At 49.6% G+C, this 551,383-nt stretch overlaps 3 protein-coding genes, 4 long non-coding RNA genes and 1 other non-coding gene across 8 annotated transcripts in view; 4 read left to right on the top strand and 4 right to left on the bottom strand.

Annotated features, from left to right (window-relative positions):
• The first annotated feature begins 35,601 nt into the window (after positions 1-35,601).
• Positions 35,602-65,899, top strand: TMEM242 (transmembrane protein 242). The gene is made up of 4 exons (XM_028509787.2): positions 35,602-35,758; positions 36,636-36,736; positions 43,937-44,074; positions 64,744-65,899. The coding sequence occupies exons 1-4, from the start codon at positions 35,671-35,673 to the stop codon at positions 64,843-64,845; spliced, it is 429 nt and encodes a 142-aa protein (XP_028365588.1). The 5' UTR covers positions 35,602-35,670; the 3' UTR covers positions 64,846-65,899.
• Positions 57,379-62,995, top strand: LOC114494564 (L-lactate dehydrogenase A-like 6A). The gene has a single exon (XM_036024933.1). It carries the CDS (start codon positions 57,838-57,840, stop codon positions 58,981-58,983), a length of 1,146 nt encoding a protein of 381 aa, XP_035880826.1. The 5' UTR covers positions 57,379-57,837; the 3' UTR covers positions 58,984-62,995.
• A 55,655-nt stretch (positions 65,900-121,554) lies between the features above and the next one.
• On the bottom strand, positions 121,555-516,750 carry ARID1B (AT-rich interaction domain 1B). The gene is given in 21 exon segments (XM_028508460.2): positions 121,555-126,153; positions 128,398-128,528; positions 130,493-131,276; positions 132,476-132,572; positions 135,115-135,265; positions 138,771-138,943; positions 139,201-139,339; positions 144,319-144,523; positions 147,310-147,519; positions 153,310-153,468; positions 154,201-154,310; positions 160,915-161,060; positions 181,974-182,301; positions 193,599-193,778; positions 211,091-211,180; positions 234,741-234,959; positions 234,962-234,983; positions 368,599-368,709; positions 393,840-393,989; positions 463,551-463,745; positions 514,455-516,750. Coding segments are annotated over 21 exon segments (7,098 nt in total). The 5' UTR covers positions 516,213-516,750; the 3' UTR covers positions 121,555-124,413.
• Positions 249,777-272,431, bottom strand: LOC118500383. The gene is made up of 4 exons (XR_004902950.1): positions 271,855-272,431; positions 268,390-268,400; positions 267,041-267,044; positions 249,777-249,787 (listed from the first exon to the last, which is right to left on the bottom strand). It is a non-coding gene; the product is annotated as an uncharacterized LOC118500383 (long non-coding RNA).
• Positions 349,371-352,255, bottom strand: LOC118500384. Its single transcript, XR_004902951.1, has 2 exons — positions 352,012-352,255; positions 349,371-351,885 (listed from the first exon to the last, which is right to left on the bottom strand). It is a non-coding gene; the product is annotated as an uncharacterized LOC118500384 (long non-coding RNA).
• An 11,538-nt stretch (positions 516,751-528,288) lies between the features above and the next one.
• On the bottom strand, positions 528,289-528,503 carry LOC114495732. The gene has a single exon (XR_003684422.1). It is a non-coding gene; the product is annotated as a small nucleolar RNA U3 (small nucleolar RNA).
• A 13,159-nt stretch (positions 528,504-541,662) lies between these two features.
• Positions 541,663-544,642, top strand: LOC118500382. The gene is made up of 2 exons (XR_004902949.1): positions 541,663-544,099; positions 544,304-544,642. It is a non-coding gene; the product is annotated as an uncharacterized LOC118500382 (long non-coding RNA).
• A 6,508-nt stretch (positions 544,643-551,150) lies between these two features.
• The window catches only part of LOC118500381, a 3,353-nt gene continuing 3,120 nt past the window's right edge, over positions 551,151-551,383 (top strand). The window contains exon 1 of the long non-coding RNA XR_004902948.1: positions 551,151-551,383. This exon is cut by the window's right edge and continues 1,539 nt beyond it. This is a non-coding gene — a long non-coding RNA (uncharacterized LOC118500381).

The following is a 551,383-nucleotide window of genomic DNA, read 5'->3' as shown; positions in this document are numbered from 1 at the left end:
GTCTGCGAACTGGGGTCTCGGGCCGGGTTTCCAAGATTCCCACGGGGACAGAGAAGCGGTCTGGGTCGCTTCCGGCCCCAGCCTCTGCCTCCCGCGGAAGGACAAACCCGGTCGCTTCTTTTGCGTGGGTTGATGCCTCCCGGGCCTTTCTCACTTCTCCGACACGGATGCTCACAATTTGCTTGCTTTATTTCTCTCCTTCCCCCTGGAGCCCCAACGGCCGCAGAGGGATCGCCCCTGCGTTCTCGCCCCGCACTGCCCCACAGTCCCGGCCGATCGGCTTCTGCGCTCCCACCCTCCCCGGCTTTGCCGAGGGGTCTGAGCCCTCCGCTGGTCGGCACAGCCCGTGGGAAGCGGAAAGCGAAGGCTGCCAGCGCAGATGCTCGGTTTTCCGAGCCCCCACTTTTCTATCACGGCCCACTGGGATGTGTAGTTCTTCCTCTCGCCGTCCGGCTGCGAGAGGAAATACGACTCGGGAACCGAAAAACTACAACTCCCTGCATCCCCCGCGACGAGGGTGGGCGAGGCGCTGTGCTGGGCATTTCTGGTGCTGGGGGGTGGGAGGTGGGAACTAACAAAGGGAACTGTGGAGCAGGGTTCTGCCTCCTCCGTGCCGGCACCTTGCACTTGACGCACGTTCTTTATCTAATCTGCATTACAACCCTGCGGGAGGCACTGTTGTATCCAGCTTCCAGGGCGGCCGACCACTTGGCAGCGATCACAAAGCGCTCCTGTGGAAGAGATGGGACGGAACACAGAACCCTGAGAATGTCCCTTGCCAAGCGCCGTGTCAAAGAGAGAAGAGACTGGTTTAATCAGAAGAAAGAACTGGGGCCAGTTGGGGAGAGCTTCTGATAGTGGGGGGGCGGGGGGGGGGGGCGGTTGCGAGGTGGGGACAGTGGGGATGGCAATTAGAGAACGACACGAAGTTGTAAGGAGTTCTGAATTTTGAAATGGAATTACAAGCGTCCATTCCGAGTGCAGGGCCTCGTACAGTGAGAATGGCGTTCCTGTGGTTTCAGATAGTGCATGCTGGATGAGCTACTGGGGGACAGTGAAGTACTCTGGCTGTGCTGTTTTTTGCAGAAAACAACTGGCAGGCCTCCGGCATCGCGAGTGAAAGCTCCTGTGCTTTCCTGTCCTCTGGCTCACGGTATCAGCAGGATGCCACTCTTACACACTTTATTACAAGCACTTTTCTTGGGGCGTCCAATCAGTATACTAGATCCATTGACTTGATGGCCTTAAAAAAAGACTCCTTTAAAGACTTTATTTATTTATTTTTAGAGAGGGAAGGGAGGGAGAGAGAGAGAGAGAGAGAGAGAGAGAAACATCAATGTGCGGTTGCTGGGGGTCATGGCCTGCAACCCAGGCATGTACCCTGGCTGGGAATCAAACCTGCGACACTTTGGTTCGCAGCCTGAGCTCAATCCACTGAGCTACGCCAGCCAGGGCTGTGGTTATGCTTTTTAAAAGTCCTCCATGTGTGCTTTAATATATTCCAGCCCACCCAGCCCCCTCCCCCAAAACATGATGGTAGAGATGAAACAATATTGGCAAACTGTTGAAATTCGTTAGTTACCTATTGCCACCAATTTAGCATCTTAAAATGACCCAGATTTATTACCTCAGTTTCTGTGGGTCAGGTGTCCATGCTCCTGGGTTCTCCACTCAAGGTCTCACGCCTGCCAGCAAGGTCTGGGCCAGGCTGCGTTCTCCTCAGGTCAACTGGAAAAGAACCCATTTCCACACTCACCCTGGTCACTGGCAGAACTCTTCTCCTTGCAACTACAGACTGAAGACCCTGGCTTTGTTGCTGGCCCTCAGCTCCTAGAGAGCACCTGGAGTCCGTTGTCACCCAGGCTTTCCCAGCATGGCCACTTACTTCAACAAACCTGCCAGGGCAGTCCCCAGAATGACACAAGATCATCACACAGAGGCGACATCAAATGTGCCCTATGGTGTTGGTGAGAAAGCTACTGCTCACAGGTTGCCCACACACTCAGGGGAGGGGATTGTGGATACAAAGGCACGGGCAGTAGGGTGAGGGCCACTCCGGGCTGTGTCCACCACAGTGTACTCGCGAGATCACTGTGTTCTTCATACCTTCCACATCTCCTTCCGTTTACCTTTCAAATTTTCATAACAAAAAGAAATGAATTCTTTCGTTTCATGTATTTCTGAATTTCCCATTGCAAGTAAATTTCTAGATAAGCTGATGTGATGGTTCGCATTTGTCTTCTTAGGAGTTCCCGTTTCTTCCCACTCCAAGTTTATTCAGAACTACAGGAATTAATGCATGTGGGACCCCTAACTAAAGAAGCTCACTAGAACCCGGCATGACAGCCACAGATTTCAGCTCGCCGCCTAGAAATTACGCTCTCAGGCATGGTAGGGTTCATTCCTTCCCTTTGCATTTATTTGGGGGCCTGGTTGGTGCTAAGCACTATTTTAGCAGCAGGGGCATGAAAGGATCTGAGATATTGGGGTGGGGGGAGCCAGAGGGAAAGGTAGAGAGCCAAAACATTAAATGTAAATAAAATGCAAACAATGAAATCAAATAAATGAGAATTTCAGAAAGCAGTTACAAGAATGAAAGAAAGCAGGGGTGCGGGACGGTCTGAGGCGGAGCGAGAGACCTCTGCAGAGGAGGCGTCGGGCAGAGAGCGGGATGACGAGAAACAGTGAGTGCAAAGGCCTTGAGACAGGTCGGGCCTGGAAAGTGCTAGGGGTACAAAAACAACAACAAAAAACAGTGGCCAGAACAGAGAGAGGGCAAGTGGGAAGAGGCACGACTGGGAGGTGACAGGCCTGGCGAGGTGTCCAGAATGGATTCTGTGTGTACTGGCAAGTCACTGACTCCTGACCACCATAGTACTGAGGGCTGAGGGTCAGAAAGTAGAATAGCATGCAGTGCATGTCTCCAAGGAATATGCAGACCCCAAACTTGATGCTGAAACGACCTCAGTGCATCTCCTGGGTTGCCAAAAAACAGTCCGTAGGGTTCTTCCCATAAAATAAAAGACGCGTTTTTCACTTTCACCAATAACGTTATTGAGTCGGATATTTTCAGCATGTCGGCTGTCTCCCACATGGTACAACGTTGATTGGTCTCAATGTCTCAGTTTGATGGCTATCAGTTTCAGCCGGACCACCTGACTGTGGAGCATCATCCAGAGAGAAATCTCCAGCACGAACCTTCGCCAACCACTTCTGACACATTCCATCAGGCAGATGGAGAGCTCCTTCCCCATACACGGTACAAATCTTGTTTTATACCATGTGCCTGCTGCGTTTTTACCTTTGTTGAAATAATAAAGCTTAATATGCTGAAAATGTTGCATATTTTATTCCCTCTTCAATATTACAATGACTACACAAACATTCACCCATTTTGATGTGTGCTTTTTTAAACCCACATTGATATGACAGCTGTCACCATACAATCTAACGAAATTGTTTCAGGTGACATTAAAGACAACTAAGCGCTACTAGAGCCATCTTACGGGAAAAAACAAACAAACAACTTTTTGGTCAACCCAATAGAACTATTGCCCAAAACACCTGTTTTGCCTGTGAGGCAATCAAGACCCTAAAAGGGAGTGACCTGCTAAAAATTCTTTGAGAGAGCCTCACAATAAGAAATAATCCGTGAATGAATCTTGAATTGAAAGCATTTCTCTGATGTAAAGCTTTAGAAAAATACGGAATAATTATGGCATGCCTGTCACGGGCGAGGCAGGACAAACGCCAAACATGGCAGAGAAGCTACAGTCTAGTTCAGGACACAAGATGGAGGTGCGTGAGAAAGTAAACCAGGAGAGAAAATGATGCACTAAAGATAACAGTCTCTTCCCGAGTGTCCTATCTTGGTATATCTCATAGATTCAGTTCATTAGATCCAGGGGACAATGCAACAAGGCCAGGGTTAGTCTTTATTTCACAGAGGAGGAAACTGAAGATCAGAGGAGTCGGGTGATTTGCCCAAGGCCTCACAGCTAGTGAGCACCTGAGCCAGGACTAGAGGCCAAGTACATATGTCCGATTCCCCCTGTTTCTTCCCTGGCCCACTGCATGATGGGAAGAGGGCACCGTGTCTGACGAACTGCCCACTGAGTAGAGAAGAGGATCTTGATTTCAGAGGAAAGAGGAAAAGTGGTTCCCAGGGCTATGATGATTTGGGTAGGCAGAACAAAAAGGGTTAGCATCTCACGGAATGGGAATGGTGGAGGAACACACGGTGTTTCTGGCTGCAGTGAGCGGGGCAAGGTTCAAGTGCAAGTAGCTCACTTGGGAGGGGATTCCAGAGAACACCACGGGTATAGTAGGGAGGGGAAGGAACCTAGGAAGTGGGGAATGAATGGGTTACACTAACTCTTTTGTTTTTTTTAAGATTTAATTAATTTGTTTTAGAGAGGGCAAGGGAGGGAGAAAGAGAGGAAGAGAAACATCAATATGTGGTTGTCTCTCATGGACCCCCTACTGGGGACCTGGCCCGCAGCCCAGGCATGTGCCCTGGCTGGGAATCGAACAGGTGACCCTTTGGTTCCAAGGCCGGCACTCGATCCACTGAGCCACACCAGCCAGGGCAACATTAACTTGTTATCTTCTTTGTATGACCACCCTCCTGAAGCTGCTACCAAAGCCATCACCACCAGGAGCACTTAGAGCCCCACACTGGCCCTCCCTGGACAGTTGGCTGTACCTTTGATTCCAGCGGGTCTTTCCCTGTTGTCATCTGACACGGGGCCCACTGACGGCAGGGGTTATGTTATCAATGAAAGTGGAGCTTTGCTCCTTTCATCTGAGCAGCTCAAAGCATTCCACAGACCCACCTCCGTAATTGTCAGAATACCCCCAGGCAGCCCAGAGGAAGCATGGTCTCGTCCATGGGAAGGAGGAAGGCACTCAGGTCCTGAGCGTGCACCCAGCGTGGTTTCAAAGGACAGAGAGGTCTGAGGGACATGGTCCTAGAGGGAGGACTTGGAAATCACCAGAAACGGATTTCCTCCGAGTGACCCCGAGATGGCAGGAAGTAGCTGCTAAAGCTCCCGCACCAACAAAGCCCCTCCGAAACCCAGACACCCCAACCCCCTCCCGTTTTTACATGCACTCGGCACATCTGGGCACGGGCTGTGGCGAAACACTACGGTGTTGAAAGGAGTAAACCCAGCATTGCAAGAGAAATGGAGGGGGACAGAGAAAATTGAAACCAAAACATTCTTGTCATTTCCCCAAGTGACTTTTTCTTGCCTTTTTTAGCAGGGAAAAATTACTTTTTTGTGTTGTTATAAAAATAATACATGCGCATTAAAGTTTTTTTTAAATATTACACCTAAGTATTAACAATGAAAAAGTTCAAATTCCCATCATCTTAACAATTATTAACATTTGTGGATCATCCTTACATAATTCGTTTATGCATGTGTACACACATACACCTCTATCTATGTCATTTAACAAAACCAGAATTACATCATGCATGCTTTCTCCCTGGATGCTTTTTTAAAATAATCAGAGTATTTTCCCTCTTTATCCCCCACCCCCAACTCTTTCCCAAGTAACCGATGTTAACGACTGGGTTCACACCCTTCTTCAGGCTCATGTAGTCACAGGCGAATACAGATGCACACACACACACACACACACACACACACACACAGCCGATGTTCCACTTTTAGCAATTGTCTTCGCAATGGCCCTTACAGTCCGATTTTCCCGTTCAGGATTGCACGTGCACTTATACAGGGGGACCCGCGGGTACCCTTCCATATGGAACAGCCTCCCCACTTTCTTTTAGTGTTTTGCTTTTGGCATTTCAGAGGAGTATAGGCCGTGTATTTTGTTCAGTGTTGCTAAGTTTGGGTTCCCCTGGCATCTCTTCCCAGTGAAATCCAGGACAGGCCCTCAGCAGGTTTCGGCCACGCGCATGCAGGCAGCGTGGCTGAAACCAAGAGGCGGTCGCCTGGGTCAGGCCCGCTGCTTCTGGGCCCACAATGCCGCTCGCTCCGGTGAGAGCAGGTGTGTTTGAAGAGGCAAGTCCATGCCGCTGCCAGCTGCAGGTGCCGGGTAAATCTGGAATGTGCCTGGAGCCCAAGCCAGAGCTGACACCCGGAGACAGACACTTGTTAATTAAGAGGCAAAAAAAAAAAAAAGTATGCACTCAATTTCCAAGAAGCAAAAATTAGCAAGAGGCACAAGGCTCTCAAACTATTTTGCTGATGGCTTGTCAAACGCGCACCGGAGCAGGAAACATGATGGTACAAGGAGCTGCTTCCTACCAGCGATGAGCAGCAGCTCTGCTAAAATTACACGCAGCAGGAGGTCCGAGAGCCCCCCCCCCCACCCCGCTGAGTTCCGAGTCTGGCTGCAGAGGTGGGAGCCGGCCCCCGTTTCCAGAACGCCTCCGTCTGCACACTCAGCACCCACCTGCTCCGCCGAGGACGTGAGCAGAGGAACAAAGAAACACTTATCTCGACTAGAAATGCTGCTCAGTCAGAAAGAATCCCGAAAGAATTCAAAGTGGATTTCAGAAACCTCTTGCCTCCTCTGTAAGGAATGGATTTCGAGAAACGTCTTATGCTCCTGCTGAACAAAAGCTAGGCCCTGAGACAACTTGTGTGTGATGTTGTCATTTGCTCTCAGGATACATGGAAACCAGGGCCAAGAAGAGACTTTTGCTGGCATCCTCGGCATTTCTGGGAGATAGCAACCTCCCCGAGTGAGTAACTGAAACCCACTTCCCTCAAAGGTGGGTTGTCCCTGGAAGTGCCTGGTAAACAGTAAATTCATACGCAGGTGTTAATCATATTCTTGTTTTCCCTTTTGTCAGAAGTTTCCGCTGTTCGTGTCACTTTCTTTCAAAAGAAAACTGAGACCTTTATGAGAATTTCTACTTATGAAGGTTTCTCCTGGGGGTCAGTAGACAGATGGCTAATTCCTAAAATAATGTTCTTGTTCTCCCACAAATCTCTGCTATATATTAGTCGAATCCAAAGATTATTCTATTTGGAGTATAAAAATACCATGGGTTTTCTTAATTAAAGATAATGCCATAGGAGTATAAATATATTTTCTAGAAATTTCCATTTTTATAACTTTCTATTGCTCCTATAATATTTCACCATAAGAGACATTTTAATTTGTTTCGGTACAGGCTTATTTTCTGAGTTTAAAATTATTTCAGAACATAGCATAATAAGCTACACTTTAGTTATCTTACGTCTTTTTGGGAACAACGTAGGTATAAGTTTTATTAATGAGCTGGGATTGTTTCCAACTTTCCTATTTTGCTCATTTAGATACATTGAGAAAAAAATCAGGTCATGCATTTTAAAAAGATTTTTTTATCCTCACCCAATAAAAAAATTTTTTACTGCTTTGAGGGAGGGAGGGAGGGAGGGAGAGAGAGAGAGATGACACTGGATATGTGCCCTGACTGGGAATCGAACCTGTGACCCTTCAGTTTATGGGACAATGCTTCAAGCAGGCCAGGGCAGGGCATGTCACACGTTACTGCATTACTCATACAGTGCATTTGAGAGGGGTATCAGTAAAGTGATGCTGTGTCTTTCCAGCATCAGGCCAAAAGGCCTGTGATGTTGGTTTGTCCCAATGTTTGTGATGTTCATTTCTATCATTAGTGTAAGATTATTCCACCAGGATTTCTCGATGGATTCTTTTGCCTTGTTATTAATAATTACAAAGACCCTGGCTGGCGTAGCTCAGTGGATTGAGCGTGGGCTGTGAACCAAAGTATCGCAGGTTCGATTCCCAGTCAGGGCACATGCCTGAGTTGCATTGCAGGCCATGACCCCCAGCAACCGCACATTGATGTTTCTCTCTGTCTCTCTTTCTCCCTCCCTCCCTTCTCTAAAAATAAATAAATAAAATCTTAAAAAAATAATTACAAAGACTGTAAATATCTTGTTCTTCATCAAACTCTTACCCACTAATTTAAGTATCTATGAAGTATCTATCCTCCCTTCCTCCCTTCCTCCCTCCCTTCCTCCTCTCTTTCCTTCCTTGTTCTCTCTCTCTGGCCTCCCCCTCTCTCCTCTTTCCTCCCATCCCCCCACCCATTCTCGGCATGCTACGGTAAGGAAAAACTTCCTTTTTTTCTCATTTATATCTCTGTTCACTGGCTTGTTTATATTAATATGGTCTCATAGACATTTATGATATCAATGGGCTATAATCTACTATTATAAATAGTTATTTTGATATTTACATTGTCCCAGAGTTGGCCGGCGGGAGCCCCTTCCAGCTAACCCCCGTCACGTGACGCGACCCAGTCACCCAGGAGCACCTGCTTCCCTACCACCTGACCCAAAGGGCGTCCCAGGCCCATCCTGGGCTTTCCTGTCCCAGCCCTGCAGTCTGTCCCCTCTCCAAGGGGGCCTGTGTCCTTTCAGTGGAAAATGTATATGTTTATTTCTATCTGTTTCTGCCTTTATGAGCACATGTTTTTCTGCCCCCACGGATCAGCGAGACTGCCGAAGGAACGTAAGCCGCTCTGGTGGTGCACCGTGGCCCAGAAAACACCCGCAGGCAAAGAGCTGACGCGATTGCGGTGCTCGCCCCATTTTCTGCCTGCTGCCCAACCTCCCAGACGGGTGACTGATACCCTTTGATTCGTCTTTTAACCACGGAAGGAGAGAAGGTTAGTTAGGTACCAGTTATTCTGCCATGCCCCACGGTGAAAATCTAATGGCAGACTTGTGTTACTGTTCTGTGGGTTCCTGCTCGGTTGCGTCCTACGAGGGAAATGAATGCAGCCCCAGGCTGCCATTTCACCCCTGGCTCAGGGATCCCTCAGACCACCGTGCCCCCCCCACCCGCCCCCCGCAGGAGAGTGCTCTGACACTGACTCGGCTTCTCCACCTCCAGCCTTCCCCGAGATCTCCCACTCAGAGGAGGTCATGCTGGCTTCCTGGCTGGATCTTAGGAGGTCATAGGTTAGCTCATCCCCAAGTCCCGGCCGTTTACGGTTGCAGTCAGGAGTAGAAGCTAAGGAGTGGACATTGAATAAATCAGGAGGGGATGAGACAGATTTTTTCAAAACTCAATGTCATTACAGTCCCTCTGTGGATCAGTCAGAGAGGGATATTTGTTGAGCATCCTTTAATACAGAAAATAAACTTGTATTTTTTATCCAATGCACATGCACATGAAACCCCTGGTCAATATTCCTTTTCTTATGGAGACCTGTGACAAATACTTGAATCTGTTCACACTTCCATTTAAAGATAAAGTTTGAGCAGACTGGGACTTAGATTTGTGTCCTGCAATCCCCTCCCCGTTACCCAGGGCAAAAGTCAGTGGTAAATGTGGGTGACGACGAAGAGCCAGCAGCAGCCATGCTGAGCGCCAGTGAGGAGGTGGACCAATGGCATTCTCTACACTGTGCTCACCTAGGCCTTTCGTGCTGCTCGGAGGAGACAGGTATGGTGCGTTCACGGAAGCCATGAGTGTTTTGATAGTGAAAAGAATTAAAATTTGAAACATTGCCCATTAGTGGGAAACTAGATAAACCATAGATTACTCCTACAGTACGATACCATACAGAGTGAAGTAGAAAAATGGAAACTAGAAAAATAAACATATACATTTCAAAAATGATGTGGAATAAAAAGAGAGACTTACTAAAGGTTAGTTACATAGATTATGTTTTTATGTGAATTATAACGGGATATTATTTGTGGTTATATACACATAGGCTAAATTTCAAAAAAAATTCAAGGGATGCCAAACAGAAAATTCAGGATATTGTTCTCTCTGGAAAAGGAGGAGGACAGAAGAAAAAGGACATCCAGAGCTTAAGCTGTACGGCCGACACAGGGAAGACTGTTACATTTTAACATCCAAACTTTTTCATAACTCTGCAATATTTCTTCACATACTTTGAAGAACACAGGACCATCTTTTCACTTCCATACCAGATCAGTTTAGAAAGGAATGCAAGCGTTTTCAAACAATATATTTTCTCAGATTTAAAAAAAATCTACCCTTCAGAAGCCACCCCGTGTATGAGAGTTTCCCTTCTGACGTTTCCTGTTCTGAAGTTCCTGAGTCCCTTCCCAGCCTGCCCCCCTTGCTGGGGAGCCAGGGCCACATCCACATCCCGAGATACGGAGCAGCGATTCTGTAGGCAGGGTGATTACTGAGGGTCGGCAAATACGAGAGCCGTCAGACACGGGGTGGAAGGAACACCTGGAAAAGAGAGAAGGCAAATGTAACTCACTGGAAAGTGTCAGCAGGGCAGAGTGCTCAGCCGCATGTTAATGTTTGTCAGGCCCCAGGGAGGCTCTGTTCATGGGTGAAGCCATCGCCACAGGAAAAACTGAATCACGTTGCCTGATCTCAATCAGCCCTTCTCTGTTAAACATTCGCTACCCTCCCGGCTAAAGGGAGAGTGGCTAATAAAAATTCCGTTGTCTTACCTCTGGTATTTGAACAGTGAAACCAGTATGTCTAGATTCACAGCAGTGTTGGGTGAGCTTGAGGCAACGTTTTGAAAAAGCTCTTGTAGGCTGACAAAAAAAAAGAGTATGGAAGGGGGAAACTGGGAAGAAAGAAAAGCAGACAAAAGGAGTCTAACGATCTGAAAAATGTCAAGTTTGAACCTGAGAAGTCTTGGGTACCCGAGGTAAATTCGAGTCACAATGGTGAGCCACATCTCACCTCCTGTCCTCCGAGTCCCAGGTGTGCGCTGCACACAAGGAGACGCTGAGATGCGGGAGGACCAGGCCCTGATGTCAGGTGTAGTGACCGGAAGGTGGCCACAAACTGCCCACAGGCAGAGTGGAAGAGTCGTCACGAGGACAGCATTCACAACAGAGCCCTGGGCCACGCTGCAGGAATAACCCCTGGGGTAGGTGCTGCTGGCGTGGGCACCAGGATAGCCAACCGTGGGCAGTCTCACGGGGGACCTTTGCTTAAATTCTACTCACCCTCAATCCAAAGTATAAAAAGAAAGATTCAAAGCCAAGGATGAAAGGCCAGTACCATAGCATTGTTTAAATATTTGAAAAAATGGCATGAATGAAGCATCATTTTTTAAAATACGTGTGTCGTGGGCTGAAGTATGTCCCCTGCACCCTCAAAATCCCTGGGTTCAATTCCTAGTCCCCAGTAATTCAGAATGTGACTGTATTTGGCGATGAGGTCTCTTTTTGTTAAGATTTTATTTATTTACTTTGACAGAGACGGGAAGGGAGGAAGAAAGGGAGAGAAACATCAGTGTGTCAGAGATACATTGATTGGTTGCCTCTTATATACCCTCAACCAGGGACCTGGCCTGCAACCCAGGCAGGTGCCCTGACTGGGAATCGAACCGGCTTTCGGTTTACAGGATGATGCCCAATCCACTCAGCCACAGCAGTCAGGCCCGGAGATGTGGCTCTGTAATCACGGTGGGCCCTATCTGTCCTCATGGACACGCACACAGGAAGGTAATGTGGAGACGCAAGGAAAAGATGCCCGTCTACGAGACGAGGAGAGAGGCCTCAGATGAGACCAGCCTTGCGGGCACCTTGACCTCAGATTTCGAGCCTCCAAGCCTTTGAGAAAATAAATTTGTGTCATTCAAGCCACCATTCTGTGGCACTTTGTTATGGCAACACTAGCAAACTAATTCAATATGCTACACCTAAAATGATGGTAAAAACAATAGTTAAGCCATATTATTGAGGGGTTTTTTTAAAGATCTTATTTATATTTTTTTTGACAGAGGGGAAGGGAGACAGAAAGAGAGGAAGAGAAACATCAATGTATGGTTGCCTGTCCTCTACTGGGGACCTGGCTTGCTACCCAGGTATGTGCCCTGACTGGGAATCCAACCGGCAACCCTTTGGTTCGCAGGCTGGTACTCAGTCCCTGAGCCACACTGGTCAGGGCCATGTTATCAAGTTTTAAAAAGTATGCTATCCAATGCATGTATAGAGCGGTCCAATTTTTATAAAATCATGGCACTATATCCATAAATGTAGATAACAAATGTCATCGGTGATGTTTTGTGCGATTTAAAAAAATTTCTCCATGAGGCTTTTCTGCATCGGCCCATTATTTGAATAAGCATGGGAGGGGACAGAGTCAGGTGGGAATACATATATAGAGCAAGAAAAGAATGTAGCGCAGGGCAGAGCCTTGGGGAGTGCTGGTATTTAAGGGACAGGGGTGGGAGCCAGCAGAATCAACTCAGGAGAGTCGGTGAGGGAGGAGGAGTCCGTGGTACAACTCCGAAGGAGCCGGGGAAGCGCCAGGTTTCCACAGGAACAGGGCGCTCACCGGCGTTAGCCACTGCAGAGCTGCGTGGAGAGGTCTGGCAGGAACAGGCAACATCAGAAGCTGGTAGCGGGGCACTATCCTCTGGGAGCCCTTTGAAGGAGTGGGGGGCCAGTTTCTGAGGGTTTGAGGAAAGAATGGGCAGCAAGGAAGGAGGGCAGCCAAGCCAGGAATAGTGAAAAGCACTGCCGACGGTCAGGTCCTGGAGCACACTGTCATCGTCATACTAAGAATAGCCTGAATACAAGCCCGGGGATTTGGAGATGCCAGTTACCCTAGAAACCCAAGCAAGGGTGCCTTAGCAACGTGTACCGGGCTTCTGTGTTCTGCGTGGTACCTAAGATGTTTCTGGAGCCATTCTAGTGTCATCTGCCCAGTAATTAGCCTGTAAGCCTTTCCTTAATGGGAACGATGTTTCTGTAAACCGGAGGACTTGACAGTGAAATCACCAGGACGAGAAAGGCAACAACCAGCACAATCTGTTACTAGAAAGCTTCCATAAGGGGACTAAAAAAGTGTTTGTAAACGCATCCGATGACATGGAACATGTTTTCTTGCGTGGTTTCCTTACCCTCAGCCAGGTTCTCTTGAGAGGAGGACACACAAGAAACAGAAGGAGACAGAAGGAGAGAGTGAGGGAGAAGATCCGGGAAGTGTGCTGGGCACCATTCTCTTCCTCCATCCTGGCCAGGCAGCGCTGGGAGGGCTTGGGGTCAATGTTATCAATAGATACGCACACACTCACCCATCCGTGTATCTGAGTACCACGTCCTCAGCAGCACAGTGCCCTCTGTGCTTGGATTATTCACGCTTTGCACAATCAGGGAGGTACTGTTACCATCCCCTTTTTATAGCTGAGAAAACTGAGACTTAGAAGGAGTTATGTTATTTGAAATCAGAGCCTGCTTGGTGTACAGTCACTTCCTGGCTACTGCAGGAGGCACAGAGCGACTGTCGCCATTCCATCCCTGGCTGAGGACCTTGCGCCCTGATGACACACATGGGGCACACGCAGAGGTACCACCACCTCCAAGAAGGGTGGACATGCGTGAGAGGAGCCAGGTGTTCCCTCCAGGTGGGGGCCACCAGAAGGTTTCTTAAAGCAGCGAGTTTCAAACTCTGGCTTTGAAGGGTAGGAAGAGTTTTAGTAAGGGGAGGTTCCTTTTGCCACAAGATGAAGGAAGCATCATGGATTTTTTTTTTTATTTTTCTCTGTGTTCTTCCTTCCCGGCTCTTCTGACGCTGTCCCTAAACAGCAAGGCATCCCTAGCACCACCATCCCTTTATCTCGGTCATCTGTATGTCTGTCAGGATGTGGAAACTCCCTGGCAATAGCCGGCCAAGCTGGGCATGCTCAGAGGCTCAGGTGTCGGCACAGGCCGTCATCGCTGAGCAGCGGCGGCCAGGGTGACCTGGTCATCGTGACTTCAGTGAAGGACAACAATAGCCAATGTCCTTCTGCTGGGCAGCTCCAAGTGCCATGCCCACCAGCTTGCAGGGAGGGGCTTGGTCTGAGGCAACCAGAACTCACCCCGGAGGCTTTTCCAGGCACAGCGCTGTCCCAGGTTGGAGGTGTTGTCTGAATTCACCTTTATTTGCTGTCTGTAATGCATTCTCAAGCTCTTTGTCTCCTTAAAGTCGGAGGATGGAGGAGGTGAGTGAGAGGTCAGTTTCACACCCGGGAGCCGGTGGCCAATCCAGCTGACTCGATGAGCATTTGTCTGGTGTTTTCCCAGCACCTTCTAGCATCCACATCTGACCTGTGTCCTCCAAACCTGTCTCTGATTGGCTGAATTGCTTTACCAGAAAGCAGACAGTCATTGTTAAAAAAAAAAAAATCTGTTTTTAAAGGATTAAAAACACTTTCTACTTGCTCCCCATCAGACATCTGTAATTCCGGAATCTGACCATACAGCGATCAGAGGAAGGGGTCGGGTTTTAGAAAGGGTCTGCACAGTGAGCGACTGCTGGACCCCTGTGGAAAACGAGTCGAAGATATTGAAGAAAAATTACGGAGTCATTTGCTCTCACCAAAGATAAATAGATTGAGAAGAAAAGCTGTGAGAATCAGGTGATCACAGTCTGCGGAAGGAAACCGTAACACCTTCGGGGAAAAGCTCTCAGGCCAACAGTGTGAACCTTTGATCGCAGTGCCAGGTTTTCACATTGGAACATACAGAAAAGGCTTGAGATGTTTCAAAACCTTATTCAGACACACGCAGGCTATGAGGAACTATATCCTCCTATTCAGAACTGGAGTTTTGTTTTAAGAATAGTTTAGATTTGCCCTGGCTGGTGTAGCTCAGTGGATTGAGTGCAGCACAGGCTGTGAACCAGGCATCGCAGGTTCGATTCCCAGTCAGGGCACATGCCTGGGTTGCAGGCCATGGCCCCCAGCAACCGCACATTGATGTTTCTCCCTCTCTCTCTCTCTTTCTCACTCTCTCTTTCCCTTCCATCTCTAAAAATAAATAAATAAATAATCTTAAAAAAAGAATAAAAAAAGAATAGTTTAGATTACATAATTGGTAAAAAACTTATCTCTAGAATTAGGATCAACAAACAAGATACTAAAATGATTTAACTAAATATTCCCAGTGCAGGATGGACATCACAGGGAAGGGACCACTCACGTCCACTCCCTGGTGGTCTGACCAAAGAACACAGCCAGGAATGCTGCGAAACTGAAGCAGCCGAATCGTCACGCATTTCCTCTGTCATTCCACATTATTTTAAAATCTAGATACCTAAAGTGCCGTCTCTTCCCAGTTTAAAAATAATGCTATTTTCATTATTGTTTCCTGTGGAAACCGTTTCCCTAGGCACGGTGATGCCATCTCTGAACAGGGACTTGTTTGCCGGTTGCCTGCGGGTGACTCAGAGGCGCATTTTGCCCCACCGGGTTCTTCGAGGCTGCCCCCTGCCCGTTGGGGAATCATCCGATGCTGCCGCAGCCACACTCCCAGCGGCTAAGCTGCCAAGGAAAGCCATTCTGCTCCCCGGAATCAGTGTGAGGAACTTCAAGTCCTCAGGGACAAATGGAAAGTTACAGAAGCTGGGACCAAGTTGTCAGACTCTCCAAATCTGCCTGAGGTCAAATGCCGAATCAAGCAGCGAGACGCCACAAACACAGAAGCGTCCTGCGAGAGAAGGAAGAGCCCCTTTGCATCATGCATATTTCTGGCAACGTGGTGTTCTTCTCCAAACACTGAGGCATGGGAAACCTCTGCTGGCACGTTCGAGTAGCTGGTATCAGACTAGCTCTCCTGAAACAACAACAATAACAACAACAACAACAACAACAACAACACCCAGCTATAAAAATACTCCCTCCAAATCACGAAGCTATTAAAACAGTGAAGAGTAACCAAAAACAACCGGGACTTAAGAGGTCAAGGTCTGGAGAGAAATAAAATGCATTGAAGTGAGCCAGACAGTTCAGATGCAGATAGAGAGAGAGAGAGAGAGAGAGAGAGAGAGAGAGAGCGAGCCAGATACACAAAGAGAGGGAGACAGACACAGAAATCATTCAGTGCTGCAAGAGTCTCACCGGCCTGAGGAGATGAAAGTAGACCTCAGGGCTATGGAACAGAAAGGACTTGGGGGGCCAGTATCCTGGAGAAGTGAGCGCCACATTCCCTGTGCAGTTTCCTGTCAAACCACTGACCTATTTTTAAAGTAAGGAGACATAGCCCAATTGGTAGAAACCAAGCAACGGCACTACTGAAGTTTTTAACGGTCTTGTGGTGCTGGGAAGACAGAACCTGGAGTTCAGGACCCTCCAAAAGAGGAGGAGTCCCAGCGTACACTCCAGGTTTTCAGCGGAGACCACGAAAGGGCCGCCCCCTGGAGTGAGGGCGGCAGGACTCAGGGTCCTTGTACCACCTGGAACGCAGCTCCGGTCTGCTCGGTTCCTGATCGGGTCCAGGTGATCTGCTCGTCAGAATGTAGTTAAACCCCCTCTGTAGGATGGTGATCATCACCTAGACTCTCTGGAATTTATTGTACACAATGTGGGTCATTCAGTCCACATTACCAGGCATGACAGAAAATCTGACCAATGACCAAAATTCAAGAGAGAAAAAAACCCAAGATAACAGAAAGGAAAACACAGGTGATCCAGACACTGAGGTTCTCAAACTCAAACTTTAAAAAAACTATGACTGAAATGGTCATAGAAATAGATTGAAATACCAGGCGGGGCACAGGAAGGTTTACAATTGTTCATACGGAAGACAATATAGTAATTAATTATTAATAGCACAAGAATAAACTCTGTGTTTCACATACTCACAACTGTAACTCCATTTTAGCCCCGCCCTGTGTGGGGGATTTCAACAAGAACTGGAATCTATTTTTAAAAATATTATTAAATGGAAATTCTAGAACTAAAAAGCAAAATACCTGAATTGAGAATTCGAAAACTAGATTTACTGGTAGGTGAAAAGCAGAAGAGAGAATTAGCAAACTGGAAGATCAGTTCTAAAATCTAAACTGAAGCACAGAGGGGAAAAAAGTGTATGAAAATGGAGAAAAGAGTGGAAGAGACATATGAGATTGTGAGACGCATGGAAAGTAGCGATCTATGTTGAATTAACATTCCAGGAGAGCAGGAACAACGGGGCAGAAACTCTCTCCCCAAACGAACAAAAGACGTGAAGCCACAGATCCAAGAAATCCTGACCCCTAAGCAAGATACACAGACAAGTAAGCCAGGCTCAGGCACATCCTAATGCCGATGAAAATCAGAGTTAAAGTGGGGGAAATCTTACCTATAAATAGAGAAAAAAGACATGTGACCCTCAAAGGGGCAACACTGACACAACTCTGATACAAGCACTGTACTTCTTGCATAGATGTAGCAAAAATATTAGAAAGTGGAGCTTAAAAGACAAGACCATTACAATAACAGCAAAACTCATCAGATAGATTGGGATAAATCAAATGGAAGATGTACCAGTTCTTTCCACTGAACATTCCAAAATGTAACCAAGAGAATTTTAAGCAGACCTAAATAAGTGAAAGAATATACCAAGTACACAGATTAGAAGACCCAATGTTTTAAGGGCTAACGCTATCCAAATCAGTCCGTAGATTCAATGCCATCCCCCTACACATGCAAAAGTGCCTGTAGGCTTCTGACTATTGGAAACTGAACAACTTGTTTTTAAATTTTATATGGAAATGCAAAGGGCAAGAAAAGTGAAAAAGATATCTTGATGAAGAAAAGGTGGTGGAAGATGTGCTACCAGGTATTAAGATTCTTCTAAAGGTAAGTTTAATAATTATGGTGTTGGTGAAAAGAAATAACTAGATCACTGGTATATAACAGAATTCAGAAAAATGGTAGTCCTTCTGATAAATGGTGGTGGATTAATATGGAAAAAAATTAACCTAAATCCCCTACTTGTGTGCCCAGAACAATTCCAGATGGACACAGACCTGGATGTGAAAGGTGAAACGATACAGCTTCCAGAAGGTCACCAGGACAATGTCTTCATGGCCCAGAGTAAGCAGAGTTCTTACATAGGACATAAAAAAGCACTAGGTATAAAGGAAAAGGCAGAAAATTGGACTTTATTAAAATTAAGAATTTGCATTTACTAAAACACCATTAAATAATGAAAATAATGAAAAAGCAAGTGACAAGCTGTAAGGAAACATAAATAATGAATAATGTATGTATGTGTTGAAAAGGGAGAGAATCCCATTACTAAATGGACAAAAGATTTGAATGATCTCTTGCAAACAGAGAGCATCGTGCTTGCTTCATCACAGCCAGCTCTGAGACGCCAGTTGTCCCCCCCAGGTATCCAGACAAGCCAGTGGGTTCTTACTGGGTACCCACCACGTCCATGCCACGTTTGTCCTCGGCCTTGTGACTGGTGTGTAATTTGGAGATGCCGCGTGTAGTTGGTGTCTCTGGGTGTGATTGCTGCTGGGGAAGCCGGCGGGTGACTGAGATGTGGCCGGCGTGTCATTCCTACAGCCCTGACTCCTCTTCTTGGGGGCCGCCTCACTCCTTGGCTCAGAATGCGCTGCTCCACTCCTAACTGCTGCCAGCAAGGTGAGTGCACCTGTTGCCGGGTCCTGTCAGGCCCCCGATCTATGCACCATGGAAAGCTGAGCAATGCCCATCACCTTTAAAATACGGGTTGTAGCTCCTTTAGACCAGCTACCGCATGAATTTGGGGCAGAGTTAAGTAATAATGGTGTCTCCATAGCTCTGGACAAAGAGTAATAGCTAATTTTACTCTAGGACCTGGAGTCTTGTTTTTTTTAAGATTTTATTTATTTATTTTAGAGAGGGGGGAAGGGAGGGATACAGAAAGGGAGAGAAATATCCATGTTCGAGAGATACGTCGACTGGCTGCCTGTCACATGCTCCTAACATACTCCCACAGCCCAGGCATGTGCCGTGACTGGCAATCAACCAGCAACCTTTCACTGCGCTCAGCCCACTGAGCCACACCGGCCAGGGTGCACCTGGGTTCTGATCTAAGCGAGAGCATGGAGTGGGCAAGTTCGGGGGTGGGGAGAGAGACCTGGGGCTCCGTCAGCTCCGGTCTGGCTCCACCTGATGCTGGCCTCTGTCCCTGAACACATCTCTTCTTAGGAAGAGCGTGTATGGCTTTCTGTCCCCGAAGCAGAGCCAGCCCTCCTTCTGGCCTTGTAAGCAGAGCAAGTCCGTGGTCCCTCCTAGAGAGGCAGCAGCACGACCCCGCTGCTTGTCCCAGGGACAGGTGGGCGGCCCCGCCACTAGTCTTGTGAAGCCACAGGGATCCCTGAGTCTCTTGGGCCAAAGCCATAGGGAACCACGGAGCGGGAAGTCACCCCAGATTTTCAAACTGCGTTTTCCCGGTGCCCCCGAGTTCCAATCACAACTCTTAGTCTACTTATACATCCAGTAAAACAGGAATAATTAATTTTGCTTTTTCTTTCAGTAATGACCAATTATATCTAGTTGAACAGATTAAACTCCCTTAAACAATCACTGCCATTTACATCTCGGTTAATTAAATTCCCTCGAATATGTAAGACTACAGTTATAAATGTAATATATTCACTTTTCTTTTGAATTCCTTCAAATGCCTCTCCTAGGCGGCAAAGCCTTTCTCAGTAGTTAAATAACTGTAATAAATCTAATAAATTAAACTCTAAACACTGTGACTCTCAAGTTCATTTAAATATTCCAATTTGTTGATAAATTTAATCAGTTTTGTACTTAATTTAAACCATGAGCCTAAAACCATTTGCTTAATTACACATTGTAAATTGGACTCACAAGGCTAGCCTGTCTTTGTTCTAATACATTCAGCTCTATCAGAAACAGTGAAACCCAAGTATGGGCCAACTTCGGTGCTCAAACGCCTCCCACCTCGAACAATTCGGTTCTCCGCCAAGTTTTTCGCAGGAAAAAAAAAGTCTCGGTTGTCCAATAAAACTTCAGTTCTTGACCTGCCACTCTCTCATGCTGATACCTGTATACTCACATTTTGCCAATGGTTTCTACTGTTTTCCTGAACTACACAAAAGGCTGAGTTTTAAGCATTCATTTACTTCAATATCTCCACGCCTGATTCCAAACTTTCCAAATGGGCTGGAAATACAGTTCACCCACTGAAGGAATAATCTTATCATCCGCCCAAAACCTGGGTTGTCTTTTCAGGTGTTGGGATCACTTACTGGCCGGGCAGCCGAGTCCTGGAGGAGAGTATACCTGTGTGAGCTTGCATTTGCCCCAGGGATCCTACCTGCACCAGGGTGGACCCGTGGCCTTTCTTGTCCTGAGATGGCAAGTTACTCCAGACCCTTACCTTGCACAGGGTACAAATCCTGAAGATGCCTGGGATCGGGTGGTAGCATGACCCAATCTTCAAAAACTTCCTTCGACCTCCTGCCTGACGGGGTGTGTTGGGGCCTGAGCCCCCATTAAGTTTCCAGGGAACTTTCTCTAGTCCCTCACCACCTGCTTGGAGCTGAATCCTGTCCGTCTCCCTATATGGCCGGGCCACAGATCTTATAGACATTTAAATCAGATTGGTTCTGCACACATGCCACATTGTCACCTGGTTCTGTCATTGCGCTGCCTCCGCCACATCCCTCACGGGGCACCCTGCTGCGACCTTCTCTCACGGGCTGCTGGCCTCAGTTCTCCAGATCAGAAGCGGCACCCGTTCTCTGTGTCCAAACACGCCTCCAAACCACAGCCCTGAAAGTACTAAGTGCACTTCCCATGAACGAAGGTGACCACAAGGTGATTGGCTGGAAGGGTGGAAGTTACAAGCACCCACCATAGCAGATGCCAGCCGTGCGTTCACTTCACAGACATTGCTGAGCACACACCCTGTGCCAGGGGAGGGTGGATACGGCGATCAACAAGACCTACCAAGTTCCTCCCGTCGTTCCATCGCTCCAGGGAGAGAGAAGCCAGACACTGTTGCACAACTGCCCCCTACCCCCAGTCGTCTCTCAGATCCACAGTCCTCCGGTGGCTGAGGACCCCGGCAGCTGCCCTCTGCACCCAGGGCACCTGTGCCGTATCTGCTGCTGGTCCCCACAGTCACCCTCCAGAGGCAGAAGGCGCCCTTGCTGCTGTGTGGCCTGGAACAAGAGATGGACAGCTCTGCCCTGGCTGGCGTAGCTCAGTGGATTGAGCATGGGCTGCGAACCAAAGTGTCGCAGGTTCAATTCCCAGTCAGGGTACATGCCTGGGTTGCAGGCCATGACCCCCAGCAACCGCACATTGATGTTTCTCTCTCTCTGTCTCTCTCTCCCCTTCCCTTCCCTCTCTAAAAATAAATAAATAAAATCTTAAAAAAAAAGAGATGGCCAACTCTCAGCTTCCACCTGGGTCAGAGGGGATATAGGACCTACTGGACAGCTGTGGAGATGAAATGAGCTTGTGTGGTTAAAGCACGTGGCTCAGTGCCCGGCAATGAGCGAGGGCTTGATAAATGGTGGTACCATCTCCAAAACGTTCATTTTCAGTTTTAGGTAGATGACCCATCAGCTCGGCCACCACTGACTGGGGGGCTTAAACAAGGGAAATGCATTTCTCCTTGTTCTGGAAGCTGAAAGGCTAGCAGCCCAAGGTCAAGGTGCCAGCATGGTCCGGTTCTGGTGCGGGCTCCCTTCCTGGCTCGCACACAGCCACCTCCCCCTGGGTCCTCCGGTGGCGGAGAGCCTTTTCCTCCTCTGACAAGGACACAGATCCCGTCCTGAGGGCCCCGCCCCCAGGACCTCCTCTCATCCTAATTCCGTCCCAAAGCCGCCCCTCGGCACGCCATCACGCTGGGAGGCGGGGCTCTAGCATGTGAAGTTTAGGGGGACACAAACATTCGGTCCATAGCAGTATGTTCTTCTAAAATTTCTCTGGGCTTGACCCTTTTTTTTTTTTACCTCTTGGAAATGACATGTTCCCGGCAGCATTCACGGCTGGACGTGAGGCGGCAGAGCTAACTGTTGTCCAAACCATCCTCGATGTGTTATCTCCTCGCAAAGAACAAAGCATTCCTTTGGGGAGTGAGCTGGCCATTCTCCAGCTCAGATCCTCCGTGTGCCCTCAGACCCTTTCCCCGCCTTCCCCGCCTTTCCCTGTGCCCCCGAGAGCTCTGTGAGGTCCCTTCAGCTGACTCTGATTAGGGTGTGGCCCATTGGAGGCGCTGGGGCACTCGGGAGAGCGGGACGCAGGGAAGTCTTTCCCTCCTCCTTCTGCTTTGGTGCCCGCGTCTGGGGGTGGCAACGTCCTCACAGGCTCCACCTCCCACCGCAGACAGCCAGTGCCTCCTGCCTGACCCCCGGTCTTCCTGGGCCCCCACCCCCTTCCCTCCAGGGTTGATAATGGTTTCCCACCGCTGTAGCCTCTGCCTTGACCTCTCTCATTGGTCCCCGTGACCCTGCCCACTCCTCTGTACGAGTCCCTCCGTTAAAACCAACCTTCTGTTGAAGCACCCGGGACCGTTTCCGTCTCCTGCTGGGCCCCTGGTTGATAGATACACTTACCATAAATTTTCCCACCCAACCTGCCTCCCTATCATCCGTCATGCTCTTAGCTTACAACATTTTCCATCATGAAAAAAGAAAACCCTGGAGAATCTGGCACACGTGGCTTTTGCAGGGTTATGCTGATAATTGCCTTAAGGGAAAGAGTTACTTTTCGTATTCCTCAGAAGTGAGACTGAGAGATACATAAAGGAAATTCAGTCCCTGCTCATGGCTTGATAGACTAAGAAACGTGAAAAATAGGAAGTCTGAAGCTGTCAGACAGCAATTCGCAGAATCAAGCTCTCCAAAGAGCACCTGCCGCGGCTCGCCGCCTGCTCACAGCTGCCTCCCATAGAGCGGGGTGCTGACTGTTTTTTCACGGGACTTCTGTTACCCCTCCGCCGACATTCAGGGGTGTGCATGAAACACCCCTTCCTCCCAGACCCCCACAATCTTGGGAATCAGGGAAATAAAATTCCTCTCGAAGCATTCAACTTTAAGTCACTTGTACTGATGCAGAGAGATGCAAAGCCACCTTAGAAAGCAGAAGGCCCCTTAGAACTAACTGGAAGGCTTGGCTTTAGCGGGGCTGACTCTATTAAACTGCCTGGCAGAGGTGTCCGACCCGCGGCCTGTGGGCTTCATACAGCCCAGGATGGCTGTTACTGTGGCCCAACACAAAATCGTCAATTTACTTAACACATTACAAATTTTTTTGTGATTGCGCATCACGGTGTATTTAATATGTGGCCCAAGACAACTCTTCTTCCAGTGTGGCCCGGAGACGCCAGACGGTTGGAGTCCCCTGGCTGAAACACAAACACGCCACTGGGAAGAGGCCAGTGAGAGGAGCTCTCAGCAGCAGGCACCACCTGTGCTCAGAGAGCCGCCACGCAGAGGAAGGAGCCCGAGGGACCGGGAAGGTTCTGGCATCCTCAGCGTGAGGCAGGCACCTCCGCGTGTCTCAGCCGGATCCCACTCAATAGTCGATTCTTCTAATTCCCCGATCTCAACCCTGTGCTCGTCCAGAAATATTTTTTTTCAACCCTGTGCTCATCCAGAAATATTTTTGCAGGAACGATTTTCGTATTTCAAAAGCAATGCGTGTTTATTACAGAAATTATTTAAAAATGTGGACCGAGCCCAGGGATGGTGTTACGGCCTCGATTTATTCCCCCCCACCCCCCGCCATTTCTCACATACACATAACTCCACAAACATACAGGGAACCAAAAATAGCAATGTGTCTTCCTTCCTGGGGGGGGGGGGGGGGGGATGGGTCCACTTGTTCTTTGCTTAATAATGAATAATGAACATCTTTGCATGTCAGAAAGTACGTCTCTGCTGCAGCGGGTTAATGGACTCATTTTTTTTTTAGGTGAAACAATCCTATAATTTATTTAAGCAGAGCTCCATTATTGCCCATTTCTTCCCTTTCCATAATTTTGCAATTAGCAGCAAGACTGTGAGAGGCGTTACCACAGCACATCTTTGCACTTCATTAACCATTTCACTGCACAGATTTCCGAAGGGCGCGAGCCTTCTGAGGCTATGGAGATGTTCTGTCAGATTGGGCTCCAGAAGATGTTACCATTGCTCCAGCCTTTGCCAATTTTTATAGCTGATACATCGTTAAAGTCATTTTAATTTGTATTCTTCTGATGATCAGTGAAGCTGAAATGTTTTTCATAAATTTATTGGACATTTACATTTTTTTCATCATCTTGTTCCTATTCTTTGCTCATTTTCATTGGTACACAAAATGTCTATTATTATAGAGGTCTTTATAGTAATGTGAATTTACCTTTTATGGTATGTATTTGCAAATATCCTGTTTGGTTTTTCCTTTTATGAAAATGTGCTGTTTTGCCTTAAGCTCAGGCTCGGTTAGGAATGAATTTGACCTTTATGTTACAGAAAACCTGACTCCACTGGCTTACACTAAGAGGACTTATCTTACATAACAAGCTCCTACCAGAGAGGCAGCAGCTGGAAGTGGTTCACAGGTAGGCAATGTGAGGGCTCCCATCCCTGCCCCCTGTTGCCCTTGTTTTGGTTCTCACCTTATGATCACTAAATGGCTGCTGCAGCACTAGCCATCAGGTCTGCATTCCCAGCAGAAGGAGGAAGGATGGAGAAACAGACAATATCATCTGACTCTTGCTTATTTCCATTGGCCAGCACTGGTCACATGACCACTCCCAGCAGTAAGTGAGGGGCAGGCAAGGGTACAGGAAAGACAGAATTAACGGAGCAAATCTACACTGAGCAGTTGTAAGAGTTATATAGCCAAATCAGTCTGTATTTATTCCTTTGGTTTCATGCTTAGAAAGTTCTTCCCCAACTCAAAGATGTGTTCCAGTGAATAATCATCTGTAGCTTTTCCCATTGCTTTTATGGTTTTATTGTGACATAAAGTAGAATTCAAACTTCTTTTTTTTCCAGGTAATTGGCCAGTTGTCTCAAAATCATTTTATTTTACTTTCTTCACTGATTTGAAATACCTTGTTTACTAAGCTATTAGACACACTTCAGTCCATTTTGGTACTTACTGTTCTGGTCCGCGGATCTAGCTAGCCAGTTCTGCGCTTTGGCTGAGACTTTAATGTAATTTATCACGCATTTTTTTTCCAACATTGCAGGGCAAGTCCCACGCAGGGCGCTGCTCTCACAAAAAAATTTCTTGATCATTCTGTTTTGTAAAACTTTTATTAGTATTTATTTGATGCTGAACTACCCCTGAGCCATATGTTTTTGTTTCCTCAGTTTCCCCTGGGATAGCTTTCTCTTCGCGCAGCCCCCTGTCCTGGTTTAGGAGCAAGCTGCCCCTTTGGGCAAGAATCATCTCAGGGCGGCAGGGAGAGCTCCCGCGTGGGTCAGTCCGCACCGCACTGCATGGTGGGAGCTTTGTTCGCCCGGCTGAGCTCAGCGACCCGAGCATCTGCATCCAAGCCCTTCGGCTCAGCGCTGCTCTCTGGCACGTGCAGCCGGGGCTGCGGAGGGAGACCTGCAGCGCAGCCTCAGGTGCTTCCTTCCAGGTGATGCAGAGGTCAGCAGGCTGGGCACAGGTGCTCCACCACTTTGAGTACGACAGACCTCATTGCCAAAGTCATGACAGGAGGGACTTTGCCAGAAGTCTACTGACAGTGTTCCCCAGAGCTCTGTTGGGCCCACCCATCAGTGATGAGGCCGGTTGTGGGTGCCAGGGGGGCTGGGGGCGGGGTTGGGGGGTAGAACTCACCACAGGTAACAGTGCCCTTCAGCTCGTGGCTTCTTCGTGGGTCTTGGCTTCTGGAGGGCATGGGGGTGGGGACGCGCAGGGCACCCGTGCAGCTGTTCAATGACCTACTAACGTGAAACAACTTTATGTGAGAGAGGGGGTGTGTTTTCCATTTCTACCAAAGAGGACATAAGGGCTCCTGACAGTGCCACGAGAGATCACGATAGTCCCAGTGTGGCAGCCAGAAGGAGGGGGGCTGAGGAGGAGAAATTAAAGCACAGTTTAGGGGCACAGGAGAGAGAAGAGCCGAGTTTCAGCAAGAGGGAGACGTCAGAACACGTGCTCCCGTGGGGGCTGCAGAGGGGGCGGGCCATGCAGTAAGCGGGGCCCCCATTGGGCAGAGTTGCTGGCCTACAGGTGGCTGCCTTCCGCGTTGATGCTGATCTTGCTCCAGTTTGCTTTATTTGTCCAGGGTAACTGGGTCGCGAGACCCAGTGAGACTCCACGTGAAACATGGAAACCCCGGCAAGTGGAGCTCTGTCTAGCCGTTTTCCCCAGAACGGAGGCTGTGGTCGGCGTGCAGGGCATCACTGACTTTCTCCGGTCATTCTGCTCCCACGACCACGGCACGCAGGTCCCTGGAGGGGAATGCAGGGATGAGACAGGGCGTGCCCAAGCCAACTGGTGGCTCCACAATCGGGAGTCGAGACCGACCTGCTGCTGTATCTGTGATTAGGAGAATTTCAGCGACGTCCCTCCTGGATACAAGATGATGTGCTACATGACCTCTCAAGGTCACTTTCATTTCCACAGTCATGCAGCTCTGTGAAAAGCAACCAAATAAGGACACATAAATAGCAGGGCCTGAAATAGTAAGTCTAATTCTACTGTAAGTCAGTCTGTTTTGATTTCTCAAGTATACCAGTTCAGAATGTGCTTTGGAGACTGTTTTTTTTTTTTTTTTCTAATTGATTGGAATGAAGTAGATTACTTGTGACCATTTCGGCTCTTCCTCTCCTCCCCCCCCCCCACCCCAACAAACAGCTCTCTTCTGTCTTAGAATGTGCAGAAGAGCTCTAAATCGGACTCGGAAGAGAGAGGTGTTATTTTTGGCTGAAGTATGGTAGAATTAAAGCCTCCACCCCTGAGTGAAGTCTGGCCTTTGCTCTTCCAACTGCCCTTTGGGTTCACACTGGAGACAGAGCAGAGACATTGCATTTTAGATCTGACCTTGAGCTGCAAGAGGAAGGAGGAGCGTCGCTCTCTGTCCTCTAAGCGGAATAGCCTGGTTTCTCCAAACTTAGCCAGATTGTAGGGCGGATCGGGTGGGGGGGAGCGCGAAGAACCCTAGCGACCAGCTAGTTCCATGTTTCTCAAACTGCACTCTATGGTGCACTAAACAATCCTAAACGAAGAACTCCATGGCCAGATAACCACAGAGTTATCGTTTACTGCTACCCTTTCCATGACTTTGAGAAGTCCTGAAGCAAAGAAACTTGTTATGTTTTGTTTGTCAAACTGATCTGATCACAAAACTCCCCCCCCCCCCCGCCCCAAGGAATGTCTAACAGCTCCTGGAACCGGCATGCCGTGAAATATTTTGAAGAGTGCTGATCTACTGGATACTTTTCTCATTTTACGGAGGAGAAAAATAAAGCACGTGTTAAGAGGCAAGGAGAGGATCATCCCCGCTTACTGGCAGGGCGGGGCACTAGACCTTGGCTTCCAGACAACTAGTCCACGCTCTTTCTATATCACCTTGAAAGAGGCGTCATTGATGGCGGTGGCTTTGATGTACACCTTAGCACATTTTCTGAGGGATCTGCGGCTGTATTTTATTTATAGTGCACTCAGCAATGAATCCATCAAACACTTTGACCGTTCTGAAAAGGGCATTGGGGCCTGTACAGTTGACCTAAATAAAACCCTGTCTTTTAAATGGCATGTAATTTACTGTATAGTGAAATATTTTATCATGCTATATAATTATGCTCTAAGAGCTTATTCCTCTTCTACGTGAGAGTCAATCAAAGGGGTCAAACCTCTTAAATATGTGACTAAAATGGAAATAGACTGACCAGCAAGAAGTAACCGCAGGCCTTTCTTTGGTGATGCAAAGCACAATAGTTGGTGAGCCAAAATTATTTAAAAATGTGTCTAAAAGCCATATATATATGTGTGTGTGTGTGTATATTTAAGTAAAGTAAACTCAAGTGATGTAAGCATGCTAGCACTCTTCAGAAGCAGTCTTTGGACTTGTTTGCTGGGTTCCAAAGGCATTTTGAATCGATACACACTCCTTTTAGCACAAACGTGTTTCCGAGACTCTAGCTTGGATGCTTTAGGATTTTTTTCAAGATGTTTTTTATTCTGCCTTAACACATTGAGGTACAAGATAGACTCCCATCAGTTGGGATATGTTAAACTGGCTTCTAGCCTATGAATATCAAGTTTTAAATGTCACGTTTCCAAAGCCAATTATGCTCACGTGCCGCCTTTTCGTGAAAAGAAAAGGTGACCCTTGTTGGGGACAGGGGCAGCCCTGCCGCGAGCACCTGGCCCCGGTGAGCAGGATGCAGGCTGGTTCCAGCCCCACCTGCCCCCACCCCGGACGAGGCCCTCCTGCAAATGATCGAGTCTCACACCTGAATGCAGGGGCCGTCTGCTTCCCTCCCTCTCCTCCAGCCCCCCACCCCTGTGGGGCTGAACCGGCTCCCACCTGCAGACCCAGCTTTCATCCTGACCTGAATCAGGCTCCGTCTGCAGGCCTTGGTCCACGCAGCTCACCTTACTGACTCAACACCATGGCGATCGGGGGCTGGTCACTGGGCTCCTGACCGTGGCCTCATTTTAGTGCCCTTGCGATTTTAACTGGGGCTGTGCCTTGCAAGGACCAGTTACCGTCTCTGGATCTCCAGTTCTGCGCAGGGATGGGATGCTGTGACCCATGGACGAATCTCTGGGCGATGCCGGCCTTCCTGCCCGAAGGCAATGCCATGCTCCCTCGTTAGAAATCCTTACGCTCCACCTCACAACTAGACCCCCTGGACGGTGTCTCTGTCTTGCCATGACCTACCTAGGCACGTGCTTCATCCCCCAGAATGAGCCCACCTGCTCCCGAGTCATTTGCCAGGGCTTCAGTTGCTGAGCCTATTTCTGGGAACTGACCCCATCCCCCCACGCCCCGTCTGCATGCTGAGACCCGCCAGCCCGGGTCCCGCACATGCGCAGACCGATCTCCTGGGCCCTCTCTCCCCACGTGGACAATAACGGTGGATATTCGGAGGGCTGACCGGAAACACTGCAGATTTCATAACAGAAAGATTGCTTTAGTCCACATTGTACTTATTAGTGCAGAAAGTAGAAGAAACACAGCTAGAAAGAATACCAGCCACAGAGGTTGAAATAAAAAGGATGCTTTGACAAAACTCGCGCTTCCTTAGAACAGTGAGGTCCTGGAATGATGAGCCCAACAAGCCGAGGGCTGTGCCTCTTCGCTTCACTGCAGGAAACCCAGCGCCCAGGACCAGACCGGGCGCTCAGTTACTATTCGCTGAGTGAATGAAAACAAATCCGTCTAAACACAGTATTTGATCACGAAAGCTTCCATTAGAATATGTAGTCACTCTCTCACCATACACATTATTAGTCCTATACTGTATTTTGGTAATGTTGCAGTTTATACTTTTAATACATCGGAATAGGAGAGGATACTTAATAAAATAAAAACACAATAATCATAATAAACATTAACGACACTGTGGGTGATACCATGGACCTCGTTAGGAAATGTGTGTGAAACATACGTGCCTGAATATGACATCATGGCAAAATAGTGACACAGAGACGGAAATGCATTTCGTTTTTGGTGATGATAAAGTACTCTTCGATGACTGGGACACACACAGGACTAAACATAGTAATGCTTTATAATGTCAGAACACTTAACAATCTACAAAATGCCTGAGCAGATGTAATCACATTTGATGTTCACGGGAAGATAGAAGAATGTAGTTAAAGAAAATTATATGCATCCCACTCTTATAAGAAAATGTCAGTGGCTTATGAACTACAACAGCTTTCAAAGTGATTTCTGCTCCATCACGAACAGTAATGACTCACCGGACGGCACAGGAAGAGAGAGGAGAGGTACTCTCTACAATAAAGAAAAATGGAAAGGAAGTAGCCTGTAACGGCAACCTCCACTCACTGCGATGAAGACAGACTTCTGTTATTCAACCGGGGACAGTTACACAATACAGTTCTGAGGGGTAAGTGATGAGATGCCGGAAGTGAGTAATGACACTCAAGCTTGGGAAGTCTGGTTTCGGCTCAGAGAAGAGGAATTATCACCATGCTTAGCATTTACATTGTGCCGTATTGATTGTAGTGCACGTCATAGCAGCTATAACTCTGGGAGCCCAGAGCAGCCCTTGGGAAGAACTCAAGAGGCTGTAAGAACAGTAAACTGGGGGATACACATTCTGCGTGGGTTCTTAGCCAGCTCAGAGTCCTTTCTTACGACATATGCTTCTCACTCCCGCTTCCTTGCTGTCCTAGAAGGAATATCATCACTGGGAATCCTGCTGGAGGGTTTGGTGAGTTACCCCAGAAACCTATGTAACCTTTCTATTTAAACAAAAAAAAATTTTTAAGTAAGGTGACACATTTCTAAAGTATTTTTATGGCTTTCTTTTCTTTCTTTATTTAAATTTTTGTTGATTGATTTTAGAGAGACAGGAAGGGAAGAATAGAAACATCAATTTGCTGTCAGGGTGACGCACTGACCGAGCTACCTCGCCAGGGTTGTGTTCCTTTCCTTTTTGTCCTTTTCACAGAAGTAATACAAGTCCCTCGCTAAAACTTTTTCAAATATTATAGAAATATACGAAAATGTTGCTTTGGTCAGCATTTTGCTTAAGGCAGAGAGTAGAAGAAATATAATTAGCATAGCAATTTTCAACCTGTGTGCTACACGAGTTTTAAAATCATGCCAATACCTGACTGTTTAGTCAGGGGCACTGACCTCTCTTCCTTAGGTTGTCAGGTAAAAAAATGACAACAGCTGTCTCTGATATGACTGTCCTGTCTTGAACCATAAAATATAGGTCATGTAATAGAGTTGCATCTTATTGGTCACATCAAAATAAGGTTGTGTCTGATTGGTTAATTCTTGGTACCAGAAATACGTATATACAAGTATAGACATCTGATTTTTGTTTTTTTGAAAAGTCACTTTGGAGCAACAAGGGTAAGTTATTACCATTTTTTCTGGTAGACCAGTCAAAATTATACCTATTTTTTGTCAGAGCAGAAAAAATAGTTTTTGATGTGCTGCAGAATTTTAGTAATTAATGAGTGCCATGAGATGAAAAAGGTTGAAAATAGCTGAATTAGCAAGTTTTACCTCCCTACTTCCTTCAAGTTAGCTCCTGTTAATAATCCAGTGTAAAGTCCAGCAGGTCTCTTTTTCTATGCACACACTCAGTTAGTCCATAATTTTGAAAGACCTCTGCACTGCATTTTGGACAAGTCTCTGTGTCAAGCAGCGGGACGAAGAATGACCAACATGTGACTCTTGTCAGGTTTTAGAAAGAATTCAGGTTCACATCATAAGCAGAGAGAAATTGAAACTTCAAAACCATGTTTTAAAAATAAATGGAAGAAAAACCTATCATCATTTGGAACTAACTAGAGCGAGGGCTATCCAAGTTTTGGAAACTCGAATGCTAGCAGGTTTCTAGCTGTCAAAATTTGAAATCAAATCTCTAGGGGCCAAAATGTTTGCAATAAGAATGTGGCCAGACACATCGCTGGTGTAGACTTCGACTGGCTAAAACAAACACCAACATAGCAACAGCGCGTGTCTCAGAGAAACTTGCTTTCCCAGCAGCCCCTTTGGCTTGCAAGAAATGTCCGTTCCATCCCCCTGAAAGGGAATCCTGCTTCCCCTGAAGGGACAGTCTGCTCGAACTGCACAGAGCGCCAAAGCTGCACAGCTTCCTGATCCCTGCTTTCCACGCTGGGAAATGCCTGTGTTGCTCTTACAGGACTAGCCTCCCTGTCTTGTAGAGAACTGTGCTCCAAATGTTTCCAAGTTGCCTTTTGGGAACTGGTATAATGTTTTCCTATAGAAACTGGGCTGTGTGGGATTTGGGGGTTCCTAAAGCAGGCCAGATACTCAGGTGGCACCCGAGGTACCTGTGTGCACTGTAGGAAGATGAGACGTTGAGTAACACTGTCTTTAAAGTGTATTTTCTTTAAGCATTCTAACTTGGGATGCCTGGAATGTGGTTCTAATCTCAGGGCCAGGAACTCCCCAGCCCTGTACCTTGCAGGTGTCCCAGGCCCTGGAGCCACCGTCTCCCAGGACCTCGGACAGAGCAAGCGGCAGGAGCCTGGGGCATGTGAGGAATGGGTTATAGTTCCCCATAAGCCAGCCCTGTCCGAGGAGCACTCAGGCCTTCCTCCTCAGGGTATGCCTGTGAGGAGGATCTGCAAATTGCAAATTGCTCACCTAAGGCCAAAATTACCCATTGGTTTACTCTAATTGCCGCCTCTGCCCTCTGTGTTCCGGGAAAGTAGGAAGGAATAAAATTGTCTTTCACTTGGCCATTTAGAAAGAAGGTAGAAATTTGTGGGCTGCATCCTCAAGAATAAAAGCAGGGTTTGTAGTTACTGTCTCAAAATAGAGACAGCTGCAGAGTACAGGACGCTGTGCTGTCCCTAGATTTAAAGATGTTGTCATTTCTCTCCTGTTCCTTTCAGTAAATAGTAAAAAAAAAAAATCCTTTAAACTAAATGTTTCTGTGCTTTTTGGGGAAACGCCAAAGACAGGGTGCGTGGAGGAAGCTGCACATTTTCTAAGTGTGAAAGTGGGTCTTGAGAGGTGGACCTGGAGGAATGTGGCAGAGAGGAGACGTTCTCCAACTGCAACCGCAGCATCGGCGTCACCTGGGAACTTATTAGACATGAAAGTTCTCAGGCCCCACCCTAACGGCACTGAATCCAAAATTCTGGGAGTGAGGCCCAGCTGTCTGTGGTCAACGAGCCCTTCCAGGGGATTCCAGTCATCAAGGTCCAGTTCGAGGACCAGTGGGCAGTGGGTGAGGACTCAGCAGAGCCGCTTTTAAATCCTGGCTCTGCCACCTGATAGCTGGGTTGGGCAAGTTAATCTCAGCAACCTGACGAGGCAGGTACTATCAGTTTCGTTATTTTACAGATGAGAGACTGCAGTGTAGAAAGCCTAAGTAACGCAACCAAGTTCATAGAGCTGAAAAGTGGCTTAGGACCTGAGCCCTACTAATTGAGCTACTAATTACATTTAACTGATGCAAAAAGTGATGCCTTCATTTACTCATTCATCCCATATTTATTTAATATGCATGACTAGGGAATACACTGAAAGGTGGGGAATATAAAAATGAATAAAGGACTTCTGGTCAAGATGGAGGCAAAGGTAAACACAGCTTGCCTTCTCACACAACCACAGCAAAAATTACAACTAAACTACAAAACAAATCAGAAAATTGAGCTGTACGGAGTTGACAAACAAAGAATTAAAGAATCGCATTCATCCAGCAGGGCAGAAGGTGTGGAGACACACGGAGACACACGGAGACAGAACGGGCAGTTCCACATCTATGTGTGTTGGATAAGAACTGGGAGAGATACCTCGGAAGCAAGGGATCCCAGCCCAGGGTTCCAGTGCCAGGAAGATATGTACCTAGAATTTCTGGCTGTAAAAACCAGTGGAGGTTGGGGTGGTGGAAGAAACTGTGGGATTCTCAGACATCTCCTCTTAAAGGGCTTGCAGTGGACTTAGGACATATGCAGACTCACTCCCTCTGGGTTCCACTACAAGAGCAGCAGCTTGAAGGGCACCAGTGGCAAATGGGGAGAAACTGATGTGTCTGGCATCAGGGAGAGTGTTGGGGGATATCCTCATCCCAGACAAAACTCCAGAGGCCAGGCAGTGGCATTGTCCTCTTTCTGAGCCCTCCCCACACACAGAGCCACAGAGCAGTGACACCACATCTGAGACTCCATCAGCCTCGTTCACATGGGTGGCCCTGCCCTGGGGATTACCTAAGGCTCCACCCCATCCAACTTATGTGTGCACTTTTCTATAATAGGTCATTCCGCTAAGACAGGCAGTCAAAGAAGCTCTACCTAATACATAGAAACAAACATAGAGAGGCTGCCAAAATGAGCAGACAAAGAACTATGGCCCAAATGAAAGAACAGAACAAAACTCCTGGAAAAGAACTAAATAAAATAGAGATGAGCAATCTATCAGATGCAGAGTTCAAAACACTGATTATTAGAATGCTCAAGGAACTCATTGGCTACTTCAGTAGCATAAAAAAGACCCAGGCAGAAATGTAGTTTACACTAAGTGAAATAAAGAAAAATTTACAGGGGAATCAACAGTGGAGTGGATGAAGCTGAGAATCAAATCAATGATTAGGAATATAAGGAAGAAAAAAACATTCACTCAGAACAGCAAGAAGAAAGAAGAATCCAAAAACAAGGATAGGCTAAGGAGCCTCTGGGAAAACTTCGAACATACCAACATTCGAATCATAGGGGTGCCAGAAGGAGAAGAGAAAGAGCAAGAAATTGAAAACTTATTTGAAAAAATAATGAAAGAAAACTTCCCTAATGTGGTGAAGGAAATAGACATTATAAGTTCAGGAAGCACAGAGAGTCCCAAACAAGATGGATGCGAAGAGAACCACACCAAGATACATCATAATTAAAATGCCAAGGGTTAACGATAAGAGAGAATCTTAAAAGCAACAAGAGGAAAGCAGAGAGTTACCCACAAAGGAGTTCCCATAACACTGTCAGCTGATTTCTCAAAAGAAGCTTTACTGGCAAGAAGTGTTCAAAATGATATAAAGCAAAGACCTACAACCTAGATTACTCTATTCAGCAAACCTATCATTTAGATTGAAGGGCAGATAAAGTGCTTCCCAGACAAGGTAAAGCTAAAAGAGCTCATCATCACCAAGTCATTATTCTATGAAATGTTAAAGGGACTCATTTAAGAAAAAGATCAAAATTATGCATATTAAAATGGCAATAAATTCACAACTACCAACAATTGAATCTAAAAAACAAACGAAACAAACAAGCAGAACAGAAACAGAAGCACAGGTATGGAGGTCATTTGGAGGGTTATCAGTTGGGAGGGGGAAGGGGGAGAATGGGGGAAAAGGTGCTGAGATTAAGAAGTACAAATTGCTAGGTACAGAATAGACAGGGCGATGATGAGCAGAGCATAGGAAATGGAGTAGCCAAAGAACACATGCGTGATTCACGAACATGAACTAAGGGAGGGGACTGCTAGAGGGAATGGGGGTGCCAGATGGCAGGGGCAAAAGGGGAAAAATTGGGACAACTGTACTAGAAAAATCAATAAAATATATTTTAAAATAAAAATGAATAAAGATGTCCATCCTGTCCTCAAGGTCACTACCTTTTTTTTTTAATTGAGAATAATGAACACGTGACAGATCACCTCATTTTAAAAGATTTTGTCATGTGTCTGTGTTTGAGAGGCTGAAAAGATTATCTCCTGTCCACGGCCATTCACGGAATCCACCACCGCCAGCAAAGCAGCCCCCAGACTGCAGAGCGGGCCTGTCTGCGGGCTGCCCGCGTTTCCAGGCGGATCGGCTCCGGGCTCCGCTCTCCCCGCCGGCTCGCATCCTCCACTTCCGTTCAGCTGTGACAGCCCTGCGCTCCCCTCCGCAGGGAGAGAGGCGCAATACCCCAGAGCTGACTCTCCTCCAGGGGTGGAACCTGTCCTTGACACCCATTTCCCAGAAAAACGACAGAGTTAAAAAATGAAGCCTGCATCTTAGAACCGTGGGATGCTACCGCTGGCCGAGCCCCTGTACGAACGAGCTGCAGGGTCTCGAAGCAGGCAGGACCCGGGGACCGCCTTGGCGGACGCCACCCCGGGGCGGGCTAGGGACCCCGCGTGCAGCCACCCCGTCCCCCTTCCCGGCCGCGCGGCCAGAGATCGCGTGGGGACCGCGATCGGTCCCCGGGCCGATATTCAGGTTGTACACGGGAAAGGGGTGCGGAACCTTTCTCCTCCGCCTCGCGGTAGCTTCCAGCCGGGCCCAGTTGTCTCCGGACGCAGGAGTGGAGGCTTCATTATAGATATGGAGCCTGCGGGCCCCGAGGCTGGGGAACGGTCCTCCGGGCTGGAGGCTCCGGGAGGCGCCGACGACCGGCTTTTCCTAGTTAAAGGTGTGGTGCGGGGAGCTGCGGGGGTCGGGCGAGCTCAGCCGGGCTCTGCCGGCGCTGGAGCGGACATTCCCACAGTCGCCCGCCCTGGGAGAAATTCGCCGGAGTCTGCCCTTGAGTTTAGACCTGGGGGTCCCGCGGCCCCCGTGGGTCCGGGCTCGTGCCGGGTGGAGCCTCCCCTGGTCGCGGGGGCGGGGCGGGGGGCGGAACTGGATCCGCGAGCCGCTGTGTGTGCTGCATTTCTCCCATGCCCTCTGCGGTTTCTCCCGCGCCCTCCTTTTTCCTGTGGGCTTCAAGTGAACAGTTCTGGGACGCATGATCTGTGCATTGCACTGCGCGCTCCCCACATAGGAAGAAGTTAGTCTCCTTCCGTCACCTTGTATTTGACCCCTTTACCCTTTACTACCCCCCACCCTCCTTCCCTCGGGTAACTACCATACTGTTGTCTGTGTCTATGAGCTCTTGGCTACTTGTTGGTTTCAGTTTTTAAGCCCCGCACATGAGTAAAATCATATGGTTCTTGACTTTTTGTCTGACTGATTTCTCTTAGCATGATAGTCTCAAGATCAGATCCATCTGTCCCTGTGAAGGGTCCCTGTGCCCATTCCCTGCACTTGGGAATGATATCTCAGAATGACCTCAGGAACTAGAGGTCATGGGGTCATGCAGGTTTTAGGGGCCCTATCATTTATCCCTGATAAATGATGGCAAGAGCTGCTTAGCCCTCATTTCTGGAATTTCAAAAGTAATCTTGAATGTAATTTAAGAAGTACCTAAAATTTAACTGTGTACATCTTTTTAACTGCAGGTTTTGTTTTGTTTTTTCTTTCCTTAATCTCTCTCCCCATCCTCCACCCCCACCCCCCAAAACTCTTGGCAGGTGGACTTTTCCTAGGTACCGTTGCTGCTGCAGGAATGCTAGCTGGATTTGTCACGACATTATCATTGGCTAAAAAGAGAAGCCCTGAATGGTTCAATAAGGTTTGTGACACCAAAATCCATGTGTAGCTTTGTTATTGTTTATAAGTAAATGGTAGCTAATTTGCATAAGATAAAGAAAATATCCATGGCTTTTCGTAGTGCTTTTAGAAGTGAACCTCATAATTTTAAGAAGTGCACAAATTAATCAAGTCTTTCTTAAAAAGAGGTACTTAAATATGTGCTTTCTTAAATTTTAGCAGAACAAGACTTTGAAAGCTCAGCCAGTCCATTTTCTATTTCCAACGTGATTTTAGATCCAAATCTAGGTAATCCCTATCAGTTGTAAGAGGCCCCAGTAGTTCATGTACAACCAAGAAAAAGTGATGCCAGTTAAACTCTTGACACAGTCTTGACTGCAAGGGGCATTTCTATTTCAGAGATGCTAACATGTCCATATGAAGTGCATCTTAGTATGGATGAAAAACACATCAGCTCCTTAAATTCAGAGGTCACACGTGCTTGTGCATTGCTGCAGCCCCCCTCTCTGGCACACAGTAGGTGCTCAGTAAATTCTGACTGAATGACTATAACATGATTCAGGCAGAAAACCCTTACTCCAAAAGCAAGACTGAGCAGTCACCGTTGTGGTCACATATAGTGCGTTTACCTACTTGCAAAATTGTCCTCACATTTGCTCATAGATACTTGTTCTTAGGTATTCTTCTGTCTCTGCCCTCTCCTGGTTTATTTATCTGTTACAATACTTTATTGCTTCAGCACCTGTAACTTGGGCTTTTTTATGGGCTATAGCTAGCTATAAGAGATATAAAAATAAAAAGCATATTAGCCCTTCAGGCAGCTAGCTCTGGTGCGAGAGACAGATATTAAATAAATATTCACACAAATAACTACATAATTACAATTTGATGTTTGCTCTAGAAGAACAGTGTTAATGTAAAAAAAATCATAAGACCAGCTGAATCCCTTTCCATTTCTATGTGTCTTTAATGATCTAATAACCATACGTAAGCCTTATGAACATTGTAATGGTAAGAGACCACATTTAAAGTGCATCTGGGTCCCCTTCTGATTACTCAGGGCTTATGCAGAACTTCCCAAATTATTCCTATGAACCGCATGGCCATTTCCGCCTATATTACAGAATATTTTCAGAGCAGAAATATATCTTGTGGTAGAAATTAGTAAGACCTGATAGTAGTGTTTTAATAGGAGAGTTTGGGTTCATTTCTAAGCTTAAGTTTTCACATTAACCTTTGACAGATCTTTTTGAGAAGCTGGTAAAAAGTACGAATTCTCTCTCAGGAAAAAAAAAACCACAAGTGTTCACAAGTTCGCTCTTGGCTTTGTGGTTCTAAGATTTGATGATCACATATGCCCTTTATGGTCTAACATGGTTTTCAAACTGTGGTCCACAGAGCGCTGGGGATGCTTGAGACCCTCCTGGGGGTCCATAAAGTCAGAGCTTTCCATGATGATGCTAAGACATTTGGACTGCCGGTACAGAAGCAGTGGGGGCGGGGGGACTGCTGGTGCCTCAGTGTCATCAAGGCAGTGGCCCGAGCTGTACCAGCAGTCATTGTGTTCTTCATTACCATGTGCTTGCCATTTAAAAACCCATCACTGTCTAAGAATGTCCTCATTGAAGCAGTAAAATTGTTTTATTGACTCTTGACTCCTGAACACACCTCTTTAGTATTCTGTGTGAAGAAATGGGAAGTATCCCTAAAGCACTCTGCTTTGTATCAAAGAAAGATGTTTTTCTTGAGGAAAAGCAATTGAGTTGCACAATGAACTAGCTGCTTTTTTCATGGCATATTGTTTTTACTTCAAAGAACAACTGACAAACTATAGTTACTCAGTAGAGTGTATATGACAGACATTTTCTTAAAAATCAACAACATAGACCTGTCTCCTCAAGCAAACAATTGTCAGTGTATGTTGCCAATGGTAAAATTTGAGCTCTTAAGTGAAAATTAGATTTCAGAAAACTTTTATCTACCTTTGTGGGCTTGACAGCTGCTCAGTACTTAAAGGGTTTTTCAATGAGATTTGTGGTGATACTAATGAACTGATTTTTAAAAATATTTAATAAATGGTGTCAACATTGGAAAGATCGGTGTAACTTGATAAATCAGTATTCTCTGAATGATCATGATGCATGGGTAAAAGTTTCACTCAAAGTACAAAATAAACTAACGGGTTTTAATGTAACAGAGTACAAAAAAATTTCCTGATAGGACTTTAGTTTCCATATTGCAGCTAACCTTTAAGAAGCTGTTTGTTGTGTTTTGGTGTAGTACCAGAGCATGACGGCTGTTACAGTACTCCACCCATTTCCAGCCACATGTCTGTGCGGGTCTAGACTTTACTGCAACCAAGAAAACGTATTGCAACAGATGATTGAATGCAGAATGTGGATATATGAAAATCCAGCTGTCTTTTACTAAGCCAGACATTTAAAGGATTAACAGAAATGGAAAACATTGCCTTTTTTTGTATTAAATTTAGTTTTTTTTATAAGGTACTTTTTATAAAAATATATTTATATTACTCTATAATGGGTATCTTTTAAAGTGAATCAAGTAAAATTCAAAATTTTTCTATTTTAACTTTTAATACATTAAATATTGATAAATATAATCCATATAATCAGGAATCTCTGAGGTCTGAGTATAAGTGGATCTTGAGACCAGAAAGTTTGAGCACTGCTGTTCTGGACGGTTAAACATGGGAGGTTCCGCCTCCCCTCCGGGAAAACACACGTCTGAGCCAGAGCCTTACCGCTGACTCAGACTGTCGGAGAGGCGCAGTTGGTGGGGGAGCCCAGAGGCTCTGGAGCGGTTAGTGAGCGTACACCGGCCCAGCGCCAGGTTGAGAGCCCTCCCACTCAGGCAGTGCACTTCAGAGTCGCTGCCTGAAAGTGTTCTTGGATGGCGCCTAACATTTGAGGGCTTACCATGTGCCAGCCGCTATTCATAGGGTTAGGCGGCATTTAACCCGGTCACAGCCCTGTGAGGTGCTGACTTCTACTGCCGTCCCCACGAAACTAAGGCACAGAGAGAGCCGCCAACCTGCTCACCCTGGCGCTCCACCCAGCTCTGATTATGTCTGGAGAATAAACAGTGCTATTTTTAAGCAATTTTTTATTTAGTTAGACTTCTGTCCACTAGCCTGGGAATCTAAGTCTTAATCATAATACAGATTAAATGCAACCCAAAGGGACTTTAAAATGATCAACTTTCAGATGGGGTGGATTACTTACACTGCTGTTATTTTAGGACGATGAGAACCTTTAATGTGTGTCTTAGCTGAGTCTCATGCTAGAAACTGGGAGTGGAGAGCGATAGTAAATACTGAATGAATATTCTTTTTTTTTGTCCTTTGAATAAACAGAAAGGGAAGGTTCAAGCTAAGGTGGCTGAAAGATCCCATTCTTGAGTTTCATTGGTTGATCTATTAAAATAGATCAAGGTTTTTGAGATAAACTGGTACATTTCACATTTGTATAACATCAGTCTCATAAAATGATTGTGAAGCACTATGAGTGGAAATAATGTGCACGTTATATGTCTGTTTTGTTAAAACAATTGAAGAAAATGGAGAATAATATACAAACACACCGTTTACTTATCTGCAGTAATGGGGTGCCCTGCTCACCGTGACGCCGCACGGTGCAGTGACTGGGAGCTGTGTCAGGGCCCGTGTACGTAGTGAGCAGATAACCGAGACGAGTTCTCGTCTTCTACCATAGCTACAGGTTCTGAGAATTATAAAAAATGTTTGAAAATATATATATGTTAAAAAAACCAGCCAGCTATCTCTATAAAGAATATAGCATAATGTTCTACCAGAGAAGAATACCTTATAGAGGAAGTAACTAGATTGAACATTCTTTTTAAATATCAGTTTCATATTCCAAATTCAGCCCCAGGTTAAATTGACAAAACCTGAAAACGTGAACTTTATTCTTAGGTCCGAGGCTGGCATTCTGACAGACCCAACAGTTTGCTCTCGATCGTCCCTGCATCTGGGAATAACAGATCCATTCTGGTCACCTGCTAGCACACCCCCGTGTCTTCAGGCATAAGGGGTTAAAAAGACAGTTGCCACCTAGAAAAGAACTTTTCTGTTTTATCTTGGCGATAGTGAATACCATAACTACAAGTGATTTGTTAAACTCAGCGTCCATATGTACTTTTGTTTTCATTTAAATTAAAAAATACTGTGGCAGCAAGGAAAATTGTAGCTTTCACTAAATATATATGTGACCAACGTGTGTTTATAGCAAAGGATCTCTTAACACAACTTTTTTTTTGGCGGGGGGGCAAGTCAGACTTTCCCCACAGCAAGTCAGCCAGTGTTCATTTGGAAAAATCCGAGCAGGGTTTCCGAAGGTCACGTGACCTGCACCCCAGAGGGAAAAGCTTGTGACTAAACTTTTAAAAACTTAGTAAAGATAGATCAGTTTTTAATATTGTTTCCACAAAAGTTCATTTTTGGAAGTGTGTAGACAATAACTAAGAATAACTCATTTCATCTCCCAGTCAGTTTCTGAAGGCTGATGCACAAATACACGTGCACGTACTGCTTTTTAAAAGATCCAAAACTTTGACACAATGAAGATGTTACTGGACCATTGCTGTCAGTAGGCTTTTTTTAAATATGTAGTTACCTTTTTAACTTAAGTTAGTCAAACAAATGTGGATTTATATAGACTTTTAAAAATATATGTATGTATATAATACATATATAATTTCTGTCCTCCCCAGGGAAATGGGGAATTTTTAATTTAAGTTTCTAAATTAAAATTTAGGCTAAAGCACTTAAACCGACTCCAGTTTGGTCAGATCTGATTGACAGTACTGCCTCTGGAGGAGAATTCAGGCCAGTTAGAACTCAGTGCCTTTTGTGCACCCTCAGGAGCCGCTCTGGAATTACAGCGACACGAACAGGGGAACAAGATATGGGGGTGTATTGTTTTTACCACAGAAAATGGCTATAAAAAACTTATTAAAAATTTTGTTGGGTCTAAGGCATATCTTAAAACAGTGTAAGTCGGCAGATACTGAGTACCTACCAGGCCTAGGCACGTGCTGGGCACACGTGGGTTACAGAGACACAGTTTCTGTGTGCTGTCAGTAACACTCACAACCATGAGGAGCGTGTAAAGACACCCATGTTAAGAAATGTGTTGAACAGTATGAAGAATTCTTCTAAAACAGAAAAGGACAAGGGAATGGAAATACATTTCCAGGTAGAAGACCGGATGTTATACATTTGCTAATTTGATGTCATTCTAATGAAAATGCCAATGAATGGACATTTTCACCAATTGTTTGGGGGGAAATCTTGACAGAATGTTCTAGGATTTTAAGAACAAACAAATGGGATCTCATCAAAATAAAAAGTTTCTGCATGGCTAAAGAAAACAGTATTAAAATAGAAAGAGAACCAACCGTATGGGAAAACATAATTGCCAATGATACCTCAGACAAGGATTTAATTTCCAAAATATATAAAGATCACACACAACTTCACTCTAAGAAGACAAGCAAACCAATTAAAAAATGGGCAAAGGACTTGAACAGACACTTCTCCAAAGAGGACATACAGAGGGCCCAGAGACATATGAAAGGATGCTCAGTTTTGCTAGCTATCAGAGAGATGCAAATTAAAACCACAATGAGATACCACTTCACATCGGTCAGAATGGCCAGCATAAACAAAGCAGCAAACAACAAGTGTTGGAGAGGTTGTGGAGAAAAGGGGACCCTAGTGCACTGTTGGTGGGACTGCAGACTGGTACGACCACTATGGAAAATAGTATGGAATTTCCTCAGAAAACTAAAAATGGATCTGCCTTTTGATCCAGCAAGTCCACTGCTGGGATTATACCCTAAGAATACTGAAACATGAATCCAAAACAACCTATGCACCCCAATGTTATAGGAGCACAATTTACAATAGTCAAGTGCTGGAAGCAACCTAAGTGTCCATCAGTAAATGAGTGGATCAAAAAACCGTGGTACATTTGCACAATGGAATTCTATGCAGCAGAGAGAAAGAAGGAGCTCCTACCCTTTGCAACAGCATGGATGGAACTGGAGAGCATTGTGCTAAGTGAAACAAGCCAGGCAGTGAAAGACAAATACCACATGATCTCACCTTTAACAGGAACCTAAACAACAAAACAAGCAAAATATAACCAAAGACACTGAAACTGAGAACAGGCTGACAGTGACCAGAGGGGAGAGGGGAGGGAATTTCAGAGCAAAAGGGTGAAGGGTTTGCAGGAACCATTATAAAGGACATGTGGACAATAACGGGGTAGGGGGGTGGAAGTGTGAGGGAAATGGGGAGGGTTGGGGGGTTGGGCTGTGGGGGGAGGCAGAAAACTATTTGAACAACAATTTAAAAAAAGGAAAAAAATGTTCTAGGATTTTTCTGGAAGAAATAATAGGCAAAAGAAACAAAGATTTTTGAAAAAAGTAATGAGTGATGTACTTTCTGGATATTAAAACTTTTGAATTCTATAATTAAATCTGTGTGATTCTGGCATAAAAATAGACAACAAGTTAGTTGTACAAAAATAGCTTATAAATAAACCTCTCTATATAGGTTTCTCTAATAAGTTGGGAGGAGAAGGATTAATCGATTAGATTAGAGTGGGGTAGTTGCTAAGCTTTTTGAGAAATAAACTCCCTTGAGTCATTAGCTCCAATCAAAACCAAAATAAATACCAGATGAACTAAAAAGTCAGTGGTAAAAAGAAGAGATAATTAAAAAAATACAGCTAACAGAAAAGAGAAATGACTGTAATTTTAGGATAGGGGAAGTTTTAGTGAGCTTAAAAGCATTAGGATGCATCTTTGATCAAAGACGAAAACTAAAAAACAAAATACAAGGAATTAAAAGTAAAGCAAGCTCGGAGAATAGGATAATACATAACATAGGTGTAAGGACTGAAGAATATCAATAACACAAATAAGGAAACTTTCAGTGGGCAAACAACACGAATGTACAACTCAAAAAGCATAAACATTTGGTTCATGGCTTAGGAAAATGCTCATTCTCACTAATACAGGAATATAAGTTATAAATGGTTTTATATAAATTTGAACGGTTTCTTTGGGGGTATTTTTGTAGATATTGCTATTTTTCACATTAACTTCGAACACTCCCCAAATATTTCTTTCTGAAGTGTGGACTCTCACCCCAGCCTCTCTGCCTCCCCTGCAGGGGAGCCTGGCCACCGCCGCTGTCCCGGAGAGCGGGTCGTCCCTGGCCCTGCGAGCCTTGGGCTGGGGCTCCCTGTACGCGTGGTGTGGGGTTGGCGTGATCAGCTTCGCCGTCTGGAAGGCTCTAGGAGTTCACAGTGTAAGTAACTACAGTCCTGGGACTGGTGTCTGGGATGTTTATCCTGCTTCCTGCGTCCAAGTCTTCCCGATTCTCAAATCTGTATAGTTTGTTCGCTATCTTAGGAAGTGACAACAGGGAAGGTGACTAAGTTCTTACGAATAACTAGGCAACTCCTTATGACTAGTAAATGATATAAGTAATTTACATATTTAAAGGTGGTGGAACTTCAAATGTAATTAACAAATGACTAATTCATAGCAAATGTTCATTCTGTATAAATTGGCACTAGCTACTTGTTCAGTGAAATTATCGACTTTGGAACTTTTTATGCTTTTTGACATCCATGTATATAAATATTCTTCTAAAGCAGTTAAAGAATTGTAAAATTATTATTTAAATTATTAATATATTTACACATTACTGGAAAAACTTAAAAAGCCTGTGTGTGTGTGTGTGTGTGTGTGTGTGTACACTTTAGACTACAAGCTAAAAAGCTATCCATTCAGAGTGACTTTTTTAAACTACGCATGGGAAGTTCTGAGGACCAGGCTCTCTGTGACAGCTGCCGGTGACGGTGGCGTGGAATGGGACAGGTAGCAGCAGGGGAGGTGAGGGAAGGAGGTCCTGGATGTGTTTCGAAGGTAGAGGCAACAAGGATCTGTTACAGGTTGGATGCAAAAGGGGGGAGAAAGTGAAGTCAAGGATGTCTCCAAGGCTTTTGGCCTGAGCAGCTGGAAACTGGATGGGGACCAGTGTGGCAGGAGCAGATGTGGGGGTGAAGTCAGGGGCTCCTTCTGGGACCTGTCTGTTTGAGATACCTGTTAGGTAGCCGAGTGGAGAGTTGAGCCAGCAGTTACATGCGGAATGTTGGCATTCAGGGGGAAATGCAAGGTGAGGGTATAATTTGGGACTCATTAGTGGAAAGACTGCACTTTACGCTATGAGATCAGAATGACATCACTAAGGCAGTGAACGGAAAGAGGTCCGAGGCAGGACCTCTTGGGCCCACCTGAGGGTTAGAGGCAGGGGAATGAGGAAAGGAGCAACCGGGGTTTGCCCCTGCGGGGGTAGGGAAGACCAGGAGGATGGTGCCTTGGGTGTCAGGCTTTCAAGGAGGCGAGACAGCGCCGACAGTCCACTGAGTTAGCATGTGGCGCAGTCACTGATGGGCACAGCCGAGTGGAGGGGCTGCATACGGGAGTGGCGGAGAGAGACTGCGGCAGCACGCATGGCAAGTCTTTCGAGTTTTACTGTAAAGGGAAAGAAAGACGTGGGATCATATTTAGAAAGGGGAGCTGGGGCCAAGACAGTTTGTGTTTATCTTTTAAGTTGGGAGAATTAACGGCATGCGTGCATGCCGATGGGAGTGATTCAGTAGAGGGGCAAGGGAGGGGAGAATTGCTGGAGTAATAGGTATTATTATTAGAATTATTACTGGCATTATTGAGTTTTTCACTTGGCTTAATCATAACTAAACATAGGCATTATTGTACTTTCCACTCAAAATATACTGATACACAAACAGGTGTTGCTTTTCTCCTAGTCTGACTAACCTTTAGTTTGGAAGTAACCGCGCAGGCAAATTTTCATAGGCCAACAAAATTAGGTTATTTAAATTAAATTATATGCTTGCAGACTTGGGCTTTATGGGCTAGACTGTGCTATTTCAGTTTCTAGAATGTGGACTTCTGTGGGACTGATAAGAGGATTACTGCCTAATAAAATATTTGAGGGAGAAATATTCTTTTCTGATTGACACTATTGAATATGAGGATACTTAGAATCCTTTTATATTGCATCTTAATGTCTTTAACTAAAAAGGCAGACTGCAAATACACTCTCTCCGTACATGTAGGTCATTGGACACATCCGTTTGATCTTATTATGGCCGAATCATCTCACAGAAAAACGGACCACTGGCACTTTGTCCAGGGGACAGCGTTTGAACGCAGCAGTGCTCATTGACTTGCTCACTCAGAAGACGTTTGTGGGCCTGCCCCGGGCCAGGCTCCGCTAAGACAAGGCACCCAGTAGACTTACTGGGTGCGTCTCAGGCTTTAAGACTGAGCAGATTCTCAGTGGATGGCCCTGCCCTGAGGCTCGTGCAGAGCAATGTGGTATGTTTCAGCTCCGCATTTAGAGAGTTGAGAAAACCCCGAGGTTCCCACAGGAACCCCATTGATGAACTTTTCTTCTCACTGTTTACTGTCTTTTCCTGGGAAATGCCATTCTTCCTATGACTGAGGAAGCCGTCCGAAAATGTTAAACGGAAGTGGTCCAAGTCTGTGCACCCCGTAACAACCGAGGTGACTGGTGTAGGTCCGAATCAGCTTCAGGGTCAAATAACTGTTGGTCGCTGCCTTCAGTTGCATTAAATCTCCAGTATAAACCCAGGTTTTTTAGAAAAAGGGGGTGCCACCTAACGGCCGACCCAGAGCAGCTGACAATGCTCCCTGTAACTGTACAGGGCACATATTGTTGACTCACAGCTACATCTGCTGGCCTGCAAAGGAACACGCTGAAAATGCTTACAGTGAAGCCCTTCAGTTTCTTAGAAATATCTTGGATTTACTTTCTGTTTATTCATAGTTATTGTGGAATTTTATTTCACATGGAATATGTATAAGATAAATATAAATTTGTATTTTACGCAGTAGTATATCATTTCCTCAAGAAGTTCCAAAACAGGACAGGTAGTGCAAGCTATTTTGTCAGCAGACTGGAGCAGAAGAAGTGCGCCCAGAATTTAAAATAGGGCCTTCCCTTCGCTCCACTGACCAGCCTGGGGCCAGCACGGACTGACTGCTCAGTATGGGCTCATTGGTTACTTTGAATTGGGGTATTTTATCATCGGATTATGGTGGAGGCAGCATTAATTTTATCACAGTCACTTAGTCGTGAAAAGAATGAACAGTGGCTGTGGGTTCATGGTTCTAGGAGATGGACGTGTTCAAGCCCAGTGAGCGCCATGCCACGCCACGCCACACCACCGTGGCACGGTGACGGCTGTGTTATCGGGGCAGGCGTTCTAAGTGGCGAGAGTGGCTTGGGATCGGTGCTCCTCAGTCAGTAGGACCTCCAGTGACACCAGCTGTAGCGCCCCCGGCACCAGAAAAGGAAGCACGCCACCTACAGTTAACTTAGTTGTTACTCGAGAGCAATGACTTGTTAACTTTCTTACCTTTTGTCATAGTTGGAACACATACTTGAAAGGATTTCGGAGGAGGTGGAGCATATTCAGAGTTAGTCTTCTTTTCTCCTCCCCTTAGAAGGAAAAACGTCAAGTATATAAATAATTCCTGACTGATATCATTGGAAACTTCATAGATTTTTATGCCTGTGGACCCATATACGGTCTACATTTGTTGGAAGTGGGGCTGTAGCCTCAAAGCACTGGTCAGAATGGCCCACTGCCAATGTTTACTGCGGTTTGTATGTAACGTGGTCATGAGACCCTGCGTAGTTAGAATTTACAGGTAATTTACAGCTTTTGCCCTTACAGGAGCTAAAACCTCAATGGTAATAAGACTATGAATGAAAACATTCTTAGTTATTGTGAAATACTTTAAATTGTCCAGGGATTTAAATTTAAAAATTAACTTATAAATGTAGGGAGTGTTTTGGTTTGTTTATTGCCCTTTTATGATGGGATAAGAGGGATTTGTCTTTATATATATTGGTATTTTTAAAGAGAAATAGATTTTGGACCTGTGTTTTCTTTTTTAAACAAAATGCCTTTACTTTGGTAAAAATATGTACTCAGTGTTTGTAAAAGAAGAATTAATGTAGAAAAGTACCAGAAGGGACAGAGAATGACCAGACATCTCAGAGTCGCAGTCACCTGTTACAGGAGAAGTGTCCCTTCTGTAGGCACGCCCACATAATCGTGTATAAATGTTTCACTGCACCACTCTGGAAGCTTTCCTCACCGAACTGCCATAGGAACCTCTTGGCACAGTTGAGTATATAAATCTCCATCACTTTTAATGACTACATGGTACTCTACTGTGTATTATCATTTCCTTAATCAGTCTCCTGCCAACAGTATTTAGATTGTAATTTTTCACTATTAAACACCATAGTAAATCTCTGCAGGCTTACATCTTTTTGTACTTTACTTGGTCAAGAAATTTGTCCTAGAGACAGCTGTTATTGTTGAATCAAAGTGCATGTTAAAAATGTTTTTGATTTCTGTTGCTAAAGGGCCTTCCAGGAAAGTTGATACAATTTAGAAGATGTCAACATGCAAGTTTCCTGGCACCCATGCCATTAGTGGCTTCTGTTACTCTGAAACTTTTGCCAGTCTGATGGCAAGCGCTCCCTTTCTTCCTTTTCTACACCCCGCCCCCCCCCCCCCCCCCCCCCCCCCGGAAGGCCCCACAGCTGTAGCAGCTATAAAGGCTTTTATGGAAATCATCCTGGATCAGGGCTTGCCTCCTCATCTGCTGACGTGGGTTGCTTCTTTCTCAAAAGCTCAGGCCTCTTTTTTTTTTTTAATAAAACATGTATTTTAAATATTGCTCTAAAAATTATCATTTGACTTTCCTATTCTAAGAAAGATCATTTAAGACAAGCAATATTATACCTTTCCTCTAGGACAGTATCAGATGCTAGTAAAATTTATTTTCTCCAGCTGCTACTAGGCATACTTTTTATGTTAATATTTAGGCTCAATTTTTAATGGCTTTATGACCAACTTGAGGGCTTTTCCTAATTATACCCAAATCCCTTTCTTTTTGACTTTGCAACCGATCCGTTTCTTTCTCCCCCCTCTAAAATCAATAAAAACATATCCTTGGGTGAGGATTAAAAAAAAAAAAACTATAGAGAAGCGTAAACGTTTTTAACTTCTAAGATACCTAAGAAGGAAATAGACTTCATGCTATAGAGTCTTCATTCGCTGAGGTCAAACATCAAAAACAGGTCCGAGTCTCCTGGCAAACTGTCCAGTCTCAGCCACTTCTGAGTCATCTTCAGAAGTCCGAGAGCAGCTGGAACATTTCCCCCCTGCGTCCTCGCCTAATCTAATTTCAGTGTGTCCAAAGATCCTGCCGGCTTCTGCCCCCAGGAAGCAAGCTTCAGTTTCTTACTCTGATCACCAGACGTCAGCAGACTCCCGGCCTCGCTTCCCCTTCCGAATGGTGGTGCTTACTGGAAGGCCCGGAGCACAGAGTCATCGTGCCCTTGCAGACGGGTCCGGCCGTCGGGCTCTCAGGTCTTCAAACAGCTCGAGCACTGAGGCATATTTTCCCGCAGTCGTTTTTAAATGAATGGGAAGTGGCACTGTGCGTTGGTGAAATTCAGCTCTGAGGTGACAGGAACGTCTCTGTCACCCTCCTTCCCCTCCCCTGCAGCTCTCAGGGGCTTGGCCTCCCCGTGGTGAGGCACTCCATGGAGATGTGGAGGGGCAATCTGGTTGGTGACAGAGAGACCGCGTCACAGGGACTTCCGCTCAGGCTGAAAAGGGAGATAATGACCAGTGCACATTTTTTCCTGGGGGCTGAGGGATGTTTCGGCATTTTGCCAAGATAGCTCTTTACAAACCCACCAGTCCTTTTATAAGTAAAGTAGGGCCCCAGGCGTTTTATGAAGTGAGAATGTGCAACAGTTACTAAGAAAGATAAGCTCTGCCGTGAAAGCCTTGTTCGAGGCCTGACACCAAGCAGGCCTGATCACCCCCAGAATGTTCCCAGCCTGTGCCACCGGAGGAAAGGCGTCCTTGGTTTCACTCGGATTTCCTTTTTCTTTGTACTTACTTCTTACACTGAGCACAGGAAATGGGGCACGGGCAGGCAGACCTGTCTGACCGAAGGGCCGTGAGCCCATGCCCCGTGGCTCCGCTTGCTCCTTAGGCTTTGTTTAAAAGGCACCTGTTATCGGTCACTTCTGAATATCTAGAACTATGAAAAAATATTATGTATGTTGGTACACTTCTATATTATTATTCACTTACCCTATACCAGAAAATGGAAGTGTTCTCTCACATTGCATTTTCCTGCCTGAAATATTTCTAAGTTTAGGAATAAACAACTTGTTTTAACGTGCTCTGTATCCTTCCACAACGTGAATTGTGCCGAGCACAATCTCACTTTGCCTTGATGCCGCAGTTACACCAGTTACCGTTTGCTTTGTGGGCTAGCAGATTCTGGGCTTTCACGGCTCTTTATTCTTTTGGTAATTTTTCTTGATCCTTGCTTGGCTCTTGTGTCTCACTCCCCAGTGTCCCGCTGGCTTCTGGGACGCTGCTGCCGCCCCCCTCTGCCCCCGCCCCCAGTTACACTGAGACCCCTGCCTTTGCCCTGTAGTTTCTCCCTCACGGTCCGCCGTCTGGTGGCCTCGTCCCTGTGCGGTCCACGGCAGGCCTGTGGCTCCAGCCCCGGCACCTGAGCTGCTGGCTCGTGGGCCTGCTTGACGGGACACTGAGGCCTAGATGTCCTCCGGGCCTCGTGGGTGTTCCCACTGCACTGTCATTTACTCCCACCCTGCTCCTGGTCACCCGCAGTGGACGGCGGCACACCCACAAAGCTGCCTGAGGAGAAAAGCTGGACTCCACTCACGACCCCAGTCTTTCTCACCCCCGTGTCTGATCGGTCACCAAGTCCTGCTGCTCCCTCACCTCCGCAGCCCCTGCGGTTGGCAGCGCCTTCCTGCCCGTGACAATCACACCTCATCCCTGGCTTCTGGGCCTCTGCCTCGCCTCTCCGCGGTCCTCCCCCCACAGCCACCTCAGACACGCTGGGCTCCACTCCCTGAACTTCCACCCGCCCTGGACCGCCCACTGCCTCTCCTCCTGTCCCCAGGGCGTCTGGTCTCACTCCTGGTATCTAGCCGAGGAACTCCTCCCGTCATCACCCTTGGCCTCTGCGGACGGTCAGCCTGTCCCTCTGCTGCGGCGCATGGAGACACCCACGTGTTTCTGCCGGCTCTGAAAGTTCTCTCCCAGCCCTCCTTGTCCACCTCCAGCGGCCAGCCCGTGTGTCTGCTTCCCTCCACAGAGCAAACCTCTGTGGTCCCTGTCTCCCCGCCTCCCCTTTTTCTCCTCCGCCCAGCTTCTTCCCCAGTGCCCCTGAAACGGCTGTTGTAAGGGTCGCCAGTGTCCTGCGTGTGGCCGGATCCAGGTCTTGTCTTCACCCTCTGCTCCTTGACCTCTCAAGCAACATTCGACACAACTGAGACCCCTCCCCTCGATGAAACACTGTCTTGTTTTCTGAGACACCTTCGACCTCAGCAGCCCTTTGTGCCTGTCCCCTTTGCTGGCCCCTCCTCTGGCAGACGCGTAAACGTCAGTGACCAGTGGCTTCCTCCTTGGACTCTCTGCTCTCCATCCGCGGTGCTCTGCTCTAGTCCTTGGCATTTACAACAGCCTGTACCGTGTGGGTGCCCACACGCACAGCTCCTGCTGGACCTGCAGAGCCGCCTCTCGGCTGCCTGCTGCACGTCCTCACCGGGTCTCACAGGCAGGTCAGCGACCCAGTTTCCTCACCTCCTCCCCAGCTGGCTCCTCCCCTAGTCTCTGCCTGTCACTAAGTGCCACTCCCATCTCCCGGTTGTTCAAAGCAAAACACAGCACAGAATCATCGTAGAGTCTTTCATTTCCCTGCACTCCCTTCCTCTAAGCCATGAGCAAGTCCTGCCTATTAGCTTTGCTACTAAACACAGCCTGGCTCCTTCCATCTCCATCTGCCTCCATTCATCTTGTGCCTTGTGTATTGAAATGGTTTCCTGGGCAGGAAACCGACCTCTCCTTTCCTTCCTTCAGAGTTTCTTCTCCACACAGTAAAACCAGGAAAGTCAGCACTCATGCTGCCCGTCACTGCCAGAACCAACAAGTAGAGACAAGGATTGAATTTTTATGGGCGCTGTATTCAGATGTCAGCTAAAAAACCACCTTAACATCTAATCTCAAGACAACCTTTTTATAAGGAGAAAAGGGTCTGTAAGGGGTTTGCAAAAAAGGTTAATCATATAATCTACTGATCAACAATTCTCTCCCTGGAGCACACTGGCTCAGATACCACCGCCCCGGCTTGCAAGACCCCCTGGGGTACCAGGGCTGAATTGTTTGTCCACCTCCTGTCACGCATTCCAATTCCTGGAATAACAGCTTCCCACATGCATTAGTCACTTAAGCCTATTGAATGTAACAACTACAATTTTTAACTCTTGAGTTCCCCATCAATAGCACACAGAGATACTTTTAAAATGGAGTTAGGTCCTGTGATTCTTTTACTGACACCCCTTCAGTGGCTCCACCTGGAGTCTGACATCATGGAAGCAGCACGGTCCCCCTCCCGTCCTGCCCCCCCCCCCCACTGCCATGCCCACCAGCCCCAGGCCCGAGGAGGGCCTTTCTTCTCACTCTGCCCAGGAGACCCCGTGCTCGGGTCTTGGCACCGCTGGCTCTGTCGCCATCCGGGGTTTCAGCCCAGACCTGTCTCACCTCCTCAGAGGGGCTCCCCAGGCCACCTGATCTACAATAAAGTAGCCTCTTCACGCCCGCCACTCAGTGCCTCTCCGACGCTGTCCTGTCTCCTTTTCTTCACAGCGCTTACTGCCAAGTGAGATTGCATCGACCATTTCCTTGTTTTATCTGTCTTCACAAAGAGCGAGTCAATTCTGAGAGAGTAGAGACCTTCCTCTCTTGATGCCTGTGTCCGTGTCCTCCGCACGGATGCAGTGCCTAGCACAGAGGGGCGTTCCGTCAACATCTGTTGGCTGAAATCTGATCACAGCACATCCCTCATTTCAATGGCTCCTCCTTCCCTTGAGAATAAAGTCTGAGTTTCTTGAATTAGCTTGAGTCCCTCTGTGATCTGGCCCCTGCTTATTCACTAACTCACTGGTTCTCAACCAGGAGCAGTTTTGCCCTCCCGCTCCTTACCCCCTAAAGAACGATTTCTGGCACAGTCTGGAGGTACTTTTGGCTGTGAGAACTACAGGGTGCCGCTGGCATCTCGTGGATGGAGGCCAGGGATGCTGCAGGACACCCTCCAGTGCACAGGGCACGGGCACAAGGAACGGTCTGGTTGGTGGTGCTTCAGGCAGGAGCCCGGGTGTGTCTTTCACAAGTCTCTGTCACACTCAGTTGTGGCCTGGCTGGAAGGCGTGTTCCTCCTGTAGCCTGGGAGCCCTGTGCTTGCCGATCCACGCCCAAACCCGCCTTCCTTCCTGGCCTGGACTGCCTGGAGGCAAGTAAACTTTTTAATCTTGATGATACAGAGTTAATCTGTTTTGGCAGTTTTGAGTTCATACAGGTAACTTCAGTTGCTACCTCAAATTGTAAGTAACAAAGATTTTCTTCATGCCAATGGTTTTAGATGAATAAAGCTGTTGTTACTGAGGACTATAGTACTACTGCTATTACTTAATCCACTGGCAGAAAAGAAATGGGGTAATTAATAAAACCCCTATGCAGTTAGACCCTGTCATTAAAGTTTCTCAATTTTTAGATATGATTTGGGATGTTTACACGCATACTAAGGAATTTTAATGTGCTTTTCCACATTAAAAATACTTCCTCTTTTCCCTTTTTATGGTTAATATAATACAAGCAGTTCTTTTAGACCAAGAGTTATGTGTAAGATAATGCCTTTAAAGAACAAGAGTGAGCCCTGGCTGGTGTGGCTCAGTTGGTTGGTGCATCAACCCATAAACTGATAGGTTGCAGGTTCGATTCCAGGTCAGGGCACAGGCCTAGATGCGATAGGTAACTGATTGATGTTTCTCCCTCACATCAATGTTTCTCTCGCTCCCTTTCCCTCTCTCTAAAGTCAATAAGCGTGTCCTCAGGTGAGGATATAAAAATAAAAAATTAAAGAACAAAAAAGAGATTTAGATAATTAGAGCTTGCCAATTCATGTTATAATATTTCAATACCATCATAGGAAGTCCATCCCAGTGTTGCCTTTTGACTTGACAGTTTACTTTTATTCTGTTCAGGAGACAAGGCTTTGTGGCCCTGCTTTTGTCCTTCCCCAGCATTCCCAGTATTGCTGCCACAGGCACATACGTCCAGGTGCCTGGCTTTGTAGAAACCCCCACACAAGGGTTAGGTAGTACATAGATTTTAGTATCTGTGAGCAATAGAATTACAGCCCACTCATTCATTTCAAAACTACAGTTTGCATTTATGACTTTCAAATCAGAAGACTTTTAAAATAATTGTTTATATAATGTCCTACTTGCACGATGGTGAGTTTATAGACTACTTTAGATCAGCTTATAATGTGAATTAACACTGTGCTCAATTACATTTTTTTTGCAAATCAAAGGTTTTGTGCATAGATTTTTTTTAAAGTTTTCCAAAGAACAAAACATTTTAAATAATTTTAAAGGTTAAAATTATTCTCTCTGCCTTTGCGTTTACTATGTTCCTAGCACTGTATAATTTTTCTTTCTTTCTTTGAATGTTCTAACTTGGTAATGGTAGGTATTGGCTTTGAGAACAGTTAAAGAATCTTTAGCTTATCAATAGCTTTATCTAAAATTTATACATCAACCTTGCTTAGAAACCCCAAACAGATGCATTTTATCTACCCCTTTATTCAGTGCCTTTTCCTCTCTTACCTTTCAACCCTCTAGCCCATCTTAATTCAGTTCTATAGTTATTTACTTGTTTTTTTCTACCATGAGCATTTTTACTGAATCCCTATTCATGGACCAAGCTCTGCTCTAGAGGACAAGGATACCTGGTACATAAAAGGTGATCCCTTCTGGATTACCTTTAATTGTGTGTGATAAATCCTATCATGGAGAGAGGTATGAAGTACTTTGGTGGTAGAGGATTTTAAAACGTCAATTCTGTGCCCTGACTGGTGCAGCTCAGTGGGTTAGGCATCGTCCCACAAACCCAAAGGTCACCAGTCCGACTCCTGACTAGGGCACATGCCTGGGTTGTGGGCTGGATTCCCAGTTGGGGGCATGTAAAAGGCAACCAATCAGTTTCTCTCTCACATAGATGTTTCTGTCCCTCTTTCTCTCTCCCTTACCCTCTCTCTAAAAATAAATACATTTTAAAACATTGAAAAAAATTTAAAGTCAATTCTGCTTAGGGCATTGTAGACTTAGGAGAAGATGGAATATGGATAGTCACCAACCTGTGATAGTTGGACTTTATGATGGTGTGAAAGTGATATGCATTCAGTAAAAACTGTACTGCGAAATTTGAATTTTGATCTTTTCCCCAGGCTAGCAATGTGCTGTACAGTACTCTCTGATTCCGGACAGTGACAGCGAGACGACTTTGCCCCACTGTAGCTAATGTAAGCGTTCCGAGCACGTTTTCGGTAGGCTAGGCGAGGCCATGATGTTTGGCAGGTTAGGTGTATTAAATGCATTTTCCACTTAATGATATTTTCAACATACAGTAGCTTTATCAGAATATAACCCCCTCGTAAGTCAAGGGGCATCTGGACTTGAACTGGGCTCCTAGACAGAAAGAGGGCAGGGGAGCTGGGGTGAGTGTCAAGGTGGAAGGACTTGGTTGTAATCATTCTTGGTCCAGAAGCTCAGTGGTCATCTTTATCTCCTGTTTCATTCCTCCTAAGTTTGTAACCAGAAGTACTAAGGCTCAATCCTTTCATCAGCCATAATACTGTCCTGCATTTTGAGTAGATAATTTAGGTTAGGTTCTCCATTCACAAGGAATAATGAGCCACCTAAGACAGAAGGCCATTGGGGTAGGACGTTGCCTAGTTGTATGTGTTACATGTAGCTTCCCATGGCATTGAGAAGACCTGAATCTGCTGTGGAGGTCCCGCACATTTCTTCATCTCCCTTAGTTCTTTCCTTCTTATCGCCAGACTTACTGTACATTAAAGGAACTGCTTTGTTTGAGGTATTTTTATTTTGGAAAGTGTTATCTTTTCCCCTCAAAATTGATTTGGTTGTGGTTAAGGGGAAAACTGAAGAGGCAGCTCTCATATTTTTTTTCTGAAGAGGTTCACACTCTACAAAGAAAATTACTATAGAAAGAAGACATCTAGCTAAGAGTCTTTCTGTCCTTGAATTTCGCCCTCAAGAACACTTATCTTGGAAAAATGACTTGGCTGGTCAAAGGTATCTTTACAGGAAGAAGATGGGTACAGGCATTCGGCTAAAACGTTTCCAGTTACGACTGGAGTAAAGGAAATAACTATCAAAAGTTGGTCTTTTAAAAGGATCCCTCTAACATGCTGGCCAGTACTAAATAAAGATGATCCTTTTGAAAATTCCAGGATTTAATTTGACAAGCGGCGGCCATGGCTCTGACCACCAGTGTGGAGCGAAATCAGGTGTGTGGCACCCCCCCCCCCGCCACTTCCGGTGCCACGGGGCTCACGGCTGCACCCCGCAGACAGACTGGGGTCCGGCCGGCTCCCGCGCGGGCAGACGCTGCAGGGAGGCTGCGGGAGCGCTGCTGCCCGCCCGCCTGTCCACCGCCCGCTGACTCCTTTGCTTATTTTTCCTCTCTTCTTGGACCTCATTTCAGGGGCAGGAAGAAGGAGCGTAGCTAGGGTTTCAAGTCCTGAATATAAAATATTCACTCTACCAAGATTCAGTATTCTGAAACGGACTTGTTCCCCCGGCCACGAGGGAGCCAGCTGCGCGCTCCGAGAGCCCCCGTAGGGGAGAGCCCGTCGCTGTGTTAGAAGGAGCGGAGAGTTCGGACGAGCCCTTGCAGGGTCCAGGGCCATGCGGAACTCCGTCAGCGAGTGGGGAGAAGGCGCCACTTCTGTCTGGACGTGTGTAGCTTATTGGGTGCGTTAGGGCGAATATGTCTGTGTCCTGCGAAGCCTGAAGTCCCTAAGAAGGACCGGAGAAATGCAGCGGAGGTGAGACCTGCAGCGCTGTGCTAGCGCATGGGGTTGCCTCTGGAGCAGCGCCGGTGGGAGCTGCGGGGGGTCAGCCGAGAACCCCCGCTCAAGCGGGCACCCGCTGTTAAAGCCCCTATTCGAGGGTCGGCCCGTGTTTTATTGTACCGCGGCAATCAGGGCTCTCTGGGTGCAGGCTAAAACTTGCCACCGTAAGGACATTCAAGCCCTGTTCGCATTCTAATAGAGGCTACACCTTTGCACCCGAGAAATCACCAGCCACCCTTTCCGCGTGAGAAAGGAAACCCGGGAGGTTCAGCATTGGGCCACCCCCTCGGGTCGGGACTCACCAGCCGTGGTGGAGCAGGGGGGTGGGGTGCTGGCCTGGAGGCCAAGCCAGCCTCTCCAGGAAGGAGGCGTGCAAACTGGACGTGGTGCCGGTGCCCAGCAGGAGCCCCACCCCTGCGCCGGCGCGAGGAGACGGCCCGGGCACCGTAGGACGGGGGGTGGGGTGGGGGGTGGCTCCTTACTCCTCCACCAGGTTCCGATGCGGAGTTTAACCTTCTTCTCATCTGGACTGAATGAAAGCATTTCTACTTGGCATACACGCTGAAAATGCAAAACCTGGGTTGGCCAAGCATTCACATTAAATAGTGAAGAGAATCCGTGCTGGTAAAACTTGCATGCGAGAAGTATTGTATTTTGTAGAGGCCGTTGTGAGACTTTGCCTTGCGCAGGCGCGGTGCCACACCGAGGGTGCAGGCCGAGGCGCAAAGCGTTGCGCAGACACCCTGCCACGCGAGGGGGCAGCCAACAGCCCACGGCCTCGCGCAGGCGCACTGCCACGCTGAGGGGGCGGCCAACGGCCCACGGCCTCGCGCAGGCGCAGTAACACGCTGGGGGGCGGCAAGCGACCGCAAGCGCTCTTCCTTGACTCTTGAAAGCTTGCGTGCCACAGTCTTCCACTCTCTTCCCGCACCTTTTGACCGAATGGCGGTGAGCTGGGATCTCCTGTGGGCCGGCTGGAGAGTGGGCGCCGCGAGAGCGAACTTCCCGAGTCCGGGCGTGGCACCGCGTCCCCGCCAGCTCGCTCGCACGCCCCTCAGGCGCCCGTGGTCCGTCACCCCGGTGTCCGGGATGGCGACTGTCAAGGGTGAGCTCACGAAGAAGTTAACCTCGGAGGCGGCCGTCCCCCACAACAAGGTGTCCATTATAGGGACCGGGTCCGTGGGCATGGCCTGTGCCATCAGCATCCTGCTGAAGGGCCTGAGCGACGAGCTGGCCCTGGTGGACGCGGCGGAGGGCAAGCTGAAGGGCGAGACCATGGACCTGCAGCACGGCAGCCAGTTCGTGAGGATGCCGAACGTGGTCGCCAGCAAGGACTTTCTCGTCACCGCCAACTCCAACCTCGTGATCATCACGGCGGGGGCCCGCCAGGAGAAGGGAGAGACGCGCCTCAATCTGGTCCAGCGGAACGTGGCCATCTTCAAACTGATGATTTCCAGCATCGTCCAGCACAGCCCGCACTGCAAGCTGATCGTGGTGTCCAACCCGGTGGACATCCTCACTTACGTGGCCTGGAAGCTGAGCGGGATGCCCCCGAACCGCGTGATCGGGAGTGGCTGCAACCTGGACACGGCGCGCTTTCGTTTCCTGATTGGGCAGAAGCTCGGGATCCACCCCGAGAGCTGCCACGGGTGGGTCCTCGGGGAGCACGGAGACTCCAGCGTCCCCGTGTGGAGTGGCGTGAACGTCGCGGGCGTCCCCCTGAAGCACCTGAACTCGGATATAGGGACGGATAAGGACCCCGAGCAGTGGAGAGACGTGCACAAGGATGTGATCGCCAGCGCCTACGAGATCATCAAGAGGAAGGGCTACACTTCGTGGGCCATCGGCCTGTCTGTGGCCGACTTAACGGAAAGCATCTTGAAGAACCTCAGGAGAGTGCACCCGGTGTCCACCATGATTAAGGGCCTCTACGGGATCAAGGAAGACGTGGCCCTCAGCGTGCCGTGCGTCCTGGGCGAGAGCGGCATCACGGACCTTATCAAGGTCAACCTGACCCCCGAGGAACAGGCGCGTCTGAAGAAGAGTGCGGAAACGCTGTGGGAGATTCAGAAGGACCTCAAGTTTTAGAGCTGCTGCAGCTGCTGTTCTGGAGTTAGCGTAGAAGAGATAGAAGTTGCATACGTCAATTTTTTAAAATAAACTTAGATTCCTAAAAGTTGGAACGGGATGGGGTAGACTGACTCCCCTGTTTGTTTAGCCTCCCAGCCCTTTGATTTAGCATCCAGTTTTGTTTTGTTTTGTTTTGTTTAAACAGTTCCTAAGTGACGGCACCAATGGTGTTTTTGTGCCACCATGGGCTAGTACTCACCTTGAATTTGTATGTGGTTGCCATTTGGCCCAGAAGAACGTGGCGTGTAGGTATTTTTTGTGTGTGTGTTGTAGAAATAGACGATTTTGTTCTAGCTGGCTTACGTAGTATTTCACCTATTTATATACTATTTTTAAAGTTGTAACGATCTGCAATGTAAAAATAAATGCACAGAAGTACTTTCTGTAATGCAGCCATCAGCTGTCTTCACTCTCCCGTGGCAGCCTGTCAGAGGGCCTTTGCAGCGGCCTCATGGAAAGGTGGCTGCACGTGGGGTCTGTGCATGCGTGTGTTTGTGTGTGAGTGTGTATGGTTGAGCGCTGTGCGCACCCGCATGCCAGAGAAGCAGAATCATTCGGTTAAAATATGAAAATAATAGCAATCAGGTGGTGGCTGTTATGAAGTGTTTAATGTTATAAAGTGTTATGAAGTAAAATATAAAGCTTTTAGGAAGAGGCCTGACAATCAGAGGTGGTACAATTACTGTCATTTATTTGGCAGAGAAAGGAAGCATCCCAAAATGGTCCAGTTACTAAAAATAAAGCCTGATTGAAATCACGTTCTAACTGCCTCTGAGAACCTGACCGGTGAGCATTTTAAATCAGGAGGCACGTTCTAAATTGTTCTCGTTGGGCCGAGGCTTGGCCCTGGGCCTACACGCTCCAGGGTCATCCCTGTTGCTCAGTTTACCGCACGTTAATGGGAAGCTTTTGCTTCTGAATTGGTCGTTGTCATAAAAATTGGCCAATTCAGTTTGAGTACTTGAGGGATATTTCTCAGTTACATTTTCCACTTTTATTCCTAAATCAGTTGACTTTACTACAGATTTTAGACTTTATACATGTGATACAGGGAGCATTTGGGAGAAAGTGAACCTTTACCTAAATGATAGTCTTGTAGCTTAGAAAGTAAATGGACATTTTTTAAATGTGTTAGCTTTTCTAATGCAACTGAATATTAAATAAATAATGTGGTGTGTTCAATCATACCTTAGGATCCATGTGGATATCAACAGGCCTAATCAAGAGTGAAGGGTACTAGCATCTGCTGCATACACTAAGCCCGTTCTGCTTAGTTGAATTAGTGGACATAGGGCAGTGATCTGTCCTGCAAAAATGACTGTTTACTGTGCCAATCCAAGTTCCAATACTATTTCACTGAAAACATCTAGAAATGTTCTGATTCCTCATGAAGCACCCCAAGAGTGGGAAGGGTGGTTATAAGACCTCTTTAAGCTCAACTTCACAGAGTTCCTCTTCTCCTTGGTCCAGCCCTTGAGTTTTTATTCAGCCACGTTTCAGCCAAAGGTTACACTGAAGGGCATCAGAGCATGCCTTATGCCTGTTCTGTACTTCTCTTCACCATGAATGTCAGGATAGGTTGGGCTATGCTGCAGTAAAAATCAATCTCCAGATGTGTGGGTTAAAATAAAAGTTTATTTCTGTCTCATGTAAGATCCACTCTGGGTTTACACGACGCTCCAGAGAAGCTGCCGACGAGCCGGCCTGGTAACCCCAGGTTTCCTTGATCTCCAGGCACTACCATAGCCACACGGGTTCCCCTGGTTGCTAGGGAAAGGGAAGAGGGGCCTGGAGAACCAAGCATCTATAGTTGTTGCTTCGCCCTGGAAGCGACACACATTTCTTTTACTCACATTTGATTTGCCAGAACTGCTCACATGGTTACCGAACTTCAAAAAGAGTAAAGAAACATCACCCTGCTGTTTCCACAAGTAGGACATTGGTAATAATCTGCCCTGCCATTGTAAATAAAATGGTCACCATTGCAAGAGGCATATGTGTTTCTAGAGTGAGTTTTAGTGACAGCTCATAGTGGATGTTACGGAGGTACTGTCTTTCCAGGTCACAGAACCAGGGTAACTGTCAGGGAAGGGCCCTGGACATCCACCACGCGGTTGTGCTTACTGGGAACCATGTCGCTATGAATGGGTTCGCCTCCGTGACCTCTGGTTTCTCCATGTGAAGTGGTCCTCACTTCTGCCACAAGGAAGTTTGAAGGCTAAATAACAGTGTGATGCCTGGTACAGTGCCTGGCTTGTTAGTGATCCCAGGTGGCAGACATTTTTTTTCCATTCAGGTAACATTTACAGTTTTATTCTGTTAGTTTATTAAGAAGCTGAATCCCCAGGTTCTTCAAAACGATCGGTGGTGCTGTAGTTACTGACGTGTCCGAAGGCTTTCTCGCCCGTGAGTCCCACAAAGCTGTGTCGTCATTCTAACCCCAGCCCCGAGGCAGACGGCACACCTGCAAGCGAGGCAATGGGTCCGTGGCAGAGACACTTGGAGCTTTTAATTCCAGTAGCTGTCTATTTATTAGAATCAATGCTGTAAGGATTTTTTTAAACTTAATTAAATTGGGGACATATCCTGCAGCTTTTCACAATTTTTCAGCACACCACATGCCAGACCAAAAGTTTTCACACTCTTTCTCCGTGTCGGGACACGCGTGGTCAATGTGCAGCGTACCCCATGTGGCACTCCTGGCACACTGGCTGCTTGGCCTTTCAGGAAGCTACTGGAATGTGAATGGGAGTGACATTATTAGAGATACAGTCTTCTTGAATCGTTCTAATATCTAAATTAAAGTCGATTGTATCTGGTCTTCAGAATGTGCAGACGAGGGGCAAATTCCCAGTTGTCGTGACATTCCCTTTGAGAAGTGCTGCCCTGGATGTCGGTACCTTCTGATAACATTAGAACGTGGGACTTTTTGGACATGAACACTGGTGCTTTAAGGAAGCTGTCGTCGGAGCCGCAGGCTCAGTGCTGAGGGTGTGCCGCGTCTCTACGGAGAGCAGTGCCTGGCAGCGCCCAGCGCACAGCAGTGCTGCTCCGAGGGGTGGCCCCGTGGCCCACAGCCTTGGGAGAATCCTCCTCGCTAAGAGGGAAGGGAACTGATCCCAGGGTTTAGAAAATGCTTCGGATAACCCTGACTTGCTGGATGGAGACACGAGTTCCCAGCATGCCCCATCTTCACCAGACTTCTGGGGTACAGAGTAGGGGATGATTCTGTGGTAGCGGCTGTGAGTGTTATCTGGGAACGCAGTGCACTTATAACCAGGTTTGCCGGAATGTGCACAGGCCCTGAGTCTTTTCCAGCGCGCTTTTAACAGGGCGTGTTCTGTGGGCCCGCGAAATGAGTATCACTGATAAGACGAACACCTGCTCTGGACTGTGTGTCAGAAATGGATACAGGTGAAAAAACCAAAGGTTTTCATTTGCCATGCATGTACTATAGATAATATAAGCTTTAAAACCTTCTATGGAGCCCCATTGTTTAAAGCAACTTAAATGTAGACTCGGGGTCTCTGTTTCCACGGCTGCAGCATTGAAGAAGAGGGCTGAATGGTGTTCTCTACCCCGCCCGCCTCCCCCCGCTGCCTCGCTCTGAAGCCTGTCTATTCCTTGTGGGCTGCTGCTGTTGAGATACGATTCCTCCTGGTGGTTCAGTTACTCACTTAGGGCCCTGGGAACACGTGAAGAACATACAATACTGGAGAAACGAGAGGACAGGAAAAAACTGTGTGGAGAGGAGGAAATGGGAACAGAACCACGCCGAAGTAGGGCAGCCACCCTTGACTCGCCTGCCCGGGCCTCGCCGGCGTTTCCCAGGCCCATCCTTCTCGGCAGCTGACCGTGCTCCCTGTCGCTGAGAAGGTGGGACGGCAGACGCTTCTGTTCACGGGCTGGCTCCCGGACACCCCATCCGAAAGCTCTGTCAGCAGGCTGAGTTGCTGCAGATGTGCGACCGGAGAAGTGAGGGGAAGAACCAGGCTGCACAGAGCAAACCCTAGCCGGTGAGATGTGCGTCTTTCCGCTCAGGGAGTCTCGGCACATCCCCTCAGCAGGGGCGCCTGGTGCTTTGGACAAAGCAATTCTCTTTCCATGCGCCATCCTGGGCATTTCGCACCCACGCCCCTCAAAGGGAGAGTAGTGATCCCCTGTGATTGCGACAACAAAAAGCCCTGCATAGTCAGTGCCTCCCAGAGGCGCAGTACTGCCCCTGGTCAAGGGCCTCCGTGAGGGGCTCATCACAGTGCAGACCAGAGGGCTGCGTGGAAGAGCGGGCTGGACGTCCTGCGGACATGGTGCCTGGGACCTGCCATCGACGTGGTTGGCATGGACCTCCTACAGACTACATGTGGTGGGTGGCCTTATGTATCTTCCGGTGTTGATATTTAAACCAGAATGGCATATAACTATAAAATAATGCCTTCAATAAACATACCATAATATTTGTGTCCATGTGCCCTGTGTCCTTGAAACACAGCACAGGTATTTCGATGATGCTATAAGGACAATAGTTAATGACATCAAGCACTTACCATGTGCTGGGTGCTGTGCTTTGTATGTATCATCTCTCTTAAGCCTCACAATCCTGTAAGCGGGGAATTACGTCCATTCCACACACCTGCAAACTATTGCTTACAATGAGCAGCTTTCCCGGGGGTCGGACTAGGATTTGAACAGACAGGTCTACCAGAGCCCGTGCGGCAAACAGCAATGCTAAGATGACCAGAATGAATGCCTACGCATGTACAAGTCCCAAACAAGAGGCACACCCTGAATTTGGAAACCAAGTAAGGATTCAGGTTCAAATTAAAATAAATAAGCATCCCCATAAAAAATTAGTCACCTTTCAAAATAACCACTGTAAGAAACGAGTTGCTGATGGGTCCCAGGTGCCTCACAAACCCCATCAAGGAGGTCTGCACCCTTGGCATACACAGCCGGGATACGGCGCGGGAGAAATGGCAGCGCTGTGCCACAGTGCTCCCGAAATACCCCGCACAGGGCCGTATGGATTAACGAGAACGAACCAGAGAGCATGTAGCTAGTACTGTCTAGTGTAAGCATTATCCAGCTCCCATAAATCAGTATTTCCCCTCCCTGCGGGCAGTGTGCACTGTAGGTAGAGCCAGGTGCTCTGTGTGGACCCTGGATCTGAAGATCCTCCAGCCCCCCGCCCCCACTCTCAGATTCCAGATCAGCCTCCCCTGGTGAAACCTCCACCTACATCTCTCAAAACTGGCTGGCGCGTAAAAACGTTCTCGTTTGTCGGCCACTCATCGATTCACTCTTGTATTAACCCCGGAGCAAGTTTCTTCTCCCCACCCCTCTCTGGCTCTAAAACTCTCCTGACTTGGACCGGCCCGGGTATATCCCTGGGTTCAGCTGGATGAACCTCGCGCCCAGCTGCATCTTTACACGTGAAAGCCCACGACGCATACGTCACTGCTGCGGACAGCCTGTGGGTTCCCGGTTCAGAGTGGAGCTTTATGTCATTCAAGGCCCCGCAGACATGTATTTAGAAGAAAAGAGGTGTGTCTCATTTCCCTCAGGGTAGCTAGGACACGCTTTCTTACCTTTTCTTGGTCTTCTTCTGCTCCTGTGGCCTCGAGCGGTGACGGGTCATCCGGTCAGCAGCCACCGCCCCTCTGGTTGTTCGGCTCCTCTCCCTTCTTCTAACGTTTGATGATGGACTTTTCCTTCTTTTAGATGAAAGACTTTCGAAGTAAAATGCAATCCATATTTCCAGCAATTCCCAAGAACTCCGAATCTGCGGTCGTCGAGTGGGAGGAAGCCCTGAAATCCAAGTGAGACGAGCATGGTGGATGAACCCTCAAACGACTGAGTGCAGGGAGGACCCCCGCGGCGACGGGACTCGGTGACCTCTCCCCGGGAAGACACGCGGGTCATTGTCTGAGCCCACGGGGTGGACGGTGCTCGGTGTGTTCAGCGTCTTTCACGTTCTGTGCTCACACGTGAGCGTGTGTGTGTGTGTGTGTGTGTGGTGCCGGGGGGAGGACGGACTCTTCCCGAAGTCCAGAAGACTGTGTAAAAATAGCGACACAGACAACTGCCCTATGTGGAGGAGGCCCCGGGAATCACTTCTGTGTGTGACGGCTGCGGTCGGAACTGAGTTTTGTGCCTGATGGAAAATCTTTGTAACAGGCTCCTCCCAGCAGCAGTGCCTCCATGTGTCTAATTAAATGAGTGTCGACAGTCTTGTTGTCCCTCTGTGACGGCCAGAACGTGGGAGACGCGCTCCCGCCAGGCAGACCCAAAGGGCTAACAGGGAAAGCCTGGGCGTGGGTGGGCGGGGCAGGGGGCGGGGCTCTGTGTTTGCACGAGCTAGTGGTGCGCCCAGTGACCTCGCCTTCCGTCCTGTAAGTCCTAGGACAAGAAGCCAGTAACAGGTTATGAGAACTTGAAAAGGTACAGCTAAGCTAAAATAAGAATAATGATGTCATGGGTATAACGTGGGTATTTTTGAGAAATGGGTTCCTAAATATTAATTGACAGTTTGTAGCATTGCCAATGTAAAAATAACCCAGTTATCACCTATCTTAACAAGTATTTTTAACTAGAAAGTCACCTGAAATTGTCTCAATATTTAGTACCGCCTTGCTGATGAAACTGGTAAATTCTTATGTACACTTTCAACCCTTTTCTGTCCTCCATGCGCTCACACAGAAAACAGAATAATGCCTCATTGCAATGAATTATTTTTACTGGAGATTTAAATTTTTTTAAAGAAAAATATGTCAGTATGTCCAGAAAAATGACCTCTGGTTAAATATCAGTTGTGCAATTTCTTTATCATTGCTCAGGCCCTAATTAGCAATCGGATTTAATAAAGTATATTTGAAATTAATCTGTTATAATGAAACCTTTTAGTTGTAAGGAAACATTTTAAGTGAAATGTCAAGTGCACAACATAACACTTTTCTCTGGACCACTTGGCCCGTTAAAACTGCTGTATTATTAATCCAGTGGGCGTAACCAGCCCCCGGGACTCACATGTAACCTGTCAAAAATCCCAGACTCGACAGAAAAAAGTGTGAAGTTGACCAGGGTGTGTGGAGTAGCAAAACCTCTTCCCCCATCTTCATTTTTAACTAAGTCCCAGCTAAGGAAACAACCTCCTGGGGAGTTTCCCCGGTGGGGTCTGGAAATGGTGCCCCCTCTCAGAGGGCAGGGGCGACGGAAGGGGGGCCCGGGCCACAGCACGGGGTGGGCGGCGGGTTTCCTGAGCACAGGCGCTGCCTCCCAAGGCTTGCCGTGGCGGCCACGAGCCCGAGTGCTTTTCCTTCTCTGCACCTGCCCACCGATCTTAAAAGCTCCCGTGGAGGCCCTAACTGGCGTCAGTCACGCACGCAGTGCATATTGTCTCAACGCCGCCTGTCTGCCCCAAGGCCGTGTCCTCGCAGTCATTTCTGGGAGCCAGGAGGACAAGAATTCCAGGGGTGAGGTGGGGTGGGGTGCAGTGGGGGACCTCCAATTCCCAGGGTCCAGTTCTCAGGTCGGCCGTCTCCTCAATGACCCCCTCAGCGCTAGGCTTGGAATGAGACGAGGAAAAGCAGAGCTGGAACCAGATGGACGGAGGTCGTGTCCACGTGATTAGTCCGAGTCCAGGTTACCCCCATGGTACCGTGCGGGCCACCTACAACTGTCTACAGCTAGAGTCCAGGTTTTTATTTTTCTTAGATGGAGAACAGCTATTGATTTTTTTTTTAAAGCCCTCCACTGGGTAGGGGGAAACGAGAATTTCTAGCTTGTCTGAGATAATAAAAGGGGAAAATCATTATTAGTCTTGATTCTGTTTAATAGATCCCTGCCTTGTAAGCTCCTTAAGGGCAGCGACTCCTCTCAGGGCCTTAACAACCTGTGGCAGGAGGGGCCTGGGGCTGCGGTTGAGCACTCTGTCCCCGCAGGGTGGCAGGGGAGGGAGGCCTGGGTGCGGATGGGGTGGCTTGCCGAGTGTTCACAAACCCTTCCTGCACCCATCGTCCCCCCAGGGATGGCGGGGGTCCCAGAAGAAAGATCGTGAGTCACTCGCTGGGCAGTTTGGTGGGCGAGGAGTTCCCCGAACAGGAACCAAGCACAGGTTCTGGTTGCATTTTAAAAGCAAAAATGAAGCAGCAAAGATGAAAATTAAGAGGCAAACAATCAGCGTGACGGAAGCGGCATTTTTCCGCACTCAGAACTCAGATATGAGAGGATTTAGTCATTCGTCTGTTCCTTTTATACCAGAGGCATATTGTTACATTGGTTAATGGAAAGGAAAAATGTTTAACAGATAATGTTATTCTTTATGGGAAGCACCATCTGTGTATCGAGCTCCGAGTGTTCCCGGCGATGGGAGAGCGGAAATGCTATGGAATTTCGAGTTCGCCTTCTCTGCTGTCTTTATCTTGGGTAGAGTATGACAAACATAATCACATGTATCTCCTGGAGCATAAAGAGTTTTAATCACCCTATTAACCAGGATGACATTTTTCACAGACTTAAAAAGGAAGAGAACAGACATTATCTCCCCATAAGCAATCCATTTCATGGAGGCTGAACACTGGAAACTTCTCAGAGGCCGGGTAGTGCAAGCCGTTTTCATTCCGCGTGCAAGCCGACAGTAAGGCAGCTTTTGGTAAGAATGTTGCTTCACACCCGTTGAGCGTTAAGCTTTATATTTAGAATCCCAGCCCCCCCAGAGAGCCGTTAGAGACAGCAAGATGCAGAGAATGCGGTGGGCAGAGACGGGGTGACTTCCGAGGCCTCGAGAGTTAGATAAGAAAACAACATGTATTCTCATAAGGTATTGCTGTCCTGTAAAAATGGACCCGGGGCTGCTGCTGTCTTCAGAGCCAAGAAACTGGGGGTGCTGCAGGACCTGGGAATGGCAAACGGCACGGGAAGCGCCTCGAAAGATGCCTAGCAGCCTGTCTCTACAAGAGACGGGGTTCCAATGACAGGGGCCCACGGCTGCCCAGGCCCAGGAAGCTGAGGTGTGGCTGCAGGTGACCCTCACTGTATCTCGCTGACACTGGCTGACCGGTGAGAAAACCTTTCTTCACCTGTTCAGTCAAACAGTAGCACCTGCCCTGGCTGGTGTGGCTCAGTGGATTGAGTGTCAGCCTCTGAACTGAAGAGTCCCAGTTCGATTCCCGGTCAAGGCACATGCCTGGGTTGTGGGCCAGGTCCCCAGTTGGGGGTGCGCGAGAAGCAACTGATATTTCTCTCTGTTTCTTCCCCCTCTCTAAAAATAAATAAATAAAATCTCTTGTTTAAAAAAAGGTGGTGCCTAATCTTGCCTGTTGTACATTTTGCTTAGTTTCATGGGTAGTAAGGGACTCAATGTGCAAATTAACTGTTGCAACCTAAGGGGGAAAATATAAGAAATTAAGGTGGGGGGAGTCCATGGGGACAAAAGTAATTAAAATCCACTATTTAGCTATTTCACTTGGGGCAGAATTTAATCTCCTAGGTTTGGTTCATGCAGAATGTTGTCTGTTTCACCTCATTTTCATGTATTATCTCTAAAAGTAAAACAAAAACAAATACAGTAGCTAAGTAGAAATGAAAATCAGCTAGGTAAAATTAAATTTTTTTCCCAAATAAATCTCTCTTGAAAGGTAGCAGAATACACATTATTATAGTATTTTATCACGTTCAAGTAAGATTTTTTTTTCCTTTCTGCCAACAGTCACGGAATCTTTCAGGCATTGGGATCTCCACGGCAGTTTCCAGGACAAATCACCAAAGGCCGTGATTTTGTGGGTCCAGGGAAGAAGAGAGTGTCTCTTGCAAGCAGTGACATCCATCAGTAACAATGAGCAGGCTGTTGGCCGATTTTGTCTGAGGGCAGGTGACTCGGTTTTGGAGAGAATTAGAAATGCGGTTACCGAGAGGCACACACGTATAGTTTCAACTTTTGTCCCCGAGCACTGGCAGAGCGATTTGGGCCAGACCCTTTGCTTCATCATTTGGTGATTATCGTCATCATGATCACTTAGTAAAAAAGAAAACAGTAGTAAAAAATGGGATGGTGTGTACATGTTCTTAACGACAGATGGGAAAAGCCGTCCTTCCCAGACTCCTAAACTCAGTCTGCCAAACAGGGGAAGCCTGGCGCGTTTGTGGGGCGCCTGCTCCCTGCCCCTCTGAAAACGCTCCCAAATCCCCTTCATGCTGCCCCTCGCGCCCGTGCCTGGAGTGGGGCTGTGAGTCCCGCAGCCTGGCCCAGACGACCCGCAGGGCGTGCCCAGGGCTGTGGCCGTAGACCCGGGGCTCCAGCACACATGGTCTGTTGTCCAAAAGGAACACGTTGGTAGAACTGAGTATAAATGAAAGCTTGAACTTGACAGTTCCTACTAGTCGTGCCAAACTCTGCAAAGCCCCTTTGCTCTCCCCACCCCCCCCACCCCAGTGATGGGCACATGCTAATCTTTATTTATTGCTACTGGTCGTCTACTCCACCGGTCTCTGTTGCAGGGCCTAAATCCCTCTGTTTCCTGCCCCAAGCAAAGCCCCAATGGTAGCCAGCCTTGTCTGGAAACCTGATGGGGCATCCGCCAGCAGGGGCCGTCTCGGCCCCAGCCCCTCGGCCCGGATCCTTCCTCATCCCTTCACTCCCTCCCTTCACTCCGCAGTGGCTCGGCTTCTTAGACCTCTTCCAGTTGGGGCAGAGGTCACAAAGGCTAGAAAACTCCAGAGTAGTGAATCTCGCGCAAAGCCAAACTAAGACCTCTCGTCAAAGGTAAGAGTGATCAAGGAGGCCTTTTGCTCTGAGCTTGCTCGAGGGCCAGCCCTGATCCTCTTTGGATAGATTTTATTAGAAATAATTGTCGTACAGTAGCTGTGGGAAGAGCACACCGCCAAGTGTGCTAGCTGACTCCTGTTTTGGAGGGAGACTCGGCCAACACAGTCAGGGACAGGGCGGTTCCTCCTGGCCGTGGAGGACACGTGGAGGTCGTTGCGCCGCGTCCAGGCTCCTCCAGAGCTGGAGGGGAACGCCACGCCTGCCTGCAGGACGGGGCTCTGGCTGCACAAATCTCCCACCTGGAGGTGTTCCCGCGGGACCCATCCAAAGGGGACCTGTCTGATAGATCTACAAATAGTGCGTTGAGGCGGGATTCACATTCTCCACAGGAGTGCCTTTGCTTTAACTTCTCAATGTTTCAGATCTTAGCGCAGAAGCAGGAGTGAGGGCTGGGTTAAAAACAGGATCAGGAGAGACCCCAGAGAAGCACAGACACCCCTGAGTGAAGGGGCCATTCGCCCTTGCATGGTTCCTGCAGGTTCAGGGCTCAGTCCGTAATAAGCCCATTAGTGAATATAGGGAGGGTGGGAGAGAGGGAGGGAGGGAAAGAAGGAAGGAGGAGGGAAAGAAGGAGGGAGGGAGGGAAAGAAGGAAGGAGGAGGGAAAGAAGGAGGGAGGGAGGGAGGGAGGGAGGGAAAGAAGGAGGGAGGGAGGGAGGGAAAGAAGGAGGGAGGGAGGGAAAGAAGGAAGGTGGGAGGGAAAGAAGGAGGGAGGGAGGGAAAGAAGGAAGGAGGGAGGGAAAGAAGGAAACAAAGGGGAAGGAGGGCAGGAGTAGGGAGGAAGAGGAAGAAGGTGGGGAAGGACTTCCTCATGGGGCCAGGGCCCACGTGTGCAAGACCATCTATCCAGCTCCTGGTGAAACCTCTTGCCCACGTGACCGCATTTACCTCCATCACCAAAACGCGAAATAAAAATTGCATCAGAATGATGAAAATCCGTTTCTGAGGTGGGTTCTGGGCTCTCGCAGGGGTTTTGAAGTCCCAGCCCTATCACCAGATAGCCCAAAGGTTAAAAATTAAAAGCAAGACTGTCATGCATCCACCAACTTGAAGCAACTGGGCAGGAAGAAACCGACAGAATGAAGATCCGCAGTGAAGATCCAAGTTCACCCGGGGCGACCTTGGGTCTCGCCAAGGAGAAGGTGGTGGTCTCGAGGAGCAGGGGCTGCCAGGCTCCCAGATGGGGGCGCGGTCTCTGAAACCGGAAGACATAAAAAAAAAAAACCCTTCCACTTCTCACTTCACTTTAGAAGCTTCTCTCTCTTCCCATTGGCTGCACCGGGGATACTGCAAAGGAATAAGGCTCCTCCCTCACCTCTGAGGGTGGAGAGTTCTGGTTTGCAGCCCGAGAACCCCAGCTGTTCTCCTCCGAGAAGGGGAGAGGCGGAGGGACACTGGGCCGTCCACTGGAGACAGGAGAAACCAGCCCACCGTCCCCGTCCCTGTGAACCCTAATGTGCCCTAGAGACGAGTCCCACAATCCCACCTAGTCGGCCCAATGTGTGCCTTCGATGGGGGCTCCAGCACTATGCCTTACTTTCCCACTAGTCACTAAATTATTGTGAGCGGAGTGCCATCACACATTAATGACTTGGCATGACAAACCCTCGGGTCAGTCGGTTTCCCAGGCTGCGTCTGCCGGGAGACAGCGGGAGTCACTAGGAGAGCCCGGGCTGGCGGGTCACCATCGTGCCTTCCGGTGCCAGAGTGTGACGCCACGCTCCGTGCCCGCGCCCCAAGAAGGAGCATTAGCACCAGCTCTCCTTCAATCCACAACAGGCTGAGCGTCTCGCGGGCCCCGACCCGTCATCCGCTCGCATGCAGTGGCTTTGTTCTCTGTGGCGCCAGACTTCTAACTCACCTGCTCCCGGTGGGTGCTCGGTGGATGCCCCAGAGCCACGTGCCCCGCGCTGGCCACCTGTCACATCCGAAGGCGGTCGTGACGGTGCAGGCTGGAGGCAGACAGCCAGGACAGCGACCGATTCCTGAGTGGAGTGGAGTCCCAGGAGGCCTGCGTGTGTTTGGTCGGCCCCGGAAAATATACGAAAATCAGCTGGTAACTTCAGGCACCCCCTGGCTAATGGGAGGAGCCTCCAGCGGGGCACAGGGCACGGGGCACGCACGCTCCTCACCCTGAGCTGCCCCCTCCTCTCCACTCCCCTCCGTGTTTTGTTCTGCGCTGGCCAGAAGGCGACGCCACGCCTCCCTCTTGACCCCTGTCTCCGCCTCCCCTAGACTTTCTCCGTCTCCTTGCCTTCCAGGTCCTCCCCTGCCCCCGCCAGCCCCCGCTCTGGGAACACCTGGGAAAGCCAGGTGCGGCCCTGTTTGTGAGCTAAGGGTCCCTTCCTCCAACCTGGGGGAAGCCTTTCCAACTTCTTAGCTGGCAGAAGGTCACGGCCGGGATTGGGTGTCCTTGGGTTTGGGTGCTCAGCACCACCCCCTGTGGAAGCTTCAGAGGGGTCCAGGCAGGGCTGACTGGCATGGTCCCTGCCCAGGACCGGCCCCAGCTCTCCCAGAGGAGTCCCAGGTGAGCAGCACACGGGCGGGTTACATTAGCCTCAGTGTTTTCTCTTTCAGCACAAGGACGTGTTAATGAGTGATTCTCCAAGCCTCCATTGCTGGTCCAGGGTCCCCCGGCAGCCCATGAGCTCAGCCCCTGCCCCCTTCTCTGTTAGGGTCGTCCTCCTTGGCCACGGGGCGGGGGGGGGGTCATCTCCCAAACCTCACCCAAACCTCACCACTCCCAAACCTCACCCTTGCTCATAGTGGGTTAAGAGTCTCCATTCAGTACCGCAACACGGCGATAAACACTTGCAGCTGAAACTCCTTTATGACAAACCCCATTACACACACATGTTAAAATTCTTCACACTCACACTGCACCCACGTAACCAGGCCGCCCTCCCCGAGCAGGTTTCAGGGGGGCCGCTGATGGCCACATGGGAGATCTGAGTCCTTTAATGTCCAGCTCCTCCCCGACCTGGGCCACCCTGCAAGCCTCCTCCAGCCTCCCAGCCTTAACCCCAAACCTGGCCCCTCCGCCTGCAGCTGGGGTGCCTCTGGGCAAACGACCCGTGCTGGCCCACAGTCTCCATCTCTCGAGTACGCACAAGAAGAACTCCCCGTCACCACGTTGCTGACAGGGCTAATAAACGTGTGCAGTGCTCAACACAGCGGCCAGTGCCGGGGACCCCCCAGCCTGAGCTCCAAGCTCCGGACTTACTGGGTTTGACGTCGGTTGGTTCACACTGAATAACACCCGAACGCACCTCCTACCACCTGCTCCACCCACCCCTCCCGGGCACGCTCCTCCCAACGCGTGGGCCTCCAGGTGTTGCCCGTCTTTCACCTGCTGCCCAGCAGGTGGGAGCCCCCTCCGGCCAGGGCTCCAGAGGCCACACCTGCCGGTGAGTCAGGCGTCACGGGGGGACAGTCCCCGCCTGCACCGTTGAAGCACACCACCGAGCACTCAGGGACACTGGGCATCTGAAGGGGGTCAGGAGAAGACTCAGACGCCCCAAGTTGGGCTGAGCAGGGCTCATAGGTTCCCCCCCGTGGGGAAAGGAGGGCCCGCACCTCCAGTGCTCCGCCTGGGCCTGCGGTTCTCAGACCTCAGCCCGAACCAGAACCCCCCCAGAGCTGGTGAGAATGCTGGTCTGGCCCCGCCCGGAGCCCCCAGTTCAGTGGTCTGGGGTGGGGCCCGAGAATGTGCATTTCTACAGAGTTCCAGGGATGCTGATGCTGCTGCTTCAGGGACAAATGCCAAAACATTGAGAGACGACACAGAGCCCCTGAGGGAATCTTCCAGAAACGAGTGGTGACGACTTCCGTGTGTTGGACGGTTCTCAGCCCCCGAGTTGCTGTTTATGGTGCAACTGGGGGGGAGGCAAGGTCAGAGCTGATGTCTGCCAGCCCAGCCGGCCGCCTGGATGGTGACCTGAGGGGAGAGGCAGTGTGGACAAGAGTCCGGTCTGAGAGAGTGACCTGGAAGGGGCCGGAGAGGGAGAGCCTCTGGCGGTGGAGGGTGGTGGGGCTGGAGGGGGAGGGGCAGGGAAAGGCAGGCTGGGGGAGGCCCAGGAGCCCGAGACCAGGCCAGCCCGCCGGTGGACGGGGCAGGAGAGGGGCGTGAGCCCATTTATAAAAGGTGGGATTTTGCTCACAAGGAGTGGGAGGCCCATGGGGTTCTGAGCTTGTGACCTCATGAAACTGACATTTCACTCACTCATTCACCTACAGCACAGGTAGTAAGTGCCTAGCATGGTGGTCGTGAGAGCCCCCCTTTAAGCACTCCCAGTTTACCGAGCTGGGGGAGGGGAGAGCATTTTGACTAAAAGAATTGCCTAGAACAGAGGCGTCCAACTCACTTTCACCGAGGGCCACATCAGCCTCACAGTTGCCTTCAAAGGGCCGAATGTAATTTCAACTCCTTAACAGTTAAGGAGTGGTTACATTTATACAGCCCTAAAATTATTTCAGCTCTTTGAAAGCAACTGCGAGGCTGATGTGGCCCCTGGTGAAAGTGAGTTTGACACCCCTGGACTAGAAGGCGGGGCCATGCCAGCCTGGTGAGGCACCTGCTTCAGGTGGCCAGCAGGAGGCGACAGAGCCCAAACTGGAAACACCAGACAGCACGGAGCCCCGCCCTCCTTAGGGCTGGCAGCACGCAAGCGTGGGCAGTGGGCTGCACTTGAATAGGCCTCCTTGGTGCTGACTTTCCCGTTTTTAAAAGAGAGAAGCCGCAGGCCAAGGGCACAGCTGTAACTGAGTGGGACCTGGTGAGGTCTCTCGAGGGTGCGACGTTTGAACCACAAGGTGGCGCTGCATCCACCCGGGACCGTTCTCAGGTCCCGGTGTGACAGGTGTCTTCCTGTCCACAAACAGCATTAGGGAAGCGGGGACTCCCTCTGGTTCCGGGGAGGCAGGGTCAGCTCCTGCTGGGGGCAGCACCTCGGGGCCTCTCTGGGGACTTCCGGGCACTGAGCACAGGGTCTGACCCGCACCCCCAGGCCCCACTGGGAGGAGGAATTAGAGGAGGCCCCCTTAGGGAGGAGCAGCCACCGCTGCGAACACAGACATGCCGGTTTCATTGTGTGTGTCTTGACTTCTTCACAGCAGTTACAAATGGAAGGCAAGCTCCCCAACCAGCAAAGGTGTGTGACTTGCTTTATGTCGATCTGCGCTTCATCATGGTGCCCTGGAATTGGACTTGCAATGTATCCGAGCGTGCCTGTGGTCATAACAGTGGCCCCTGACCAGCCCTGGCTTCACCTGGCAGCGCAGGGGCCGGCAGTCCCAGTGCCCCTGGCACCCCATTATCCGTCCCTCGCCACTTTCGGGGCCCGGGGGTATGAACAGAAGCATCAGGCCTCTCCGGAGGAGAAGGACCAGGGAGGAGTCCAGGGCCAGGCAGGTCCCCTGGGCCCCGCTTGCGTCCCCACCCACGCCCAGGCCCGCACCGCAGCACCGCCCATGCCCTGCTCTCCCTGCCCACCTGGCCTCCTGGGGCTGTGGAGCTGGGCCCCCCTCACCACCATAGCACCGGAGACGCGCTGAGGTCCCCTGCAGAGCTGACACACTGCTTGCGACTCTATTTTCTTTCCTCCGATAATGACACTTGAGCAAGGCTTCATGTTTCCATCCTTGCTTTAGCGACCAGAAAGCCGGGCTTGGAGTGTAGCTTTGAGTCACAATAACTTTGCCACCTTTGCTCCCTCTTCCTCCTGCACGAGTTTTCAATTTCCTACTCCCATTTGAGCAACCTTGTTGTGCACGACTTTTACTGGAAGGTGCCTCTCATCCATCTCAGAAGCTGACAGGGTGTGTATTATAAATAGAAATAAATACCAGTGAAATCTCTGCATTGTCCCGTTCTTATTTCTGGAGTGATCTCAAGTCCCGACTTGGCGTCTGTGGTCAATTCAGCACAACACACTTTATGCACCGGCACGTTTTAAAACTTCTGTTTCTGTCAAGGATGCTGGTAGCTGTAATCCCGGACTCACAACCGAAAACTTTCCGGGGAAACATCTGTAAACACTGTTACTTTAAGCATGGCTGTCTGCAACCCTCACTTCAGCCTTAACAAGTGTTGTTTAAAATTGGGGGATTATTCTCAGCCAGCAGGGAGGAGCAGGCGCCGCTCAGAGGAGCACGGCTGTGGGGAAGTTATGCTTCAGGAAAGATCCAGGTGTCATTGCCTTTCTCCGTCTTTAAACTTGTTTTTCTAGGAGGCACTGCCATTTATAAAAGCCGAGGAAGAATAATTTGGCTGCTTTTGTGTGTAGCCTTCTCCCCGTTGCCTTTTCTCATTTGTAAGAGTCCATCTGAGTTACAATATGCATCCAGGTTAAAGAACAGATATTTCTGCTAGTTTGTTGTCGGTGTCCTGGCTTTCCTTCCCGTCTGTCCCAAAGCACGTGGTTTCACTTCCTGTAGCTGGGGTGTGTGTGTGTGTGTGTGCGCGCGCGAGTGCACGTGCATGCATACTTTGGAGCAAATTTTATGCTTGTGTGTGTGTGTGTGTGTTTTTTACCTTTGATTTTCCAGCCTTGGGCACACTTCCCACAACAGACTACGAAAATTCCATTCTTCCTCACCCCGTTCCCAGGGCAAACCCTGTCCATTTCCCTTTTCAACACAGCTTAATTGTGACATTGGCTGAATCAATATTCAGTGTTTAAAATGTAACGACTGTAGCAGAATAAGAAATACATATGTTTGGTCTCTGCCTCTGGTTCCTGACGGAGAACTCCTACAACCCTGCTAACCCTGCCTGTGGGGGTGCCAGGAGCGTGTTTTATTTTAACACAATTGGCCCTTGAACTACACAGTGGGGGTTGGGGTGCCAACCCCACACAGTTGAAAATCCACGTGTGACCTCTGACTCCCAAGAAATTGGCCTGTAGTGGGCTCTTAGCATTGCGGATTCAACCAAGTAGAAATGGAAAACAGTATTTTCGATCCCAGGTTGGGAATCTGCTGCTGGGAATTCAAAAACACTGTGTTCTATCCACCGTTGGTCGAACCCCTGGATGTGAAACCCACAGAGACGAAGGGTGGGCAGAGACGAAGGGTATTTATCCGGGGGGCGGGGATGTGTATAAGTGGACATTAGCTGTTCAAACCCATGCTGGTGAAGGATCGAAGGCACAGCGCCATTCTTTTTCTTTCTGCCACCAGAGGGACCACCGTGCAGCTCCTGGGGAGCTGGGCCCACGTGTTGCTCCTCTGCCTCCCGCCCCCTCGCCCGTTCCCCGCACTCAGCACACAGGTGCTCGGCAAACGCCCCCACCCCGGGGGCCCGCGGGCACGCGGAGGCCAGCCTCGCGCGCTCTCCTCTGCCGCGCCACGAGGCCCTCCCCTTCCGAGATCAGCGTGCGCTCGCACCTTCCCCGGCGCAGCCCGCCCGGGTGTCCGCGTCCTCCGGGACCGGCTCGTTTCCGGCCGCCGGGCGGTGGGGCCGACGGGAGGCGGCACTTCGCGCTTCGCCCAGCAGAGGGCGGTGGAGCCCGGGCCGCGCGGCCGTCTGTGCCGGGACCCAGCGCGGAGGACAGGTCGCGGCGCCGCCGGCGGAGTCTGTGCGGCGTCCCGCGTGGGGCTCGGCCCTCCCGGCGGCCAGGTCCCGCCCGCGCCGGGTGGGGCGGCAGAATCACGACTGTCCGTTTGGAGACGCGGTCCCCGCGGCGCAGGCGCCCACCGTGGCAGTCTCTCCGCAAAATGGGAGGGAATGAGCCCCTGTCGCCCAGAGGCTGTCCCCAGCGCCGCTTTCTCTCCTTCTTCAGCCTCCAGCCCCTAGACCCAGCCCTTCCCGGGCTCCTGGGCACCCACGCGGCACCCTTCAGATCCCCGCTGGCACCGCGCCCCACGCGTGTGCTCCCAGCCACGTGCTCCCAGCCACGTGGTCTACCCCCCTACGTCCTGCCCCAGGCACGGGAGGCTGAGGAGCCCCAGAAGTTTCTAGACCTGCAGGGTGTGTGTCCCCCTGAACAAGGCCCCCGGGCTGCCCCCCACCCAGTGCACCCGTCACTTGAGGGGTGCAGGGCACTGTCTGAACTCCGTATCCACAGGCTCCCCAAGTCTAGACCCACACCCAGGGGCCTGCCCCGCCCCCCGCCGCGGGGTGCAGCCACACCCATCCCTCTCACAGCCTCTTTGACCCAAATGGTGTTGACAGCAGTTTGGGTTTTCTTCTTATTTATTTATTTATTTATTTGGGTGACTTTTTCCTTGTTACCAGTGACTGCATGTTCCAGGTACAAAAATGAGAAAACATAAACAAGCGACTGAATGAGAAAAGTCACCTGAAACACCAGCCTCCGCCAGTAACCACATCAACCCCCACGGCTCCTGGGTGTGGGTGGAGGCAGATGTGTATCATTTTCCCCAAGTGGGGTCACCCTTCGTGCTGGGAGAAGAACTCTCCAGAAGGCAGTGGGATGCGCACCGGGACTGGACGGCGTGGTCAGCCTTGGCGGGGAGAGCCCAAGAGCCACCCTGTCCACCTGGGGGCCCCAGGCTGCGGCACCTGGCGGAGGGCCGTCCCTGGGAAGCAGCAGGAGCACCCGGCACCTGCCCTCAAGGCTGGTGCTGCCCTCGTCATCCGCTTCTCCATCTGTCCTGAGGTCTCATCCAGCTTCAGGTCCAGGGGCTTCCGTTTGACTTTCTGAAGAGCACTTGGTAGAACATTCCATTCTGGTCCCTCGCCTCTCCTTCCTCCCTGCTCCCCCTTGAGTGGAGACAAGTGTGCCCTTTGTGGAGTGGCTCTCCTGTCTTGTGTGACTTTGGGTCCGAGGAGGGCAAACCGAACTGATGCTGACACAGGAGGGCACATCTTTCTTCCGCTCCACCTCCAGCCAGGGGGGCTGGGGCTCCCGGTCAGTGGTTCTCCAAGGGTGGGGGTTGAGGGCCGAGGTTCTGTCCCCCAGGGGACACCCGGCCATGTCTGGAGACATCTTTGATTGTCGTGGCCGGGGCGCTGCTCTTCTTGGGTCGTGGCTGGAAGCCAGAGGTGCTGGTGACCACCCCATGACACCCAGGACGGCCCCCAGAAGTGAAGAATGAGCCACCCCAAATGTCACTGGGAACAAGGCCGAGGACCCCTGCTTCATCACTTGGGGCTCAGGAGCCCCCCAGCCTTGGCTGGTGCGCAGCACGGCCGAGGGGTCAGGGCCTGGACCGGTCACTCCTGGGTCAGCTGGGACATGAAAGGGACAAGGAAGGGCAAGAGGTTGAAAGACGCGGCTGCTGAAGTGGGAGGAGCCGGCGATGGGGGGGCGGGCGGGGCTGGGGCAGGGAGGGCAATAATTGGGCAGCCCGCGTGCCCTATGCTGTTGTATTCTGTGTCATCACGTGTGGATTCTGATTGTGTTTTAAGGTTTTCGGGGAGGAGGTGACTCGCTTTGAGTCTTGTCTTTCATGGCGCCTCTCCCAGAGTGTGGGAGCTCAAAGCAACCCGACACATTTCTCACCCAGCCCTCTGGTTTTCCAGGTGGGAAGCGGGGCCCCAATGGGGGTGCACTCAAAGCCGAGGGCCTCGGTTTCCTAAATTACACGTCCCGGCGTCTCCCTTGGCCGGGCGCCACCCGTGCCTCGGGCACTTTCGCACGGGCTCTCCGCCTGACTCACAGCCGCCCCGGGAAGGCAGCGTCGCTCGGCCGCTTGGCAGGCGAGGCCGCGGAGGCGCGCGGACGCCAGGTGCCCGACCCGCACCGCCCGCTGTCGGTGGTGGAGGAGCTCAGCCCAGGTTCCTCTCGCCCTAACCCAGAGCAGGCTGCCGGCCTCCGAGGCTTGGCCGCCCTTTAGAATCGCCCAACGCCAGGTCACACACGCTCCAGGACACTCGGATTTCATCCGTCTGGCTGCGTTCTCAGGCCAGAGTGGCAGGTGCTACCAGGAGAGTCCCTGTGCTGCAGTGGGAGACCCTCCCGAGCACAGCCCTCTGGCCCGCACCGTGTGACTGAGGTTGAGGTCACGGATGTGACGTGGGGCAGGGGAGGTTGAGACCTTTGAACAGCTTCTTGACAGCGAGCCCGTGCTTTGTGTGTCTGGGGACATTAGGATGGGCCTCAAGTGAGGTTTCTCTTTCCGACTGGATATCGAGGTCCCCAGACTCGGCCCATCTGAGACCTGCATTTTCCGGTTTCTCTCTCCCCCGTGGGTGTCTGGAGAGTGGAAGCAACAGCTTTGCACGCACCTAGGCAAGGGCCACCGGGCAGCGGGGAGGGTTGGCCCAAGCACCCCAGATCTGTGTGGGCGACAGGAGGGAGCCCATCGCTGGCCTGCGGGGTACAGGCGCCCTGTCTTCCAGGGGCGTCGCCTTTTTAGCAGAAACTGGACAACGGAAGGGCCTTTGGAACAGGAACGTGTCGGAAGGCAGCTCTCCAGGCCCCGTGAGGCCAGGGGAAGGGGCTGGGCTGGGGGGGGGGGGGTTCACACTCTGACTACAGGCCTCCTAACACCTTATTTCAGATTTGTCTGCTCATTCCTTTTTAAAAAAGTGAGTGTCAAGTCTGAGACAAAGGAACAGGCGTCACATACAACGTCACACACGCACACACAACTTTAAGTGGTCCATTCTCCCCTGGAGTTGGGGGCGTGGTCTGCACGCTTGTCCTCTGGGAAGGGCGGGTGAAGCCGCTCCGAGTGACTGAGCACGCATTGTCCCCTTTGACCCCCACGACAACCCCGCCCAGGGCGAACTGCCACTGGCGTTTTGTGGGTGAGGCTGGTGGACTCTCGGAGGGGTTCGGCCAGTGCCGGTGGGCCGAGGGCTGGGGCCTCCGACTCCAGCCCTCGTCCCCTGCCACCCCAGCTGCCAGCCTGCTGCCCGGGCATTTGTTGGGTCTGGGGCTGGTGGCAACGCTCACCCCGTCACAAACCAACAGGAGTGTCTGTCTCCCAGCTCCCCTCTTGCCCAGGGCAGGGGCTGCTCCCTGTCCCGCGGGGAGGAATCCGTGCACATTCCAGCTGCTCTTGAACTGCTCCGTTCCCTACCGAGGGTGGGTCATGCTTCTTTGGCCTCAAACTTCGTATGTTCCGTGTAGGTCCCCTGCAGCCGCACGTCTGGGCCAGCAGTAAAGCAGCACTTTTCAAAGCTGGTTAAACGAGTTTAGTATGTCTTCATCTCCCCATTTTATTTGTTTTTTATTTCTTTACATTCTTCACGCTCTACGTTGGCAGGCATTTTAATATGCAAGCTCAATCCATTCTGCGAGTGTTTATGTGCTTGTCAGTGTGTGTGTGAGCATGCGGGTGTGTGTGTGCTCACCACGTGAGTGCGGGTGTGTCCCGTCTGAGGTGCTGGATCTCCGGTGGGGTCCCAGGCCGGCAGCACCTGTCAGCGGTGCAGACGGCCACGCCCCACCCAGACCCACTGAATGGGACACGGGGGGGTGGGGCTCGGACCCCGAGTCTTAGCAAGCCCCCGGGGGGGTGGGGTTCTCCGGCTTCATCAGGTTTGAAAACCACTTTCTTCAGCACAATCCAGTTTTTTATGATCTGCTCCTTTAGGTAGAATGAGGTAAATGATGGGGTGTCAGGAGACTTTTCTCAAATTCTGTTGTTCATTATCCAACTGGTAAGAGTGTGTGCACATGTGTGTCCGTGCACACACATACACACACTCACTCATCTTTCGACCCTCCTGGGATTGTGAGAGGCCTCCCCTCGGCTCTTTGCCCCCGGGGACATTCCGTCACTGAGCAAAGCTGGTCTGAGGCTCCCAACCGCACACTGAGGCTGTGGCTGCAGAGAGGATGGCTGAGGACAGCAGCGAGGACGCCAATGGGATCCAGCTGCAGTGGGGTGGGGGGGGGGGGGGTCCTAGGCACCCGGGTATGTGGAGGCGGCGGGATGTCACAGTGTTGGAGGCAGAGGGGTGGTGATGGTGGTGAGGGTGGAGGTGACGGTACCCATGATGCTGCTGGTGGTGGTGGTGTCCCAGACGGGGTGGCGATGGCAGTGATGTTGCTCTCACGCCAGCCCCTCAGGTCACACTGCTCCCAATCCCACTGCTGCCCCAAGCGGCGGTGCCCCCTGAGTGTGCCGGGGCGTGTGCGTGTACGGTGTGACGCTCGGACCTGGGTGAGCGTGTGACTGACCCCTTGGACTTGAGCGCCTCCAGAGGTTACAAGACCCCTAAAGCTTTTAAAATAGAAATAGGGGTTAAAACCATTTGGATCTTCCAAATTGGAAAGAATAAATGAACCGCCCAGCTGCAGTCATAGGCAATTAATGCGATTCTGGGAGGCCTTCACGGCACGGTAATGGAAAAGCTGATTACAAACGAGCCAGGAGTAATGAGGGAGGTCAGAGCGGTCCCCCGGCTCTGAAGGAGGAGCCGGCACCCCGCCCCACTCCGGCTGCGCCCAGGCCCAGGTCTCCCGCACACTGAACACCGGCCTCCAAACCTGGCCGCCCGCCCCTGCCCCGCTGGGAGCTCGGGTGGGCAGCCGGGGTGGCGCTGCCGCCTGCCTGCCCTCTTCCCCGAGATGGGGAGCAGCCGGGCGGGAACCTGGCCTCCTTTGTGCAGCCCCTGCAGCTTCCGAAAGAGAAGGCAGCTGAAAATAAACCTGGGGAAGGGCACGGAAAACGAGGACAGGAAGGCAGCGCGCAGGAGGGGAGGGTCCCCCTGAGAACAGGCTCTGAACAGGACGCCTGACCCGGAAAGAGGCCGGCAGGAGCAGGCAAGCTGGAACCCACGTGTGAGTTACGGAGCCGACAGGATTTCTCCTGTTACTCCCGGACCGAGACTCTCAAAGCCGCGTTTGCAGATCGGCTGTGGTTCCCAAGCAGGTGCCCCCCGTCCCCATCTGCCCCCCACCCACGCTCACGTGTTTGCATTCTAATTTTGATCTTGTCTTGAGTTTTTTAAACCACGCTCCTGAGGCCTTTAAATATATATATATTTATGTAAATGTTTATGCTCTGCTGTCTCATACGCTGCGGCAATTTCTCTTCTGAAAGCGAGCCGGAGAGCAAAGGGACGGGCGGGCACACCAGTCCGCAGCCCTTCGTGCTCTGAGCCTCTGCTCTCCGCCGTCCCAGTTCACCCGGCCAGCTGTGGTCCGGGTGGAGCTAGGACAGTGGCCAAGTTCTGCCTCTTTTGCTTCAGGCCCTGAAGCGTGGGCCGTGCCCTCTCCCTGGAGGCCGGCCCCATGGCCAAGGGGCCCTGGCACGTCTTCTGTCCGGCCTCCGGGCCTCCCCGCTGGCAAGACCTGCTCTGGGGCCTCCTGCAGCTCTTGAAGGAACATTCTGGTCCAGGCGTCTCTTGTTCTGCAGAGACTGACTGAGGGGCTCATTTTCTTCCTCAGACAGTTTGGCAGCAAGGAGCGCCGCCCCCCTTCCAGCCTGTCCTCTGTGGGGACAACGCTGTGACATGCTTGGGGGACATCCCTGACCTTTGGAGGACAGCCATGTCCCCTGTGAGCCCAGTCTTGCCCTGCCGCTCCCTGTGACCCGCTGCTGCGACCTCATCTGTGGGCCGTACGGCTGGGCCGGCAGTGAGGCTGTGAGGATCCACGTCCACAGTGTGTAAGGGACAGCACCACGTGCTGGCTGTGGCCTGGGGTCGGGTCCTGCCTTCTGGCTCTCACGGTGTGACAGGCTCAGCCTCTCTGCGCACCCACATCATCCCATCAAGGGAGATAAACCGTCCTCCCAGGCCACTGGATTTAGAGATGGGAGATACAAAGTGTTTGCTCAGCACCCGGCCCCACGTAAATGATGACAAAGGCCATTTTTATCACTATGTCCCTCGGGCAGCTGTCAGGCGCGGCCGGGTGGAGAAACCGCACAATTCATTCTCCAGTCGTGCCCCAGAGCAGGGGCTGTTAGAAGCCGAGGAAGCTGGGTACTGGGGTTGCCTGGCCTGCGTGACCTCACCTCCAGGCCTCACGGGTCAGCACAGGCTGCCCGGCTCTGGGTGTGCCCATTTCACACAAGCCCAGTAATCACACACGCCGCCAGTCCTGCCCACTCTCCCAGGGGGGAGAATCCGAAGACAAAACGTGTCCAACACCAACAGGCACCACGCGGCCCAGAGCCACCGGGGCAGCAGGGGCCGCGGGGCGAACACCGCAGCCCACATGGCGATGGCGGCAACGCTCAGGCCCGTCTTGTCCTGGAAGCAGAGCTCCTCCAAACGGAGCAGGGCAAGAGCGGCTCTGAGGCCGCCCCGTCCGGCTGCCGTCCCCAGTAACATGAGGATGGGCAAGCGCCACGGCTGCCGGAGCGCCTGGCCTGTGCGTGGCATGGCCACACGTCCCGGGGCCAGCCCAGCGTCCTCCCAACAGCCCCGTGAGGTTGGCCGCCTTCTCCCCATTTTTCAGATGCTGGTTGGGGCTCAGAGAAGCTGAGCCATTTCTCAGGGTCACACAACGAAATGAACCCCAGTGAAAAAGCAGGGTGGGGGACTGTGTGAGCTGCTGCTGCTCCCCTCTTCCTTGCTAGCAGCACCTAATGTTTTATGGCACCTGGGTACCCTCTGTCCACTGGCCCTCTGAAGCGCTGTTTGTGTGACAAGCAGCCGCGGGCCTGGTGGTGCCTGCGGGACCCAGCCCCCCGAAGCCGGGTCTGTCTCGTGCCCAACAGTCACTGCGGGGGGACCGGGTGGCACTGCTGGGGGGGCGCAGGGCGAGGCTCTTATGCTCCTGAGGCGGCTGCGCCCTGGCTGACCTGGGAGGTCCCCACCGCGCCTGGGGTGAGCATCTCTGCTCCAGCCTCTCCCCTTCTCGCCCCGGGGTTGGCAGGCTGGGGAGTGCGTTCCCTTCTCTCACTGTTGGAGGAGGGAGAGCCCACGTGGGTCCGATCGCACGGCCTGGCGTTGGCTAGTGCCCCATCAGTCAAAGCGAGTCACACACAGGAGGCCAGAGTCAGAGCAGGTGGCCCCGGGGAGGGGCCCCACCTGCCACCCGCCACCCGCCAGACCGGGGAAACCACACCGGCCCAGACCGGCGAGGCCACCAGGGAAGGGAGAGAGAAGCCCGACGATTTTAACTGTGTTTTGGCACAGAGTGGCCACCGGGTCAGAAAGTTGTCCGAGTTCCCTGCAAGTTACTAAATAAGGTTTTCCGCCACAGAACGAGGCTCAGGATACAAATTGGATTTAATGGTAAAGGAAGCAAGTTACACCTCATGCTCCTGTGAGTGTGTGACTGCGATTTCTCTCCCCTGCGTTCCTTGAGCCCAAGTGTCAACCTCACCAAAGCAACCGACAGGTCACCCCTAAATCCGACAGGAGCCAGTTTACTGGCCGAAGGAGGGGACGGCACCTGGAGATGACGTGGTTTGACTTCCAAAGCAAACGGAGAGGGGAGGCGATGGATTAAAATTCTCTTTTGGCCACAACTGCGAGCTCCAGGGCCTCTGACACTCTTTCTGGGCCACCACCTTCCCGGGACACCACATTCCTAGGCCACCACCTTCCCGATGACAGCCGGCTCCACAATCACAGCAACACTCGCTTCGGACGCAAAATAACGCTTACCTCGCTCGGAGAGCTGTCTGGGTCAAGGCCAAGAAGAACGTTCCGTGTCTTCTTGTCAAATAAATAATGCGACCGCCACTCAGCCAGTGCCGGCGTGTAACCCGGTGGTGGGGGCGGGGGTGGGCCCCGTGAGGACGGGCCGGGCACCAGGCTCTGAAGGCGCCGGTCCCGCCGCTCCTCCTGCCGGAGGTTACTTCTCGGCGTCTGCTGAGAGCGGCCCAAGTCGAAGGAGGGGCCGGGCCGGGGCGGCTGGGAGTGAACGCAGCAGGTACTCGACTGCCACGGGGTGAAGACAGGGAATGTCCCGGTCTGGGCGGTTTATCCCAAAACGAGTGTGTCTCAAGACAGACAGACAGAGACAGACGGAGAGACAGAGAGAGGCTGCAGAAGGCAGTCCGTCTCACCGTGTTCGCAGGAACACGCCCTCGCTGCGCCTGCAGGGGGCGCCGCTCTGTCCCGTCGCCCCGCCCCCCCCCCCCCCCCGGGTGTGTGTCCTGTTCCAGGGCTCCAGGAAAGGGCCCAGGGGACACGGTGTTTGCGCCCTTCAAGTAAGCCAGGGGTGCGGGGCGGACCGTGGGGAAGGCCCCGCTCAGCTCTTTTGTCCTGGTATTTCCGTGTGACTTAAGGTCACAGGGACCCTGGGGACCTTTGGTCGGGGGCTCTGCCACAAAGTGGGGTGCTCGGAAGGGCAAGCGTGGCCCGCAGCGTCCCAACAGGAGGAATGAAGCCAGCAGACACGCTGAGATGAATCATACACTTACAGTGGGTGAACGGTATGGCAAGTAAATAATTCCTTTTTTTTTTTTTTTTAAAGAAGGGTCCGGAGTATTCCAGGCCTGAGGTCTCCGGGGGACTGCGGAGGCCTCTTCGTAGTGCCCTGGGAATGCCAGCCCGACAGCCAGGGCCATTTCCCTCTGTTTAAACCTCCCCCCGCCCCCCCCCCCCATGGGACACCCTCGCCCAGGGCTTCCAGGAATGACGCGCACCGCCCGCAGCAGGCAGGCTCCGCGCTGCGCAGCGAACGTGCCCCTGCGCGAGCGTGCGTGCGTGACTCCAGCGCTGCTGGGGGCGTGGCCCTCACTACAGGTGTCCGGGGGCGCATACGTGGGTGGGCACAGGGGATGCGCACTGGGTCGTCCCCACTGGCTTATAGGTGGACAGAGCAACCTATTTTTGGTGCCACCTAGGGCACGGGAGCCGCCACCCCCTGTCTCCAGTGCGCAGCCTCCCCATCACTAACCTCTGTCGCCCTGTGGGGACACAGGGCCGCAGCTCTGGGGCCAGGGTGTTGGGGCTCACGATCTCCCTTGCGATTTCGCCTTCACATCCTGACCATCCTGCCCCAAGGTCCGGGAGCCCTGCCTGGCACCAGCCACACGCGGGCCGTCAGAGCCCGGGAAGCCCGGCTCGCCCCACACGGCCTTGCTCTCAGTTCCGACAGCAGTGGTGTCCAGGAGGCGCGAGGCGCCTGGGTTCTCGAGTCGTCTGCAGCACAGGTGGCAAACACAAGGCCTGCAGGCGGAATCCGGCCCTCCACCTTGTTTTAACCGCCCAGCACCTTGTTTCTGCCCAGCGGCAGCACCGAGCTCCTTGCCCCTAGTTAAGGAGGAGTTACACTTACACGGTCCTAAAGTCACATTCGGCCCTTTGAAGGCCACTGCGAGGCTGACGTGGCCCTGGGTGAACATGAGTTTGACACCCCTGGTCTATAGCTTCCTAGGGCGAACGCTGGGCACCCCTGCGGAGCAGCCAGCCCGTGGGAAACTGTGGGTCTCCAGACTGATCCTCTGGCCCTCCCCTGGGCACCGAGCCCCCTCCTCACCTGACCAGCACCCAGCCCTGGTGCTCAGGCCCACCGGAGGGGTCTGTGGTGGTCATGGTGATGATGGTGATAATGATGATGGGGGTGGTGGGGAAGGTGGCAATGACTGTGGTGATGGTGATTCTGTGAGGCACCAGGTAGCACCCTGGCTGCTTGGGGCCACCCCTGCACCCCTCACTCCTCTGGCCCCAGAAGGAGGACCCCTTCCTTCCAGAAGGAGCCGACACTGCAGAGAGCCTCCGCCTGGCCACCCAGCCAGCCCCTCCCTAGTCCTGGCCCAACTGCCCAGCAGCGGCCCGGCCGAGTGCCACTCTCTGACGGTGTTTGCTGGCTCCCGGCACGTGGGCTGATAGAGACAGAAGACAAGGCTTCAAATATGAATGAGGTTATTATGGAAAGCAAATAATCATTCATGAAGGCATGGGAGAGAAATGGGAATTAAAAGGAGCTGATGTGATGGACTTTGGTCATTTCTGGCCGAGACCTGACAAACAACGGGGTGACAATGAGGAACAAGGGGAGCTGTCACCCTCCCGTGACCCCTGAGGCTTTCTGGGCTGTGGGGGAGCTTTGTCTGCAGAGGCCCCCCCCACCCCCCCACCCCTGTCCACCAGGGATGAGAGTAAGTCTGCCAAGACATGACCTGCTTGGGGAGGAAAGGTGGCCGATCTGCCAGAGGAGAAGGGCCAGGAGCCTGTTCCTCAGTGGGCTGTCATTGGGTTCATTTGCACAGGAATACAGATAAAGCTCATCAATCATGGCCAGGAAGTAAGGATCAAACAACAGGTAACAAAGAACTCTGAGGGCCTATTTTCAGCCAGGGTCAGATAGCTAAAGGGCCATAAAAAACTTTAAGGAACAAACTTACTTCTTCCTTGGACCCTTATCATTTAATTGAGAGCATTCTAAACAAAGCAGGTTTCACGGGATTTTACATATTCTTTATTAGGCCTGATTGCCTGGGGAACCCGCCCTTTCCAGCACAGGGCGGCACCACCCTTTGTCATTGTTTCAGGCTTAGGTGGAGCAAGGGAAGTAAGGCAGCCAAGAGATTAGGAGATTTTCTCGCAGACAATGAGGACTCAGGCTTTGTCAAAGCCAAGGGGCGAGGGTCCATCACCCCCTTTTGCTGTAGCCCCCAAAGTCCTTCCTTGGGGGCCTCCCACGTGATTGTGCCTGTCTTAGGTCGTTCCCTCCTTGGGGAATCTTACCCATCATTGGCTAACCGGCCAAGCATTGGGGGCCAGGCAGGGTGAAGTAAAAGGAGCAGAAGTGGTGCTCCTGCCAGGGAGATAAGCTTTTGTCTCCTTGCTGGCTCACGGTCCAAGGTCGCTCCCTCAGCCTTAGCCTTGGCGGGGGTTACAGCTTCTGATACCAGGCAGGGCAGTTCCCAACACTGGGCAGAGCTCAGGCCTCTCCTCTCTGCCACCCATGGGTCCTGTGAACCTCGGGCTACCTGTGCCGCACTGACCCTGGAAGAGGCGGGTCAGGGGCTGCCACTGCCCCTAGAAGGGGAGTGGGGTGCCAAGAGGCATGGGAGAGAGATAGACTCACCCAGTCCATAAACATGTGGGCCCTCAGGTGAGAGGAAGCCCCTGTCCTGATGGAAGCTACAGTCAGAGGGAAAGAACAAGTGAATGAAGTGATCACAGGGTCTAACATGTGTTTTAAAGAATAGGAAAGCCAAGCCCTGGCTGGTGGCTCACTTGGCTGGAGTGTCATCCTATAAACCAAAAGGTCATGGGTTCAATTCCCAGTCAGGGCACCTGCCTAGGTTGTGGGTTCGGTCCTGGTGGAGGCGCAAGCAGGGGGCAACCAATCAGTGTTTCTCTCTCGCCTTGATGTTTCTCTTCCTCTCTTTCTCCCTCCTTCCTCTCTCTCTAAAACCAATAAGCAAGTCCTTGGGTGAGGATTAAAAAAAAAAAAAAGAATAGAAAAGCCAAGAAAAGGTAAGAGGATGTTAAAGGGGAGAGCGGGGCGGGGCAGGGGGGTTATAGGTTGAACTGTGCCCCCAATTTACACATTGAAGTTCGCACATGAGGTGGGGCCTTCAAGTGGGGATTCAGTTAAACTGAGTCCAGTGCCAGAGGCCCCTACTCCGTGTGACCCGGTGCCCTTGTAAGGAGGGGAACTTTGGACGCTTGTACTCATACACACACAAGGAGAACCTTTTGTGAACAGGAGGATGGCCAACTGCGAGCTCGGGGGCCAGGCCTGGGACAGAGGCTGCCTCCCGGCCCTCGGGAACCACCAACTCTGCCGCCATGCCGGTCCCCAGAACCGAGAGGCAGTAACTCTGTCAGGGTGGCCCTGGCCCACTCAGCAGGGGCGAGGTGCAGGGGGCAGGGAGGTGGAGACCGGGGCAGGGCAGAGAGGGAGCCCGGTAAGGCTGGGGGAAAGCTGCAGGCTGGGGCTGAAGACAGAGAGGCTCCGGCTCAGGGACCAGCAGGAGGCCAGAGAGGGAACCGGAACCAGCGGAGCAAGCTGGGTGAGCCAGCCATGCCCCGGGCGGGGTGAGGGTGGGGGGGGCGGGGGCACAACAGCCAGGCCCTGGGGATTCTTGCAGGCGGTGCAGGAACCAGCACTTTGTTCCGAGTGCCACGGGCCGTGATCGGAGGGGCCGGGTGGAGAAGTGAAACGTGATACCTCTCTGTGTGGACCACAGCCCACCGAGGGGCCTCTCCTGTTCGGCAGTGACTCTCGGGTCTGTGGGACTCACAGCCACTGGAGCGCCAGGGTCTCAGCTTACAAAGACGGGGTGTGTGTGTGTGTGTGTGTGTGTGTGGCGGGGGCGGCGCACTGGGTGGGAGAGTAAGCTCGCAGTGAGTTAGTAACTTGTATAGTTGTTCCTGTTGAGGTCTGTAACTCTGGACACTTAGAGGTACAGCCTGAGAACTACCGGGAGGGCAAGACGCCCCGCCCAGAGTTCACAGGTGCCTGGTTGGCTGGGGATGGGATGGCAGACGCCTCCCTCGTCCTACTGGAAAGCAGCTCCTGCCCAGCGGGGATGGACGACTGAATAAGCAAGCTGTGGTCTGTCCGTACAGCGGACTGTATCATTCCCCTCAGGAAGGGAGGGCGTTCTCGCACGGGCCGCAGCGTGGCTGAGCCTTGACGACAGCGCGCCCAGTGAAAGAAGCCAGTCGCAAAGCATAGGCACTGTGTGAACCCCCTTCTGTGAGGTCCCTAGAGCACTCGCACCCCCAGAAACGGAGCAGAAGGGACGTTGCCAGGGTCGAACAGTAATGTCAGGTGTCCAAGGACCATTGAAAAGCACCGTGTGTTCCTCTGCCACCTGCAGTGCAGCCCCCAGAGTCACAGCCACCAGCACGCCCGGATGGGGCAGCTGCAGCCCCCGGCCCAATAGGGCCTGTCCACTGTGGCAGCAAAGCATCACACTCAGCACCAAGGCACCGAGGACCTAGTCCTGACCCTCCCTGCGGTGTTGGGCGAATCACTCCAGTTCCTGGGCTGTTGGGCCTGGACTTTGTAAACTGAGTGGGCTGGGCTGGCTTGGGGGAGACTGGTACCCACCACGGCGGGGTTTGCCACCCGTGACACATGCAAAACCTCTGAGGCCCGTGACAGGCAGGAGAGCTGAAGTGGCTGGGGCAGTCTGGCGTAGGTCTGGCTCTGCCTCTTGGAGACGTGCTGCAAAGGCTGCTGGGTGGCAGTGTGACCTCATGGATGGGTGGGCCCCCTCCACCCTTCTCTGGGGCTTCTCCAGAGGGCAGCACGGGTGGCCGGAAGGACTAAGAGGGGACACTCCCAAGGAGGAAGCCCCGGCGTGCAGCACTGGCCAGGTATGACAACGAGGCACATGTACGCCCACGGGAGATACAGACTCCCGAGTCGGTGGGGAGGGGCTCAGAGAGGGAGAGGTGGCAGTGGGACAGGGCAACCTGTCGAAACAAGGAGCACACTCGTGCCCGTCCTGTCCCCAGCCCTCACGGTCCTGTCATTGGGACACTCCCAGGGGCCCTCTTCCCTCCGACAAGCTGCCTTGGGCCTGACCCTCGGGCCCTTTTTCCTCTTTCACTTGGTGCTCATTTTGGTTCCATCCCAGTCTTTGTCTGACTACTGAAGTAACACGTGCTTACTGCGAACATCCCTAAACTACAGCGAAGAACATTAAAGGGACAGGAGACCCCGTAACCGCTGGCCGTGTCTCACCGTGTAGGGGTAGGGCTGGCCTCAGGTTAGGGCGTCACAATTTTCCGTCTCCCGGTTGGATATACGCTGTGCACCTTGTCCCTCCCACGTGTCACCCGAGGGCTGGGAGCAGAGGTGCTGTCCTGTCTCTGGATGTTTGCCGCATCCTCTGCTCTCAGGGGACCCTCCCAGCACGTTTGGAGGAACACCGTAGGTTAGAAGCAAAAAATCTCAGGCACAAAATCTATCTATCTATCCATCCATCCATCTATCTATCTATCCATCATCTGTCAATCATCTGTCATCTATCTTCCTTCTAGGGCAGGTTAGCAGGATCGTTATTTTTGACCTATGAGTGCACGTTCCAGGACTCTGTCACCTGCTCCAGGACTCTGCTCACAGAAGTCCGTCCTGCCCCCACCCCGGAGTGAGCGTGGACTGCTGGTGGCCACAGACGCCGGACACCCCCCCACCCACGGGTGGCTTCCACGCCCCCCCCCCCCCAGGGCTTCAGGCTCTCGATTTCCTCCTGCGTCTCTCCCCGCACTCAGGCTGCACGGGGATAAACTAATTTCTCCGAGGGTCAAGCCTGTGGATTACACTTTGTGTAACGCTTCACAAACTACTCTGCACAAAGCCGGGAAGTGGTCGCTCGGGGCAGTCTGGCCGGGCAGGTCCCCAGCACGGGACACCTTTAGGCAGCGGTTTAGGGGGAGAGATCAATTCTTCTGGGAGGGCGTACATGTCTGAGCCCTCGCCACGTACAGGTCGATAGATTATAAGCACACCCTCCCACGGCCTCTTTTCAGTTGGACATGAGACCACGGCCAGGCTTTCGGTGCTGCTCCTGCTCTCTCTCTGTCGCTCTGGGCCTGGCCACCTCCTGTCCCGAGGAGGCAACGGCAGCTAAGCAATAGACAGACAATCATCTCATGTGGTCGGGAGTCTAGAGGCCGGTGGGTCCAGGGTGGGCACAGGTGCTGGATGGCCTCCCTACGCCCCACTCCCCAACCTCAGCATGTGGCCATCACCCTAGGCCCGCCACCTTGAGGCCCCAGGGCACTGCCAAGCCACAAGCCATCTACACACATAAGCCTTCAGGGCAGAAAGAAAGCAAAGGTGTAGGAAGCCTTTTTCCTTAATGGAATTTGCTTCTTTAGCTGGAAAAAAAGTCTTTCCCAGAAGCTCCACCAACAGACTTGCCCCGTGTCTCAGTGGTTACAGCTGAGTCACCTGTGCAGTCCCGGGGCCACCTTGGAATTGCCGCGAAGCCATCAGAGCGGCACGGCGTGTGGGACCTGTGACCCCCCCCACCGCAACCTGACCCTGAGGCCCCTGGCCTGCAGGACGGGAGGGCTGCGGACAGTGTGGGCCAGGGCAGCTGGGAGGCCGGCAGGGCCTCTTGCCAGAGCACTGCCCTGACATCTCAAGCACCAGAGACGAAAGACTTCGATGCTTGCGATTATAAGCTCTAAATCTAACCACGGTCCACCAGCGGGGCCCTCGGCCAAAGTGTGCTCTGAGCTTAGGACGTCAGAGCCTGCACCCGAGTGGTGGCCGGAGGGTCACAGCCTGCCTGAGGAAGGCCAGCGCCAGCACCCCTGCCTCTCCGCGGTGCGTTTGCTCTGTGCAAGGAGGTAGAACTTCACTGTGTTCCTGGACATAGTCTCAGTGCCACCTTCTGGCCCCTGGGGGCCTCTTAGCGGTGCCCGGTGCCCGGTGGTAGGGACGTCAGCACACTCAGAAGGTGACGTGTCTGCGGTCGGATGCCTTCCCCGCACGTGGGCCTCTGCAGACCCCTCCCTAACCATGCCCACCCTGACTTGTGAATTCAGCAAAACCGCTGCAGCCTGCTGAAAGGTAATTGGCTCCTGGATCACTGCATGTTTTTATAGTTTGCCAACAAAAGACAGGGCGAGGGGAGAGAACTTATGCTGGTTGGAGGGAATTCTCTCAAAAGGGGAAGAAGCGAACATTTTCAGCCAGACCCAGAGACACTCCCTCGATATGCCAGCACGTTGCTCGACTCTCTTGGGCCGGCGCCCTGCGGGGTGGCCTGCCGCGGGCCCTAAAGGCAGACAGCTGCGCTGGCGCCCGAAACCGCCCTGGGCCGACACGGTTTTATCCCTTCTGGTTCGCAATGGCCCCGTTCAGAAAACAGCCACAGCAGCTTCAGGAGTTGCTGTCACAGGGGGCACACTAAAAATAAAGGCAGCACAAGTAGGTTAAGACATGGACAGAAGAACAAGGCATAAAGAATGAGAACGAGCACCGCGTGCTTCCCATGGCAACGCGGTGGGCGGGGCGGGGAGGGGGCGGGGCCGGCCGAGCTGTGGACTCTGGTTTCCACGTTCCCACGTTCCCACATTCCCCACTGCGCATGGGACAGCTCATCCCCCAGGGACAGCTCACGCCCCAGGGACAGCTCACACCCCAGGGACAGCCAGCGCTTCGTCTCACTCCGCATCAGGGGCAGCAGAGGCACAAAACTAGGAGGGAACGCTGCTTTCGTGGTGGCGCTCCCGCTTTTCCGTGGCTGAGACCTCTTAAGAGACAGATGGAAGTTTCCCAGAGCTGACCCCCCTAGTGGAGAAGGACGGAGAGGCAGCACAGAAGGGAGCGAGTTGGGAAAAAAATGTGTTTAATTCCGTCGTGACATTTGGAGAAAAGGACTCCCTGGAAAACTGGCAGGAGAAAACAGAAAAATGCTCTGTGTTGGGAACCTAGCGGGTCACCATAGGTCGGTGGCTGCTAACGTGGGGAGGTGGGCTCTCCTGCCCTGGGGGTCTCCAGCGGTCTTAGCCAAGTGGCTCAGGGCAAAGGCTGGCCGGGGCCTCCACCCGCAGTGTGGCAGGAAGCACCTCCTCCCGCACCCCAAGCTGACTGCCAGGGAGACGGGCAGGAGCCTGAACACCCCAAATGCCTCCTCCTCTCAGCCTCACGGATTCTGAGACGTTCGTTGGGTAGAACAGAGCAACGGACACTCCTGTTCTGGGAACACCTGGTGGATGTTTTTGGAACGTCATTTCCCATCGAGCCCCCCCTCCCCACCCCCACCCCGTGTTCACAGGTGTTAGGCGAAAAAGGTGTTCTTAGCAGTGAGCCTGGGACATCTGCAGGTGACTGGGGATTTCTCGGCGTGTTTGATCATCTGATAACATGCTCTGTGGATCCTACAGAAGGGTAAAGTAGGCGGGTTTCTCAAATAAATTTTTCCATGAAAACTCCCCCTTTTAAAATGATTTTGTGTGTGAGTGTGTGTGTAACGCTCAGGAAGAAGTACCTGGAAACGTGGTGTTTTTCCTGGATACAAAACGCATGGCGTTCAGCCCATCGAAGGTCCTGCCGGCTGCGCCTGAGCCCGGAGGGAGAGGCGGGAAGCGTGGGGAGCACGGCCGCCGGGCTCCAGGCCAAGAGCAGCTCTCTCCGGAGAAGGAAACATTTCCATGGTTTTTTCAGTTCTCCAGCCGGGGAGACAGGAGCGGACCACCGGCCGGTCCGCACCTGCGTCTGGTGGGGGCGCTAGCGAGCGCCGTTCCGCGCTGTGCTCGTGGTTCGGCCGACGATTCGCTAGAGGTCAGTAACAGTGAAACACGTGAAACGGGCCTCCGTGGCGGGGACCTTCCGTCACCTCATGAAGCAGACCTCGGCGTCCAGGTGCTGCGCCCAGGGGTCACGCTCCACCTAATCCCCAGCTGCGGGGAAGTAAGGGATGCGTCTGACGCCCCTCTCTTCACGCAGCGCCCCCACTCCGTGCCGCCCGGCCCTTGCTGCCGCAGAGGGTAACCTCCCGTGTTCCCGAAAGGCAGGCGGGGTGTGCTAATCAGCTTTCTTGTGGCGCTGCTCCAGCTGCGTGGGAAGAAGGGAAGGCGAGGGTGAGAGGCGGGTGGTGGGAGGAGGCGGGGGAGCTCGGGTCCTCGAGCCGGGCCAGGGTTCCAGAGCCTCCTGGGCACCCAGATGGCTGTCCAGAGAGGGGGTGAGATCTACAGTCTCCCCCCTTATCCCTGGTTTCCATTTCTGCAGCCTCCGTCACCCGCAGTCCACGGCAGCCCAAACATAGTGCGTGGACGTTTCCAGAAATAAGCAATTCCTAAGTTTTAAATTGCGCACTGTCCTGAGTAGCGTGATGGAATTTCGCGCCACTGGGTTGGGACATGAGTCATCCCTCTGTCCAGGTATCCACACTGCACACCAGAGGTGTCCGACCCTCCGCCCGAGGGCCACGTGCAGCCCAGGATGGCTATGCATGTGGCCCAACACAGACTGTAAATTTACTTAAAACGTTATGAGATTTTTTTTGTTTTCGTTAGTGTTTGTGTATTGAATGTGTGGCCCAAGACAACTCTTCTTCTTCCAGTGTGGCCCAGAGATGCCCAGAGTTTGGACGCCCCTGCATGCACTTCCCAGCAGTTAGGCAGTTATCAGATCCGTTATCAGATCCCAAGAGAGACCACATTCACACAACTTTCATTACTGAAAGTTGTTATTATTATATATTGTTATATATAATAAATATCATTCATTGTATTATTATAATTGTATTTTTTATTGCTCATCGTTGTTCATCTCTTACTGTGCCTAATTTATGAACCGAGCCTCATTCATCGGTAGGTACGTGCAGGAAAATACACAGTGTGTATAGGGTTCGATATGATCTATGGTTTCAGGCATCCGCCGGCGGTCTTAGCATGTATCCCCCGTGGATAAGGGGGCACCACTTTATAGGCTTCCTGACCCCCCGCCTCGGGGAAAGCCGCACTTGTCCGCAGTCACGCCCCACTGGGGGCGAGGGAAGAGCCACCAGCACTGGCTGGGGTGAGCGCTGGACAGCGAGCCCCGCTGTGGGTGTCCCGGGAGCAGAGAGCGCAGCACAGGCTTATCCTGTGAAACTCCAGACGCTCTCCGGGACGGACCCACACAGGGGGGCCGGCTGGCTGATCCTCCACACAGGTGCACAGGCCCTTCGATGAGGGCGAGGGGAGTCTCCCCAATAAACGACACCGGGGTGACTAGACAGCCACGTGCCGAGGAATGCACCTCCCTCCAGACCTCCCCACGTGCAAAAATTAACTCCAGATGGAGCGTGGCCCTCGATACGAAGCCTAAAGTGGTTAAACTTCTAGAAGAAAACATAAAAACATTTGTGACCTCGGTTGAGGCAAAGAATGTTTTAGCTGCCACTCCAAATGCATGACTCATACAAAAAAAAAGGTGATACATTGAACTTCATCAAAATTAAAAACTTCTGCTTTTTGAAAGATGTTAAGAGAATGAAAAGTAACACCGTAGAAAACATTTGTAAAGTACCTATGATACGATAAAGGACCTGTACCTAGAATATATACTTCAAACTCTCAAGACTCAATAAAAAAATTAATTCAATTAAAAACTAGACAGAAGACTTGAACAATTTGCCAAAGTTCTAGATGATGCCGAAGAAGATACATAGATGGCAGACAATCACGTGAAAGCGCCTCAAAACATTCATCACTTGGGAAATGAACATTAAAACCACAAATTAAAAACATCAACCGCACCAAGTTCTGGCAAGGAGGCCAGACAATGAGATCTCGAATCTGAGTTAGAAATAGTTTGGTTCCTGTTTAGAAAGAGCTGTTTTGGAGGAGTGCACTATTACAAAATAATGGTTAATGTGACGGCAGGATCCCAAACTTCAGCGTCCTGGGTCCATAATCCCAAGAAGAAGATGTGATTTTTGTCATCACCATTTAGCAGACGAGGGACCGAGCCATGGAGAAAGGGGATCACAAAGTGGTTAGTGTCAAAGCTTCCCAGCAGGCAGGCCACCGCGCCGTAAGGACCACACACAAGGAAACACCCCAACGCGGGTGGGTGCAGAGGAAGATCACCCCCACCCCACCCGTCAGATTCACCGCTGTGTCAGCAGAGGCACCACACAGAAATCTGGGTTACAGAGGCCAGCTGGAAGAGGTTGGAAACTTCATGAAGAGTATATCTGGGCCCTGGCTGGTGTAGCTCAATGGATTGAGCGCAGGCGGAGAACCAGGCATCGCAGGTTCGATTCCCAGTCAGGGCACATGCCTGGGTTGCAGGCCATGGCCCCCAGCAACCCCACATTGATGTTTCTCTTTCTCTCTCTTTTTCCCTCCCTTCCCTCTCTAAAAATAAATAAATTTTTAAAAAGTATTAAAAAAAGAGTGTATCTGGGAGGAAAAGTGGGATCTGGCAGTGAATATTGTCTTTCTCTGTGACCCTCAACCAGAAATGAAAAAGTTAAATGTAGACTCTTGAGATACTCCCAGACTTGGGCAAACATAGTAGGAAGATTATCAAAAGTTGCAGAAAACTGTGACGCACAATTAAAATGTCGTTCATTGATCACATAGTATTTGCCAGGTGCTTTTACAGGGGTTTTTTATGGGATGATGCCAGGCGGTCTCTGAAGGAGGACGTTAGCCAGATTGCAGAGGTCAGTCAAGTGGCCTCTGGAGAGCTTAAGGTCTTGGCTCAGGTCACACAGCTCGGACGTGGCCGCCCCAGGACGGACACCCGGGTCTGTCCGATGTGGGTGCCTGTCTTTTCCACCCGGCACTGCCCCCAGCCCCGATGGGTCTCCTGGCTGAGCACAGGTCAGTCCGCCTCAGACAGGTGTGCGTCCCACCTCCATCCTCTTTGCCCGACCGCGATGCCCGTGTCATGCTGAGAGACGTGTGTGGTTTGCCCTGCAATGTCTAAAGGCACCTTCTTTCCCACCCCCCCCCCCACGCCGCCTGCAGCCCATAAACACTTTCCTGGCGGGGATTTCAGGTGCAGGGCCATCCTCCTCTCTCCCTCCTCTCCTTCGGCGGCCTGGCCTGTCCCGAGAACCCTGGAGGGAAACCTAAAACAGGCTTAGTGACCACCCCAGCCCCGGAAGAGGAAGAGGAATGTCACCCTGGCTCCCACCCCCGCCCCGAGGCTTAAGGGCGGGTCGGTGTCGCCTACCAAACCTTCAGACCTTCCAGCGCTGGGGGTGCTGCGGCTGTGGGAGCCAGGCCACGCTGAGCAAACCCCACTGTTCTGTACCATCGGCTGGCAGCGCGCTTGGCAGGAATGAAGACTTGGAACGCGCCGGTGATGGTTTTTAATTGGATGGGCCTCGCGGCTGCAGCAAAAATCAATACATTTCTGATGGGGCTGCAGCAGCCCGGATGAGTCTTGGCCCTGCCTTTCCTCCCTCTCCCCTCTCCCCACCCCCACTTCCTCAGCCCTGCCTGGACCTTCAGCGGTGGGGTCCTGGGGAGCAGATGGCCTGGTTCCCCACAAGGCCAACTATACAGGCCAGGGCCAGTGGGGGATGGGCTGGGGGCTTGGGAGTGTGGTAGAGGGGAGTGTGGGGCAGGGGTGGGGGCCGAGGGTGCAGGTAGGTAACTGCAGGGTGAGGTTGTGTGTGGGTCGGGGAATGGGGTGCAGGCGGGTGTGGGGTTCAGGGGCAGAGGCACTGAGGGGAAGGGCGAGTTAGGCCTGCGGGCCTTCTGCGTGGAGGGTCTGAGATTTTAGTGAGATGCAGACGCCCCAAGAGTCAGCAGGGGTGACAAGGATCGCAGACCCGGGGCGGTGAGCAGGGACGGGGAGGGAGGGGGCTTTTCTGCTTCTGTCTCTGGTGGGGTCAGCCCTGTGACGCAGAAAAACGAGGACAACAGGAGGCAAGTCCTGGGGGTCGATGACATGCACGTCCCCACTCCCCGCCGGCCGCTGCCCAGGGTCTTCGGGGAGACAGCCGTGCTGGCTGTTTTTTCTTTTTGCTGTGTTTTTCTTTCTGCGGGGGAGGGAGACTGCCTGTGAACAAAGACGAGACAACTGTTCTGTGGAGCCTTTAAAATCCTTTCCCCTCATTCACGACGCTGCCTGGAGGAAGGAGAAAAGTTGTTGGGTGCTCACCCTGTTGGAGAGCCCTGAGCCTGGCGCTTCTCGAGAGAGTCAGTGACGTGGTGTCGGTAGGTGTAGACAGTGACCTCCTGTCTGGGGGCTGGAGAGCGCCCCCGCCTGGGCTGTGACCGCAGCGGGCCGACCCCCGGGGGCGGGGACAGGAGCTGCTGGCAGCTGGCACTCAGCACCCTGCAGGGCGCGCTGCTGCGGGAGGCGCTCAGCACCACAGGGCCCGGCGAGGGAGCCACCACCACCGCAGTGACGCGTGTTTCGAAGATGTTTGGACGCCGCTTCGGACCACAGGGCGGCCTTACTGGAAAGAGAAAGGGCAATTCTCCACGGCCCCTGGGGTTGCTGCCGCACCCGTGAACTGTGCCAAATGCCCCATTGCCGACCTCAGAAAGTCCCCACGTCACATTCAGCATCGTCAAAAATCATTTAAAATGCTTTATGATGAGCCTCATTGCAGCCCCTAATCTTTGCACGCTGCTGACGTCGGCCGTGGGAGCCCAGGGAGGCTTCGCGTGTGGGCCGGATTCCGTTTCCCACAATGCCTCTGGTTTCGCGGCCGCAGAAACTCGCTCTCTGTGGGGGCATCGCTTTTGTGGAAATGTATCCTATTTTTTTTTCTCAGTCCAGAAGTGAATTTTGTTTGTTATTGAAGAAAATCCTTTAAGCTGTTTTGGACTTAGTCAAGCATGTAAAAAGGGGTATTTTCCACCCACAGTTCAGATGCTTTGTGTGTTCTCAGATAGCCCAAATAATTTGAATTAGAAACTTTGAATTGGGCCTCTTCCTGCAGCATCTAAATAAGGTGCCAATTGTGAAGAAAAATATGGTCATGACATCGAGGGCGTGGGCAGTAAGAGACCCTGCTGGCCGCGGTAATAGATTGAGACCCATACATGGCCAGCCTCGATTCTTGGCTCTGGAAAGGATCTGTGTTCACGGCATCTGGCTCATGGAAGCATCCAGGAGACAGACTCAAGAACTTGGATGTGCATGAAATAAGATCTTCCTGTGCAAGAAAGATTATGAATTCCACGCATAAGAGGCCAGAGCAAACATGTGCAAAGCCACCATACAGAAACACGACAATTTGCTGGTCAGACGGGGGTCAGCCAGGGCTGCAGGGGAGGGTCCCAGAGGCAGCTGCTGGCAGCTCTGTCCAAGCTCCGGGAAAGGGGCAGCACGGGGGGTGGGGGGGGAGGCGGCGGGGACCCCTGGGCCAGGCACTGGCACACATTCTGCTCTCGGGAGCTGTAGTGTCCCAGGCCAACTGGGATTGCAAGGCCCTGCTCTGCCGTCTTCTAGCTGAGTGATCTAGGGCCCGTTACCGTGCCTCTCTGAGCCAGATGGCCTCATCAGGGAAAATGCAGATAACTGTACCTGCCCTGAGGAGCTGAAGGAGGAGGAAATAGTGCAACGTATATAGGTCGCTCAGCAGGGTGGTGGTAGTGAGCATGGTGGTGATGGTGGCTGTGGTGGGAACGGTGGGAGTGATAGTGGTGGTGACGGTTGTCATGGAAATGGTAGTAGTGATCGTGGTGGTGGTGTTTGTTGTAGAAATGGTGGGAGTGATGGTGGTGGTTGTGGAAATTGTGTACGGGATTGTGGTGGTGGCGGTTGTCATGGAAATGGTGGGAAATAGTGGTGGTGGGAATGATGGGAGCGATAGTGATGGTGGTTGTCATGGAAATGGGAGTGGTGGTGGTTGTCATGGAAATGGTGGGGGTGATCATGGTGGTGGCGGTTGCCGTGGAAATTGTGGCTGTGATTACAGTGCTGGATGGCAGTGAGCCTGTCCCCAACGCAGAGATGGCCAGTTTGGGTTGGCAGGGCCAGATGCCACGAACAATGCCCACCAGCCAAAGGCATCAGGCACACAGCTGGGGCTTTGGCACTTGTTGCCACCAGGGAGCCGGAGCACAATGGGAAAGCCCGGGTGTCTCAGTGAGGGTGTGGTGGGGGGGTTGTTGCAGGGTTTGGGCTGGCCGATGGGTGTGGGAACGTGACGTTGGGTGGGACTGGGCATCACTGTTTCACGTGGGAGGTGGAGCAGGGCGGAGGCTCAGGCCGGAACTGGAAAGAAGCGGCTGCCCGTCACCCTAGGAGGGAGGGAGGAACGTGTGGCCCTTTGGAGGCTTAGCACCTGTGCTTGTCTTCTGCCCGCGCTCAGCCATGCTTCCGGGTGGCCTTGCTCGGCCTCGCTCCACCCCTGTCACAGGGTGACCTTGCTGGGTGTTGGTGTTGGCGAAGTTGTGTTTGTTCAACAAAAGAACAGCCCAGCTAGCTGGGGGTGCCCGGCGGACGCCAGCTGCCAGCTGCCAGGGCAGCTGTTTCTCACCACCCAGCCCCAGCTCCTCTCCGGTTGCAAGGTGCTGTGGGTCTGGAGGGGCGGCCCCAGACCACCCTCGAGGACCCACAGTCTAGAGAGGCAGACAGACAGACCCACCTCCTCCCTCCCAGGGCGTCGATGGCGCCCGCGCACCCCAGGCACCGTGGCCCGTCACCCTGACGCAGATACGCGCTGAGGACGCGCCCGACCCCCGGGATGGCTCCCGATTCCCTCCGCGGTGACTAAGCACCTCTCCGGCTCCGCTCCGGCCATTAATTCCCGCGCCGGCGCGGCCCGGAGGCCCCGCCCTGCCGGAGCGCCCGGAGGTCCACGCAGCCATTGATTTAAGAGACAATATCACTCGCTTCCCAGTTTATGAGGCAATAAACAGCCCCGCATATTGATGACCGCCGAGGTGTTTGCTCAGCACATTCGCTGCGCGCATTTATTACGAGGGCTGCGCTTTAAAGCAAATGAAACTGCCACCGTCTTCACTTCCTTCGGCGGAGCCAGGCCCCTCCCGGGACGGCCGTCCGCATCTGTTTGATCCCTGGCCCCGCGTCCCCGGGGGACCGTGCAGGGACACGGTGGTCCTGTGCCCAGCGCGGGACTCCCGTCCTCATCCCCCCGGGTCTCAGGGAACCTTCACACCCGGCCTGCGGTTGGGAGGGCCTTGGGACAAAAGGAAAAAGAAGAGGGTCATTTGCCCCAGCGCCCCTCCCCCGAGGCCTCCGATGGCCTTGTCCCTCCTCCCTGGAGAAGCCCCACAGGTTGATAATAGGGGCGAGCCGCCCCCACGCAGCTGCCCCCACGCAGCGCGGCGCAGCGCGGCACACCACCCAATAAAATTCCTTTTTCATCCCGAGGAGCTGGGACGCTGCGAGGCTGGGCTGCTAGTCCATAAAGATGAATCTTCAGAGCATTTACTAGCTGGAAGGCCCCGCGAATCCAAACTGGTTTATGTATAAAATATTAGGAGGGTTCGGGGGTGGAGGCGAGGCCAGGGGTGGGGGGAGGAAGATTGATCGCCAAGTTTGTGCCCACCGAGCAGTTCCGCGCGTGCCAACCGGCGGGAACAGCACTTGAAAAATGCATTAGATTATCCGGAACTCCACGCTGATTTATGGGCGCCGCAATCCGCACCCCGCCATCCATTTCTGTAATAGAGCGAGATTAGGGCTGCGGTGGCGCCGCGGTGGGGTTTTCCGGCTCCGTCCCCACCCCCAGCGGCCCCCCAACGCACGATGAATCACGCAGCAAAATCAAGAGTTAGCAGTTTTACCCAGACATTCTGATGTGGGGGCAGAGGGGGGGTGGGTTGGAGATTTGAAGCATTTCTGTGTCCGGAATGAAAACGGACTGGATGAGGGATTTGTTTCTAAAACTCGAATCATATTGACTGCTTGAAATCACGAAGTTCCCCAGTGAGAGTCAGGAGGTCCGACCCAGGAGTCGGGGCGGGTGGGGGGGCGGGGGTGAGTTCAGCCTCGAGGGTCCCATCCAGGAGCAGCCAGGCAGCTCAGCTCACGTGGCTGCCAGGGGCCTCACCCGGACAGGACTACGGCCCTGAGCACATGGCATTTGGGGCCACCGGAGTCAGGAAGGACAAGGCCAGAGTCTTCCCTGAGGAGACGACAGGCACCTCGCTGCAGCCACTGGCCACCTGTCACGTCTGCAGGCGTCAGCCAGCACCCAACCCGGGCAGAGGGCTGTGCCGGGCATGCAGGGCCGCCAAACACGGGCGGCCCCTCTGCTGCCCACGCTGGGCGCTGTGGGACGGATGTGTGAAGCGGCGAGTCAGAGGCCGGCCCACCAGAGCTTTAGGTGGGGCCAGGCCAGGCCGGCCGAGCAGCCATGAGTGAGTGAGAACAGACGAAACAAGGGGTGAGTGAGGGGAGTGAGAGGCCCCGACGACTCCTGGGGGTGGGGCGGGGTGGCCCAGGGGACGTTTCTTCCTGCACCAAGGGCTCCAGGGAAGCACCGGAGGTCGGCAGTTGTCCGGGTGGACACGGCCCATCCGCAGGGCCCGCCCACCAACCCCTACCGCCGCTCTGGAAGAACCGTGACCCCTGAGATCTGTCTCCCTGAACCCTCTCTGCTAGGGATGTCTCATCCCCCGTTTTAGTTTCCAGGAAACAATTCAGAGAATTCCCATCTTCTCTTCTGCCCTTGCACACACCCAAGGCCAGGATGTTCACAGGCTCCTTGGCAGCTTGGAAACTCTCCGCAGAGGCCCCTGGGCCCACGCGGGGCAGGAGGGTCTGCTGCTCTGAACGGCCACTCCGTCTCCAGGTGACTCTCGCAGGCCTGGGAGGGGGGGTGCTCTTGGGGTTGGGGAGGGGGGGTAATCCCACCCCCTGCAAGACTATCAGCCGCCACAGCTGCAGTTGGTTGGCTCCTGGCCACAGTGCTGACCGTGGGAGAGGGACAGGGTGCCTGCCTGTGGGGGCCACCTACGTTTTAGGACTGTGACATGGGGTGCGCTGTGCACCCAAGCTGATGGCATAGGCAGTCGGCACAGTCACTGCAAAGGTTAGGCGATAGCACTGACACCCGATTGCTGAAAGGGAGCTTGAGGGGTGACATCCGTGACCATGACCATCGCCACCATCACCACCACCATCACCATTGCCACCATAGCCATCAACATCATCACCACCGTTACTATCACCATCACCACCATCACCATGGCCACCAACACCATCGCCACCATCACCTCCCTCCCTCCCATCACCATCACTGCCACCATTATCACTACCTTTGCCACCATCGCCATCATCTCCATCACCACCACCATCATCACCATCTCTGTTTTGAAGGGACTGTGGGCCAGGCCCTTTGCTAAGTGCTTTACGTGAATCTCGACTAACCCTCACAGGCCGCAGTGCCCGAGAGGCCACTGTGATCCCGTTTCCAAGGAGAGAACGCAGAGACCTGGAGAGATCACCCAGGTGGTAACCGGCAGAGCAGGAGTTCGAGCCTGTGGGCCTGACCCCAAGCCTGTGCTTCCCCCACTCACCAACCAGCTGCCTTCCCTCCCACGTTTCCTGGCGGGTTGACGTGGGGAGATGGGAAAGGCCTGTTACCACTTCCACTTCAGGTTGTGGGCAAGCTGCAGGTGTAGCAAGACTGGAGATGTAATTGCTACATTCGTTGGCTCTTTGTTTCATTCATTCATTCACTCACTCACTCACTCAGCACGGACCGGGGCAGGGACGGCAGGAGGCGGTGGAGACAGCCTCTCCCGGAAGGAGCGCACCCCTGGCCCTGCAGGGGGCGGTGTGGCCACGTTCCTGCCCCTGCCCGGGAGGGACGGGAAGGGTGGGGTGTCACCTCTCTGCTCTGAGAGCCCCCGTGGGGCCGGGGGCAGGACGTCTCAGCACCCCGAGCTCAGTGCCTCCTCTTTCTGCCCTTCCCGCCACCGACCCCAGTACGTGACACATGCTTTTCTACACACGGCCCACGCGAGACACAACCCCGATCCATCTTGCCAAAGACATTTTCCCTTCGATTTAAAACCCTGGGTAATTTAAGAGATAGGTAATTCATGTGCCTGCATTTAAACCATCAAAGTGCTTTTGAAAGAGCTATTTGAAATCTTTGGAGCTTTATGGACCTTTCAAGCTCTGTCTTTGAAACACGGGCGTCACACACCGTGGAGGGTAAAGACAGTCAAACGCCAGAGGCGAGGGGTGGGCTTGAGCCTCGCCATCCGCCACATCTCACTTCACCAAACGGTACCGTCCACCTCCAGTTACAGCCACAGCTGACCCGGGGGAATTCTCACGCCTTTGTGCACCCCTCCCGGGCCAGCTAGGAGAGCGTCCCCACCCCCACCCCCCCACCTCCGGGGCCCCCGTGGTCCTCACTCAGCCTGCACCAAGGCAGGGTCTGAGACAGAACACAGCGCACCCTGCACCGGCGCCAGGGCAGGCCTCCCGGTGGGGGCACGGCAGGCACCCTTTCTAAAGTGCACCAAAGTGCCGCGGCCACCACTGAGAGGGCGGGAGCCAAGGAGCCAGCACGTGCAGTGTGAAGCCTGAGGCCAGCTAAAACCGCAGGATCCTAGGCCGCTTGCCCTCCCAACATGCAGGTGACCTCGCCAAACACTCACACACAGGGAGGGGCACCGGTGGGCCCTGGCTCTCTCGGGAGTGGGGACCCGACCGGGGATGGCTCGTGTCTTACCCATCCTGCCCCCTGCTGTGCCCCCCACCCAAGGCGCCCTGTGCACGGGGTTAGGATGGGGAGGAGCAGGTGGCAGGGAGGCACCCGAGATCACCCAGCCACCCACAGGCCTCCGATAGAGCACTGGAGTGTGGCTGCGGCCTGTGTGTGTCACTGTCCCCCACCCATCGCAGGGGCCTGGGGGGCTGCAGACGTGCCCGGCCTTCTCAGGGACGGTGCCTGGGCCTGGGTGAGACCCTTACACCCTCACACCACTGCCCCCCATGCCCTTCCTCACCCCCACTCCCCCTTAACCCCCCCACCCCCGCCAGAATAGGGAGGCACTCCGACAGCAGCGCATCCTGCACGGGCAGCCCTGCTGGGTAGGCATTGCTGGCCCTGCTTCCTTCCTCTCTCTGGAGCCCAGAACCCCCCACGCCACCAGCTTCGCACCCCTAGGAGGGGCGTTTGACTCCCTCCCACACCTTCTGCCCCCCAGGCCCAGCCCGTACCACCAGCCCCAAGAGGGCAGCAGCCCAGGCTCACGTTGCCCGCCTTCTCCTCTGTTCCTGGCAGAAGCCGGTTTTCTTCCGGGAACTGCAGGTAGGGCCGTGCGGCACCCCCTGGGCAGCCGCCTGTCTGGCAGGTCCTGTCGCTCCCAGCGGCTCCTGGCTCTCCCGAAGCCGCCAGCTAGCAGGTTGCAAACGCCAAGGAATGCTTTGAAAGTTGTTCTATTAGAGCAGCGGCACAAAATGTTACCCCTGGGGCCTTGGGTCTCCCCCAGGGCAGCAGAGAAAGCCGAGATTCCTGTGAGCAGGTTCAAGTTGCCAGGGAAGGGGGCACCTGGCCCACGCCCACCTCCTGCTGGCCTCCTCTGCCCCAAGACCCCCACGGGGCCTGAGTCTCCCCCTCTGACCCTGTTCTCACCACCAGCAATGTAAGGGGCTTCCAAGCCACCACTCCCTGGCCAGAGTCCTCACCTTGTCCTTCCCCGGTGGCTCCAGCTGTCTTCCGTGACGGTCACTGACGGGAAACTCGGCCTGTTGGAGGGCAAGGGAAGTGTCCCAACCCCCGAAGACGCAGCCCCTTTCCCAGTGCCCACCACTGGCACCAGCTGCAGCCCCCAGGCCCTCCCCCACCAAACGCATTTGACCTGGGTTGACGTCTTTCTCTCCCTTGCCCCTCTCAACATCAAGTTCAATGTGACGTAAGTCCGGCCGATGCTCTCTTTGAAATGTCACTCGAATCCACATCATGTTCAAGGATGGGTGAGTCCTGAAGGTCAACAGTGAGAGCAAGGGCGTTCCTGTCCAGGGAGCAGCACCCCCAGAGGCAGGGGGCAGGGGCTGCCTGGCAGGCCGCCTGGCGGGCAGCCTGGACTTGACCCTAGCGGCCTGGTAGCCACACCTCCCTCTAGGCCTCTGGCCTCCAATGCTGCCCCTGTCATCAGGCCTTAACCCCACCCAGGGGCCCTGGCAGCCCAGCCGCATCCCTGTCTCCCTCGTTTCCAGGGGCGCAGTGAGCTGCTGGGTCCCTGCCCCAGGTGTGGGCCTGACGTCCTGTTTGAACGCCGGGACGAACTCTAGCTCCCCCTTGTGCGACAGAAGCCGGTGCCCCCCTCTGCCCCCCTTGGAGGCTGCCGTCCGGCCCCTGCCTTTCAGACGGAAGAGACCCCGCCACGCTCTCCTCCCTCGGCCTCTCCTCAAAGTCTCCTCCACCAGGGCCCTTTCTCGTCCCCCTGCCCTGACCCAAACCCGGGCCTGGAGCTCAGCTCTGTGCAGACGGTGCTCCCGAAGGGACAGGTGTCCCTCAGGGCTGCCGTGCGGGCGGCCAGGTGCGGGGCAGCGAAGAGGAGCTCGCTTGGCCCCTTTGTGGGGGAGCTGTGTTAGAGTGGTGACCCACTGGCGACCCCCAGAATCAGGAACGCTGCCAACCCCACGCAGCGAGGCCTCTTCTGAGCCCCTCCTGGAAAAAGGCGTCCCGTGCAAAGGCCACGGGTGACACCTCGGGTCCCAGGATTCCCACAATCATGTGCCTGTTCATACGTGGTCAGTGAAATACTGAGGTTTTGGTTGCCGCCACCAGCCTCCCAACAAATCACCCAGAAATGGAGAGATGTGACCTGGGACCTTGGGTCCTTCTGTCACCATGGAAATGGGTGTTGCCACTGTGTAGAAGGAAAGCCGTTGTTGACCGGATGGAAGGGTCTTTGAGGAGCGGATCCTGGTTGGAGTCACCCCCGCCGTCTGTGTCTCACCGCCTGGCCTTGCATCTTCTTCTGAGCCTGGCCGTGGAGGCCGAGGCAAGCTCTCCGAGTCGCACAGAGCTTTCTCTGGGGTTCTCCGAGGTCCCTCCTCCCCCACCCCGGTGGAGGGACAAGGCCTCAAAGGCAGGTCCTCACAGCGGAGTTTGTGGCTGCGATGCTGGGCAAGCCCGCACCCCGGCGCCTGTGTCCTCGGCCGGGGAGGAGGACCAACCAGCCCGGCCCACGTTGCTGCTGCACGTTGTATGGAGAGAAGATGCATGGAGGCGGGGTGTGAACCACAGAGCGCTGTGCGCCTGTCCGTCACTGTCCTGGTGCTCCAGCTCCCGGGGGTCCCCAGGGACTAGAGCCTCAGGCTGCAGCTCACAGAGGAACAGGAGTAATGCGGACGGGCGGTGAGGACCAGCTGGGGACCAGCACGTCCTGGGTGGTGCTGGACGGCGTCCGTGTGTCCCTCCCAGCGCGGGCACTGTGCTCGAGGCGCCCCTGTCCGCAGGGAGGGGGCAGAGGGGTCAACCCACTGGCCCGTCCCAGTTCTCGGTGGCCAGCGGCACAGATGTGGCCACTGTTTGCGGAGTCCGTGTTTCAGTGGCCGTGTCTTCACTCTGACACACACAGCGTGTGTGTGTCACCGTGTCTTCGGACCCCAGGGGCCACCACGGGCGGGATCAGGGGGGATTCCCTGCCAAGTGCAGAGGCCCCTCCGTGTTACAAAGTCCTGGTCCGAAGCCCGGAGACCAGACCCTGTTCCAGATGGCTGTGGGGACAGGTGGACAGACGAGGGGTCTCTCAGGCCTCTCGTCCGCTGGCCCGGCCTCTGGGAATCTTCTGACGGAGACCAACATCACCACCGGGGCGGCACCCCTCCCAGCCTGACCCTTCGCCCGGCCTTTGAGTGCAGGCGCTGGGGGTCCCTCCGGGGGCCCCAGGCTGGGCTGGATGTTCAGCGCTCCCCTCCGTGTGCTGCCACCATAGGGGTGGGGACGAGGGTCGTGGCGAGTGCCGTGTTAACTCCTGCCCCTGACTGGGTGGTGGAGGCAGACCGCATTTCCACACCGACCGCCCCTGCGTCGCCGCCTCCAGCCACCTCACGGCCCCACTCCTCTCCTCCCCACGGGTCACCTGGCCGCCCTCAGGCCCCTGTTCCTGGAGGCCCAGGTGGGCGGCGGAGAGCCCCCCCCCTTCCTGAGCTCCAGGCACGCCCTCTGGAGACGCTGCCCAAACTGCCCCCGGGGCTCACGGACGGACACGTGGAGCCCAGTCCTGGGTGGGCGGAGACCTCTGTGTCTCCCAGGCGCCCGGAGATTCTCCTCGGACCGCGAGCCGCTCCGGCAGGGCCCGCTGGGCTGCGCGGCGCCGTGTTCCCCGAGCAGCGCCCACCTGCCGCCTCGGGCAGGCCCTGACTCGGACGCGCGTTACCTGCGATCGCTCAGGGAAGAGGTTTGGCGATGCTGGTAGTAGGTAGTAACAGGCCCACGCACAGGGCACTCCGAGGAGACCTGAGTGAAATTTTGTAGCGAATTCCGGCTGCCGAATGTCTCCATTTAAAATATACATCCACATCTATTTTGTTCTGAGTTTTAATTAGGCCCACAGGAATACACTTTCAAATTTTGGTACACTTCATTTGTTATATTAATGAGAAGCCACTTTAAATCAAGTTTCACGTGGATATTTCATTATGTATGCTGCTCTCACACGTCTCTAAAAGAGATTTACGTTACAGGTGGTAACCACAAATACTGGCGGCGGACATGCTGTTAATTTAAAATGCAAAGTTTCCCTGTGAGGTGCGGCAAAAATATAAGGTTACACTTCTTCTCCAGTGCAGCCAGCGTCCCTGCAAAGTGGCTGCAGCTGGGATTCCATGCAGAAGCCCCCTCCTAGCCCCCCAGACCCCCAGCTCCCCCAGCTCCCCAGCCCTGACTCCCCAAGGAAGGCCCGGCCTCCCCCCTGGGGGCCTGCTGTTCACACCAGGACTTGCGGGACTGGAGACAGGGCCGCGGTGTGGGGCCGGAGCGGGGACAGAGGGATTGGCCGCCAGCTCTGACTGTCAGGTTCAGTAACCGGGAAGGAAGGGTCTGGGGGACTTGGGGATGTTTGGGCCCAGGAACTGCTGGGGTGGGGCTTACACACTCAGGCTTGCTTGTGGCTCATGGCCTCGAGACACACACACACACACACACACACACACACACTCGGAGATAGTGACAGCATGCAGGGTCCCCTCCCCGGTAACAGGGATGGCCCTGAAGGTGGTGTTGGCCTTGCCCTTGGCCGCTGCTGCATGTCTCTGTGTCCCAGGCGCCGGGCCGAGCATGTAGCCAGGTGCCCTCTCAGTGGGCGCAGGCCGCCACTCTGTGACTCGGCTGGCACCGCCCCATCCCGTGCAGCTGATGGGCCACAGAGTTAGGGTTGGAGGCCACCCCTGTCCCCTGACCGCCATGTCCCACTGGCAGCTGTCCTGCAGGGGACAGCCCTCCCAGTCCCTAGGGACGCTGGGATATTGTGACATGGACCTGGGCCGACAGCCCCAGAGACGGAGGCTGGTGCAGTCAGTGCCGGTCCCACGACAGGAGGCTGAATGACAGCTCTGTCCACACTGTCCCGGCAGGTCGCCTTCAAAGGCCCAGGTCCCTCCTAGGCAGGGGTCCCCGCACTAAGTCTTCCTTCCAGCCGATGAGCGGGGTGTCAGGTCGCCTCTCCTCACCCAGCAGCTGACAGCGAGCGGCCCGGGGAGGTGGCTTCCCGGACCACGCCGAACCCTGGGGCACGTGACTCAAGCCTGCCTCCCTCTCTTCACCGCTACCTTAACCCCACTCAGCAGCTGGGACCATGGTCACAGAGACGCCCCTCTGACCGTGCCCCCCATCCCCTGGCCCTCGGAGCCTCGCCAGCGCTGTGACAGACACCCTCCCGGTGGCCCCTCACGACGACCCCGACCCCCTGCACTGGGCGTCACCTTGCTTGTTTTCGGACCAGCAACGGGCTGTCAGGTGAGTCGAGGGGCGCTGGGGACAGGCCTGGTTGACTTCTTACTGTTTTGTGATGGAGAATAGGGATTTCAGAGAATAGTCTGCCTCCTAATTTTTTAAAAAGATTTTATTTATTTATTTTCAGAGAGGGAAGGGAGGGAGAAAGAGAGAGAGAGAAACATCAATGTGCCATTGCTGGGGGTCATGGCCTGCAACCCAGGCATGTGCCCTGACTGGGAATCGAACCTGCAACATTGGTTCGCAGCCCACGCTCAATCCACTGAGCTACGCCAGCTAGGGCTGACTTAGACATTTTTAAAAAAAATGTTTTACTATTTAGAGACAGGTGAAGGGAGGGACAACGAGAGGAAGGGAAACACCCATCAGTTGCCTCTTGCACGAGACCCGACCAGGGGCTGGACCCGAAGCCCAGGCGTGTGCCCTGGCCGGGAATCGAACTGGTGACCCCTCCCTTTTCAGGATGATGCCCAACCCACGGAGCCATGCCAGTCAGGGCTCTGCTTCCTATTTTTACAGAGAACTTTTAAATGTACAGGCCCTTGGCGAGGGTTGGATCCCAGGCAGGGCGGTCCCAGGCCTGGCAGCCCACCCTGCGGGCGGAGCATGGACGGTGCTCAGGTGGGTGGGAGGCTTTCGGCACCCGTGCACTGAGAGGGCCTCTGTGCAGAAGGTTAAGAAAAAGGTGGCTGCTGCGTGGCCGTGGGGGTCTTCTACACAGTGCCTGGAATTCACATTTGACCTGACGTTTTGAGTCATTATTATTAATAATAACACACCGGCTCCCCATGAGGAGGCTCCCTGCCATGCTCCTGAGCTCCGGGATCCTGCCTCCGACCCCCTGGGCGGCCCCTGGGGGGCGCTGTCTCCGAGACAGCGCCGCCTCTTCTTCCCAGAGCCCCCCGTGACCCTGGAACTCCGTTATCTCCACGTGTGTGTGTACCTGCCTCCTTCCCCTTCCACGCAGGGTGCTCAGACAAAATGAACAACAAATACTGATAATTCCACCAAAAAAATCATTGTTTACCTGAAATTCAAACCCAACTGGATATCTTGTACACTCGTTTGCTAAAAGCGACGACCCCGTTCCCAGCGGCCCACAGGCCACATGTCCGGTCTCCCCGCTCCCACGGCGCGGCCGGGGCCTGGCCCACAGGCGTGCTCGGGGACTGTGTGCGGCACAGTGGGCAGGCGGCCGCACCCACCTTCCGTCCCACCTGGCCAACGCCGCGGCCCACGCCTTCAAGACCACCACAGACCAGCGGCGTCCCCCTCGGGCCATCATGCCACATCCCCACAGCCAGTCCCCACCCCGCCGATTCCAGCCCCACTGTCCAGAGACCGGGGTCCAAAGCAGACCACCTGAGGTTCGAGGGAACCATCCTTAAGATCCTGACCACTGGACAGAACACAGAATGGGGTGGGGGGATGGGCCTCGGGAGACGGGACAGGGCCATCTGTGTGCCACGGAGATTCGGGGGAGGCGGAGCTGTGTGTGCGGCTGCGGCTGGTGGGGGGGTGTGTGGGCAGGGAGGCGACAGAGGCAGTGAGTGTGACCTGGTAGGAACAGGCATCCGTGACAGGTGCTGTTGCCTCGGAGACCAGGCCGCTGGCCAGCGGACCCAGGGAGGCAGGAAAGAAGGGCCGAAGGGACAGAGGTGGAAGGGCGGTCGGAGAGTTAAGCGCTCAGCACGCTGCTGCACGAGGGCTCAGGGGTCCCAGCAACGTCCCTCCCAGGTGTCCGGGGGAGGCCTGCAGGAGGGGAGGAGAGGCGCTGCACCAGGTGCCCCGCAGCTGGGAGGCGGCAGGAGTTGGGGAAAGCTCGAGATGGGCGGCAGGTTGGCGTCTGAGCTGGAGCTTCCAGAAGCAGCATCTACTGATGCACAGAACCACCTCCAGGGCCAGCAGCGCCCTTGGTCTGGGGGCACTGGGGTCCAACCCTCGCCACGGGCCTGGGGCACAACGGCTGTGGCAGGGAGAGGGACAGCTCGTGCTGAGGGCAGTGCGTGCCTCCACAGTGGGCCCTGAGGAAGGAGCAGCTGCGGCAAAGCACCGGGACCAGCAGACAGACGTTCCTGGAGCAGGCCGCTCCGCCCCCGGGCCTCTCTCTGGAGCCCCGCGCTTGCCCCGGCAGCCACGGGCTCCTCAGGGGCTGCTGCCCGTCCCGCTGTGACACCCTCGGCCCCTTGCACCCTGTCCCTGTCTGGGGTCCCACCTGACAGGCTGCTCGGCCCCTTGCACCCTGTCCCTGTCTGGGGTCCCACCTGACAGGCTGCTCACGCCCACTCCCGGGGCCGCATCGGCCTTCATCCAGGGAAGTCCTGCCTGGCCCTGGGACGCCTCCCGAAGGCCACGTCCCCGAAGAAGCCCTCCTGTCCACTCAGCCCTGAGTGGGCCCCTCCCGGTCTTACGCCACCTTCCCTGGGCCCTCTCCACCGAGCTCCTGGGTCCGTCCAGGGCCCTGGTCTTCCCCACCTGGGGGCTCTTCCCCAGGCTACCTCTGGCCTCTGCTCCCCACGTTCCCCATGGCGGCACCCTCAAGGATTGGCTTATGTCACCTCCTCGGAGAAGCCCGCCCCGATACGCCAACAAGGCCACCTCCTGTTATTCTGTGTTATCCAGTGTTTTTCCCTTTATAACGTCCATTCCCGGTGGTAAGTGTTTTTTCACTGGCCTGTTTGACACCTGTCTGTCCCCCTCACTTCGCCGAGGTGCCCGGAGGGCAGCGTCCAGGTGGGTTTGTTCGCACCCTGCTTCGTCGGACACAGCTCCTGGGCCACAGCAGACCGTCTGTCCCTCATCTGTCATGTGGCATCCGTCAGCCGTCTCTCCCCGCTGCCCACCAGCCCACCGGCCCTGAGGCACATGCACCTGACACGTTACGAACATATAAATAACAAATGACAGACTGGCTCCCTCTTGGGACTCCCCGGCCCCTTGCCTGTCGGTCTCCCGTCGGATCTGTGCACGGCAGCAAACTGACCGACGGCCCTGTTTCTCACGGACCTCAGTCCTGCTGGACGGGGCCGACCTGCTCTCTGAGTCCACGGCCTGGGGTGGCCCTGGCAGTCACACCATGCCGGCCTGACCGCGACACGGGCCCCTGGGCTGTCCCTTGGACAGACTGGCAGACGGAGGGACGGAGACCGACTGCCCAGCCCCCGGCCGGCCCAGGTGCTCAGCAAAGGTCCCATGAGAGCTCACTGAGCCGCTGGAAGGGGACACAGCAGAGCCCGCTCCCGCACGAGAACTCGGGAGGTGAAGGGTTGACTTGCTCCAGGCCTTTCTGACCCCTGCCACCCCCCCCCCCCCATTTATCCACAGGGAGAGTGGGGCACTGGGCTTTCTTACCTTCACAGGTGGCGAAGGAGGGCTTCTTGGGAGCCACCGCGAGAGTCCCAGGAGCGGACGGCGCTGAAGCTCCATGAGAACGTGTGTTTGGAAAGGTACCCGCCGCTTGGGAGAACACCCCTCCCCGCCCCGTCTGGCCCTCCCCCCAGCCCCTGGCTCTCCCTGCGCGCGCCCACCCCACCCACGGCCCGCAGTCCCTCCTCCTCTCCGAGCTGCCTCGTGGCGTCTAGAAGGAGCATTTTGTCTCCTGTGACTGGAGCCCGACCCGAGGCACCGACCGACTTCAGGTCCTGCATTCGGGAGCCTTCTCCGGGGACCCAGGAGGCCAGGGCTGGGCTGCGGGGGGCCTGGGGCTTGGGGGGTGGCCTCCAGCGGTGGTGGCCGGCCGGGGCTCTCTGCAGACCACAACGTGTGACCCTGGTGTGGGTAATTACACAGGAGCGCCGTCCGCCCCTTCCGCTGCAAACAGCCAAAGCCAAAGCGGTTGAGCGTTCACGTCTGCAGCTCCAGTGCGTAGGCCAGGGATGGCCAGAGGAACGAGATAGCGCGCGCGCGTGCGCACGTGGGGGGGCGGCGCGGGTGCCCAGGAGCGGGACGTGCCGCGCTGCTGGCGCCGGGGCGCCGCCTGGAAGAGTGGTGCAGGGAACCTGCTCCCGTGCCCGTGGGAGCCCCTGTCTGAGCGGTGGTGACCCCGGCCCAGGGACCCACCGAATGGGCGGAGAGAGAAAAGTCTCCGGGAAGAAACGCCGTTCCGAGCACCGCACGCCAGGCGTGGCGGGCGGCCGCCTGCCTCCCCAGACGGCGACCGGGGCTCCCAGGGCTCAATGTCTCTATATGCAGCGGGCCTGAGCGGGCTCTCATTGCTCTGGAACCTGCAGTTCTTCTTTAAAAGTAAATTACTCCGCACCGCAGCGTGTCCGTCTACATCCAGGCCACGGGCGGTGGGCCTGCCTGTCCTCAGCCCGCGGCGGCGGAGCCTGCGTTCCTGGGGCCCTCAGGTGGGTGCACCCGGGTTCCTGGTGCGAGACCCCCTGGGGGGCCCAGCTGGACCCCCTTTCCTGGGCAGGACCGGCTCCCTAGGTGCCCTAGGCGCCCTGCGCACCCACTTGGGAGCTGGGACCCGACCTCACGGCCTTACGGTGTGAAAGGCAACCGGGCAGACCTGTGAAATTCAAGATTTCCCTGGACACACTAAAGGCTTCGCAGCTGCCGAGAGGGGAGGGGAGGGGCGGAAGACTCAGTTACTGGAAATGACCTCAGGGTCAAGAGGTCATTTAGTCCAAGGGATTCATTTTGCAGATAAAGAGACCGAGGGGAAAAAAAAAAGGAAAAAAGTGACGGAAAGGTTTTTAGAAAATAAACATAATTCATACAGATTTAATTTGTAGAAAAAATTAATTATGTGGCAGAAAATCGGCAAAGGCTACAACTAGGAACTTTCCAAATGACAGCATATAAGTGAGTTAAAGCATGTTAGAAAGGTCCAACAGGAACAAGTATAAAGGACACGTGGACAAAAACTAGGGGCGGGTGGAAATGGGAGGGAGGTGGGGAGGGCCCGGTGGGGGGGCTGGGAAGGGAGTAAAACATAGAAAATTGTACTTGAACAATAATTAAAACAAAATTTAAAAAATTTAAAAAAAAGAAAGGTTCAGTCTTACGGACAAAGAAATGAACATGAAACAATAAAAGTGTTTTTTGTCTTTTGTTTTGTCAAATTTTGGGGGCGAAGGCAGCTGCCGGGTTCAGGGAGCTGCACGGTTGTCCACGTGCATTGGGGTTCCCAATGAGTACAGCCACCGAGTTTAGTACATCGTTTCCGCAGGAACCGGCCCCAGGAATGTATCTCAATGAATTAATTAGGGAGAGTCCCAAGGACGCCTGTAGGATGTTCGCTGCAGCACTTCCTATGGTGGTGAAGATTTGGAGAAGACATAAATGCCCAAGAACAGGGGGTCGGTGAGCAAACGGGGCCCTGGGCAGCCACCCAGACCCCAATTTTAGAAAAATTAATGACACGAAAAGGTTCATGATGTAACACATTTTAAAGTTTGATGATCAAATTGAACACTTGATGAAAGTGGGCATTTCCAGGGGCCAGAATTATAGGTAATTTTTATTTTACATTGTTGTGTCTCTGTTCTCATACCGGCCCACTAACCAGCTCCCCTGGGGTGTTCCGCCGCACCCCAGACGCAGAGCTCTGCCACAAGTGACCACAGACGCTGCAGGTCGGACACAGGGTTTCCAAGGCTGACCCCGGGGGTTTCCAGGGCTGGGCTCCCTTCTGAAGGTTCTAGGGACAGTGTTTCCTGCCCCGCTCCAGCTCCTAGCCACCGCCCACCCTCCTCGTCTCATGGCCCCTCCCACACCTCCCTCCCACCCTCTCAGGCCCCACTGCTTCCCCTGGGGGGGGTGCCCCTGGGCAGTTCGGGGTGATCTTGATCTTGTCTGAGGTCAGCTGGCAGCCATCTTCCTGTGCCAGCAGCCTGACCGTCTGCAGGTCTGGCCGCCTTCCTGAGCAGGCTGCCCACCTGAGGCTTGTCCCTGGGTCCTCAGGTCTGCCTGACACCATGCTGAGTGACCCCGGCCAGGATCCGACGTGTCCTTCGTCCGGCCATCACCAGCTCCCACCTCCGCAGGGCCCCCTGGGTCTGCGCCAGTGTTTTTAGGCTGCGAATCCTTTAGCCAGAGGCCGCTGCCCTCCGCCTGCCCGGGCCTCCTTTGTATGAGCACCGAAAAATCCGACAGTTTCCAACCTCTGGGTTCCTCCCTTCCTTTCTGAACCGGGAGCTGACGGCACTGTTCCCATGTTTGAACCTCCCGGTCGTTCTCAAGGGCCACCTCTCACAGGAGGGACAGGCTCCTGGGGTTCATCTTTGCCTTGCTTACCCACCTCTCCAGCCTCACTTTTGGCACCCCCACCCCACTCCTCCCCCAGGCCACTTCAAAACCTGTAATTGAACAGTTCTGGATTCATTTTAGATCCAAGGACACCCAGGGATCTTTTAACTCCCTCCCATAGGATAAGGCCTGTGCCTGGTGAAGAATGTCTTCTTTCTTAGCTCCATTCCAACTCTTACAGGAAGTCTCTTACAGGAAGCCTTCCCAGGTTGCCCCCTCCAAGCTGGCATCACACTGAATGGTTCTTACCTGCTGCGGTGTGAGGTCCCCATCAGACTCGTGATGGTGCTCAGCACGTTTTGGATGGGAAAGGTGTTATGGTTTGGCACAGGCCTGTTCTGAGCTGGACGGGGGGCTCAGGCTTGGCCCACCTGACGGGAACAACAGGGGTGTGGCAGTGAACCGGGGTTCCTTGCCTGGGCTGTGGGAGACCACTGAGAACCCTGCTCCCCAGGAGCTGAGTGGGGTCCGAGCAGCACCCTGCCGGGCCTTGCTCCCCTGTGACAGGTGCGGGGATGCCGGCCCCTAGGCCCCTGCTGGGGTGGCAGGGGCAGGAACCCTCGGACCTGGAGGGATGGAGGGCCGAGCTGAGAATGTGGGCCTTTCCTGAGGCCAGTGGGAGCCCGTGACACCCCCCGTGGGGGCCCCGCCGCAGTCTGGTTCCCTATGTGCTCCCGAGAAAACGGAGCATGCCCACGAGGCACCAGGCAGTGGCTCTGAGGGGACAGACGGCGGCCAACCCCGACCTACCCGCGCAGGCGCATGGCCAGGAAAACATCGCTGAGGCACTCGTGCACCTCACTGCTCGCCGCAGTCCTTGGAGACGGGCTCTGTGTGGGTGGGGACGGATGCCAGGGTGTGTGCGCCCTGATCTGATTGCTCAGTCCTCTGGGCCCTCCAGCGAGCATCACATTTAATTTCTGAAGGCCCACCAAGATGACATTCCATGACTTAAGAAACCCTGCTATTTTTTTTTTAATGAAGTTATTCCTCTCTTTTTAAACGTTTTTTAAAAATTTTATTTATTTATTTTTAGAGAGGGAAGGGAGGGAGAAAGAGAGAGAGAGAGAAACATCAATGTGCGGTTGCTGGGGATTATGGCCTGCAATCCAGGCATGTACCCTGACTGGGAATCGAACCTGCGGCACTTTGGTTCACAACCCGCGCTCAATCCACTGAGCTACGCCAGCCAGGGCAAAACCTGCTATTTTTCCAGATGCATTCCAACCTTCTTGTACCCTGCAGAGCAGACATCCGATGTAAAACGCGGGGAGAGGCGAGTGCTCGTGAATGGTGGGTGGAGAGGGGCCTTTGCTCTCCGCTCCCCTCTGCCATGGAGACTCGCCCCGATAGACCACTGGGGCTCCCTGCCATCAGGAACTTCTCCCTTCAGACCTCAGGGCCAAGAGAAGCAGCGGCCATATGCTCAACCATTTGGTGACAAAGACACTGAGCCAGCACAACAAGCACTGTGCTTACAGGGGAAAAACATTTTCTTATTTATTATGCTGGAAGTGTCTTCATCGGAAACGGGTAGAAGATGTGTCATTTTTCCTCCCCACGGGAACAAATAACTTCTTGTGTTAGACCACCGTTTGTAAATTATGATCCAAACGCCAGCCACCGGTGTCCTGCCCACACGTCCCTTGTCACTCCTCATTCCTCAGGTGTCGTTCGAGTCACAGTGGGTGACTGAAAAGTCAAACAGAAAAGAAAGAGAGCAAACCCCCCCAGATGCTGTCTAGCAGGGGCACCAAAGAGACTGTTTATGACATTGCCCTCGGGGCCCCCAAGCCAGCGAAGCTTTCACAGAACCCTAAGAAAACCCAGGCCTGAAGGTCTCGTCGACTCCAAGCGCTAAAAACACCCGAACAGGGTCATCGCCGCGTGCCAGGCAGCAGCGGTACCAGGCAGCGGTGTCAGAAGTGCTGCCTGTCGGGCCCGACGGGCTGTTCTGCTGAGCAAGGGCACCCTCCAGAAGGGCACCCTCGAGAAGCGGAATCCAAGTTTCGGTTCTGCGGGCCGTCGGGAAGACCTGGTTTGCAGAGCATGCAGCTCCCGGGCCAGCTAACCACCGAGCTGACGCAGAGGATGGAAGTCCGTTTCATTATTCCCCCCTGACCTTGAGTTCCCAGGGAGAGGACAAGCCTCCCGGAGGCCACGCCCACCACCCGCGGAAACACAGCCCACCCCCAGCTAAGGGGGAAGACCAGGCTCCTCCGGCTCTGGGGGAGCTCTCTGCTGGGCGCACCGGGTGAAAGGAAACAGCCCATGAAACACTGGGGCCCGCCCTCTGCCGTCTCTGACCCCTGAGACCCGCTGCTAGCCACCTCACTTTTACAATGGGGGGGGGCAAGTTTACTGCATGACTGTGTTAGAGAGGCGTGTGCCCCCCAGGCTTGCAAAGGTAAAGGCCAGCTCTTACCGCCTGTGGGGGTCCACAGGGACATTCTGCAGAGCCCCCCTTGGCAACAACACCGGCAGCAGACTACGCCTTCGTGGCTTGATTTAACAGAAAAATCAAGAATGAGAAAAGCCACACAGAAACATGTGACTGGTTATGAAAAATGGGAAAATATTCACAAAACACACTCTAGGGCCACGGCAAGGGAGAAGCATCTATGCACAGGTGTGACAGGCCTTTGTCATCATCCTCTCTTTCCCTGGGCAGCCCCAGGTGGGCATCCCCAGGTGGGCATCCCCAGGTGGGCACCCCCGCCCCACCGCAGGCTGGAAGCTGAGGGTCAAGAACGTAAGTGCCTTGCTGGAGACCACGGGGCCGGCAGAGGATTCCAGGACTCCTGCAGGGAGGACACGTGGGTTTAGTTGAAGGAGTAAGAGTACACCGGGGATACGATGCGGACGTGGGGAAGTCAGACGTGGTCTCTGGCTGATGCAGGCGCTTCGGAAGGCTCTGCAGTGTTTACAGGGTTAAAAAAAAAGGTCCCCCGTTAACTAAGTCAGGAAATGCCGGGGACGGGGACGCCCCAGCGTCTTTTCTGCCGGGCTTCTCAGTCTTTTACCGGTAACGGGGGTACGGGTGGCCGGGAGAATGCGCGAGGCATTCTCCTTTTCAGATCTCTTCTGCTCCTTAGGCTGTACTTTGGGGAAAGCCGGGGGAAAACTCCCAAGTCCCTAAAGCCAAATTCAGGAAGAGGAAAAAAGGAGTCTCAGCTGTTGGGGACACAGTTGAGGGACTCCCTGGGTTTACCCCCCAAAGCGAGCTGACTCAGTGGACTGGCTGGTGATGCAGAGGGGGCGTGACTCGGGTCCCTGCTGAAGCGAAGCGGGGCCGGACAGAACGCGACACCCCGTGACTGCCGACAGGCCTGGGCCTGCCTTGTGGTTTGGGAGACTTAGGGATAAACAAGGCCTTGAACACAGTCTTCACGCACACTTCCAGTGCATTCCTGTCTCCGGGGGCCTAGCGAGCAACCTGGGGTCCCTGGGCCCCGGTTCTGCCCTTCCCTCCACTTCCGAATGCACAGCACCCTCAACTGGACGACAGGCAGGAAGGATCTGCATTTTGGAGTGGGGGGACCTCAGACAGCACCTGCCCAGCGCATTTGCAGAGCACCTGGGCGAGGCCACAGCTGGGGGTTCACTAGGAGCTTCTCTCCCCACCCTCGGAACCACCTCCTCAGGGTCTTTGTCCGTCCATGGTTCCTCCCAGCCTGGAGCACAGCTTTGCACACAGTGTGCGCTCAATACTCGGCATCGCCGCTGAGTTCACGAAGAATGGGACACGCAGCGGGTTGCAGACCCCCCACTGGACGTGTTTATCGGTGTCGTCACATGCTCCTGTGACTGTGAAGCTCCCTGCTGCCCAGGTGGGGTGGGGCGGGGCAGGGGGATGAGGGCCTCGGCTCTCCAAAGCAGGGGACAAACTCAGCAAGAAGGAAACGGGTCGTCTGGCTCATTTATAACACCGCTTCCTTGCAGGCGAACAGACGGGGTGGGGGAGGACAGGAAATGGAAGGGTTCCAACAGTTTCTAAATGGATGGACTTCAGGGCCAAGGCCATTTTTTCACGGAAGAGGTAGTTAATAGCTCCCATCATACCGTCAAGCTGTTCAGACCCCCCCTTCAAAAAAATCACTAAGTTTTAAAAAACAGCATAGCTAGTTTTTGAAGAGGCCACATTCACAAACAAAACAAAAAAGAAAAAAAAAATATGGATTCTGTATCATTCTCTACCTCCAGCAAAATTTTTGAATAGTTTTTTTTCTGAGCACATGCCACCCAATATTTTCTGTGACATTAAAGACATTCACTCAAATACCAACAGATTCAACTTTATAGCACCATTCCAAAATACTAAACTTTCTTTGCACCTTTATTTGTATCTTTTTTTGTACACATATCAAGATGGGCATCCTGTAAATTTCTGGAAAACCTCATAGGAAAAAAAAACCAACTACTTTTTAGGACAAAGCAATAACTCAGTTTGTAGGCAGGACGATCTCAGGTGGGCTGTGAGTTCTTCATGGGCTTCTGTCGTCTCGAGTCTGGGGCGAGGGTGGAGAAAGGATACTCAAGTCTTCCCGGATCATTCTAGAGACCACGGTGCACGTCAGCACGTGCACGCCACGCTCCACGGCGGGGCTCCGGGGTGCTGACGCCAACTCAGCCACGACGACGGTCCTCGGTAACGACTTTACTCTTCTCATGGACAACCAACCGGGCTAGTAGGTAACTTCAAACCTTTTTTATTCATACTCCGTAAGAGAGGAATTCTAACCATACTGAATTCCCTCCTACAAATCTCCTTATTTGAAGCTTGGAGCTCTAAAATCTGTTCCCAGCAAGCAGATGTATTTCAAGTAGAATTATAAATGGGTTTTTAATTCAACATGTATTTGGCTGCATTGTTATGTAAGAAGACTAAGTGATGTGGGAGTTGATGGATGAGACTGCGTGCAGAAAAAATGTTTTTTTTTTCTCTTTTTTTTCTTGTGACACTCGAGAGTCCCGCTTCCCACTCTGATTGTGACTGCGTGCTCTGGTCTAACTCGTCCGTGTGTGACCGTGAGTGATGCGCCCCGGGGAACAGGCCTGGCGGAGGGCTTGGAGGTGTGAGCATGCGGTGGCCGGGCGGGTGCGTGAAGAGGTAGAACCAGGAGGGTGCCCACTAACAGCTTAGTTCTGCAGCAGTTTTAAAGAGAGCGAAGGTGACGCAGTAACAGTCAATCCCAGGAAGAAAAAGTCGAAATGAGAAATGACTAGTATTAAAAAGCTATTGTGCACCAGGTAGGAAGGAATATGAGAATATTAATATGCCCTGAAATAGAAATAATCACTTTGCACTATGTACACGACATACAATATAACATACTCTTTTTAACATTGCACAGTATAAATATTATACACGGTGGAGTCGACTAAATGCAAAATGACTCTGAGGCACACAGAGGAAACATGGAATAGACTGAACTCTGGTTCAAATTAAGACGGGATCAATAAAAGGCAGAGTCTCACACTGTCAGGCCAGTGAGCTCGTGAGGTCTCGCCCTGTGGGCTGGCAGCCAACCTCCCACAGACCCTGAAAATCCTCATACCTCGGTGTCGTTATAGAGTTGATTGCTTCGAACAGAGGCTAAGTAGCTGACTAGTTTGAGGTCAGACTGTTGCTCCCCACTCCACAGCAGGTGACCCCTGAAGGCCCCTCCCGACCTCACGGTTTGGTGACCAGGGGCTGTGATAGTCCACGGCTGTATTTCCACACACCTTGTAAGCAAGCTGGCACTATGGACCCACTTTAAGGAAACTAAAACAGTATTCAAGAACACCCATCACAGTGCTTAACAAGATTTAATGTACATTTATTCTTAACATGTGGAACATATAAAGATTTTATACTGAATAAATGATATTCATTAAGCCAGAGGAAAAGGAGGAATTTACATCAAGATTTTTTTTTCTCTCTCTCTCTTTTTTTAAACTACATTATCTTGAAATACAAATGTGGATTCTCGTCACTGAAAAATCTTTGAAGTTGTGTTTCTTCCTTGTAGTTGTATGTTTTTCTTTTTTTTTGTCTGTACTGGTGACCATTTTCTGAATCAATCCGTATGCAACCATTTTCACACCTTGATTCATGAAGCAAATTGTGATCGGCTGCTCTCCCGGAATAGAGCATGACTTTATACATACAGAAACTTGTACATTACCCTCTTTTTTTTTTTGTTTTTGTTTTTTGTATTTTTTTCCTTTTTTTGGAGATATGGCCCTAATGAAAAAATATATAAAATAAAAATAAAAAATTATTTAAAATCTACCATCACTTCGTAGTTACCACATCATGAAAAAGAAACTAAAAACTTTGTACTAAAAAAAAAAAAAAAGAAAAAAGAAAAGAAAAAAAATGAGGGTATGTTTAATGTACAACTTCTATATACATCACAGCCCAGAGGCAGTAAAAAAAAAATATTTAAAAAACGATGAAAGGAATCGTGAAGAACTGTCACGTGGAGGGCCCATGGCAGACAGCAGACGTGACGGGAGTGGTGAGGAAGCAAGGTCGTTGATCGCTGTCAGGTACGTACTTTCAATCTTAACTTAAAAAGTAAAAACCACGTTATTTTTGCTCCTAGCCTAATGTAACCATTTTCCTGTGGAGAAACCAGTATCGTTTCATGGTTGGACTACCGACTGACACACCTCCTTGGGCCCCTATACCTACACATCTCTAGAAGTTTCTATTGCACAGAGCTTTGGGCGATGGGACACGGTTTTTGTTTCGGTGTCTGAAGTGTGACGCGCCTGGGATATCGGCCACTTTTCACCTTTCTGCCTTGGTGTGGTGAAACTTTCCCATCTTAGCATCTTTGCCACCACTTTTTTTCTTTGAAGTCAATTTACTTCCCCCAAAATGCAATAATACAACATGGAAAAAGAACAATAAAAAGAAAAGCTGTGAAAAATAAAAAGTGACCTTTGAATGCACTAGACAGTAACTTTGGTTAAAAAAAAAACAATTAAAAAAAAAACCCCAAACAGATGTACTTATACACACAGACAGCAAATATTAATTTCATAACTGTTCGAATTAATGATTTCTTTAATTCCCAATTGGTAAATAGTGAACGGGGCAGAGGAGCAAAGATTCTCTTTTCCTTCTTCCTGCGCTGGAGAAACGAGAACAGAACACAGCCAGTCCCACGGGAGCTTCTAGCCTTCACTCACACATGCGGCTTCTCACGGGTGTCATAACTGCCCGATCTGAAACAGTACGTCGCAGATGACGGACGCCACCAGCGAGTTCAGGACGGCGGATATCGAGATGTCCAGCAGCCGGCCCTCGTGCAGGAGGAACTCCGAGCGGTTCTCGTCCACCCTGGCCATGGCCAGCAGCGCCTTGGCCGCCCTGCACATCATGTCCACGCTGGGCGGCTCTAGCGGCGGGGGCTGCATGTGCATGAGGTTGTGCTGGCTCTGCTGGTACTGGGCCATCGTGACCCCGTCCTCCAGGAAGCTTATCAAGTTTCCAATGCTCCCCTTTTGCACAGCTATTGCCCGCGCTGCCAGCGTGTCTCCTTGGGCCAGGTTCGACAAGAGCGCCATGGACATCTCTCGACAGACTGGGTTTTTGCGGTCCCCAACGTACCTAACTAGCGTCGCATAGAATTTCTCCTGCCGACTAAACGGGGGCGTGGCCAAGATCAGGTCCACATTGTTGTCCTGGATACTGAGTTTACAGAGGGTCTCCAGCACAAGCCTCTGAGGCGACAGGACGGAGTTGGGTCCCACCGTGGGGAAGGGGTCTTGTGCCTCCGCGGACGGGCACACCATCCAGTGCAGCAAGCCATCCAAGATCGGCAAGCAGATGCTTTCCGTGTAGGCAGACAAGTCCAGCTGCCCGGAGATGTTGGCCAGCGTGACCAGCGTGTTGTCCCGCAAGACCTCGAGGCAGTCCCACCACCACTCGTCCTTGCTGCAGGCCAGCCCCTTGTCCTCGTCTTCCTCCTTCTCGTAGGTCTGCGGCGCCCGCTTCCTCTCCGGGTGCTCGTGGTGGAGGAGGATCAGCTTCCCGAGGATCAGCACCAAGCCCGGGTGCTTGGACATCTCGGCGTCGTTGCCGGGCACGAAGGACAGGCTGCGGACGATGTTCGACACGCAGATGCAGCGCTTGGCCAGGGAGTCCTGCCAGTGCGCGATGGTGCAGAGCGGGGTCTCGTCGCGGCTCCGCGGCTCGTCCTCCAGCAGCTTGATGTTCCGGTGGCTCTTGGCCTGGTGGATGCCGAAGGGGAACTTGCTGCTGCTCTCCGCCTGTGCCCCGGGGTTGGCGTCCTCGGGCAGGGCCCCCGGCCGTGCGGACAGCACGTCGTCGATGGTGGCGATGATGCTTCTCTCCTGCTGCTCGTCCCCGTCCCCTCTCCCCTCCGGCTCCTTCTTCCGGCCCGTGGAGGTGGAGCTCGGAGCGGGAGGCGGGCGCCTGCGTGGAGGGATCTCCATCTTGCTCTCGAAGTGGGTCTGGATGTGCTCGGTGGTGTCGCCGCCCCCGAGCTGCCAGTGCAGGAGGCCGCTGGTGAACTCCTGCACCCGGCCCAGCCGGTCGGACCGGTCGACCACGAACAGGTTGTTCTTCTTGACGATCTTGATCGGCAGCTTGTCGAACTTGCTGGCCTGCCTGGGCTTCTCCTTGGGATCCACAGTGGCGTCGGGAGGCGTTGGGGCCGGGCCGCTCTTCTCCTCCGTCTCTGCCTTTCCACTGTCTTCCTCCTCCTCCTCCTCTTCCTCCTCCTCGTCGCCCTCGTCCCCCGAACATTCAGCATCTTCCTCCTCCTTCCCAGAATCGTCGCCCGAGGCCTGGCCATCCTCTCTCTTTGCCGCGCTCTGCAGGGCCTTTTGGCTGGGGTCTCCCACTTCGTACTCCATGAGGATTCCAAAAATGTCGATCAGGCATTTCCTGAAGTACTCCACCAACAGTTCGAGAAATCCGGACAGCTGGAGAGGAGAAAGAGAACAGAACAGGCACAATATGTCACACCATCAGGAAGGACCGAGGGGGTCAAAGTCCTGAGCACGGGCGGGGCGTTCCGTGGCCGAGAAAGAGAAACCACTCACCAGTTCGAACACGCATCCTGACGTTCTCATCACCGACTAAACTAGCATCTATTTACCGTCCGTCTTACCTCCTGCCCCTTCCTTCGGCTACTCTGTCAACACGGAGCTCGCCGGCAAGTTCCGTGTGTCTAGGGTGATCACGGAGGGAGGGGGGTGTTTCGCTGCTCTTCGCCTTTTTCTGATTTAGACACAATGCACTTGCGAGTCTGTTCTCTCCTGTTCTCTCCCCGAAACTTCGCTTGCCTGCATTTTCACAGTTATTGCTGTTAAACTATACAGCTATTTTTGTCTCAGGTGCCACAGGTCACTCTAATTTGTGACCTCCGTGTTATGTTTGGGAGAAGATCATTTCGGCAACGTAGCATGCATAGACAGGGAGAATTAAAAGCAGGTCAGTGGGGTCCCTGATGAGTGGGTTAGAATGTCCCACAGCATGCAATGGGACACTTCAGCCGTTCCCCACTCTCACTGAGACAGACAACAGCCACAACAAGGACCAGTTTCCTCCAAGCACGTGTTCGCGCCCAGAAAACCAACAGATGTGGCATCCCTGCCCTCTGCCCACACCGGCCTGTGTGGGGGCGGCACCGGCCAGTCCGTAAAAGGACCCTTCAGTGATGGTGTCTGGAAAGCCTGCTGCCAGCGCCCTGGGTTTGGGGCGATCACCAGGGAAGGGAACCCTGAGAGGCGACCAGAAAGGGCCCGAGTTCTCAGGGTGCACAGGCACTGCTTTCTAACTGGAGGCCTGGGGGTGTCCCCTGCTCCCACACACTGGACTTGACTTTCTTCCAGGGCCAGGGAGAAAGGGAAGTGGACACGGCAGGCCTGCTATGAAAATGGGATCAACAGCAGTTCACCTAAGATGAGGACAAAGTTAATTATTCACTTTGTGAATGCTTGTTTTCCGTTGAAATGAACTTCGTGTGATGTTTATGCCCGTATCACTATACTTCCTATCAACGGAAAAGCTGCCTCCAGGGCCCTAATGAGGACTTATGTGAGGGAGGAAAGAGAAAGTGGAAGGTTCTGGTCCTATTTCCATGGAAGGAACTAGATGTTTGGGCCTTTTTCCACCCAAAGCAGACTTGTTCACACACAGTAGGGAAAAGCACCTTTTCTTGTTTTTGTGTCTAAAGATTTCTTTAGAGTCTGTAGCTAGCTTCCTAATCTGCAGCTCCCTCTCTCCTGGCCGTCATGCTGGGAGCTACTCGAAGCCCGGCAACGAGCAGAGGAGGGCTGTGGGCTCACTCGAAGCGGCAGGCGTTTACACGGCTGCTGCAAGGGACCCGGAGAGACACAGAGACAGAGGGGACGCACGGAGAAACGGGCCTGGCCACGAGTGCACGGCGCTCGACCCTCGAACACTGTGAGTTGACCCTCGAACAGCGTGGATTTGAGCCTCGAGAGTCGGCTCACTCGCAGAATTCTTTTCAACAGGTTCCCGTGCCATTTTGGATTTGTGGATGCGGAGGGTGACTGTATGTATTGATTTACACTATTTTCCACGGACGACTGGGGCAGCCGTGGATTTCGATATTCACGGGGGGTCCTGGACCAGTCCCCGTGGGAATGCAGGAATAACGTGTTTGTCTGGGGAGGCGGAGTCCATGTGAACTTTTGACTGTGTGGGGGCCACCCTTTGCCCCCACGCTCTTCAAGGGACAACTGCACATTATGTATCTTAAAATAAGGTTTCTCTTTAATTCTACACGTTTAAAAATTAAAATAGAGGTGTGAGTCCCCTCGGGAAGAAGAGTGACACTCCACTGCAACCTGCTGCGTCTCTAACTCGGACTACAGATACAACTTTGTGTGACACCTGAGTTACTTCCCATTGGGCTGCCAATCCTCATGCTCAACAGCCACTGGACTTGACCACGGTCACCTAGTCCACACACACACACACACACAAAGGTCACCGTGTCCTTATGAGACACAGGCATGCACAAATCTCTAGAAAGATGGGAGTGATCTGGTGCCCAGACGAAGCTCTCGGCGGCCTCGCCCTGACCGGAGCTGGGGACTGGCAGAGGGGGAGGTGAGTGCCGGCACCGGGTAAGGCTGTGAGCACTGCCTACGGTCCTTCGTCTCGGCGGGTCCTCAGCTGGACCGGCGCTGGCTTACCTGGGAGAGGTTGAACGTAGCGACCGTGCTGTCATCGTACAGGAGGATATTGATAGTGTCCAGAGCCCACGTGCTCTCGGCCAGAAGACCTGACTTCAGGGACATCATCACACGCCACGCCTCCGGAGTGACTGCAGACGGGGAGAGAACGAGCGTGAGCTCGGAGCGCGGAAGAGCCGGGGGAGCAGAGGAGTAGGGGAGAAGCAGCGGAGTGCGGAGCGAGGTACTGATTTTAAGTGACTGTCGTGAGGGCTCGTTAAGCACGACCGTTTGCAGATCTTAAGTGGGGGGACAGCTGGACTGAGGGGCGTCGGTGTTTAAGATCCCTCCGCTTTGCGGGTGAAACACGGGCCAAAGGTGCTCCGGGCAGCGGCGGTCCAGCACGTGGCCGGCCGCTCCTCTGCGCCCTGGCGGAGCCTGCTGCGTCCGAGGGCCTGCACTGGGAGCGGCCCGCACTGGGGGCGGCCCGCACTGGGGGCGGCCCGAACCGCGCTATTTGTCTCCCTCCGCCGGCTCCACGGACCACTGTCTCCCTCCAGGTGGCGTCGTCCGCAGGCCGGCACAAGTAACACACAATGAACCCCCCAACGGCACCTCTCAGACATGAAGTCGTGGTTTCCCCATGCCCTCCGCTTCTATTCCCGAACTCGGACCTCCGAGCGTGCTGCTGGCAAGCACCAGCACCTGCACGGCTCCGAGTTCTCAAGAGCCCGGCACGAGCCAGGGCGGGAGACGGAGGGCGGGACTCTCGTCTCCCCCAATCCCGTTACCGAAGGAGACAGAGCGGCCAGATACAGCGCGTGCAGGGTCTGCCGCCAGCCCGGCCCGGAGAAGAGGCCCGCCACGGGTCTTGGGCCCGGCGGGAGCCCTCTGTGGGAAGCGTGGGAGTGCGTGGCGTGAGGACACGGGCACGTCAGAGCTTGCCACGGCCGCAGCCGACACCAGATGCCAACAGCACCCTCAGGTGCACCTTTCTTTTAATTTCATCTGCTTTTTCAGGTTTTCTAAGATAGGCACATAATGCTTTCATAAAAGAAAAGGCAAACTTCCTTTTTCAAGTAAGGAACATAAATTTCCCTAGGCTACAAATACTTAGTACACAGCATAATGTGCACTAAGAAACTTTATAAAAATTTAAACCTGTGAGCACACACACAAACATACAAAAACATGTGCATATTTTTACATATATTTCCATACATAAATGGTGCTGGTGCGTGTATCTCTTGCTTGCTTCCAGGACCCCTCTCTCAATGAAACTCCTCACTTTCTCCCCTCTCTCTATAACTCTTTAATGTCCGATGATCGAACACGTCTTTAATATCTTTGTAATCACAGCAAAGGATTTCACGTCAAGCGATTCTGAGATTTTTTAAAATAACTTTTTCATATCGTCAAGACCTTTAATTCCCTTCGCTGTACTGGAAGCACTTCAAAACTAACGTGGGGAAGCTGTGTGCTCCCAGGGAGTCCAGAGGCCTGATCAGCGTTCGGGACGTCCCCAGCAGGACGAACAAGCGCCGTCAGAGCCCAGCTGCAGTGGCTCCCGGCCCGTGCCTGCCGGTGCTGCCCGGGCCCCGCCGCCGCCACATGGACACACACCGCATCCACCTCCACCTCCACATGCATGTGGTCAGGGGCTCCCTCCCAGGGAAACTCACTGTCCGCCTGGACGCCGCCACCCAAGCGGCCGGCGGGTGGCCCTCTCTCGGGCCGTCCAGCGTTTCACCAGCCCCACAGCTGCCCTGCTAATGAGCATGTGTGGCAGAGATCAGGTGCTTGGTTAAGGCCAAATCTTCAAGCCCAAAGCCTAGTCCACAGTCACTGAGGCTTCCCCGGTTTCCCACCTGGAGCTACCGGTCTTACACAGTAACACGCCCGCGTGAACACACCGCTTGAATTCACGCTCTTTCCCGGTGCTTCTTAATTCAGATCAGTGAGTTACTACCCGCCCTGGCTGCTCCTTACAGAAACACGACAGCCTGTTCCCTAAGAATTCCCTGCCTCGGAGGGGAACAGGCAGCCCGGTGCGGTGCAGCGACAACGCGAGGCCACACCCAGGCTGCGCTGCAGCAACCAAGCCCGGCACGCTTACCGATGTCCTTTGAGGTAATCTTTCGCCTTTGTTTCAGGACTGGCTGCGAGGCCTCCACGGAGCCGGGAGGGAAGGTGATCTCCCTCCGGATGGGGGGGGGCTGGGGGGGCGGCCCGGCGACCTGGGACGTGGGCACGGCGGGCATGACCTTCTGCATCTTCATGGAGGGCAGGAAGGGGGACTTGCTGGGCGACATGCGGCTCTCGAGCGAGCGCGGGAAGGACGCGGGGCTGGGCGCTCTGGAGATGTGGTTTGGCAGCGACGGCGGCGTCTGGTAGGACGACGGCGGCGGGCGCGTGACGGGCTGCATGGAGGCGGAGGAGGGCAGGTAAGGCTGACGCTGGCTGACGTGGGAAGGCCACGGGCTCTCGTGATTGATCCGCTGATCAGGCACCATCATGTCGTCCGCGCGGTTCATGCTGGGGTACGGCGGCGCCTGCGCGGGGCCGCCGGGGCCCTGCCGGTTCTGGTAGGGGTAAGGCATGTCGTTCCGCGCCGCCCACAGGCTCTGCTGGGGCCCCTCGCCGGAGGCCGAGGGCATGGGGCCGCCCATCATCTGTGGGGGCATGGCGTGCGGCTGCATCTGGCCCGGGCCCTGCATCCTCTCCCGGTTGTACGGGTACGGGTACTGGCCCTGCAGGGGCCTGCGGTCCGGGCCCGAGTAGGAGCCACCGTACTGGTTGTACATCTCCTGCTGCTGGCTGCCGTACTGCATGTTGTACACGTCCCCCTCGTGGCGTTTGGCTGGAGGCCCGTACATGCCGTCCATATGGCGTTTGTAGTTCTGAAATTCACAGAGAGACAAGTCACACCGACGTGCTCTTACGGGGAGAATCACGCAGGTGGACTGCGCAGAGCAGGTATCACCTGGAGGGTGTTCACGCCGCAGTGACTACGGGAAGCCCTCGCAACAACCAAGGACCGGCAGTTTGTGTATCCTGTCTCCCTGTTACACTGTACCACGCCACCGTACTGTTAGAGGGCTTCCCAAGTCTATTTCCAAGTGCGTGGGAAGTAAGAGCCTCCTGTCCTGGCATTTCCAGGACTGCAGTACCGGGGGATGGCTTTGGTGACTACCACACAGGTGGGGGGAACAGGGGCTTGGAGTGACCCTAAGGTGACCCCAGTGGGTCTAAGGATAAATCTCACCGGGACAGAAGGAGCGTTCTCAGGGCCGACTTGAGAGGCTCCTGGGTCACACAGACCCCTCAGGCCATGCTTTTACAGAACGAGCGCTCCCCACCCCCAACCTCCCCCCCGCCCAGAGGAGCAGACTCCTCAGACAGGACCTGCCTGTGCTGCCCTGACGCCTGACCTCCACGGCCCCGGCTCCAGCTCCCAGCTTGTCCAGGCCAGACCCCCCTCCCCCGACGAGAGCCCCGCTGGCCCCGGCCTCTGAGGCCAGGCTTGGGCGCAGCCACTGTCACTAAGCCCTCCTCTTGGGGACGCCAGGGGCACCCGCACCTGACCAGGGTGTTAACATCCCGATGGGAGGACGACGCTGACGTGTGTGATTAGTGTTCTTTCACTTTCCCTGAACACTGCCGAAGGCCCGTCGGTTTACCGATACAATGCGACGTATGTGCACATGACAGTGAAAGTAAATGCGTGTTCAAACTCCCCTCTGTTTCACCAGAGACCTTAGATCTCAAGGCTGTTGGGAAACAGCCTGACTACGACAGTGCACACAACGGACATGTTTAGAATGCACGTAAGCTGGGCTCGCTATTGTTTACAAGGCCGAACGTCCTCGACTTCTTTCATGTTGTGTGTGTCTGTCTGTTTCAGAGACCACAGATCAGGAGCTATTTTTAATCTGCTGACTGCAGAATCCTAAGACTACTTTCTAGCACCAGTCAACACCTCGTGGTTGTTCGATCCACTCGAGCCAGTTGTGTCACGCCCGCCAGAGCTCTCCAGCGGTGACCCAGGCCCGAGCTCTGAACTGAAAGCACGGAGGTGCCCGCCCACTCGCCAACTCACCGGCTGCTGCGCATACAGGCCCGGCTGGTGTCCTCCGTACGGCGGCTGTCCTGAGGGGGGGCCTTGGCCCGGGTACTGCTGCCCGTAGGGCTCATGCCTGGAATGAGGCATTCAGAGAAAACTTCAGGCCGAGAGAGAAAGGAACAGTCCATTTCCTGAAACTCCACGCTCCTCCACGGCTTCTCTGCCCTTTACTCACACACCTGCCTTCCGACAGAGGCAGTCTGAGCAGCCGCAGACGGGAACTTTTGGCAAGAGGGACGGGAACGCCCACTGTGGGACGGCTGCCAGTCTCCTGGTCAGAGGCAGGAGGAGTCTGAGCTGGCGGGGCGGCACCCTCTGGCTTCGAGCAGAGGCCCCGCCCGCCCGCTCCCGAGAGCGGGAGCATCCTGTGGGACTGGGGTGTGGGTGTCGATGGAAGCAGGAGACAACCCAGCCTGAGAGTCCGAGCAGTATTTCTGGGGGCACCATGACACAGACACGTACGAACGGAAAATAGTTCTACCTCTCACTTCCCCATTATGAGTAAGAAACGTTAGATTTTTCTAAAGGTACACTTCAAAATTAATCCAAGTGATACTGAGTTAGCTAATAATTATATGGATGTTAGCACTCAAAATTTCAGAGCCCTATAGCACTAAAAGGCTTATAGAGAAAGGAATAATTGGAATGGTTTAAATGTGTTTCTATTAAATCATTCCCATTTTAAGATTCATTTTTTTCAGCCACTTTACTGAGACATTATAAATATCATAAAAATAGCATGTCCCCAAAACCCAATAGATTTGAAATTTAAAACAAACTGGTGTAGTTGCTATATATCTTGTAAAAAAGAGAATACTTAGACTGAATATATTCCTAAACTGCTCAAAGAATGATAAAATAAACGAACTTTTAGAATGTCACACGCAAACCAGATCCAGGGGCAGTTTTGTTTTTGCCAGCGGCATTGGCATCTGGAAGGAAGCCCGTAGTCGGGAGGCAAAATGTAACTGACACGGGTCCCCTTTAACCCGAACGGGTAACACTTGTCAGAGGAGAAAACTCGGCAAGAAGGCACACCCCTCTCGCTAACGCAGCACAGCCAACACGACTTCCCAACCCAGGCTGTGCAGCACTCCGGAGAGCGTTCTAGAAGCAACAGGAAAGTGTGCATATTTGCCTTGAGTCCTCTAAGACTGGGCGTCTCTGGACAACTGTTTTCTGATCTCGTCAGCCGAAACACACACACACACACACACACACACACACGCAGCAGCTTTCGTTGGACCCTCAGAAACACACCAAATCCAAGCCAAGTCCTCGACTGAATACACCAAACACTTCAATGGTGAACTGATTTGATGCGGATGTTGTAAACACACATTCGCTGTCCTTCCCCGGGGCGAGAACTGTTGGTCTAGGTGTGTAAGTCGCCACGTGATGCCTATGTCACCTCAAGAACCACCAGGCTCAAACCTTCGCCCTCTGTGTTAAGCCGGGGACACCTCTTCCCTTCTTAACGGTCCCCAGCACGTGGGCCGATGAGTGGGGGGCCGGCGAGTGGGGCACCGGTCTGGTGCCCCGGACGCTGAAGGAAGGAAAGCCCCCCATCCAGAGGCATGCCCACGTGGCTACGGCTACAAAAGGAGCTTCTGATGGTGCCTCCACTTTTTCCCTTTAGAAAACACCATTATTACATTAAAGCCTCGTCTCCGAGCACTGCTCTCAGGGAGGCGACAAATGTGAACGTGCCGACCGAGACCGAGAGGAGGGCCGGCCTGCAGTAAGAACGGCGCCAGGTGCAGGCCCGGGGCCTCCCTGGCGGCGGCAGCCTGCCCTGACCTGAGCACCACTGTCTCAGGGAGCAGCTCCCTGCCCCTCGCAGAGACGCAGCCCTGGCTCCCTTCTCAGTACAGACTATTACTATTACTATTACCCAGATAGCACTGGGTCGGTGCTGCCACGTAACCTGCCGTTTTCCTGCCATCCTGCACGGAAGCTGGGGTGAGGCCAGTGCCACAGCTTTTCTGGGAGACGTCTGTTAAGGAGCACAGTGCGCCCCCAGCCCCCGCGTCCATCGGGAGGAGTGGGGACCTCTGAAGACAAGGTCTTGCTGCAAGGGCTTCCCGAGAACTCACGCGCCCGAGTCTGCCGGCAGCCCCTGCGGCCACCGCTGCACAGCCCTGCCCTGAGGAGGAGGACCTGCGGGGGAGGGGGGCAGGCTGAGCCGATGCCCATGAGGTCCCTCCAGGTCACCAGAAGAGCCACACGTGGGAGCGGGAGGTGCCAGTCTCAGCGTGGTCACAGAGAGCACCTGAGTGCTGGCAGGGCCGCTGTGACACGGGACAGTTGCAGCCTCAAGTTCTCAGGGAGAAAACGTGCCACGGCACCCGGCTCCAGCCTTCCTCCAGCCCACTCCTCCGGGCATTTGCCTCACACACACAGCTGCACTCGGCTGCCCGGGGACAGGGCCCTTCTCCCGGTCCTGGGACAGCCTTCCGGTGAAGGCAGCCACCGGACGGACACCCACAGTCCTTATGAACGCAGGCAGGAAGCAGACGCTGTGTGTTTCCGTCGGCCCCGGGCTCGGGAAAGTCTGCGGGGAGGGAGCACAGTCCCCAGCAGACGGCTGCACCTTCGCCCCGGGAGACACTCACCTCCGGTCGTAGGTGGTTCCGTAGGGAAACTGCTGCCGCTGCCCCATGCCCAGGCCGGACATGGCTCCGGAGGGGCTCTGGGTGTACATGTCCTGCATGCTGCTCGTGGGCATCGGCCCTTGCGTCATGAAGGGCTCACTGCCTCCAGGCACTGTGGGGTTGTGAACGACAGACCGCGGTAAGCATTTGCAAAAGCCAAGGCCCCTTTCCAGTCAAGTCATCCTTAATCCGGCAGCTACAGCTTATCCGTAGCACCGGCACGGCCCGACCCTGGATGTGGGCAGAATCCCTCAATGGGACGGGATGCGGTCACCTCCCATGGCAAAAGGGACTTCACAGATGTCACCGAAGGCACTCATCGGCTGACTGTGAACTAACCAAGACAGACTGTCCGAGAGTTCCTCGTAAACCCACATCTGAGGGCCAGAGCGGAGCCAGTCAGAGAGGCCCTCCCTCCGACCTCCAAGAAGCACCTGCCTTGCAGTGGTGGTGGTGGTGGTGGTGGGGGGGTCAGCTGCAAAGACCGCCCCCCAGGTGACAGTCAACAAGACGCCTCGTTCCACAGCTGCGGGAACCACGCCCTGCCCACAGCCTGAGTGGGCCGAGCAGCCCCAGCCCCAGAGGAGGTCTCCCCATCGCTGACGCCTGACCTCTGCCTGGCGCGGGAGCCCCTGAGCTGGGAACCCGCAGAACCGGGACATCACACCGGTGCTGTTTTCGGCTGCTGCGCTTGTGGTCATGTGTCATGCAGTAACGCTGGAAACGAACGCAGGCCAGGTCCTCGGGAAGTTAGTACGCTTCCGAGGTTACTTCCTCGCCCACTATATGAAGCCGGTGACACATCAAATGGAGTCCGGTGAGGAGCAGATGAAATACACTTCCAAGGTAGTTCCCTTCCGGGGGGGGGCGGAAGCGAACACCTGGACACGCACCCCCACCCACGGACGCGCCCCCAGATCGGGACGAAGGACATCACGAGGGGGTTAAGAACTCCTCAAGAATGGATGAGGGACACTTTTTTCATCAGGGGGCAGAGTGGCAATTAGGTCAAATAGGCAAATTAGCATCAGCTCAGAGCCTGAAGGAAATTGGGTCAAGCCCAGAAACTGGTCTGTACGCAAATTAAACATTTTCATGCAAGTCTCAGTTGATACGTAGTACCACTGCTTCTTCACCCTATGAAGGTTGTGACTTTCATCTTACAAGAGGCAGAAACTGGTGAAGATTTTGTGAGCGGATGAACCTGCGAGGCTGGCAGGGAGTGCAGGTAAGGAAGCCTCATACTGGTGGAAGGTGTGTGTTCGCTTCGCTTTCCTATCATCTTTATTTATTTGAGAGAGGACGAGAGAGGGAGAAAGACGGGGGGAGAAACATCGATATGAGAGATAAACATTGATCGGTTGCTTCTCGTACGTGCCCCATCTGGGACTGAACCCACAGCTCAGGCGTGGGCCCTGACCCGGAATCAGACTGGCGACCTTATGCTTCATGGTACGACACCCACCCAACCTAGTCAAGGCTCACATACTTATCTTATTTCGTCTCCATCAAGCCTCAGCAGAATGAGTTTATGTTATTTTCCATTTTGTAGATGTAAAAACAGAGATAGACAAAAATTAAGGGGAATAATTAAAGTTAAATAGCTTAATTTCCCAATACTCAAAGGGTTCTTAAAAATCAGTAAGAAAAAAGATAATCAAATTAAAAATGGGCAAACACAAAAGTGGATTGTCACAGGACAAGAAAAATACATAGCCAAGCCCTGGCTGGTGTGGCTCAGTGGATTGAGTGCCAGCCTGTGAACCAAAGGGTCACCGGTTCGATTCCCAGTCAGGGCATATGCCTGGGTTGCAGGCCAGGTCCCCAGTGGGGGGCACTTGACAGGCAACCATACACTGATGTTTCTCTCCCTCCCTTCCCCTCTCTCTAAAAATAAATAAAATCTTTAAAAATAAAAAGAAAATTAGCCAATAAATATCTGAAAAGATGCATGGCCTCACTAATGATTAAAGAAATCCATGTTAAAACAGTTATGAAGTGTTTCCCCTCCTTATCTGACTGGCAAATATTCAGGTGACTGGTAATAATCGTGTTTAGTGTGAGAGTGGGGTCCACGCACTCACACTCTCATCCGGAGAGTGACAACAGGTTGGCACAGCCTCTGCCAACGCCTGCCAGGGCAGGCTGCGCCTCAGGGCCTCCCTGCGGGAGCACACTCCCAGGAGTCACAGCCGGTGAAGTCCCCTCCCACCTCGAGACTGGGCTTGGACCAATGGGCCACTGGCACACGTGAATCGGCTTATGGCGCTTGTCCTCCTAGAGCGCCCCTTTCTGAGACCCACCCAGTGTCACCTGCTGCCTGGGAAACTCCCGGGGAAGGCCCCGAGGCACCAGCCGTGTTCCCAGTGCAGCGTCTGGAGGGCACCGGCCATTCAAGTGACACCCCAGCTCCAGCAAGGCTCCTCATCGAGCTTCCAGAGGGGACAGCTCCTCAGGGTCTCAGCTGACGCCACATGGAGCAAAGAAGCACCCCGCCCACTGCAGAACTATCTAAAAAACAGCCCCCCTGCCCCCTGCATAGCAGGCGGACATGCGGGGCCAAGGCTACAAGGGCCCTGGAGTCTCAGACTAGGCTCCTTTATCCACTGTCCCTCCCCTCTGTGGGGCACTGAGGACAAAGAACAGGGTGTCTACTGATAGTGGTCAATAAGTTAAAAAAACCAGAGCGCCACCAAGTTCACTGACAGAACACGGCGGGCTGAGGAATGGAGACCTGGACAGCACCGGGGACAGGGCTGCAGGAGAACCCGCCCCCCGGGGTTTTCTGTTCACCTGGTTCACCTTGGCACCCAACAGACCAGTGTTATAAAGCTGCAAGCGAGCTGAAGGACGTGGGAAATGTGAGACGGGACTTCCTTCCTGGGCGGCTGTATCCCTTACATGGTCGGTAAGAACAAGTTACGCAGCTGCCTGCGGCCTGGCGCGGCAGCCCACAACCACCCCCGTCCTCCGCGGCACGGACACTCGCCGGCCCGCGGAAACCAGGGAGACGCGGCTCTCGCCGACGCAGCGCATGGGCAGGAGACTGGAACGGTTGACAGCAACTTCAGAAGCCAGATTTCCAACACCGCTAATTATTTTTCCGTGTTATTATGATGATCATCATATTTTTCAGAGTCTAAAAATGTAACACAGCCCCCAACGGCACTAACAAAATGTTCTTTCTAACGTTTCATCTCACTAAGAAAAATAGCCGCCTCCAACACTCGCAAAAGCTTTTGAATTTCCGTGTTTGTGGATTTGCTGCACGTTCTGCACAATCTTTACTTGGAATAGCAGCTCCAAGCAGCTCGGAAGCTTGGAAGGAAAAAGTGCAGATTATCTTGCTCTATGTAACAGATAAATCTGCAGTGTTACACTATATAATATATGAGTGTATTTTGTGGTTTGATTTACTTTTTGTGGCTGCCTCCCTAGGTCAGGTTTGCACGACCCTTCCCGGCGCCCAGCCCCAAGCCCAGCCCACGTGGGTGACTGCCACTGAGCAGCCGCTTGGTGGCGTTCGGAGCTCCTCTCCTCGGTGTGCCTTCGGGTGCGTTCCCTCGGGGAGGGTGCCCCGGGGACCACCAGCCTGGGAGAGGTCTCCCTGCACTCACCTTTTCTCATGCCCCCGAAGGGGTCCTTGTTGGGTTCATAGGGCACCCTGCCCATCACGTCGGGCATGCTCAGGCCCTGCTGGTACGGGGCGCTCGGGGTCATGGAGTTCCGTTTGGGGAACGAGGAGTCACTCGCGTCCGAGAAGGGGTCGTGCACGCTGACTGTACTGCTTCTGGGGTGGCGAGAGAGGGGAAGGCTTAGTGACACAGTGAGACCTGTTACCTCCAGACCCTTACTCAGAAAACAAGCGCACCTTGAAATCTGCAAATGTAAAAACTATCCAAAATAAGTGACGTGGATAAAACTAGTAGTGTTCCACATGTAAAAACTCCCTAGAGAGTACTGTTTCTTTTCTCTCTGAGGTCTGCTCCAGGAAATCACGACAGGCCAGTCTGACTCTGTACGGCTCACCCGGTTCTTTCACCGTACCTGCCGCCTTGCATCGGGGTCATCTGTCCGTGAGGGGTGGAGGCTGGAGTCGGCGGCTTCAGGTCACCCGGAACCTCCGCCATCGAATTACTGCCAGTCGACTGGGGGGTCTGGGGACCTTGCAAGGATCCGGAGTTAGCTGACAGTAGTACGTACAAAGAGAAAATGGGGAAAGAAAACCAGGTTATCAAAGTAAGGTTATCCTTGCTAGTATTAAAACAAAACAAAACAAAAACAAAAAAACCCCAAATAATGAAGAAAACAACAAAACACTACCTTATTAGAAATAGTAACAATATCCATTGCTGGCAATGATGTAATAAAACTAGCTGCTCTTCCATTTTTCATAGAGGTATAATGGACATATAACATTATAATAGTCTTAGGTGTACAATATAATAATTTGATATTTGTATCTATTGAAAAATGATCACCATGGTAAATCTAGTTAACATCCTTCACCAGGTGTAGTTACGATTCTTTTTCTCGTGATGACAACTACTCTTACACTGTAGTGAAAATCAGGAGAAGCTGTTTCAGTAAACTCTCTGGAAATATACTTCACCTGTGAGCCATAAAACATAGTTATTCTTTTTGACCGGGTAATGACTTTCCTGGGTATTTATCCCAAGAAAATAATCTAGTATAAAGAAGGTTTAAGGCAGAAAAATGTTTATTTTAGTGTTGTTTGTAATGCAGATAATTTACATGTCTGAGAATAAGAAAAATGGGATGAATATTTTGGTGTATCAATCTGATGGACCATTGTTGATGATTTAAAAAAAAATTAGAAAAGTCAGTTCTGGTCTCAGGCAATGAAAAATGTTTCGGTGGAAAAGGATGACACAAAGTAACAACGGGCCTCATCTCGTAGCTCAGGACTTCCTCGGCCCCCGGTGCCTGTGCTCCGTGCGCCTCCGTGCGCCAGCGGTGACGCTGGAGCTGGGAACCAGACTGGCTGCTGCAGCACAGCCCTGGCTTGGAACCCTTGAAAGTTACTATCCGAGTTTTTTGAGAGTTGGCTCTAATTATAACCACATTCTAATAACAGAGCTCAGAACCGAGCCATCTTTCCAAACTTTAAGAGGGATTCTTGAAAAATGAACCTCACCTGAGAGGGAAAACAGTGTTTGAAGGGCTCCCGGCTTTATCCCGGAGCCCGAGCCCTTAGTGGGGTAGGTGTTCCGACAGGTACGGGTTTCACTTGCTAACTGCTTACTGAAGGAGTGACGGGCTCACTCTACAGCAGGCTCTCTCCGCGCCTGGATTTCCACCGTGTGCCAAGCCGACAAGGACGGCATAGTTACTGGCTGCCCGTCAATGGCAGCACCATACATGCCACCATCTACTGGCCCTCTGCGGTGCCGGCCCCAGGCCCACGGCAGCGACCACCGTGCACACTTTCCTGTAGAGGAGCCTGAGTTAAACCGACCACTGGGGAGGTATCACAGAGTCGTGGAGACGAGTCGGGGACGGCACCAGGCCACCCCTCCTCCTACTCAGACCACGCCGCTCCCTCGAGGCCAGGGCTGCCCGGGGCCAGCCTGGTCGGGCCCCACACGGAGGAGCGGCCGGCAGGCTGTGTGTCCTATGCAGCGGCTCCCCTGGGTGCCCGGGGCTACTTTACAAACCAAATTCTGGCGAAACCCTAGCAGTGCATATTGAAAAATCTAACAGGAGGAAGAAGTGGAGTCTTTCATAAATACGCAAGGGTAGTCCTACAGATGGGAGTGGCCCAGAGCTGGCAGGAGACAGGGCTAGCATCTCACATCCAGGGGCAGACGGCACGGCGGCCTGCTTGCCTCCTGGAAAAGTGGTTCACAAGGCTGGGATTTCAGAATGAACCTTATTTACAAGGATTCACATTTACAGCTCATAAAAAAAAAAAGAGGAGGAAAAATTCTTCCCTCTTGCCAGAGTTTCTTCCTTCCCTTTCAGGGGGGAAAAAAAAAATGAATGCAACCTCCTGAAGCTCCATTAATAGCGGAGGCTGGCACACAGTCTAGGATGTCCCTACCTTCTGCCAGAAGCTACAAATGTATACTTGAAAGTAAACAATGGAAAGGTTACTGAAGGTTAAGTACATTCACACACTTCAGACTGTACAGCCAGACTCCTGGCTGGGAAGATAATTTACGCAGCATGAACCTGGTGCCCTACTTCTGGCTGGGGTTGCGGGAAGGAGGGTGGGGGGGGGGGGAGGAAGAAGAGCTGATCTGTCCCAGGCCTGCGGTGACTGGAGGTCACCCAGAGGGCACCTTTGTTTATAACCTGAGCCCCTTTCTCATTTATCTTCCACTGAGGATTCCCCAGTTGGATCCGTGACAGGTTCTGTGACATCACCTGTCAGCTAATAGAAACGCAGCCAGCCACCTGCCAGCAGAGATGGATGGGTTTTAGGTTACAGACTGACTAACTGAACGTGGAGCTTCCCGGTCCCGCCCCAGGGGCTCCGCCCAGGCAGGACTCCGCCCCCCGCCTCCCCTTGGTTTACAGGCTGCCCAGGCCGGCCGAGGCAGAAATTCCTGCCGCTGTTCATTTGAAGTCCACAAGCTTTCATAGTTTTATTATAATGAGATCCCTGCTGGCCCCTTAAAGATGCAAGTGCAGCCCAGCCTTGCCCGGGTCTCATCTGGGGTCTCATCCTTGGCTGACTTGCTGCAGTGGCTGGGAGACCGGGGGGACCTGCTCTCCGGGGCACGGCAGGGCCGGTCCACAGCGAAGGCACCGGCAGCCCCAAGGGCTGAGGGTCACTCCTCCCGGGGCTGACAGAGCTGGATTTCAGACCCCCACCAGCCACGCCAAGTCAGAACTGGGTTCAGACGGATGACTTCGAATGCTCCTGGAATACTACCAAGTGATCTAGAATTTAAGTTGGTTCAGTGACCGCTTAAAAAAATAACCTAGAATGCTTCTTAAGAATCTTAGTTTAGTTTGCCTGGATGTGCTGGTAAGGAATAAGCTACAAGTACGTGCCCATGGGAAAAACGGACTCCAGTGAACACACGTTTTGGCTGAAGATGAGGTTTTAAAAGTGTAGTACATGTGGGATCCTGATGTGGCGAAGTGTTGAAAATACGTTTTCTTCCTTCTTTGACAATAAATGTTTCAGAGACAAGTTCCTTAACGACAGCCCCAGACTCGGGGAGGGCCCCGCCCCACGGGCGCTGGGGCAGCGCCTGGCGTCCGGCCACGGAGCGGTGCCAGTAGCACGGACAGAGTGGAGGCTCGGGGAGCTCCCCTCCGCGGCTGCCTGCCTCCCAGGACTCAGCTCCGTGCAGACACGGGGAAGGACGGACGTGCAGACACGGGGAAGGACGGACGATCAGAAGTGCACCCGCAATCCAGGCTCTCTTGTGCAGTCACAGCGATGCTGCCGCCAGGAAGTGGCAGCTCAGAAAAAGGGGGCAGGCAGAGCCGACCATCAGGAGACCAGGCCTCCCCTTTCCGAGGGTCCCGGGCCTCAGCGGGGTGTCGGTGCCGACGCTGGCATGGCCTGGCAGGACCATTCTTCGCACGCCAGCTCTTTTCCGGCGAGTAAAATGCACTTTCGGATCTCTGCAGACTCACCTCACTGCTTGGGTCCCTACACCCCACTGGGTTTTTATTTTGGAAAAGTAGTTTCAGAGCTGTTCACAAGCAGCTTGTTTTACCCCGTGAATACAGTGTGAGATTTTAAAAACGGGATTCCAGTTTTTCAGGCACGCTGTGGCTGGCAAAGGCTTCGGATCTTCGAGGGTAGGGTCAGAGAGGGTTTCTACCTGTACCTACAGGCGACAGACCTCAGTCTGGGCACGTTCACTCCACGTATTCACGTGAGGCCCCTTGATCAGCGACCTGAGGTGTGAGCACTGCCCTCCAGAGGGCAGCGGAAGGAACTAAGACACAACGGCTCTCTCGGGCTCACAGACACCACCTTCCAGGTGTTAACATCTGCCGCATTACAAGGGCACTTCACACACAGGCAGGCGAGTGAGCTGGGGCAGCCCTCTCCCGCTCACCATTGCTGTGACCTTGGGTCAGTCACCTAGACTTTATGGGCCTTAGTTTTCGAACGCATTTTAAACCAGAGTCTGCATGCTCCGTCTGACGTGGAGATGCAGTGCCCAACACTCGGGACACTGACCCTGGCACACTGTCAGGGCTCAGAAAACCCCGGCGATGAGCTCTAACACGTCACCCCAGAGCCAGCCTGGGCGGCGGAGGCGGCAGGCACGACCAGCGCCGCCTCCCGTGCAGGACACGCGGGTAAGGAAGGACCACCCCAGAGCCTGGAAGCAGCGGAATCAGACAAGCTCAAGTCCAGCTGAACCTGAGAGAAGTCACCACCTAGAACAGGGATGACGCAAATTCCCTCCCACCTCCGATACTGTGTTTATCAAAACAGAATGCACTAGCTGCAGATTTTAAACACTAACAGGGAGCATGAGGGCTGGCAGGAGGGCCGGCAGAGGGCAGGGTCGCCAGCAGCGGCCTGGAGGGACAGGAGACAGGCAGGTATCAACCTGGATTTGTGTATGAGAGCTTAGGTGACCCGCCGTTATTCCGAACATGCCTGACCTCTTGACTGGACTACCGTGTCTTCACTATGACAGGCTGTTGAATTCCCTAAAGGTGACCACTTGCAGGGCAGGGATGTGACAACAAAGTCCAGAGTCCACTTCCTAGCGCGCAGGTCTGAGACTTCCTGATGGGCGCCCAGCAGGGAGGAGCCACCTGTCCCGCTGCAGGTGGGATTTCCCGGGGCACACCTGCCAGCACGGCCTCCTGGGCTGGTCCTTCGGACAGAGGCAGGTGGACTACTGCACCGTGCCTAGACGGTGAGTAACGGGATTCAGCTATGAATTCTGAAGTCTGCTTTGGCTAAATAAGGCAAACCTAAAGAGCGGTGCCTTCAAGGGGAAGACCAGAAAGGACACTACACCCACTGTGAGTCTCTCTTCCCCCTGACCCTGCCCATGGGGGGGCGCAGGTACACAGACAAAACAACTGCCCCTCCCTCTGCAGTGAGACCAAGACCCTGAAGAGGCCTCAGGGGCTCTTTCGGACCCCTGGGAGCGGGTGCGCCGTGGCGGTCCGGCCCCAGTCACCAGCAGAGGCTGCAGTGCCCCTGCTTACCAGGAGATGGCGGCTGCAGCTTGGGCTGCTTCTTGGTCTCCCCGGTGCTGAAGACTTCCGGCGGCGGCTCCTCCCCACGCTCCGTCTTGCACTCGAAGGCAAACAGGTACTGGATATACTGCTTTTTCAGGGAGCTGGCTGCACTGCTCGACGTGCCAACGTTCAGGTTGGTTGCCAGCTCACGCCACTTTTTGTTTTTATTAACCTAGCAAAAAAAAAAAAAAAAAAAAAGCAGGCTCGTTGGTTTGCAGCAAAGTAGCTTGTTTAAGGCCAGGAGACAAAAAAAGCACTTAATGTCTTGGTTTACTTTTTTTTTTTTCCGCTTGCCACTTTTAACTAATGCTCATTACTCCCACTCGGTAGTGCAAAGACAGCGTTTACTGTTACAAAGCCATTACGGAACCTGCTGATAGCTACATAAAACGCACCGCTCCTTGAGCTGCTTCTGCTTTCAAGGCCTCGCACGCTTCCACCGGCGCCGCTCGGAGCCGCATGTGCACACTCACGCACACACAGCCCCGTCCCACTTCTAAATTTTTTAAAAAGGGCGTCTAGTAACTACTTTAAAAACCAGTAACAGAGCTATTTGGCAAGTTGGGTGTTTCAGCCTTGATGTGAAAACCAGTGTTTCCTCCCAACAGCCACACGCCCCCAGAAGGATGGACCAGGCCGCGTCCACCCCCTCCCACGAGGCTTTCTTGTGGCGTCTGGCAAAGAGAATGAGGCCCCTGACCAAGGGACCCCGACTTCCAGGCCCAGCACAGGCCACCGTACCCGGCCGGGCTCCCGATCCACCAGCTGGATGGCCGCCAGGGCAGTCCCCTGGGGCTCCTGAAGGGGTGGGAACATGTGGGACTGTCAGGCCCCCCCTTACCCCCAGGCTGGAGAGAATACAGTGGCACAATCAGGAGAAAAAAAAATCCGGCATGTTATGTAAGGATGTCAGGCATTATGTCACCCTTGTGGTTCCCGCTGGGGAACAGCAGCATTGTGGAAGGTTCGACACATGAATGAAACACGAATACCTGCAACTACTTGGGGACTATTCTGCCCTCATACGTGTCCTGTGTTCAACAGCGTGCGGAAGGGTTAAGGGCACAAGTGGTTTTTAATGAAATGTTAAATTTTCGGATGCAAACTTTCTCACCAAGCTCTTTATGTCCATTTACGTAGCACTAAACGGTGCACGATAAACCGCCCAGCACTCACGGAAGTGCTCGGTGCGGCCCTCGGCACTCACGGCCGCCGGCAGCGGGCAGGCCCGTGCGACGCTGCGGAAACGGAGCGGAGAGCTGCCTGGGACGCCCTGACGTGCAAGCCGCTGAGCTGAGCTGTGCGTGGCTGCAGCAGCTGCTCCGAGCACACCCGGCGGTCACCAGACGGAGCCCGAGACGGCGTGTGGGCGACCAGGGCCAGGCGCTCACCACTGCATCGCAGGCGCACTCCGCCCGTCCGTACTAGCTAGGCCGGTGGCGGCTCTCTGGTAGACCCATGTGGTCATGCACGCAGCTGAGAGTCGAAGCGAGGTGTCTGGACAAACTGTGTACCTCTGTGATGGTGACCCCCCCAACCTGCTCAGTATCCTAGGGGTTCTAAAGACTCCACACGAGGGTTCTAGGTGCACAGGGGGGAGGCCGAGGGGTCTGGGTGCAGAAAGGAAAGGTCAGGGGTCTAAGTGCCGAGGAGACGTGTGCCTCTCGATTCTCCCCCCGCTGACCACCACTCACGCTTGGTGTGCGGTGTGTGATTTACCAGCGGATCACGCAGAGCCTTGACTCAAGCTCCACTTGTTTTAGCCGCAGGTCTCAGGGCCCCTGCGGGTGGGATGGCGCGCCTCGGAGAGAACAAAGGCCTCTCTCTCCTGCCACCCCCGGGTTGCGCAGCATGGAGACTGAGATCAGGTGAGACCTGTGAATCAGATGCCTCGCCCTGGACAGTTCGTGACCTGCGCCACCTGGGTGGAATGCAGCGCGCCTGCCTGCGTATCGGGCCACCAGGTGTCCACAGCGGCCCCCTTCACCGGTCTGGGTGGGAGCCCAGGTATTGACAGGTTTGAGTCACCTGGGTGGGAGACCAGGTGGCTCGGATGCCTGGCTGGGTCTGTGAACCGCTGCTGATGGGCGTGGGGGCGGGCGTTTTGGCTTCAGACCTGGCCTCCGCCACCTGCCCTAGGAGTCCTTGGGCCACAACACCAGTGCATTTTGTTAGTTTCCTCTGTCTCCTTCGGGGCTGCCGACTCCTGCGTTTTACAGGGACTTAGAGAGACAGAGGCCCTCACCCGCAAGGCGGGGAGCACCTGAGGGTCAGTGCCCTTCCTGTCCTCCCTGCAGGGATCTCCCATGCCCCCCAGACTTCACGCTAAGGGAGGGCTAGGACTCAGCGAGGAAAGTGTGGCCTAGAGGGTGCGACATCTCAGGGGGACGCGCCCTGAGAGGCCAGCCCAGGGCAGGCACCTGCACCACCCTGGGCACAAGCGCCTCCTGAAATCCTACGCCCCAGGCGCCACTTTGCCCACCCTCGACCCAGCCCTGTGCATAAGGACAGAGGTGACCCCCCCGTGGCCCAGGTGTCAGGGACCTGGTTTTACAAGTATGACTCGTTTTCTTGATTATTGCTCTGGACAGAGGGGAACAGTGAATCTTATTTATAGCTGACCCAGACAACTCATTTGGTCATTTGCAAAATATTTCTAGAGTATTTACTATGAAACCCAGCAGATGCCATAGAACTCTACAGCTGCCGTGGACCCTAAAGAGAAACCTAGCCCAGTGCCTCCTTGTACAGATGAGGACTGAGGCCCATATAAATGACCTCCTGATGTCACACTGAGTTGGCGGCAAAGACAGGGTCCCAATGAAGGTGACTTTCTCACAGGCTTAGCTTTATCTTCACGAGAAAACGACCTGAGCCTATATAGTCAAAGAAAGTTGCTGTAAGAGCTTAGGTAGAATGTCCCCCCATGCACCCATGCACCCATCCATCCACCCTTACCTGGGCCAAACCTCCGATCTCTTTGACGCAGACATAGAGTCGGAAGAGGTCCAGGGGCTTCTTGCCCACGGCAGGCAGGCTGGAGACCGGGGAGCCTCTCTCCTCCATGAAGTTAAGGTAGCGGTCGACCCACAGCTTTCTCTCCGGCTCGTTCCCCAGCTCATACACCTTGGTGATCTTTTCCCCGGTGGTGGAGGAGGAGCTGGACTTCTGGAGCCCAGAGGGGCATTTGGAGGGGGGGCACGAGGGGCAAGGGAAAGGGGAGAAGGTGAGAAAGAAGCAATGAGCTACCAAATACAGGAAGAGAAGCAATTTAAAAAACTACTACTATCACACAACAATTAGGAATGAAGGCTACTAGTTCAGGCACAAACTATACAGTTCTTAATTAAGAGTTTACTTCGACTCTAAACAAAGGCCCAAACTCCCCCTTCTATATACTTCAGAAACAAAAACCTCTTTTACGTTATTGATATAAGCATTGAATCCCAGAAGGCAAGATTCCAATGGCACCTCCGGCCATTTCTGACACTAACAGGGTGTTGGCTCACTGAAGGATCACAGTGAGCCTCACACTTCAAGGGTGATGTCATTACAGAGCCCCCCAGACTGTAGGGATGGACTCTCCTTTTCCTTGTCGAACTACGGATGGCTAATGTGTGTCGCCATTAAAACTCTGTCACACGGAGGAAGGGCAAACACGTGGAACCTGCCGAAAATAAGGGGCAGGTAGCAAACCACGGGACCCAGTGGCACGGGGCCGCGCTCACCCCCGAGTTTGTTTTGTGAGTGCACGGCGCTGGGTCACGACGGCCAGCTTTCCCTACTGAAGACGCCTGCGACTTCTCCACCCTCACCCTGGTGAGGCCCTAGTGCATAATCATTGTAACAGCTTTCTTACGTAACCACGTTTCAATCGTGAACACGTGCTATTCCGTACTCCCAGATAAACATGCAGTGACTCTTATACACATGTGTTTAGATGCCCGTGTGCTGACGTTCTAATTCTTGGTCTGCTCTTCTTCCAACTGTACTTGAGGCTACAATGTCAAGTCGCTCTTTCTGCACACCGGAAGCTCGCTATCTGAATTATGTGATGTGGGAAGGGAATGCTTTCAGTCCTAAACCGCCCAACTGCATAGTTTCCTTTTATGTCTCTGTATGTGTAACCATGTCCGTATACTTGTAATGATTTGTAACTCTGGGGTCACGATACAAAATCACTTCCAAATTCCCTATAAAGCTTTCCTCGGAACAGCAATGTACTTCGGTCAGTCATGTCTACTCACTAGATGATCCTTTGCAACATACAGCCATGATTTAGATGGAGTTTTTCTGAACTCTTCTGCATTAAATTTAGCTTAAAAGAATTTTAAACATATTGCTGAAATTTCGGGGGTTGAATAACATGACTGCCACTGACATCTGACTCTACCTTGCTTGCAGCAAGATGACCCCTAACAAAAACGGGGCCTGAGCAAGGAGCCTGGAAACAGACCCAGAGAGCCGCTGACTGGCAGCTTCTCTTCCAATCGACATGTACTTCTCCTGAGCTATGGTCACTGCAATTTTAGGCCTTCGGCTTTAGAAGTGTCGAGGCATGAAATCTGTACACCAAATATACAGAAACAGGTGATACGGTTGATGTAAACGAGAAAAATGTGGAGCGGTAGGGTAAAAAGTAGTGTGGTCTTTTAGAGTTCACATTGATGCTGAAGTTAAGCTGCACGTCGGTCATTTCAAAATCACTTTAGGTAAGAGCTTAGAAATGCAGGCAGGCACCCCTATTCTGTCGACGTGACCTTGTACGTTCCAGAATGTGGAGGACACCATGCAGACAGCTGTAACTTTTAAGCATTTATTTTCCTATTCTTATAGCTAAGGAAAAAGCTGTTCTAACATTTTATACCACAGTCTCATACCAAGACCATTTCAGGAGCTTAGTCATCATTAGTGCGGTAGTTATTATCAGGAGGTTTTTAATCCTAGTATTGAATTTTTTTTCCCTTTTTGGAGGTCCTCTAAAGAGAAAATGGAGCCAATGTTTTAAAATAAATGAAAACTTGAAGTAAGGGTATGGAGAAAAAAGCACTCTCCCCTAAAATCAATTAAAAAGCCCCAACCTCCCTCTTGTGTTTCGTTTGTGAAAAACTAAAAAAGTTTCAGATTCGATCTCAGGCAATCTGAAATTTCAGAGAAATAAAAGCGATCTTTTTGATGTAAAGGTACCCTCCCAACATCCCGAATGTAAGATCCGGCTGCCATTTCCGACCCAGTCCTCTCTAAACCCAGACCGGGAAGGGCTCTGGGAGAAGTAACTCAGGACCGAGGGATGAGGCCGAGAGGGCTTGTTCCTACTTGGGAAGGGAGTGGGTTCTCCTAACCTGAAGCAGGTCTCAGATTAGCTTGACTATACATGTTTCAACTCTTCCTACCTTTCTTTGTTAACTGAACTTAAGTTCAATGTCTGCACACCTCAATTTGTTCTCTTAAAATTAGAAATGCTTCATGAAGACCCTAGTTTGTAACAGCCTCGTCTTATTTTTCATAGATCTTAGAGCCTCACGAAAGCACTTTCATGACGCCACAATGCAGGAAAACGCACCCGGAGGAAAGGAACGGGTCTGGACCCCGTTCCTGCCTTAGGTCCTGGGACACGCTCCGAGACGCCTGCTCCCTCACCTTGGTTACGCTGCAGGCTCACCTACCCGTGGTGGCCGTGCTCACGCAGTGTGGGAAAGTCCACGCTTTGCAAGGGGCTGTCCGTCTGCCCTTCACTCTCCCGACTCGGCTTTAGGTGCCTGCGGACTCGGAACCACCAGCAGTGACTGCACACGGACGGTGCTCGGTGGGTGTTTGTTCCACGAGGGAATACTCATGTGGACAAAAAGGTCTGGGAAGCCTGGCTCCGCCCGAGTGAGAATTAATGGCTGATTAAAATGTCTCACTGAAAGGGTTTCTGTGAGCAGGGTGCCAAGTGAGTGTGGACACTATCCGGTCAGACTGAAGCTGGGACGGGATGGGGCCCACAGCCCCCACTTCACTCCCGGCCTCAAGGCCCGCCTCCCAGCTGGCCACCAAAGTCCATGCCTCGGCGTCCGGGGAGGGGAAAAGAACCAGGTGGAACCAAAGCCTCGGGAAACCAAGAGTACAGGCTTTGTGGCTGACCAGGCTCCACACAGACCCTTCTGCTCGGACGCTAGCCACGCCGGGACTTTTGGGTAAACATCATTACGCAGTCTGCCCACGGACAGCCGGTAAATTAACTGGCTCTGCGGAAAGGTGGGTTCACTCTGCGAGGTCGCCAGGACCAAGTGACACCGTTTCCGCATTGTAGAAAGCGTATCCTACTGCACGCAACCGCCGTGGAGGCGAGAGAAATGAATGGGGATCGCGGGAGAACCACAGCAAGACATATTACAGTGCCACAAATGTTTTCCTTGCATATAATTTAATTAAGTCTATAAGTACATCTTTCCTCAAGTCTTTTAGGCAGATTTACATTTTAGCAGTCTTTACCATATGCCTGGTAATATGTGTATGTGCGAATGTTTACTTTCATCTCAGAGTGTTTTGTGACAACACAGTGGCGTCCGCAGCGCACTGTGGAAGCACAGAAGGTCTTTCCCGCTTAGCCCACGCCTGCTATCAGACAGGCTTTATTAGGGGCACCGTGAGGGCGACTCTCAGTACAAACTGCAGTCAGTCTCAGACGGAGCAGGTCAGTATTCCTAAACTGATTATCCACAGGGATGTGATAGCAGAGGTAAGATGAGGTCCTTCGTTACAATATCCTTGGGTGCTTTCTGGGATCAGTGTCTCATTCAAGAGAATGGCTGTTTTCTCATCTAGAGCAATCCTTAACATCTCCCACCACCCAACGGCAGCTTCTCTTGTCTGTATCTATCACAGGAGCCAGAAGTTGGCTTATAAATTCTTAAACCGGCCCTGGCTACTGTGGCTCAGTGAACTGAGTGCTGGCCCATGAACCGAAAGGTTGCTGTTTCAGTTCCCAGCCAGGGCACACGCCTGGGTTGTAGCCAGGTCCCCAGCTGGGGGCGTGCGAGAGTGAACCGATCCGTGTGTCTCTCGCACACTGATGTTTTGTCTCTTTTTCTCCCCCCCTTTCCCTCTAAAAGTAAATAAATAAAATCTTAAAAAAAAAAACCCTCTTAAAATGGTTAGGGTACAGTAAGAAGTAATGTATGTAAAAATATTTAGAAAAAAGAAGGGTCATACGCGATTTTAAGTGTAATTGCATTATAATCAGAAAATAAAGTTAACAATTCAATTTGCTTTTTTCTTGTATTTAAGTAGAAAGTGGGGTGTTTGAAACTGTTAAAAAGTTAAAATACGACACATATCTCAACCACTCTCTATAACTCAGAAATCAGCAAGGTAGACTTTTCAACACATAGTCTACCAGTAGTCTTTGTTTGTAATAAATTTGGTCTTTATTATTATCTTGACGTTTTAAAGATTTTCAACCTCTAAAATTTCTCCCTCTGAGCCGACATACTAATGTTTTTTGAAAGTTATCATTTGAGTTCTACCTGTTAACTTGAGAGCATTACTAACTCGAAAATGCTTTTCTTAAGATAAGACAAAACAAACCAGGGTAGAGTGTGGGGATCCCGCCCCCCCCCGCCCCCCAATTTTGGATGCCTTCTGAGATTCAAAGCAAGTAACACACAGACTTCAAAATCGGGAGCTGCATTCTCCCTTCCCACTATTTCTTCTTAACCCATCATTCTAGAAGCATCGTTCACTTTATCTCAGTTGTTGCAAACACAAAACATGTCTACAGAGAAGGTAACAGTGAATATCTACCATTTCTTCCCCTGCAAAGGAAAACACCGGTTAGACTAGAGCGCCACATGAACTTTACACATATTTACTGGAACCACCAACTCTTTAGACCTTCAGCTCAACTGGCTTAAACCATCGAATGGGTGCAGGACAGCAGCCTCCTCCTGGGCTCTGACGAGGCTGCCGAGCTCTGCAGTTAGCGGCTCTCTGCACTTGCTCCTCCCGAGCCGCGCTCTCCGATACACCGGCTCACAGAAATGAGCGTGTGAATTAAGCTTTCTTGGCAAGTCATTGAACATTAAGGTTTTTTTTTAAAAGATCTTTTGATTCACTACATGAATGTAAAATAAAGGGCACTACAGTGCCATTCTTTCTTTCTTTTTTTTTTTGATGGCACAGAATTAATTTCTTTAGTAGGAAAACAAAGACTCTATGGGCAGAAGAATATAAAGGCTAAAAAATTCCCTTATTTACACATTTATCATTTTTTAAAATATAAATCATTTGGAAATCACACAATTTCAAGATGATTAGCAGTCCCATGCAGGATATAATTTTTCACCTCAAAGGAGTCTAATGTAGGCACACATTATTAACCTAAAAGTAACATTCCAAATAGTCACAGGCACTGACGTTTCCACAGCTTTTCTGTTAATTTCCAGTAAGTGGGTTGAAACAAGCAGGGCTGATATTATGCTGAATCGTACCCAGAGTATAATGTTTATATTTTTAGGTAACAGTTTTGAAATAAGATACTTCAGCTACAACAGCCCATGAAAGATTTGGGCCAAACGCCAAACTTGTCATTTACTCCATAGCTGCTTATTAGTTCCCACGTAAATAGAGAAGTACCTTGTGTTAAATTTCTTAAGTTTCTTAGGCACACAATGGATTAGACGTTTAAGCAAAGTCACTGTGTGGGGGAGTTTGGGCCCAGTAACACAACCGCACGCTCAGTACCCAGGTGCCTCCTTACAGCAGCGGTTTTGTGAACAGATCAACGTCTACGATGCACATCAATGTTACTCATTTTGTTACCGATATAATGATCAAGAATCCCTTTCACCGATAAATTACTGAACGAAAAGTCTTATACACAAATAAACAAGCAAGCATTCAAGTAGAATTAGTTAATTATCCAAAAAACCCCGACAAAAAATAAGAAAAGCACAAAAAACCAGAGCCACTTACAGGGCTTGACGGAGTCTTTGGCCAGCCTGGGCTGCTAATGCTATCACTCTCATCTCCGTGAAAGGAGGAGATGCTAGCAGAGCTGGGGGACATTGGGGAAGGGACTGGCAGGTTGCCGGGGGTTGGGGGCTGAGAAATACCCTGAGAGCTGTAGCTATCCTGTGGTGGAGGAATAAAAAAAAAAATGACAAAGGTAGGGCAAACTTTATTTAAAATAACAGAAAGTACATCCAGTTGAACAGACTAACTTTTATATATATATAATAGATATATATAAAACATGTACAAACAACACACACAGAAACACACACACATAAAGGTATTATAAAACAGCATTCTTAATTAGTATGATTTGGTAAGTTGGCTGGGTGCTGGATAAGGCCACGAAGCCACCATGCTTACTTCAAGCTTACATGGAATGCTAAGCATGGGTTACCCATTATGAAAGAAAGAACAACAACAAAAAAAAGCTGTTCACCTTATTTATCAAATAAGGCAGGAAAGCAAAATATTAAGTATGTTGTTTGTTGCTGAGGCGGCCAAAACAGGAAGCTATAAACTGAAGGCAGAGAAAATGGCTGCAAGAATCAAAACCAGGCAAGATTCCTTACTTCTCCCCACCCCCAAAGCCTCTCTCTCAGGTGGGTCTTGTCCCTCCACCCCTCTCCCGCAACCATGAGTTAATGCCGTAAGAACTAGTAACTTTCAGATCCACACCATGAGGGGGGTGGGGTGGGGAAAGAAAGACTACAAACGTGTTGCAGACAATGAAGGCATGCAGCAGGAAGAAACCAAACGGAAAACAACGTGTCGGCCAACACCAGCGACGCAAGAACACGGCAGCTGTAGCGAGGCAGCCCCCACACCGCGTGCAGAGGAGAGAGGAGATACCTTCGCCTTGCTCTCAGGCTGTGGGGTGCCTTCTTCCTTCCCGTCCGTTTTGAGAGGCAGGGGCAGCTTGGACTCGCCAGGAGACATCATATCTGCAAGACCCACAGATGCTAATCGAAAACAGGAGAAAGAGTTTAGGATTATACGTGTGACTCGTCAGGCTGAGCTCCCACTAACACAAGTTCTGGAGTGATGCGCGGGGTACCCCAATTTCCTTTGAAGGAAGAAAAGGAAAAAAAAAAGGTAACTCAGAGCATCCTGATTTCTGCAATCGAAATAGCATGACATTCTGGCGAGTCTTTGTCTTAAAAAGGGAAAAGCGATCGTCTACTCCAGACCCAAACCACCGAAAGTTGACTTACAGCAACACTGTTGGGTAGAGTAGGCGACGAGCGGCCATAAGCCCAATCTCTGAATTGTCCATCAGGCGTTGAAAGCGAACGTTGGCTGTGTGTATTTTTTTGCCTGGTGACTAGGGGATGTAGTGCTTTCTTAATTTCCTAAATTCACATAATCTACAGTTTGCAAAATCATCTGCACTTTACATTGTTTCATTTGAAAAATCTTAATCTGCTACCTGCGGCCTAGTCTCTAGTAATGGAAGACACCTAATTGTGACATAGAACTTCAAAGACAATGATCAAGAGTGAGCTGTGAAGGAAAGAATTTCTAATTACTTTGCAATGGGGCTGGTTTCCTTCCAGCCTGACGGGCGGTCCGCACACATTTGTTCAGTCCGCAGCAGAGCCCTAATGCCCGGGTCAGACACCCACACCAGCTCAAGGGTCAACCCAGCAACCCCGAGCAGAACTCATTTTCTATCTCGAGGCTCAAAAACTCAATCAACTTCACCTACACTTTAGAATGGAAGGGTCACCAAAGAACAAGTGATGTATACATACGTATTACAAATAAGAATAGACATTTTCAAGCGAAAAACATGGATTTTTTTTTTTTTTGTAGGAAGAGCCAGGCTACAGTGGAGAGCGAGTGCGGAACAACAGGGGATGACACCCAGGGGACGACAGCTGAGTTCCTGCGGAGGAGCCCCACCGAGCGTGCCGTCTGCACAGCACCAGGCTGGGAGTGTGGCGCCACACAGATGCGTGAGGCGAGGTGGAGGTGGGAGAGGAAGACGGAGAGAACCGTGAGCCTCGGAAGTGAGCGGACACCAGAAAACACTCTGCCTCAAAATGGCATAAACCTGAGGTTTCGCGGCTGGGACCCAGCTTACACCCTGCAAGCGAGAGTGCTGGTTTCAGCAAGGCAGCGCACGTGGGGCGCGATGTGCCAAAAACACAAAGAAAAAGGAAGCTGTAGAAAAGGCTCCACAGATTGCCCACTACAAAACGATTATTGCACATATTCGTGTATTACTATGTTTTAGAAAATAATTAGTTTTAATTACAGCAGTGAGAGAGTGAGCAGGGCTCTGGCGAATTAGCTGGCAAGCTCCGCGGTGCTAATTTGCTAATATCGTTAGCATCACTGCAGGTTGAGACCAGAGGTCCTGCCAAAAAAGCCTGCCCTGCCACGTGCCCGTGAGTTTACATGGGCACGCTCCATGGTGCGCCCTGAAACGCCTGTTTTCCAGTGGCTTGTTTTTCAAAGCCCATTTGCAGCCCAGTCAGCCCTTGAAGTCATCACCACACACACAAATCATAATTGGGATGTTTTTCTTTTTTTTTTTTTTTTTCAAATTACTTTCAATACTTAGACTTTAAGAACTGGAACAAAAAGCTTTTTCAAGTGATGCAGCTGCAGAGAAAAATCTATTGGGATCAGCTAAAAACGCTGTTATTTTTGTGAATGTGTGAAACCTCAAAAAAGCAGCTGAGAGATATTCCACGAAGAAGCCTGCCTTGTTGCTTTCTGGCGGTTTTATCTCTGTGGTCTGGCGAGATAGGAGTTGGTAAATCTGTACATTAAGAAAGACCCTTTTTATAAGAATATGGAGGGGGGAAGGCAGGACAAGCATGGAAAAAGAGTCTTATTTATGAAAGGCCACATGTCCTTGCTAGTTATTCACAGAGTGGGTTCGAAGGAACGACAGCCACACAATTCCAGAGAAAGCAGCAAAGTCATGAACACATGGTTTCTGTTAAGTTCTTCTTCCCCAAAGGTTGTAACAAATAGTTTTGTTGGTATCTATAATATTTTATGCCTGTTATTTAAAACAATAAAAAGTAGTGGTACCTTTATTTATACATAAAATGTGTTAATGTACACAAAAGCAATTTTGAAGTAAAAGGAGCTAGCTAGGTCAATATGCATTCTGATAATTAATGACAATAACTTAAAAATCAGACTTAGATAAATACAAGCATAACTACTGATTTAAAATTCTCTAAGCTTCTTCATTTAAAATATATAAAATGTTATATATTTTAAAATGGGCATTTGTGTTATGCAAATGTGAAAACTGTCAAATGAGCATTGCTCTATTATTTTGAGAAATAAATAAGGGTAGGAAGTAGAGAAACAGTTTTGTTCAGTACTCCTGCCTTACAATGTAAATTTTATCCTACTAAAGGGACCATTAAGGTCTTTCCTGGCTGTGGCTTTTATTATTCTTCTGTTGAAATGCTGATTTCTGACTTCTTAGTAGAATTCTCAGTGAATCATGCAAAGAGCCACATGCCTCCCAGGGCAATGGTACTCCAGGGGCACCGTTTTCTTCCCCTTTCCCAGGCAAGAAAGGCCACCACTATTACAAGGATGTGTTAAATCAAGGCGCCCGAGTCCAGCAGGTAACGCTCAGACATAAAAGGGGTAGGAAGGGACCTGTGTGTGTGGACTGCGGTGAAGCGCTGTAAACACGTTGCCAGCACTCGCCTCTGGCTTTATGGTCGAAATTTAAGAGCCAGAAGGATTTCTTAAAGTGAGTGTGGGTCAAGGTCCTAAGGCAGCTATTTCACCCTGGATTTAATGTATTCAAAAACAACATAAAGAACATATGCTGCGCGTAAAAGTGAACTTAAACATTCATTCCTGCCCTCTCAACTTCCTTTCTCGGTCTCCTTGCAAGGCTGCAAAACCATTCCCAGAAGGTGGTAAAATAGGACCAGAAACGCACAAACAGTTCTCTCCTTTCCGTGATAAGTGATATGCCATACTTTGCAAAATATTTTACTCCCTGTTTTCGAAAACACCAAAGGGCCTATCTATGTGTATTCATCTGCAGGTATTCATGACTATTTCTATATGGGGCACATATATAAACAACAGTTAACACACTGCGTCTGAGAAGAGCGCACGAGAAACATGTCTCTACTGAGACCAGCAAAGCCTTGAAAGAACTCCCTGAAACTTCCCGAGGCCGATGCCCCTCCACAAGGTGTGCAAGGGCGGCGCAGGACCCCGTCCTGTCGCCCCCCGCCCTCCCCCGGAAGCGCGCCCTGAGCAAAACCACCGTGCCCGCCCACCTCGCGGGAAGCCGCCCTTCCTCCCGTGAGATGGACCTGATCGCGAGAGAGCCCCAGCCACCTGCTCGGTGCAGCTCAGCGTACGTTTTCACCAGCTTAAGATACACGGCTTTCACAACTTATCAAATCTTTTGTATTTCTTGGGAGGGGGGCAGCCATTCACCTAAAATCACTGCTTTAAAGCCAGTGAACGGAATCAACGATAGCTATAAACTACCTACACAACCACTAGCCACGGTGCTCGAGACCCGAAACTCCCTTTGGGAAGGGACCTGAAATCTCAAGACAGAAGCCGGAGTCTGCTAGCAATACAGATTCCCACCCTTGTCCCCCCACCCCGAAATTCTGAGGGGCGCCCGGGAATCTAGTTTTAAGGAGCCTTTCAGGGGACTTTGCAAGGCCGTTCTCGATTTCTGAGGAAGGCCGAAGGAACCGCGGAGGCTGTGGGCGAGTGGCTGCCTTTCCCCTTAGGCAGGGCGGACGGAGCTAGCCCACCCTGCCCTAGGAGCACTTGGGCAGGGGCGCTTCGGCTCGAGCTGGGAGACCATTCCTGGAATCTCGGAACCATGCTCCGTGGCTCACTTCCGGTCCGCAGGCTCTGCTGCCGGAAGTGCCTACACGCGCCGGGGAACGCACACCCCCACACGCCAGGCCTACTTCCGGCCTACTTCCGGGACTTGGTTGTCTTCCTTAGGACAGTGGGTTTGTGCAGGCTAAGGAATGTTGCATGGCTGAAGGCTATTACAAAACGGAACACAAGCCATGCAAGCAACGCCACTGGTATTATGTAAGGGTGTATCAAACAGGGTTATCCGTCACTTACAATTTTGCTCAGAGTAATCCATACTTCTAATCTTTTAGTTCAAATACTTTTTAAAAAACAGCTCCCTTGGAGAAAAATTCCCCACTGCTCCCCATCCCACCATCCCAGTATCTTCAGTGAAGAAACGGTTGTCACATTCATACGCACACCGACTGCATTTAAATAATTACTTGCTCACTGAGGCCCGGAACAATTTGTCACCGCCCAGAAGGGCTTTAGTGGCCCCGCTCACCGTCGGCAGCACAACGGCCTGAACTCGGCCTGAACTCGGCAAAGCGGCTATGGAGCGCCGGTGGGCTCGGCTGCTCAGTGAGCGCCAGAGAATCCCGCCGCCACCCGGGCCAATGCTATCTGCGCTGTCTCCGCGGTCTCCAAAAGCGTCCTCGATGGAGACGCTGCTTTGCGACTACAACTGGGGAGTTACGTCCATGGGTACAAACCAGGCAGACTGATGGGATGGAGATCCAAGCCTTGTCTGGCCCATCTCTAGAAAAGGGGGTGTGCGTCTTCAGACCCCAACGCTCTGCGGGCGCTCACCGCATCGTGCGGGCCGGGGCCATTCCCGTTTCCCCAGAGCCTGCCCCCCTAGTGCTGGCAGACAGGAGTGCGCCCATCCATAGGGGACGGTGAACGCTACATTGTCAATATTCCTCGGATGTGCTGGATGATTACTTCCTATCAGGTAGCCCTTGACTTAATAAAGCTGAAATAAAATCACATGAATGTGTAGAAAAAAAATGGATAAATGTTAAAATTATTAAAAATTCAATATTTCAAAATGCACAATGCAATAAAAAATATATATACACTGCTAGCCTGTACAAAAGCCTGTGAGGATAAATGGCCTTTCATGGAACAGATTACCTCGTATGAAATAACGAATAACTGAATTATCTGAAAAATAGTGAAAAAAAAAAACCCCTCTCTGTGAATCTCCATTAAATTGGTTGTTCCTTAGGAATACATAAATCTTCCCGGGCAGGGCAGGGTGCCATCTATTTGTTGTTGGTTCGTTCTGCGGCTCTGGAGTCCAAAGGAAAAGGGGAAAAATGAGTGCTGCTAATAGTAGGTGAGAATTTATTGTGTAGTTTCAACGCTTTGAAGTAATTTTATTTCAGCAAGCCAGACAAAACCCATAATGTCATAACCCAAAGCCCCTGTTACCCGGGACAGTGGGGAAGCTGCCAGCTCACAGGCTGTTGAGCAGAGCTTTGCACTTTTCGCTGCAAATGTAAGGCGGCCACCTCCCCAGGAGGAGGGACTGCCTGCCTGACACCAGGAAGGGCCATTTGTTTACTTAAAAACTCTCACTTTCACGAGTGGTTTCTATTGTTTCCTCTTCCACAGACTTTTCAGGGGAAGTAATCGGGGAAAGGCACTACACTAAATTAGACCCCAGACACCAAGGACTCGGGGGCTCAGGCAGGAAGCAAGCCCAGCTGCCCGCTGGCTGCTCGGCCAGACCGAGGTACAATAGCTGCGGGCGGCCTTTCCCAGAGGGAGAGGCAGAGGTCAGGAAGGCAGCGAGAGGCGGAGGAAATGAGAAGATGCGACCAGAGGAGGCCAGGCCTCCACCTCCTCGACATTCTCCTCGCGTGTTGGAAAGCATCGCGGGGCGCCCAACGGCTGCTCCAGCTCTGGACTGACTACGGGGACGACCCCCGCCCCAAACGGCATTGCTCAGGCTCACGCTCGCGGGTCACAGACTGAGTTACGCAGCGTTCTTCCAGTTAGAGGGCAGCACTCACGGTCTCTAGGTGGGTGGGGGGCTCCGAGAGGCGGTTCGGGGCCTAAGGGGTCTGAGAACATGGTGTGTTTGCATGTTTTGGACATTCTTAATATTGCCACAAACTGACAGAATTCTCCCACCGCACTGATCAGATGGGATTTGGTAAGAAAGCAACTGAGGGCATCAAGTGGGCTGAAAAATTTAAACATAATGAAAAATTTAAGACAGTTCATTAATATATAATTTCTCAACAGAGACAATCGACAAAGAGCATATTTTCATGGAGACACTTAAAGGTGAGTTTCCCTAAATGAAAAAAATACTTCAGCCTCTGTGCTCATTCTGGCCTTTAATCATTTCACCTGGAAATAGGACTTTAAAACGTACCTCCAGCACTATCAAACGGAGAACGCAGGTTTTGTCACGGGTCCCCCAGCAGTCGCCTAATGACCCCCGGAAGAACTGAGTGTATATATTTAGCAAGCCATCTCCAATGACATTTGAAATATGCCGACACATTATACACAGAATGGATAAAAGTAATTTATATAAAATATGACCCTTAAGTCTTAAAACAGCTAAAGAGACTGAGCAAATTTCCAAGAAGCAGAGGAGTAGTATTCTCCCCTTTCACCAATGACCTGAGGCTGGAGTGGGGTTTCGAACAGCCGGAGGTGCAGGCCTAGGGTGGAGGGCGGGGGCGGGCAGCCGCGGGAGCCTGGGGCCACCAGGGTTACCTGTGGAGCTGTTCACCATGTTGGGCGTCATGCTGTAGGGCGGCGCCTGGGTGTTCATCAGCCCAGAGCTGTTGTTCATGGGCTGGCTGTAGGGAGAGCTGGAAGCCACGAGTCCACTCGGATTCATGCCCGGAAAGCTGCCTTGCCTGTATGGAGAGAAAGCACACGTGTCCGTACACTGGCTGCGTACACCGGCGGCGGTCTGCCCTGGCAGCCATTTCTCATAATGCGTTTGTGCACGGGGTGGGGCTATTACTTTTCGTGTTTGCTTGAAGTAATTTATGTCCTGGAGAGAGAGGCTGAACTCTATTGCCAAGTAAATTACTTAATGCGCTATGTAAAAATTCCAAATAATATAAATTCCACAAATAAATTCCACATTTTCAAGCTTGTCAAGATTTATATAGAGAAATATAAGCAAAAAAAGGGGATACTTGAAATAAGAACAGGAATTACAAAAGCAAGCAAAATTAACTCCTAGCATTTAAAAAGATCTGACTATTAACATCACTTAGTACCCTCACATCCATAAACAGAAGTCAAGAGATGAAAAACAAATAAGCAGTGTGGGTATGTTATTTAAAAAAAACTCTTTGACCTAAGTTTTCTAATAAAACATTTCCAAAACTCCCCTCGGCCTTACTACACAACATTCTGGAATTAGGTGCTATTAAAAACACGCCAATCTCCCTGCATTAAAAGTCACACAGTGAACGTCAGACTTCTGTTTCTCGGGACAAGGAGGGTGGGAGGTCAGACTGGCTGCGAGTGTCCCTAAGGGGCTCAGGTTCTGCTAGGCCCGCCCCTCCCCCACTGCCCTGCAGGTTCGAGAACTTATCTTTTTGGTGACTCAGTTTGGTTAGTTTTGTGTCTACCCTCTTGAGACAAACCTCTTCACTGCTGCAAAGCAGCAAAAGGTGTTTGTTCTTGGATGTGAAGGAGATAAATGTCTCCCAGTGTCATTTCTCTAACTGCAGGTAATTGGTGGGGGGTGGGGGAGGGGGATTTTAATGGCGAGGTGGTTTAATTCTCCCAGAAAACTTACAGCAGAGAAAGTTGGCAGCAATGTGGCAAAATCTTTAAAAGACTCCAAACTGGAGTCAAGCTTTTCTTCATACAGTACCTTCAAAAAACTTCTCAAAGATCTGGCCACTACTATTTACTTTTAGGGCTAAAGCTAACAGGAAAAATAAAAATCCACTTTGCCTGTCTGTTCCAAATTAATTATGATTTATCACCCCCTCTACTTCCATTAAATTGTCATTTGTTGGCTCTTAATGTATAATAGTAAAAAATTTTTAAAGGTTCTTCAGGAGATTAACATAAGTCATTAATAAAGGACAAAACAACATGCTAGTCTTCTGAGGTGCAGCTCTCTGCCGTGCACTCAAGTTGCTGGCTTGTAGAAAAAGTTCCAACACGCTCCATTGGAAAATTCAAAGTATTAAAGGTGTGTTTTTTTCCTTTCTTTTAAATATTATTTAAACCATTCAGAGAAATTCTGTACAAACTAACACTTGATGATGGCCTGGAAAGAACATTCTAGAAGGCTGAAAGACTAACGGTGTAAGTGTGGCTCTGGGAGAAAGGAGCCGTGAGTGCCCAGCTCGCTGAGGTTCCACGTGGCATGACGACTCCCTGCTGAGTCAGTGTCGCAGCGCCCGCAGCAGTTCATAAAGAGCAGGCCCGAGGTCACCCCCTGGCTTCCCGGTCACCTCTCCGCCAGCCCACGCCTCGAAAGATCCTGCCCGGCAGCTACAGACACATTCCCGGGTGGTTAGGGTCTTAACATCGGCATGTAGGCAGCTGGCACTAACTCCTGAATATCTCAGGTTCCTCTGAGCTGTTTTTGTTCAAACAAAAGCAAGTTGAGCACTCATGTAACTGTTTCAGAAGAGGAGACAAGTGGGCCCTGTTGGGGCAGTTCTCGAGCCTTGCTGACGGATAAACCACAGGGAGAGCATCCCTAACGGAGAACAGGCTGTATTCTGGAGACTACTTTTAAGGCACTGATCGCCCCCCCAACCCCAGCCAACTCGGACCTGTCCTTCCGCGAGACCCAGACCAGGCCACCTTTTCTATGCAGTCCGTCTTCCCGCGCCCCCGGGGAGGCTCCGCCTTTTGCAGCAACCTGCACTTTCTTTTGCACATTCAAACAGTCTACACGCACGCCTTGGCTCTTTGAGGTGTACGCCTCCTAGGGGCGACTGAGCCCATGACCCAGCTACTAAAAAATACTCTAAATGAACGAACAGATAACAAAAGATGGCCCTATTTTCAAGCTTCCACCAAACTCAGTTTCACACACAGTGGAACACGCATATGAAGCTAAGGGCTCCTCCTGCACCCTGTTGTAACTCAGGAGGAGGATGAGAATCCGAACATAAAACCTAGCAGGCGGATGGTTAAGTGAAGGTACCTCAGAGGCCCCATCTAACCCCAATCTGTGAATTCTCCCCCAATCTGCACTGTCCATCTTCAGGCACAAGATAAAGAGTGCCTGCATTAGAGATTTAAAAAATACCCTTAAAATAACAAAAAATTAAAGAGTCAGCTGCCTGTTGCGTGCCAGTTGCTGGTTCCCACGGGCCTCAACTGAACTATGCCTACAGTTTTTAGGAGTCTGGTTAGAAAGCCAGGGGTCTCAAGTCTGTTACTAGCCACACTTCCCACTGTCACTGGGATGTGGGAGCGAACCTCTTTGGCTTCGGGGCCTCAGTTTTTACATGTGAACACGGAGGGACTGACGTTGACTTTAACATTAATACTTCCCCAAGTACGTACTCACAAATATGCCTGATACTTGATTTTTTAAACTCCTGGAGGAAGGTGGGTGGAATTATGCTCCCAAAGGAAGGAAAGATCAGAGAAGCCAAGTAACTTGCCTAGAGACACACAGCCAGTAAGTGGCAGAAACCGACTTCCCCGAGCCTGCTGTGAGCCCAGCGCCCTACACTTCGTTCTCCAGGGCCCCCGACACTGCGAGCACTTGCTGAGACCAGCGTGAGGCCCCACAGCAGCCGGCTGCAGACCTTTCCGTTTGCCTGCCGGACTCGTGTGCAGTCGGAGAAAGCCGACAAGTCAGAAGGGCGCTCGTTTCTTCCCGGAGGGCACCCTCCAGTGAGGCGGGCACCGTGAGAGGCCGTGGAGGTGAAGGAGTCAGCTCCCCGGACGCCCGCTCCCAGGAGGGAGCTCATCCTGTGCGCCCCAGGCCTCTGCGCTTCCGAGCGGCGCAGCAGCCAGAGGGAAACAAGGCCTCTCGGGAACGTGGGGCATGTGTGGGCCCGAGCACAGCATTCGGCCGCCCGTCTGAACGGGGGGGGGGGGGGGGGGGGGGGTGGAAGCAGCGGTCTCTCATCACCGCGGACGAAATCCTGCTCACCACTGCTCTGGAAACTACTGCCAAGACTGCTGGTAATTCTGAATAAGCAAGATGGGCTTCACACTAAAAAAGGGCTCTTGATGCATTCTGCTGAATTTGGGAAATTGAGACAACTGTTTGGGACAGGAGACGCAGGTGGCCGCCCCTGTGACCGAGCTGAGCACTCCCCCCTGTCCGCAGTGGCTAACTAACGCCAGAGGGTCTCTGCGGCTCCCAGCAACGGCCCCCTTCCTTGGGTGGGCTGAGCACCACTGCCAGGCGCGCGGCCCCCTCGGGAGGCGGCACGCACTCACCGGCTGCTAGCCCCTTCCGACCACAGCACCACGTGGAGCGCTCCCCGTGGAGTTCGGGGGCGAAGAAGTCCGCCACCAGCACTTCCTCTTTTTGAAGGGAACGGCAGCAGGCAGAACGAAGTAAAATCAGGCAAACACACGAACTGAACCAAGGAAACGCTTCCAACTGTAAACCCCTATGAAAAGGTAAGAGGTACCTGGAAGAGCAAAGTGCCTTAACCTTGACCTCTGGGTCTGTGAACCACTAGGCTACGGTTTCTAGTGGGTCTATGGGTGCGAACAGTCTTTGTTAAAACTACTGTCCCGATGCCACAGATTCCTAACTTGCAACAGCTGTGGCAATGAATGCCCGAGAGTACCGTGGGAGAGAATTTGATAAACATTAAAAAATAACGTTTCGTTGTGATGATGCTACTAAGGCAGCCACTGTACTGCGCCCCATGAGAGTGACCCTTAGGTGGTGCCCACACCCACAGCGTGCTGACCTCAGGGCCAGGCTCTCCGGGGCCAGATCTGCATGCAGCCAGGCACCAGTCCCTCCGTCCTGTCATTTAAACATGTAGTCCTGCAGCTGACCAGAGGAACTGTGTTTAAACTGCTCTTCAGTTGGGATGATATGCAACAGTTTACAGCCTGTCACTCAATGACAAAGCACAGGCTGTTTTTTGTTTTAGAGAGAGGGGATAGGAGGAAGGAGGAGGAGAGAAACATCAACATCGATGTGACAGAGCGAAACAATGATCGGCTGCCTTCTGTCCGTGCCCCGATAAGGGGCTGAACTGCAACCGAGACACGTGCCCAACTGGAAGTCCCACTGGTAACCTTCTGGTTTGCGGATGATGCCCAACCAAGGGAGCCACCCCAGACGGGGCAGAACACAGGTTATTTTAAACACGAGTACCTCAGAAGGGGGACTGCAAATGCATTTCCCGAAAGTGCTCCTTGCCCTGCTTCTCGGCCTACACACATGTACACACACGTGATTTTTTAATGGGTTCTCCTCTAGTCACTTTGGAGAGTTCTCAGACACCACACACTCATCTGCCTGCCAAGGGCTGGCTTTGGGGAAGAGCCAGAGGCAAACACCAGTGTCCAAGTGACCACTGCCAGGGCTCCACGCTGAAGACAGGAAGCGGAACACTGATTCCCACTGCAGTCTAGATCTCAGGATGAGATCTAGAACCCTCAGGATGAAATTCTCTAAATATCTTGTTTTTAAGTCAACTACAGAAAAATGAAAAATAAAGTGGTCCATACATGACTTTGGTGCTTTAAAAGAAATTTATAGATCATATTGGTTTAACAGTTACTACCATTGTTTGGTCAATGGTGACAGACAGGAAGTGGGAAATATGTATCTTGAAATGAATGGCTTTCTGCACACAAACAGGCCCAGCGGAGGGGGCCACACCCTGGGGACCGCTGAGAGCTCTCAACAGGCTGACCAGGGCCAGTCACTAGCAGCATCCGACAAAGGCCTGCACCAGAGTCTTTGCAGATCTACCAAATACAAAGAAATAAATACAAAGAAGCAGCTAAAATGGGAGACAAAGAAACAGACCCCAAATGAAAGAGCAAGAGAATTCTCCAGAAGAAGAGCTAGTTGAAAAGAGGCAAGCATTTACCAGATAGAAAGTTTGGAGTAATGATTATAAGGATACTCAACAGCATACAAAAAGACAAAGAAACCATAAAAAAGGACCAGTCAGAAATAAAGACTGCAATATCTTATACAAACAATACACTGGGAGGAATAAATAGTAGGTTAGATAAAGCAGAGGACTGCATCAGTCATCTGGAAGACAAGGTAGAAAAAAACATCCAGGCAGAGCAGCAAAAAGAAAAAAGAATTTTAAAAAATGAGGAGAGCTTAAGAAACATTTTGGATATGAAGTAGAACAATATCCACATCGTGGGAATGCCAGGAGAAGAGAGTGAGGAAGGGACTGAGAAGCTATTTGAAGAAATAATGACCAAAACTTCCCTAATCTGGTGAAAGAGAAAGACACAAGTCCAGGAAACTCAGAGTCCCAAACACGATGGATCCAGAGGCCTACACCAAGACACATCAGAATTAAAATGACAAGGCTTCAAGAAGAAAAGACAAGGCTAAGAGCCAGAAGAGAAGAGCAGGTAGTTACATACAAGGGAGCACCAATTAGCCTGTCATCTGATTACTCAACAGAAACATTTCAGGCCAGTAGGGAGTGGGCTGTGAACTAGTCAAGGTGACGAAAAGCAAGCATCTAATATAGCAACCAAAGCTACTTTACCCAGCAAGGCTATCATTTAAAATTGAAGGGGAAATAAGGAGCTTCCCAGACTAGAAAAAGCTAAAGGAGCTGTTAACACCAAACCAGAACTGCAACAAATATGAAAGGGCTCCTTTTAAGAAGAGAAAGAGAAAGAAAAAAAATGAGGAAAATAGTCTAACAATAAAATGGCACTAAATACATATCTATCAATAATCACTTTAAATGTAAATGGCTTAAATACTCTAAGCAAAAAACATAGGGTAGCTCAGTGGGTAAGAAAACAAGACCCATATATATGCTGCCTCCAAGAGACACATCTCAGATTGAAAGACATACACTAAAAGTAAAGGGATGGAAAAAGATACTTCATGCAAATGGAAAGGAAAAAAAAAAAAGCTGGCGCAGCAGTACTTACAGCTGACAAAATAGATTTTAAAACTAAGCCTATATAATAGATTTTAAAACTAAGGCTATACAATAAAAATAAAATTAAAAAGGAAAACTGTACTTGAACAATTAAAATAAAAATAAAATAAAAACAAACAAACAAACCCAAGGCTACAGTAAGAGACAAAGGAGGACACTACATAATGACAAAGGGAACAATCCAGTAAGAGGCTATAACCCTAGTAAACATTTACACACCCAACACAGGAGCACCTACATATGTAATGCAAATCTTGATGGAGATAAAGGGAGAGATCAAAAGAAATAAAGTCATAGTTGGGGACTTTAACTCCCCGTTGACTTCAGTGGGTAGATCTTCTAGCAGAAGATCAACAAGGAGATAGCGGCCTTAAACCACACACCAGGTCAAATGGGTTTAACTCATCTCTTCGGAGCATTTCTCCCCAAAGCAGCAGAATATACATGCCTTTCAAGTGCACATGGAATGTTTTCTAGGGTAGACCACATGTTAGGGCACAAAACAAGTCTCAATAAATTCAGGAACACTGAAATCACATCAAGCGTCTTTTCTGGCCACAATGCTATGAAACTAGAGATCGATCACAAGAAGAACACCAGAAAACACATGAAGACACAGAGAATAAATAACACGTTATTAAACCATGAATGGTCAACAATGAGATCAAGGAAGAAATCAACGGACTCCCTGAAATAAATGAAAATGAAAACACAACAATCTGAAATCTGTGGGACACTGGGAAAATAATCCTAAGAAGGGAAATTCATAGCATTACACGCCTACCTCAAAAAACAAGAAAAAACTCAAATAAACAATGTAATTTTACACTTAAAGGAACTTGAACAAGAACAACAAACAAAGCCCAAAGTGAGTAGAAGGAAATAATAAAGATCAGAGCAGAAATAAAGGAAATAGAGTAAAAAAAAAAGCACAAAAAATTCAATGAATCCAAGAGCTCGTTCTTTGAAAAGATAAATAAGATTGACAAAGGACTGACTCTTTAATCAGACTTACCAAGAAAAAAAGAGAGAGGACCTAAATAAAAAAAAAAAAAAACCAACCAACAAAAAACAAACCAGAAACAGAAGAAATAACAACTGACACCAAAGAAATACAAAAGGTTATAAGAAAATATTATGAACTACATACCAACAAACTGGATAACCTGGATGAAATGGATAAATTCCTAGAAACATGTAATCTTCCAAAACCAAATCAGGAAGAATCAGAGAATTTGAATAGACAGATTACACGTAGTGAAATTGAAGCAGTGATAAAAAAATTCCCAACAAACAAAAGCCCTGGACTGATGGATTCACAGGTGAATTTTACCAAACGTTCTGAGAGGAACTAATACCTCTCCTTCTCAAACTATTTCATAAAATTCAAGAGGAGGGAAGGACCTCAAACTCATTTTATGAGGCCAGCATCATCCTAATTCCAAAACAGGTGAACATTACAAAGAAAGAAAATTACAGGCCAATATCTCTGATGAACACAGACACTAAAATCCTCAGCAAAACCTAACAGAGCAATGCATCAGAAAAGATCATACACCACGATCCAGTGGGATTTATTCCAGGAATGCAAGGCTGGTGCGACACCTGCAAAGCAAAACGTGTGATTCACCACACAAACAAAGTGAAGGCTAACAACCACAGGGTCATATCAATAGATGCAGAAAAAGCATTTGATAAAACCCAGCACTCATTTATGATAAAAACTCTCGGCAAAGTGGGATTAGAGCGAACATACCTCAACAACGGGCATATGTGACGAAGCAACTGCCAGCATCGTACTCCATGGGGAAAACAGTAAGGGTTCCCCTTCATATTGGGGACAGATAGGATGTCTGCTTTGACCTCTTATTCAACACAGTGCCGGAAGCCCTAGCCACAGCAGTCAGATAAGAAGAGGAAATAAAAGGCATCCAAATTGTAAAGGAGAAAGTAAAACTGTCATTATTTGCAGATGATGTGATACTGTACACACAGAACCCCATAGAGTCCACTAAGAAACTACTAGAACTGATAAATGAATTCAGCAAAGTAGCAGGATAGAAAATTAATAATAAAAAATCAGTTGCATTTTTATATGCCAATAACGAACTAGAGGGACATTAAGAAAATAATCCCATTCGCAATTACTACAAAATACATAAAACACCTAGGAATAAACCTAATCAAGGATATAAAATCCTGTACTCAGAAAATTATTAGACACTGAAGACAGAAAGTGAAGAAGATACAAATAAGTGGAAGCACATACCGTGTTCGTGGATAGGGAGAATTAACATCATTAAAATGTCCATACTACCCAAAGCACTCTATAGAGTCAACACAATTCAAGATTCCCATGACGTATTTCAGAAAACTAGAATAAATTTTCAAACGTTTATATGGAACCACGAACGGCCCCACATAACAACAGCAATCTTGAGAAAGAAGAAGAAAGTTGGAGAGATCATACGACCTAATATCAAACTATACCATGAGGCCACATGCAGTCATCAAAAGAGCATGATGGTACTGGCATAAAAGTAGACACATAGATCACGGAACAGAACTGAGAGCCCAGAAATAAACCCACGCCCTTCTAGTCAATTACCATTCAACAGAGGAAGCAAGAGCATATAATGGATTAAAGATAGTTTATTCAATAAACAGTATTAGGAAAATTGAACAGATACGTTCAGAAAAATGAAACTAGACCACCTTCTCATACCACACACAAGAATAAAATAAAAACGGATGACAGACTTAAACGTCAGACCTGAAGCCATAAAAGACGGAGAGGAAAACATAGGCAGCAAAATCTCAGACACTGCTTATAGTGGTGTTTTATCGGCTATAAATCCTCAGGCAAGGGAAACAAAAGAAAAAATAAACAAAGGGATCACGTCAAACTAAAAAGGTTTTGCACACTGAAGGAGATCAACAACGTTAAAACACAACCTACAGAATGGAAGACCATATTCACCATTACATGTGATAATAAGGGGTTAACATCCAAGTGCCCCCAAATTTATAGAGAACTTATAAAAGTTAACACCAAAAAACCCCATAGAAGCCCCTCACCAACAAATAAGCCAAGTAAAAAATAAGCCAAGGACCTGAATAGACATTTCTCCAGAGAGGATGTACAGATGTCCAATAGACATATGAAAAGATGCTCAACGTCACTAATCATCAGAGAATTGCAAATTAAAACCACCATGAGATTCCATCTCACGCCTGTCAGAATGGCTATGATCAGTAAGTCAACAAACAAGTGCTGGTGAGGATGTGGAGAAGGGGAACCCTTCTGCACTGTGGGTGGGAATGCAGACCCGTGCAGCCACTGTGGGAAACAGTATGGAGATACCTCAAAAAAATAACATTGGATATGCCTTTCGACCCAGTGATCCCACTTCGGGGAATGTATCTGAAGAAACCTAAAACACTAATTTGAAAGAACATAAGCACCTCTATGTTCATTCCAACATTATTTACAACGGCCAAGTTGATACGGAAGCAGCCCAGGTGTCCATCAGTAGATGAGTGGATAAAACAACTATGGCACATTTCTAGAATAGACTACTACTTGGCTATAAAAAAAGGTGAGAATTTTACCCTTTGCAACAGCAGGGATGGAGCTGGAGAACATTATGCTAAATGAAATAAGCCAGTCACAGAAAGACAAATACCATATGATTTCACTCATATGTGGAATCTAATGAGCAGACTGAACTAACAAGGAAAATGGGGACAGACTCACAGATGAAGAGAAGGCTGACAGCTGATGGTGGCGGGTGGGGGGGAGAAGGTTGGGGTGAAAGGACTGAGCAAAAAGGAAAAAGGACTCATGGACATGGACAACAGTGTGGGGGGAGAGGGTGGGTATAAGGGGACCAAATGGTAATGGGAAAAATACATTCAAGACTAAATTAAAAAAAAGGAAAAGAATGAATTTTCTATACAGCTCTTCGGAGAAGAGTAGGGACAGAAGGAAGAAATACTTTGGAAACAGCCACGACATGAGTGAAGCCGCTCTCTTTAAACCCAGGGTGAAGACACGTGGAGAGAAGCTGCACTCCGAAGCGTCTAGCACATCCTTGGAAAACCTCGGGGAGGGGGGGGGGGGGTTCCAAACGAGCAGGCCGCGGCGCCTGCCTTATTAGAAGATGGTGCCTGGCCGTCAGGCACACACGTGCCTTCCTCCGTGTGGGTGTCACGCAACAGGCGGTCTGAGCTACCGGGCCAGGAAAGCTTGCTTACTGATAGACTCCGTTAGGTGAACACTGAGACGTGTTTCCCTTAAACCTGGTATCAGAACTGGAAACTGTAAAAAGCCCAATTCCGGACATTCCTTCCTAGACCGCCCCAGTCGCCCGTGCACACTGCCCGGGGTGCCCTAATTTTCAGCGCTTCATGAACACAAATGATGCGACCGGCACCATCCACCCCACCGGGAAAGCAGACTGTCAACCCACGCTCCCCGCGACTCCTCCAGAGCGGTGCGAAGAGGGACAACTGCGGTCGCGATTATTTTTAATCTGGTGTCTCAAAGGGGAACCACACTCCCTGCGCCTCCAAAACAACACGTTCACAGCAGAAGAGAAAGCTGTCGAAGCGCTGGCCTATTTCTGGTGTGGCTGATCCACCAGCATGCCTGTGAACACAAGGGCATGAGCGACTCTGGTGGCGAAACAGTACTGCAGTTTCAACCAGCCGACTGCTCTGGCTAGAGTCAGTCCTGTGGAGGGACAGTGGCTTGCTATCAGTGAGCCACAGACAGGACAAACGGAAGTACCAACGATTTATAATTCGTCGAGTCCTGTAAACGCACATGTGCTTCTTTTCCCCCTTTGTAAGAGAACCATCACACCTCCCACTCGGGAAGACATGCTTGAAATAACTAAGTGAATCAGAAATACCTTCTCTTGGGTTGAAAGTTCCAATCGTTTGTTCAAGATGGGTGTTTTAAGATGGGTGTGGGAAAGGGGCCAACCAACCAACCAACCAACCAACCAGTCAGATAACCAGAGCAGTGAGGTCAAAGGGCACTGGCTTGGATGGGCACGGAGAGGCGCCTCAGAGGAGACCCGAGGGATCCATGGGGGTCTGTCAGGGGAGGAGGGCCTTTCTGCTTCCGGGAGGGGACAGCGGGCGGACAAGAGGCGGCAGCAGGCAGGGAGGGCAGGGCCGCGTCCCGCAAGGCTGACGGTTCTGTAAGGCTGCGTCTGTGTCCTGAGAGCGACGGGAGAGACGGGAGGTCTTTAAAGAGCAGGAGAAAGGGCGTGAGAAGATGTGTCTTTCAAAGGCTGTTTGTTCTCTGACGGTGGAAGGGAGGACCCGCTGCCGGCTGTGTGGCTTTCAGGACAGTCCAGGTGAGAGATGATGGAGCCCCGGACGGAGGTGTGGGGAGCAAGGAGGAGGGCCGAGGGTGATCTGGGAGGTGAGGCCGACAGGACCCAGGGACAGAGGGAACACGGCGAGCAAAGAGAAGGGGCACCTCGGCGCCCCCTAGGTGGCGCGAGGATGGAGATGGGGCAGGCCTGGACATAGGAGCACTGCCAAGGTCATGAGCTCGGCTGTGGGCCTGTGGCCTCTGAGCTCCTCTCTTCCCTGCCTCTGCGGGCACGTGCTTACAGCACTTCCCGAGTCTTCCTCCGCCAGCTCCCAGGATCTCGTCGTGATCTCGGCTCACGACGGCCTGGCCTGTGCCCTCGAAGAAAGCCGGAGCATGTGCAATGCCAGAAACAACGCTGACAGCACGGTTAGCCATTTTCCACGATAAACTAGGAGCTCCCCGAACCCTGGGGTAACTGCTGCATTTAAGTTTTTCCCCTTTAAGAACGGGCAATGAGGAATGTTATTTTTTAATGGCCCCGTGGAAAAGTCCCTTTCCCACGGATGGGCAGCGGTGCCTTGGCTGGCACACAGTCTCGAGAGCAGCGTCGCCGGCAGGTGTTCAAGCAGACCGCTCGCCGGAGCGGACCGTCTCCCTGGCCCGCCACCTCCGCCGCAGGCCTGGGTATGGCGGTGGCGCCACCCACGGGGCTGCTCCGTGTCTGCGGCACCTCTCCCGCCCGTCTCCACTTCCTCCGGAGAGCTGTGTCTCCGCCCCTGCACCCTGGTGAGGCTGATTCCACCAAGCACCGAGGGGTGCTGCGTAGGCTGCACAGGGTTCCGAAAAGCCTGCGCTGTCAGGAACATTCCCCCCCTTCTGTTAACTGCTCCGCGCAGACTCCTCAGGGGTCCCGACGGGTTCTCAGCTCTGCAGAAACGGCACCTGTGGCGGAATTTCAAGACGCGGTACGTTCTTTTCCCCTCGGCGTGGGGAACCGGTGTGAGCCATTTCCAACGCAGCTGACGGGTCCCCGCCTTCTCTTTCAAAGCAACCGGGAGAGCAAATCGCGCTCGAGGGTTCTCAAGTGGGAGACTCTCTTATCAGGATGTGCGGAGGGTGCAGAATCCGTCTGGGGCTTGAGTTTTCGAAATTGATAACGAAGAATGTCCTCTTCATCTCGAAGGCGATTCTGGTTTGTTAAGCCCGCTGTCTTGTCATTATAAACTGTTCACCGACAATCACACGAAAATGAACTCCAGGCCTCCCTTCGGAAGAGGCTTCAGATATTACGCATCGGCGCTGCTCTGCTGACGCCCGGAACTCTGGCCGCCTCGAGGTCAGGGTGTGAGCAAAAGCCGCAGGGGGCAAAGAAGGGTCCCCACACCTGCCCGTGACCTGCCAGAGGTGACCCCAGAACTGTGAGAATCCCAGTACAGTTTCCCACTGGACTCGGACAAGATGTAAAGGGGGCAGTTTTTCAATCTGGTAAACATGACATCCACTGTCCCTCAGGGGAGAAAAATGAGCTGCCACTGGAGTCCAGAGGCCCCTTTCTAACTGCTCTAAAGACACGTGCTTCAAAAAGCTCGCCCTGAGATTGTAATGCCATGGAAGAAGGATCACTAGTAACTTACAAAGCTGTGGGCTGTTCCTGTTCAACGACAGGAGTGCCCCCCGGTCACACCAGGCTGTTGTCCCCTTCTGGGGGCAAGGGGTAACGGAGAGGAGGACCCGACAAGGGACAGGCGTCTCCTCCGAGGTGCGGGCCCCTCAGAGACGGGGAGCATGTGGGTGCGACACATAACGAGGGGCCCAGGAGCAACAGCGGGGAGCTCATCTGTGTGGTGTTTCAGGAGACGATTGAGAAGAACACAGACTGCCATGCATCCACCGACCCCAGGAACCTGCAATGGGGCAACCTGTGGGCTGGAAAAAAAATTCTGGGGCCCTGAGATCTCCGTCTCGTCTCCTTTGTCAGAGCAACACCTGCTAACACAGAATGCACTTGTCCAGGGCTGTGGTGCCAGGAAATGTAATACAGTCATTTCTAACTTAAAAAAAAAAAGTCCTAAAATTCTTATGGGTTTCCTGAACTACGTGCAGCCATGGGCTACGATTACTTAGTTTAAGCAAAAACACTATTATTGTTTTGCAGGAGTAAAATTTAAATTTTTTTAAAATTTTAATTGTTCAAGTACAGTTTTCTGCCTTTTACCCCCACACCAGCCCACCCCCCAAAAAACACTATTTAAAATTGGGTAAAAAGTTGCAGGAAAGGCCCGAAAACTGAGCAAAACAAAATGAGTCCCGTGCATCCTCGCCAGTCCCTGTGCCCCGAGCAGTGGGAGGGGCAGAGTCCAGCAAGGTCTTACCTTGTGGGTACTCAGCCAAAGGTAACTCCAGGGAAAACAAGTTAACTTTCAAAGCAAGGAGCAAAACCTAACGTTCGGAGCTGTGCGTGTTCTGGTTGGTTGGGGTGTCTGAGCTGTGTGGTAGAAGCGGGCTTCAAAGTAAGAATGGAGGTCCAGACTAGCTGGGCCTTCAGGAGCCACTGCCCGCTGAGAGCCCCGGGAGCCGCTGGGGAATGCAGCCCTCCCCCGTGACCCTCACGCCCTCACCCCCTCACCCACAACGCTTCCTGACCCCCAGACGGGGGAGAGGATGGCGCCTTCACCCCTCACACGCTATTCCTACTGCCTTCGGCCCAGCACATTGGCCAGCTTCTATCGGTTTCAGACTGAGAACAGGCCAGCATGTCCCACGATCCACTGGGAGGCCTTGCAGGCTGGCGACGAGGCCGGCACACTGCCAGCTGGAGCCAGGATCGCAGCCACGCCGCCCTGTAGGAACTGAACACCTGGGCCCGGCTGGGCTGGGTCGCCGACCTTTCCCATGATGGGTGGACGAGTCTGCTGAATCTAGCTGCGACAGTCCCACCTTGTCTGGTGGGAGGGTGGGGACGTGAGGGGTCAGACAGGTGGGCAGGGCCGTGAGACTGGACGTAGACACGCGGCCCAGACCAGGCGACTGGGCACGCACTCCACCGAGAGCGCCTCTCCGGTCAGCGAGGGCCCCGAGCCCATCGTGAGCATCGTGAGCTATCTGTTCAGCAGATGGGAAGGGCAGCACCGACTGTGAGGCGGACAATCTGAATGAGGACGACAGGCTAGGGGTGGCTGGGAACCGGACTATTCCAGATTGCGAGAAGACGCCGAAAGGGAGAGCGAGAGGGTTCTGGGAGACTCTGCTCCGAGTCGGGAGCGCTGAAGGCTGAGCTGCAGCATCAGGTGTGTGCAGACCTCCGTTCCCCCAACTCGTCCGGCGCCCCGGTCCGGCCCGCGAGTCCGAGTTGTCGTCGGCACCTTCCTGTCCCTTCGCCCCGGGGGGCCCGGTTGGCGCTCTTCAGCAGCAGGAGCCCCGGAGCCCCCGGGGGAGCAGCGGAAACCCCAGCCAGGAGCCTCGGCCCTCCCCCGCTGGGGCCCGCTGAGTGTGAGTTTCCAGGTCTCTCTCGGGGACCACCAGGCGTCCCGGGCCGCCGCAGACTCCAGGCCACGAGAGGGTCGCTGCACGTTTCATGCTCCGATCCGCCTTTTACTGCTTTTTGGGTTGAAGACCAGTGAATGTGCCTTCTGGCTGCCGAAACAGTTCTGTAGCTCTGAAAGGTTTGACTGAAACCCTCACCTTCACATACCAACATAATATTCATTCAAATTCTGAATTTTGAAAAGAAAAAAAAAAGGCTGAAAAATGAAAGCACGGTATTTAGATGATATTGCAAATTCTCCCATTTAATGGCAGAAACAAAACTACCATTTAAGCCTTTGAAATCTTTCCTCTTTGTCTTTTAATAGCATGACTTTTCAAATCACAGCTATTATTTAAAAACCCAATTGTCCAAAATCCAAAGGGCTGAGCTCTTCATACAAATTGCTCGCAGGCCTTTGGGCCCCGGGACCCCACTCTCTCCCGGGGCGCGACACGGAGCCCTCGCCCCCCCTTGACACCCGGCTGCACTATCTCCATTAGCGGGTTTCCAGGCCAGTGGCTCCGGCCCATCAGCGGCCCTCCGTCGTGCCGGCTTCAGAGAGGAATAATGGGGAAAAAGTGCCTTGCTGGCAAGTAGCAGGAGGGAAATGAATTATAAATACACTTCACCGGAGAACAGTTGCTGCGGGGGTGTGTGAGGGAAGGAGGGGTGCACTTGAGACGCAGACACAAGGGCCGTGCACCCAAAGGACGGACCGCCCCGCCCGTGTTGCTGAGTGCAGCCGGGGGTTTGGGGGCAGAGGAGGACCGCGGCTCGGACTCTTACGAAACGTCTTGCCGCCTCAGCGTCCAAACAGGTGGGTGTCACTGACGAGAAACGCACCGGTTAAGTCGCCGTGGAATTCCTTCACCCTGCTACCACAGAGCGGCCAAGACTCAAAAATAAAATCCTCAATGTCCTCTTTTACCAAAAGCGAAAATACTTTAAGATCGATTTCAATGTGCTCATTTTTGGCGCGACACAAAGTGTTAAAATGCAGGTCCCCAGGCCTGTGGCTGTGACACATTCAGCGCAGGAAGAGCACTCTTCGGGTGGACGTGTTGTTCTGGGGCCTCCGCAGTCCGGGAGGCTTCCTCCTCGAGGTGTCCCGTCAGTCCACTGGGGAGTCCCGTGGGGACAGGGTGAGGACGGGATGTGGCTTGTACCAGCATGGGGGGGGGGGGGGAGGTCTGCGCATGTGTGGGCAAGAGCGCCGACCTCTGTTTCCACCCCCGCACGACCCCGGGTCCTTTCTGTCACAGCCGCACCCCAGCCAGCCTCCCGAGAGCGAAGCAGCAACGGCCCCGGGAAGGGGACCGAAGGTGAGCGTCACCTGCCACCCCCGAGCCCGGCCGGTGGTCAAGACGGACTGCTGTGCTCCCCCCACTGCAGCGTTCAAGACTGGGACATTAACCGGAAACGCTTTAACCCTGAACACAGCAACGCCTCTGAGTGAAAGGTCTACCAGTGTGTGTGTGCACACGCGTGTGCGTGTGTGTGTGGGGCGCGGGGGGCTCCGGAACAGATACAGGCTGTTAATGTCAGACACTGGATTTTACCATGCGGCTAGTCTAGGACCCGAACAACATGCCCCCCCCCATTCTGTTGTAAACCCTCTTACAATCAAAATGAGGGATTCCTCTACTCAAAAGGGGAAAGAGAAAATGACTCGTCTATATAATCCTTAACCTCTTCAGCGTGGAGGGCGGGCCTCACCCTTGCACTGCCCGCCACCCGTGGAAGGGGCTGGGGGCCGGCCTCCAACCAGGGCACCTGCGGAGAGAGCCTGGGGCCGCCCGGGCCACGCGCCCTCAAGTTCACAGCTCTCTCCCTGTCTCATTGCACACACCTTGCTTGCGCACTACCTTCGCCATTAACTTGCCTTCCTCAGTGTTTTCCACCGGCTCCAGCGCCTCTGGGGCTCTGACTTCAGAGAAGTCATTGCAACAAACCGTGAACGCCTTTTTCTTCTCCCAAAGAGAAACTGACAGGGAGAAAAACGTCTTCCGACCGTCCACCCAACTTGCACCTGGCAGCTCCCGACGGGGGAAGACAGAAACAAAAGCAAAAACATGGGTGTGCCGCAACGAGCTGTTCCAGTGAAGCGAAAAGCGCGTGGGAAGCCGGGTTTCCGAGCCCGGCGCTCTCAAACATGTACCGCACATGTTTTCTCACGTTCAAGCTTCTGCTTAAAACACACACACACACACACACACACACACACGACACGAAAAACGCACAACAGGTTATGTGTGTTGCAAAGTGCAGAGGAAGATTTAAAATAGAAACAAAACTTTCTTTTCTTTCTTTTTTAGAAAGAATACCACAGGCACGAAAGACAGAATTCAGGGCCAACCAGGGTGGGGCCGCAAGGATGAGCCTTTGCCAAGCGCTCTGTGACGTTTCCACAGAAACGCAGGCCTCTTCCCTGTTCTTATTTTTAATGGAGGAGGAGGAGGAGGAGGAGGAGGAGGAGCTGTGTCATGAGGAAGCGCTCTGGATGCTGCCGGCCGAGGTGCAGATCAGATCTCCTCGTGCTGGTGAGCTAACATTGATTTTCTGCCCCAGTGGAAGAGATTTTACTCTGGTGCATGCCATTTAAATTCATTTTACACAGCTGCTTAATGTGGCTTGGCAAGGCGCAGCCACACCAGCTTTGCGGGTCTAGATGGGGCTCCTGAGATGGGAAAGGACAGATCCTACGGATTAGCAGCTGATGACAAACGCTTTCCTCTCCCCATTGCTGTCTTCCCACTGACTCACGCAGTGACCTTGAAGGTACCACAAGGACGGAAAAAGGAGGGAAAAACAACTTCCCCTAAACGAGTAGGTTCACCCAATTCTCCAGTTGTTATTGCACTTTTAGGATTATGTTTATAGAATTTTGTTCTGTTGGTCCACATTGAAAACCATGTTTACGGGATTTAGAACTCTCAATTGCAAAATTATCACTTGCTCTTGCCATCGAAACAGATGTATACTGAATATAAAACTCTTAGGAAACTCTCTGCATCACGCATTTGTACCTAGCGAAGCACAGTTCCTCTTTGAACAAAGCGGGCGGACTGTTCCCTGCTTTAACCAAGAATGGGGCATGTTTCTAAAGACACTACTGGGTACGATTCAATCTGTGTCGGATAATCTCATCATTACTATAGAAAAATGATATCAGTCATGATATTTTAGCTTAATCAATCACTTACTAATAACATACTTTAAGAGCATCCACTAAGCTAAATTGGTGACAGCTGGCATTATACAGTTTTGTAGTAGGAAGGAAGAGACACTTTTTGTTGCTATATGTAATTCCTGTGTTGTAATGGATAATAGCATGGCAACACTGTGTTAGGGAAAAAAAAATCCTGTGTTGGATTATTGGGTGGTATTTTCCTGGTGACTTCAACATTCTACAACTCCTTGGGAGAAGGAAATAATAGAAATCTTTGGCACAGATGCCTGTTTAGCGATGACATAATGAAACCCTCTCGAGTCCTATTAATAACCTAGGTCCTGTCTCCTGCAGTGCGTCTCTGGCCAAACGAGGCCACTGCACTTCGGAATCGGGGGCGGGGAGCGGCAGGTCGCTGCAGCGGGAGGAACGACAGTAACGCCGTGGGGATAACACAACACGGACACCTAGACGACACACACGACACCAGCGAGGGGAATGATGCTGCTTTCAGGCAGACCCAGCCTGGGGGTCCTCTCGGGGGGAGGGGGAGGGGCCGAGCCGGAAGCCATGCAGACAGGCCTGGGGGCGCATGCAGGCTGCTACCAGACCGCCGTGCGGTGGGTGAGAACCACATAGGACAAAACCGACAACCACCCGGAACAAAAAGAAACAAACAAACAAACAAACAAACAAAACACAACCCCCTCTGAGGTGGAGTTCCTTCTAGGTCTTTCCCTCTCTTATTCTGGGTGTTACTTTGCAGCCAGATGGCACGTTCATTAACAGTTAAAAAAAAAAAAGGCCCAGGTCCCCAGCGAGTCAGGGCTGTTGCTACCTACCCGTACTGGTCAGGCTGGTGCATCATGGGAGCCTGAGAGTTGCCATAGTTGGGGTGCTGGGAAGAAAACATGGGGCGTCCGCCAGCCCCAGACTGGCTGGGATAAGCAGGCGACCTAACGTATGGTGGCCTAAAGCAGAACAGAAGAACAACTTCTTTGGGTTTGTTCTGTAGACAAGTCCGAATACCCCCGTCCATTGTCATTTCCACGGGGAGGTGTGGAGGGGAGTGGGATGGGGCCGCATCCTCTGTACCATGCAGCTAGGGCGGTGGAACGGGGCACATTCCTTCCAAAAGGGAGGCGGGGGGACAGAGCAGAGGAGAGAGCAGAGGTAAGAGTCTCAGGTTGGATCTCGGCTCGTGGTTCTGAGGGATAGCTCTGATCCTGGTCAGAGCCAAAAAAAAAACACAGTCCCCATTTAAACGCCCGGAGAGCTCGCTTTGAATTGCTCTCCCAGGTACAAACGGAAGATGAAAATGCAGGGCAGGATATTGATACGTCACTTTATGCAAAATGATATGTCAACTGATTCAGAGAGGGAGCCTGGCAAGACTTTTTAATCAACGTCTCTGTGGTTATCTTCTTCCCAGATCACTATCCAAGGCTTCACATCGAATTTAATCAAGTGCTTTCTACTTAAACAGAAAATAATATGCGCTTTATGAGTTGCAGCAACGGACGGTTCATTTAAACATAAACCAGAACTTCAGCGGGACCAGCCACACCAGTCCTCACAGACAGGCTCATTAGGGCAGTCCCTGAAGTCTGCAGGGTTCGGTTCAGAGGTGTCTGTGGGCTTCGGAAGATTCTAGTTCCATGTGGGTGAGAGAGAGGCGCGGAGATGGGGAGGAGGAGACGGAGAGAGGGAGCGAGGGGGTGAATGATTTTCATTTTGATTCCTCGAGGGAATTTTTTATGATTTAGAGGAAAACAGACTGGGGGGATCCCTAACACTCCCAAAATAGTAGCTTCAGAGGAAAAGTAACAAAGGGACACATTTAAACACACACACACACTTTTATTCCCGTTTGGAACAAAATTGGAACCGTCTGCCTTTTCTTTCAAGAGACCCTGTTTTCATAGACATCTTTCAATTTGCTTTGTTTTAAAGTGAATTTCAATGTATGTTAAACACGAAACATATTCATATGTGCTTCTCTGAAAACGTGCACTTGTGGCCTCATAATTTTAACATTCAGTGTGTTATTTTCATACCGGTCAAGTATTTACTTTACGAATTAATTTTGAAATCAGGAGTAAAAGCAAGTAATTGAGGATAAAGCCATTCCTGATCCACTTTAACTTTCTGAAATGTCTTTGCTTTTGTGAGCACATTTTTGTCTGGGCACACACAGAGAAGTGTGCCCAGAATGATAAAACGTAAGGAGAGGAAGTCTATAAATCTCACACACGTACACTTAGACAAACACACGGAATACACGTATGTGCATATACACAGTTTCTGTTGCGTAAAAATCGGGTGGCAGGGCCGTAAGAGAGGGGCTCTTTTCTCAGTGGTTTAGATTCTAACTGGTCACGGGCTCTGGACTCGCCGTTTTGCAGGCAGCCACACGGGTGCTGCCTTCGCCACCGGCCCTGCGGTGCTGGTCCCGCTCTACCCATGGCCACGGCACACGGCCGACTCGCCCCCTGTTCGGGTTCCTTATCAGCGTCTCCGAGAGCCCGCCTGTCCTTTCCTCTTCCCAGCCTCACAGCCAGGCACAAGGACGCTCTACCGCCCCCCGCCGCCGCCCCCCGTGACCCGGGACCATGCCGGCGCCCGGCGCGCGCTCACAGGTCCACATGCAGACCGCCCGCCCGCCCGACGGCGTACCTGCTCTGTGCCGAGTTTGCAGCGGCCTGCATCACTGCGGCAGCTGCCTCCTGTGCCTTACGGTTCACGGTCGGCATCGGCGGGCCCATTCCTGGCCCCCCCTGCTGAGACATGCCGGGAGAACTGGGGGTCATGCTGCTCATGTTTCCAGGAAACGGTCTGTTCTGCATCCCAGCCGATGGCATCCGTCCCAGGGGCACAGCGCCACACGGCTGGCCTGGCCCTGGTCCATGCATCTGGTTGTTGGCGTTGATGCCCATGCCGGGCCCTGGGCCACTGTAGCTCGCACCGGGCACCCCGCTATACGTTGAGGGTCTGGAGTAGTTACCTAAATAAAGAGCAAACACAAATTAAGGCCTTTTACTCATCTCCTGGACTCGTGAAAACACTCAGAAAACATTCACTGGAAATACTTCTTGTGCAACAATGCGATCGACACAGAATAACAGTCATTACTCTTGTTAACTACCCCCGCTGGTGCTGGTGAGGCCGGCAGCCTAAACCCAGGCTTTCGCCACAGCCCCAAAGCGGAGAGCCACACCAGACAGCACGGCCTGGGGGTGGGGTGGCGACCCGGGCTAATGGTGAACACATTTACCAACGGGCAAGGGATGCTGGAACCACGTGCTGCTTTGACACGCCACACGTCCATTCTCACACCTCACCCCCAGTCCTCACTGCAGTCCCCACTCTGACGGCCGCACGACAGTGACCGCGGGGGTGCAGAGGGAGGACGCAACGGGCGGACGGTCAAACCCGGCCTCTGAAGCCGAGGCGGAGGAGTCCTGTGGAAACTCAACCTTAGTGTCGCACAGCTGTTTTCCTCTGGTGCTGGGGACATTTTTCGTTTTTTTTTTTGTTTTTTTTTTGGCTTGAGCACCAGATAAAGTAAGTGGCTTGTGCTCGGTGCTGTGTTCTACAAGATACGTCCAAGCACTGGCACGGCACCCAGTGCTGTGAGATGGGAGGTGCCTGGGGTGCAGGCGGGCCCCGGGAGGAGGAGCTATGACCACACGCCCACCCACGGCCGCCCGCTCACATGGAGGTCGCACCACACATGTGGGGTCCAAGAGCAGCGGCCAGCCGTGGCCGGGACAGTGCCGACGTGTGGCTGCCTCTCCCCCACCGCACCTCTCTCTCTGACCGAGCGCACATTCACCGACCTCAAGTCGGGAAGAGGCACACGACGCCACTCCAGCCCCCCTGGCTGCGAACGAGGCTCTGGGGCCGGCGCTCTGTCTGCACCGGTGGTCTCCCTCCGCTCTCTGAGGGCCACGTGAAGTACAGACGCGGCCACGATTCCACGCACAGACTGAGAAATCCAACAGCCGGCAGCTTAGGATTCCAGTTCAAGAGAAAGGACTTGCACCCACGCCATTAACCGATAAAACGTGCTGCCTTCCGACGGACGACGGCTGAACTGAAACCCACGTGGGAAGGCAAGTGCTTGCAGCACGAGGGTCGGTGTGTTTCTCAGCCAGTTCTCGGTGCTTTCGGGAGGAACCTCCGCACTCGCACGGCACGGCTGTCCTGGGCGCGGGGACACGGAGGGCACACAACCCGAGTCCCGCCCTCAAGCAGCTCACGGTCTGTGTATTGCGCTGGCCACGGGCCCCAGTGATTTTTTCCCCACAAACTACAAAAGATACACCTTTCATTTTCACCAATAACTTGATTAATTTGGATATTTTGAGTATGTCGGCTATCTCCAGGCTTCTGGTAGGGAGAGGCCAGGGGTGCTGCTAAATGTCTTCCGGTGCATGAGACAGCCCCGCAGCGAAGGGTTATTTGGCCACAATGTCAACAGCACCAAGAAACTTCGCAAACCACTCCTGACACGTTTGATCGGTCGCAGCACCTTCCCGATACACGGCACAAATCTTTACTTGTTTCAGGTGAGTTTTTAACCTTTCTTGAGATAACAAAGCCCAATACGCCAAAAATGATGTATATTTTCTTTCATCTTCAACATTAAAACGGCTGCACAGAAATTCACCGGTTTTGCTCAGTTTTTAAAAGCGCAGCTGATGTGACAGCTGTCACAACACAAACAAAACTGTTTCGAATGAAGATAAAGACAACTGAGCAGCACTAGGGCCGTCGCACGTTAAACACGTATCGGACGTTTTGGCTCGCCCCTTCGCGTGTGCATGTGTGTGTGCGGCACGAGGCGGGGCAGCAGGGGCGAGGCAAGGAAACAGACAAAAGCCGAGCAAAGACACCGCACTGTGGTGAGCAGGGGAGCTGAGAGCAGGTCTGCTGGGGTGGGTGGTGGGGGGGTCCTCCCAGGCGGTGGAGCTGGGGAGTGTCTCTGAACAAAGGTGCTGTGGGCTGCGGGCTCAGGAGTCCTCGTGGGGCGAGCTGGCGCCGAGCGAAGGCTCTGCGTGTACTGACTGCAGACCTCAGGTGAGTTGTTTTAATTCTGCTCCATCCTCTCCTGTGTAGAACAAGGTGGTGCTCTCTAACGTGGGCTACCTGGGGACTTGCTGGGGTGGGATGATGCAATGTAAGGTGGGGGTTTTATTGCTGGGCGCGGAGGAAGGCAGAGGAGGGGAGGGCAGCAGCAGGGACCACCACGCCGCTGAGGAGCAGGTGGGCGTGGGGGGCGGGGCATACTCTGCAGGGCCCTGTGCTCCAGGCTTCCGAGACCTGGGCTTACTCTGGGGACCGGAGGCTTCTCCAGGGCTCCCAGCAGAAACTGGACTTGATGGGTGACAGCAATGAAAACAGATATTTGATATTAACTGTGTGCTAAACTCACTCCCAAGTTCTTTGTATTAACTCAGTTTATCTGTGCACGAGGCATAAGAGGTCCCTGTTATTACAAGCCTCAGAGGACCTGTCCCCCCTGCTCCTGACCTCGCACGCCCGACTTCCACACGTCACCTGCCGGTGCCAGTGCGACCCAGTGCTCCTCTCTGCCTCGTGCTTTTATCAAACACAAACAGACTCGCTCACGGTCTGGACGCAGGCGCATTGAATGTGCATATTCACGCTGGGACTAGCAGCTAGTTTCCATCCCCCCCCCCCCACCAACCCCTCGTTTGGTGACTCATTTGGTAAGTAACTTTACACAGTGAAAACACATGCAGCTCTTTGCTTTCGAGGAAAATGAAAGAGCACTTTAATCTCGTTTTAGAAAACGGCACTCAGACCCGGCCACTGCGGACCAGGCCCACAGTGTGGTTTCTAGAGAAGGGGGTGTGGGGCTTTGCTCACAGCTGGAGGTGAGCTCCGCCCGCAGCCGGGACTGAGGAGCGATATCACCCCGTGGGCTGGCGCCTTCGGTGTGACTGGCAGCCAGTGGCTAATGTATTTTAGTGAGCACAGGAAGGAAATGACCGAGATGCTCGGTCTCCCTGAAAAGTGAAAGGCTTTCCCCATCGAGCTCTCGTGCGCAGACAAAGGTGGTTTCTAAGGCTGTAACTGGCTCACGAGGCAGCAGCGACTAGAGCACGTGCTCCGGAAGCCGGGCGGCGGGGGGAGGCTGGCTCTGACGCTTCCTAGCGGCATGACCCTGGACACGCTGCTGAGCCTTCCTGACCATTGGTCTGGCCATCTGTAAAGTGAAGATGATAACGGGGAGGAGGCAGAACGTGGCCAGTACAGTTACCTGATGAATGACAGGCGCTATCACCATCCTCAACAACCGTCGTATCATCAACCACCACTGATGTGATCTTTCCCCCATGATCGCTTACAAATGTGTGGGAAGGAGTGAAACTTGCCTCAGGCCCCCACTCTTTGCCTACTTGATAACGTATCCTTCTCCCCCAGATAAACAAAGCTCCAGTGTGTAAGCCGAGCAAAGCACGAGAGGAAAAGCCGGGACTCAGAAGTGCAGTCTTATTTCCATGTCCCTCTAATAGATCAGTAATTTGTTGGCACCGGCTCCGACACAAAGCAGATGGATCCAGCATTAAGCACAATGCCGGCAGCAGATGCCGGGCCAGCCCACCTCAGCTGGACGGGCCTCGCAGCCAAGCCCGAGAGCCCGCAGTTTTCAAGTGGGTTCATCTTGGCACACCGGCTCCGGGAAATCGGTTGCCCGGTGAATTCCGGTTTCAGCCCACCAGGCGTTAGATTCGAGCACCCGAGAGATGAAGCCGGGGCCAGACCCGATGCATGTCACCATCGTGCTTTTAGGAGGACCACAAGTAAGTCTGCACCTGACTCCGGAACATTTGCTACTTATTGTACAGTCAACATTCCAAGCTCACTGCTCTCACTGAACTATTGAATGTTTCCACTCACACAGGAAATTGGGCTTCCCGGTTTCAATCACTCAGCCGCTGCTTGTGAGCATGAAAGGGTCTGTATTACTCCCCTTTGCCGGGGAGGGTAACAATGACGTTCAAACCATACAGTAGACACTTTACCCTGGGTGGGAAGGAATGAATGGATACTTAGCTACATGTCACAAATATATTTGTGAATTGGAGCTAAATATGCCTTCGTTGTGTTTTTTAGCCAAAGATCTTCACTTTCTTTTTTTTTTTTTTTACAGCCATCTACTATGTAACATTACTTGAAGTTAGGTTTACTGAGTCAGAATTTATGTACAATAACCACCAGCGTGGGCCAGACACGGGATGTTTCTATTACGACACAAAGTTGCTATTCTGTGGTCCATCTCACTCCCGGCCCTGGCTGCCTTCTCTGCGGTGTCTCATAAACAGAGTCGTCCGTTTGCAGCCCTTTGTGTCTGGCTGCCTTCACTTGGAGCCTCGCGTCTGAAATGCAGCCACATTGTTGCACGTCGGTAGTTCGTTCCCTTTTGTTGCCGAGGAGGAGTACCCCGTTCTGTTCTGCGGACACTTGGGTTGTTTCCAGCTTTTGGCAACTATGAATGAAGCTGCTACCGTGTGCGCACACACAGGTCTTTGTGTGGACATGTTTTGTTTCTCAGAAAAAAAAAAACAACGAACCCTAGAAATCAGAGTGTGGGCTATAGGTAAGCACAAGTTTAACTTCATAAGAAACCCCATCAAAAAATGTGTGAGACTCCTAATTGCTCTATGTCCTTGATATTGCCAATAAACAACAGCAACAAAAAAAACCATTAGCCATTCCGATAGTATACAGTGAATGTCACTGTGGCCTTAACTTTTATTTCCTTAATGAGGACTGATTTTGAGTATTTTTCACAGATCACCATATTTAAGACCCTTCTTGTGTCTTATGAAACAGAAGTCACATTTCAAAGACCTTCTTCCAACCCCGCCTTCCTCCCCAGGCCGACCCCACAACGCGGCTCGAGGCGCTGCTTTAGGGGGGAGGCCGCCGGAGCGGTGAAGAAGACCACAAACGCAGGTTGGAAATGGAAGCTGGCTCACCCCAAGTAAGGGCGTTAAATCCTACTACTTGTGGAAACAGAGGTAATTTGTTTTTTGAACTGATATATAAGGAGCCACATTTTTCTTGGGTCAACACGCATTTTTAAGAAGTCTTCCATAAAAATGCAAGAGTAGTAACACTACACGGAGCTTGTAAAGGAGGACGGAAGACCTATCACCTTACAGTTTGACCTCAGCATTTCACCCTCGGTAGTTGTTTTCCTGTCTATGTCATGAAAGTTAACTCCTTTAAAAATTTAATTATATAGTCACACAAGCTCAATGCAGAAGACACAGAGGCAGAGAGAGAAACAGAAAACAAATGACCCTCAGTTTCACTTCCCGAAGATGATCTTGAGCGCTCGGTCAACCCAAACCCCGCCGAGCACCACGGCAGGGCAGAGAGGGTGGACCGGGGTCCCTGCCCGCGCTCTCTCTGAGGCTGCGGACACGGTTCCCAAGGCCCTCTGACGTGCCACCTCTGTGCGAATGGCTGGGGGCTCACTAGGGAGCAAAGGCAAGGGGCGTACGTTCTGGTGGCATCAGAGAGGAAGGAAGCGGCTCGGGACAGTGTCACCGGGTGCTCAGCACTGCGGAGAGAAATAAAGTGTGTGTGTGGGGGGGGCTTATTCACAGCGGGAGGGGAGGCGTCCCCGAGAAGGTGACAGGCGGTGTGCAGGTGGGCCGCCTCTCGGGTCGCAGGAGCGGCTCTCTGCAGACACAGCCATCCCTGAGGCCGACAGCACCCACGGGCCTGGGGGACAGGGGTGCCCAGTCAGGTGCCAGCACCTGACATCAGGGCAGGGAGTGAAGGACAGAGGCAGGGTCCCAAGGGACAGGGGTACGACCTTTTGCTGTCCACGTGACCCCCAGGCAGCTAGTTGTCACTCCAGAGGTCAGTTTCCTCGTCTGTAAAAAGGGTAAAAAACACAAGATTCTCTACCTCGTGTGGTCGCCGTGGGGGGAAAGCGGCACTAACAGGAATCGCTGTTGGCCGTGGACAGTGGGCAGAGCGCCACGGAACAGACACACGCTGTCCCAATATTAGTGAGACAGCTGTTTAATCAGCGAGATTATCTTTTTACCGTACAGTGTGTCATGTGCCCAGTTTTACTCTCACGATGCAGGTATTCCAGTGTATGTGCTTCTCAGGACGTGAGAAAAAGCACTGAGGCAGCAAGTGTGAGGAAGTGTTACCTTAACAGCCACGTTTAGTACAAAACGGCAGAATCTCTATGGCGAGAACAAAGGGGTCCCAGAGTCACGAGGTCACACGCTGCAGGAGCGCCTGCACCCCCCCTGCCCCCAGGGCCCTGACTGGCGGTAGTGCTCACACTGGCCTGCAGAGCCGGCGTGGGGATGGCACCCCCTCCAGGGAGAGCTCTGGTCTGCTTCGCCTGATGGCCCAGGGCCCCTTGCGAGAGGACACTCCGTGCCACTCTCACAGTTATTGAGCTGTGATTCCATGGCCCCTTTCTCTTGAAACGGACATTAGAAAGACGGCAAAGCTGGAGTCCCAGGGAGAGGCATCCTGCCACGAGGCCAGGCAGAGCCGCACGCCCACGCCCGCTGCTCCCACCTTGCTGCCCAGGACGGCCAGGCCTGGGACCTGGGGTGGCACTGAACGGCCCCAGGGGCCGAGGCCGCAGCTGTGGGCTCCGTCCTGGGCGAGGGCCGTGGGTGCTGTTGGCTGTAATTAGAGATATTCATGTAATTATGGACAACACTTAGCTTTACTAGTCAAAATGCAAAGTTGTTTCATGTTTCTACTTTTCCTATCTGTTTAACATTTTAAGTTGACGTATACGTTAAATTTTCCTTTCTTTCCTAATCCCTCGGCTTTGATAAAATCATGACAATCACCAGCCTGTGAAGAAAAATCCATTGCTTAAAAGGAGACTGCATTAACTGCCTTTAGCTCTAAAATGGCTGCTTCAATTTGCTTTTCTTTTTTTGCACGTTAGTAAGATAGTTGGCGTACGTCTCCATCGACAGAGCGGCACGGGATACGGAGTGAACGCTCCCGCCCGGCACCGCCACGTCACCAGCGAACACGGTGAAGGTAGGGGAGAGCGGTGAGCACGTCAGGTGTGTCACAGCCCGTTTCAAGAAAAAAATGAGTAAGCCCAAGTGGTAGCGTGCTGCGCCAGCCTCTGGAGACTAGAGCAGGGGGGTGGGGGTGGGGGTGGGGGTGGGAGTGAACCCACGGGGCAGACACACCCCTCTCGGCTGGAGGGGGCGGCTGAATTCAGCTTCCCTCAGGGCAACCCTGGGCTCACAAGAGCGGAGACGGGAGTCCTGGGTCACCGTGACGGGAGTCCTGGGTCACCGTGACACCCAGTTGTCACGGGCCTAAGAGGCCCATTCTCCCACAGCTAGCCAGTCACCGACTAGTGACACTGCTACATTGTTCCTCTGGCACGGAGACGGCGGTGCGGTGCAATTATTAACTCGAAATCCACCGCTTTGGAACTGCGGTCATTTCAAGTAGGTACCATCTAAGGTTCGCCTCCGCTGAACCCACGAGAAGCGCATTTTAATAACGGGAGGAGGGAGACTTCAGAGGACACCTAATTTATTTCAGAGAAAAAACCCTGAACCTGTCCGAAAAACATCTTTCACCATGGGATTTGGAAATGAAAGGCTCACCAGACTCACCCACCTGTGAGTCCTGTTTCCTAGGGCCCATATCACACACACGGAGGCGGCACAGCCCTTGCCAGGTGAGCCGGTGACAAGGGGGCGGGGCACAGGTTCAGTCTCCGTCACCCAAGGCCATGCTCGGGCCAGACCTTCAGCTTCCACACTCAGTGACGAGTGTGCGAAGAGTGTTCGTGGACAGCCAGTCCGCACAGACAACTAGGGCGGCCTCCCTGAACCTGAGGTCGGCTCCCCCCTCCCACACAAGCTTGTCCCTTAGTAAGTCACTCGTCACTCACACCACCACTCCTTCCTACCCGGCAAGGAAGTTCCGCGGCATGCTCGCACACACCGTTGAGCAGCGACTCAACGTGCCTGCTCGGAGGTAGAGAAGCACTATTCCATGAAGCACATGCAACCAGACATGTTACACACGCCTCTTGGCTCGACCCCACTTGTGTATTTAACGACTCAGGTTTTATAGTAGTAATATACATTTTATTAATGTAACGTAATTACGTTATACATTAGTAAAAATTTTCCCTTCCTAACTTCATAGGAGTTTTTCCCTTAATCTCTAGAATTGTTGTGTTTCCACAGTGCTGTTCCTCGCTTCTGGAAGGGCAAAGCAGCCTGTCTCTTGTGTCACAGCTGGCACATGGAGCAAAAGAGCCCATGGGGAGGTCACGCCTAGGGCAGGGAGACGCCCGCCTGACCCCTGGCTCTGCACGCACTAGCTGTGGGGTCACGGGCAACGTCCTCAGCCCGCTCACTTGCAAAATGGGGTTGATGCCAGGGGCTCCCCGTGAATTAAGAAAACGGGCGAGTCTGCTCGAATCTGAGTGCTGGCATGACCACCGCGTACCTCGGTGAAGTTGTTTATCTGCTGTGCGCCTCTGTGTCTCCACCTGCCAAGTGGAGTGAGTAATAACAGCACGTGAGGATAAAGGACTTAATTTATGAAAACCACTTAGAACAGGACCCAGACACAGTGACATCAGATACATGTGGGTCGTTACCACTAAGAACAATTCTGGAGAAGCTACTCCCGACAATGAAACAGAGAGCAGAGAGCAAAAAGGCATTGCACAGTATTTCCCCTCGCCCCCGCCCCAAGGGTGCTTACAAGCTGAACAGAACCAGAAGTCATACAGTTAGGGACAGAAACAGAGACGAGGCCCGTGACCACTGTGGGTCACTGCACGAGCGACCCTTCCCGGAGATCTGATGTACACCACAAAGACGCAAGCCGGACATTCCCCCAATGATCTGGGTAGTGAGAAGAAACGAGGGACACACCCTTCACCTTGGGACCCCGTCCAAAAGGACCAACAAAGAGGGACGCGCAAAGGTAAGTCCTACCAAAGGTGGACCCGACGGAACCACATGCCGAGCACGATTCCCTGTCATTCAGGGCTCGCCGAGGAGACCCCAGACGAGGAGGGAAGGCGGGCGGTTCCGACAGCAGCGGGGCACGGGGACCCGGCGGGCACGCACCTTGCCGGGGACCACCAGAGGTCACCTGGGGGAAGGCGAGAACCTAGCGCACAGACGTACAGACGCCGTCTTTCAGAGTCAGGGAGCGCAAGCATGGAGACTGTCCTTCTTCCGTGACGTCGTTTCCACCGCCAACCTAAACTCAGTGTGCGCGCCCCGGGAAAACCTCAGAACAAACTCTCTTTTCACTCCGAACCCAAAGGTGCCGGGCGTGGCGGATGCCCTGGGCTCCATTTGTATAGAGGCTCCAGCGCTGAAGCAACATTCAGACTCAACATTAAAATCAGAAGCGACTTCGAAAGGTTGTATCATCTCACTTTCTCTGGGAAAAGTGATTTCCACAGAGCAAGCAACTGTCCAAGGACATGGCAGTTGGCATAAGCCCTGTGCTCTCCAGTGAGGCTCGCCAGGCAGCCCCCCGGCCCCTGGCGTGAGTTACTGACGAGTGGGGGCACCGGCCGGAAGTTCCACAGAGCCCCATGAGAGTTAACAGTGAAGTCCCGGGCCTTGAGCTAGCTACCCCTGCCCCCGTTCTGTTCTGGAACACGGCTCTGCCCTTGTCTCCAGTTACCTTCTGAGCAAAGCCCGCACTTGACTGGGCCTCTCACAAGTGACGATCTGCCTTCCAACATTAAGTTTCCTTCTCTCCACGACAGCCAAAGAAACCCAACTGTGAAGACGGCCACCACGCGGAGCCACGCAAGGTGGGGCAGCAGCCCTCTCATAGCCGAGTGACTCGGGGTCCCGTCGATGGGGACGCAAATCCCCAGGGCCCCCGGGGATCAGGAACCGGGGTGGTGGGGGGACCCACCCATGACGTGGCAGACAAGGAATCCGGCACCCGGACTCCACTCCAGGGCAGACGCAGGGAGGGAGGGGCCTGAGCAAGGCGCTAGGCTGGGGGCGTCTAGCACAGTTTTCCGAACAACGGGAAGGGCTGGCACGTAATCTAACAAAGTGTAAGGTGAGGGGACATGGGGCCACGCCTGTGGCATGGAAGGGGCTTAAATTCCTTTGGAAAGGGAGCGTTAAAGAGACATGGTAATGCAATTATCAAGCCACAAAATACTATCCAACAGCCAGGAAAGCCTTTCTGAGAAAGAGCAGGTAAAAAGCCGACAAGGTGTCTGGGTCTCCTTGTACAGTCTCGTCTGGCCTGTGGGCGCCCACTCAGCAGAGCCCACCAAACGCAAAGGCCTCTGGGAAATAACAAGGCTGACCTCAGTGGCCCCAACTCTGCTGCGGAGGAGCAAACATTTTACTCCGGTTCCCTGGTGGGGATTCATCAGCTTCATTAGGAACATTCCTGGTATTTTCAGAAGTGGGAAACTCTGGGAATTGTGCCAGATTATCTCCTTCTCTCTCAAGTATGCATTAATGTCTAATTTAAATAAACAAAAAATATTAAAAAAGGTGCCGAATTCCAACGCCTTGTTGCCAAAAGCGACTTCGGAAAACGTGCATCAGGGTTAAAACCCCGATGAACGGATTCTCCGTGTACACGACAGAACAGACACCGACTTCCAGGAAGGCAAACTGTCAACAGTGCGTGCGGGCACGATGCCACTTCTTTTTCTGCTCTTGACTAATTTCCCTCTTGGAGAGACGTGTCTCTCTCAGGCTCTGTCCCGTCTTCTAGGAGTCAGTCAGACTGGTGACTGACAGAACTACTGTTCTCCTGATTCGGCACTTCGCAGCCTCCGGAGGAGGGGGCACATCACTGTAAAGGTAGTGATGCACAGAGAGGGGGGCGGGGGGAGACTCAGGACTCGGCATGCCAAAACCCACGTTTTAAATGAGAAACTTTCGAGGACAAGGCCTGTGTCTTCTTCTTGAAGCATGTATGTGGAAACGAGCACGAGCGCCTCGATCATCAGCAACAACGTGGGACGAGCACTTACCGTGGTGTCTGACACACGGACGTGTAATGAAGAGCTGCTGTAATTATTCTCCCCATCCCTGTGGGCAACTAAAGGGCTGTGGGTGTGCATTAACCTCACACGTCTGCCAGGTAACAAACAACAGGATCTTGAAAGATGTTTATGACACTCAGATCTCAAATTCACACATCAACAAAATCTCTACAACCTACTGCAGCGCATTTGGAAAAACTTTTTTCTTCTCTCTTTATTTATTTATTTTTTTTGGTTACCTTGTGGTCCATACTGGCTCATCTGTGGACCGTAAGTCCCACCCGAGTTACTCTGCTGAAAGCTACCGATTCCGGGATGCATCTGGCCTCCGGGAGAAGGATGAGGCGACACGGATGGTCCTGTCTGCTGAGGTCCATATTGAGACATTTGAGGGTTTCTTTGTGTGCCTGCCATAAAACCTAAGTAGGAAATAAATGGAAATACATAAATGCAGGTGACAAAAATGGACACGGACTTGTGAGGGAGAAGGGTGGGGAGAAGGCTGGTGCCGTAAGGTTCCCCTGGAGGAACGCTGAAAGACCGGAGCTCAGTGTGGGGGATTCTGGAGCTACCCTGCCCTAACTCTGAACTCTTATTAGAGGTTCTCGGACCCAGGGGATCGTGGGCTTGAACTAGGGAAAGGAGAAGGGGGAAGGGCAAGTTCCCTTAACGTGCTTTATAGACGAGGTCCCTCACAGGAAGCAACTCTCTGTTCCTGCCAGGATGGACACGCTCTGCACGCCGTCTCAGGGTGAGCACCCCTCTCCTCATCCCCGGGACACGTGTCACTCAAACGCCCCGCCCCTCTCCCAGGCCCAGGCCAATGGCAGCGTCCCGCTGCACTTAACATTCACCTGATTCCTAGCCGGCACGCAGACCGGTGCGCTCCTGAGTATTCTGCTATTCCTGAACAGAGCGCGGCTTCTGCCCCCAAACCCATCCTGCCCCCAGGGTGGTCTCCCCATCTCCATCGATGGCACCCCCACCCGCCCAAAGGCTCACGTCAGGACCCCCATCCGCCCACCGGTGCACCCGGTCGGGTCTACTTCAGAGACGGATCGCCTCTTCCCCATGTCCACGCCCACACAAGCCGGTGCCAGGCACTGTCCCCTTTCCCCACAGCGGCTGGCCACGGTCTAACTCCTCTCTCTCTGCCCCGCCGTCCGGTCTGCTCCTTTTGGTCCGGCCCCCACAGAGTGGCCAGACTGACTTCTCGGGAACGCAAGGAGAAACGAGGGCACACCCTTCCCTCGCAGAGCCCTTCACAACTTTCCACTGCGCCCAGAAATACAGCACAAACACCCGACTGCGGTGTCCGGGACCACCCACGGTGGGGCATCACCCTCCTCCTGTCGACCCCACCACCCTGTCCGTCCCCCGGCCTTCTGGTGGCTCCCGGAGGCTCCTCCAGGCCTGCCCTCCTGGCCGACCGGCCTGCAGCCGCCCCCGTGCTTGCTCACGTTTCTTCACAGCTCTTCTCGTAACCTGCCATCCTCTTCCTCTATCTTTGGCTCACTTGTCGTCTCTCTTCCCCACGAAAATGCAGCCTCATGAGGGCACGGACACCTGTGCCCACGGTCGCCTCTGAGTGCCTGGCACAGCGTTTGGCAGGTGCTGTGCATCACAAAGGACTCGGCTACAGCAGCATACAGGCAGGAATGTGGAATAAGCTATGAAACACTCGTTGAGACAAAGTGCACCCCAAAGCAAGGCCTGCCTCTGAGAAAAAGCTGACTCCGCCAAACGAGCACACTAACGAAGGGCCGCCTGAGAAACAGCTCCGAGAACCCGGAGTGTGGGCCGGTGAGGGTTCCCGGCGGTGCCCAGCGAAGGCCCCCGTGTGCTGGGCTGGACGGGGGCCGGTTCCGCAGGGGAACCCAGAGCAGGAGCTTCCAGGGAGTCCAGAGGCAGCGGGAGGGAGAGGCGGTGTCTGTCTCCGAGGGCAGCCTGAACTGGGGGCTACCTGGGACGGGGCGTTCACCAACACCGAGGCTCACGTCGCAGGAGAAAAACAGGGTCGCTTAACACCGCTTCTGTCGGCAGAGACAGACACAAAAGTACCCAGAGCTGTTCCCTATTATTGCTTCTGTCTAGGGAGACCGACAGAAACGTAGAGCGGCTCCTTATTATCCCATTTCATTTATTTATAAAGATAAGCCTTATGAAATGGAGCTCAATTGGCGGCTTCCAGATATAAATCAGCATAAGAAATGTTTGCTTTTTCAAATCTGAAAACAAACAGAAATCAGAGCACTAAAATTACTAAAAATGATTGCATCTTAAGATGTTACATGAAATATTTATCTAAGCTTTACTGAGGAATTCTCAGGAGTTTCATATGGAGTCCCGTTTAATGAAACCGTGTTTCCATCACACACAGGCCGTGTGGCCGCCGCCTTCTCTCAGAGAAGGATGGCTTCCGTCTTCACTCGTTAAGGCAGGCACCGGCCCTTTAAGGTGCACAAACCTCACCTCACCTGCGGAGTGCCCACGCAGAGGGGCTCACAGCCTCTGATGCCGTGGCGCGTCCTTAAGCTGCCGTGGCCCCTGGGGCACTGACTCCAGGCTTCAGGTTTGTTCGCCCGAGTTCTGGGAGTCTACTTGGGCAAAGCTGTTTCTTCACCTCTGACTAGTTGGTCCTTAAACACACACGTCCTGTTCCCCTTGAACTCTCCCTGGCATTCTGCAGGAACGCGGTATGAGCAAAGGCTCCAGAGGCGGTGGCACCGTGGTCACAGCTGCCTCAAGTGGAATGAGTCGGCGCACGGAGTTCCACACCTCGGGGACGAGGCCACGCGGGGTGTGGGATCCACCCCCACCCCCAGGGGTTGACCCAGAGAGCTTCCTCTCCCCTCTACGCGCTTTCCCAGCGGCGCCACTTGCATGTGCTTCCCGCAGCCCTGTCTGATGTGCTCGGTTAGATGCACCCCTCCCAGCCGTCCCAAGACAACGAAAGGAGGGGACAACTGCCCCCACTCCTTTCTGAGCTCTGCTCATCTCACGGCAGCCAGGTGGGGACAGAGGCCCAGGGTCCAGTCTTGTGTGTGCCACTAGTTCAGAACCTCGTAGGGAAAAAAGACAGTAAATAAGTGTACTGCAGTGTGTGCCGATCAAGTGAGCTGTGTGACTTCAGGCAAATGACACATTTCCCGAGTCTCAGCCTCCTCACCGTCGGCCGGAGACGAGGTTGCTGCAAGATCAGATGGGATGAATGTGGAAGTGCCCTGTGGCCCGTCACGGGACACGGGAAAGTAAGGGACTACGGTGGCGGGGTTCTGGTCGGTAAGCGGCCGTGGGTGTCTTTTAACTCCTGACACCCCATGTACGCAGATGCAGTTTCCAGCTAGAAGGAAAAAGCTGGTTTTCTATTTAAATGTGTGGAACCCGCATCACGCCAGTGCTTATGTAACTGAGCAAAACTCCCAAGGGTTAAAAACCACGTGTCTCTATCTCCTACCACTGGGTTCCTCTCGCCAGGGCAAATGGCGTGGTCACGTACCTGTTCAGAGACAGTTTGTGATTTGTGTTGGATTCTGTATTTCTTGTATCGTGAGCAAAGTGGAACATTCTATTTAATTGCTGTTTTGTGGAACTGCCTATGTCAGTTGCCCACCCTTCTGCGGGTGACTGTATGTCTGAACTCTACGCCACCAAAAAACACATCCATTAGGAACATAACTGTATTTTTAAAAAGCTGTTGAATATCATCATAACCTAAACAAAATTACGCAAAGTTAGAAGACGGAAGTTGGCTTAAAAAAGTATTTCTACTTTTCATCCTAAAGAGAAAACCTTTGCAAGTCTGTTACTGTTCCCCTGTCTGCAAGACGGGGACAGAGACATTCACCACAGAAGGCCACTGTGGGGATTAAATGAGGTAATTCCTTCAAATATCATAGCAGTGCCTGACACACAGTAGGCTTTCAGCCATTATCAGCCATTCCTATTGTTATATGGTCCAAAAGGGAGGGCGGCCTGGTGGAGCAGCGAGGGCAGTGGGCGAGGCCGCGAGTTCCGGCCATCCAGGTCTCGGTATAGACCGGGCTGCTGCCGCCCCGGCCTCCTCCCCATTGTGCAGGGAGAGGGGGGACCCCCAGTGCCTGGAGGCGGGACTAGTTCTAGCTCTGCTTCTCTCTGAGGCTCGCTTAAACATTTTTCTCCCAGGAAAAACTGAATCCACACCTATAGCTTCCATGTTTATTTTTTGGGGGGGTATTCCTTGTTTTGTCTTAACCTTTATTTTGAATGAAATAAATGTTAAAATGTTTTCAAAAATCAAATTTCACCCCCACATTTCCTACCTATTTGAGGTGACACATTTATCTGATTGTAGAAGGGGAGCTTAGAGGGTATAAATGAGTTTCCTGCGTGCTATGGAAGTATAGTGAATTACTAGAGGTATCACAGAACTCTACGCCCCAAGTAAAGAGCCAACCTGAAAAATTCAAGCTTTGGGGAAAAGGACTACCTTAGACAAGTATTATTTACATTGTATAAAAGAACTTACCAAAAATCGTGGGAGCTCCATATGAAAATGCCATTTGCGCACTTTACCCAGAAGCCTGTAGAAGGTTCTGTGAACGCATTTGCTATCTTTGAGTCCTTCCTCCCGGGTGCACACCGCACCGAGCACTTGCACTAACACACTCCACGTGAACAGGGGCGCGTGTCTGACATGCAAACTCAGAGCCTCCCTCCAGGGAAGGAGGGAGCGCAGCTACCTGCTCAGGGAAAGAGGCAGCGGGAGCGCGCACACACACACACACGCACACACACGCATCTGCTGGCATCGGAAGCCGCGGCCTCTTGTTCGAAAGGGAGGAGCACACGCTTCCCGTCCAGGCTTACAAGGCTCGTCTGAGAGCCGGCTAAGGAAAACATATGCAAAAGCGCTTCTCTGAGCCGGAACACACCATGAAAGCCCCACACAAAGGCATTACTGTTGCCTTTCTAGAGATGCCACGGGCCCGCCGTTCACCGCGGGGATTCTGGGCTAAGCTGTCACACTGGTGACTCCATCCACGGCCACGTGACCCAACGCTGGCCGCATGCCTCAGTTTAACCCAGGCTCTCGGGGGAACGTGCGAGGAGTCGGAGCGCATTAAACAGAGGGGAAAGGAGGAGATCCTAGTTCTTGAAGGACTGAAAGTCAGCTGAGTAGAAACCGAAACCTGTCAACAGGGAGAGTGGTCCACTTGGGTGCCGGGCACGGAGCTGGGTGCCAGGACAGACGAGCCCGACAGTGCCTGCCCTGCTGGGGCTGCCGTTTGCTGCTGCGGGGATCCGACTCGGACTGGGGACGGGCGAGGTGTCCTCGAAGAAGCCGTCCTCAGCTGAGACCTCAGTGGTGCGCAAGAACGGCCCAGACTCCGCTAACCACGCAGCTTCTGAGATCCGATTGAGACAGCAATGCATCTGACTAGCAAAGGGGACGGCACCATGTATACACGCTTGGAAGCTAAAGCTCCTGCATTCAGCTAAATCCCACAGGTCCACGGGCACCGTCTTACTTGGTTGCACCTCTTTGCAATGGTTACTTTAGCACCTGACCGATTTCTGGAAGGCCTCCCCACCCAGCCGCTGACCGGCGACAGCCCACAGGGAGAGCGGCACCACCCCGGCAGCATCCAGCCCTCTCACCGACAGGCGTCTGCACCCACGCCCACCCACAGGTTTCCTCCTTCCACTCTGGTATGTCACACTGCCTTTTCAGTGCAAACAATGACCACTGACGGGAGGCACCGTCTGCAAACAAAACGTTAGACTGTGGCCTCTGCTTGGACACGCTGTTTGCACAGTGGACCCGGGTGGCTGGCTGTTCGCCACCGCCCAGTAACTGATGTCCTCCCATCCTTCCAGGCTCAGCCTCCTGCTCCCTTCCACGGCCTCCTCTGGACACCCAGGAAGCAGACGCTCCCATGCCCAAAAAGCACCATGCCCGTGAGCTGGGGCAGTGGGCACACGGCTCACATCTGCCGGTATGACTGTCTTCCTGACCCCTGGACGGAGCACGGAGGCTTTAAAAACGATGCTCTGGTTGCATCTGTCTCCTCAGGACCGAGCGAAGTGTCTGGCACAGAACTGGAAACAAATGCACGGTTTTAATGAATGAGAAAGCATCTTCATTCAAGCCCATTTCCTTTTGCTGTGCAGAAACAATTTAATAAATGTGATGGCCTGGCTCCTTAGTTCAGAGTACGCTTGGGGAATCATTTCCGGGGAAAAGCAGGCAGCTTTCAAGGAAGGAATGATGGGTGGCTGACAACTTCACAGGCCACAGAAAACGAAGGTTTCTATCACCTAAATACCTGCTCAAACCATCTACTGTATCTGCACCCCGCCCCAGCACCACAAATTCAAATTCTGGCTTCACCACTCAGAGTAGGTGACTTCAGACCAGTTGGTTAAGAGTCAAGCCTGGGTTGCCTTTCCTGTAAAGTGGGGATGACGGCTGAGCCTACCTCCTAAGACTGAAGGAGAAAACGTCCGTGTGGCACAGAGCTCAGAGCCTCTACACAGACTGGAGGCTCAGTAAGTGACTGCTATTCGTGTTCATGTTATTTTTCACATAACCCACCACTTATTTCCTGTCTGAAAGACTCCAAGTTTCCAAACTGGCCTCCCTTGCCAGGCTCCAGTACCAAGCAGTCAGCATGGGAAAGGCAGAAAGGGCTGCGAGTCCCCGGACTGTGGTTAATGCATCGAGGTCATGGAGTGACATCCGAGAGCCTCCTGGCAAACGGCCGGATGCCCTTCCGCAGGCAGCACGGGGCCCTGAGGCTGTGCGTTGTCCCCTGCCCGGCCCACGCCTCCTACACCATGGCCCAGTTACAGCTGCTGGGCTGGGCAGCTCCCCCAACTCCAACGATCCAGAAACCAGTGCCCTTTTCTGGATAGCTAGTTCCAGAAATAATTGGCCCGCTGTGTTATTTGGCTCAGAAAAGCCAAGCTTGTCAGTGTCAGGCTACACACCCAACAACTACAGAGCTGATCAGCCAAGTGGTATCAGACTCAACGCACGTCCTCCTGGATCTGGCGGATTCCCTGGAGTTTGCTTATTAAAAGAGAGAGAGAGAGAGAGAGAGAGAGAAGGGGGGGGTGGACCAGAGGGGACGAGGGGGGAGGGACTGGGTTCTGGTAAAGTGACGGCTGCTACATCTCAGTGTCAAGAGGAAGGACCTTGACTTCCCTTTCCCACTGGATCTCAAGCACCTATGACAGCGACTGGCTTGATGCACGTTTGTGCGATGGGTGAATCAGTCCACTGGGGTTTCTGAAGGGTTCAAAGGGACACCAGAGTCTGAACTGAGAAGACTATTCTCTTTCTAGCTGAAAAACACCCCGATCTGTGGCCCTGGAAAAGGGAGTCCCGCCTGTCTCCTGGGGGCTCCTCACGGAGCCGTGGAGCTCATGAGAAAAGCCCCATCTCGTCCAGGCTTGTTCCCACCGCCCTGGGGGACGCTCACAGCTGGCCCTAAAGTTTATTCCCAAGGCACATTGTGTTAATTTAGATATGGCACTACAGCCTGATACTGTCTTACTTTCTTTGACTGCCATTTTCTATGCACCCAATAACTGAAGGCAGGCCTGGTGGGGGGCCAGGACCCCATGCAGTCGGCCCGGCCCGCCCCACTGTCCTCCGCAGGGCCCTCTCCCTCGGACGGTCACGTCGGTGCCGACGGAAAACTCCCGCACGGACCACGATGCTCACTGCGCCGCGGAGCCAGTCACGCCAAGTCAGGGCTAAGGGAAACGCTACTTCAGTGTCTAGAACAGAGACCTGTGTTAGACTGAGCCAGAGAGACATTTTTCTTAATTAAAAAAAAAAAAAAAATCCCTTCAGTGCTATTTTAGAATTGGCCCAACAAAAAAATGAGCCTCTAAAATATTTATCATTAAATGAGTGAGTTTTCAGGAACTTTCCATTATTTTCTGTAGCATTATACTAAATATTTGTGGTTTGCTAAGCGGGTATTTTGCCTGGATTAAAAAAACATGCTATATAATTCTTTCGCTTGTAAAAAACAAAATTCTTATAGAAAAGAAAGATCCAGTGTTACTGTCAAAACCGTAGCAAGAAAAAAAAAATAAAAGCCACTGACTTATGTAGTCATTATACACAAACCCCATTTCCTCTGTGGGAGAAGAAATGAGCACAGAATATTTTCATGCGGGAGAAATGAGGGGAAACTCTTCACTGGACAAGAAAGAGTTTATCTTCGGAAGTACTTCGACAACAGAGTGAATCAGCGGAGAGCTGATTCAGAAAGAAAGTCAAACGCATTAGGAAACGAGACCAGGAAATTTCGGAAAATTAAACCAGAAGGCAATTCAACACGGATCTTAGCCTTCAACTGCATCCATCTCCTTTTCCTTTCCCTGCAAGTCACCGAATTCTGCAACACAAGCATCGAAGATGTTAGCTCATGTGGGAAAACAGAGTGAGCGCGAAGCCCAGATCATCCGTCGTCCACCCACGAAAGGGAGGAGAGCAAAGGAAGAGCCAGAGTGCCAGGCTGTGCGGGAGGGCGAGCGCGTGCAGAGCTGATCACGCAGGAACTCAGCGCCGCGGCACAGGGCCGCTGCGCTGTCGGGGCACCGAGACACCCGAGGTGCCTCCCGCCACCAAGGAGGGAAGTGCACTTTTCCTCTGTCGCCTGGACAATTTACTTTCACGCTGGCACCTGTTAAAAACTCACGGGATAGCTGCCTTGTGTTTCTTCAAGCCAGTTCCATCAGAGACGCTTCCCAACATGTGTGAAATTACGGTCACGCGCCGCCTCAGCAGAGGGGCCCCGACGACACACACAGACAGTGATTTCTGCTCACCGATAGGTGTCAGGTTCCCGTTTGGAGGGAGGCAGATCTGGAAGAGTATTCTTGTTACACTTTAACATCTCCAGTGTTTCATCTGCCTGCCGCCTCTCCTCCTCGCACCAGGGGCTGCTTTAGGAGGGACAAAAACTGATGGCCCGTGCGAGGCTGCGACCCAGGGCCCCCATGTTCTCCCAGCTGTGCCGTCGGGTGAACGGGCAGAGGGGCCCCTTCCTTCCTCCTTCCCGGCCCCCACAGTGTCCTGCGGTCGGAGGCACAGAAGGCAGCACCCAAGCTCTCCCCGTCCACCCGATGGAACCCTCTCAGCTGCTGACCTCACCTGTCACCGGGAAGATGAGAGTGGGGGGGGGGGGCGGGTCGCACCGATTACCCTGATGGTGTGTGTGTGTGGGGGTGGGGGGTGGGTGGCAAAATATCCAGCCTTTCCTTACACAAATCTTTTGAGTTTTAGAAGTAAAAGCCTGCTTCCGGGCAGAGTTCAAAGACAACTGTATGGATGTCACTATGTGATGGAAGAAGCAAAGAAACATTTTTTCTTTTAAGGCCCTCAACCCATGTCTCACCCGAGTCACCTGTGCCTGATGCTTGTGCACACCACCTGCACAGTGCTCCGCCGTTCGTCACTTCCGGACTCAGGATGGCACCTGATCCATGTGACAAACCCATGGGACGTGCCAGTCCTCCGTTTACAGGAGAAAGCCGGGATTTAATCAATCACCCAAGGCCACAAAACTAGTTAGTGGTAAAGCCTGTGCCCAAACCCAGAGTTTCTAGCTCCAGAATCCCTTGAGGATTCACATGAGAAAAGCCCGGACTACACGAGGCCCCGCCGTTATGGAGCCGCACGAGGCCACGTGGCCCCTGCCCTCACAGAGCTCTAGGTGGGGACAGCGCAACTGAGAGTCCCAGCGACGGGTCCCGAGAGGACTGAGGCTGCACAGGGGCTCAATGCCCGGGCCACGGGGCGGCGCTGTGACAAGTAATGGCTTCATTATCTGCCACTCAGCAAACCCAGACTCGAACACCTAGCAGGTGCCGGGCTGTTCAGGATTAGTAAACAAGGGCAAGGGGACCCCACGTCGGGGTGGGAATGGGGCTGAGGTGTGGGTGACAAAGGGTGGGAGAGAGAGAGGAGTTTATATAACGATCCCCAGAGAGGCCCAGCATGGCAGGAGGCAGGGAGACAGAAAGGGGGGGCTGGGCGGGCTGGGGAGAGGCCTCCTAACCAGGCCAAGCTGGGCAGCCTGTCTCTGAAGGCGAAGGGAAGCTCCTCCAGGCTTGTGTACGGGGAGCACACAACCTGCTTGGTCTGTGGGGGCACTGTCCAGACGCAGCAGGGGAGGTAGGCAGGCAGGGAATGAAGCTGCAGCCGGATGGACACTGGGAGCTTGTTGGAAGAGCTCAGGTGGCCTGGGCCTGGGGCGGGACAGTGGCTGCCACGCAGGGGGCTGTCTGCAAAGCATCCCTGGGCAGGGCGGGGCAGAGGTGGCGGGGAGCATCCACAGACCGTGATGCCTAGTGTGGGCCAGATGCGGGCAGGAAGGCATTGAGGATGCCTTTAAGCTTTGTGGCTCGGGAAGCCAGGCAGACAGCGGTCTTTCGCCGCGAGCCAGACCCGTAAGGCACAGGAGAAAACATCTTGTCGTACACAGTGCACACGACGCACAGTGCTGGATTCACCCACGATCCAGATGTCCTCCACCACTTCCACCGGAGAATAATGAGCCGATCACGAACGAGTGTTAACTATTAAAAACAAGCTTAAATTGGCAATTCAGAAAATATTGCATATAACAAAATGAACAAAACTATGCTTCTTTTAAAATATTTAAAGTTTCGACTAACGATTCCTCAATGACTATAAATCTACTTTTACTGTATGTGATACTTGTTTTCCCAGCTTTTTTTTTTTTTTGCGAATAGATCTCTCGACAGTAGACTTAATAGGAATTTAATGATAACTCTGACACAAACAAGTCCTATACTGTTACTTCCTTCACTGCTGACTAGCTTTGGCTCGGTCCACAATCCAGCCCCGAGTTCTGAGGCTGAAGAAATTAGAAACAGCTTTCCAGATATTCTCTCTTGTATATAACCTCCCATTTGAGTTCATTTTCATCTGTCACGGATTATTAAAAAAGGGATCCTCAATTAAGGGCAGAGGCTAAATTAATTGCATCTGGGGGTGGGGGTGGATTCATTAATTCCTTAACGCACTGAGCTGCTATACTCACACAGCCAGACAGGAGGAAAGTGATGTATATTCTCTTTTGACAATACCCTGGTGCTGAGAGGCAGCGTGGTTTCATTTAGGACGCTTGCAGTGTAAATAAGAACACCTTCCCATACAAGGGCAATTAGAAAGGGAGAGTGAGAGAGAATCTTCCGACAACCGGCACACCCTACGAAACCTGTGGGCACCTGCAGAGCACTGCCACACTTCAGGCGAAACGAGACAGTGTCTGTAGGCTGCAAAAACAGAAAGAAACCTTACATCCTAATTGCAGCCTCTCAACAATGGTCTTGGTGGTCTCCTTCATTTCTGTACTAACTTAACCTGTTCTTGACAATTAAGGAGTCAGGTCAATTAACATTATTAAAAAATAACGTTCAAATTTCAAAATCCATTTTTGGTGTAAAAAATGTCACTAACTGAAACCAGTTAGTAGCATTAAAAACTTTTCAAAAGCGTTACTTATTTTCACCCAACTAGTCCTGCGTTACGAAGACCGTGGTTTTGGGGGGTGTGGCAGGGGGTGTTGTCGGAGGTGTCCTCTGGACAACTCGTTCAGTGCCAGGCTCCGGTGGGGGTTGGGGGGTGGGGGGCCTGGCTCAGACAGTCAGGGCGCCTGCAGGGTTGCGGGCACGTGTCTGGGAGGAATGCTGGGCACAAGTGGTGCCTCGAACCCGGCGCAGAAGTAGAACACCTATATAGAGAAACGCTTTACACTACAGCACGTGATGTGGTGGCTATTGTATACTCTAAAAAGATCTGACATTTCTGAATGCATGCAGGCTGAATTACTTCCCGTTGCCCAGCTCACTCCTGGTTGAACATCTATCATGTGCGGGCTCTCTGGCAGACAGGGGGGGCGGGTGGGGGGGGTGGGAGGGAGCATAAACATGAGTCAGGTCTGGCCCCCAAGACCTCATTCTCATTTGTGGTCAGACCCTGGGTTTACTTTAAGAGACTGTTCTTCTCTGCCCTTGGCATCAAAAAGAGAAAGAGGTGCCCTAAGCAAATAGAATGCCTAGAAATTTGATGAGGAAATTCTCAAAATACAGCATTACAGAGTAGGGATAAAACTATACCAAGGCAGTTAACCTCTCGGATCAGTAAAAGAAAAAAAATATAAGGATAATGAAGGCATAGTCTACTTAGTCAATCTATATAACATGGAAGCTGGAAACTTCCCACTTTCGAAGTACGGAAATTCTGGCTTCCCTTTTCACGGCAGCACACGGGAAAACATCTGAAAGAGACACGCAGATACAGAGAACCGACGGCTGGTCGCCACGGGGGCGGGGGTGTGGGGCCGGGGGTGTGGGGCCGGGGTGAACAAGGTGAGGGAACTGAGGAGTACTAACTGGTGGTCACAAAACAGTCACCGGGACGTAAAGCACAGCACAGAAAATATGGTCAGTAATATTGCAATAACTATGGACGGAGCCAGGTGGGGACTGGGAAATACTGGGGGGTGGGGGTCACTTTCTAAAGTACACGACTGTCTGACCACTATGCCGTGCACCTGAAATTAACACAAAATAATACTGAATATAAATGGTAAGGAAAAAAGTTAAAAAAAATCTAAGTGCCTGCCCCCACCTCCTCTGCCACACACCTTTTCTGGACAATGTCACTACTTACACCTAACAATGGAGCTGCTGACAAACATCCCCGTGAAGGTCAGGTTCCAAACTCGAGAACTCCGTCGTTCCTCTGACCCACGGCTGCCGAGAACTAAGTCCGGCCTAAGTACTTGGGGCACAAAACCGCAAAATCTGCTTGTTTTCTCCTTGTCCTGCAGTGACAGAGCCACCACACGACTCACCCGGCTCGTCTGACTCAGTGCCACCGACACAGTAAGAGTGGTGGTCGGCCTGCACACTTTCGCCGTAACTTTGTTTCAACAGCAGAGAGGGAAGTGGGGAAGGCTGTCGCGTAGGTGGATGAGAACGGGGGCTGGGCGGGGTGCTACCCAGACATTCCGTGAGGTGTCACCCGGAGCCCCTTCTGCACGGACCCCACGGTCACAGAAGGGCACCAGAGAACAGCCTCCGGCCACAAACACACGCTCACCCAGCCCAGCCCCTGCACGGCATCCGCCGTTCGCATCTGCGTCCAGGAGGGAAAGGTCTCGGCGGCTCTGCTTCCGGCCTATCTCAAGGACTAATTAAATCCTCATTACCACCTTCTAATTACTCCAACACTGTGGGATTACCCCGCAGAAGTCCCCGCGGGCACCCCAGCCGAAAAGGGTTAAATAACCCGTGTTGGTTCTGAGGACCCAGAACTAGTTCAGACCCTCGGAAAGACGCCAGCACTAATGCGAACATTCAGCTAGATACCACTGTGAAAATTAAAAGGGAATTCAATTAAAAGGTTTTCAAAAAATTAATTCTGACCTCTACATCTGCCCAAATAAGTAAGCCTTCTTGAAATGTTTTTACCTAATTGCTAATCCAATAAACTAGAAGGGCATTTGCTAGTTCCATTAAGCTTAACATTTTACAGGGGTTAAAAATGTGATCATTTTGATGGTAATAATAATTATACTTATTTATCTACTCCAATGGCTATTCCATATTCCCTCCAAGCCATCTTGGGAAACAGAAAACACATTCACATAAGCCATTTCCTACTGCTCTTTCCAATGTTCAAGATATGTATGTTAAAGGTTAAGAAATAAGGATAACTAATCTAAACTCGTGAGCTACGATTTTCCTGTAAAGTTCATTTCGGTGAGGGGCTGTGACGGCAGTCCTTTGCCCTGTTCTATTCTATGAGGTCCAGAGAGAAAGCCTGTTTGAAAACAAGAACCGATGGCTAATGGGTTACAGGGCCCTAAACTGAGGGCCTCCCCCCTGAAGAATTTGCACTGGTTGTATTAGTAAGGAGCTCCGGCATCGTGTAAAATGCAGACAGGAGCGCACGGAATCAAGCTTCACGTCAGGGAGCAGACGGAAGGACAGAGCTGACGACGAGGCAGAGGAGTAAACGGGCCAGCAACCGTGTGAAGGGCTTCCCTCCTCCCCGTGACCACGGCGGCCGGCCGTGCCCACGCTCGACCGCACGTGTGCTTTTACAGATGGAAAACATAAAACCACAGAAACTCCGTTATCCTCATCGGTACAGAATGTGGGGAGATGGTGACTGATGTCTCCTGACGAACTCGACACAGAGCCACCAGACAGGGAGGACATGGAGCTGGCCAGGGGGGCCGCTGTCAGGGCGCCCCGCCGGCCTGCCGCCTCCGCGCGCCACCGTGAGAAGGGAACGCGGCCCGGCAGCGGCCAGCCTGGGTCAGATCCTCACGGACCCCGGTCTGCAGAGTCCTCCTGCACAGGGCACAGAGTTTTCACATGCACGTTCCTCCCGCCTGGGGACACGAGGACCAACCGGGAAGCAGCGGCGGCGGCAGAGCCAGCACTCGGCTTCTCGCGCCGGGAGGCGCAGCGAGTGTGTCGGCACCGCCGGGCCCCCGAGGGCTGGGGGAGGGTGGGGACCGCCCGGGACACGGCCCCTCCAACCCCAGGTAGGCTGCGCCTCTTGCTTTGTGCAGGTGCCTCAGGACGAGCGTGTTTCTAGGTTCCTGGCTAAGAAAGCGTGCTTAACTATCAAATCTCACTCTTAATCTTATCATTAAGACAATGAATATAAAGGAAATGCTCAGTTTGGTCACTTCGGCGCCGCGCAGCACAGAAGGCGTGCTCTTGTGTATCAAGGTCCGTGTCTTCTGAGAGAGAACGCATTTTTTAGTAACATGCTAATTCACCTATACGTACTTTTTCGTCTCTGCATCTTGCATCACTTCCCTAAATGGGGTGGCGGGGCACATAACTCTGAAGGCATAAAGAAGTTACACTGTGCTTTAAAACGAGATCAGCACACTGGGGGATTGCCTAGCAAGCGCTTTCCTAGACCTACTTTGCGCTGTGTGCACTGTCGGCACATGTGATGTCACAGTAAAAACACGCAAGAAAAACACTGCTGTTATTGCACCCAAGCATTACTATGACCACGTCATCCGCCACCACAGTATCTGATCAAATGTCATCACGAGCTAACGTTTCTTCCTGGGTTGCAACAAACAACAAAGTCACTAAAAAAACCCTTTCTTGCTACCCAATATTTTTTTTTCATTGTGAAAAATATATTGATTAAAAAATACATATGGAATAAAGCTATAATCCTGTTTGGTGTCCCGCCTCCCCCTCCCCCAATTACAGTCTCTATTCAATACCAATTCCTCATTAGTTTCAGACGCTGGGTTGCTTCCCCGTTGTCAAGGACATTTAACTCACACAGGGCACAGCATCACCCAACAGCCCTTCCGAAATGGGAAAGTTCCTGTTCAGGGGGTTGTCCAACCAACGAAAGACACACAGGAGATGCATACAATGTCTCCGGCACAGTGTTTAGAGACAGCATGGGAGGCATGTTCATGAAAATAAATTCAGATTTAGCGAACTGTAAAATCTGTACCTGCCATTGGAAGGAAACGGTCATCGTAACGACCCAGGTTGTTACGCATCCATTACCAGCCACCGAAACCACACTCCACACTACAGACAATCGCAGGAGAACACAGAGCAAACACACCGGCCCGCGGTGTCCATGGAGGGACGTGGGAGGAAAGCCCTAGATGGTGCCTTGCCGACAACATATGCATCTGAGTTAAAAGTTTAACTGTGTTTCCTCATCGTTGTTTCGTCCTTGACAATGCGTGTTCCACGCTTTCACATTTCACAAACACGCGTCAGTCGGAAGGGCCTGGGGAGGACGCTGTTGGAGGATCTTGGAGGGGTTTCTCCCGGTTAGTTCTTAGAGGTGAAGGTTAGCGTTGTGGAACTTCCAAAGAGGGTGCCTCCTACCCTTGAATGCTGGCAAGAGGGGGCGCCTTCTCCCAGCGGGGGGGACGATGCCACAGGGCTACGGTGCGGACTGAGGGAGATGTTCAACAAGCACCTTCGTCTCAGCCCTGGGTCCGGCCCGAGCAGCCCCAGTGCAGGGCAGCTCCTTTAGTCCTCTCCTCGCCACCCCACCCCGGGACACTGGCGCAGTACACAGTATGTGGCCAAGAGAGGCGCGTGGCCTTAGTGCGCTTTCCGTGAACTTCCGGAGGGTCTCCCAGACGCCCAGCGCCGTACGAGGAATGAACACGAAACAAGCAGGAACGGGGAGGGTGTGGGGTACGGGAATGACTTGCAGGAGGTCACGGTAGAGAGTTTAGAGCAACAAATGCATGCATCACACAATCACTACAACGTGCTGCAGCATCGTTAGCAGCAGTTCTCAAAGTGTGGTCCTCAGACCAGCAGCCTCGGTGACTCCTGGAACATGGCAGAAACGGAGGTGGTCAGGGTCCCGCTTCAGACCCACCGAGTCAGCACTCTGGGGGTGGGGGGGGCGGCCTAGCAACCTGTCGCAACACCCTCTCCAGGCGGTTCTGGCACACCCTGAGGTTTGGAAACCATGAATTATCCCACTATTACAGCACATTGTAGTACCTTGGTAAAGAAATGAAAGTGTTAACTGTACATTAAATGATAATAAAAAGTTAGATATGTAAAGGTTATCAGAAAATTTCGTTTGATTCCTACCAGTCACTTCAACACAAACGATGTGCAGATGAAGCTAATCCATCTTTCCGTTGGCGTTACTTTCTAGACAACGTGCTACTGAATTTGTAACATGTAAAATGACTAAACCTTGGGATTCTAATTAGGAGCAATCATCACTTGTATAACTCATATAGAAATAATTACAAACATTAGGGGTCAGGAGCCTTTAAATGTTAGCTACCAAGCCACCAACTTCCGCCTTCCAGGCGGGCGAGTGTGCGTGCTGGGAAGAGCACTGAAGGAAGGTGACCGCTTCCCGGGAGGGCGGGGCAGGCCTGGCTCCGGCAGGGGGCGTGGCCGGGCCCAGCACAGGGTGGGGGTTCGGCTGGCCTGAAAACCCCAGCCTCCACTTGTCCGGGCTAAAACCACTGCACCACCACCACCACCAAGGGCAGCAGGACTAGTGAAAGGTCGCAGGGTTGCCTATGTAAGACAGCCTGACTGTTCCAGAAAAAGACCTACAGGAAAGGTCTTTCTTCTGGCTCTGGCACTAAGGAGCCTCTGAGAACAAGGAAATCGTAAGGAAGAACCTTTAAGGTCCTTACGTTCTTCATTTGTAAACTGAGGCCACTGACCTCCAGGATCTTCCAAGATGGCTCCAGCTCCAAGACCCTGTAATTTTATAATGACGAGGTCTTAGACTGTGTGTTTAGAATTTTAATGTCAGGTGTCATGGAACACATAGCTGATCAACAGGTACACACACACACACACACACACACACACACACAGTAACACCGTGCTTCACTGGATCCACCACCCAAACGGAGCCACCAGCAGGCACCTCTGCAGAGCTGGCTCAGCATCAGACCAGCGCAGTCGGGTGCTCACTGTGCTTTACGGTGCTGTGCAGACACACACACTCTCCGGATCCTGAACTGTATTTTGGAACAATTTCACCCAGTCTGCAGGAAAACATCCCTCTTTTCTGTGTTTGTTGTTACACATAAATTCTTATTTATTTCGTTCGTCTGATGAGGAAACATAACATCCTTTAAAAGTTATTTATCATTACGGATATGAACAGGTAAGCAAATTCTACAAGCCTCACCTCGCTCCTGCGGCATTGGGGACTGGCTCAGGGCGGGGTGGGCGCTCGACTCGGCCTGGCTCCCGGGTGGCTGCGGAGGCATCTGACTGCCTGCAAAACACAGAGGGGGTGGGGTGAGGAACCCTTTGCATCAACGCTGTGACTGTGCAAAACCCAGACACAATTACACCTACTTAACCTTTATTCTCACAAAAGGAACGGCCCCCCACACAAAGACAGAGCTAAAAAATGCACGCTGTTGCACCCCTTTGTGTGTGCGTGTGTAAAACAACCAGGAGACGTGCATAAACACATTCAGCAAATGACCCCCAGAAAAGTTCAGTTTCACACTGGAGGAGTTCCCAAACTCACAGACAGATCAATTAGGAGCTGCAACCTCCCGACACAGGCCTCTTCGTTGCACTGAACAAAGCCCACGACCGAGGACTTGAACTCGCCCTCTGGAGTTTCAACTAGTCTCCACGTGGGCGGGCAGGCGTAGCGGCCCCCCCCCCCCCGTTTTCCTTGTTAAGATTTACTCAGCGTAGCAATGGTAACTGAGGTCTAAAAATCCTTTGCAATTAATCAGAGATTTAAAATAAACTCACAAGAAGATCTCCATGAAAAAGCACAGAACACAGGACTACAAAATACAGTGCAGATTATCCCTCAAGAAGCAACTGCTCTGCATCGCCCTTGATCTTGACTGCTGATACAGCGACAGCATCTCCTCAGCACCCACTTGGTTTCCATTTACTTCCTGTGCGCTCAGTTGGTCTTTTGGAGCTACAATGCGAGCTCCTTGAGAGAGGAATCATGCCTTTTACTCCTGTAATCCCTCATTAGCATAACAAATATTTAATACATCTTGGTTATTTAATGGCCCTTAATCTGAGCATATGAATTAAAGAAAGAGATACTTATTACTTTACTAATTAAAGACAGACAATTAGTCATTTGCAGGCCAGAGACGGGATTTTGAACTTTAAGAATCATCAGAGGGTCTCCACGATCTCAACTCACTTTCTGACTCAGAGGCTGAGGACGCATTTCTTTGACTAACGCTGCAGAATACAAAAGGCACTTGAACTTGGCCCAGTCCTCAAGGCACACGCTCTCCCGGCATGAAGACCATGCTGTTTCATATTCTGGCCTCCCCCTTTGCTAAAATAAATGGGAGAGAAGTCTCCACCTCTGTCTCCCCAGTGTGGAGCCCGTGACCATGCTAGATCGAGCTGGGAACTGTGCTGACACCCACCACAGCCCCTCCTCCCCCACAGCTCCGGGCGGCGCTGCAGAGGCCTACAGTCGGGTAGAGGGGGAAATTAATGCGCTGAGGTCACCACCATGTCATCCCGGTGAAGGTCATGATGCGGATGGAGCCCGGTGTCCACACTGACTGGCCCTTGTGGGTGTGTGTGCCCCGGCGGCTGGCAGGCCAGGCCGAGGGCCCCCCACACCAGGAAGAGCAGTGTCCCCAGAGTGAGCCTCCGAGACGGTCAGTCGTGACTGATTCTAATAACAGTTGTGTCTTCGCCAGCCGGAGAGGCGGGGAAATGATTTTCCACTTAGATAACAGCTAGAAATAGTTTTTAAAACATAACCCTCAACAATTTCTCAAATTGTTTTTGAAAGTCTAGGCTTCTTGCTTTTAGAAAAGAATGTAAAATTTATGAGCGCATTTCTGAGCGCCCCTGGGTCCAGCTGCCACGCTCGTCCTGCCAGGACGGCCGCCGAGGCCACCACCAGGAGGAAGTCCTGCCGAGGCCGAGCCCCCACGCAGGGGATGCAAGGCCCGGACCAGCAGCACAGACGTGAACCGTCCCCCCACCCTCAGGCCTACTCGAGGTAAACTGGCATTCGTGCCAACTACTTCAACGTCAAGGAACCAGCACCGCACTGAACACCGGCCATCAGCTTCGTTACAGACACCCAGAAACTGGCGAGTGTCGGCCCCGGCCACGTGCTTCCTGTGAAACACCCCAAGGCCCCGATCTGCAGCCCGTTCAGGAGTTTAAAGCTCTCTGCGGCCGAATCCTGACTTAAAGACGTCACCGGGGAAGCGGCTGCTCTACCACGGTAAGTGCTGACATTGTGACGCTCCTTTCTACGTGGCGGGCTGGATGCAGAGACTCCTCCCAGTGAAAACAGTGATCCCACATCAGGAGAGGACCCACCCCTGGCAACAGGCGCGCCCAAGGCACTGCTCACACGCACAGTAGTTCCACTAAAAATGAAAAGGGCTGTTAGGAACCCATCTCATGAATTCACAAAATCTCGCCCCATCCAGGCAGAGCTGCTGGTTGCTGGTGCAGTTCTGAGACAAACATCTCGTTCAAGCCACGAGAAAATTCGTTTATTAGATCCATCTTCTACAGAAACACTCAAGGACCTTTCACGGTGGTCAGATTTGCCCAAACCGTTTTAAACCCTACATTTGTTTTTACCCCCGTCTTCCCATCAACAGTTTCCCAGTTCCCGGGAAATAACTCCCCTCCCCGAAGGCGCGGGCGGCAGCCAGCCCAGGTAGATGGTGAACCAGAACGCCTGCCTCAGGAACACGGCACCCAACGTTCGTTTGTGCCCAACTTCCACGTACAGAGGGCACTCCAGAGCCCTCCGCACCAACCAAATTAAACAGACACCTCCAAATCCATGGACTTGTGTACGACATACGTTTGGCTAAGTGAAATCTCTCAGACATAATTAGGTAATTATTTTAAAAGGGAATGTTGCCACGCACAGGGAACAAACCAACACATTACGCACAGGCTTCAACCCTGACACCGGTTCAAAGAGAGCCCCTGTCCCCCCCCCCCCGTCTGTGTCCATAAATGGTGCTAATTAAGCACGATGGGGACGAGTTCCAGCCCCTGCTGCGAGCTGGAGGACGCTTCACCACTTGATGCTTACGCGTCTCCGATGACCATTTACCGCGCTTTGCTTGTGTGCTGCGCACCTTTTTTGCCCAAATTTTTGAGGGGGAAGTAAGGATGCGCATTACACATGGGTGGTGCTAACTGTGAATCTACATAAATGTTACGCCTAGGCATTAAAAGTGTAACTCTAGAAAGCAGTAACAATATCTGCATGCAAAATAGTAATTCCCTGGAATACAATACTCTGTTTTACATGCACATAAAAAATCGAATGAAAAAACTAAAGCAAAAGAAAGTCTGGGACGAAGCCGTGGGTGTGCAGTACACATGGGAGTGATCACACACAGCCAAATGCAGCACTCCGTGCTTCAGACTCTCCGCACAGGTTCACACTATGGCCCTATCAATAAAAACACTTTCTCCCCATTCTCCAGTGACCATGCATGTACAATAGTGTGTAGCATTCTGCACAAGCTAAAGATGAACCATCTGTAAGTCACCCGAATTTGTACTTTTGGCTGATTTTCACATTTTACTTTGATTTGTAACACAAGTCTATACTATGAGCTTTTACTTAAAAAAAAAAAAAACGTGTATTTCTTTATTTTTCCAATCCTCACCCAAGGACATGCTGACTGGCTTTACCGGGAGGAAGGGAGAGGGAAAGAAAAGACACGTACACACATACACGTACACACACACACACACACACACACACACAGAAACACCAAAGTGAGAGAGAGACGTTGATCAGTCCAGGACGGAACCACAGCCTAGGCATGCACCCCGACCAGGGACGGAACAGACAACCTTTTGATGTATGGGACGACGCCCCAACCAGCTGAGCCACCTGGCCAGGGTATAAAGCCCTTTTATTCTAATTAGTTGTAGACTGAGAGGAAAGGTAGAAAGCTAGGAGGCCCCAGCTCACTGCCCCTCGAGTTCTCACCGTGTGTAGCCACAACGTGGTCACCACGAGGAGTTTAGCCTGGCACACTGTTGTCGCCTAAATTAAAGATCTCGCTTGAATTCCACCCCTTTCCCACTTCATGTCTTCTTCCCATTCTAGGGTCTCACGCTGCACCTAGCTGTTATTTCTCCTTCGTCATCAACGACCCCCGTCTTTCCTTGCACTTTAGTGACCCTGCAGGCTGTCCCTCGGTCTGCTGTGTCCACAGCTAGAATGAGAGTACGCGGTTGGGGCGTGAGCCACAGACACACGGTGCCCTTCTCAGCCTCCGTCCGTTCTGGCTGGGGGTCCCGACACTGCCAGGGGCCACTTCTGCTGACGTTCCCATTGGGCGAAGCTGGTGCCCACCAAGCTCCTCCAATATAAAGCTACTGTCCTGCCCTTTGCGGCTGGCGAGGATCACAGGGGAGACGTCACAGGCCCGCTGTCACGTGGGAGGGCTGTTCTGTCGCTTCTGACGAACTGTTTGGCCAGGTCTTCCCACCGGTTTCCTGTCTGGGGCTTTAGTCCTTTTCCCTGAAACTTCAAGGAATTCTTTACAGGTTAGGAACGTTACCCCTTCTGTCTGTGGTATCAACTGTGAATGTGTTCTCCTGGTTCGTCACTTATCTTTAGATTCTGTTTGTGCTATATTCCTGGGATGGAATCTTTTTTAAAGAGCAGTCAAATCGATCAATATTTTTATTGCCTCTGTTTTTTGAGTCCTAGGTAGACAACTCTCTCTCTTTTTTTTTTGCAAAGGGTAGAGAAAAACTCACTCCAGTTTTCTTCAAGTACATGCATGGTCTCATCTTGAACTACTGGAGTTAATTTCTGTGTGTGGCACGAGATGGATTTAATTTGATCTTTGTGATGAAAACTTTTTAAGACCCACTTTTAAAGGATGATTTAACATCTTATAAGGCTAGCTTCCCAAACCCCATCCCACTTTTCCTTTTTCCGTGTTTTCTAGCATGCCTGCTCTTTCCACATGAATGTCTGTGTCAACTTGTCCCGCCCTGTAAAACAGCTCATGGATGTTGTCACTGGGGTGACTCTGGCGTGATAAATGAGCTCCGGGAGAATCGGTGACTGTCGGGTTCATCCTTCCAAGAACCGGAGATGCGTTTCCTTTGTTCAGGTCTTCCTTGGTTTCTTTCGGGGACGTAGAAGTTTTGCACATTTGATGTTAATGAAGTTCATTCCTAAACATTTAGTCTTTGTTGCCACTACACACAGGGTTTTCTCTACTGGTACGCCTTTGAGGCGTTTCCGCTCGTGCAGAGCAGGGCTGGGGCTCCTCGGGAGTCAGTGTCACGGCCGGCTGCCGCTGCTCTGAGTTCTTCCACGGGGGGGATTGGCTTACCACCGGTTCCGTGGGGTTTTCTGGGCTCACTCTTGCATCACCTACGAAAAGACTCAGTTTTATTTCTTCTATGACCCTTCTCATGCCTGCGAGTGGTCCTGCCCCACGGCACCAGCCCACATCTCTAGGGCGAGGCTGTGAAGTGGTGAAGACGGCCATCACTCCTGTCTTGTCTGTATCTCAGAGGAAGCGTTTCTAACAGTTTCTCGCCAGGTATGACACCGGCTGTAAACGGAAGCATGTGCGTTCCACTACGGGGAGACGGCCTCCCTGAACTGCTATTTCCTTCAGTGCTGCAATGACGACTGGGTGCTGAGTCTTATTAAAGGTGATGATGATATTTTCCCTCAAATCTATGTATACTGCATATACTATTAATGGAGTTTATATTGAACCAACTTTGCATTCCTAGAATAAATCCCACTTAGCCATCGTGCATTATTTTCTTAATGTACTACTGGGCTTTGTTTTCTAATATTTTCTTTAAATTTTTTATATAATGGAGATTTTGAGAAAAAATTTTCTGATTGAAAATAGCTTTTAGGAACTGGATCAAGATAATCAAACTAAACATCTTTAGTAACAAAACACTGGGATATTCGTACATAACAGAATTGTGTGTAAACAGACTAACGTGTATTTTTGGTAACGGGCACACATCCAGTAATATCTAACTGTACAGTGGATGAACTGAGACGTGAATACATTCTGGCTTGGCACACTTCACAGAACAAGACGGCGGGGCAGCGAGTCCTACCGAGTACAAGTCCACGTTCTTACAGGGGACACAGTCTGGACACCCCTGTAATTCTCACTTTACTTCTCTGCTTCCCGTTTGTCTTGTCTCACTACACGGTGAGCTCCACGGGTGCAGAGGCTGGCTGCACCGTTTCCTGCTACACCCCTGGGCCAGACGTACAGTAAACACTTAATATATATTTGCTGAATAATAAATGAGTGGCTGATTATTCTAGACACCAAGCCCAGACTAATAGCTAATTAAACCTTTATGAGTTATCAGTGATTGTGTAGTTTTCTCTTATCAGTTTAAGATCAGGAAGTGGCAAACTTTTTCTGTAAATCACCAGCGTACGTGTCTTAGGCTGTGCACGCCACATGTTCTCTGTAGCAACTACTCGACTCAGCTGTTGTAGCGCAAAAGCAGTCGCAGGCTGTGTGTAAACAAAGCAGCACGAATAAAACTTTATTTACAAAGGGTGGGGAGGGGGACTAGATTTGGCCCAAAGGTGGTAGTTTTTTTGCCATTCTCTATTCTAAATGGTAACATCAGTAAAGAAACATTCAGGGACACTTACTAAAAAGCCGATAAACACTGCATGGCATTTGTTAAGAACGACGACACATAAGCCTGCCACACTCCTCCGTGTCTAATAAAGGGGCCTGCACAAACACGACCAGCGAGAGAACGTGGTCTACACTCTGTTCGAATCAGACCCAGTGCAGGCGGCACTGGGTTCCCTCAGCACTTCACGCCGGCACAATTCTAAGGCTTAAATGGCAAATGCATTTAGCAGGTAAATCCTCAGTTCAGTAATTACTTGCAGCTTTAGCTTCCCCAACTTTCTGGACAGGCCGAAACAGACACATCAGAGCCGCAGGTCGGATGCAGCTGAGTGAGTCGCACTCTAGCGCTGCTGTGTCGGGGAATACAGACCAGCTGAACAGCGTTTCCACGTTAGTCCTTTACTGAGGCTGAACTTCTCCGGGTTAACTCCTCTCTAAATGACTGCAGCACATGACTACAGAAATTCAGAACAAAAATACCAACTCTGAACCGCGAGGGCCTCTGGCGCACAAAGCGCTCACCGCTTCTTAAGTAACACCGTGCTATTTCTATGTCATACTTACGGCAAAGAAATACCCAGAAATCCCATTTTTCAAAAGCTGTAGTGGCCAGAGAAAAAAAAGCATTTTTTCCTTTCACACTGTGGCAGCCAAAAACACAGCCGACTCGGCGAGCATTTAGTTATCCGAGATGGAGCAGCGATACCCCTCATCGGCACGGCCCATTGGAGTGTGGGTGACGGGCGCTGCCTGATTTTGGGGTCCCTTCCCGGAACCCGCTCTCCCCTCCCATGTTTCCACAGGGGCCAACTGGGGGCGAAAGTGGGCAAAGGGAGGGCAGCACCCGGATCGCACCGTTATCTGCTTTACAAGTTCTCGTAGAAGTTAGAGATGGTTTTACTTGAATGTAAAAAATGAAGTAAAAAACCACTCAGTACTTACCACGTATAAGGCAGGGGAAGAATATTTCTCCACTAGTAATTCAAGAGGACTGGCTTTTTAAAATTCCCATGAAATGATACGTTAAACCACAGCAACCTGGAAAATTCTGGTGGCCAATCTACTCAGTAAGGGTGTCCTTAGGGTTCTGGGCAACCGTTAGGTGTATAGTGACAAAGACATGGGTCTTATTCATAAGGTCCTTGAAACTAACAAGGGTAAAGACAGGCTCATTGTTTTCAGAAAAGTGGGGTCTGTGAGTTTGTGTGAATTGTTACCTGTGGTTGCTGTTGAATTTCAAGAAGAAATAAGGAGTACTTCTAATAACTGCTATGATCAAATTCTTCCCCTGTAATGCTGCTATAAAATCAGTATATATTACGTAGTTTTCAGCAGTTAGCAATTAAATTATTCTTGTACCCTTCGAGAATTCTTGGTGGTGTCACTAACTTTATTGAGGAGTTCAAAAAAACAAACACACACCACATTATAAAAATTACTGCTACCAATCACAAATTTATCACAACCAAGATCAACTTTCATCTTGCGCCTCCCTCTGATTATCATTTAATTCTGCTGCACCCAAAACTAAGACACTGGGCTGCTTTATCCTAATATATCCTCATCCTTTCTGCATGTTACAGGAATCAGCTGTCCCTCAAACCGTTAAAGCAGAATGCAGGTTTCGCCTGCCACACTTTGACTTCATAGGTCTTCTGGAGGGTCTGTTTCTTACATTCTGCCATGCCCACCAGGAAGAACACCGTAACTTCTTCCCTTGGGCTGCACTCATAGTGGAGGGGTCATCTCTGTAGTTTCTGAGACACGAAGTACTGGCTTTGGTAAGAGGTGGGACGGGACGGGACGGGTGGGTGGCCCGGTGGACGGTGTCTGTAGACATCCTTGGGCGTCTGATCTAAGATGGCACCCACCGCAGAGTGTGACCAGACAGGGCAGCTCTGCCACCCACACAGCGGGATTCACCAGTCGTTTTCTTCAGTGACACAGTGGTGTGGGAGAAAAGTGAGTTTTCAACAATCGATACATTCGCTGAATGTTCTGGTCTTGGGCTTTTACTCAGATGAGTTAGAAAGGAGACTTGAATATGCTCCCAAGCAGATAGTTAAAATACAGCATCTGCTCGGGTCCCAGGGTTATGGTTCGAGTTGGCAGTTTATCTCAAGCGCTGTGGACGTGGACTATAGTACTTCCTGTTGTTTGGAGCGTTCCAAACAGGATGTCACTCTTACCAGGAGGCGCTTGTATGGGGTGGGGCGGGGGGTGGGGTGGGCGGTGGGAGAGGCAGCTGTGAACGGGCTGTCAACACGGTTCTATACTGTGAACCAACCCTACCTCAGGTTACGCAGCACAAAACGGAGAGCAATGCCTGCCCTCCTGCACCTGCCAGTGGGGACACACAGCCACGGCCACCTGGTCCCCTGACCCTGCAGATGACATCTGAGACTTTGAAGGCAGACCCTTCCATGGCCTACAGCTCCGACATCCATTAAAAAAAGCGTTAGCTTTCCCGAAATCCTACCCACGAAGACACCATCAGTAGGTAAATCAGCGCTGCAGAGGCGTATCTGGCTCGTGTACTCTGCACCACGCTGGGAAGGAAGAGGCTCCCGGGGTGCCCTGAGTGTGACGGAACCCACACAGGAGGTGCGTACCTTCGTTCTAAACAAACAAACAAACAGTCCAACACCCGCTGGATACACCTTCTCAACTAGTCCCCCAATGCAGTCCGAGCATCTTGAGCCTGATGTCGAGTCCGAGACAGAGCAGCTGCGAGGCCCACCCACGGACGAAGAGGAAACAAGAGTGACTGCGCTACGTTCTGTGTGCGAGTCCTGCCTTCGCAGGGGCCGTGCTGCAAATACTTCCCGTTTTTGGGGGGTTTGTTTTTATTACAAAGACCAACTTGTTGTAATACATCGTTATTTCTTTTAGCCCACTGGATTCAAGCCGATTTTCCCAACTGCCCTCTTGTATTGATTAAATACGCTGAAGTCCCCTGACGGGCTTCACATGGGAGCCAGTCTGACAGTCACGGCCTGAAACCTGTGGGAGGCCTCCCGGGCAGACACCTCCCCGCAGGGAACTCGAGGCTCACCAAGGCGCACTGCGGTCAGGGTGGGGAACACTCGGGACCAAGACTGTTAGACTTTGCCACGTGGGTTACGACAAGTTTTGATTCACGATAAACGAGGGTCCAGAATCATTGACTTATGGGCTGTCTCAGCTTTAATTACAGTGCTCTTCGTGCAGGCTGTTCTCGGGTGACCTGGGGGCGGGGGAGGGTGGTGGGAAAGGTGCAGTCTTGGATTCTGACTTTCTGTCCTGCCCTGCAATGTGCCTTAACCTGGCTGGCCACTCTCCTCCCAGGGCCATTCACTTTAGATGTTTGTTTGTTTGTTTGTTTTTGCATCTTCGCCTGAGAGAGGGAGAGAGAGAAGCATCAATGAGCTGCCTCCTGTATGCACCTGGACCGGGGACTGAACCCACAACCCAGGCACGTGTCCTCACTAGGAATCGAACCGGCGACCTCTCAGTTATGGGACAACGCTCCGACCAGCTGAGCCACACTGGCCAGGGCTCAATGTTCTTTACTGCTACGGTAGCTCTGCCAAAGTGAATAGAAACAGTTCTTTCATGAAAAAATGACCCCTAAATAAAAGATAAAACTTTAGGGGACTTTAGTTAACTTCAAGTGTGAAAGCATGAACAGGGAACTAGTGATTTGAGCAAAAACGTGATTTGCTTGAAAGCAGGAGTCACTTCACCTTTGGGAACCCCAGGCTCCGAGGAGATCCCCCCCATCGATGCTGGAGATGCAAGAAACGCACCAACTACTAGACTGAGAATCTGCTCTGTTCGGCCTTCTTCTACTAAACACGCACCGTTTCCAGCAGCTTTAAAGCTCAGATGTACAGTCCGGAGGTCCTTGAGGTGCAGAAGAACCCCCCCGGGGCGGGGAAGCACGCGTGTGTTCGGGTGTAACACAGCTCACCTGCCCCCACCAGGAAGTCTCGCCCCACAGCACTGCCATCTGCGAGGGAGTGGCCGGTTCCGAACGTCACTCATGCAGAACCCCGGCCACAGGCCGCAGCAGAGCCACCGGCTCCGGGGGAGGGGAGAGGCGGCGAGGGCAGACCACATGGAGCAGGCAGTTTATATTTCTCTCACTGGGGCAAATTAATAAAAACAAAACCTAATGTTACCCCACTCTAACCTATTCTTATTCCTCCCCAATATTTTTCCTCTTTCTAAGATTCCTTTTCTTTTTTTGTTTAAGAAGCTTCATATTTGGCTGCCTTCTGAAGAAACGGGTGCAGCGACAGATGAAAGGCTCGTGCGCGCCGTGTAATTCAGAACATGGGGGGAACCGACTGCCGTGCACTTAAGATTCTAACAACCTTGCAATTTCGCAGAGTCGTTTCCCCTTCCCGTTCTTTTGAAGAAGCCGCTTTTATTCTGCTAATCACTAACCACAGTTGCAGCAGCGTGGATGCGATTAGCGGGTCTCACGGCACAAAGGGGAGAGGGGGAAAAGCGGCCGGCAGGGCTGCCAATCCGTCCACCTGGGCCCCCGGGGGGACGCCCAGAGGCGGCGCCCGGCTGCTCCCAGTTCCGCGCTGGATCGCTGCTCCGCGCGCGGCCTGGTGGAGACAGGCTTCTCAGGGCCAAGGCCCTTCTTTTCCTTCAGTACAAGTTTCACTTGCCTCCATGCTCTCCTGCCACGGAGAATTCTCGTTCTGGGTCCCAGCGTGTCCTGGCAACTCCCGACTGTCAACGTGAGCAGCTGTGAAAAGTGCCTCTCACGGACGCTCACGCGCGTGGTGTCACTTCCCACCTATGTACAATGCGCACGCCCAGAGAAGTGCGTGTGTGCCTGCGGGGACAAGGGGCCACGCTTCCTCCCCAGCCCGGAACGTGGTGCCCGTGGCCAGTCCACGGGCGTTTTCATGCTGCTTCTGGATGTGAGATAAGGTAGGAAGAGGTACACAATTTGGGAATTAAATACTGGAATTTGAGGAAAATAAGCACAGTACATATAAATCTGGGACCAACAGATAAAATACTGGCATTACAGGCAACACGGTTTCTATGCATTTTCTGTTTGGATATGGAATTGTCAGTTTATGTGCTAAAATAATACAGTGTTTTTTAAAGACTTTTAGAATTCATTCGTTTGCCATTATGCTAAATATTGAGAGCTTATTTTTGTGATAAAACTTTAGGCTTCCAAATCCTTGGTATGAAAGAACTTTTCAGAGACAGAAAGCTACAGCACTGAATTATGCTGAAAAACTTAAAACAGAAATCAAAGGCTTCTTCTAACTGAAATCTCTCTGTTCTTAGAGGTACAGCCAACACTTCTCATGACTTTACTATTTTTAATTTAAAGGGACTAGGGCAGCCCAGGCGGGAGGCAGGAGGGGTGCTCTCAGGGGTGTGCCCCTTAGCACAGGACAGCCAGGGACAGGGAGCTGTGGCGGGGGGGGGGGGGGGGGGGGGGGGCTGCTCTGAGAGTGCAGGGCTCAGGCAGTGGCCCCCCAAGAAGAAAAGACACTCTGTAGCCTCGTGTCTTCTTGATCAGTCCTGCTATTTCAGATTTTAAGTAAATGCTCAGCAAGTACGCTTGTGAAATACCTTTTTCATGAACAGCTGCTTTTACCTTCTTCTACCTACTGGTCACTTGGTCACTTTCCAGTATCGGGAACATGTCCCCCATGGGTTGCTGGAGCCCAGTCCCAGCCCCACCCAGTGCTCCTCCGCCCCGTGCCTCCCTGGCCGAAGCTGACGCCGCCCCTCGGAGAATGGGAGTGTTATCCAGGCAGGGACCACACTCTCTCCACAGCCAGTTTGTTCTGAACAGACCACTTCCTTTGGAGACAGGGTTAGTGACCGAACTCTGCACATCCATGTTTTATACACAGGACATAGTAGACCCATGGCACGCAATCACCACACCCATGTATATGCGCACCCTTATTTTCCCCTAAAAATTTTTGGGCAAAAAATGTGCATTATACACGGCAAAATACGGCATTAATAACAGACGTGTATTAAAAATAATGAGGTAATGAAAATACTGGATACTAAACAATCCCAGAATTTCACGACGACACTTAATGCGCACAACCTATGTGCGATGGATCAGAACCAGGCGGGGGCTACACCCGAAAAGGTACCTGGTTCCGACTGACAAAGATCGGAAGCGCTGTTTCGGGCTCTATTTTTGAGGAAGGGGAAAGGAAGTAAGACAATCTCTCACAGCGAAACCCCCTCCCAGGGAAGGGAAATGGAACAATCCCACAAATGATGAAACGCAAGGGCACAAAGATGGCCCCCAGCCCGTAGGGGGAAAGGTCAGGTAAGTCATCGACTTCAGGGCTTTCTTTTCTCGAACTCTGGTTTATTCAGGGAGAGCTATGCGCTCTGTAATTTGGCTGACATTAACTGAGCGCCCCTGATGTGCCAGGCATTGTCCTCGGCACCAGGGATGAAAAGGAAGCCGTGTCCGCTGCCCTCCGGAGGCCCCTGGGCTAGGTGGCGGCCCACAGAGGGGGGCGGGGGGGGGGGACCGCCGGACTGCCTGGGGCAGGGAGGGATCGGTGCGGCTTTGCAACAGGAAAGACCCTGGAGTTTGGTCTTGAAAGAACAAGTGGGAGTTTGCCAAGCCGGCCAGGGGTGGGGCGGATATTCCAAGCAAAAGGACTCGGCTGCGGGAGCGGAGTTCCGACCCACGGGGTGGCCAGCAGTGTTGACAACGGGACACTGGACCCGTCAGCTGCCGTGGTCCACTTCCAATGCTAAGCGACGACACGACAGAACACCGCACACTGCTGAGGTTCAGCTCTCCCAAAGCGCTGGTGCCCCTTTTCGAGCAGAACTTAAGTACGACTCTTAGATTTTGTGTGACGTGAACTGAAAGGAACAACTGCGAAAACAGGGGATTCTCTTTCTAATACAGTTAGGCCTCAGACTGTCCCAGTTATTTTATCACAGGAGGTCTTCCCTGTGACATGGCGGTTTCCACCGAACCACAACCTTGTTATATAGAAAGTGCAGAAAAAACGGTCACACGTGCGGCCCCGAAAAAGAGCGACTGATCCCTAAACTCTCCCACGAGCTTTACACGCACGGGTGGTTATAACCGGGGAATACGGGCTTCCGTTCAGAACACGCCCGTGGAGCACTCGGAGGGAGGTGGTTCTGTGCGTGGCGGTCTCTTCCACGGCTGGACGGCTTCCTTGGCCGGCCCCCAGAACACCTCACTCCCCCTGGTTTCCGCCTGCCCCCTGGCTGCTCCTGGTCCTGCTGGCGATCTCCAGCAGGAGTGATTCAGGGCCTTTGGACTTGCTCTTCGCCCTGCCTGGATCCCTCTCTCCCGGACAGTCACACCACTTGCTTTTGCCCTTCCTGCACTGGGACTGCAGTTCAAATGCCAACTTCTAAGAGCATCTTTCCTCCTCGCTGCTATCTAAAGCAGCAACCTGATCCCCCTCTACCAACACCTGACAATAAATTAGGTACTTATTTGCTTAGTTCCTGTCCTTCCCACGAGAATTTAAGCTTCATGAGGGTGGGGCCCTTTGTCACTTATGTTTACTGCACTTTCCCCAGTCCCTAAAAACATGCATGCAGCGTAAGGGATCAATACTTCGCCCAACTCATGAGAGAAAGGGAACAGTACATTAAGAAAAAACCAAAACCAGCAATTGGGTTAGCTGGCCTTCCTCAGGACACCACCTGGTTCATCCAACAGCCAAGGTACTACGACAGGCTGCTTCTGGAAAACCCACCCGGCGCATCGACGCCCGCGGGCTCCCTGGCAAGGTCACCCTCTCGGCGTCCGGCTGTGTGCATTTAATGCAGTTTGCAAGTACAAACTCCCGTGTCACTTTCTGTTTGGAAGGGAGGGTGTCACCACGAACAGTCCCCGGTTATATCATTTATAAACATGCAGATGTGGATTATTAAAGATTAATGCATTGTAGGATCGGTGCCGGCATTCCGTTTGTCCCACGCCGAAACCAATTCTGTTCTTCATTAGTCAGTGACAACCCATATCACCCTGCTACGGGAGAGAAATCAAAGGTGCAAGTGTGTGAATTGAGAGTAAGTGATGAAACTGATTAGTAAGAGACTTAACGGCTATAATCAATCAACACATCATCATAATCCTGGTTCGGGGTTATCAGAAGACGGGGCAGTAACACAACACTCCCTGTTAAATGGTGTTGCTCCTCGCACGACCGCTGCTTACTCCCTTTAGAAGCCACAGTAACACAGGTCGGGAGTTTCTGACATCAACGCTAGGAACGTCTTGACTAGAAGTACCGTTTATTTCACTGCCATTCCCCAAATGATTTTTTTTTGGAAATGTTTGCTTCTATGCTGAAATTTGTTCCAGCAAGCTTTCGTACCTCTCCAGCCCGATTCCTCCCTCTGACAGTGAAGACAGGAAACGGCGCGGGTCAGGGCCAACACCACTTGGAGTGGCGGCACACGCCTGAGCCGAGAGCCAGGCCTTCAGCGCACGAGTTCAGGGCGCTGACAGTCCACTTGGCCTAAGCAATGGAAGCGCAGGGCGAGCAGGCCCTGTGGAGTGCTGCTCCCGCGGACAGAAGGGAGGCAGCGGGGAAGCGGGCATGGGCCGCAGGGCCACCGCAGAAAGGCGTTAGCCTTGCCGCTCGCCATACGGAGCAAGAACATGGCACAGAGCACTGCCCCGGTGACACAGACTTGCCCACGTTGTCACGTGCAGAAGCCCAAAGAAAGGGGATGGAAATGCGAGGGGAGTGTAAACGGAACCGTGTAACTTAATTTTTTTTAAAAGATTTTATTTATTTTTAGAGAGGGAAGGGAGGGAGACAGAGAGAGAGAAACATCAATGTGCTGGGGGTTATGGCCTGCAACCCAGGCATGTGCCCTGGCTGGGACTCGAACCTGCGACAGTAACTTAATTTTAACTAAGATGGGGAGCAAAACTCACTGGCAATGTGCATCTTGAGAAAATCCTAATCTTATTTCTGAATGTGGGGGAAGGAGTAGCATAAAAGGCTTAACTAATCTGAGTTTTGTTGAAATGGAAGAAGTGCACAGATTTCTGCTTTTGGAAAAAAAAAGGAGAAATGCTCATTTCCCAATGACCGGAACCCCTGACCTGGGTCGGGGGGCCTGTTAAAGGAGGAGGAACTCAGACTCCTGGGGCAGGAGCTGCAAACGCAAGGCCCTGCTGGCAGCTCAGCAGTGCGGCCCTGCCCTTTAAAAGAGCAGGAGTACGTGCACGGCCAAGGTACTGAGCTTCTACAGCCCGGATCCTGGCCTGAACTCTAGGGGCGGGGGGTGCTAACACCCCCACAGCTGAACCATGCAGCGCTGCAGTCGTTTGTCTCTGTAAGACAAAACATACTCGCGTGTTCTTCAAGTGTTGCTCAGCGCCGTTTGGGAAGGATCAGCAATTACTGTTTTCTATAACATACGAAATATTGTACTTTGTAAGGGAAGAAAAACACTGGCTGAAGTTCTCTGGTTTGCAGCGCTGCTGAACTGATGTCTTCTGGGCTGCCACCGATGAAAAACATGGGTGTACCAATGGCACTTCGTGTTTAGGCGCTTTCCCCCCCTGCTCAGCTCGCCAATAAGCAGCAGGCACCGTCCTCAGGACAAGCTGTTGCAGGATCTCTGCTTCACAAGAAGCCAAACGAGAACACTTGATGGATGTTTTAAAACAAGATTACCAGGTAGGGCGGATGCAGACTTTCAAATAAAAAATTTGTCATTACATGCAATGCCACTGTAAGAGTCTACTGATGTTACCACGGCAGGAAACTGGGGTGCAAACCGCTTACATATAGAAATAAACTTGTAATTTTGCCCAGAATCCCATGAAGCAATAACGAATGAAAAAGTGGAAAATTTCCTTATGTAAGGTGGGTTAGGCGTGACCCCTAAGAGGTCCACCTATCCGGGGGGACAGAGGGGAAACGGAGAGGAACCCCGGTCTGCACCCGCTGGTGTTCGTTTCACAGGCACTAATCCTGACAAATTGGACCGGGAACCACCATTTCCTCCCTCTCCGATCCTTCCTGCTTGCTCCAACCTATGACTAACTCCTGACTGCCATCCATTTTTCTCGTTCCCATTATAGCATCCTTCCAGAATCTGCTTGTCTGAATGTCAAATGAAGCATGAAAATTAGTTTTCTAACCAAAATGTCTTGTTTGCAGGCACGGCCATCGGCTCCTGCGGAAGACGACTCGGCCCTCACCTGCTAGGGAGACGGCAGAGCCGGGGAGCACCTACTATTTCACCTGTCAGGTGCCGCCGTTTTTGGAATTCACTCTCGGTGTCTGAGACCCCCCCCGAGGGCGCGGGTTTGCTGCGGAGGGTCAGTGAGCTGGAGGCCTGGCTCGCCAGCCGTCTGGGATGGGGCGTGAGAACGCTTCCGACAGCCTGGCTCTGGACTCCCCGTGGCTCCAGGAGAACGGAAGGACGATCTCTGGCAAAGCCGTTTCTATGGGCTCCCAAAACCTGTCACCCTTTTTCAAAGGGCAGCCACTTAGGTTACTGTCCAGGATGAGTCTGAGTAAGCAAGGGGCCCCGTGCTGTGGGCCCAGAAGCAGGTCTGCCCAGAGGCAGGTGTGTGGCCCGTGGGGCAAGGGGCGGGGGTGGGGGAGAGCATGCCCCAGCGGACCGGACCGGACCTGGAGGGGAAGGAGGGGAAGGAGGGCTCCTGGAGGAACCAGGAAAAGATCAGCCCAATGAGGGCGGCTCTCGAAATATTCCCGAAAGACTCCTCTCCCCTTTCCCTCTTAGCTCTTAAACCGCCCTGACCCTCGGCCAGTCTGGGGAGGGGGAGGCCGGGAGGGGAGATGCCTCACACAACAGCACCCACAAGACTTAAAAAGAGGGAGCTTCACTTTCGTTTCTGATGAGACTTCATTTCTGTCTGTGACGGCCAGGAAGGTGCAGTCACTGGTGAGTCTTCTCACGGTGCTTCTCCCAGCGCCGTGCAGGGGAGAGCACTGCCAGGAGACAGGTGTGTCCGTCGTGACACCAACGTGTCATGTGGTCCTGACCCACTGCCGTCACCAGTCCCTCTGCTCTCGGGGGACAGGGATGCCCCGGCCTGGAGCTGGACCTGCACCAAGGCCAAATGCTGACATGTGGACTGGGGGGATCCGTCCAGGACTCGACACTCACCACCCTCAGACCTGGGGCACTGCCCTCAGCAGTTTAAACACTGGAAGTGTGTGCAGACGCAATCGCTGGCCAGGCGACGAGCAGTTAACATCCGCCTCCCGTCACCCTCCCCCACGGCATGTTCACCGTTCTCAATATTTAAACACTGCACTGCTTACAGCATATGGAAGGAAAAAGCTGACAAAAGCCTTTGGCCAATAACAAACATTTTACAAAGTCCGGCTTATTTACATTTCTGCTTTGTTAGTCAACTGGAGAGGCTGGCCCTGGAGGTGAGACCAGCGAAATCAGCCTGCACTAAACGTCCTGATGGGTGGTGGGCTCTGACGCGGCCCCCGGGGGAAGGCTGCACAACACAGTCGGGACCCACCCAGGGAGAATATCCCTCAGGGGTGCCCTAACTCAGGGAGCAGCGAAAGTGCAGTGTGCTGGGGCCGTGTATTAACAGGGGAAAGAGAGGTTTAATATCATGTGTTTCAGAACCAACTGAATGGACTTCAGATTTGCCTGAGTTAAATGCCTGTGTATCTCGGTGCGCATTACCAATTAAAGAGACAGAGACATTTCACTTCTTCCTCTAAATATAAATAAGTCGATGCAGAGGAGGGAGAGATGAAAACAAGTTAAAAGAAGGAAACCGACAATGGCACTGGGGAATGTGTGACACACATTTCTGTTCTCGGTGCCTGTTAGATTAACCAGGCTGAGTTCTCGACCTTCTGACCACAGGGAGCTGCGGCGCGGGCCCGTAACGTGCAAACAAAAGGAGAGAATCCACGGGGCTCCTTACACACCAAATCTCCCCGTCCTGCTCTGCAAAGGACGCGGGAAGAACAGCCCCACTGAGGGAGGGAGGTGCTGGGGCGACCCGCGCCCGCGTGTCACGGCAGTGGTCCCCATGACACACTCACAACATTTGCGAGGCCCATGCTAGGAGGGCGCATTTGCAGCGGGAGGAGAAACGGTGTAACAGGCAAGAAACGGATCCAGCCGTCCGGGATGCTTTACTGGGCTTTGTTTATCCAGCGCCGTGACACTTCTCCTCAGCTGTCAGCTTCATTTACCGGGGCAGCCGTGGAGAAAAACGATTGCTCTTTTTCCACGAACGCCGGGGAGGCCACGCTGGGAAGAACGCCCACGACACTCTGGCTTCGCTGAAGCCTGGCTATCCGCTACGCAACAGCTGCGCATTTCAACAATGACCCCACGGAGAGACGGCCACTGAGACAGGCAATCTGTGACGGAGAGGCAGCAGCAGCAGCAGCGAGATTCGATGGGAGGTGATGGGAGAGAGGCGAGGTCAGAGGTCAGAGAGCACGAGCTGGTCCCGGGAACGGGAGGAAGGAAGGGGGCGGGGGGTAGAAAGTAAAGGGCTGCACACGGAAAAATAAAGGGGAATTCCGAACAGCTGTTCCCAGAGCAGCGGTCTGAGCATCCTGCCCCGGGCGGGAAGCCACGTGCTCTCCCCTTGACGTGTTCATCCCATGGGTACCGACTCAGAAGCAGATGAAGGTGGACCGCAAAGTATCTTAGGGCCAAAGGCACAGATGAACGAAATTGAAACGTTAAGGACTAAAGGTGAGAAAAGGCGGAGGGGGGAGGTATCGGACTGGGCCTCACTGGCGGAGAAGGAAAGGTGCCTTTGCATTTAGGGAAATGGAGAAAAACAAAAACCTACTCTTTATATGAGCAGTTGCAAAATGTGGTTTTACTACCTATGACCAAGTTCACACAAATGCAATTTAAAAAAAAAAAGAAGGAAAGAAAATAGAGGGTATATAGGGTAGGTAGAGGGAAACAGAAGACCAAAAATTTTTCTTTAACAAAAAGCTTTTTTTTTTTTTTAAACAACCCGCTTAAAATGACACCACAGAAAATTTTTGATGAGCATCCATCAGAAAATACTCCAACTCGGGTGTCTGAATGGGCTTAGCTGTGGGGACTCAAAGAGTGGATGCCCACGGCCGAGAGGCCTGGGTGGCATGCCGAGGGCTCAGGGGCTCCTGGGCGTGGCCTTCGAAAGGCCGCCCCCCCGCACTCCACTCCACCTCTCAGGCGGACCCAGGTGCCACCCACCGGCCCTCTTGCACGTGGTGGCCCCGGCAAGGCCACTGAGAGAGGGCAGTATTGATCGCAGCTGGTTGATGTCTCAATACATGCAAACGGGGTGAGAGCCGAGGGTTTTGAACTGCATCTATTATTAAATTTTCCGCTAGACTGCCTGCCTATCACATCACACCGAATCAATTTGCCCATGATTGGAGTGAAGCAAAGATTTAGATTCTCGTCTTGCCCTGGTCTCCTGGTCTTCTCTTAACCTTCCTGGAACTAAACCCCCAAGAAGAGCAGCCGCTGACCTATCTTTTTTCCCAAGTTAGAAAAAAATAGATTCAACTTTGTGGAAACACGGTTTTATGGCTAGTTCTAGCAGTCACAGTCCCATGCAATCACCTCAGTAAACACGGCAAATCATCCCTGGGACCTTCACACGCAGTGATCCCCCCTCAGCCACGGCTTTGCTGTCCACGGGTTTTAGTTACCTCGGGCAACGGTGGTTTGAAAATATGAACTAGAAAACTCCATGAATAAACAAAGTGTGTAAGTTGTAAATTGTGTGCTGTTCCGAGTAGCATGATGGCATCTCCTGCTGCCCTGCCCCGCCTGGGCCGGGAGCTGTCCTTCTGGTCTACCATCCCCGTGTTGTAGACTCGGCCCACCCGGCAGCCACTTAGCCGCCAGTGATCGGATGGACTGCCCTGCTATCACAGTGCTCGTGTCCAAGTAACACTTATTTCACCTAATAACAGGCCCCGGGTGCAAGAGCAGTGATGCTGGCAATTCACGTCTGCCGAAGAGAAGCCACAAAGAGCCTCCTCTACGTGACACGCTGTGCTCGTGCGGGAAAAATGCAGTGTATGCAGGACGGGGTTTGCACCGCCAGCGGTTTCAGGCAACCGCTGGGGGTCTTGGAATGTGTCGGCGGTGGGTAGGGAGGACTACTATACGTATCTTCTGAACTGCACAAGGGCACTGTTGGATTAAGAGTCAGAAGCTGATGGGGACTCAAAAGTTGGAAAGTTTGAGTAATAGTTAATAAGCTCAGTGATCGATGCATGTAAAGCTACTGTTCCAGGAACTGAAGGTGCGACCCGCCCTGGCTCCAGGAGACCTTGGGCAGTCCCACCTGGGTGCCTCAGGAGGACTGCAAGCAGTTCAAGACGGTATCTGAGCCCCTGTGCTCTGCAGTGAGAGGACCACCGCCCAGGACACAGCTAAAGACCACCGCCCAGGGCGAGAACGCTGCAGTTCTTTAAGTCCAATGGACTTTTCCCTGAATTCCACACCCCTTACCTGCACTTTGTCCTCCTTATAAAAAGGGTCATTTTGAAACGGGATTTAAGACGGTCTGTTAGGGTGCGAACCCGCCGTGCTCTGGGATCACCGACCATCCGAATGAGGCCCTGCCTCTGCTTGCTGGGTCTGGGCAGCGACACGGGCAGCACGAACGCCGGCTGTTCCGGTTTCAAGGCCTCTGCCGCTGCAGACAGTAACCACCACGGACAAGTCTCCAGATCTCAGTGTGAACAGTGACAACAACCCAATCACCATCAACAGGCACTGCACACTTAACCATGCGCCTGCATCGTGTGTAGTAACACAAGCAATCACTACGGTAACCCTACGAGACGTGGTTATCACCTTACAGACGCAGAGACTAAGGCACGGCCAGACTCCAGACTCGTCCACGCTCACACAGCCAGCCAGTGGCTAGAAAATGAGGAGGTAAGCAAGACGGCAGCGTAGGCAGGCACACACGGCTCACCTCCTCACACAACCATGTCGGAGCCACAACTAAACCACGAACAACCATTCTTCAGAACGGTCGGAAACCGAGCTGAATGCAAATCCTACAACTGCGGGACTGAGGAGGAAACGACATCTAACTGGCAGGAGGGGCAGAGGGCGCTGGTCCCACACCTGCACGCGGCAGAGAAGTGTCAGCGAGATACCTAAGGAGTGACGAGGGTCCCGGCCCAGCCCCAGGGGTCCCACCGCCGCTGCGGCAGGAGACAGCACGTGTGCCCGTGAGCCCTCGTGTGGGAGACGTGTTCCCCACCCAGCGAAACCCGAGCGGCGGGAGGAAGGGTTCAGACCCCTCGCCCGGAAGGACGGCCACACGGGCAAAAACGGCCGGACTGTCAACTGCCCACGCCAGGGGTTCTGAATGAAAAACTACGGCATTTTTACCCCTTGGGAAAGTTTCCATGTATGCGTTAGGAAAAGTCCTTTTGACTCAACTCAAAAAGGACGAGTGAGTTCTTCTTCGACAAACACAGTATTTTACGTACAATTTTCCAATGTCAGAAAGGCAGTGCCTCGGAAACCATCATAATACCGAAAATTTCTTAAGGAATTCTGACATATAGAGCAGCCACAGCTTTCAAAATACTTAAGAGGGTCAGTCCAGATTTTGTTACGATTACCATGAGGACAATATTTTGAAAGACAGATAACATCAAAATGCTTTAATCAAAATGTATTCAAATTATAGCCATATCCAAAATGTGGACACTTCTTAGAAGCACGACATTTAGCCAAGAGTAACTGCAGAAGGCCACCTACAGCAGGACTGGGACCACACGTTCTTACCCGGCCCAGCATCCTGCTGGTCTGTGCCTCTAGTCCTACCGCAACTGTAACCAGCAACCTGTACGTGCTCACAAGTGCCTCAGCTCAGGGGATGATCTATGATTATTTTAAACATGACGCAATTCCAGAAAGCTCAAAACTAAGTAAAACTAACGATATGTGCTCTGTAAATGAAGTCTGTAGTAGAAGTCTTTAAATCCTCCCAAACCAAGAAGAACGAGTAAAGAGCACTCGGGGCTGCAAGAGGCAGGGAGGCGTGCCGGCTGCAGACGACACAGGAGCATGCATAGAGAACGCGCCCCCACCGGAAACACCCGGCCCTGAACCCAGGCTGCACGGGTGCTCAGCAAGCACGGGCACCCGTGCTAGTTATGCTTCAAAATCAGCACGTTACATAGGTGCATATATGTGTTCGTACATATATAAACACCTCATAGTACAGGTTTTTTTAAAAAATAAAAGGTGTGAAATGGTAAAAAGGCATAAACACTACCATCCATACTTCCAAGATCATAGAATAAACTATCAGAAAATTATCAGCGATCAATATCGGTTCTGATAGGTTTGGGAGAAAGTGCTTTCTGGCAGCCGCCTGCATCATGTTAGCAAAATTCAGAGAGGAGAAAAGGACATCAAAGTTTGCTGATAAAGGGAAGCCCGTTGCTTGGTGGGTCTGAATGAAGTCCAGTCTAAGGAAGGGGGAATGAGGATTTGTCGTTAACCAGACGACAAACACACAAACAAACAGATAATCCCAAGTTCATGACACAGGGAGTGGGAGACCCAGAAGCAGTATGGCCACTGAAACAGCTGAGCCCAAGAGTCAACGGGAACCTAAGGTCTTGTATCAGAATTAGAAGGTCATGTCTGTATCAGCAACAGGGTCTTGAACAGTGTCAGCAAGTCAAGACACTGATCAGTACAGATACTAAACCTATTTTAGAAAGTAAGTGCCACAGTATAAATTAAGTGGAACCACACACAAATAAGGCCAATACTTGTCAACAATCTCACCTCAGTGGCATCTACCAACAGGGGATCTCATTAAAAGATCATCACAACATATATGCTAAGAGAAAACAAACAATTTTCTGGCACAAGTTCAGGAAAACGTGCAAACTGGAGGTACCAGAGTGATTGGTGACTTTATAAACTGGGTGTTTATACTGGACTAGTTGAGTATCTTCTAGAACTGGAGCTCTCGCATGCTTGGGTGATAAACAATTCACAAAGTGATGGTCCTAGTATGTGGTTCCATCACTGGATTTCCAGACAGCAACAACGTACGGAGTGTGTGTTGCTACTGACACACAGGAGCGCCGGCCTTGCTGCAGAGTAAAGCGCCAGTCATGCAGAGAGGGGTACCTGGAATGCTCGCGGGCGAGATCGGGCCTGACCGTGACTGGTTGCTTCCCACCGGAGAGCCAACGGGAGACGGCGACGGGCCCCCGGGGATGCTGGAGAGATGCGGGGACGCGTGTGGAGAGAAAGGCGACTGAGCCGGGTTGCTCTGATCCCCCTGGCTGCTCGTGGACCCGGACGCGCTGACCGCTGAGCTCAGGGTGGCTTCCGTTCCCGTGGGAGGTCATCGATGGAGCCAGACAGGTCCTGAGGAGGAAGGAAGAAAAAACCGCATGTGTTTACAGAGAACACCATGTATTGGACCACTACCCGATCAAAACTATTTGAAAATCGTGATGGCATCCCCTTCAGCAATGAAGTTTTTCTAGATACACTCAAAATTCAGAGCACGGCCACTTGTTATTAGAAAACTTCAATGAGGTCTCTTGTAAGTTGAACCTATAAGAGCTGATCTATCCCCTAAAAAATGAATGAGTTGTACTCCACAAAAACCATCATCTGACAGCGTTTGCCTTGAGCCAGGGGTGTCCAACCTGTGCCCACGGGCTTGCAACTGGCCCAGGATGCTGTGAATGTGGCTCAACACAAAACCCGTGTTACTTACAACATTGTGAGATTTTTTGTGATGACGTGTCACACTGTACTATGCGTGTGGCCTAAGACAATTCCTCTCCTTCAGTGTGGCCCAGAGACGCCAAAAGGTTGGACACCCCTGCAAGTTTAAGCTGCCAGCCCTCGTCCAACGAACCATTCAAAGAGCCACCGGACACAGCTGCTAGGTGACGACGACCACCTGAGTGGAAAGCCTGCCTCTCCAATGACCACTTCGCTCGCTGGGCAACTATAGGTTTGGATCTTTTCATTTAAAAGTCAACACTGGAGGACTGTCTGAACTCCAAACTAGGAGGGCTGCAATGTAACAGCAGTCAACATTTTAAACCAACGCTTTTGGTGAAAATTATCACATTTATAAGTATTACATAATGACATTATAACAAAATAGGAGTATGTGTATTTTTTAAAAAAAATCCTTACCCAAGGACATGCTTATTGATAGAGAAGAGAAGAGGATAAAGAGAAGAGAGAAACATCGACGTGATACAAAACATAGACCGACTGCCTCCTGTGCGCATTCCCAAGCGGATTTCGAACCCACAGCCTTCTGGTGCACAGGATGACACGCTAGCCAACTGAGACCACCCAGCCAGGGCATGATACATGTATTTTTATGATATTGTGAAATAATCCCTTTGCAGTTATGTTAGTAGAATGAATCCTATGTCATGCCTTACTTCCAAACCATTTTAAGCTACACAATTTTAATGTGATCTAAACTGTTCATAATACCCCTCTAAGACAATTACTAAAACCCCCATTTGACAGATACAGAAACTAAGGCTCAGAGTCAAAGTTACTGTTGAAGGTCACACGACTGGGGGCACCAGGCACCTGCTGAAGATGAAGGAGGGAGAGAGAGAGGAGACAGGAGGAAAGGAGTCTTCCGCCTGCTCCAGAATGGCGGGAGGGAGGGCGGAGGCTGGCTTGGTCTCCCTCCCGCTGTGGCGCCCAGGCCCAGCCTGGTGCCACCACCCGCGGGTGCCCCGTGAGTCAGGGCCAGCCTGCCGCCAGGCTGGCCTCCCTTGTCACTGGGTCTGCAAACACAGCGGAGGCCGACAGCCAGGTACGGCGCGAGTCCCGGGGGCCGCGCTGCAGCGTCCGAGGTTTCTGTCTGGATAACCAGGACTGCGGAGTGCGGCGTGGAGTCAGGGACGCCCCTGTGTCCCAGGCGCCGTCCGTCCGACCCAGCGCTCTCCCCTCTTCAGCGGCATTCATGCTCCTTTTCCTCACGCTACTCCTGCAGCTTCTAACTCGAGGGCTTTGAAAAAGAGCGCAGGAAGGTGCTTAGGGCTTTGAAGACGGATCCAGACAGGAAGGGCAGAAGGGGCTGGGTAAAGCAGAGCTGCTTGCAGGGCACCCAAGATGTCACAAGGCAAGCTCAGGACTCAGATCCTAGTCTCCTGGAAAGCCATAATCACTTTATAGAATTAACTTCTCTTTTCCTAACCTCAAAATGGCCAATGATTAAAAATATATTCTAGCTCTGGCTGGTGTGGCCCAGCGGATTGATTGAGTGCCAGCCTGAGACCCAAAGGATTACCAGTTCGATTCCCAGTCAGGGCACAGGCCTGGGTATGTGGGCCAGGTCCCCAGTCAGGGGACATGAGAGGCAACCACACATTAATGTTTCGCATCTTTTTCTTCCTCCTTCCCCCCCGTCTAAAAATAAATAAATAAAATAAAATAATGCCATATTCTGAAAAGCGGATAAAATCTCACAAAAAATGAGTATTTTAGAAACACAAAAATTTCGTGCACTAAGAATACCACCTTTCCAGGTAAAAATGGAGTACAAATCCTCCATAGCCAATGTAACTGTGCTTACAAAATAACAAATATACAGGGCAGATTAAAAATACCCTAGAGAAAGTATCATTAAATCTTCGAAGTAAAACAGGGCAACTGAATTGTATCTTCAGAACTCAGAGAAAAACACTATATTAGTCTACGCAAATACACAACACGTGTGACGTCGCACCACTCAGCTCCTAAGTCACTGTACGTACTGGATGACTAGAGTAGCTGGAACCAGACTTTCCGACAAAACACAACTCTGCGAAGGCCAGCAGACACAGAGGAAGTGATCAAGCGTGTAACATCTACACACGCACACGGTTTAGAGAGTATCCACACGTCAGCACTTCCAGGCGCTTCTCTGAGTTCCCGGAGGCAGAACTTGGGCTCCACAGGAGGGGACGCACGTGAACGCACAAGAGCTCACGCACACCGCACCACACACATCTGGGTGTGGGCATGTGACAGTGCGGCTGGGGCCCCGCCTCCATGGCAGTCCCCCCCAACCCCGTGCACAGGGGCACATGGGGCACAGCTCTTTAAGGCGCAACACCACAGGATGGGCCCTTGGGCTAGAACGGACCCCTACCTGTATTTATTTGCTCTGCCCACAAGCCAAACATTTTTAAATGACTCAAAAGGGAAAAATAAAAAAGTAGTATTTTGTGATATGCGAAATACACCTGAAATTCAAATTCGGAGTCCGTACACGTTTTACTGGATGTAGCTGCAGCCATTCCTCTGCCCTGTGGCTGCTCTGGGGCTACAAGGGACAGCAGCTGTGACAGAGCGGGCCCCGTTGTCCTGCAAGCTCGGTCGTGCTCGCTGGCCCTCCCCGGAAAAGGATGCAGAGCCCCGAGTCAGAGAGCAAGGTGCAGCATGGCCAACTGCCACACCCTCTGCCTTCTGGGAACCAGGGCGATGCGGGCCCCCAGCCAAACTTGCACGGTGACCCTTGGAACATCAGGAAGTGTCCCGTGCTTCCCCAGGTGGGACTGACTGGACACCGCCAACCCCCACCCCACCCCACCCCGTCAGGGTGGGCAGGGCTCCATGTGGAGATACACCCTCCAATACCTAAAGAATGTGTTATCACCAAAAACAAAGGGGCAAGCAGACAAGAATCAGCTGGGAGGAAATGGGCTTTTCATGCTTCTTTAAAGAAAAAAACTGGTTGAAAACTAGATATAAGCCTTATCTTCTAACAGACTACATATAGAATTAAACACAGAAAAGACTAATTAAAAAAATCATTACTTGAGGTTAAATAAGTTTTTGCGAATCTTTTTTCATTAAAAAAACCACAAATTGTCACTTTTTAAAGTTCTCCACACGACCTACGAATCCCTTTCCCACCCTCCCTTAAAACTCCCCCGGTCACGGGCGGAGAGCGGCACGGGCAGGGGCGACGCGAGCCCGAGCCCCCCCCACTCAAGCAGCGAGGTGCGGGCACTCCTGTTACCCAACAGGCTGGCCAAGGAGTCCCAGAGAAGCACGGAGACACGGCGGCTTTCTTCACGTTCACGTGCCCTCAGAACTGCAGCGCTGACTAGCCGTCCACGCAAAACAGCACAGTAATAAAAGATGTAACTTCTTGTGTTGCTGTTACGCACTCACGGAACTTTTACTGCAAATCACAGAGAATCCTTCCCACCCCACAGCGCTTAGGGCATCCGCAACGGAGGGCTGTCTCACGACGTGGTGATGAAGAGGTTCAGGCAGTGGCTGAAACACCAGCCTAGTTAACAAAGAAGCTCCGTAACTACCACTCCTCCGGGGAACAATTGAGTCCCAGCAGGGCACCGCCTCGGTGCTTCTTTTGTAAGAGCTATCAGATCTGCGGGGCCTGGGAGGAGAGAGAGACCGCGCTGCATCTCATTCCAGCCAGGCACCTCCAAGCCACGGCGCTGCCATTGATCTTGCCGGGGTGCTGGCAGCTCAGGTACCGGCAGCTTCGGTACTGGCAGGGAGGGCTCTTCCAAGGGGCTGGAGGCCCCCTGCCCCACAGCTCTGCTTCCAACCTGCCTCTCCACGGACCGAGGACAGGGAGGCAGAGAAACTCAACGGGCTCCCACACAGCGGGTTCAGCATTTTAACATGGCACCTGATTTGGCAGAATCTCACGAGTAAGTTGGGTTTTCAACATCTGACATCACTCACGATGCGGAACACTTTCCAGCACACTCGAAGTAATATACAACTCCTACCGCTAATGGTCCCTTCATTTATTAACGCCAGCCTTAAAGAAAAAGGCTGCTTTACTCTAAAACTTAACGTTTCTGCACAGACTTGTCTCTGTAACCATCGCCCCTCCACCCTCTCTGTCCACGTAAACTGTTCATTCTAACCCAGTGACAAGTCCACGAGATCGCACTGGGCTTCGGAGGAGATGCCCCGGGGGAGCAAGTAACGGTTTGTGGCGGACTCTGACGAGAGAAAACACCTCAGGAGTTGACGCAGACCACAGATATGCTCCTGATTCAACGTGGTGGGACAGGGTGGGGTGGAGGCGGGGCAGACACAGCAGAATGTCTATGGGAATATATCACCAAGAAGGAGCACAGAAAGAATTCGTAGAAATCTACATATATGCAAAACAGACATACATACATACATAAGTGTAAATATTGTCATGTCTACATACTGCATAGAATCGTCCTTAAAAATTTTATGTTAATACATACATACATTGCTGTTTTTTTTTTAAAGATTTTATTTATTTATTTTTAGAGAGGTAAGGGAGGAAGAAAAGAGAGAGAGAGGAAACATCAATGTGCGGTTTGCTGGGGGTCATGGCCTGCCAACCCAGGATGTGCCCTGACTGGGAATTGAACCTGCGATGCTTTGGTTCTCAAGCCCGCGCTCAATCCACTGAGCTACACCAGCTAGGGCTACATTGCTGGTTTTGATGTTATTCAATTGGTCTACTAGTGTCTTATTAAAGTGTAACATCGGTCACCGCCAGGGACATCTTCTTACTGTCCCAAAGAACCGGAATGAGTTAGAAACTTTTACTCCCTTGCTTAAGTAAGTGGGTTTTTTAAAAAAAGCAAATCAACTTCAAAATACTCGAAGTGATGGTTCTCAGTACCATTAGGTGATGGTATCAGATCAGTCCCTGGCAGAACTGCAGGGCGCTGCACGCACTTGGGCATCTCCTGGCCCAGAAGTGCCCCGGGGAGAGCGGAGGATAAGCACTGAGTTAGAGACAGAGAAGGTATTTCAATCAATGAGAAGCATTCGGGTCTCTTGTTTAAGGAATTTAATAGGATGCAGTTAATGACTTCTCTTGTGACTTCCCACGGGCTTGAAGCACAGGTTAAAATGCCAGTTCAATGGTCTTTGGAAAAGTCCCTCAGTCATCTTCAGAAGCAGAAATAATCTCTCTTCTTCTTAGAATATTAAGTATGGTCCTGGCTGGTGTAGCTCAGTGGATTGAGCTCAGGCTGCAAACCAAAGTGTCGCAGGTTCGATTCCCAGTCAGGGCACATGCCTGGGTTGCAGGCCACGGCCCCCAGCAACCGCACATTGATGTTTCTCTCACTCTCTCTCTTTCTCCCTCCCTTCCGTCTCTAAAAATAAATAAATAAAATCTAAAAAAAAAGAATTATTTCTAAAAAAAAAAAAGAAACTTTTATAAAAAAGAATATTAAGTATGAAAGTCAGGCGTGTAGTTTTGCTTTCTCCGACTAGATCCTGCTTTCTTCAAGGCGGTGGCTGGTGCATGTCACTGAATTTACAAGCTCTGGAGTAAAATACAGCTGCAGACGCCATACAAGTAAGCCAGCACATGCGAATGTTTCTAAACATTTCCCACAAGCGCTCTACTGAGAACTACTGACTTCGCTCTTAAAACCGAGCAACGAATACTCAGCCCTCTGTTTCCCGTTACCACCTGAAGGCCGAGGCAGCCAGTCTTGTGAGACACTTAGCTCTTTAGAAACCCACTGTAAATCACATCATGACTACCCACCTTACTTTAGAACCATCATTCGGACATGAGCGAGAAATACGCCTTAAAATTGATACTAGAAATTGAGCCATAACGTGACTGACACATAAACACCTCACGATGACTGCTCAATTTCCAGGATGTTTGCAGGCTTCTTTTCAGCACGAACCTGCGTGTAATAACAGCGCATTTCAGGACACCCCCAACAACAGTCCCTGCCGCTTTCCTGTGTCCTAGACAGCAAATGACTTGAAGCACTGGTTTGCAGGCCTTAGAATGTCGTTCAAACATGCTTTATGTATTTTAGTTTCTATTTAAACATAACAAATACTTATCTCTTTATTACATGTGACATTTTTATGCAAGGCACAGCCTTTAGATGTATGAGGTCAACTTAAAATTACATTTGATGCTAATTTTAAAATAGTCATAAGCTCCATAAATGACAATCTCCTAGCCAAAGCCAGGGATAACAAAGAAAATTAATGAGTCAAAAAGTCGTTTTAGGAGAGGTAGCCAAGAACCCCTTCTTGGGGGAAACGGCTTTCACCTGATTCACTTGCATTCCTTCTCAAGCAAATATTCCCCCGATGGGCAACTCATTTGAACAGGGCATTTATAGGATAATCAGCTAAACTGATACTTTGCAAAAGCAGGATTCCCAGTTAAGCACACTGTGGTAAGCAAACGTTGTTACAATGGTTCTAGTTCCTTTGAATTTTAAAAACCAGCACCTGAAATAAAAGCTGGCCTCTGAGGTCCTCGGGTTAAACCTCCTGATAGGAAATGCACTGCCGTTCTAAATTTAGAAGCGGTAAACAACCTCAGTATGAAATATGCATCATGTGAGGGAACTTTTTCCCACTGCACAGGCCTCAGGGGGGTCCTAAATTATTCTGTTTTTGAACTCCGCCCAGGGAGAGCCTCCGCTCTTCCTCTGCTAACGCCCGGCCAAGTTACGGAGGCCGGGAAGAACCACAGAGAGGCCCTCTGGCACGGCATGAGCAGTAGAGAACTTAAAACTAATTTGGTGAGAGAGTTTATTCATCGTTCTCTTTTGGCTGAATGGAAACGAGGATTAAGTTCCATCTGGAAATAGCACGCCCTTCTGGGTCGCACTCTCAGGACTGCCCCCATAAGTGGCATCGGCCGGAGCCCGGCAGTGGCCACTCTAGCGCCTTCTGGGCGCCGGGGCCGCCAGGCGGTTCCCACACGAGAAAGCTGCAGCATCTCGTCGGTGCCAGTCCCTTGTCCCTGCTGGCCCCAAGTTTTTAAACTGACCTCACTGTCCCACACGGCCAAGGCCCTTTCTGACCTCCAGTCGCGGCCTGAGTCCGTACTGAAAATGCTAAAAAAGACTCCCCTGTGAATGATGGCTGGCCCTTCATTATTCCAGGAGTGAGGGCATTTTCAAGAGTACACTTATGAATACAAATTACACGCTCTGGTGGCATTAAAGCTGCACTGGTGCTGGGGGTGGGAGACTCTTGTCCTGAGTGCCCCCCTCGGGCAGGCGCACCCCACCTGGGGTTTGCAGGCGGAGCCCTGGGGTGGGTGTATGGGTGGCGCAGGTGGGAAAAGGGGCAGAGGGTGGTTTTTGCAGGTGGGTAGCATTTTATAAGTTGTCCTGGAACATGTGATCTTGTACACTCAAATGTCCTCCATGCATGGAGTCTCAATGATGAGCCACGGACAGCTAAACCAACAGATAAAAGGCAGAGCTTCTAGGAGGAAGGCGAGGACCGTCAGTGTCGTGGAACACAGAGCAGTCTGTCCCCAGCTGTAGCCGCTGGTGCAGGGGCCGTTGTCGGGTCGGCCCGGGCTGGGAGCGGAGGTGTGCCCTTTGCACGGCGGGTGGGCAGGACACGGGAGGCAGACAGAACCACGCATGAGGCGGCAGAACCTGGGGGGGCCCATGCCGCGTGGGGAGGAGCAGTGGGGGCGAGCGCAGGGAGGCTGGAGGGAAGGCAGCGCGAGAGGACGCGGCTCTCGGACACCGAGGCCAGGGAGCACCAAGGAGCACGGGCTCCCGGTTTCAGGGACCAGGGAAAAGTCTAAAGGGCCAGTCGGCATGTTGCCAGAGGAGAAGAAACCCAGCGCGATGCCAGATAAGCAATGTCAGACATTTAAAAGAAAAAAGTACGTTTTCAAGTATTTATGAACAAAGGATGCTTTCAACACGACTAAGATTATAGGTACCAGCTAAGAATAAATTTGTAAAATACTTAAAAAATCTCTGTATTTTCAGCACTGTATAAAACTTAACAAACACATGAACGACGACAACAAGAAGTGCCTAAATAACTATCGGCACTTCCTACTACTCATTTCGGTTACGCGTAAGAGTCCGTGGAGAGAATGAGGAAGGGTATGACCGTACCCCTTACCCTGAGAATAGCACAACGGTGCCTGAAAACGAATTGAGTCATGTTTCCGTGTCACAGGTTACACTCTCGAGCTGTTCTACTCCAGAACCCCTGGAGACGGCTCCAGGTCCGAGCAGGTCCGAAGTGGGAGTCAGCTAACAATGTGCTGGCTGAAGGACGGGTCAAGTTCACGAGTCGGTGCTTGGCAAACATCGATGCCGGGTACGGGGCAACACACAGGAATGACCCAGGTGCTTTGGGAGCAAATCGACAAACTGACAAGACTTGTAAATACGTAAGGTTTTGAGTTTGTCTACTGACAGCAGTGTTTATTGCTGAAAGTGCCATAAATCCTTGAAACAAAAAAGCAATCAACACCACCTTTTGCATCCCTCATGGTACAGACACGACTGTTTAGAAGTAAATGCTTAGCACGTAGCGGTTCTGAAAATAAAACTTAATGAAAAGGCATGAACCCTCAGGAGACACTTATTTCCTCAGTACACAGCAATGAGATACTTTAAAACAGTAAGACCTACAGGAACTGCAAATAAATTAGCAACCTAAAAAAAGCAAACAAAAAATAAAACGGAAAAACACCCAACTCACAAATTGTACCGAGTCTACATGGAATAATGGGAAGTTTTATTTGCAGAACAATAACTTAGTTATGTTGATGTTTTCCCTGGTCACACGAACCATATAAACATACATACTTGTTATGCATCCTTCGCTGGATCTTCCACAACTTTTTTTTATTCTGAAATGACTTCAGACTTATATACACGAAGTGGCAAAGACAACAGCACTGGGTGTTCCCACGAGCCCTTCGCCTAGCTTCCCTAAACGGCGGCTCTCACACAGCAGCTGTGGCACACTCACCAACACCACGAAACGGACGCTGGCTGGATACTATCACTGAAGCTACAGGTCATTCATACCTTCCCAGTTTCCCAGCCAGGTCTCTCTCCCAGGCCCCCAACCCAGCACAGCACCCTGCATCTGTTCCCCGAGTCTCCTTCGCCGCCTCCGATCCACCCCAGCTCCTCAAGTACGTCCTTGTGTTCATGGTCTCAGCACACGTGAAGAGCACCTGTTGGGTATTTGGTAGAATGTCCTCAATCCGTGTGCGTTTTGTGAATGCTCACGGTTAGGCTGGCACTGTACGTTTTGGGGAGAAACACCACGGAAGCGTGGTGTCCTTGCCAGAGTGGCAGAGCAGGGCACGGCAGCAACACGGTCACCTGTCAGGGGACGCTGCCCTTGACCACTGGGTGACCGCGGTGTCTGCTGGGTTTCTCCACTGCCCCGAGACTGTCTTCGTGCAGGAGAAAGGAGCCACTGCCCCCAGCCCACACCCAAGCAAGGGGATTAAGCCCCACCTCCTGGAGGAGGGGCATCAAGGAACCTGTGGGAATGAACGCCAGGCGTTAGACCCACACAGTAATTAGGAGATATCTGGGGGGGAATACGCACAGCTGCGTGCATATCCTGTTTCTCCTTGAGGTACTGCCCGTTAATTTTAGTTTTATCAGTGGATCGTGCCTGCAGCCGTACTCTGTTGTTCACATGTTGATGTTTCTGTTTGCTTCACGCCTTCTATTGATACATTATTTAGAATTCTTCTGTTTAGAAAAAGCTATCCTGCCTCCTTTCATGTTTTACAGGATCAAGACAATTATTTCTCTTACCGATGTTTTTTGGTGCAATTTAAGTGCCTTTATAAGATTATTAAGTGATATTCTTATCAACACTCAATGATAGTGATACTTCCAACTGTTATTTCGTGATTATAAAATATTGGGGAGAAAAAATATGCACTTCACGCTTTTCCGACACAACTAGTGGAGATATAATTCAATGCAGACACTTCGAACAATAATCTGCAAGCATCGTAGAGGGCTGAAGACGTGACCATCTTATGGCCCAGAAAGTCCACTCCTAGGTTTATTACACGCAGGCGCATGATGTCAGGAGAGGGACATTAGCACAGAAGCACAGTTTCAGTATTCTAATAGCAAAAAATAAAGACAACCTAATTTTCTAGCAGTATTAAATATTTATAGATGTATTCAGAAACTGGGATACCATAGAGCAGTGAAATTGAATGTGTTAGAACTGAAAATGTTAATACGGACATCATAAACAGCGTCGGCAGAAAATAAACAGAAACCCCATGTAGCGGTCCGTCATTAATGCAGGACGGGAGGCAAACGACAGTAGGAGGCCCTAAGCATGGTTGCTCATGTTCGAAAAGGTTGCGCACGTTCGAGAAGCCTAGTGCAGTGGCAGCAAGCAAAGATCAGAAGGGGCAATGAGTGTGGGCGGAGCGCCGTGGAGCGGGGATGCGGAGGGGCTGGAAAGGACAGGCGAGCAGGCGGAGTACCTCTGAGGTCCTACTTGCCTCCACGCCCGATGGCCAACAAGCTGCCGGGGGACCCGCGGCCTGAGCCGTAGGTCTGACCTGAAACGAACCTTGCCCTGGCCACTCCACGGAGCCCTGCTCCCCTCCCAGGCCACCTTGCTCTCAGGGTAAGGTCTTCCCTGACATCTGCACCACCGGGACGAGCCCCCAGATTCCTCCCTCCCCAATCCCAGGTCACATTTATCTCCTGCGGAACGTCTCCTGTCGAGTTTTAATGAATCGGTAGCATCTGCCACGGTGCAGACTCGGGGGGTGGGGGTGGGGGGGACGGCTTCCGTTCGAGCCCCAGCGTAGCCACTTATTAACGAACCACGGAAGAACCTTTCCATCTTTCTCCTTCCTCGTCTGTAAGACGGGGGAAAACTCCTACCTGCTGAAAAGAGTTGCTGTGAGAATAAAATGAGAAACTGTAAGTAACGGGATCGGTGCGGCAAGATCTCACCAAGTACGAGCTGCTCCCACTGACAGCCACAAGGCGGAGGCTGTGGGGACACAGCCCACGAGAGCGGCGGTTCCGAGGTACCGAGAGGGAGCGGCAGAGACGGTGGAGAGGGCGAAGAGAACCCGGTCCTCCCTGATTTACTGCTCCCAGGGGATGCTGGCGAAGGCCCCGTCGGAATCGGGTTTAAAAAATGGAACCCCGGACTGCAACCCAGAGAGAAACGAAATTCTGCGAGAGAAGCAGGTTTTTTCTCTCCTCTTCTGGCGACCTCGTTGGATGGACCACTCGTAAGCTCTGTGATGAGTACGAGCAGGACTGCCTGTGCTGTGCTCGGGAACACAGGTCTTGCCAGTGCTTCTACCCACGACCTTGTAACAAACACCGTAGCGCCAGAAGGCGGCTAATAGTGGAATGGTAAGAACACCCAACAGGACGCACTGTTGAAGAATCACAAACAACAGGATGTCACCACAGAGACTGTTGTGCTGCAGGAGAAAGAACTAGATGACAGAGGGGTCTGAAGCTTGGTGCCGCCACGGACTCGCCGTGGACCAGACGGTCTAACCTTGTATCCGCCACAGCACGGGGGCTGCAACGCTGACTCTGTCGGCGGGTGAATATAATGAACAGAGCCAATGACAGGGAAATTGTGAAGAACATCACTTTTAAAATATAAGATGATATTATGTCCTGATGTTAAGTTATACATTGGACACAGACTTCAAATCACTCCTGTTTTATTTTTTAAAGTGATATTTCTTTTTCTTTTTAAATTTTTATTTATTTTAGAAGGATTTTTTTTATTTATTTATTTTTAGAGGAGAGGGGAGCAGAAAGGGAGAGAAACATCAATGGGTGGTTGACTCTCATGCGCCCCCTATTGGGGACCTGGCCTGCAACCCAGGCATGTGCCCTGACTGGGAATCGAACTGGTGACCACTCTGGTTTGCAGGCTGGTGCTCAATTCACTGAGCCACGCCAGCCAGGTCTCACGCCTGTTTTAAAGACTAAGCTAGAAATAGAATAACAATAAAATAAATACTAAGGCCACAACAATTCATATCCAATTTCCTTTCTTCAATTTCCTCTCTTTGTAATGAACTGCCAAAAGACCTAAAGACTTATTTCGTTTTTTCGGTATTTAAAGATTTGAAGATACTTTAAGGTTATGTTAAACTGTTTCTTCTATGTTAAAAATAAAAAGAAATAATATAATGGATTCAGTATTTTCATAGAAATGATTGTTAAGACTTCTGAATTCTTTAGGGAAAAAAGTAGAGAATCTAAAAAGTTATTTACATGATTAGCCAGATTAGATTACAGATAATTTTTTTTATTTTCTAGTTTTAAATGCATCTCAACCCATTCGATACTTCCCCCAAAGTCAGGCTTATTAACAAGATGCATTTTTCTCGTGCTCAGCGATGACTCACAGGCTACCGGGATAAGAGGTTTCCCGAATGCGCTGTTTTTGTATCTTGGTGCGGGAGCAGCTGGTCGCTTACCACCTCAAGTGCTGCCACTCAAGTGCAATCTTACATAATAATTTTTTCCTAAGAGCATGTAACCATTTTATAACATATTACTTCAAACGCTACTCCTCAAAAAGAAGTGGCCATAAACCTCTTCAGGGTCTCAGACAGAGACTTGCACCACTGCCACCACCACTAAAGATGATGAAGACATCAGTATCAACTGGAGCCTCAATTCGGGCTGGACGTCCGGCACAAGTCACGCTCAAGCCTGCCGCCTCTCAGCAGAGCCGCGCAGCAGCACCTCGGCCCCTCACGCTTACAGGGGGCGGCCCTGGGGCCGGGAGCAGGTTCCCGGGCCCACGGAGGAACACGGAGTCTTCTCCGATGATCACTGAGTCCAGACACGCAGTCTTGAAGACAGCATGAGCAAATTAAGGTATAGGGCCCAAAGGTGGGAGGGTGACGTTCCCAGTGCATTCCCTCCGAAACCTTGGCACAAGGGAGAGACCGAAGTAACCCGACCTGCAAGCCCAGCCCATCACCTATGTCCTCTTTATCCTCTTTATCCCAGTAAACCCTAAGTTTTGAAATAAAACTGAACTTAAACTCTGGTCATCAATCTGAGTGCCGTGAAGTCTCCTCCTTCAGAATCGCCGTCTCATCCCCCTCCTCGAACGAACCAGTTTCTACAAAGCGCTCACTGGATGTTTTCTTTTCGAGGCTGGGATTACATCATAGTCGTATTCTTTCACACTGGGGGTGTGGGGCATGTGGCGGGGGCGGTTCCTAAGGATCTGGGCTCTGGAGCCACACAGCCAATCCCCACGTAGCTCCTCTCCCCCAACTCCAAGGACTGGGGGAAAGGAGCCCCACCGCTCACCTGTTTGTACCACGGGACAATGAAAGGAGCCGCCTCACCGAGTGGTGGGAGAATTAAATGAGCTGCTGTGCACACAGCGCTAAGCACGGTGCCCGGCGCCGGATCCGTGCCCACTGAGTGTGCGAGGCGGCGCAGGGTGACAGTGACCCCACAGCAGGCGAAGGCATGAATTCTGGGGCGAGAGCAGTTGGAAATCAAGTCGCAGCTCCTCCCTTTCTTTCCCCAATTATCAGGCAGGTTACCTAACCTCACTAAGCCTTGAATTCACTATCCAAAACTGGGGAAAATGTTACTTATACCATGGTGAGGATTACACATATTTACGAACAAGAAAGATGTAGTGAGCATACGAAAGTGTTCAGGAAACAGTTGTGTGTATGTAAACATACATACACATATAAACATACCGGTACACACGTATCAGAAATACACTTTAACTTTTAACACTGTTTATAGTGTAAAACACGCTGTGAGTAAGGTGATAAGAGAATCTGCAGATGACATCCAAGCATCAGGCTTACAAAGGCAGACGAGTAAACAACGGCGGTCTGAATGCACCCTTCCACTCTTTCACAGGCGCTTCCCAGAGAGCCGTGCGCCGGGCAGACAGCGAGTGCACTGCTGACTGTCAACGTAACGGAGTAGGTGGCCTCTGGCGCCTCTGGGAAATGCGGGGTTGCCAGTTACAAACTGTGTGCCCAAGACCACGCCGCCTGGAAACGTGGAGCCTTGGTTCAGATCTGCTCCATCACCTCCGACTAGGTTGGCATCCCAAAGCCTCGGTTCCTTCCCCTGTAACATGGATCTCTGTCTCAAAGAGGCTGAGAACATGATGGGTTTAATAGATAGTAGCCATTATGATTATGAAAGGTATGGCCATGAAGTATGCAGATGCATTTAAAACAGGAACCCTAGATAGTAAAATGGCAAAAAAATTAGAAGCCATCTAACTGTCAATTAGTAGTGAGCCATTTAAAAATATATAATCACTAAAAATAATGTAACTCTTATTGAAAAGACTGTTGGGTGAAAATCAGGTACAGCAAACATGATCAAATTTATGTAAAATAGTGTGAAAATATTACAGAAATGTACATACTTATGTGTACATATAAAATATATGTGTGTATTTTTTTAATGCATAAGAGGTATCAACTGATGCTCAATAAAATTTTAACTGGTTGTTTTACATGATTGGATCTGGGAGCATTTTTTTCTGTTTTCATTATACTTGAGCAGTTATATTAATAAACGCTAAAGCTTTTTTGCAAAAGAAATAAAGCAAAGGGGGCCCCTGGGGATTTTAATAGTTTTTAACACATGCATAGGCACAGCATAACTTAATAAACAGGGTATTAATTTATTCTCACTCTAAAGCAAACAACAAATGAAGTTTAAAATAAGCCCATTCAAAAGACAGGAAATAATTGAATAATAGTAGCGTGAAATCATATTAGTATCTCCACAACAGATGCTAAAACAGTGCGAAAGTATGTGGTAATGAAACGACAAGACGAAGTGGACAAATAACAAATTACGCTCGTATGTGTAGGTTTTACATTTTCTCAGGCTCAGATTTTTAATACAATTTTCCCCACGGTCTCTATTAGCAATTCTGTACATATTTGAATAAGATGGCCAAGAAAATGTTAAAAAGTCAGATTTGATGTAAGTAGAACAAAGCACAAATGTAAACAGTGACTTTAATAGTGTGGCCCGTCGACAGAGCAGGCCCGCCCGGCCAACCACCCAGCCCTCTCCAAGCGACGCGTGCGCACGGCGCAAACGCAGACACGGGCACCTCTGGCTCCCGGGCCCTACAGAGCGTGTTCCCGCAGCAGCTGGCGTCTCGGACCCACAGACTCTCAGAGGAAAGAGAAGTCGCACGCCCATCCACACTTCGCACAGAAGTCAGCACAAACTGTTGTTCCGTCACTGCTGCCACGCTGAAGCACGGGACCAGGGAGGAGGCCCCACGGCCTCGAGGCCGGCGGGGGTGGGGGTGGGGGTGGGGGGTGGGAGGGGCGGGGCGCCTCCCCGACACGGCCATGCGGAATGCTGCCGTCACGGGCGGTGCTGTAAAGGGTACCTGTTCAACATGATCGATTTTCTTTTACCTCCAAAGAAAAATTTTAAACACAATTTCAAACGTAACTTTCTTGTGGATTGATGCTTCTGAGCTTCCTGTCTCATTTGGATATCACAGAAGAGGGCAAAGCAGCTAGGGTAAACAGGGACTTAAAAGTATCGAGATGAGCTGAAATAATAACCAGCGTCTTATACAATCATAACCTTGGGTAAATTCCTTCTGCAGAGCCCCCTGCGACGCCCAGAATGAGGAACCCCATGAGATCACTCGGGGGCACCACGACAGGCCATCAGGTCGTCCAGTGTGATGTGACTGCCCACGGCTTGTCCTCTACAGGGCACACCTGTCTCTTCCTGCTCTTCCGTGTCCTGTCCTCTTCTGAATTTCCCGACACTGCGTCAGCAGCTGATAAGACACTGTGTATTAGGGAAAAATGGATTTTGGCTCTAGGAATAGAAGCGATGTATTTTTTAAAAGCATGTATGTAAAGACTGGTGAAAGCTCCTTATGAATTAAATGGAAGAGGAGCGAAGGAAAATGTGAAACCACAACAAGCAAAGCAATCTGTTCCGGGCTGAACGAGTGCCAGCCTGTGGGCCTCGGGGCTCGGCGGGACCCCTCCGCACAGTGCCAAACTCCGGCAATGCTGCTATGGTTGGAGAGGAATTTCTCTCAAGAGCTCGCAGAGGCAGAAGGTCATAAATAAACCCAGCAGGGCTGCCTTGTCAGTTCTCATTATTAGCGCTGCAGGCACTTGCTTTTCTATGGGCTCCTTACAGGTTCATTTAAGTGTAAGAGTTCCTCCTTGAACATCCACATCCTCATAAATAAAATGGTTCTTAATCCGGCAAAGAAAAATACTTGAGAAGTAAGAAGTGAGCGAGCAGGTACATAAACACATATAAAGGACGGACGAGGGCGAACAGCGGAGCTCGGGCTGGCCTCTCCCGGAACTGGAGACCTCATCCCCGGGCCCCGGGCACCCCGGTGGCGGTGACCCGCGGAGCGCGCTGCGAGGCCACCGCCTCCGCCGTCTGCGGAAGCCTCTCTGGGCAGGAAATGAAGCCCAGCTCCTAAACCGAGGCTGACGCGTGTCATAAACCGAGGGGAGCACAGCTGCGTGATCATTACCGCCATAATGAAGTGACATTTACTGTTAACTTATTCTACTGAAGGTTCTTAACTAGGGAGAAAAGAGGGTGTGCAAGTCCATTAGTGATAGGAAGAGATGTTGATCTTCAGCAATTAAGAAATAGGGATGTCCGACTTGGTCTTTGAAGACGGACATTTCCTTTTGCATCTCTGAGCTCTTATTAATGCCTCTTAACAGAAAATAAGATTTGGTTTCCTAAGATGTAAAAGTAACATGCAAATCTCAATTCTTTCTCAATTTTAAGTCCTCGCATTCTAAGAGCAGAGAATAGGAAGCAAGCCGCCCACTCCGATACAGACATTAAAAGGAGAAAAGATCTGATAAACTTGATTCCATTTACCACTCAGAACAAAACTCTACTTTTCTTCAGCAACATGAAAAATGTATTTCATGATATCTATCTTCTTTAAAAAGGGAGGAAAGACTCAAAATGAATATTTTAAAGTAATATAGCTCAGTGTTCTTAAAAACAAATGAAAACCACATCAGAAAACGAAACAGAAAATAAAAATCCTGAGTAGTGCCACTACTCAGAGCTAACTAAATTCTAATGTTTTGCCACATTTCCTTCCAGTCATTTTTCTTTAGCATAGCAAAAGAGCATATTTTTAAAGCATAATGTGTATGCCGACCTAAAGAAGGCACCAACTGACCTACTTACCATCCTCCATCAAGAAAATGACAGTTTTGTTTCCCAGATAATTTTCAGTGTTACAATTTATGTATTTTCAAGTAACTGTAAATTTAAAAACATGCAGTAAGTGTCCCACATCCTCCCCTTTCAGAGAACAAGGAAAGATTCCATAAGAACAATGCCCTTCTCCCAGGCTAGGGTGCTGGGACACTGTGTGGTTACTCAGCCAGTATAAAGGCTGGGCGAGTAGGTGCTGGCGTGGTACAGGGAAAGGTCTATTTACAGAACTCCTTTCACTGGCTCGCAGCCCCTCATTACCTACCTACCGCTCACGGTTATTAGTGTCAAGCTGATGTTGAATTCTTCACAGAGAAAATTCTCTGTGTTTGCTTTAGACCCTGGCAATTGGTCTATGTTCTCAGTATTCAAACAGGATTGCCCTAGAATAACGTAACATTACTGGTACAAGGAACGCGAATACATGCTGAAAAGAGGGAGTTCAAATGTCCATGAGTGGTGAGGAAATGACACAGGCCTTATTTTACATTGGTGGGGAAAGGTAAGTTTTCCTGAGAACATTTCTGAAACAGCTAACTGCATTAACTGTGGCCTGCACAAGAAACCGTGGTGTTAAGTGTGCAACAGGCTGCAAACATCATGCTCGCATTCCTTGCTCAGCAGCTTTATAATCAGGTAGCCCATGGCTGACAACGTTAGGCCATAGAAAGTCCTCAGGAACTTACTACTGAATATTCTTAAAAGCAGTAAACAGTAGAAACAAGGTTCCTGAATCCGACACACTTGAGACATGAATAGCATCTAAAAAAGAAAATGAGCTATTTTAGGCTTAACTGCTAACCCATGCTAGTATTAACCAAGTCACAGCTCACCAATTTTCAGAGTTGTTCAGCAGATGTTAGTGGGGCTCGCACCCAGAACTTCAGGCAGAAATGTGCTAGAACATATTAGTGCGTGGGGCGAGCGAAAAAATAAATCAGTCATGGGGATGTAACATATAGCAGTGTGACTATAGTTAACGATAGTTCATTGTGTGTGTGAGAAGACAGATCTACTCCACACATGCCAATGTCAAATCAGTATGTTGTACACTTGAAACTAATACAGTAAGTCCATTGTATCTAAACAAAAATATATAAAAACAAACAAAAAAGTGGGGAGAGTGGAGTTTGAAAGACTGCCTTGGAAGAGAAACTCAATGAATTGTGAAGAACAGGACAGAATTTTTAGAACTAAAATAAAGCCACGGTAAACATGTACTCCTATGCTGTTTTTAGAATGTAAAACTGAGGTCCAGAGAAGCTCAATTATTTTATGTCAACAATTATTTATGGTATTTGCACACATCAGCAAATGAGTGGATCAAAAAGCTGGTACATTTACGCGATGGAACACTGCACAGCAGAAAGAAAGAAGGAGCTCCTTTTGCGACAGCATGGATGAAACTGGAGAATATCATGCTAAGTGAAATAAGCCAGCTAGTGAGAGACAAACACCGTATGATCTCACCTATGAGAGGAATCTAATGAACAAAATAAATTAATGAGCAAAACAGAACCAGAGGCACGGAAACAGGGAACAGACCGACAGTGGCCAGAGCGGAAGACGCCAAAGGGGAACGGTGGAAAGGAGGGGAAGGGACGAGTCAAAGACCATGTAAGGGCATGGACAACGGTGTGGGCACCGACTCGTAGGAGTGGGGGAGGGGGTGGTGGGCTGGCGGAGCAGAGCAAAGGGGGAAAATTGGGACAATTGTAATATAATAACAATAAAAATTTTAAAATAAAAAGTTATTTGACATTCAAAAAATATGCACAGGTTTTATGGACACAGATTACATGAGAACGCACTGGTACTGATAGCCTTATCCTAAAGTTCAAAAGATAGGTGTGTGTGTGTATAAGTGTGTGCATGTGCACACAGGCACACCTACACAAGCATGTGCGCTGATAGTGAGGGTACACACTTACCTATACTTAAGTGCACTAACAGTCATTGTCCCACACTACGTATCTGAGCACATGCCCATCTCAAAGTCCCTTGTTTCATTTAGAGAGTGAGAACGGGGCTTTGTCAGTGACGAGGGAAGAACCACCTGCAGCAGAGACGGGCAACCGCAGGACGCTACGTGACAGGCCCTTTGGTGACCTAACACGGACCTATTATTTTCTGATTTCTGCCCTTCGGTGTGTCCCACACGACGCCTCTTCCAGTTCCCCAATTTCTTGGACATGCGGGTGTGTTCGCTCTGTCTCCCTGTCGGTGAGTCACAGCAGGGTCACACGCAGGCCCCGGAACCGAGAGACCACAGAGAGACACACCGGAGGACATCTAACTGCCATGGGCAGAGACAGTATCCACACTCTCCTACCTTGCCAGCTGATCTGGGCAGGGATCGGGGTTACGTTTAGGGGAATCCAGACGGGTCAAGGCATTTTATCACTGACACCGACAAAGCTCCTGATTTTTTCATCCTGTCTGCTGACTTCCCACAGGGTGCACAGGAGGGAAATGTAAGAGAAGCGCCTTGGGAACACCCACTGCGTTGTGACATCATGTGTACGCCGTCTGTGGTCCCACACAGCTCTCAGCCTACAATGGGTCGGCTCCCCAGTGCGATCGGGTATGAGCAATAGTTTATTTCATAGAGTTCCAGTTCTGAAGTATCTGTAATTGTTTCAGTCTTCGACATACGGGGTACAGTGCATACATACACTGAATTTAAATTCCTGAGAACAGTGGAATTCACCGTGTAAAACCCAATTACACACGGTAGGACCCAGAGACAAGCTGAATAAGGGGAACGAGCAGAGATGGAAAGAAAATGGGAGAAAGTAACAGAAGACAAGAAAACGTAAACACGGCATGATATGCGTAAGCATTTAAGTCATTTCTGAATGAATGAATGACTAGTCCAATGACTACCTGTGGGAACTAAAGCAAGAAAAGCTGATAATGCTTTGGACAGATCTGGCAAATAATAAAGATTATATGAGATTTCCACTAACAGAATGGGGAACTCGACATGTCCATTCGAGCAGGAAGCACCTTTGTGAGAAGCAAGAGGAAGGGGGCCTGGTGGGCCGATGCAGCCCCACGGGGCCATGGCGCTTCTGTGAGGGAAGCTGCACCCCTTTCTCAGAGGGAGGGGGCAGGTCGACATCAACCCTGTTGGTTCCCCCCAGAGGTGAGCACTAGCTACAGCGCCTGGGAACCCCCCGACGTCACAGACAGCCACTCTCCTGGAGGCGAGGGGACAGAGCTAGGAGCCTGCGTTGCGCGGTCTGACCTCCGTTCTCTGGTTTCTGCTCCTCACCAGCCATCCAGCCCACCCATAACACTTGGGCTCCCTGATGCCTCCATCTCCTCACTGCTGCAAGAGTGTTGAAGTTCTGTTTGCAGTGGCATAACATAAAGTACTTGGGACACTGTCTGGCAAATAGTGAGAGTACATGAAAATGACAGCTATTACTCTTGTACCTTTTTATCCAAACCGTTTTGTTATTTCACCCTGACAGCTGTCTCATGAGGTACGGGGCACAAGTAACTGCATTCTGTACATCAGGAACCAGGTTTCGGGGGTGCGGCAGCTGGGCCCCACGGTCCCTGCCAGGTCCACTGCTCTACAGCTGCGCTTCTCTCCCTCTGGTTGCTAACCCCGCTCCCAGGCCACATGGAGGAAAAGAAAGATTGGAAAAAAGCCAGAGTGAAAGAAGAAGAAAATGGTACTCGGTCAGCGTTTCTGGAAGGTCCTCTATTTTTTTGAGAATGAAAATCATTAATGATCCAAGTCCACCTTCTCCCCCTCCAAACGAAAAATTCTTAGTTTGTTGACGGAAAATGACAACTGTCCGCACTACAATTAGCTTCCACATCCTCTTGAACAGAAAGTGGCAAAACACCATCGCCTGTTCCAACAGGAGGGCTACACGTGGTTCCCTCTCTGGAGTGAAAGACGACCCTGAATCAAGACACCAGCGAGCTATTCAACACAGCAACAGCCCGCCGGCCGGACGGCGTTCCGGCCTAACAATATCATTAAAAAAAAACTCCTCCATTTAGATGTTCAGACATTTAACGAAAAATATTTTAGGACTACTACGCACTACTTAATGGTTCTAACACCATCCACAATTCTAAGCTTATACACAGTCCTCAGAAAACGGTAAAACAAGCAAAGCACTAACTGTGCAAGGGAGAGCAGTAGAGACAAAACTGAAAGGAGCTGAACTACAGCTTTCCTCCTTTTCTGTGATTCCTAGAGGGCACCTCCCGAGTAAGTAATGTCAAATGCAAAGGAAAGGATACTTTTCTGTGACGTGCATCACGTCTTAAGTTTCCTTTCGTAGCTGTACAACGAGTCAAGACCGATGCTGACATCGCCTCCTCGAGTAAGGTCTGTGCTGTCTTCACACAAAACTTTTAAACGTTTCAAAGCGGAGAGGCAAGACCACTTCCGGCAGCCAGACGGAAAGGCGGCCTGCCCGGAGAGCCCACTGGCTCTCGGACACCCTGCTGACTTTCCTCAGGCCAGGGGCTGCCCTCGGTGGGGCTGCCGGATGGAGGGGACGATGACGTCACAGGGGAACTCCAGCCCCCGGGGCCCTGGGGCCGCTGGAGCTGGGCGCTGATGTTAAGTGTGCACTTGGGGAAGCGTACTAAACCGTGCACTTATGTGTGCACCTTTCCATCATTCACGTTAGGTTACACTTCCGCAACATTTACACTGAAAAACACCAACTTCTGGACAATGGCCCCGCGGCCATTTGTCAGGACGCAGGAAAGAAGAGAAAAGAACACAAACTGGCCATCTCTGGAACCCTTCCGGCCCCGCCTCACCCCGATGGGTCAGCGCTGACACGGGCTGAGCTGGTCTTCAGTGCTCCCCCCGAATAAAGGACCTACTTTCAGAAGAGCAGCGGTCCCGTGTACACGCCAGCTCCTGTGGACAGGTAATGGCTTGACCCCTGACCCCCCCACCACAACTGTTCCAGTTCTCCAGTGATTCCCCCGCAGGGTTCATGTCCCCGTTCTGAGTCAAAGACCAGCAACATGCCCACCGAGTCAAGGGCCGGGGCAGGCGGTGCTTGAGGTATTTGGAAATGACCGTGCCGTAGGGCACATGGCGGCGATTGCAGACGGTTTTCGAGCATGAAGCACAAGGAAGCGTAAACCACAGTATCTTCATCATTTACATGAGCAAACTGACAGGCACCAACGTGCGGGAGAACACATTCTGATTGAAGTTCAGAGCCAACGATATGAAAAGCCAAACTAGTTCTAGCTTAAAAAAGGAGGTAATTTTACCTTATCACCTTTTTAGTACTGTCTTTCAGAGTGCTTTCCATTTGTCTCACAGATGCTCCTTGAGGTTTCCATTGATTTGAACTTCCTTCGATGCACATTCTCCGTGACCTTTACCAGCGCGGTTATGACGGACTGGACGGGGACTCGGAGAGGCGAGTTTGCCCAAATATGGTAACACGGCGCTTTAGTCATCTGCTGGCCTAACACACTTTGCTCCCTTTACATCCTTAGCTTAGCTACTTGCGAATAACAAGTTCTCTGGGAGCTTACATGAATGCCTTCGGTGGACTATCGGTTGCCGTTGGTGCAAAAGCTCTATTGGTACCTGAAGACGGAGTGATTTTTCAGAACTGGAGTCAGTTCTTAATAAAAGAACAGAAGACATGTAATTCCCTCTAGTGTTTATTTGTTTGGAAAAGAACAAGAAGAGACACTAAAAGGAAAAAGGGAAGGAGAGTCACAGTGGAAGAGGAGGAAAAGGGGTGGAGGAGAGAAGGAGGAGGTGATAGAGAGAGAGGGGAGTTACCTCCAGGAGGCGGGGCGTAACCCCAGACACTGGACTGCACTGGGGCCCAGTCTCTGCTGCGAGCACGCCACACCCCCCAGTTGGGTGAGGGGGTGGGGCCGCGGGGCAGGACACTCTCCAGGGCGACAGTGGTTAGGGGAGCATTTGGAAGTTATTTCTTTCAGTGCAGCCAAGCGCTGTACATTTTCCAACTAACTTTGGACTGGGGTCCAGTATTCGTGAATGAGAAGGTGTGGAAGAGAAAAGAATTAAAACAAAAACTCTTCACCGTGAGCAACAATACACTTAAAACACAGAAGAAACCCTAAGAAGAATGTTTCTACATTGCTAGAAAAGCTTGCTCTTTAGATTGAACACAACTAAAGCTTTCTAGAGACATGGGCTTTCAATTCTCAATGCTTACACACACAGGGTGGGGCAAAAGTAGGTTTACAGTTGTGAGTATGCAAAACACAGTTTACTCTTATTTATTATTATTTTCCATACAAACAACTGTGAACCTACTTTTGCCCCGCCCTGTACCTGAAGAACATTTGTTACTGTTCAGCAGATATATACAAAGTTACCTTAAACAGCAAGGCCAACCGTAGGCTAGCCGCATCTTCCTGTAACCGGACCAGCTGCACTGATCTGTCCCGAGAAGAACTTGACGGACCGCACGAGGGGCCGATTGGCATTGGAAGCGCAGAAAAGAAACAAGAGTCACAGAGGTTCTGCAGACGGAGCGGACCATGGGAAGCCAGGCCCACGGACAGCAAGGGCGGTTGTACGACCAGCGTGAAACGCCTCTCGTGGCAGTGGAGGTGTCTGGCTATTCTCGCCCAAAATTGCAAACCGCACAAGTCATTTAGCCACCCTGCGTTCGGCGCTGCACCCACAAAGTGACCCCTTGCTGCCTAGGTCCGCCGCCAGGAAGACCCCTGCCTTGCCACCCAGGGCGGCCCGTGAGTCTTCCCCGGAGACACGGCTCGTCCGTCTGCTGGCGCCTTCCTGGTGAAATGCTCTCTGAGCCTCGCAGAGAGTCAGAACCCGGGCTTAACGTTTGCTATGGGGAAGGTCACCTTGTGATGATGGATCAGGAAGAGCTCCAACTTGCCCCAGTCACACCCTGGCCAGTTGAAGTTCTGTAAGGAGCAGATGCTGCGGTCTACCCACTGGTGTTCATTCCACGCAGAAACAGCAACAGAAAGTTTGACTTATCAGGAGTAGTTACAATAAGAGTTCTACATTTCATTTCATCTGCTCACCCAACACCTGGAAAGTTAATACATTCCTCTCCCATAGACGCAGCTCTGCAAGTAACGGAGAATTAAATGCACTCTGTACAGGAAAACTCACTCACGGCACAGCATCTAAAAAAAAAATCCCTAACCGAGAACAAAGCGGCCCCCAAGATTAGCATCTTGGTGGTGCAGAAAAAGCGCTGGCTTTTCATTACTAGCCACGTGTCCTCTAGTATCAGCCACCTAACCTCTGAGCCCCTTTCGTCATTTGCAGAAGTGCGTCCACTGTACCAGCCGCCTCGCACGGTGTCGGGTGAGAGGAGGAGCACGTGCAGAGTGCTGTTCAGAGTGCCCGGTGGTACGCGGTGCTCCATAAATGTCAGTCCCCCCACCCCCCAACATTCTCACTGGCGTGAAGAACAAGTGCTAGCTCATAAGCCGGTACCCGCAGACACCGTGTCTTGGGCACCTGTGTGTATGTAATCTCTGAAAACTCAAAAACATCAAAAAAGGAAGAGCTGCCATAGGAAAATATTCTCTGTGTTCTTCAAACCCCAGAGGGAGGATGGTCCAGGTGGACCGGGGCCATCCTCATTCTCAACGGAAACTGATTTATATTTAAAACATTATCAGACGAACGGATGCTCTGTATACAGTGACAAACATCATGGAAGGAACAAGAGGAGAGAGCCGTGACCAGTTCTCACTGCGCGATCTGTCTCTCGCGGGTCCCCCTCCACCATGTACTTAGGAGTATACGGGAGAGAGAAAGCTTTGAACCCACGCCCATGCCTACAAAAACTTACCACAATTATCAGAAAGGAGCACAGCCACGGAGGGGAGCACAACAGCAACGGAAGCAAAAGCGTCCGCCAGTGCGGCCACATCCTTGGAACTGAGAGCCGGCTCGTGGCAACCGCTCTGTCCGTTGCTGGGGTATCTGCAAGTGTGGCGGTGCCCGCGGGCTGGCTACCTTTCAGCTCGTCTCAGGGCTGCGCCCTCGCCTGTCCCCCACCCCCGCCCACCCCCCCACTGCCCTGCGCGCGTGTCAGCTGCTGGGAGGTTTACTGTGGTGCTTCTCTCTCTCACAAGTGCTTCCCGCCTACAACACGCTGCTGGCTGGGGCGGACGGCAGCCCAGACACTTCAGTGTGACTGCACTCAATTGGGCTGTGTGGACGATAACGATTTTTATGTTATAAAAAAGTACGGAAAGGGTACTATCAGCTGTCTTTTCCATTTCTGGACCATCACTTAAGGGCCTCCACAGAGTAGATACTCCGTATGGATGAATTAGGGTTATCAGGTAAAATACAGGCTCCCAGTTAAATCTGAACTTCTGATAAAAACCAAGTAATTTATTGGTATTCTGTACGTACCATGTAATATTCAGAACATAACTATGCTAAAATTTTATTCATTGTTTCTTTGAAATGAAAATTGCACTGAGTGCCCTGGTGTTTTGTTTTGCTTTTCTGAGTCGGGAAACCACTGGAGAGACGGAGGGAAAAAGTCCTGATAACCAGGAGTCCGAACACCCGAGCCGAACGCCCAGCGCCACCGCCGGCTGTGTGCTGCTAGGCTGCTGACTTAAACTGCGCACTGCATGGAAATCTCTAAGACCTACGCCAGGGACCGCACTTTTTGGGCAAACTGCACGTTGTTTAAATCATCATAACTACAGATCATAATGTACTTGAGGTGTTGTTTTTCAATAATTATAACATTTTTATTTACAAAAACAATTAAACAACTAATTAAACAATTAAAGTTCCTAGTACTTTTTTTTAACATATGGTACTGCATAAAACATTTTCCTCTACAAAGAGGGACCAAACAAAATTTACATAAGTATCTAGATTCGCTCCTTTCTCCATGGGTGGCACCAACTCTGCAGGCTCTCGTAGGAAATTTTTCCTTTCCGCTCGCTGGAATACACGTGGGTTCATGCTGCTTCATGTCACCTGACAACCTTTCGGGTGGATCTTCACAAGGTGCTCTCCTTGCACCCCCAGGGGGAGGGCTGGACGGATTTGTCTCTGGTTCCAGAGGGCCTTCATTATTGTCATCCGTTACCAGTCTCTGGCCACCGATAGCAGAAACTGTTCTTCATTTCCTCTTGGCCCTTGTTGATAGTTTCTATTTCCTTTTTCACGTTGGTATCGTTTGCAGGGAGCTCACTGTAGCTTCCCTGTAGTTCCTGGTAGCTCACTGTGAGCTCACTGAGCTTCCTGACCATCATTGCTTTGAACGTAGTATCTGATAGTTGAGTTGCCTCTGTTTCCTTTAGCATTCTTTCTGAGGCTTCCTCCTTGCCTTTCATTTGGGGATTGTTTCTTTGTCTTCCCATGGTTTGAGAGACTCTTCTGGTAGCAGAAACTGTTTATACTTCATTTCTGCTTGTGGATTGAGGCGCTCGAAACATGAGAAAACTCGTGAGCGGTATGAAATGTCTTGACCCCGTGGACTTCCGCGTGGTTCTCTGTGAAACGGGGGGTGCTGCCCGCTGCCACCGCCTTGCAGACGGGCAGGAGACTCAAACAGCAACAGCAGAGCAGCAGCGGCAGCGAGCACACAGTACTTACTGTATACCGAGTGCTCTTCTAAGGGCTGCACGTGACCTGTTTATTCCACCTGTAAAACTTTTTGGGGTGTTTATTATGCCCATTTAAAATTTTACATTTTTATAATCTCATTATTCAAACAGCTAACAACATTAATTCAAATGCAGCCAGACTCCAGAGTCTATGCTCTTAATTTACTGCTGTAAAAACAAAACTACGGCCCTGGCTGGCGGAGCTCAGTGGATTGAGCGCGGGCCGCGAACCAAAGTGTCGCAGGTTCGGTTCCCAGTCAGGGCACATGCCTGGGTTGCAGGCCACGGTCCCCAGTAGCCGCACATGGATGTTTCTCTCTCTCTCTCTTTCTCCCCCCCTTCCCTCTCTAAAAATAAATAAAAATCTTTAAAAAAAAAACTACGATAAATGTATGAGAAAAGACACACAAGCAAGCGTTCTTTCCGCCAGCGAGAACCAGAAGGAATCGGTCGGTCAGCCCAAGTGAGAGCTGGAGGAGGAAGAGAGCCCCACCCCCTGCACCCACAGGCACCCCAGCGTGGGGCTGGGGGCTCCCATGCAGAACATTTTAAAGAAGGCTGAAATGAAAAGACCAGCAGCTCCACGGGGAAGAAGCTACAGAAGATCATTTATAAGTTAATTAACCGTAGATGGACAAAATTGACCTTGGTGTGGACAAGGGGTCTGTTGAGATGGAAAGGAAGGGCAGAACTTGGAGAAGCCAAGAAGAGCGCCTGTGCAGGGGGCTGAGGGCCGGATCAAAGATGTGTGAAATCGGGCCTGGCTACCCGTTCATTCCCGTCCCGGGGCTGCGAGTCTGCACCACGGCAGCACGACACCGCTACCGAATGTGATAGAAAATGGGAGCATAAATCATTCAGATTCTGCTTTACAGATATTACAATGTCCTTATTGGTTTTAACTTTAATTTTTTTTTTATCACCCTCACCCGAGGATCCCTTTTCATTGCTTATTTAGAGAGAGAGGAAGGCAGCGAGAAAAACACCCATGTGAGCGAGAGGCATCAACCGGGTGCCTCCCACGTGTGCCGGGGCTGGGAACTGCATGCCCCGAGTGCCTGGACCGGGGCTCAGGGAACAAACCTGCAACTAGGTATGTGCCCTGACCGGGAATCGAACCTGCAATCTTTCAGTCACAGGATGACGTTCCAACCAAGCCATACTGGCCAGGGCTAAAATGGTTTTAAATTAAATTTAAATCTCCATTCATAAGCAGGCTGAAACTTTTCTGTTGTGTGTGAATTTGTTTTTAATGAAAAACATTATTTTAAAAAATTACTACTGAAACAACTGATCATTGGAAAATATTTTTCCTTGTAATGACTACAAAACTCAGGATTTATATTTATTAATAAAAGTGTACAGCACACGTGTCTGTACAGAAATAGAGTATTTGGTAAATCTTTACATCAGATAATTACCCAATCTTAAAAGACAGACACATGCTTAGTACGTAGTGTTACAAAGCAGAAGTCAACCACCCCCTGCTTGAACATCACGACTGTTTCTAACCCCAAAGTGGACCCGCGCTGCACGTGATTTGGTGCCGGCACTGCTGGTGTCACCCGATGATGGGCTGTCTTCACGTGTGTGCTGGCAGGGCTCTGGGTAGTGCTGGGGCCTGGACAAGGAGCTGGCAGCAAAGTTCCTGTTTCGCTAATCACCTTCTTTTCCAAAAGTTCACCCTGCCTGGGCGTCCAGGTAATTGCAATTAAGTCAGGAATCTGGTAATTACAGATTCGAGCGCCCTGCCAGCGACCACGCACGTCCTCTCGACGCGCGGCCCACAAGACTAATTCGCCGGGAAGGGACAGACGCTGATGCGAAGTGGCAGCGTGGATGACGATGAGGCAACGGGCACCGAAGGAAGCTTCTCCCTTCCTCGTTCTCCCTAAAACCGAAGGCATCGCATCTCATTTACACTCCCACGCATCATTCTGAGAACCCGGGAATGGGAGGCAAGGCGGCGTCACTAACACTCCGAAGGGGCCGCCCGCCCTCACAAGGTCTGCAAGGCCACCAGGCCCAGCCAGCAGCAGCGTGCGTGCACCCAAGACTTTAAGGGCCCCTTGTGTGCTGCTAATCATTACGTCCCCCGGCTTTCCACAGGCCCCGCCCACTGAGACCAATGAATAAACGTTGACTGAATGAGTGTTAGAACCTGTCAACACTCCAATCCCAGGAAGCATTTTGCAACATGCAAGAATAAACCTTTCTTTCCCTTACCAGTTGCCTAACTTCCATTAAATAAACCAGATTCTATCTTCAACAAATATCATGTTACCACATACTACTGAATATTTACCAACAAATACATTATGTCATGAAGGTATTGGGAAAGAAAAAACCAAATGTGCAACTGTTAATCTATCTCTTTAAAAAGCATTGTCATGGTTTAGCTGATTCTTGTTTCATCTAAACCATTTTCTGGCTAATAGAGTCATTTCACCCGTTCCTTTAATTCCTGACACCACATAAATTATATAACACACTGCTATAAATAATAATGAAAACTTTCATTTACACGACAATTCACTATTTTCCAAGCACTCACATTTTCTCACTAGTTTCTAAAGCTGAAGATACACAACTAATCAGTATCTTCTCAAATCCAGTCTTCCCTATAGTAAGAGACACTGTTGACATTTTTTTTTTTAAACGAAACCCCATTTCCGAGCTGTGGTGCCTCTGGTCATAGCTCCTCCTGTGAGGACACGATGAGCCATCTGGGCCAGGTGCTCAGGGCCGTCCCCTTCCTTCCCGCAGAAGTCACCCCCCCAGGCCAACCCGTCTCTTCACGCCTGCCCGTCTGGGGCGCTTCCCAACGCGCTTCTCCAAGCTGTTCTACCCCAGATCCCGTCGCGCTTTCCAAACCTCACGGAGCCTCGCGAGTCGCAGTAACCATCTCACACCTGCCCTGTGCTGCGTGGCCCCATTTCTCCAGCTGCACTGGCACTGCGCCTGGCTCATCCTGGTGTCCCCGGGACCCCGCACAGGGGACCGTGCAACGGCTGTCTGCCCTCTGATCACAAGGCCTGCTGCTGTGGAGACACCGGGCCACCCAACAGGCCAGCCCTCACAGTGGCAGGAGGTCAACAGCCCCGCACAGCGATCAGGTTAAAGTAGCCCAGGAGACGGCTGCTGGTGACACTTTAGGACAAAACCATTCAGGCGGGCATCTGAGCATACCTCAGCTTCCTAACCCTACCAACAGCAAGGGGAGGGTGCTCGTGTGGAGGGAGCGTGGGGCCAGAGGGAGCAGGGACTTCCCCGCTACGGCCCACCCATCACGGGCGTCTGTCCTGCCAGGTGACGGCCCTGGCTTTCTCAAACGTGGTGTAATTCTTCCTGTAGTCATATATATCACCCCCACCTCCCATATGAACCCGTCAAATACTCCATTAAAATCCAAAAATTTTGCAAAAGAAACAAAATTCATGAGTGATTTTCACGCCGACACCAGTCATTCCTCTGTAATGGGAAAACCATCCCATCCCAGTTATGGAGTGTGCCGCTGGTATCACAGAATTAATGTGTCTAAGCTTTTGATTATTGAATTAAGTATAGTAAATATTTATTACTTTTTAAAATTGAAGTATTTGTCACATTTTCAAAATCTGGATAAAATAAAAACATCATTAGGTTTGCTTCACATCTGCCTATTTATAAATTTTTGGCTCAGTGGAGTTCCTCCAAAAAAGGACTCAAATCAAGTATATAAAAATCCTATTTGAAATATATTACTTTTCTCTAATGTAATTCTGAAAGAATCCGTGCTGGCAAAGGTAAATTCGAAGTATCTTTACATGGGTATATAATTTTAAGAGGATAAGTAAAATTGGTTTAAAAAATAAAAGATAGTTTGGATTTTTTATGCATTACATTATATCTGAGACTGACCCACAGAATTTGTAAAGTTGTATATGTATATAATTAAAAAAAAACCAAAAAGACTGAATTTCATAGGCCAAGTTTCTCTTTCCATACTCTAAGAATGATTAGTCAGGTTTGAGTGTCAAGACGATGATTTTTCAATGTACTGTTGGGAGAAGTCTCTTTTTCTCATGTTTCAGGTCTGTGGGGCCAGCCAGAATCGCCAGGGACCCCGCTTCCCGGGACTGGCTTGCCCGCGAGGGGTCCTGAGGTCTGAGCCGGACCCACCCCCTGGAAGGAGGAGAAAGATCGCTGTGACAGAGGCCCTGGAGACGGGGCGGCAGCGCCCCCTGCAGCCCCCGCGGAAGCGCGTCAGCTGCCCCGCGAGCGGCTGCGTCTGCGGGGGAGAAACCGCGGCTCTGCTCCAGGGCGGAGCCTCGGGAGCCGGCACGGCGAGAGCTAACGCGGCCGTTCTGACGGACAGCTCCGTTAAAGGTGCTTATCATTTATTTTCCATGCTGTCAATCAAACACGTTCTATTATATCCCACTTTCATTTTTCCAGACTACGTTTTAAAAGGAACACGTTAAGGACACTTCCAGTACGTGTATGGAAAAAACCTCTTCATCCCTAAAATCTGACAGCGAATGTGAATCCAAAGCTGTGAAGGCGGAACTCGAAGGTGGCCCCCCAGGTTTCCAGCCCCTGGTGGGCACTCTCTGCGTGACTCCCTCCGCTTGAGGGTAAGCCGGCAACTATGACAGGCGGAACTCCTGGGGTTCCATCACATTATAGGGCGGGGCAAAATCTGAGGCTGTAATGGAGGCCCTAAGCAGCTGTAGAGAATTACTAAAAGGAGAAGACCAAGGTGGGCCTGACCTAATCAGGCGATCCTTGCAGGAGGTGGGAGAGACGAAGCAAATCTGCCAGCACAGCGCTGTGGAGAGGGCTGTGGGGCAGGGAATGGCCCGTGATTACATCCGGCAACGAAGAGGAGACCTAAGAACCAGAGCCACAAAAAGGTGAATTCTGCCAACAACCACTGAGCTTGGAAGAGGGCCTCAACCTCGGAAGACAGCACAGCCCTGGACAATACCTGGATCGCAACCTCCCCAGGTGCCCAGCTGGGGACCAGGGGCTGGACTGAGGAACCCAGACAGAGAGGGAGACAATGAATGGGTGTGGTTTCCAGTGGCTAAACTTGTTGCAATTTGTTACTAAGAAGTAGAAAACGAATACATTAGCAACTTCCCTCTCCTTTCAAATCGAACCAGAGGGCATCTGTTTTTGAATGTTCCCTTAAAGTTAATTTTCCATCTGTATCAAGAGTATCAAGAGTATTATAATTAAATTTAAGAAACACAAAAGATTGCAAAGAGATATTATAATGAGCACTAAAGGCTTGACATTTAAAACAATTATTTACCTTTGTTTCCTTTCTAAAGCAAAAAAAAAAAAAAAAAAAAAAAAAAAGGAGCATCTATTCCCCAAAGGTTCTTTGTGCAACTTCTACACATTCACTTTGTCGTGAATTTACACGACGAAGACACAAACAGAAAAACAGCACCTCACCGGCAAGAAAAAACCAAAACCATAATATAAGATAGGTAAACGAATGATTATTCCCTAGTAAACTGATTAATGACCCGTATCTCTTCCGGTGGCACGTCATCAGGACCTGGCCTGGGGCAGAGGGAGAAGTAATTCCTGTTGTTTCTTGAGGAAATGAACTAGCTGTAAAGACCACAGCGAGGGGAGCAGTGTAAACGGTCTCCACGTCCATCCGCACAGCAGAACCCGCCCGACGGCCGCTGGACGTGCTGGCTGAGGCGCTGGGAAGCCCTAGCTCACCTCTGGCCGGACACCGGCTCCGGGCACAGGACCCAGGAGGCTGCTCTCTGGAAAGCCCTCCTCCTGCTCTGCCCACGCCAGGTGAGATGTGTGCTTCCCAACAGGTCGCTGTGTTTCCTCCTAAGCACTTTTATGCCACACGTTCCTCCAGTTACAAAACTTAATGAGCCCTGACTGGTGTGGCTCAGTGGGCTGGGTGTCATCCTGCAAACTGAGAGGTCGCAAGTTCGAGTCCTGGACAGGGCGCATGCCTGGGTTGCAGGCCAGGTCCCTGATTGGGTGTGTGTGAGAGGCAACCGATCAACTGATGTATCTCTCACACATTGATGATTCTCTCCCTTTCTTTCTCCCTCCCCTTCCTCTCTCTCTAAAAAGAAACACACATGTAAATGAATAAATAAATAAATCTCTTTTTTAAAGCAATGGAGTACGGAACCAAGTACTGCACAAGTGTGGACAGAGGGCCTGAGACATCCTCCTCTACTAAAGGGGAATGGCTGAAACCGTGGGGGCACCAGCTACGGCTGAGATGACCGGACCTCAGTCAGACGTGGAACTGCACATTTGCGTGTTTTGTGTTCAAGTGTATGACGCATGTAACATCTTTAAAATGATTTGTCCGACCCAACTGGACTGCCCTCGCCTGCAGCAGCGACACCTAGCGACACCTAGCAAGGGGCCTACACCCAGCTCAGCGCGCCCAGGATCTTCCACGTGCCGTGCCGTGCCGTGCCGTAAGGCAAGGCCCGCCCCACACAGGGATGGAGGGGCAGCCTTGGAGGGGGAGTGGGGGGGGGGACGGGGGGGGGGGGGGGACGCTAGCTGTCCTCTCACTACCCTCATGTCCCCTGTGGCAGTAATTCTGTAATCATATTTCAAATGTTTAAAGTAATATAACCACATTATTTGACAAACACTGTAACTCATCACCATTGTATTTTTCAAAAATCCTTCAAATGGGTAGTGGGGATATAAAAAGATGCTAAGAAAATTTAAGAAAGTTTTATGCAGCCTTGTGCTACAAGTCTCAGTTTTAAGACTGGGCGTCTCCAGGGGGAAGAGATGTAAGTCGAGAATGGTGACATGGCCCTGGCCAGGTGGCTCAGCCGGTTGGAGCGTCGTCCCGAACACCAAAAGGTTGGGTTCAATTCCCGGTCAGGGCGCATGCCTAGTTTGCAGGTTCCATTCTGATTGGGGGGCATAATAAGTGAGACAAGTGATCAATATTTCTCTCTCTCACATCAATGCTTCTCTTCCTTTCTCTCTTCCTCTCTCTAAAATCAACAAATATAAAATGAAGTGAAATAAACTAAAAACGAACCCCAAAGAACGGCGACATGACACCAATCTCGGGCACCCCGTGCTCACGTGGACGATCCCACGCCCTCATAAACCGCATCCACAGTGAGACATATTGTATCATGTAAACAACAAGAAACAGCAAACATGATTTTTTTTTTTCCCCTGACCAGGTTAAACAAAGCAAAATCTTTCAAACTAAGGGCCTTCAAGAAAGAATCATTTTCACACTCAAGTGATGATAATTACAGCCAGGACTCAGGCACAAGGTCTCACAATCAAAGAACTGCTCAGTGGGGAGGAAAACTATTACACTGCTTGTATTCTTTTAAAAACTGTACAATATCGCCCTGGCTAGCATAGCTCAGTGGATTGAGCGCGGGCTGCAAACCAAAGTGTCGCAGGTTCGAGTCCCAGTCAGGGCACATGCCTGGGTTGCAGGCCACAGCCCCCAGCAACTGCACATTGATGTCTGTCTGTCTGTCTCTCTCCCCCTCCTCTAAAAATAAATAAATAAAATCTTAGAAAAAAACTGTACAAAGTCACACAGGTTTGTATACGACTCTGTGTACTGTTGACCAGAAAGACACCCAGGCGCCACCTCCCCGCAGCGCTGCGGCCACCTCTCGCCGCGGAGGCAGCCGACCCTCTGAAACACTGTATTCCAGCTTGAGCTTGCAAAACACGTTTGCAGCAGGTGCCGCTGTTTGTCTGTAGGATCCCGTGCTTGTCCTACCTTTGTCCGTCGATTTTCGGTTCCTTGGGGCTCACTGCATCTCCTCCTTCTCAACTCTACTCCGCCCTGCGCTGCCTGAGCGGCCTGTGCACACCTCACGTGTGTCCGAGAGAGTTAGGCAGCGGCAAGAGTCCACTCTGGATGCCAAGAAGGATGCTGATCAAAAGCATCCGCGAGGAAACTTCACTTTGTTTCAGAAGGAACGTGCCAAAGAGGTGCCAGTGACACTGGGGACGGCGATCGGCCCCAGCAGAACGTCCCCGCGTGGCAGAGGGCAGCGCCCGCCTGCAGCCGGCATCCGCTCCGGTGGGTGTGCTTTGTTCCAGACGGGTCCACCGCCACTGCACAAGCAGGCTGGTTAAAGGCTACCCGCTGGTAAACCCTGCTACACGGCACGAGTCACACAGGCTCCGAGAAGCCGAACTGTCTTCAAGACAATTCAACAACGTGCGAGGGTCATTTTCTTCACTTTACAAAAAAAAAAAAAAATACAACTGCTCTTCAACCTGTACTGCCACTGCCTCATCTACAAGACAACACAGCGTGGCTGGGGACAACACTTCCCGGCATCCTTGTCTGCCGGAGCAGGAGGAGCCCGAAAGCTGAAAGGGTGCAAGTCCTCCACCTTCAGCTCGCGGAACAAACGGCCCACTTCTGCCAACTGCTGCCCTGCCGCCTGCGTGTTCAAAATCATCACCTGCTGAACGCACGGAACCGAAACGCAGCAGAACACTAACACCAAATCATATAAACAACCATGCGGACTACAGACTGCATTGGAGTGTTTTTAAATACTTTTATGAGACACACACACACAATATTACACGTGGCTGTGGCAAAAGGAAACGATATGAAAAGAAAAGAGCGCTCTGCACTTATTTTTTCCCCATAAAAACACCAATAACTGAGCGTGTAGCACAGGAGGCCTGTGTCACTCGCTGCCTGTCTTAGACCCTTTCACTCGAGAATTATCTGTTCACTCTCACTAACTGTATTATTACATTCTCCTCACACGTTATACATATTCGTTCTTGTTCTTGCCTTCCTCTGCCCGCGTTTACTGACAGACAGACAGGCACCAGAAATCTCAGGCACCTCTAAGCTAACGCTGAAAAAGATACACAGCACGAAATTCAGAATTGTTGCACGCTACCTTTCCGTGTAACCGAAAATGCAACACGAATCTAAGAGATTACAAGTCATAAATACTGTCATCTCCAATAAAAACAATCCCCTTAACAATTTTTCTTTTGCTTAATAGAATCTATTGTGTACTCCCCTTCAGAGGATTATTAACTGAACTCTAAACTACATTTTTCATTAATATTTAAATCGGTAAAGCAAGCTACCTGGTTTACAGTTTCATTGTGCTCATTTCTATCTGCTGGTTTAGTTTAAGGCGCATTTTCCTTTATTTCACTTTTCCACGAGCCATAAAAAACCTCATTTCTAATTCATCCGTTCGTTCAGCTTAACCTCTCCTCTCAGCAATTAAAGCACTCCGCGCATCCCTCATCTATCACACAGCCAGCTAAATAATGCATCGTCCCCCGCTCATCTTTTATCATCCCAAATGACAGGTATTAGCATATCTCCCCAGTCAATTACAGTGCAGCGGAATAATCACAGCATAATTGGGCGAAAGCCACTCTAATCACCAACCCTGCAAACTCGCAGAATAAAAACTGAGTGGCAGTTCAGACAGGCCTTGCTCTTGTCCGCGGCTGCAGCCAGCGTGCCTGGCAGATCTCCATTTCCGTCCCTTTCAGGCTCATCCTTTGGGGAGGTCAACTCCTCCAACTCACCCGCTCGCCACCCGCGGAAGGAAAGGACGTGCACACGAGAGTATGCACGCAGGGACCGTTTACAGCCCGCACACCCATGTGTTTATTACTAATGCCTGGGTTTCTAGATATTTGCACATACTGTTAAATGGCACACACTGAAAAAATCCATTCCCGTTCGGAAAACAAAAAGTCGTTTCACTGATCTCTTGTCATCACGCGTTCTATTTCATGGCTCAACTTAAGGTAAAATAAAACGTTGGATCTTTTAATACAGGTTACTCACTGACTATCCAGGCTGGAGCCCTTCAAACGCTTCCGTGATGAAGATATCTTCTGTGTCTGAAAAGTCAGCACTTCCCAGCTTCTTTTCAGATTATTCGTTCATCACAGGAAACATTTTTTATTCTTATACTGCAGCAGCATAGAATACTATTTTTTTTTAATTATGGCGATATTAAGAACAGGTTAAAATATTAAGATGAGTGAAGAAGAGAAGCTCAGACATTTAGAAGAGGATTAAAAATAAATGAGACAAAAACAGGAATATAATGTGAGAAAATCAGAAGAATTTGCAAACTTAAGATACAATACACAATCTTTTTTAACTCTGGGAAACGGCCGGGAAATCTGTTTGAGGTTGTTTTCAGGGTACGTTTTGTGCGTTCACTGGGGTCACCGTGCTGTAACCTGTGACACCCCCCTGGGGGGGGGCCACGTGCGGTCCCCCTCGTAAGGGACACCCATTCCTCACCTCCCTCCCCCTCGACGAGACGCTCGATGGTCCTTCCGGAGGGGACATGTAATCTGGGGGAGAGGGAAGGAGGTTCAGAGGAATCTCTTACAAAAACATTCACGGCTTCATGGGAAACACAGCCAAAGAAGCGCTTTCACCCGCCCGGTACGGCCAGAGGAAAAGGAACTTTTCCGCGGGATTTGATTTCCTCTGTTTCGGTCACGCAGACCATGAGTCCTGTTGTCCCTGCCCCTCTTCCCTTCCTCACGGGCACCCCTCTTTTCCCCGACCTGCTGAGACCGAAGGATGCATCCCCCCGAGGTGGGCTCTGGCCTCGACACAGCCTCCCTGCCCAGCCAGAGCCCGTCTCCGTGCCTCGGGGCGGCCTCGCCGGGCGCAGCGGCACGGGGCGCAGTGGCAGCAAGTCCCCGTGACCTGGCACGTGGGGACACAGGGTCGCTGCACGCCGCTCAGCCACGCTGGCTGTGCACCAGTGAGTGAACTACATGATAAAGCCCTCTGCTTCGGGATTCAGTGGCAGCCACGACACCACCAGAATTCAGAAACGTACGAAACTAGGCCAATGCTGCAACAAAGTAAACAAAATATGATATTTATTACTTTTATTACTTGGTTCCTGAAATTTTCAACCACAGCTCCGGCGGATGATTCAACCCAGCCTTCCACACACAGGGATACACTCCGGCAACCACACGGTATCAAAAAGCCAACTGCCAAAAGGCCAGAGTCAAAGCAGACTTCAGACACAATAAATAGTCTCCCAGACTTTTTCTTGCTTCCAAACCCTGTTATTCTAAAAGTATAATATGAAATGTTTTATTTGCATTATTACTTCAAGAACTCTGCGTGTATTTTTCTTGGCATATCTCTGCAAATGTACCCACAGGATACATTACTTCAGCTGTAAAATGGTAATTTTATTGCTTGTTCGGGAATATCTGTTACAAGTATTTATCAGTGATGCATCTGGTATGCAAGTATTAATTCAACAGGTTTTTCTTTTCAAATCTGATTTTTAAAAAATCATCTCCTAATATATTCTTTAATTCACATAAATGTTCCACTTGGCTTTGAGCATCTTGCAACATATTGGCTCTTTCAACACCAGTCACTCTGACATTCTCAACTGACTTTCAGAAATTGACACGGCCTGGGCGCACGCCAGGTTTAAGGCAGTGGGAGGGGAGGGGGAGGGCTTTCACCATCTGAAGAAACAAAACTGGCGTTGAAATTTGGCATCAGAGAGGACCGAAGCCACACGCAATCAGAAGCATCCCTCATCTTGCCTGGATTAATTTCACTGCTCTTTCCCAACAAATCTTAAGCAGCTTGATGTTTATTAATAGGGTCACAGTACATCTACGCTAAGACATTTTATAGATAAGCCACTCATTTTTCGTGCACATCTCAAATGAACAGGTGTTTGAGGGCGAGGATAAGGAGAATACATGCATTTTCATTATTACTAAAAATTAAGTCCTCAGAAAATAGTGCCAAAATAACATCCCCAAGGAAAGATGGAGTCAATCAAACTCTGGAATATACAAAGGAAATAGGCTTTCTTTCAGAGTAACTCCTCCCTCTCTTAAAAACATCACCTCCGAGATCCAAGGCACTTGAGGCCACGTTCAATTCCTAACATCGCGTTTTTCAACCAAAGAGGACAATGTGATTCTGACGAAAGCAGGCACGAACGAACGGCACCGCACCGTGTCCCCGCCCCCCACTCGGCTACATGATTAGGGCACGCACTTCTGCACAAATGTGCTCCCTAAATCCCGAGACTGACAGCACACAACCAGCAAGCCCACCTAAAGAGTCTGCCGCCCACCCACCATCGCCTTGGCTAAGCATTTGATCTGGAAGAAATGGAGCTGCTATTACACTAAGAACCACTTGGTCATGATAAAATGTTTCTGACTTCTCGTATAATGTTCGGGAAAAATCACTTTTATTGGGGTACGTGGCTTGCCAGGTACTTTTCATGCCCACGGACCTCCACACACACCTTGCGATTGGCCAGGACTTCGAATGGCACACATACGTCCTGCGATTGGGAGACAGGGCCACTGAAGAGACACATACAGGGCGTCGTAACTGAGTGCAGATCTACAGTAACACAGGAGGGCCCTGACGCACCGGGCTGAACCACACCGCACCGCCAACGTTAGACCACGCTGAGCTGTAAACACCTCGGTCCTGCCACGCTCAGCCCGGTCTGTGGCTCTGGCTCTGGGGGGGCGGCTGAGTAGGGCTAGGTTCTGTGTTCAGGGCACTGGCCCAGGAGGCAGAGACTCAAATAAGTCACATGACCTCCCTCAGCTGTGTTCATCCTGAAGACAAAAACTGAGAGTAACACTTTGGGTTACTTTTCCTCTTTGAGGAAATGGTGAAGAAATAACTGACCCATGAACCTAAGACTCTAGAATTAGTCAAGGCAGCTCTAAAGAAAATTAGTAAAGGAGATTAAAGATGGCAGAAAATAAAATCCCCACACTCTGCCTCTCTTATGAAAAATTTTGCTTGGCTTTATTTCATGAAAAAATCTGTCTGTGCCTGGCTGGCGTAACTCAGCAGATTGAGCGAGGGCTGCAAACTAAAGTGTCGCAGGTTCGATTCCCAGTCAGGGCACATGCCTGGGTTGCAGGCCACGGCCCCCAGCAACTGCACATTGATGTTTCTCTCTCTCTCTCTTTCTCCCTCCCTTCCCTCTCTAAAAATAAATAAATAAAATCTTAAAAAAAATTTGTCTGTGGACAAAAGATACTTATATTTTTCCCGTGATGATGAGGACTAGCAAGAAGAAATCAGAAGAATAAATAAGGATAGAGGTAAAGGTCTGACTTAATGAAGTCAGGCAAACCTGTAGCATTTCAGTGCAGAAAAAGAAAGTTAGTGATAACCGGAAATCGATTTTCTAACTTTATACTTAGGACCTGAAGTAAAATAAAGGTCTGGTCTGGTCGCTTCAAGTCTCAAATCGTCTTAATCATCAGAGAGGAGGATGTGACTGTTCCTCCCCATGTGACCTGAATTCAGAAATCAGGGAAGACCCCGACGAGGCTCAGCAACTCCCCCCCACGGCCTTCCAGACCGCTCTCCGGTCTGTGCCGCTCCTCACGGCCCGTGCCCGGACCTGCACGGTCTCCGTCTCCTCTGCTTTTCACATTCAAGTGCTGTCTACAGACAGAGCTGGAAAAGAAGCTAAAGCAGCCTTTAAAAATAGAACTAAACATGGCAAGCAAAACTGCATCAAAATATTACAGGTGAACACGAACAGAACACTTCCCCCAGATCTCGCCCAAATAAAAAGAGAGCAGATTCGTTTTAGGACCAAACGTGCAAGTGTCTGAACCACCAGCAGGTGGCAGAAGGGGCGGCCGGGAAACTCTCTAACAAAAGGAGGGAACAACTCAACATGGACTCCCAAGCTCGGCCCGAGAACGGCTACAGATTTTTTCCCCTCCTTGAATCTTTCCTCCACAGAGAAACAGAAAATTGTTTTGCTTTATCAATATATTCTATAATTTTAATTGAGACTCAATGACTAAAACAGTAAAGAATAAACTGGGTCCTCTACTTCTCTAAGGATTTCTAATAGATTTTCACTAGAAAAAAAAATTTTAAATGCAAACAGAAATCCTTCCTACTATGAAAAGCAATGGGTTGATAAGATTATGAAGTTCAAAGGGAAAAAGTCTGCTGGTTCCACCTCAACGGCGTTGTTACCTTAAGTGCACTTTCACTTAAGTTATGTTCACACCCACTTAGGGGGTGAGCCAAGTCAATCTGTAGAATGCACACTCTGCTGAGACAGAGTTGAGAAGGAGCAGAGTTCATGCAGCTCTACAGGAAAAAAAAATTTTTTTTTCACAAGAAGATGAAGGAATGCTTTCATGTGGTCACATTAATAAAAGGAAGAACATGTTAAGAGGTGAATCTTATTATGTATCACTAAACATTCTAAATCTGAAATTCTACATCGATAGCCCCTAGGCATAAGGCCGGGTAATCAATGAATGACCCATCCCGAGCGACCACCAGAAAGATCCCTGGCTCCATGAGCCTGTTTACCACCTTTCCACTCTCAAAAGGAAGTGGGGCATGCCCACTTTACTGGATACACATTTGTTCCACGGAACAGAACCTTGCTTCCGTTCTCTGCTTACCTGCTCGAATCCTCAGGTTTTCCTATCAAAAAAAAAAAGGCAGTTCTCATCGTGAAATGCGTTATGTTAAAATGTCCCGTGTCACGTGACCACTTGGAATCTTCTTTGTTCTGTGGACCAGCTCTGGCCAACAGAAGTGTCTCTGAAGGTGGACATGCTCTCCGTCTGCGTGGCGCCTGCATGGCGGCCACTGGCAGTGGGTGACACAGAATGAAACCCGGGCCTGTAACTGCCCAGCCCGATCGGCGAAGACCTTTACGGTAACAGTGAGATACGCCGGAACCGCTGGTGTCGGCGCCAACCAGAACCACCCCACAGCTTCGATGGGCGGTGCTGAAGGATGTGTGTCTTCCTGCAGTTGGGCTCCTCGGAGCTACGGAATCAGACGCCAAGCTGACGTACCAACCCAGACAACAGGAAGATCAGTGAGAGAATCCCAGAACGGAGCACAACGCAGTAGCAGTATGTTAATAATATCGCAGAATTTTCTCTTTTTGCTCTTTGCAGTCACAATTGTTACGCCATCTAAAGAGCTCTAGTCAGCAATACTTCCTATACTGTGAAGCAAGTCGAATCGATAAGGGTATAAAATATGAACAAGACGGAGCCCCTGAGCTCACACTCTCTCTGGGGAAAACGCCACACCATGGAGCTGGGGCGGGCCATGCCAGGCTGTTACTCGTGCACAACGTGCAGGAGAAAACAAGACGGCAAGAGAGAAACCCCAAATGAGCTGCAAAGGCAGGGGGTGCCGCACAAGTGCAGAGGCCGGGAGCTCAGCAGCCGGCAACACGAGGCGAGACCTCACACACGGAGGGTACCGGCTGCGGGCGGAGTCAAGGCGGTGGGATGCGCCTGAGGTGCTACCGCGGGTGGGACATGGGCATCCCGGGGGAAGAAGGTGCGGCAGGAGGGTAGGCTGGCAGCAGGGGTGCGGGCCGAGTGGGTGCAAAGGGCCAGTAGAGTTACGAGACTATGTTTAGTTGGGGGTCAGAAGACCAGATGGAGTTTCCACGTTCTTTTTCTCTAGGATATGTTTACTCAACCAAGATAAGGATACAAAGTAATACATAAGGGTAAACAAATTTAGCGTTTACTTTAAATCTCAGTTTTAGATATTTTAAGCTTAGAGTTTTCTCTAAAATAACAACAAATTTTAGATGCCTAAACTAAATCCTAAAAATTATTGCCAAAGAGGATAAAAAGTAATATTAAGAGGAAATAGTAATTTTTAATTAAAATATTAACAGGAAAAATAAGGAGTCGGGTCCCACCTCCGCTGGCCATGGGCTCTGACCTTGGGAACCCACAGCCTCGGCCTTCAGCCCCCTCATCCCTGACGTGGGGGAAGGTGCGACCGGAGAGAGGATCCTGGGGATCTCCTGGAGCGATAAAACTTTCGGACTCTAGGAAAGCACAGCTTTAGGAAAAGACAGAGAGAGGGAAGACGTAGGAGGAAGAGACAGAGACACAAGATACAGAGGGCCCGGCAACAGGGTTTTGGAAAAACGGCCTCACTGAGTTTGAGACGCTCTCCTAGGGTCTGGTCTGAAAGGCGGCGTGGACGGGACAGGCTGCAGTCTCCTTCCAAAGGCTCTGGGGCCCGAGAGCGGGGACTCTGTCTCCTGTGAACCCCACGATCGACATCTCACCATTTTTCTTCTTCCCATTCTTTTTGAGAACAACATGAATGTTTACTCTTCAGATTGCTAATCATCCACTTTTAATGACCTCCCCACATACATTTTTTTGTAACCCTTTCTATCAAAAAGCATACAAAGGAGCATAAAATTCACAATTTTGTTCCTCCAAAGAACATGCCAGCCAAAACAGTATATCAAAATACTTTAAATTTGTAGAATTCTAATGTCCATTTAGCAATGGAAGACAAACGAACTGGTTATACGTAACATATTTCTGTCTACTCAGTTTCAAAAAGAAAAACCTTTAAAAATTATTTTGGTGACCAGACTGCGTTACTGCCAAACAAGCAAGCCCGGATGCACCCCAGGAAAGACACTGTGTTGCGCAAGAGAGAGATTCGGAAACCCACCCACTGCTCTCCTGAACCTCCGACTTCCAGAGCAGCGGATGGCACCTCCCCACACTCCCACACTCCCCCGCATGGAAACGAGGTCCCTCTCCCCTAACGAGTGCCTCTTACCAGTGTGCCCTCCCAGTTCATTAGTGGTAAACATGTGCGAAAAGCAAGTAAATGAGACAAGAACTACCGGTCTGGGAGACCACAACAGGAGAAAACCCGCACCCGCTCGCTGTGCCCATCTCGCTGCGCCCCGCCCTCTGTTGGGGTCTCACCCGCAGCCCGCCGCCATCCGCACGAGCCCCAGGACCGCCCGCCCCCGCAGACCCGTTTCTCCAGGAAGCCGCTGCGGCCCCACCCGGCCTGTCCCCTGACCCACCCAGCTGCCCTCCCTGGTCTCGGGCAGTCCGTCCCCCACCACGTGGCCAGAATGATCTCTGCTGCAAACCTAGCCGCTACTTGTCTCAAGCTCTTTTCGTAGCGCTGTATCTTCTATGGGATAAAATTCTAATCTTGAGCCTCTTCAACCTGAGATCTTTGCCTCGCGCACACACACGATTTAACTGCTTTTGATTTTTTTCATGGTTGCCCTCCAACCTAAAAATAGCTCTTATTTTTCCTCTCCTCCCCTCTTGCCTAAATATAGCACCAGCCTTCAAATCCGCCCGGGGACCGGCCTCCTGGAATACCCTCCCACTCAGCCCGCCGCACTGGCACACCCTCTGCACGCCCCCAGCACGGAGAGAGCCGCGCTGCAGGGGACCGTGTCCGTCTACAGGCCCGTGCCCACCGACTGACGGTGGGCAACAAAAGAGCAGGAGCCGGGACTTACTCTCGCTGTGACTGGAACACAGGGACCCAATAGATATTTGCAGCAGGGATGGCGAACAGGTGAGGGAAGCTAGAGTTGTGAACCCAAAACGGCATCTGACAAGTCGGCAGTTGTGACTCCAATGTCCCCAAACTGGGGGGGAGAAGGGGTGCAGCAAGCCCTGTTCTGTGGCTCGTTAGAAGTTAACAAGTAAATATCACCACATAAAACCCATGGATTCCTCTGCTATTATTCCTCATATTCTCCACAACAAAGAATGAAAGTAAAGAAAATACTACCATAGTCTAATCTTCATCACAAGAGAAGGGAAGCTTAAACTTTGGACGATTTTAGAACCTGTACATTTAATTTAAAAAAAAAAAAAAAAAAACAAAGCGGGTCCTCCCTGCCGAGCCCCCCAGTCCACCGGGGGGCTGCCGAGAGCTACCCAACAAGCTACCGTCAGACCACACACCTTGAGTCCAAAGGCAGTATCCTCCGAGGTCAAGACTTCCACCTGAAATCATAAGGAAAAAAATAATTTAGGCACTATGGAAACCTCCTTCAAACCCTGGCTGGTGTGGCTCAGCGGGCTGGGTGTCGTCCCGCAAAGCAGAAGGTCACCATTTCCATCCCCGGTCAGGGCGCCTGCCTGGGGTCGCAGGTTCGGTGCCCGGAGGGGGCGCCTATGAGAGGCAACTGATGGATTTCTCTCTTTTTCTCTTGTTTCTCTTCCTCTCTCTTTCCCTCCCTTCCCCTCTCTCTAAAAATAAATAAAATCTTTAAAGTTAAAAACAAACAAACAAAAAAACCCCTCCGTTGAGTCCAGCCACAGACACCAGAGCACAGCCCGGCCTGGAACGGAGAGTTCTGAGAAAACAGGTGTTTGATTTCAAGAAACAGGGATGACCCGTGCCCGTCTCCTCGAGAGTTGGTGTACGCCCAGGTCACTACCCCAGGTCCCAGCTCTGTGATGGGGAAAGCTTCTTTCGCATGAATAGTTTTCCCATTATGTTGAATGGGGGGGGGGCAGATGCCCCTCGAAATGATCTAGGAAGTTAGGGGACTCGCCTCCTCATTTAGACCACAGGGTGCTTGCTGCGTGCAACTGACTCTTCATCTTTCACGGACAGCGACGGGCAAGTTACGCTCCGCAGGGCAGTCTCATCGTGCTCGGGAAGGTGCTAGTGTGTTCTTGTCCCGCTCGCACCAGCGCGGGCAGGCCTCCGGCTCCGGAATGCGGCGGAGCAGGGGTTCTGAAAGCAGCACCCCGGGAAGGGCGGAGCCTAAGCCACCTGTGTGCGGTGGTGCCTGTCCGTCCGCCACTTCAAACTTCAAAACCGGCCTGTCCGCCTGACGCGTCAGGAGACGGAGCTCATTCACATGCATTTTAAAAGCTGCACGGCACGAGACGTATACGGATCATTACTTTTAAAAAAACAATTATTCAGCCTGATGTATAAGGCTTTTAACTGACTACTACAAAGTACCCATAAGATGAAAAAGAGCGAGGAAAGAAGACAACGGAACAAAGAGGAATTTTAAAAAAATATATATCTGGGGAAGGCAGTGGGGGTGGGACAAGAATGACCCGCTGGCTTCACTCTTAGTTTTATCCCTTTTTGAATTAGGCATGTGTAAAGGGTGAGCTTTAAGTGGAAGGCACACGGGCCTAGCCAATGTACCTTGCTGTAACAGAACTGGCTTCTCCCCTTGGGGGAAGGGAAATGCAGAAAGGCAGATCATTTCAGGAACGCTGGCAGCCGGCATGAAGGTGACGAGGTCAAAAAAGAAACCAACTGTATCCTCCAACTGCTCCGCGGAAAGCGAGGCTCACCCACCACCTGGCAGCCGGCAGCGGCCGGCCTGGCGCACGGGGCGGCAGAAGCGCACAATCAGGTATTAGGGAGACGAGCAGCCTCACTCGGATGAAAACCATCTGTTGCTGATACCACATGCGATTCTAGGCTAAACACTGAAATGTTGGATCAACCATAGCGCAGAATCGTTCTAAGATTCACTGTTTACACTTCAATTTCCAAAGCTAATTGTTAGATTTAGAAACAAGAGCTTATTACAGACTTTAAGAGAGAAAAAAAAAAAGTTATTTGCAATCTACGTATGTTTGAATTTTCTAAGTCCTGCCTGTCACAACACGAGGTTACTAACCTCAAGCATCTTTACCCTAAAACCTCTAATCAACGCTGAAGACTTTCAGGGAAAGGGAAAGCACAAACAACGAATTTGCTGAATCTCAACTACTGTACATACTGTTAACGTTTGCGCTTATATTTTACAGGGGTGGGGCAGAAGTCGGTTTACAGCTGTGAGGACGTGAAACGCAGAGTTTGCTTTCGTGTTACGATCATCACAGCCTGCCTGTCGTTTTCCACACGAACACCTGTGAGTGCACTGACCACCCCGGTGCGTGCAGGTCATATACCTGCACACGCCAGTGTGCGGTCCGTGCAGCCTTGATGCGCTGTTCTAACACACACACAATCCTATAGTTAAAAATAGAAGTTTAAAAATCAGCAAAGTCATTCCGGGTGAATTCTGCATTTGCTCAGCATATTATAAAAAGGCAAGGTGGCACAAACATTCAATTGCAAATAAAAATCTAGTTAAAGATACGGCTTTAATGTATTTGACAACCTGAGTTGACAGCACACCCGAGCATTCCGGTGGCATTTAGGAACTCTCCGTTTGGGCACGGGAGTAGCCGGAGACAAACACAGGTCTCGGGGCTTGCGGATGGAGGCGAGTCTCACAAAGTCAGCCTCATCCTGCACTCCACATTCTCTCTCCAGGAGGGCTCGCAGGGCTGTTTTGAAATTCCTACATATTAAGGACTTTAATTAAAGCAACTTTTAATAATTATGTTTTGTTCAAAAGCACACTGGTTTAAATACACATGCACTTTAGAGTTCAATATCTTTTATGTTTTGTTTCGGTAAAATTTTAATTTCAATATCTATAAAAATAACGGTTGATTTAAAAACTTGAAATTAACCTCAATTTAATAAAAAAGAAAGCTCAATGCCTTACAAAGGTTTCTGTGTTGGATCCAAGAGCATTTCTACCTAAGCTGGAAGGAATCCCCCTCTAGTGGGAGTAAGGGAGTATTTCAGCCACCACATAACATTTGCAGGTAGTAGTAATTAAACTTATCAACAGAAATCTGGTAAGCATTTTTGTTCCTTTTGTCATAAATTTGAATCTTAAAAAAAAAGAAAATAAGTATTTTACATTTCATCTATACAACTACAGGTGTTTTTCAGCCCCAAACACCTATAACTCCTATATATAAACTAGAAGTAGATTTGTATTTATCTGATGGAATTGTAGTTGTTAGTCAACCATCATCATCAGATTTAATTTGGCGATAAAGAGTCACTGTTTCAAGTTAAAGTGAGAATCAGGTTCAACTGGAACAAAATCAGCACGTTCCCAGCGGGACGAGTCTCACTGGGCCCTTCACTGGGCCCCTCACTGGGGCGGGGGGGAGCAGGGGGGGGCGCAGAGCGCACGGAGCCTGAGCTCACCTGAGTCATGAGTCATTGACAGACACTCCCCCCACGCGCAGGCGCTGCCCCCAGCGGGTCGTGCCCAGCGCTGCACGAAGGTGTGGATAATACCTGGGTGAGGTGTATTTCAACATTCATTAAAAGAATAAATTGAAATTTAGAAATGACCAGAGGAAATTATTACTGGTATTGTTTTTCTTTTTAAACTTTAGTTTGGGGAGACTTAGAACGGGCAGCATTATAAACTCATTAAGAAAGAAGGTCACGGGTTTGATCAGATGTAAAATCAGGACACAACAACAAGGCTCTCCTGGTCACAGAGGTTGTCTGGGATGCAAAGGTAACTCTGAAGGATGGGGCGCAACCTGACACCCCGGGGGGAGAGCACATACCCAGGCTGCCGAGGTGTGAGGTGTGCAGGCCAACAAAGTAGAAACGTGTTAGGTCCAAGATGAGGCCCTTCCCATCTAATCACGCCTACTTAAAATGTTGCCACAATCAATACTTCAGCACACAGGTGCCCAAGAAGGTTTCATCTGTGGAGAACGTCTAAAATCACAGTGGAAGCTCGGCTCTCACAGCTCAGCGGCGGCCAAGCCACTTACAGCTCTTTCATTCCATCCCGGCACAGAAACCTGTACACGCCGCCCCCCCCCCCGCCCCCAATTACGCTAATAAGCCCTGCCTTGGCCAAAGGTAAAGCGAACCACTTTAATTTCCAATCATTCCATTAAGAAAACCGAGAAAATGTGGATGCATGAATTTGGAAGTAAAACTGGTTGTACTTTTCTTTCTTGAATCACTTTCAAAGTCCCTTTCACCTTCACTTCTAAAGCAGAGAAAACTAATATCCAGCAGCGCTTTCTTTAAAAGAAAACAATGTTGCCCTGGCTGGTGTGACTCAGTGGATTGAGCGCTGGCCTGTGAACCAAAGGGCTACCAGTTCAATTCCCAGTCAGGGCACATGCCTGGGATGTGGGCCAGGTCCCCAGTAGGAGGCAGTCGAGAGACAACCAGACACTGATGCTTCTCTCCCTCTCTTTCTCCCTCCACTGCCCTCTCTAAACATAAATAAAATCTTTAGGAAAATAGTAACTAAAAAGTAAATAAATAAAACTGCTCAAACTATGTCCCATTTTGATCAAAAAAATTTCAAAAATCAGAACCACACTGTCACAAAGAAAATAAAGTGACAAATAATCATGCTTTATAATCATATATAAAGAATCTCACCCAAGTCCTGGCTGGTGTAGCTCAGTGGATTGAGTGCGGGCTGCAAACCAAAGTGTCACAGGTTCGATTCCCAGTCAGGGCACATGCCTGGGTTGCAGGCCATGACCCCCAGCAACTGCACATTGATGTTTCTCTCTCCCTCCCTTCCCTCTCTAAAAATAAATAAATGGAATCTTTAAAAAAAAACAAACAAGAATCTCACCCATATTTAAAGGAATGCAAATCAAAACTCTCAATATTATTCTATGTTTCTCACAACAGCTTACTAAAGATTAATTTTGATAATTATGATGTTGAAAAAGTTGTGGGAAATCACTGAAATCATAACCTTGCACTGATGATAAGTATATTAGAATGAAGTGCAATTTGGCAAAATCCATCAAATGCATGTATACGTGATTAAGTGTTAACCCGACAATTCCACTGATACTCAAGTGCAGAAACAAAAGACTTACAAAGCTATTGATGAAGGCTGTTTATAACAGTAAAAAGCTGAAAACCACCACCAATCAAATGTCCATCAAAAGGAAGTGTTTAATAAATGATCATACAGACAAGCAACAGAATTCTAGGCTGCTGTTAAAAGAGACTGTATTATGCCCTGGCTGGCGCAGCTCAGTGGATTGAGCTCGGGCTGTGAACCAAAGTGTCGCGTAGGTTCGATTCCCAGTCAGGGCACATACCTAGGTTGCAGGCCACGGCCCCCAGCAACCACACATCGATGTTTCTCTTTCTCCTTCCCTTCCCTCTCTAAAAATAATAAATAAAATTTTTTACAAAATCAACTTAAAAAAAGAGACTGTATTATAATAAATGAAAGAATCATTAACAGTGTGCACAGGAAGCTAACATCTGTATTTAAAATAAAAGTGAGAGTGGAAATATAAGGGGGCACCCAAATAACCCTGAAATTATCTTCTGCAGGGCAGGTCCCCTGTACTACAGGCTTCCTCCACTTACGTGACTATTCTAGGATCCCATCTGGACCGATGTACCAGCTGGCGTTGTTGTGAGAGGCTGTGTTCAGCTTCAGTGAATTTCTGTTTAAGGCTCAGTGCATTTGCCCATTTCATGATGGGTGATTTATGGGTACACCTGCAGTATGGGTTCATACTGCACTGAAAGTTCAGCAGTATTTGACCAAAAAACCAGCATGATCCGTGTGCCCCACCCTCCCTATTCACCTGATCTCATCCTGGAACTACTTTTTTTGTTTCCCTGGATGAAAAAAATCCTCAAAAGGAAATGTTGTGTGGATGTGGAAGAGGTGAAACAAAAAATGGCAAAAGCACTAAAAGGAATCAAAAGCGACAAGTTCAAAAACTTTGAGCAGTGGAAAGAATGTCTTGATAGGTGTATTGTATCAAATGGAGAGAATCTGGAAGGTGACTGAAGTTTCAACATATAAGAATAATTTTTTTATAAGTGAATTCCAGGGTTGGGGGGTCCCCCTCATATGCTTGATTTTAAACCATTTCTGAAAAAATATGCAAGAAACACATCAGTGATTGTTCTCAAAGGAGAAAAACTTATTTTTCACTGTATTACACTGTTTCTTGTTTAATTGAAAATAATTAGTTTAACAAAATAAGCTAAAATAACACCAAGAAACTGTTCAATGTCAGCAGCACTCACAGCACAGTAGGCAAATGTCTTGTATTTCAAGTTGGTAAAGGTCAAAAACAGAGGGGTCAGCGCCTGTGTGTACCACCGCTCCCGCACCAGCTCTGGCCAGCGGGGACAGCCCGCCCAGCACAGGGCTTTCCCCCTGCCTCCCAGGGCCGCAAGCCCCGCCCAGGCAGACAGGTGCAGCAGCCCGCCTGCTGGGGAGATCACTCTTCGTGACTCAGTTTGTCGTCAGCGTTGTGCACACATTTCTCTATTATTTATTTGTACTGCACCATTACTTGAAATAACAGAATCACAAAAAATGTACAAACAAAGGGAATGGTTAAATCAAGTATAGTATATTCGTATGCTAAGTCATCACATAATCATGAAAAACTCAGTTTTCAGGAAATATTTTATTACAAAGGAGCATGACTCCAGCCTATCCACTCCCTTCTGTGGTGTGTTCTAGAGTTTGTGCTGTGCTGGGAGATGTCTTCCCCACTCCAGGATTCTTGAAATATTCATTCGTATTTTCTTTTGATACATCCGACTTTATTTTTTTTTGGCATCTAAATATTTGATTCACCTAGAATTTATTTTGAAATAACAAGAAGAGGTGGCTCAGCTTTAATTTTCCATTTCAGTACCTGGGATGCGAATAATCTATTACTTTCTCCGGTGACCAGAGTTACCATGTCTTCACCATAAACACCAAAATGATACAAATGTTGCCACCAATTCCAGGCAGGAATGGAAGAAGGTATTCAACTCAAAGGGAGGTGGCAGTGAGGGGGGAGACTGATAATAATCAATAAGAGCCTGACTGAATCTCCAGTCACAATATTTGTCCAAATGACCAAGGAATCACATGCTCTTGGAAAAAATAACTTTTGCCTAGATAATTCAAGGGATTAAAATATGTTTTATTGAGTCTGCTTAGGTTGGGTCAAAAAGATCAATATTCCATGAAGCATACTTTTGCCTACACTAAGGAGAAGCACATTCATAAATAAATTGCTCAAAACCATGTCCCAGGATTTATAACAATTTAAAATGCAAGACAAGTCCCTCCCCTAGAGCCCTCGCTCACTTGTGTGCACGTGTGTTCTCTCTCTCTCTCTCTCACACACACACAGAGCTCACACTGGGTTTCAAAGTTGTAATTTTAGCAAGCAAGAAAGTTGTTTTATCTTCTGTCATATTATTTCTTACCACTACTATCATCACCTTACTTTTTTGTAATCCGTTTAAAAATGAATGCTTACATAAACATGTAAAACCGTGTCAGCATTCTCCTCATTAGCATGTTCAGCCACATGGCAGCCCAAGGACACAGCCGGAGAAAACCGCTCAGCGCCTGGGGAGCAGGTGACAGGGCACACGGCGACGCCTGCCACTGGTGAACGCTGCCGCACACGCAGAACCGCCGTGCCGGCGGTGGTTTAACATGAACTAAAAACCTGCTCCCATCTACGGAGGGAACCAGTAAGTATCAATCACAATGATACATTTCATCTGTGCAACCCAAAAGCATGCACTGAATACCACGTGCTGGACCTCAAGACAAAGAAAGGACATGTTATGGTCGCGCTATTCCCCACCAGGGTCGTGCTCACATTACCTCCGACACCCGGTGTTAGCTGTGCCTTCGTACCCTAGGCTGCTCCTTTTCTAAAAGGCTGTCAACACTGTGGTCACGCTGCTCTTTCTAATTATGCTCTTTAGCTGAGTGAGGATACCCTCCCTGTAGATTCACAGACCAGTTATGAACTCATGGTATGACTCAGAGGAAGCGGACCTTGAGGGTAGGGAGCAGAGTGCAGAAACAGCCACCACCACGATGCGACGTGACTTCACAGTGCCCCCGCCGAAAAAACGGAGTCCCTGTCTGCGCTCCTTCACGCTGGGTGGGACGTGTGCTCTGCTTGGGTCACAGAAGGCGGCGGCAGGAAGCATGCCATACTACCTCCAAGTCCAAGAGTCCAGAGGCGATGCTACCTCTAATCACCCTCTTGAAAGTCAAACAGTCACCATGTGAACAAGCCCCAGGCGAGTTGGTTGGAGGATAAGAAAGATACGGTTCGGTGACCACATCACCCTAGCCAAGAGCCAGTTAACTCCAAGCCACTTAAGCTGACTGAAGGGATAACGAGCCCAGCAGAAACCAGAACTGCCCAGTGCCAGGCCGAACTGTCCAACTGTAGGATTGTGAGCTAAAATAAACCATGGTGGTTCTGAGCACTGAGTTACAGGCAGGTGGGTTGCACAGCAAAGCGAACTAACACCCGGTACAACTTTAAATAAAAGAACTCTAGCTGCCGTGCATCTATCTGCTGGCGGAGGTCCAGGCAAAAACGCCTGGACACTGAAGGTGGTTCTGAAAGCACTCAAGAGAACCTACACAGCCAAGTCCCTCCTCCATCTCCACGTGCGACTCGAAACTTCCGAAGACCACAAAGTCTGCCTCGGCACTTGACTACGGTCCACAAGGAGCTACCAAGCGTGCTCCTGCCTGCCTCACTGGCCCCCCTGTGCCCCTACTCCCTCCAGGCCCAGGCTCAGCCACACTGGCTTCCTCTCGGTTCCTCAAAACGACCCATCCTCACCTCAGAACCGTGGCATCTGCAGCTCCCTTCCCCCGGAACAGCCCGCCACATCTTCCTGTCCCGGGTCCCTTCGCGGCACTCAGAGTTTGAAGGTGGTGCCGCACGGAGCCCCCTCCCTCTCCCATGCTACCCCCTGAAACTGGCTTGTGTGTCCCCTTACTACACTGTGACCTTCACGAGAGCAGGGGCTCTCATTCGCAGCTATGGGTTTCTCACCTTGCAGAGCGTCTGACACAGAGGAGGAGCTCAACAAGTAACTGTTGAATGAAGAAGCAAGTGTGTGCGGATGAATGTTGAGGGCTGCGTGAACCCAAACTTGACATGGCTCGTTGTGTCACAGGTATAGGTGTGACGAGATGCAAAACATGCTCCGCCTCACATAACTCCGTGAGTTCAAGTCTCCCGTACCATCTGGCTGATTACATACCCACTTGCCTTACACACAGGCGTTATTAAAAAACAGAACCCGGTTCTACTATACTTACTGATGATATGTGTGTATACATATACACACACATTTGATGCCTTTGTCTCTTAAGCATAAATTTTAATTCCTTTGAAAAATTATGTTTTTAAATTGATGGCAATGAAGGAAGTATGTTGCCCTCATAGATATTTATTATTTTTGAATCAAATGTACTGATTTTTATGGAATTGTATTGTTCCAAGAAATGACTACAATAATTATAAGAACATGTATATTTCGCAATACTTCCAAAGTAAATTCTTAAAAATAATTTCAGTCAAGTGTGAGCCTTGCATCCAGGCTGGCTGACTGCAGCACAGCCGGCAGGAGAACCTCCTGCCCAGGTGCAGGCCTTCGCGGGGAGGGGGAGGGGGACGGGCGGGCCTGGCCGGCCCCGAGGAACGCCGGCCCTCAGCAGGCCTGACCGCTCCCAGCACCACGCCTGCCCCATGGATGAGCTCCCTGCGGCCAAGCACAGCGGGAGCCGCGAGTGTAGATGCCCGGCACTCAGAATGCTACTCCTAAAGAAATCACATGCATGGAAGCTAATCATTTCTACACTTCCCAATGTTTATCAAGACACATGAGATATGCACGTACCAATATGTATCGACTGATGATTTCATTCCACTTTTCTAACACAACAAAAGTGTATACGAAAAATGTACATTCACAAACAAAACTTTTGAAATCATACTTTCAATAAAAGTACTGCTTTCCTAACTACACTTAGGTCTTCCTATTTTATTAAAGCAGAAAGTATATTATGGTAAAACACTATTTGTCTTATAACATTTTTATGGAATTGCTTTTCCAGTATATTTTAAGTGAACATTTATTCCATATTAAGATTTTCTACACTTATTCATAAACCTTAAGAGGCTGATGAAGGAAAACTTAAAAAAGAAGTTATAGGTGCCCAAGCATTTCAAAAGTTTACTTTTTGAACACTAAGTGGTAGTTTATCTTAACTTTATAAAAATTAAGATAATATTACCTCATCTTCCATTGTGTCATATACTTTGTGAATTCTGTCATAATTCAATGGTATTTTAAGTGATATTTCCCTCTTTACCCAAGTATCTACTTATTCATATATCAAATGCCATTGAAAGTTTTTTTCAAATTTACTATACTATAGTTTAATTCAAATGCTCTAGAAACATAAGCTAATAATATAAACTCTATTTTCTATTTTAATTACATTTCACAAAGAGGGAAATTTTGTATTACAAATAACTAGATAAATCTACTAAGGTAATAAAAGTCGACTGTACATGACCCCTTTCCCAGCCCCAAACCCCATTAAGGTCAGCTCAGAAAAGCAACTTGAAGGTTGCTGTAAAACTATTATGCAAAAGACTTACTCACACAGGCTGTGGAGGCCCGCAGACGGGGCGACGTGAAAGTTATCCCTGTGTCTAAGGGAAGGAGGTACAAAAAAGATGCCTATACCTGACTGGATACAAATTAAAAGGTGTTTTAAAAACAGAAACATTTTCAGATCAACAAATTAAACTTCTATTACTGCCCTAAAATGGCTGTTAGCACATTATTAATCTGATTCTGTGTCACTGGTTTCTTTTTTGCGGCTCTCTCCCTGCCACTCACGCGTCCCTGGCCCACCGACTCTGGCACCGGGGTCTGCACGTTAGAAAAACGACAAAGGAAAAAAGCTTCCAATTAAACGGATTGGTTTTAAAAACACTGAAATAGCAGTTACAATCAGACTTTTATCGCAAGTTTAAGTGAAGTTGTTTAGGACTATCAGGATTACCAAAATGGAACAGAAAGACAACTCAATAAAAGAGAGAAGAAGAATGTAAGGTTAGTCATACTTGACTTTAACTACGAACCTTTACCTTTCACCTGAGAACGGATTCTTGCTTTAGACGGGACTTACTCTGAAGAGCCTACCTATTTAATTAGGCATGCGAGCAACGGCAAACCGAAGAAGTCTCGAGAGACCACGACCACGTTCTAATTCTTCTCACGGCTCCCTAAGGTGCTGTTCACCCAAAGAACCCAGACCAGACTGGCTCCACACCAACCTCCTCACCCTCTTTGTTCCCTGCTCGCACAAACCCCGTGAGATTAGCCTTATCTGCCAGGGGCGACCGTAACGAAAATTTCAAACCAGGGGCGTAAGTGTGTGAAGGAAACTGAGGCTAGAACAGGAAGTTCTGGAACAAGCAAATTAAGAAAAAAAACGTAGATGTTTTCAGGGCAACTAACTGTCAGCACACCACTATTCCACTCGGCCCCTCTTCCTCTCTCCAAAATAAGCCTATCTTCTAAAAAAATGCACAAGAAAAGAGGAAGCCCTCAAAAATAGGTAGTAGTTGTGTGAAAAAGCTTAGCTACTGAGTTTATTTAATGCCATTAGGGTTCAAAATGGTTTGATATTAATCTTCTAGAACACAGGGCCATAAAAGCCTCATTTCTAAAGAATCTCTAGTCCTGAACAGTCAGAAAGTACTGACAATCCCAGGGATGGGCATTTTAGTACAGAAAACATTCAGGAAGATGATTATACCCCTCTGCTCGCTTAGGAGCCTGGTGTCTGAGCACAGGACGCTGAGGCCAGGCCGTGAACGGGGACCAGAAACCTGCGAGGGCACAGCCGTGGTGTGACCGCTGGCCCGCAGGACCAGGAAGGCGCCACACCTGTGAGTGACGCTCACCTGTAACTGCTTCATTAACTACTACACATCCAGGTGCACGTCTTCACAGGAAATAATGTCACTTTCTAAAATAACAACAAGGTAAGATCACAGTGCTCCCCTAAAGGATAAAGTACCAAGAAGGAAACTTCTGCGTTTGCTGCCGACAGCAGTGTTGTATGACAAAAAGAAAATATGAGCGTCGGTTTAAAAACGTGGGATCCAAGTACGAGAGCTGATTTTTAAAGACAGTCTACTGCCACTAAATGATGCAGCTGCTTTGCTGCGAGTTTGGCAATTTCTGCTCAGGGAAAACTAGTCTCTCCATGTGATCCAGACAGCCCCATGCCAGGTATTTACCAAGAGAAATGGAAACATGTTCACAGGAAAACCTGCACGAGAATGTTTGCAGAGGCTTTATTCATTAATGTCAAAAACTGCAAACCATCCAAACATCTGTCAGGTGGTAAATGGATAAACAAAACTATGGACCACATCCACACAATGAAAAACTGCTCACCTACAGAAAAAGGAACTGACTACTGAAGCGGCCGCACGGATAGATATCAAACGTACTGTGCTAAGTAAAAGCAGCTAGACTCAAAAGGCGGCCTGCCGTACGATCCATTTCTTTAACCTTCTGGAAAGGACAAAGCTTTGGGGAAGGCAAACAGATCAGTGTCACCGGGAGCTGGGAGTGAGGGAGGGCTTGACTCCAAGGGGCGAGGGGAGACTTTTTGCAGTAAGGGAAATGTTCCCATTAGAAACACTCTAAAGTTCTCTTAGAATACTCTTCTTTAAGTAAATGGTGTTTTGCATGTCGTAACACAAGAATCCATGGTGCTCACAGAGTGTTAGTTTTTCCAGATACAGTGGCTAGAATTAAAATAATATCCCATAGTTTTTCATGCTCAAAATGCCTTTGATTCTCATTGTACAGTACAAAACTTTTGTTCTGTTGAAATATTCTAGATCATATAGTTGAAATTTTCAGTTGATAATTTTTAGAGATTTCTTGATTTGTGAATGGTTACATTTTTCTATGGGAGGGTTGAAATTTTTTGGTTAGATTGGTTTTTGAGGCTGAAAAGCCATTGTGTTTAATAAAAAAAATCTTTGTTACTTAATACAACTGCAAATAAATTTGAACTTGAACATGAGTACAGGTTGAGACATGAAAATATTACACAAGCTTCAAATTAGAACTACAATAACATTAAAGTTAAAGTAGTTTGTACCAGTTAAGACAAGAATATATTATATAAACTTCAGATCTAAAAGCACTTACCTTCTCATAATAGTACCTTCACCTGTAGCTCAGAAATTTCAAAGTTCAATTTTTAAAATTCAAATCTTAAAACATAGTACTGTAAAGAATCACATATTTATATCTGTTTGGAAGGTCAGTCTCAAAAGTCCTAAGAGATGTATGAGAAAACTCAGTTACTGAGCTTATACATAAAAGTGCTTTCTATTTAGCAGCAACAAACTTGAAATACAGTCTCAAAAGTTGAAAAGTTTAATTTTTTGCCTTGAAACATCTACTTTCAGTAGGGTCTCTTTTAACATTTTTGTATTAAGTGGACTCAGTTTTGTTCATATAAATTCCTTACAGTTCTTTAAACAAAAATGAGGTTTCTGAAATAAACAATATACAGCCAGACTTAAAAAGAAACTTACTACTTGGGAGTAACATTCATTTATGTCATTTTTTTTTTTAAACCAAGAGTTTATATGTAACTCTGGCCAGGGATTTCTAGTGGATTAAGTTTTTGTCTAGCCCAGTGGTTCTCAACCAGGAACGTCACCCCACCCCCCTCCCCCTCACTCCAGGAGACAGCTGGTAACGTCTAGAGACATTTGTGGCCATCACGACTGGGAGGTCAGAGTAGGGGGGTTGCTCCTGGTATCCAGTGGGTAATACTACGATGCACAGGGCAGCTTCCTCAAGGCAGTAAATTATCAGGCCCCAAAAGTCAACGGTCCCGAAGCTGAGAAAACCTGGTCTAGATATGGGAGATCCCAACTGCTAATATTCAAAAGTAAAAGCACAGGAAGATCTTCCCTCAAATCATGTTATTATTAACAGGAATACAAACCAGCATCTGGGATGAACTGCACCTCACCTGACTGCTGAGTCATTTCAACTGCACGTCACGGTGCTCGTGGGAGAAGGGCCCCAGAACCAGGGTTCCACAAGGCAGAGCTGTAACACTGCTGAAGTCTAATATTATAAATCGAAGTTTCCCTCCAAAAAGAAACTCTTGAGTTCAGTGACAACTCTGCACAGGCAGATAAGTCTACCCTTAACAAATGTGAGCTCAATGCTGATTTTATTTTTTAAAAGAGGATGGGGATGCCGATGACCTTTAATACAAATTCGTTATTTTAAAAAATGGGGAACTGGGTAAAAGTCAAAAATAAAAATAACCTCTCAGCTCACTAGCACCTGCTAACAGGTGTACATGCACGCACATGTATGTGCACATTTACATCTCAGCCCCATCTACAACGTGCACACAAAATTAGTCACATCAGACACTTGCTTGAGATCTCAGTGAATCCATTATTTATTTCAAAATTTCCTTTGAAAAACCTGGGGGAGTATACAGCTCATAATCACTAGAATATTTGGGAGGCAAAGGATAATTTTTGCTCTCAATCTGACAAATACTTAGAGCACACAGAAACTGCTCTTGGAGAAAGTGGGCATAAATGATTATCCAAATAGGCAAGTCTTTGGTGCTTATGTGGGTTAGGATTTTAAACCCAAGACTTTCTGAATAACATCAGAATGGTGACTCCTAAGTAAAGCTTGATGTACCTATAATTTCAGATACAGTTTCACCAACAGGACTGGGGTTATCCATGTAACCACAGAAGATGCTGGGAGGATGAGAGGTGAAATTCCTGTTTATTCAGTTCATGTTATACTATTTTCAAATTCCATCAGTGTATGTAAAAGACTTTGTTCTGTTTTTTTCCCCTATTACTGTATATGTATCATTTCTGAAATACACAGAAAACTAAGGCTTTCCATCAGTGCAATATTTACAAAGCCAGGAAGTTAAAAAACACACTGACCTGAATCGATTTAATCACTACTACTCAAGACTGTAGCTCAAAACCTAAAAAGAGCTGCTAAGCTTGGCCCACACAAGGTCACCAATGAGTTTTTACCCTAACACTGCATTTGCCCTTCGTGTCTACTACAATGCGAGGAGGGCGGGGAAATACAGCAGTATATCCTGGTACATGAGTCACCCCTTTTAACAAAACACTCAAATACATAGGAACTTAATTTAAAATGGACCTGGCAAGTATTGTAAACAATCAAGGTTGGAAATGTCCCTCTATAATCTTGTTTGTATACATGTCATAGGTGTAAACATTACATATTCTCACCTGCACTGCAAACATTAATTTGCATTACAGTGAACAGAATGTTAATTTTCAGACTTTATTCAAGGCCATTCCTCATATTCTTCAAAACACTCATTTCTTAGATTCTGCCTCTAAATCAATATTGATAAACTAAATCAAAACTACATGGTCATATAAGACCCTTTATTAAATTTCCAGAATTCCAAAATAGAACTGACTTGAGTAGGAGGGAACAGAACTCCCGTACCAAAGCAAGCTGTTTACATAAGCAGTATCAATGACACAGGAAATGAACAGATCTTAGAAATTATACAGTCCATAGAGTGGAATAAAAGAAGTTTAAAAACCAAGTGGCCATAGTTGATTACTACTATGTAGTTGGACTAAATGTATGTCTTAATTAATCTACTATAGTTTTGTGTCATTTACCTTAATTGAAAACATCAAAGGTGTCTAGATTGCGACACTGTACTTAAAACTACAGAAGGAGACCAGTGAGAATACCCAATGATCCCTAAGTCTTCAAGACAGAAAAAAGCTGAAAAGCAGCAAGTATTCCCTCAAGACTGTTTAGCATTTAATTAAGAACAGGAAAGCAAAGGCAGGGGGAGAAGAAATTTTACATGGTTAAACTTTTCTCAGGCTTTTAAAAAATGCTGTGAGTTCGTTTCCCGGCCAAGGAAAGTGGATGATCATGCACTTGGCTCCAAGAAGCAGTTATTACACAAACGGAAACCTGTCTAAGCAGCCCCCGCCTGGGTGTGTCCAGCTCCGGGCAACTCGGAGCCCAAGCAGCAGCCAATGGAGGCGGCAGCCCCGCCCCTCACCCACCAGCCCAGCTGAGCTCCGGTAGGTCTGGACTTCAGGCCCCGCCCACCCCTGCCCGCCAACCCCGCCCCTTGCCCTCCGCTGCAGGGCCCCGCCCAGTGTTCGAAGCCTGCGCTCAGCTCCGACCCCGCCCCTCACCACCAGCCCGCCCTGTTATTGTCAACTCGGTGGAGCTCCGCCCCGCCCCACCCCTGCCCTTCACCCTCTGCCACCTGTACTGCCCAGCATTCGGGGGCCCCGGACCCCGCCCCTGACCCACTGGCGCTGGACCCGCCCTGTGTTTCATGACCTGGGCTCGGATAAGACCCCGAGTCCTTCCTCCCCGGCTCTTTTGGTGCTTTTCCACCATCAAGCATTCATTTCAATCACGCAAAATAAGTTGCAGCTCGTCAAGCCTTAGAAGTTGGGTGGTGCTGTTGCTCTTGGGGTGGCGGAGTTAAAGGGGTGAAAAAGAGAGGCACCTAAAGAAGTAGGGAAGAAAAAACCTGCAGATTTTGCAAGCCAAAGGGAAGACAAAGTCTGGGGGCATATGAAGTAGTTTCGGGTGGAACTGTGGCTAGAAGTGGCACAGGAAAACGCTCTCTGCCTTCGTCGGTCCACGGGGATACTTCCTTTAAATGTTAAGCTGTGTCAGCAGAAACTTCACAAAACCACATTTCACAGGGCACTTGGCATCTCCCCGGGCTTGCAGAAAGCCCCGCAGCAGCCGGCCCACCCCCCCACCCGGGCGGAAAAGAGGCCGAGGCGCCGTCAGTCCCAGGGAAAATGGCTACAGAGGACTGGGTGCGCAGCCGGGAGGAAGGACTCTCCCCCACCCTTCCACGCGCGCAGCCTCAGCATGGGGTGAGGAGGGCGGGGCGCAGGCTGCCTGCCGGGAAACCTGGGGTGGGGGCGGGGAGCACTGCCTGCTGGGAGCCAGCCTCGCCTGAGCTTTGTTGCACAACCTCGCGCCCGCGCACTCCTGCCTGCTCCGGCTCCAGCTCCCGCTCCTCCACCGTGGCTCCGCCAAGCAGAAACTCCTTGATTCCAGGGTTCACGACACCGCGGGAATTTCTGAACTTGCTTAATCATTCATTTCCCCCACTACCACCACCGTTTCAGGATTCTTTTTTATACTTTCTTCCTAAACATTTATCTGTTTCTTCCAAAACGGAGTGCCAGATCAAATCACTGGATTCTAAACTGTTCAACATAAGATCTTCGTTATGAAAAAAAAGAGAAACAAATGCAGAGTTGTTTTTAATGTACAGGAAAATGAAAACGGTAATATTAAAGCTGGTGGCTGGAAAGAGGTCAACTCCCCTTCAAATATTCAATACTCGCCAAAGCAGAGTCTCTGGCAACAAATAAAAGTAGATAAACTGTTAGGATGACGAATGATTAACTCAGACGCTGACAGGCAGGCCGAGGAGGAAGGAGAAGCAGGGGGAGAGCCAAAGCGCACAGAAGCAAAGACGGACGGGCCGGGCCTGGGGCCTGCGTGCAAGGAAGGACTCCAGCTCAGCACCGGCAAGTCAGCTCCGTCTAAATATTATCCTCAGCACCACTTTGAGGGCAAATGTTATAACTTTGAGGAAATTGTAAAATAGAGTTTTAAATCACTACGTAATACTCTGAATCTCAATTTGATTGAGAAATGGCTAAACTCCAGTTTCATTTTTTATATAATACCATTTATCATTAAACCCTACTTGTCATTACAGTACCAACAATATCAATAACAGAAAAACATGCCTGGTGGCACAGACTCCAGTTAATTCAAACATTACAAAATCTGATTTAAATTTAAAACATTTAAAGTTTGTGTTAATAAAAAGATGCGTATTACATTTATTTTAGATCAAACGTAGACCTATTTTTATGTCCCAGTTTACAATTCAGCGGTTATACAACATTTGTCATACAACTAAGATCAGCCCATCTATCTTTTACTGGTTAAATTACACCCCTTATGAAGCGCTGAACTTGTTGTCAGGGTATAAAAGAGTAACATGTATAAAATGCAAGGTTAAAAAAGCAAGAATAAAAAGAACTATTCAACTCCACTTTGGGTCAGTCCCTCACCGGTTCCTAGCCTCCCTTACACGCGCTCAGGACACACGATCCCCCCAGAACCCGGTTGGGGACACAATACACTGTGCAGCGACTGGTTGTTGACCCGAGGGAGCGGAGGCTGACCGGCAGCTGCGGCCCACTGCTGGGCATCAGGAAGGAGCGTCACAGAGCACACCGCTAGCCCCAGAAACAACCGACATCCAAAACCTGAAGTGTGACTGCCACTGAATGCAAAGGGCCTTTATACCATCATTTAAAAAAAATGTTCAGTTACTTATAAACTGGCGACCATCTGTATATGCACTGTTCCCTCTCTCCTGAAATCACTCTTTCCTCTTCTTATCCTTTCTTACCATTACTTTTCAGCTTTCTGCTGCCTTTTCACCCTCCGAATGGTGTTAATTGGTTTTATGTGCGCACGCATGCATTCCCGCATATATCCATGCTTGCTGAAGGGACCTAATGAGATTTTCTGATGGTTCTAGTTCTAACAAGACACTGGATACACGTGAGAGTGGTCAGGATGACACCCCAGTTTTCAACCTGGTGGACTTAGTGACGCACGGTTCTCACATTAACAAAGTAAGGAGTTTGGTTTGGAACAGTTTACTTTCTTGTGCTTGTGGTGCCACCTCGGAGGCCTTGCCAGCTGGCCGTGGGAAGCACAGGGCAGGGTACCTGTGTGAACATGGTGCACACGTTTCACATGGAGACATGGGCAGTTATATGAGAGCTGAGTTCATGCAAGGGGATGAGAGCATAGCATAGAAAAGCAAGCAAATGAGATGAGAATAGACCCTAAAACAGGCCCTGGCTGGCGTGGCTCAGTTGGTTGGAGTGCCATCCCATCAATGGAAAGGTTGTGGGTTCGATTCCCTGCCAGGGCACATACCTGGGTTGCAGGTTTGGTCCTCTCAGGCAGGGTGTGTACGGGAAGCAACCAATTGAGGTATCTATCTATCTCTCTCTCTCTCTCTCCCCCCTCCCATCCCCCCTTCCTCTCCCTGGAATAAAAATAAAAATAATAGAACCTAAAACAGAACCTCCACGAGCCCCAACACGTAGAGGACAAGTCCCTCTGTTCTCTGATGGAAGCAACAGCCACCAGGCTGGAAATCTTAGAACTTCGGAATTGTTTTTTCCATCACATCCAGGCAGAAAGAGAAATGAAGAGCTTGGGCTCAGGCAAGACTCCTGGGGACTGAATTTGATTCTCCGAGCACTGGAGGCAGGTTTCTTAGCATCTCTGGGGCTCAGCCTCTTCATGTCTACAGTGAGGGTAATGACGACAGCAGATGGCTTTATGAGAATTAAACAGCACTAGAAGTCCACTTTGATAATCATCCAGTCGTGGTCTACAGCCAGTTTTTCAAATCCGTCCTAGCATCTATTCCTGCACCACTGCCTCAATTGAGGGCCTTCCCTCTGCTTTCTAAAAATTTATTTATTGTATTTTTTTCTATTACCATTCAGTCCCCTTATACCCCTTCCTCCCAATCACCACTGTTGTCCATGACCATGAGTCCTTTTCCCTTTTTCCTCAATCCCTCCACACCCTAACCTCCCCCACCCGCTTAGCTGTCGCCCTGCTCTCTGAGTCTGTCTCTATTTTGCTTGTCAGTTCAGTTTGTTCGTATGACTGAAATTGTATGGTATTTGTCTTTTTCTGACTGGCTCACTTCACTTTTTTCTACTTTTAAAACCTGGAAGGCTGTGAGACTGGTTTCCTTGACTCCGTGCTCTTTCCCACCCATTATCTTTCACAGTGCCCAGCGTTTAGCAAACAGCGATTTGAATACAGTCATAGGATTTGTAAGCAAAAAGTTTGTGATGCTGAAACAAAAGGCTAGCTCGGACTGCACCGTTGAACGGGCTGCTGCTCTGGGTAGTGTGAACAGATGACGAGGGTCTGACACTGTCCACGTGCCGGGCAGGAGGGGAGCCCAGGAGCCTGCCCCCCCCCCGCCCCCCAACGATTCCTGTGTACACACAAGAACGCAAACTCACTTCCCTCCCCGCTGTTTCTCTTGGCCTCTTTCCTTCAGAGCAGTTCCTCCCCCGCTCTCGATCCCCCCTCCCCGCCCCCTTTTATTATTTATTATTTCTCCTCTCCAGCCTCATCTCTCTGGGACTCCCCAGATCTCTGCTCCCCCTTTCTCTCCCTTTCTCGTCCTTCCCTCTCTTCCCTCCTCCTGACTTGTGCTCTCCCCTCTAGCCCCCCTCCCTAAAGGGTAAGCAGAAGCACACACATTTATCTTTTATACCGTATTTTTACTATACCTTTTCTAAGTTTAGATACACAAATGCCATTGTGTTCAGTAACGTGCAGGCTGGACGCCAAGGAGCAACAGGCCATGCCATTTAGGTTTGTGTAGGGACCTCTAGGGTGTCTGCAGGACCACGAAATCACCTGAGACACAGCTCTCAGACGGTATCCCTATTGTTAGAAGATGTATGACTCTATTGTCACTCTGCTAGTATCAAGAGGGTCCAGGCTCCTTAGCTTGGGATAAGGGACTCCAGGAAACCTATTTATAACCTGCCAAGCCAGCTCATCTCCCTGGACTCACTCCTTTAATTACCCTCTTTGGGGACTTATGCTGAACCCGCCATGCGTTTTTCTTTCCAGGCCTTTACCCACATGGCGCCCTTCGCTTCCCCTACAGTTCGGCCCCTTTCAAAAGCCCCGTGCTTCTTTACAGGACACTTCTGTGATCCCCTGCAAGGAACGCATTGCACTTGGAACACTACTGGGTTGTACCTATATAATGTTATTATTTTAAACGTAATCACATACATGCCTATTTTCCTCTTGGATCTCTGAAGGCAAGGTCCATCAACTGTGTATTTATGTATATTCTCCCACCTAGAAAGCCCCTAGAAAGAACACTGCACGTAGTATGTACTAAATTAAACAGGATTTTTTAAAGGGAGAGAAATGCTGGGAACCAGACATTGTCATACGCCAGCATCACCGAGCTCCAGACTAGGGAACAGGAAGTAAGGCCTGAGCCTGACCCCTGGCTCATGCACACACAGGCAATTATTAAAAAGCTGAGTTTTCTATTTCATCATCAAAAGGGAGCAGTTCTTTTTTAAATTTACAACTCATTTCCGAACACTGAAAAGGCATGACTCCATTTTATAAAGATGTTTAGGCTCTGGACGTTTACACCACGAAGAACCACCAGGCTGCTTATTTTCGACTGCAAGGCACGATCTGAAGTGGGTGAGGCGTTCTGAGCGCGACGTGCTCGTTCCTCACAGACCGCCCTCTCTCGGGCGAAAAGCTTCGTTTCCACAGGAATGAGGTCTGGTCTCGGGAGAGGCCAGAAAAAGAGGAGCGATCATCTGGAGGAACACGAATTCTCGTTTCACCAGCGTTTAGACCAGCACACCGCCCGTTTACGAAAATAACAGAGGCCACCTTCTACTGACGGAGGCCTACGGAGTCGCTAACCCCCGACCCATGAACAGCGTGGGTCTGAACTGCCCCAGTCCACCGACACAGGGAATTTTCCCAGTAAGTGCCCGCATGAGACCCACAGATGGAGTCTGGGTGCGCATGCACTGACCGAAGTGAGCCATGCCATACAGGGGCTGGAGCATCAGCAGACGGGGGTGGGGGGGGGGGACTCCAGGGGACCTGGGACCACCCCCATACACACTGGGGAACAGCGTCAGCGGACAGTGACACACAGATGTTTTTACTGTGTGTCGGGGGTTGAGGACTGGGGCCTCCAACCCCCACATTGCTCATGGGTCAACCACACTTACAGTCCAAAACTGGTTACGTTAAATCCCTTTTGGAACGAGGTAAAAAGTAAAAAAAAAAAACATTTTCTAAAAACCCAATAATCATTTTTATAGAAATTAAAGCCAAACCAAAGACAACATCTTCCCATGTTTTCCAACAGAGGTTGTACTGGTGGCAGTCAATGGTCACTCCTGAGCAGCTCAGCAGCATGTGATTTCCCCAGTCCGCCCTTTGCCAGATCCACTGTCATCGACAAAGGTGGCTTTAAAAAAGTCACCAGAAATGCTGCGGAACTAGCATCGGCTTGGACACTGCGCAGTGACGTAAGCAACAAGAACAATCCATCGCTAACAAACCGGAAGCGAGGGCAACAACTCACGTGGGGCGTGCGAGGGAAAGGGTTATTACATATGCCTTAGGTGTCCGGCAGAAACACAGTACAACCAAACACGAAGTCTCAATTTTCCTAGGAGCTACATTAAGAAAACTCAAAGAAAAAAAAAAGACAAAATTAATAATATATTTTAGCTGACCCAGTATACCCAAACAATCATTCCAACACTTACTCAATATAAAAATCAACGAGAAGGCCACGCTGTGAAAGCCTGACGTGTGTTTGACAGACGCAGCGCCTCTCCGTCTGGGCGGGGCCCGGGCCGGGTGTTGGACGGTCACGGCAGACAGGTCTCGGCATGGGGGAGGGGGAGCGGACTGTGAGGGCTGGGTAATGAGTTTAAATTGATGCTGAGATAGACTTTTTTTTTTTTTAAGCTAAAGACATCACTGCATAAAGAGCATCAGTGATTGCCAACACGGAGTCCAGGTACAAAGCATTGAAAGAGGGGATCTATACACATCAACACTGACATGTTTCCAGCGGGGCAGAGACGGGAGACGACCGCTCACGTGCACAGATGAAATCGGCCCGATGTCTTCTGAGGGGCAGAGTGCAAGCATCACGTCTCCCGGCCCCTCCCTGACCCACACTGGAAGTGCTCTCATTGCAGGACGACGGCTCCAGTGGCAGCCTCGCGCGGCCGCTGCAGAGAGAGGGGCTCGGGCCAGGCTGAGACCCTCCTCGCTGTCTCACAGGCGTCCCACGGTGACCTGACCTTTCTATTGGGGGTAGGAGGGGGATGTACCGTGCAGTGGGAGGGCAGGAGGAACGAACCCAGTGAAGGAAAGACAGACTGACAGAGCGCGCAGGGTTAACGCTTGCTCAACCCTCGATCAGGAGAACAGGGTGGTGAGGCGCTGGGTTTCCTGGGTGGGTCCCCTCAGAGCAAATCTCACCAGCTCCAGAAATGCCGGTTTAAAATCGTTATCTTCCTCGTAGATCTATCACAGGCATTTGCATCACTTTTCTTGAGCAACCTCAGTCACTCCGTGGCTTCAGAAGTGAAGTGTCTTGATGAATTTTGAAATCTTTATCTACATTTCCTTCTCATGGGCTGCAGGACCAACCAGACCTCCTCAACTACAGGTCTCATAAAGATGTCCCTCAAACAGAAAAACCTCGAATTCAGCAAGTCAAAAGCTGAACTACTGTTCTCTTCTCATTCTACTGATCTCAGACCCACATCTACTGTTCAGTTAATGACGAACAGTCAATCTGCCTGAGCTCAAAACTTTGCAGTTTGTCCACGTGTCCTCCTGTCGCTCCCATCAGCAGAAACCACCCCGCTGTTTCTGTCTGAATCTCCCCCCATTTCCGCATTAATTCAGGCTCCCATCAGCTCCTCCTTCGGGGCACGGTTCAAGCCTGACTTCACAAACATTTCCCAAGTGCCCACCGTGCACCTGTTACCGTGTGCGACACGGTGGGCACCAGAGACGCCACGGCATCAAACGGGCCCTCTCCTCTTCCAATCAGATCCTCCCGGTCGGTGCAGCCAGCTCCTCCTCAAAATGCTGAATTGTAAACGATCTGATTATTTGTTTTCTACTTTAGCCTGCAAATCCCTAGACGACAGAGAATGACATATTTTGCTACTTACATTTTTATTGCTGGCACAAGACCGAGAAATGGCACGGTGTTCAGTACAGAGAGCGTAATCGATACCTTCTGCGGAACAGATGAAGTGGACATTTGGCTCATCAGTCTTCAGTTTACAAATGAGACCTGACTGTCCCACTTGTGATACCATCCAAAGGTTCTATTTTAACTAAAATCCAATCTTCTCCTCAAATTTGGAATTCCGATGATCACCCCTCTTCTATCGAAAAGCTATTTAATTCAGTGGAGTTGATAACATTCTCCCACACTGGCCTGCACAAGGCGACTATCAGAAATTTACAAATTCTCTTGTGAAGTTTTACACCTATAAAGCCCACAAGCTGCAGTGGGTGAGATGGAAAAAAATGCTTATATCCCACAGCTGTGTAATTACAAATACGTTTTCATCCAGTTAGCACGGAAAGACCACCTGACCCCTTCGGCAGGACCCACGTCACCGGAGAGTCACAGCCTACCTCCACTTGCTTTAGGACACGCACGGTAGCTAATTTGCCAACTATACCAATCAGAGTTCTTAGACAGAATTGAAACTAAGTTCAGCCAGCTTATCCCGAGAGGGACTGTCATGAAAGAATATTGAGTGACTTCGCAGAACTGGCCGTGGAGGGCCAGGATTGGAAAAGGGGCGAGGAACAAAGGAGACACGTGAACAGAAATGGTTCTACCCCGAACGTCACCACCAGCATTGGCAGTAATGGACACACAGCGCTCCCGGTCTTGCTAGGCTCCTGACTTGGGTGTGGTGTCATCAGGCGAGAGCCTACGACCGGCCAAACCTCAGCCACGGGGCCCCTCAACAGCGTCTCAGATCCGGTCTCCTCGAGATTCCGTAGTGGGAAGTACGGCACCGTTTTCGCCAACTCTTATCCTTCGGGGGCTGCCCCCCAAAGAAAGCAGGTTTCTTTTTTTTTATTCTTTTTTTTAAGGTTTTATTTATTTATTTAAAAAAGATTTTATTTATTTATTTATTTTTAGAGAGGGAAGGGAGGGGAGGGGGAGGGGGAGGGGGAGGGGGGGAGAGAGGGAGATAGAAACATCAATGTGCAGTTGCTGGGGGTCATGGCCTGCAAACCCAGGCATGTGCCCTGACTGGGAATCAAACCTGCGACACTTTGGTTCGCAGCCTGCACTCTATCCACTGAGCTATGCCAGCCAGGGCGAAAGCAGGTTTCTGTACTGAGCCGCTGAAACAACTCAGCAAATATTCAACACTACCATCACAAATGTCACGATGCCCTAAGCTCTTCCGTGCGTATCAGCAACGCACGGAGTCAAAGCACCGATCTCCGCCAAGGCACCGACCCCTCGAGTGCTGGTCCGAGTTCCTGAACATACCCCGCGTGCGTGGCTGGCTCCTTTAATCGGTTTCCACTTGTCACTGCTAGTCTGTCCAGGCACGCCACTGATTTCCCTCTGCGCTGACATCCAGCTTGGCTATGGTGCCATTAGTGTCTGGTCAGTGCAGAAAAAAGTAAATTCGTGGGGCCACGGGCAAGCACCCCTCCACCCCCAATGCACATTCGACCCACGCCTTCCTAGGGTGTGTGACGTGAGTGCTGGGTACCAGGCTCACTCGGGGCGGAAGCACGCTGCGACTCTCGGCTCAGGACAGACCCCGCCTTCGGTGACAGCTACGTACTGCAGTCAACGCCTTTAGACCGGTGAGGCAGATGCAAAGCAGTGAGGGTGCTCCTGGCATTTATTTTTACTCATTGGGTTCACCTGAGACCTCAGTTCAGGGTGCCACAGCTCTGCTGCTGAGTTCTTGTCCTGCTGCCTGCCGCTCCATGTGAAATGAACAGTGCTGAGTCAATACGCTTGGGAAAGTACTGGGTCTAACTATCAGAGAACAGAGCTGCCGGCTCCTGAGCCGTCTCAGAAGACAAGGCACTTGAGCCGAGGTTACCCTCTGCAGGCACCGACCACCTCTGCGAGGTCGCAGGATGCCTTGGGCAGTGCCAGCACCACCCGTGACCATTCGGAAACTCCACACCCTACTCACAAACAGTCTTTTCCAGTTTCCTACCGTACTTGTTACTTTGGGCGCATTTGTTTTCTTCATTGCTGTTTTGCAGAGATATTCATAGACCCGAGGGGACTACCGGATACTAGGTACTTCTCACTTCCAGATGACGAAAACTGGAAGCCTGGTGGATGAAGTGGCGGAAGGCCACAAATGCAGTTATTTGAGAAAATCAGAGAACTCGGGTCTCCCAGCCCTCAGGCAGTGCTTCCTTCTTCCTACACCCTGCAAGGCCAAGGGTGTATTTACAGGTGGTGGGACCGGGGTATAACGGAAGAACCTTTAGGTTATAGCCAGCCCCCCCACCCAGCCAGCTGTGAATGAGCAGAGTGCCCTTGGTGAGCCTCCAATATATCTCTTTATCCACCAAAGTGCATCTTCAACGTAGGTGACTTTGTTTCTGGCCTGTGCTCCCCTCATCCTTGGAGAACGAGGCCCTCGAGACCTGCTCCGTCCTGCCACCCCAGAACTCCCACAGCCGCCTGCCTGGAGCTCTCCAACCTCGACCCGCCCCCTCTGGGAACCAAGATGTCATCACCAGCCGGTGACAAGGGGCAGCCCCTGCCCAGGTGGTGCCGGTACGCAGCTCCACCAGCATGGGCACTTCCGCCGTCTTGAAAACGTGAACTTCTCAAAACTTTTACTTTGGGACCCACTTCTCAGAGGCCAGCCCTACAGTCAAATGAAACAGCCACTTTCCGGCCCAGCTCAGCTTGCGACCCTGTCCCCTGGAAACTATTCTGTGTAGGACTGTGTGAAACCCAGCGTCTCTCTCAGTTTTCACTTAGAATGGAAACTTCACCTCTTTCAAATATTATTACTGTATCGATTCTTACTCCACAGAATGCACCAACAGAAGAAATGAGGTTAAACTGTAACAAGGAAAACAGGTTACATATGAGAAGTAAAGCAAGGGTTGACTAACTACTGAATTTCACGGAAAGAGCTAGAATGGGGGGTGGGGGGCCATGGATTTATAGGAACCTTAAACAAACACACAATAAACTTGACTGGTGTCTGTATCTCGTCTCCAGCAGCTCTGCTGGCGCTGATCTGGGGCATGACCTGGGTAGGAGTTTTTAAAGCTCCCAGGTCTTGCCAATTTTCAACCAAGGCACTGACTCCCTGCCAGAGGTCAAGACTTGTGGTTGGAGAATGTGCTAGACCTTCACGACCCGAAAGAAACATAAACCACAAATGTGTTCCACACTGATCACTGTGAATTTTCTAGTCGTCGTATTGAGTTTAAAAAAGAAGTAAAATTAACATGCATAATATATTTGTGTAATTCAGTTATACCGAATATCTTTTCAACATGTAATCAATATAAATAATATATTCATGAACTATTTTACATTCCGTTTTTATGCCAGTATGCTTCACCTGACCCATGATTACTGGGAGCTTTTACAAAATTAAACCTTTGCATTTGTGAGCAAAGCAGTGCAGAGAAACATTCTGGGCAGAAGACAAGCTCCAAGGGCACCCAGGCGTCTCCGGAGGCCGTGGGGCTCTCACACGGTAGTGTCCTCAGATAAGCGCACTTGGGTTACAGGATTTCAGTGTCCCAGGTGCCTCCCCCTGCCCCACACTCCAGATCTCTGAGAGCGGGAACCCTAAGGAACAGTATCATCCTTCAGGTAAGGCAATTCAGTGCTCTGCTCGACACACCTAAAATGTTTTTGCCCCCTGGATGGGACCCGTCCGCAGCGGCCCGCGTGGGCGCTGGCGGTGCAGCTGCGAGGCTCTCCTCTTCCACTCACAGAAGTGAAAGTGCATCTCACACCCGCTTCAGGTCTGAACGCAAGTGCTGGTGGCTGACAGATACCCTGGGGGTCACATCTCTCTGCGGCAGGGAGCGTGGCTGCGGCCGGTCCTGCTCACCGGCCGGGGCTTCGAGGTCCCCGGCGCGGCCTCTCAGACGGGCTCGAGGACTCCGGCTCCGCACACTCCGCACACGAGAGTCCTCTGCACCCCTCTCCAGAAGCCTGGAGTTGCCTCTCAGAGAGACTGGCAGCCGGCAGGTGAACAAAACACAACAAAGAGAAAGTATCGCCGGTGTCTGGTTTCTAAAGAACGTGTGAAGAGCCGAGCGGAGAGGGACGCTGTTGCAGAAAGGGGGCGGGACTTTGGAGAGCAGCGAGCGCGGGCTGGGTTCTGCCTCCACCGCGGGCCGGCTCTAGGCCCCTGAACGGGGCGGCCTCTTGCAACATCCAGTTTCTAATGTGCGAAGTACGCAAAGTAATTCCTTTTTCTCACAGTGCCTCTCTGAGCGCCATAAATAATAAGTTAAAAAAAAACAACAACTAGCAAAATGCCAGACCAGAACAGTGCTCAATAACTAAGAACGGTTATTATTCTTCCGAAGTAAGGTGCAGAAGGAGACTAACCAAACAGAAGACATAAGCAGCATCCACAGTGGCAATTATTGCTGAGCGCTGTCGACTGTAGCTACTTGCACCCCTACTGCCCCTGAAACACCCACTTTGCAGATGAGCGCCCACCACGCCCGCGATGTCAGGGGTCCCACGGGGACCTGCGGGGACCCCTGACTCTAACACGGAACAGCACAGCCTCAGCAACTGTGCTCCGGGAGTGTGGAAGGAGCTTGGATATAAAGGTGTTCGAAGTTGATCAGTACTGTAAACAAACGGGGAGAATTTAAGAGACTTAGGATCAGAACTCGATTTCGTTGTTTATAGGTTTTTCATAATCAGGAATAGGTCTAGGGAGATTTTAAAAGCTCTCAGGTGCTCTAGGTGAGAACGGCTTACTTTGTTTTTGTAGGGCCCCATTTCTGTTGCCTTTCCCCCTTTCTTGGCGGTTTTGTAATTGTTTTCATTTTATGTTTTCAGTGGTTTCCCTTGACACTTTGCCATCTAGCTAGCTAAACAAATCTCCCTTTCTGGATGGTCAAAAGACTTCCGTTGCGATCTCCCGCTTTGAGTTTACTCTTATCGAACAAGTGACATTTCCGTTGTTTTTCTTTAATTCTACAAATCAGACTCTATTGTTACTTTCTGTCGCGCTTGTTCAGCTTCACCTGTGTTTATCCGTGTCTTCTGCTTACTATTCCATCTTGCACCTCGGACGTTCCCGCTAGGGAGCTGTTTGCCCCGCAGTGACGTCTCACAGAAGTCCCTTCGGACAGGGACCGAACAGGCTTTGCGGCGATCTGCTTCCTCGTTTGCTTGTCTCCAAGTGCTCTCATCCATCACAGCTTTTGCACAGTACTTATAGTAGTGTTCCTGATGTCACTTCACAGACATCTTTCCCTACTTCGGGATTCCACAGAACTACAGAAATCTGCTATCATTATAACCACTTCTTTATTAAGTGACACTTTCTTTTTTCTCTGGCTGCTTTTAAGACTTTCTCTTTGTCTTTGCTGTTCTACAGTGAAGTCTAGGCATGTATGTCTTATTTAAACTTGGAATGCACTGTGCTCCCTGGATCTGTGGATTCCTTATCTTCCTAAATTCTGAGAATTAACTATACCTTTTGAAATACAATACAGGTACCAACCAAGAGAGGGTAGCAGAGAAAGACAATGATGATAAATTTTATGGTATCATGCATGCATTTAAATTCATTTCTAATAAAAGACAAATCCTCTGATAACATCCATGTAAACATCTCTCAAAAGTCAATAAAACACATCTACAATTAAACTGTGAACCACAACGTCTATTGTGACATGGCTGCTCACGGGCCACACAGGTCACAAAAAACAGCTTTCTGATGACAGATCATTCTTTCCCCAAAAGCGTCAAAACAAATTTATATTACATTTTCATTTTATAGCCCATTGTAAAAGTCACCACATCATAAAACAGTGCAATGCTTTATTAAGCTTTCTTTTCGATTTTTCCACTTAGTTCACCTTCACTAATCAAATCACAATCACTACGTGATTTGTTCTAATTGGCTCCTACCTACCGACTGCAGGTACAGAACTGACATGGAAGGGATTTACGAGAGGCCTACAGTACTTCGCCCACAATCAGAGCTCAAAGGAATCTCGAAATCCTCAAATAGCTAATTATCTTATAATTATGTTAATTTGTCCAAGTCTTTAAATACCAACAATACGCACATGCTCAATGATAAGAATACAGAAACGCCTGACCACGCCGGGGCGCCCACACCCAAAGCCAAGGGAAACAAGAAAGCAGAGCGAACGAGGAGCCCTGTTCACTCCTGCCCACTCCACACGTCTCCCCCACGGAAACAACCTAAAAACCCCGGACACACATCACGAGGAAGAGATGGAAAGCCTGAGCAACAGTGTGGCCTTTGGATCCTTTCCAGGCTCTCGCCGAGCAGGTGCAATTAAACAGGTGGGCTCTTCCCTCTTTCTTTGTCACCAACTCAAACCATTAATTTCCCCGGGATGGTAGGATTACTGATCGTAATCTACAAACTTCCTGCAGAAACAAGAAGAGTGAAGTAGCAATTTCATGGCTAAAAACGAAAGAGGTCACACCTTTCTTACAGTGAAGGGTGTGAGCCACTCTGAGGAAAGAGTTTTCACTTTCACAAATGCATAACCTCAATTTAGATAATTTTACACGAGCTGCTTTGCTGAAATTTATAGGAAGCCTCGCTGCATTCAAATACAGTTATTTTTACAGGCAATGAGCCTGAAACACATAAATGTTTACAAAATTAGAGACAGCAGTCTAGACTCTATATGGATCAGTAGCAAAGAATAACTGTCCTGTTCAAAGGTACCCGAAGAAGGGGCGGGGCAGGGGGAGGAGAGGGGCAGAGAAGAAAGGAGGGAGGAAAATTAAAAATCTCTGCGTTAAAACCAGTGCGTTCTGGTGTGTGTGTGTTTACTTTCGGTCCAAACAGTTCACCATATTTCACCAGAGATTCCCTTAGCTAGGATTCTGTAAGAATTACTAAAAGACTACTTCATAAATTACCAAGAATAGCCTTTCACAATCTTTTGCAGAACTACGGTAAGCAGGGTGGCTATATTACATCATGTTCTTTGCTCAAGAGGCGGATTAAAACCCAGGCTACGCAGGCAGGTGGCCTGCGTTCAAACCCTGGCGCCATCGGACTGCGCGAGGAGTGACTCAACCTCTCTGAGCCTCACGCCCACCCCTGCAAACAGGAATAAGAGAAAGAAGTAACTGTGTCTTAGGGCTTCGGGGAGGGATTAAACAAATTCACACGAGTGAAGCACTTAAAAAAGTATGTTAACCACCAATGTTAGTTATCATTAGCAAATATACATTAATTAAATGTTTGAAGTGACAGAGCATCCTACTTCATTATTGACAGCAAGGAAGTCTATGGGAATCTCAGTGCCCACAGGGATAAGGCTTCTATGTCCAAGCGAGGGACACAGCAGAAACACCTGTCGGGTGAGACTGTGCGCACAGGACACACTGAAGAAACGACAGCAGTCCTTCCGCCCAGGAGAAACCCACTTCCCACGTTCCATGCCGTCGCTCAGTTTTGGACCAGTTTTTCAGCCGTCACATGCTTGCAGACTGGCTTCCCTGCCTCCAGGCATCCCACGCGTGGTCACCAAATCAGCTGTTAGGGGAGTTCCCACCACCTCCCCGGCCTGGGCACTTCACTTCTCTGCTCCAACACTCGCTGGTACCCAAGTACCTACCTGGCCCACTCCTGTACCTGCGTCCTGCTCCTCTTGATCTACCCTCTATTTTAGCCAGAACGGAGCTGCAGTCCTCCTTCAGGGTCCGCAGGGGAATGGTTCTAGAGCCCCCCTTGAGCACACAACCCAGGGAGGCGCAAGTCCCTCACGCAAAATGGCACAGAACGGAGCAGATGTGTTGGGCTCGCCACCGAACCTTGCATCTCTGCCCAGGAGCTGCCCCTGCGCGCCCTTGCTCTGGGGCCTGGTCAACTGCATGTGTCTGTGTGTGAGTCTGCACAAATATTGTGTATGTTCCGATACACAGTATTTTTCTCCAGACAACTGATAACGTTTCCTTTTTGCAGTCATAATTTAGGGCTATTTCAGCAAGGGCAGCAAGGCAAGAGACCGAAGTCTCCTTCCATTCGGAGCTGCACCGGTCGGTCTGGACCCCACAGCCCGTGCCAGAAGCCCGCGAGTGGGAGGGGCCGCGGCGGGCTGCTCTCCGTGGAGAACGCTGGTCTGGGCTCTGAGCATCCGCAACGCACGAGAGCATTTCTCATTCTGGTGACACATTCCTTCTTGGTATCTTTCCAGTGTTAAATGTGCACAAGTTTCCTAACGATTAATACATGAAATAAATAAAGAACTTCGTATTTCTTGGTAACCAGCTTCGTTACTAAGAATGCCCTCCTGGGCACAGCCAGAGGATGACTGCTCAGAACTGAAACCAGCGTTCCTTCCAACCACGCTCACCCCTAACCTGGGCCTGCCTTACCAGAAACAGGGGCGTGGAGAGAAAAACGGTGCAAACCCGCCGTAATCACTAACGAAGCCACCTCACTCCAAAAGCGCTTTACGACGGTGAGGAAATTGAGGGCCTTCCCTGCACTTCCGTGCAGAGTGTTGAACACCAAGCAGGTGAGTACGTGCAAAAGCAGGGGGAGGACAAAAACCTATGAAATTATGTCACTCTTCTAAAGGAGGACATTGCAAAACATTTATTTTCAGTGTGTCTTTGGTTCATAGCATGCAGGATAGTTTACATACACTGTTCTCATATCCCCGTCACACACGGAAAGAAAACCCATGTCCATCTGACAACCAGGAGGTTTCCAGAGGCAAAGCACCCCGCACTTCCCTCTGGCTCACAGTGGTTCTTCTGAGCCCCACTCAGAAACACGGCACAGGAACCCTCCAACTGCGACCCACTCAGTAAGAAGAGTCAAGGAGGAAGATCCGGGCCCTGCCCGCTTCTGCAGCTGTGCCCTCTCCCTCAGGGTCAGGGCCAAGGGTCTTCCCCTTAGCTGGGCCCTCTTTCTGGAATGCTGTCACCTTGCATCTTCGCACAGCTGGCGCCTTGCCCTTTGGATTTTCAGCTTAAAGGGTGATTTCCTCAGACAAGTCTTTCCTGGCCACGCGGCATCAGTCAGCCACCTGCTCCCCCTCACTCTGGTGTGGTCACGACTCATTCCACGCTCGGCGATCACCACGTTGTGACATTTCCTTGCGCCGACCGTCTTCAAGGTCCTGCAGCACGCCAGCCCCTCAGCGGCTGGGCTTGTCTTTGCGGCACCACGTTCCCGGGGCCGCCGGTCCCGGGCGTTCACTGAGAAGACAGGCCTCCGGAGCAGTCCGGGGGCCCGCACACGCTCCCAGACCCACACAACGCAGGCACGCCAACGCAGAAATACAGAAACAGCGCGGTCAAATACAGGGTCCCCCTGCCGTCCCAAAGCCGGGCATGCCTTCCGCGGAAACCTTCTGCCAGCCGGAACGGCGTAATGGGGAGACACGACTACCATTAGAGTACAAGGAGAAAACTTGAGGCATTCCCAGACACCCCCCCAATAACCTACCAAATTACACCAAGTAACACATAAAACCTAAAACGACACTAACACGCAGTAAAAGGAGAAATGCAGGGAGAAGAGGCTAAAGCGCAGCTGCTCGCGGACACAGCTCGAAGCTGCGGGGCTCGGCGCCGAGCGCGGTTCCCGGGGACGGAGCTGGCGGGGAGCGTGCCCCGTGCCTCTCTCCGGGCTCAGGCTGTGAACACGCGCTGAGCACTACTCTCACTTCTCACCTGTTTTCAAATCAGCAAAAGTCCTCTTTGGGTTTCTTTAGGTGAGCCAAAGCAGGCCCTAACATCGGTCTTTCAAAGGAGAGAGCTGACCGCGCGCTGGCGAGTTTGGAGAAGCGGGGGAGAGGCTGTGGGGTTCGATGCCTGGTTAGGGTACATTCCTGGATTGCAAGTTCGATCCCCAGTCAGGGCTCATACAGGAGGCAACTGATGGATGTTTTTCTCTCACATTCTCTCTCTCTCTTAGCAATGAGAAAGTGTTCTCAGGTGAGGATTTTAAAAAAAAAGCATTCCTTTATGTTAATGTAAACTTAAATAGAAAGCTGTAGAAGTGATGGGGGAGGCTCTTGTGCGGACCAGTGTGGAGTGGAAATGACAGTGAAAAAGACATTAAAATGCGTGTGGTTTGAGTCCCAGCTCTACTGCCTGCCACCTGAACTGCCTGCCCGGAGTGGCCATGTAAAGAAGAACTTTCGACATCTGTTCCGTTATACAGAATAAGGGGAAAAAATGCCTGCCATGGTTACCTTTTGGTAATTGTAAATATTTAATATGATAAAAAGGCAAAGCATGCTGAGAGCTGTAAGAGGCTGTATGATGCTGATGCTGATAATGGCCTGCATCTTCCCACTAAAGTGAAAGGCATGCCAAACACACAGTTACGGTCCCCAGACGTTTACACAGCAGGAAACGGTGAGCGCCGAACTCCGGCACTCGGGAGAGGTTCACGTGTCAGCAGGGCTCCTGCACGAGCAGGGCATGAGGTGTAAGCAAACTTCCATGGTTTTGAGGTCTGCCTCGTGTTCGACCTCTGAATTTTGTTAGAGGGGAAAACCGTGTTTATCCAAATAACCGGTACGATATACGTCAGGGGTGTCAAGTTCATTTTCACCGGCGACCACATCAGCCTCGCGGTTGCCTTCAAAGGGCCGAATGTCATTTCAGCTCCTTAACAGTTAAGGAGTAGTTACATTCATACGGTCCTAAAATTATTTCAGCCCTTTGAGGGGAACCGTGAGGCTGATGTGGCCCCCGGTGAAAATGAGTCTGACGCCCTTGATATACGTAGTAAATCACAACTTTTAAAAACAACAATTTTACACCTATTTAGGTGTTTCCTATAGACTACATCAATTCATGTGTGTTTGTGGAAACAACAGATTAAAAAAATAATTCCCTGGAGACTGAATTGTTGAGAATGTATCTGTGCTATGTAACACTAATTAATAATCGGGTCCACTGGGCCAGCTTCGCCACCCTGCACACTCCCTATTACTGATGCTTCTCCTCCCCTCCCCCAACACTGCACGTCGCCACAGGTTCATCCCAGCTTTGAAGCCACCGTAATAAATTATCAGTGTTACGTACTAGCATGGCCACTCCGGGCAGAACTCAGATTAGAAACCAACCAGAAGGCTGATTTGATCTGGACAGCAATGTCACTGTGAAACTACATTTCCAATTCACAAAATTTATTAACAACTGTGCAGCAAAAATGTAATTCAGTTGAAGCATTGATGAGGCTTAAATTCAGTGGCAAAAAAACAAAACTCCAAGAACAAAAAACCAAAACCCAACCCAGAAACCCTTGGGAAGACTTCCAAAAAAACCCAAAATGCAGCATAACAGCAACACCCATAACTTTAAGACGCTCTTATCTCTAAAATGCACCATAACTTACAAAATACTTTTAATGCTTTAATTTGACTTACTATTTATTTTGATTCCCCCCAAACGATGCTTTGCAGGCAGATACCCTCTACAGAAAACAGAGAGAGGCCCGGGGGAGTGAGACACTAAGCCCAGCTCTCACAGTAAAGGGCCCTGACGAGGGCTCTGGCTCCTGAAGTCCAGCCCTCCTCCACTTTACTGTCCCGTCTCTAAGCAGGTACCATGAAGGCGGTGGGAGGGGGGGTGTTGGTGATGGGTTTGTTAAGAGCCCCTTTCTCCATATCTGTGGAATATGCAGCCCCTTCTGGTCATCCTCTAGTCTCAGCAAGACACCCCCTCTCTGCAGGGAAAGGATCGTGCCCCTGGTTAGAGCTCAGCCCTGCAGGTATCCCCTCGGGGTGTGGTACCACTCACAGGGACCAGTAACAGCGTCCAGATGGTGGTTCAGACGGCTCCTCATCATCCAATCCAAGGTTCTGGACAAAATTAAGGGAAATTTCCTTGGATATGAGGTATTCCTATCATTCACATACCGCTTGAGCTGAACGCAAAGGCTGTAGCCCTGACTCTGGAAGAGCTTCAAGGTGTAGGAGAGCCGCGACTGGCGGGGGCTGAGTGGGCTGGGCGTCATCCCGCAAACCGAAAGGTCGCTGGGGTGATTCCCAGTCAGGGCACCTGCCCGGGCTGTGAGCTGGGTCCCCGGTTAGGGGTGTGTGAAGGGCAACCAACCTGTGTTTCTCTAGCACATTGATGCTTCTCTCCCTCTCCTCCTTCGTCCCCTCCCCTCTCTCTAAAAAGTAAAGAGATTCAGGTGAGCTAACAAATCAAGAGCCCCAACTGACTGAGCACCCTGAGGTTTCCATCAGCAGCTTGTATCACGGGCTCTCTCTCGGGGAGGCCTCCCTCCCTCAGCCACGTGCACCCTCCCAACACGCGGGGGTGCCAGGCTTAGTCCTGTGCTCCGTGTAATGTGTCCCATGTAACAGATGGGCAAACTAATACCAAACAACTCTTCACTGCTTCTCTGAAATTCCAGTTTAACCGAGTGTCCCTTTAACTTACCCGGCAACCCTACTTCCACATCAACGGCCCTGACACGTCACTAGGCTGCAAGCGGATTCTCCAACTCATCTGGCGACACTGAGAAGTAGGCAGGGCAGCATGAACAATAACCTGATCCTCTGGCGCTGGCGCTGGGCGCACACACTTCCCAGGAGCTCTGCGCCAGCCACAGAGTCAAACCTGAGGCCCTGAAAGGTTGGTGAAGGGGCAGGTTCGAGGACCCAGTCCCCGGTCACTGCTCACTTCCTCGTCCAGCGCCGTGGGCCTGGCCCCAGGCAGGCGCAGCACGCTCTGCGAGCACATATGCTCCAACAAGTGCTCATCCTTGTACCTCGGCTGCTCTCGCAGTTACCAGACTCGGCTGCGCATTCAGGACGGTCTCCGTCCTCGGAGCACCTGTCAGCCAGTTCCTCAGTCAGCACGCCGCATAGCTCGGTTTGTACAACAGGGCACAGGTTTACTATTTATGATCTGGCCCTTGCTCTTTGCCCTTTTGTACACCTTAGAAGCAACCCATGTTCTTTTTTGGTAAGAAAAAGAATGGAAAATGAAATCCATTTCCCAGGGACTTGTTAACCATCTCAGCCCAATCCTGAGAGATGCTGTGACTTCCTGCCACCTCATCAGTCAAGAGGTGCACGTGGAACCCCTCAGCCCAAGGGAACAGGGCGCAGTCGCCTTCTGTAATGCTCTTGTGTGTATGTGTTGGGGGGTGGTTTTGGAGTTCAGCGATCCTCTGTGCTCACAGTCTTACACAGGAGAGGGGTGTCAGAGGGAGGGCTCGCCGCAAAGCCTGGGTGCTCTGACTTGCCTACCCCTGGTCCGCCCAGGCACGGCTGGGTAAGGCAGGGGCTCAGTATTGGAGGTGGGAAGAAGTGGGGGACAGAGAGAGAGTGAGATGGGGGAGGGGAGGGGGAGGAAGAAAGAGAGAGAGAGAGAGAGAGAGAGAGAGAGAGAGATGCCTTCTGTCAACCTGGGACATTCAATAACTATTGACTTCATAATCTGACTAAGTGTCATTCAATAATTACATGAGTTACTCAGTATTTCATACAATATATATTTTACAAAGAGGTAACATCTGAAACTTGCACTTGATTTTACAAATGTTAGAAGGTACTACCCATGTCTATCCACAAAAATTCAAAAGTTAATCATTACAAGTTAACTGACCTTTTCCAAAAGAACTAAGGCTATTTCATTTCTAGCCTTAACAAATGACCCATGGTTCCTACCCACTTGTGAAAGGAATAAATATTATTTCTACTGCATTCAGAAAAATTTGAGAAGTTGGAATAGTTGTATTAAAGCAGCTTTGGCAGCTCTGGTTTACCACTTTATGATGGCTGCTCTGAAGACTATAGTTTAGGTGACTTTTTAAAAAATACTAAGGCCTTAAAGATCTAAAATATTTTATATCCATGTATCTTGTCTATCTACAAACTAATATAAAATGAAGTATCATAAACATCTCGCAAAACAGGAAATGTGTGTGTGCCAGAATTACCTGTGATAAAAGCCTGAGTATATAAAAAGATTTCCCGTATTTTTTGTCACAATAAAAATTCCCACCACGTGGCCTCAAATGGTGAACCCTAAATGATGAAGACGGACCCTCTACAGGACACACTTGAAGACCTATTATTAAGGTCTGTCTTTTAATCCACTGGGTATTTTCTTAACTGTGGTTGGTTTGTTTGTTTTAATCCAGAACATAAACTCGGCCACCCAACAAAGAGTGACAGTGAGTGGCTGCTCTCCACCGTCTTTTCTGTGCCTGGGGGCTCACCCGAGCCCCATACACCTGGCCGCTAACCTCCGTGCCACCTCACCACCAGATGCCCCGCAAGCCCAGTGGGACTCCTCTGCAGCCCGGCCAGCTCTCCAAGGCCCGGGGCCTCTGGGAAGAACAGCCACGACCAGTCTGGAGCACTGCAGCACAGGCCCAGCCGACGGGGACCGCTCTGGGCATGGCGGGCTCCAGGGCGAGGCCGCGGTGCTGGCCGTCGGTCCTGCTGCTCAGCGGCTCCTTCACCAGCGGGGAAACCAGAGAGAGAGAGAACCCGCAGAGAGGCACGCCAGCATGGAAAGCGCACGTTCAGAGCAGAGGATGAGAGTCCGTGAACACACACGGACCCCCTTCTGTGTCCGAAGCTCGGGAAAGGAACACAGAAGAAACTGGCTTTTCATTTTTGTCATGAGTAAGACTTTTTATGACTATGAACCAATTAGGAGCACTTACAGCATGACGAGAGGCTAATACGTAACACTTTCTTTTAATATGGGCTCTCCCATGAAACCTGCACACTTACAAAGGACCAGCGGGAGCTGCTCTTGTAGCAAACGGCCTTCCCCAACGAAGTTACACAAACATGCACAGAGACACACTTGTGTCGACAGCCACGGCTATTTTAACTAGTGACAGCGGAACACCAGAAACCCGAAAGCTAAAATGTAAGCTTAGTGCAATTTACACTTACATACTATCTTACAGAGTTGTTGTTATGTGCCACATGCACTGTTACATGTGCATCTGGCATATACTCTATACCCTACGCAGAAGTATTTCTATTGAGGAAAGAAAACTGAAACTAAGCATCTATGTTTAAGGTTACTGTTCATAACCAGATGATCTCTGTAACTCTGTTGACTTTTAAAATATTGTTCTTTGTAATTTATTTAGGATTACAACTTTGTTACATATTTTCAGACAATTTTCAATATTAAGAACTGCAAGATCTACACTTGAACGAGCACGTTGACAAGAAGCAAATTAAGGTACAAAATAAAGAACAATGTATAAATACTGCATTGCCGGGAGGGGAGGGAGTCGGGACATTGAGAACCATTACTGTTTATATTCATGAAAACGCCAAGCTCCAATTATTCCTGATTACAAGAAACTAAAAGTCAGTCTTCTGACAACATAGTCATGAAAATGTCCTTTAAATTTCTGAAATTCAAGACAGACAGGGGAAATACAATAAAACAGACTTTCTCTCTAAAACACGTCTCTAGTTCTAACTCGGCACACCACTGGGTGAGTGCATGGATGGACCCCTCTGTTCTCATGAAGGCCACGAGAGCCAGGCCAGCCCGGCAGGTTCTGTGGGGGCCACGCAGCCCGGGCTCCAGCTCCGTCCTTGCCGTTCCCGCCAGCCCTGCAGTCCTGGCCGCAGCACCACGCCCCTGGGCCTGCAGACAAAACAGCACGAGTAACAGCCCTCACAGGAATGTGTGAAAATTAAATGAGCTACTACAAGTGACACGCCTGCAAAAGTGCCTGGCGTATCAGCAGACCTTTAATCAATGGTAGCTGCTGTTACCATTATTAGTTGCAATTATTAATCATCTTAGCTGTGAAATATGATTAGCCATGAAAAGCCACTTGCGACACGTCATCACAGTCAGTAAGTGCAGTAAACCAAACGCCTAGAAAAAACAACAGTGAAGGAGACCCGGCTTTCTCTGCAGCCCACCGCCGCCGTCACTCCCCAGACTGAGTTCCCGGGGGAGGAGGAGGCCGCACTGAGCTCCCACCCATGCCACCCTGCCCGGCCCGTGAGCCCCGGGCCTGGCGAGACAGCAGGCGCTCTCTGGAAGTGCGCAACAAATCAGGGTGCAGCAAATACTTTTTGCATAAGAAATTTTACAGTACTGTCTGTAAAGTTATAAATCAAACTGACTGGCAAGAATTATGGTGAAGGGATAAACCACTAGCTTAGGTATGTGTGAATACCGACATCCGATCACCATTCCGTATCTCCCCCGACCGACCACATGGCCGCGGCAGAAAGGACTCCCTGCACGTGGGAAGTAACCAGGAATACTACTCCTTCTCCAGCACTGAGCTCCGCCTCCCTGACAGGGCATCTCTGCTGTGCGCACCCCAGCCAGGGAGCACCCCAGCCAGGGAGCGGACAACTGTATCCCATGGACTCCTCCCAGCGGCCTGGTGCCGTGGGTCGCCGTCCCCCTTTACAGATGAGGAAACAGGTTAACAGAGATGTGAAGTAAACCGGTCATTGTTACACAGCTATCAAGCGGGCTGACTGGGATGCAGAACCGAATGTGTGACCTCAGAGTCCTGACTACACGATAATCTACTCTGAGTAAAACTTGAGAATTCCTTCAGTTTGCGCGCTGGCTTTGTGCAGTACAGCTATAGTAGCTTCCTGCAAATCTCGGTTGCTGAAGATTAATGTGCATTATCTTGTTACTGTCAAATACATCATTATCTTCTCTCTTGCTTGAGATCTTCATAACTTAAACAGACATAATCTTCACTTCACCTTGACCTCCAGGATATGGGATGATTCTTTGTAGCAGAAACGCCAATGGCTGTCACTGTGAAATTCTGACCCCAGCAGTGCTAAAAGGACATACAGGAGCAGGGAAAGAGCACAGGGACCTGACTTGGAGGGTTATGCAGAGTAAACAGGATGCACAGATAAGAGGTTAGAGAATCAAGTACGACGATAAAATAGAATGAACGATAACCAAGAAGCTACATCCAAAAGGGAGCTCAAAGAACTGGTAGAAATTGCAACACCACAGAGGTCCCCTGGTCACAAAATCAGGGAAAGGAAGAGGGAACAACAGAAGCCAACAGCGGTGTGTCAGATCCTGGTGACAACGTGGCCCCTTTGCAGCCCTGGGTCAGAGCCACTTGTGTGGAATATGCACGAGCAACAAGAAGAAAGTTTCCCTACTTGACAGTACATTTCTCTGACGGGAAGAACATGCATGTCTAACTTACATTAATATTGTCTGTTGGTCTCTAACAGAGGTAGGTGGTTGTTGGGGGTTATGGCTTTGGAACTGGTCAGTCGAGGATAAGCCACCTCCAAGCACATAGGAAAAAAGCAGTAAAGCATCAGTTTCCCATTCTGTCCTATGGCTCCGCCCGCTGAAGCGCGTTAAAAATGACCGGAGCATGCTTCCGCGTTCTACTGAACCAAAGGCAAGTGAGTTGTGTTGGATGCGGTAACCGACAGGCCCACACGCTTGCACAGGTACGCACACATGCACTGCGGCCCTGAAAGTCAAGGTCAGAGATTTACTTTTCGTTCTTCCCGGTTCACACACTGTCTTTTCAGACACGAACACGTTCAGTGAATTACAACCTTCCTTTACACTTAATGCACAAACACTGGATAAGGAGATTTTGCCAAGCAAGATTATCAAAAGGGGGGATATTATTCCATTGATTTTAGAAAGGGACCGTCCGAAAAGTATTTCAGTTTCCAGGGATCTGAGTAGTATTTCCAGAGCCACAGCACCGAGTTCTTAGAGCTCCTCCCCCCTCTCTTCTCCGAGGGCCCCTGTCGGTGGGACGCATGTCGTGGGCAACTCTGAAGAACCAGCGCCTGAAAGAACCGCAGCACGTTTGAAATATACGGAAGCTTCCTTCCCATAGAACTTAAAGGGGAAAAAAAGCAGTGTTTAATAACAGCCTACTGCGTTTATTTGGAAATGAAAGTCCTCTCTCACAAAAACCTCCCTAAAATGCACTCTCTTTGGCCCAGGCCAAACGTTCCGACTGCTCCCCGGTTCTGTGTTCAAGTTCTCCCACGACCTGCCTCCACCTCTCACACCTGCACCGCCCACAACCGCCCGCCCTGCGCTTCCTCCCGCTTAGTCACTGAGAGCTGCCTTTCCTCACTTTCCTTTTGTGTTCCAGGAATATCTTGCCACTGCCGCACACCCCTGGAAAAGCCCTAAAAAGCCAGTAGATGCCAAACAGGCCCAAGGAGGTCAAAACCCCCATCTGGAATACGACTGTTTGGGGGCATTGCTCGTTTACCCAGAATACCCTTCCTTCCGCAGCGACGTTCAGGCTCCTTACAAGAAGGGCAGGCACACGGGAGAGCGTGGTGGCACAAAAATAGGGATCTGGAATTATATTTTGAAGAGATTTAAGGAGAAATTTGAACAGACCCAACCAGAAGTTGAAAAGAGAACTTGTTCCTGTGATCACTATGCCAACGCCCCCCACCCCCCGGCCCCGAAGACTCTTCGTCCAGCAGCTGGGCCACGCTCCCATGCTTCTGGTCTCTAGGCTTCGCCCTGATACACAGTGAGGAGGTGACCAGCCAGTCCCCGGGTGCTCTCTACGCTCCTCCTAGCTCCGGCCAGTGACTGTCTGAGGCCGTGTGAGAGATGCCTAGCCAAAGTTTTACCCTTCCTGAATTCCTCACCCAAAGAAACAGTGGGATATAAGATAATTATGTCAATAAAATGCAGTTTTGAGATGATTTGTTACCTGAAACAATACTACAAATAATATACCCAGACGGAAAGTATATGGAGGAACGAGAAACCATTCAGCATGGAGAAAGCCAATCCTAACTAAACCTCCAAGGGGCACCAGAAATGGGGTACCGATAAGGAACAAGCCAAGAGAGCCTATACAACCCGGGGAGCTCAGGAACTGGGGATCGCCAGATTAAAATCAGGGGGGATTAAAGTCTGTAAAAATCAAAGCCTCAGACCACCACCACCCCTAGTCCATCAGGTAAGGGAGATTCTGTGTAGACACGGAGCCGGGATGCTCAGGGCTCAGTGTGGGCACAATGGCCTGTGAAAGGGGGACAAGCCACAGGACAGCAAGCACTGACCGCTGAGACTGCAAACGCCCTTCCTAGTCCAGCTCCAGAGCGCCAGCAGCCAGGCCGGAACGTCCCTTGCCATCTCTCTGAACAGACGATGAGCGGCACCCTCTTTGGAGAAGACACACTACTCCACGGAAAAGAAATTCACGTGCCCGCCTAAGCAAGCCCCCGGTGAGGGCGCTGGTGAATGACATGGGGACCCTGAAGGGGTGCCCACCGGGCCCCAAGCCGGGCTCACCCTGGGAGCTTCAGTCACGTTTCAGTGCTTCCCCTTACAGATGAACACTTCCGAGTAAAGCCTCTGGCTTGAGAGAGATTCTAAAAAGTAAAGAGAATAATTCAGAAGGACCAGAGATAACGTAAGGAATGGAGAAAGCAGCTTAAAATAATGACATTGTTTCCAAAAGGAAAAAAAAAAGACATTGCATCCATGCCACATATAGAAGGTTATAATAAAGAATGAAATACAAAGAAAACACTTTGAAATAAAAAAATATAAAGAGAAAAATAACAAGTCAGTTTGAAAAAGAAAGTCAAAGTTACCTCTTAGAAAACAAAAAAGGAATGAGAAAATTAGTAAAAGAAAGAAGAGATTGATCAATTCTGTATCCAAATCTGCTCAACAACAGTCCCAGAATGAGAAAGAAGGGACAGGGGGAGAAAGAAATTATAAATAGATATTACAAGATAATTGCCCAGAAACAAGTAACAGTACAAACTTAGCACTCAGCACAGTGAAGAACAAAAAACAAACAAAAAGACCCACTGAAACACAAACAGACAATTACAATCCCAGGAGCTCCCAGGGGGTCTGGCAGAGTAGGTCACACACAAAGAAAGGTTCAACTCATTGAAATGCCATCGCATTTCTCAGCAACAACATGAAACACTTGAAGGCAGGAATATCAGAAGTTCAAAGGTTATAGTTTTTGAAGTCTCAGCCATCCTAAATTACCCTGGATAGCCTAGCAAACAAACTGTTTAAATGCGAGGGTACAAGTAAAGGTATTTTGAAAAATACAAGGTCTCAGCTATTTCCTTCCCAGCTCATGAAACCACTGAAGGCAGTGCACAACCCAAAGACAAGTGAGTCGGGAAGCAGAAGACCCACATACCTGCAACAGGCAAAGGGCACAGTTGGGGCGGCAGGGGCGGGGGAGGGAAGGCCCCGCCCGGCGAGGGCTGTGCACGGAAGGGAAGACAGCGGAGGCTCAGCGAGGTGCCAACCAGCACTGCAGAGGTCGGGCAGGAGACTCTCGACACCCACTAAGTGGCCTCACAAAAAAAGTGGAACCGGGAAACAATGGCCTGACAGTGATGACTGCATGAAAAACTACATGGGAGCTGTTGGAGGGCTCAGAGAGTACTCCTGAGATGTTTTTTAAAAAGAGAGAGAGGGAAAAGAACGAGGCAAGCGTAACTGCAGGCAAAACTGGAAGTTAATGTGATGATAGTATAGCACAGACACTCACCTTAGTAGGGAGCCGAAGGAAAAAGAGGCAATAATGAAAACAGTAATATGGTCCTAACCCGAGGCCGAGGCACGAGGACTGCTGGGAGGACAGCGAAGACCAGGCACGGGGGGGTGGAAAGCAAGCGCTAAGCCTCGTCTAGCAGACAGTTGTGAAATAATGCCAGACGGAGGAATTAAAAGATAATATACATTATTTATTGTATGAATGTACATGTGGATTTTTAAAAGAAATACAGAATTTAAAGGATAGTCTCATTTAGTTTTTTACTATTACCTGTAAGTAGTCACACATTTCTACACTGTGTCTACTTTCGCAAACTCGGACAGCCTGGGTTACAGTGTGTCCTGGGAGGAAGGAACACAGGAGCCTCTGCCCCACGTCTGTTCCCACGCCTGGTTCCACACACGCACACGAAGGAAGGTGGACACCCTCCATCTCCTGATCTGGTACACAGGCTGTGAAAAACCCTCCACTGCCACCTCACGCCCCGCCCCGCGGACGGGTGACGGGGGATGGGACCGTGTGAGCTGTCTTGGAGAAAGACACTGCGGTGCTTTCTACCGGTCAGCAGAGTCCTGGTGTGATGCATTGCACAAGGGAGCACAGGGAGCTCGCTGGCAGTCTCGAGAAATAAGATACCTTCTAGTGTTTTGCGAAGTCATGAATTAAACAAAAAGATTGGTTTACTCAACCGCCAGGATGACAGAGACCTATATTGAAATATCAGTATCAAAATAAAGTCTGAACAGATGTACCATGAAACTATTTCTTCCAGCGAATAAAAATGATTTGAATTCTGAGATCCTACCTGAAATAATGAAGGGAAGCTAAAAACTACATATTCCTCTATACGTGAGGGCTCTCCACGGCTTCCAGCCCCAACTCCCAGCTGCGGGGACTCGCCTGCCCCTCAGGGACTAGCAGGCCCGGCCCTCTCTGGTCCCTGCGGCCCAGGGGCCCCTGGCTGGCCTCCCTCCGTGCCCCAGCGACCAGCAGTTCACTACAGGGCATCGTGTCACGGAGGGCCTTTGCCGCTAACCCAGACACCTCCTCGGGGACAAGCACCACAAATGCCGGCTCTGTACCCCAGTGCCGACCGGCACCCTGCCCCGCACACGGAGAGGAGCTCAGTAATCCTTTCCCGGATACACCGATCAACTTATACCACCGCCAGGATCATGGACCTCGGCATCACAAGAAATTTGGATGGCTTTTTAACGAGAAGCACTAAACTCGTACAGATACCTCCTCTAGGGTCTCTTTACTTGGGTGCTGGAAAACGAAAGCCACACGACAACCGACAATTAAAAGGAGGAACAAACCGACGGAAAGCAACCCAACCCGCGTTTGGGCTCCAGGCGACGCGCTACTGTCCTGGGCCACAGCCAACTCACACTCAGGTGGGGCAAGGAGTCGTCTCCAACACCCTCAGCAGCGGAGGAAACGCACGGAGGGAGACCTGTCCTGTCTCCCCAGCCGCCCACGCCTGTCACCGGGGCAGGTACCTGTCACGGGGGCGGGCAGTGTCTCCCTGTGGCAGGATGCGGGGCGCTCCCGGCCGAGTCGGGGTGCCTCCCGGCACACTCTGTCTGCCAGGAGCAGCGTCCCGGGGACCCTGACCCAGAAAGGGCAAGCCTCCAGCTAGCACGCCAGCAGTTCCGTTCGATGGGCATTTCATTATAATGTGGTAGGACATGCGATCGTCCTTGCAACGTGGCGAGTCCTGTCAAACGAGAATCTTCCAAGGACTCTGTAACTAGACGAGTAGGGAAAGAGCAGGGACAGAAGGACGAACGAGAAAAAGGAAGCTCTTCCATCAGAACCAGGGAGCGTTATCGACGCCGCTGCCTTCCGGATTGTTTGTTGGACACGTGGAAAGGTGAGTGCTGGGGACATTCAAGTCTTCCATTCATTAAGCAATTCTCGAGCATTAACAGGGGTTTGTGACTTTTAACTGAAAAAACGTAAATGTATTATCGTGTGCCTTTGAGTCAGCTGCCATCTGCAGAGAAAACGAAGAAAAATTTGGAACAAAGTAACAGTTTGATTTTGCTATCATAAGGAAGCCTGAAAAAATGTGTAGCTAGAAAAAGTAATATATCACTTTTAAATATACCCTGCTAGAAGGCAAAATTTATGGTCTTGCAAAGGAAATGGTTCTTTCTGTACTAATAACACCCAATCATTCAATTCTCTCTTGAATTATATTAATGAAAATGCTCTTACTAGGAAAGTAAATAGGATATTAAGTAAAGACCCGCCCCCCCCCCCCACCAAAACTGCACAGTGAAAATAACTTCTCACATAGTGGCACAAAAAACAAAGTGTCCCCACAGTGACGAGCTGGGTGCCACGCCATGCACTGGGACTTCCATATTTCTGGACTGAAAACTACACTGAAGTCATTCTAGGACCGTGTTTATCCAGTAAAACTCAGGGGCATTAACAAAACCTAGGGAAGGGAGCATCTCCATGCTAGGTTTAAAGAAATCGGTACTTCTCCCCGTCTTTAAACTCTATGGTCCGATGTTCATTTCTGTCACGGAGAGCACACTTGCTCCTTTAAATGGCCACAGCACGTCATGTGACGCCTTTCACGACACCGACCGGCGGGCGCGAGGACGGTGGTGCCTGGGAGACGGGAGGGGCTGGGGGACCCCACGGCCACATGGCTCCCTGCCCAGACCGAGCTTCAGGCCTCGGGGTGGGGAGGTGGGGAGGCGGTAGCTGGGGGCCCAAGGAGGGCAAGAGGGCTGGGCGTTCTCCGGGCAGAGGAGGGGAGAGGGGACGCTACACGAGACAGGACTCCGGACACTGGCGGTCTCCCTCCAGGACTCGGCAGGGCAATGCTCAGCCCACAGGCGCACGGGAGCCGCCTGGGGCTGGGGAGAGAACCACCGGAACGGGCTGGAGAGAGTGACCGTCAGGGCTAACCCAGAAGAGGTCCTGGGCCTAACCAGGCAGAGGTGGAAAACTGCACAAAACACTTGGGAGGAATGTGCCTCGACAGGGGGACGAAGTAAGTGCTAAATGCCCCGAGTGCCCTACCCACTGAAGTTTAAAGGTGAGGCCCCAAAGGATGACGCGGTTTCCAAGCAACGTGACTGAGACCCACACTGAAGCTCAAAGGTGTCGGCACACACGCACACACACCCACACATGTAACCAGGTAAGGTTCACAATGTCCACACCCAATCAGAGATGGCCGAGAAGACAAAGAACCCTAAAAATATGATCCAAAATAAAGAGAAAAGTCAGTAAATTGAAACACAAAAATGACAAAGGTGTTGGCACCAGCAGATAAAAATACTCAAAGTTAGAACTGCCTTCCAACTGTCAAAAGGGCAGAGGGAAAGGAGTTCACATCTTCTGTAGAGATAGGGAAACTGGGTGAAATAACCCAAACTGAACTTGTAAAGATGAAAACTATCATGTCCGACAGGAAAAACACACTGAGTGTGTTCCTAGGCGGACTAAAACAAGGCACGAGAAAGGACGCCTAAGCCTGAAACTGAACACGTAATATGGAAAGAAAACACACAGGAAAAAAAGGATTCCGGAAGTCCAATACACATGTACTTACTGCTGCTCGAGTGGTGGGGAAGATCAAAAAAAATGCCCGGGGAAGCATGGCGGCAAATCTCCCCAATACCATGAGCTATGAACCCACAACAAACCACACGCACAAGACACACAGGGACGATGACAGTCACGGTACCACACGCACGACTACAGTCACGACACAATCAGAGTGCCTAAAACCCGTAACAGAGAAAGTCTTAAGAGGAACCAGGGGGAAAACAAACCCATTCCACCAAGAACAAAAACAAGAACGACTTCTTGTCAGAAACGATGAAAACCAGCAGACAGTGGAGCAGCATCTTAGAAGTACTAAAAGAAAAGTACTGTCGAACTAGAACTCCATATTCAGTGAAAAAATACTTAAAAAATGAAGCAATCATCTACCCCCCCCCCCCCAAAAAAAAGTGGTCTAAAAATGATAAACTGGACTTTGGCTAAAGTTAAGGCATTGGTTTTTGTTTGTTTCTGTTTTTCACTTCGGAAGACACCTTCAGGATAAGTGAAAAGATAAGCCACGGGCCATGAGAAAATACCTGCCAGTTGCCCATCTGATAAAGAACTTGTATCCAGGCTATATAAAGAATTCTTAAACACTCAGTAAAAAAAGACAAACGATCCAATTTAAAAACGAGCAAAAGATCTGACCCGATGTTTCAGCACGGGAGGCAGAGAAACAGTCAGGGCGCACAGGGGAAGATGCTCAGCGTCAGCGGTTACTGGGGAAACGCAGTGACCGCCGAGTCACAGCCACGGGAGCGGCCACGGTGCAGAGACGCAGACGGAGGACGAATGCCGGTGGGGCGTGCAGGGAGACGCCGCCGGAGGAGTGTGACACGGCACGGCCACCCGCAAACCGGCGTGGCAGTTTCTTCAACCGTTCCACAGAAAGGCACCACGTGCTCTAGCAAAATTCCTCCAGTGGAGAACCACTCAAAAGGAATGAGAACAGGACGTCTCCAGGCGGCTTACGCGTGGCTGTTCCAGGCAGGACCGTTCATGGTGATGAGAAAGAGAAACCACCCCAATGTCCGTCAACGGCAGGTAAGTGGAATGTGTGGAGGGTAATTAGAGCTGTGATGACAGTGGCCGGCGGCTGGAAGGCAGCCGCGCTCCGTGCGAGGAGGAGGTGGCGGAGAGAGTGGAAGGGAGGCAGTGGCGAGGGGAAGTGTGCGCCTGAAGTTCTACAGCAGCAGCTAGAACGACGCATCGCGGCTAACAGACTCGGTTGTTCCCGGTGATGCTACCCGCTGAGCTAAAACAAATGTGCCAACAGCTGACAAAAGGGAAGCTAGGAGATGGGAGATTTTCATATGTGCTTTCGCTTGGCTTTTTAATGATCCAAATTTCACAGACAACAGTAATGTGCCCGGTGTGAAGAGAGCGGCAGAGAGCAGGACTGGGGGCTGGTTTTGGTTCTGTGCCGCGGCATTGTCAAGGAACAGTGTAACCCCCACCCTCACCAATCTCAGGCAAAACCACACCACCCATCCGCCTCTACCTCCACCACACAGTTGGCCTTTCGTGCCCACTGACCACACAGGACTGCTTCCACAAAACCATCTGACAGCCGTAACTCAGCGTGTTTGAAAATGCACTGGGCTGCAGAGAGAAAGTGGGTAATGCTCCCCTGCGAGAAACAGGAGGTATGAAGAAAGACGCCAGGACTCCGCTGGCTCGGCTATTACACGTTTATTAAGCTAAAGCTCCCTGAAGGGCTTACGTGCTTCAAAATCCTCAACTGCGGCCCGACTGTACTTGTTCAGGTGGCTCATCTTTACTTAGATGATTGAAAATAAAATGTAGATAAATATCACTGAAACGCACCCACAGCAAAAATTCAAGTTTCAAAACTACATCCCAGTTTTTACTTTGTTCCTCCCCATAGTCTCCTGGTTTTTTTTTTGTTCTCCCAAAATTTCTGACTGGTGTTGTCAATCCCTACATGAATAAAATACTCTTCTCAAGTCAGGAGTCCTTCGAAAAAAATCACATCTGAATTCATCCAGCCAAATGTTACAGGAAAAAACAACTTCTAAGACACAGAAAGGACTTCTGTTCAGGTCATGTAAAAAGTAACCAGAACAGCAGAGCTGTTTCGGGGCTGGACATACAAGGAACAGATATAGACCACTTCATCCTTTTTCACTGTAAACACAAATAAATCTCTTAATAGTTCCTGTTTTTCTATGTATAATCATGATAAAATATGTCTCTAAATTGCTCTGAAGGTATTTCTAAGTCAATCCAATGTTGTAACTATTAAGATAAATTAGTAAATCAAGCTAAACCAAAAATGTGTGTGTTTTGGGGGGAGATTTCATCCAAGAGAAACTAGTAAAACGATTTTTGGAGAATTAGAAATATAAACTAGATGGAATATTCTTTATTAATTCCATGTGCCTCTAGCTTCTATTTAACAGTGGGAATTCCACGATGCTTAAAAAAAGCTAAGTTCCTTTCAAATCAGCAACAAAAAATTAGTTTCATTGCATAAAAGTAAAAATAAATATGGAAGAAAATGAGCAACTTAGGAAACTCACTAATGAAATAAAGCTACATATGCTATAGCCCTGGCTGGCGTAGCTCAGTGGATTGAGCGCGGGCTGGGAACCAAAGTGTCCCAGGTTCGATTCCCAGCCAGGGTACATGCCTGGGTTGCAGGCCATGGCCCCCAGCAACTGCACATTGATGTTTCTCTCTCTCTCCCTCTCCCTCTTTCTCTCTCTCCTTCCCTCCCTAAAAATAAATAAATAAAATATTATTAAAAAAAAAAAAAGAATCTCATTGTTAAGAAAAAAAAGCTACATATACTGTTAAAACGCACTTAGAGTAATTCGTGGGAAACCATGAAGCACAGACTGGAGACCCAGAAAGGACATTCAAGACCCTGTAGTTGGCTCTTTGCTGCACGGACTCCCGAGACACACTCACGCACACCAGCGTGTCCCAACACACGTACGTACCAGGGACAGCAGAGACGTCTATATTCTGTGCTGTCCAACGGCCACTAACAGAAATGCAGTTACTTAAATGTAAATTCATTAGGATGAAATAAAATGTAACATTCAGTTCCCAGTCACACTCGCCAACCTCAAGTGCCCGACAGCCAGGGTCCCGGCCCCGGTGGCCGCTCAGCGGCGGCCCTGAGCCTCAGACGCACACCAACACGGTGTGTGGGAGACCGGTCCCCTGGCCAGGCCGGCAGACGGCAGCCAGCCAGCCAGGAGTCACTTCTTTCTATGACCTTCCCGTCCCCCTCACGTGAATCCAAATACACACAAATTCCTGAAAGCATAAAATGCCTTTTTAATGAAGGCATTTTTAATGAAATTTTCATTTTTAATGAAAAAAATTTTAATGAAAAATTTTTAACCAGAATCCCTAAGGTCCCTTGTTTTTGGGAAGTGTGTCTGGACTGTGTGACCCACCCCGTTTCCAACCCTGTGGGCTCCTCCGGCCAGACCGACCCAGCCGGGCGTGAGGACACCGCTGGGCCCGAAGCACCCGGTGAATTCTAACGGAGCGCCCAGGAGCGAGCAAGGGTCTGGAGGGAGGAAGACGGGGCGTCACTAGAATAAACAGTGCGGGGCAGGAGAGCCGTCTCCGCTCAGGGGGCTGACTTCAGACCAGGGGCCCAAGTCTGTGCTCAGGTGTCCGTTCAACACGGGCATCTCCCACTGGTGACGACGGAGAAGTTCTTTTTTGTTGCTGTTGGGTTTTCTGAACTTTATCTTTCAATTACAGTTTACATTCAATATTATATTAGCTTAAGGTGCACAGCACAGTGGTGAAACGACGATATAGTTTCCGAAGATACTCCCCCTGATGACTCCAGTACCCGCCGGGCACCACACACAGTCGTTACAACACTACCGACTGGACTCCCTGTGCCGCGCTTTACATCCCCACGACTGCTCTGTAACTGCCAACCCACACTTCTCAGTCCCCTCACCCTGTTCACTCAGTTCTCCGGTCCCCCCGCCCCCGACAGTCATCAGCCTGTGCTCTGCATCTGTGCGCCTGTGTCTACTCTGTTGGTTTGCCCTGTTCCTTGGATTCCACATGTAAGTGAGATCAGACAGTATTGGTCCTTCTGGCTTATTTCACTTAGCGTGATGCCCTCTAGATCCATCCGTGCTGTTACGAAAAGTTAAGATTTCATTCTTTTTATGGCCGAGTAACACTCCGTTGTACATGACCAGCACACAGGGCGCAGCAGACGTGGGTTTACCGTTGCGAGCCCACCAGACACGGTTCACCCTGCATTATCACTCCCTGGTTTCTGCATTAGTTCCCGCACGAACAGCCGTGAACCCCCCTCTGCCCCGCCCTGTACACATCACAACCTTCTCGCCCGGCTGTCTGTCCACTGATGGGCACGTGGGCTGCTTCCACATCTCAGCACTTGTGAATCCGCGCTGCACAGAACACAGGGGAGTGGGCAGACATTCAGATGAGCGACAGACGAATGAAAAGACGCTCAGCCGCACTGATCATCAGAGAAACATGAACTGAAACCACACTGAGATCTCGCACCTGTCAGAACCGCTGCCGTCAGTAAGTCAACACACAGCAAGTGTCGGCGAGGACGTGGAGAAAAGGGACCCTCGTGCATGGCCGGTGGGAATGCAGGCCGGTGCAGCCACTGTGGAAAGCAGTGCGGAGGTTCCTCAAAACATTAAAAATGGGAAAAGCCCTTCATCAAGTTGCATGATCTCATTAAAATACATGTCCGCAGTACAGCGGGTCTGCACAGTCTTACACTCCGAGAGGCAGCAGTGAGGGTGCCGGGTCCCTGGTTCACCCTGACCCGTCCCCCCCCGGGGCAGAATAAGTCACCACCCCGGGCCATCCCTGCCCACTTCCAGCTGACGGTCCACCAGACGCCGTGAGTGAGTGCTCAGCCAACACGCGAGGGCCGCTGTCGCTGCCCACACGGATAACCAGCGGCTGCGCCCTCCAGAGTTTCAGCTTCCAGTGTTCGTTCAGGAAATCTGCTGTCAAGTAAATAAAAGGTTGTGTGCGGGGGTTTTTTTTGGTCTCTTTGTGTACTATGTTTAAAACCTTCAAGTGCGGAACCACGTGACGTAAGGGATCTAAGTCCCTCCCAGCACCCCCCCCCCAGCAGGCCGGGTCCTGAGACGGCCCGAGATCCCTGGCTCCCGCTGCACACGCGCGGTGACAGCCCTCTCTCCAAGCGTGCAGGCGGGGCCTGTCGACGTGCTGGGGTGTCAGCCTGCAATTCAGTCACATTGCACGGCAAAGTCAGGGGCGCTGCAGGTGACACCGAGGTCCCCTGCTGGTTGACTCCGAGTGAGTGAGCCAAGAGGGATGGTTTCCTGGGTGGGCCGGACCAGATCAGGAGACCGTCCTTGAAACGGGGCCAGAGGCTCTCCGCTGGCCCCGGAGAAGCAAGCTGCCGTGAGTCCTACAGCCGCAAGGAAACGGATTCTGCCAGCAACCACCTGAGCTTGGAAGAAGACCCCGAGACTCAGATGAGACCCCCGCCGACACCCCATTACCAGCAGGACTCAGCCCGGGTGCCTGACCTGCGGAAACTGTGAGATAAAAGCGAGTGTTGTTGGAGGCTTCTGAGTAAGAGGTCACTTGTTACACGGCAATGAAAGCTAACACGTTCCCAAGCTCGCCCACTCTCGACTGTTTGAGATGTTTCATTCAGAATTTTTTTCTCCACAACTTGGCTACACAGTGCCACGTGCTATCATTCCCATTTTAAAAGTGAGGAAATCTTGACTCTAAATGAGTGTAGCAGGGCATTAGTAAGCTCATGCAATCTTCTATCAGTAAGGATAAGAGGTTTACTTTATCTGTAACACTGCAATTTCAAAGAAGTCGTAATTTTTTTCAAGCAAGTAAAAGCAGAAACTGAACTGAAGTCTACTTTAATCCAAAGCTCCAAATCCCACTCATTTTTCCGTTCTTTTTCCCTGGTAATGACTCTTAACTACAAACAAATTTCCGAAACTTCATCGACGGTGAACTTCATGATGCCCAAGGTGGGTGAGGACATGGCAGAGGTCGTCGGTGTGTGTGATGCTCCTCGGAGCCCTGCCGGCTCAGGAAACCGGCTGCAGAGAGAAAAACCAGGACCCACGGAAAGTCAGAGACTGCACTTTGACACACAACACCAACGGGCGAAACCACGTTTCTCTGCTGGAGACCCAGGGGCACGCAGGGGGGGCATGCAGGGGGAGCACGCGCGGGGGGGGGGGGGGGGTCAAGGCCAGGCCGAGAGAGAAGGGGGCCGGCGCGTGACCGGCACTCGTTCAGGTCCCAGGTGTCACCTGTTGTGATCTAGCCTGAGCGAGAGACACACACACACACACACACACACACACACTGCACAACATGCAGGACAAAAGAAGCCCCCCCCCCCCCCCCCCCCCCCCCCGCCGGCCGGTCCCCTAGGCAGCTGAAGCCAAGAGGCACCTGGCGTCCCATCGAGGGCCCGTGAGCACAGAGGGGACCCACGGGAGGCGCCCCAGTGTGGAGGGAACACTGGACAGGAAGTAACGGCCAGTAAGAGACCCCCCCCAAAAGGTCTCTATTCAATGCTGCTTGCTAGTCACGTACATTTGACAATGTCAATGAAACAGGATTAAAATCATTTAGAACAAGCTGCTGTTAATATTCCAAAATTTAAGTCACAGGAAAATCACTAAGCAATTGTGATTAAAGTAGTTAAGACATAGTTCAAGTGTTAGAGAATAAAATGTAAAAAATTTCAAGTGAAAAAAATCAAAGGTAATGTTTTAAAAATTCAAAGCTTTTATTCCTAGCTGTTAAATAAAATATTCTACATAACGTCTACATTCTAGAGTCCCCTAATTGACAGAAAGGACAAATATTAAATTTCTTTATGGAGTCTGAACTGCTGTAACCTAAGTGTGTCTGGTACCAGTCAGTGCAAAAGGCATTTCAGAACGAAAAATAATCCAGACAGAAGAAAACGAAATTGAAATTGCTGTGCCTTGTAAGTTATTAGATAATGTATTTTCTTTAGAAAATCAAGATACAGTAGTGAAGTATGCCTTTAAACTTCTATTTCAATAAATGCTCCAGAATCTAAATTCCCCTGGTCATATAAAGCTCACTTACATGGTCACACATCTCTAGTTATCGATTGATACTTATAAAACTAATGCCACCTGAATAAGGCTGAATAAGGTTAATTGACTCAGCTCATAAGGAACTGCTATATGTAAAGGGATTATTGTATTATTATGAGACCCTAAATGTTTTCCTGACACCTCTTTTCAATCAGTGCAGAAAATTCTGGCTCATCATACCTACAAGTTCAGTAGCTTAAACAAAGTTAACTCAGACTATACCCTTTTCTTCAGCTGGCTGTCTCAAAACACATACCAGTGCTCAGAGGGAAAACCTACAATACAAATTCAACATTCCCGTACAAACCAACCACCACCCACCCATGGACTGGAAAGGGATACAATTTTAGCCTAGACCAACAAACATATATTTTTTTAAATCCTCATCTGAGGATATGTTTACTGATTTTAGAGAGAAAGAGGAAGAAGAGGGTGGGGGGAGAAACACCCATGTGGAAGAGAAACATCAATCGGTCGCCTCCTATATGTGCCCGGACCGGGGATCGAACCTGCAATCTAGGCGTGTTCCCTGACCTGGAATTACACTCACAAGCTTTTGGTGTATGGGACGATGCTCCAACTGACTGAGCCACCTGGCCAGGGCCTAGACCAACAAACTTATTCTGAATGGGTTTGCATTCACACTGAATATTATCTGTACAATTTTGTGGACACACACAAATACAGAAAAAAACAACTGAGATATTAACAGCAGCTTATGCTTTTACCCACTGTTCATTCTCAAAATAATTTACAAATAAATCACATAGTCAGGTTCATCTCTAAGTCAACTTGTTCGGAACCTGGAACGCATTTTCCAGAAATACGTTTCCAAGTTGAAGTTCAGTTTATCAGCCTACCACAAACTCCAACACACAAACAGAACCACTACTGCCAGAAGCTAACTAGCTATCCTTTACGACAGAGCTTCCCTCCGGAGCAAAGTCACCCAGCCCCGTGCTGAGCGTCCTCTCGCCTGTCTGTCTGGCCTCGCTCACGGCCAGGAGGAGTGGGGACGGGGGGGTGCTCCCAGGGCCTCGCTCCCCGCAGCCAGCGCAGGACCGCGGTCCAGGATACCCACGAACAACAAAAATGAGCTGCGATTACTGTGACGCATGGTCTCGACTAATCCCAACACAGCAGCGTTCCGAAGAAGGAACCTTTATTCCCCATGCTTAGCGGAACAGAGAGGTGAAAAGAAGAGTCCGGTCAAATAAACCGCTCAGGCCACAGAGCCAGACACGCCAGTGCTGCCGAGATTCGAACTCGCCAACTGGCCCCAGCAGGCCCCTTTCCTGTAACGGCTGGCGGTGACAGATTCCTGAGAGCACAGGCAGTCCCGCAGTCACAGAGGCCAGTCCTTCCCAGAAACAAGCACGGAACCCAAGGGCCACAGCTAAACACAACGGGGGTGGGGGGTGGGGTAGGTGGGGTTCCACAGAGACGGAGCGACGAGGAGGAGGGAGGAGAAGGAAAACCTAACTTACATCTGCCTCATGAAACAATTTCCAGAGAGGATTCCCTTTCTCGCCCAAGGGGAAACGAATCATCCATTAAGACAAAAAAGATTTTCTGCAGTCCTCTTCTCCAAATGCCTCACATCTTTCCATTACATCTTTCAGATCTATTACATCTTTCAGATCTGCCATCGCTAATATTGCCATTCAACTCCCCATGTTTGTAAAGTGAGGGCACAATAAGGCAAATGCTCAAATATTTGTATCAACAACAGCCAGTACTCAAATACTGGCCACCGAGCAGCACCACCAAACAATAGTTTACAACAGTCACTTCTGAGGGCGGGCCACAGCCCGGATAAGGTGTCCGGGGATGTCCGGCTAGTAACACGCGCCAGCCTTCCTGTGCTCCAACCCGGCAGGCAGACGGAAACAACACCGAGGGACAGGGAACGGTGGCCGGTGGCCGAAGGTGGACCGAGCACAGCACTGTCCCAGGACGCAATGCACAGCAAACAAACCCAGTGTCCCAAGTCTACACAAATCTGAACTTTGCATCTACTGCAAAGATGTACTTATTCACTGAAATAAAAATCAACTTCGAAACTGAGCTCCCTATTGGATGAATAAAAGTTCTTTATGAATCTTATTTCTACCACTTTCAAAATAATCACAAGCCCCTCCCCAAAGAGGTTCTTGCAGTATCTGTTCAAATACAAAGTCAATGTTACAGAAAAAGATAATTTCAACTCACTGATCAAACAATACTAAATATATTTGGAAAAGTCTAAAACTTAAGCTCTCATTATGATAACAACAATGAATTTGAGCTATGCTAACAGCAGACTGGAGTTTTTATTTCTAACAAATAAAAAATATATAAGCTAAATTAATATTTCTGTCTTTTTAAAGCACTGAAGCAAATTTTATCACCACACGTGCAGATAAAGACCCATCTTCTCCTTCCTCCTCTTTTCCTCTTTCCTACTCATCAGTACAGAAAGAGGAAAATCAGTCAAAAGAGGAAAGTATTAGGGAAGAAATCCCATTTCCAAATTAATCATTAACCTAATAGGTGACAGCTGATTTATCTTCATGACTCTCATTCCTATTTAATGACATTTCCTATGGTGACTGGTGTCTTAATACTATGAAATTTTCATTTAAAAAACGTGTGTGTATTTATGTATGTGTATGTATAAAACTAATTTCTATTTAGTAACACACCTTTGGTTCTTCAAATATAAGGTGCATTTTGAAAAACAGTAATACTGTGTAACCCCTGTAACGTCTCTCAAAAGACTCAAGTTACAGATCCACTAATGATGGCTGAGATAAAATTTTTAATCAAAGCAATTACAAAGTAGGACAACAATGTCGACATTAACAAAGAACAAAGACAGACAAAAAGGAAACAAGTTATTAAAAGAGCTAGAAAAAGAGGCCATGAAAAAAGATATCTGTGTTTGTCCCGTAATAACTTTTCCCCCAAATTGAAACCACTCCTTCTGAAACATTTACGCTTTCAAAAATTAAGAAGATTAGCAAGATTTTAAAGTATGCTTACTTAAACCTTGGTATATTGTGGATACCAGTATGTCCTATTTGCCCTCTCTAGAGTCTTAGTATAATTTCAAATTATGCAAGAAAGGGTGAACGCCAATGTGTTTGGCTGTACTGTAGGTCTGCCTTGCTGAATGGTAAGTTACCTGTACATGCGAATGGAGCCACGCCCCGTGCACTGGAAAGAAAGTGGGCAGCATTTCCCAAACATCTCAGAGATGTTGTGGGAAACCCATACCATGAGAAGTTGTGGTCCCTGTGCTGAGGCCAGTCAGAGATGTAATCCAGGTCCGCCAGCCCTGCACCAACAGCAGTGAAAGCAAAGCACGCGAAGAGTTCAAAGAACCCTAGGCAGCCGGGGTAAATGCGGGGATCAGACCCGGGGAACTAGAGGTTCTTCCCAGGGGCGAGGGGAAGCAGCTCAGTGTCTCCCCCGCCACCCCAGCTCCAGCCCTGGCCTTTCCTTGCCATCTCTCTCCCCCGAGACAGAAGCTGTGTCCCTGGCCACGTCATGCTCCTCTGTCCCTGGCACGCTCCCTACCCATCACCCCCTCCTTTTCCGTGGATCCCACTACATTTTAAATAAAAACCTGGAGGGGGGGAAGCATATAAATATACAAGGAAGGCATCCTGGTAATTAAAACAAAAAAAGAATATACTGTCTGCATCTTAAAGACAAAACTATATAAGTCTAATCTAAACTTTCTCAGAACTTAGTAAAGATTACTGAATGTTTGCATGATCTGCAATAAACTCCACATGTACGTGTAAGTATGACATTTGGATAACCAAGCTAAAAATTACTGTTCACAAACTCCCCCGAAAGATAATTAGCAAACTCTATTTCCATAATAGTTCCTAAAATTTCCAAACTGTATTTAATATAAAAGAGGTGGGGGTAAAGAGGCTATTAAACATTATCTATATTTGTATCATAATAACATTCCCCCAAACTGAAACCACTAAGGTTTTACTTTAAACCTATTCCCAGCTTCCTCCAACTATTAATACATATTCATACAGTAAAGTGAAAATTTCATTTATTCCAATAACCCCTGCTAAACCAGGCAAAAAAGCCATGGAATTATCAACAGTAATTTTTCTTAAGTGACACATCCTTTCCACGCTGTTGAGATAGAGAAGAGGGAGGCTGGGCAAGACAGAGAGCTGTGCCAGAAACCCCGGCCTCGGCCAGATGGACAGAGAGCCTCTGCGAGGCTCGGGCAACGGGGGGCTCACGCTCTGACTGGGGGGGCACCAGAGGAGATCCGGGAAGTAAACCGTGCGGTCACGCCCAACACAGAGTCCACACAGGAACGGCAGGGGGAGCGCTGAGGAATTACGTGATTGCTCTGAACCTTAAGAATGTATGTTAAAAACACAAATACACTGCTCATCGCAGCTGCACTATGCAAAACCAATCAAACAAACAAACAAACAAAAAACAGGAGAAATATCTGAACTTCCAATTGCTGATAACCGATGTCCACCACATGGGTAACAGAATATGTATGCAGATGTATATTCAATGAAAAAGTACATAACTGTCATGAAATATTCATCTGAAAAGTAATTAAGTCTTCCAATTGAAAGCTAACCTTTCACAACACAAAAATCACCACGTAGCTTGGAGATTAATGCCTTCTTATGTCCTCTGGTGCTGATTCCAATTTATTTAGCACCTTATCTACACTGATTCTTAGACTGGCTATATATTTTTCATTTCCTAAAAGCTAAAATAAAACAGAACCAAAGAATAATTCTCCCCAAATATCCAAAACAAAGCCTTTACAAACCACATACACAAGACACAAATATGACCTTAGTAAATTCTCCTTAAGTTTTAATAAAAAATAAATCTTTGCAAGTAAGAGAATCCATACATTAGTTGAGGTTGAGCTGTTTCTTTTCAAAATGGTTTTAAAATGCATTTTCTCTCTTGCAAAACCAACAGTAATTCCAAACGTACAGTCTTTACAGAGAGACAAACACTCACACACAACATTCTGGGGCCTGAGTGTACACGTAAGAGTATGCTTGAAAGAATGTAAAACCACAAATCTCTCAAATAATCCAATCCTAATTATCCCTACACAACGTATCAAATTAGCCTGTCTGTAGCCTCAGCACATAAGCATGAAGAGATATTTTTTCTTTTTTTCTTTTTGGCCAGGGGGAGAAATTAGTAGGATTTTAGGCTTCAATGGTCAAAACAGACTGTTAGCTTCCATTTGGCTATTAGTCAAATGAGCGGAGTGGTCTCTCAAGTGTCAGCAACAGACAGCAGTACACTCTGAAAACGGGCCTCAGCGCCCGCTCCCCTCCTGTGGAAGTGAAAGAAAAACGCTGATTCAGCGTACGCAGTGTGGCCATCCCAGTCACACGCTGCTGATGTCACGGGGCCTTTGACAGCTCGGTCTTGAGGAGCCAGAGGTCGGGAGATGAGGTAATAAGGCGAGCAGCTGAGTCCTGACAAGGCTGGGCCGCTCCTTGGGGGAGGGGGAGGAGCGGGGGGGGGGGGGGGAGCACGGGTGGGCAGCGCTGGGGACAACACTGCCCACAGCTGCGAGCCACGGTGCAGACTCTCTGTGACTGGTTCCAAGAATGACAGAAGAGACTCTGAAGCGGAAACAGAAGAGGGGGGTGCTGGGACCTCTCATCCGGGGGTTGCCAGGTCACCCTCCTTCCACACCTGCGAGCGTGCGCACCGTAGGGAAAGGGGACAGGAAACCGCGTCCGGGCCCTGACCTGGGCCACGCCTAGTTCGTGCTGCACATCAGGCATCTACACCCCTCTCACCTCTACTGCATAAGCACATTAAAGTCTTTTTTTTTTTTTTTTGCCCTGGCCAAGTGGCTCAGTTCATTGGAGCTTCACCTCATACATCAATCAAAAGGTTGCAGGTTCAATCCCTGGTTGAGGCACATGCTGGAGGTCCCCCAAAGGATGTTTCTCTTTCACATTAATGTCTGTCTGTCTATCCTTGAGAACAAGGATAATCTCAAATAAATATACCAAGTGGGCGAATTTGTTTTGAGTCTTACTTGTTTGTGAAAGGAACTCTTCCACAGTTTTGATTTAAAGTAGCATTTGATTGTTCTCAGTGAAATGCTACTCAGAATTACTTTTTTAATATCTGAGTATCACTTTGAACTCTAAAGATCAATACAGCAAGAAGAAAACAGAAAAAAAATGCAACTACACAGTCTACTGAGGTCTAATATTTTCTTAAGCGAGTTTATTCCAAACGGACGGACTCTACGTGATCATTTAAAGGGCATACACACGTGCAGCTGACAGGAAGTCATGTTACGTTTTCTAAGCAGGTTATAAACAGTACGTGGATGATAGGACCCTGTTTTTCTGAAATAAGTGAATTATCCATAAACATACGCAGAACATTTAGGATACAGAGAATGGTAATCCCATGTTTACAATAAACATACTCTGCCAATGTGGTAAGAGTCACAAGTTCAGCTGCTTTTACAGGGAACCGTGTCACTGAGCGGCAGGTTTCTCCGCTTCCTCATCCGGCTCTAGGTCCCTGATCTTACTCAACTCGAAACGTGAGTAAAGCCAAGAGTGGTTTTTAAACCCGTGAAAGCAGGACTCATCAAAAAGTTATGTAAGGAAATGGACTGGGGCACAGATTTATGGAAAACTACTTTCTAGAACTAAAATATAAAAACTTAAGAAACATTGAGATATAGTTTACCCTGGTTTTATTTTGAAACTTTAGAAATAGCCACTTAAAGACAACAAAGGCAGAAAAAGGAAATTTGACTTTACGGCCGCACTGGGACCTGCCCGTTAAACTGTTTTCAAATAGCAGACACGTGTATGTACAGTTACTCCACGATATGAATCAGTCCAGTACACCCATTCCTTCTAGCAAACACTGAGTGGATGGTATAAGGACACTTGACTTATTTTTTTATTAAGAAAAAAGAACTGGCAGGCTGATCCACATTTTTCTTGCCTCATTTTAGAATGTGTCGAAATAATATGAATTTTCTTTTTGAAATACATTCCTCCACAAACCAAACCTCAGTTAGGTAAAATCATACAGAGCCGTTCCTCGGCCCGTGTGCCCGTTTACTTCAAGTTCAAGGGACGCCGGCAGACACCGCGCCGGGTGCACAGGTTTCCCATCTGACGGGAGACGACGAAGCTGTGTGTGCAGAGGTCTTGCCCTTCTGCCTCATTTCCAGCGCTCCCAGTCACACGGCCGCAGCCCACGCCAGCGGCTCCCTGGAGTGTGGGCCAAGCTCAGGGGAAAGGCCAGACGCCCGTGCTCGTGGGGCAGCTCCACGCCCGGGGAACCCCAGGGCAAGCCCGATGAGGACACGGGCTCAGGGGCGCAGCGCCTGCCAATGGGCACGGCACCAGCCAGCAGGCAGCTGCAGGGCCGGCCCTGACGCTGTGCACAGGAAGTCACCCCAGCATCACGAGGAACAGCCCGAGTCACAGCTCTCCCAGTCTGCGAACCTCACCGCCGCCCAAATGTCCCCGCTGCTGGTTTCCTTCGTTTCACTCCAAAGTACACACCGTAGGTTGTGTGCGACAGCACCATTATTTTAAGAATGCGTTTTGGCTTTGAGTCTGACGACGAAGGAATGCTGATGAAATGTGAAATCACTTTAGTCCCTGGTCTCCACGGACAGCCCCAGCGCGGGGGCCGCGCGCTGGGCGACGCCAGCCTGAGCCCTGGGCAAGAGCTGCGTCTGCAGAGCTGACGGGCTGGGGGTGTCTTTCTTTCTTTGTTTGTTTGTTTCCTAGGAGGGCGACTCCTTTCCTTTTCTGTGAGAACACACACAACTTCAGATTTAGAAGTCAGTGTTCCCTTTCACAACTCTTTGTTCCTTTTTAACACAGTGCAAGACTGGCCCACTCCGCGACAGTGTTCCAGAACGGCACCCTGACCTCCACGGGAACGCTCTCCGGGTTCCCTGGTGCCCTGGTTCACAAGACGTCCAGAGAGCAATTCTGCTTTTCCCTGCACAAAATCACCTCTAAATGCAAGCCTTAAACAAATACAGGAAAACGCCACCTGTCTATAATTTCACAACCCCATCACTTTGCTAAATTCAAATCTTATTCTTGTTTCCCAGGCTCTTTTTTTCCCCCTCACAGAATAATCTGGGGTTCTCCCTCACTTGATAACTGCACTTCAAACATAAACAATGAACGCAAAGACCGACCGTGACACTCTTGCTTCGGTTTTTAAGGCGTTAGCAGGAGCTGCACCATGGACACTGACCCACAGGAACGAACCCCCAAACTCACACGAACTGGTAAACAAAAAGTACTTTAATGGCAAAGTTTGCCAATAAAACAAAGTGTAGGCACAGTATTTCATGCTGGTTGAACTAAGTAATTACCAAGTGAAAACACAAATTGTAGTTTACTACGAAGTAGGACGATGTATTGTACGAACAGCCATTCCGCTGTGCCGACGCACAAGGGCGTGTGCTCGGAGCCGGCGAAGGGCGTCCGTCACGCACCCAAGGACAGAGCTCCGTTTCCCACCAGAAGACAGAAATTTGTTTTGTTTTTAAGCAAAGAAATTTAGGGATTCGTTGTAAAGGAAAGCAAAGACTGCTTTATAAAAAAGCCACAGAAGTGGTGTGGGATGAACACAGTGTTCTCAGTTGCACCGAGAACTGGAGGATCTGCAGAGACGATCCTGAGTGAAAATTTCCCCGGGAAAACGGGGGGCCCCGGGGCAAGCCGGAGACACCCGCGTGGGGAGCAGACTGCTCATCTGTCGGGCAGTGGGTTACGGGAGGGGTGGGCTGGGGGCCAGAGAGTCACTTCAACTCGACTCATTCAAACAGTAGGCTGTTTCCATCCTGATTTGAGAAAACAAAATGCTCTTCATGAGAACCTAAAGTGACCTAAGTCTCTTTAAATGGACTTTTGGATCAACAAAGAGCCATCACAGCAGAAAGCTTTATTCACACTCCACCCCCACCCCCCCGGCCGCCCCGGCAACACACACCGCCACCACCCTCATTCTAAGCTCATGCTTCAGTGCTTTCTCTGCAGAAACGAAACATTTATAGGCCATATGCCTCATGGGGATCTGTGAAGTCACTTCCCACTTTTAACACTGCCCTCACAGACTGCACTCCACCAAACTGCACACCAAGAAAAGAGCAGCAGGAGAAATCGGCAGCTCTGAGTATTATTTATTTATTTACCTCCTGCGGGAGATGAGGGGGGATCCCTGTTTTTAAAACTGACTCAGACAGGTGGTCAACGCTGCACTTTCATTCTAAAAACTTCTCTTAAAATTTTAGCAAACTGCTAAGATTCTATGGAAAATACCTTCATAATAAGACATAACACCCCACCTTTTAACAGGTTTTAAACACCTCTGCACCAACAAACAACTCAAATTAGACAAGACCTTTTGAACAGAAGGAAGTAACGGTCATTTTCCTGCTTTCAGCCTTGGGAAAACAGACTGAAAAGGAGAATGTCACACCCAACTGCTAGAAAAGAACACAAGTATTCTTCCTACAGACAGAGGAAAAATCTCCACTTTGCCTAACACCTTTCCTATGCAAAGTCCCACAGGCTCATTTAATAACCTTCCCCTAATCTTCTCAACAAAAGTATATGACTGAACAGTCTCTGGGGTTTTGAGTTTAGTCTGAAGCACATACATGCAGTGAATAATTTTATTTCACTTAGAATTCCCCCCAAAAAAAAGTTGGAAGAAAAAGGGGGAGAACCTCTTCATTTTTCCTTACCTCGACCCGGACTTTCCTTCATCAGTGAGCTACGTCCCTGCCACTCCTGTCCTCGCCACCTTTCACACTTGGCTTTAGTACCTGGACTACAATCGCCCTGGTTTTAACAGAGCTTTGTAAATAGAAACCACCCAGATCACTGGCTTTTCCAAACACAAGGGTAGAGAGGGGAGACTACTGTTTCTCAAAAGAAGAGAGAGAAATCTGGACTGTAATTATAAATAATGATTACTCCAGCCCTGGCTGGCGTAGCTCAGTGGATTGAGCGCGGGCTGGGAACCAAAGTGTCCCAGGTTCAATTCTCAGCCAGGGTACATTCCTGGGTTGCAGGCCAGAACCCCCAGCAACCGCACATTGATGTTTCTCTCTCTAGCTCCCTCCTTTCCCTCTCTAAAAATAAATAAGATCTTTAAAAAATGGATTAAAAAAAATAATGATTACTCCAAAGAAATAGTGAAGATACTGGAGAACATTGAAATGTCCCACAAGATTGGTAAATGTATACCACAACAAAATATATTTGCTGGAAAGTGCTTCATAATCTCACGACCTCTGTGTTTCTTTATCTTTCTTCAATCCTGGAATGTACTGCAAAGGCTCGAAGACTGCTCAGTAAAGATGAATTCATAAATTCCCCTTCTCCCATCATAAATAAAACAAATTAGGTTTATAGACTGAATGAGTAAGAACAACTAGCAATAATAACCCATCCATCTGCTTCTGATGCTGAAGTATACAGCATGCCGCAGAATCAAACGAATATTGAAAAATTATTATGACTCATTCCTAGTGATTTTCCTCTTTAAAAAAAGGGAAGTAGTAAGCATCTTAAAAATAAAATGACGTTCCCAGGTGTGGGATAATGACTGTGAAGAAAATAAGTTACTATTTAACCTTTCGGTATCAGGAAACACCGACGGCACTATGACTGAGTAAATGCGGTGCTTGGTGAGATGAATGCAGATGGGGAACAAAAGTGGAGTTTTGAAGGCGGTGACAAGTGAATCGGAAATCCTGAAACATACTATTCAAACTACCCAACTACATTATTTGAATGTAAAATATAGTTCTTGTGAAAATCCTAAACACGCAGAACGCTAAAAAAAGTAGATGAAGTGGCGGCTCTTGCATATAAAAGGCGGGCAGTGCCACAGGCACACTCCCTAGCAGAGCACAGAAATCCAGCCGTCTGGGGAGCTCGGGATGCGGACTCACGCCGGGCTCTCTGGGGCATCACCTCTACCACCACCCGGGGCACAAAGGGGGAAATCAGCCTCAAAAAGTCACGACTCTGAAAACTCCTGTGTCGCCCCAAATTGCCACCTACTTTTGTGCTGCGAGTATGAAATTACCTGAGACTTGTGGAAGAAAGCATCTCTTGATGCCCTTTATAATTAAACAGGAAAAAAAATAAAAACAAACAACCCACCCAAGTATCAGTAGATACCATCTATATGCATTCAGGGGAAACTGTTTACAACACCAGAGGCTTAACCAGATGCTGCTTCTCAGAGATGACAGCCAGGCTGGGAGAAAGATGTCACGACGGGCGTTAGGACACTTTACAGGCCCTGCCCTGAAAGTCCAGCGTGAGCCTGCAGTGGTGCGGGCAACCAGGCCTGTGCTCTGCACGCCACACTCTGCTCCCCGGGGTAGGTCACAACGCTGCCCGACCTACAGTCCGTGCCCAGGGGCCTGGACTCCTCACAGCTGAATCTGACCTTGATATTGGTGTGTGTGTGGGGGGGGGGGGGGGGGGGGTGTCAGGGGGGTGCACACACGCCCAGAAGACATCCTTAAGGCAACTGACACTGTTTAATAACTACTCCAGCAAACGCAGGTAGTCAGAAGCTCACACGAACAGGAAATCGGAAGATGCGTAAGCACGTCAGCTTTCTAATTTCTAGAACAGCACTCAAGCGCAGTGTGCTCGCTCACTGACGTACAATTACCCTGACTCCTCACATCTTGGTTTCCAAAACCCCGCAGCAGATAAACTCTACGTTTAAAGTGTATTTGTACCTTCAACCTCCTGTGCACATGTGTGAATGAGTCATCTAAATGCTAGTCAGAATACACTGCGAATCAGTGATTTACATGCCACCGTGTAAACAAACGTAAACATATTGTTATTTGCACCAAAATCCACTCTGTAATAAAACATGACCGCACGGGATCCCTAAGCCAGAACTGCGCTGTCCAGTACGGCCGCTATTAGCCACACGTGGCTACATTAAGTTTAATTAAAATCTGCAACTCGGCCGCACACATGGCACATCTCAAGCGCTATACGGCAACATACGGTGAGTGGCCACCACACTGGACAACGCGGACACTGGACAACGCAGACACTGGGTGTTTTCCTGCTGCCGACAGCTCTGGTGGGCAGCGCCGACCCAGAACGTCCCCAGTCCCTGCACACGCGCTCTGCTACGAACGCCGCAGACAGAGCAGAGTTCAGCCACCAAAACCCCCTTCATGAAAACCACACTGAGAGTCTCACTGGGGTGAGAACTTACTCATCCCTCGCCCCAAATTCAAGCCAAAACGGTCTGTCAACTAGAGAAGCTTACCTGGCCGCCACCCCACAGGGCCTCCCGGGCGACTGAGGGGAGGGAGGCCGTCCTTAGAGACCGTCTCGGGAGGGTGCGTGCCCACCTGCCGGCCCACGCACCAGCACTGCTCTGCGGTAATTTCTTTTAGAATCCATAAAACTTACTGGCAATTTTTTAATTTGTCAGTGCCCTGCCCAATTCCATATGAATTTCCACAGCCAGAGCCCTGGCTTTTGCAGATCGAGGCGTGGGCGTGGGCGTGGGGAGGAGGGAGATGGCTTGTTACAAGCCCAAGCAGAAATGGGGTGCCTACCCTCCATGCATACAGGACGGGACCTGGGGCCCGTTCAAAGAAGAATGACTCTTTTCCGAGTGGCCCCTCGGCTCACCTCACCCTGCCCTGCCCTGCCCTGCCCTGCCCTCCTCTCCCCTCCCCTCCCCTCTCACAGGCAGCAAAGCCCACCGGATCCGCAGAGGAGGGAGCCTGCTTTCCTCCCTAACACCAGGCCTCAGTGCGCGTCTTCCCCGAGGTCCGGAGCCTCAGAAAGGCGAAGCCAGCTTTACCTTCCCTGGCACCCGACAGCCCCCGGGGCCTGGGCAGCTGGATGTAGAGGGTGGAGCAGAGGGCCTGCGGGACACACGGGGGAGCTCGGAGAAGCACGGAGGAGGAAGAGGAGCCCCTGCAGCCTGCGCCTGCTCTCTCCAGCTCCCAGCTGACAGGACAGGCCCTGGGCTTCTGGGACCAAGCGCCCCACTCCCTGAAATGCCAGACCCCTCAAATGGAGCCACGTCATTTTGAAGATCCTAACACCGGGGAAAGTGCCTTCTGCCACAGCCCATGACAGGCAGGCTCTGTTTCCAGGGCCCTTCTGGGGACGGGCACAGGTTCCTCCCCCTCCCCGCGGGGCCCGTCTTGGCTGTTCCCGGAGCGCACAGGGAAGAAACCGATGCAGACTGCTGGGTGCGGCGTCAGGACGTGCCTTGGTGCGCAAAGCAGACTTTCTCCTCTCGCCCAGAACACTCGGGTTTGATGGAGACGGAACTCTCTCAATAGCAAATGGCATGCTGACTTTCAATACTATACAGCCTTTCTGTGTATTATTTCATTGGAGAAGTCAGGGGTAATGCTGAAAATGGCACTGGGACGTACATGACAGGACCCGGCCACACCGGGGCCAAGCAGAGTGCCGTGGTGACCATGTAGGGCGTGGCCTGGAGCACACGGCACTCTGGAGTTACCAGACCTGGGTGAGTGACGAAACCAGAAGGTCAGGAAGTCTGCACTCAGCTTCTTCACGGTTTCACAGTAACAGCCATTACACGATAGAAATTCGCAAATGACGCAAAGGTAAGGACTACAGCGAATGAAATGCATGTTGGACTCGGGATCCAAATCCGTGTTGGCAGGGGTGAACACGGCCCGAGGCGAGCAAGACAGCACTCAGCAGCGGCACGCGTGATGCCTGCACGCGGGTTCCGGTTCAGGACGGAGGAGCCTCTCATGCCTTCGAGGTGGCTCCGTGGAAACACCAGAGCATGCGGCTGCTGCAGCGCCTGGGCCACCAGCACCACCACAGTCCACGGCGTGAGGTTCCAGGCCTCTACACCGGCCACACCTCTGCAGTGCTCAGTCGAGTTAAGGGTTCGTGTTTGAAGATGCTTCTACAAAATGAAGTTCACTGAAGAGCTACGAATACAGCGGCAGGCCCTGGCCGGACAGATAGTGCCGTGTGAGAGCTTCGTCCCGACAGGGCGAGGCTGTGGGTGTATCTCCAGTCAGGGCACAGGCAAGGAGCAACCCATGACTGCATAAGTAAAAGGAACACCAAATCAATGTCCATGTGTCTCTCAAACTAGAAAAGAAAAGAAAAGAAAAGAAAAGAAAAGAAAAGAAAAGAAAAGAAAAGAAAAGAAAAGAAAAGAAAAAGAATAGGGTGGTGGAGGGACTTGAAACCACATAATGGGAAAATAGTGAAAGGAATTAGTCAGCTAAGCGAAAACCCCGGTAAACTGAAAACTATGTTCAAAAATCTGCACAGCCATGTTGCAGAAGAGGAATTTAGATTTATTTTGTGTGGTTTAAGAAGGCGGAAGTAGAACACCATCCAAGAAAACATTTCAAGTTAACAGAAGGAAGAATCTCCTACTAATTTAAATGACTAGAAATAAAAGACTTCATGCAGTTGAGAGATCCACATCACAAGGCATTCAAAATAGTATTTTAGAGGCGATTCATGTATCAGGTAGGGAGGGACATGCATATATTACAGAAACTTTTTAGATTCAACGTTATTCTGATGACAAAATAAACAAAACCAAGCAAACCGCATGTCTACTTGAGTCAAGGGTCTCAGACCGAAGAGACTGCATCAAGTAAGATGCTGTCAACACAAGCTCCAGGAACTGCAAAGCCCTCCCCTTAATCTGGCATGGGAGGGTCTGGTACCGGAGAGGCCCTGAACAGAAACTTGAGACAAACAAAACACGTTTTAAATGAAGTTACTGCTGAAGTTCAATTCACACACACACACACACACACACTTCACGTTTTAGGAGTTTAAAAGCTTAGTTTCCTTAGAACTTGGTCGCCTCTGAAATTGCGCAAGATCAAGCTGGTAATGGGTTAAGTCCAAAAAATAATGGCGCAACAGAGCAAATCTGACTGCACGTTCGAAAAAGCCTATAAAATGTTACAAGCAAAACAGGAAAGCCAGTGTTAATAATGCATAAACCGAAAAGAGGGGGAAAAAAAGCTACTCATTTAATGGAATAATGCTTTTATCCTTGCAGTTAAAATGAAATAAACCATGACTATTAATCTAGTAAGACCATGTGAAAATGTAATTTTTAAACATTTACTAAAAGGGGACAGTTCGGTAGCCACTCTGAAAATCAAGGCCCTGTGTACAGCAGCGTTTAAACGCTAAATACCAATCTCCTGTCTGTGGACGCCATTACCCACCCTGTCGCCATAGCGACGCTAACAGTATGCCCGACTTCAAAGACAAAGATGTAATTTCAGACTTCCAGCAGCCAGAGGGAGTGGTAAGAATATTCTACCCAGGCGGTGTCAGCTGATGATAAATTATAAAAATATCCAGGGAGGCCATGAGGCGGACTGTACCACATACTCTCCTATTCCTGGGGGAAGGCTTACATTAGTCACACACACACTGGGAAACAGCAAAAGTAAAACAAAAAGTAAACAAGGGAGAATCTCAATGGGATCCGATTTGTTTTTTAAAATTACATGGTACGAAGTACCGCCTCCCTTTTCTCTTGCTCCCAGGAGAACACCAAAATAGCTCCTGCCGTCCCCTCTCTCGTTCGGGTGCAGAGTGACAGGAGATGTGCAGGGCCGTTCCGGGGGACTTGCAAAGCCACCTCTGGAACCGCTACTCCTGCGTTTGCGAAACTCTGGCATCTGTCAAAATCTTTTCGGGCCCAGCAGCAAGCCAAGGGGGCAAACTCGATCTGTGCACCTGGGCCACAGGAGAGCAGCTCCCCAAGCCGGGAGCTTTCTCCAACTACCCGCTCTGTGCCCAGATACTCGGGATTTTTCTTTAAGCCCCCTGAAGGGGAAGGGCTGGAAGACAATCTGCCAATTTACAGGGTTTCGTGTCTTTAAGAGAAACGCCCCATAAACGCACAAAGCTGACCCCGGCAGGGCTGTTTCATGATTTTGCAGCTGAACGGTTTTTAAGAGCACGAGCCCTGTAGCTGGGAGAGCCGCGAGGTCCTGAGCAAGTACTTTCCCTAGAGGTGATGAAACACAAAGCGTAGATGCAAAAGTCTTTTTGAAGGTTCTCTACAAGGACGAACTACCCAACTACCGGGCGCGCTTTCGCTGGAGGTCGTAAATGGTAGGCTGGCTGACAAGTGAAAAGAGGTAGTTTTACCAGAATGCTATTGTTTTGTTAGAATAAATATGTTAAATTCTTTTTGTTGCCCTCTCTCTTATGGTTTGGGGCTTTTAAACATCCGATTCCCTTACAATAACAGAAGCAAAATACAGCAGCCTCTTTTCGACAGATCTGAAGATACTTTCTGTTCCCCTTCTGCCCAAAGACTGGCCAATGGCCAAAAGAAAAAGACAGTTGTTTTGGTTCAAATCAGAGCTGGTGTCAATCTCCTTGCCCCCCAACTAGGTCTCTGGCTTGCAGCCTACACCCCCTCTCTCTAAAGTACAAGGCACAGCAACCAGAACATAGCCCGTCCTAAATCTCTTCCATGGCCCATCTGGGGTCAGGGTGGGCAACAGTGGGCTGTTTAAGGGGGGGCCAGGGGAGGCTGGAACCCTACCAGCCTCAACATTCCTCCCACAAACCTCAAAAACGAGCTACACAGATTATGGATGAATCCTTTTTCTCCTGAGGAAGACAACTCTAATTCCATAATGTACTCAAGTCGTCAAGTGACGATGTACAAGAAAATAAATCATATAAATTTCGCTACAAGATAGAAACTGGCACAGTTATAACTATTAAGTCATTAGTGGAATGTTTGTACTGTAAAACCTAGGCCACCACCTGTCTCATCAGTCTTGAGCCCAATTTTTACCTCCCTATATTAGCAATCTCCTCCCATAAAAATCTACAACAGTCAGGGCACACGCCTGGGTTGCAGGCCATGGCCCCAGCAACCACACAATGATGTTTCTCTCTCTTTCTTTCTCCCTCCCTTCCCTCTCTAAAAATAAATAAAATCTTTAAAAACAACATACAACAGAAAAACGCCAGATTACCAAATAAACTTGTTACCTATGCCTCAAAACAAAACAAAAAAAACCCCGGAAGTTTATGAAAGATTCTCTTTACAGCTGAACTAGTTCCTTACTAAATGACTTTTCGTCCTGCTACGTGTATGATGCTTACAAAAATGATCACTTTCAAAAATTGTGACGAAATGAAAACACGCTCAAGAAGTTACTCCCTTGGATAGAACTGTTGGGACTATAATTGTGACAAGTCACCCAAGAACTGGAGTAGCGACCCGTTCGCTCACTTCTTAAGACGGGAGGCCGACCACGAGCCCTGGACGCCCTTCCAGGGAACACGGAATGACTTCTCCCACGCCGTTCAAGAAAAACAACAAAACAAACCCAAACGGAAAAACCCGTATTTTGGCATCATCATTCATTATCTTTCACGGGAGTACTGGTATTTAATATCTCTTTTATAGAGTACTTCCTTTTATAAAATAGAAGAAAAGTGATATTCTTCCCTTCGGAACTTAGGTTTCCCGCGTCACGTTAATAACAATCCCACAGCCTCCGTGTTCCCCTGGGCCGCGTCCCCAGGGCTGCGGCCTCGACTTTGATGGTTACTCGCAGCCCTGTCTGACCACGGTTTGTTGGCTTCTCCCTCCTTAAAACTTTTTTTTTTTAATTGCACTCCACTTTGAGCCGTCTCGGCTTACACAAATGTTTTACTGGAGGTCGACTCAGACCCCTTTTTGGAAGCACACAGTCTATAAATTCTGTATAAAAACATCTCAGGAAACGAAAGCGTCCTGTCACTACAGGACTCTCTCAGTTAAAAGCGGTCACTGGTGTGTTTAAAAAGAAGCAAATTTATTTATAATTCACAGGGACACACGTTGAAAGAACACCTCACCCAAGCTGTTTTCAAACACTTTGTAGATGAACAAACCTATGTTCTGAAATAGTGCTCATTAAGGTATACAGTACCTGGGACATACCCTATATTAGAATGCCACGGCATTTAAAAAAAAAAATCAGGCAGGGAGGCTAAAAGAATGCATTCATTACATTAAACCTTAATGTATTTTTATTGTTAATAAGAAACTAGGTCTGCAGGTGAATTCAAAAGTAAAACTAGCGACAGTGAGTATAGTACACAAAGTGTAGGACAGAATAGCGCATACCACATTAGGAAAAGCAAAATGTCTTCATCTGTTTACGACGACAAAGTCATATTCGTTTCCTCTACAGTTTGTCCAGGTACCACTTCACGAGCTACCACTGCTGGCTAAATGCAGCTGAGGTATTAAACAGCCATCTGCAAAAGTTCCCCATTTGGGATACACAGTTTAAACACCAATAAACACAACTGCCTGAAAGAGCAACACCCACACACCAGGAGAAGACACATCCAAGGTGTTACTGCCTTCAAAATACCACCTGACTCACAACAGCTTATTTAGTTGATGCCACCTCATCAACCGGGATGAAAAAAGGCAGAATTCAAAAAGGTGTGTTTCCTACACCAATATAATTATTTAGGTAAGCCCCCTTGCTTGCTCCCCTCCCTTCTCTCTCTCATTTGACTTAAAAGTGTATCTTCTTTTCCCCGAGCCACCACCTTCAGCCTCCCACTGAGGCTGTGTTACTGGTCACAGCTGGTTTTTCCTGAACAGCCACCAAGGTTCACACGGCTATCTGCCTGAGAAATCTGAAAACGCTCGGCAAAATCTAAGCGGTTTATCTAAAGCAGACCTGACTGCAAGCAAAGATTTCTATCCGTGTCCTTGCCGATGCCTTCTTTTTCTGGTCTCTGTCTTCTCTTTAGGTGCTTTCCCTGTTCACTGATAGCGCCACAGGCTGGGAAGAGCGTGGGGAGAGCAAACCCCGGCCACCTCGGCCATCCAGCTAACCACGCAGCTCTGCCAGCCACGCGGGGGGTGCGGCTGAGCACGGCACTACTGGCCAACCCCGCATTTTGAATCAGAAATTCTTCAGAAATTCTTCACGGCTGGCCGCCATGAGATGAACCCTACAGGATTTAGTCTCTTCCTCCCCAACCCATCCCTCCCCCAATAATTTCATCTGCGGCACTTAAACCAAAAACCGCAGCATAATACTGGAGAAACTGTCTTAAATTACAATGCATGTTAGTGCAGTTTTCTGATGCTCATGTTTTTCTGTTACGTGGTAAATAAAAATGAAGAATGCAAAACCAAAAAGAACGCAGTGGTGTTCACACCACCACATCCCAGTCCACAGAGGCCCACGGCAGTGGGACGCAACAGTGGAGACGCAGGAGAGGAGTCAGTGACATGGAGCGGAGGCCACGAGCAAGCTGCCACCATGCCGGTGACCCCGTGGCTGTGGCCCCGTCCCAGCGGGGCGGTCTGCGGGAGGGGCGTCCCTGCCAGGCCCTGTCGGCTGCAGGCAGTTTCCGGGGAGGGGAGGGCCCACAAAGGGTGAGAAACTGACATTTACTCAGCACTCATGTAGGTGACTAGTACCACACGAGAGGTTTTATATATGTTTTATCAAAGGGGTAAAGGCGAATTATACAAGCACTAAAACTAAATTCACACACTACATGCGAATGTGCTTCATCACCTATACTGCACGTATTTAGATACAGTTTTCAAACTCCGATCCCTGCAAAAAGGGCCAGAGTTATCTCAAAGATGGCTAGGGCTTTATTATCTTGTTTGCATCCCTACAAAAACAGGAGATGAAAATTAAGCCTAAAAAAGCAGCAAAGATAATAAAGCCCCTCACGAAATTACTCAAGAAAGCCGGCGCCGCCGCTGCTGTGCCGGGACAAGTGCTCACCACGCTCCTGGCAGCCGCCTGCTCCGTGCGCGAGCCGCCGGCGCTGATGCCACGGGGCCAGCGGCCACTGGAGCATCTCGCACGGGCAGCGGGCACCACTCTCACACAGCTGCCACTGCCCGCGTGCTGTCAAACACTCAAGACTTCTGCAAAAGGACGAAACATGTCTGCAAATTCAGACGTGCTGGAAGGATGAATTCTGAAGATTCTACGGGCGGTTCTCTGAAGATAAAAGGAGCAAATAAATGTGTTAAGTATTTTAAATAACAGGCACTGTGACTGTAGGCATGTTTCCTTGCTGATCTCTTACTGCTGAAATGTGCTATAGAATAGAAAAGAACAAACACGAGTAAGTTAGTGAAATAACTCAAATTTTATTATTTTACTACCACACCCAACATAAAACTTTAAAACTAAGGAGGTGATCGATAAACGATTGTTAAATGTAATTGAACTTTCCTGTGTAAAGCGAAATCCTGTGCCTTAATTGAGAGTGTCAACATGCAGGCATACTAGCAAGGAAAAGCATAAATGTAGTAACTGTGAAAAAGCAAAAGCATTTGGGGAAATTGAACACATTTGTGTTTATTCAGGGACACGCATGACTTTAATCAAAATTTACGAAAAGTGTAGTTCCGAAGGGGGAGCAAGCCGTAGGTGCGACAGCCCGGGCTGACCGGGACGCGGAGGAGGGAGCAGTGGGCGCGCGGGCCGCCGGGCGCCTGGGCCCCGTGAGCTGCAGGTGCGCTTGGCCGGCCCCTCTGTCCAATTCTGGGGCACGTGTGCTGCCATTTTTGAGTCTCTTTTTTCACCTCTGGGAATTAGAGCTTAAAAATCTGAATCAAATTAAATGTGAAAAAATACACACACATTAAGAACTCCACAGTAAATCTTTGTCTTCGTGTAGCAGTGAAACGACAGTGCTTTAAAAATGGGGGCATGGGAAGTGGGGAGAGGCTTGATTTTTATATAAACAAGCACCCCAAGAGTTCATGGACACATCCCCGAGGCCCCACTTCCTATGCTTCAATCCAAACATATCATAGGAAACCATGGCGCTCGGAGGGGTGGACTATTTCTACAAAATAAAAGAGAGTGTCTTCTAAAAACTGCGTCAAACCAAACCATATCCCCCACCCCCTCTTGCTGTCACATGCCTTCAAGAAAAAGGAAAGGCATTAAATGCATACAACAGACTCACAAGCACAAATTCAAAATAGGTTTCAGACAAGGAGACATTATAATGAAATAAATTTAACTAAGGAACGTTCCTCCAAAATGCACTCGTCCAAGAACAAGTCTGCCTCCTTCAGAGTACACCAAATGAAGTGGCATCAAGTGACCTGTCCCTACCCACGGAAACGAACACAGGATCCACTCTCCCAGAAGCAAAGAGAAGGAGCAGACGTGAATCCTGTATGTAGACATGGAACTACACATACCCTCACATATCTCTTCAGGCTGCACTCCTGTCTTACTCTGAGTTACAGGTATGACCTTTGAGTTTATATAAACTCTGCTAGAACAGCCTTCAGATCCTCTCCGAGAACTTAGATGAAATGTAAGGCTATAACTAATGTGATCCATTTTCAACATCAGTTCCTATTTATGACAATGTCTTACATCTTATATCAAGCACTATACAAAAAAAGAAGAGGTTAGCACCAAGAATGAAATGCTTTTTCTTTTAGGAGTTTGAGAATTCAAGCAGTTAGTTGTTCAGGACTTGTGTTTTAACCTCACAAAAACCTCCGGGTATTCTTTTCTGCCGAAACCAACTCTGACCTTCACTAGTCGTTTCCAGTGTGAGCTGAAATTTTCACTCATACAAAACAAAACTTTTTAAGATGGTGTCAAGTTATAAATAAAACAAATGGTTATTATTTTGGAGCCGAACCTTCTCCACGTACAGATAATTTTTGTGCTAAAGGCCAGCGTGCGTACCGAGGGCCGTCGGAGGGCGGTGACGGCGCGCCGCACCCCACCAGCCATGCCCACGGCAGAAACGAAGCCGAGCGAAGACCCCTGCTTACACCGGAAAATGTGTTAGAAACACGGAGTACCTGTTCCAGGGTCCGAGTTACCGGAGGGGACAGCCCACGCGGTGCTGCCCCGCCACTCAGCGCTCACCAGGCGCCCCCGTTCTGGACACTCGGAGGGAGGACTCACGGTGCGGACCTGGGACGGCGCGAGCCGCTGCCTCGGTGCACTGTGCTTGGACAGGACTCGGCGTACAATGACAGGCGAGACAGGTGACGTGCCGCTGCACCTCGGTGACACCGGCAAATGTCAAAGACTCGAACGTGTAGAAACGCGGGGGACACTATCCATGATGCCGGCTTTGGTTCATTCCAACAACTGATGCTCTGGGTTGCCAGTATTTGCACTTGCAGTAAATCTCAGTTTCAAGAGTATAGAGTTACTCGGCTACTTTATGGTATACAAATAAGCCTGGAGTGTTCCTTCCACCAGCACGAAATTAGAACCGCCTGTGGCAAGACCGTCTTGGTTGAGAAAGCTGTGTCCGCTGGGCTCCCACCGGTGCAGCGGGAGTAGGCATTCAAGACGAGATTCGAAAGAAGACACAAGATTTCACTATCCTGCTGCCTCCTCCTTCATCTCTTCTACCTCCCCCTTCACCAGGTGGTCCTAACGATACCTGGCACAGGCCCTGACCTGTGCGGTTCGGCTGGTTGGGCATCATCCCCCACCCAAAAAGGTCACCGGTTTGATTCCTGGTCAGGGCACATGCCTAGGTTGCGGGTTCAGTCTCCAGACGGGGTTTGATGTTTTTCTCCCTCTCTTTCTCCCTCCCTGCCCCTCTTTATCAAAGTAAATGAATAAAATCTTAAAAAAAAAAAAGGCACCTGATCCTCGAACAACATGGATTGGAACTGCGCGGGCCCCATCTGTATGTGACATTTTTCCCAAAAACTCATACAGTACTGTAAATGCATATTCTTCTCATGATTTTTTAATTTTTCATTGTTTATTCCATTACAGTTGTCCTAGTTTTCCCCCTCCCCCTTATAATTTTCTTAACATTTTCTCTTCTCTAGCTTACTTCATTGTAATCATACAGTACGTAATACATGTCACATAGAAAATATGGGTCAGCCCTGGCTGGCGTAGCTCAGTGGATTGAGCACAGGCTGCGAACCAAAGCATCGCAGGTTCAATTCCCAGTCAGGGCACATGCCTGGGTTGCAGGCCACAGCCCCCAGCAACCGCACATTGATGTTTCTCTCTCTCTCTCTCTCCCCCTCCCTTCCCTATCTAAAAATAAATAAAATCTTAAAAAAAAAAAAAAGAAAATATGAGTCAATCAACTGTTTATGTTATCGGTAAGGCTTCCAGTCAACAGTAAGCTGTCAGCTAAGTTTCGGGGGAATCAAAAGTTACCTGCAGATCTTTCACTGCGCGGGTGCACCGATCCCCCATGTTGTTCAGGGGTCAAGGGTGCTGCTCAACGTCTCCCACGGACCTTTCTCCTTCTCCCCAGACTTCCCCCCACACTCCAAGACATCTCAAATACATAAGACTCCCAAACTGAGGGGCAGCTCTGAGACCTCTGAGCTGTCAGGCAGAGAAGGAGTCCCCGGGCACCCCGCGGCTCTCCCAGGCCTGCGGACTAAGGCTATGTCTGACCTCAGTGAGGCAACCCCAAGTCCCTACACATGCTCCCAAGGAAGGGGCACCCCGGCGTGGGACACCGTTACTAAGACACCGAGCTGGCTGCACGTCTCGCCCGGCCCCCTCCTGCAGGTAGAGAGTTCATTTTATCAGCGCTTTTTTCCTTCCACACTAAAAAGGCCTGCAACACCGCATTTAGGAGTTTCGGCAGGCTCGGAGGCTGTTAACGCTGACGTGCGTTTTGCAGAGAAGCACATGAAAGGTCCTGAGACATCGCAGGAACCACTCCGGACCAGAACCTTAGCCGAGAGGCAGCCCTGTTTACCGTTCGGCGTCATTGTCAGAGCAGCTCTCCCGGCTGAAATATATTATTTTATCCAAACACAGTCATCCTTCCACACAATCATTCCGAGCTGTTCATTTTCCTTTTTGCGAGGAGGGAAAGAAAGACAAGTGCTATAAACTACTCCAGCCTGATCGTGTTTATAATGATCTGAGAGTAAATAGTATTTCAGTTAACTATTTATGTCAGTCCAGTCTAAGAGTCGGGCACTACTTAAATCAAGATCCTCCAGGAAACGAACAATCAGTAACTGAATGCTAAAATCTGTGCGCTGAGTTTTGGAACTCACGCTCTTCCATGCACTGGGCTTGGACAATACGCACCAGTGCCTGCACACAGATTCCAGTGCTGGAAATGAGCGCTGGTCCGCACGCTGAGAAGATGCCAGCGCTGGCCCAGCAACGAGATACGGGGAAAGGAGACACGCATCACAGTCTGACACTGGAGAAAACTTAAGTCCTGGGGAAAGGCAGCAACAGTACCTGGAAGCAGTTCTTTTTCTAACAGGCTGCATGCATTACGGAAAAGAGTGGTCGAGCAAGCTTAGTCACTTTTTCGTGGCTTAGAGCTTTCTTTCCCCTCTTTTATTCCAGGCTTAAACAAAGTTCAGTGGGGCATCAAACTGCCTGTTGTAAATTACAGTCTGTATTTTAAAATAGAATGCATGCACGGCATGTTCCTGAAGCCAGGGGGTGGGAGCGTTATTCATGGAAAATTGAAGGCTTGTTGAGTCAATAATCTTCTTTCACACAGTAACAATTTTCAGCTAAAATTTCTTGACCCAAACAAAGGAAAACAAGACCATTCAGTTATTTTACAACAATTTAGAGAAGGCAAAAGAAAAAGATGAGAAAGACAGAGATACCTCTAAAATCCCACACTGTGAGGGAAGAATGGAAAATTTTGCTCTCAGGCAAGATCCTTCTCTACCTATACTTATTTCCTCTGCTGAAAGTGACAAGTTTGTTTGTTTCTCAGAGACGATATATTCACATCTCAATATCTCACACTTCTGTTAAAACCAAACATGAGGCCCTGGCTGGTGTGGCTCAGTGGATTGAGTGCCAAACTGGGTTCGATGCCCAGTCAGGGCACATGCCTGGGCTGTAGGCCAGGTTTCCCAGGAGGAGCGTGTGAGAGGCAACCACACATTGATGTTTCTCTCCCTCCCTTCCCCTCTCTAAAAATAAGTAAATAAAATCTTAAAAAAAAAAAAAAAAAACACAACAAAACAATGAGGAAAGAAGAGCCTTGTGGTAGTCACTAACAATGTCTGTCAAGCATTTCCAACTCTTTGCCTTCCCAGCACACAGTAGGACTGCACTTCCTGCACTCTTACGATTGGTAGCGCTCTGTGACTAATTCTGACAAGTCACTGTGAGTAACGACTCACTTCGAGACCAGTGAAAGACCCCCCCCACCCCACAGTGCTGTCTTCTCTCAGAGGGGACAGTGGCTGCTCTGTTAGTCTGATTTCTTGAGTTACTGCCGTTCTGCCAAATCATGCTGCCCATGTAGCAAGAACAAAGGATGTACCTTTGTTATATGAAGCCCCTGAAACTGAAGGGCTCTCTGTCATTACTGAATAGCCATCCTGACTGGTACAACCCCAACAGGTACCCCTCGATGCACCCATGCACGTAGGTGTCCATGGCACACCCGGCAGCCTGTTATAATGCAATCGAGGCTATGTGGACCAGCAGGTCTCTACTGGATACAACACCACCTCAGGTTGATGGTCTCACCTAGATCCTTGCTATTTACCAGTCCACTCAGAAATCAGGCCCAGAAGAGGTGACCAAATTAGAACTCTTGCCAAAGACCCAAGAACAGAAAGATTAAGTATCCCCCCCACCCCACCAATCTCCAACACTGGATTTTCAAAGCTCTTCCAGGTGTGATTAAGCACCTCGCAGCAACAGGAATAAATAGGTGTTCTGGGACTTTTCCTCCCGGAACCCACAGTGTCCTAGCATGCAAATCACTCCCCCTTCAGATGGCTGCTACCTGGTACTTCTGCTTAGCAGTCAAATCAGTGACTTTCTTTTTCCCACCGAGATACAGGTTAACACATTTCTTTCAGACTTAGATAAAATAGAATATCTTAGATAACCTACTAAACCACTTTTACAGGGTTCTAATTATAATTTAATACCACCTTCATTCATCACATTTTAAATTTATGTGTGTGCATGTATACCTACATATATTATACACACATAAATAAAACAACATGAATAGGTATTTAATATTCTTGTTTCTGCTTTTCTGTTCCAATGACTCTCATTTCTGTTTTTTTTTTAATCTTTGCTAATATGGAAGCACATTTTACATGTCCGAATTTATATTACACGTGGCATTTTTCCTCCTTGTATTTCACTTGCTATCATTTCGTGGGTTCTTTATTTTCTGCGTTATCTTCACACATTTTTCTCCTATTTTCAATGGAATAACTTTCATGAGGTTGAAAGTCCACTGGGTTGAATGATGTAAAATGACCACTTATGGGTCAAAAATGTCAGACTATTGAATCAATGCAACAAGACTTTCTTAACTGCTCTTTGTGTTTGAACATGCCGATTGTCTATGGGTTGTAACCTCAGAATAAATCTGCTCTAAATATTTTTACGCATTTATGTAAAATCTATTTTCTCAGCATGTATTCCCAGGTGTGGGGTTGCTGCCTGAAGTGTTTATTCTTCCCTTTATTCCTCTCCGGTGAAATCCCGGGTTTACTCGGAGATGGAACCCCAATGGCCCCCCGTTTGGGAAGGCATCCAGCATTCCCCCAGTCTCCCCAGGAGAAAGACACTGTGCACGTTCTGAAGCACTGAGTGTGCCACAGATCTGGACATTTTTTGTCCACCAGTTTGCTTTCAATGGCCTCTGAGCTCCTAAACTGACAGTTAATATTAAAAATAGTTACCTCCAGTCCAAAAGAAAAATAAACCCAATTAACCAGTCCGCAGATGCTACTATGAGCTCCTGCTGGTTATGTGTCTCTTGTTATATAAAACAGATGTGTGTCTTTAGTCACCTACAAAGTAGCAACTGTAAATTACAATCTATTTCCCACCTAGCTTGGACAATCTGAAGTAAAGCACACTGAAGACCTCTGCAGTGCGACCTAGAGGAAGCCAGCCCTTGCCCCGCAGGCACCAGCGAGGCCAGCTCCGGGAAGGGAGGAAGGGGGCTCCTTAGTTCAGGAGGGCAAGACCTGCTGTTGGTAAAAAAAGAAACCGGTTAGAATAAGAAAAGCTACCCCTGAGCATCAGGCGTTTTTCATTCTTGCATTAGAAAAAGTTCAAGTTAAAACTTAAAGGAGTAGAGCAGCTGGCAAATCCTCCTAACCAAGGCCCCAGGCCCAGATGTGAGAAGTCCTCACACACACCGCACTTGGTGGTTTATACTAAAGCCCAACACTACCGCTCTCCCCTCTGTGAGCACACAGGGCCCCTCTGGTCCCAGAGGCTGAGGCCCGGGTGTGGTTCTGCCGCTGACAGCCCTGGAAGTTGTGAGGGGACTGTCTTTGGGTCCATGGAGAAGGCTCCGGGGGCTTCCACAGTTCAGAGCAGCAGCTGGGTCAAAACCTTCCAGCCCCTCATTTGTTATGGCAAAATCTGCATGCCTACTTTTCTGTTAGCCAGGAGTATGTGCATTTATCATCCCTCACTTAATGAGCCTCATTTATCAACTACAGATCACAGTTATCCTTCTATTATCAAAACCAATATCCTGCAAATCAGTTATGTTTCAGCCTCTCTTCATCTTCAATTTTGTCTAGTGCCTATTTTTTATAGTGCTCCTTCATTAATTATTTGGGAATTGACAGTCACATGAAATGGGTTGAAATTAATTTCCCCCATATTTTAAATGGAAATCTTCAGAATATTATGTGAAAAAGTTTGTAGAGTATATGCTTAAAGAAATGTGTTTAAATGAATTTTTAAAAATAACGCATTGCCACTAAGCAAATATCTCAGCTATAATGAATTTAGAATTATCTATTTACTTCAACAGGACTGAAGATCTCAATTTGGAAACACTTCCCACACACACAAACATTTGAGTTATTTAAAAGCGAACTATAGTTCTTTTTAAATATTAATTTATTCAAACCTCCCATTTATTTAGCCTGCTTTTACCTGGAAGAAATCCAGACTGGTGAGGTGTTACTGAATGTTCATTTACAGAACAAATATCTAAATGTAAGATTTTTTTTTTTGAAAGAGGGAGAAGCATAACTTCCCACTTTCTGCTGTTTCTTATCTTGTTCAAGCATTATCTTCTGCTCTCGAAATGACTGGGGGTAGCACAACACTGTTCTGGGGGATCGAATGACAGAACACCACGTCTTAAAGAAATAACCATGTTGGGAAATAAACGTTTGTCAGAGTCACTACCACGCTCCCTAAATCAGGACTTTCAAGTGAGGTCTTCGACACGCTTCTCTCTAGCGTCATCCGAAAAGAAGCGATGTCTGCGTACTGAATAGGCCAGCGACTGAAACTACACTTAAAGACATGGTGAGTCTTAGGTAAGAAAAGGCAGTGTTCTGCTGAAAACTCCTCCAAGACAGCAAAATGTGCCTGCACCTTCAGGTTGGAATCGGGGCCGAGGACTCGCTGCACCTGCAGACGGGAGCCGACCCAGGCACCTGCCTTCAGGGGACCCCCTGCCTCTTGCTCCCTCCAACACGCAACCCGTTCTGCGGACACGGAGCGCGCTGATGAACGGCTCGTGTCTTCAGCGGCACACGGAGGTTATTGATGCTTGGACACTGAGATAAGGCGACAACGGGTTAGATTCCTCTATTATTAACTTAAAATTTTTAAATGTTCAGAATAATTTGAGAAGGTTCAATCAGCAAAGACAGCTACATTCCTAACTTTTCAATGACAACCATTTAAATCACGTTCAGGATACAAAGTTAAGAAGTCTGAGTTCATTCAGCCGCCATACACCTCATTCTTTCCCGGTAGATTTTAACTTCTGGAAGAATCTACCACTAAGGTAAGATGGGCTTTGCAATTTGTATTTCTAGTTAGGTTGAGAACATACTAAATAGCAAAATCGAATTAAAAATCGTTTCACCTAGCTTTCTCCAATAGTTTTTCCATTGTTCACAGGAACCGTATTATCAAATACAGACATTAAAAATGTCCCTAGTAACATTTCATCAATATTCATATATGCTTCCAAAGCACATGACCTTTGACCCCTGCTCAACACGAATGTCCTTAAAGACTAAAAGAACAAAACACACAGAGGATCCTTTTCCAGTTAAGGCCGATCACTGTATGGGCTCTGGTGCTGACACCTAACCTCCTAAGAGCACTCCTCGGAGCAGCGTCCTCCCGCCACGCTCCTTCAGGGCCCCGCCGCCCCGCACGGAACACCCTCTATGTCAAAGACCCGCCAGCACTTACGGCCTCTTCCCCTCCCCAAGGGCCCAAACACCTGCGTTTCAGCCAAACCTCAGCATCTCCTTCTGACTGCAAACCCGACCGCAGTGCCACAGCCCGACGCCACAGGACAGTGAGGGGTCTTTAACTAAACTGGGAAAGAGCAAACCCTTTTCACACCAACCCCCTTGAATATTTCCCATTCGAGGAGGGAAGGGTCACGAGGAGGCCTTTCATGACCGGGCGGGCCCTTACAGAGGCGATTAGAACGTGCCGCTCACACGCTCCCTCCCTCCCGGTAAACAGAAGAAGGGGCCGGGCCCCCACACAGCTGGGGGCAGGGCTCTCTGAGGAGGGACACAGGGTTGTTACTTCTCCACGGAGGAGCCTTTAGCAGCTCCCGGCTCCCCGGTGGAGAAGGCACTGTGTGCTGCGATGAGGAAGAAGAAAAAAAAAATCAAACTTTTTTGTTTATTTCTTTATACATATTTATAAATATTTTATCAACAACATAGCTATCTGTACTATATTTCCTAAAATTGTGATAACTGCTTCTGTCAATTTATTCATTTTTTAAGAATAATAAATGTATTATTACTAAGGAAAAGTGTTTTCGCACTCCTTTTAGCTCCATAATCCTGAAGTGCCCACTTCTTCTCTTAAAGCTTCAGGTGGGTCACCAGGGGAAATTCAAAACTGTTCACCACGAAAGACAATGCTTGCAAGCGGGAAGCCACCCTGTGGGACAGACTGCACCCTCAGGGGGGCCCTTCTGGGGGGGAGGGGCGCTGCAGGGAGAGCCGGGGTCTCCTGACAGCCATTCAGGACCTTGGGAGAGACCCCTTAAGCAATTAAAGGAAAATTCTGCAACTGGAGGAAGAATGTACTCCAAAGTTTTCACCTACATCCTATACGGAAAACACCTACTGAGTAAAACATGACAAGCACTCTGAAAGGACCCTGGTCCGACGAGGGCCGAGACAGCCGTGAAAACCACCGCCACGAGAGGGTTAACAGTGACTGCCACGGAGGTGAAAATACAACAAAACCCTCAACAGAAAGCGCATCAAATAGCGGAGGTAAGTTCGCAGCATTTCTAGACCTCCCGCTGTCCAGTTTGTTTGAATTCTGGCTTCAATTCATATCACTATCAGAGAGAGAAAAAACTAGAGTGTGTTTAAATTTTGAGTGATAATATTCCAGGGAGGCAGAGTTCTTCAAACTAATTTTTCTATCACGTGCTTGCGTGTGCGCGCTAAGAGCTGTTAATAATGGTTGTACAAAGGGTATGTAAGCTGATGTATCTCAACAGGGAAAAAGCTGTATGATTAAGAGGTACAGAAATAAGTGGACATTATTAAGGAAGATTTGTTCTGAGATTAGGTCTGAGCGCATTAAGTGAAAAGCAAATAATAGTGGTCATGGCCCCAAGGCAGAGAGAGGACAAGTATTAATTTATCAGTCATTGGTTTCGTGCGGATGATTCCCAGCTCCAAGTTGGCTGGGAACGAAACTGTGTTAGCCACTGCAGCTCACCCAGCATTTAATGACATGCAAATACAGACAAATGCCAGCTCAAACAATGGCGAGAGGGTGACCAAGGGATCGGATTACAGGTCTAGCATAAGGATGGTGGAAAGGTCCCGACTACTTGTGTAGTGGGAAGTTAACAGTGTGACAACAGACGCTGAAGAAAACGCCACCTGCACGGACAAGTGTTGCAGGGTCTTTCTCAACCTAAGCAAACCCGCTGAGCTCCAGCTACTTGGGAAGGCCCCTCCTGGTGGTCTATACATGTAAGTCTTACATGTATAGTAAGACTTGCTAGTTACACGCTAGCACCCCTTTATTACATTTTTTAAAGTACAGAGGAGACCCACCAGGTCCTTAGGTCCAAGCTTCAAAACTAGCAATTACAAATACGATGGATTGTCTCTTATGGAAGTAAAAAGACAAAGTCCGTATCACTGACACTTGGAAAAAAAAAGCAGTATAAATCTACATAAGAAATTCAGATGCGATAACAAATATACGAGTAGTTCTTCACAGCGCCTGGGGTGTTGACTTAGCCAAGTCAGAGAGCCAAAACGTTTAATAAATGTAACACTACAAATATATGACACGAGAGCCATACTGAACATCAACAAACCTTTCCCCCAAACTATAATTATCTTAATTGTGTAGAGCATACCAATGCAGCATCCACATAAATAAAAACCTCTTTGTAGACTTCATATAGAAACGTTCTACACAAATAAAGCTTGTTGAAAGAAAAAACGGGGCATTAAAGCTCACTTAAATAAAGCCAGTTTTCATCTTCACAGATGGGGGGGGCGGGGGGCAGAGGCGTGAGGGGTCCCGGACGATGGACTCGGTTGGCCCTTCACCCAGAGACTGCTGTGGCACGCCCAAACGCTCAGCATAAAACCTGAAAGCTCTGCTTGCTAGAACAACGTTAGTGAAAAGTTACTGAGTAAATCAGCATCTTTTTTTGTCTGCGAGTTACAAGAACAGAAAGAAAACACCAATTAGGACATTTCTTTTTTCAGTGGTTTCATGAGAAAATCTGTATTATGAGCAACCTTCAATCCTACTGGGAAGCAGGCAAGACAAGGAAAGATTAAGGGAGAAGGCAAGCCGTTTTATGATATGGACAAATAGAACAATTCAGAAAAAAATTAAACTACCGATGAATATATTCACTCACTTCCTGAGACGCGTTAGCCCCTTCCCCAGCGCTGCACTTGAAAAGCACTGGCCCCAGGCAGCCCCCTGCAGCCAGCGCCCTGGGACCCCCACGCTGCTTCCTGCCCATCCGCGGCGCACTGCAGCCTGAGCTGGGTGTCAACTGTGACTCCACAACGGAGCCGGGAAGAGCAGCACGGCCTCGGCCTCGTGAGGGACGTCCAGCTCCAGCGGGACGAAGGCGGCAGCACGCTGCGCACTACTCTAGGCACGCAGCACACCGGCAGCGACACACGACAACATCTCCGACCCGTGTATCAGAACACGCCACCGGCCAAGGACGGACCTACAAGTCAGGCTTCTCTAAAAACGCCAACAATCTGGTGGAAGAAAAGTGGAATTCATTGTCCATCTGCTTCCCAGGAGTCAACTTATATTCCTAAACTAAAACTATGAGCCAATTTCCAAATATTCAGCAAATGCTCCACTTATCAACAGTGTTCACCCGCATGAGTATGCACGCACGCATGAGCATGCGTGCACACACACACACACACACACACACATGACCTACATGGTCTCCGAAGCCGTGATTTGTCGGCTAAAGAAAAAACCTTACAGCGTAACACACTGAATCCATCACCTTTTTCATTTCTTCAGAAACCAAGTAACCACACAATAAATACTCCACTGCGACTAAAAACATGACCACAAACATTTCACCTACCGTAGACATAAAAGCCGCAAAACTAGGGTTTCAAAAACATGTGCATCGGGTTCAAAGACGCTGGGCGTCCGGCAGCCTTCACTTACCTTCTTCTCTAAGGCTACGTGGGAGTTGTGAGTGGGTGTGGTTGGTGTGGATGGCAGATGGCTTGTACAACCTTCATTACGAAGGCCTGTTCCCAAATGTTTAGAAGCAATATAATGAGTCTTAATGGAAACATATCTAATATCATGGTTAACCTGAATGTCCACCCTGAATAAAATGTCTTAATAGAGATGAAGTAATAACAATAATTCTTCACATCACAACAGTTTAGCAAGAAAATAATAACATTTCACACAGATGTATTCTTGTAGTTTATAAGAAAAACCTCATTTAAATGTGGTTGCCTATTAAAAAAAAAACAAAGTAAGCACAGATGAACTCTTCATGGCATCACCATGATACCCTATCCTACCGCCACTGCTATAGTCAACATGCATTTCAGGCTACCGTACAATATTTGCGGGGGGAATACCTGTATGCTTTTTCCAATCTTAAACTAAGGTGCTTTCTTTTGGGGGACTTCTCATATTATAAAGTTCCAGAAGAAATTCAAACCACCACTGGAGGCCGTGCCTCATCATCATGGCCTCTGCCTGGCGGGAACTCCCTCACACTGAACCCTCATGCAGACACCTCGGGTCTGCGTCACCCTGGAGAGCAGCGGGCCACACAAGCCACAAGGTCACCGTAGCCACCGTGCGCCACCACGCCCGCCAGCAAGTCAGACCTGCCAACTGCACTCAGGGACCCTACTTCTCCAGGGCTGCAGAGCTCCCAAGAATAAAACCCTAAAAGAAAAAAAATCAAAACTATATCTGAACTCTAGAAACTTCTCTCCTAAGCTAAGCTTAATAGAAAGCAGAACAAACAAAAACAGCAGCTCTTTTGGAAAACCTTTAACTCATTGCATTTCCAAACCAGCACGTTAATAATGTCTTACTGGTAAACTTGATGGTCTTTCTTGTTGTATCAGGTTCAAGTCTTCGTGGTTAGGCTTCCCAGGAGCCATTGGAGGTTGAGACCTGGTTCCGTAGCCTTCCTGAGACATGTCCTAAATGGATACAAACAGAAAGCACTTTGTCAGTATCTCCGTGAGTCACATCAGCGACCAAAATGAAGCCAAGGTTTATCACAAACCATCAACTCCTGCTACCTTGAAGTAGACATACGATGTTATAACTATCATTTTTTAATCCTTTGTCAAAAGTAAGAACAAAAGTCCAAAAAGGCAGTGAGTCCTCAAGAGCACAAACGTGTATATAATCGAGAAAGAAACCCATCCTGAGACCACGCAAACACCAAGACCACAGCTGGGTTTCACGGGAAGGTGCCTCGTGAGTGAAGGAAGATGGGAAGGCGGTCTCCGCTACAGCAAACTCCTTCCGGGCCACGGCAAACCAGAAGCTCCTTTTACTGTTGAATTCTGACTCCGGCTGCATTGTCTGATTCGGATTTTGGCTGAACTGCCTTTAAAGTCACCTTGAAAGTGTTAAAATAATTAATGAAAACTTTACTATCGACTGACTTTTAATATGCCCTCTCCATAGCCAGCAAAACAACATCATTATTAGGCTGGCAGTCTCCTGGGGTTCGTACAAAAGCAATAAACACAACGTATACAATCCCGCATGTTCACGTGGCGCGGTTTCCAAAGAGCCACAATAAAGGAAAGCGCAGCAGTGGGGGACCGGGCACACCCCAGAAAACCTGCCGAGGTGCCAGAAACCGATCATTAGCACGGCCTGCCCGGTGTCCCGTCGCACGCTTTTCCAGGCCGCATTCTGCGTGGTCTCGGCACTGTGCTGAGGTGACATTATGTAAACCAAACCCCACGCCACGCCGAACTTCCCGTGTACCAGATCCCTCGCTGTTTAATGTGCACGCTCCGCTACCGAGCGTTCCACCAGCACCGACGCCCGGAGTCGAACGGCAGGGCAGGGAGCGGAGCACTAACTGCAGCCATGCCTTAATTGGCACTCAGAGCTGGAGAACCCGTTTCTGGTTGAAGAGGGAAAAAAAAAAATGGAAAATACCCCTTAAAAATAAAGTTCTCTCCCTTTCCCTATCAGTTTAAATGTGTCAGAATGAAAGAAATAGGATATACGTGTTCCGCTTCCCCTGTTAATTCAATATATAACTTTTTTTTAAAGATTTTATTTATTTATTTTTAGAGAGGGAAGGGAGGGAGATATGAGAGAGAGAGAGAGAGAGAAACATCAGTGTGCGGTTGCTGGGGGCCATGGCCTGCAACCCAGGCATGTACCCTGGCTGGGAATCGAACTTGGGACACTTTGGTTCCCAGCCTGCGCTCAATCCACTAAGCTACGCCAGCCAGGGTCAATATATAACTTTAAAAAATCAACGTTTATTTAAAAAATTAAAGTTTACTTGTTGAAACCCTACAGACAGCTTCTGCTGCCCCACCCCTTCCTCGCACAGCACGCACTGAAAATCACAGGGCGTCTCAAGCCGGGAGACTCTGGCCCAATAGCTGGTGTCACAAAGTGCAGCAGCCCAGCACTGGGGCAGCTGGCCTCTACGCAGGCTCTGCAGTAAGAACAGGCCGGCGGGCCGGCATCTCCCAACAGCCCCCCTTCCCTTTAAACAGGCCTGCACTCACGCACACACACAACAGTCAGGGTATCTAACCTCCAGCAGCAGTGCATAATTAGCCCCGTCGGCCGCACGCTTCTGTGAGAGAATTAAACCCAAGGTGTCCAGGATTTTAACTTGTAAGAGTTGGGTGAGCACGTGCCACCCAAGGATACTTAAAAGGGTAGCTCCTCAATCCGGCTGCCACCAGAGGGTAACAATTAGGCTGTGGGGGACCTAAGCCTAAGCCAATGCTGGAAGATCATCACTGCTCTCATTGCCCTCCCCCCCTGCTCCTCCCCCCCCCCCCCACACCAAACAGCATGTTTCTTCCGGATCCCAGACTTCCACTTGTCACATGGGTCTCCCGCTGGGTGCCCCGCGGGTCCTTCAGATTAACAGCGAGGACTTCAAATCAAGCAGGGCACATGGCCTCCATTCGGGGGCCTCCACCCTGTTATAAACCCCCCCACAAAGGTGCAGGACAGCCTCACAGCAGGCAAATGAGACAGCAGACCCCGTGTGCCCTGCCCCGCCCCCCCCCCCACTTGCGGGCAGCGCTCTGACACTCCTTTTGGTGAAACTTCAGTTAAGCAACAGAACAGGCTCACGTGCCCTACGCCTATTATTAGCCTTCTCAATTTCTTACTTTCTCTTTGTAGCTAAACGAACGGATGTTTTAAAAAGTTGAAAAAGGCCATCACGAAGATGGCGAATACACATTTCAATTTAGACACTGACCGCTGTGAAATAAGCAACACAAAACTAACAGACTGTGAAAACTGTCAGAACATTTTACTAAGACTTTACGTTTCAGTTGTTAAGGCTTTGTAGGTTCCACCCAAGTCTCCTAACCACAAGAGGCTTTCCATTATTAAATACAGTTGAAAATAAAACTACAATAAAATTGAGTGAGAACAGCTGAAAATGGGACTTGTTCCGCTTCAATTTATGTTCGCACATGAGCATTAATTTGACCGAGAGAACGCCCAGAAAAGGAGCCAAGCGTGAACTGAAGACAATCATCTTATGTACAACGTACAGTGGGACTATAATGTCTGTGCCTGTAGCTTTAATAAAGATATAAAAGTTCTCTCTCGTAACGAACCTGAGCTTCCTCCCCTTCAGAGCCATTTGCGCTCCCTGGTATGTACTTATTTTCATCGTGAGGAGAGTAAAGCAGAAATAAGTAATGTGACAGACAATAAGAGGGCAACGCCAGCACCAGAAAGTAAAGAGCAGGTTCGGGATCACAGTGTACAGACAAACAACAACGAAGCACAGCCTCCCATCTGTAAAACGTCACTGCCATCTTTGGTTATGCACAAGTGTGGACTGGTGCACACTCACTCGTACCCCGGTTTACACACACAAAGCATTACTGCATTCATCCACTGTCCATATACAAGGCCGTGACCTGTATATCCCCCGCTTGTCCAAAGTTCGCTTTATGTCGCTTCATTTCAACAAAATACCTACGCGAGTACCTGTTTTCTCTAACAAAACAATCTGAAGAGGCGATTCCGTTTTATGAAAAAAGTAAGTACAAACGGTGTTCAGTGCCTGTTTTGCATGGGCCACTGCAGAGGCAGCGGCAGCAGCAGCAGCAGCAGCCCAGGAGGCGGTGAGCAAGGCCCCGCCCAGCTCTCCCCACCTCTGGGCCTCACCTGCAGGAGCACGTGGCCTGCGTCTGAGTGTGGCTCCACCATTCTGTGCATCCACCAGCAGGAAGTGTCCGAAAGCGGCTGCTTCTGAACAGAGTGGGGGAGCCTGCACTGCCGTGCACAAGAACCACCCCGGAGGAGTGTGGGTTCGCCCTCCCTAAGTTCCTTGCCAATATTATCTTCCATCTTCTCACCCCCAAGCTTTTAACCACTCGTGGACTCCGGCTTTCACCTGCTTTACGCTGAGACCAAGGTACAAGGGAGACGGACTCGCACGGCAGAAGTGTGGAAACAGCTCGGGGACACGGGCACGCGCACACAGTTGTTCCAGAAGTTACTGTGGGTGTTTCCCTTAACAAACCTGAGTCCTACGTCCTTCACCAAACAGCTAGCGTGGACCACTGCTGCGGCAGCGCCCCAGGTTCCGGCGCGAGGCATGACCGGAAGGAAGCCCTAGTGTCCCACCTGCTTGCGCTGCCCGAAGGGTAAGCCCAGGCGGTGGCGTGCGCCCGTGTAAAGGCCAAGAGCACAAGTGCTCACGTTTTCATTTCATAGAACGAAACAAACTCAGCACTTACAGCAATCCGAGACTTTGAAGAAAACGTAGAACAAAACATGAAGGACACTTTAAAATAATTAAAAGGGAAAAATATTCTCATGGTGTGCGTCCGAAAGATTTGTAATAAGATAAGTAGTGCAAAGAAAGACGGCCCCTCCTTCTCAAGACCCCCCCCCCCCACAGAGTCTGCTGCTAACCGCGGTTCGATGCTCACACCGAGTGTCCGCGTCGATGCAGAGCCTCGACTGGGACGCGAGTTCTGTGCACGGCGTGGCTGGGTCCCTTCACGGGGTATTGGGGCGCTCGCTCTGTGTCCGCACCTCAATATCTACTCTACTCTGTTTTTATGCCGCCCAGTATCGCACTGCCAGTCAGTGCTGGGACTTGCCTGCCCAGTCCCCTGAGTGATGGACATGTGCATTGTTCCCAGCCGTTTCCCCCTGCACACAGCACGGCAGGAAACATCCCTGAGCATGTGTCTTCGTGGGGCAAAAGCAGGTTCACAGTTGTGCATATGGAAAACAACGTAATAATAAGCAGTACGAGAATAAACCCTTGCGCGTGTGGAAAGTAATAATAAGCAGTAGAAGAATAAACTCACAACTGTAAACTGACTTTTGCCCCACCTGTATTTCTGCAGGGTAAAACCCCCACAGGTGAAATTCCGCGCCTGTGTGCATTGAAGGGTTGGCACATGCAAGATCTTGACAGAAACCGGCAAAGCACTCGTAACGGAAGTGCCGGTGCACACTCACAGCCCCCTGTTCTGGAACACAACACGGCTTTACTGAGGATGTTCACCTCGTCATCACGTATAAAATGCAGCAAACACAGAGCAGGGACGAAGAGGGAGGATTGGCAGAGAGTAACCAACATCCAAAGACAAAGCACCCCGAGAATTCAGACAAACAGCAGTGGCACTAGGAGGTCGGGGAGGATGAGACCAGAGGCCAGCGGCCACTGGTTGTCCTTGTGGTCCCGCAGACGGCTTTGGGTCTGGAACAGAGAGCGACCGGAAGCCGCGTGGCTTCTGCATCTAGAACCGTAACGCCTCCCGTCCTATTTAAGAAAGGTTTTCCCAGTAACTGCACTAAGTATCAACGTGCCAGAAAGAGAAGGGAGATGGCCCTTGCTGCTGCCGGAGCGACCCGGAGCGAGGCGGTGCGGCTCCGAGGGGTCTCACAACAACACCCTGCAACACCCGGGCCACAACAACTCTCGAGCGCCTTTCCTCTCCCTGCTTTGCAAAGTGCTCTCATCCACTCCAAATACTAACAGGGAGCAGAAACGGTCCTGCGGTGTAAGACACACAGGAGCAGGGGGGGTGGGGGGGTTACCTCCACAGAGAAGACGCCCCGTGGCCGCACAGGGCTGCCACACCCACACGAAATCGTCACTCCACCCAGCAGACTGGGCATGCCACTGACCTCTCCACTTTCAGTCTGCAGACAAATACATTTAAAAGATCCTTCCAGAGGAAAGCCATGTAAATCCATAAAACACCCGTTTCCAGAATGGCACGGTCACCCCTTCACTAGGTCAGAAACACCCTAACAGAGACGTTAACGAGGTCAGCTGGCTTTGGCAGCCCGGCAGTGTGCACGGTCCGTCTCTATGAGAACCCCCCGCGGCAGGCCCCACCGCCGCCTTGTTTTTGCCAGGAAGAAGCGGGACCTCGGGAAACCTGCACGGCCAGCGCCTGAGCACGGGCCCGAGTCTCCACGTGACAACGGGCCGGCTGTCACTTCCAGCCTAACTGTGCTTCAGAGACCACGAGGGGCTTCAAGCACTCTTACGTAATGAGGATTTAAAGTAGTTTTAGCTTTCTAAGGCATTATCCTAGGCTTCTATATATCCTCCTGAATTCCCCCATTCAAAAATTATGTAAATTATGGATCTTTACCATTTTATATGTGGTATACTTCCGAAACACTCCACCGCAGCACTACGAAAGAGAAACACTGAAAAAGAAGACCCCACCGATGTGAAGACAAGGGCCCTGTCCCTCACGCTCATTACCGTCCGACAGTGACTTCAGGCCCACGGGCTGATGGGAAGCAGGGTGGAGAGGCCCGGCCCGCCTGCCCCGGCCGTGTTCCTTCAAGGTTCCTCTGCCACTTCCTCTTTCTGTCCTCGCCTTGCAGCAGGTGTCCCTCAGATCTCCGCCCCAGGGACTCCGGGCTGGTCCCCCGAGGGAGAGGACTCCTGAGTCTCTACTACCACCCCATGTACCTGAACCACATTCTGCACACGTCCACCTGCAGGCAGAGCCCCCTGCACCCACCACGTCAAGAAACGACTCCCCGAGCTGTCCTCCTTATACTTGAGAGACCTCCTTCATCGTTCACACCCATCTGACACTCACCAAACCCCAAATCACGGCCAAACCCACCCCCTTCCTCTTTCCGACTCCCAGCACCCTCACCTGGGCTGCCCCACACCACACCCTCTCCCCACGAGCCAGCAGAACACACGGGCGAAGGTGCGAACGGCACGGGGCACTGCCGCCCAGACAAGGCCCTGCCCCCCTCGGTGCCTGCGGGGGGAGGTCCAAGCCCTGGGCTGGTGGTACGGAGGAGCCCGCCAAACACCCTCCAGTTGACCCTGCAGCTTCACCTTGGCCTTCCCGGGGCCCGCCACAGGCCCTCGGCTTCATGCCCTCGACTGCGCAGGGGCTCCCACGGGGCCACACGGCTGCACGTGTCGCTCTCTCGGTCTCAGTCTCGGTCCCAAGTGCAGGTCCTTCCTTTTGCATCTGCAAAGCATCTGGCCGTCCTAGAGATCCTGCTAGAAATGAACTCCACCATCACACCAGCTTCAGGCCTGCCGCTGTAAAAGACTTGGCGACGCTGCACTTGAGCTCTTCGTTTGTGCGTGTCCTGAACAAGATTCTTACTTCCTCTTGCGTTGCTGGTGCCGGGCACTCACCAAGAGCCTGGTTGGTGAGTGACCGGCTGAATGGCTTTTCGGAGCTTACACTCGGAGTCAGACATGGCGCACGAAATAAATGTGCGGCGCAAACACGTGAAACCGAACAAAACCTGGGCCCATGCCCAAGATTATTTATCATGTTAACAGCTACACTGCCTGGTAGCAATGTGCTACAAAACACATTTTGCTGTTTATTACCAGCAGTCTTAAGGCAAAAGGTGACTGCGAGAGAATGTAGTAAAACAAAAACAAAACCAAAAACAAAACACTGGAAACTGAGAGACCTGAGACTATGGCCAGCATCAGCAGTGGCAGCAAAAGAGAGAAGAGCCAAGACATTCTATCCCTCCTCATGAACAAACCAGCAATGAAATATTCTTGGCAAAAATAATTGATAATAAGTCTGATCAAGCCTGTAGGTGTAACTACAAATTTACAGGAAATAAAAGGGACCGACCAATGAATCAATCAGCAAATCCCAAACTCTGGGGATCTCTACTAGACAAGTGGCCTGGTTTCTCCGACAAGAGAGTCGCAGCGGAACGAAGAAAAGGACAGAGAAAGGAAGAGACTGAGGCACGGAAGACCCAGCGATGAACAGTCTAAACCAATGGTAAGACTGCACCTCTTTTGGATCTCGATTCAAACTACCCCACGATGTAAATTAAACAAAAACTTACTCCATTTGAGACTACTGGAAATTGGAACACTGGATAACCGTAAGAAAACACGATATTTTAAATGAGATAACTGTATTACATTTCTTTTTTAAAGTCCTTTATCTTTTAGAGCTATATGGACACGCTGATAGATCCAAGGACACGCTGCCCAAAATTTACCCCAAAATATATTGAAGGGGGGAGATGGGGGATGAGGCAAGGGGGTGTCGACGCAGCAAGACAGGCCAGGTCACTGCCGAAAGCCCTGTGGTGGGATCCCATCTACTTCTGTTTACGCTGAACAACTTCCACTCAAATGAGAGGGCGTTCACGTGGAGGAGGGGCTGGAACTGCGGAGCTGACTCCGGCCTCCACCTGAGAGACCACAGGAACTTGAACCCTGGTCCCCTTGCCCCTGCCTCCTCTCTCCCAAGAAAACCCACTGAGCACACATCATTTCATCTTTTAGCTTCTTGTCCCCCTCCCACTTTACCTTCAACGTGGTCGCTGTGCTCTTTGATCCTCACACTTGGCTGTCTTAAAAAAATAAAAACCCCTCCTTAGTCTTAACTAAACCTTACCAGTTTCATTTTCCCCTGGACCTCCCAGGTAAGACCTGCCCCTACTACTGACTCAGTGGCCCTTTCTCAGTCTCAGCTCCTGATCAAGCCATTGTGATGCCCAGCCCCAGCTGCCACCCCGGCCTAAACAGGGCACTCCTGCCCTTCCTTACCTTGGTCCAGCCTCTTAAAGGCCCAGATTCCTATTTCACTGACTCCGAGAGCCTTTTCCAGACACAGAGCTCTCCAAAGACCATGAACCTTTGAGTCCAACACACATGGGCTCAAATTTCAACCTCAAGACTATTCACTAGCTTGGGCGACCCTGAACAGATCTTTGAGTTCTTTGAGTTCAGTCCCGATTCCAGAAACCACCCTGGACTGAGCTGAGCTCCAAGGCCCCGGGTGCACCCCGCCCTCCCTGTGGATGTGCATTTTAGGGTTTTATATGCATCAGGACTAGTCTCTGTTTGGGATGACGGTAAATCACTTTAGTTCTTCCAAGTCCGTATCGACACATTCCCTTGTATCTTCCTTCACCCTTGCTCCAAAAATATTATGTATTAAATTAGGAAATCGCATAACCAAAGCTCAAACGGTTTTCTCTTGCTACTGACTCCACATGCAGATTCCAAGCTTCTATTAAAGCCACATTCCCTCTAATACACCATATATACTGACAAGTTCAAAGGCTACATGCATAATGTTATTTTCTACCAATTCAAGGAAATAATTATTTCCAGGTTTTTAAAAACAATTCTAGAAAAAGGACAGGCTTGCACAAGCTACTCTATGACATTTTCTTACTGACGATTCTTGCTGATATTGATGGCAGCTTCCTCACTATAGTGGTAGCCTGCCATCAGCGAGAATGTCACCCCAGTGCAGGAGGTCCCGGCGTGGAAGAGGTGGAAGAGGCGGCGGCAGCCCCTCCGCCTGCAGGGAGGACGGAGCCTGGCAGCGCTGAGGCACAGGGAGACCGCCACCTGAAGCTGCCTCCCCTTCGCTATGCATGTTAGGACCCCGAGGGCACTTACTCCAACATTCGAGACTCAAGAAAGGCTTTTTCTTTTCTTTCAGTTCTCATAAGAACTTCTTCCTAAACTATCAGGGGCCCCAGAGTGAGAAAGGAAACCACATGGTTGTCAAAAATCACGTTTCCTAAAATAGCCGAGAGAAATATTAAGACGCCCAAGAGCTAAGGATCAAAGTAACTGTGATTTTAATTGATTAATTTATTTTAAGAAGCTCAAACCTGCAAGAGCCATAGTAATGTTCAGCTATGTTTTTGTAACACACGCACACACACACACACACACACACACACGGAAAAAGAATCCAAGCTCTGTGATTTATTACCCAAAGAATTACTTTCCTCATCCATAAAACCAAGATACAGGGACTTACCTCCAAATGGTATACTAATGATTAAAGGAGACTGTCTTTAAGACTCACATGGTGCCTGCCTGGCACATTTAACTGTTTGGTAAATATCCCCCATTGTTACTTATATACTTAAAACCACACTGAAGAATGAGACTCAAAACCCTCACTGGACCAACCGCTGGGACTTCACCTGGTGGCCGTGACAGTGGTGGTGATGTCGAGGAGAGTAGCAGCTAACCGCTACACGGCATTTACTGTTTGACAGGCCGTCTTCTAAGTGCCCTATTCACTGAATGGAGTCTTCTCGTCTAGACATCAACCCTATGAAACAAGTACTCCTTTTACTGACCAAGAAACTGAGGCACAGAGGTGGACTGACTTGCCCGAGGTCACTCAACTGGCGAGTGGTGGGGCCGGGACCCACGTACTCCTTCTCCCGAGCCTACGCATTTCACCGCCTTCCACTCTGCCTCCCACCGGACAAGCGCTCATCTGTGGACTTGACCCCAGAGCTGATGAATTTCAACCTGAGGCTGTGGCCCAAGAAATTAAATGTTTAATAAGCTTCCCAGATTTGCTTTAAAGTCTGAAAACTGTTGACTAAAGACAGTGTAATATTTTCACGGAAGTTTGATAATGAAGAGATTGCCGTAATGTGGGGCTTTAGGTACTATGCCATGGAGCGGTAACCAGGTGAAAGTTGACTGTGTCATTAACAAGGTCTAGTTTACTGGGCCTTTATGGTTGTAAAATAGGTAGCTATGAGTCTACCCACCCCTTAACCTATGCTTCCAAGGTCAGGAACGGCCCTAATGGCCCTTACTGTAGTAGTAGTGGTAGTAGTAGCAGCAGCAGCTCAAGAAGGTCCCTAGCCACTATGAAACCATGTGGCACTGGCCCCTCACACCTTCTCAGGGCCGATCTTACCGCCAAAGCCCACACACCTGCTCCTGGGCCGGCAGACGACCAACCCGGGCACGAGGGCCAGAGACGGGCACCCTGGGCCTGACCTCACATTAAGGGCCTGAATTCTTCACCAGGAGAGACAGGGATTTGGAAGCTCCCCTGACACTGAAGCAAATTTTGTGTAATACGTACATTTTTCTGAGAAGATAATTCCTAGCCCTTACCAGACTCTCAAGAACTAGCAGGGATAATAATATCGAAAATGGGATTCACCAGAACTGAGAACATCATAATTTCATAGAGGTTTAAAAACCAGATTAGTACAAGTAACATTATAATCTCTATCTAAATAACTGAAGTGAAAATATAATTACTAAAGAACTTCCCAATACCATGAGTGTCCAAATCATGCATGCAACAAAAGCGCAGGTTGCCTAAGTCATTCTAGTCTAGAAAGTGACCCAGACAGGGCATCGTGCATTACTGTACACACACTGCAATCAAAGGAGCAGCACGCGGGCAGCACGTGGCGTGACAGCACGCTGCTGAAACGGGACTTACGAAACCCACATGCTGCATGAACAGGCAGAGAGTCTGTTTCTGTCAATGAGAGTCGCGCTGAGGTGCCAGAAAGATCCTCCTTGAAGCCTGTCTCGCTAACCCACCCCTGAAGCTGTACAGGGAATCGCTCTGGAAAAGTGCTCTGACTTCCCCAGGAAACGCCTTTGGAGCGAAAGCTGAAAGAGCCAGAAGAAGAAAGACGGCCGCATTAGAACGCGACTACAGGCCGCCGGCTGGAGAAGAGGGCGTCATTTTGCTTTGTACCAACAACACTTTCAAGAAGTAAAAAGCATCTGCTGACTTTTTTTACCGTGAGCACATATTATTTTAATACCTTTCAAAAAGATGTTAAAATGGAGCATCTGATCTATGAAATTAATTCTAACATTCTCCATTCCAGTTTTCACAGACCACGAGGGGAAATACGTACTTAAAATAAGAGTTACGAACCAAAGTGTCGCAGGTTCGATTCCCAGTCGATTCCCAGGGCACATGCCTGGGTTGCAGGCCACGGCCCCCAGCAACCGCACATTGATGTTTCTCTCTCTCTCTCTCTCTCTCCCCCGCCTTCCCTCTCTAAAAATAAATAAATAAAATCTTTTAAAAAATAAGTTAGAGTTCAATTCCTATCATCTTTACTGATCTCCATTGGAAGTAGACAGGTTGTAGACATTCCTTCTCTTTAAAAAAAAAATCTGAATTTTTCTGAGGTTCCCTTCTAGTTCAAAAATATATGTCCCAGTTAAGTGTTACAGCGACTATAGGCACTATTTTATCTTTAGAGTCAATTAAATTTCTATTTTAGGAAAAAGAAGAAAAATAAGACTCCAGACGTTTGAGGGTGGTCATCAATTACATCAAGATTAAACTAAAATGTACTCCTTTGGCCATTTAACATTAAAATGAGCTCCTCAGACTTTCCAAGGCCATTCTGAGGCTAACCCTGCTTTTCTGGAAGGAAAGGAAAGCTTGAGAACCACTGCTCTTGAGCACGGATGGCGATCCAGACGGTTCTGGGTAAGTGGTGGGACACTGGAGTCCAGGGTGCCCTGCTGTGCAGGACATTAACCCTTTCGGTGCAGGACCGTCGGGTCCCCAGGGGTGTGCACCCTCAGGATGCCGGGCCAGGGGCGACCAGACAGCTCAGAGCCATCGGCAGACGTACACAGTGCTTCTCCCGGGGCAGACCCCGGGTCGGCGGCAGTGTCAGCACCACCTGCGAACTCGTCAGAAGTGAAATGATCGGGCCACGCTCCACAGAATCAGGAAACTCTAGAGGCAGGGTTCAACAATCTGCATTTTGCCAAGCCTTCCAGGTGATTATCATGGGCACTAAACTTGGAAAAAACACTAGGCTAACCCCTGGAAAGGCCCAGGCCAGTGGCCTCAAGGTGGGCATATGAGCCCACCTCTGGAGCAAAACGCACCTCTGCTGTGAACACTAGTAAGGAAGACCATCAACCCTTTAGGTTAATAGAGAGTTGGGACCAAACCCGAGCCCCACCACATTGGGGCATAAACTGCTGTTCGACCTCTCAAGGTTATTAATGACACATGAGGTGCCACCAAGGGGCCACGCTAGAGGAGGAAGACGGTGAGGGCTGGTTAGTGTTCCTGCACTCCGGTGGCTCTCCAACTGTGAAACGCGTCGGAATTGCTCGTGGAGTTGAGTCAGACCTTCCGGTTCCCCCAAAAGAACAGTTTTGGGGTAAGGACTCAGCAGATGACCCTGGGAACACTCCAGATGACCCTGATTCAGACAGTTAACCCCCTTTTTTCCCTTTTAGGGCACCACACTGTCCACTTTGCCACCAGGCCCACCTGGCCCTCCTTGATCTCTACCCGTCTCTCACCTCCCAAGGCCAAGGCCAAGAGACAGATGACTCCATGCCTCTCCCCCAAAGCCCAGCCTGGGGAGGAACATCAGCCAGGTAATTAGGGAGCTGCTTCTGTTATTCTTCCAGAAAAAAAAGGTGGTTGTTGCCCGCCCACACTAGCAAATTCTATAAGTAACCCCGTTTGGAACATCTGCAGACAATCTCTGGGAATGCAATATACATAGAGCGTGGTACTCCAAGAATTTCTAAAAGTAAAGAAATTGGTGAAGGAAGAACTTTTTAAAAAATCTCCACCCAAGGACATGCCTATTGATCTTAGAGAGAAAGGAAGGGAGGGAGGGAGAGGGAGAGAGACATCCATCGGTTGCCTCTCACACAGGCTACGTACCCTGACTGGGAATGGAACCCGCGACCTTGAGGTTTCTGGGAAGATGCTCCAACCGACAGAGCCACACAGGCCAGGGCTAAAGGAAGCACTTTGATGTTATGTATAATTAAGAAACTGAAACGAATACCCAAGTACAAATGAAGACAGCGGAGAGTAGCAAAGCAAAATGGGGTGGGAAGAATTCCCCCACATCCCTTGTGTCAGAATTTAAATGTCGAGGTAAAAGGACTGCACGAGTAAGTATGAGACTTCTAGTTGCATATCCTATTCCATCCTCAGCTGCAGCGGGGGGACCAGAGAGGAGAGGAAGTGCAACGGCACCAGGAGAACCATAACTCAGATTGGAACAAGAGCCCCCAACAGTATCTCCGCCTGTGAAGGAAGAGGCTTCCTTCCCCGCCAGCTGCATCTGCACAACCGGGATCAAGAGCGAGACACTGTGTCCCAGGAGCACCTGCGCAGCAGGACACCTGGTCCCATTCCACAGCTCCATCTCCACGAGAGACACGTATGGAGATGGAGGAGAGAGGGGCCAGGGGGGAGAGGAAAAACTTCAGAAGCTCACGCACTACCACCGCTGTGTTAGAAACACAGGGAGCAGTGTCAGGCTTCGCTAATTCTTTTTTTTTTAAAAGATTTTATTTATTTATTTTTAGAGAGGGAAGGGAGGGAGAAAGAGAGAGAGAGAGAGAGAAACATCAATGTGCGGTTGCTGGGGGCCGTGGCCTGCAACCCAGGCATGTGCCCTGACTGGGAGTCGAACCTGCGATGCTTTGGTTTGCAGCCCACGCTCAATCCACTCAGCTATGCCAGCCAGGGCTAAGCTTCACTAATTCTTAGAGTGAACCCTACTCTTAATGTGTCTGAAGTTTACTTCAGCTTTTAATGAAGTATATCTTAGATATTGACAGATTTTCCTCTTCTATCACTGCGGTAGATGGTGACGGGCAGCCCACTTGATCTTCCGCCCATCTCCAAACACGCCGACGCCAGGTCCAGGCTGCGCGCACACGCCAGGCCGCCGGTGCCTCGCAGGCGGCTCTTCTTGGGAGAGGAGTCTTCCTTAACTTTTCTAAAGTAAATTCTTAAAAACGTTGTTAGTTGTATATAATTCCTCACTTCTTGGTTTTGTTTTTCTTTGATTCTGGTACTTGAAAAAAAAAATTTTTTTTAATATTGTAAACGTGAAAATGAATAGCATTATCAAATTATAATCTAAGGCAGTTAGATTCACAATTACAATGTAAAAGATGAAAACAGCAACTACTGAAAGTTTTCTAGGAAAGAGCCAAAAATGCGTTACTAGTAGAAGAGAGCTGTGCCGGCTTTGAGGGTTTCCCTCTTGCTCGTCTCCGCTCCCGCACAGCAACGCCGAGGCCCAGGCGGACACAGCTGCGGCGGCTCCGGGATCGCCCCGGTTTCCCCGGCGAGCAGAAGCAACACACCTTCCCCGTCGGACGGCAGTCCAACGTTCGCAAAATGTTTCTCTTTATCCTTCAGTAGTTTCCTCCGTTTACTTAAGGTTTTGGGAATAACGAAAGTAAAAACACACACGCAAATAACACAAAATTGACCACTCTATATGAACTGAAACTGTTTAAGGCAGCAAATTATATCTATGTTCAGAAGTAGTGCTGAGCTTTTACTATCCCGCTCTGTCTCCCAAGGGAGAAAAAAAGCAGCAGAGGGAGGAAAGCTGCCACTTTCCCCAACCCTGTCCTCCTGACCCACACCCAGCCCTGCTGGGGCCCACCACCCAGGCTGGGGCCCACCATCCAAGCTGCAGCCAAGGGGCCCCCAGCAGCGGCTCCAAGCCAAGTCCGAGAAGCAGTTCGGTGGTTACCCAAGTCAATGACCAGAAACCAGTTGAGGGTGGGTGTTGCTCAGACCTCAACATGAGTTAAAACTCCTCTCCGTAGATGCTCATGAGCTCCATACACCTCAAAGGAAACTCCCTCAGCAATGGTTCGAAGCCCAAAGCACTGCAAACGGGGGCAGCAAGAAGAAAGGAGGAGACTCAAAATTCAAACATGACCCAAGGCTTCACTGGTAATCAATCACCTTTAAACAAAGAATAATTTTTATCAACCGACATTCCAAAAGCTTTTATTATCAAGTTAATTAATAGACTCCAGTGTGAATAATCAATGCTAAGCAATTAATGACAATGAACAATAAATGCCCTTGCCTTTGCTCTTATAACAAATCTCATAAAACAAATGACAGGAACACTTCCGTGATTTAACACGGGTCTTCTATGGTTAAATTTCCCCCAAAGCTGCAGAATAAAGAGCAGCTTACCAGTTAATAGTTTGTCACACAAATAATAAAAACATAGATTAGAATAATTAAATAACAACAGCAACGAAGAAAATGTTTACACCACAACGGATCACAGCCAAGGTGCCCAACGCCACCTCTGAACCCCGTTAGTGACTTGTCTGAGGGGAAGTAAACTCGGAAGTATTTCACCCTCATGCTACAAACTCTATCTCCTCCTTTTCGAATGATGCCCATTTGCCAAATACTTTCAGTTTACCGCATCTTCTGTTGAAATAGCAGACCACGAAGATGTCCAAAGGTGGCAGTATTTTAGAATATATAATTTAAACACTCGTAACTACCTCCTCACACATAAGTTTACACGGACTTCCACTTGTTTCAACTATTATGGGATCCACTGTGACCCATGGCCTGCCAGGCTAGCACTATTCTCTGTTTAAAAAAGGTATTAAACAATAACCTTTCATTTCATTTTCAATCAAAAAGAAAAAGCAATATAAGTCACCAGTTCTAAGAGCATAATTAGTATGTTCCTTCTTAATGACCCTGACTCCATAGAGTCTAGTGGAGGATCATTCAGGGTTGTGCATTACCTCCACTTTCAGTAACCAAGAATTGGTCCAGTAAAATCTCAGATATCGCACACACCAATCAATATTTTCACCAATATATCCTCAAGAGCAGGGGAAATAAAGGAAAAAAATAAACAAATGGGACTATATCAAATTAAAAAGCTTCTGCATAGGTAAAGAAAACATCATCAAAACAAAAAGGGAACTAACCACACGGGAAAATATATTTGCCAAAGATACCTCAGACAAGGGTGAGATCTCCAAACTTTGTAAAGAACTCAAACAACTCAACACCAAGAAAAACAATCCAATTCAAAAACGGGCAAAGGACCTGAACAGACACTTCTCCAAAGAGGACATACAGAGGGTCCGTGGGCATATGAAAGGATGCTCAGCATCACTAGCCATCAGAGAGATGCAAATTAAAATCACGATGAGATACCACTTCACACCAGTCAGAATGGCCATCATAACCAAATCAACAAACGAGTGTTGGAGAGGTTGTGGGGAAAAGGGAGCCCTAGGGCACTGTTGGTGGGAATGCAGACTGGTGCAGCCACTGTGGGAAACAGTATGGAATGTCCTCAGACAACGAAAAATGGAACTGGATTCTGATCCAGCAATTCCACTGCTGGGATTATACTCAAAGAATCCTGAAATACCAATCCAAAAGAACCTCTGCACCCCAATGTTCATAGCAGTACAATTTATAATAGCCAAGTGCCGGAAGCAACCTACGTGCCCACCAGTAAATGAATGGATCAAGAAACTATGGTACATTTACATGATGGATTACTACACAGCAGAGAGAAAGAAGGAACTCCTACCCTTCGTGACAGCATGGATGGATCTGGAGAGCATTATGCTAAGTGAAATAAGCTGGGCGGTGAAAGACAAATAGCATATGATCTCGCCTATAAGTGGAACCTAATCAACAAAACAAACAAGCAAGCAAAAAAGAACCAGAGGCATGGAAACAAGGAACAGATTGACAGTGACCAGAGGGGAGGGTAGAGGAGGACAAGCGGGGAAGAAGGGGAAGGATCTAGTCAAGGAACATGTTTGAATGACCCATGGACATGGACAACAGGCGGGGACTGAGTGTGGGAATGGGGAGTGGGGTGTGGGAGGACAGAGGAGAGCAATGAGGGAAATTGGGATAACTGTAATAGAACAACAATTAAACAACAACAACAAAAAGAATAGGTCGTAGGACCTATTCAGAGATCAGCTCTTCTTCTCTCACAAGCAAACTTACTCAATCTCCAAGCCCTCCTCTGAGAGCCGTCCACCAGCACCCAGGCACAGCCCGGACCCCCTCCCCCTGTGCTGCTGTCGTCTGCACGTGGCGACCCCTCTACTGGACTGGAGCTCCTCCAGTTTGGACATGATGTCTCATTAATCACTGTGTTCCCAGTATGTAAGACATCCCCAAGCACAAAGAGGTCTGATAGATGGTTTACATTTGCTTTTCCTAACCATTCAGTCATCTGAAATTTTTCCAATAAACCTAAGGTTAAAAGAATAATAAAAAGATAAAGTTATATCTTGAGAAGTATGCACTCATAATACCTGATATTCCTCTCAGAACCTGAGCTAATGCTATCCGTTGGAAGAAAAACTGCACCCAAAAAGGGAAAGGCTAAAATTCTCTTGCCCCTTTATACGAGGGGTTTTAAAAATCTATCCCGACATATCTTTCCTCCGTAAATAAACTGGGACTCACTCGAAAAAACTCAACTCCTACAAGTCTTCTCTAAGGACAGAAACCTTTTTCCTGGCTATGAAGAGAGTGTAGTTTCAAGCCTGAGAACAGGGAGAGGGTTCAGCAAGGCTGCCCGCCGTCCCAGCCCTGGGAGCGGAGCTGGGGAGCAGAGGGCCGCCATCGGAGCAGAGGCAGTGACGTCGCCTGCCCTCCACACCAGGCAGCTCCCTCCAGGCGCTTGATGCTCTGAGCACGGCCCTCGGGAGGCAGTGGGTGGAGGTCCTGGGAAAACACATGCCGTGAGAGAAAGCAGGACCCCTTCTCCAGTGTCGCACGAGAGCGGGTCTGGAGCAAAATAGGAATTAGAGGGACAAGACAAAGACTGTAAACCTACCTACGGATCCAAGGGGGAGACAGGGAGACAATGAGAGCTTGCTAAGAGGGGCCAGTGAGCCAGGAAACAAAGCCACACATAACACTTTATGACCCCAAAATGGTGAAATGGGAGGCAAGCAGAAGCTAAATACATACATACATACATACAGCATTAGAGACTTTCCCTACTACACAAAATATTATAAATTTCTGACTGTGTACTTCTTCACTGATAAAATCAAATTCTGTTATCTAGTCAATGATCTCCATACCACATGAGGCAGATTCTTTTTTTTATAAGTATTTATTTATGTTCAATCAGAAGGAAGTCTTTATTTTATTATTATTATTTTTAAAGACTTTATTTATTTTTTTTTAGAGAGGGAAGGGAGGGAGAAAGAGAGAGAGAGAGAGAAACATCAATGTGCAGTTGCTGGGGGCCGTGGCCTGCAACCCAGGGATGTGCCCTGACTGGGAATCGAACCTGCGATGCTTTGGTTCGCAGCCCACGCTCAATCCACTGAGCTACGCCAGCCAGGGCAAGAATTTTTTTTAATAATAAAAATTTACAAAGTGAAGCACAAAACACAGTTCCAGAGGACCAGGGCCTCCAGGCAACCGGCAGAAGCATTATACGGATTCCTCCGAAGGGACAGAAGATAAACCCAGGCCTCAGTAAAACTACCTTTGAAAAACGAGAGAAGGGAAATGAGAAAACTCTTAGAATTAAAAAGGAACAAAAATAACGCATATCAAAATTTGAGCGATTCAGCCAAAGCAGTACTTAAGAAGAAATCTTTTAGTCTTGTATTTGTCTTTATCAGACAAAAAGGCTTGAAACGAGCTAGGCATTCCCTTAATTGAATTTTTTTTTTTAAACAGAAGAGAAAAACATACATCTGAAAAACAAAAAGCAAGACACAACCAAAGGACAAACAAAACGTAAGCAAACTTTTAAGAAGCAAAAACACGTCACAGAGAGGACAATGATCAAAGCGGCCTTCGAAAGGCGAGCTGCCGGCAAGATGAATCAGGAAGAAAAGAAAGAAGGAGAAACATGAGTTCAAAGTGCCCTAACTCTGGATGTCACAGAAATTAAAGTAATAGAGACTACTAAGAACAACGTCACCTTAAGAAACCTGAAAAGCTGGGTAAAATGGATGAAGTCCTGGTATAGGATGATATGTTTAAGCAAATAACTGACTCAAGAAGAAATTGATAACTTGGATACACCTATAGTCTCTCTCTCTCTCTCTCACACACACACACACACACAGATCAAAGGTCAAAAATCAGAAATGGGACAAAAGCCAAACATCAAGGGCTACACAATCCTTCGTGGCTTCACAGACACGTCTACCAAACATCCAAAAAACACGTAACTCCTGACTAGAACATAAACGGTTCTTATAAGTTTTAAAAGGGACTAGTCTCCAATTCATTTTACAAAACTCCGTAATACAGATACCAAAACCTCACAAAAGTAATTACAGTTCCATCTCATTCATGAACACCGATTCAAGAAACCTAAACAAAGGTCAGCAAACTGAATTTAGTGATGATAAAAAGGTAATATACATTATGAGCTTAGGTTCATCCCAGAATGCGTGTTTGTTTTAATACTTACACACACACACACACACACACACACACAATTTACCCCAACAACAGACTATGAGGGAAAAACAAAATGACCATCTCAAAGACATAAAAAGACACGTCAGATAAAATTCAGCACCCATTCATGATAAAAGCTCTTGGCAAACTAGAAAAAGAAGGGAATTTCCTTGCCTAGTGGGAAACCAAAAAGAAAAAAGAAAAACAGAGTAAGCATATTTCATGATGAAATGCTGAAAGCCGCCTTCTCAAATCAGAGATGATAAAAGAGTGGACAGTTCTTTGAAACAACGTGCTGGAGAAGCGAGTCTGCAGGCACACACAAACGGGAAGGGGTGGCGTTTTTAAAGCATTTTTTTTTTAAATTGAGGAAACCTAAGAGAATCTGCAAAGGATAGAGTTAACAGAATTGAATCAGAACTTAAAGGGTCACTGAACCAAAAGAAGTAGGGTACAAATTTCATTATATTTGCATACACCAGCAACGGTGAGAAAAAGAGAACTTTTAAAAGCAATTTATATTTAACAAAATGTAAGGTCTACACGAATATACATGGAAGTACAACAGCGCTCTTCTGAAGAATGCTGTTTCAAAGGAACTGAAAACGACCTGTACAAGGGAAGAAACAAAGCAGTGAGCCTTCCGGGAAGAGGAGGAAGGTGAAGTGGGAAGGCGGGGAGGAGAGAACACCGGCTGGCCGAAGGCAGCATCCTCCCAGCCCGCGCCAGTGCTGAAAGTGGCTCGCTCAGAGGAAGTCACTTTCCAACAACGAAATGACTCAACACCCACCTCTCCTGTCTTTCTCCACGTGGCTGGAGCTCCCTCGCCCATGACGACCTGTCCCTGCACCAATCCTCCTACCTCTAGGTAGAAGGCAAAAATGAATCGCCAAGGCCCCCAGCTTTTTGAGAGTAGACCATCCAGGACAGACCCCCCTACTTCCTAAGTCCCTCTAGGAATCCCGTAGCACAGCGCAAGTCCCCAGCCCCACCCAGCCCCACCCCCTCACCTTCCCATGATGCTCCCGAGGCTCCTCCGAGTGAACTCAACTTGTGGTACCACAGGTGCACCCTGGTCTGTGCTCAGAGGGCAGCAACTGCTCGGATGAGGTCTACTTTCTGTTTTACTGTTTTTCTCTTATGAGTATCATCTGCTCCACAGAAAAAGACAGAACTAAAAAGACCCGATTATAGTAACCACCACCGAGACAAGAGTCTTAGGAAAAAGCATGGTGAAACATAAAAAGCTTATATGAAAAAAAAATAAGCCAACACAAATAGCCGAGAAAACTCTGAAAAAGAAAACTGATGAAGGCATTCTAACCCTACCAGACACTGAAACATGATGAAAACCACACAGCACTGGTACATTCATGCAAGGGCCAGTAAGAAAGAACAAGAAAAAATCACCAAGTAACCCCTCACACTGTACCTAGGGAACTTCGACAAGTAATAAAAGTACATCCCCAATCAACTGGGAAAAGAGAACTCTAAGGGTTAATTCTGTGTGTCACTTGCAGTGTTTGGGGATGCAATCGGCATCTGCACCAGGGACCTGATACAAAGGAGACCGTACTCCACGGTGTGGCAGGGGGGGAGGGGGGGCTGCCGCACACAGGTCTGGAGAGAACAGAGAGACCGGCCCTGTGGACTCCCTGCTGCGCACGCCCTCTCAGCCCTCTCAGCCCGCCAGCCCGCCAGCCCTGGGACCAGGACCGGATCCCTGGTGCTCCTGGCTCTCCGGCACGCAGGCCCACGCTGCAGACTCTGGACCTGCCAGCCTCCACACTCAGGTGAGAAGGTTCCTTCTAATGAATCTCTTTCTCCTAGCCAATCGGACGTGTATCCATATACACATCCTAGCGGTCCTGCTTCTCCGCAGAGTCCGAACAAAAGACCCCCACAAGGAAAAGTACTTAAGGAGCAAGCAGCCATCCGGAGAAAGCCAATTAAGTTGGATACATTCCTCTCTCCACATTAGGATAAGAGAAATATAAACAATGAATCTATGAAATTGCTATAAAACAACATAGAAAAGTTCCTTTGTGACTCTGAAGTATGGATGCCTCGTCCTGCCACTAAATATAAAATCCAAAGACCATAAGAGCATGATAATTGACTACACAATTTTTTAACTTAAAAGCCCCTCTGCATGACCCCCTCAAAAAAAGGGTCCCGTGATTAGTGTCAAAAGACAAATGATAACATGAGGGATGGTGGTTAGTAACTCAAATCACAAGGGTCCACGGTCCCTAACATATAAAAAGCTTTCATAAATCAATTTTTTAAAATACCAACAACCAAATGGAAAACTTTAAGATAAAAAAAAAATACAGGTTTAAAGTCCAGAAAAAAGGAAATACAAATAACTTTTAAATATATAAGATGCTTAACCATCAATCAGGAGACAGATGCAAAGTAAAGCGACATTAGCGGACTGGCGAAAACCCAGAGGCTGCATAAGACCGCGCCGCTGGCGCGCGGCGCAGGGAAGCAAGTGCTCTCACACACCCACGGTGGAGCACAAGTCGGTGCAGCCCCTGGGAGGAGCAATCTGGCAATATTTACCAAAACCGTAACGGCAGCGTGGCTTCCAGGAATTCATCCTACAGATACACTTGCACATTTATGAACTGACACATATTCAGAGTTTATCATGGCAATATTGTTTAAATTGCAAATAAGTAAAAACACTACGAATGCCCACCGAAAGAGAGCTGGTGAAACTAGGGTACGTTCATAGAATGGAATAAAGCCATATGAAGGACTGCTTTATGTATTCCTTTGCACAGATCTACAGGAAACACATTTAAGTGGGTGGGGGAGGGGGCTACAAAGAACAGAAGAGTTCAAACGGTACGTCAGAGCATGCCACCATATGGATAAAAGTGGGGTAGAAACTAAAGTGCAATACAGTGCTTCTCTGAACGAAGACACTCCTCCGGAAGGACATGCAAAGGACTAATGAAGTGGTCAGCTGCCAGAGGGTGGAGTGGGTGGTGAATTAGGCAAAAAGAACTGTGGTGGGAGACTTTTATCTATACCCTTTCCTCCTACTTTGTGAGTTCTGAAACATACGGATGTGTTGATTATTCAAAATACTACACTTTAAAAACAAAGACACAAAGTGAGGAATCTTTTCCTTTTAATCTTCATTGTCTGTTTTCTGTTACCATTTAGCCCCCTCAAACCCCGTCCCCAGCTTGCAGTCCCCACCCTGCTGTTCACGTCCATCAGCCCTGTGTCCTTCCTGCTCGCTCCCTCCCTCCACCCCTCGACCCCCTCATAGCTGTCAGCCTGCTCTCTGAGTCTGGAAGTGAGCATTCTCAGTGGAACCCTAAAATCTCCTTTCGTATGAATCACACTGACAGGACACTCGGAGTGTGAAATCTGTGTGTGCTCCGTCTGGAAACAAAAGGAAAGTCGACGGAAAGAAACGTTTTGTCTGTTAGGAAAAAACCGGCATGTTACATTAAACACTGTTGAGCTTTGGTTTCTAAATGTATGTGAGTTCAGTATTACAAATTCTTATTAAAATTCAGCTTGATTTTGAAAATATCCTATTGGTTAGCTTTTATTTTGTCTGGGGATGTATTTGGGGAAGTGATTCTGCTTTTGGAGGTGCTAAGCATATTGAAAATACAAGCTCTTATTTCCTAGAGACACTGTCTAGATCAATCTGAACGTCGACCTCCCTGAGAAACAAACTCTTCCTGTCGAACAGGAGCCTCTGGCTGGGCGTCCCACGTGGCTCCACCTCCACTGCTTGTCCCACGAGGAGTTTAGTGGAACTTAAAAATAATGGGCACTCTACAGTTAGGGGGGGATGAAAACACTTCCAAAGTACTCTGAGGAGTGTTTGCTTTTTCTCAGAATACACAAAAATGGCAATATTTACGTTAAATAGTCATGCTTCTATAGTACTTCCTACATAATGACAGTGCCAATCGAAGCATACAATAGAACTAAACTAAGCCCATTAAAACGCTATTCATTAAAGTAAGATTCTACCTGCACTACGCTTTAAATATTTAACTGGGAAGGATATTAAGTAACTAATTGCCATGTGGCGGAAGTCATCAGCAACTGCCTCCGAGAGGAAGTGGACGCGGAGCCTGGTCCTGAAGGAAATGACGGGCACGCGGGGTCCTTAATCACAGCGGTCCTACAACCCGAGATGCGTTTCGGCACACTGCAGCGAAATGAGTGACGTGATCCCTCCACTGAGTCCTTCCGAAACTCTGGTGACACGGCCAAACTGCCTGTGTTCGCAGAGTCCAGGGTGGTGCCGACAGCCCCTGACAAGCCCGTGACTGTGCAGCTCACAGACCCACAGACCGGTCTCTTGCTTAACAAGAAATGAGAGAGATCTTTTTTCTTTTCCCACTTTTCACCAAAAGGCCAGAAAAAGTAACTTGAAAACAATGTACATGCCTGCCTCTATAAATCCCTTTACATAGTAACACAGCTTTGAAATCACGTATGCAAGAGACAGGACTGAACACGTTGCACATGTTTTGTTTGAGGCTGTAAGCTCCTTGACGAGCTCTTACATAAAAGGCACGTGGGAAGACGCCAGCGAACTCAAGTTCATAGGTGAGAAATGAGCTGAACTGATTAAAATTAAGCTTCGTATCTTTATATATTTTGCTTAGCCTTAACAATCTCGTCAGGGTGTGTAAAAAGCACTTGAAAAACTGAATAGTGTCACTGTCTCCCCATCTCTTCATCAGCCCTACCGCACAAAAGGGAGAAAAAACACATACAAGGGAAAGTGGCACCGTGATGCTAACGACTGGAAGCAGTGCAAGCCTCACTGGGATTCACAGTTAGAGTCCCAGCTCATGATCCGTTAGTGTCACTCAATGACAATCTCTGAAGCAGGATGCAATTGAGCAACTTTACCAAATGCGTATATACTGTTTTTCTACAAATCATGTCAGCTGAAATATACAGCCCAATAACCTACAAGAGTATTTAATGAGGCTAATTTAAACTAGAAGCTGCTTAATATACTTAAAGTACACGATTCCCTTTAGTATTATAATATATTGTAATTGAAGTGATTATGTTTATAAACTAGTTTACGAAGAATAACACTGCCAAAGGCAACAATGTTTTGATACAGTAGTGCTTGCCATTAAAGCAAAAACCAAAAACAAAGCGCACAAGATACAAATACCAGGAACGTGCCAACTGGCAAGAGTAAATGATCGATAAAACCGTTTTCCTGGGTAAGCCTCACAGTGACAGAGCACTCCCTCGAAGGACTCGGAACACAACTGACAACGAACATGAAGAGGCTGACATTCTCTGCGGCCACTACCCAGTCACGGAAGAAGCAATTCAACACTCTTCCCACCCTTCGATCCCAAACACCCACCCACAAGCAAACACTTTAGATTGGATTACAGTTCTGCAGCTTCTGAGAACGACATTTTTTCCCCAGTGAGAAGAGAATGTTGAAAATGGGACCGGGAGACTTCTTAGACAGCCCAGCCCGGCCTCCCAACGCAGAGCTCAAGGATGGGAGGGTGGGAGGATGCAGGACGGGGCGGAGGCCTGCAGAGCGTCGCTGAGCTCACCTGCTGCGGCTGGTACCTCTGCTGGGACTGGGATGGCAGGTACTGAGCCTGTGGGGGGAGGTGCGGAGGCTGCGGCTGCTGGTTGTAATAAGGCTGCTGGCCCTGCTGGCAGTAACCACTCACACCTTGTTGTCCGTACTGCGGCGGCATCTGTCAGAAAGTCAGGCAAAGAAAGGGAGAAAGTCAAAAAGTACACTTCAATGAAATCAAACACCGTTTCAATTTGGCAACATGAACTGGGTTCTCTGCTAAGCAGTGGCATTCGATATTTTTAAGTCTTTCCCTTACACGGGTCAACATTTTGCCTTATAGTCACAAACTGTCCTATCGATGAAGTCAAAAGATATTTTCTCTAAAACATCACATACATCAGTTACCAGTTACATCAGCAATTCCATGGACTATTTTGCTAAAAAGAAACATTGCTTTACAATAATACTATGAATATCAAATAACACAACCACCAATATGAGTTCTTCAAAGAAAGATATTCCTAATATGAGGACAGCATCCTCCCAGCTGGTAAAACAGGAAATGATGCCAAGCAGAGCACACTGCACTGCAAGAACCTGAGAGAGGGACAAAAACATGGCCTCGAATGTGTCTTCTCCATCTCTTATTTACCTGAGCCTAAAAAGTCTTGAAATCATTGCTCAAAAAACATCCTTCCTTCTTCATACAATAAATACAGTTGATTTTTTTTAAGTGTTTTTTTTCAAATGAGAAATCTATGGACTTATTTTTCTAATTGGAAGAGAGAGCTGGAGAAGAAAAGAAAAAAGACATCAGAAAGCACTCTACAGACAAGAAGGGTGAAGTCACTCTCAACACCACAGTATGGTCCATCTGACAACGCCAAGAACTCGAGCCCCATTAAAAGCCCACACACTTACAAATTCACTGATCAGTTCCAGATAACACACTTAGGAAACTTACTCACTATAGACTACTGAGGGACAAAAAAGAGGGAATGGTGAAAGAAGACAAATATTAAATGCTTTGCCTCTATGATCAATTAGCACTTACAATTCATGACACATACAACGAAGTAAAAGGGAAAAAAGGCAAAAAGTTCAAGTTCATGGGTTTTTTTTAGAACCTATCCTTATTTCCAAGACCTGGCAGCAATGCCCCCAAAACACGCAGCCCACAACGGCTCCCAAACGCCTCTCATCACACAGACCCTACGTCACAGGAGCAGGCGAGTTTGTACTGAAAGCCATGTAGCAGCACAGTTGAAGTCTTTGCTTTTATTTATTTTACAGCTTGGTATCTCGTAATGAATGTATGTCCCTGCCATAAGCCAAGCCAAAGCATTTCCATAAAATACAACTCCACATGCTAAAATACCATAGACTACCCACAACACATATCCTTCCGTTCAACACCCATATGTTTGATTTGATATCTAATACTATATTTCACACAAGCGTCTTTGCAGTTTGATTTGAGGCAGTTAGGATCACACTTTGTGCCGGTGTTAAAATGACTGCAAAGCTCAGTCAACACAGCCAGCAAACTCCCCTCTGAATTGCACTTTACTATGTTGACTTTCTGGTTTACAGAAACCTCACACACAATATGGAAGTGTTGGTTTGGGGCGGGGGGTTCCATTTTCCAAGCGAAACGACAACAGGGCACATGACAGGGAGGAGTCTATCTGGAGCAGTGACGACACACTAGAACCTTCACCTGCTGCAGCCCTGCAAAGCTCCGGGGCAGGTTGGGGTGCAAGGGCGGCGGCCTGAGAGGCAGGCAGCGTGGACGGGCGTGGAAGCAAATCTCCGGTGGAGCCGCAGCAGCGGTCTGCAGAACACGGGAGAGGCGAGGGGAGGCCACCAAGCACACCTGCTTGGGAGAGTTCATGACTGTCTTCCACAGGTAAAAGCCTATTTGCTCTCCTTTTGGATACACGGTCTACTTCCCTTGGCACTACCCTGCCTGGCGCCTCCTCTCTCTGAGCCCCGGATGGGTGATGGGGGGGGGGGGGGGGGGGGGCACGAGCAGGCTGTCAGGGAGACCCGGGGCCCACCACCCCTGCAGGGGAGCCACAGGACGGAACAGAAGTGACTAACTCCCGTTCAGCGGAAGAACCCCTGGGTTACACACGTGGGAGGTCTAAATCCAGGTCCCACCGCGCCTCGGCTGCGGGAACACGGACAGTCGTCATCGTACTTGTCCTGCGTCTCCTCCACCTGCGCAGCGGGGCCACCTTCTCTGTCTGTCCACGTTAACACCACAAGCAGCAGCACACCAACCCGGCCTGGAATTCTCCACGGACGCCACCACTACGCATTAAACTGTAGGTTGCAGTGTTCGCGCTGGAGTATTCGTTACTTCCTAGGTTTTACCTTTGAAGAGCAATTTCTAAATATAATACCTCGGCTGTCTGGAACTAAAGCCTCATTCCTGAATGATCAATATGGCTTTTGTTTTAATCAATTTAGATGCAGGGCTTTCAAAGAAATAGTATATGCTTTTCTGACAGCTCCAACTGAACAATCATTCTAACACGCGTGTCAGCAGGCTGGGCCCCAACATGCTCGGGGCCCCCGCACTGGTATGCTGCACAGCCCCCCGCACAGCCCCAGAGCGGACTCGGGCCCCACGCTGCACCGTCTGCTCACGTGCCAGGGAGGCGTTCAGCCAGCGCTCGTCACCCTGCGCGCGACCCCCAGCGGAATCTGCTGAGGCCCGAGAAACCCACGGCACTGTTAACACAGGAAAGGGTCGGCCCACGACGGAAGCACGTGAGCTTTCACTGTTTTGTGACATCGATCTTGGCTGCTGAGCGTCTTTGTGTTTGTCTCTTAGTTCTCAGCCGCAGCCAGGGTCAGTGAGACTGCCGGACTGCTGCATGCGTGGGAAACTGTGAACCGGGAACTGCTGAGCGCCTGGACCACGTGCAGAGGGCCGAGGGCAGGAGGCCTTTCTGGCTCGGATGTCGCCTCTTCCCTGAGCAGCCCAGCCCTGACTGCCGCCATCTGCATGCCAGCCTCCAGTTCCATTTCTCCGGGGGGGTGGTGGTCTTGTTCAGTCCACGAGCTCACATCCGTCCTCCTCACTAGACCATGAGCTCCCACGTGCACGGCAGGCTTCCCGGAAGAGGGACTGCCAGACGGCAAGTGTGTTTGTTGAATGAATGAACGATGTTGCTCGGTGGAATAATAAATTGAGCTGTTATAAAAAATGTTAAAGCAATGAAAGAACACTTTATAAAACCGAAATCGCCTGTGCCCTCCAAATCTTTGACACACGTTATGTTCAGCTTCACCCCACAGCCAGCAGCACCGAATCTACCCTAAAGCAGCATCGGGCCCTTGGCTGTTCACCGCTAACCACTGACGTCATGACCATCCAAATTACTGGGTTTCCAGCATGGTCTGAATAAAAAGATTATCTCTACACTAAACTAAAGGGGCATCTCTAGAAAAGTCTGGGATGAGCGCTTTTGTCTGTTATTTAAAAACAAGAAAAACCAAGAATTTACTTCACTCGTTTCTAAACAAGCAGGACCCTGACGTGGAACGTGGCACACACAACAGCAAAACACTTACCCCGATTTTCAAAGTAACGTGCATGCTTTCGAATAGGACTGGAGAGGAGAAGCACAGCTGGAAATGACTCACTCACTTCAACATTTACTTCGGGAAGCCGTTGGGATGGCGGATTTGAGGGTTACCTTTCACAGCCCTGTATCACGTTAAATGCGCCGAGTTCCAGGCTCCGTGTTTCATTTCACCTGACCCTGAACTTCTCACTCACACTCTCAACTGAAGAGATAATCAAGGCTTATCTTCCCCTTTCTATTCCTAAAAACAATTTTAGAAAGCAGTTTGGCCGCAAAGTTGAAAGGTGCACTGACTTACGGCCTGGCAATTCCCCTCGTGGATAAACTCACGCCAAAGACACACTCACTGAGTCCCCGCAAGGACACTCGACGTGACTGCTTACGAAAGCCAGAAAGAGGAGAGTCAAACCCTGCCGCAGCAGGGAGACGGAGGAACAGATTTCGCTGTAGTCACACAACAGAATTCTATGCAGTATTCAAAAATAGTGCAGCATTTAAGACCCACATATCAAAACAGTTCAAAATCTAAAAATTGTAATGCCGAATTAAAAAAGAAAGCAACAAAAGGTTAAGGCAACATGATACTGTTTGTAAAGATTTTTAATGCACAATAGTAGTACATATTGTTTATAAAACTACGTATATAGTCAAAGTACAAAAACACGCCACGCGCTGAAAAGGAAATATATGATCCTCTCTAGGGAGGGGAGGGGGAAAAACGAGGGTGGACCTTCAGCCTTGCACTTTTTCCCTTTAAAAAAGAGAGATGAGCCCTGGCTGGCGTAGCTCAGTGGATTGAGCGTGGGCTGCGAACCAGGCATCGTAGGTTCAATTCCCAGTCAGGGCACATGCCTGAGTTGCAGGCCATGGCCCCCAGCAACCGCACATTGATGTTTTTCTCTCTCTCTCCTCTCTAAAAATAAATAAATAAAATCTTTAAAAAAAAAGAGAGATGAAGCAAATATAGAAAAATGTTCACAGCACCTATATAACCTTGCTGTAGTTACACAAGTGTCTACCATATTTGTTTCTGTACTTTTCCATATCCCTGATTATTTCCTAATTTAAACTAAAGGCGTCGCCTCCACCACGTCCCAGGCTCCAGCACCACCAGCCAAAGGAAGAGTCACGGGAGACGCTGCGGCAGCCCCAGGCAGGAGAAGGCCCCGCCCCAGGGAGGGCTGGCGAGAGGGGTGCCTGGCCCACCGCTTTGTTTAAAGAGGCCCAGCTATGGCTGTGCCCCAGGACCACTCACCACCGGCCGCCCCCCCCAGCCCTGCTCCGAGACAAAGACTTCATCAGGGTCTTCTCGATCTCCCGTGGGCCAGCGGGGCTCTGAGGGAAGCACTTCATGCCGGCGTTTCTCTGTCCTTCTACAGGGAACACTGATCTGACCAAGTTAACGAGAAACAAGACCTCGAGTCAAAAATGCTCCAGAAATACACGCACTATAAAAATAAAACATAACACCAATTAACACGTTGAAGGATCTGCGAAATCCTTAAAGAGTTAAGAGACCCCTCCCCTTTGAGTCTGGGGTTTCTCCGGGGCATCTGATGGCAAGCACACCCCATGCCCACCGGGAGGTGAAATTCCACGGAGGCGGAGCCTGGACAGCGCCGCTCCTGGGCCCTCGGAACTCCCGGCCCTGCCGCAGCAACAGCTAACTGCGCGTTTGCTGACGGAGCCTCGGGAGCCAGCACATAAATCACCCCCTGTAAATCGCACACCCCCGACACATAAACGTAAGAGCTTTCTGCCTTGAGCTACGCCCTGGTCCAGTCCCATGTTCTGTCTCCACAACAGCTCATAAAAACACTGGGAACAGACATACACCCCACTTTGATGTGAGCCTGAAAGTTATGGCAGGGAAATACACCTTCGTTTCTGTTATGGATCTGTCACCTCCGGATTATCTGAATCTACCTACGTTATCAGCTTGTCCTTCCTTTTGGAGGGAAACAGTTGAAGATCAAAAGAATGACACTGGCCTAAACGCCAACACAGCCTCACAGAGGTAAAACACCCCACTTCTGAATTCCAACATAAAGATTTGACGCTGTGCAAGGGGACGAGCACTTTTCTCCCCATCCTCAACTTCCCGGACGAAAGACCTACCGTTCTTTCCTCACTGCGGAAAGACACACATAACATAAAAGGCTCCATCTCAAGCGCTTTGCAGTGGACGGCTCAGGGGCGGTAAGCGGGTCCACACTGTTGCCCAGCCATGCCTCACCGGCCCGGACGGAAACGCTGCACCCACCGAACTCCGACTCCCTTTTTCCTCCCACACCCCCGGCCCCTGCCAGCCGCTGTTCTGCGTCCTGTCTTCATGAATTTGGCTACTCTAGGTACCTCACGTAAGTATAATCATGTAACATTTGTCCTTTTGTGTCCGGCTTATTTCACTTAGCAGAATGCCTTCAAGGTCCATCTGCATTACAGCGCCAGAACTCCACTCCTTGGTAAAACACTCCACTGTAAGTTTATGCCGCAGGTTGTTTATGTCGCCCTCCACTGTGGGCACCCGGGTTGTTCCTGCCTTTGGTTATCGTGAGCAACACAGCCCTGTGGATGGGCACACAAGTGTCCGTTCCAGTGTTCGCTTTCACTCCTCTTAGATGTTCTCAGAGTGGGGCAGCTGGGTCCTCCACTGGCCCCGGGTTGAGTTTTCCGAGAAACCGCCACGCTGTCTGTCTCTCACAGGGACTGGACCGTTTTCTGCTTCTGCCAGTGGTGCGCCAGGGCTCCCCTCTCTCCGCACGCCTGACAATACTGGCGGTGTTCTCTGCCTGTTGCGTAACACCCAGCCCAGTGGATGTACAGCGGTATCACACCTGACTGTGAGCCTGACTCTCGTTTCCCTAATGATCAGCGATGCTGAGCATCTTTCCACAGGCTTTTCGGCCATTCGTTTATCTTACTTGAAAAACTGTACCCAAGTCCTTTCCCCGTTTTTCAACCAGGTGGTTGTCTGTTGTTGAGTTGTAAGGGTGTTTTACATATTCTGGCTACTAGTCCCTTATGTGATGTTTGATTTCCAAATATTTTCTCCTATTCCGTGGGTAGCCTTTTTGTGCTCTTGACTGTGTCCTTTGATAAACAAAAGTTTTTAATTTTAATGTAGTCCAGCTTATCTGCCTTTTGCTCTGTTGCCTGTGCATTTGGTTCCACATTCAAGAAATCGTTACCAAATCTAATGTCATAAAGCTTTCCTCTCTGTTTTCTTCTAACAATTGTATAGCTTTATCTCTTGTGTTTAGATCTGTAATCCACTTTGAGGAAATTTTTGCATGTGGTATAAGGGAAGGGTCCAACTTCTCCTTTGCAAAGACCAACTGTTCTACTTTATATAATTTTCACATCAGTGTCAGATCCTTTTGTCCTAAGAAGCACAGCTTGGTTTGGCACCTACACTTTCCTTAAGAACGATATTAAATGTATACACATTCAACAGACTGTACAATCTGTTTATGTCAAGTTCAAGAACAGGCAAAATTAATTTGTAGTAACAGAAGTTACACTAGTGGTCGTAAAGAGATGGGGACTGGCTAGAAGATACGAGAAAACTCTCTGGGAGTCTTGAAAATATTCTGTATCTTAACAGAGGTAGTAGGTTTGTGGATAAATATATCGGTCAAAAACTCATTTGAATATATACTTAATGTCTGAGCATTTTATTGTATGTAAATTATAACTTTAAAAAATGCTAGCAGGTCCTGGATGGTGTGGCTCAGTTGGCTGGAGCGTCGTCCCATAGACTAAAAGGCCACGGGTTCAATTCCCAGTCAGGGCACACACCTGGGTTACAGGTTCGATCCTCAGTCAGGGTGCACGCAAGAGGGCGACCAGTTGATGCTGCCCTCTCACATCAATGTTTCTCTGTTCCTCTCTCCTTTTCTCTCTTTCTAAGGAAAGCGATGAAAAAATGTCCTCAGGTGAGGATTTAATAAAGAAAATACTGGTAAAATATGTACATAGACTTAATTACAAAAGTAACATCTAAATTTTCTAATTTTTACATTAAAGCCTTACTTAAGCTTAGACATAAAGTTCCTGATTGATGATAAATAATGACTGTTCCTAGGTGCTCAGCAGGAGATTTTCGTATTTTCACCCTACATAATCCAAAATATTATACAGCATTTGGGCATATTTAAATAAGCATGGTGAGTGTGCAAATTCAAATATCTAAGGCAAGACACAATATGTATAGAACAGAGAGCCCTTTAACCCTGAATTCAACGTTTAAGAATTTATCTTAAGAAAAATACAAAACAAGTATGAAAAAGATATGGAGAGCCAGAGTTCAATGCATCCCCCCCACGGTAGGGCCCTCACTCAAAAGCACAGAAACAATCTAAATGCCCATCAATAGAGATCGGGTAAAATAAAGGTGGAGGAACCAATAAAAGAGCACAGAGCCATTTAAAATGAAAGGATTGTAGTGTGGGTAAAACATATTTAAAAACAAGGTCTGTCCACGGAGTACTGGAGTGGAGTGAAGGGACGGCAGGTCACAAAGGTGTGTAGGGGTGTGTGTGTGTGTGTGTGTGTGTGCACGTGCGTGCGCACACGTGCTGCTTTTGAACAGGAAACTCTGCATCTGTGTGCAATGCGAGCAAAGAACAGCCCAGAAGAACAACACCACCGTGTTATCTGTCATTTCCTAAACCTACACAGTGCTTCTCATGAATCTAGAACAAAATGCAATTTATTTTGGATTCTTTATTGCTGTCTTTATAAGAGTTATCAAAAAGTATATTATACCAATTTGTCTTTAACAGCAGAAACCTCCTTAATTTTTGTTTTCCACCATAGGTTTGAGCCCCTCCAGGTAAATTCTACAGAATGAAAAGGGATAAAAGCATGGGGGAAAATCCTAAGATGGAACAGCGACATTTTCGTCGTTACTGTGGCAAATCTGCTGGCACAGTTACGATCAGACGCTATTTTTCACGCATAAAAGGCAGACTGAAAATTCCCCACAGCCAGGAATACAGACACTCCGCCAGCGTGTGGCTGAAACAAGTGCATGAGAAAATTTTATTATGTCAACATGTCCAGTCAAAAATAATGTGCTAGAAGGTAATAAATAAAGTTTACAAGGTCAAGATCCTACATCTGCTCCACAGTCTACAGTCCCTTAAGCTAAGTTCCCAACTGAGACTTCTAAGCAGTTTAGTTGCGCTTTTTTTTCCCCTCCATTTTCTTGTTTTAAAAAGAAAAATCTTATCCTCGGGCTTGACTAAGGGAGGAAAAAAAAAACTACACAATTTCCCGAAATTACTCCTTCATGCTTGAAAAATGAGAAACAATCAACAAATGTATATTGAGCACATATCGTATGCACTGTTTACTGCAGCTGAAGTCCTTCAAACTCTGTCTGGCTCCCCTCGAGCAACAGAAAAAAGACAAGCAGGGGCGGAAGAAGGAGCTGGCAAAGCACCCCAAAGTCAAGTGATGCCTTCGGCCCCAGCACAGACTTGATGGCCAAGGACAAAAACAAGCCTGTCACACAGCGCGCACTGCTTGCTCTGGAGCCCCCTGCCCCGTCTCTGTGCCCTTGGTCCCGACACAACGTGCGGGCCGCAGGGAGTGCTGCTGTTTTACAGACTGAAAAAATAACCAACCTATCTGGCTACCTTAACCTTTCCCCCCACCCTTAGCTTAAAATGTTTTAAAAAATTATTTATTTACTTTTAGACAGCGGGGAAGGGAGGGAGATAGAGAGGGAGCAAAACATCAGTCGGCTGCCTCTCCCACACCCCTGGCTGGAGGCCTGGCCCGCAACCCAGCCATGCGCCCTGACCGGAAATGGAACCAGCTTGACCTTTCGGTTCACAGGCCACTGAGCCACATCAGTCAGGGCTCCTTTAGCTTAAAACTTCTGAAAATGCCTATTGAGGAATTTACTTTCTGATTTATGAAACAAAGTTGAAACGTTTTCATTTGTCATCAGTGATAAATCTTTTTACATGACAAATTTGTTTTCTAACACTTCCTTAACAGGTACACACAATACTAAATTGTATAAAATAAGTAACAATGACAATAATATACATGTAATCTCTCTCAGATTTCTTTACAACAATTAATTGCTTGCAAAATTTCACTGCTTATTCTGAGTCCAACTGCCCTATATCTAGTGAATCGCCACTTAAGCGAAGGCCAGGTCAGACCTGTATTCGGGAGAGTACACAGGCTGTACAGCCATGGGGACCGAACAGGGTCCCACTCACGACCTTGATTTCCCAAACTCACAGACACGTCCTCCACAGCCTTTGCTTCCTCTTCATAATCGCCATCATCCCATTATCCACGAATTTATTTATACCCTTCTCAATTTACATTTCTAGTTCATGCTACCTCTTGAGGGTAACAAGTTCAGAAACATTATTATCCGTTTTGTAAAGTGGTACATCCTCTAGCTTTCCTAAAATGAACTCCAAGGCTCAAGGAGCGCCCCTCACGCTGGTGTACGGAATGCGGTTAACGAACGGCTGGCCCGCCAACCAAGCGGAAGCTCTTATTCCACCGGGTCGAAGACCCCCTGTCGGCTGCTCTCTGGCCCGCTCTGTGCCCGACTGTCTTCCCCGGCTGATCCGAACTGCTCCCACGCTGCCGGTCTTCGCTGCACAATAGTTGCTGCGACAGCATGAACGATTCCAAAGGCACAGCAGACACAGTGGCACGCAGAGTGAGGTTACTTCCCCAGTTCCTTTAAAGGAGGAACCTCCAGGCACGTTCTGTCCTTCCCTCTACCTCCCGACTACAGCTGACCTCACCTCTCCGTCCGGGTTGGCCAGCTAGAGGACACTGCATCTGAGTCGTCATAAACTGCCACATGCCCTGGCTGGCGTAGCTCAGTGGATTGAGCGCAGGCTGCAAACCAATGTGTCGCAGGTTCGATTCCCAGTCAGGGTACATGCCTGGGTTGCAGGCCATGACCCCCAGCAACCCCACACTGATGTTTCTCTCTCTCTCTCTCTCTCTTTCTTTCTCCCTCCCTTCCCTCTCTAAAAAAATAAAATAAAATAAAATCTTTAAAAAATGCGGCATTCACAGGCCAAAAGAAAGGAGTAGCTTCCTCTCATTTACTACCAGTGTTGCGCTCAAGTCTTACTGTACACAAAATTAACACACAAGTGTATAATTGTAGTTTTATGCTCAAGGGCCCTCATTATGCACTTTAAAACACTTTCTTACCAAGGACCCATCAAGGGCATTCGCTATCACAGTCCTATAAAGTCTACGGCGCACTTTTTGATAAAACAGAAGTATAACAGGAAAAAAGTACAGCTTCAGAGAGAAAGTACACACATGTGATGCACAGCACAGTAACCTCGTTCTAAAAGCTTCAGCTGAAATAGGAACGCACTCCCGACACATACAAACGTGATGCGGGGCAGGGTGCCTGCCGGCAGAAGACCACAGTGCGCACAGCTCTTCCGAAGGGCAGGGAGCCGGCACGGGCAGCGAGCGGTCCAGCGTCTCCCCCAGGCCATCCGGGGCGAGGAGTGCTCACCCCGGGTCTGCGGGAGCCTGCGGGAGCGTGTGCATGAGCGACGTGGAAGCTCTGACATCGAGGCTGCCGGCATGCGCCTTTTCAAACAACAAGAAGCATTTTCCGTCCCAAACCCATGAGGTCATTCTGAAATTGGAGAATCCCAGCTGGGAAGGGCACCCACACGGCTGGCACCGAGTCCTGCCTCAGCGCAGAGTGCCGGCCGCAGGACGCGCACAGAGCAACGAGGGGCTCTGAGGGCACCTCCAGGAACGAGGGGTCGGCTCCGCTAACAGCAGCAGCCGTTTCCCGGAAAAAGCGACTTGGACATAAAACAAAGACAGGGGCAGGCCTGTGCTGCCTCACAGGGGTGCCGTCATCTCCTCCCAGAAAGCACTTTTCCTCGAAGAGAGGCACATGTATGATGTCATTCGCCCAGTAACGACTGCGCCTCACCGGGAAACAATGTCGGTTCTGGGTGTCTGACTGCCCGAGCCGCCACGGGTAGCTCCGAATCAGTAAATGCAACCTTCCAGTTGTTTCCATTTTTAAAAAGATTATAGAATAAAAATCAGAACAGTACAGCAGACCCCAACACACATGTCAGAGCAGCAGGGTTTTCTAAGAAGACTTTAGAGTGAGTGCCGGGCTGCAGTCTCCGCGTGGTCTGAAAACCACCCACGTGGCCCACGTGCTCGGTGTGGGCACCACTCCCGACAGGCCAGCACGGCTGCGGAGATGGAGAGAAGCATCTAGCCCGGCTGCCCCCTGGCCGGAGAGTTCTCTGTCCATAAGGCTCGACCAGAGGAGGCAAGAGCTCCCCCGCTTCCCCACATAAACCCGGCTGCAAAGTGGATGTGCCAAAGGGGGACTTCAGGGACCTTGAAAGGGACGGCCTCTGCCTTGGGGGCAGTGTCAGCTCCGCAGCCTCGGGGCTGGAACCCGTGCGGTGGACGCGGGGCTGGAAAGACGGCCCCGTCTGAGGTGTCTACGGAGCAGACGGGTTTGCCACAGCGAGACCGGAATTCTAAATTGGCCAAAGGGGAGACAAGCGACCAGAATCTTCCACGGAGGTGAACTTGATGGGAGGAGAACGTACGGGAGGAGCACGACCATTCTCAGCAGGGTCCTTCTACCCTGGGGGTTCTACACCACGCACATCAAGTCCTTAATCGTGTTCACGTGTGCAGGCACAGCTGCACGTGTGAGCATGCGCGTGTGATTTCTTAACACAGCTTCAAAGCTGTTTCTTCTTGTAATGGAACTAAGTGACTGTATGTACCATCACCAACAGCCTCTGGCCCCCCTCTGAGGGTGAGGGGCTGGCTGCCTCTCCGTCTACAGCCTCTCTGTCGGGTTGGCCACGGCGTCCATCACGTTTTCTCTGCACGACGGACGCCTCTAGTGCTGCTTAGTTGTCTTCACCTTCATTCGGGACACTTTTGTTAGATTGCATGTGACAACTGTTATGTCGGTGTGTAGTTAACAAAAAAAACTTATCAAAATCGGTGAATTTTTGTGCAGCCATTGTAACACTGAAGATGGAAGGAGGTATGTGGCACTTCTGGCATGTTATGCTTTATTAGTTCAAGGAAGGTGAAAACGCAACTGAAACACAAAGAAAGATTTGGGCAGTGTATGGAGAAGGTGCTGTGACTGAATGTGTCAAATGTGGTTTGCCAAGTTTCTTGGTACTACTGACATTTTGGCCAAATAATCCTTTGCTGTGGGGCTGTCTCATGCACTGGAGGGGGGGAGGGTCCAGGAACAGGAGAGGAGCAGCAGGAGGGGGAGGGTGAAAGGGGAGATGGGACCGTTGAAAAGGACAACGGCTACCCAAGGAGAATGTACACAGTGGGTCTGAAGCTTTAAAACTAAAATTTTAAAACCTAGGTGGTTTACCTGGCTGGCGTAGCTCAGTGGATTGAGCGCAGGCTGCGAACCAAAGCATTGCAGGCTCGATTCCCAGTCAGGGCACATGCCTGGGTTGCAGACCACAGCACCCAGCAACCGCACATTGATCTTTCTCTCCCTCTCTCTCCTCTCTCTCCTCTCTCTCTCTTTCTCCCTCCCTTCCCTCTCTAAAAAGAAATAATAAATAAAATCTTTAAAAAAGAGCTTTAGAATAAATACACAACTTAAAAAAAAACCTAGGTGGTTTAGATTAATTTAGAAACTATTGGAATATAAAATTGTTACCAACAGAGACGTCACACACTCAAGGCAGAACCAGGTGGGGGAGGGTCTCTTCATTCCGAGTCCCAGTTTAAAGAGGAGTTCCATCCTGAAGTTGAAGCAGTATGAGGAAACGATGCTTTGGAAAGGATATCAAAGCCCTGGATGTATAAATATACCTCAAAGCCAATGTTTGTATAAAGAAGAGAAAATGATTAATTATTTCCCTTGAGAAAGAGGATCTGCCGCTTTTTCCTTATTTCATGGGATGGAGCATGTGCCAAACATTCCCAAAAGATTCATCACGAAAACATAAAAGATGTTGACATTCTAAAGTTATTAATAAAAAGACACCTGAAGGCAGGCAGAGGAAGATGTACTTAATGTAGAATTTTCAACAAATTAAAAAGTTTCGCTTCTTTCTACCGTCTTCTCTCTATCAACTACTCAGTGAAACTGGGCACTCTAACTACTCATTATGAAAATGAATAATCATGAAGTCACAGTGAATCCCCTTAAAAGCCACACTCCAACACAGGGGTGAGCTCAGATCGCCCACCAGGAGCGCCTCTGCAGGCTGTCCGTGGACTGTGGGGAAATGCAAAAGCCACTGAACTGCTTTTGCCTGAATGCAAAGGAAGGGGCATAAAATAATTGTCCTGAGACACACAGTCCTCCGATCCAATGACAAATAAGGATAACTGGGCCAGAATATTTCTAATGACACCATACTTCTACTTTGTTTTAACTGTAAGAAGTTCTTCCACACCGTTAAAATGAAAAGGCCAGGTCTCAAACAGCATCGCCCAACTACTTTCAGTCTCACAAACCCCTGAGTGAACACACCATACCCAGTGGCGAGGGGGCGTGACTTCCACCTACTCCCCGGACATGCCCAGGGCCCTTCCCAGACTGGGGGAAGTCCGGCGGGGCAGCAACTACACGAGACCGCACCAAGGTCAGGGGCCGGCTCTAGACAAGGTATGAGTAACTGGTGAAGAATGGTCACATTTCTAACCAGAGATGCTACACTCGACAATCACTTAACACGTACGGCTGCATGTAACTGCCAAAGAAAGAAGTTAGCCACGTGGCATCCGGTCATTTGGTTCTGAAACATCTTCCCATTGTCCTCCACTTCCACGCTAGCGGGAGCCTAATAAACCTAAAAATCACAGCCACCTTCCTAGGAGACGACAATCGCCCCACAGGTCCAAGACAAATCAACTGTTAGGGTTTCGGCACCCCATGCTTAACAGGTCCTAATCCCCACCCACGGAACCCCCACCCACAGAGAGGCACCCCAGCTGCGGCCCTCACTGCAGGCCCCTCCCTGCTCAGGGGGCCACGCCCCGCCGTGCCCCTGAAGGGGCAGGGGACACCGGCCTGCAACTGGTTAACTGAGTTGCCGTGTTTCCAACTTCCCAGCAGGGTATTCTCGCAAAAAGACCATATTCTAATTCAACTTTATTTCAACAACAAAATTTTTAATTAAAAAAAAAATGGTTCCTTAAATTCCCATTAGAAGGAAAAGAGGATAGAGAATCAAAAGAGGAACTTAAAAATACTGAAAGTAGTAAATCAGAGCAATGGCTTTCAAATGTTAAATCAAAAGAATAATTATGTTTTATATAACATCCTCGAACACACCTGACACCCTTACTACATGTGATGCATTCATATTTCATTCTCTCTTTCCCTTTTTAAAAACAGTTCTGGTTGTAGCCTAACACACCGCTTTCATGCTCCCACTAATGAATGACTCACGATGAACAGTTTCAAAACACTGCATTCAAGGCTGACTTTTTTCAGCGACTCTCAGAAAACTTCAAGCGATGTCGCACCAGGAGACATCAGTGTCCATGAATGCTGGTTCCTGAAGTTCCTCCCCACCTCCAGCTGCCCCTGACACGCCCCCCCCCCCCCCCCCGACGCTGCCGGCGCAGGAGGACGTGCCCTCCGCGGCCGCGCGCACGCAGACAGGACGCAGCTGGGACGCCGAGAAGGCACCCTCTGCAAAGCAGGGAACAACCCCGAGCTTCCCCGCCACTCGCCACTCGGAGCGGAGACCGCGGCTCCTGGAGGGAAACGGGAGTTGGAGCAAGAAAGGGCAGAAGATGAAGCTGGGGCGGCCAGCCAGGTCCGGTCCTGAGCTCACGACCCGGAGAATGGGCTCTTGTCCCGGTGAGCAGCAAGCAAGGGCCAGAGCGGGCACACACCAAACAGGGAGCTGGAGGAAAGAAACGGGAAGTACGGAACAGAGCTCCAGGGGAGCCGAGGCAAGGAAAACGGGAAGGGAGCACAGTTTACAATGAAAAAGAGCGAAGAGGACGGGCTATGTACGCCTATTCCGATTCTCCGCACAGATCCCAGAAGAAGAGAAGGAACGCACCGAAGGGGCGGGGCAGCATACTTGGGGGGAGGGGCCGGGGCGGTAAGGAGGACCCTGACTGTGGGGATCCTGACCGCAGATCCCTGGGTGAATTCTGAGGCCCCCTAGCAATGAGTTCTTTGCCAGGGTTCTATGCATGTTCAGGCAAATACTCTCCCGGGGAGAAAAACTTGGAAGAAATTATCACTGCTTCCACCTGAAATTTGCAACAATGCCACCAAGACAGCCAACACAATGGAGAAGTGGAATGCTTACAGGAAGACGGTTGTAGGCGAGCGAGAGGCACCGGGTAAGGTGCTGTAAGAACAGGGAGCCTACAGGTGTCTCACAAACGGTCCCCACCCCAACGACACAGGGGACAGAGGAAACTGGAGGCAGCCGTGGCGATGGACCTCGCGTCCTCAGAAAAACACAGAAGCAAGGCTACTGAGTCCACTCCCCCGCTCCTCGGGGTCCCCGGGCACCCCTGGGTCACGACCTCACTTGGACCGAGGTGCCCCGGGGCCCCGATCTGGACACCCCTGCACCACAAACGGCAGCGTCGGGCCCAGCAGCTCTGCCTCTCCTCCGCAATGACTTCCTGCAGCCGCCACCAGACAGACCTGCTCACTAAAACTGTTCACGGATATCAGCTGCCCCCCAAAACAACATCTCTGACAGTATCGATACTCCGTCCTCACACAGCGCTTTAAAACGGTCTTGTGTAATTCCACCGCAGTCCCACGAAAAGGGACAGAATGACTCTCCTTCCGCAGAGAAGAACCCTAACGTGTCTAGGAGTACGTGGCCAGACGGTCTCAGAATCAGGGCTGGATGCCTGGTTTCCTGACTCAAACGGGCCCAACAGTTTAAAGGAAAGTACGACAAGGGCCCCCTATCTGTACCCACGCTTTGTTTTCCCAAGTGGGTTTCGACGTTCTCTTCGTTTTCCCTTATAGCACATGTACTGACCCAACATTTTATCGAGCAGAAGTGTCAACAGAATCATCCAAGGCCCCGCCGAACACCCAAATACGGATACGGCAAGACCCCTGTCCACCAGCAGCTTGCAAGCAGGAGGGACGGGGAACACATGTTTGCAGCTCAGCATGAACGGGAGTCTGAGCAGGAACGGAGCAGGACAGTGGAGAAGGCACGTCCCTCTGAAGAGGTGAGGGCACGACCCTAGTAGGATTTCAGGGGATGAGGTTCAGACCTGAAGTTCGGGACTCGGCCTGGAGGGGGGACTGGCCCTCAACTGACCGAGAACAGAGGAGCGTTCTCTCCGCTGAGCAGCGGACACAGACAGGAACACGGCAAGGGGGCGAGGAATGACCAGCTCTGTACAATGTGAGGCAACGAGAAGGAATTCTGACCAATTGCTAAAGTCACACTATGCAGAGAGCAGATGCTTTAAAAATACTGGCTGCGTGAATGTCTGACTCTGTATAAATTTTACTTAAAAACACAGACATATGAATTACCACCCAAGTCACTGAGTTATATAGCTAATTCTCAAATGCCAACTGTGAATTGTCTGCGGAATAATGTAAGCCTTCCGCCCTTACTGTGCACCCCCTCAGAATGCCTCCTGACAGTACTGTTCACGTCAGCCCAAATAACCGGCTCCCCCGGAAATCAACTTCTGCCTCCCAAAGCCAGGCCTTAACCTTGACGGCGCACCTACCGTCCCCTTTGATCACGCGGGCGAACATCAGGCTCACCCCACGCATGCCACTCAGACTGGTTCCAGTGCTGGGTGAAGGAGGAAGTAGAGTGCTGGGCCACAGACCCCACGAGTGCTCACACTCCCTGAGTTATTTAAAAACATGAAACAACCGAAAGTTAGCCAACGGCTTCACGTTTCTTCTGGCATACCATGAGCTTCCAACCTGGCGCATCCGAAATTTCAAAGACCACGGACCAGACCTCGGTGTGGGTCCAGAGAAGCAGCCTGAGGGTTGCCCTGGGTCTACACAGCAGAGAGCCCGCTGCGGTGAGAAGAGGGGTCCACAGAGAGGCTGTTCCAGAACGCCCCGCCCCGGAACGTGGGGGCAGAGAGCAGGGCTGGGGGCTGGCTGGCCCGGGCCAAGTCACAAGCCACGGGCAGAGCTGTAGACAGTCTTGCAGGCCCATGTCCACACACTGCAAGGGCACAGACACAGGCGACCACACTGCAAACCCCTGCTGACCTCTGACAACCCACACGGCCCGCAGACACTGCCAAACCATTCTCTCTGCCTCTTTCTCTCTACGTGAGAAATATGAGAAAATGACCCCCTGCCGTTGTCAGCTCAAAACTTGTTCGCTATACAAAATTAACGAGTATTTCGTAAAATAATAAAAGCTTGTAACTATCATCCACCCAAAGCTGTCAGTGCTTTTATGTAAACCTCACACAATACACTTTAAATAAGTGTAAAAATTTCTTGTTATGTACAGAGCACTGCGTTTGGCCCCATGAACAGCACGCCGGCTTCCGGGGGACCCTACGAACGCCCTGCAGTGAGCTCTGGCCTGGAACAGAGCTGTCAGACAAAGGACGCCCTCCCTGGGTTGATCTCCTTCCATCACCAGTATTCCAGGTTCTCCCCCACCCGCACCCAGCCCTCTCTCCCTCAGCCACGCCCTACCGATGACAGGCAGGGTCGTTCTTCACTTCAAGATGCCTCCCTCCCCACAAAATGTATCTTTTCACTATCACTGATCTGTCCGACTTTGAACTCCAAGCCTGCTGCTATGGCCCCCTCTCCTCTCTGTAACATGAACCTGCACTCCTCCCTCACCACGGGGCCCCCGCCTCATGCCTCAAATGTGCCCAAGGCGTGGGGGGCATCTGCACCCCCAGAAGGCCACGGCCCCCAGCAGAGATTTTAGACTTGTTAAATCTCCTAATGTTGAAAGGTTCTTGCTGGTGACAGTTTGCCATCTGCTGCTGCAGAGTTTCAGATTTTTATATTGTTGCTGTTTTTACTTTCTTTTCCGCCCACCCTCACGAAAGAGCTGGCTCTCAGTTTTCCTGCAAGATGTAGGAAAAACAGAGGAAACACTAAGTTTAACCCACACACCTCTACACATACACATGCATGTATCACATTTACTTCCTAACTCAACGAGAGGTGATGTAACACTTTATAAAAACAGTATATATAAAGCTCGGCCCTGGCTGCTGTGGTTCAGTTGGTTGCACTGTTGTCCTATAAACTGAAAGGTCACAGGTTCAATTCCAAGTCAGTCAGGGCACATGCCTAGGTTGTGGGTTCAGTCTCTGGTCCCATAAACTGAAAGGTCACAGGTTCGATTCCAAGTCAGTCAGGGCACATGCCTAGGTTGTGGGTTCAGTCTCTGGTCAACTGATTTGATGTTTTTCTCCGTCTCTCTCTCTTCCTTTCTTCCTTTTTCTTTAAAATCGATAAGCATGTTCTCAGGTGAGTATTAAAAGAAAATTAAAAGGATGTAGAGCCTGTCCCTATAACAGAAAAATCACCCAATACTCTTAAAATTCTTAAGAGTTTGTGTGTTTCATATAAGAAAAACATCAACTAGAGAACCTCTTGCACTGCTTGTTTTGAGGCAGTTAATTCCCAAAACCTATCTGCCAGCGATAGAATCATTTAAAGTGCTCGTCTATCTGGCTCCGGCAGCATCTGCGAGTGGGACCCCGATTCACCGAGGGGCGGGGCAGAGGCCCCCCGTCTCCTGTGCGCATGCGCCAGAGCTCAGACTCGCGGGGCACGGCCACGGGAGTGCCCGTACCTCCCACTGCTCTGGTGAACGCGTAGTTCTCCCAAGTTTTACTGCTATGCCCCACAGCCGAGTGACTGTCAGGCCAACGCCACAGCACAGGTCCCATTTGAGTGACATATGGCTTCAGTCACCCGGAGAGACGTTAAAGCACCCAACAACACGAGCAGACAGAACATGAATACAAACGCCAAATTAGCGCCCGCAGAACCAGCTCTGCTAGTGCGCGGCCCTGTCCGCGGACGAGGTCCCGAGTCGCTGTACATGCGGTGACCGCACCTTCCCGGGCCCCTCGCGGCCCCGGAGAGCGGGGCTTGCAGGCCGGCGCCACGGGGACACGCCGCCTGGAGTCTGGGGTCAGAGAAGCGCTGGGCCGAGCTGCGTGCTGCCCTCCACGGCCGCTCGTCCTTTGTCAGCCTGCCTCACCTCTCTCTCCGCCCACCAGCCTCCTGAACTCCACCGTTGTAAAGGTGTTACGATGCTGCTCCCCCTAACTGAAGGGGGCGCTGTTGGGTAAACTCCCTAAAGGTCGGCCACGGCGTAAGCAATCACAGGGCAGTAGCACTGCCCTCACCCTGGAGAACTTCCGAAGGCGCCCGCACCCGGTGGTGCGGCCGCGGCGGCGGCAACACGGTGAGCGCCCCACGGGGCTCGGGCTGCCCAGGCGATCAGTGCTCTGCCATTATTTGGATAATTCCTCACCATACGAGTCTGACAGTGGGTTGTGATGTGCTGACTGATGATTTGGTATTTGCCCTGTAGCTCCTAAAACCCACGGAATTTCTAAGTGAGGAAAGGGGCTGGCTGCCAGGAGAACCAACCAACCAGCGATTGAGAGGGTTGGAGCTTCCCACCTTGGGGAGAAGCGGGGGGCTGGAGGTTGAACCAGTCTCCAGCGGCCGATGACTCAATCAATGCTGCCTATGTGCTGAAGCGTTGGTTCACGAACACCCGAAAGGGCAGGGTCAGAGGGCTTCCCGGCCGGGGAGCACGTGGAAACTCAGGGAGAGGGACATGCTCAGAGAGCACGGAAGCTGCCAAGCCCTCCCCCGTCCCTCACCCTATGCACATGTCTCTCCCCCCTTCTGGCTATTCCTGCATCCTCCTCTTGCATAATAAACCGGTGATTTATTAAATAACATGTTTCTCTTGAGTTCCATGAGCTGCTCCAGCAAACTGACTGAATCCGAGGAGAAGGTCATGAGAAACTTGGGATCTGTGTAGCCAGTCGGTCAGAAGCACAAGTGACAACCTGGACTTGTGACCAGCATCTGCAGTGAGGGACAGCGGGCTCTTTGGCGGGGCCGTGGGACCTGAGGCTGTGCCCAGGTAGACAGTGTCAGAATGGAGAATGTAGGACAGGTAACCTCCACTGGTAGGACACCCAACTGGAGTCGAGAATTGCTTGGTGGTGTGGGGAAAAAACCACACACATTGTAACTAGGGTCTGAATTGCAGAGGCCAACTCTGCCTCCTAACAGACACTCACTAGCCACAGGGGTAACTGGCCTGTGACCCAGGGTCAACCACCCAAAAGCACACACCACGGCCTCTGACTCGACTCATAACAGGAAGAAACAAGGGCAGGAAGAATAGTGCCACTCAGCTGCAGGTGAGTGTCAAGAATGTGTGTTACCAGGACACCAGCAGAGTGATGGTGGAGGACAAGCCGTGGCATCGCATACAAAGTGGCAGAAGATGCCTTCTGTGTCCCTGTGACCTGGTTTCGGCATCGTCCTCATGGTGTGGTCTCCCGTGTGCCTGTCCTCCTTGCTGGCCCAGTTCTCCCACCTCCGGGCAACCCTGTGAGCTTCCCAGCAGCCTGTCCGCTCTCTGATCCCGGCACGGACTGGCCAGACTGGGCTTGTGCTGTTTACAACTCAGGGGTCTGACTGGTAACAGCAGGCTCCGAAACGGCAGAGAAGTGGAGAAGCTACAGAACTTCAAAGCATGCAGCACGGCAGAGCAAACACGGAAGACAGCATGACACACAAGTGTCAGGGTACACATGACCAAGGACAAGAGCAAGACAAGAGCCGCGTCACTCAAAACAGTTTAGGTAACTAACCAAAAGCCACGAATGAACGTGGTTATGTGAGAAGGCCCGCAGGTCCCATGGAACAGGATTTCAGAGGCAGGCAGTTCAAATGCATTAGGCGAAGACCACAAGTTCGGTAGTGGACACGTTCAGTATCAACCAAGAATTTCGGCGCAGGGAGAAAGGTGTTCGCTGAGGTCGCAGTTGACCACATGTGGATGGGGGCTAGCGGGCAAGCACGACTTCACAGAGAAAGTACCACCTGAAGCAGACGGGGAAGGGGATGGCGGAACGGTGAGCTCAGACAGGGGACAGGCAGTACGAGGACGCACGGAGGGAAACTCTCCACGCTGTTCCCTCACGCTGCAAGTATTTCCTCGAGCTGACGCACAGCCGTGGGAGGGAGGGAGGGAGGGCCGGCGGGAGGTGCGGCTGGAGAGGGAGACGGGTCAGTTCGGAAGGGCCAGGCCATCAGGCCGAACAGTTCGGGTTTTATTGTAAACAGGAGTTCCCAAAAGAACTGCGTTCAGGAGAGTAACATACCCCATTTACAGTTTGTTTTAGCGAGATTATTCCGACAACTCCATGTGAAGGAATAATTACGCTGTAACTGGTTCTTAACCATTTGGGAGTCATAGACACTTTGAGAACACAACGATCAGAAAAATGCATGTAAACACATCCGTGACATTTTTAGTATTTCATTCCAAAGAGTACACAGCCTCCTGAAGTCCATCTGTGAATTTCGGGGACCTCAAAGTGACAGTCAGCTAGAAGCGTGAGAGGAACAATCAGCAGAGAACTAGTTGAAGGGACACAGCAACCGCCCACACCGGGGGAGGCAAAGAGCTCATGTCACGTGAAGGCTACGAAGCGAGAAGACAGAACAGGTCTGACCTACTCTGCAGGAACCCGGGCCCGGCTGGGTGTGGGTGGAGAGGCGGGGACAACAAGGGTGACTTCCAGAGAGACGACTGAGGCGACCGACCGGGCAGCGCCATGGTTTCAACGGGGACACGTGGTGGGCTGGGGAAGGGACAAGCCACCGGGACACCTGAGTGTCCACAGAGATGCCCAGGTGGGGATGCCCCGCTGGTGATCAGAGGTCAGTCCCAAACTGACCAGGCAGAGGGAGTCCCTGGACCAGCACGCACAGCAGAGGCTACCCGTCGAGGGGCAGCGTCGAGGAGACGAGTCGGGCCAGGGGCCACAAGGAGAGCCAGGACCCAGCGTGTGGTCCACGGGCCGGGAGGGCCTCGGGGTCCGTCGGAGCACCACCGCGGCGGCGTGTCACAGACGGGAACACAAAGGTGCTGGTCCGTGCGTGTGGTTCACCTGCAGGCGCACCTCAGAGCCATCTGCTCCGACAGACAGAGAGCCCGGATAAACTTCTTCACATGACCCTGTTCAGAGGCCCGTGGGTGCAGTAAGAAGATGCGCCGTGTAAACCACAGGTGCGGCCCTCGCTCCTGCAGAGCCCCGGCTTCGGCAAGGCCAGTGTGTGCGCGAGTGAAGCGTTTCCAGTGCGCTTGTGAAACACCCGCAGGTTCGGAATATTAAACAGGACGCTTCCGTTCGGGACACTCAAAATCTCGAAAGGAATTTCCACCTCCTTTCAGGAAAGCAGCTCCTTCAACAGAAATATGCGGCACCTTATACAACATAAACATGTTATTCAGAGAAACGCACAACACAGGAGACTTTCATCACATTCACTACATTTGTTAGCCAAAACGCAGCGCTCTCGCGATCGCCGACAGAGCTGAGCAGAACCTCGGTGATGCCCACCAACAACAAGATGCGGCGGTTAGCCACCCTTCTGTTAAGGAAAGGGGAACATTCTCAGTAAGTACAGCTCTCCCTGTGACTTTTTTTCTCTTTGTAGGCATGTTACTGCTTAAATGTGGGCAGAGTCTGGCATCTTAATTTTCTGAGCAGAAGTCAGGGGGAGAAAGACGGACAGTTTTAAGCTTCTATTATTTTCCCATTAAAACCGGGTATGAAATAAAAATGGCAAAAGCATGAACTCCAAATAGAATTCAGCTGGGCGTTATAACTCCTTTTCACCTCACTCAGTTTTTATCACTGGGCACCATCAGTGCAGCTGATTTTGAATGAACGGCAAACGGTCTCATACTTTTCTCGGGAACAAAACAGAGATGTCACTGACGAGGCTGAGCGAGGGACACAGATGGAGGGAAGCGTATGGCACTCAATTAACAATTTGCAAAGCTCTGAAATCTGATCACCCAGTACATACTCATAATAATTTCCTGAGACACTAAAGAATTCTTCCCTCCTACATCATGGGCTTTCTGCCTCACAGCATCCTGTAGAGCAATGGTCCTTAATGCCAATTTAATGAAGGCATGGAGAAAAATAAATAAACGGGTATCAGTCTCAAATATTTACCTAGATGTGACTCTTGATCCACACACTGAAACAGGTCATTTGAAGACGCCTTTTCAAAGGACACTGTAGATTTTAGGTGAAAGAAGATGTTATGTGTCAATGAAATTCAAATATTTCACTAATCAGCTACTTCAGGTTGGCTGTTCTACTTAAGGGCACAGCCGGGAGGTCAGGATGGGCCTCCCGCTCCGGGAATCCGGACGGAGCCAAGGTCAGTCCTCGGATCACCACCCGTCAGCGTCCAGCGTGCCGGGACCTGAGGACACACGCTCAGGCCACGTTCCAGAAACAGACAGCAGCTCCTTGAAGCGAGCGGAGCTGAGCCCCGAGGAGCAGCCAGAGGTCCCACAGGCAGAGGCAGACAGGTCAGAACTCTCGAACCACAGCTAAGGGCACAGTAAGCCATGGGGGGCAGGTCTCCCGAGGCAGGGTGTGGGCAGAGGGGATGGGAGACGGGAGAGACGGCGCTGAGAGAAGGGGCGGGCCCCACGCCAGGGCGGGGTGGGCAGCACTGACCCAGCCACTGGGGCCTCTGATGGGAGTTCTCATCACGGGGTGGGAGGGGAGAGGGAGCGCCAGTCCGAAGATCAACACTCTGCCGGTCCCCAGACCCTCGTGCCAGGCCAGGGGCCACGGTGCTTCCCTGTCTCAGCACCTGGTGGTGAGGCGAGGAACACCATCTCCACGGCACCGATGAGGAGGAGACTGAGGCTGCCCGGGGCCGCAGCTTCCCCATCACGCATCTCATAAGCAAGTCGGTCGCAGGGAGGGCTGGGAATCAGTCCCTGAGGCCAGCGCCCCCACTCCAGTGCACGAGGCTGCGATAAACTTGAGAAGTTAACCGACACAGTCAACGAGGGCAAAGTCAAGTGTGACTCTTGGACACAGCCCCCGAGGGACTGGAGATGTCCTGGTTTTGTTCAGAGAAATGGGCAAATCACATGGAGAAGGAGCCGCTTCTGAGGGGCGTGAGACGCTCCTCGGCAGACAGCTGAAAAGGCACATCTGGAGCTGGGAGATAGGTTAGGGCTGCAGGGAAAGGGGCCCAGCCCAGGGAGACGGGCGGCTGAAGCTGAGCGAGCGTGGGAGACGGGCAGCGGGGGACTGCAGGCACTGGAGGACCGTAGACCAGCCCTCCCCTCCGGGACACACTCGGGCAAATGCACGTGGGTGAAGAACAGCCTTCAGAGTGCTTAAGTATTCCAGTCCAAGACTCAAGCGCATCTGCCCAAGGATCTGCACTGCACGTCAGGGCTCGAATCCGCAAACCAGTTGTGAGCTCACAGACGACACCACCGCGGGGAGTGGTGGACTTTCAAGTGTCCGAATGGTGGACTTCAAGTGTCCGTTCTCCATCTTTGCCTACACACAATCCCATTTGCACTAAAGCTGGAGATCACGGATTCTCCACTTCAAACATCAGTCTTTAGTTTTTATACCAGAGTTTAAAAAAACATTCATGTCTAAACTTTCAGGTTGAAAATGCTAGAGCAGTACTAGTGACCCTCGCCTCAAAGGACAGTAACTTCTCCACCAGAAGAATGTTTTCCAAGACGAAACTAATTACTAGTTGTAAAGACGCCAGCCTCCTGAGTCGAACTATTACACAACAAGAATGACAGAAAATTCTATACGAGTGGCCTCACCCAGAATTTCCCAATCGTTAATCTCCAGGTTAGCTTTCGACGGCTGTCAAAACCTGTGCTGCCGCTCCACTTACTCAACACTCATCCCCTGATGGCCTCCTGCTGTCAGGCCCTGCACGCGGCGTCAGGGACAAAGGCATGGAAAGCCACGCTTCCTGGCTTCCAATGTGCTCAGAGCCCAACAGGGATAGAAAACTCCAATTATTATCTTAAAATCTGTATGGAACCACAAAAGGCCCCAAACAGCCAAAACGATCTTGAGAAAGAAGAACGAAGCTGAAGGCATCACCATTCCTGATTTCAAACTATATTGCAAAGCTAGAGTAATCAAAACAGCATAGTTCCGGCATAAAAACAGGCACACAAACCAGTGGACCAGAATAGAGCCCAGAAATAAACACGCACATATACGGCCAAGGGATGTTTGAAGGGGGCACCAAGAACACACAACAGGAAACGAATAGTATCTTTTGCAAATGATGTTGGAAACCTGGATATCCACATGCAGGGAGTGAAAGTGATCTGTACCTTATAATGTATATAAAAATTAGCCCTGGCTGGTGTGGTTCAGTGGATTAAGTGTCAGCTTGGGAACCAAAGGGTGGCTGGTTCAGTTCCCAGGCAGGACACATGCCTGGGTTGCAGGGTCAGGTCCCCGGTAGGGGGCATGCGAGAGGCAACCACACATTGATGTTTCCCTCTCTCTAGAAATGAAAGAATGAATATTTTTTAGAATAAAAGAAAAATTAACTCAACATGGATTAAAGACTTAAATGTAAGACCTGATCCCATAAAACTCATAGAGGAAAACACAGGGAAAAGCTCCCTGACATAGGAGCTGTCTTAGTAATAATTTCTTGGCCACCAAAAGCAAAGACATCGAAACTAAACAAGTAAGACAACATCAAACTAAAAAGCTTCCGCACAGCAAAGGAAACCATCGATAAACTGAAAAGGCAACCTACTGAACGAGAGAAAATATCTGCAAATCTTTTATCTGATAAGGGGTTACTATCCAAAGTATATAAAGAACCCATACAACTCTAGAGCAAAAAAGCAAATAATCCAATTAAAATTGGGCAAAGAACCTGAATGGACATTTTTCCAAATCACATCTACAAATGGCCAACAGATACATGAACAGGTGCTCAACATCACTAATCATCATGGAAATGCAAATCAAAACCGCAATGAGGTACCTCCTCCCACCTGCTAGGATACCTATTACTAAAAGATAACTGATAACAAATGTTGGCAAGGATTTGAGGAAAGTGAACCCTTCTATACTGTCCGTGGGAATGTAAGTTAGCGTGGCCACTGCGGCAAACAGCATGGCAGTTCCTCAAAAGGTTAAAAATAACGACCTCGGGATCCAGCAATCCCACCCCTGGGTGCACAGCTGCAGCACATGAGCTCAGGATCTTCGAGGAAACCTGCACCCCCATTCCCACTGCAGCTTTATTTTCACGGTAGCCAAGATACAAAGACCACCTCAATGTCCTATGGGGAACGAACAGATAAAAAGATCTCTCTCTCTCTCTCTCTCTCTCTCTCTCTCTCACACACACACACACACACACACACACTCTGGAGTACTATTCAGTCATAAGAAGGAGGACTGCGAGGGGAGGAGGAGGAAGTCTCGCCACGTGCCACGACACAGGTGAGCCTGGAAGTTAAGGAAGCAGCAGGGAGAAAGACACACTGTATGGCACCACTTACACATGGACTCTAAGAAGAAAGCAAAAAGCCTATTTCATAGAAATGACAGAATGGTGGTTGGTGAGATCCAGGGGTGTCCGACCTTTCAGCGTCTCTGGGCCACACCGGAAGAAGAACAGTTGGTCTTGGGCCACACACTCAATACAGTGCAACAAGTAATCACAACAAAATCTCATAACATTTTAAGTAAATGTACGATTCTGGGTTAGGCCGCATTCACAGCCACCCTGGGTTGCATGGGGCCGGCACCCGAAACCTTTCAGTTACAGAAAGTGTTCTGAGGGCCTCCTGACTGCAGCCAATCACACGGTACTGGGCACTGAAAGTGGCTGAGAGTAGATCGTTCACCATCTCCCCACACACACAAAAAAGGTTAACTATGGATGTATTAATTACCCTGATCCTGCTTTCCACAAACCACCGCACTGAACACTTTAAACATATATGGTTTATCTGTCAAGTATTCCTCGGTGAAGCCGGGGGCAGAGAGGAACCACGCACTGCAGTGGGGGACGGAATAAAACGAAACACCAACTGCTGGCGCATGGGTGCCACGCCAGAGCTCGGCCTGCAGGTGCGGAGAGCAGGGCGGGAGGAGGAGGAGGAACGAGGAAAGGCCTCGCTAAGCAGGGCAGACCCGGAGTGCGGGCAGCCCGTCTGTCCACCGCACAGTAAGGATGGGGAGATGGTGGGAGTTCCGGCAAGCAGCAGCGTGTAAAAATAAAAAGAGCACCCTGGCTGGCGTAGCTCAGTGGATTCAGTGCAGGCTGCAAACCAAAGCATTGTAGGTTCGATTCCCAGTTAGGGGACATGCCTGGGTTGCAGGCCATGACCCCCAGCAACCACACATTGATGATTCTCTCCCTCTCCCTCTCTCTCCTCTCTCCCTTCCCTTTCTAAAATAAATAAAATCTTTAAAAAAAATAACACAAAAAGAGCCAACAAGCAAGAGAACGTGGAAGGATGACCACGACGGCAGGTGCAGAGCAGTGAGATGGCATGGCGACAGCAGTGAGGGGCCAGGGGGCTCAAGTGGACCAGTTATTTCCTAGATACTTATCCTCCCCCCCAAGGTACTCAGCCTCCTAGAAGCTGTCTTGCTGAATGGAAATCACCAATGAATGCTTATCAAGCCATGGAACAAGACAGACCGGGAACTGTGGGGTCAGTCAGACCAGCTACGGCTCCAAGAAAGAATGCAATGGGGGAAGGAGCGTGTATTCAGCTCTCAGTGCCAGGTCCTAGGCTGCCTGCTCTTACACATGAAATCTCATTTAGCAATCACAACTCTCTCTTAATAAGGAGGAAATTGTACAGACTGTTGAAGGAGCTTGCTCAAGATCACTCATCTTGAGAAGCAGCTGTTGCTTAAATCAGGTTCCTTTTATTCCGCATAGACTCTTCTCCACCTCTCCCCATACAGGACTTCAAGATCATACATCTTCATACCATACTATAGAAGCATGTATTTATTTATTATTTTTTAAATTTAAAAAACAGAAAAAAAGAAAGAACAAAGGTTTCAAGTATACTATGCTATTTTTTTTCCTAGTGATGACAATGGATACTTATTGGTTATTATCCATAAGCTCTTTAAACACCAAGAAGCCACGAGGGGGGAGGCACACTGTGGTTCCTCAAGGAGGAAAAAGGAGCGCCTGTCCCAGGAACCCACCGTGAGCCCCGCCCCAGGCCCAGAAGTACGGGCCGTGGGACGCTGCCCCTGCCCGATGATGCTCCTGCAGGCTCACGCCACCGAGATAAGACGCCGCACACATGCCCGCGGTCCCTGCGCTTGCAGATGAGCCAGTGGGAGTGTGTGAGAAGAGAACGATGTTCTCGGACCACAGCATGTCCTTCCGCACGGCACTTTAATAAGAAATCACACAAGTAGGATAAAACAGCAACTTAGAACAACAGTGTTGCAGTGGGTCGGGTCAGGGTTCCAGTCTCGGCTCTGTGACCTACGTGACCCTGAGCGACTTCACCCACTCTTATGTGAGCCCTTGCTACCCTCCAACCCCAGTCAGGCCTTCACCACCACACCACACAGAACTGTCGAGGAGTCTGGCCAAGAAATCTGACTTCCACTCGATCACGGGCAGCTTTGCACACTGTCCACTGCAAACGTAAACCAGACCGTGTGGTTTGCTGAATGCCTTCATCTAACAAACACTGACTCAACACCTCCTACGTGCCAGGCACTACACCAGCTAGCACCAGGCACTCCTAGGTGCTAGCACACACCAGCAGTGAGCAAGGCTCGCTCTCCAGCACCACAGACTGGAGCTGCATGGGGGGCACATACGAGGAAACCAGGCTGCACAGTGAGAAGAAACGAGGGCGGTCTGAGTTGTAACCTATTTGTTACTTGTATATCTTCATCATCCATAGATGGTCTTTCTTTTTTCCACATAATGACAAGGGAGAAAATAAATCACTTAGACTCTAGTTACGAGGCTTAAAGAGATAATGACCAATAGGCATGATGCTAGGCAGGTGCCACAAATCAAGAATGAAAATCACTAACATAACACAGGTTCAAACTTTATGATGTCTGCTGGTTAGATGTTCTTAGGGAATTTCTGAAGAGAGGATTATTAAATATGGTTGCAAGATTGCAATAAGTTTAGCAAAAGATTCTAACTTTGATTAGACCTAGAGAACAGTATTTGGAAATATTTAAACATACACATGATGTTCAAACACCAGACACTTAGCGGCTCTCTGCCCTACGTACAGGGATGTATGCCACCATCTTAAGTTCTGCTTTAGAACTATTTCTGTTTTCCGAGCAAAACCCAGAACCCACGCTTTGCCACCAGAAACTCTAAGTTACCACACAGATTCAGTCTTTGACAGGACTCAATTCAAAGCCATACACAGCCAATGAATCGCAGAAACTTTTAAAACTAGACATATAAAAGACAATGAGTGAAGTTCAACCTAGACAATTGTTAGATGGCAAATACAGCCTAAGCCCTGAAGTCAGGGCATCTCCAGTGTCCTTGGCCTCTGGCACAGGCTGGATGCATTTCGTTTAAGGTCAGGCAAGGTCTATAAACAGCCATCCCAATGCCAACAGGAGCTCCCTGCCGGGGTCCCACCTCTGCACACACCCCAGGGCAGGGCTCCGAACCGGGACTCGCTGCCCTCCTGTAAATGTATCCGGCTGGGAGGGCGTGGGGCGAGAGTCCCCGAAACGCCCCGTGAAACAGTGAGCTCTCCCCAGCCTCCCCCACTGTCACCCAACGGAACTCGGGATCGTTTTCATGAACAAGGCCAGGCCAGGAGTGGCCCTGCAGCCCCTGGCTTCGCAACTTCTTTTCAAAGGCTCGGTAATCCGGAGCGTGACGAGGGCCAGCAGCAGTGACTACAGGGAAGCAGACCAGCGGCTTGGGGACTCCTGGCAGGGAGGGGCAGGAGGTCCTGGCTAGCTGGCCTCCCCTGCCCCCTCCCGCTGCTCCCTGCTGGGGGCGGGGGGGCATTCGCCAAGGAAGTCAGCGACTGGTATTTGTAATTTTCAACCACTCTGTCTTGATACTATGAATATTAAAACATTATTGGAGGAGGTATTTAAATATGCATTTTCAACAGATGTCTCAAGTTCTTAAGTGTGATTTTACCACTAGTTTTCAGAACCAATCCCCCCACATAGGAATGCATTTTCTTAAAGAAATCTCAACAGGCACATAAAAATTGATACAAAGAAACTCCCTTGTAGCACACTCCAGACAAGTCTACCTCTTCACATAATTCCCGACACCGCATTAACTCTTGGTGGCTCCTACCCCATGCTTGCAAGACGGCCACATCAGTGAGAAAAAATGGCACAAAATTAAGTCTTTATACGTCTCAACCCCTTAGAATAGCCATAGACTCAGCTCTCTATTTTCAGATAAACCAAATTTGTGCAGACTAACAGCCTAAAAACTTATTAATTTGAGTATAAGATTTCATTAATATTAGTAAGACAGTTGTACTCCTCAATGTTTATCTTTAAATGATAAAGATTTTTCATCCAAAAATGTTTCAAATAAATGCTATTATTCACTTTTTTACAGCCAGAAACTGAGGCAAAAAAAGATAAATGAATATATGAAAAAAAGACGACAACCACTAGACAAAATACATTTTTGTTACCTTGTCTAAAAATTATCATTAGGAAAAATTGCTAACCTTATTAAATATGAGAATTTGACTACTTCTGACACAAATCTGAGTACAGATTTCCAAATCTTTAAATTCTTTTGGGGAAAAAACACACACAGCACATACACAGTGCATCCATTAAACTGAAATCAAGTTTCAAGTGATAACATAGATAATTTAATGCATTCATAGAGAAAAAATGAAATTCATTTTTAAACATCAGAAATGTTTTATAAGCCATCAAATTTCTCTTCCCTCGACACTTAGAATTAGATACCCCGAATAAATGAGAGATGCCAATAAATGCTACTCTTAAGGAGTCTCTCCCTTTATAGTAATTTTTCTGAATTCCTCTTCAAGACCCTTCCAATTCACAAAGAGAAAACAGAAAATACTTCATTCAAAAACTGACAAAAACTAGCTTTAAATCCTAGTGCTAAAGAGACACCATTTATAGTCCTGAATAGTTTTATTTATGAATATTGATTTATTGTCTTGTTTTGTTTTGTCTTACAGCCTTCCGGCATTTGTTTTCTCAAGTTACTTATTCATCATATTATCTTCAGACTCTACTATTAACGCTAACGTCGTATGATTCAACAGCAGCATCCAGTTCATCAGTGATGAGTGATAAAGACTCAAGAAACTGCATTTCCTCCGGGGAGAAAGAAGTGTGATTGAGTACATGTTTTTTTTTTTTTAAGTTACAATGTATCCAAATAGCCCAACAAATAGTCGAGACCATATGGAAAACGGATCCGACGTAATAAATCAGACCGCCATTCGTGGCTCAGCGCCGACACGCGCCGTCATCCAGCAGCTCGCTGTCACTCTCTCACACGGGGCTGCGGGATTCAAATGACCCACCGACCGCCGCCCCCGTGACGGCTGCCAGGGACGGTCCGGCTCGGTCCCAGGACGGACACGCAGTGGCCACGCGCAACAACGGAGCGCTGACTTCACCCGCTAACGCAGCAACGCCCCGCAGGCACCCGCTTCGGAAACCAGCATCTGGGGGCTTCTGTCCCCTTTTCACGGAGGAGTATCTGATCCGCAGGGCAGCCGTACTTTGGACTCAAGCGGAGCAGGGTGAGATTTCGGGGGGCGGGGGTGGGGGGGTGAAGAGGATTCAGAAATCTGCTGCACTACTTCTGAGACGAAATGCTATTTTTGCAAAGCCACACTGAAAGCATATAGATCCTCTATACCGTTTTTAATCTGAAAAGACACACATTCGTTAAGACCCAAAGAAAAATATAAAAGTATTCCAAAGCATTGATTTAACGCCTCAAAATAATATATGCAGATGCTTTCCACGCGTGACCAAAACGGGGCGGGGGGAGGTACTTCTCGTAAGGACGCCGTCCAGCAGCTCTTGAGCACCTTCGGTTAGGCGATCACACGTTCCAGTAAAAGAACCGGGTCGGCGTCCTACAGGAAGCAGCGTGCTCGCCCCCTCACACCGTCTAGGTGAGGAGACGCGTGTTCCTGGCAGCTGTGCCCATGCAAATGGGTTCCCAGAAAACACACACTCTTCCGAGCTCCTCTGCTCCCCCGGGCAGCGAGGTGCCTCCTCGGGTCTTGGCTCCGGCCGACAGCGCGCACCTGGCGGTCGGGCCCCGGCAGCAGGGCCGCGGGGCGGACAGCACAGGTTTCCACCCGTCCCGACAGCCAGCTGGGCTTCCGCAGGCTTTTCCACGCAGGCACCTCAGGCCACCTTAGCACTTGCATCTGAACATCCAGCAAGTAATCCGCTTCGTAGAACCAGAAACGTGATTTGTGCACCTTCTGCTGGACATCAAGGATCAAAGCTGTCCGTCAGTGAGTGGCAGAAGAGGGGTCCACAGAAAATTTGACAGTGCAAGTGACAGGCCATATTGCCGCACAGTGGCTGAGAGCGTGGGCAGGACGGTGCGTTGAGGCTCGCGGGCGCCGTGCGGCCTCGAACACCCAGCCTGGGCTGAGAGCTCGCTGAGCCCTCCGCGGACGCAAGAGGGCCGCGACGCACGACCGGTACGTGCGTACTCCCACACTCAGGCAGGCAGGTGGGCACACGGGCACGCGGCACGGTGTTAAAGGGAAATATTTCTGAAACAAACGTCGTAACAAGTCAGCACTGGCCAGCCAGGCTGAGCGGAGTGTTCGGGGCAGAGAGAGACTGGGGTCTCGAGTCATGTTCAGAGTCTGTACAGGAGATACAAGGCACTGAATCGCACCTAAATGAACCGACTCCCACGATGCTCAGAAAATCGACTGTGTTTGCCGCTCGTGAGCAGTATCAACTACTCGGAAGCGATCACGGAGTGAAGGCAGTTCCTGGGGCTGTTAAATACTTTTTAATGTCTGTGACAAGTCTGTTTATGTACTGGACAGGCTATAACCCACAGTTATGTACATATTCATGTAAATTACAAAGGTATTTATAAAGTACCTTTGTAATGCAATGTAGCCAAAATGTAAATGTAGCCAAATTGTTTGATTTTATGACTTACATATTTATAATCTAAAGAGAAACTCTACGTAAACATGGCAGATTCAGTGCTTACATATCTAGTATCGTTCCCTCTGAAAAACAAAAACAGCAGTAAAGTTTCCCTTTCACTTGATTTCTGTTTGCGCCTTGTTTGTTTACAACAATTCCCAGCGTACAGGAACAAGAGCGGCAAGGAAATCCTGGATGCCAAAAACAGAAGGACAAGGAGTGACTAGCTCAGCCAACACAGCTGACAAGACAGGATTGTACAGAGGCTCAGAAACTGATGGAACCAGGCCCCCACCCCCCCGCCACGAGAGGACAGCAGTGGCAGATGGGTGTGCAGGGGCCTAAAGCAAGAAGGGTGGTCCAAGGCGACCCTTGATGGGAGAGATGGCAGCATCTCTCCCATCAAGCACAGCACCTGCCACAAGCCGGCAGGAGCCCAGAGATTTACTCCCAAATAGCGGGGGAGGGACCAGCGTTCCTGCAGAATCAGCCCTGCAGACACAGTCCAGCGGCGCCGGGTCAGCGCTGAGCCCCCCAGCACAGCCCTGCCCACAGCCCTCGTCCCCTGGGGAAGCTGCGGCCAGCCCAACAGCAAAGACCTAGACATGCCAGGGCACGAGTGGGGTGTCCCCAGTTCCCCTGAACGGCCACCCAGCTACCCCACAGTGGGTCTTACGGCCAGCAAGCCCTGCCAAGGCATCCGGACAACCAGGGGTTCCTGGTAGCTGAGCAGAGCCTTCAACGTGAAAGCGAGACCAAAACAAGCAGAAAAAGACAAAAAAAAGAAGACAATGCAATGATGTGAATCATTAATATCTCAGAAACAAAAGTTTATTTCCTTTCAGTCTTTTTTCGACATTTTAATTATACTGAAAACTTACTGAATGTAGCTGTGTTGTTTTTATCTAATATTACATCATAAATATTTTGACATGCTATACAAATTGTGAATGGATAATTTTAACGACTTCAAAAAAGACAATGATCTACCCTAAAACACAGAATTCGATTAAAACAAACTTAAAAAAGGAGAACTAAGAAAAGGAAAAATTCCTAAAAAAATTAGGAACAGAGTAGAGTTACCATATGACCCAGCAATCCTTCTTCTGGGTATATACCCCCCAAAAAACTGTAAAACATTTATTCCCAAAGACACACGCACCCCTACGTCCACCGCAGCACTGTTCACAGCGGCCGAGACGTGGAGACAACCAGACATCCTTCGGCGGAGCGCTGGACAGAGAAGACGTGGTGGTCCCCACACACGAGGGAACCCTACTCGGCCACAAGGAAGGAAAGGGTGAAATACCGCCATCTGCGACAACATGGATGGACCATGAGAATATCACGCTAAGTGAAATGAGTCAGAAAGAGCTCAGAACCACATGACTTCACTCCTATGTGGGACATGAACCGAAACTCACAGACACAGACAGACAACAGCGTGGTGGTCGCCAGAGGGAAGGGGACGGGGTTAGTAAAGGGGGCCAACTAGGTGGTGACAGAAGGTGATCCGCCTTTGGGTGGGGGGCACGCAATGCCACACGCAGATCGTGGGTCACAGAAATGTGCACTGGAAATCCACACGATCCTAGTAACCAATAAACGGAATTTTAAAAAAGGAAAGAAAAAAGAGGAAGGGGGAGAAAAAAAGGAGGGGGATACGAGGGGAAGGGAGGGAGGGAGGAACTCTGAGAGCTCTTGGAAGAGCCTTGGGAATTACAAATATAATAGAATGAAGCACTCTTCCAGAAATGGGAACAGAAAGAAAATGATATAGAAAACAGTAGGAAAAAATAAGAAAGTCAGAAGCCTGTTAGGTCCGGTATATCAGATGGCAGAAGTTCCTGACAGGGAGAAGAGTAAAGCTGGGGGGTGGGGGGGACGACACCAAAGACATAATGCAGCAGGTTCCCCACGCCTGGAAGAGTGCGCCGGGCAGCAGATGACAGGAAGGGGCCGGACGAAACCCACGGACGCTGGGGAAGAGAAGGTGCCGCGGACCGGATGGACGAGGAGTGCAGGGAGGCCGCCCGCTGAGGGTCAGGGGGCAAGAAGCCCGGCTCCTCGCCCCAAGCGGCAGTGCAGGGGCTGCAGGGCAGGGACTGGGTCCAACTTCCAGCTTCCGAAAGCCCTGCAACTCACCTAGTGTTCCGACCCAACGTGACCGCCCCCAAGTTTAACTTTTTAAAAATTCTGAGGGAAAATGATGCCCATAACTCTATTCCCAGCCCGTCTTTAAGTCACGTTTGAGAATGAAGGCATCTGCAGACATGCAAGACCTTCAAATTGTACTTCCCCACGCCATTCCTGAGAAAGCCACAGGAGGAGGGTGGGCTGTACCAAAACGAGGAAGACACAGGGTCCGAGAAACCAAAGATCCCATCCAACGCAGCGAAGAGGAGGGGCGGGACTCCAAGGCGACCACCGTAAAGGGACCCCCGGGCACAGGTGAGCACGTGACAGGGGCCCGCCAGAGGCCGTCCCCGAGACTCCTCTAGAAGACGACGACAAACGTGCTATAACGCACTGCTGCATCCGAACACCCTACAACAAAATGCGGACAGGTATGACTGATTAAGAATCTAAAATGCAACGAGTAGTAAGTACATGTAGAAAATGAAACAAAAGACAATTCTTAACTTCAAGGAAAAAACAAAGAGCCGCAGGGGAAAAGTGAACAGTTCAGTCCACGGCTCCTTTGTGAAGAGAGCTTCCCCAGCCTCAACCATGCGAAAGTACAACGGTGGCCAAATCAAAAAAAATCGCCACGCATCTGTCGTGGGGGGAATGGAAGGACTCGTGCTTGTGCTGAGAACAGGGGGAGAAAGGACAGCGAGCTTGTCACCGGCCAGGGGGAAGCAGGAGTCGAGCTGAAAGCAGCAACACAAGCGTGTCATGCAAAACTCCGGCGGCATCTGGAAGAACCAGCCCCGGGAGTTGCACACAACGGTGGCGGCCTGTGGTGCAAGCGGGGCGGTGCCAGCGGGGTGGTGCCAGCAGAGCTGGTGAAACCACGGGCTTTGTCAACCATTCCCATCTCTATGCCCTCGGTGCAAATACACACTTTTCACAAACTAGGCTAAGGGCAAAGGTTAGAGATACTAGTGGGAAAAAAAATTACAGTATCAAAAGCTAAAAAAAAAATCTTAAAGCCGTAGTTTACATATTGCTGTTACTTAGAGTCAAGCCGAAAGCCCAGGGGAGACACTGAGGGTGTCTATTCCCTTCTGAAGGACGAGATGACACTTTGTCGGCGAGCACCCTCTCCTTACCTCCCTCCGTACCTCCCTCCCAGGGCTGCAAGATTGTCCATCCTCACAACACAGAGGAGTGGAAAACTACAATTCCCAGCATACCCTGCGGCCCACTGAATTATTTTAAGTACAGGAGGCTTTGTGATGAGGAAGATTAATTTTAAGAAAATACGAAACTAGTTCTCACAAGCCACTGCTAGCCTTCTGTGTTCTGCAAACATAATATGTTTCCAGTCTACTTGAACAAAAAAAAAAGGAAAGATAACAAATCATCTGTTAAGAGTTGAACACTTTTTTCTTAACTCAAAGAACAATTTCAAGAAGATGGCGCTGGAAGTCCAGCAACACAGAATGTTCGAGCTAGAAATGAGCTGGGCGGTCATGGAGCCTCCCCCTGGTACCCCATACCCCCCTGGAGCCTGCCCCCCTGCATCCAGTCTCAGCATGAGGAACCCGGGGTGCAACCGGAATGCTCGGGAGCTGTGTGCAGCATCACGGGGCTCAGAAGGACCCGCGCACCCACGCAGAAGGTGAAACCATTTTTGGCAATTATTCCGTGTCATCGGAACACAGGACCCAGGGGTTCGGGGTACCCATAAACCTGGGTTCCACTTCCTGCGCTACGCTTTTGGTAAGTCACTCAACACTTCGATTGCTTCGGCTTCCCCATCTGTGAAATAAAGACAATTACTCTGTATTTCACAAGGAAGTTTGTGAGAATGCAGTGGGTGTAAGATTCTTGAAGGGAAGAAGAAATACAAGACACTCTCCCTACTGTCCTCAAGCTCACACAACGAACAGAGTCACCTCAAACCCGCCACACCCAAAATCAAACTGGCCTCCTCCTCCTCCTCCTCCTCCTCCTCCTCCAGCAGACGGCCTCTCCATCTGCACTCAGACCCCTGGCTAGTGGGCCCAGACCTCCTCTCCCACTCCAAACCGGGAGCCTGCGGCACCCAGGACCGGCCTCCTCGCCCACCCTGCGCCTTCCTTACTCCTGCAGTCAAACCTCCAGGCCCTCCCTACTTTGCCTCTACACAGATTTAAAGCGACCTGTCCCGGTTCCTTCAGGCTACGGCAGACACGCCATACACTGGCTGGCTTAGAAACGGCGGAAATTTCTTTCTTACGGTTCTGGGGGCGGGAAGTCCGAGACCAAGGCGCCGGCAGCTACGGTGACCGGCGAGAGAGGGCCTAGTTCCTGGCTCACAGTCTTCTCGCCATGTCCGCCCGCACACGGCAGGAGGAACAAGGGAGTTTTTTAATAAGGGCACTAACTCCATTCGTGAGGGCTCTGTCCTTACGACCCACCCAAACGTCTGTCTTGTTCTCCAACCTCTTTAACCCGGTGAGAATCAGATCGCTCTCCGACGACGCACTCCACAAGTTTGGGATTATACATGAGATACCTACGGACACACGCCTGCTGTCCTCCCACTGAATCCCAGTTCAAATGTGCCCTCCACTTCCCCCCGGACTTCCCACAGCCCGGCATCACCTCCACCTCTAACTCCCACGACGCCTCTGTGTGCCTCTGTGACACTCCTCACCACACACGGGGTCACCAACGCGCCTGCTCTCCGGCTCTCCGGCTGTTCTCCGAGGGCCTAAAACTGTATTTTCATTATAATTTCTCTAAAACTTGTTTCAAGTTTTTGTTACTTAATGAAATCATTAAAACGCTGGTTGCACAAGAGGCAAATAACCCTGCACAAAGCAAGGTGTATGAATGGGCCACAACTTTTTTCTAAAGATATTCAGGATTGTCATAGGCTAGAATATGGGCAGTTGGGGGGCGGGGAGAGTAAGACAGAGGATGTCTGTTTTAAGTTCTCTGTTCCAATTATAAAAACCACAGAATGCCATTCCTCAAAAATCAATTACCGACATCTTAACTAAATAGACCTGTGTGGGAATCACTGAAAATGCGATTAAGTGGAAGTTAGAACCATCATTTTGCCAACTTAAGACTGAAATTCCTTTCCTCTCTCGCCATCATCGCCAAGTCGATGAAAGGGTGAAACCAGCGCCGTCGGCTCGGCGCCGTGTTAGACGGCTGGCGCGCAGGAGGACCGAAGTCAGGGCCTGCACTGCTGCCACCATCGCTCTCTCTGACCCCACTTCTGCTGGCCCAGACCCCACTTTTCAATGGTCTTCCTGCCGGACTGTTACCGATCGTCGGCAATTCACCCTAACAAGTTTCCGTCATGTTTCATTTCCAGATCCTATTGTGATCACTCATTCTAATCGATTTTTTAAAATTAAAAAGAAAACACACTTAAAAATACATTACGTAAGCAATCCAAAAATCCTCCCGATGTTATCTATCATAAATTCTGAACATTGAGTAAGATTATAAAGAACTATTACATCATTAAATCTTCAGATCTGAAATTGGAGAACAGAGCATTAAAAATTTTGTAAGAAAGCGAATTCTGCAGAAGGAAATGTATCCATAAGCATAGGTGTTTTCATTCATATCCGTCTCACCTATGCAAGGACCCATACCCACTAACTTACTGAGTGGGGAGGGGAAACTCTACATGCCCTCACGGTTTACCAGATTCTCCAATGTGCATCGGTACTAGCTCTTAAATTAGTCTTTCCCTGTGCCCCCCCGCCAACAATCAGGATCAAACCAAACGGCTGACACAGCTCCTGCTGCATGCAATTACGGAACTAGACAAGAAGGGTGTGAAAGTCGGAATGAAAATATTAGAAGTGACAGCTTCCCACCTTAGTTTTTCTGTGCCCTCTCCAAACTGCAGGGAGCAGATGGTACTGTTCGAGCGCGTTTAGACCGGGCTTGGAAGGACAACGCAGCGATAAAGAAATAACTGCACATGTGAAAAACCACACGTTTTGCAACCTACAATTCTTAATCTAGAAAAGCTTTGGTACCAGTTAACACAAACAGAAAAGCTGCCATACACATGGCTTCATATAAAATGCTGGTGTATAAATTATAAATTTTTAACAGTTTCCTTTTCACATTTGCACTACAGCATGCCAGTAAACACTGGAATTTTTAAGAAAAAAAAAAAAACAAACCCCTGAGATTTAAATATTACGCAAGTCACCAAACAATGAACACTGACTCTGGACGGAAGGACCCGAAAAACCAGGCAGTGCCCGCGGCCTCGGTACCAGCACCGCTCCCCCGCACACAACCGCACGGGTGGGGTGCGGGGTAGGGGAGGGGGGGAGGCGCAAGTCTGAAGGGTAACAGGACAGGCGTGTGCTAGACCCCGATTCACTTACATTTTAAATGCAAAACTGACGACTACTGCTTGGGCTAAGAAACAAAAGCTCTTTGCCTCCTTTTCTGTTCACACCGAACAAACAAACAAAAAAAAGATAAATAAAGTGAGAGCCACCTCAGGGCGGGTGACCAGAACCACTGTGGTGGCTTTTTAGCCCCTCTCCCAGCGCCAGCTCCACCTTAAGTTTCCAGTTCAAGTAGAAATTTCACGAAGAAAAGCCCCCTTCGCACGACAGCCCACAGAGGCAAGCAAGGAACAGCGCCCCGGAGCAGGGGGGCCTGGTGGAGCCCCCACACCAGAAGCCTGGACCCAGGCCAAGGCCACACCAGGGCCCCCGCTTCCACGCCCGGGGCCACCTGTCCTTTCATTTCCAGGGGCCTATGCCTGGCATTTAGGCCTCACGGGGGCTGCAGGCAGCCTGCACACGGGAAGGAGGCCAGGGGTGTGACACTCCCGAAACTGTGTGCAAACACGGAGAACACGGTTTTGTCCCCAGGAAACCTGGGTTCAGCTTCTGACGCTTCAACTGAACGCTGGGAGTGTCACTTCACCGAGGCCTCGGTTTCCTCGTCCGGAAAATGGTTGTACTCTCGATACTCGGCGAGGCTCCAGTGAAATCAGTGATTTGCCAACACTAACACACTGTACGGATCTTAGCTGACGCTCCGGGTGGTCATGAGGCTCAAGCACTCCAGGGCGGGAATGCAGGCGCCTGGGTCGGAGCTGCCACCACAGCTTGACTGCGACTCCACGGCGGCCCTCAAGGCCACCGCAGCCTGAAGTCGCTCAGTGAGGTCAGAGGCCATCCTACCCTTGGACCGCCAGCACCTCGGTCTCGCGCCCGTTCGGTCAAGGTGCTGCATCAATCGTTTTTCTATCTTCCCCCCACCCAGGTGTCCTCCCCCCCCCAGGTGTCTTCCCCTTCTGCTACAGTAGCCCAGAATGACCCAAACTCACTGCCTTAGGCATTATCTACAAGCGGTTTGCACGAACACCGTTATAATTACAATACATGAAAATAGCAGGTAACGTAAGCAAAAGTTTTCCTTACAAACTTGATGCTGGAGAACAAACCACTACAGTCGTTATTTCATCCTGGTGGTTCCAACAACGCCCACACGTCACCGAAGTGCTCTAGGGCACCCCCGAGGGCCCGTGCACAGGAGTGAGCAGCCGGTTCCCGTGTTCCAGGGCTAACCTCTCGGATACGAGCCAACAGATGACACATTCCCATCTCCAACTGCGGGAGTGTAAACAGCACACCCCCCGCCCCGCCCCCCAGAGTTAAGGCTCCTGGTGAAATGACGACCGCTCTGATGACCTCACTGTTTTACCCAGTTTTCCTGGAGCGGACTTACGGCTCGGCTCGGTTATTAATACCTTAAGAGAAGTCACAAAGTAACCACTTCATGGTTGCCCTCAGGAACACTGTCTCAAATACGAACTATTTTATCGAAGCGGGGAAATTAAAAGTAAAAGTAAACAGGTAGCTTGCTGAACGGATTCTTCACCTGTGAAATGGTCGCCAGCGGAGCGGGAGCAGCACGTGGAACGCGGGAGAGGAGAGCCGGGTGCGCTCTGCTCTGTCTAGCGCACACGCGCCACAGACGGCGGCCTCGGCCCCGCACGACGTACACTCGTGTGCGCTCGCCGCACGCAGCACTCTCTCTCTCTGTAGCCGAAGCTCGCTCTCAGCGTCAATGCTGGTTCAAGTCCCAGCGTTAGAAAATCAAATAACAATCTGCTCACTAACTTGCTTTTAAAGGAGCATCTGTACCCCTGGAACATTTATTGCTGATTCTTAATAATTTTGATATTATTATAAGCTTGGTCCTCCAAAATGGGGCGTTATTCCCAACTCCCTGCCCTAGGTCCATTCGTCCCTGGGAGTTAAACTAAGCTGACACAGGTGACATTGCTACCGCTTTGGTTCTATCTTGAACACAGGTTCCCTCCCACACGAGAAGCACCCGCCGACCCCAACGACCCCGAGCTAGTTAGCAGTTTATCACAAAAGCCTCAGCAAAAGGCCCAAGTGGACAAGAACCACGTGGCAGTTAACTGGAAGTTAAGAAGACGAAGCAAGGAAAGAAACAGAAGTTCATGTTACCTCCTAACACAGTTTGTTCAAATATTCTGACGATCACATTTTTGTTTTAATTATTTATGCGAATGAGTAGCAGTTAATATGCTGTACCGTTTTTGCAAAAGAAATGAACTCTCAATATAATAAAATCTCTCCCACACCTCCCCGGTTTCCTCTGTGCCCATCACGCGCAAACACAACTGGATGATGTCGCCCCGGTGGGTTTGCAGCATCGGAACAACCTGCACCCTGACTGTCATGGGGCAGGGCAGAGGGGAGTCCTCACTCACGCACTTCAGTGTAGAGATCTGAAGCACAAGGACTGGGCCTGGCGGGTGTGGCTCAGTGGACTGAGTCGCTGGTTCGATTCCCAGTAGGGGCACACACCTGAGCTGCAGGCCAGGTCTCCAGTGCGGGGCAGGGGAGAGGCCACCACACACTGATGTTTCTCTCTCTTTCTCCCACCTTTCCCCTCTGTCTAAAAATAAAATCTTTTTAAAAAATTATAATAAATAAATAAATAAATAAATAAGAAAGAAAGAAGGAACGAACAAGGACTAGAATTAGTCCAGAACAGACCATTTCCTCAGTCCTGGGACAATTCTGTCCGTTCCGACCTCTGCCCCCAGCACCTGCTCGAGCCGGAAGAGGCTGGTGACTTACCCTGGAGGGATGAACCCACACTGAAATCTGAGCAGGCTTTCCCCCTCCAGCACCCCACCCCCACCTCCCACTCTTCCAAAGGGGCCCCTAAACTGCCCTCAAGTATGGGTAGTAAGAAAATCTTGAATTTTCTGAATTCCATAAAAATTTCCCAAATAAACATCAAGAATCACTCAAGCCCAAAGAAAACAGCGGTTCTCGAGGCCACTTTAGCTCACCATAGCAATAGTGTTCAATTCTCAGCCAAAATTTAAAAAAAAAAGGAGGTGGGGAGGAACAGGGTGTAAGTTACCTAGTTTTGGTGAGTTCTACTGGTAAATTCTTTACATGTATAATCCCACTTAACCCTGAAAAACCTATGGAGGCAGGTAATGCCGTCAGGCCCGGCTCACAAGTGCAAAAACCACCTCTGAGGTTAACGAGCCCAAGAGCTCCCCGGGGGAGCGGACAGCAGGGAGCGACCGTGTCAGAAGGCTGGCCCAGCGCGAGATGGAGCAACTGTGCTGGCCAGTCAAAAGAGACAGGTGTCAGGCACTCCCTCCGGCACACGAGGCCTGAGCAGAAGAGAGAAGGAGGCGCCCCGCAGGCTCCATCCAGCGGCGCCCTGTCCTGCCCCACGGGGCGGCCGGAAGGTAAACCCAGGCCTCCGCAGGAAGGCGGCAGGGCGGCCCCGAACTGGCCAACTTAGGGATGCGCCATCAGGGCCCATTCTCATGCCAGGGTGGCAACAGAGCTCATCCTTAGGGCAACCCTAGCACGCTGAATTTAAAAAAATGACAAGGGCACCTTAAAGAAATCTATCAAGGTATTTCCATCACTTTCACACAGACGTTTCACCTAGTGTCACAACACATTTTGATACACGCGGATTTGAGGACGATAATTCCAATGCGTTAAAGTAGTATTTAAAGCATGATGCTAGGCTTGGAATTCTGAGGTTCTAATTCCTAACCCAGTCCTTAAACTCTAAGATTGTCAGGTACCCCCCCATTCCACGGTCCTGGGAATTCCGTCAAACAGGATGCCTGTGCTGAAATGATGCACACGCAGTGGCCTCCTCAAGGAGACACTGCAAGTTTCTAGGCATTATCCCTCCGGGCAGCAGCACAGGAGGCTGCTGTGTGTGACAGCCAGCTCGGCTGCCTTAAAGGAGGTCTGGGGTTTCAGGCCTGAGTGTACTTGGTAACCCTCTCCTCCTCTGCTCCCCCAGTTACACGGGGAAGGAAGAAACATTGAATACAGAAGCTGCATTTTATAAATGAAAAGAAAGAACCTTGTCCCTGGGAATGTCTTATCTCTAGGAACACTAATGATTATACCTAAAAGCTAAAACACAGTAAAGCATAGCTCACAGGCCAGGAAAGTATAAGTCATTAGCTATTAATAGAGCCAGAGAATCAATTGTTGTAATTAAATCATCGTTTAATCTTCTATATAACCCTGAGTTAGTCTCGACATATTTCCTTGTGGTCAGTTTTGGAAAAACATCTGCTAATGGTAAAGTTTTTTGTTCAGAGGATTGTGGCAATCCTCTGAACAGAGGGTAAAAATTACCTCCTTCTGGTTGGGAGAGTCACAGTCTTCGGGGACTATTTTTATGAAAACACTGTATTAAGGAAATCAAATCACTACCTTTTAAATTTTTTAAGCTAAAAGAGATTTAAACACAGAGCAAACTAAATTTATGAAGGCTGCTGCAAATCGAACAAAACATTCTGATTAAAAGTCCCTATATGTTTATATAACTTTCTCCAGTTAGGAGGAAAATATGCAAAAACAAGAATCTGCACAACTCAAAAGTGCCCTTTCTCTGGACCAACTGACAGCTAAGAGATAACAATACCCCCTATAACACCTTTTCAAGTAAGACGCTGATTCCGAGCCCACAGAGATCCATTTACCGCCGATTTGGCTGAAGCCCACTTTGCTAGCTATAGTCGAGCCTGTAATTTTTTTAAAAAGCCGTATCAGCTCTCAGCTCTTGCACATGTGCTGGGCGTTTTCATTATTTTAGTGTCCTACGTGAAGCACTGGGTCAGTAAATGTTCAGATAAATTAAGTGAGTCAGAAGGGTGCTGTCCTTGGTCATTTGAAGGCTGAGGCAGTCACTTGCACAATCCTTGCAGAATCCCAGGCTACACCACGCAGGCCCGATGCGGGCCCACTCCTGACACCGCCGGCTATCAGTTACCTCCGGAGCTGGGGAGGGAAAGGCGGGCCGGCTCTGAAATAGCACAACGGTTGGACAGTTCCCGTGTAGAGAAGGCAAACCCTGCGATAACCTAGATCCAGGGCCTTCAGAAGGAGTCTCATTCATTGTCAAAAAAGAGAGAGAAAATCTCTTCCAAGCAACAGTCTTCTTCAAAATAAATAAATAAACAAAACACGCTGTATTATTTCTTAAACATATAGCGAAATACGGGAACATCAGAAGCACAGCAGAGAACAGAAGCTGCAGAACAACAGGAGCGAGCTGCACCCTTGGGGACTGGACAGCGTCTGGGGGACAGGAAGGGTATGTATGTTCGCGCTACCAAACCAGAAGTTCTAGATCCTCTTTCCCTCCAGGCTTCGCGAAGCCCTGGGAACAGCCCCAAGGGCGGGTGGGGGCCCACAGAGTGGGCTCAGGGGACCAGCCTCTCCACAGGCAACAGCAGCGCCCCCAAAGGGCCAGGGCCTGCCCAGCCCCCATGTGGTGACAAATAATGGGACCGCACAGAAGACCTATAAAGAGTGCCCGATGCTGTTTTGAACACATATGCAATGTTCTAGATCAGAGGCATCAAGCTCATTTTCACCAGGGGGCCACATCAGCCTTGAGGTTGCCTTCAAAGAACCAAAATAATTTTAGGACCATATAAATGTAACTACTCCTTAACCGTTAAGGACTTGAAATCACATTCAGCCCTTTGAGGGCAACCGAGAAGCTGACGTGGCCCCTGGTGAACATGAGTTCGACACCCCTGCTCTAGATACTCATAGAACACCTTGTTAAGCAGTTGTTCTCTCCGGGTAGAAGTCTTACGGGGAAATGTTTATGTCTTCATATCACACGTGGCAAACACAAGGCCCACGGGCCGAATCTGGCCCTCCACCTTGTTTCTTCTCTCCAGTGGCAGCATCGAGCTCTCTCTTAACTGATACGGAGTAGTTACACTTACACAGTCCTAACATTACATTCGGCCCTTTGAAGGCAACCGCATGGCTGATGTGACCCCCGGTGAAAATGCGTTTGACACCCCTGCTTTATATGTGTTGTGTTACTGGGACAGTTAGCAAGAAAACACCTCTCATTTCTCTAGTCAAAAGAAAATTAAGCCATTTTCCTTTTTAATTTTTTCATTCGTTGTGGCTTCAAAGAAGAGACGAGTAAGCTCAGCATCCCCAACCAGTGAGTGGCTGGCTAACACCCCTCCTGAGCGCCAAGCTGTTTTGAACAAAGGACAGCTGCCTGACTGCAGCGAAGCCACTCACCCTGGCTCGCGCCTTAAGGGGGCGCAAGCAATTTGGTAAAACGTAAGCACGACAATCGTCACTAGTTACCATGAGGAGTCACTCTGCGGTTTCCTAAAACGGACTCTGGGTTTGGAGTAAGGGGTCACTGCTCCGGCGCGGGATCCACCCCGCACTGCCTTGTGTGACACCTCCCCTCTGAGGCGTGATGCCTCAGACCCCCAGCCAGCCCCGGGCTGCCTGGAGACGGACCTGCCCCCACGCGCCGCTGGGCACTCTGCACGGAACACTGTTCCAGAAACGTCGGGCCGACGGGCGTTACCCGCTTTCTCGACTTCAACGCAGCCGTCGTTCTGACTGCAAAACCAGAAAGAACTCAGGACCAAGAATAAGCTCGAAGAAGCTCCCTGACAATATGGTATACGCTACAGATCATGAAACAGGAAATAATGTTCACACCAGCCAGACTTTGTCACTTTATTAATCACCTATTATAAGAGGCAAACAAAATTTTTAAGTTGTAAAACTCATTTCATGATCAAAGACTGAGTGAGAAAGTTAAATGACAATGTTCAGTTTTAAGCAAAAATTAATCCTGAGAGATTCCCCCCTCCAATTATAGTTTACCTCAAGTCCCAGTTTTTAAATACTTTTTAAATACTTTTTTAAAAGCAAAAGACAAGCCCAAGTTGAATTGTTGGGATTTTACTGTTTTCCTCTTGTTACCAGAACAGTAACCCTGACTCTTTGACCCTTCAATTTTACTTCTAGGAATTTATCTTTTACAAATATTTTTCACAAGGATACAACCGTTAGAGATCATCATTTGCCACAGTTAAATGCTGGGATCAACCCACACAGTTTCTGAATCAGACATTTGATTAAATAGATGACAATATATCTACACAAAGGAATACTGTGCAACGTTATCTAAATAAATGGGAAAATGCAGAAAACAGCTAAGATACATTAAGCAAAGAAAGCAAGTTGCAGGAGATAATGTGTAGTGCCACGGCATTTTAAAACTTTATTTAGAAGTACATATACCAGACTTGTTATGCCGAGCGAAATTTCAGAGGACTTTTTAGCCTTTTACTTTGAGTTAAGCATTTCAAAAAAAAAAAAAATGTTTAAATCATGTACAAGTAGTACTTTGCAATCAGGAAAAAAAGGAAAAAAAAAAAACTATTCTCCCATTACCTCAAAAATGTGAAGTTCATCATTTCCCTAGAAATAAAGGTCTATTTTTAGTTCTATGTACCTCATTTATTAAAAAAACAATACCATGTGCTACAAGATTTGAAAATGGTCCTTATTCATTCAATTTACTAACCCCCTTGAAGATGTGAATACAAAGGACATTAAAAATAGAATTGTCTTTGAGGATTTCACATCCTACAAAATTAGAAATTCCCAAAATGAATTTACAAAAGCCACTTATATTTTAGAAGCGATTCCTCCAAAAGAGAAATATTTATGCAGTTTCTTGGGAGAATTTAGTTCCCAAATAAGAACTGATTTAATCCAAAATCACCAAGAACAGCTACAATCAAAATACGGAAGTTCACACTGACCAGTAAAAAAGGGCCTGCAATCTAATCTTACATTGTCCCGCATTCGCAAGACGGCCCACCCGCGTCCCATCTTTGCTACTTCCAGAAGAAGCAATCATTCCTACCGGGAGCACCGTCACTGTGTACAGGGCACGCAGCACACCAGGTGCTGCAATCCTGTGCCCCTCAGCTTAGACACGGGGGAGCAGGACATCCTCCCCCAGCGACAGGCGGGCCCGTGTTGGGTAGCCAAGTGCTGAAACGTGCGTGCCCAGTGCCACCTGTTCAAAGACACCCGTGGAAGGATACTTCCAGTTCTGACGGACACGGCTTTGTGCAAACACACCCACAGGGGTGTTACAGAAAGACAGCAATGATGGTTCCGTGAGCCTGGTGTCAAGAAGGTGCTCCTCAAGCATTTTTAATCCGCCGGAGAAGGTGATCAACTGTCCTTCAATCACCAGTGTCGGGCCAATGACATGGGTCCCTTCCTCCGGGTCCACACACACTGTCACAACTGCCTTACCAACTGCGCTCCTTAAGAGCTACCACGAACAAAATAAAGAACCTTCCCCTCCCCCAAAACCCCGCAAATATTCGCCTTTTTCTTCTTTGTCTCCTTCCATCAAGAGGCAAAAGGGAGAAAATTAATGCGATCATCTGCTTTTCGGGACAGAAAAACAGACAAAAGACAGTAAGAGTTTACGAGAGAGGTATTTAAATTTCGACTCTTCCAAACTACAGAAATGCAGAAGGTTCCTGTGAACTGAGAAACATTCTGCTGTTTAATAGTTTTAAGCCTTAGCTCTGGGTCACACATCATGAGACACCAGGGTACGGGCCTAAAAACTATTTTTAATGAAAATTCTGTAACACCACTGCTTGCTCCACCCAATTCCTCGCCAGCGTGTAATAACAAAACAAGGCAACGTGTCGATGGCTTTTATTGCTCGAACCCTATGGTTTTAGTGTATGAAACAGCATCCAAGAAAGACCACAGGGAGAAATGGCATAAAAATGGTTCTCTAGGTATCGCTAGGGGAGGAGCTGTGGAAATGAATGGGACATTCGGAAGAAACCAAGCGACAATTCAGAATAATAAATTGCATGCATAGTGCCAAGAAAATTCTGGACATAATTTAGGAAAAATGCCACTGGACACAGAAGACCAAGAATGAAGACTAAATGTCCCCAAGTTTTGGCATTTAATAAACAAACATATTTCTCTAGGAACGCGGTCCTCAATTAATTAGTTAAAGTATATGTACTTAAGCAGTGAAGTTTCTTCCTAGCAGATGGTCCAACAGGCTTCAAAAATAATGGGGAAACTTACTTCAGGTCTTCTGCTCGGTTAGGTTAACAAACATCGTACCAAAAGATATCGGAAGGGGGGTGGGGTTCAGCGTCAGAGTACACTGGCATTTTACTTGGGATGACCATGCTAAGACACAGCAGCGGCAGGGCCCCCCCCCGGCCAGCGAAGACCCTGCCCGCGGGCCAGCCCCGCACCTCCCCCGGAGCTGAGCTCCATTCCCAGGCCAGACGGGGCTATAAAAAGCCTGGCCCCTGGCCAGCTGGCGAGACCACACACCGGGTATTTTTAACTTAAGGGGCCTCCGGACGAGGCCAGCACCGGGGCACCGAAACGTTCAGGGATGAGTAACAACCCCGACCAGGACGGTGGTCTATGTGTGCGGTTTTTCCGGAGGGACCCTAGTTACCGAACGGTGTCCCACGGTGACGGGGACATAAAAAGATCACATTTGTGGACGCTGATGAGAGAGGGCAGACATTTCCTTGCAGAGCCACCCCATCCCTTTAACAGACCCTACGCATGGCCATGTGTGCAGTTCCGCGAACACTAAACCCGGCCAGATAAACTGGACCCTTGTATTTTTTTTCATTCCTGACACACCAGGCTGTAAACTTGACTGCTGCTGTCACTGCCCTGTTTGCAGTTGGTGTTCGGAGTTGCGCCCCGGTCTTGGCCCTGGGCCACACACACACACACACACACACACCAGGAGGCTGTCCCCCCTCGCATAGGAAACACAGCCAGATCACCACTGAAGACTGCTCTTGTGGTTAATGTGATTTTCTGGGTAAGTAAGGATTAACGAGAACGTTCTTTTAGTTCATCCCTTATTGTTAAAAATTGCATGTAAAACATAGACATCGGTAAAAAGGTCTGCCTTAAATGGACACCATTTCATCTTTTTTTTGAGTCCTGAAGGTTCTCCAGTCTTTGTCATGATTCTCTCAATTCTGAAAATGGAACCGCACAGTGTCAGGGCTGGGGGGCAGGTGGGGGGGCCTCACACACACCTGCTTCTCTCTCCCTGGCTCACTTAGTGGCTTTCAGGAGGTTGGGACGGGGGACTGCACCGTTCTCAGCAAACTTCCTTCCTGACTAAATATAAGCTTAAAATATTTTACTTAATGTGCCCTTTTATTATCCTAAAAGCAAAAGGCAACCAGAAAATTGTTATCTACTTAGAGACTTGCATGAACAACTTCCTTACGGAACGCACTGACATCCAGTGTACCACTGCGATTTAAAACAGTAGGATCACCTCTGACCCAAATGTCACTAAAATGTCGGCTCTCACAGGCAACCACGTCCAAGACACTTTTCTTTCCTTCCTATCGTTCCTCTCGGCTGGCCTCGCCCCTCAGCTGCCCTACCCCGGGCACCGAGTCTCCTGAGACAGCCCTCCTGGCCTCCCTGCGTGTGGCCCGTCCCTGCCCTAACCCAGCTGGGAGCTCCTTTCCCCGGCAATGCCTCCTGCGCTCCAGGGGACTCTTCCTGGCCACCCCAACAAAGGCCACCCCGCCCCACGCAGCCGCTGCGGGCAGGCGCCCTGGCCTGACCGGGAACTCTGCAGGTGTGCCGTCCTGTGCGTGCACTCGTGGGTTTACTCTTGGTCCGCGAGTTCCCCGAGCCCCTGGGAAGTCGCGAGCACTGCCAGGGAGCACCCTGGGAAAGCCTTGCAACAGGCAACAGCTGGTCAGGAAAACTGCTTTATTAACGGCGTCTCTGTCAAGACTTCCAGGAAACATTTCAGATCAAATGCTCATGCTTATCTCTACTCTCTCATAGAATAAAAGTAAATAATAATAATAATAATAATAATAAAGAATTTCTTGAGAGTAAAGGAGTTACTTTTAAGTATAAACCCACAAGGACAAAGAAAACATAAGATAATAGCAGGTGAGAGGTCCAAATGTTTTTGGAAGGGAAAACGGCTGACAGACAAGTGATAATTAAAGTTTTAATTTGTTCTAAGTGAGAAGGTAAGAAGCAAGCTAATTAAAGTCTGAACCCCAAAGACTCAGGAACCAAAGGGTAGGGGGGCCGGGCGAAACACCCACGAGGAGTAATCCAGAACACCCCCCCACCCCCCCGCAGTCCTCGCTCCAGCCCAGCCAGAAGGGACGAGGACTTCCATCTGGAGAGGGTGGCCGCAGGCCCCAGTCCGTGGACAACAGGATTAAGTGGAAGTACAGACAGACACGTGCGCACTCACACCCAGCCTCCAGGGGCCCTCCCGTCCCGTGTGGGTGGCTTCACTGGGAAGGAGGGGAGCGCGTAGAAGACAGCCTGAGGGCCCTCAGACACCGCGGCCTGACCTCCTCCCCATCACCCAGGCCCACCTGGGGACTCGCCCACCCAGGTACCCAGCCCTCAGCTGTGGGGTCACGTGTACCCCACTGTTACACGTCACGAGAAAACCGGCGATCACCACGCACTTCAGGACAGCGTCCATCCGGCGGGAAGGACGGCGAACGGGAAGGACGGCTGGACGCAAAGGGAAGAGAGACAAGGAGCAAAGCCTCCAAAACAAGACCCTGAGATGGTCTTCAGGGAGGTGACCTGTTGTATCCATGAAATAAGAATATGAGCCCTGGCTGGCGTAGCTCAGTGGACTGAGCGCGGGCTGCGAACCAAAGTGTTGCAGGTTCGATTCCCAGTCAGGGCACATGCCTGGGTTGCAGGCCACGGCCCCCAGCAACCGCACATTGATGTTTCTCTCCCTCTCTCTCTCTCTCTCCCTCCCTTCCCTCTCTAAAAATAAATAAGTAAAATTAAAAAAAAGAATACGAGAGAGAAATTTAGCAGATAAAACCATGTTTGTGAAAAGTGATACTATAAAGACAGAAGGTAAAAATTCACCAAAATAGCTGAAAAACAAGCTATCTACCAAAAAGATTTTTTTTTAAAGGAGAGAAGGGTTAAAAAGTAAAGAATGAATCTAGGATTTCTAACATCCAACTAATTAAGAATTCAAAACAGCCAAGAGCAAAGAAAATCAAGACAAGGAAATTCTCAAAAAAATATGATAACACCCCCCCCCCCCCGCCAAAAAAATTCCCAGAACTGAGTTCTACATTGGATGGGTAATTTTTCAAAAAATCAATCAATAAAATAAATAAAAAATATCAACTCTAAGGTTCATCAATATTTCAGATATCAGAGAACTAAAAAGCCTCTAAGACGACCAGAGACTGAAAAACAGGGACACATAAAGGCTGGGGTACTGGACTTCTCAGTAGGAACACTTGAGCTCAGAGAGCAACGAACACTCGCTTCTGAGAGAAAACTACTTCCCGTCCGGAATCCCACGCGCACACTCAGCCACACAACCGAGCGAGTGTGATGCCGGAAACGGCGTCTTTCCGACACGCAGGGAAGAGACGTCCCTCTCCTGCACCCTCCCTAAGACGACCCTGGAGAGCAGGTCCCACCGCAACGAGGAAATGACAGAAGTCAGAGGCGCGCATGCAGAAAGTGCAGGTGCGGGCACAGCCCTGCCGAGGACGGTGGTGAAGGAAGCTGCAGCACATGGGTGGCAGGTCGCGAGAGGAACAAAGCCCAGGCTGGGGAGGGAGGCGCGGGGACCCCGGTTCCGATCAGAGGGACGCAAACACTGCCGCTTCGGCCGGACGCCCGGAGACGAGCCACAGGCAACAGGCTTCCTTCCAGTCCGAGTCGGCCACGGGGGTCCGCCTGGAAGACCTGGAGGCACCGGAACGCCCCTGAGCTGCAAGGGAGGCTAGGAGTTTGAGTTCCATATTCTAGATTGTGGAGGCAGAGCTCTGAAATGTGGGCGTGTCCCCAGACACAGAAAGGCTCTTCGAGAGATACCGGGCACCTATGCGCAGGAGAGAGGCTCCAGGAGTCCCACTAACTGATGGGCTCCCTCCCCCACCCCCACCATTGAGACGAATGCACCGTTGCATCAGCGGAGGAGGGTAAACTGGTGATACATCCGTTTTTCAAAAGTAAAACCATGAGGCAGTTATCAAAGCTGGAACAACACGATATTGTAGATTAAGGAAACTACCCACAGTTCAAGTCTCCACTACAGACAGTAATTTCATTCCATCCTATTAGTGCAAACACAGAACACGGACTTCACCTTAATTTATGGTCTCACGGGACGAGAAAGGGAACTGCACGGCAGGGCAGCACGAAGAGCTAACCTTTACACCGTGCAGCCAGTAGAGCCTGAGTTTGAAAACTGATTATGTGATTCCTAGCCACGGAATCACGTCATTTAGAAGCATGGATTCAAGTGCCAGAGTAACCCACTAAGAGTTGCAAACAAATGCTTCTAGCGAACAGAACCCGTGGGCCAGGGGAGATGAAGCTCAACTTGGTCTTTTTCACGAGAAGCCCTGGAGAACCGTCCCCAAACGGCGCACGCCCTCGAAGCAGCGGCGTTTACCTTCCAGAGCGGTGCCTCCCCCAGCAGACCGGGCCTCTCGGCAGCAAGTCCTTCGGGCCGAGTGAGGGGCCCACCGCAGGCCCCCTCGAACACTGCCCGCCTGCAGCCAGTGTCCAACCACCATTACATTTAAACCCATGACGTTTTCACAGCACACGATCCTTTTTAGACAGAAAGAGGAAAGACCCTTCAGAACGAGTGAGGAAAACTCGTAAGAAGAGACGGGTGGGGCCACCCAGACGGACCCCGCGGCCCACGCACCGGAGCCAAACTGGGCAAAGTAGAACGACAACGGCGACAGGAAAGGTCACCCGTGGTGAGACAGGCGTCCTCCCAAACAGGACCTTCTAACTAACCTGCTGGGCGCTGCAACCACACGTTACCTGTTGAGCGTGCATACCTGACAAAGCAATCAAAACATCTATAGTCACGCCCAGCTTTCCCAACGGCAAGTGAACCACTAGTGTCCACTCGAATTTGCGACATTTCTCGTTAGAATTAGAGTAAGGTAATCGACTTAAAACAAGGTAAAACCACCCTTCACCTCTCTACCTTTAAAAGAAATCATTTTAGTTACTTCATGTGTGGCTCTAGACTTTCAAAAGTAACTAATTTTTAATACTCATACATAATGCCAGTCGTACATTTGCCATTAATGTAAGAACAATGTAACGAATACTACTAAAATGCTTCAAAAATAAAATAATGCAAGGGGAAAACACGAAGGAAGAGAAAATCTTGATCACATATAGTGAATTTAATAGGTCGGATTAAAAGAAGCAAGAACACTAACTTTTCCTTTTTAACTTAAAAGATGTGTAGCAAACGCATGCAACTTTGTGTAAGAAAAGATGTCCTAAAATGTGTTATCGGGAGCAATAACGACAGATAAAACTGGCAATAATCAGAAGAAGTGGTGAGAGGTGTTTCATTTTCCATTCCCATTTATAAAAGCAGAGGAGGTCAGAGACAAACATGAGAGTCAACTACAAGTTCATTTGAGGAGGAAAACAAACAATGTCTAAGTTTGTATTCGAAATTTAACTTCTTTCTACCTATTTCCATGCCATCGTTCACCTCATTAAACACACCAGAATAGAAGTTCAGAGTGTTGACTATATAGTCTGAGTATTACTTTAGATTTGGGGCAGGTTCCTATTTCTAAAAGCAAAACGCATGAGCAACGCAGGTCACAGCAGCGAGTATCTGTTCTCCAGGTGCACGCGTAGCCGCCACGGAGGGTGTGGTGTGCGGGGTGCAGCGCTGCGCAACCTCTGAGGGGGGGACAGCGAGCCTCACAGAAATCACAGGCCCTTCCTGGGGGCCCACGTACGAGAACGGTGTTTACAGACGCACCACACTTCGGCCCCTCCAGACACAGGACTAGATGAGAGTCATGTTTTCCACTCGGGAAGCCTCGTGTGGAGAGACAGTTTCCCTTAAAACATCAGGTGGGATCCAGGAGCCCTGCTGCTTTCTGAACTCACCCACCAAAGCACTCAGATGGGCAAAGGTGAAAGAAGTATTTGGAGGTGCAAGAAGAAGGGAAAAAAAGCTAGTTTCTATGCTTGTGCAAACTTAAAGTGTGAAAGCTTCTGTAAACCTTTAAAGCCTAACTGAACTGCAAAGCACCCCCACTTTTTCCTCCCAGACCCAGGAAGCTCCTGCCCCAAGATTCAGGTCTGATGCCACTCACTCCAGAGAGCCCGCTCCCCCGCCCCATGCAGCTGGAGTGCTCCAGGGCACACGGCCCAAGTCCCCTCTGCAGTGCTCGGCACACCATCGTCTAAGTACCTGCCTACTGTGTGCTGCCGTGCATAATGGGCACCTTTTTTGCCCAAATTTTTGAGGGAAAAATAAGGATGTGCATTATACATGGGTATAGTGATTACATTCCATGGGTCTAATAGTCCCGTGTACAATGCACACAAAACGTGGGTGCTCACTATACACGGTATATGTTATATATATAATATATAATATATATATTATAATGTGTATATACATTATACAGTACCTGCGTGTGATTCCACAAGTGTACTCTGAGGTCCCCCACAGTGTATGAACCATTAAAAACCTTAGTAACATTCTCTTAATTTAACAAACCAAAAGCCCTGGCTGGTGTGGCACAGCTGGTTCGAGTATCATCCCGTAAATGGAAAGGTCACAGGTTTGATTCCCGGTCAGGGCACATGCCTGGGTTACAATTCAGTCCAGGTCAGGGGGTGTGTAAAAGGCAACGATCGATGTTTCTCTTTCACATAGATGTCTCTCTCCCTCCCCTCTCTCTAAAATGAATAAGCATGTCCTCAGATGAGGATAAAAAAATAACATCCAATCAAATGGATGTATGAGATACTGGTATTTACCAGAACCCAGAAGACCAATTTTTACAATTCAGTAGAGATCTGCTATAATTAGAATCAACCTGTACTCACACATCCACTCCAACATCTCCCCTACTTCCCTCTTCCTACCCCACCTTGGGAAGCGTCCTGCCAGGTTGCCACGGCACCAGGGTGAACGCCGGTACCTGCACTCGCTCCATACCCTCAGCTGATCTCTTCGCAGAGCACCTTGGAACAAGGACCTGGCTGTTGTCATCTCTGCATCCCCAGTGACTAGTACAGTACAGCGCACATGGCCGACATTCAATATCCGAGTTAAACTAGTGAGTAAACTCAACGCACAGTATGAACCGTTTTTCTTAAAGTGAATCACTTTCATATAATTGTACTTCAAAAGAAAGCTTCGTATTTGCCACCATAAATAGAAAACCAGTATTACTTGCATAAATAGAACATCATCACAGAAATCAATGCTATGAACATGCCATAGAACGATTGCAATCTAACGGGGTCTAGGCGCCCATCCAAGGCTGTGAGACTGAACCTGTTCCTTAGAAAATGACGAGAGCACGGGAGGGGCCGAGAAGTGCTAGGACAGCGTTAGAGCGCATTTCGGCTCTCAGGAAAGACAAAGTGTGAGGGAATTCCTGCCAGATGATTCCGTGTTCTGGAACGGCCTTGCCTAGCCCCGGCGGGGCGGGTGGCTCGCACTGAGGAACACGGGGCGGGGTGGCCTTTAACCCTGCGCTACCCGAAGAGAGAACAGGGTTCCCTCCCACTGCTCGGGAGGTGTACTCAGGACAGCTACCCGACTGCGCGGCCTTCCCACTGGCACGGATCTGGGGAGAACCACATGGGGGAATATACGGGAAGGGGTTCAGCGGGATGCCCCGGCACTCGGCAGAACTTGGGTCCACACCAGAGCAGCGTTAAAATCCTGTGATTCTGATGTAAGGTGGCGCATCTGCGGCGGAACCCAGCTTGGCAGCTCCTTGAGGAGTTCAACACAGAACTACCCAATGGCCCAGCAATTCCACCCCCGGGTGTACACCCAAGAGAACCGAAGACGGACCTTCGAACAAATTCTCACACAAATGCTGACAGCAGCACTAGTCCACAGGAGCTGAAGAAGAACCCCCAAGTGCCCATCACAGACGAACGGACAGACAGGAGACAGACAGACAAGCTGCAGTGCATCCAGACTACGCAGTGACGCTGAGCCGAAAACAAAGATACGAAGCACCACCAGCACACGCTTGGAAACGTGACGTTACGTGAAGGAGGACAAACACAGAAGGTCACATGTTATGAGATTCCATGTACATGAAACGTCCAGAACAGATACATCCAGGGAGAGAAAGGGTGGACCACCGGTCGCCAGGGGCTGCGGGGAGGCGGGAACAGGAAGGCGGTGCTTGCCGGGCACAGGCAGCGGCCCCGTCCGGGGCGGTGCAGACGGCCGAGGCCCGGGCAGGGCTCACGGCTGCACGGCACGGCACGGCGGAGGACCGAGCGTCCCCGAACTGCACACTTCAGAACGGCTGGTTTCGTTACATTTCATCTTGATAAAAATAACTGCTCTGATTCGAAGCGCGACAGACGCAGTAAGTAACATTCAATTTTCAACTTAGTAAAGGTCACAGAGGACTTCCCACGAAGCTGATGCGCGGTGTCAAAATGAGGCCACCTTAATTATAATCAGCCTTATTATTCAAGAAACTCGGGTGAATTCTGGTCTCAGCGACGAGACGCACTCCAGTTTCACCAGAATCATGAGGTTCGGCGGCAGCAAGGATCTGAGGTCTTGGCTCTGACGAACCCGGTTTAACCCCCCTGCCTCAGTTTCCTCATCTGCAAATCAAGGGCCCTAGCAACCCCCACTTCAGAAGGCCACCATCGCGAGGGCCGAGTCAATCCGTGCGAAGGAAGGGAAGCAGTGCCGGACAGACACAGCGTGAGCTCTCAACAAGCACTATTACTATTCATAAAACGGGGATAAATATTGACAGAAGCGTGACGAGGACTGAGACAGTCGTGTGTCACAGTCGTGTGCGAGTTCCTGGCGTAACACCTGGTACCACAACTGCTGGTAGGACCACCCTCCAGGGACAATGTCTCCTCTTTCACAAACGAGAGAACGGGGGGAAGACGGTGCAGTCGGTGACGAGGACACTGAGGCAGCATCTACACTGAGGCGCCAAATCCCGCAGCTTCTGGAAACTGAATGGAGATTCCTGAGCTATCATCTGAGCTATCGTCATCTTCAACTAGAGTAAAGCACATGGCAATTTTTTTTTCACACGATCTGAGTTACAGTTCTTTCCGCCCAGGTGTCACGTTCATCACGGGTGTGGCCGTGACCTCCACCCCCGCAGACAAGCGACCACGCAGCACAGCGCCGGGCCACAGTTGGGGTCTGCCGGTGACGCACCCCTGCCAACAGCGAGGCTCTCCGGGGCTGCCTGGCCCCACGAAGCGTGCAAGTAATGTCTGCTGAGAAAAGTGGGTTCGACCTACCAGAGTCACTTATTACGGTGAACTGAAATGTCACATTTCAGGTTGTCTCCCCATAAACAAACACCAGCTTTTACACGCGACCAGGGTGAGCACGGATGTAAAACACTTCCACACCAGAGGGCTTCAGGCCCATTTCTCGGCCCCCCACCTCCCCCCCACCGCCAGGGCAGAGCTCCCCGCCGCCCCCCAGAAGGAATTCTCTCCCCTCCGGCGGTCAGCCCCTCCAGAAAAACATCTGTTTTCCACCACCGCCCTGCCGACTGCCCGAGCAGCTTTCCTCGCTGAGCACCCTCAGACACCCCGGATGAGGACGACGGTCAGAGCTGGTCTCACGCTTCGGCCGAGCCCGATGCAGCTATGATCTGGATTCTAGAACCTTTGCTCACCTCCCCTCTCTGGGTACCACACTCACCACGGGAGAATGCAGGGGACGTTACCAGCCAGGAAGGGCAGTGGCAGCTGCCTCCAATCACTCGATGGGGTTGGGGCCGGAGAGAAGGAACACGGCCCGACACTCCGCATGCTGGGACGAGCAGCAACACTCTCTCGGCGGAAATTCCCGAGGGCGCTAAGAGCAGGGCTACGAGGAAGGCCCAGTGGCTGTCGGCAGGCTTCCCACCGGATCAGAGGGGGCGCCGGGCACGGGAGCTCCACCGGAAACGAAGGCAGCGGTGGGGAAGAAGCCGCCTCCCGGCCAGCGCAGGGGGCGGCCATGCCGCTGGAACACGGGGACCTCGCTGGCTGCATGGGGCGCCACCGCTCGCTGGCCGGCCCTCGGGTGTGCACTCTGCCCTCCGCTGGCTCAAGGGGGGCCTGCCGCTGCGCCTCTGCGCAGACCAGACCGCAGCAGGGCCAGGCCGGCCCCGGCAGCCTGCAGCTTCTCCCCCGGGGGCAACGCGTGCCCCTCACTCAGCTGGCGAGTGCCGTGGAGCGAACAACACGGGGCGAGAGGCGGGCGTGGGCAATCCCGCTCGAGTCAGAGAGGGCACCTGGTGCCCACGGGGGAGGGAAACCCGAAAGGAGAGAGCGAGCCAGCGCTGCAAAGACCTGGCGAGCGCCTTCCAGGCCGGAGGAAGAACACACAAGGAGGCCCAGAGGGAGGGGAGGCCGTGGGGGTGGCGAGGCGGGGGTGAGCCTGGGGACTGGGGGTGAAGTGGGAAGTCGCAGGGGCGGGGCCACGGCCGCCTTCCGCCCCCCGACGGGCCCACTCTGGCTGCTCTGCTGGCGCAGACTGGGGGGGGCGGCCAAGTCAGGAGTCCACGGCGGTGGCCAAAGGGGAGGCGGTGGGGCCGGGCCCCAGGGTCCGTCCAGGCGGTGGGAAGCACTCCGTTTCCAGATGTATTTCAAAGGAACAGGCCAGGGACTAGCAGATGGAAAGGCAGCGGGACAAAAGGGTGACTTTGAACTTTGGCTATGCCAGCAGCGGACGGAGCTGCCACTTACTGGAAATGCAGGTGGAGAGGTACAGAAGGAAAATTTTTACGCAAGAGAAACGGTGGAATCGTCAAGAATAATTCTGTGTCCTCTGCCGAGATTTACAGCCCTGCCTCTACACTCTAGAATGCGGAGCTCGGTGCACAGCCCCCCGGCAGCTGAGAGGAGTTAGGATGGCTGACATTCCCCCGCAGCCCGACCACAAGCTGACTCTGACTTGGAACTCCGCACCCGGCGTGTTGCTCGCTGCCCGTCTTCTGAGGCCTCTGGCGGCCGCAGATGAGTCTCGGTCCCTCTGCCTCGGGCTCCGCTCTGACCGCTGTTCCCCGCATGACCTGCTGCTTGTGTGTGCAGTCAGCGGGCTGTGACACACCTGAGGTCACGGAGACAGAGCCCGTGACGTCACCAGGTCACCACCACTCGTCCCGCAGCTCAGCCGGAGACAGCAGTGAGGAGGCAGGCGGCTCTCCCGGGCCGCCCTGGGGACTTGGAAAGGAATGTGGCCTTTCCTTCGCTCTCCCAACTGTGACAATTTGGCCCACTACTGAGGAGCAAGATTTTCTCATCTCCGAGACCCAGGACAAACGGCGCGGGACTTACAAGTAGGAAGCAGAGAAGGAAAATCCTTTATACCTGCATGCAGCCCACAACACAGAAGAGACCCTCCAAAGACATAAAGCTCTTAAAACATCTAGATTACGGGGATATCTGATAATCCTATGGGAAATTTAACATAGTAATTGAAGGAAAAGAAGTCTTTTTGGCTGACCTTTTCAAGGAGTATTCCAAGGTCATCCAGCCCATGGGCCAACAATGATTCTGAGCCTTTGCTTGGGTTCTCTCCGGAAGCAGGGGTGAGGCTGGTGATGATGGCCCAGGTGGCCCCAACGTGTGGCGCTGGGGAACTTCCTGAGGCAGCCCAGCCGGGAGCCCCCTGCCCAGCGCACGCCTCCCCACGCCCTCCCCGGGCCCGGCTGCTGCAAAAGTTCGCCCCGTGGGCTTTTCTCGGCCTCCAGACCCGAGAGGAAGAGTGAATGACCCCAGCAATGACAGCCTTCTGCCTTTGAATTCTCTTCCATTTTCTGCCATTGATACGACTCTCACTTGCCGATTCTGAATGTCTCAAGTTTTAGAGAACTTGACAGGGACCTTCGACTAAACCTGGAGAGCCAAGTTCACTGGTGTGACAGTTTTCTTTTCTACAGTATGTTCTTAATCATTCAGTACCTACAAAGGGAGACTAATTTGGTTAATCCTTTAGACAACAGTCTGTTTCCTAGGGCAAGCACACTTCTTCCTGGGGTAACTCCTGGCACTGCAGTCGATGACAAAACTTTGGTTTGGGGCTACGCAAGTAGGCAAGGGATATTCATGTCACACGGGACCCACACTGACCACTCTCAGGTCCCAGCCTTAGGGTCTCCAGGGAATGTCCAACACCTGGCTGGGCCCACACGGGAGCTCCACTTGAGGCCAAAGAAACCCGAACTGATCAGGCACCCAGCAGGTGAGGCCGTCCACACGGCCACTGAGAAAGGCGAGGCTGCTTCCTCCCTTTCCCCTCACGCTCCCGCCTGTCTTCCTCCTTGTCTCCCTCTCCGCTGAAGTGCTCTTCTGATTTCATTCACAGCTACTGTTTACCCTTTAAAGTTACTTCTCAAAATTGTAAGGACAAATGGCCTTAATAAATGTGTTGCATATACAAATAAGCCAACTGCCATAAAGAACTTTTAATCAGAAAGAATTTAACTTTCATCTACTAACGTAAAAGAAAAAAGCGCCCTGGCTTAGTAGATTGAGCTTGAGCTGCAAACCAAAATTCGATTCCCAGTCAAGGCACATGCCTGGGTTTCAGGCCACGGCCCCCAGCAACTGCACATTGATGTTTCTCTCTCTCTCTCTCTTTCTCCCTCCCTTCCCTCTCTAAAAATAAATAAGTAAAATCTTAAAAAAAAAAAAAAAGCTACCTTTACCCTTTAAAAAACTTGTTCTAAAGTAAAAGAGAGAGAGCGCATGCCATCCAACTCCCCTCCGTGGGGGTTAAAGGAGTCAAAGTGACGGCCCAGGACATGAACCCTGCGCCTTCCTTGTACCCAGAACTCCCTGCACACGGTGGATCCCAACGTCGTGCAGCGTCCGCTTCTCTCCGAACCACTCGGAAAGCAGCAGCGTGTGGAACGAGTCCGTAACTGCCCGGTCTCTCTCTGCTGCCTCTGGTAACTACCTCCAAGAAGAGTGAGCACCCCAGCCTGAAGGATTTCTGCATCCGAAAAGGGACAGACTACACCCTGCATATCTGACACACGCCAAGAGTTCACACAAAACTCTCACTTTAAAACTGATAAAATTAAAAGTTAGAAAATAACGTATGGCACCAATCGCAACAACTTGCTAATCTTCAAAGAAGATACAGTTCTTTCGCTTTTAGAGAGGATTTTAAAGAAATTGGGTTAGTAGTTATAGCAATACAACCTGTCAGGCATCAACCCATACATTTCAGAAGACCATTATCTGAAATGACGCGACTCTACCATATAAAACTGAAGTGAAAAGACATCAGCTTACTGTTATTTTCAAGGAACAGTCCAGGCTGGGAGAGCTGGCAGTCCAGTTCCTCCCGTGGGCGGAGGAGCAGTGAGGCCCAGGCTTCCCCGCTATCGCGCAAGGATCACGTGTTCATCGGCAAAGACTACTACACTGTCCCAGCTCCGGGTCCCGGGAACCTTAGGGCAGAGGCAAGTTCCTGGCTCGCTGGGAAGGGCCTGGAGCAAGCTGCCAGGGGTGCAACGTGGTGTGTGGTTAGGGACCTGCTCTCGGGTTCTGACTTACTGGTCTTTCTCTGCTACCTGACTGTTGCCCCAGGTGAGCAGTGGAGTCACCCGTGCAGCTCAGAAAAAGGCAGCAGGGGCGCCTCTACTCTCGGGCGCCACTGATAGGGGTGTCCGTCCCTGGGGTGCGTGAAGCACCGAAGGAGGCTCTGACACTGAGCAGAGCTTGACGGCCACGGGCCTAGGATACGCCACTCTGTCACTTGAACATTCGACTCATCTTCTGGGGCTTCCGTTTGTTTTTCAAGGAGCACTGAGGGAATATGGTTGCTTGAGTTGACTGGTATCAACTGTTAGCTTTACTTGAATTGTTTAAATTTTAACATAAATACCATACTTCCTATTTCTTTGGTAAAAGCAAATAAATCAAATTTATTTAAAATATACTCAAGAAGCCCCAGCTGGTGTGGCTCATGGGTTGAGTACTGACCTGGGAACCGAAAGGTCATGGGTTCGATTCCCAGTCAGAGTGCATGCCGGGGTTGCAGGCCAGGCACCCAGCTGGGGGTGCAGGGGAGGTAACCGATCAGTGTTTCTCTTCCACCCTTTCTCCCTCTCTTCCCCTCTCTCTGAAAATAAATAAAGTCTTTCAAAAACAAAATATACTCAAGTAATTTTAATGCTACCTAAAACATACTTCAGATTAACATCTCAAAAATAAAAATAACAGAAAAGCTTAACAGATATTTTAGATTTAAAGTCTACACATGTAAAACACATAAATGAAAAAAATAGTATAAGCTACCAGCAGAGAATTAAGTACTGTACCCTGACTATGATTAGAATATCTAAAACGATGTAAATGCTCACGTATGTATATATGTAAACTTCCTACTATAAAAGCACCTTTCCAAACTAAAACAAATTATCTGACATTTTCTTATTTGTTTAAAAAAGATTTGTTTTTTGGAACAAGGTTAAGGTTTTAAACTTTTTATTTAACTTGAAATGTAATCTTTTTGAATACACCTCTACTAAGAATGTGACATTGAATGCTTCAAAATCTTTAAACTCCAACTTAACAACTAGTTCAGTATTCCAGAAATTTAAATTTTAAGGAGCCAAAAAAAAAAATTACCCTATCTACAAATCTCTTCAAAAACATTTCCCTGGTGCTGAACTCCATCTACAGGGAACTTTGGCACCAGAAGCGGCAGCATCTGCTGTCGACTTGGAAGCTGAGACGGGAGGTGTGAGTGTATTTGGTCGGTAAACCATAAATACCTTCACATGCGCTGATGAAGAACCACCGAGGAAACTGGGACAAAATGTGGCCAACAAAAGGCCGTGATTTATGCAAGCCCGCGCCCACTGAAAGGACTCCAAACGTTCCAGGTGCGCAGGCGAAGCCGCTCGGCTCGGGGTCGCTCGGTGGAGAGCACGCACACGGAAAAGCACCGGGGACCAGCACGGGTGAATGGACCCTCGCGGCGTTCGCTACTTTAGCGGCCACAGCGTTTCCCTCCACTGTTCTGGCGTGTCACGCACACGAATATCTATACGTACGTATATCTACAGGTAGGTATAGCTATAGGTAAAACACACCTTTAACAGGTTACCTACATACACGTACAGATACACTTCACTACACTTCGATGCCACGGCCACACGAAGTTCTGCCTTGCGCTCACGTGTGCGAGCGAGCACGTGTGCACGCCAGCACGGGTGGGCGCCTTCCAGGGAACACACACTATCAAAAAATGAGTCTGAGCGTCAGACAGACACTAGGCACCCATTCCTCTCTGTTACGTTGTCAAGCTCTCCCTTCTCATGCCGTCACACCCCATCACACTCCTTAAAAACAGGATGCCCGGGCTCCCGTCGGAGAGAGCAGAAATCGGGCCCTGACCCTCAGGTTCCCACGGGCACTCGGAGACCAAGCCCAGACCAACGCTTCACGGCGACAGACTCTAAACCCGGGCCGTCCTCCCGGCCCACTCACCCTGACTTCGCAGAGACACTGTGCAACCTGGATGGCGACGGAATTCCAATTGTGAAAGTAACATGGGGGGGGGGAGATCCTGAAACGTGCCTCAACGACCCCCCAAAACCATTTATTTTAGCCACACAACTGTAATGACTGTCTCCTTGTAGAAACAGCTGCTGCCAAAATAGGTATGTGCATTAAAAGAAGTATTTTGGCTGTGAAGATGGCACCAAATAGAATGCTTATGTTCTGAAATAGATATTTTACACAAAATATAGCAAAACAGACATACCCAAAGGGGTGTAAGAGATAAAGGCAAATAAAAATACCTATTGATTCTTAAAATGTTTCAAAAGAAACTCATTTTTAATTCCGTTTTATTTAGATTTAAAGTGTTAAGTGCAGATATTACCGTATCAAAAATAACAAATTTCTACGTAATTTTAACAGGCTATCTTTCAAAACAACAATTATATTCTATGTTCTTGTTGTAAAGGTCTTCACAGTACAGATGTGTTTTTAAAAACTAAAAAAGTCCTCCTTTCCCACCAGAAAAGCCCTCACGAACTTCAGTCTCTCCCTTTGCCCCCTTTCCCTTCCCCTGGTTTTACGCCAGCAGGCATCGGATTATACAAACATCTGCAACAAGGAAAGGACAGTTAAAGTGTCGACCCGATAACCCTAGTAACTCAAGAAAAATCTCCGATTACAGAATCTGCTCGACACAAATAAACACACCTTTGTTTCTGCAGCCTGGTTCTCCCGGGTGCTACTTCACTTAGGGCAAGCCGCACGGGCCTGTGTATATACATTTACAATCACAAAGGACAAGAAAAATGAAACAAAGCATTTGTTTCTCCAATCCAGGAAAGGATAACTTGCTGTCCGTTTTTAAAACAATCAGAAAACTAAGAAAGAGTCAGAATCTAGTGCCCTTAAAAATCATCCATCCTCCGTGCAGTTTCGCATTAGACGCAAAGTCTGCCAGCGTACTACTTCTCTCTGTTGACCATCCCCGGGTCAGAATTCAAGGAGCCCAGAGGCAGAACATTCTCCACGGAGGCACCGAACACTCATTTCCCCTCTCAGCCCCATAGAAACCCAAGCAGACTAGTTTCTAGGGCACCGTGCAAAACTAATCTGTTTAGCCGTGCATTTGCTAAACATGTTGGTGTGGGAGAGTCAGTAAGTGAAAGACCACAATTCTTGTTCCATCCAGCTAATAAATACACATCATGCTTCAAAGACCCAGTCACGAGTGTACTTCAAAAGTAAAATGATCACCACACAAATCAAGGATGGCCAGGTGAATCAGACCTGACACTGAGTGGCCAGCTCCTCCTGCACCCCAGAGGCGAAAAGCAAGCAGGGATGCCACCCGTGTTCAGTGTCCCATAGGCACCACAGTCCTTTCTGACAGAACTCATTTAAAGTTCCTATCACGGGAGGGGAACGCCAGCCAGGAATCAAACTGTGACCCTGAGCCAAAGACAACTTACCACTCTGCTGGTAAGTGGGCAACTTAATTTACAAACTGGAATTCCTACCTTTTAACCCTTTGCAGAAATAGATAAGCAATATTAAATGAACTGGATTCAGCTCATGAGAGGCTCACAAACCAAACCAGGAAGCTCTGGAGGCCGTCTGAAGCAAAAGCGTGCCCGGGTGGCGATGCCCACTCGGTACAAGCCCAACGTCATCGCCGTCTTCCAGCTTTGTCCCCGAGGAACACTGGCAGCTCAGCTGAGCACAACAGGACTCAGACAGCTATATCAGCACCAGGAGAAGATGCATGCACGCAGCAGCCAATCGCTGGGCCAGGACTTTGGGGACAGGTTTGTGATCCCCCGAAAGTCACAAACAAAGCAGCTCACCAGAAAATTCCTCACCCACGAACACACGTTAAAACGAACAAAATGAGCATGTTCTACCGACCTGCACCCAAATGCTGGCTTCTTTTCTGTGTCAAAGCCTACACCTAACCAACCCCAGGAACTTGCTGTGATAAAAACCATGTGTCCTTGCACTTGGTACACCCACGCCAACGGGCATGCACGGTCAGGGTTCGCCTTTTCGGTTTCAAAACAACTCGGCCTATTGTGAGGCTGCATGATAACTAATGAAAAGGCGAAAAGCAGTGAAGGTTTTCTTAGAACCGCCAGTCGTGATGGACTTAAAGCAAGCTGGACGTTTCACGGCCGGGGACTCGGCTCCTCCCAGGCACAGCATTTCCCTCTCGCTGTCAGAAAGACCCGAGTTTAGGATCAGGCATTTCTTCTGGTTGGCAGGAAAGTGCCTTATCTAAAGCTTTCATTAAAAACTTGCTGGGAAAAAAGGACTCACGGACGTGGACAACAGTGTGGTGACTGCGGGGGTGGGGGGTGGGTGGAGGTTGAAGAGGGTATAAGCGGGATAATGGCGAGGGGAAAAATACAATAAAATATGAAGAAAACACTTTTTAAAAATGTGCTGAAATACTTGGTGGTAGGTAATCATTGATGTGTCCCTGCAAATACACGCAGCAGGTACTGTGTTTCACAAGCACGTGCGGGCCGCAGGGACAGAGTAAAGCCACGAAGCCAAGAGCACCACGGCTGCTACTCCTCAGTGCCTGTAATGTGTCCTCTACTCTCGGCCTCACACATCCTGGGGAGGAAACAATGAAAAAACGCCTGGGTATCCACCCTTCACACGCCTCCTCCAACTGTTAGAGTCCCACTTGGGGACTGCAAACTAAACCCGTGTTGCAAACGTCTAAGGAGACCTGAACGCGCTCAGAGAAACAGGTAAAGGGGCATCCAGCAGCGAGCCTACCGGGCACGCCCCTGGCGAAATGACTTTCCAGTTTCACGCCAGGAGACGCCACAGAGAGGGAAGGGTGCGAGCAAGCGGGCGCTAGCACCTGCTCCTCTCCGCGGGAACTGCTATTTCTCACCGCCCCTCCGCCTCTCCTCTCTGTCCCGAACAAAACCAGCTACTGGGCAGAGCGCGGGCGTCGGCAGCTGGCTGGCTGGGCCTCCCTCCCCTCCACCAAGGGCAAACCGGCTTTGGAGTGAGAAAAGGGAGAGAGAGGAAAATGGTGACTCTTCCCTTGCTTTTCAATCCATTGCAGATGATCTCCCTCTCACAATTAGCAGTCTCAATGAAAGGTTTTTACTCGAGATAAGTAAAATATTGCTGGAAGAAAGGAGTAATGCTGGGAAAAATTAAGAGTGCAGTTAAGTCTGCAACTGACCGAGAGACCTGTGAGTGGCCCATGTTTCACAGACAGGGGAGAGGACCGCCGGCCCTGGGAGGGCCGTGGAGAGGGCCAAGGGCAAGGCCTCTGTGGCCACCTTACTTCTCTCTCTCCCTACAACCACCTGGGAGTAAAACCGCCACCAACAGAGAAGCGGCAAGGCGGGGAGGAAAGGCAACACTCAGCCTCGGAAGGAGAAGGCCGAGGCAGACGCGCCTTCTCCGGGAGCTGGCACCGCACAGCTCTGCAGCGCGTCGAGCACCGTGTGTCCATCCCTCTCTGACCCACCTGAGAGGGGGCAGCAGTGCCAGCCAGCGTTTTTACTTCCACAAAGGGCTTCTGCTCAAACACGGGGGAGAACGTCCCGAGAGATGTCCTGGGAAACCCCGGAGTGGGTTACGGTGACACTGTGGGAACACCTGTGTGGGGGCAGTCGGCTGCCCAGGGCACCGGCCCAAGGCCCCCAAGGTTAAAGGGTGCGAGTCTATAAATAAGCCTTCCGGTGTTCCTAGTCACAAAACACCCTGAGAAGCCACAATCCCATTTCCCCTTTCCAAATTCCATGCTTCCTCAGGCCAACGCAACAAGGACGCGCTCCCCAGTGTCCGAGACGCTGTAGGTTTGGGGCCGCTAGAAGGTAGATGGTCATGTAAGGGAACTCCAACTACTTGAGTCTAGAGAAAAATACTGGGTCTTGAGAACAGGAAACAGCTTTCTTGTTTGTGTTAAGTAAAAACAGAAAACATGAAAATCTAAGAAAACAGGTACGCATCAAACCCTCTTCCGTGAAATACGGAAGGCCGTTTCGAAAGCGACAGGAGACCCCGGCCCGGTGCGGCTCGGCAGGCTGTGCGCTGCACCGCAGAGCGGAGGGTGGCGGGTGTGACCCCCCGTCAGGCAGGGCACACGCCTGGGTCAGGGTTCGGGCCCCAGCTGGGGCGCGGACGGATGGGAGAGGCAGCGGGACCAAAGGCAACAGGTCGATGTTTCTCTCTCACATCCATGTTTTCCCTCTCTCCCTCCCCTTCCCCTCTCTCTAACATAAAATCATTTTTTAAAAAAGGTATAGGATAAACAATATGTTAAGAAATAAAAATCAAAATAACGTTTTGGGAAACTAAAAAAAAAAAACCCACTTTTTCGGTTGATGCCATCTTCATGAGAAAGACCTTTAAATAACTTAAAACTCTGCCTCAGGAAGTCAGCACACAGCTCGAAATCGGACACAGTCTGACACCAGAAGTGGTTCAAAGCCAAGTTTGCTTTGAGGCCAAGATCTATATAATTTGCTGCAAAAACGATGACAGGATACACCTTTCAGATGTGGCTGGTTACACTGGCCTTCTACCAAACAGGCTTTTTGTTCACTTCGTTCCAAAGAGATTACCTTTCCTGCTTTCAAAGAAAGGGAAAAAAAAAAATCTACCTGTGATTACTTGAAAAAAAAAACTGTGGACATTTTTTAAAAAGCAGAAGACCAGTGAAATGTCCCCTGACTCTCTCAACACTAATCCTAGGTGGGCCGTGAGAGCCCAGAGGACGCTGCTGTCGCCGGGGAGAGGAGGGGGCGGGAGGGAGGCGCGGGGAGCACAAACCTGCTGTTGCGGGTACTGCATTCCGCCCATGGCCCCCGGGGCCCGGCCCTGGACGCCCAGAGGGTACCGCTGCGGGCCGGGGGCGCCGTAGGAGCCTCCGGCGTACGGGCTGCTCTGCTGAGGCTGGGAGTGAGGGTTGCTGCCCATCCCATACAGCTGCGGCCTCTTCATCACCATGGGGTCCATGGGGCTGCCCTGTGGAGGAAGACACGGAGAAGGAGGCTCGTTACACGTCAGCATTTATCGCAAAGGCAGAACGTGTGTTATGCTGGCATACACATGAAAAACACGACTATCCTGGTGGAAATAGTAAAAACAAAGGTCTGACGAATAAAAACCCAGAAAAAAAACATTAAGAAAAACACCTAGATGAATACGAGACATTTTATTTTTTTTTTACGTCTAGGAAGGTTTTAACCACGAAGAGGGATCCCGCGTAAAGAACACCAGGAAAGACCCTGCACCCCAAGTGGGGAGGGAGCGCCTGCGTGTACAGTCCCACCGAGCACGGAGAACTGGGCGTCTGACGGCGAGCCTCACTCGGCTGCTTTCGCTCGCCGGGAGCAGAGGCAAAGTGTGCCGAGTGGTTCGGAACGCTTTCGGACTGTGAAGTATTCTTAGAACTGCTTTATTTTAGACCTGAGTCTGCAAGTCCCCATCAAACATTAATGCCTCTGAGTGCTGATTAGAAAGTGAAAGGATAGGTTTTTGAATAACACAGAATGTCTGGGGTGGAAACTTTCAAAGACCACTGGTGCCCGTGAATGCACAAGCACCCAGACCATGAGTCACAGGCCGCCTTCCCTAGGTAAGTAAGCAACTTACCAAACAGAACCAGTTCAAAACCAGACTTTAAGTTTTATTTTTGGCTCAGTGAGTCAGCCTCGGGCCTCGGGGCCAAGGCCGTTCGGGAGAGTCAGAACCGGAGCCTTGGCCTGGGCTTCCACTCCCCGGGTGCCTGAAAGGAGGAACTCGGGGGTGGGGCAGCCCCTCCACGCTGGCCACAGAGGCCTGCAGCAGGCATCGAGCAGGTCGGTAGGTCCTTCCTTCCAAAACTGTATGGCGCTCCCTATTGTGTGCCAGCCTCTCTGTTCACACCAAGTTCATGGACACTCTCAGGAAGGATTCAGGATCCGCTAGATAAACAAGAAGAAATGAGGTTCAAGATGGGGAGGGGCCAGGGGCAGAATACCACCAAGCAGAAGAAAAAGCATGAAGCACGGGATCCGGGGACCTGAGCTGCCTGGCGTGTGTGTGGACACACAGCAGTTCAGATCCCACCGGAGCAGGAATTTGCAGAGAAGCCGCTGTAGCCGGCAGAACCCAGGACACGTAAGGGGGAGCCTTGCGTGCCGTTTTAAAGGCTCCAGGTAGTGCCTGGGGGATGGAGAGAGAGCTGCAGTCAGCTCCGCCTCTTGGGGGGCTGGCCTCTCAGGCAGTGTGGCTGGAGCCGGGGTGGGGGCGGCCACAGCAGGCAGGACAGCGAAAGGTCCTGAACCGGTGACAGCGGTGGACCAAGCGAGCCCAGCCTTAAGTCGCAGACGGAAGGAAATGCAGCACAACTCGGAGACTGAGTGATAGGAGAGCAGAGGCAAGGTGGCTTCACAGACAGTAGGACACCATTTGAGACAGAGCACGCAGGGGTGGCAAGAGCCGATCAGCCCTCCCCCCGGAAGTGGAAGCCTTCAGTATCCCACACGAGAGATCTGAGGTTCCTATCGGAAGTCCAGGTGAAACTCCCCAGGAGGAAGAGACACAGTGATTTCCACCTGGGTGGCCAGGTGCGAGCCGGACCAGTAACTAAGGAAGTCCTCGGCACATGGAGGACAGATGCCCCTGGAGGGCAATGACCTCTTCTGTTTCACTCACTATTGATCGCCAGGACATTAAGTCAAACAGTGCTCCTGGCCCACAGTAAATGTTTAATAAATGCTGGATGAATTAATGAACAGGAAACATGTGAAAACTTAATATTTTATGCAGGAAGAATATGTGGAAAGAGAATAATGGGTGGAGGACAGTTCTAAAACAAATATCACCATTTAAGGAAGAAGGAAGAAAAAAACCAAGTCCACCAAGAGACCAGAAGAGTCTGAAAACGCAGCCAGGCCTTCCCAGGGAGTGTGGTGTTCTGCAGAGAAGACGGTCACGTGCAGCAACAGCCCAGGCTCGCCACGTGCCGCCCAGGTGTGCGGCAGGTGAGGGCTAGCAGCTGCTGCTGCGCCGGATGACTAGGACGCCGCGGCTGACCTTGGCCGGGGCAGCCTCGTGGCAGAGGGGAGGGTGGAACCGGAGAGACAGGAACTGGGGCGCACAGGGGAGGGGAGCGAGGGGGGGCCGGGGCTGCAGCCCAGCTGAGGGGGCGAGAAGAACTGCCGGGCCTGCCCCCACCTACACCCGACCCAAGGCTGCCCCAGTCTCTGCCCCTCTTCCTTCCTGGGGTTGCCCTGGCGCCCATTCTGATGACCTGATGAGAATGCATGCACCCCACGTTAACTGGCCACCTATCTGCCATGTGCACTGGCCAGGCACAGGAGGCATAGAGGTGAATGTCAGTGGCTGTCCTGGAGAAGGGGACAACTCACTGAAGGAGAGAGGACCAAAGGAAGGCTGCGGGAGACCTGGCCGGACACCCGAGGCCCCGGGACGGGCACACGGCGATGGGTCTGCGGTGGGTCTCACAGAGCCCGCCCAGACCACACGGCTGAGCTCCGCCCTGGGGGCTCACGGGAGTCTGCCGGCGCTGAGCGAGCAGGGTGAGAACACGTGCACGCCAGCCGGTTCTGCTCCGAATTCACAATTCCACGGGATTTTCACGTGTCCCTTTCACCAGTCAAGAAACACTGTGCACCTGACAGTGACAGAAACTGTCCAAGCTGCACACTGACGTTACACATGTGCCGACTTCCCATTTCAACACACAAACATTCATGTTGATAGACGTGGCGTAAAACTAAAATCGAGGACTAAGCAGCACATTTTCCCAGACTGATTCAAATTAGAATTTATGCCTAAAAAAAGAAAAATATAATTATTTTTCCACACTTTGTTGCAAAATGTAAAAGAAAACCTTCTATGAAAGCGCGAGAATCTGAGCTGGTGATTTCACACCCCACGGAGTACACGGCCAGCCTACCTCGAGGCCGCGTACACCCAGTTTCAGGCTAAATCCCCAGCACAGGCCCTGAGGCGGCCCTGTCTTCGCACTGGGTCTGGACCAGCCAGCGCACGGGGAAGGTCTGCTTGCTTGTCCTGAAATACTGCACAACCCAGACTGTCCAAATTAAAGCAGAAACTTGAAATGGGAAAATGGCTGGAATGTCTACACCTCAGTGCTCTAGATAACAGTACAGCAAACTCGTCCTATCAATGACTGAAACTGTCCTGAGGGATCTGTTTCATCATGGCCATAAACTCTCACGGTCCTACTTAAAATTCAGTTTAATTTGCACCCGTGTCAAAAAATGTTAGCTTTAACCATGAGATTTCTCAAGATCGAAAGCATGAAATACAGATTATCTGTAACCCTCAAAATGCATCTAACACCTTTCGGTGAGACTTCAGATATGAAAACAGATACTTACATGGTGCAAATTATTTAATTTTAACCATCCCTCCTTTGGCCCATTATTAAATATTCACCCACAATCCAAATCCATCCCCTGTGTGCTCTGGGTATTTTTAACATTAAATACATACAACGGCAGGATATCAACCCCTGCTTTTTTTTTTTTTTTGCAAGTTATCTCCTGAAAGAAACCAAAGACCAAATCAAGTCTAAGACTTTTCCAAACACATAAAAGGCAACTCGCTTCTCATATTCACATCTAACCCCACACAAAATATTTTTAAAGACTTTATTTTCAGAGACAGGGAAAAGAAGGGAGAGACAGATCAATGTGTGGTTGCTTCTCACGCACCCCCTACTGGGGACCTGGCCTGGCCCGCAACCCAGGCTTGTGCCCTGACTGGGAATCAAACCACCGACCCTTTGATTCACAGGCCGGCACTCAATCCACTGAGCCACACCAGCCAAGGACAAAATTTTTCTATTTCTGTCATCTACCCTTCTGTTGATATATTCCAGAGTGTCCCCATTGTCATTTCTCACATGCAGTTTCTACTGTATCGGAGACATCACTCACATGAAGAACAGCCCTCAAATACTTTTCTCAATACATGTATCCCAGGCATGTTTTTCCCTTGTAGGTGTCATTTCACGTCTGCTGCATTCTGAGCTTCAATTACGTGAAATAAAACAAGCGCTTTGCAGGCCTCAATATGGACCACCCATTTTCAAAAAGCCTTGAACATACCTATGGGCTATCCATCATACATACATATGCACACACATGTGTATGAGTTATATGCTGTACATCTCTCACAGAGGCACATGGATGTGTGAGTTATAGGTCATCCATCACACACACACACGCACGCACGCACGCACACACCCTTTCCCGGACCTCCCTCTGGGGAGCTGCCACTGCTGCCTCCACCCTCCAGAAGCCTCAGACGGTTTCACACCCCTGGGACTGTCAACAAGGAGGAACACAATGCAGACTTTTTAAATGTGACTTGGAATATAGATTCTATACACATTAGGTGGCACAGTGAGGCTGTACTCTAGATTAAAACGATTTTTAGAGGCTGGCCTAGGAATCCAGCTACCCTTTTAAAGGTTACCCAAGTTTTTAAAAAAAAAAATCACTTTTAGTATGCTTTAGCTATACTTGACACTTTTTACACTTATCCTTCATTACCAGTCTTTCAGCATATGCCTACACGTTTTTATAATAAAGAGATGTATCTAATTGCATTTACTCCGGAATATCAAGTTAGGGAGATAGTTTATTAGTCATCTCCTTCGTGCACATAACATTTCACAACTGTTTCCACCCTATTCCTTAAGCCACACACTGAAAGAGAGGCATTACAAAAACCCACGGACAGAAGAACCGCCATGGCTCTCCATCTACAGTCACAACCTCTACAGCCGGGGCATCGAACTCGTTTCCACCGGGGGCCACAGCAGCCTCGCGGTTGCCTTCAAAGGGCCGAATGGAATTGCAACTCCTCAGCAGTTAAGGAGTAGTTACATTTATACAGTCCTCAAATTACTTCAGCCCTTTGAAGGCAACCGTGAGGCGGATGTGGCCCCTGGTGAAAATGAGTTTGACGCCCCTGCTCTGTAGTACCTGGATTCAGCAAGGGCTCAGAGAAAGCAACGTTCCCCTTGTGAATCATCATTTGGGAAAATGTTCTGTCTGAGCACTAACTAAAGAAAGCTTTTGAAGTGACATTTCAGCACCTATGAAACAGTCTGGCCCAATGTAAGCAAATGAGTATTTGAACGAGCAGGTAAAACTGCTGCTCTTTCTGAGGGATAAGTCGAGAAACTTTGAAGATCTAAGAACTGTATCTATTCCAACTCTAATACTCTCTCTCAAATGCGGTAGGGTGGGATTTACCCAGACGTGTCCACAGCTACACGAATGCTAACCCTGAAGGGAGGCCGCGTGGTCTCGGGGGAAAGCATGGGCTTTGGATCCACAGTGGATGCACCCACACCCTTGCCCCTTCCACTTACTACCACTGGGCGCCCCGAACACCCTACTTGTATCCTAGTTTTCTCACTCACTAAATGGGAGAGATAATACCTACCTAACAATTATTGTGGAAACGAAATTAGAATTATAAAGGACCTCTGAGCCACTTACTAATTGTTCAAAGAAGAAAACTGAAACTACCCTGGTAGTCAATGGTTCCAGAACATGTGACGAACCGTAACACATCAGCACGGCAGAATGTGCAGAGACACGGAGGAGCACCTGCAAAACGTCAGGTGTGCAAGTGACGTGCGTGAGTTACAGCTATATGGCAACGAGGCTGATAGCGATCAGAGCCAGCCACAGTGACCTGTACGCAGTGGCTGTCATACTGTGAAGCAATCTATGTTTCCTTTTCTGTGATGCTAAATATAGCTCTGAAATGCCTCTGGTTCTTTCCCAGGCATGCTCCAAACGCCACTGTGACGCTCTGTGGGATGGGGGCGGACGGGACCCAGCTGTCCCGCCCTCGCCCTCCTCTGTGCCTGTACCCATACTCCATGTACACACGGCACCCACGAGCCCGGACAAGCTTCTGGTCCTCCCCTGAGGCTGCCCCTGCGCTCCTCTTAGCCTCACACCAAGCTCACTCGGTCCTGGTTCAACAGCACGGAGCTCCTCCCTGCACCCCACCCCAGGATCGCCATCCATGGAGGGGCCCTGCCCGGAATCTCCCCTGTGCTGCTTTAGCAGACTGTGGATTGCCTTGTATAGTTACTTAATTCATGTGCTGTTTTTCCACTTTTCGTGGGTCATTTCTTACCTCCCGAGCAAACTAAAATGGCAATGTCCGAGTTTTGTATTGTTTATGGGTCCCCTAGCTTACAGCACAAATGACTTCGACGGCTGTGGTGATGCACTTGGGGACTGATGACTGATCACATGAAGTTAAGATGTTCTCAGAAACAAAACGTCAAGGTCAGTAACCACTGATTTGAACCTCATCACTGTGTGCATGCATGTACAGAGAAGACACGTGGAAGGTCAGTAACAGAATAAAGCCCAACAGCCATGGTCAGTTCTTCTCCTCATGGCACGAAAACCAACCAGTTCAGGCCAGAGACAGGCGCAGGGGCACCAGAGGCTCCTCCCTCCTCTGAGAAAGCGTGCAAATTCCTCTTCGAGCCAGAAACTACCAAGACTCTCGGTTTCCACCGTCGGCCGCCACTGGCACAGAATCCAACTCCCAAAGCAGCTTTCTCAGCCCAGACGACGGAAGGGAGCTGGGGGCCATGGGGCCGCCCGGCGCTGGGACAGGGCTGAGACTAAACGCAAGCCCCCTAATTGGGTCCTGCCCTGCGCCGTACCCAGCGTGTGCGCAGGATCAGGGGAGGGAGGGAGGTCGGGGAAAACAAAGCCACAGCCACTTTGTGTTCTGCGCGGACCGAGGACAAAAGAGCACCTGTTATTAACACCACCTGAAACACTGGAAGTCCACATACTCGGAGCTCTTCTGTTGTCAACACCAGAATATTTGCCACATTCTGCCACGGTGTGGGAGGGATTGAGAGGTGGAATTCTAAGATACTAGAAAAAAACAAAGAGGCTGTTTGGTTGTCGGCTCGAAGAACTGTCCAATCACCGCAGCCTCTAACCAGGATGCCATCCGCAGCGTGAGAGGAGGGCGGGGAGGGGCCAAAACACCCCCGACCCGACCCGACCCGTTAACACACCTGGTTTGGGTTTTGGTTTCTTTTTTTCCTCTCTCTTTTTTTTTAAGATTTTATTTATTTATTTTTAGAGAGGGAAGGGAGGGAGGAAGAGAGAGAGAGAAACATCAATGTGAGGTTGCTGGGGGCCGTGGCCTGCAACCCAGGCATGTGCCCTGACTGGGAATTGAACCTGTGATGCTTTGGTTCGCAGCCCGTGTTCAATCCACTGAGCTACACCAGCCAGGCGGGTTTTGATTCCTTTAAGGCAAGTTAAAAAGAACGTGTATTTGTGGGGCCACAGAACGGAATTTGAAGGAAGAGGGTAAAAATGGGATTATGGGAAATCTTCGTTTATGCAATTTTATCTGAAAGAAACATGTTTTGATGTACAAGTATAAATTAAAAAGCTCGTTTTTTTACATATACAGTATCCTTAAACAGGTGTAGAACAAACAATATTTTTTCCTAACTATATTTTAAATGTTATCCTGAATCTAAAATATTTCTGGGTTTTTATTTTTCAGAATCAAGATTATCCACAAAATACCAATAAAAAGTAACAACCAGAGGCTGGGATTCTTAACTCTTAGGGACACTCTAAAAACGCATTCATGATGCATATACTTCCTAAATTTATCGCATGGTGTCAGAGGCCCCTGGAATAGCCTCTAGAAAGCCACCCAGCGACTCCCCTGGCCTGCGTTACCGAATACTGACCACCTGCCAGGCATCGCTAAAGCACTGTAATACATTCATTCTCACTTGGTCACAATTCATCTGATAAAGGACTCAACAACGAAACAGCATCTTAGAACCGGAAGCACCCTCCCCTCCGCCCAGGCCTGCACATCACGTAAGTACGACTCCCATGAAGGCCTAGACCATGAATGTTACACATTTCTTCCTTGTGTGTAGCAGAGACCACTTCTTGTCATTTGTATCCACTGGCTTCCACTTGGTCCTTTGGCCAATGTTTGAAGACGGCTGTATCTGTGTCCCTTTTCTGAGTGAAGCATGTCCATTCTCAGTCCTCTAAAGGCATTGCCAGGAGTAACCTGCTCCCTTTTCCCCAGCTCCCACGGGGGCGCTGACCCAAGGCCCCATCTCACTCCCGACCCGCGCTGTCCACCGGGATCCGCCCCCCGCCCCCCACCGCCTGCTGCACGGCTGGTCAGCGGACTCAGGTCGCAGAAGTATGCCCCTCTGCCTGCTAGAACTCTGCGTATTGCTGGTCACCGCCCCAGCCTGACACCTAACACGGTAGCTGCATCTCCTCTCCTGACGTCCGCCACCAATGAACTCGGCCCGCCGTTCCATTCAGGTATCCCTCCGCGTGGCTGATAAAACTACGGCAGAGGTCAAGGGAGGGCACAGGGCCTCGGGCTGACCCCTGGAGCCGCTGCCCAGCACAGACCGCAGTCCAGGCACCAGCGCTCCCGGAGGAGGGTCCTCCTCGGACGCCTCGGGAAAAGCCCGTCCACCGCCCGGCGGCCCGCCTCTGAGACCACGCTCGTTAGGCGGCCGCAAGTCCACATCATCTGCCTTTGGGGGACAGTTTCTGGATGCCTCCACCTCCTCCATCTTTTCTAGCATATAAAATCAACAGTCCGGAGTTTAAGAAAACCCTGGGAATTCAAGGCAGAAGGAGGGTGAAGGCAAGGCAGGGCGCCGAAACTCAGAGTCAGCTGTGAGCCCTGGCCCTGCTCCCCACCAGCTCCGCCACCGCGGGCGCACACAGGGCAGAGCGCAGTCACATGCACCCCCGGGGGTGCCGGGGGGTCACACGAGGCACCGCGGGGCTCATCACACAGTGCGAGTTCCCTAAATCTTTTTTTCCCTTCTTAACAAATTAGCCAATGGAAGTCAGCAACACCCCTCAATAATTTAATCTATTTATTGTCCGGTCTCCCCGGCACACTGTTAATTAAAGGTGGAAACTGCCTTACTCATCTCTGCACACCTAGCACTCGGTATGACGCCTGCCAGGGTGCACACGTGCTGAATGGAAAAGCAGTGAGTCCTTGACGCCCCGCCGCCAGTGAGACAGCCGGGCTCCCACCAGAGTGTGCGCCTCTCGACGGCCAACATCAAGTGTAAAACTTGAATTTGCTAAATTCAAGAATTGTGCAGCCAAAGCTCCGCTTTCCACAGGTTCATACACACCACAGCTCTCGATACCTCCCTATGCCGTGTCCCCCAAATGTGGCTCCCTCAGCTGGTTTCTCGGGGCCCCAAACACTCCTGTCTGGGTGCCCAGGGTCCTCCGCACCTGTTTCCCATCTCAGTAAAAGACACCCCCCTCCCCAACCAGATGTGAAAAGATGCCTTCTTCTAACCCATTCTTCTCTCCACCAGAGCCGGCCCTCACCAAGTCAGCGTTCTCGGAGGAAGGTCTTCATAACAAACCTTAGAAACACCCCTTCCCACGGATCCGCAGGGGATGGGGGCACCGCCATCGACAGGGAATCCCCCCTTCCCACCACACGGGCCTCCGCAGGGCTCTGGGAAACCCACGTGCTGCCCCTCCCCCCACCACGCCTTCCCCTCCCAGCAGGAGGAGCTCTGCTCTCCCCCAGAACTGGAACTCAGTCGTCCTCAGAGACGCCCTCCCTCCACCCGGCTGGGGCTGGGTGCCCTCGGGAAGCACCGCGTGTATGTACGTAAGTTTCCTTCCCAGCATCCCCGAAGGCTGCGCGGGCATCCATCTGTGACCACTTGGTAACGGTCTCTCTCCCCACTGCACCGTGCCCAGGAGCAGGGACACTGAGGTAGAGAAGACAAATATTAAACCCAGTTAGAGCTTTCATCTAGGTAACACAGGACAAGTCCAGAAAACGAGGCTGCTTTGGTTCTCCAGGTTTTGCTTGATGTTTACAAATCGACAAAAACCTATTATTTTGTCATCTGCGAAGGGCAGCAGCTTGTAAGTCCATTCACGAAGTTACCGTCTGACTATACTCTTAAATTTAATTTAGCAAATGTAATAATTTTATGAACAAACCGAAGTGTACGAGGTCTGTCCAGAAGGTATCCGGCCATGTGCTACAAAAAATAGAGGCATTTATTCAAGAAGAGACAAGATACAGAGACATTGTATACAGGACAATGACACCTCAGTCCCCTTCAAAGTAGACACCTGGGAACCTCACACAGTTCTCCCAGGTGCCATCACCTGCCCCGTCATATTTTCCTGAATCTCATCGGTGGTCTGAAATCTGTTCCCTTTCAAAGGTGATTTTAGTTTTAGGAAAAGCAAGAAGTCTCAGAGTGCCAAGTCCGGGCTGTAGGGGGAGGTGAGTCACCTGGGTGGTTTAATGTTTCGCCAAAAGACTGCACGACACATGACTGAGTGGATGGGCGCATTTTATCGTGATGAAGCTGCCAATCACCAGCTGCCCGTAGCTGTGGCCTTCTGAATCACTTGACTAGTTTCTGTGGAGGGATGTTCAACCTTAGCGCAAAATTTGATGCAGACTGGCAGCTCTACTTGCTCAGTCATTTTGAACGTGACGGCCACACAGTACACATGCTCACTCAATGGCATCTACTGTCCCCACTGACTAGTACAGTGAAGTCGTCATTGTTCACTCATGCACATTCCAGTCCACTCTCCTTGGCTGCCAGGTGACATCGATGTTGTTCAAACCATTCTTGTTGTATTAACAATGGCTGGACCTTTTCTGGACAGGCTATATGTTACGTTTTTTATGTCAAGAGTAAATTAGACCTAAAAGCAATAACAAAATAGTAATGGAATGTTTTTCTACTTTCCCTCGGATTTGTCATTCTCACCACACACAAAAAAACCAACAAAACTGTAAAGCTATTATCACAGCTTTAACAATTTCTAAAATTTACCTCTCTAAGTATACAATATCGTACATATTCATGTGTTTCTACTGACAACCTAGTAGCGGACTTACTGAAGAAAGAGAAATAATAGGATATGTTTCCCACATACAGACTTAAATCAAGAAAAGGAGTTTTGTGAGACTCCAATTTCACTCCCACCACGTTTAGCTGTGTCACGCTGACAGAGTCACTGCTTAGCCTCTCCGCATCTCTGCTAACTCATCTGTTTCAGCAAGGACACTACTGTCACTGCAGAGCTGCCACACAAGGAGACACAGGCAAGTCATTGGCACAGGACAGGCTTTCAACAGGGACAGACTTTACTGTATCCACTACCTGGAGGTGTAACTCCGGAACAATCACTACGAGGTGTGGACACCCTCCACCCTCCACCGCTACAGAGAAGACAGACCCCGATCATCGGCCCCAACGTCCGTTCTCCCAAGTCCAGTAACTCTCAGGATCTTTCACCCTGCGGAGGTGTAAGCAGCCGCTACCAATGATCAGATTCTGCAAACAAACAGAAACCAACTTGCTATCGGTGGTACAATGGAAAGAGCGTCAAGTCTGACCCTGGGAGACCTGGGTTCGTGTCCCTCTCCTGCTTTTCCAACTAGCCAGAAACCGTTTGATAATTTATTCCAGCGCTCAAGCCTCGGTTTTCCCACCTTTCAAGTGAAGATAGTAACTCCCTCAAAAAGACAATCATTCTAAAGCTGCTTGGTGCGTGATCTGCGAGAATAAACAATCCCAAAGACATATCAGAGTGGTACCTGAAGACAGAGGTCACTGATTTCCCAGCAAATTCTATAGTTGCCACCATGCCTTTTTGAAACTATCTTGTTATTTTTTTTTAATCCACAATTTTAAATTTGCTAAAGAAAACGCCAATAAACATACTATGTATGAACATTACCAAGTGACTGCCCATCTCTGGACAAAGAGTGCAGGATGTGCCGATACACAGGCTACGGGTCCCTCATGTGAAAACGCTTTTCAGAGTCACGGCCACTGACTGTGCCAGAGCCATTGGTAGGTGAAAGCACAGACTGACTCTTACTGTGACGTGACTGTTCAAAGAAAAAGCCGACCCGACCAGTATCCTGTAGAGCCAAATCTCTCTGCCTGGAAAAGACAGGGCACCTAAACGCCACACGCCTGGCCTGCCTGGAGGGAAGGAGACCACTACCTGGGCGCCAGAGGACAGGGACGAGAGGACACGGACCGCGGCAGAGGCCAAGGCCCGGAACCTTGTTCCTGGGAACTGCACTCTGGCGCTTCCGGAGTAAAGGCAGCGGAGCTCTCAGAGGTTCTGAGAAAATGCGTTGTAGACAGACAGGGGGCTAGAAAAACAGATAAAACGAGGTAGCAAAATAGTAACAGTTGATGTACCAAAGTAAAAGTTATATGGGATTGCTCTATTCTACTCTTAAATGTTACCTGTAAATTTCACAACTATTTCAAAATAAAAGTAAATAAATGGAAAAAAAAAAAAAAGGACAGACAAGGAAAACTGAGAACCAAAACAACCCCTACCCCTCCCACCTGCAAGGGCGCCTGCAGCTCCTCAGCACGGAGAACCACAGCAGTGGGGCGGGCCCGGGGCAGGCTGGCTCCCCAAGGGGTGGGGCAGCGAGGGGAGGAAAACCGGGGGAAAGAAACACGGAGAGCCGGAGGAGTCGCAAACCTAGGAGAGCGAGCACACAGACGGAAAAAGGAAGTGTACGTAGTAAGGCGGGACTGGGGTAGGAGGATAGAGGCTGCAATACTTTCCCTGAAAGTACTGACACTGGACCCTGGCTGGTATGGCCCAGTGGACTGAGCGCAGGCCTGGGAACTGAAAGGTCACCAGTTCGATTCCCAGTCAGAGCATAGGCCTGGACTGCAAGCCAGGCCCCCCAGCTGGGAGCATGTGAGAAGCAACAGATCAAGGTTGGAGAGATACATGGATGTTTCCTTCTTTCTCCCTCCCCCCCCAAAAAGTAAATAAATTTTTAAAAATATTTATAAGCACTGACACTGGCAAAGCACATACAAATATATATTTCTAAATACATTTTTTTTAAATTCTAAGGAAGCTGCCATTCTACAAACAAAAAAAATGTTTAATATGAAAAAAAAAAAAGACCATCAGGGTTAAACACCTGCCCTGGTGGGAACCCTTACCACAAGTCACCTTTTCAGGTAATCCCCCTCCACCTTCAGACATAGGAGGCTTCTGGCCCCTCCGGTTTCTTAGTATGTTTTTTAAAAGATCTCAAACCAGTGTAATATATCATCTTTTAACCCAGAATTCTCCCTGATTTGTCTTTGTTAAAGTTTCAAAAGGTACTTTCATAACTGCCACTTCTCACGTGCGCCCCTCGCCCTCCTCTGCCCTTCACACCACTGAGCAGACCTGCTCCCCTGGACACACCCGAGGGGCGAGGGGGGGTGGGGGCACTGGCTAGCTGGCTGGCAGGTTCTCTGGTCTAAGATAAGGGCAGCAACCACCCATGGAAGACATAGCTGGGGGTTTTACATCTTAGTGCAAATAAAAAACTGAGTTATTCCCAAGCGGTGCTTGACAAAGCTTCAGCTGGAAGGGTAGAAGGGTTCAGAGACGACCAAAAATGAGCAGTGCGAGTGTTTGCTGTGGCAGATGAGGCCCAACTCTCCCACCATCCAGCCACAGGGCCTAAGGAGCCTTGGTCCAGGAGACTGGGGTCAGGTACACAGACCCCGGAGTATACCCGCCTGGCCCACACCCTGGCCCGGGCCACTTGCTGCGAACTCAGGCACATCACAGGAATTCTGTGAACTTGAGCGTCCACCTCTGACAAGGCAGGATGTAATAAGCACACTGCCCTCACAGCATTCTCTGTAAATATTAAATGGCATAGTAGGTACCAAACACTCAGTGGCGCCTGGAACTGGCGAGATCAATTAAGTCCTAGAGATTATTACTCCTGGGCAACTTCCCTCCTCTGGGCTTCTTCACACTTCCTCACACGTAAAGGGAGGGGTTAAGAGATGAACTGTTGCAGCCCCTTCCTGGTCTAGCATTCTCGAATTCTAGAACCATCCCTCCTCCCTGCAAGAACTACCAACTGCCATGGTAAGAAGCAAAAGAATATGGATCCTTAGAGAAACTCCTGCTTCCTGCCTCATCCTTTGACCAGAAATCTTATCAATACACTGCCCTGAAGGTCAGAAGATGCAAAGAGGGCTAAAAGAGGGTCTAAATAATTCAAAACCCTCAAGTTCAACATTCAAACAATCAAGGCTCAACCTGAGGTGACCCACCTGCCATGGGTCAAGCATGAGCCCGCAGTGACCCGGACAACCCTCCTGCACACCTCTGTGCCCGTGCACTGAGGCAGCCAATACACCCACCCTGACGATGCCCTTGCACCCCAAAAACCTCTGGCTACCTCTAAACTGCAAAACACTCTTCCTAACCCCAGAAAGCACCAACAGAAAGGGTATCCTGCCTTCTCAGAACTCCCACCACATACCGTCTCTCTTATTAAATAGATGGCAAACATTTACCGCAACCAGCTGGGGCTCTTCGCTCACGCTGGTCTCCCTCAGCAGTGCGCTGGCTCCGTGGGGCAGCAACGGTGCCTTCCTCATCCCAGCTCTCCTTCTGGCCCCCAACTGTCCTGCACAATGGACGATTACTGCCACTATCACTTCATTAATAAAATAAATAAAAGAAACTCAAGGGCGCCTTGACCCTTACCTCTCCGAGCCATCCTCTTCTAAGTGGTACTGTGCTGCTGTCCCAGCTGTACCCAGCACAAGTAATAAAAAGCGTGCAACGTGACTCCGAGTCTGGCCTGTCACAGGCACTCAAGTGCACGTCTGGTGTGCGCATGTGACAGAGACGCCGCCTATGTCCCCTGCTTTGAGGGCGACTGCCCCTGGACTCAAATCGCAGTGCTCCAAACACAGGCGTCTTTATCCCCACACTATAATGTCACCATTTCTAATACTCTTACAACATTATTTCCCAAACTATGTTTATGGCTATTCCTGTAATTAAGAACAAAAACTGTCTATAAAGCAGTGCCACTCTTTAAGACACATCATATACGAGGCTTGTGCAGAAGGCACCAGACATGTACTGAAGAAGACACAAGAGACAAGAAACACTGTACACAGGACAATGACGCCTCAGTCCCCTTCAATCTAGGCACCTTGGGACCTCACACAGTTCCCCCAATCACCATCAGCTGCCCTCTCGTATTTTCCTGAATCTCACCAATGGTCTGAAATCTCTTTCCTTTCAAAGGTGATTTTAGTTTTGGGAAAAGCCAGTAGTTGCAGGGCAACAAATCTGGGCTGCAGGGGGGCTACAATTTGATGTTTTGCCAAAACACTCTGCACAAGACGTGATGCATGAGCAGGCACGTTGTCGTGATGAAGCTGCCAACCACCAGTGGCCCACAGGGTTGGCCTTCTGAATCATCCGACTACTCTGAATGGGAGAACATTCAAGCTTAACGCAACATGTGATGCAGATTCACAGCTCTGCTCAGTCATTTTGAATGCGACGGCCACACAGTGCACATGCATACTAGCAGTGTCTACCACCCCCACTGCCTAGTACGGTGACATTGTCCCTGGTCACCCGTGCGCATTCCGGTCCACTTGCCTCGGCTGCCAGGTCACATCAACGACGTGCAAACCGTTCTTGCTGTGCTAACACTGGCTGCACTGTTTCCCGACAGACCCCATTAGCCTAAGGAAAGACTAAGACATTCTTCACAGAAAAAAACACCTGTTTAACTTGGTTGTACCCAAACCTGTCTGGACCATTTTTTTTTAAGTAGAACACCAAAAAACATAAACTAGGATGATACAAAAAAATGTAATAACATTCTCACTGTTAGCTAGGTCTGTGGAAGCAGACAAACCACCGAAGAGCGACTACGGGAGAGAGTGTGTGTGCATGCGCACACACACACACACACACACACGCATGCGCTCGTGCGCGTGGTCTGTCCTAGGTGCCGCGCGAGGGTAACCGCTCAGCTTACCTGTGGATTCTCAGACAGAGTTGGGTAGTGAGAGAAAGAACAGAATTTCTCTATGTAGCTGGATAGTGAGAGAAACAACAAGGTATGCTGGTCATAGATCCTCAGCATTTATGGCAAATTATTAATCAAGTCCCACCTGAAACAATTTGTTAAATTGATTTTAATCACTGGGCCTCTCATGTGAAGCTTTGTATAATCAGCATTTCATTTACAAAATTAATTGCCTGATTGATTCTTGGGAGGCAGTTGCTGTCATTACCCTGCTGTCATAACTTCTGAGTAGGGTGTCACAACATGAAATTCTGACAGCATGAAAGGCACCGCTATTTTAAAAATAGGTGAGGGGAGAAAGGGATAGAGGAGGAGAATCAAAGAAGTTACATCATCCCCTTCAGCCTGCGAGAAAGCTGAAAGTGTTCCATGTTAACCACACTCTGCATCAACACCCTTCTGCTAAATTAATTAACGTACAAATCTAGGGTTTGGGGCATGAAAGAGTTTTACTATATTCAAATAATAACGGGAAGATACAAGCGCGGATTCGCCACCACGAGAGCTAAACTTCAACCTACGTCACATGATGTATACGTTGAGACATGACGTCAGGATGAAGAGCACCACTGTATCAGACGGCTAGCCGTTTCGACTTCACATTCTCTACCTTTCTCCCACTTTCTAATGAAAGAACGTATGACCAGAAACTTCAGGACACCAAAATGTATGCATTTTAAGCATACTGAAACCACACAATAGCATACATTCATTCAGTCGTTCAAGAATATTTTAGTAACTGTTACTGTCAGATACACACACTTCTGTATTTAATTCATTGCTTCCTATTTAATATTTAATAATCTGATAATAGGTGGGTCTTCACAAGAAAAGTTATCATCACAGTAAGTTAACAAAAATTAGGCTTCAAAAGCTCTTTCTGTGTTGGGGGTGAGGGGAAAGGTAAGCCCTGGCCAGTACGGCACAGCTGGCTGCAGCATCAGCCCATGAACCAGAGGGTCACGGGTTCGATTCCCAGTCAGGGAACACGGCCAGGCTGCAGGTTCAGCCCCTGGTTGGGGCACATAGGAGATGCTTCTCTTCCCTGTCTCTCCCTCCTGTCCCCTCTCTCTCTAAGGTTGCCCTCAGGTGAGGATTTTCAAAAAGGTAACATGAATGCAGAACAAGAGAAGGAGGAGGAAGTTTTTTAAAAGTAATCAAGTATCATTAAAAGTGAGACCACATGACCTATATAATCACATTTTCAAATGCACCTGCCTATGCGAGCATCAAAAAGCCAAAGATTCTATTTTCCTTTACCATTAATTTGCCTTTTCAGAAAGAATGCCCAACTCTGCAAAAGCCCCTGACGCTTGCCCCCTCCAAGCCCTCAGATGCATTCCCCACATCCTCCACATCCTCGACACCCGTAACAGCGGGGCTGACCCCACAGAGCCCAGTCTTTTCAAAGGCAAAAAATAATTCCATAGCGTAGAGGGGGACCCACTTAAAACAATCGGCACGCAATGCGATCTAATTCCAGATAAGCCCTGTGTTAAGTGGGTCACTCCGAATCTGAGAGAGGCCTCTGGAGACCAGACGCAATTTACCTTCCTCTCGGCACACTAAACTTTGATTCCTAGGCACAGGCACAGAATCCCTTTAAAAAGAAAGATCACCTCATAAATTTGCTCTATTATCTTGTGACCAAGGGTGTTTTGTTTGCCAGGGAGCTAATTGGGACACGGTACCCACTCCCGAGTGGCAGGCCAGCGCGGCAGGGTCGTGGCTACAGAAGAGGGAGACGAAGCCCACCCGGCACCCACAGCGTGGGGGGGCGGGGGGCTTCAGCAGGCAGGCCCCTCCCTCACCCCGTGTCACTCCCCTGCAGAGAAACAGCGAGGGTCTCCAGTTTTCTCTTGGCTCCCACGGACAGGGAAGCCCGCAGTGTCAATCAAGTAGTACCCACCAAGCGCTTCGCGTTCTGGAAAGGCAGGCGTTAGGAAAGCAAAATTCATACCTAGCATCACTTCTGAACCTACACACACTGTAACTGTTTCGGGAGTTAGGGTTCACAAGTGCAAATGCATGTCCATTTAACACCTTTCACGACAAAAGAACCAAATACAGGAAAGGCAAAGAACCCCCTTGCACCTGTGCAAACGGGGTGGCGTCTTCACCTGAACACTCACCGCCAGCTCACTACCTCCTATTAGAACAGGACTGGACAGCGGGTCAGAAACGGGTCAGACAGAGCAGGCATTCCCGGAGGTGACAGCGGACGGGTGCGCTATATATACACACAGGACCGAGGGCTGGCACGCAGGGGCCACGGAAAACGCATGTTCAGGACCATTTTCTGTTTGGAAAAGGGGGAAGACACTGCTTTTAACACATATCGTGTAGAAGTAGAGCTTGATAAAATACTCTCAATTGTTAAGAACTGGCATGAAAAGTCTAGCTTCTGTCCTTTCAAGGGAGGTGGCGAGCAGGGACCCGGTCTTCGGGGAGTGCGTATCTGAATGCTGGAAGAGTCGCGAGGAAGCGTGTGTTTATCAAAAGGAGGCACGGGTTAGAAAAGGTTAAGAAACACAGATTTACATAAGAGAGGAGACAAGTTATCTCAGAGGCCGTATCCATGCACTCACTGCACACTGTTGACACTGAGCAAGCATCCATGTGCAGGGCTGTGAGAATTCATGGGCGTGTACGGCGGCCCCTGACTTTAAGAAACACACATGGTACCAGAGGAAATAAGAGCTGTACATAAATAATTCAGGATACAAATAAGGTTGTCGATGCCACAGGGCAGAGGAAAACAGAGTCCTGAGAGAGTTCAGCTGAGGGTAATAACTTTTGGTTGGAAGAACTGTTAGAATGCGTGCGAATGTATCATGCAATGTGGGTAATACAAGATGAAGAAGATATGCAGAAATATCAAGCCACGAGTATAGTAATAGCAGCCGCCACTTAACAAGCGCCACGGTGAGCTGAGCACTGTGTGAGGCACTTGGTAAACGGCATCGCCGTCCGAACCAAAGGCACCTTCAGGTACAGCCTGTGGTGTGCAGCATTCGGCGGGGGGGAGGGGGCTCCCTGGGTTTCCTGCCCTCTGGGTCCCACGCCTTTGCATGATCCCCTCCTCTAGGGTACAGACCTGCTGGGGGCCCAGAGAACAGAGCACAGCTGACGGGATTCTGCAGCTGTAACCGAGGTCCCTAATCAGCTGGCTGAGCAAATCAAACCGGGGCGGGGCCGACACCATCAGGTGTGCCCTGGACAAGAGAGTCCAGGCGGTCCCAGAAGTTAGAGACCCCCAGCAGCAGAGGCTGTCTCCCCTCGCTGGGGGCACTGAGGAAGCAGGCGGCCCTGCAGCTCGGCGGGCTCCCTGGCCGCAGCCTCTGGGCCGCAGCAGAGGGCAGAACGGCGGGGGTGCACCTGGACTCCCGACCCTCAGAACCTCTGAGCCAGTCACTGTGTGCTGTTTTAAGCCACTCAAGGGGTAATGCAGCACGAGAAAACTAGCCCACAACTTAGAAAAAAACAATATGCTTTCATGCAGGTCCCCCACACGCTTGTGTGTGCAAGCAGGCTGCTGCTCCGAACCCGCTCCCAGGCGGGGCCCGCTGCGGCTCAGAACACCGGTGTGGGCGTTGCAGCATCTCCGCCGACCGGGAGGAAGCCTGGACGCACACAGCCCAGAAGTTCCCGGGGCTCTTCACTTTCCCACTTCTGGAGCTCCTACTCACCCTCCACACCTGCACTCTAGGACCCCTTCCATGGCAAGGCAGTCCTGAAATCACCAGGCAGAAAAGAAACCACCCTCCTGTGGTCTCAGAGACCTTTAAAGAAACCTCTAGTATAATATCGAGAAGGTTTGGTTGCAAGTTTCTGTTTACTCGTCTCCGCAACAGCAGGGGCCAAGTTAAACAGCTAGATGGTTGCGGAGACAAAGGAAAACAGCCCTCGTGTTCTAGGAGTTAGGACCGAGCAGGGATCCGGTTCTGGTGCGGCAGCCAGAGGACCCGGGATGGGGCGAGTCACTCCACTTCTCCAGCCCTCAACCTCCTCCTCACAAAACAGGGTAATTTTCCAGTGGGTGCTCAGTGTTTATACCCAGAACCTAGCGCAATGTAAATAAATAGATAGAGAGATAGACAGACAGATAGATAAAAATATATACTAAAAAGGTCTACCTAAATTCTAACTAAAAAAAAAAACAATGATACTAATGTAAGAAAACACGTATGAATCGATACCCATATAAGAAAGTACTACAATGACACCAATATGAGAAAATGCGTATGAACTGAAACTAAAGTAGGCGGTGACCTAACGGCCAATCTGTAACAGTCACAGTCGTGCACAGAAGCTGACGAGGAATACCCAGGACTTAAAGTAGCTGCTGTTGCCTCCTCACTGCCTGGGTCACCCAGGCCAAGGCGGGGAAAGGTCCCTGAGTAGAGAGTCCTGTGTCTCCGGCCAAGCTTCACCTCGTCCCTGAATCCTGCCCCTGGGTCCTCGGTCCTGTGTGTGTGTCCAGTGATAACTCAAACCCTCCAGTGCAGGGCTGCATCTCCTCACCCTTTCCGTGCTGCCCGACCACAGAACACACCCTGCCCGTCTCTACACGGCTGACCTTGCCCAGCGCACTGAACTGCGTCTGAGTAACCTCAGCTGAAGCCAGCTCCATTGTCTGGCTGGCCTCTGCCCAAGAGATCTGAAAAGGCGATTCTGAATCATTTTGTGAATGAACCAGCACTCTTAAGGGAGAGGGTAAAGGTTCCCCTCCCCTCCTTTTTTGTTAGGTGAGGAGGGCAAGTTTTTAAACGCACTTGACAACGGCACTAGAGAAGCCTCAGGTTTACCCACACTTACCTAAAAGCTACATCTAACCTAATAATTCTGCATAATGCAATTGATTTGCCAGCATCGTTTTACAATTCTGATTAGGTTTCTCTAAAATCCTGTTTATTAAATTGCTTCCTTTAAGCATGCATAGTTAGTTACTAATTTGTTTCCAACTAAATCAGGTATCATATGAAAAGATTACACTGCAACAGCGAAAGCGCACTCCAGGGATTCGGTTTCACCTAGATTTCAAAATTAAAATGGGGCTGAAATTTTACAACTGTAAAATTCCCTTTTAAAAAGAAAGGCAGCTCGATGTAGAAATACAGGCGTCTGGAGCAGTGAAATGTCAATACCCCAGCACAACGTCCTGCACACAGAACGACCACACCGCTCACAAAGTAGAAGCAACAAAGACCGGAAGGTTCACGGTGGGACTCACTCGACGCTCTCTGAGCCGTCGGGAGGTCAGTCTGGGTGGACGGACGCTCTTCAGCGTCCAGAGCCATCACGCACCGAGCCTTCATGTGCCAGCCTGGTGCACAGAACGAGCAACCTGGAGGGGGCCAAAAGTGAGGCGGCTGATACTTCATTAGAAGAGGCTACTGGTGTTTTCCTTTTTAAAGAACAAACAGCAAACCAACGGAATAAATCGGATACAATGAACGAGTATCCCCCCAAAGTAGTGTGTTTCAGAGCTTTGCTCAGCCATGTGAGTTTGATTAACCTTAGTCAAACAAATAAAACAAACTCGTATTGTACAAATTTAAGATATTTCTCCCCAAAGTCTAAAGAAATAAACCCCCTTAACAATTTTGTCATCAAAAATTACAGCGCTTCTAGCCCTGGCTGGCGTGGCTCAGTGGACTGAGCTCGGGCTGCGAACCAAAAGGTCACCAGTTCAATTCCCAGTCAGGGCACATGCCTGGGTTGCAGGCCAGGTCCCCAGTAGGGAGCACATGAGAGACAACCACACATTGATATTTCTCTCCCTCTCTTTCTCTTTCCCTTCCCCTCTCTCTAAAAATAAACAAAACCTTTTAAAAAATTAAAAAATTATAGTGCTTCTAAATGTTTGCTAATTTTTTCAAAGTTTCTTTTTAATCGAGCAAAAACCAGAGCAGAGGAGAGTAGGATCTTCATTCATATTTTAAAATCAGGTCAACAAATAAAGAGTTTGTATGACTAATAAGTAAGTCCTTATTAACGATACAGATGTTTTTATTTCCTTTTTTAAAGATTTTATTTATTTATTTTTAGAGAGGGAAGGGAGGGAGAAAGAGAGAGAGAGAGAGAAACATCAATGTGCGGTTGCTGGGGGCCATGGCCTGCAACCCAGGCATGTGCCCTGACTGGGAATCGAACCTGGGACACTTTGGTTCGCAGCCCGCTCTCAATCCACTGAGCTACGCCAGCCAGGGCTTATTTCCTTTTGTAAAAATTTTTATTTATTTATTTTTAGAGAGAGTGGAAGGGCGGGAGAAGAAGAGGGAGACAAACAGTGACAGGAGAGAGAAACACACCCCGCTGCCTCTCCCGTGTGCCCCACACGAGGGGGCAAAACCAGCAGCCCTGGCGTGGGACCTGACTGGAGAGCGAACCAGCAACCCTCCTTCCTTCCTTTCACAGGATGGCGCCCAGCCGGCTCAGCCACACTGCTCAGGGCCAGATGTTTTTATTTTCGATGTTCATATGTGCATGAAGATTGGGAAAAGTATTCCTTAACAATGGAGACATGATGTCCTTCAAATATTTTTTAAAAAATTTGAGCTGAGCCCTGGCTGGCGTAGCTCAGTGGATTGAGTGTGGGTTGTGAACCAAAGTGTTGCAGGTTCGATTCCCAGTCAGGGCACATGCCTGGGTTGCCGGCCACGACCCCCAGCAACCGCACATTGATGTTTCTCTCTCTCTCTGTCTCCCTCCCTTCCCTCTCTAAAAGTGAATAAATAAAAAATCTTTAAAAAAAATCTGAGCTGACACTGAGAGAAAGTGGGTATAAAATGGGGTGAACGGGAAAAGGCAGGATGCCACGGAAGTCTGCACTGTGGGAACCGTGCAGCGTGACAAGCACTGACGTCCGCGCCAGGGCGGTCCAGGTCCCGGCCAGCGCACCCCCGAGCCCGCACTCACTCCACCCCGCGGGGCAGCCGGCCGAGAACACAAGGCAGGCTCCCTTCTTTCAAGAGATTGTAATCAGGGAGTCGTGGCCTACATTTGACAAGGATGTCTGCTCAGTACCACTCCTGAGAAAGAATGAGAACTTCTAAGTACCTCAAGATCTGTATTATACCATCACAAAACATTCTCCTTTCTGTTCTCGTTCTTACTTCTGAGCTAACTAGATACGATGAAAATAACTAAAAGGGGAGGAAGATCCAGCTAACGCCGACCAAATAGGAAATGCTCTCATCTTCCCTCAATGACTTTTGAAATTTCCATTACTGAATTCAATTCCTTTGAAATATCTTGGCCTGCTTTGGAATACAACAGGGTTAAGGGCATTCAAAGTGGCATCTCAGCCATGAAGAGGCCGCATCTCCGTACCACTCCGTGCAGGAAACTTCCCTGTGAACAGCGCACAGGGACACGAGGTCGAGGCCGGCAGCCGAGGCTGCCTGAAAAGGAAGCGATGCAGGGCTCACGCCTGAAGACCCTGTCGGGTCCTCCAGGCAAATCTCAGCCAACCGCCTCAGGAGACGACATTCCAGAATGATTCAGCAGTGCACAGGAAAAACGACATTGTGTTTTTTAAAATCCTTCAGTGGCTGCTTAAACAATAGTAAGACAACCTCTTCTCCCCTACTACCCCACCCCCACCCGCCTAACACTCAAAATTACCCAGGGGGAAATACCAGGACCACTGTGATGTGGCAAAAGAGGCCTCAGTGGAGAAAAAGACCAGCTGAAGAACATGCATAGTATGATCTTATATGCAGGTGTTTGTTCTTACATAATTGTGTATGTTTACCTACAACATTTTTAAAGGGAAAGAAAAGCAGGTTAGGAAAAAATGCATCTAACGTAAGAGTATATACTTCTGAAAGTGCAAGCAGTGAAGGGGAACTTAAATATTCAACGTACCTGTTCCTGCCAGTGTTTGAATCTTTTATATGCACATGTATTCATGTATTATATACTACTGTAGTTGTTTTTAAATCTTTGGAATAAAACTCGTAACTTTGGAGGAAAAAAGTGAAGGAATTGACAGCGTGCCCAGAACACAAAGAAATGCACATACATGACAGTAGCCAATGGAAAAGAGAACAGCTCACTGGACGGAGAATCGAGAAGCCTGGTTTAACATGTGCCAGCTCTACCGCTTACGGGAGGTCCCAGCCCCGGGCAACCCCCTGGCTCCCTCCCTCTGGGCCGCAGTCTCATCAGACAGACCCAAAATCTTCCCCAGCCCGGTGCTGGCCCTGCAGTGCTGCTTGGGATGAGATCCCCGGGAAGAGAGCCGTGCTAACAAGGGCAGCTGACGGGGCAGGCGGAGGAAGCTCTGGATGGCGCCAGAAATGGGAAGGAGTGTACTGTCCACATGGTGACCCCCACTGGGGGTCGGCAAGTCACAGCCCACTAGCCAAATGTAGCCCACCACCACCTGCTTGTGCTGGACCGGTGTGCTAAGAATGCTCTTTACATTTTTTTTTTTATTGATTGGTGTTAGGGAGCAAGGGGAAGGAAGGGGGGGGGGGAGAGAGAGAGATGGGTTTGTGGTCCCACTTACTGACGCATCCCCTGGTTGATTCTTGTGTGCGCCCTGACGGGGGACCAAACTTGCCACCCTGGTGTTATCTGGTCGATGCTCCAACCAGCTGAGCGACCTGGTCAGGGCCGTTTTTCACTTTTTAAAAAATAGTTGGGAAAAAATAAAAAATGTAAAATGACACAAAACTCAAACATAAGTATCCACAGTGCTCTGGGCACGCAGCCTCCCCTTCGCAAAGGCCATTCCCGTAAGGCCTAAAATATGTACCATCTGGCCCTTGGTAAGTCTGCTGGGTCCCCCGATGTAAATGCCTGACGTCTCTGTAAGGGGAAGCGTGGCCTCATGCGGCACAGAGACAGTGCGCGGCACAGAAGCTCCTATTTGGGGCCTAACCACCCGGTTTGGGGGCAAGTTGTTGTCTTAACCTTGTCACTCTCCTTTGACTTCTGCATGTGTGAAACAGGGACATTGACCAAACTTCACAAGACTACTGATTGTGAGGACTAGATAAGAACAGCACCTTGAGCCCTGGCTGGTGTGGCTCAGTGGATCGAGTGCCGGCCTATGAACCCAAGGGTCGCTGGTTCGATTCCCAGTCAGAGCACAGGCCCAGCTCATGGGCCAAGTCCCCAGTGGGGGTGTGTGAGAGGCAACTACACACTGATGTTTCTCTGCCTCTCTTTCTCTCTCCCTTAAAAATAATAAAATCCTAAAAAAAAAAAAAAAAGAACAGCACTTTGGAAATTACTAAATATCTGCAAAACTGTTATCTACGTAAAATCAAATAACCCAAATGTGCACTTTGGTTGTACACGTGGTGCACCAATGTCTGTGAAGTGGACTTTTGTGTGAATGGTGTTTTTAGAAGAAAGGGCAAGTGGAGAGCAGGCGCACCCCCAGCCCACCTCGGGGGGACGATGGCGGCCACGGGCAGGGCCCACCCATCGACAGAGCACCACACTGAGGCGCGGTGTCCCCACTTCAGAAACCGCGGGCACTTTCTGAACACCACAAGCCTCGGTTTGTTAAACCTGCGGGGCAGCGGGTTTACCACTCAGTGGAGACCTAGACGGGGCCCCCACACAACAGGTCACTCTCTCCCCGCTCTCCTGGGAAGGACACAGACGCTCAATGAGGCTTATGGTTGGGGTTTGGGGCAAGCAGTGAGCCTCGTGTAGCTAAAATACCAGCTCTTCAGTCTTCACTGAAAGGCTTGAGAAAAGGCACAAAAATCAGACGCCAAAAAGCTCAATCACCTTGGCACACTGGGGTCAGTTCCAATAAGTCAGCCCAGTGAGAAAACAGGGTTGCTTGGAAACTGTATAATCAATGTATTATTCTCCTTACCTATCACTACAGCAGTACGTTTAAAAAGGAGGAAAAGGGGGACCTACTCACACACCTGTCAGATATAAGCATTAGATGCAAAGACACAAGAGGATGAGCTGCATTACTGTGACAGGACTGCAATGTTCCACACACGTGTATTAAATATGTACACATGTGCACACACACAACACATAATCATACACATCTATGCACCTATATTCGTGCACCCCCCCCTTTGTTTATAAGATGCTAAAAACATTTAGAAATATGAAAAATAAGCCCTGGCTGGAGTAGCTCAGTGATTGGGCGTGGGCTGCGAACCAAAGTGTCGCAGGTTCGATTCCCAGTCAGGGCACATACCTGGGTTGCAGGCTATGACCCCCAACAACCGCACATTGATATTTCTCTCTCTCTCTCCCTCCCTCCCTTCCTTCCCTCTCTACAAATAAATAAATAAAATCTTAGAAAAAAAATTTTTTTAAAGTTGTACTTAAAAAAAAAGAAATATGAAAAGTAACTCAGTCACAGAGAAACAAGGCCATGCCTACTCTTCCTCCTCGTTTATGTAAGACGTCTCCTCTCACTCTCCATAGGGAACGTCTATTGTAGCCATTCTGTGATCTGTGTTTGAAATTAAAAGGCCCGGTGGGCTGGAAGACCTGTAACCTTCTATTTGCTGTTTCTTAATACACTCCAGGATCCTAAAGAGAAGCTTCAAAGTGAGAAGTGGAGGAGGAGCAGCCAGAACGGTCAGGCGCCGCCTATTAAACCTCTGGCCATTCCTTAAATTAGCATTTGATATTTTAAAAGTAGAAAGCCCACGACTTAAACACTTCATTACCTTTCAGTTCAAGCATTATTCTTCAAACAACCGCATCCTAAGACCCTAAACCCCGAAAGCGGGTGTTATTCAGACTGGAACAACGCAGGGCGAGTGAGGAGCGGAGTGAACGCACAGGGAGGGCCGCTGGCGCTCGCAACAAAACACTCGCGGAGCTCCGGGGACACTCCAGACGCGCTTCTGCCCCACACACCCACGACGGGAGGCCGCACGTCTGTCTGCAAAAGGGAAACGTGTTTTTCTAACCCACGGCCTGCGGTACTTCCTAACTGCTCCTCAGAGCAACACTGTCACAGAACCACCGCCGAAGGGCGCCCCGCGTCCCCCGGAGAAGGGAAGGAGAGAGGTGCCCCTCCGCACCCCCGCGCACCCCCGCCCGGTCCGCCCGGCGCGCACCCCCGCCAGGGCTTCGCCAGCCGGTGCGACGTCCGGCGCCGCTGTAAGTCTGTCTTGGTCCTTTTCACGATTTGTTTCGCGCCTCACTTGCTATGAAGAGTTAAAACATTTGGTCGACCCTGGAAAAGCAGTTTGATTTTTTTTCCGCAGCAAAATGCAAAGCCTATTCCAATGAGCAGGCCGCAGGTTCAAGTTCAAACTGTGACGTCAGCAATCAAGCACGTGCCCCGACCGCTGCGGAAGAGCCAGAGCGCTGACCAGCCCCCCCCCCCCCACCCTGCGCCCCCGCGCCCTCAGCGGGCGAGACCCAGAACCGGGGGACACGGACTGCCACCCGCGCGTCTCCACTCCACGCAGCAGCAGCGCTTCTGTCCCCGCACGAGACGCGGGCGACACGACACGGGCACCCTCCCGGCTCCCGCTCTCCGCCGACCACGAGGCAGGGCCCGGACCGCGCTCTCCCACGAAACAGGAAGAACAACTTCTCATGATACTGTTTCACTCGTCTTTCAGGCCTGGTCTGACTCTGGGTCGCCGCAACACGCGTGCGCTGCGGAGAGCCAAGACGGTTTCCAAACTAACGACGACTCACTCGATGGAGACCCTGTGTCACTCGCAGCCGCCCAAACCTCTAGCAGATCCCGCGTGGGACTCGCTGAGCGCGGCGCACAGCCACCACGTGTCCGCCGCTGCGAGCCCACGAGACGCGGCCAGCGCGCCCCGGGCCAGACCGTGCCCCCGTGAAACGTGCGCAGCGACAGACCTCGGTGCTCCGGGCGGCCGTGCGCCTTCAGAGGCACCGAAAACAGAAAGACCGCGGGGCGGAGCTCTTCCTTGGACTTAACTCAAACGCGCTGTGACTTAAGGAGCCACGCACGGCCTGTGGCTGCCACACTGGACAGAGCGACTCCGAGGAACCGCTAAGAAGAGCTGCCTGCCGGAGGGAGGCCCTGCAGTTGCCCGGTGTCCTGACCCGAGTCCCCTCCTCGGGAAGGGACCGCTGTGAACACTGAACCAAGTATGCAGGCCCCTCACACTCTCATCAGAGAAGAAACGCACCTGGCCCTGGCCCAAACCCGCTTCCTACCTGGGGCCAGAAGGAGCACGGGCCAGAGAAATGTCTGCCACGGGAAGGGGGGTCTGGTGGACCCCTCAGACCCGTGTCTCCCGGAACACAGAGGCAGGACGGAAATGACTCTCCTCTAGTCTCCCTTGCGGCCAGGGGGGCTGTGCCACCCCCCAGGTGGCTTCTGGAGGATTCAGTCCTGTCCCCGTGTCTCTGCCTCTCCCCCGCCCCAACAAATGGTATCTCTCCTCTGAGGGAAGGGGCTATCTTTCTCCCTCAACTTTTCCAGGATCCTCACAGTAAACATGGGAACGCTGGTGAGAACGAGAAGCCGCCATCACAACCAGGGCTTCCACGACGCCAACCCAGAGCACTCGGCCGAGTGCCCCGCCGGTGCTGCCGGGAGGACTGCGGGGCCGCGCCGAGGAGACCCTGCGCCCAGGCGCCTGCCTGCGTGCACCTCGGGCCTCGGCCGCTTCTAGAAAGGCCTATCTGGCCATGCCTCTGCTTACTCATCTGTGCAGTGGGTACGATGACAGTCCTCACATCACAGGTGATGCACACATGGTTCTGAGCGCAGTGCCTGACACCCAGTTCAATAAAGCGTGTCACATTGCTAATTATTGTGTTTCAGGACAATAGAAAAACAGCTGCTTCCCCTGTGAGACTCCAGGTACCATGAGGGAATCTTACCTGTCGTCTGTGGGACGTGAAAGGGGATACACGTGTGAGTTGTAATTCAAAGGATGGTCTCATTATGATTACGTGGCAGCGCACATGCACTTGTGTTAAACTAACAATTCTGACATCGAAGAGCACCTTACGCACACAACGCACACAGAGCGAACCGTTCAGACCCGCCGCGGTGTCGGCGGCCAGGCCTGAACGCCAGCCCGCTCGCACCCCGGGTGCTCACGGGGACCTTGGGCGCGTGTGTGAAGAGCCCTCCTCTTACCTGAGACCCTGGCACCGAGCGGCAGTGCCCACAGCTAATTCCCCGCGTGCAGTGATCTGTTCTGAGACGTCTCCCCAGACATTCAAAGACGCCCCTCAGCCCAGCGGCTCCAGGCAAACTCGTGCACCCACACTGACACGCTGGGCCCAAGCCGCCCTCCTCCGGTCCAGACCCCACTCCCTGCCCCCCCTCCCCCACGAGCACCTCCCTTCAGCCCGGGAACACGCCTCAAACCCAGCGTGTCTGTTACCCAACACACGCGATGACTAAAGAGCAGGCGAGCCCCTCCAGAAAGCTGCAGCGCAGACCCACCAGCCGGACCGAGGACTCCGGGCGTGCCCCTCTCCCTCCCGGCCTGGAGGACAAGGAGGCAGCACCAGGGCTGCCACGTGCCATGTCAGCCTCGGACAGGGACAGCGCCACTGCCGCTGACCATTGCTGTGACACAGGTGCACGCGGAGCATTTATCTGCAAGACTGTAGGAATAACCGTGCTAATTCCTTTACATACTGGTTTTATTATCCGCTCATCTTCAGCCTCATTACTGCATGACCATTATTTGTTCAATGCCTTTGCATTCCCCTGTGCTGTCATTTACCCCCCACGCGGACCTGTAGGTCCCCCGTCTGTAGGATGGAATTGCACTGGAAGGTAAGTAAGCCCTACCAAAGCAGGGTCTAGGCTGTGGTCACTGTATCCACCACACAGCAGATGCCGACTCTTTGCTGAACGAGTCAAGTGTACACACAAAGTAACGTAGTATCTCACAATGAATTGTTGGCCATCAACTGAGGTGTCCCACTCTTCCTTCCCCGGGTCTTTGGGGTATGGAAGGGAAGGCTTCCCTCAAAATGCCCCTGTATGACTCCACTCAGTGCTTCTCCTACAGACTGAGGTCCCAGGCTCCCCAAAGGCATGAGGGTAGGGGAGGCTCAGCTTGCTTCTCACCAGAGTCCCCCACGAGGTCATCAGGTGCTGCCCGGCACGGCTCGTTTCTGCCCTGGGGTCTGGCAGAGCCCAGCTGCTGCCACGGGCCCCTCACTTCCCGACTGCTGCCCCGCAGCTGCTCGGCCACCTTCTCCATGTTGTGCTTGGCAAAAGGGAACGTTACCACGGGAAACCAAATAACTACCATCTATGCCTGAAAAGGGGTGGGGGGGACATGGTTTTATTCTTCTCCGATGGAGGTTAAGTTCACAATCATGGCGGAAGTATCCCTCCTCGGGCTTTCAGAGCCGTTTCAGAATGTTAAGGCCGCAGTGTTGGAAATCAGAGCGCCGGGTGAGTGACACCTCAGTGCAGAAATTCCCTGAGAGGATGAAGACAGGTATTAGCGTTCCAGGCAAAAGATACCTTTTGTCAGCCCTGTGGCTCTGTGGATTGAGCGCAGGCTGTGAACCAGGCATCGCAGGTTCAATTCCCAGTCAGGGCACATGCCTGGGTTGCAGGCCATGGCCCCCAGCAACCGCACATTGATGTTTCTCTCTCTCTCTCTCTCTTTCTCCCTCCCTTCCCCCTCTAAAAATAAATAAATAAAATCTTTTAAAAAATGATTTAAAAAAAGATATAAATTAAAAAAAAAAGATACCTTTTATCCTAAGGAGCAAAAGAAGTTTAAAGAATCAAATACAATTAAAGGTCCACTCTTACAGAAAAGAACTTTCCTATGGCACATGTTAACAGCCGAAAAAAGAGGTTACCAGTTCTGTTCATTATTTTCTTCCCGTGCAGTCTGAAAGACTGTTCATTCGTTTGCTGGAATTGGGTTAGGTGCAGCTGGCATTAACTTCAAAAACTAGTAAATCCGTGACTACTCTAAAAGTGATACATTATAAGAAGTGGTAAAGCAAAGTCAAATATTTTTATAAAATGGGAATCAAGAAGAAAAGCCTCCATTTAATTCTCAACTAGAAACAGCATTATGGAGCTAAGTCATTTGGAAATGCTCTTGGCCGCAAACTTAGGAGAAGGAGGTAAGGAAAACACCAGCCGCAAGCCCAGCGACCAGCCAGAGCCGGTACCGGTTCTGCGCTCCTCCCCGCTGGCGGGACAACGCTCCGCAGGACAGGGCGGGTCAAGCGGGATCTAACGCACACCGCTCGTCTGAGACACGGTTAGCAGCCAAACCGATTTTTTTTTTAAGGCTGTGAGATTTGGTTCTATTGACAAACTGTGAAAGAGACAAACGGTTGGTGACATAAAAGGGAAATCTCCCAGTTACTGTGCCCTCCTTTAGACACAATTGGGAAGAGGAAGGCTAACAGGACCCCGGGATCCATCCTGACTCTCGCTCAGCCTGGCCGGCCCTGACCCCCCCCCCCCCCCCCCCCCCCGGGGGGCAAGGAGCAGAGCGGAAGGCAGCATGTGACGGGTCGGCCCTTGAGTGCTGCTCACAGCTTCCAGCACCGCCGAACCCAGCTCCGCCATGGCCGGGGGGCAGCGAGCAACGGCAGCAGGCATCATGACGAAATGACCTTGCCAGACTGGCGGCTTTTCTGCCGTACATTTCTTCTTTTAACTATGTATTTAACATCTTGATTATTTTCAGACACGCTAGTTTGGGGGTTTGACTTACAACTCTCACCACCACCGCAGTTCGCTCTGGGCACAGAATGAACGTTAAATTGTGTTGTGCTGGTTTCTTACTCCAAAACTCGCTCTTGCCCCTCCCTGCATCCTCCCTTCTCTCCAATCTCCCGACCCCTGCCACCTGTCCTCCCTTCCCTCTTCATACTCCCTTGGACTTAAGAGATGTCTGGCCTCGCTTATAGTAACATCAACGGACCTTGAGACAATGCCCAGTGCATTCATCCAGTTTCTCATACAAAGCTATTTACTAAGCACATACTATGAGCTAGATACTGGTCCATCGCCTCCCCAACTCATTCACTTCAGTCACAGTCACACTTAGCTGACCCCAGACAGACAGAAGGGAACCTGTGCTCCTCTTTAAACAACAGAGTGCTCCACCGCGCCCCTTTGAGACTCAACGCAAACCCAGGACCCCTTGCGGGACAGTGTCCCAACAGGTGGACATAAACTAACGTGCAGTGACACGATCAGAAAACTCCAACAGCCACCTTCATGCCCTTGGAGCACAGATTCTCTCCTCATCTTTGTCTGGCGTGACTATAAGGCCAAAATACACTAAAAGCTCCTCAATCCTAAGAATGTAATTCTCCATGTATTAACAGTAACAAAAGAATCTGTTTAAATTTTACCTCTCAGTCGTCAATGACCTCTGTGAGAGGCACAAAGGCGGGTGACAGCATCGGAATCCCTGTAGGGAGGGCCCTGGGGACCTCGCCTGCCTCCCCCCACGGGTGGTCCTACGGCGCAGACGGGCCTGAGAGCCACTCCCTCAGCAGAGAGAACGTGGGCTGTAGCATCAGACAGAGCTGGGTATGGAGCAAATTTCTTAATTCTACCAGTTTACTTGTCCGTAAAATAGGGAGGCTGCCTGGTAAGTCTAGTGAAAGGGAACTGCAATTAACATGAAATGACGTTGGGTGTAATTATTAGGGAAATGCTAATCGAAATCACAACGAGACATCGCCGCACACCTGTTAGAACGGCTGTCGTCCAGGAGACGAGGAACAAGTGCTGGTGGGGATGTGGGGAACAGGGGGCCCCCGCACGCTGTTGCTGGGAACGTAAACTGGCGCAGCCACTACGGAAAGCAGTGTGGAGGTTCCTCGAATAATTAAGAATAGGGCTACCACATGGCCCAGCAATTTCACTCCTTGGTATTATTTATCTGAAGAATATGGAAGCACTACCTCAAAAAGACACATGCACCTGTGTGGCCACTGCAGCACTGACAACAGCCGAGCTGTGGAAACAACCTGAGTGGCCACCGATAGAAGAATGGACGAATAGGATGTGGTGCGCATACAATGGAGCACGACTCAGCCATAAAAAGATGCAACATTGCCATCTGTGACAACGTACACGGTCTTAAGGGTATCATGGTAAGTGAAGTAAGTCAGACAGAAAAGGACAAAAACTGTATGATTTCAATCATGTGGAATATAAAGCAAAAAAGTAACCAACACACTAACGAAACATACTCATAGATCCAGAGAACGGAAGAGTGGTTACCAGAGGAGAAATGGGGTGCTGGAAGGCAAAATGGGTAAAAGGGGTCAAATATATGGTAACCAATGAAAACTAGACTTTTGGTGGTGAGCATTCGAAAAAGAATACAGATATTAAATTATAATGCTACTAGTCAAGTTACCTCCATTAAAATGCAATTAATGCATTAATTTTAAAAAGCAACTTCCGGTCAAGATGGCAGCCTAGGCAGACATGGCTCGCCTCTTCCCCCGGCCACATCAAAATTAAAACAGGGAACAACCATCACTCAGAACAGTCAGAAATCGAGTTGAATGGACATGGGACAACTATGGAATTAAAGAAACCACATCCACCCAGACTGGTAGGATGAGCACAAATGCAGAATGGGCTGGTCCCACACCCACACGTGGTAGATAAAAACGGGAGGGATACCTCAGGGGCAAGGAGTCCCAGCCCCCACACCAGGCCCCCCAGCCCAGGGTTCCAGTGCCGGGAAGATCAGTTCCCACAGCTTCTGGCTGCAAAAACCAGCAGGGATCGACTGAATAGGTGGAAGAAACTGCTGGAGCCCCAAGCAATTCCTCTCAAAGAACCCACCTACTCAGAACAGAGACTCACCTACTCAGGCTCACTCCCTCTGAGCTCCAGCACCGGGGCAGCAGCTGGAAAGGCACCAGTGGTATTCAGGGAGAAACTGAAGTGTTTCGCATCAAAGCGGGCAGAGGCCATGGTCCCTTTTCTAAATCCTCCCCCACCCCCAGAGCTGGCAAGCCAGTGCCATATCTGAGACTCTGTCAACCTGGTTAACACTGTTCAACCTGCCTAGGATATCAGCAGGGACTCTGCTCCACCCAACTCACGGCCCAGCCCAAGCTTCTTTTCCATGTGAATGGCTGGTTTTGGATCAGGCTTCACAACATCCTAAAGCCTATCAAACAAGCAACAGCTGGTATCAGTAAGCCCCAGGCCTGGCACAGGCAGCCAGATTAGAGTCACAGCTTGACTTCACCTGGGAATCTCCAAGCCCAGCACAAGTAGCAGCCATCTCGGATTGCTTTACAGCTCAAGCAGGGTGCCCTGGGCAACACATAGGTGGGGGCAGACCGTGGCCTGCACCACCCGGGAAACCCCAGGGTCAGCGTACCCAGTGGACAGCTACAGACCATGTCAGAGCACCACCACGCTGCCCCTCCACAGCTGATCCTCCTTGGAGGGCGGAAGTGGGTGGGCAGTGGTCACAGCCAGTCCTTGCAGCTGATTGGCCTGGGTAAATCCCTCCCATTGACCTGCCAACAGCAACCCAGGCTCCACTACAAGACCAGGGTATATTCAGTCCACACGAAGGGTGCACCTCGAGTACCCATCTTGGGTAATAGGGGAGGCTGTGCCACTGGACCCTACGGGACACCTACTACATTAAGCCACACCACCAAGACACAAAGTCAAAGCAGCTCTACCGAATATATAGAAACAAACACAGGGAGGAGACAAAGAAATATGGCCCAAATGAAAGGACAGACCAAAACTCCAGAAAAAGAACTGAACAAAATGGAGACAAGCAATCTGTCAGATGCAGAGTTCAACACATGGTTACAAGAATACTCAAGAAACTTCGTGAGGACCTCAGCAGCATAAAAAAGATCCAGTCAGAAACGAAGGATACACTAATTGAAATAAAGAACAATTTACAGGGAAATAATAGTAGAGTGGATGAAGCTGAGAACGAAATCAATGATTTGGAACATAAGGAAGCAAATAACAACCAACCAGAACAAGAAGGAGGAAAAAGAATTAAAAAAATGAGGATAGCATATACAAGCAGCCTCTGGGACAACTTCAGGCAGTCCAGCATTCACTTCATAGGGGTGCCGAAAGATGACAAAGAGCAGGAAATTGAAAATCTATTTGAAAAAATAATGAAAGAAAACTTCCATAATTTGGTGAAGGAAACAGACATGTAAGTCCAGAAAGCACAGAGAGTCCCAAACAAGACGGATGCAAACAGGCCCTCTCCAAGACACATCATAATTAAAACGCCAAAGATTAAAGATAAACAATCTTAGAAGCAGCAAGAAAAAGAAGAAAGTTACCTGCAGGGGATTTCCCATAAGACTGTCAGCTGATTTCTCAACAGAAACTTTGTAGGCTAGAAGGGATTGGCAAGAAATATTTCAAGTCATGAAAGCAGGGACCTGCAGCCAAGAAAGCTCTACCCAGAAAAGCTATCATCTAGAACTGAAGGGCCGATAAGGAGCTTCCCAGACAAGAAAAACTAAAGGAGTTCATCATCACCAACCCATTATTATATGAAATGCTAAAGGGACTTATTTAAGAAAAAGATCAAAACTATGAACAATAAAATGTTAAAAAAAATACATCAACAATCTACTCTAAAAAACAAAGCTAGCAAACAAGAACCGAGGCAGAATTGTGGGTGTGGTGAAGGTTTTGATGGTTGCCAGATGCAAGCAGGAGGGGGAAAATGGGTGCAGAGGTGAGGGGATTAAGAAGTACTAACAGGCAGTTACAGAACAGCCACGGGGATGTGAAGTACAGTATAGGAAATGGAGAAGCCCAAAGAACTTACACACATGACCCATGGATGTGAACAATGGTGCGGGGAGGGTTGCCTGGGGTGTGGGGGGTCCTGGGTGGAGGGGGGAAATCAGGACAACTGTAACAGCATAATCAATAAAATATATTTTTTTTAATAAAATAAAAAGTAATGATACACCCTTAAGAAAATTCATGCAATGTGCCTGGCACACATAGTAGGTGTTCAAGAACAGCAATTACTACTGTTATTGTTCTTATCATGTCATAATTATTTAGGTCTCTTCTAAAAATCTGTTTCTGAAGCTGCATTTCTTTCTTTGAGAGACCAAGAATGAGACAGAGGCAATGCGTTTACAAGAGTTACCAATCACAGCTCACTAGGATGGGTCCCCCACAAAAGTCCCCCACATAGGCCACTTTAAAAAAAAAAACACTCAAAGTTTGGCTGCTAACTCACCACCACCTTAACATTTTTCCTGCCTCATCTGCACCCCGCTGGCTGCTCTCCCAGGAGGGCCCCTGGCACTCGTCCACTCTGACCTCAGCCAGGGGCCTGCCCTGCTCCTGCTCCAACTGCAGGGTCACTCGGTCTTCTCCGGTGCAGCCTCACCTCCCCCCTTGCATTCACCCCATTCTGCCGGCCAACCTGCTGCTCCATCGTCCCAACTGCACATAAAGATGCCGGTAAAACCCATGCACTCCTTACGGCTGCCACCTCAACAGAAGTCCATGAAAGCCCACTCATTCTCCATAATCACGATCAGACGCTTTTCCTAATGCTTGCTAGTCCCGTATGGAAGACAAACAAGTCGAATCAGGGGACAATTTTGCTTCCTGCGTCCACGGCGCGCATTCCCGCACGGACCTCCTCTTTTGCGCCCTGTAGAGAGAGCTGGACGTCCACGCCACCCCCTCCCGCAGAGCCCACTGCGGAGCCTCTGACCCATAACATTTCACCAGCTCCAAGGTGCTCCAAGGCGCACAGGAAAGGCTGGGCTCTGAAGAGCACGCAAAAGCACTCGCACATTTCCAACGGCCCTCACCGTCCCTCCTTGTGCTGAGAAACACGTTGAAGAACTAACTGCTTCACACCCGTTATTCTTTACAATGAGAACTTTCCTTCTGAATACTATCACATCGACTTAGTCAAGTGTCGTGACTTATTTATACTGGATGTTATGAATTTCAAGTATGTTTACTAACAAAGATAGATATTCTTTAAAACTGGTTTTGCCTAATAAAAATCCGAAATTCCACTATTCATTAATTACTTTTATTCATCACTACAGAACTGGGGAGGAACGCATCCACGAGTAAGCTATCTCTGTAAGAATCAGTTCATTTGAAAACTGCACAGGGTCAGGACCAGAAACATGCTGATTCTTCCATATACAGGTGGTAACATTCATCTCTCCAACATTCTAATGGCTTCTACTTTAAAAAAATTTTATTTTCCATTTTTTTATTCTAGAGAGAAAAAGGGAGGGAGAAAGAAAGGGAGAGAAATATCTATGAGAGAAACATCGACTGGTGGCCATGCACCCTGACCTGGGACCGAACCCGCAACCCAGGCACGTGCCGTGACCGGGAATCAAACCAGCAACATTCTGGTCTGCAAAACAACACCCAAGCAACTGAGCTGCCACCCCAGCCAGAAAGGCATGACTTTCTATTTTTGAAAAGGCTCGCCTAAATTAAATGTACTTATGGCCTATGCTTGTCCACGATATTAAAATTATTTAATTATCAAGAAGTATTAAGAAATACAAAATTCAGAAATGATTTCAAAAACTTAGGTTAGAAAAGAATAGAGTCAAAACTAATTAGAAATGCCCACGACAACAATTTCCTTTTTTTAAAAGGCATTGTTCCAAAAGCCTCTTGTGGCTTTTTTTTTTTTTTTCTTTTTGAGATCCTTCCCATCGGCACAGATCCACACCGTGGGATACCCATCCTCGACAAGGCAGAAAGCTCGCCTGCCTCCCGGTGTCATCTGTCCGTGTTCCATGTGAATCCAATTTCCTTGCATTACCTCTGCCCAGGTCAGGGATGAATGGCTGTCAAATTCCCAGTGGAATCAAAAGAAAGACCCTTTCTTCCTGAGGCAGCAAGTTTCAATTCACAGAGCACATGGCTAATCTACATATGTGAAGGTCACGGCACTTCAGTCAAAGAGGTTAAGAATGGAACAGCTCACGTAAGGGGTTGTCTTAAACATCTTGGCATGATGCCCAACAAGTAAGATTGTTGCAAAGCCATAGATAGCTTCTGGCAGCAGCAGGGGAAAAATATTTTGATCATGTGACGCCGCACACACTACCTAGTTTATTTCGTGTGTGAAACTTCTGAGAGTCCCTAAAAACCGCCACACGTGCAAATCAAATCCAGACTTCAGCGTTACCCGTCTGGCCACGCTGGTGTACCGCCCTCTTCGTAAAATGCATTTATTCGAAATGTGTAGATGCGCTGAGAGTGCAACTTCAACATATTGACAACCAGCTGGCCCAGATACCTTAACAGCTGATTACAACTCCTTTTTGTTTTGTTTTGTTTTGTTTATCCACGTTTCTTATTGATGGTCATTAGGGTTACCGCCACACTCGAACTATCATAAATACAACTGCTGAGAAAATACACGTTAGTCTTTTGTGAAAGGTTTTATTTCTCTTAGGTAGATTCCTATGAATGGATTTGTCAGGATCAATGAATAGATATACATTGAGCTTCAGAGAAACTATCAAACTGTTCTCCAAATCGGCTCACCGGCTTTCCACACACTTGTCTGTACTGGGTGCTGTGGGTCCTTTCTGCTACAGCCCTACTACCTACCGGGTGTGGAGTGGCATCCCATCGTGGCCTCTATGACCACACTCTGATGTCCCTCTTCCTTCTGTGAAGTATCTGTTCAAGCCCTTTGCACGTTTAAAAAAACCTGGATGGTTTATTTTTATTTGTTTTTCTTTATATATTCTACTAACAAGTTCTTTGTAAAATATACATATTGTAAATATGTTCACCCATCCGTGACGTGACTATTTAGATTCTTAAGGGCTGATGGCAACTTCTTTGCATGAGTTTTTGGACAAACCATGAAACTACTCAGACCAGGAAAGGGTGTTGAAAGAGCAACACTCTTTTTAAAGTCTAAATACACATAACAAACAAAACTCACCTTCTCCATGCTTTTCTCTCCTCCCTCATTAATAATATGGCAATGCAGAAAATTATCGGAACTTAATGCACAACAAAAAACAAAAAACAAAACTGCTTTTCAGGTCCTATCTTCGCTAAGTAACTGCAGATTAAAGTAAGGCTGCTGCAAGGCACGAATGCTTCTGACAAATGCCCCAACGGAGAGAGGGACACAGTCTCGCCACACCGGACACCGGGTGAGAGGCCACGCCTGGACACAGCGCAGCCCGGCCTGCTGTCAGCGGGGCACCTGCCTGAATGCTTTCCCCGCTGGGGCCAAAGGAAATGCAAGGGAGTTGGCACTAACAGAGGGAAAAGGGAAGGTTTTTAAATACAGCAAAATCCTAACAAATGTGACTGTAACTTAACAGTTGTAGCTTCCAGCAACGAACAAGAATCAACTACTTGTTTAATATATGAAGAAAAAAAAATTCGAAGCAAAAGACCCACTTCAAAATTGGAAAAGTTGTCTGCCTACCACGAATCTCCTTCAGCTCAAAATTTAGATTGCTTATGAGGCCAGAGTTACTCAACCCACATTTCTAATTAAATGCAATAGTAAGTAAAACAAAAAGATCCCACAAACGATCTTACTGATTTGAATCACTAACATTCACCCAGCAGTCTGAGGACACTCCTCCGTGGTGAACAATGACCAACACAAAGTCCAACCATTTATGAACATTCTCTGGACACGGTTTATCCGGTGCTGCGCCCCTACACCAAGGGCACCCAAGGGCACCCAAGGGCACCTACTGCTTGTTGATGGCGGTGAAATTTCACATTCCAGTGATCGATCTTCTGAATTCCGCCTTATCAGTTCAAAAAAAAAAAAAAAAAAACTAGAAAATGATAGAAAACATTTTAGAGATGTGATCAGTTGTGCCCTAACTTACTTTTCCTAAATACTCAGCAAGGTAAAGATCACCAGGCAATTAAAAAAAAAACTGAACTACGTAGATTAGAAATAAGTTTTAAGTGTTAACTTACTTGTTCTGAGAAGACCAAGAGGCGGCTGTTAAAGCAACTCACTCCTGATCCGTGAGCACGTACCGTCCTTTGTCACTGGGTGAAACGTCCCTTTCCTTGCTGGATGGTCCTTACAGTCTACTTCTCACAACAACTGTGTGAGCACTCCGTCCCGTGCCTCCCGAAATCGGGGAACGACACACCTGGGAGAGGTTTGGGTCCCGTCTTCACTAAATACTTGCGGAACACTGGTGGCAAACCCAAGGCCCCGGGGCCCAGTCCGGCCCTCCCTCCGCCTCGTCTTATCCTCCACTCCTCGTCTTATCCTCCCCCTCCCTGTTTCTACCGGGCGGCAGCGCCCAGCTCTCGCTGATAACGGTTGAGGAGTTTTTACATTTACACCGTCCTAAAGTTACATTTAGCCCTTTGAAGGCAACCGGGAGGCTGACGTGGCCCCCGGTGAAAGTGAGCTAGACTGCCCTGCTGTAGATTATTTAACCTCAGGGAGCGAAGTAACTTGCCCGAGGCGGCACAGGTGGTACACGCCCCACCTTCCAGGTCCGCTAATCTGCAGGCGGCCTCCTCCCTCGGCCCCAGCTGCAGCCCCCACCCTCTTCACCTGGGGAACCGCTCCTCAACCAGCTCTTAGCTGAAGCCTTGGACGGCTGATTTGCACCGAGCTTCCCTACTCCCACCCTGCCCCAATCTAGTCTCTGAGAGAGATGTCCCTTTAAAATCAAAACTCCCGCCCGAGCCACTTGCACTGTATTGTGTAGCGTGTTCTCCTGTCCTCGCTCACGGCCTCGTCCATTCATCACGGTCCACCCAGGACCTTGCCACCGAGGGGGCCATCATCCAACCCAGGGCCAAGCGCACAGCAGGCTCTCCGCAAACACCCTACGCCAATGCCCCAGCTCTCCCTACGATGACACAAACTTGTGGTCCCAAAGCGCTCACACAGAGAAGACTGTTCAATATGGCGGAGTGAGTGAAAGGAATTTTAATTCCTTCGTGCTAATGATATGATAAAGTCATTTTTAGCAGAAAAAAATCACTATATGATACCCAAAACAAAATCCAAATTCAGATCACTTTCTCATCAATGTCAGAGCACCTAGGAACAATCTCCAAATGCACTGACCTTCCACATGAAATAGTGAAACACTGACAGAACAGATTTCCTCGAAACTGATATGGCAAATGTATACACACCACCAAGAAATTTTCAGTTGGGATGCATTATTAACTACTCTTCAAAGAGTTCTTCGAAGCCCTGGCTGGCGTAGCTCAGTGGATTGAGCACAGGCTGCAAACCAAAGTGTCGCAGGTTCGATTCCCAGTCAGGGTACATGCCTGGGTTGCAGGCCAAGACCCCCAGCAACCACACATTGATGTTTCTCTCTCTCTTTTTCCCTCTCTTCCCTCTCTGAAAATAAATAAATAAAATCTTAAAAAAAAGACAAGGTGTCCACTTTAAAAAAAAAGAGTTCTTTGATGATATACTTTGAGAGATACAGTTTTTCTGCGTCCAACTGCAGAAGAATAATGTAGCCATTCATTTTAATTTCCACTTAGTTAAACACAAGGACTGTGTGATAATTCACCAGGGAAAATTATGGATCATATTGTATTTACTCTTTGTATCTGAAGCACCAGGTGGTTCTCAGATTTGCTCATAATACAATTGAATTTTGCTCCTGATACTTTTATAAATCTCAGTATTAAAAAAAAATTATAAAAACTATTCTCTACATATTCGAGACAGAACTCGGGCATTCAAAGATCTGGCATTCCCTGTTCGACTATTTGAGAGCAGCCTAGTAAACCGTAATCTTGCTAAGGACCAAATCTGAATCAGACCCAGAAGCAACGAGTGAGAGACCACAAGTCCCCCACCCAAGAGTCAAAAAAGCCTAGTTTTAATTTTTTGAAACTCGGTTCCTTTGCGAAAGTACTTCCCCTAAAAAGCCAGTCACTTTTTGCAGATCATGAAAGTGGGAAGGTCTAACAAGCATAAGAGAGACATGATTCTTGGCCAGAGAACATGTTAAGGACGGCACATTAAATGGGGCGGCAGCCTGTTCCAATGACCGTGCACCACACACGGGCTCTGCTGGTAAACCAAAACCAGTTGATGGAACTGTGTCCAAGAGCCCCGGCCGGCGGAAAACTGCATCTTGTGAGGGAAACGACAGTGGAACTGACAAAGCCTGCGTATTTGCACAGTTTATATTCACTGGACATGTCCGGGAGCTACTGTGTGGTTTAATAAGCTGTTCGGTGGTGCATAGCTGATGAGGCGCTGTTTGTTAAAATGCAGGGCCACCGGGAATTGTGCAGCTGGGAGCAACGGGGGGTCACCTGGTTGAGGGAGGCGGGGACTCGTCCTTGACCACACCCTGACGTGGGGCAGCGCCAGGCAGAGAACAGAACCCGGGACCCCTCACCCCGCCAGTGGGAAGGAGGGTGGGCAAAGAAGAGGTGCCGGTACCCCTGCCAAAGGATTTACAGCCAGGACCGCAGGGATAACCCCGCCCAGCAGGCCACGCGTCGGATGAGGAAACCGAGCACCGAAACGGACAAACGAATCAAGGTCTGACCAACTCCAAGTCACGGGTTTTCACTGTACCAGACGCCTTGCCGTAGGTTCACATTCTCTCATAACTCCTCATAACCACAGAACAGACGACTGTACAACAAACATACCTGTTCCCTTAGAAATGCGCCTGCTCCTGCAGAAAGATACTTGCTCAGCAGAACGGTAACAACGTTTTACATTTCCATTTCCAAGGTCATTTATAATTCATTGGGTAAAGTGACTTTATTATAAGAAATACCAACTGGAAGCAGAGAACTTAAACGATATTAAAAAAGCGTTTATAGTTTGACATAACACAGGTGGGGCGAACGGGGTTTACAGTCTTTCATATGAAAAAAATACAATTCTTAATAAGTAACGGCGTAAGAATAAACTCTGTGTCTTGCATACTCACAACTGTAAACCTACTTTTGCCCCATCCCGCATAAATATAGGGTCACTGAATGTTTAAAATTTGCTTCATAAATTTCAGAAACTAGGTGCCAAACTCTAGACAAATTTTATAATTACCAATCATTTCAAAATCAGGCTACAAAGTACGCTGAGTGCTTTACCTGAGCGCTCGGATAAGATGCTCATCCGAAAAAGAAACAGGAGATGCTAAGGATTCCGCCACAGCCTCCACTAATCATCAATGCCTTGCTTTCTGAAAGGTTTATTTCAGGACCCAGAAGCAGTAGCTGAATTTACTCCTCAGCCAGCATACATTATCTAAACAGTTACCAAAAATACTCCAGCAATCTAAGTATCTTCCTAAATCTGAGCAGACTGTTTTAACTTTTTTCCCCCAACAGCCCAAGTAATGTAGAAAACTGAGATAAAGAAAAAGGACCATTCTATATAAATGTCAAAGTGATTCTATTTCCCTTATTTTAGTTATTATTCTCTGTAGCGGTTCTGTGTTCTGCCCTGGCACAAGGCCAGGCACTGACTGGGAGAAATGTAAAAAGAGCCACCAGCTCCCATCAGCTACATCACCATAATCTACAATTATTTGTTTTGCCAAAATCTACTCCCCCGCCCCCCCCCCCAAAAAAAAGCAGGCCAGCAGACTGCTGACCCACCTGGTTGTTATTTGCACTTTGTTTCAATGAGCCAGTTCTAAGTCAATGACGCCACAACCCCATGCCCAGGTACCGTGGGGGTGGGGGGGCGGGGCGGGCGTGGGCAGCGGCTCTCTGCCTGGACTGCAGCCATCCCTGCACCCTGGGCACTGGCTGTGTCCGGCCCAAGGCTGACTAAGAGAATGGGTGTTCAATAAACATTTGCCAGTGGATCGTCCGGAGTAGATATTTATCTAACATACACCTCACTGCATACACAGATGCTAAATGTTTACACCGTAGGAAACAATTGTTGCTGCCCGGTACAAGGTCTCTAAATCGCAGTTGGTTTTCTCTGTGCCCTCGGTGTAATCCGGTGTTACAGTATATAACTGATCACATAAAGGTGCGACTCTGTATCAGCATCAACAGCAGCTCAAATGCAATTCCAATATTTCACACACACACAGAGGCTTTTGCAAGAAAGACTATTCAAAATCTATGAAGTATCCCTTTGCAGCTGCCTCTAAAATATAACTAAAAGGCCAATCATCTGAATTTAGGAATTGTTCACGTACCAAGAGTTTATGCAGTTTTGCAGAGGACTACAAATAAAAAAACACGAGGGGGGAAAGACAAATTTGGGGCTCAGAACAGTGAGAAAATGGACACGGCCTCAAGTGGACTGCTTGTCTGCTCTGGGTTAGGGGTGGTGTTATGCCCCAGAACTTAAAACACAAATAGAAAAAATTATCACTGTAACTGGTTTTCAGTAATAGTAGAAAGACAAAACCAATAATTTTAAAAAGAGGCTAAAAATGCAAAAGACGAGAGAAATAAATAAAAGAAAAATGATCACGGTAACAGCTTATTTCCATTTCCTATTATCTAACAAAGTTCTGGGTTCCCCTCAACAAAGTACCCCAAGGCGTTAGGCAAAAAGGCTTCAAAAAGCTCTTTTTAAACTTTTAATGACATAACTGACAAGGAAACACACCTAACCTGCACAACACAGATTTCGAAAAAGACAAAACCTAAGTCAATTACCCCAATGTTAGAATTAGGAGGGAGTGATACACAAAAAACAGACAAAGCCCACAATTAGCGTTCCTACAGAACATGTGAGCAAGAATTTACTAATAAACTATGAAATGGCAAGATTAATGGCTATAAAAATAAGATTATTTTGCCTACAGTGCTCTTTGATAACAGTTTTGAAGTTTGACACGAAGAAAAAATATACTTTATTTCAAGTTAGGCAGATGAAAAAGTTCTGGAAATAGATGGGGTGATGGCTGCACAACCATGTAAATGTACTTAATGCCACCGAACTGTACACCTAAAAGTAGTTAAAACAGTACATTTTACATTATGCATATTTTACCACAATAAAAAAAATACATATATATATATATATATACACACAGTCTTTTAGCATCCCATTTTGTTTAAATGTGGCCTAGGATTGTCTCCTGGATCTCACCAAACATGGCTTCCTTCCCGAGTCCCCTAATGAGGAATGGCTTCTCATGTGTTCCTCAAGGTCCACCTTTCACCGGGGCCCACGGGAGACGACGAGAAGGGCCTCCTGCAGAAGCTGGTTAGCAGAGGCCAAACCTACTCCGGTTCAAACGGGCTGCCTGGCTGCGACAGATCTATTCCAGATCCTGCTGCCATCTACCTAAGAATGCCTCCCGGGAGACCAGGCATGCCTGAGATTTTAGGGTGTCAGTCTCTCCCCTAGCAATAAATATCACTCGAGAAACAAATTCATTTCCTCATTGGTTCACCTGCCAAACTCAGCAGCCTTCTCATGCCTGTGGCACTGGTCCACTCAGGGGGTGGGTTTGAAAACTGCCTGTTGGAGCCTATTCAAAGAAGTAAATCTAAGGAAATAGTTTTCTTAGAATTACTCCAAGTTGAATTCTGACAACAGCACATTTGCTGAAAATGTACTGTGGAAACACGTACTTTACTTTGATAGATAAATTCACTCAGTCCCTCGATCAATGTGAACTGTTAAGTTACAACTACTTAATATGTACATGTATATTAACAATTCCATTCGTTCTGATGTAAGCATAAGGCGGAACAAGTGGATATTTAATGATGCCTAGGCACCAATACCCAAATCATTCTCATCGAACTTCTAAGAGGGAAAAGTCACTGAAATATTCCAAGTTTTTAGATTAAAATTAATTCATTCAGCCACCCTATTAAGGCAAAGAGGGCCACTTAGTCTTGTAATAAATAGCCTCCGAACTGGAAAAAGCCACACTGCAGGAGAGAGCTGCGTGCGTGTCACATAAACATACGTGGGGGCCTCTCTATCTCCTTGGGGGGCGAGCAGCTTGGCCTGGTGCTCCCCCACAGCACAGGGGACCTGCAGACTTGGGACTCCTCGGCCCCCAGCAGCACACACGGCAAGTGTGTGGCCCTGCTCTCCCTGCCCACAGAGAATCTGCGTGCATCTCCCGATGAAGGGAGGGGACCCCTGAAGGGGCCTGCCCCCGAAACCACCCAACTCCAAAAGGGCCGAGGACGTGGAGGGGGCCCCTTAAATTATACACACAGCACTGTACAATGCCATAAAAATTTTGTAACACCCATTTTCACAATGTAAATATTGCAAAAAAAAAAATTAATGGAATGAGTTTTATTAATATTCATTTTGAGCCTCCATAAATCTGTTGCCTTAAGTAACATACGACTGTTCTTTCGAACTTAAATACAAGCCTCAAATTTACAGATACACACACAGTCCAAAATGAAAGTGACACAAGTGAAATATTAGTTCCTTTTCCACAAATGTGGATCAAAGCACACAGCTCCATTAACCAAGCGGTGCCTGGCTAGTGTACTGAGAAAAGAAAGCCTGTCTCTGTATTTAAGACACCCGGCAAAAAGCTAATACGGTTTTCCCCCGCTAATGCATCCAAAATGTACATCTCCAAATCAGTCTTCAAAATCAATGGCAAAATGTCATGGACCTCAACAAATGTGAAATCAAACCACTTTCTTCCCAGGAGAGGACAGGGTTAAATAAATGAAATGATCATCTTTTCGGGTTGCCTGTCATACCAATACTTAACCTACGGGAATAAGTTAAGCTCCCACCACATCAGAAGTCATTTGTTTAGATACACCCCACCCCAAACTGTACAGTAACAGAGTCCATTAATAAGAAATAGAACTGAAGCCTCAACCCTGTTCTCATACACCGATCTCTTTAAAAATATGTCTGTCTCATAAAATTACCAAATGAGTTTATATTAAGTCTTCCTCTACACTGTCTTCCCTTTTTAAAAAAAAAAAGGTTCCCAAACCAGAATTCATGCTATTTTTGTGCCCACGTGAGGAGGTTATTCTCATTCTAATGAAGGAGCACGCTGTTTAGGGGTAGGCACACACCCCTGACAGTGTGTGACGGTGGGGAAGACAGAACGAGCACAAAAAGCCTTGCCGAAAATTCTTCCTGAACACAGAGAAAAGAACGAAACCAAAGAAAAAAGAGGGGGTTAAGGTTCCTCATTACAGACCCAAGGTGAGACTACATTGCTCCCTCCTGTAATATACCTATCGACTTTGTGTTCATATAAACATAAATTTAAGTGATTGCTGTTTTAAAGAGTAGTTGCCATTTAAAAAAAAAAACTGTCAAAGTAAGTACACAGAAAGCAGGATCTCAATGAAAACAATTTTAAACCATGCATAATTTCATCCTGCATAACCGAGGAAAACAGAAAACTGTCGGCATTTGTATATTTTCTTTGTTTTTTAAATGGCAGGCCTTTTTTTATGAATCACAGTTGCCAACTCCACATCTCCTCGTGCTAGAGCAGCCAGCCAGCCATACCTCAGTAAATACACAAATTTAGGCCACAAAAATTTCCTCACGAGATTTAAAATATCAGATAGGGTAAGATTTCACTGGCGGGAGAGGAAACCCGGAGAGCTGTCGTGTTAGCTATAATGTATCCTACACACATTTTCAAGAAATCAGGAACCAGCCTTTAACTTCCTGCTTTGTCAGCCAGCTAATCACTTTTCTTTTAATGGTAAATATGGCTCTTTTTATTACATTGTATTAAATTCTGTAAAAACTAAAGTTAAAGTAGCATTCGTGGAACTCAGGACAAATGGAGACATTATAAAATCTTAGTTATGTGAGTAAATCTCAACATTCCTTCTGAGACTCTCAATCTGAATACTTTATCTCACAAAAACCCAAGATTGTATCATAAAATGGCTTATTTCACTTTTAAAACGACCCTCCCCTTACGATATATGCATGTTTTGTTCCTATTTACAAGCAACATTTGCCACCCAATATAAACCGTTTCCTAAAATCAAAAATGAAACTAAATGTGTTAAAAGCCACAAGAAAATTTCATCATTTAACAACGTGATTTAATAGCGTTTTATGACCTATAGTTATGTAGTAATTTAACATTTTGGACAAATGACTGTTTCTTAGTCATTTACCATAACAAATACTAAGTAAGACTAGTGCTCCAAAAGAAAAAATAATAAAAAGACACATCCCACGTTATACAGTTAGACACCAAAAAGAAATCTATGAATCTAGGTCATATGCCTGTCATTTTTCTTCCCCCTCAAAAATATAAAAGCTATTCCCAAGGGTCACACTGAGGACCTAATGGATTCACTCTCATTCCAAGAAAACAAAATACTTAAAATGATTGGTACCATTAGGAAATAATACTCTAAAGTAACACGAACCCACATCTGCCTCTCTCATCCTTGTGTTTCTAGCTTGCAAAGATGTGAATTTTAAACTGTCCCTTTAAAAGCACGCTGACAAAGCAAATCTTTTTAAAATTAATGACGTGGGTTTATTTACACAAGGTTTCTCTACAATGCTTTTTTTAACCTGTGCAAATCAAAAATAAAAATAGAAATCACAAATCTTCTACCAAGAATGGAAAAATCTATTATCATTAAAAGTAAAACTCCACTAAGTAAAGATTTGAAAGCCGTGGACATCCATGTCCTCAGCCTGAGAGTCAACATGATTATCAGTTAAAGCCTGTCTTTCCATCACTCAGGCAAGTTTTTCCTCTAAGGTATGGTTATCATTAACATACACCTTTCCACATAAATGAGCTGAGTGAAAATATGTATTACAATCACTGTCATTACTTTCCAATAGATTAAAATATTTTAAATTTTCATAGCAATAAGGAGTCTATGAAAGAAAAATTATTTGGGAGAAACACACCCAACACAACTTGTGTGGAATATAGTTTCCCTAGTTCACTGGGCAAGCAGTTCATACAGAACTCACATCCCCAGAAATCTAACAAAATAATTAAGGGGGGGAAAAAAGGTCATTGATGTGTTTCTGTAGTCTCCAAATCAGAAGAAAATATAAAATGATTTTTAGTATTTCACAAGAATATCCATTTTTCCCTTTTAACTAATTGTCTACAAAAATTCTATGGTTTTCTCACTTCGTTTTTTTTTTCCACTATAATGTCAATTCTAACTAAAACACCTCATCCACAAACATCTTAAGAGGGTCATAATTGTTAAAAACACAAATTACTATAAATGTAGCCTCACTCTTGTTATAAAGCTAATTAAATCTCACTAAAAGATACTGTATATCTGAATCTTGAAATTTTTAATAGCATAACTTTTCACTACACATTAAATTATAATGATATAATTCAATTTTTCCTCACAGTTTAATCTGTAAAGGGTACTTATAAAAGCTTAACAAAGCCAAAAATTGGTAAAAATCATTGGCTTAATTATTTTTCAACTACCATATCCTCACCCTGCAATTAAAGAATGTGATACATGCAATGTCCACGTTAGCATTTTCAAAGATCTGAATTTTGTAAATGCCCAACACTGGACACTAGGCGTATTGTTTTTTTTTTATGTAGTTAATCCTCTTATTGATAATATGATTCATAGTCGTTTAAGCTTTAAATAATATGCAACCCTACATCTGCTTGTAATAGAGCTCAGATATTATTTGTGGCAAGAATTTTTGTGACTGTGCTGCTCAGCACTTCTATTTACATCAGCAGTGCTAAATGCCCAATGGTGAGAGGGGAGCCAATCAGATGGCAGATTAGATGTCAACTCAGAGGCAGCTGTCTGGAGACTATTACAGCCAGTTTACCTCCACAATTCAAATTCCAAACCTTGCGAAGGAGATCAAGTCAGTCTTTAGGCTCAGCCTATGAGCAGGGAACGGCAAGATTGCAGGACACTTCTAACGACGCTGTAGGACTCGGGTGACAGCGAATTAAAGAAAATCCAAATAAATCCGTTCCAAAAAGATCAATTTTCACTGGTCTGCTCTGTTCCTGGACTTGCTGAATAAAATGTATGCCTAATCCATGATCGAAATAAGTTCAATTTGCCCGGAATGTGTTCCTTTAAAACAGCCTATCTGTTGAAGGTGACTCCTTTCGAGCAGCCCATGAGCCAAATAATGGATTTCCTAACAATCCTCGGGAGTGAATCGATATATTTTAGAATACCCTACCTCCTCATCGTTGCACGTTTGGGTATTATTTTTGCTACCAAACATTCACACCGAAATCGAGTATCTCTGAACGGCTGGGCATAACTACGAAAAGCACACTCGGCTGCCACAAAGCTAACCTATTTTTTTTCCTCCTTCACCTTGGAAGCTAAGAGGGAACGTGGTGTGTGGCTGGAGGTAGGACAAAGTTCCTCATTCTTTTCCCCCAGTTAAAGCTCATTGTTGGCGCTGAGACGACGGGGTCAATATTCTTCCCGTCCCGACCGTGCCGGCCAGAGCGCCGATCTCGGTACAAAAGCCGCCCGAGCGTCCCCGGCGCCCACCCGGCTGCCAGGCGGCGCAGTCCCCGGCTCCGGCGCGCGCGGCTCGGGCCTGGGGTGGGGTGGCGAGGCGGGGTGCTCGGCCGCCGGCGGTGCCCGCGCCCAGCCCGGCCCGGCCCTCGGCCAGACCCCCTCGCCAGGCCCCCCGGGCCGCGCACTCGAACTCGGTGCGCGCCCCGGCCTCGGAGAGAGGCGGCCGCGACTTCAAGATGGCTTTGGGCGCCGCGCCCCCGCCTCCCCCGGCACGAGACGCGGAAAAAGTCCGCGGAAAGAAAGAAACTAGGGCTCGCGGCGCGCGCCGAGGCCGCCGCGGCGGAAGCAGGCCCGGCCGGCGCGGGGGTTACCTGGGATCTGCCCATGCTGGGGCCCGGGGTGCCGGGGCTCATCGCCGGGTGGCTCCTTTGTTGCGCGGCCGCCCAGGCCGGGCTGGCGGCGGGGTACTGGGCGCCCAGGTCCTTGCCCAAGCCCATGCCCGCGGCCGCCTGCTGGCCGCCCGCCGCCGCCCCCGCCGCCGCCTGGGACTGTGGCTGCGACGGCGGCGGCGGCGGCGGCGCGCTGGGGCTGCTGTAGTCGGGGTAGCTGCCGCTGTAGCTCCTCATCATGGGGCTGGGCGAGGTGAGCAGCTGGTTGAGGGTCGGCGTGGCCCCCGACGGGTGCTGGTTCTGTCCGGCGAAGCGCTGGAAGCCCCCCGCCGCCGCGCCGGCGGCCGCCTTGCTGAGGCTCGCGGCCCCGCCGCCCCCGGGGCCCATCATCATGCCGCCGCCCTGCTGCCGGGGGGAGTTCAGCACCCCGTACCCCGAGGACGAGCCCCCATAGCCGCCGCCGCCGCCTCCTGCTGCTGCTGCTGCCGCCGCCGCGGCCGCCGCCGCCACAGCTCCCGCTCCTGCTGCTGCTCCTCCTCCTCCTCCTCCTCCTCCTCCGCTGCCTCCTCCTCCTCCGCCTCCGCCTCCGCCGCCGCCGCCGCCCGCGCCGGGCCGGCTGTAGCCCGGATAATGGTTGTACTGGCTGCTGGGGTACCCTTCGTGGGAGTTCTGCAGGGGGTCCATGCTGCCGGGGGCCCCGGCGGCGGCCGAGGCGGAGTGCATCATCCCCATCCCGGGGCTTTGTTGTCCGCCATGTTGATCAAAGCAAGGCCCGGCGCGGCCGCCGGGGCCGCCGCTCGCAGGGGCCGCGCTGCCGTAGTAATTATTAAACTCCGAGACGGCCGCCGGGCCGCCGCCGCCGCCGCCGCCGCCCCCGGGCACGGCGACGGGCGGCGGCGGCTGCTGCTGCTGCGCGCCCAGGGCGCCCAGGCCCGGGTGCTCGTAGCGGCCGCCCGCCGGCTCCCCCATCTTGGGCGGCGCGTCGTCCTCCTCCTCGCCCGGCTTGCTCAGCAGAGGCTGGCCTGGGGGGTCGGCCTGGCTGCCCGCGGCGCTGTCCTTGGCGCCTCCATGTTGCGGCTGCTCCATGTCGGGACCGGGCTGCGCCGCGCCGCCGCCCGCGCCGCCGAGGCTGTTGTTGTTGGAAATGGGATGTTGCTGCTGCTGCTGCTGCTGTTGCTGCTGCTGCTGCTGCTGCTGGAACTGGTTTAGCTGCTGCTGTAGTGCGTGGTGGTGGTGGTGGAGGTGGTGGGCATGGTGGTGGTGGTGGTGGGCATGGTGGTGGTGGTGCTGCTGGTGGGGCGGCGCGGAGGGGGCCTCGCCAACGGTTTTCAGTGTGTGGTTGGGGAGCAGCCCCGTCTCCATGGCCGAGCCCGGGCCCGACGCGGAGGAAGAGGAGGACGCCGCGGAGGAGGCGGAGGACAGCGCGGCGGCGCTTCCACCCTCCTTGAGAGCCGCCTCGGATCCGCCGCTCTTGGCGCTGTTAGAGCTGGCGGCGGCGGCCGCGCTCGCGTGATGGGCCATGTTCAGTTCGTGACGGGGGTGCAGGGGGTGGTGGTGCACACTGTTCAGGCCGTCGCCGCCGCTGCCCCCCAGCATGGGTCCCGGGGCCGCCGCCGCCGCCGCGCCGCGCGTCCCCGCCTCCAGGTCCCGGGCCCCGGGCGCCGGCCGCGGCCCGGGGGGCGCCCGCCGCTCGCCGCTGCCCGCCCGCGACGCCGCTGCCGCTGCTGCCCGCGCGGCCATGATCGCCGCGGCGTGGCGAGGCCGGGCGGGGGGCGGGGGGAGACAATAAAACCCACTTTTTAGTCCGCGGCCCCTCCTGTGCGCATCCACACGCCCCGATGGGGATCGAGCGAGCCCCCTCCCCCTCCGAAGGCCCCGCCGGAGCCGAACCGGGAGTCACGCCTTACGGTCTGGGCCTGCTCCCGCTGTGTGATTTCACGGTGAAAGTTTTGAGTTCAGGTTTAAATGAAAACTTTTTTCCTCTCTAACCCGGATATGGGTAAATACACGACTGGCTGAGCCGATCGGGCCCAGCACGGCATGAGAGGGAGCCGAGCGAGCCCGAGCAACTATTATCCACTTCTCTCTGATTACTCGCGTGCACTCGCAAAACGCGGACTGGACTCGGCGGGCCGCCGCCGCCTGCCGCCGCCGCCCTCCCGGTCCTGCGCCCGCCGCCCGCCGGGGCGCATCCTCACCCACACCCAGCGGCCGGGGCCGGGGCCGAGGGCCGGCTCGGCCGGCGCCGCGAGCGCGGCGGCCTGGGGCTGCTCTAGGCTGCACTTTCCCCTCGTGCCTCCGTCTCCTTGCCAACCGGGCGTTCGCGTGTTTGTTTTCACGTCTAAAAGGAACGGTACAAAGGTGGAAAACGAGTCTGACGAGCAGACAAAAGAGGGAGAAGGGCTAGGGAACAAAGTTGTCTGCTGGCTTCAAAGGTGACGAGGAGCCGGCGGAGAAAGAAAATATTGGGCAATGTGTGCAAGAGCGCTGCCTCTCCCAGGAGTTATGTAATTTTTCAGAATGTTAGCCTCTCCGCCTTGATCTCGGGCCATCGGCGTCTAATTCCCACAACTTCTTCAAACTGGGAAATTAGGAGAGTTTAAGTGAAGGTTGGCCACAATCGAAGTGCACACAGCAAGTACTCAATAAATGTCTGTAGTTGACTTCGTCTGCCCCAAAGATGATGTTAATATAGCTATTTTTAAGGCACCTTATGTATGTGTGTAAGCTTATCTGTGAAAGCTCCAAGTATTCCCCAAGGAGTGTCTTTCTTGCAATACGTGTGTCTGTTCTCTCCGGGAAGGAAAGTCTTCGAGTATGAAGAGTGGTGTGTTATGCTCCAAACAGCTTGCAAATGGAAATTTAACTATCGGTGCCATAAATAGTGACAGCTAAGGTTGATCTCACACCTTCATAAATCTATATGATGCCCTTCACCGTATTTCAGAGGTTAATATCCACAATTAACCCTCTTGATAGGAGTTCATTGCTAACTAACCTGAAGCCAAACTAAAAACTGTTATATTTAATAAACATGAGACCAATAATAACCGTTTTTATCTAATCCTAGAGTAGAAGTGTTTCGTGCTTTGTCCTTTAAACGAAACTGTTGATTTACCACTTTATGATGTTTTAAGTGTGTGTTGTTCATTTATCACCAAGTAACACCTTGAATATCTCCAGCAGCAGGACTCCTTAACCTAAGCAGTGGCAGCTCAGCTGTACTGGTGTGCACTCAGTTTTCATGGGGAGAAGGCTCTGAAGCCAGAGCTTTCGTTTTTTATGTGTACAATATATATGGCACAATTTTGGTAGAATGTGGTTTTCTAAAATGATTTCATCCTTCAGCTTTTCATAAAGACTATTTGAGTTTATTTCAAGTGCAGCGGTTATATTTTGGTTTGCTTGACCAACTGTAAATGTTACTTGATTCACTAGGACAGGATAGATGGGGAAAACCGGTGACTAATTGGGGGAGGGGCATCAGTGCACACCCAGGGGTCACTGTAGGGCGGAGAAAGGACACGTTGGGATTCTAGAAAAACCACGGGAAACCAGGGTCATATCTCCCTGTGTGAGCGAGAATAACAAACCTGTCAGGTGAATACCTGCCAAATCATCAGTTTTTGCCAAGGGAATACTACATCTTTGTTAGCATGACTTTTTGACGGTTTTTCTTTTGGATTTTCTCCCTTTAGATGGGCAAATACAGTGCATACCAATTATATGCATTAAACCACATAAGTTGAATGTTTAAGTTCTTATGTAAATATAACTATATGTTGTGTGTGTACATACATACATTCTCAAATCAGTTACATATTTCTGATTTTAGACATTTAGAGTCAAACTAAAATATACATACAGGCATAAAAGTACTTTTTTTTTCAAACTCATAAAATATATCAGTCAGTTCCTACAAGAGTAGCCACATTTCTGGCTTACTTTTACAACTAATTCTAAAAGGGAAAATGAGTCACCAACTTCAGCTCCATCCCGTTTCCTTAAAAGATTATTTCATATAGAAAAATCATGCAACTAAGAAATAAACAAGTATGTACGTCAAAATCTCCTTTGATCCGTTTGCTCCAGCGAGTCATCTAGAAGACAGGAACTCGGAGACTGTGGAACGGAGGCCCCAGCACAATGAAGTCAGCCTGCTCTACAAGGCGACACATGCCAGTTCCTCCTCCCCGGTGGCAGATGCCACACCCTCACGCAGACAGAAGGCACTGCAGTCTGTGAGGGAAGCCGCCACACAAAGCCGGCAGGACCCGGTTTTGTCTTTAAAACACAGAGAGAAAGCTCAAATACCTGTCTATAGGCTTCCTTGCTGAAGATATGTAGTCGGCTTCTGTTGATTTGACCTACACTTTGCATACACCCCTTCCTGGGAAACAAAATTAAGGCCTCTTATAAGTTGCATTTAAAAACCCAGGACTTGATCCACAAACTGGCCATCGTCAGGGGTCCATCAGAAAGTGATGAAGTGGGTTCATGTCTCACAAAACTACAGTCTGAACCGTAGATCCTAATTTCTACTGCCACTTACCACCGTTATCCTGGGTGGCAGTTCTGTATTATTTTCTCTTTTGAGGAAAAGGTAGTGGAAATCACCACATTGGTTTTTCCTAATGAATTCCCGGTTTTTACACCTCTTGCCTGAGTTGCAAACCATGGTGACAACTTGAGTAAGTTGACCTCACCACAGAGAAGCCACAGGGGTGAAGGCCGGGAAAGCCGCCCCCAGCAGACCGCCCTCCCACAGGTAGCCGCCCGCCCTGGGGTTTGGCCAGCAGGTCACCCAGTGTTTTGTTAAACATTCCTTCTTGCCATGAAAAGGGCTTGTTCGTTTTAGCGATATAAAAAAAAAATAATATTCAAATAACAGCTCCCTTTGAATAAGTTCTAGGCCACTGAATAAAAACCTGTCTGGCTTGTCCACTTACAGAGGACTGGGCCAGGTGGCCGTCGGAGAATGCCCGAGTTTCTCTTCTTTTTGCCTCCTCGGAAGGAGCCCATCATACTGTTGGCTCTCAGATTAGTCCGCTTTTACTGTCCCGGTTATTTTTTTCAATAACAGTGAAACTATTTATGATTCACTACCCATCATATTCCTCAGTATTCATTACATAATTTGGAAGCAATTTAGAATAAAGCCCTGTCAAGGTTTTCCAAAATCAGAACTATTAAAGAACAAGGCTTTGGATACTTGCTCTCCTTTTACATTTATGAGAAACGCACTGAATGGAGCTAATGGGATTTCCCTACTGATCCTGGTCAGGGACTTTAAAAAGCACTAAACAATTGTCCTTTTCACTTCCCCGATTTAGACGTTAGCAGCGAGTAACTAAGTAAATGCAAGATTCGGGATATACCATTTGACCTGAAACAACTATGTAAATTCACAGTGGTCCATAAGTTTAGGGTGCAAAACAATTAGGATTTTTAAGAACCTAAGCAAATAGTTTGAATCAATATTGGGGACTCTGATGATCAATAAATAGCTCTATTGTACTCAGGAAGAATCTTAGGGTGGGGATGATACACCTTGATGGGGGGAAAACACTGATTCATTCAACAAATTTATCTAAAGTCTACTTTGTGGCATCCCCTGAGAATGAGCAAGGTAAACACTACCTTGATCTTGGCCCCAGTAGGGGCAGCAAACAGCTAGCTCCCTGAAGCATCGAGGACTTGACCCGCCAACCAGCAGACTCAGACTGCACCCAACATCCTCCCCTTTGTGCCTCGTCAGCTGCCCTTGCAGGCACCCAGCCCTGACCCATAGCCTTGGATGGCTCTGCCCTGGCACTGGGAACCCACCACGGTTGGGGCTAGACGTTCAGAACCTGAAGTCAAACGCACGCCACGTGAAGACTCCTAACTGTCGCTCCCAAGCCGCTAGAGACATAGTAGTACCAGTGAAACAAATGAAGCAACACCTCACATTCTAGAATAGTGCGCAGACTGCCCACGTTTTGAATGCTGCATAATAAATACTTTTTATTACAGCCCTGTTTAGAAATTGCCTATAACTTTTAGACAAATATGTGTTCAATGGCATCTCTCATTTTATTCCCAGTATTGTCATTATTCATTTTGCCATCATCAGAATCACGTATTGAGTACCTATTAGTGCATTCTCTCCTATAGTTATGTCGTGTAATCATGGATACAGCTTCTGTCACTGATACCCTGCTGCTTGCATAAAGACACCTCATAGATAATTCCACTCTAGTTCCTCAAAAATATAAACACATGAGAAGGGACCATGTTCGAGGTCACACATAACAAGAACACAGAGGAAGTCCCTTAGAGGGCTGGTCACCTCAGTTTTCTGGAAGGATCTCAGTGACTTATTGTAGGGGCTTTTGGGGGTTTTTTCATATGTGATTGATTGCTTCATAGTACACATAAACTTCTAAGAGATCAAGCACAGTAAGTTCCAAACAACTCGTGCATGACTATATTACATTCATGCCTTTTATTTCACCCGGCTTATATTCAATTGCCTTGCCTCTGATTCACTCAGAGAATCCATGGGCACCTTTACCAGTCAATGATTGGATTGACAGCTGTCCGATTGTTCTGGGAAGGGCCAAAGGACTTGTTACATAGTTTTCTCTTTTTTTTTCTTTTTAACACAAAATGACAGTTTCATTGAGGAGTTCGCTTATCAGTGCATTCTTCTGACAATGCCCAAGTAGTTACACGTGATTTTCTCTCCCTAGCTTTAAGGAAAGTTCCACACTGTGACAGGTTCCCGTAGGAATTGAAATGTGGTGGGCGGGGACCCCCGGCACCTCTGAGTTCCCAAGGCCCGCGTGTGGAAGCTCCCCCTCCCAAAGCGTGACCCACAGGGAGCCGCTGAGAGGGGGGGGCCTCCCATTCACTCACTTGGCTCGGCAGCCACGACAGTGAAGAATGAAAGTTAACTTACTGCGTTGAGCCTGCCTGCTGGACATGACTCAGAGGATCACACTAGTTAATGCAAAATGTAACCGTGTGGAGGTTGCCCCTTCTGAAGAAAAGATCAGAACTCCACGAGGGAAATAATCAGAGAGGCCTGACGCAGACCAGGGGCTGCGGACCGGGCTTCCCGGAGGAAATGTGGGTTGGGCTGGGAACTGAAAAATGAAGAGAAACCAACCAGGGAAAGAAGGGAAAGGGCATCCCGGACAGCAGGAGGCCCGCGGGGGGTGGGGGGGCGGGGAGGCTGGGCCAGCGGCCTGGGAGGCGGAGGCAGCGGAGGTGGGGCCTCCGCAGGCCCAGCTCCCTCGGAGTCTGAGTTCCAAGAGCCGTGGGGAGGACCTGCAGCGTTTCGGCAGGGGGCTGCCGCCGTCGCCGGCCCTGGGTGGTCACAGAGCCCCACCGGCTGTTGGGGAGAGAGGAAGAGCCAGAGCAGACAGCAGTCAGAGTGGGGATCAGGTCCCAGGCGTCTGGGCTCAGGCCTCGGGCCAGGAAGGCCTGGTACCCTTCGTTTATTGAGGATCCCAGTATGTTATTGTATTATAATAAGGGTCATAAAATTATTGTAATGTTTACATGTTTAGCATAATGTATTCCATCCCAATAATACAATGCAAGTGTGCTTTTCGCAGAATAATGAGGGTTTATTTCAGTGAATTCATAGTGCCCCACAGGCTGTGTGGTCTGTTACTAGATCACAAGTTTAAAAACAAATAATACGATGAACATCTTTTCATCTAGTCGTTGCATCTGCAGGAATAAATGTATACACTTACTGGGCAACCACACCGAAGTCTAAATCTGAGGCTCTTTTGCAAAGGGGCCTCCTCGTTATCTGTCACGATAGCGCCTAGTCGGAGTAAGAGCAGAGAGATGGTGGAGGTGGATGGTGCAGGAGGGGCCACGGGCCTGAGACACGGGACCTGACTCCAAGGAATCTGTCACCACTCAAGGCTCCGGTCCAAAGAGACAGACGAGACGGATCCAGAGCCCGACCCACCACTCACCGGGGCCTGGCACGGGGCCGAGCCTGCCGGAAGGTGGATGCCTGCTTCTGGCCTGCACAAAGCACCGTGCCTGCCGCCAGCGGCCCTCCCCGGGACAGGCCGTGAGGAGGCGACGTGGAAGGCCTTGGTCATGGGTTGGACATGGGGGTAAGGACGCGGAAGGACCCAGGTCTCCCTCTCACCTCCTTCTCCTTCCCAGCTCTTCCCGGCCCAAACCAGGGTACGGAACCGCCGGAAACACCAGCATTTCTCCCTACCGTCCTGTGCACCCTCCGCACTTACCCTGCCTGTCCACCCCTGCTCCAAGAAACCGAGTCTGCTGGTCACAGAATCCTAAACCTAAAGACAACTTCCTTAGACGTTTTAAGAAGGCGAGAGCAGCCCTGGCTGGCGTAGCTCAGTGGATTGAGCGCGGACTGGAAAAGTGTCCCAGGTTCGGTTCTCAGCCAGGGTACGTGCCTGGGTTGCAGGCCATAACCCCCAGCAACCGCATATCGATGTTTCTCTCTCTCTCTGTCTATCCCCCTCCCTTCCACTCTAAAAATAAACAAATAAAATCTTAAAAAAAAAAAAAAAAAAAAAGAAGGCGAGAGCAACTCCCCAAATGCATAGAGTGCAAATATTTTGTGACCCAGGGAGCCTCTGACCCAGGAATTGGGGAGACTGAGATGATCCATGGAAAACTCTCTGAAACAAATGAAGCCGCTCAGTCAAAACAACCAACTCATGACTCACAACCAGCCCCCCCTTCCCGGGGCCTCCTGTTTGCACAGCCCCAGCAGGGTCACACTTGGCTGCCTCAGTCCAGGGCGCCTGCTTGCCCCCTGACATTAGGCAGTAGGGCTGCCCGCTCCGCTCCTTCCCATTTGCCACAATGCAGAGCTATCATTTGCATGGGAGGAAAAAAAACACAGAGGCCTGGCCTTCGAAACGCCCAGGCCTGGGCAGTGTCCTTGTTTGGCATCGTAACTGGGCTTTCAGCCACCTTTCCACAGGTGCAAACTTTAGGGCACCCCACCTCCCACCTCCACCGTCTGCAGGAGGAGGAAGAGGCACGCCCTGGAGGTCAATGCTGCCAGTGTGTGCAGCACCCCGCTCGCCCCCCTTGCCCGCTCAGTTCCCCATTCAGGCACAGGACACGGTCTGGAAAAAGGAGGAACCTCAGGCACCAGGCGTATTTAATCAATAAACCAAGCCACAGTGGAGGCTGCTTTGAGTTTTATAACTATTATTACTTAACATTTATTGTGTTTGTCCTGCGCCCGGCACTTTGCATGCATATGGTGGAGAAACAAGTCGCCTAACGCAACATCTGTTCTCCTCACCTTTGGAAAGAGAAGCCCTCATTTTTAGCAGGCACATGACCACCCATAAAAAAGTGTCTGTATTTCCTGCATCCTTTGCTGGTAGGTGTGTCCCTGTTCTAAGGGCAGCTGCACTGCTGGCTCGGTTGCGTGTCTGGACTTGGTTTATGAAAGAGAAAAATGAACTTCTATCTGTTTAAGCTACTGTTTTGTTTCTGTTTTGTTTTGTTTTGTTTTGTTTGCTATGTTTGGTTTGGGGAGTTTCCCCCTCTTTGTCAGTAGGAAACAAAATCTAAGCCCAGCTGATACAGTGCATTATAGTTTCTCATATACTTCTCACAACAGCTCTTTGAGAGTTCCATAAACCTCTCAAGCCTGCATTTCCCCCTGTATATTTCCTACAGCATTGGGCTTCTGGGGATTAAATGGAATAATCCCTGCAAAGCTTTGAGCACAGTGTCTGGCACAAAGGAAGTGTCTGATACCATTTTTATTTTATCAAAGACCTCACCTCTCACCAGCGGGATTTGCAGTGCCTTAAGGACAAAGCCCCTCCCTTCCATTTCTCTTGCATCTCCCACAACACTCAGAACAATCCTGGACGCACACAGTGAGCTTTTAGCACTCAATTATCAGGAGAACTTTGTGGCTAAACACAATCATGCAAATAAAATGATTTATGTGCATCTTCAAATTAATTGTTTCTTTGGATGCAAAGAACTCCAGTAGCTTGAGCAACAATAACTTTGCATGCCCTCCTCCTTGAAAATAAAGACAAGATTTTCAACTTCCTTTTTTTTTTATTGGTTTCCAAGGTGTAGAACATTTTTCTTACGAGGTGGGTTCTATCTATCATGGTAACATAAGTTCAGAGGGCTACTCTCAGAAGCTGTCTGATTTTTCCCATCTTCCTCTCTGGGGAAGACTTCCTGACACTTGTTGGCTGAAGGAGGATCCTGTGGGCCCGAGATTGGTAGCCGGGGAGCGTGGCAAGGTTGCATGGAACACGTGGAACGCTGGGGCACACCACAGTACGTCCCAGTCTGCACTAGCTTAATGTAGCACTTGTTTATAAACATGATTATTAGTGCTGATTCTGTGAAATTGGTTTCCCACTGACCCCGACAGAAACTATGCAAATATTCACCCTTTTTCTGAAGCATAGTAAAAACTCCTGTGGTTTTTGAAACCAGACCAAGAACACATGTAGAAAAGCCCGTGGATTATTTTAAGTGAACTTATTTTTTTTTAAATCTCATTAACTTTTCACCATATGCTGTTTATTTTTTTTTTTTATATATCCTACACAAGCTGAAAAATGAAAATAGACCCGGCCAGCGTGTTCCATTTGGGGCACAGCATTGCAGGGATGACGCACACAAACTCCGGGCAGTTTGGAGGAAAACAAAGATGACTAAGGCGGCTCTTGAAGATGACTTGGGAGAAACGATCTTTAAAGCTCCATACCTGCCCTAACTAAGCAGCCCAGCAGGCCGGCCGCTGACCCCTTCCCACCACATGGAGAGGGCGTTCCCCGCTGGGGCTTCCTGGTCCATAGGCGTGGGACTCGCGTCCAGTCCCACACGTGTGGGCTGTGCAGGTCCAGGCAATGTTCTTAACTTCTCTGTGTAGCAGGATGTGTGTGCAACACCAAATATCTACCCTGCGTGAGTCGGGGGTCGGGGGGAGAAGTAAATGAGAGTATAAGTGAAGCATTTCCCTTATTGCCTGGGATTAAATAGGCAAGGTGTGTGTGTGTGTGTGTGTGTGTGTGTGTGTGTTTCTAAGTAGAATGGGTGTCTGCCCTGTGATTTCAGGAAGACCAGGTGTCCTCCATCCAACCCTAGACATTTCTCCTGCTACTTAATTAAAATTTCTCCATCAAGATTTATAGCCCTGGCTGGGGTAGCTCAGTGGATTGAGCACAGGCTGCGAACTAGGCATCACAGGTTTGATTCCCAGTCAGGGCACATGCCTAGGTTGCCGGCCACGGCCCCCAGCAACCGCACATTGATGTCTCTCTCTCTCTCTCTCTCTTCCCCTCTCTAAAAATAAATAAATAAAATCTTTTAAAAAATTAATTCCCTTTCTAAAAAAAAGATTTATGGATGTGGCCCTGGCTGGTGTAGCTCAGTGGATTGAGCGTGGGCTGCGAACTAGGCATCGCAGGTTCGATTCCCAGTCAGGGCACATGCCTGGGTTGCAGGCCATGGCCCCCAGCAACCGCACATTGACGTTTCTCTCTCTCTTTTTCTCCCTCCCTTTCCTCTCTAAAATAAATAAATAAATACAATCTTTTAAAAAATTAAAAACTAAAACTTTATTTAAAAAAATTATGGATGTATTCCTTTCTCTAAGGGCTTTGTACCCTGTCAAAATACCAATGTGCTTCTAACAAGTAATACCCTGAGCTTTTGCCAGTCATTTTACACCTTACTATGCATACACAGGGTGGGGCGAAAGCAGCTTTACAGTTGTGAATACAAAAACAAAAAAACACAGAGGTTATTCTTGTATTCTTGCTCATTAACTACTGCATTGTGCTCCATACGAGCCACTGTGAGCCTGATTTTGCCGCACCTGGTGCTGAGGCGGAAGCAGAGGAGACGAAGAGGATGTGAGACCCGGAGGGCAGACCAGCTGCAGCAGGGGACCCCACAGGGAATGGGGAAGCCGCGATGCTGGGGTCAAGTTCTAGCTCCTGCGCAAGGTCCCCTCACAACCAGCCCTGCATACGAATGGGCGAAACTATGAAAAGAAAAACATACCGAAATGTTGAAAAGGTTTTTCTTTTCAGCCTAACAGGTCAGACTTGGCATCCTCAACCCACTTTGTAAAGGTGGAGGTCCCAGGATTTGTCATTGCCGTGTACAGGGGACCCTTGGGAGATGGAGCTAGGCACCCACCTGGGGTGGGGGAGTGGTAGGGGGACACAGTCTGGGGGCGCTTTTCCAGGCTGGGTCATCCCATGATCTTGCAGCCAGATAGCACAGTGGATGACATGGAGCATGTTTCCTTTGGAAGTCACAATGAATCCTCTCCATGGCAAAAGGACACTGGCACTGAGGCTTGGGGGAAGGGAGAAGGGAGGGGAACTGCTGGCCTCTGGACCCCCCTCCCCCACCTACACCCCTCCCCCCACCCCTGCTCTTGGGGCCACATGAGTCCCTTTGGCTGCAACAAGGATGGATGGGTGTATGGAGTCGAGAATTTGCCTCACTCAGGTTGGGGCAGTGGAGAAGGGGATGGAGAAGGAAGGAAGAAATTGGACCGGGGCGGGGGGGGGGGGGGGGAGGGAGAGATGGGAGGACAAGAAAACCAGAGGCTTCTAGACATAGACACACTGTTACTAGAAAGAAACACTACTCATCTGGAAAAAAACAATGTTGCAACTTATTATCCATTGACACATTTATCACTAACTAGGCTAGAGTAATTCATGGAAGTCATAAAAATTTTAGGTTCAAGGTTAAAACTTTAGAATAACCTTTCTTGCTAACCTTCCATGGATAAATTCCCTGGACAGTTGATCCGCCTGCCTCCATTGTATTTTATAATCCTTGTCTTATTATGATTTCTAACCTCAACCTGGCCACTGAAAATGTTTCGTCTGGAATTTCTAATGAATTCTTTCTTCAAGGATAACCCTCACGTCCTTTCTTGACTTTCCTCTGCTTTCACCTTTAGGAAAACATACATGTGAGTCTGAAGCAAGGTGCTCTGGGATGTTCACTCCACTCCTGCTTCTCAAAGCTGCGGCAGGAGGTCTGTTGAGGTCATCCACGTTCTCCTAAAGGCCAAGTAAGAATGAAAAGACTCGGGAGTGTGGCGGGGATAGGAGTTCCTGGGACATAGGACAGAATCTTGGACCTAGAAGCAGCACATACTGGTAAAGACAACTTCCTAGCCCTGGCTGGCGTAGCTCAGTGGATTGAGCGTGGGCTATGAACCAAAGTGTCGCAGGTTCGGTTCCCAGCCAAGGCACATGCCTGGATTGCAGTCCATGACCCCCAGCAACCACACATTGATGTTTCTCTCTCTCTCTCTATCTCCCTCCCTTCCCTCTCTAAAAATAAATAAATAAAATCTTAAAAAAAAAAAGACAACTTCCTTATCTATAGAGGGAGGCAAATAGACCAGTTTGTGGCTACTCTGATGGCTCTTTAAGTTTCAAAATTATTTTTTCTTTCCTCTGACTTTCCTGAGACCATTCTAGCCTGAAGCTTCTTTGATGCTTTCTCCTTTTTCTTCACCAGTTTTTTCACCTCCTTGCTATCAACTCCCTAAAGCTGAGGTGTCCCTGTTCCTTTCCTTCCCTGTGGCCGGCCCGCCCGCCCGCCATGGTGACCCTGGCGACAGCCCTGCCTTGGTCAAGGTGATGTCCTCTCTGCCCCAATACAATTTTTGCCTGTTTTCTCCGTGCCTTTGTGCCCTTCATTGCCTTGACTGTCCAGCCACTCCCTCCAGGGTCTGGCTCACTACTTGCGTGCTCTGTGACGTCATCCCTGATGAATCCCATTTCTTTTTTCTTTTACCACTCAGACGGTGTTCTCTCCCTGTGATTCCCCCGGGAGAGAGAGAGAAGAATGGCCATCAATGGCAAATGGCAGTCACCAAAGCAACACCGAGAACTGACTTCAAGCTCAGGAGAACACCCCATCTCCTCCTCGTGGTTTTGGGTGCTCTACACGCTCAGAGAAACTTCTCTAGCAGCAAACTATAGAAATGATCCCTGAAAGTGTGGTCTTGAATCCCACTTCTAACTCCTTGCCCCACCCCACTTTCTCCTAGCTCTCTGCGTTTACACAGGCTATTTTCAGTGCCCTTTCCCAGTGCTTGGTCAAAAGCTGCTTTCAAATTTAACCCAACTCTCACTCTCTTGGTAAAGCCTTCCTGACCGCTGCTCCCACATATCTAGTGGACGGGTCAACCCTGAGCTAGAAACCGGCTTGTGGACAGCACTAGTTTAGCCTGTAGAACATTGTAAACATCTGTGAATGTTTGTGTGTCCACCCCTAGACTGAATGCTCCAGGAGGTTACTCTACATTCTTGTACATCCAGAGCCTAACACAGAACCTGGTCCTCCACTGGTGTTTGTTGAATGAATGAATGACCTCTGCAACTAGTCAGAGTGCAGCAATGGCCCCTTCCCCAGAGCACGGTACCAATTTACTGACATATTTGAGCTCTTCAGACACTTCCTGGGCAGCCCCAAAGTCCCGGAACCACAGGTCAGGATGTGTGCGGAGATTTCAAAAGATCACCTGAGAGAACCCTATTCTTGCAAGATGAGTGCGCATCACCCTGCTCACCTGGAGACACTTTGGTGGCTGGTGCAGGAATGAGAGAGGGAGGCAGCCCACCTCCTGCCCACGGGGTGTGTCCACATTCTACTCTTGGACCCACAGCATGACCTCCTCAGGCCCCTATGTAACAAACGGGGAATTGTCCTTGGGATATTATTTACCTGGGAACTTGGAAAGCCAAGTTCTCCTGACCACGTAACAAGAGTCAAAGACCTAGAAGCAGCTATCACGATGCTTCCGTGACTTTGGCTATCAGTGTGTGACAAGGTGTCTGGACCAACACAGGTAAAATAAGATTTTTGTGGAAAGGAGCCTACATATAACTGTTAACTAGCATGAAAAAAGACTTTGTGGCCACAATAGATATACAAAGTTTTTAACGGTGTTATAACTAAAATTGTGGGGTGGGGGGGCCCCACCTGCAGAGCCTCTCCACCCACCGCGAATGAGAATTAGGTCTACCAAGGCATGATCCGCCTGGGGAGGAAAGGTAGCTGATCTCAAAGGAGAAGGGCCAGGAGCCTTTTCCTCAATGGGCTTCTATTGAGTTTAATTTGCATAGGAATTCAGGGCATAAAGCTCATTAGTCATTGTCAGGCAGTAATGATCAAACAACAGATAACATTCAAAGAATTATGAGGGCTTCTTCTAAGTGATGCCAAAGGGCCATAAAACTTTGGGAAAGAAACTCACTTTATGCTGGACCCTTATCGTTTGAATTGAGGGCGTTTTTAGCAAAGCAGTTTTCACAGGATTTTGTGCATTCTTTCTTAAGCCTGATTGCCCCAGAAACCCACCGTTTTCAGCCCAGGGCTGCACCACCCTCCCGCATTGTTTGAGGCTTAGGTCAGGTGCGGGGAGTAAGGCAGCCAAGAGATTAGGAGACTTCTTACAGATAGAACAAGGACTCAGGCCCTTGAAAAGTCGAGGGGTGAGGGTCCCTCATCCCTTTTCTATAGTCCCCTAAATCCTTCCCTGATGGGCCCCCTCACAACCGTGCCTGTTTTAGGTTGTCCCTTCCTTGAGGAATCTTACCCATTATTGGCTAACCAGCCACCCACCCAGGGCCAAGCACAGGGAAGTAAAGGGGGCAGAGGCTGAGCCCCTGCTGGGAGGATAAGCTTTGTCTCCTTAGTGGCTTATGGTCCCAAGGTCTTTTTACTCAGCCTTAGCCATGGGGGGGAGGGTCACAGCTTCTGAAACCAGGCAGGCCGGTTCCCAACATAAAATATACTATTGCCAAATCTTTCTTACTATACTTAAAAGAGCTTGATTATTAAAGTTATTAGATATTTGATGCTTTTGTACTATAAAAATATAAATTATTAGCATGACTGATCTGAAACTAGGCTAATCATAGCTTAGTGGAGATGTATTTTCCAGATATTTTTGTTTAGCTTCTATTTTTTTTTTTAATTCAAGTACAGGATGCTAGCCTAACTATTATGTAACATGCAATCTTGGCATGGTATCATTCTGTCAGAATCTGATTTAACTTCTTTGTTAGAAAAGTTAACAATTTTAAAGTTCCAAACAAAATAGTGTTTGTTTGACTTCTGGCAGCCAAATGAATAGTAAAAGCAAGACTTCCTGTGTATACCCTTCCATGTAGTTTTGACTTCTGAATTATAAATATACGTTCAAAAATAAAGAAAACCAAAGCTGAAAAGTCTCGTGAACCTTCCCCAGTAGTTGTAGACTCCTCAGGCTCAAGGGCCAGTCATCAGCTAATTGGGGTGGAGCAGGGTGGGGTGCAGAGGGTCTCCGAAGCTACACATGGCCAGCTGCCTTAGACTGGATGCCCATTTGCCTTTGCAGCTGGGTCTCCAGATCCATGCGGTGCCTTGTAGCTGAGAACAGACTCTGTTGGGCCACCAGTTTTGCTAACCACTTCCTGTGCTGTTTCCTGGGATTGGGTCCCAGGCATCGAATGTTTCTGTTACTCTGCCCTTCTGAGCTAGGAGCTCTGCTTTGCTCCTACTACGATGATGGCTTTATCCGTCCATCCTCCCTTGGCACGGAAGTCTGGTCCCTCAACTTTTGGCTCAATGCTGTGGCCTTGGAACCTACTGACAAGGTCATTTGATCCTGCCTGCCTACCTGGGTGGCAAGAACTAGAGTGACTGTAAAAACAGTGACAGCCAACAGTAAATGAGTGCTTGCTGTGTGACAGGACAGGGTGCAGAGGGCTCTGCATGCCCCAGCACATTTGATCCTCCATGGAGATCCTACGAGGCAGGTATGTGAATACGAGAGTCCTGAAAAAACGTCAAGTAGAACAGCTTGCTTAAACTCATGGGAGAAGTAAACAGAAATTCTGGGACCGGACACAGGCACGTCTGACTCTAAACTGGGGGTGGGGGTGGGGTCTCCAGTGAATCCACATTTCAGGGGAGTTCTGTAGCCAGCGGCCACGCTCTCCTGATCCTACTTGAGGCGTGAATGGCTGCAAATGTCCCCACTTCCCAGGTTGAACTTGGTTCTGTAGTTTCAGCCCAACTCAATCGATGGCTCAGATTCCAGGGTCAGACACTGCCAGGCTGTCGGTAGTTACCCTTCCTGTTACCCAGTAGACTGTCCGGTCTACTGTAGTTACCCTTCCACACACACCCAAACCACACATATGAACCATTCCCTTACTTCCGCTAGGGCAGGACTACCGTAATCTGAAAGAGAAGATAATAAAGAAATGGGCTTATAAAGAAATATATCTATATTTAGTAAGGCTCTGTGAGATTTTTTTTCTTTCCTCCCTCATTCTCTCCCCTCCTTTTTTTTTTCTTTCTTTTTTTCCCCCCCTTCTATAAAAGGAACTTGAAATTCTCCTAAGGTCTTAGGAAGACTGCAACATCTAGAAAAGAGATGTTTATAGTCCACTGAAAGTCCACTGTCAGAAACTGTCTTCCACAATTTGTTATACGGGCATGCTTTTGTTTCATACAGATTTTGGTTTAATGAAGGCTACCAGAAAGGCTTTCTGAAGGAAGCTGGGCTCACGAGGGAAAGGCTCAGGTGATACACAGGGTGATGTTTTGATAGGATATTTGTGGGAAGTATTTTCTATTTTCCTTGTACTTTAGAATTAGACTGTTTAATCCCTCAAAATTAAAAAAAAATTCTGTACACACATATGGGAAATCATTTAAAGAAAACCATTATTTGAACCTCAACAATTTAGAATTAATGATCATTTGAATTGGAACTAGGCTAAAAGTAAAGGTAGCCTTTGAAGGAGTCATTAAAAATCATTCAGCACCGACACTGCTCACCCCCAAGTGTCTCCCCTAAACACAGGCACACACACACACACCCCAAGACACAGCATGCACCCCCAGAGAGACCTGGAAACAAATAAGTGTCATCAGTAAATTGAGACCATTGACATTTAAAAAGTTATCATTGCAACTGCTCAATGATACTTGGATTTAACAGTAGTTAATAAATACAAGGAGTGAGGAGCATAGGTAGATGGCAGTGGGAAATGTTTCTCTATTTTGAAGTATAAAACAACTAATGTAGTCTGTTTATTACACAACATAGGACCTTTCCTAATTAACACCATTTATTGTTCCATTTATTGCATGTACTTGAAGAAATTTTTAAAAGGCATTAAAAATGTCCATCTTTTAGATGAACTTAGATTCATTTTCCTCATTTAGTCTGAACTGGTGATGTTTCACTGTAATGCATTCTAAAGTTAAATATAAAATAATTGAGAACTTCGTGATTTCCTCCCCCGCTTGACATGGACAATTGAGAATAAAATGATTTCTGAACTACATGGTAGTGTGATACCCTAACCCAGTTTTCATTAAACTTTCTTTTCAAATTGAAATTATTTTATAATATTTTCAAATAATGAAAGTATTCCATATTAATTGTATAAAGACCAAATAATGAAAGTGAGGCTTTAATAGAAAATTAAAATAATCTGTAATCCCACTCAATGGAGAGTATTTACTTAAATGTAGATATAAATTTGGGTGTAAATCAAGACTCTATAACTTCTGGTTCCAGCGACAAGGGGGGGGGGGGCTCCCACACTCCTGCAATAAAAACATAGATATTTTGGATAAAATAAAATAAGTCACTAATATACAAATATATTGTGTTTTTAAAAGTAGATGATTCAACCAAGAAGGAGAAAAGGGAAGTCCTATGGTAGCTACAGCTCTAAGTTGGGCTGATAGAACCAACAGCTAGAGAATGGGAGTTTGGTTATACAAGATCTGTCTGGAAAAAGTCCAGCCATTGTTAGCAGGAACAGTTTGCACGACATCGATGCAACTTGGCAGCCAAGGAGAGTGGACTGGAATGTGCATACATGAACAATGACGACTTCACTGCACTAGTCAGTGGGGGTGGTAGATGCCATTGAGTGAGCATGTGTACTGTGTGGCTGTCGCATTCAAAATGACTGAGCAAGCAGAGCAACGAATCTGTATCAAATCTTGCGTTAGGCTTGAACATTCCTCCATGGGAGCTATTAGGATGATTCAAAAGGCCACAGCTATGGGGAACTGGTGATAGACAACTTCATCACAACAACATGCCTGCTCACATATCACATCTTATACAGGGTTTTTTTGCAAAACATCAAATCACCCAAGTGACTCAGCCTTGCTACAGCCCAGATTTGGTGCCCTATGACTTATGGCTTTTCCCAAAACTAAAATCACCTTTGATAGGTAAGAGATTTCAGAGTGTTGATGAGATTCAGGAAAATATAATGGAGCAGCTGATGGCAATTGGCAGAATCGTGTGAGGTCCCAAGGTGCCTAGTTTAAGGGGGACTGAGGTATCATTATCCTATGTATAGTGTTTCTTGTATCTTGTTTCTTCTTCAGTAAATGTCTCTATTTTTCACATTACATGCCTGGATACCTTCTGGACAGACCTCATAAACCTCACATAAAGACAAGTGATGGCCTTGGGTTCACTCAAGATTAATATATATGGAAGCAAAAGTTTGAATTAAGGGAATAATCCTGCAAAGTTGCTTAGTCCATAAAAATGTCACTAAAAAAAAATTCCAGCAAGGACAAAGAGCAAGGAATCTTGCAATATTTAAGGTTTGAGCGTGAAGGAAAAAGAAACATCCCTCTTGATAAATTTAGCCTAAGCCTGAGTGTAGGATCTAATTTTACACAAGCCTTATAGCATAAGAATTCTCAGCTGATACACTAGTAAAAAATTGGGGCAAGAAAAAGCAAATGTGGCCAAACCCATGGAAACTCTGGAACCATAGCAAAACCAGATGCCCATGCACACTGCAGGGCAGACCTGTGGTCTGGGGCACCCAGGGCTCCCACGGGGAGACCACCCATGTTTAAGGTGGGCTCACCATGAAAACTACAAACCACATTAGGAAATGAGGGTGGATCAAATGGCTCAACATTCAACAAAACTGGTACCTACACAACTATACAGATAATTGAACACTCTGAAAGAGTCTATAAATGTTACTGTGTTTAAAATGATTAAAAAGGTAAAAGAAAGAATCAAAATAATACTTGAACAAAAGGAAACTATGAACAGAGAACAAGTGAGAGATTTGAAATAGGATCAGATTGGACTTCTGGAAATAAAAGATTAATTCATTTAAATTAAAAATTCAGGCCCTGGCTGGTGTAGCTCAGTGGATTGAGCATGGACTGTGAACCAAAGTGTCACAGGTTCAATTCCCAGTCAGGGTACATGGGGGTCATGGCCTGGGTTGCATGGCCTGTAACCCAGGCCATGGCCCCCAGCAACTGCACATTGATGTTTCTCTCTCTCTCTCTTTCTCCCTCCCTTCCCTCTCTAAAAATAAATAAAATCTTAAAAAATAATAGTCCAAACAGTAAATTTAAAAAATGTTTGTTTAAAAAACTCAATGAATAGTTAAATCTTCATATAAAGTGGTCAACTGAAAAACAGGTCTGAATAAATCACCCATAATATAACACAGAGATAACAATGGAAATAAGAAAGAGAGGTTATACGACATGGAAGACAGAATGGGAAGTTCCAATATAGTATTTCTAACAGATAATGGGGAAAGGAAAATACTGTTCTAAGTCACATATTGTATGGCTGTTATATGTAAAACCCACAGTTATTCACAGAGAAATTATTAGAATTAATAAGAGAATTTAGCAAGATAGATGCAAATCAATATATATTTTATTCTAGAAATTTGCATGTTTTCTCCTAAATTTTCAATCCTATTAGCATAAAGTTAATAAAAAGCATTTCTTTATCTTTTTAATCTCTGTTGCACCTGAACTTTTGACATCTTTATCAATTTGATATATATTTTTGCCTTTTCTCTTTTTCTTGACTAGTCTCACCAGAGTGTATCAATTTTGTTACTTTTAAAAAAATAATATTTTGTCTTCCTTGAGCCTATTACTTAATATGATTTCTGTGTAATTGATCTATTGTTTATGTAATGATTATTTAATTGCTTCCTGCTTTTATCTTTATACTGCTTTTTATTCTGCATCCTTTGTGGGTTTTCTGTTATAATTCATTTAAATTTCAAATTTGGAAACATATTTACTCAATTTTCAGCCTCTAAGTATGAAGACTGTAGATTTCTCCCAGAATACCATTTTCCTGAATTCCACAACATATCTTTTGTATAACAAGTGAGAGGGGAGATCAGAACACATATGTACAAAAACATCAATAAGGTACATAAAATAACCAGAACTTACACCCTTTCAGTGCATCACATACAAAAATCAACTCTAGGTGAATTAATGAGCCATATGTAAAACACGAAACAATAACAATTTTAGAAGTCATTATGGGAGAATATTTTTATAATACTTTTATTTATTGCTTAAATAAGAAATAAAAATTGACCACCATAGAGGAAAAATTAACACATTTGGCTACATTAAAATTAACAATGTCTATACATCATAAGACACCAAAAGACCAGCCATAGATGGGAGGGGCTATTTGCTAAAAATATAATTGTCATGGTATTTGTATCCCAAATATGTAAAAAAAATTACAAATCAATAAGAAAAAGGCAAACCAATGTAAAAGGGAGGGGGTAAAATGAATTGCACAAACATTTTATGGAAAAGAAAACATACATGGTCAATAAACATGTAAAATGTCATTCAATCTCATTATCAGCAGCAAAAATACACATTTTCTGTGACTCACCATTCCACACCCACAGAACTGGCAAATGTTATATAGTCTGAGACTGCCATGCATTGGCAGGCACAGGGAGCAGGGCCATCTCCCATACAGTACTGTTAAGACGGCAAATTAGTACAATTACTCTGCAAACCAATTTTTCTTAATGACGATGTCCATACTCTATGACCCAGGAGTCCCACTCCTGGGTATAAACCCTAGGGAAACTATCTTGTCCCAGGAAGCATTTATGAGGATGCTTAAAGCAGCACTAGGACTGCTAGAAGCTGGAAACCAGCCAATGTCCATTGAGAGCAGAATGAATAAAAAACTAGAAACCAACCAATGTCTGTAGAGCTGACAGTAGAACAAACAAAACGTGGGTGGTGGGACACTAGTTACTACTGGGTAGGAGTACATTGTAGCTACACTCAGCGATACAGTAGGATCTCAGGAACGTAACTTTCAGCGGACGAAGCAAACTGAAGAACATAATACAGCATTAGTCCGCTCCTACAACGCTTTAAATCATGAACTGCCATATAGTTTCTTTGTGCAAGTACAAAGAAATTACCAACAGTGAGTTTAGGACAACAGTGGCCCCTGAAGGGAAAATGGTGGGTTCACTGTGGGGGCGGGGGCGGTGCACGAGGGAAACTAGAAGTAACAGTGTTGCCCTTTCGGCCTTTCCCACACTCGATGGTGAGCATTTAAGGGTTGCGCTATTATTCTTTTTTGCTTTTCCCCCATTATTCCTTCTACCTTAATGTATATTTTTAAGCTATTGTTTTGCACCTGCTCAGGACTCATTAAAAACAACGTAAGCACTGCGATGCTAACGAATAACACTTTCCCAGGACTGACAGAGAGCAGCAGTCCTCAGACTGCAGAAGACCTTGGCCCTGGAAGGTTAAACAGAAGCTAACTCACACCAGACAGGTGAAAAGGAAACTGTCGTGCACAACAGACAGAGAGAAAGGACAGGGAGAAAAAAGGACTGATCGTCCTCAAAGGGAAAAGCACGTTTCTCTGCAACAGTGGCAAACGCCGGAGGTGAAACACCTCTCAGTGCCCAAAGGGGAAAAAAGTCCCAAATTGAGTTTTTTTACCCAGCTATGTTTCATTGCAGAGTGGAGGGCTGAACTCTGACCCTGTCAGAGGTCACTATGAACAGACCTTCGCTGGAAGAACTGCTAAAAGATGTACCTGGTGAAGAAGGACAATGGGCCCCAGCAAAGATGTGGGAGACAAGGAGCAGAGGGAAGCAAAGAAATTTGCAAACATATTTGTAAAACAAAACAAAACAAAAAACCAGAGTGGGTCCTGGTTTTTGTGGGACATACAGCTTTATAATCTAGGAAACCCTTTCTAAGAAAAGGATAATTAAAAAATAAGTACAAAAATGTATATCTCCTTTGAATAAGAATAGAAATCACAACAAATAAAATTTAAAATAATAGCTAAATGCTACACAATCTCACAAAATTCAGGAATATAATACATTCTTTTAATTATTTTCATCACAATTTCACCTCTTCTATAATACATTTTTTTCCTATATTTCTTGCCTGCATACTCTTTGCTCACCTCTTGATGGGAAAATGACTTTTAAATATCCTATGTAAAGAAGTAGAAAGATAAATCAGTCTTCTAACACAGTTGGTCAAAATTTGTTCTTTTAAAAAAAAATGCAGCCATCATTTAGAAAAGTTTGGCTTAGCTTTGCGTTTGCTGTTGGCACTGGGGGGAGTCTTCAGATAATGCCAGCCCTTTGATCTCCCTGTCGCGGGAGCTGATCAAGGTCAGCTGGGTTTCACCGCACCCAGCGTCCCTCGCACTCCCTGCCTGGCTCGGGCAGTTCTCAGCAGGGCAGTGTGCCAAGCAAGTCACATGGCCCTCGGGCCAAGAGCGGAAGGAACAGTGTCTCAGCCTCATTCTTCTCCTCGGGGAAGATGCTGATGTCCCACGGGGTCGGAGGAGTGCAGGTTGTCCGTGGGGACGGGAGCCCAATGCCCACCCGGTCTCCTGCAGCTCCGAGACGCCACCGGACAAAGAAGCACGACCTCCAGGCGAGCAGGGCTCCGTTCCTCCAGCTCTCCAGGGGCTGCTGCTTCCTCCCGGTTTCAGAGGCCTGGGAGGGCCCCTCCAGTTAAGGCCCTGAAGCTAAACCACTAGGTACATGGTAGATGCACCCACCGTAAGCAGGGAATGTAGAAAACAACGTTAACAAAGCAGCGATAGCAGTCATAATGGTTAGAGGACCCTTACTTCCCACGCCTGTGTTCATAGAAAGAAGGACAGTTCTACTTCAGTTTCCACAAGTGACACTATAAAAACACTCTCCACTCCTCTCCGCACCCTTAACCATCCTCCTCAAGGCGTGCGGGAAGAGCTCTCCATGCTCGCCCAGCCCTGCCACTGTCTCTCCCGCAGAGCTGCCTGCCCCAGACGAGCCAGAGGAGCGTTCTGGCCTGCCTGTGTCCCGGTCGGGAGCCACCAGCCTCGCGAGGGAGACCCGCCGTGGCCTCACTGTGCCGCCGTCGGGGGCTCAGTCCCTCTCACTCAGGAACAACGTATCGTAAGATCACTTTCTCTGATCAAATCTATCTGAAATAAAGCTAATATTGTATTTTGAGTTTCAGTCTCTTATTCCTGACTCTCTCTCCCTCTTCTTCCTCTGTCTTCACTGGTTCTGAATTCCAGAGAGGAGCAGAAGGGCGATGTATGGGATACCCTACAACCCTGAATAATAAAGGCTAATTTGGGGAGGTGTTTAAACACAGAGGAAAGTAATAAATAGATAACATGCGAGAAGAGACAGCAAGAGCTACTGATTACCTCCATCGTAGCCTGGTATATTCAAGTTTAAGGGTAACCACTCAAAGAAAGAGAATATATATCTTCCTAAATACTAGGGGGGCGGGGAAGAACAAAATCAGTCTCAAAGGAAGCAAGAACAAAAACCCCAAATAGTAAGAAAAAAAATGTGGCTAATACAAAAACTAAAGTAACATGGTAGAAATAAATCCAGTAGAAATTATCTGAATAGAAACAAAAATTCTATCTTTATGACCTTTGCAAGCATAAATGGCAATGACCCCTCATATTTTAAATAAAATTCTGGGAAAAAATATTACAGGTTAAAACTAAACAAATAAAGAAAGATAGAAAGGCGACATTAATTAGAAGAAACAGAATTTAGGGCAATAGCATTAGGTATAAGAAGGACAATTATTTAATGACAATTAATAACAATTATCAAGAAAATATAATAATCCTGAATTTTGCATGCATCCAAAAACATAGCCTTGAAATTGTATACAGACAAATAATAATATAAGAGGTCTGTCTGGGAAAAGTCCAGCCATTTGTTAATATAACAAGAATGGTTTGCATGACATCAATGTAACCTGGTAGCCAAGGAGAGTGGACTGGAAAGCACATGCATGAACAATGACAACTTCACTGTACTAGTCAGTGGGGGCAGCAGATGCTGTTGAGTGAGCATGTGTGCTGTGTGGCCATCGCATTCAAAATGACTGAGCGAGTAGAGCAACAAATCTGCATCAAATTTTGCATTAAGCTTGAACATTCTTCCACAGAAACTATTTGGTTGATTCAGAGGGCTTTTGGGATGATGCGATGAGTGCAGCACAAATAAAAGTGTGGCACAAACACTTCAAAGACGGCCAAGAATCGGTCGGAAGTGATCCATGGTCTGGAAGGCCTGTGGCAAGCAGGATGCCTGAGATTGTTGAACATGTATGAATTCCAATCAACAAAGATTGGGGCGCATGGTGTGAGAACCGGAAGCTGATCTGGGGATTCCAAACACCACTGTGCCTGAGATTTTGATGCAGGATCTTGGCATGAAACATGTCGTGGCAAAATTCGTTCCCTGGCTTCTGCTACCGGAGCAGAAAGAATACATGCTGCAGTTGCTAATGACTTGATTCAGACCGAACTGTGTGAGGTCCCAAAGGTGCCTCCTTTGAAGGGGACTGAGGTGTTGTTGTCCTACGTACAATGTTTCTTGTATCTCACATCTTCTTGAATAAGTGTCTCTATTTTTCATATTACATGGCTGGATACCTTCTGGACAGATCTCCATATACAATAATAGCATTATTATACCCCCCCCCCCAACCATGATGGGTGTTTTTAACACACCTCTCTCAGAAACTGAAATAGAAAGCGTACAAATCATTGGAAAGTAGAAAGTGTCTTGAACAGCACAATTAATAAGCTTGTTCCACGGACATGTACAGAATGCTGCCACCAGTAACGAGAGGAAAGAGATGGTTACTAGAGAGTGACGGCCATCACAACCAATGCCCAGTGCTCATTTGATGTTGCAGTGCAATATAGTTGGAAATTTAAAGGCAAGGTAACTTAGAAATTCTATCATTTTAGAAACTAAAAAGCACTTCAAGGTAGGTAGGTAGGTAGGTAGATAAATGAAAGGGCAACTAGATTGATAAATAAGAGATGATAGGGTCATATTACAAAAGCAATTTCATGACCTGCTTTTAGCATTTAACAATAGACTGTGCAACCCCTTTCACGTTAATAATTATAGACCCACATCAGCATTGTAACGGTTTTATAGTATTTCATTGTCTAAATGTACCATAATGTATTTGTTGTTGAATCATTTATGAAATATTCGACACTTTCATTATTGACTCGACAATACGATGCTGCTATGACCCATCAATATGATTTTTCAAAATTTCGGAAAAGTGGACAATTTGGTTGTGTGGCAGAAGCTGAAGGTTAGCCACTAATACTCTTCTTTCCTTTTCCCTTAGTAACAAGACTCTTTGTTTTTAGCTAGGCAGGTGCTGTTTGAAAGAAAGGCTTATTTCTCAGTTTCCTTTGTTATGCTATCTTTACCTTCCAGGAACTATCTTTTTAAAGAAGAACTGTGCTTTTCTTTTTCACATCTTCCCACTGGCCAGGGGTGAGATGCCTGGATAGCAAATAACAGTCTTGGGCCATAAGGTAAAACCTTCATGTTGAAGAGATTGGAGACACAAGGAGAGAAGGAACCTGGGTCACTGTTCCTCATGAACTTGCAATGCTAGCTCCGGATTGTTTATCTCAGGACTTTATTACACAGCGAGAAAATACATTTCTACCTTATTTAGCTATTATTATTTGAGATTTTCCTGAATAACACGTTTTTACCAAATGATTTGCTATAATGATCAGCTGTTATAACCATTCCTTTAGGCATACATATTCCTACATATATTCTTTTTTTTTAAGATTTTATTTATTTATTTTTAGAGAGGGAAGGGAGGGAGATAGAGAGAAAGAGAGAGAAACATCAATGTGCGGTTGCTGGAGGTTATGGCCTGCAACCCAGGCATGTACCCTGGCTGGGAAGCGAACCTGTGACACTTTGGTTCGCAGCCTGCGCTCAATCCACTGAGCTATGCCAGCCAGGGCTATATTCCTACATATATTCTTTTAAGGGTGTTTGAGATGGATTACCCAATTTCTCTCCATAAGACTGTACAACATCACACTCCCACCAGACGTACAGAACAATGCTCCATTTTCCCATGTCCATTCTAACACTGGGTACCATTCTTTTCCATCTTTGCCACTTAGGTAGTCTTTCTTGATTACTAGGATGGTTAATATTTTCAAAAATTTGTTTGCCATTTGTGTTTATTCTTTTTATGTTGCTTTTAAAAAGTTCCTTGCTCATTTTTCTATAAAGGCAAATATTTATAATACACATATGCTTTACACATTATAAATATTTTCTTCGGTTTATTATGTTGAACATCATTTATGATATTTTTATGTGGAATTTTTAAACTGTATCAGGATATTTCTTCCTCTTTATTTTCTGTCTTTGGTATTATTTTTAGAGAGTTCTCTTTTTTATAGATTATAGAAATATCTGCCTAAATATTCACCAATACGTTTAGGTTTTTAAAAAACTTTGACTTACTTTCAAATTTTTAATCTAGCTAGTATTTACTTTGTTAAACAGTAGGGATCCAAATTTTTATTTTTCCAAATAGTTAATCAAATGTTTCAATCTTTATTGAGTAAATCATCCTTTATCCCCCCAACATAAAAGGCTTTCCCTAGGGAAAACTAAACTACCTTATGTACATGGATCATTATTAAAGTCTCAGTTACGCTCTGCTTACCTACATATCTATTACTCTGCCAGTGTCATCTCTTTAATTATTATCACTTTTAAATATTTGTATAAAAACTGACATGACATATTCTCCCTAATATACTTCTTAAAATTTTCTCAAGGTGGACTTCAGAATGCTTTTTATTAATATTAGAGTAAAAGCCTAAATGACATAAATCTACAAGAATTGAAACTTTTATTTGAATTGTATTCTAGTTTTAGATTGATGTGCAAATATTTGACACTTTCTTTATTGACTCAGTATGATATGGATATTACCCCTCACTATGCTTTTTAAAAATTTTTAAATGAAGCTGCTTTGATCTTTTCCTGAGATGGTATCACACCCTTGAAACTAACTAGGTCATGAAGCCTCCTGCAAATGCTAATCATTTTGGTGAAGTCACAGAAGCAGCCTTTGCCTCCAACGGGCTTATGTCCCACTAAAGATCATTAAGGCTGCATTAAATTGGTATGGAGTGGTGTAAAACAGAAATAAAACTCTGTAAGTTATCACTGTGAGTACACTGCTCTGTGCTTATGTTCTGTGAGGCTGGCTGGAATGACAAGTGACAGTGGGGACAGAATGGGATTGGTCCGGAAGGGTCCAGGAGGGGTGGAAGGCTGTGTGGGGGGCAGGAGCAGAAAGCATATTATGAGGCAGGTTCCCATGTGTTCTAGGCTAGCAAAGGTAACTGCATGCATGATCATTTTTTTTAAGGGAAATCAGATAGAAGGGAACCAATTGTTAGAAACCCTTTCAACATGGATCAGCAATGCAGATTTCATGTGAGCAAAAATTCAGACCGGCGATAATTTCTGAAAATGAGCTTGAAAAATCAAAATGGTGCTTCAAGGAAGATAATTCTTGCTGCAATAAGCGCACGAGTTTGGATAAACGGTAATTAATTAAATAGTCCATTCAGGGAATTGCTGCAACAATTTATTTTCAAATTTAATTTACTCGATAACTTTTACAGAATATTACCCATTGAGTGCCTAGCACTGTGTCGGCGTTAAAATGACTTTGTTTGCAGCCCCCGATCTATTTTTACAGGGCCTTTGTGACAGATGTCTAATGACACCACTTACAAAGAGGGAGACATTCCCCAGGTACTTCTGTACTTTGTTCAACAGAAATTTAACTGCCCAAGTGGATGTGTGATTGATGTTATTCAATGATTAATGCAGCAAACTCCCTACTTTACCCTCTGCAGCAGAAATCTCCGTTTAACCCCTTGGGATATGTAAGTGCCTCGTTTCTTAAGGAACGACAGCGAGATGAGGAGGAAGGGAGGGCTACGGAAAGCAATCAGGAAGGGGGCAGTCTGATCCCTCCTCCTTATTGGAAAGCAGCTCCCACCCAGGCTCTGCCTACCCACAGAAACTTGAACCTACAAAGGAGTTTGCAAGAAAACTTGATCAAACAGGGAAAGGAGAGGAATAAATAAAATAGCTATTAGAATAACCTATTTCTCTTCTGTTTTTTTTTTCCAGTTCATCGAGTCAACTAACAGGAACATCTCCCTGAAATAACTATTTCAAAGCATATCACAGTTGCTTTTTAAGCTGCTCTCCTGTAGCATGAATATATTCTTTCAACATACAACTGAATGTATATGGTGTATATTTGCTTCATTTTCCGCCTTTACTCCCTCTCCACTTTCCCTTACTCGTAATTAATAGCTGCTAAGTGAGACGGTCTGAGAGGAGGTGACAAAGTAAGCACAGGTTCTTTTTTTCTTAAGATTTTATTTATTTATTTTTAGAGAGGGAAGGGAGGGAGGGAGAGAGAGAGAGAGAAACATCAGTGTGTGGTTGCTGGGGGCCGTGGCCTGCAACCCAGGCATGTACCCTGACTGGGAATCGAACCTGCAACACTTTGGTTCAAAGCCCAAGCTCAATCCACTGAGCTACGCCAGCCAGGGTGCACAGGTTCTTTATAAAAGCACATTTAATTTTTGCTTTTCAAGCCTCATTGTCCCTCAGACATGGGTGCACACGTCTCTAAGCGTCTTCCGACTTCAGAGGCACCTTTGTCTGTTTAGTCAACTCGCAAAGCAGAGCCTTTCCACCAGGAGCGACTCGAGGGAGAACAGAGAACCAGGGACGGAAGACACGCCTTATCTTGCTCCTGGTGTTGGAAAAAGCCTACAAGTTGTGGTTCCCAAAACATTTAGGGACAATTAAAACAAATTATTTAATATACATAAAAATGAATTTCACCATTAGATGCACGTTTTTATAAGAACAATATATCTTCATGGCAACAAACAAGCAAAGGAATTAAAAGAAAAGCACATACACAACAACAAAACCAAAAGAGAAAGAAAGAAAGAAATGGTTTGCAACAGAATGTACAAAGCCAAAGTACTTCTATCTCTCCCACTTCCTCCTAGAGTTTTTTCCAAAGCATATGCATAAAATAGTAATTCATTTTAGACAAACAGGATTATGTTATATATATTCTCCAACTTGCTTTTTTTTTGCACAAAACTATTTATCTTGGACTTCTGTCTAGCAGCACATACAGCTCTACTTCCGTCATTTAAACATCCGCACGCAAGCACAGGTGTGCTGTAACGTATAAGGGACCCAGATCGTAATGGAACAGCAGCCTTCAGCTGGTGGTTGGCTGAATAAAGTGGCAACGATTATTCTTGTTCATGCATGTAAAAAAACAACAACAACTATAGGATAAATTTCTAAATGGAATCAGAAGATCAAAGGATGTATTTAAATATAAAAGTAGCATTTATACGTTAAAGTTTAATAAATCCTGCCAAATGGCTCTCTAAAAGGGTGGTCTCAGTTTCCACTGCTACTGATGGGCTGTACCCGAGACTACAGAGTTCCCACACCTACAGCAAACCATTCCCCCCACCCCCGGCAATGAGAAGGAGGGAAATTCACTTCTCAACTTTGGGAGTTTGCATTTCTTCAATTGTAACTGAGCTTCAACTTTGTATATTCTTATCATTTTTTCCCTGCAGCTTGTCTATTGTTTTTAAATTGACTTATTTACCTTTGTATTGATATGTAAGAACATTTGGGTATTAAGGAAATTAATACCTTGTCATACATACTAAAGATGTTTTTCCAAGAAAATGTAATAAACATTTTATTGTAAAAGGATATTCCTAGTTTTACCAGCAGATTCCTTATCCAGGGTCAATTTGATTTAAAATCATTTCTATTTAAATCCCTCATTAGGGAAAGTGGATTCAATCAATTTTCCAAAAGTGCATTCTTCTATTTGATTTAATCTTAAGATAGTTGTTTGATGTAACTTTAATGCATAGTCATTACCTCAAATATAGATTTATGTTTCAGAAAGAAGGAAAAATTAGGAAAGAACGATAAAAACTCAAAGAATAACGATGACCAGCTTCATGTCTCATAAAATCTTTCGAATAAAATAAATTAAGAATATAAGGCATAGAACATTCAGGAGGATTTCAAGACTTGCTTGGAACTGTGTCTTTAATTACTTTGCCAAATTAAAAAAAAAATTGTTCCCATTGCGATCCTTTCCGTGGAGTGTATGCTCCTGGGGGATCCCCGGTGATGGGGGCCGGGGCCAGCGCTGGAACAAGGTGTAAGGGTAAGAGATGTTCAGGGAGGTGGCGGGGTGAATGCTCGTTCACACAGTGTGGGGCTTAAGGCAGCATGATGTCACCCCAAACCTTTAGCGAACCTTTAAGGATACGGGTCTGATGTGATTTCTTGTGGATGCCAGTGAGTAAAAACAGTTTATCAATGTCAAGGTTGTAGAAACAGTGCAATAAAGATGAAGAGGACAGCAGACACGGCAGTAATACATGCCGCCTCCCCTCCCACCCCCCAACACCCCAAAAAAAGGCATGCCCCGCGCCTGTGCCGCAGCTCTCAAGACGCCGCCGCAGCCTGCCGCCTCTCCAAACACAGGGGCCTGTCCGTCTGCAACAGTGGCCAGAGTTCACTACAGAAAAGGCCAAGTTGAAATCCTCCCAAAGCCAGCCTCCATGGGTGACGTATTAACGCAATGATAAGAACATGATCCTCAATAGAATTCAGGTCTTTAAAGGAGCCTAAAGTTAAAATTATCATGTCTTCTAAGTCAATCAAGAATTTTGTTTTTACAAAAAAGTGTTATAAATTCTTAAAAGTCTATTTAACTCTCATATCAAATTTCAAAGGAAAAATAACTTTTTCTATCGACACTGTCTCTGCTCCACTATCAAATATTTTAGAGGACTCTTCTCAAATCAGTTAAACCACAAATCTGTTATAACACGTATCTAATATTTACTATTAGTGGGAGAATACCATCTAAAGCTCCTCAACCTTTAATGTCGGTACTTTCCTCACTGCGCATAGTTGCATCAAGCTGATATGCTGTGGAAGAAAGTGAAATCGCCTGGCAGGAATTTTTCTGACTCCCGCAGTTATGTGTTGGTTTGCATACTGGTACATGATTTGCACACTAGTTAGGGATGTTGCAAAGCATCTTCGATTTATATCACCAAGAGGGAAAAGTTAGATAATGCTAGGATATGTATGAAAGCGCTTTGTCAAGAACCAACAAAATATAGCCTTTTAGTATCCAGGTCAGAGAGCAGCTGACAAAACAGTCTCAGGAATAGCCATGAGGCTAAGGAAAATTATTTCCTTATGAAACCAGAATTATAAATAAGGCACCACTATATGCCAAATACCTTAAGCATTCCTTTTCCTGCATATACTGAGGCAATGAAATAGTTTAAAAGATTCATGTTTTAACATATTTTGTGTATAGAATATTTTATTGATACTGTTTCATTGTCATGACAGCTATTATGTTATTATTTTCTAATTTTACTGCATTATGATCACAGAATATGTTCTACATGAAACCAATTTTTTGTTATTTATTGAGATTTCCTTTGTGAAGAACATTGGAATGGTTTGATTTTTCTCAAACTAGATGTACACGTGTTTTTGTTTTACGTGTTTGAGAACCAGTGTGCTTCTTCCATGTTTAGATCTTGTTGTTATATTCCAATATAGAAAACTCTTACTTCCTCCTTGGATGTTGCTCGTCTCCCCTATCCTACTCTTGCTCTATGTCTCCCTGAGGCATGTTGGATGTATGTTGGACCTTCTTGGTCCGCCTTCCACCTGTCCGGACCACTCTCTCATCTCTTCCATCCCTTTCCCACTGAACTTCATTCGAGGTGACTGTCTCATCTGTATCTTCCTGTTTGCTCATTTTCTCTTTGGATGTGTCTAAAACTCTACTTAACGTATCCAGTGAGATCTTAATGGCCACAATTTTCATTTCTGGACCTTTCATTTGCTTCCTTTCAAGTTTTCCTTTTCTTTATTTCCACACCAGGGTATGTCCAACCTTTTGGCGTCTCTGGGCCACACTGGAAGAAGAGTTGTCTTGGGCCACACATTAAATACACAAACACTAATGAAAACTGATGAGCAAAAAAAAAAGGTTTTAAGTAAATTTATAATTTTGTGTCGGGCTGCATTTGTAGCCACCCTGGACCTCATGCAACCCACAGGCCACTGGTTGGACACCCCTGGGATAATCCATGGTGTCTTATTGTTTCATTATGTTTTCATTTCTTCTTTAAAATCTCCTCACTCATTTAATTTATTATAGAGAGTCTTCAATTGTGTTTGGTTACAGTTGTTTTGGTGCTGATTCTGTTAATTTTTGCTTCTGATGACTCTCCATTGTGGTAGCACTACTGTACAGCTTATAACATTTTGTTGTTGAGGCTGTGAATTCATCTTCAGCGGGTTCAGTCGTTTTTCAGAGAGAAGCTTTTGCGATGAACTGAATTGTGTCTCCTTGCCCACAAAATGCATACACTGAAGCTCTAGCCCCCACTGTAGCTTATTTGTACACAGGGGTTTTAAAGAAGTAATGAACACTGAATGAGGGCATCAGGGTGGAGCCCCAACCCAATACAACTGATGTCCTTAAAGAAACGCCACAGAGGCGTGCACGGAGGAAAGGCCCTGTGAGGAGGCAGCAAGATGGAGGCCATCTGCAAACCCAGGACAGGGGCCTCAGGGGAGAACAGATCTGTCAGCGTCTTGATCTTGGACTTCCAGGCTCCAGAACTGTGAGAAGATACATTCTGTTACTTCAGCCACCGACGCTGTGGTCTTTTGTTACGGTAGCCCCAGTAGATTATTCCAGCTTCTGACCCCTAGGCTGCAAAGGTGATGGCACAGCAGTGCTTTTGCATTTGCTTCTATCAGATTCCAAGGTGTTTTGAGGCTCTGGACCTATTTTTATGTTAACTTACTGGCTTAGAGCAGCAATGTCCAACCCTTTTCACTACATGGCACACGTAAACTAATTACTAAAATTCTGTGGCACACCAAAAACTTAGGTATAATTTCGATTCATTCTCACTGGACAGCTATTATTGTGTTGCCTACTGTCATTTGTTTTATTTGATAATTTAAAGGAAAAGAAGTCAGTGCCCTTGACTCAATAGTCAGATATTGCATGTTTTAACAATTTTTACCACACAGATGGTTGAAAATCTCTGGCTTAGAGAGTTCAAGAAAACAGACTTAGGGTTAGCTTTCTAAGCTAATGACGTAAATTCAGGCATTTCAGGCTGGTGCCAGTTTCTCCAACAGGATGTCCCTCCCCAGGCCTGTGTCCATTCTAGGGCTCAATAACAGCAAACATCCTTGCTCCTTCCACGGGCCAATGAGGGAAGTTTTCCTACCTTTCCTTGTGAGGGTCTAGGCTTTCTGCAGGGAACTGGCTTTGGCTTCTCTGCCTGGTGAGTCTAAGGACCCATCTCCTGTCCCTGGCTCTGCCTTCTCCTGGGCCCATCCGGGTCCCCGGGGGCCTTTACCCAGGACGAAACCCCCGCAGGTCCTTGCAACATCAGCTCGCACTTTTGCTTTGGCGTTGGTGTGTTGCTTTGCTTCTGACGCCTGGGAGGTTTGTTATTTCATGTCGTTCATCACTCCAGACACTTGTAATAGAAAGGAATCTTTCCGTATTGTATTTGTCCACCATGTTGACTTTCTAATTGTGTGTACCAGGAGGCGCTGATTTTTTTTCTAACACGCTAGAAGTAAATTTGTCTTTGTTAGAGTAGGATTATGTGAGTTAGTAGTCAGTAAATCCATCACAATTATTTTTTAAGGGTTACATTGTGGGTAGGAGAATAAATTAATTTTAGAATAGATAACCTTCAATGATGTGATGAAACTATCATCAGGGACCTTATTTCTAGACTTGGAACCAATGTAATGCACACATACACTTGTGGTTTCAGAGACAACAAATGTAAAATATAGACATCATTATAAGTTGAAAAGTAAGAAAAAGTCTTTATCTTTGTGCTTGCATTATCATTCCAAAGTCATTAATATCCTCATTGGCCTTTAATGTATGGCTATGGACTGAACTCTGTCCCCCCCAAATTCTTAAACTGATGCCCCATCCCAACGTAATGGAATTTGAAAATAGGGCTTTTGGGGTTTATCAGGGTTAGATGAGCTCATGAGGGTAGGGCCCCCACGATGGGATGAGCAGCTCGGTGAGGAGAGAAAGACTGTTCTCTCCCTGTCACATGAGGACACAGGAAAAAGGAGGCTCTCCGCAAGCAGGGGGAGGGCTCTCACCAGGGACCACATCAGCCAGTACCTTGATCCGGGACTTCCCAGCCTCCAGAACCGAGAAGTAAATGCCTGTTGTTTGAGCCAACCAGTCTATGATATTTTGTTATAGCAGCCCGAACAGATGAATATATGCACATAACTGTCCATCCAGCTGCAAATTCATTTTCCTACCATCCTGCGTTTCAGGTTTATGTTATCCCTACACGCTTCCCAAATAAGTAATAAGTGATAGTTTGTGATCCCCCAACGTTCAGAATACTTAACATGCTGTCAAGGTCCTGAGGCCCATTTTTCCTAAACACCTAAAGCTCTCCTGACTCAAATGCACTCTTAATTATTAAAAGGAATTCTGGGTTCTCCCTCTTATTCAGCTATCTGAGGATTAATGCATTCAAGAGCCCAAGAAACTGGACTGCATGCTGGGAGGTGTCAGATGACCTTACCAGCAAGTCACCACCAATAAGCAGCACGTCCTGAGCACAGAATGAATGGGTGAGATGTGCTTGCTGTGAGGTCCTTACAGAGTTCCACGTTCTCTCAACAACTGGGTTTGTGGGAGGATGGAGGAGGAGAAGCATACCGCTCTCTCTTATATAGGCATCATGAATTCATGATGAGAAGTCCATTGTATAAAAGGAATATTTCCATGTTTTCTCAGAGCCCTCAATAACTATGACTACAAGAAAGGGAGGGAACCAGGAGACTTTCTGCCTTTCCAGACTGTTCCATTCCAGTTTCGACCTTACCCATAACTCAAATGGTCCTTCAAAGAGTCCTTCCCTGAAACTTTAAGTTGGCTCATTCCCTTCATTCCCATTTGCAAAGCAAGTGGTTTGGGTATTGCTGTCCCCATGCTGTTTAATTTCCTGAAATGATGGCAAAGCAGGTCACGCTGTATTTGTGCAGATTTCATTTAAAAACATTTGTTTGGGCCCTGGCTGGCATAGCTCAGTGGATTGAGCGCGGGCTGGGAACCAAAGTGTCGCAGGTTCGATTCCCAGCCAGGGTACATTCCTGGGTTGCAGGCCATAATCCCCAGCAACTGCACATTGATGTTTCTGTCTCTCTCTCTATCTCCCTCCCTTCCCTCTCTAAAATAAATAAATAAATAAAATCTTTAAAACACACACACACACACACACAAAAAACATTTGTTTGGAGCCTGCCTTCTCCAAGTGTGGCCCTAATCAGCAGGAGGGGCACCTTCTAGGGGCTTCTCTAGGGTAGCGTGTTGGCCGCACCCCAAAGCTACCAAGTCAGACTTTGCAGTTTGGCAAGATCCCAGGTGATGCACACGGACGTCCGAGTCTGAGAAGCGCTGGCTTGGAGTGTGGTGCACCCACCCAATAGAGTTTACCTTCTGCCTCACTAACACCCCAGGAG

Source organism: Phyllostomus discolor, chromosome 4 (assembly GCF_004126475.2).
Source record: "Phyllostomus discolor isolate MPI-MPIP mPhyDis1 chromosome 4, mPhyDis1.pri.v3, whole genome shotgun sequence".
NCBI classification, from domain to species: Eukaryota; Metazoa; Chordata; class Mammalia; order Chiroptera; family Phyllostomidae; genus Phyllostomus; species Phyllostomus discolor.
This window is presented reverse-complemented; position numbering and strand designations above follow the sequence as displayed.

Excerpts from the sequence above, each read along its gene's own strand:
- TMEM242 (XM_028509787.2), top strand. The coding sequence starts at position 35,671 with ATGGAGCCTGCGGGCCCCGAGGCTGGGGAACGGTCCTCCGGGCTGGAG. Across the intron at positions 35,759-36,635 it reads CCGGCTTTTCCTAGTTAAAG|GTGGACTTTTCCTAGGTACC; the intron begins GTGTGGTGCGGG and ends AACTCTTGGCAG. Across the intron at positions 36,737-43,936 it reads GCCCTGAATGGTTCAATAAG|GGGAGCCTGGCCACCGCCGC; the intron begins GTTTGTGACACC and ends CCTCCCCTGCAG.
- LOC114494564 (XM_036024933.1), top strand. The coding sequence starts at position 57,838 with ATGGCGGTGAGCTGGGATCTCCTGTGGGCCGGCTGGAGAGTGGGCGCC.